The sequence below is a fragment of the Notamacropus eugenii genome, chromosome 6 (assembly GCF_028372415.1).
Source record: "Notamacropus eugenii isolate mMacEug1 chromosome 6, mMacEug1.pri_v2, whole genome shotgun sequence".
NCBI classification, from domain to species: Eukaryota; Metazoa; Chordata; class Mammalia; order Diprotodontia; family Macropodidae; genus Notamacropus; species Notamacropus eugenii.
The window spans coordinates 60,200,857-60,777,572 of record NC_092877.1 but is presented as its reverse complement, the minus strand read 5'-3'; the positions used below and the strand labels follow the sequence as shown (position 1 = coordinate 60,777,572).

At 38.2% G+C, this 576,716-nt stretch overlaps 4 protein-coding genes across 9 annotated transcripts in view; 2 read left to right on the top strand and 2 right to left on the bottom strand.

Annotated features, from left to right (window-relative positions):
* The window catches only part of STK32B (serine/threonine kinase 32B), a 367,871-nt gene extending 320,047 nt beyond the window's left edge, over positions 1 to 47,824 (top strand). The window contains exons 7-12 of the mRNA XM_072620203.1: positions 4,930 to 5,033; positions 16,566 to 16,682; positions 21,797 to 21,922; positions 30,075 to 30,206; positions 32,033 to 32,097; positions 45,243 to 47,824. Of these exons, the coding sequence (XP_072476304.1) occupies positions 4,930 to 5,033; positions 16,566 to 16,682; positions 21,797 to 21,922; positions 30,075 to 30,206; positions 32,033 to 32,097; positions 45,243 to 45,381 (683 nt within the window). The 3' untranslated portion in view covers positions 45,382 to 47,824. The remainder of the gene's footprint in view (positions 1 to 4,929; positions 5,034 to 16,565; positions 16,683 to 21,796; positions 21,923 to 30,074; positions 30,207 to 32,032; positions 32,098 to 45,242) is intronic.
* Positions 47,825 to 133,182: 85,358 nt separating this feature from the next.
* Positions 133,183 to 321,614, bottom strand: EVC2 (EvC ciliary complex subunit 2). 4 transcript variants are annotated; one of them, XM_072620198.1, is made up of 22 exons: positions 321,101 to 321,614; positions 306,677 to 306,731; positions 297,552 to 297,718; positions 294,011 to 294,076; positions 290,412 to 290,598; positions 283,338 to 283,447; positions 280,524 to 280,577; positions 268,991 to 269,125; positions 263,477 to 263,625; positions 239,251 to 239,575; positions 234,325 to 234,564; positions 228,526 to 228,701; positions 221,638 to 221,797; positions 215,725 to 216,176; positions 196,083 to 196,287; positions 189,786 to 189,908; positions 161,515 to 161,742; positions 148,293 to 148,507; positions 147,644 to 147,731; positions 140,075 to 140,271; positions 137,969 to 138,070; positions 133,183 to 133,906 (listed from the first exon to the last, which is right to left on the bottom strand). In XM_072620198.1, exons 1-22 carry the CDS (start codon positions 321,455 to 321,457, stop codon positions 133,579 to 133,581), a joined length of 4,119 nt encoding a protein of 1,372 aa, XP_072476299.1. In that variant the 5' UTR covers positions 321,458 to 321,614; the 3' UTR covers positions 133,183 to 133,578. The 4 variants fall into 4 exon arrangements, with proteins under 4 accessions (XP_072476299.1, XP_072476301.1, XP_072476300.1 ...); XM_072620200.1 differs by lacking the exon at positions 234,325 to 234,564; XM_072620199.1 differs by lacking the exon at positions 268,991 to 269,125.
* A 2,385-nt stretch (positions 321,615 to 323,999) lies between these two features.
* EVC (EvC ciliary complex subunit 1) lies at positions 324,000 to 475,296 on the top strand. 2 transcript variants are annotated; one of them, XM_072620196.1, is made up of 21 exons: positions 324,000 to 324,545; positions 337,757 to 337,879; positions 345,854 to 345,937; positions 348,842 to 349,074; positions 353,695 to 353,779; positions 356,297 to 356,395; positions 370,376 to 370,513; positions 386,158 to 386,316; positions 392,053 to 392,269; positions 403,711 to 403,859; positions 408,378 to 408,476; positions 432,307 to 432,519; positions 443,273 to 443,382; positions 444,881 to 445,091; positions 453,140 to 453,346; positions 455,663 to 455,807; positions 457,905 to 458,016; positions 468,575 to 468,701; positions 469,060 to 469,153; positions 469,963 to 470,071; positions 474,944 to 475,296. In XM_072620196.1, the coding sequence occupies exons 1-21, from the start codon at positions 324,363 to 324,365 to the stop codon at positions 475,023 to 475,025; spliced, it is 2,979 nt and encodes a 992-aa protein (XP_072476297.1). In that variant the 5' UTR covers positions 324,000 to 324,362; the 3' UTR covers positions 475,026 to 475,296. The 2 variants fall into 2 exon arrangements, with proteins under 2 accessions (XP_072476297.1, XP_072476298.1); XM_072620197.1 differs by lacking the exon at positions 370,376 to 370,513 and having other exon boundaries at positions 324,014 to 324,545.
* An 11,326-nt stretch (positions 475,297 to 486,622) lies between these two features.
* CRMP1 (collapsin response mediator protein 1) lies at positions 486,623 to 567,576 on the bottom strand. 2 transcript variants are annotated; one of them, XM_072620195.1, is made up of 14 exons: positions 567,196 to 567,576; positions 537,082 to 537,170; positions 526,673 to 526,857; positions 512,890 to 513,054; positions 506,418 to 506,479; positions 505,005 to 505,085; positions 502,924 to 502,992; positions 501,776 to 501,896; positions 499,460 to 499,616; positions 497,134 to 497,275; positions 494,090 to 494,260; positions 492,281 to 492,460; positions 489,265 to 489,430; positions 486,623 to 487,873 (listed from the first exon to the last, which is right to left on the bottom strand). In XM_072620195.1, exons 1-14 carry the CDS (start codon positions 567,574 to 567,576, stop codon positions 487,782 to 487,784), a joined length of 2,061 nt encoding a protein of 686 aa, XP_072476296.1. In that variant the 3' UTR covers positions 486,623 to 487,781. The 2 variants fall into 2 exon arrangements, with proteins under 2 accessions (XP_072476296.1, XP_072476295.1); XM_072620194.1 differs by lacking the exon at positions 567,196 to 567,576 and adding an exon at positions 563,799 to 564,163.
* Between the last annotated feature and the right edge of the window lie 9,140 nt (positions 567,577 to 576,716).

Sequence of the window (576,716 nt, the reverse complement as noted above, 5' to 3'; positions counted from 1 at the left end):
AATGATCATCATTAGTGGGCTTGCTGTTTATTTTTTTTTGAACAGTAAAGAAATATTCTCAATTTGGCAGTGTTTAGCGCAATACATATAGTCCAACCAAGTTCATGTTGACATTTCCAAGGCGGGGGTGGGGGGATGGAAGGGAATTTGCTTTCTTTAATTTTACACTCCACATCAATGCATTTCTGAATAACTGATTACATGCCACCCCTTGGGCTTAATTCTTGCTTTCTATTTAAAACCTGTGCTGGCAGAATTACTCAACTACTCATGGCAATGTTTGGGACGACTTGAGAATTGATATTGGCATACCACTGGGCAGATGATGGCAGAGCTATGAGGGTTTCCACTGAGTTTGTACATAAGCAGCCAAGTTGGAGAGAACAGAAGTCCAAATCAACTTCCACCTGCCTTTTTAAAATTATTATTAAATGGAGCTTTTGGTGAAATCTGTGAAGGTAGTACAATGTAGGCTCCTCCAAGGCAGGGGCCAATTCATTTGTGTTTGTATATCCCCTAGAACTTAGCACAAAGTCAGTGCTTAATAAAGAGCTATTGAACAGTCTTATTATATGAAGAACAATTGTACTGGCCTCCAGGAGATACAGAACCTCAGGTGTGGAGAGAGGTCTAGGTCAGAGGAAGAAGGGTTCTGGTACTATGCCAATTACTGTGATCCAGCTTTCTCTCCAGATCCTAGTAGATTAACTAGTGGCCTGGTTTCCATTGCCTTCCTCTAGCCTGGAGACCCTCCATGAAATGGTTGTGAATTAAAGTTGGTCTGAGAGAATTCTGTTACTTAAATATCCATTGAGTGTCCCACATTTCTCAAAATGTGGGTGACTCAGAAAGTAGAGCACATGATCTCTGTTCAGATGCACAAGACATCTTGCAGAATGGAAGACCTAGGTCCAATTTTATTATGAACATTTACTAGTGGTAAAATGTTGGGCAAGTCATTTCATCTCTCTAGAGTTTCTTCAGCTGTAAAGTTGGAACAATAATTCTTGTACTGTATACACCCATAGAGTTGCTAACGGTGGGTGCTTTGTAAACTTTTAAAGGGAAATTGAAGTGTGAGTTCTCATTTTTATTCTCTGAACTTTGGTAGTATAGGAAGAAATATAGTTTAATTTCCCCTGGATCCACTATGATATAGACTTATAGGGAGGCAAAGATGGAAGGGACTTTAGAACATAGAAAGTTAGAGCTAAAAGAGGAACTTTAGAACAGATTTGAAGTGCCTTTGGAACACAGAATGTCATAACAGGAAGGAATTTTAGTAGAGAGAATTTAATAGCTTGAAGGTGCCTTAGAAGAGAGAATATTAGAACTTGAAGAGATATAAGAGAACAAATAACTGAATCTCTTAATTTTACAGAGGAGGAAATTGAGACAGAGTTCTGTGTACAATATCACATGACTTGTAATGGTCAGACCTAGAACTATAACTGTTCTCCTGACTCCCGAAGCAATGCAACCAGTTTGCAGCATATAACACTTTCTCCCAAAAGAAAACTGAAGCTAATTAAAATTCCTCAAATATTTCATTATGGATTTCTATGACATAGCATTGATTATAACCTTTTGTTTAAGAAGGAGGCAATGGAAATAGTGTTGGGTTTGGTGACCTGGTTTCAGACCCCAGCTCTGTCTCGTACTACCAGTGTGACTGTGGGCAAGTTACTTCCCATCACAAGGCCTGTTTCCCAATCTGGCAAATGATAGGATTGGACTAAATGACCTCCAAGTCCCCTTAGAGTTCTAAATCTATGATTCCATGGAGTTAATTTCACTTTTTCTTACTCACGCCTCATCAGTATCCTCAGTTGTTTCTGGGGTAAACAACTCTCAAAGTTTCCCTTTAAAGATGACTTAGAATCCCAGAAAATTCTTCATTTTTCACAGTTTCACTGATTTGTTTGGAATCCACCACAATCTTCCTCCTCATTTTCAGCTTCCTTCTATATGTTGTTCTCCCCTCCCCTCATTAAATTACAAACTCCTTGAAGGTAGAAACTGTCTTTCTTATTCCTATTTACATCCCCAGTGCTTAACACAGTGCCTGACACATAGTAGGCACTTAATAAACATTTATTGTATTACATTACTATTAATTTTTCTTGAACACCGTGAACAAGATGCTAATATTAGTATTACCTTAGTCATGGGCAGAGATCCAAATGAACTAATAACAAAATATGATTAAAGGGTCTTAGAATCCTCAGATCTATTTTATCAAGCCCCAACCTCACTCCTAAATAACAGTCTTATCTTAAAATGTCTATTGGACATTTCAACCTGGATGACCCATAGACACATTAAACTCAATGTATTTATTACTAACTCATTATCTTTCCTCCCAATACATCTCCTCTTCTGAACTTCCCCATTACTATCAAGGGCACTGCCATCTTCCCAGTCACCCAGACACCCAACTAGAGTCATCTTCATCTCCTCATTAGTTCTCATCTACTATATCCATTCAATTTTCAAGTCCTATTATTCCTAGCTTTGTAACATCTTTTTATATGCACTCTTCTTTTATTCTCTTCTGATGCCACCACCCCTCTAATATAGGCTCTCTTCACCTCACTCACAGCCTATTTATTATGATTGCCTTTTGTTTTCTTCCCTGCTTCAAAGTTTCTACCCACTCCAATCCATCCTCCATTCAGCTGTCAAAGTGATCTTCCTAAAACACAGGTCTGGCCATATTCCCCCTCCATCCACACTCAATAAAGTCTAGTAACTCTCTGTCACTTCCAGGATCAAGTATAAAAACCTTCTGTTTAGCATTCAAAGACATTCATGCGTTGCAGCCTCCTACATTCCAGTGGTCTTACAAATTACTTCTTCAAGCAAACACTACTGTGGGAGGACAGGTCAAAGGAGAGAATGGAATAAATGGAGGGCAGGACAGGACAGAGGGAAACGTAGTTAGTCTTTCACAACATAACTGTTATTGAAGTGTTTTGCATGACTACACATGTATGACCTATATTGAACTGCTTGCTTTCTCAATGAGGGTGGGTGGGGAAGGAGGAAGGGAGAGAATATGGAACTCAAAACTTTAATAATGAATGTTAAAAATTGTTTTAGCATGCAGCTGGGAAATAAGAGGTATAGACAATGGGGTATAGAAATCCATTTTGCCCTACAGGAAAATACAGGGGAAGGAAATTGAAGAGGGGGGGTAATAGAAGGGAGAACAGAGGAAGAGATAGATGGAGTGCATACTGTCCTGGGGTGGGGGCGTGGAGAGAAAATTTTGAATTCAAGTTCTTGTGGTAGTGAATATTGAGAACTGAAAAATAAATTATAAATATTTTAAAATTACTTCTTTCCATGCACTCTGCAATCTAGCAATCTAGTGATGTTGCTCCCATAAGACACTCCATCTCCCATCTTCAGGCATATTCACCTATTATTCCCTCATACCTAGAATTCTCTGCTTTCTCATCTCCACTTCCTGACTTCCTTTGAGTCCCAGCTAAAATTTCATCATCTACAAGAAGCCTGTCCTGACTCCTCTCAATTCCAGTGCCTTTCTTCTTTTGATTATCTCCAGTTGTCCTGTATATATCTTATTTGTCTATCACTGTTATTTTTTTGCATGTTGTCTCCCCCATTAGTGTCCTCCTTGAAAACAGATAATTTTTTAAAAAATTCTTTCTACCCCTTAAGCATTTAACACATTAATAATTGCTTGTTGGGTGACTCATTCAGAATCTTACGCTCCTCTAGTCTTGTTCTATATAGGCAGCAGCTGGTCATCAAGCCTTTGTGTGAAGACTTCAAGTAAGGGGCACCCACTACCCCTGAAAGTGTCCCCTTTATTCCATAATGCTTGTTTATCACATTCTATGTGTAAAGTGTTGATATTGAAGGTACAAAGAAAGAATAATAACAATGTCATCTTTTCTCATAAAACCCATTAGAATCACCAGTTTTCAGGAAGGATGACTTAGACACCATCTAGCACTCTCACGGAAACTGAATTTAGACATTTCTAATCACAACATTCTATGGCTGTACAATTATGATTTTGGCTTCTATGACAAAAACAGGATGGAATCACGTCTGCAAATTAGTCAGAGGTGATATGTATTTCATGAAATATTCCTGGAAATTGAAGCCTAAAATGTAGCTAATTAGCTTAAGAGGAATAACTTGGTATAAAAGTGATAGCATTAGTCTGAGGAGACTGGTTCTATTCTTGGATAAGCCACTAACTATCTGTATGTGACTTTAGATTTGTAATTTGACTTCTCAGGGCTTTAGATGAACCAATCTGTTAAATGAGTGGGCTGAATTTGATCATTTCTAAGATCCCTAGCAATTTCCCCTCCCATCTCCCCCTCTTCCCTTGCCTTCTCCTCCCTTCTATCCCTCCTCCCCCATCCAAACTCAGAGAGGTTTTGTCATTATGCCCACCGAAGGCAGTAGCAGCAGGATTTAGTTGCAGATTGGATAGGTCATGATGAAGAGGAAAGAATCAAAGATGAAAGCAGTAGAAATATTTGTATCAAGGACCCCATTCTTTTAGGTGGAACACAACTCTGAACTTAGCATTCAAACAAAATTGCAAATTGGGATTTGATTTAAAAATTACATTTTGCTTCATACAACAGGCAGGGATTGGACTTATGATTTCTCTGGTAAGGGGAGCTCATGTGTGAGGAAACTCTTCCTGCAACTTGTAGACAATGAGTTTCCAGGGCACTAAGAGGTGAAGGGACCTGCTTAGGATTACAAAACCAGTTTGTGTCAGAGGAGGGCCTGAGTCCCAGCTCTTCTTGTATGAGAAACCATCACTTTGTCCATGATGCCACCCACCCCACACAAACTAGAGAGAAATACATCTGCCAGGACTATGTAAAATGACTGTGATGGTTTATATCTCCTTTGCTCTTTTCTCTTCGGTAGCTCCAGAAGTATTCCAGGTGTTTATGGATGGAGGTCCAGGGTACTCCTACCCTGTAGATTGGTGGTCCCTGGGAGTTACAGCTTATGAATTATTACGTGGTTGGGTAAGGAATATTTGCTATTTCCTAGTGAATGTGAGGTGTGAGTTTAGAAGCAGTTGAAGGTAACCTGTAAAATAAAAGTGTAATCCCAGTAATAAGCACAAGACCTTGTACAGTCAGTGCTTAATAAATGTTTCTTTCTTCTGTACATGTTGTGTAGCTAAATCAGAGAAGAGTCCTGAGTTCAAGTGCTGGCTCTGCCTCTTACAGAGAAAGGCAGCAAGGTATAGAGGATAGAACATAGCACTTGGAGCCAAGATGATCAAAGTTTAAATCTCACCTCAAACCCTTACTAGTTATTTGAGCCTGAATCTCAGCCTCTCTTACCCTAAGTTTCCTCATCTATGAAATTGGGATCATGATAGCATTTTTAAAGCTGAAAGAAGATTACATGTATAAAGCACTTTGCAAACGTAAAAATATTATACAAATGTGATCTATTATCAGAATTACTGCATGGCTATAGTCTCTTTCTGGGACTCAGTTTTCTTCTCTGTAAAATAATAATGATAATAATTGACATAATTACTTTATCATTACATTATGTCCTTTTTTTTTGCAACAGCCCTGTCAGCAAAATAAGCAATAAAAGTATTATTATTTCCTAGAGAGCAGGAAACTGAGATTCAGAGTATTAAATGGCATTAAAACTCACTGATCTTTGTAAAATAGCAGTAAATTACCTATAAGGTCTCTTTCTGATGCTGCAATACTAAATGTTAGTTCTTTTATATGTTTCTTTAAAATGTACTTCTTGTGTGTATGTATGTCTTTCCTAGTATTTAAAACTAAAAAAAATTGTAAGCTTCCGAAATTCATCAATTAGGACAATAATTTCCATCAAAGCTGTTAAGTGCTGCAGACGTTTTGTGACTTTCTTTGTTCCACTGATCTGTGCCCTAAGAAGGTAATGTGAGGTGATGTTAGGATGTTCCATAGCATATAGTCACCACCAGAGCTGATGTTGCTGAGCTAATCAGTTACTGAGAAAAGTTTATCACAGAACTTTTCAAGGCATGACTGAAGTTCCTAGGCAATAAAAAAACAAAACAAAAAAAACAGCTGCATTTTCAGTCATCGCTTTTGGGTCATAACCATCCCCTAATTCTCATTCAAAAAGACAAGTATTTGCTCAAATAAAGTGATGGCCCAATCTCTCTGACTTTGGATATCTCTGGTTTCATTTTGAGTTCTGCCAAGAGTCTTTTTTTCAGGGAGTCCAACAGCATTTTGGATTGGCTTTCCCGATGGGGATCTTCAGTTTCTGCAGCCTGGAAAATCTCAGCTTGTTCAGAGTTCATTTCTTTATCCCATTTTGGTCCAGATCTGTAATTTCTTTGGTGTAGAGCACTCATTCGTTCAACAACCATCTATCCAGCACCTACTTAGTATGCACCAGACCCTATGCTAGGTATCAGGGATACAAAGATAAATAGACAATAACCCCTGTTCTCTGGGAGCTCTCATTGTCTCAGGGGAAGACATATAAGCTGAGAAGAAAATACAAAATCTATGACAAGTAAGTATAAAATAATTTGGAGCAGGAGGGCAATGGGGGGGAAAGGGGGAAATAAGGAAATACTTATACTTAGTAAGAAAATTCATGAATACTCATGTAATCAGTCAAATAGAAAGAACCATTTTCTAGAATTATTAATAAGTAAACATTTATTAAACACCTACTATGTGCCAGACGCTGCACTAAGCTTTAGAGATATAAAGAAAGGCAAAAGACATTACCGGTCCTGAAGGAAGGTCCATTCCAATCAGAGAAGTAATACACAAAAGAAAGCTGAGTAGGCGGGAAGTAGGACAGGTACCCTGCCCATGGGCGTGACTAGAAGTCCAGAGATGTGGGGGTGGGGCCAGGAATGATAGATGGAGGAGATGAAATGTGAACTGAGCTTTGAAGGGACCCCAGAAGGCAAAAATGAAAAGGAAGTATTCCAGATATGAGAGACAGCCCATTCAAAGGCATCATGGCAGCAGGCAAAATTTCATGTATGGGGAAGAAGCATTAGATCAATTTGTCTGGAACAACGAATACATGCTGGGAAGTCATCCTAGAAAGCAAAAGTAACTTTGGGTTGGTCCCCCTGCTCTTAGCTCTTGATGTACTCCTCTTCCTTGCCCCACTCCTCCCCCAAAGTCAGAGCTTTCTAAAAATGAAATGGAGAAGACGTAGGAAGCAGTGAATTCCTGATCACTGCAGGTCTTAAAAAGAGGCTAAATTACCATTTGTCAGAGATGTTGTAGGTTAGGATATTGCCTGGCACATATTAGGCACATAACAAACATTTATTGATTGATTATTGATTGAGGGCTAATGTTTCAGATATGAGGTTGGGTTCATGACCTGTGAGATCTTGCTAAGCTCTAAGACTCTATGATTTTTGAGCTGAAGCTCTGAGGAAGAGAGGATTGTGGAAAAAAATTCATATTTCCACAGTACTTTTCAGGTTTGAAGAGTACTTTTCTCCAATTACCTTTTGAGATAGTATATCAAGGGTATCATGGAAACTCCCTCTGTATTCAGGTAACCATGCTGATTTTAACCCATCTATAACTAAATCAAGATGTCTTAGGGAGTGGCCTGAGTTTTAGAAAGGACAAATACCAGAATTATGGCCACATGGCTATTTCAGGGACTATATCTGAACCAGTGTCTTTAAGACTCAAAGCCATAACATTTTGTTCACTGTACCACATTGACTCCTGAGGTAAGCAGTTATGGGGTCTAATTATCCCCATTTTATAAATTAGAAAACTGACTCTCAAAGAAGTTAGGACTTCTCTACTATCAGTCCTATAGACAGGCTGTTTCCTATATGTGTTTCCTAATATCAGCTCCAAACCTGATGCCTTCCAACAGGTTGTTTCCCATGCATGAACTTCTCTCTTCTCTAATGCTTGTCTCTCTTGGTCTCTCTGGATCCTTTAAGGCTCAGCTCAAATTCTGTTAAGTAGCTTAAGTGGAATTTGAACCCAAAGACCCTGACTCCAAGAATCATGTTCTACCCACTGTCCAACACTGTTTCTTTGAAGTTATTTGCTCTCTGAAAAGACCCTGAAAACCTTCATTTGTTCTAGTTTAGAACTGTTTCTTTTAGAATAGTGGCTAACACATAATAAAACTGATTTGAATGTTGTTCCATCTCCCATTCTGACAGAGGCTTGAGAGAAGGGAAATGGCCCTTGGAAAGTAGCAGTAGACTGGTAAAAAGAAAAGCAATGTATTCCAGGGATCACATACTAAATCCTTGAGCCATCACCCAGGCAGGTTGTACTTGCCTCTCTGTCTTGGCTTCAGGAAATGTTCTGAAACCTCACTCCTTGGTGGAAAAAGCTCCATTTTCATAACCCAGGTTGGAAAGGAGGCTGCTTTGCTCTGTCCTATAAGAACTCCTGTCTGTGGCCCTTGGGCTCTTGTGCCAGATCAAACAGTATGTTCAGATTAGCCAAGCAAGCATTTTGCTCATTTTTGTCATGCCAGATGTGCTTCCAAAACATTCCTCCTTTCTTAGCCAGAAGGAGTAGTAGCAACCCTGTTGCAAATTCAGATAAATTTTGAAATAGAAAAACTAAGTGAAAGAGATAATGAAATGGGGTCAGCTGGAAGAGTGTGGACTAGCTGGGCCCACAGGTGGTGGATAAGATGCTTTTATTTTTGCTCGCAACAAAGAAAACCTCTTGGAGCTTTATCGAGTCTTCTTCATGTGGCTTAAAGGCAACCAACCAACTGTAACACAAAGATCCTGCCTTGATGCCTTATACTGAAAACAAACTGAAGGGGTTATTGATACTTGGGAGACTATATTCTGTGTGAAGAAATTAAGGGGAATATAGCATACTGTGTCAATTTAATACAAGCAAAATTTTATGAAACATTTATCGTAGATCAACATGTGTTCTGGGAAAGATGACAAATAAATATATAATAGTTTTGCTCCCTCCTCCCCTTCTACTCCATTTATTTATTAAATACCTTCTATATACAAAATACTTTAAGTACCATGGGAAATACAAAGGGAGTTATGATGTGGATCTGGCCTCACGGATTTATACTCTAAAAGCTTATTGCTTTTTCTACTATCCTAGCAGCAATAAGCAGAGTAGGAGAAAAGAGCAACCTGGGTGGAGGGGAGGTTTCTTTCAGTTCCACAGAGGCAGCCTAATAGAGGGCTGGACCTGTAGTCAGGAAAACCTTAGTTTAAATCTAGCCTCAGACACTTACTTGAAAGGCAAATCTCTTAACCTCTCTGTGTCTCTGTTTTGTCATCTGTAAAACAGGGATAATAATTGCATTTACGTCATAGAGTTTTTATGAGAATCAAATGAGCTAGCATACATAAAGCATTTTGCAAAATGTAAAGTGCTATATAAGTGCTACCTACTATTTATCATCATCATTTGCAATGCATCATCAACTGCAAATAAAAAAATCATAAGCCAAAAGGTCAGATTAAGTCAAGACCCGGGTTTCTTTTCATGGTTGAAATCCCAGGTGCTGACACAAGTGGGAAACAGTGATTGCTGGAACAGAGTGGCTAATGTTGGATCAGAACAGACTATGTCAAAGGAATTGATCACTTGTCTGACACAGTCCATCTCCCCAAAGCTTCATTTCTTTTTGGCAGCTGTTTGCACATATATCCTTACTCTACGCTGAAATGTTGGCAGGATCCCAGGTTGGGTCCAAGATACATGTCCCTGATTCAGTTGGGCAACCGAGGAATGGGTTGGGATTCTAAGAGTCTGAGGGGAAGCTATGCCACATTTGTAAATAATTTTGATATAAAACTGAGCATTGTGTGTTCACAGGAGAGGTTAGAAAGGTGAAATTAGTGTTCAGATGAGAGACAATTCCCTTTTAACTCAGGAAATGGGAACGAGAGAAAGGTGGGAGGTTGAGGGCAAAGGAAAGGATTTTGTAGATAGAATCTTAGAAGTGGTACGTTTTCTACTATATCACATTACACCATTCATAAGGCCAGTTTGTTCTGCTTTGCACGCAGGATATTCTTGAAAATATTGGTTGTTTTGAACATGAGTCAATGAAAGACATCTAAAATGAACAAATAATAATCTAAGATACAGAACCCAATTCTCCATTCTGTGGTTCATAGTAATATGGAACATGTCTATACTGAACATTAAGAGAACAGCATTTCTTGAAAACAATATTCTAAAACTCAAACTTTCATTCCTTCAAGATTATTAGCCCTGTACCAATGAGGGTGATTTCATAGCATTTTGCTATGTAAGAGAAATCTAGCAGTTCCTATGCAAAACCTGATTGTGAAGCCTAAAGCTGGTGTTAAAGCTTCTAAATGAGAGGCAATAATACAAGAAGTTGTGTTTTAAATCATGTTCCTTTCTTCCCCAGTGGTCCTCCATGCTTTAAAAACAGATCTATAAACATATAAAATATTCTCACATTAATTACTGGTTATAAAGAGGGAGAAAAAAGATTTAAAAAGAAACCCTAAGTATTTCCAACAAGCAACTCATAGCCTCATCACATTTGATTAAAAGCTTGGATATGTAGCATCTTATTCCTGACCTTTTCTCCAATGGTGACCATTTATATCTTGGAGATGAGTAACTGCGATAGAAGAACGGGAGGGAATAGGGCAAAGCAGAGACAGCACCTTTCTCCAGTATATACCTCTATGGGCTGCCAGATTAGGCTCTCTAAAAGCTGGCTTTGATTATTCACTTTCCTACTCAAAATAGTTTTTTTAATTGGTCCCTATTTTTTAATAGGTAAAGATAAAACTCCTTTCCTGGAATTAAATCAATCTAACTCAACAAAAAGTTAAGTGCCTACTACCTATCAAGTTTTCTGGTCACAAAGATGAAAAAATGATACACCCTGCCCTCCAGGAAAGTAGAATCTAACAAAGATCAAACATGTATACAAGTCAAGTAATAGGGAAGAACCTGAGAAAATAGGAGGAGTTGAGAAAAAGTATAATGAGCTCAGGGGAAAGCTGATCATTCATTTTTGGGTGTAGAGATTGATGTAAAATATAGTTGGAAATGTAAGTAAAAACTAGCTTTTGTAGGACTTTAAATACCAGACTGAAACATTTTTCATAGCATAGCAATAGGGGGCTAGTACAGATGATTTTATTAAGGTAATGAGGCAATTAGGCATGAACATTAGAAAGATTATATTTCCAGTCATGTAAAGGATAGATTTGAGAAGAAAAGAAGTTTAGAAATCAGGAAAACTGTTAAGAGCAGGCAGGAGCTCAGATCCATTGTTGAAGGTCTCTGCATAAACCCCCTGAGGGAACTGAGCCCCATGCTGCGGCCCTGCCCCCACCCAAGCGGCTGAACTTAATCTCACACTGAATAGCAGCCCTGCCCCCACCCAAAGCCCTGAGGCTGGGGAGTAGCATTTGAATCTCAGACCCCAAGCACTAGCTGGGCAGATCTGGAGGCATGGTGGGTGTGGAGAGGACACTCAGAAGTCAAGTAACCTACTGGGAAAATGCCCAGAAAAGGGAAAAAAAATAAGACCACAGAAGGTTACTTTCCTGATGAACAGATATCTCCTCCCTTCCTTTCTGATGAGGAAGAACAATGCTTACCATTAGGGAAAGACATACAAATCAAGGCTTCTGTATCCCAAACAGGAAAAATAAATATTCAATAGGCTCAGGCCATGGAAGAGCTCAAAAAGGATTTTGAAAATCAAGTTAGAGAGGTAGAGGAAAAACTGGGAAGAGAAATGAGAGAGATGCAAGATAAGTATGAAAAGCAGGTCAACAGCTTGCTAAAGGAGACCCAAAAAAATGCTGAAGAAAATAACACCTTGAAAAATAGGCTAACTCAATTGGCAAAAGAGGTTCAAAAAGCCAATGAGGAGAATGCTTTCAAAAGCAGAGTTAGCCAAATGGAAAAGGAGGTTCAAAAGCTCACTGAAGAAAATAGTTCTTTCAAAATTAGAATGGAACAGATGGAGGTTAATGACTTTATGAGAAACCAAGAAATCACAAAACAAAACCAAAAGAATGGAAAAATGGAAGATAATGTGAAATATCTCATTGCAAAAACAACTGACCTGGAAAATAGATCCAGGAGAGACAATTTAAAAATTATGGGACTACCTGAAAGCCATGGTCAAAAAAAGAGCCTAGACATCATCTTTCATGAAATTATCAAGGAAAACTGCCCTGATATTCTAGAACCAGAGGGCAAAATAAGTATTCAAGAAATTCACTGATCACCACCTGAAAGAGATCCAAAAAGAGAAACTCCTAGGAACATTGTGGCCAAATTCCAGAGTTCCCTGGTCAAGCAGAAAATATTGCAAGCAGCTAGAAAGAAACAATTCAAGTATTGTGGAAATACAATCAGGATAACACAAGATCTAGCAGCGTCTACATTAAGGAATACAAGAGTGTGGAGTAGGATATTCCAGAAGTCAAAGGAACTAGGACTAAAACCAAGAATCAGCTATCCAGCAAAACTGAGTATAATACTTCAGGGGTAAAAAATGGTCTTTCAATGAAATAGAGGACTTTAAAGCATTCTTGATGAAAACACCAGAGCTGAAAAGAAAATTTGACTTTCAAACACAAGAATGAAGAGAAGCATGAAAAGGTAAACAGCAAAGACAAGTCATAAGGGACTCACTAAAGTTGAACTGTTTACATTCCATGGAAAGACAATATTTGTAACTCTTGAAACTTTTCAGTATCTGGGTAGTGGGTGGGATTACACACACACACACACACACACACACACAGAGCACAGAGTGAATTGAATAGGATGGGATCATATCTTAAAAAAATGAAATTAAGCAGTGAGAGAGAAATATATTGGGAGGAGAAAGGGAGAAATGGAATGGGGCAAATTATCTCTCATAAAAGAAGCAAGCATAAGACTTTTTAGTGGAGGGAAAAAGAGGGGAGGTGAGAGGTGAAAAGCATGAAGTTTACTCTCTTCACATTCCACTAAAGGAAGGAATAAAATGCACACTCATTTTGGTATGAAAACCTGTCTTACAATACAGGAAAGTGGGGGATAAGGGGATAAGCAGGGTGGGGGGGATGAGGGAAGGGAGGGCAATGGGAAGAAGGAGCAATTTGAAGTCAACACTCTTGGGGAGGGACAGGATCAAAAGAGAGAATAGAAGCAATGGGGGGCGGGATAGGATGGAGGGAAATATAGTTGGTCTTATACAACACGACTATTATGGAAGTTATTTGCAAAACTACACAGATACGGCCTATATTGAATTGCCTGCCTTCCAAAGGGAATGGGTGGGGAGGGTGGGATGAAGAGAAGTTGGAACTCAGAGTTTTAGAAACAGCTTTGAGTACTGTTCTTGCTACTGGGAAATAGGAAGTACGGGTAAAGGGGTATAGAATGTTATCTGGCCCTACAGGACAAGGGAGAGGTTGGGGACAAGGGAAGGGAGGGATGATAGAAGAGAGGGCAGATTGGTGATAGGGGCAATTAGAATGCTTGGTGTTTTGGGGTGGGGGGAGGGGACAAATGGAGAGAAAATTTGGAACCCAAAATTTTGTGAAAATGGATGTTAAAAGTTAAATAAATTAATTAATTAAAAAAAAAAGAAATGCTGAGAGCTAAGGGATGGATTGTCTTACTCATGAAACTAAGAGGAGGCCATGTCATTTGCTCAGAGTACATGATGAGCAGGAAAATGTAAGATGACTGGATACGTAGGAGGGGGCTGAATTTGAACACCAGAGGATTTTGGTCCTAGAAGCGATAGGAAATCATTGGAGTTTATTAAGTGGGGTTATGATATGGTAGAACCTATATTTTAGAAAATCATTTTGGAATCTGAATGCAAGATGGATTAGAGTGGCCAATTTTTACCATTATCTCCACAATAAAATGCCTTCCAGAAAATTTAAAAAAAAAAAAAGATCATACAATATGAAGGCAAGGAGAGTACATGCCAAGCATAGGGGACAAGCAGTGTAAAGGCAAGGGAAATGGGAGATGGAAACTGGAGTGTTGTATGTGAGGAACCAAGAAGAAGCTAATTTGGGTGTTGCTTCACAAAGTGTGAGAAGGGAAATCATTTCCAATGAGGCTGGAAAGACATTTTGACACAGAGTTCTAGAGGGACCATCACTGCAATGAAAGAATATCCAAATTAATGTGATCATACATTCTTTTGAGCATTTTGGGTATTTATGGATCACAAAGTGCTTCACCGAAGGTACCTCATTTGATACAATAACCTTCTGAGGAAAATGCTATTATTATCTCTTTTACAGACCTTTTAAAGCTTATAGAGGTTGTGACTTGTTCGTGATCACATCTTTGATCATGAGGTTTTAGTGTCTGGTTTTCCAGATTTTCTGTTTAGTGTCCTATCCATCACCATGTCATGTTCAGTCTAATGATTCTATAGACTTTTATGGAACAGGGTACTGAGTTAAATACTTAGAGGGAGATGCAACTAAGCCATCGTCCTTATTCTCAAAAGATTTACAAATTACTTGGGGACAGGGATAGTGAGAGGCAGGGTAGGACATGGATAAAGGAGATATTGAAGAAGGGGAATGAGCCAAGCATGACTCAGAAATTTTGAGCTTGAATGACTAAGAGACTGATGATGACAATGTAATAGGAATAGGAATGTTCAGGGAATGAATAGATTTTGTCAGGGAAAGGATAAGTTCAGTTTGGGACATCTCATTGTTTTGCATTATTTGTCTATGCCATTATTTGACTTGTCTTGTATATAAAATTTATTTTTACTCCCCACTGAACAGTAAACTCTTTGGGGAAATCCCTCTGTACTCCCCACAGCACTTACCCTAAGGTCTTGCAAATAGTAAAGAAAAAAAGTTAAAGATGGAATGGACTTTAAAATATAAAATGTTGGAGCTGGGAGAACTTTAGAACATGGGGTTTCTGACCTAAGAGAAAGATTTGAAATCACTTATTTTGAACCTTGATTTTACAGATGAGACCCAGGAAAGTGGAGGGAACTGCTAAAGTTGGTCACATGCCTATAGACTGGGAGAGACAAAACTTTAATACAGGTCTTCTGACTTCTACTCTAGTCTTTTCCTCATTTTCCCCAGCTGCATCCTTAGACACTCAATGATTCTGAAGAAAATTTGGTTTTGCAGTGGTCTGTATTTGCTCTGCCTGTGTAGATGGTCTTTTTTGAAGGAGGGTGATGTAGGGCTATAAGTTGGTGATTTCATTGATATATGGAAGGACCTGTGAGGAAATTGCCATTATCTATCAATGTGGACTGACATATGATCTTAGAGAGGTTCTTGGGGGTCTCCTTATGCCCTTTTCAGAATCACATACAGTATTCTCAGAGAGGAGATGGTCTTTGAGAAGTACTATAACAAAAAGTTAATTATTCTGAACTTAAATGAAGTTTTTAGCTTTAAATCTTTAAAAAAGTTTTCCCAAAAGCTGAATTCTGACCAAGGGCTTCCTAAATAGCAGGGGATCTCTATTACCCGCATTATTGAATATAAATTTGTTTGGCATTTAAATTTGTTTCTAGCGTTCCTATTGTTCCAGACTTTTCACATATTACTCTCATCCAAGAACTCTAAGGTCTACTTATACTGGATAGAACTTACCGTCTCTCACACATGATATTACATATAACATTCATTGTCTTCTCCCCAAACTCACATCTCTTCCTTTTATTTTTCCATGGATCATCATCCTTCAATTCACCTTGATTATCTCTGACTCTCCCTCTTTTCCCCCATATTCACTCAGTGGCTAAGTCTTGTTGATTCCATCTTTACAATATAGTTCTCATTAGTCCAGGCCCTCATTATCTCTTATCGTTTGTACTAGTTATACCCCATTCCTAGAATGCCCTCTCTCTTCTTAGTTTTTAAAAAATCTGTTGCTTCCTTCAAGACTCAGTTCAAACCCCACTTTCTGTAGGAACCCTTTCCCAGTTCTATCAGCTCTTAGTGCCATCTTCTCTAAAATTACTTTCCATTGACCCTGTATGAAAATTTCTTGTATGCCTATTTATGCATATGTTGTCTCTCCCATAAGAATGTAAGCTTCTTGAAGGCAGGAACTGTAATATTTTCTTTGGATTCTTAAAGCTAGAGCCTGACACATAAGTGCTTAGTAAATATTGACTGAATGATTGTTGATTAGGTCCTGAAAAAGCAGAAACAGTTGATTACTGGCCCCAAATTTGAAGATTTTCCTGCCAGAAAAATGTGCCAGAGCTTTTACTCCACTGGCAGAGTCCTCTAGAACCTACATACCATGAGGAGGCATCAAAGAAGGGATTAAGTGAGGGAATAATACCTCACACACTTATTTAGCACTTTAAATTCTTCAACGCACTTCCCTCAATGCTCCATTACAGTCCTTGACAGGGCAAACACCCTCATTTTATAAATGAGGAGTCAGAGGCCCAGAGAAGTAAAATTATTTTCCTAGGGTCACAAGGCTCAGCTGACGGATGGATGGATTCAGTAGGAAGGCCAAGTTTTCAGAGGTGTTTGTTTGGTTTTTTTGTGTTGTTGTTGTTTACAGAGACCTTATGAAATCCATTCAGCCACGCCAATCGATGAGATCCTCAACATGTTCAGAATAGAACGGATTCACTACTCCTCCACATGGTGTAAAGGAATGGTGGCATTATTGAAAAAGGTAAGGGAGGGGAGGCTCACAGGGGCCCAGGGCCAGGCTCAGCCTTTGGAAGCCCAAAGTTCCAGGATCCCTCCGTGGGCCAGATAAACTGAGAGTCCTTAGTTATCTTTATGTCCCATTTCACAGACTTACCTTCCACCACGTGGAAGGTAACCAATTTTCAATGAATAGAATTTAAATTATTAACTAAATTAAGTTTATTTAATTTTCTTTATTAAAAATTAAAATTCATGTATTTATAATATTAATTTTATTTACTTAATACTTAAAATTAATCATTAAGTCAAATTATTAAGTATAAATTATTTACTAAGTACTATTATGTTAAAGGACTTCTATGTATTAAGTCTGTAAGAATGAATGAAAAATAGACTGTCTCTGTATATATACATATATAGATAAATGCTTTTATTATACAGGGAGATGAGTGGATGGGGTATTAGTTATGACTAAATAAGTGCTTATATATGCATATATATGCCCACATGCACATATACATATATGTTTTTGTATGTGTGTGTGTGTGTGTGTGTGTGTGTGTGTGTGGAGTTCACCGTCAAATCGGGGAGACAATATGCAAACAATTATGTACAAAGTATCTACATGTAGGATGAATGGGGCATAATCACCAGAGGGAAGGTACTAGCATTGAGGGGGGGTCAGGAAAGGCTTCTCATAGAAGATGGCATTTTAGACGGAATTTGAAGCCAGGAAAAGTTGAGTAGTGACTGGCAATAAAGGATTAGAACTTTATTATATAATTAAAAGGAATAGCAACTTATACACAATAGATTTGCATTTTCATGTACAATCGACATTTTTTTCTATTATACTAACTTATGGAAATGCTTGCTCTATTTCATAAATTTAGAATAAAATAGAAATAAAAAAGATCTCTTACTAGAGAAGCAATCCTTTTGTAAATTTCAAAGCCATGGGGAAGACAAAACCCTTTTTAAAAATTTTACCTAGTGAAGAAAAGGAAATGCTGTGGAAATTTCTACAAACAAACAAAAAATCTTGACCGTTTAGTTTTTTTTTATTTTTGAGCTCTTTCGTGTACAGGACCCTACTTCACCACCAAAGTGAGTCACGCTAGCCTATTTTTCTATAGAATTTTATAATTACAAAGCTCTTTCCCCAGTAATATATGAAGTGGATAATTCTAAATATTATTATACACATTTTTTCAGATTATATAATATATACTTATATAGCTGCTAATGTGTGTAGTACACACTATGCTGAGAACTTGGGGAGATGCAAAGTTTAGATAAGACATGGTGCTTGTCTTGATGGAACTTACAGGTGATTAGGAAAATGTAAGAAAGGTCTCTTATTTTCCCTACATGCCTTCTGAGGGAAAAATCATAAAAGGCTAGGAGGCGAAAAAAGTTTCAGCATGAAAGTGACATCTAAACTAAACTTGAAAGAATGAGTAAGAATCTGGTGGAGACCTGGGAAAGACTTTAATTTAGAAAGGTCAAGGTCACCCACTGGATCCTGGGTCATTGCCAATCATCTTGACTTTTTTTTCTTTTTACTGGTCTTTGATGACTCTGGAGGAGAGGGTGAGGCTGGTGATTTTGTGTAGCTCTGCCTCACTTAAATCCAATTCATGTCCAAGTCAAGACATCACCTTTGTAATATCACTGGTCCTCTGAGAACAAAGGATGAACAAAATAAGATTTTAGCAGACCAAGAGTAAGAGGGTACTTGTAACAAACATGGGTAACAGCACACGCCTTGAAACAGAGGTGGAAAAATACAGAGGCAAAAAAGAGATCAGCCTATGTGAAGGGGGAGTAACAGAAAATAAGACTGGAGAAAGGCAGGGTATTATTGAATTATAGAAGGCTTTGAATTCCAGGCAAAGGAAGATGAACTTTATTTGGTAGGTAATAGGGAAAAATGGAAGGGTTTTTGTTTGTCTGTTTTTTTTTTTTTTGTTTATCAAAGAAAATTTAGAGAGTACATGTGACTTACTCATGTCACAGCACTCTTAGTGACAGTTGGGACTTGATCCTCAATCTTTTGAATCCAAGTCCAGGGCTCTCCCTTCCATATCACACCTGCTTTTTGTGAAAAGTTAATGTTTTAGATATCTTTTTTAAAAAGGCATTGTACTAGATGATCTGTCTCTAAGCAGCCTTTTAGCTGTCTATTTTTTTAAAATTATTTTTATAAACTCTAAGATCGTGGAACGTAGGGCTAAAAGAGTATACCCCTTGAATTTTGCAAATGAGGGTACTGAGATTTGAAAAGTTTGAATGACTTGCCCAATGTCACCCAGATAGTAAATGGCAGAACTAGGATGTAAACACTGTTATTTTATTTTTTTTGACTCAATTTTGGTTTGCTCATAAAATTATATGGCTTGATATATCAAATATCAAAATTTGGCTAATTTAGATGAAAATTATGAATTTTTTCCAAAATATGTTTTAAGTTAGTTACAAATTAAGATACAAGCTGCTGCCCTCGAATGAATCTTTTATATTTTTTCAAATTTTTAAGAAGTAGACAAATATTGAATAGAAGAAACCCCACATATGATAACATGGAGAAGATTATTATGTTGTCTGCACTGTGTCTTCTATCTCTCCAATCAGGCACCAAAGTGATCCTTTTGAAGGAGAGCGGAAAAAAAAGCTATGAAAGGAATTATGTTCTGCTCTTTGAATCTCTCTGACTGTCGCAGATGGCTGCTTCTCCATTACATTTTCCCATATTCTCAAGCAAAGCTGAAATCTCAGAACACTTTGTCTCATGGAGTGTGATGAGCCACACAGCATATCAGAAACCACCTGAACATCTTCTTGGCTTCTAGTTCCTTGTGGTTCTAGAGTCCCTTTTAACTGCTCCCTCGTCCTCATCTCTTATTTCCAAGTCCTATATAATTGACCTTGGCAGTATCTCTCTCATCTGTTGCCGCTTCATTGCTAATCCAACTGAACTAGGGATGAGAACAAAATGGTAATTTCATTAGTCTAGGGAAATCCAAGATGAGAATACTCCCTTTGCCAACATGAGCTGAAATCCTTTTGAAATTTAGAGCTGGCCAGAGCATTTAGAGGTTACTTGCCCAGGGTCCTAAAGCCACTATGCCTCAGAGTTGGGATTTGAACTCAGGTTCTGTTGGTTCAGAGATCATCTCTCTATTGACTGTGCCACGCTGCTTCACTATTTTCATTGATGCTACCTTAACTTTAGAGTCAGGAATGAAATATTACATCCTATATATATATATACATCCTAGTTCTGACCCTTATGTGCTATATGTCCATGTAAAAAACACTTAATCACAATAACGTAGATTGAATTGGCTCAGAAATCATCTCTCTGCTTACTATGCAACATTATCTCATGAATACTGTATCAATAAGCTGGGGACAGAAAGGCCTGATCCTGCCACTTCTTGGAGCATGAGTAAGTCACTTAACCATACGATCTTAGAATCAAAGGTATAGACTTAGAAGGGATCTCAGAGGCCATCAAGTCCAGCCCCCTTTTTTTAAAGGCGAGGAAACTGAAGCACAGTGAGATTAAGTGACTTGTCCAGGGTTACACAGACAGTAAATATCTGAGGCAGAATTCAAACCCAGGTCATTCTGACTTCAAATCCAATGCCCTACCCACCATGTGATAAATACTACCTTTCTGAATGTTAACTAGGTGATACTGTGGGTACAGTGGAGGAAGCAGGAAGATCTGAGTTCAGATCTTCCTTCATACACGTAAAGGTATGTTCATTTAGGCAAATCATTAACCTCTGGTCCACCTGGTTTCCTAAAAGTGGGGATAATAATAGTACTTGCCTCCCAGGGTTCTAAGGATCAAATGAGATGATATTTGTAAACCATTTTGCAAATGTTACAGTACTATGTAAATGCTGTTACTATTTATTCATCTATAAAAGGGAACAATAATAGCTGTAATAATTACTTTGATGTAGTGACTCTAAGATGGAATGCATAGTAGTTTGAAATGTTTGAAATATTATTTTTATGGGAAAAAGGATGGGGTCTGGGCCTGCAACTTCATTATTACAGTGAACTCCTAATGAGCAAATTCCCTCCATCAACGCAACTTGGCATCTCTTTTTGTAAATAAACAGTTGCTTTGGGACATCGACAGATTAAGCAACTTGGCCAACATCATATAGTAAGTGTGTGTTGTCAGAGGCAAAATTTAAACCTGGGTCTTCCCAACTCAAAAACTATCTGCTTATCCAAACTGTTTCTGAAAGTACTATGTAAAGTCATTTGGTCTTAATGATAGTGATGAAGATAGAGGAGGAAGAGGAGGAGGAAGTAGACTATTTACCTTGGAGATCTCATCAGATCCCTTGATTTCAATTATTATGCGTATGCTAATGATTTCCTGATCTATTTGTCCAGCCCCAACCTCTCCTAGCCTCCAGACTCACATCTCCAAATGCATATTAGACACCTTAAATTGGACATCCCATAGCCTTTTTGTTCCTCATGCAATCTGTCCCATCTCTCAAATCTGAGAATTTTCATTGGCTATTTACCTCATGTATGAAAAAGTCTAACTCCTCATCTCTACTTCCTGACTTCCTTCAAGTACTAACTAAAATTCCATCTTCTATAGGAAACCTTTCCTGGTCTGCTTTAATTCTAATGCCTTTCCTCCCTTAATTATCTCCAATTTGCCTTGTTGTTTTTATTTCGTTTTTTTATATAACTGTTTGCATGCCATCTCCCTGATGAAACTGTGTGCAGACTCCTTGAGAACAGGGATCATATTATTTTTTCTGTGTATTCCCAGCACATAGTATGGTGACTGGCACATAGTAGGTACTTATTGATTGACTGATTGACTTGCTTTATAACTTTCTGGATTTCTCTCCTCTGCATTTCAGTTTTTTAATTTGCTAATTGGGCTGATCTTATTTCCTGTTGAGTTAAGATAAATTTCTCAGAGCATGTGGGCTACCTCAAACAGAAGGACCTAGATTAATACAGAGCAATATTATAAGGATATATTGATTACTTAGCCCCTAAAATTTCAGGATTCTTGTCAGGCTTTGAACTTGTTAGATACATGAAGTGCAGAAAATATTTTCTTTTTCTGTTTTGAAATCACAGCTTCTCACAAAAGACCCTGAAAGCCGTCTTTCCAGCCTTGTAGATATTCAAAGCTCTCCATATTTATCTGACATGAACTGGGATGCTGTGCTGGAGAAGGCAATGACACCAGGTTTTGTTCCAAATGTGAGTTGATGTTCCATTGGATCCCTCATTCCAAATATCCTTTCCATTGATCCCACATATGATTCAGAACACTGGGTGGTTAGTTGTGCCTTCAATTTTCTAGACTTTTGGAATCGTAATATCACAACCTTACTAGCCCCTCAGAGGTCATCTCATTCAACCAGTACCTGGAAAAGTAGAATTGCCCCTATAGACTCCTAGAAAGTCATCATCCAGCTACTGCTTGAAGACTTCCAGTGACAGGGAACTCATTACATCTAAGCCAGCCAATTCTACTGTGAAACAGCTCCAATTAGTAGAAAATTCTTTCTTAGATGAATATGAAATGTGCTTCTATGAAATTTCCAGTCACTGTCCTACTACTGCCCTCCAGGGCTTATAAGGCTTATGTCTCTTGCCCTTGATAGACTTTCAAAGATTTAAAGATTGTGATTGAATTCAACAGACATTTATCAAACACCTGAAATGTTCACAGCAAGAGAAAAAGTAAAATCATGAATAGAAAACTGGCTTTGGAGTCAGGAGGATTGGGGTTCAAATTCTGCCTTTGATACAGACTGACTGTGTGAGGGGAGTTATATAACCTGTCAGCACCCCCAAGTAACTCTTAATACTTTAAATTGAAGAAAAGTAACTGATTTGCCTTCATAGAGGGCATTTCTTTAGTAAGTCTTCCAGGAAAGGAGAAGACAGGAGAAAAAAAGATGGCACAGGAGAATAAAAGAAAAAGGGGGAAAGGGCAAAGAAAATGGGAGAAAGAGGAAAAGGGGAAAAAGTAAAAAGGGGGAAGGTTGAAAAAAGGAAAGCAGAAAAAGGGGAAGGGGAAAGAGAAGACAGGGAAATGGAGCCAGGGAAAGCAATGAAAAGGGGGAAAGGGAAAGGGAAAGGAAGGAATAGGGAAAGAGAGAGGAGGAAAAGGGAAAAGGCAAAAGCATGGAAAATAAGGTAAGAAAATGAAAAAAAAAATTAAGTGGAAGGTATTCTGCAAATACAGATGTAAAGACACAGGATAGTCTTTCTCTAAGCTAAGCATTGCTACTTCATTGTAGCAAACCTTATATGGCATTGTTTCAAATACCCTCACCATCCATTTACTTTCTTCTGGTAATGGTTCGGCTTGTCAATGACTTTCCTATTATCTGTCATCTAAGACTGAATACAATAGTCCAGATATGATCTGTCCAAGGTAGGGGACAGCAGGATTATAATACCTCCACTAATTTTTCATGTAATGGTTCTACTGATATAGGCTAACCTTTCATGTACTTTGGGGTTGTCCTATCACTCTTGATCAGCCCTGCTTCACTCAAAACAAAAGTCAGGTGCAAGTCATGTCATTATTTCTCTGATGGCATGGTCTTATTCAGCAACGAAGGACGAACACCCATCACTCTTGATGCATATTGAGAATACAGCCGACTTACAAAGATAAAATTCATTTGCTCAACATTTGTCTGCCATTTCAAATCCATTTGAACCTGGTTGGCTAGAGTGCTTCACTTCTGTAACTGAGGCACTTGGTTTCTCTTTGGCTGCTTTCTGTCTCCTGTGATCACAAATGAAGGTTTCTCAATGAAAGGTATCTCTTTTGAAGCCTTTGAGAAACCTGATCTGCAAATGAGAATTTGGTGAGTAAGGGTTATATTTATTATCCTTTGTATCACACTCTGTTAGAGCTGGGAAGGATTTAGATCATTGGTATGTATCAAAGCCTTTTGGAACCTTAGAACAAAGCACACTATGGTACACTGGCAAGAGTGCTGAATTTGGATTCAGCCGAACCATTGAGTTTGCATCCCAGCTCTGCTACGTAGCTATGGAAAATTATTGGGCAAATAATTTAACCTTTCTGACCCTTAGTTCTCTACCTGTAAAATGAGAAGGTTGGATTTAGTTGGCTTCTTACATTCTTTCTAACTCCAATCTGTGATCCTAAGAAGACAGTGCATTGGAATTAGAAAGGATATTAGAGGAACAACAACAAAAAAGTGAGACCTAAAATGAACCTTAGAATATAAAATGTTAGAACTTAAAGGCACCTTAGAACATAAAAGTGGAAGCATCTTTGGATGTCATCTACTAACAGATCCTTCACTTTACAGATGAATGAACTGACCTTTAGAGATGTGGCAGTGACTTATCTAGGATCAGCCAGGAAGTGATTAGCAGAATTGAGTTGTTAGGTTACCTCACAATTCCTAGGTCACTTCGTATTTTCCTGGTGTTATTCTTTTCTCTGAAGCTCTTGTTTTCAAAACAGTCATTCCACGAGAATCTAGTTTTTTGTTTGTTTTGTTTCCTGTGGTGAAAACTGCTTTGGCAATTGATAATTTCTCTGCAAGTGTCTGGAGTCAATGCTGGAAGGGACCTTAGATATGTATTTTATCCCCTTATTTAACAGAGAAAGAAACTGAAGCCTAGAGATGTCAAATGCTTTGTTCTAAATCAGAGATAATATTAGTAGGATCATTTGAGCATATAGGATTGTAAATTTAGAGCTGGAAAGGTACTTAAAGGTCTGATAATATCCTACCCCTATTATTATAGATCAAGAAATTTGTTATTGTTTCTGTATAGTTGTTTTTCAGTTTTGTCTGACTCTTTGTGACCCCATTTAGGGTCTTTTAGACAAAGATAATGGAGAGGTTTGCCATTTCTTTCCCGTGCTCATTTTGCAGATGAGGAAATTGAGACAAACAGGGTTAAGTGACTTGCCCAGGGTCATATAGATAGTCAGTGTCTGAGGTCAGATTTGAACTCAGCAAAGGGAATCTTTCTGATTGCAGACCCAGTACTCTCTCCATTGCACCACCTAGCTGCCCCTTAAGAAATATAGAAGTTAAAATTTCTAGTCCAAATAAAGCTAGGATTTAAATCATGTCTTTTAATTCCAAATGATTTGTATTATATATTGCATGACCAAGGGATATCAAAGGGCCAAAGAAGGAAATAGCAATAATATGGTTGGAGGGAAAGTTCATGAGCCAAAGCATAGACTTGGGAGAATTCAAGTCCTTCTGGGTGGGGGGAGGGGGATAGGGGTGGGGAGATGAATCATGAAGTGTCAAGTGTCAGAAAAAATTTAAATCTCACCTCTGACAGCTGTCACTTTCATGGAGACACTTAATCTTTAATAGCTTCAATATTTCTCACCTGTAAAATCAGAGTAAGATATCTATTATTAGGTTGTTATTAATTATTATTTACTCATTAATCAATTAATGTTATTAAATAATTGTTCAATGATTAATATGATTATTATAAATTATTTATTATATATAGATACCATAATTTATCTAAGTATTAATTATTAATGCCCATTATTAGGGGTTATTGTGAGGATCAAATAAGAGAAAGGGTTTTACAAACCTTCTGATGCTATATAAACATTAGATTTGTTGTTGTTCTTCTTGTTCTTGTTACTATCCCTATTGTTTATATGAATTAGAGGAAGATAAAGCTGGAAAGGTTGGTTGAAGCACATTTAAAGGCATATAAATGACCACTGACTTGTGCAATGGATAGAGTACTAGATATGGAATCAAGAAGACCTGAATTCAGTGTCTTGCCTAAGACACTGGCTATGTGACACTGGGCAAACCATTTAACCTCTCCTGGCCTCACTTTCCTCACCTGTAAAATGGGGATAATAATAGCCTCTAAATTACAGAGCTGTTGTGAGAATATGATGAGGTAACATATGCAAAACACCTAGCATCCTTTAAAATGCCATATAAATGATGTACCAATGATTATTACAGGTCCTTGTATCTCTTCCTTTTTTCACAGTTTCCAATTTTTCTCTGGTAGAATTTTCCTTTTTTTTTTTTTTTTTTTGTAAAAAGTATTTTATTTTTTCCAATTACATGTAAAGATGCTTTTCAATATTCACTTTTTTTACATTTTGAGTTCCAAATTCTGTCTCCCTCCCTCCTGTCCACCCCCATCTCCCCAAGATGGCATGCAATTTGATATAGGTTATATATGTATGATCATGTAAACATATTTCCACATTAATCATGTTGGGAAAGAAGAAACAGAACAAAAGGGAAAAACCAAAACATTTTTTTAAAAAGTAAAAATAGTGTGCTTTGATCTGCATTCAGACTCCATAGTTCTTTGGATGTGGTTAGCATTTTCCATCTCCAGTCTTTCAGAATTGTCTTGGATCATTGCATTGCTGAGAAGAGCTAAATCAATCATAGTTGATCATCACACAATGTTTCTATGTACAATGTTCTTCTGGTTCTGCTTAGCTCACTCAGAATCAATTCGTGTAAGTCTTTCCAGGTTTTTCTGAAATCCACCTGCTTATCATTTCTCATAGTATGATAGGAAAAGGAAGGGAAGGGAAGAGTTTTGTATATGGTATGTGTAGTCCACCTTCCTTTGTATTTTTTCCATTAATTCCCTTAATATTCTTGACCCTTTGTTCTTCCAAATGAATTTGGTTATTATTTTTTCTAGCTCTATAAAATAATTTTTGGCAATTTGGTTGGTAGGGCACCAAATAAGTAAATTAATTTAGGTAGAATTGTCATTTTTATTATATTAGTTCGGCTTACCCATGAACAATTGATATTTTTACCAATTGTCTAGATCTTGTTTTGCATTTAAAGTGTTTTGTAATTGTATTTGTCTTGGGTTTGTCTTAGCAAGTAGACTCATTGTCCATGGTACCTTTTAGCAAGATGTAGTTTCCTTCCTTGTCTCTTTGAATTAGATCTATTTTTGCTTTAGCTTTGTCTGAGACAGAATTGCTACCCCTGTTTTTTTTTTTTTACTTTAGCTGAAACATAATATATTCTGCTCTAGCCATTTACCTTTTCTTTCTCTGTTGCTCTCTGCTTCAAATGTGTTTCTTGTAAACACCATGTCATAGGATTGTGGCTTTTAATTCACTCTACTATTTGCTTCTGTTTTATGGGAGAGTTCATCCCATTTACATTGACAGTTGTGATTACTAATTGTGCATTTCCCTCCATCCTATTTCCCTCTTTTTTATATTTTTCTCTCTCCTTTCATCATCTCCTTTAACCAGTCTTTCATTTCTGACCTCTTTTCTATCAGCCCTCTTTTCTATTAGCCCCTCACTTTCTTTACAATTTCCCTTCCTACTTCTGCCCTTCATTTTATCAGCCTTCTCCTCCCTTTTCTTTCCCCTTTTGCCTCCAACTTCTCTACAGAGTAAGACAGATTTCTCTACCTAACTGAGTGTGTGTGTTATTCCCTCTTTGAGCCAAATCTGATGACAGCAAGGCTCAAACAATGCTCACCCCCTCCCTTCTTTCCCTCTACTGCAATAGGTCTTTCATACCTCTTCATATGATATAATTTATCCCATTCTGCCTCCTCATTTCCTCTTTTCCCAGTGCAATCCTTTTTTCACCCCTTAAATTTTTTTATGATCACATCAAAGTAAACTTACACCCATACCTTCTGTCTAAATATACTCCTTCTAAGCAAATAGATATACAGTTCTTAAGAGTTACACGTATCATCTACCCATATAGGGATACAAAGAGTTTAACCTTACTAAATACCATGTTGTCATTTTTTTCTTTCCTGTTTACCTTTTCATGTTTCTCTTGAGTCTTGTATTTGAAGATCAAATTTTCTGATCAGTTCTGATCTTTTCATCAGGAAAATTTGAAAATCCCCTATTTTATTGAATGTCCATCTTCTCCCCTGAAATATTATGCTCAATTTTTCTGGGTAGTTGATTCTTGGTTGTAATCCAAGCTCTTTTGCCTTCTGAAATATCATATTCCAAGCCCTCCAGCCCTTTAACAGAGAAGCTGCTGTAAGTCCTATCTAATCCTAACTGTGGTTCTTGAATTTTTCCTTCTGGATGCTTTTAATATTTTCTCCTTGACCTGATAATTCTGAAATTTGGCCACAATATCCCTTGGAGTTTCCATTTTGGGATCTCTTTGAAGAAATGATCAGTGGGTTCTTTCAATGACTAGTTTACCCTCTGGTTCTAGGATAATTTCTTGAAAGATGCAGTCCAGGTTCTTTTTTTGATAATGGTTTTCAAGTAGTTCAATAATTCTTAAATTATCTCTCCTGGATCTGTTTTCCAGGTCACTAGTTTTTCCAATGAGGTATTTTATATTTTCTTCTATTTTTTCACTTAAATATATTTTTTTTGGTTGAGTCTTGATGTCTCATAGTGTCATTAGCTTCCATTTGGCCAATTCTAATTTTTAAGGAATTATTTTGTTTATTTAACTTTGGTTCCTCCTTTTCCATTTGGTCAATTCTATTTTTTAAGACATATTCTTTAGCCATTTTTTAAAATTTCCTTTTCCAAGCTGTTGACTTTTTTCATAATTCTCTTACATAACTTCCATTTCTTTTCCCAATTTTTCTTCTACCTCTTTTACTTGATATTTAAAATCCTTTTTGAGCTCTTCAAAGAGAACTTTTTGGGCTTGAGACCAATTTGTCTTCCCCTTTGAGGCTTGCATGTAGGCATTTTGACATGGTTGTCCTTTTCTGAGTTTATGTTCCTTGTCACCATAATAGTTTTCTGTGGTCAGGCTCCTTTTTGATTTTTTGCTCATTTTAAAAAATTGAGCTCAGCTCCTGCATTACAGGGAGCACTGTTCTAAACTTCTTGTACTGGGGGTCAGAGCCTGGTTGGTTGCTTTCTGCACCAGGGCCTCTGGGGCTTGTAGCTCACCCACTGTGCCAGTGTGGCCTAGCCTAGTTGTGCCTTGTGTTCTAGGCCTTGAAGTTTGCCTGCTGCACTGGGGTTGGGGGCTTCACAGCTGGCTTGCTGTGCCACTGATGTGTTGAGTCAGAAACTCGGGGCCTGGGTTCCTGATCTGTGCTGTGGCAGAAAGTCTCCTACCATCCGTGTTAGGCTGCACTTCCCTTTTACTCAAGTGAGATAGACCTTTCCTGAAGTCTTTTAAGTTATCTTGAGCTAGAAAATTGTTTCACTCCATCTTTTTGTGGATTCTGTTGCTCCAGAATTCTTTTAGAGGCTTAATTTAACATTGTTTCAGAGGGAAACTGGGGAGAGCTCAGGCAATTTCCTGGCTTCTCTCTGCCACCTTTGGGCTTTTCCATTTTTAGACTCAGCTGGGTATTTGAGAAGGAGGAGATTCTCCAACACCTTGTCCACAGGAGACTTTGGCTCAATTCAAGACATCCTTTCACTTTCTTTTCTTTTCTTTTTTTTTGTATTTTCAGTTCTTTACTTTTTCATCTCAGTTTTTCAGATAAAGAAGCCAAAGCAGATGGAGGTTAAGCGACTTGCCCAGGTTTACATACCTCATAAGCATCTGAGATCAGATTTGAACTCAGATATTCCTGACTCCGGGTCCAAGGGCTCTAACCATTATGTCACCTAGCTGTTTAGGGATTATATTTGTTCTGTTTGTCTCTGAGGAAAAATCCATGAGCAGTTTTCCCCCAATTTAAAGAAAAATGTCCTAATAGCTTATATTGTCCAGAAGTGGAATGGATTGCCTCAGGAGATAGTGAGGTTTCTTCACTAGAGGTCTTCATTGGAAGATCCAAAGGTCATTTGCTGGTAATGTCTTAGAAATAATTCCTATTCATTTCTGAATTGCCTAGACGTCTCTTCCATGTCTAAGATTTTGGGATTCTGTGCTTCCAAGGGCAGACCTCTTTCCATGCCATAAGCTGTCTGTATCTTGACAGATAAGGCTTGACTGTATCTCTATTGATTGATGCAGCTTAGTTTGGGCCTATTTCCCAACTCATTTCACTCCCTTCTGGCACTGAAGTCATGGGGAGTTCTGTTCTCAGTAAGGCTTTACTGAGTTGCCAAAGAATAAATTCAATTGTTCTAAGTGTCTTGAAGTGGCAATGGTCCATTGCTCTCACTCTTCTGTGTGCTTTGCCAATGGATGTTAATAGAGTACAGGTGTCCCAGAGTTGTTGAATTCTCCTTCCTCAGGCTTTTATGGCTAAAGCTGGATGAGGGCTAAAATCCAAGTGGCTATTATTCTCTAGTTATCTCTTCCCGGTGGCAATATTGGAGGCTCCATTTGGCTGTTTATCGGAATACCATGGAAAGTGCTAAAATCCCTCACATAGAGCATTATTACTCACTGAAGCTTAAGATTGAAGTTTCATAAGAAAATTTTGTGTTTGTTTTCTGCTTTGGTAACAGAAGGGGAGGCTGAATTGTGATCCAACTTTTGAACTAGAAGAAATGATTCTAGAATCTAAACCCCTTCATAAAAAGAAGAAGAGGCTCGCCAAAAACAAATCCAAAGATGGAGGGAAAGAAAGCTGTGCCCTGGTAGGTGCTGGGTTCTGGTGGATGGAGGGTAGGGTTCCCATTATCCCTTCTTCAAGTGAAAGTCCAATACTAAGGGAGACGTTACTGAGAACAAAGTTGAATGTTTTGGTCAATTTAAGGGGACTTGTCTAGAGCAGTCATACTCTAGCCATTTGCAAGAATTTCTATTAAAGGAGTCCCAGAATTGTTATGGGACAAAGAAAAATATAACAAAAAGAGGCTACATTGTCTCCCTCTTTCTTCAATTGTTACTGGCTGACTGATTAGCATCAGACCAGTCACAGACTATTTTAATTGATCATTATGCTTTACTTATTGGTCTGATATTGACTGACAGCTCAGCTAAGTATTGTTTTAATTGTACTTTACTGATGAGTCTGATGTTGATTGATAGCTCAGCTAGCCAGTAACAGAAAATAAAGAAATATTGGAAAATACCAAATGCATCCTCCCCCTCCTCCTCTTCTCCAGTGACTCAGCCTTGCAGTTGAAGGAGAAAGGTCCCATTGCTGTTCTTGAAATGCTGGAGCAACAACAGATGGATGCTGATGAATAGTCAGATGGCTGCTCAATATCTTTCCCCTTGATTTGGGTAGTGGGAAGAAGTATGATTTCATCTGGAGGAAAAAAGAAGGGAAGGGAATAAACATTTATATCCTACTTAACTAAGTGCTAGGCACTGTGCTAAGTACTTTACAAATAATATCCCATTTGATCTTCATAACTACCCTGTGAGGTGGGTCCTGTCATTATCTCCATTTTACAGTTGAGGAAACTGAGTCACATAGAAGTTATACAACTTTCCCAGGCTCACACAGTATGTGTCCAAGACCAGATTTGAACTCAGGTCTTCCAGACTCTAGGACCAGTATTCTATCTACTGTGCCACCTCGTTGCCTGGGACCCACCTGAGGCCTAGGACTCAATGTGGTTAAATTCCTGAACGTACTGTCACTTTATTTTTAAAGTTACCTCAAATTAAACATTAAAGGTAATATTTAGAGCCACCAATAAAAACTACCAACTGTCTTATTGTTGTCATTGGGGGAAGGGCAGAAGGTACTTCACGGAAGTATAGTAAGTCAAATACTTCTCATGAACAAATTATTTTTAAAGATTCTTATATCCTTAAATGAGGAAAGCAAATAACATCCTTCCCATTTATATCAGGAATGACCAGCCTACAACCCAAGAAGTACAAGTCACTCACCAAAGCTATCACATTAAGCTTGGGGAAAATTCAAAGAATCATTATATTGATGGCTGTAATTAAAAGTAATATTACAACCTTTGAAAGACAATATATTGCAATGTTGAAACACATGAGAGCTCTCACAACTGACATCAAAAGACCAAAAATATTTTTAAAAAAGTTTTCACAACAAAAACATACAAATCAATTTTGCCATTCCAACAAATGTGTTGTCTTCCTTTGTCAGGAGCACTGATGAATCCTGAGTGTTACTCTTTGTCACACAAGTCTACCTTGCTTCACAGATTTTCATGTCATTAATGCAGAGTGTTTTGGTCCAGTGAAAATTCTAAGTGTCAAGAGATCAAATTCCCCAGCAGTAGAGTTTTCCTATTCTTTATAGTTATTCGAAATAGGCTTCTGGAAAGAAAGAGGTCAAAGGTCCTTGGGACCAATTTGGAGAGCAATTGCACTTGACAGTCCCAAACTCTGTCCCATTTCTTTAGTTCATTCCCCTGAAATCATCTCTTATTTGAGGCAATGATGAATTCTCTGTTCACCATGGGTTCCTTTTTTTTGTCCCCATGATTGTTTTCTTTCATTTATAATCAACCTCTTCCTGAAACTTTGAAAGAATGGACACCTGCAGCAGTGTTTAGAAACAGTGAGGAAAGAGTTTATCATCTTCAACAGAGAAAAGTAAGTACCTCCTGGAGATGCTTGTTCTCCATCACATTTTGAGAATCTGTTAACAATTATCAAAGTTATTCCCATTGAGGAGGGGGAGGATTGGTGGTATAGTTTGGAAGGAAGGAGAAGGGAAAATTTGTGTTCATAATTCAAATATTCTGTGCTGGTGATGTTAGAAAAGGGCTGAGAAAAAAAATAGCAACCTGACAGAGAGAGTAAGGGCGAAGAGGCAAGCCAGTCATTGATTTCCTCTTAGGTCCATTGTACATTTGGCAGCTCCATTCTGCGGTTCTTAGAAATTGTCCTAAGGTCTGAGCTCTGCCACTAAGTCATTATGTGACTTTAATCAAGTTGCTTCAATTTAATTCAACAAGCATTTTTTAAGTAGTACAAGGCATTGGCTATGCATAGAAAATGGCCTTTGAGAAGATTACATGATCTGCCACAGTTTCCTCCTCTATAAAATAAGGTTGTTTACCTTCATTATGTCTTAGATCCCTTCCAACTCCAGGATTTTATGAATTTTCTAAGTAAAAAGAGATAGTTTGGTGAAGTCCATGATAAACTATTTTGTAACCTTGGGTAACTCTTTTCACCTCCCTAGAATTTGGTTTCATCCTCTGTAAAATGGGGAAGAGTGGTTGTACTAGATAATGTTTAAGGTCTCTCCATCTCTAATTCTCTAATTCTGAATTTATTGTACAGGGGAAAAGAAAGAGATGGGTACCCACTGATTTGAGTTGGAATATTTAAAAACCAGGCAGAGCTTCCACCCTTATCCTCTCCCCCAAATGTCACACAGTTACAAAATAGAACAAAGCCAGCAGAGGTTGTGACACACGAGTTTTACCAAGTTCTCTAATAGGAATGGTTTCTGGGGACATAGCCCAACTAACCCCTCCATCCATCTCTCTCAAAGTATGAACCAAAGTGATTCCTTAAAGAATTGAAGAGAGTTTAAGAATATTAATCATGTGGCTGATTAAGTTGATCTTTGAGTTGAGGCTTACTGAAAATGAACAAGAAATCCCTGCTATATTCAGGATTTCTGTTGTCTGAAAGAAGAACAAGTGATTACGCAACCCAGGGACCAAGTGTGTAGGAGCTTTCTAGGTGGGATCTTCCAAAATGGGGAACTGGCATCAAAGACTGGCATGTCAACATGTTTGCAAGGAGACTGCTAAGAGTTTTGAGGTTGCTGCTAATTTTGATGTTATGAGGCCACATCTACAATTTGATTTCTTCCTGAGTTTTGGTTCAATGGGCTGGATAAGAGATAGTAGCCATTTCCCTCCTCACCACTCACTGTCCATAGGCAAAATTTTAATTAAGGATATCTGCCATTGGGAATGTAGGATTTAAGACTGGAAGAGACAATAGAGATCCTCTATTCAATTCCCTTTATTTTGTAGATGATAAATTAAAGCCCAAATGTGTACAATGTTTAAGGTTATATTGTTAGGAAATTCCAGAGCTGATCCTATACCCCAATTCTAGTGTTATTTCTACTACATCACACTGAATGAGATAGAAATAAACCAGATCTTGTCTGTCTCCAGCAAGACCTAAAACCAGGAGTTCTTAATCCTTTTTGTGTATCATGGACCCCGATGGCAGCATGGTAAAACCTATGGACCTCTTCTTAGAAAAAAATATTTTAAAATACACAGTATTACAAAGGAGATCAATTATATTAAAATAAAGTAATGAAAATATTAAAAGATTTTTAAAAGTTCATAAACTCCACATTAAGAATCCTTGACCTCCATATGGTCTTTTCTATGTCAATGATGTGAGAATAGAGGAGGGTGGGGGAGTAAGAAGGTGGAGGAGATCAGAGGAGGGAAATATAGCACACTCAGAAGAGGCCACTACCATGATATAAGGGTCAATTGACTTCATTTTCAATTGGGACCATATTAGTCCAATTACTTAAGGAAGACAAAAAAATCAGAGAAGACCTACTGATCTGTTATTTGGAGCAACTCAGTCACCTATAAGTTACAGAGAATATGTAAGGCTAACACAAGACAGGAGCCCAGGACCGCTGGTATGCAGAGCTGAACCACAGAAAGCCAGGAGTCAAATCTATGGGAGTGTCTCACATGTCATGTCAAGTCAACGAATATTTATTAAGTTCCTACTACCTACTAGGCATGACACTAAGGGCTAAAAATACAAAAAAGGGGGAAATCAGTCCTTGGCAACATTTTATATGGTCTCCTGGTTGCCTGCCCTTTGAAAACAAAATTAGGAAAGTCCTGGTGTCGTATCTCCAATTTCTCTATAAGTGTGTTTGAGACTGGGTTATGTGGGAGTTTTATCTACACTCAAGGGAAGGACCATAGTGAGAAGACATGGCCAAGGAGGGCACCTGTGCCAACCCTGAGAATATGCTGACTAGATTTTTCTTTTTGAAGGAAATGATTAGAATTCCATGAAGGAGATAAAGAGATAGAAGGCATCTTCCTGCCTCAAGAATCAGCTGGAACATAGTTGAAGGGAAAGTAACCTTTATTTAATTAAAGAAAGTTTTAATTAGGCATTTTTATATCCTATGCAAGCACTACAACCCGCACTGTGAGTGAGAAGTAGGATTGGTTTGGAGATGGGGAGGTAGGAGAAATTCTCTTGGTAACTTCCTATCTGAGTTAATTATTCTTGCTCCATAAAAGCTGATCTTTGCTTTTTCTGCGCTGTTAGTCTAGTCTATTCCAAATGCTATCAGTGCCTTTTAAATTTGGCATCCTATAAATCTCATGACCTTTGGCAAGACCTCATCACCTTGCCCTAGTTATGGCTCTGTAACAGAGGACATATTAACAGCAAGGGGTTCTGAAACTTTGGCTATTAAGAGACCAGGCACTTGGATAGTAATTACTATTACTATTGTTAATAATACGTCAATAGTAAGAAAGTAATTATTAATTTTATAGCAGCTTGTTGTTGTTGTGTTTATCCTTCATTTTGGAAGAAGATTATGACATCAGAAAATTGATGACATGACTTACATTTGACTTTGTTTGGTGTGAGGGAGAGCTACGCAAGGTCACCAGCCTCACTTTCTCCTCCTAAGCCATCTGGATTCAGTGACCAGATATTCATCAGGATGACTGGAGATGGCCCAGGATGCAATGGGAGACCTTGGCCTTTTAGGCTAAGGTCTTTTCAGGTACTCACTGAAAGTGAGGTAATGCACATTCAGTGAATAGGCCTCTTTAAAAAGTAGTCAGGGGATGGTCCCTTTAATAGAAAAGAAAAAATAAACAGATAAAATCACTCTGGGAGGGGCAGGAACCTCAGGGTTGATGTTTGGAAGAGAAACTGTTACTGTTGATTCACTTTAAGCCAGGAGGAAAGAGTGAGGCTGGTGACTTTGCACAGCCTTGCCTCACTTAAATCCAACTTACTTAAATTGCAACTCATGACACCTCCTTCCTAAAGTCATGGTCCTCTTGAAGAGCAAAGGATAAACAATAACCTGTGAGTATTAGGAGTTGCCCTACTGGGGACCCAATGGGCCACTTCCAATTGGGCAATGCAGCTCCCTCCTTCCTTCTTTCCTTCCCTCCTCCCCCCCTTCCTTCTTCTTCCTCCTTCCTCTTCTTCTGTCTATATAGGGAATCATACCCTTACCTGCCGGTCCTCTGCCCAAAGGAATACAAATTTTGGTTGTTGAAAACTGGCAAGATATCTTAGGATTTATGGGCTAGATTTTTTTCTTTTTTCTTTTGTGAACCATACTTTAAAATCAAATCACTTCTGATTCACATTGATTGCCCCAAAATAGGTCCCAGTCCAAGGCTCACTTCCTCATTGTTTGGGTTCTGATGGCTCAGAATGAGCGTAAATAGCAATTGTTTCTGTTTTGGCCAGAAATTCTGAGGGTCTTCTCTCGATTGATTTTTTTAACTAGGTAAAAGAGGCCATTCTTTGCCTCATTTTTACCTAGCCATAATCACTAAATGGCTATTTTATCCAGTGCATCTTGGGCCTTCTCCAGTCATCCTGATGAATATCTGGTCACTGGATCCAGATGGTCCAGGAGGGGAAGTGAGGCTGGTAACCTGCACAGCCCTCCCTCACTCAAAACAAAGTCAAGTGCAAGTCATGTCATCATTTCTCTGATGTCATGGTCTTCTTAGAAAATGAAGGACAAACACAGAAGAAAGTTGAAGGAGATAGAGCTGCAACAGTAAGGCAGAGTCAAATTTTGGAAGGTCTGGAATGCCTAGACAGAGAGTTTGAGTTTTACTGAGTGAACAATAGAGAAATTTGGCTGAAACCAGGAAACTGAGGGTGACGGTGGTGGTGGGGTGGGGGAAAAGGACCTGATCTTCAAGGATTTTACCACATATTAAAATACATACAGTATGAAGCCAAAATTTATAGTAGGCACATAATACATAACTGTTTGGTGATGTCAGGAAATCGTGAGCTCCCTTACACTGGAGGTCTTTGGGCAGAGGTTGGATGACCGCTTGCTAGGAATGTTTGAGATGGAATTTAGCCATAAGACAGATCAGAACCTCTGAAGTCTCTTCCAATTCTGAGACTCTGGCATAGAATGTCCCAAAGAAGTTTGGGACAAAGAACATAGGATTAGAAATCCAAGGGACTGTTGAGGGTGCCCAGTTCAATATTATTATTATTTGTAAGGTACTTTCCATATGTTATTTCACTAGATCCTCCCAACAACTTTATGTGGTAGGGGCTACTGTTATCGCCATTTTACAGATGAGGAAAGAGATGAAGGCTGAGAGATTACATGACTTGCCCAATGCCACCCAGCTATGAAGTGTTTGAGGCATGAGTCAAGCTCAGATTCTCCTGACCCTGAGCCCAGAGCTTTAACTACTGGGCCAATGAAACGGAGGCCCAGAGAGATTAGTATTTGCCCATAGCCACAGGATACCAGTAAGATTGGGACTATAACCCTTATCTCCTGAAATTTACTTGATCTTGGGATGAGATGGGATAAAGCAGTGACAGAAGGAAGCTTTGATAGTTAAATCCAAGGTCATTTGAGGAAACAGAGTTCAATGACCAAGTGTCCAATGATAACAAATCTCCAGCTATCCAGATACGACAGACAGGCTCAGAGCAAGAAAAGTTATTAATAATGATGACAATAATTCTTCTATAACTAATTGCAAGATTCTAAGTACTTTTCTTGAAAATAACCACATGAGGTTCGTTTTATGCACAGGAAAACTGAGTGTCAGGAAGCTTAAATGACTGCTACAAACTCATGTATTTACTAAGCAGTGGAGACTGGACAGGAGCCCAGTTTTTATCTAACTAACCCAGTACAATTTCAACCACTCATTGTCTCTAGATAAAAAATAAGATGAAGAATAAGGCTTAATATCTAAGAAGGAATGAAATGTATACACACAGCAGCATTTCTCTTGAAATATACCTCGTCAGTTATGGGCAGCTAGGTGGAGCAGTGTATAAAGTGCTGCATCTGAAGTCAGAAAGACTCATCTCTCTGAGTTTAAATCCAGCCTCAGACACTCACTAGCTGTGTGACCCTGGACAAGTCACTTAACCCTGTTTGTCTCAGTTTCTTCATCTGTAAAATGAGCCAGAGAAGGAAATGGAAAACCAGTATCTTTACCAAGAAAGCCCCCAGATGAGGTCACAGAGAGACAGACATGACTGAAACGCCTTCACAAGGAACAACTTGCCAGGTATGGTGAATCACACCTGTAATGCCTGAAATCAGAAAGCAGGGGTTTACTGCAGTCATCTCTAATCAGCTTCAGGGAATTGGTTATTAAATTTTCAGTGTGAACATTTGTACCTCAAAAATCAGCAACACTATAAATCATGGCTTGATTGTTTTGTTGATTATCTAGACAAGAGAATATTAATAAATTCAGATTAAAATTAAAAATGTGTGTGCATATGTTGTTTATTTCTGGGAGAATCTAGTCACTGAACAATTACCAGTGTACCCTTATATTGCTCTATAAATATCACTTAACCTCAGCAGATATTTAGAAGAAGGCTCAGGGAATCAAGTTCTCACCAGATTGGAAGTCTGGTGACTTTGGGCTAATAATAAGTATAATGACTGACATCTGTAGAAAACTTTCAGGTTTTCAAAGAGATTTTACATCCTTTACCTCATTTGAACCACAGCACTGCTGTCAGGGAGGCTGAGGCTGGAGGATCTCTTGACCTCAGACCTTCTGAACTACAGCAGGCTATGATGATCCACGCCCTCACTAATATAGTGGGCACCAATATAGTGAGCCCCTAGGATTAATCCAAATTCAGAATGAAGCAGGTCAAAGTTCCCATGCCAATCAGCGGTAGGATCAGGGCTCTGAATAACCCCCAAGCTTCCAACATAGGCAAAATGAGGATATACAGGCTTTAAAAAATGTCTCCTGAGAGAGAAAGAAATAAGAACCTGATGTTACGCACTTCTTCCAGCTTCTCACTGATATACTGGTTCATTGAGTATGTGTTTTGTTTTAGCTGAGTGCCTGGCAAATTAAAATAAGTACCTCCTGACTGAAATCCATTAGCAGGTACAAATCCTAACAATGAACAGATGCATGGCCCAAGCTTATCACTCACCACTGGCAGGTAACTGGGCCCAATGTATTTGCCTGAACCATGGACTCTCTCTTTTCAGATTTGTTCCTTTCATTGAAAAGAAACACATAAAAAGCTTTCTAGGCTTATTTCATTCTGATAAATATCCATGTTACCCACTACTGGCAGATAGTACTCAAGGGTGATAAGTCAGAGTTTTTCTTTTGCAGAGTATTTCTTAAACTGTTTGAAAAAGGCATTTTTCAGGGACCAATTAATTGACGGTGAGTTGATGTCAAAAAAAACCAGCCCTGAACTAGGAATAGCAATAGGAAGGTTTTTGTTCTGGCTTCAATGCTCTTTTGTTGTAAAGTGCAAGTGACCAATCCAGCAAACATTTATTAGACCCTGTATACAAAGCTAGCATCAAAGATTAAACAGATAACAAGCAGTGTAGTCTCTTTCTTAAGGGGAGTAACTTACAATATAGCAGGGAGAAAGGGATGAAATACATACATAATTAAATATGTTCCAAAATAGAATGTGACAAGAGCAAAAGGGGAGATCTAGGTCATGTGATATTAGACTTATGAGGTGGGATGCCTGGGCTCTCCTCCCATGCCAGGAACACTCTCCCTCCTCGCTTCCTACTCTGGCTTTCTTCATGTCTCAGTTGAAGTCCAATCTTCTACAAGAAGTCATTCTCAGACCTCCTTAAGCTTAATCTCACTGTGAAATTATCCTGTGTTTATCCTATTTGTATATAACTGTTTGCATGTCTACTGAGCACCTAATAGGTCAATATTCTGTGTTGAAGATTTCTGCATCTTTGCCCTGTCCTGTTCCAGGGTATACTGTGCTGCCCTGAATCCTACCTTCTTTTGAAGCCAATCTGATAAAAAGCTAAGGAGATAATGATAGAATGTGTTGTCTGTCTCAGAGGAGAGTGGCTTTCATCAAGGCTGTCACCTAATGAAAGAAATAATCGCAGACTTTCTAGCCCCCAAACCATCTTACGGTAGGAAGTTAGTTTAATCATAGAAACCTTTTGGTGCCCTTTCAACTATGCCACAGAGAGAGCAGCCCCTTCTGCTGATAGCAAAGAGCCTGTTGTAAGTTGTGACAGTATGATAATGTGGAGCAAGAGAAGCCTTTGACCAAGACTGCTGGACCAATAAATTTTGGTTAAAAAAAAGATTGGATAAAATCAAATGCTTACATATTCCAAGTTTTCTATGGAACACCAGCAGGTATTGGCAATAACTTTAAATTTGAAAGTAGCATACTTTCTGGGTATGCTTTCACTCTCAGGTTTGTAGATTGAATCACCAAGAAGGGAGCTACTTTGGATTGTAAGGGTAAGTGTGGGTCTGTACTCCTTACAGTGTAGCTCATGAGTGCCCACCAGCATGCTTCTTACTAATAATCATCTAAAATAGAAATAATTAGTTATTAGCAAAGGCTAATTACAAAGAGGACAGAAAAAAAAGAAAGTAGGTATAAATAGCCTTGTCCATAAATCTGTGGCTGATTCACACACAAATATACAGTGTCCATGGGAATAATGAGCTTAGACTTACTGAAGTGAGGTACACATGAAATGACTCACAACTCTAGGTACTTCAGGTCTAAGGGCCCTTTCTCTCTTTATAGAGTATCTCACACTTAGCTCTTATCATCTGATCCTCTAAATAGTCAGCTATCTCCTCTGCGAGCAGGGTTCACATTCTGTAAAACTGCTTCCTCTCTCAAATGACTGTCATATTGTATCTGTGTCTGTCTGGAACGTATGCCTCTGCTTCCTAATGGGTGCAGTGTCTCCTAGAGGTCTAGTGGCTACCATTTCAAAGATACATGACTGATGTGGGGAGTGGAAGGAGAAAGAAATTTCCTTCTTCCCCCTTCAGTATTCTTCTCCATGGGCAGCTCTTGACTTTCAATCTCCCCCATTCTGGAACTCTGAATAGCAGTACCTTCTACCTTGATGGGAGATACCAGGACAATGGAAAGGAAGATGAGAGAAATCCCCTACCCCATAGCTACTCTAAGCTTTGACTGCCCTGTGCTCTGTAAGACTCAACTGTTTAAAGTCCTGTGGATGTGGAGTGCTAGAACTGGAAGAAACTTTAGAAGAGAACATACAATGTCAAAACCAGAAGGGTCCTTTAGAGATTTTCTGGCATAACTCTCTCATTTTTCAAATGATTCAAACTAGTTAACAGGAAAGTTAAACTACTTTCCTGTGATCCCTTGGGGTGTTACTAGGTTTAATTAAACAATAAATGAATGAATTTACATTTTCCCACTGGAGTCTCAGGTCTTAAAATTTCTTGGACTATCTCAGCGTAAAGTTCATTTTCCTGAATCCTAATGTTACTGATACGCAAATGTTATACATCCTATCCACAGTCAATAGGTTATGTGTTTTGATTTTTTTTCTTCAGGAATGGAGATGAAATTTGCATTGAACTATCTACATGCTCTTTTCATCCACTTAGTGATGAATATCATGGTGATGTTATCATCACTATTTTCACAATTTAAATTTTATAAGTACTGCTTTCAAGAGAGATTTCATTTTAAAAGAACTAGTTTTTGCGAGAGTGTATAGTGCCACCAGGTGGTGGTGGCGCTGTTCACAACCACATGTCTGAATACAGTGTCTGGAAACATTATCTGACACCTAGGTACAATCTGACACCTCTTCTGACTAATCCTTAGTGGCTCTGCTCTTGAGCTTGGTGCAGTCCACTTCCTAGAGATGATACTTGCTCTTCATTTCATTTGCAGGGCTGTGGGCTGATTTAGCTTCTAAATACCGCAAAGCCTTTGCTCCCCATGTTGTAGCCTACCTATCAGTAGTTTCCTTTACAGCTCTGGGTTGTTTGAAGTCTTAATCTCTTCTTTATTAAGTTGTCCGAGGAAGAACTAGGGGAATGTGAAAAAGAAAACCTCTTCTTTCCAATATTAAGCCTCCTTCTCCATTTAGTCACAGAATCATAGATTTTAAAGGAGGAAGAAAATTTTGGCCAGAGGAACATGGGAACTCTTCATGGAAGAGAAAGTTTTTGGGCTGGGTCTTAAATGGTAGGCGAGAATTAGTCATAGAGAGGTAGCATGACAGACAGAGAGAAGCGAAGGGATGGAGGCAGGAAACTCTGGAATTTCTTGAGGGATTTCCTTCTAAACTTTTCCTTCTTTCTAACTTTCCTATTACTATCAAGTATATCAACCATCCCCCTGGCCACTTGGACTCCAAGCCTGGGTATCATCTTCAGCTCCCTACTTTCACATTCAGTATGCTAATAGCCAATGTCCTGATAGTCAACTAGTGGTCAAGTCCTATTGTTTCTACCTTTAGAGCATCTCTTGTATATATCCCCTTCTCTCATTTGACACTGACACCATCCTGGTGCAGTTTCATATCTGGATTACAGCAGTAGCTTCTTGGATGAACGTCCTGTCTCAAGTCTTTCCACATGCCAGTCCATCCTCCACTTAGATGCCAGATTGATCTTTCTAAAATGCAGACCTGACCATAGTCAATTAACCCTAGTGGCTCCCTATTATCCCCAGGATCAAATATAAAATCTTTTTTTTGCTTTCAAAGCCAATCTTAACTTGTAACCTTCCTACTTTTCTAATTTTCTTAAATCTTACTCCCCTTCACATAGTCTGTGATCCAGTGGTATTGGTCTCCTTGCAGTTCCATGAAAGATACTCCATCCTTTAGCTGTGAACACTTTCACTGGCTGTCCCCTGTGAATGGAATGTTCTCTCTCTTCATTTTCTCCTCCTATCTCTCCTCACTTCTTTCATGTTTCAGCTCAAGTCTCACCTTCTGCAAGAAATCTTTTTCAGTTCTCCTTAAACTTAATGCTTCCCTTCTGAGACTACTTCCCCACCCCAATTTATCCTGTATATGTCTTATTTGTACATAGTTTGCATGTTTCCATGTTTTCTCCCCCATTAGACTGTGAGCTTGGCATCAAACACAATGTGAGCTTCAGAACAGAAAGTTTAAAAGTGAACAGATTTCAAATGCCTCCAACATTTTGAATATCAAACATTTAAATGCCCTATTAACATTAAGGTCCTATTAACAAACATTAATGTCCTATAAGCTCTTGAGCAATAAAGATTCTTTCTTTTATTGTATATGTATTCTCAGCTCCTTGCACAGTGCCAGGCATATAGAAAATTATTGTTTTTTCAATTATGTCACATGCTTTGCGAATCCATTTGGGGTTCTCTTGGCAAAGCTACTAGAGGGGTTTGCCATTTCCTTCTCCAGGCTCAGCACTCTATCCACTGTACTACCTAGCTGCCCTTCCTAGGTATAAATCCCATTATCTTATAGTAGCCTAGGTCTAAAGGCCAGATACAGTGCTCTGTCTCTGCCTCTGTCTCTATCTCTGTCTCTCTTTCCCTTCTTCCCCTTCCTCCCTCCTTCTCTCTCTCTCTCTCTCTCTCTCTCTCTCTCTCTCTCTCTCTCTCTCTCTCTCTCTTTCTCTCTTTCTCAGCATTCTGGTCACACAGTTTAGAAATAATTTGAAAATATAGCCTAGTAAATTAAATTCCATAGCTATGTCTGAGATAACTACCAATGGGCATTCATGGGATTGAATTGAAGGTTCTAGGAGATACCAAATACTTTCTCATTTCCCTTTACATTATAGATAACTATGGTGTCAGCCTGATTAGCAAGTGCTCAGAGCCAACAGAAATGGCTTTATAGCTTTGTTTTGGTTCATGAATTTTTTCATTTGAATGAGAAGCTTTCTCATTCCTTATGAACCAAGAACCCATATCCACTAAACTGAAAGCTGCAATTTGGGATTGCCTCCTTGATTTTAGAACGAATAAGGTATAATGGAAGGAACGCTGGATTTAAGGTCAGAGGACTGGATCCTCTGAATACCATTCTGCAGTTTTCTGTGTGACTCAAGACAAATCATTTCTTCTGCTCCGGGTCTTAGTTTCCTTTTAGATAAAATGGGAAGATTGATTGGATTATCTTTAGGGTCCTATATGCACTAAATCCATACTTTTATGTTCATGCATGCATCATCTCAGACAAGTCACTTATTCTGATGTTTTTCTGCCTTTCCTGATCTTATAAACAGAACATGATGACTTGAATATGTCAGCATTTGCTTATCAATTTTAGAAATTCCCTTTCCTCTGAATGCTGTTAACAAAAGAATCCCAGGCCCATGAAAGGAAATAGAATGCAATTACCAATTAAAAGTATTTGTTGTCTGAGAAAAAGACTTAATAGGGGAGAGAAGATCCTACAAGGTAGCAGGAAGAGAGAGTTCTCAGAGGGGTTTCTGCTCTCAAAGGGGAGTGGAAAAGGGGTGAGATATTACAGTTTCTAGAGGCTTTTGGGAAAGGAACAGGGGTTCGGGGCAAGGACATCTGCAGATACAATAAGCCAGGTAACAGAATGTTTTGAAAGTCCTGAGCAAGGTCTTAAGTTTGTAGCTTTTGCTTGAGATAACCCTTTAGTTAAGTAAGACTGGTTCTATGGTTCCTGGAAGTTACAGACATCTCTAAACTTAGCTACAGTTCACTCACAAAGGGTCACTGGTATGTCAAGCAGTTTTGTGCTTCAGAAGCCTTCTAATTGACTGATTGTTGTGTAACTCCATCATCCCACTCCCTTCTGAAGAAAGAAGGGAAATTTTAACATATAGTACAGTCACTATAGAGCCAAACTTGGGATCATACAGCACTAGTACCTAAGAGGATCCTTGGGTTTGGGATCAAACTGGGAGACAGTTTGGTAATTTGGAAGACTATTTAGTGATCCAGTCCCTTTATTTCACAAATCAGGCAACTAAGGGCCCAGAAGGGGAACAGACTTATCTTAAAAGTACTACAAGCAGTCACTGGCAGACTCAAGATGGGACCCCAGTTTCTGCCTTCTAGATGCATGTAAATAGTCATATATACCTATGTTATACTTTCAAAAGACAAGGAATAAGAGGTTGTGCCAAGACCAGTGGGGAACTGATTAAATACTCTTTCCCTACCTCCAGCAGACTGCAGTCATATCTGCCATTCAAAAAAACAGTTCCCAGGCATGCAGTTTGCTTCTCAGTGGCATAACTTTCCACAATAACTGAGAAACGTGTAGAGTTGCATCAAACTTCATAGATGAGAGAAGTATTAGATGTCCTCGCCCAGATCATCTGAGACTCAGAAAGTTGAAGAGACTTGTCCCAGGTCATAGTTAATTGATGTCTTACCCAACTGCTTCACCTGAGGCTGGAAAGAATTGTCTTTTGTTATAAAATGGAGGACAAATTTTAGAAAGATCTTTACACTTAGAATTAGAAGACTTGGGTCTGAATCCCATTTCTATCACTTGATACCTATGAGACTCTGGAAAAAAAATCACCCTTTTCCCTGGTCCTCAGTTTATATATTTGTAAAATAATGAAGTTAGACTAACTTCTAAAGTTTTCTTCGGTCCTGTGGATTATAATTACATTGCATGAATTATTCCATCCCTTCAGTCCTACTCCTCAACCTGAGCACCCTCTTATTCTTGGAAGCTAATTCCATGTTCTGTTCTGTACTGTGATTGGTTCCAGGTTGAGAAGGCAGCAGGACACAAGTGGGCAGCTCCCCATTGGTGAGAACCGCGTGGCATCCCCAGTTCATGGGAAGTTCCAGGACGGGAGAAACAACAACATCCTGAGTCAGGCCTGCACACGTGGCTGCAGCTGCTAGGCGCCCATGACCTGGCATGAATCATGTCTGAGTCTCAGTTCCCTTCCGTGCATGTGATGGTATCTCTGTGTCCCCTTCCTCCCAAACCAATCCAAAAGAAAGCACTGAACTAGGACTCAGGAGACATCCAATTTAGTCCCACATCCATCACTGACTCTCTGTGTGAGACCTTCAGCGAGGTCTTTCCCTTTACTTCCCTTTGTCTGACTTTGGGCAAGTCAACCGACCTCTCTCTTGGCCTCACTTTCTTCCACTGTAAAATGAAGAGGTCAGACTATATGGTTTTTAAGTGTCCATTCCAACTCCAAATCCTATGATAACTTTTCCAGGCCTTCATTACCTCATCTGTCAAATGGGAAAAATAATCCCAGCTCTGGTACCTCACAGAGCTGCTGTGAAGGTCAGATGTTGTGGCAGATGGGAAAACCCTTCTAAAAAGTACAAATCACTATACAAAGCCAGTATCTAGAGGCAAAAAGAATACTGGCCCAAGGAACAGGAGGAGAATGGGGTTATGGTCCCAGCTGTTCTACAAAATATGTGACCTTGGTCAAGGTCACTCTCACTCTCTGGGCCTTAATTTCCATGTTTGTGAGGGGGGTTAGATTAGATTAGATTAAATTACGTAAGATTCCTTCAGGCGCTAACATTTTAGGTTCTGCATTCAAAGGTCTCTTCTAGCTTTAAAATTCTAGATTCTGTTCTAAGGTTTCTTCTTGTGCCAACATACTAGGTTCTAAGGTCCCTTCAAGCTCTGATATTCTATGTTCAAAGACCCCTTCTGGCTCAAATGTCTTATGTTCTAAGTCCCCTTCCAGCTTTACTTTCTAGACTGTAAGTTCTCTTCATTTCTAACCTTCTTTTAAAACCCAATTACAGATAGCCCATCCAAAGTTCACAATTCAATTCATTCCCAGGAATTCCAACCCTGCCTATACCATGCTTTGGGAAAACAAAGCCTCATCAGCACCAACAAAATCAGTACTTCCTGGGAGAGAATCATCTTCAGAATCTGGGAACCAAACCTGAAATTTTGTAGTTTACATTCTCTGAGGCCACACTGTAAGATTTCAGACTCTTCACAATGGCCCCTTCCCATCTTGGCTCCCTGAGATTCATGTGCCAATCTACTTTAAAGGAAATTGTGCTCTTTCAATGTACGTCGAAGCCACCTACAGCACCTGGAAGCTGGGGCTCCATGTGATCGCAAAATGTGAATAGAACATGTACTGACTCTTGTATCAATGTGTCTGTACCTGATGTCTCTGTGACTGCAGTGTTCTCTGTAGCCAACATCTAATACTGGCAATCAACTACCTGAAGCTAGCCATGCAACTTGAATGTAAACCTGGCTTATTTGTTCTCCTTCCACCCAATGCCTTCCTGTATGATGAATAAAAAGGAATTTATTCTGATTGTTTTGGGATGGTGAGGGAACTTGATCCTAGCTCCACATGAAGAAATACCTGACCAAGCCAAACACAATGGTCACACAGATTTAAAATATGTCTTCTATGAGATAGATACAACAAAATCCTGCCCTCAAGAAATGTCCAGCATGATACAGTGTGGGGGCTGGCAGAGGAGGTCAAGGAAGGGCAGAAAAGGGAAAAACAACACATATAGATTTATATGAAAAAAGAGAATAATAGGTCCAAAGGTCTGAAATCCAATCAAAGCTTTCCAGGAAAATTTGAGGAAGGGCACATTACTTTTAGCTATAGGGAATAAGAGAAGACTTCATAGAGATGGGCCTGATTATTGTAATTTAAGAAACTTATTCATGTAGAAGGTTTCACCTGTTGGAAAACCAAGGATTCTTTGGTAGGTTCAGGGAAACAATTGGCATTTGGGAGAAACATTTCTCTCTCTTCCCCTGAGTATCCCCACAGTTGGGAAAGGAGATAGGAGTCGTGATATGTTTTCCACTTTCAAGCTTGCTCCCCGTACATCTGGATAAGTGCATGACTGTGACTGTGAATTGTGTTTTTACTTTGTATAACTTTTCATCTGGAAGCCAAATTCCATTTTCACCTTTTTACCATGTAAGTTTGGTTCTTGAGACATGACAATAGCCTATCTTCTTTTTTTAAGAAAATATTTTTACTGTATTGTATTGTTTTGTAACTTTTTTTTATAAGAACAATATTTTTTTTCTTTGAAGTTGGGTCTATTTTTAGATTGTGTTGCTTACTTATTCAAGACTCCTTTTGCATTATTTCACAGTAATCTGCAATCTTACTCTGTCAGCTGAGCGAGTTATTCAGAGTAATCAAGTCAGTGTCTACACTGGCCCTGGCAGGGCTGCAAATGTTCATTTTGTCGGTTTCATTCATCAAATCGAGGGCAGGGAACAGACTAACCCCAGAGTCAGGAAAGGACATTGTTTTTCTGAGATCTGCTTGGATCCATATCCATCATTCAGAATAAACTCTTTCTTGCTCATCACTTCCTACAACTTTGGGTGTTTTTTGTTTGTTTGTTTTGTTTTGTTTTCTTGGGAGTGTTGGGTGGGCAACATCACTCCATCTTTGAAGACACTAAAGTGAAATTCACATGCAATGGGGAGTAGGCTATGTTTCACCATGAAAGCAAGTTTTGCATGTGGTGTGGTGGAAAACACAGTGGACAAGGGGACAGAAAACTGACATGACTTTCAGCTTCAGATCTATTATTCCTTATCTCAGGACCTCAGGTGCCTCATCTAAAAATGAGAATATTGGAGATTATGATCTCCAACCTCCCTTCCAACTTTGACCTTTGTGTATTCTATATTCTAATGTCTCTTCTAGCTCTCAGGCTTTATATTCTTTGTTCTAAGGTTCCTCGCAATTCTAAACATTCTATGTTAAAAATCCTTTCCTCATTTAGCAACCAATGTTTCCCCCAGTGTTACTAAGTTTCGGCATGGGAATAGACCTGTGCAAGATTTTAAAGTAGATAGACTATATTCTTCATGCTCTCTTCTCATTCATTCTCCCAATGCTTGGTGTGCTACCTCCCCTGCCTGGCCAGTCACCGAAATCCTTCAGACTTTCCTCTGGTTTCTCAACACTCCTCACTCATCTCCTAACTCCTTTCTGTACTGCCTTCGCTTGCAGTGTGCCATGCATCAACAGTACCCTGGACTTGGACAGATAATTTTTTGAATCCCTAGTTCTTATATTTATCCCTGTTAAATTCCTTCTTCCTTCTCTTCTACCTACATCAAAATTCCTATTCCCTCAATGTGGTTGATTTCCTGTAAGAAAATAATCTGAACTAATATATGCTAAAGAGTGAATAATTAAGACTAAGAACACTAAGAGATAGCAATTATCTCTTAGAAGGACAATTATCTCAATAGGCTAAAATGGTAACTGAAGAGAATAGTCAACATTCGTTTATTGATTGCTTACTATGTGCTGGACATTGCACTAAACACTGAGGATACAAGGAAAGGGACAAAAATGTCCCTCCATTCAAGGAGAGCACATTGTAATAGGGGAGACATGTCAATAACAAGGTACGTACAAGATACAGAAAGTAGATGAAGATAAATCTGAAAAGAGAAGGAATTAGCAGCTGAGGGACTGAGAAGAGCCTCTAGCAGATAGTGGTGTTTCAGCTGAATCTTGAAAAAAATTAGTGAAATGAGAAGGCAGAGTTTTCTAGTCATTGGAGAAAGTAATAGGGGACTTCAGAAGCAAGGAGTGCCTAGAAAGAAAAATAATTAATCTTCTTTCCATTTATTGGGTTGCTAGGTGGTACTAGAACCAGGAAGACCTGAGTTCAAATCCAACCTCAGACACCTACTAGCTGTGTGACTCTGGGCAAGTCTGTTAAGCCCTATTTGACTCAAATGTGGATAATAACAGCAACTATCTCTTAGGAGTGTGATAAGGATAAAATGAAATAATTACTCTAAAGCCTTATTATTCTTTTGGACCTGTTGAGAATCATTGGATGTAACTGAATGTACCTTAAGAATATAACTAAAGTTTCCTCATTTGTAATAATGAAGATAATGATAGTAGCCACCCCATAAAGTTATTGTGAGGATCAAATGATAAAGTATATGCCAAGTTCTTAAAGTGATACATAAATGCTACCAATTATTATTTGATCATCTAGCAGATGGAGTGGATAAAACATTGGGGCCTGGAATCAGGTAGACCTGAGTTCAAACCTGCCTTAGACACTTACTAGTTGTGTGTCATTGGCCAAATAATTTAGGTTCTATCTGCCTCTGTTTCCTCAACTACAAAATGGGGATGATCAAATAAGATAGTATCTGTAAAGCAATTAGCAATGTGACTGGCACATAGTAGGCATTATAACAAATGTCTGATCCTTTTCTCCTTCCTTATAAAATAAAACTTTGTGTAAGGTAAAATGTGAAAGTGAGTCTGGAAAAGGGTCCTGGAATAGAAGTCATAAAAGTTATTCTAGAGAGAAATAGAACCAAGATGGTGGAGTACAGGCAGCAACCCAACTGAATTCTCCCAAAATTCCCCTCCAAACAACTTTAACATAATTCCTCAAGACAAATTTTGACATAGCAGTGTCCAAAAAGATCAGAATGAGACATATTTTCAGCCTAAGACAACTTAGGAGGTCAGCAGGAGAGATCTGTAACACCATGATGGGGGTCAGCCAGGAGAGCACATGATGGCAGTATCAGCTTTGGTGACCTAGAGGTGGCTACAGTGATAGCAGGAAAAGCTTTGGGAGCTTGTAAGCACAGATATAGTAAGGTGCATGGACAACTGGTCAGAAAGAGTTTACAGATAACCTTATTACAGCTGACACTGGGTACAACTGGCACTGTTAAATCTATTGCCCAGACACAGTTCTGAGTTGTAGTTCCAGGGTGCAAGTGAATATGTGTATATGGTTGCAAGGGAACAGGGGCTCTGGTAGCAGTTCCAAAGCAGAAAGGAGCTGTAATGCTTGTGGCTGCAGGAGAGCAGGGGACCTAGTCACAATTCCAGGGTCAAGAGAAATGTTAATGTTTGCAATTGCAGGGGAGTAAGGTCCTACTTGGCTAAAGACCAGAGCACAGAAAAGGGGAGTAGTAACTACACCTCTCCCAGGATTGCATCACTTTAGAAACACTAAAATCTTGGATACTGCCCCCTCCCTCATTACTAGCATTGAAAAGAGCAGCATGAAAAAACCTGAAGCTTGGGACAGTAGCCAGGATGAGCAGAGCCCAACTTTAACATAAAGGTCAAAGTCAGGAAATAGGCTGAAAAAATGAGCAATCAATAACGACAAACCAACTATGGTGTCAGGAAAGACTAAAGCATAAACTCAGAAGAAGGCAATAATGCAAAAATAGCTACGACCAAAGCCTCAAAGAAAAATGTAAACATATGTAAGCTCAACCAGAATTCCTGGAGGAGTTAAAGAAAGGAATACTAGAGGAAAAAAATGGGAAAAGAAATGAGAATGCAAGAAAATTATGAAAAGAAAATTGACAGCTTGGTAAAAGACACAGCAAAAAATAAATAGATAAAATAATACATTAAAAATAGAATTGGCTTAGTGGTTAAAAGAAAAAAGGAGACACAAAAATTCACTGAAGGAAAGACCTCCTTGAAGAACAGAAGAGGCCAGATGGGAAAAGAGTACAAAAAAATTCCGAAGAAAATAAATCCTTAAAAATTAAAATTGGCAGCTAATTGGACACTAACAACTTCATGAGACATCAAGAAACTATAAAACAAAGTCAAAAGAATGAAAAAAATAGAAGAAAGTGGAAAATATCTGATCAGAAAAACAACTGATATGGAAAAATAGATTGAGAAAATATCATTTTAAGAATTATTGGATTATCTAAAAGGGATTTTTAAAAATAGAGCCTAGATATAGTATTTCAATACACACACACATATATATATGTATGTATTTACATATGTATGTATGTATATAGGAAAAGTATAGTCTTAATCCACAGGGTAAAATAGAAATTGAAAACATCTACCAATATCTTCCTAAAAAAAGATCCCACAATGAAAACTATTATATTGTAGTTGGAATATTATAGTCAAATTCTGGAACTCCCAACTCAAGGATAAAATATTACAAGCAGTGGTAAAAACAATTCAAATATCACGGAGTTATAGTCAGGATCACTTAAGATTTAGCAGCTTCCACATTAAAGGACTTTGGAATAGGATATTCTGGAAGTTAAAGGAGCTAAGATTACAACCAATAGTAACTCACTCAGGAAAATTAAATATAATCCTTTAGGGGGGGAATGATATTTAATGGAATAGAGAACCGTTAAGTATTCCAATGAAAATACCAGAGATGAATAAAAATTGGACATTCAAACACAAGACTCAAGAGAAGAATGAAAAGGTAAATGTAAAAGAGTATCCATAAGGGACTCGATAGTGAAACTTGTTACATTACTACATGAGAAGATGACACAAGAAATCCTAAGAAATTTCTCATTGTTACAGCAGTTAGAAGAAGTCTACATAGACACAGGACATGAGTGTGAGTCAATTATATTGGAGTGATCTCTAAAATATTAAATAAAGGAATAAGAAAAAGAATTGCACTGGGAGAAGGAAGAAGGTAGAGGTAGAATGGGAAATTTTTTCTCACATAAAGGAGGAATACAAGGAAGAACTTTTATAGAAGGGAAAATGGGAGGGAAGATTGTAGGCAATGCTTGAATTTCTCTCTCATTGGAAGTGGTCCAAAGAGGGAAGACTATGTCTACATATCTAAATACATATTATATATATATATATATATGTATATATAGATATATACATGTATGTGTATATATACATGTATCTATATTTATAAGTCTATCTATCATCTATCTATCCATATACACACACATTCAATTGGATATAGAAATCTACCTTACCCAATAGAGAACTAGGAAGGAAGGGGAAAAGAGATATGGGAGAGGTGATGATAAAAGGGAAGGCAGAATAAGAGAAGTAGTGGTTAGAAGCAAAACAAATTTTTGAGGATAGACAAAATGAAAAGAGTAAAAGAGGAATAAATAGAAGAAAATAGGATGGATGGAAATACACAGAAATCATAACTATGAATGAGAATGGGATGAGCTCATCCACAAAATTAAAGAGGATAACAGAGTGGATTGGAAATCGGAATCCAAAATCCAGAGACACGCTTGAAAAAGAAAGATACACAGAGCTAAGATAAAGGGCTGAAGCAAAAAAATGCGCTTCAGCTGAAGTAAAAAAAAAAAAAAAAAAAAAAAAAAAAAGCAGAGTAGCAATCACAATCTCAGACAAAGCAAAAGCAGAAATTGACTTAATTAAAAAAGATAAAGTAGGAAACTACATTTTGCTGAAATGTACCACAGGAAATGAAGTAATATATTTTTTAATTACAAGTTTCTCTGATAAAAGTTTTATTTCTCAAATAAGTCAGATTTATACAATAAAAGCCATTCCCCAATTGATAGATGGTCAAAGGATATTAAAAGGAAGTTTTCAGAAGAAATCAAAGCTGTCTATAGTCATATCTATTTATCTATGAAAAAATCTAAATCACTATTGTTTAGAGAAATACAAATTAAAACAACTCTGAAGTACTACCTCACACCTGTCAAAAATGGCAAAAACTTGAGAGATTGATGGAAACTATGCACTAATAAGCTGTTGGTGAAGTTGTGAACTTGTCCACCCATTCTGGAGAACAATTTGCACTGCGTCCAAAGGGCTATAAAACTGGATATAGTCTTTGATTCAGTAATAGTACTAGTAGGACTGAATCCCAAAGAAATCAATGAAAAAAGAAAAAGGTCCTATATGTGAAAAAATACTTACAGAAGCTCTTTTTGTGGTGGCAAAGAATTGGAAATCGAGAGGATGCTAATCAATTGGAAAATGGCTGAACAAGCTGTGTTATATGATAATGATGTAGTGTTATTGTGCTACAAGAAATGATGAGTGAGAATTTTTTTCAGAAAAAAACAACATATCAAGATCTATATGAACTGAGGCAAAGTGCAGTAAGAATAAGTGGGAGATCATTGTAAACACTAACAGCAAGGTTGTAATGATGATCAGCTGTGAAAAACTTAGCTAGTGATCAATATAATGATCCAAGACAATTACAAACTATTCATAGTGAAAAATGCTATGAACTCTGTGCAAATTAAAATATAATTTTCTTGCCTTATTTTGGAAATATGGAAATATGTTTTGCATGATTTCACATGCATAATTGATATCATTTTGCTTACCTGCTCATTGGGTGGGGAAGGGACTGTAAGGAGAGAGGATTTGGAACTCAAAATTTAAAAAGAAAAGAATGTTAGAATAAATAAACAATAAAATTTTTAAAAACAAAAAAATACATAATTAGAAATGGGGAAGGTTGGCAATATGTATTAAGATAAATTCTGACCTATTTAAAATTAATTTATTAATTAAAGTTAAATGACATATTAAAAAAACCCTAACCTAAGCTTTACCACTTACAGAATAATCTTGAATTATAGCATTTACAGCCAGAATTTTAGAGATCACTTAACTTCAGACCCTCATTTTAGTGATAGGGTGCCAAACCAAACAAATTGTTATACCATTCCATATCCTCTGGTTCTTTCCATTACGCCATGTGAAAACTTTAATTAAATAGCACAATCAGGGTTTTACACCAAGGTGGGAAGTTTAGAAGGTCCCAAGAGCACCATCCCAAGCCAGATAGATTTTTGTTGCAGAGTCACATCTTAGTCTTCATGATCTCCTTTGGGATTTTCTTTGCAAAGGTACTGGAATGGTTTGCCTTTTGCATCTGTAGCTCATTTTACAGATAAGGAAACTGAGGCATAATCAGTTAAGTGACTTATCCAGTATCACACAGCTAGTATCTGAAGCCAAATTTGAACCCAGGAAGATGAATCTTCCTGATTTCAAGTCCAGTGCTCTATCCACTGTGCCACTTACCAGTCCATTAAATAGAGTAATTATTAAGTGTGTACTATATTTCACATACAGTACTAAGCTGTAGAGATACTAATACAAACAAAGAAGATGGCCTCTATCCTCAAGAAGCTTACATTCTGATTGGAGAACACAATACATAAAGGGGAGCTAGAATGAAGGAAGCATGCAAGCAAGTAGCTGCCAGAAAGTGGCATGGAGGCATGGTTGCAGGAAATGGGAAGCCAAAGTTCACTTATCAGAGCCTGCCTTACCAGGAGCAGAGCCCAAGGTTTTGGTGGGAGAGAGATGAGGGTGATTGCCAGAGTGCCAGCAGCTCAGTGTGGAAATGTCCAGAAGTTTTCCAAAGAATTCTTCCTTCTTACCTCCAACCACACTGTATGCTACCAAAGGCTGTGATGTGCTCTTACGCCCATTTTCATCCAACTCCTCTTGGTCCCCCTTTCCTCTCCTTGGCTGCATCCCCATAACAACAATAGCATCCCTTCCCTCCCCACCTAGAGCTGGGGAGAAATTTCATCTTATCCTTAGCTCAACTTCCTTCTTCCTGCCACCCACTAGTGATAGCTTAGTACCATGTTACTTCTCTTGGGCAAATCATTAGCTTCTTGGAAATTCTTTTTGCATCTGTAAAAATTTAATATGTTAAATATAAAATATTGTTCATATTAAATTTATAAACAGTCTAAAAATAGCATCATTCTTGGCCTTTTCTGTTTCCTTTCCCCAAATCCCATAATTGTTAACATAGGCTACAGAGGATTGAGGGTCATTTTGCATTTTTGAAGTATTTTTCATGAGTTGCTAGAAAGCTTCAGTCCCTAGTAGCCTAACTTCTGATGATGAGGCTTCTCTGAATATATCTAGGCTGGTTTTGGATAGTACATACAGTTTATCACTAAGCTTCTGAGCAAGGCCTTTTCACATCGCTAGGCAATGCTAGAGCTTGGGGTCTCCTGGCATACCTTTGAGAGCCTAGAGCTACTTTTATGCCAAGATGAAAAAGAAAATGAGAAGAAACTTATTCATAAGACCTAGCAAAGAGATTCTTTTTTCAAGTAGTCATGGAATGGAATGGGTATTACACTGGATATCAATAGACCTGGGTTCAAAACTCCTTTCCATGCCACTGACAAACTGGTGAACATAAGCAAGACACTTCACCTCTGGACCTCAGTTTCCTGACCAATATAATAACGACAGTAATACCTGCCTCATAGGGCAGTTGTGAAGAAAAATGATAAATTATCTGTGTAAAACCATTGTCCATAGAAGCATGAAACATGCTTCATAGGTTAAAATATTATTTTAGAAATCGACATATATATCTTATATTTTTACATAGGAATATATATAATATGTGTAAACACACATATACATACACCTATACACACACACACACACACACACACATATATACTTTAAATCCATATCCCTCATCTCCAAACAACTTTTACCAAAGCACTCTTAAGTTCCTTATTTCTCCCAAGGGCAGTTGCCCAGGTTCACAATCTAAGAGTGATTTTCAACTCTTCATTCTCATCTCCCAATCCAGCATCCAATCAGTTGCTAAGCCTTTCTATTCTACCTTGATAACATCTTACAAATCTATCTTCTTTTATTGCTTTAACCAGGTATTACACCTTGTCACACTGTCATTACTCCTTACCTGGAGAGCAGCAGTAGATTCTTAACTGGGCAACCTCCCTCAGATCTCTCTCTTTTCCAGTCTATCCTCCATACAACTCTAAAATAGTTATTTGAAGCTCAGCTCTAATCATGCTGTTTCCCTTTCTCAAGGTGCGTTATTGGGTACCTGGTGCCTCTAGGATGAAAGATAAACTCCTCTGCTTTGAATTAAGAGTCTTTCACTATCTGACCCAGTTGGATTATGTCCAGTTTTCCCCCATTCACTGTACTTTCTCACTCCACTTTCCTATTTGATATTTCCCAAACACAAGATTATATCTCTTATCTGTACCTTTGCACAAGCTGTCCCCAGAGCCCAAGTGCTCGTCCTCCTCATTTCACCTCCAGAGCCCCTGGCTCCTTTCAAGGTTTAGTTCAAATGTCTCTTCCTACATGAAACCTTTCCTGATTCTTCCAGTTTTTAGTGCTCTCCCAGAGATGACTTTGGGCAGCTGGTTGGCTCAGTGGATAAAGCCTGGAGTCAGGAAGACTCATACCCCTGAGTTGAAAACTGGCCTCAGACTCTTACTAGCTGTGTGACCCTGGGAAAATAACTTCTCTTTGCTTCAGTTTCCTCATCTGCAAAATGGACTGGAGAAGGAAATGGTAAACTGCTTCAGTATTTTTGCCCAAAAAACTCCAAAACAAAGCAAATAGGATCATGAAGAGTTGAACATGACTGAACAACAAGAAATGACTGCATTAATTTTGCATGTACTCTATATTTATCTGTGTGTATATCGTTTCCCAGCCATAGTCTATTAGCTTCTTCGGGACAAGTACTATCATTTCTCTCCTTTTATCTTAATCCTCTGTACCTAGCAGCAGTGCCTGACACATCAGTGCTTAATAAATGCTTACTAAAATGAATTAAATTGAACCTCCATTTCTATCCAAAAATTATCACAGGAGCATTTTTCATACTCCTCACTCTCCACTAATCTTTTCTGAATTGAGTCACAAATGAGTCTATACTAATTCTCAATAATTTTGTTTAATAAATGAAAAATCACTGTTAGTCATCTCCATTTCAAGTAGATAATAGAAAAATCCTACGGGAGAGAGAAAGAGCTCTAAATGAGAGGAATTTGAAGTTCTATTTCCTGATCTGTAAAATGAGTTGGCAGGATTAGATATTCTCTAAACTTCCCTCCCAGCTCTAATATTCTGTTGCAGAGCCTTTCCAGTTTCAGCAGTGTATTTGCAAAATACTGAAGCTGGAAAGGATCTCAGATGTCATCTAGCCCTACCTACACTGAAAGCCAAGAACGCGTGTACTGCCTGAAGATCTGCAGTAACGGAAACAGAGCAGATGAGAAGGGAGGAGTCACAGCCTATCAGGATACCCCATTCTATGGTTGGACAGTTCCAATGATTAGGAAGTTGTTGTTTTTTTTCCTAGCATCAAGATGAAAGCATCTTATCTTCAGCTTCTACCCTTTGCTCCTTGTTTTTTACTCTTGGGCAAATGGAACAAAAAAGCATCAAGGAATAGAAAGGATACTGTTTCTGGAGTTTGAATTGGAATCCCTGCTCTGACAACGTGGGCGATCTTGGGAAAAAATCAGCACTTCCCTGGTCCTAGTTTTCTCATCTATAATATGAAGGGTTTAGACTACATTTATTAAAATGAATATGAATGAGCCTCTGTTTCTATAAAATAATTACCATAGGAGCATTTTTCAGGCTCTTCACTCTCAACTTAAGTTGTCTCCACATTTCCAAATCTATATGACCCATTTTTAAACTTAGAATGTGTATTCTATGAATTCATGAGATTGGTATTCAGAACAAAGGAGGATTTCATGTTCTTGTACATAGTCCTGGAGAGACCTAGGTTTAAATCCCAACTCCTATGCAAAAAAAAAAAAAAAAAAAGAGTTTCATGACCTTGCATAGCCCTCCCTCACTCAAAACAAAGTCAAGTGCAAGTCATGTCATCGTTTCTCAGATGTCATGGTCTTCTTTGAAAACAAAGGACAACCACAAACAAGAGAGATTATACTTTTGCCTATTTTAGAAGATAGAGCTCAGACCAATGGGTAAGAGTTATAGGAAGGTAGATTTAAGTGTTGTGTGCCAAATATCCAACTAGAAGATGAACAAGGAATAATTCAGCCACTCTATGAGAGTGGCAAGAGTTCTGGACCTAAAGTATGGAGACTTGATTTTGAATCCAGGGATTTACTGGAACCAGCTCATTCTTTCATGAGAACTGATGGTGAAATTCCCAATGTGATCATTTATATCCTGGAAATTGACAAATGCTACAAGGATTGATACATGTCACATACACATACTCATGTGTATATATATATATATATATATGTATGTATGTTTATACACACATATATACATCTATTTACATACATACATCTATCTATATATATACATACATACACATATCTATCTAAATATGCACACATACATTGACTTTTCTATCTATACATATATACATATATCTATCAATATGGTTTATCTAGACTTAAGAAAATTATGGTGAAAATGTTGATAACTCAGGTTAAATGTAAAAGTGTGTGGTGAGTATGTATTGCCCCTGCCCCACCAGAGCTGGTTGTTAAATATTTCCTGGCACATCCTTGATTTGCAGTTCTACTTAGATGTCCTATATTTTATAAGTCCACCTCTCTCTCTCTGAGTTTCAATTTGCTCATCGGTTAAATGGAGGAGCTTGAATTAGATCTCTGCATTTTGAATCTTTTGATCCTAAGTTCAGTATAAGAAGAGCTTCTCAACAACTTCAGTTCTCCAAAACGGAACAGGTTGCATTCAAAAGTATTTATGTTTATCATCACTGAAATTTCTTCAAGTAGATGTTGGGCAACCAGTTGCCAGGAAGGGGCACCATTGTGTAGTGGTGTAGATTTGTGATTGAGTCCTGGCTCTGTCATTAATTAGCTGTGGAAATTTGTTTGACTCACTATATTTCTCTGAGACTCAGTTTTCCCATCTGTAAAATGAGAATAACGCTCATCTTCTCCACTCTGAGATAATAATAATTCCTGCTCTCAAAAAGGCATCTTTAAAACCTTAAAATAATAAAGAAATATGAGCTTTTTCAAGATTTTGAAGGATGCATGATCTTATCATTGTGGCCACTCCCTTCACTAGTTCAAGTTATAATCTATCCATGTATCACCATTATCACTATTATTATGTGGATTCCACTTACAACATAATAATAGTATTAATGGTTCAATTTCTGATTACTCTTTCTTTACCTGTCTTTGTCAAAAAGTTTAAAAGCATGTAATATTCAGGGCTGACCATGGATCTATCTTTCATTCTGATATCATGATTCACTACTCAGAAAAAGTTCAAAATGTACCCAAACCTTTTGAACTTCTCGGAACCTGGGAATTATCTCTGCCTTAAAATCACTCAGCAGCAACTTAAAAGTAGTCTTTGATCTAGGAAGAATTCTAGAAATTTGGACTGGGAAGACCCTTAAACAAACAACTTGAACAGAGAAGTCCAAATGACCAAAAAGGATGAGTCACCCTTGAAATAGAGATCATCCCCTGGGCTGCCCATAATGAAAGAAAGAGAAGGTCTTATGCGTGTGGTGATTCTGTGATTGGGGTGCTTATTATACAGAAAAAAGCTAACTCCAGAAAGAAGACACTTTTGAGGGAGTGAAGTAAGGCAATGAAAGCATCAGTCAAGTGTTTATGTGACTATTATTTGACAGGCACTATGCTGGACACTGGGGATACAGATATAAAGAATACAACTCCCTATTTACAAGGAGGGGAGGCTAGGAGGTATGGTGAATAGAGCACTGGTCCTGAATTCAGGAAGACTCATCTTCCTGAGTTCAAATCTAGCCTCAGGCGCTCACTAGCTGTTTAGTCCTTCCCCTGGTAAGTCACTTCCCCCTGTTTGCCTCAGTGTCCTCACCTGTAAAATGAACTGAAAGAGGAAATGGCAAAGCACTCCAGTGTGTTTGCCAAGAGAACCCCAAATGAGGTCACAAAGAATTGGACATGACTGAAACGACTGAATGGTAACAACAATTCACAAGGAATTTATACTCTAGGGTGAGAGTGTGAGGGAGGCAACAAGGACATATTTAAGAATGAATAGGGTATAGTTATATTATAACTATAACGAAAATAAATACCAAGTTATTAAATACATTGATTGATGGAAAACCCATTATTCCCCGAGATAGCCCATTCCTCATTGGGACAATCTTAATGATTAGAGCTTTCTTTTTCTGTCATCAAGCCCACTTTGGCCTTTCTGTAACTTCTACCTGTTGCTTGTAAATTAGCTTGGAGAAGCCTGTCCAGCAGAACAAGCCTAAGGGGGTGTTCAGATATAAGAACCCTAAGACGACATTCTGGTGGATAAACAACAAGCTACATAAAAATATCACATAACATCCAGAAATAAAATTAGGCAGCATTCTGTAGTGAAAAGAGCATCAGACTTAAAGAAAGTGGTAGTATTTTTATTTCATGTATGAGAAAACTGAGTCTCAAATAGATTAAAATGATCAAGACATAACTAACAAAGTCAAAGATTGCACTATGAGAGAATACCTCAAAGATTAAGACAGGATGGAGTGGCTTTACTGCAAGGGTCCCATCATTTCTCCCTCAGTAATCAACTTCTCCCTCCTTGGGAGAAGTCAAACCAGATCCAGAATAGAACGTCCTCTTGTTGATTCCTCCACATTTTTAGAAGTGAAATTATCCTTACCTTAAGTCTCTCTGCTCTTGGGGAAGAGGAGGAAAGGGCAGAAGAGAAAGGGGGAGAGAAAGAGAAGGACAAATGGGATTTATCCAAATAATGTCTGGATAATCGAAGTTGCCCAACACTAATATATCATGCAAAGCTTGTGATCTTTTCCCCAAACTCCTAATCTATTTATTTTTTTCTGTCCATGTGGTTTATAGTAAAATTTAATGACAAAGTCACCTCTATTTCTGTTCATTTAAGCTCTACTCAAACACCTTTTGTCATGTTTTCTGCCTCTGGTTCCTGGATTTCTTTACATGAGTATACTTTCTTAACAAGCAATGCTACCTTCCTTCCCCTTTACCTGTCCCATTTATTTCAAATGAGGCAGATGCATGCAGAGTCTTGGTTCACTTACTGGGTTCATCCCACTAAGTGACAGTGATGTCCATGAAACCAAATTTTTCTTCATGCATTAGTATCTCTGTGTCCTTGTTGTTGTTATCGCTGTTACCCAAACTTTGCATATTTGTGTATAGACACTTGAGGTCATTGATTTTGTTTTTCAGTTTTGTGTCTTGTGAATTTCTGGGCATCTTGGTCGCATTATTTTCTCTTTGAGGCTACTTCCTATGATATCTAAGGAGAGGGTTATTCACTAGTCATTTTCTCTTTCTTTTTTTCTGATTATTTCTTTTTTAATGTTTATTTATTTTTAGTTTTCAACATTCATTTCCACAAAATTTTGAGTTCCAAATTTTCTCCCCATCTTTCACCTCCCCCCACTCCTAAATGCTTTGCTTTCTGATTACCTCTTCCCTCAATGTGCCCTCCCTTCCATCACATCCCTCCCTTCCCTTATCCCCATCTTCTCTCTTTTCTAGTAGGGCAAGATAGATTTCTATACCCCATTGTCTGTCTTTCTTACTTCCCAGTTGTATGCAAAAACAATTTTCAACATTCATTCCTAAAACTTTGAGCTCCAGCTTCTCTCCCTTTCTACCTCCCCATCCACCCCCACTGAGAAGGCAAGCAATTCAATACAGGCTATATATGTGTCGTTTTGCAAAAGACTTCCATAATAGTCATGTTGTGTAAGACTAACTATATTTCCCTCCATCCTGGCCTGCCCCCATTTATTCTATTCTCTCTTTTGACCTTGTCCTTCCCCAAAAGGGTTTAATTCTAATTACTCTGTCCTCCCATTTGCCCTCCCTTCTATCATCTCCCCCACCCCACTTGTCCCCTTCTCCCCTACTTTCCTGTAGTGTAGGATAGATTTTCATACCAAATTAGTGAGCATATTATTCCCTCCTTAAGCCATATGTGAAGAGAGTAAGTTTCACTTTCCCCTCTCACCTCCTCCCTTTTCTCCTCCATTGAAAAAGCTTTCTCTTACCTCTTTTATGAGAGATAATTTGCCCCATTCCATTCTCCCTTTCTCCTCCCAATATATTCCTCTCTCACCCCTTAATTTTATTTTTTTAGAAATCATCCCTTCTTATTCAACTCACCCTGTGCTCATTGTCTATATACACACACACACACACACACAAACACACACATATGTGTGTGTGTATAATCCCTCCCACTACCCAAATACTGAGAAAAGTCTCAAGAGTTATAAATATTATCTTTCCATGTAGGAATGCAAACAGTTCAACTTTAGAAAGTCCTTTATGATTTCTCTTTCCTGTTTATTTTTTCATGCTTCTCTTGATTCTTGTGTTTGAATGCCAAATTTTTTATTCAATTCTGGTCTTTTCATCAAGAATACTTTAAAGTTCTCTATATCATTGAATAACCATTTTTTCCCCTGAAGTATTATACTCAGTTTTGCTGGGTAGGTTATTCTTGGTTTTAATCCTAGTTCCTTTGACTTCTGGAGCATCATATTCCAAGCCCTTTGATCCCTTAATGTAGAAGTTGACAGATTCTGTGTTATCCTGATTGTATTTCCACAATACTCAAATTGTTTCTTTCTAGCTGCTTGCAATATTTTCTCCCTGACCTGGGAATTCTGGAATTTGGCTACAATGTTCCTAGGAGTTTCTCTTTTTGGATCTCTTTCAGGAGGTGATCAGCAGATTCTTTCAATATTTATTTTGCCCTCTGTTCTAGAATATCAGGGCAGTTTTCCTTGAAAATTTCATAAAAGATGACGTCCAGGTTCTTTTCTTGATCATGGCTTTCAGGTAGTCCTATGATGCTTAAATTGTCTTTCTTGGATCTATTTTCCAGGTCAGTTGTTTTTTCCAATGAGATATTTCACATTATCTTCCATTTTTTCATTCTTTTGCTTTTGTTTTGTAATTTCTTGGTTTCTCATAAAGTCATTAGCTTCCATCTGTTCCATTCTAATTTTTAAAGAACTATTTTCTTCAGTGAGGTTTTGAACCTCCTTTTCCATTTGGCTAATTCTGCTTTTTAAAGCACTCTTCTCCTCATTGTCTTTTTGGACCTCTTTTGCCAATTGAGAGGTATTTATTTTGGAGGCCTCTGATGGTAAATATTGTTCTTCCTCATCTGAAAGGATGGGAGAGAATACCTGTTCACCAAGAAAGTAACCTTCTATAGTCTTATTTTTTCCCTTTTTGGAGCATTTTCCTAGCCAGTTACTTGACTTTTGAGTCCCTTGTCAAGAGGAAGGTATACTCCGGGAACCTATAAGTTCTCAGTTCCTCCAAGGTGACACAATCAAGGGAGAGGAGTTTACTCCTCTCCTGGCCTGCACACTGGTCTGGGAGCAACCAAAACTTTTCTGCCTAGAATCTGCAAGTAGTAGAATTCCCTTTCCACAACTGCCTCCAACTCTGCCCCGGGATCATCCTCAGGGCTGAGATTCAGATCAGCTGCTCAATTCCTCCAGGGCCTTTAGGCAGAGGGCTCCACAAATGGATGCTGCTGCTGCTGCCTTCACCACTGCTGCCTGGTTCTGGGGCTAGGGGACCACCGTGTTCCCTTCTCACTCTTTGAAAAAAACCCTCTCACTGACCTTTGAAATTGTTTTTGGCATTTGTGGGTTGAGGGATCTGAGAACTGCCACTGCTTCTGGGTATTCTTCCCCCAAGGCTGATTCTGGTCCCGTTCCTCCTGGTGCCACACGGCCAAGACTAGGCTGAACTCTACTCTGCGTCTGGTGCAATAGACCTTTCCCGTTGGCCTTCCATGTTACCTTGGGCTGGAAATCTCTTTCACTCTGTTGTTCTGTGACTTCTGCTGCTCTAGAATTCATTGAGAGTCATTTTTTACAGATATTTTATGGGTTGTGGGGGAAGAGCTAGAAGTTTTGCATCTTTCTACTCCACCATCTTGACTCCACCCCCTTTCTCTTTCTTTTTTATTTGGAAGGCCTCTTGATCATATTTGCAAGACACTTGGTAGATAAATTCTTACCTGGCATTGTAAGCTGCGATCTAGAAACACAAATCCTGTTCTCACACACCACCTCCTTAGCCAGCTGTTCATTCTCAATTGAGTTTTTCTTATTCCTCCAATGGACAAACCAGAAGACAGTATAAGCTGTTCCCTTGGGCTCTTTGGATTTTGTTTTGTTTTTGTCCAAGACTTCATAATTGTTGGCAATACCTTTCAAGTTCCTTCCGGTAGTGTCATTTGTGCCTATATAAATTGCCCAAATTGGTTAGTTGGCATTGATTTTGATAAGCTGTGGGATGTGCTCTGTTCTGGTTAATGTTCAAATCCCAGGAAGATAACAGACCTCTCTGTCATTGTTTCCAGTAAGGAAATAACTGCCTCAGTACTCTTATATTTTAGGATCCTTTTCCTTTCTCTTCTCCTCCATGTAATATTCTTCTTCCTTGCTCAATCTTCCTTACAGGGGCCAAGCCTCTCTTTCTTTATCTCAGATCCCCCCTTTACCTTAATGGAGCCTTAAATATTTCCTTTAGGAGTCTGTCATTGTTCCTAATGATTGAGGTGTGGAGAGTCACTAACTAGAACCATACAACCTGGAGACAAAGCAAGATATGGCAAAAGTCAACACAATTCACTGATCCCTATGATGGTACTGTGGAGAGGAAAAGGGGGTCTCTGCTCACTCTACTGCTGCCCTCAGTGGGATAGCAAGCTGAGAAAAACAGAGCTACCTTCTTAGACAGGAAGAACCAAGAAACTTCTACTTTCAGTGGGACAGGAAGGAGGAAAAAACCCACAAGCAACTGATGAAAACACACACAGAATCATACAAATAAAAAGATCATAGATTATCAAATGTGAGAAATGGAAGTAACTTTTGAACACAAGATATTATTCATGAACGGGATCTTAGAATCAAGTAATGTTAAAAAGTGAAAGGGTTAGAACACAGGATTTTAGAACTGAAACTAACTTCAAAATGTTTAACTGATAGGAATCTTATAAATACAATGTTGGAATTGGCTAGCATTGGAAGCACTTAGAATACAAAATGTCAGAGCTGAATAAAAACCTTAAGGAACTAGTCACATAGGTTATAGGATTATAGGGTAATGAATTTAGACCTGGAAGACATCACAGAAGTGATATGAGATTTGGTCTTCTCTCTCATTGAGCAGATTAGGAAACTTGGTCTCAGAGAGAGGAAGTGACTTGGGACTTGTCTGCTTGTAGGTTATGCAGGTATTATCAAGGCAGGTGTAGAACTCAACACAGATTCTTTCATGGACAAATCCAGTGGTCTTTCCATTGTATAACACTGCCTCTCTATTAGATCACACTGCCTTGCTTTTTATCTTGTTATGTTTCCTTTCTGTGCTTTTTGCTCTTTTCACCATGGTAAATCTGGTTATTCAAAGCCTATGCTGTGTTTCCTGGGGCCTGACGTTTATTGTTGATTCCATTTCCTCTGCTGACAGCACACTATAAGCCCTAGAACAACAACAACCATATTTAATTATGAACTGTCACTGAGAACAAGATGCTTTTTCTTCCTGTGGAATGAGGGACAAACATGATTAATGGAATTTCATTTAAGTTGGTGGGAATTTTTTAAAAAGTTTAATTCTCTTATTTTTTAGGTATGGGACAGTTATTTATTTCCTACAAATAAAAAACAATGAACAGAATACTCACATGTGTATTTGGTGGGGGTGGGGATGGAGGAGACCTTAAAATAGGATTCAGTAACTTGACTTTTAACTCTGTTATAGTCTTATGAGAGGTTGGAACTTAAAGTTAATTACAAGACAAAGTAGCTTGTTGGAGTCATAATTAGACATTTTGCATTTTACCTTGACTCTCCAAAGTTCCATTTATATGTAGGCTGAAAATGGTCACACTTGAGTCAAATCCTCTTGTTAGTAGCCATCATCTCTAGTTCCACTTATTGGACCCAGTAAGTGGACCATTCTTTTTTTTTTAATTTATTTTCTCATTTATCAAAAACTTGTCTTTTTTCCTCCTACCTCATTTACCCCCAACTGAGAAAGAAAAACAAAACCCTCTTACAAACCCATGGGGACAAACAAAAAGTATTATATGTTTTGATTTGTACTCTGAGTCCATCTCTCTATGAGGACAATGTGTGGCATGTTTCAATGTCCCCTAGAACTATGGCTAGTCATAGTGCTGATGAGAGTTCCTAAGTCTTTCAAAATTATTTGTCTTTCCTAGGCTGTTGCCTTTGTACAAACTATTCTCCTGGTTCTTTCAAGGTCATCAAGGGGGGAGGAGAGAGCATTTACTGATCACTCCACCATCCTGGATCCTGGAAGCTCAAGTAGGTGACTTACAGACATTTAATCTGTGGGCTGAAAGTCTCAGGAGCTGCTGCGGCTGGTATCTGGTGCTCAGTAGCTATCACTCCCTTGGCTCTGCTGGTCTCCTGCCCTAGGCTGCCACTCTGCCTTTCCACCATGCTACTGCTATCTGCGCCTGCCTCGGGGTTTTCCCATTTGGCCACGGCACTGCGGGGCACTGTGTTGTGTGCTATGGACTCACCCTTAAGGAACAGATCCTTCCCACTGACCTTCCAGTCTGTCCTGGCCTGTGAATCTGCCACAGTCTGTCTCCTATTGGATTCTGCACCTCCCAAATTTGGTCAGATTCTCTTTTTAGAGGTATCTGAAGGAGTTTGTCTAAGAGCTTAGGTGAGTCGTTGCTCTCACTCTAGAGCCATCTTGGCTTTGTCCCAGCCAGAGGGGAGCCTGGCTTAACAATTACCCAGAATCTCATCTGGCACATGAACCTTCTTCCGAAGAGTAAGCCCCAGAGCAAAACCTAATCTCAGAGTATATATACACAACCCTCATGACTCAGGTCATCATTAGAAATTGACAAAATAAGCTTTATAGGCTCAAGATTTAGAACCCCTGATCTACACCAACCCAGACTACAATCCTTTCAGGTCTCTTTCCAACACAGAGTAAGCCTTCTGAATTCCTATGGTCAAAAGTCTTTTCAATTAGCCTTATGAACCTAGATTTACTTAGATGAATGACTCAGTACCTTGGTTGGTATTCTGATAAATGACAGTTTCTTTCTAGGTCAAGGTTTGAAACCTTTCCATCTTGGTAGGACATGGGAGACTTTGCCTTTCATTGATATGACCTTCAAGAGATCATGCTTACCAAAAAAAAATAATAATAATAACAAAAATTAAAAAACCTGAGGCTTATGAATGGGCAGGGAAGATTTAACTCTAATTAACATTACAAATCTCCATATCATCATAATAGTTTTTTCATGTTGACATTTTTTTTGGTTCAATCTTCCAATTCATTTCCTGATATCAGACTTTATATTAAGAAGGAATGCCTGGGCTAGTGGTGTAGCTGTTTTCCTTGTAGTAGTGGATGTTATGTTGTTTAGGATCTCAGGCTAGGGAGAAGCCTGTGAAAGCTTCCAGTGCTCTCAAAGTGAACTGATCCAGGGCAAAGTCTGATTTATGTCATTTTTTTCTGAGCTTTGCAAGCTCCCAAGATATATTTGGCTCTGAGCAACACATCTGTGGGTTTGCCTCATTTGGAGTTTCAGTAGACTGCTGCAGGAGTTGCCCCTATTAGCCAACTGGAAAACTCTGCATTGTTAAGAGTGAAGATCTGCAGTCTCCCCTTTAGTCTAGGCCACTTGCTCCAGTTGTTCCACTGAAGCTTTCAGGCTAGGCCCAAAGGCAGAACTGAGACTTTGTTCAGCTCCTGGCATCTGAGTCACATAAGTGCTACTTGGTACAAAGCATGAGGTTCACACTTATTCCTTAATCTGGAACACCACGCCGAGGCACAAGTCCTCTACTTATCCTCTAATTATTCCCTAGATCTGTTCCATGGAAGTGGGTCATGAGCAACACAGCCACCAGTTTACCCCTATTCCTGTAACTGACACAAGTTTTAGGTCCCTCTCTCCTGAATCTGGGACCTCTTCCTGTACTGGTGCACAGTCCTCCCTACATGAGTATAATCCATGGTAGTTATAGACTACTTCCTGTCCCCTATATTCAGAGACCTCTCCATCTCCCTATCCCAACCTAAGCTAGAAAAATGATGTGGTGCCATCCTTTCTTTGATTTCCCAATTCAGGACTTAGTCTGGTACATCTTCTATATCTGTGTGGAAGAGTTATGGTGGAAACTCATGGAACCTCTTTCTGCTACTCTGATATTTTTTTCTCTGACTGGATATGGACGCAGGTATGTGGTAGAAGGGAGTAAATGTTGACTCTAAGATTACAAATCTGTTCAATTAAGAGGATAGTGAAGGATTTTGGAGAAAGCACTTAGGGTAGGAGGAATACAATGAGTTGTATTTTGAAAATGTTGAGTTCTAAGTGCCTTACAAATACGCAGTCATGTGAGATTAGATTTCAGAACAGAGTTCAAGGATGGTTAAATGATTTGAGAAAAATAATTGATAACTGGACACATAGGAACCGGTAAGAGCAACAAAGGAGAAAATTAAAGGGGAAAAAGAAAAGGGGAGAGATCCTTGGGGAATGACTTTGTCTATTAAGTTGGAAATATATGATGACCCAACAATGGAGACTCAGAAGGCATGGTAAGAGGAGAACCAAAAGAAGGTCTTAGAAAATTTCCAGGGAAAAAGAGTGGAAAAGAGTTTCAAAGACTGGAGAGGGAGCAAATAAGATGAAATTTGAGAAAAGGTCATAGATTTTTGCAGTTTGGAGATCATTAATAATGTTGGAGATAACAGTTTCAGTGGAGGGGTAGGATCACAAATCAGACCACAAGGAACTGAAAAGTGAGCTATTGGAATCAATCAACAATCACTCATTAAATACCTTTATTGTGCCAAACACTGTGCTAGATTTCTCCTATGTAAATAAGACAATTGAGGCATTTCCTATTCTTAACTAATTTACATCCCCCTGAAACACAGTTCTTTGTTAGAGAGAAAAGGGAAGGAGACCAGAAGCCAAGGTTTTGGGCCCAACTCTGTCACTATCTAGCTATTTCTTGCGGGCATTTTTTTTTACATCTTTAGGTATCAGCTTCCTCATCTCCAAAGCAATAACATAAACAATAATAATTTCTTTCATTTAGATACTGCTTTATAGCCACCATTAACTCCTCTGAGGTCTCACTGAGGCATAGAGGTAAGCATGGGCTCTTGAAGATCATATCAATGAAGGGCAAAGTCTCCCATGTCCTACCAAGATGGAAAGGTTTCAAACCTTGACCTAAAAAGAAATTATTATTTATCAGAATACCAGCCAAGGTACTGAGTCATTCTTCTGAGTAAACCTAGGGTCACAAAGCTAATTGAAAATATTTTTGACCATATTCAGAAGGCTAACTCTGTGTTGGAAGGACATGTAAAAAGATTGTAATCTGGGTTGGTGTACAGCAGGAGTTCTAAATCTTGAGCCTATAAAGCTTATTTTTTGATAGGACAATTGATTTCTTTGTAAGACTATGTATTTCATTTAATGTTTTTAAAATGCTGCTCTGAGTTGTCATTAGCCTGCCAAAAGGGTCCATAACAACAAAAAGGTAAATGACCCTTTGGCAGAGAGTAGGCATACCAATCCATGTGTCTTTTGCAGATGCAACTGAAGTTCATGGTTTACAAAGTAACTTTCTTAAAAATAAGCAAATATATTTAAATAATGCTTTAAGATTTGCAAACTGCTTTCTTCATGAAAATCATATAAAGCAAGTCATATAATTCTCAACTGTCTTCATTTTACAGATGAAGAAACTGAGGCAGAGGCATAAAATGACTTACACTTGGTCAATGGGAACTGACTTGAAAGGATTTTAACTCACTTGATCAGAACCTCTCTTTTCACTCTCCCACGTAACCTCTTTAATATGGCTGGGCTAGATTGTCTTCAAGCACCCAAAGGTTTTACTCTATGATTTTAATTATTTTACTCTTCTCTGTCCTTCACAGAGACATGCTTGATATATTGTTATGATGTTCAACTTGTGTCTGTACAAATTTGTTTTCTGCAGAAGCACATCTCACTTGCTAAACATGAACAAATTTGACATTTCATTATCTCAGATACTGCTAATAGTTATATTCCATTCTGCCCTGGTTTTAATAACTATCCTATATTTGGGAGACTACAGAGGAGACTTATGGCTAGGTGCTTTTAACATTCATTGGATTATCACCCATATTAGATTTTTCTCACTGCAGAGGCAAATATATAATTCACATGGGACCCTCTAAGTGATTGATGGGAGCTATGATCCAGACACGAAGACACTTGACTCACCTCTAAGACATCTGGGGTTTGTTTCTATTTACGAGAAATGTGCATGATTACTCAGCATAATGTCACCAGCCAATCAAATCATCTTTGCCTATTTCTTGAGCCATCTGATAACTCTTATACTGGATAGGATCTGTAGACAGGCCTTTATTTTTGGTCAGTGGTCTTCTAAAATAACATGTACATCTCGCTTTCTTTAAAATAAAAGTAGATTTATGGAACTGTGAATTAGTTCTAGCTAGCAATTCATTCTACATAGCAATTTGAATTTTTTGAAAGGATTGAATTATATATATACATATATACATGTATATGTATATATATAATTCTCTGTCTCAGAATTCCCACTTTTAGGCATATAACCCCAAGGAGATCAAAGGTTGAAAGGAAAGTCCTCCAACATATTTATAGCAGTACTTCTGATAGTAGCAAAGAATTGTAAATACAGTAGATACCTATCAATTGAGAAATGGACAAAAAAATAATTGCACATGATTGTAATAGAATATCATCATGAACTGTATGTATGAGTTACTTTTCCTTTTTTATACTTTCTGAAGTTACAGGGTGTCCCAAAAATCTTAGTATAGTTTTAGGCTTTAATCACTCAAGATTTAATGACTTAAAACTACATTACAACTTTTGGGATGCACTGACCAAAAAGCAAAATCTGTTTTGAAGTGTGTATGCTATTAATGTACTATTGGGCATTAAGGAGAAATCAGGGAAGCGTGTGGAGATTTTATAAACTGATACAAAGTGAAATAAGCAGAACCAGGAAAACAAACAGAATCACTACCACAAAATAGATGAAAAGAACAAGAAAAACAGTGAAATGAAAATTATGTAATTATAATGCCTGCACTTGACCTAAGATAAGGGGTGAAAAAATCTACCTTTCCTCCACCCATAGCTCTTTGCAGAGGTGAAGAAGGGCAGAAGGAGGAGATATAGAACTGTATATACTGTCAGACTCAGATTGACATATTGGTTAGTTCTGATGACTGGTTTTTCTCTTTTTATTTTGGGTTACAAGGAATGGCTTGGTGGATAGAGCAGCTGGGGTGAGAGAACTCTGAAAATGAAGGTGATTTAAAAACAAAATATGTCAATGAAATTTAAATCCAAAAATAAAACAAGTAGAATTCATATAGATCTGATTTTCTCCATACATTGTTTTAAAGTTACTAAGTGCTTTGCATTTATGATGGTAACTATTATCCTGGTATAAGACGAGAAAGAAAATGGCAGGTTTTACAGATAAATTTATATAGCAGACCACATATAGCAAGATATGTAATGGAAGCCAAGAGTACACAAAGTATACAGGAGAAGGGAGTGGAAAATTGTTTCAAAGCCTGGAGAAGGATCAGATAGGATGAGACCTAAGAAAAGGTCATGGATTTAGCAATTCAGAGATCACCGATAACCTTGGAGACAGCCATTTCAACTGAGCCATAGAGTCAATGAATCATTGGAATCATCAGCAAACATTTATCTTCACAATTGACTTCAGGAAGCATTCTAGATCCTCTGTGTTCATTATTTGCTAATTATTAAAATATACACTACCCAGCATTTTACTCCATAAAGCAAACCGCCTCTTTGAAGGTTCTTCTTCAATAAGGCTAGTCTCATATAACTGACAAATGCATAAAAATTTCTTGCTCTATATCACCAGAGGGATGCTTTTGTTCAGTGATGTAGTGTCAATATCAAATGACATAAAGCCGGGAGGTATGTGGTCAACAAGCTTCCGCAGTGCCTGGTAATCAACAAGTATGCCTACTATGTGCCAGGAGTTAGGAAGGCAAATGCAAAAAATGACACTATCCCTCCTAGAAGGGAGCTTGCATCTTGGGAGGTGGGGGTGCGGGGAAGAAGTACACATATGCATATAATATATAAAGTGAATAAATACAAATATATACAACTCATTCAAATACAGTCATTTGGTGAGGGAGGGCACTAGCTGATCAGGGAAGGCTTCATGCAGAAGGCAGTGCTTGAACACAATGAATGAGCAGCAAATTGTTAGATTATAGATAGAAACAATTAGATTATAGTTAGAAACAATCTTAAAGGATACATTGCACAGAGTTCAAATGGAACAGAGATTCCTTGTTTATGGTGGTGAAGTCCTCCTGATAGATTTTCTTGTTGACAGAGGACATTGAATTGGTTGCATCAGGGGCTCAAAACATCATTGAGAGGGGCAGGTGCGCATTGGATAGACAATAGCCTTGGAGTCAGGAGGACCTGAGTTCATGTCTGGCCTCGGACACCTGACACTTAACTAATTGTGTGAACCTGGGCAAGTCATTTAACCTCCATTGCTCTGAAAACAGAACAAACAAAAAAAGAAAACATTACTGGATGTTCTTAATGAGATCCAGGATAATTCAAAAGAGATCAGCCTATAAAAAGGAAGATTTGGAGATGAGAAATGGAGACAGAAACACTCACTGTGTTGAAAAATAGAAGATATATAGAATAAATAGAAAAAGAAGAAGAAAAATAAAATCTTATCTAAGATTTAGTTCCTACTTCTGTAAAATGGGAGAACTGGACAAAAGTATCCCTAATAAGATTTGATATTCTAGTTTTTTTAGGTTCTTTCCATATTTAACATATGTTAGAAATTCTCTTCCAACTAAAGTATGTGCATGTGTCTTTATTTTAATATTTCTTTTGCAAAGCTCCATTCTAGGCCCTAAGGATACAGAGAAATAGCAAAATACTGTTCTCATATTTAAGGAGCCTATAAGGGAATAAGACATACAGAGTCATTATTCATTCATTTATTTCATAAATATTTATTAATATTTATCTATCCCTCACTATACCTCCTTTTGTACAGGGGGGAAAGTGGTAGATTTAAAGTAAAAAAGACCACAGTTTAAATCCTAGCTCTCTGTTTATTCCCTACCTCTGTGACCTTGGATAGGAACACTGTCTTCTTTGTGTCTCAGTCTCTTCATTTTTAAAATGAAGTCATTAGACTAAATCTATAATTTCAAACTCAAATAGAAACTTTGGACCACGACTCATATATCAGGATGTCTCTAGGCCATGTATCAACTTAGTTTGGAAAGGTAAAGTTATCAGTGTTTTATTGTATTTTTCTTTGTTTTGTTAAATATTTCCTGGAGAAATTTTGACAATAAGCTTGTTTACTTTGGCAGTATGCTTTCCAGGGATGTACACAGAGATGATGAGGTTGACATACATATTGTCAGAGCTAGCTCAGTGCTTGGGAGGCCCCAAAGGAAAGCATGAGAGAGAAGAGGTATTAAACTGACTGCCATACTGAAGGTCTGCAAAGCCATGGTGTTGATCTCACTGTGTATGCCTCTGAAACTTGGGTAGTATAGCAATTGCATGCTAAAAAATTGAACCACTTCTATTTTAATTGCTTTAGAAAGATTTTAAAAATCATCAGGCAAAATGTGGTACCAGAAGCGGAGGTCCTCTCTCAAGCTGAACTGCCAAACCTTTAAACTCTACCGTAGGATGCAGCTCTGATAGGCTAACCACAGGATTCACATGACAAACATGTATTTGCCCAAAAGACTACTTTAAGGGAGAACTTACACAAGTTCCTCTCTGTTTCTGCCTCACCTCTCCAAAGAAAGGTAAATTTTGATGGTTGAAAGCAGCTGAGTTAACTTGGGATTCACTGGCTAGATTTCTTGCTCAAAGACCAAACCTTAAACCTATTTTACTCTGGAGCTTACAGATTGGAGAACAGTAGGGTCCTTACCCAAGCAGCACTTAATGGTTCACAGTTAATAGTAACAATTTCTCTTTTGGTCAGCAACTCTGAGGGTTTTCTCCTCCCAGTTTGATTTTTTTAAATAAAGGGGCAATCCCTTGACTAACTTTTTAAAGAGGCCTATTCCCTGAATGCATACTACCTCACTTGAAGTGAGAACCTGGAAAGATCTCAGCCTAAAAGAGCTATGGTCTTCCATTGCATCCTGGGCCATCTACAGTCATCCTAATGAATATCTGGCCACTGGAACCAGATGACTCTGGAGGAGAAACTGAGATTGGTGACTTTGCACAGCCCTCACTCACTCAAATCAAGTCATGTTATCATCTCCCTGACATCATAGTCCTCTTCAGGAACAAAGGACAAACACAACACAAGGGAGGAGCTCTTATGGAGGTCAGAAGAAGTAATCCAAGTACACTCTCAAGGTCTCTCTGAAGAACTTTGGTATCAACTGTAAGATACAGGAGACACTGGCACAGGGCAATCCAGCATAGTATGCCCACATCAAAGACGGCTCTGTGCTCTATGAGCAAAGCAGAATAAAATAGCTCAAAGAAAACACAGGATGTGCAAATTTAGACTTACCTCTACTCCAAATGTTCATATGGACTATTTGCACCTTCTGAGCTTTTACTGGTCTAATCAGCTACAACTGGACACACTGTACCTTTACTCCAACATAGTGATATCATTTTTGTCCTTTTCAAGCATAAAGGACAAGCAACAATAAATATTTCCCAATTACATTTTAATCTAGTACCTGCTGTACTCCAGACTGTAGCTGCCAACATAACTGAGAAAAATGATTATTTTCTTATTATATCAATAACCAATTTTATACATAGGACCCAAAAATCCTTTTTTTTGACAATTAATAACCAATTATTAGTAGGTTAGTTATTTGTAGGGTTTTTTCCCTTTTGTTACTTCTTCATTGAAGGCCCAGTTCTTGTGAAGGATGAGATTGATAATGAGACATTCTCCTGAGCCTTCGGCAGGACCCCACCCAACTGGGACAGCTTATTTCTGATTAAAGGGTAAAGACAATCTAATCTAGGTGAATTTGGGGTGCATTATTCAACAGTTTAAGTGGTCTGAGTGGAGATGTATCTCTTTATCCAGATAGGTGAAGGTAGCTAAGTCTCATTAAGCCTACACAAGAGAACATGAAGACTTTTTGCCCCCTTCCTCATTAAAATGTCCATCTCTCATTAATTATTAACCAGTTAGAGTTGATTTTCACCCTCAGGAACATGCTCTTTCCCAAAGGTATTCAAACATATGGGATGTTTAGTTAGTGAGAAAACCACTGACCTAAATTTATTGATCATTTGCTAGCATAGTTAATAAATTGATTATTAATTAACCAGAAACTCTTTCATTCATCTCACCACCCATGAGCAATACGTTTGATACCTCTGGACTAGATGACCACCAAAGTCCCTTCCATCTCTAAAGCTATGATCCTGTGATGTCTAAGTAACCCTCAGAACAAGATGTCCCACTCCACCTGCCATTTTGGCAAAAAGACCCAATGCAATTAACACGAAAGGCAGACATGCCCGAGATTTTCATTATTGTAACTGGGATTTTAAAGTAGATGTTTACATCTGGTTTCAGTGGCCAGATATTCATCAGGATGACTAGAGGATTACATTAAAGGATGATTTAAAAGATGAAATCTCCTACTGCCAAAGTTTAGACAAGTCACTGTAAACAAGGAGCTTACAATCAAATAGGAGATATGTACTTGAATAACTAAAGAGATAATAGCTAGGTACAGCTTGATACAGATACAGGATAACTAAATACTAGATAACAGAAAACTGGAAAAGAATATATAAGTACCAAGAAAAATTTTAAAAAGGTACCATGGGCTAAACAAATCTAATATTTTTCCCACCAAGCTACTTTTTTTTTTTAACTCAAGGAAGAATTAATAGTGCTTAGCAATAGAGTGAAATGGGAGACAGTGAGAAAAGAGTCTAAGATGACTCTGAGACTTCAGAATAGGAAGATTGGGAGATGGATGAGGCCACTGACAAAAGTCGGGAAGTCTAGTAGCGAAAGCAGAGGGAAAGATAATGAATTCAATTTTGTACTTCACTAATCTTTTCATAAATGTTTAGTGAATTGTTGTGGAATTAATTGGTAAATCTTACGTCTTCAGTCTTCTTGATCTTTCTGTAACTTTTGACTCCGTTGACCAATCTCCCTCCATCCCTGTGGACTTTCATTTCCCTAGGCTTCAGTGACCCATCTCCCCTTACCTATCTGACATTTCTCCACAATCTTCTCCCTCTAATCATGGATATCCCCTTCCCCCGCATTTTGTGATGAGCTCTCTTCTCTGTCAGCGATGTCAACAGCTTTCATTAGTTCAATGATTATATCTCTGATACCTACATGTCTGTCTCTAAATCTTTCTGTTTAGCATAAGTACAGCATCACCAAAGGTACAGTTGGATATCTCTGCCTGCTTGTCTCATAGACATCTAGGATTCAACATTTTCAAAACGAAATTCATTATTTCCCTCCCTCAACCACTTCCTTCTACAAGTTTCTTTTTTTCCTGTGAAGGCAATGTTGTTTGTTTGTCCTTTGTTTTCAAAGAAGACCAATGACACTATGAAACTATGTCGTAATGTGCCAGTGAGTTAGATTTAAGGGAGAGTTGCTAAATCTTCAGCCTCCCTCTCTTTTCCAGAGTCATTAAAATCCAGTGGCAAGACAAAAGACAGGACTGGCAATGGTCCAGGATGCAGTGGATGACCTTGGCATCTTTAATGTCTTACCAATCTCTAAGCACTCTAGTGTGATTTGCTTCAACTGCCTTCACGGATGTTGGAGCAAGAAGTCTTCACATGCATAGAACAGACATCCCCCTAACTCACCAACAGGTTTAAAGCCCATTAGCTACCATCAGCCTCATTTAGCCTGTCTTCCAAGAGGGTTTTTCTGGGATGTACGCACTGAACATTGAGCCACAGTTCAAGGTTGGGCGACAGGTGGACACCAAAGATGGTTGAGCAGCCCTAAAAATAAAGCTTGCCAAGCCTTCACACTGGCGTTGCTGGTCCTCTCTGAACACCCCACACACCACAATGACAGCAGTACCATCCTTTCAATCATACAGTTTGGCATCCTCAGAGTCATCTTCAAATCTTTTCTCTGCGGGGGTAAAGTGCTGGGCTTGAAGGTATGAAGTTAAACCATCACTATTTAGTGGTTGTGTCATCCAGGGAAAGTCAATATTTCTCTGAGTCTCAGTTTCTTCATCTGTGAAATAGAAATACTCATATTTCAGGGGATTACCATGAGAGTCAAATGAAATGATGCATGTAAAATTCTTCATAAATATTAAAGTGCATGTGAACTATTGTTATTCATTTATTTGCTAATTGTACCTTCACAACTCTCTCATTTTCTTCTTTGTTACATACATATAGCTAACACATTCCCCAATCACTGACTTGACATTACAGGCAAAGTGGACTATTTGCTCTTCCCTGAACTTGGCATTCCATTTCCCACCTCTATTCCTTTGGCCATGCTATCCTGTATTCCTTGAATGCACTCCTTCCTTCCCTCCTCCACCTTCAAGTCTGAGTTCCAGTGCCACCTCTTACAAAAAAACCTTTCTAGATCCTCCTAATGAAGAATGTTCTTTCATTCCTCAGATTACCTTGTATTTACTGTATAAATGTTTGAAACAGTAATATCCTCAATAGAATGTAAGCAGGGACTGATTTTCATTTTTATCTTTAAATCTCAGACTAGCACAATGACCCTGGACAAATCACTTGAATTCTGTCCCTTCCTTATCTGTAAAACTGGGGGTAAAAATAGTTACTACTTCTCAAGGTTGTTGTGAGGAAATTTGTAAGATACTTTGCGAACACTGAATCCTTTATGAATTTCAACCAGTATATACCAGTAGTGTCTGATTTAGATAGAAACAGGGCCACTAAACGGAACATAAAGATCTCCACTAGGAGGAAATTAACTTAGAAAACCACAGACTAACATTGTCTATATTTTATTGTGTTTTTATTGATTTTGTTAAATATTTCCCAATTACATTTTAATCTGATTCCCAGCTGGAATATATCCCAGGGGGATATAGCAGGAGGCCAACAGGTCTTGTGTTAGACACCTCTGGGGCATAGTACTCTCCAAAGAAGTTTGTCAGTGAGGGTAATGAGGGAGAAAAGATCTTACTATTCGGGTTTGAAATTGGGCAAGATCTCAGAATGTCACATGTGCCCTAAATCAATAGCACTCTTTAGTGAGGAACAAACCAACTAATCTAACCTCCCCCAATTACTTTTAAAGTATTTTTATATGTACTTTCTATATAATTATATGTTTTTATATTTCCCCTCAAAGAGAATGTAAGTTCCTTGAGAGCAGAAACTGTTTCATTTTGTTTTTGAATCCTCAAAGCTAGCACAGTGCCCAGCACAAAGTAGGTGCCTACTAAATGCATCTTGATTAAATAATGATTTAAATGGATTCATTTAACAAGCAGGGGTTAAGTAAAGTGAATCCTGGGATACCTTCCACCTGGGTTTTCTATTTTAACAGTTTTGCTGGTAGAAAGACCATTGAAGGCACATGTTCTTGGTTTCCAAAGATTGGAGGTATTGTTATTATTTTATCGGTCAGTAATTGGATCAGGAATGGCCACCCTCTGCGAAGGGTAGAGGAAGGGAATCCTTTTAGATATGAAGGATAAAAATGGATCAACAGACTAGAATGGGACTTTTAAAAGTCTAAGGTCCCTCTCCTGGAATCTTCCACTTTCAATCACTATATTATTTTAGTGTCAAACTGGGGGAAAGAAAGATGAAAAGCCTGGAAAATGACCTTTTGTCTGAGACTTTATAAAACGGGAAACACAATGTGGGGTAATGGATACAGCATTAGACTTAGAAACAGAAAGATTTGTGTTTGAATCTTGCCTCAGATATACAATAGTTGTGTGATTCTGGGAACGTCACTTAATTTCTCTGAGTCTGTTTCTTCACCTTTAAATTGTGAGGCTTGGACCATGTGGCCTAAGGTCTAACACACCTCTAAATCACTGATATTATGATCTTTTTTTTTTTTTTTTTGAGCAGAGATATAAAATTAAGGTGTAAGCACTGGGATTGTTCTTAGTAAATTTTGGAAAGAACCTCAAATCCAGGGATGAGGTTAAATCATTCTCAATGAGGATTCAAAGACTCTCAGCTGCTAAATCAGTTTGGCTTCATTAGCACCTATTCTCTATAGGAAACCATCTCAAGTCTTCCATTTCAGTCAGCAAGAGGATGAAGGCAGAGAGATTCTACAGTCTGCCCAACCATTTGGGAGGTCAAGGGTTCTCAACCAGCCTATACCTGGGCAGTATACAGTGAGGATTATCTCTTGCTGTGCTGAGACATCTCAGTTGGTAAATCTGAGTTTCTTCTTCATTCAAGAGCCTGAAACGTGATGGAAGTAACTGATTAGTCTTTGAGGGCAATTTTTAAAGTATGAGATATTATCATTTTATGCATGTCTACTCAACTATAGGGTCATGGTAACTAATAACATACTAATGCTCACATGGTATGATGGAGAGAGAATAGGACTCAGGGTTCTGGGTTCAAATTCTGTCTCTTCTGCTAACTACCTACGTAACTTTTGGAAGATACTTTTGTTTCTGCCTCAGTGTCTTTTGAAAAATGAGTGGTTTAGACTAGAATTAGGAGTTCTTAACTAGGGATCTTAACCTGTGAACTAAAAAAAAAAAAAGGATAACTTAATATAAGTGGTTTTCTTTGTAATTATATGTGCTTTATTTTATTAGTTTGAAGACATGATTCTGAGAAGGGGTGTATAACAAAAAAAAAAGTTTAAGAAACCCTGGACTAGACAATCTCTAAGGTTCCGTCTAGCTCTAATACTATAAAATCATGACTGATGCTTGTTACTGGTATGCCTTTGGGAGATATGCTAGCCCTGCATGAGCTCAGTTTTTTCATCTGTTAAGATAAGAATAGCAATTATACCTGTACTGTCTACCTTACAGGGACATATTCACAGTAAATATTATGCAAACCTTAAAATGCTACATAACTATAGTCTGCTATTATATATATATATACATGCACACACATGTACAATACACATATATAGAAAAAAATAAGAGTTCCTCACAGACTGCCTACTTGCTGATGTTTGGTTCTCCATAAATGAAGTTAGCCCCTCAATAAAAGCCCTTAGGCACACTTAGAGGAGGAAAAAGTCAGGATATACAGTGCATTTGAAAGCATTCTGGACTTTGATTCAGAAAACCCGGGTTTAAATTGTAGCTTTAATCTTTCCACACATCCCTGAACAGGTCACTGAACTCTCAGATTTTTTTTCATTTACTGGACCAGTGAATTTTAAGGTCATTTCCAGTCTTGATGTGTTTTTTTAATTAATTGAATTTTTAAAAATATCACCTCCATTTTCCAACATATTCCTCTTCCTCCCTCAAAATAAACAGTCCCTTATAACAACAATAAAAATTAAAGCGATAAAAATGATCAATTCAGCAAAATCAATGAATACATCAAATACGTCCAATATTAAATGCAATTTCACACCCAATGATTTGTTTACATTTGGTATTTATACATTGTGTATGTGTGTTTACACAAATGTGTATATATACATACATACATACATACATATATATGTGTATATATATATATATATATGCGTGTGTATGTATGTATGTTGCTTTTTTTTCCCAAAAAGTATAAACTCTTTGAAGGGAAAGACTATTTCACTTATGTCTTTATATCTCACTATGTGTATACTTCTTAAACATATATGCCCCTTGATAAATGTTAAATGAATTGGCAGAGCCAGGACTAGACTCCCGGTCTCCACACCCACTTTCTCTCTCCTTCAGTACTTCCTTGATTCTCTCAAATCTCTTGCAGTCCCACTGTCCAAGTAATTCACATCTGCCCTTCATTAGTAAAACAGCCTTATTACTTCTGCTCCATCACCCATTTTCTAGGCCTTGCAACAGCCTCTGGACCTGCTCCTTTGGCTGTGTCCTACATCCATTCTGGGTTTAGCCTCTTTCTACTAAGTGCCTTTATTTGGGGGGCATCTTTTCCCTCCTCAGAGCCACAGACAACAAATGATATAAAGTGAGATTTTTTTAAAGCTTTTGTCACTGAATATTTGAAAACAGATTTTTCCAAAGGTTTCCATTTGGATCTCAGAAGGAATGAGCCATGTTGTTACTGTTGTTTCCTTTAATCTGACTCTTTGCTTCCAATTTGCCAAAGAGAGGAGCAAAAGAAAACATGCAACGGCCTCTTTCTCTTTATCTCTCCTACCTTCTAAATCTATTGTTAGAAAAGTTTCAGCCATTCAGTCCATCAAGGATTTCGTAAATATCTGCCTCAGCCAGCACATGATTGCCATTTGGGGATGGAGTTTGCCAAGTTTCTGCCCTCATGAAACTCACAGTCCAACATGGGGATAAGACACAAGCAGACAAGGATGCCATAAAAGTCTTGGCTGGGGATTTTTTCTCATCATTGCTGACTCCCTCTTCAGACCACTATTTTAGGAAGGACGTTTCACGTTTCAGCTCACTGACTCCTAAACTCCGGAATCTTCCTTCTCCTCACCTGCCATATTGTCAGTCCCTACATGGGACATGAGAATCCCCCAGCCCATTTCTAGTAAGTTCACCATTTTGTGTTTACCCCGTATAAATAATAAAGTTCTTTGAGGATCAGGAATATTGCTTATTCATTTTTCCAACTCCAGGGTTTGGCACAGAATAAACACTTAATAACTACTTTGTTTACCTACTTATACAATATTACAGGACAAGTACATTAGAGAGGAACAACAAAATGTCATGAGAAGAAATGCCTGAGGGAGATGGAGGAGGCAACATCTGTGTAGGACTTCAGAAAATTATGGATGGGCAAAGACATCTGGGAGTTCATTAGCAAAGGGAATTCCCAGATGAGGAAGCTGCAGCTACCATCCTCAGCAATCTACAGTCTTAGAAAGCTGCTCGGAGCACTGAGAGGTTAAGGGACGTTCCTAGAGTGACCCAGTTGGTAGGTGTCACAGATGGGTCTGGAGGCTATGTCTTCCTGGCTTCCCATGATGCTTCTGCTAAGAACTCCAAAGAAGAAAAGGAGTTCAGCAGGGAAGGGGGTGGGATGTCCTAGGCAGAGAAAACTACATAAGCAGAGGCACAAAGGTGGGGAGAGAGAAATACAGAGTGGTTGGACTGCTGAGTGTGTGAAAGGGAATAACTGAAAAGGCAAGATGGTAGCAGAGGGCAGAGTGATTTGAATGCCAGGTAAAGGGAATTTAAAATTTATTTAGTAGATAATACTGAGATAGTGTGGTGCAGTGGAAAGAACTAGATTTAAATTTCAGCTCTGGAGCTGTGTGTGGTATTGGGCAAATCAGGGTCCCATCAGGAAGATTCATCTCTCAGTGCAAATCTAGCGTCAGACACTTATGTGTGGCCCTGGGCAAGTCACTTAACCCTGTTTGCCTCAGTTTCTTTATCTGTAAAGTGACCTGGAGAAGGAAATGGAAAAACTACTTCAGTATCTTTGTCATGAAGACCCCAAATGGGGTTACAAAGAGTTGGAAAGTACTGAACAGCAATAACCATTATGTATCTTAAAGAGAAAGGGAGGAAGGACCTGACAGGCTCAGCACATTGAAGAGGTGGGACTTAATGATGTATAAAATCATCATTTAAGGCTCTGATCCTAAACAGAAGATAGATCTATCTGTCTATCTCTCTGTCTGTCTGTCTGTCTCTATCTACCTACCTGTCTATCTAATCTGTCTGCATCTATCTATTTATCTACCTTATCTATCTACATATAAATACATAAGCCATTTAAAACTGGTTTTTTTTTTTTACTTCAGCCAAACTGTAACCTCTTCTAAGGATATTGATACTTTAATCCTCTTTTACTACACCTATCAAAAATGAAATGTTTGCAAAATGCTTTCTTTTGAATCAGAAATTTCAGGAACAGAAGATAGATGTTTTAGGGCAAAAGGTGATTTTTTCCCCTGGGAAAATTGGCTACAGGAGATGATTCTTTTTAACATGTGAACATCTTATTTAACATAACAGCTGTTCACAGAACCTAAATCAGCTTTCTATTTGTTAATTACCTGGTTGATACTAAAATGGAGGACAATTTTCCACCATTGGGTAGTTACCAAGAAAAATTGTAGAATCACTTATATTCTCATTTCAGTCCTTTCCACTTCTTAAAATATCACAATGATCTCCTGATTAGACTCTTAATTAAGTTAGAGAGAAAGGCAAGGGCTTTGTCAACATAATGAACATTTTATCTATGATGCAGTAGAAATGTGCAGAAGATCCATCCTGGACATCTTGTCATCTGCATTTTCTCTCTCTCTCTCTCTCTCTCTCTCTCTCTCTCTCTCTCTCTCTCTCTCTCTCTCTCTCTTTCTCTCTCTTTCTCTCTCTCTGTGTCTTTCTCTCTCTCTGTCTCTTTCTCTCTCTCTCTCTCTCTCTCTGAAAAGTCACCCTTTTGACAGATACCATTTATTCCCCTCCATCTTCCTTGCCACTCCCCACCCCAAGTTAATCTATTTCAATTTAAATACATTTAACAACAAGCATCTGGGCAGACCAAGACATATCATAACCATCCATTCAGGATATCTTGCTACCTCCTGAGCCATCAAACATGTGAATGGCTGCCCATTTCCCGCCATACATATATACTCATTCTATATCTTTTGTTTTAGGAAGAATTAATAGTATCATTACTTCTGGAAAAAGATCTCTTTTCAATCGAAACATATGGTCCCACTTGATTGCTAATTTGCTCCTGTCTTCTCTGCCAATAACAGTGATAGTCAGACTGTGGAGCATGGAATAAACAACTATGAGAGAGGGAAGAGAGCCAATGATATGTGATTCACGGCTTCTGGTAGAGTGTAGACAAGATGACCTCTGAGTTGAGGTCATAAGCTCCCCTCCAGAGCTGGAAGAGGTCCTGCCTTGGGGAGGAGGGGCAGGGAAGGAGATTCTATCATTCTTCAGTTAGAGACCAGGGTGATGGTCTGATAGACTAGACTCAGAGGAAAGTTTGATGGTGATGCTACTGGTTGGGGGATGGGCATTAGAATAAACCAATTAGAACTGAAATCTCCATGGAAGTTACCAAAAGCTCCAAGGTTATAGGTGGGTTACACTTCAAAAGTTCTTAACCTCCATTCTGACTGCCCCAAATTGCAGGGATCTCTCTCCTCTCTGAATACCTGTGGCCTTTACTTTCTAGACTCCTCATTTGACAGTCCTTGCCTGTCATGGTGTGCCTGTTGCATGCATCTGGGGTATTCTGTTTGACTCTAGACACCAGAGAAGGTATTGATAGTCTGCAAAGGATCTAGAGGAAGCAACCAGAAGGATGCAGAGACTTCTAGTTCCTGTCATACGAGGGTTGATCATTTTGTTGTCGTTGATGTTGTTTAGTCATGTCTGACTTCATGACCCCATTTGGGGTTTCCTTGGCAGAAAGACTGGAGTGCTTTACCATTTTGTTTTTCTCCAGCCCACTTTACAGATGAGGAAACTGAGGCAAATAGAGTTAAGTGACTTGCATAGGGTCACACAGCTAGGAAGTTTCTGACACCACATTTGAACTCAGGTGATTCCAGGCCAGGCATTCTATCCACTGTGCCACCTAGCTGCCCTGGGATTAATTGTAGCAACTGAGAATGTTTAGCTTAAGAAGGACATAATGATTGTTCTCAAATATTTCAGATACTACCATGGGATTCAACTTGTTCTGCTTGTCCCCAGAGTCCAGAACTACATGCACCAGATAGCAGCTTTGAAGAGCCAAACTTTGCTTTAATTAATGTAAGAATTGCCTCCCCTCCCCAAAAAGAAAAACTTCACAAAATGGAGCTATCTCCAACATGAACAAGCTGCCCCTGGAGTTAGAGAGCCTCTTCTCACTTGAAGTTTCTAGCAAAAGTTAGAAGCCCACTTGTCAGGTACGTGTTAGTAGGGATACTGAGTCAAGTAGAATGAGAAACTGATCCCAACCCTGAGGAGGGAGGTAACCCTAGAACCCTGAGGAGAGGAACCCTGGGAGAGAAAGGGTTAGAATACTTATGACACTATTCCTCTTTGGACAGCCATATGTCCCCTGGGCAGTCCTTGCACATTTCTGTGTTGCTCCATGCCTTGTATTCAGTAAATTATTGGAAGAAACTCAGGGATTTGAAAAGTAGCATTTCCAAAGAAACAAGGTTATTGAATTCCATATCTAGTCTACAAAAGTCTGTTGAATCCACAGTTCATTTGAGAAGTTGTACCTTATGATTGAAAAATACTTGTAAACAGCAGTACTGTTATAACACTAGTGTTGTTCAACTCACAAATGCATATTAAGAAACACCTATGTACAAAAAGGCAAGAGATGCCTTTTTCTGTCCATGCCTTTGTGGGGATGGGGGTGAAGGGGAAATAGGAGGGATAGAAAGATGAATAAGACCAGAGCAAAACTGTGAAACCATTTTTAATTCTGAGAGAAATGATTATTAATAACCAATTAAAATTGGGGTGTGGGGGGAAATTCAGGGTTTTTTCCTTTCCTATTTCGTCATTCACAAACCAGCCCCTATAGGTTATCCAGGCAGCTTCTGAAGGAGACCCCCAACTGGGAAAGCTTAATCTAATCTGGGTGAATTCCTGCTTAGTGGTTCAACTACAGAAGTGATTCGGGTGAAGATAAATCTCTTTGATCAAGTGGTATAATTAGAGTTATGGTCCTTCCCCCCACCTAATCCCATCCCTCATTTAAATAAGCCCTCCTCAATTATAATATTCTCTCATTAATCATTAACCAATCACAGTTGATTTCCACCTATCCTGCCTCAAAGATTCAATTTTGACGTTCTAAGAACGTCACTGACCTTATCTCACTGATCATTTGCTAGCCATAATTAATAAATTTATTATTAATTACCCAAAAATTATGTGTCTCAAACTTTCATTTGTCACAATTCTCATGACTGTTGGTGCTTGAGAAAAGGGCAGGTTGAATCAGACGACTCGATCAACCTCAAGCATTTATTAAATACCTACTATGTGCCAGCACTGTTAAGATGAGGAAGTAGGGGGAAATTCTGAAGGGAATAACAGAGCTAAATTTTTTCATGTCTAATTTCACTTTGAAGAGCTGGGTTCTTTGTAGTCATGACCTATCTCAATCTATTATCCTACCTGAATCTATTATTCTAACTGAAGCCAAGAGAAAGTGATGACCTATCTCAATCTATTATCCTACCTGAATCTATTATTCTAACTGAAGCCAAGAGAAAGTGAGTGATTTATCCAAGGTCACACACAATGATTTAGTGACAAAATCTAGTCCGTTACCCTCCTTATCCAGTAATCTTCCTTTCATAGCCTTCTTTCTGGTTAGGAAATGGAAAACCAGGAGCACATGGTCTTCTCTTTTTAATTATGACTCCTTTTCAACTCTCCTACTGTTGCTAGATTTCATTGTATTTTTCCTTTTCTTTTCTTTCAGTGACCTTGCCTGAGGCTCCCCCTCTTCCACTAGACCCTTTCAGGTGCTAATGAGCTACTTGTCTTTGCAAAACAAGCTGGCTCTGGCTAGGACACAAGTGATTTCCACATTTAACCTAGGCTCTCACAGCTGCTGCCTGATTAGTGTCTAATCTGCACTAATAAACAACTAAATCAAATCTGAATGAGGTCAATAAACACAAGATAGAAGTTCTTTTCCTTTAGTTAAAGAAGACCAGAGTTTCCAAATGGCTACCAATAAAAAGATGGCTTCTTATCCTTCTTGAAGGAATGAGCATTTTTTAGAAAAGCCCAATCTGTCTACGGTTGCTATCAATAAGTGCCCTGCAGTTGGCAAGATATTATCCAACATGATGGAGGTTAAAATTTGTTTTTACAAGACTTTAAATACATTAATTGAGTTAGATTCCATTCAAAAAACACATACAAAGCACTTTTGTTCTTAGCACTGTGCTAGACCCAATGGAAAAGAAAACCAAGCATGAAAAAGCTTCTGACTTTGTATGAAAAAATGTTCTAAATCAGTATTGATTAGAGAGATGCAAATCAAAACAACCCTGAGATACCACATCACACCTATAAGATTGGCTAACATGACAAAACAGGAAGATGATAAATGTTGGAGAAGATGTGGGAGAGTAGGAACGCTAATTCATTGTTGGTGGAGCTTGAGTTGATCCAACCATTCTTGAGAACAATTTGGAACTACGCCCAAAGGGCTACAAAAAATGTGCATACCCTTTGACCCAGCAATGTCACTTCTAGAAATGTACCCCCAAGAGATCATAAAAATGGGAAAGGGTCCCACGTGTACAAAAATATTTATAGCAGCTCTTTGTGGTGGCCAAAAACTGGAAATCAAGGGGATGCCCATCAGTTGGGGAATGGCTGAATAAATTGTGGTATATGAATGTAATGGAATACTATTGTGCTATAAGAAATGATGAACAGGAAGACTTCAAAGAAGCCTGGAAAGACTTATATGAACTGATGTTGAGTGAAAGGAGCAGAACCAGGAGAACTCTGTGTACAGCAACAACCACAGTGTGTGAGGAATTTTTCTGGTAGATTTAGTACTTCATTGCAATCCAAGGGCTTAAAAAATTCCCAATGGTCTCAAGGCAAAATGCCTTCCACATCCAGAGAAAGAACTATGGAATTTGATTGCAGAATGAAGCAGATCATTTTCTTTTTATTATGTTTTGGTTTGTTTTATGATTTCTCCCATTCATTTTAATTCTTCTATGCAACATGACTAAGGTGAAAATGTATTTAATAGGAATGTATGTGTAGAACCTATATAAAACTGTATGCTGTCTCAGGGAGGGAGTGGGGAGTTAGGGGGGAAGGAGGAGGAGGGAAGGGGAAAAAATCTAAGATATATGGAAGTGATTGTAGAACACTGTAAACAAACAAACTAATAAAAAAAATTTTAAAAAGCCTCTGACTTTACAGTGTACTTGCATGTGGTGGGGGAAGTATACAAATACAGGTAATTTGAAGAGACAATAATAAATAAAGGTGTAGGGAGAGGGGTAGAATATGACAAGTTTGTTTAAAGGGCTGAAGAAAATGAAAAAGGCAGAGGTAAAGAAGATGCATTCCAACAAGGGTAGGAGACAGACTTCAAAGGCTCTGAAGTAGGAGATAAAAAAGTAGGGTAGGGTATTAGGAAATAACTATTGCCTAGGAACTAAAATGAATGAAGGCAGCTAGGTGGTTCAGTGGCTAGAGCACTGGACTTGGGAGTTCATATTTATTCTCAGACACTCGACCCTGGACTAGTGACTTAACAGTTGTCTGCCTCAGTTTCCTTAACTATAAAAGGGGGGTAATAATAGTACCTACCTCACAAGGTTGTTGTGAGAATCAAACGAGCTATTTATCAAATGCACTTACTACAGTAATTGGCACATAAAAGGCACTTAATAAATGCTTAGTCCCTTTCCTCCTTTCCCTAAATTCAAATTTGACTTCACACACTAACTGTGTAACCCTGGGCAAGTCACTTATTTGCTATCTGCCTCAGTTTCCCCATCTGTAAAATGGGAGTAATAATATCTACCTTACAGTGAGATAACAGGTAAAGTCCATTGTAAACCTTGAAGTGCTATATAAATGTTAGCTATTACTATTACAATCCATACCTACTACACAATTAAAATCCTGGTAGCTGTTGTCTATAGATCTCCAGGTCACTTCCCTTCCTTCTTCAATACTGGACTCTCAGTCTTTACCTCTCAATTTTCATCATCTTATTAGGGAATTTCAGCATACATATTGATTCAAATGCTCTAACCACTTAGTTCCTTAACCTACTCACCTCCCACAGCATATTCCTCCACCCTACCTCAATCACACACACTCTGTGGGAAGGGCCATGCCCTTCCTCTTGCCATAACCCACAAATGAATTCTTAAATCCCCTTATCTGACCATAATCTATTGACTTTTCACCTCTCCCTCTGCCTTCCCTTACCAAACCCAGCTCTTCATCTATAACATGACCTTTAATCCCTTGGACTCTCAGTTCCCTCCCAGGTCATCACCATTACACTAGCCATGGTCTCCTCTTTGTTCCATTTTGATCCCTTGGTAAACTATTAACTCACACTGTCCTCTTGAGTCCCTATCCCCTTATCATTTCACTGACTGTGCCCTGCCAAGCCTTAGTCTTGGATCATTCCCACAGTCTACCATTTTAGTTCTCATACATATGCTGCTGAATGAAGGTGGAGAAAATCACAAAATGTTCCAACCAGGAATATGACAAATTTATGTTACACAACTCAGTCCTTTGAAGTGAGCTCACCTGAGGCTTCTCTGCTTCTGGGCAATCGTTCTACACCTCTCTTATCAACTCACTTTCCCACTTTCCGCAGTACCTCTTTCAAACCTTTTCATCCTTCCTCAAACCTCCCATGGCTCCCTCTCCTTACACCTTCCCAGCTAAGAACCTTGCTCCATATTTCACAGAAAAAAATTGCGTACATTCACTTGTGAATCCCTTCTTTTCCTCAGCACATATCCCTCAGGTGCCTTTTGCCACTCTCTCTCCTTCATTCCTGTCTCACATGAAGAGGTGGCTTTACTCTTTATCAAGGCAATCCCTTCTACCTGCAGAAGTGATCCCAATCTGTCCCATTTCCTCTGGCATGTTGCCCCCTTTGTCATTTCCTTTTAATCACTTACCCTCAATCTCTCCATGTCTACTCATTCCATCACTCCTGCCCACAAACATGCTCATATCTCCCTCATTCTCAAAAAAAAAATCATTTGATTCCTCTATCATCATCTCTTTGGCCTTTACGAGTAGACTCCTTGAGAAGGCCATCTATAATGGGTGCCTCAATTTTCTCTTTTCTTGCTCTCTCCTAGCTTCCAATTTCATCATTCTACTGAACCTGACCTCTCCAAAGCTACTAAAGATCTCTTCATTGCTAACTCCAATAGCCTTTTCTCAATCTCTATTCTTCTTGACGTCTCTGCAACCTTCTTCTTGATATTCTCTTCTCTTATGTTTTGAGGATACTTTAAAAGTAAGAACATACCAAAATCAACTGGTCCATGAAACCATTAACTCTGCACTGAAGTAATTGATGCGGGAAAAAAATTCCCAGTCCAGGCTAAAGAGCTAAGTTTAGTACTGAAATACTAACAGGACTTTTGCTGATTAGGGAGGCAATTTAGCAAAGCAAAAAAGAATACTACTGCCATGGAAGAAATCCTGCATTCTAGATGTTAATCATCAGTTCTCATTGCTAAGAACAGAATTTGGCAGAGGAAGGCTTTCCCCTCTCCCAAAAGAAAAGGGATATAACTGATTTCTTTCCAGACTATACTTATCTCCTTCCACTGGGCCAGCTCAGAATGTATCCTCCCCTTTCATCACCACCTTCTATCTCAGCCTCCTCCTTTGTGGAGTTTGGAGATTAGTCCTAGGCTCCCACATTCTGATTAAACATACACTATTCTAAAGATGATTTCCCTATCACTAGATTTTAAAGAAAAGCCCAAATCTGGTTTAAACTTGCCTTTAAGGAAGTTTATCAAAATCATTCATAAAATCATAACCATGTGTTCCTTCAAAGCTCTGAATTCAAGACAATTTCTGATCGTGAGGACAAGATCTCTGGCCTATTTAAATTCTTTTAAATTCAATCTAGCCATTCACTCCCCGCCCCCTTATCATTCAGATTCTCTATATTTAAATAAAGACATTAAATATCAATTAAATTTGACTTTATCTGGAAAAGTGAGACATTAGGGAGAGAAACTTAATCATCTGTTTATTTCTTGGAAGGTAAGGGTTAGTTTACCAATGATCAGGCTTGCCCCTCTCTCTGATCACCACAGTCCTGCCTGTACCATTGAATGAAGACTGGTTGGATGAATACAATCTGTCTCTGTTGTCCGTCTCTGCTATCCATACTTCAGTGTTTCTGTCTCAGTGTGTCACTATATCTGTCTATCTTGAAATTCAAAAGCATACTCCAATTCCATGAGAGCTCAGGCATCTAGAGCTGCATCCAGTACCAACAGCATGCTATTCTGAAACCTTTTCCTATTTCAGGAGCCTCAGAAGCCATCTTAAACCCAGGTATCTGCATAGCAAAAATTAACTGATCTAGCATAAGTAAGAGAGCAATAAATGAATAAGTTCCATTTAACTATGAATGTTAAATACAGAGCAAGGATAAAGGCTGATAGTTCTGTTGAGTTAAGCATCAAGACATTCCCTTATCTTCTTTTTTTTTTTCCTAAGGAGATGATGTGGCTAGGCATTGTATTCCCAATGCTGAGTAGTTTTCTATGTCCAGCAGGGCTACCAAATATCATATCATCACTACAAAACTTTCTATTATGCACTTTTTAAAAAGAAATTTTTTATGCTCTTGCTGTCTAAATGGCAGGTGCCAAATGATCCAAAAGCATTCTCTAACTACTAGTGGCTTATAATCCAACCTATTCATCTGTTCTGAGGATAGGTAGGTAGCTCAGTGGATAGAACATGGACCTGAAGTCCAGAAGACCTGAGCTCAAATCTGGCCTAGACAGTTACTAGTCTTGTGACCTTGGGCAAGTCATTTAACCCCATTTGCCTTATTTTCTTCCCCTACAAAATAAACTGAAGAAGGAAATGGCAAAGTACTCCAGTACCTTTGCCAAGAAAGTACCAAATGGGGTAACAAAGAGTCAGATCGAAATGATCAAACAGCAAATTTGTTTGTTCTACAGGTCAGAGACTTCCCCTTTCAAACCTTATCCTCATTAAAGTCTACATATACATCTGTCTCAAAATCCTAGATGCTTACTCATTTGAACTTGCTTTGTCCCTTGTAACACGTATAAGTCTGGCCATCAACCTATATTCTTCTGGCTTCACTACCTGCTACTGTTACAACGAACAAGGCACTATCTTCTTGAGTCTCAGTGTTCATAATCATACAACCAAGGGGCTGGGCTAGATATTCTTTGAGTCTTTTCCGGCTCTGAATTCTTTTAAAAAACACTTTTTTTTTGGCGTTAGCATAGAATGTTTATTTTCTTATAGATAACAGATTGCAGAAAAATCAATAAGGAAATAGAGAAAATAGCTTGAGTTTCTGTTTCATGAAGGAAAATATCTTAGAATGTTACATAGCTCATTCAAATTGAAAAGATTTCTTTGGTTGAAGTTGCAGGAGCTTCAAGCAATGCATAATTGTAGAATATCTAGCTTTGTAAAATTTTATCAACATCTTTTGCTTTTACATCTCCTTCATTTCTAAATATATCTGTATCTTTCCCCTACCTAGCCTACCTAATAACTCAACCTTTGTAACAAACAAAAAAAAAGAGGAGGAAAAAGTTGAGCAGAACTAATCAATGCATTCATGAAGCCAGAAAGTATATACTGTGTTCCACATCCATAGGCTCTGAAAGGAAGGGAGGGAGATACATTTTTTTCAGCTCATCTTTGGGGAAGCATATTAAAAAACATTTTTTAACAAAATGAAAAATATTAAGAAATATTTTCTTCTAAAGTCTTTTCTAGACACATTAAAAAAAGATCTTATAAGGGTCAGCGTTAGGTTGGGAAAGACAAGAATCTTCAGGAATCAAGTCTCATTTATATTATTGCCATCATGAAATCTAGAGTGATTTGGTTTGGATGGAATTGCCATCTAAGGGCAATCTCTATTTTGCTCAACCTCGTAAAGGAATTGATTATATGGATCACCTTTCTCCATTGAGAAAGGGTCAAGATAATAGAAAGGAAGAGATCCCTTTGTTTATTTCAAGAGAGGATGGGGATGGGGATTTTGTTACTCAGCTATTCTAGAATATTAATTTTCAGACTATGTTTTACATGTTACTATCTTTTCCTTTCTCAAGGTTCCTATAAATGTTATATCTAAAATTATGTCGGGTAAGAGAATCATATCAGAGGGCATGAGGACTAAGTCAGTTTGGAAATTTTCCCCTCCAACCTAGAAATGCTTTGTTTCTGGCAAACATGAGCCTTAAAACACAGAGTACAGTATTAGTATTAATGTTTTTACTTGACAATTATTAGCCTTCAGTTTCTTTATTTTTTTCTTTCTATTTGCATTGTTGTAATGTTTATACTCATTATTTTCCTTTTGATATTTTGCAAATAGGGGTCATTGGATTTTTCTATTTCTCTTCCTAGTACCTAGTACAGTCCCTGGTATATGGTGTGTGTTCGTCCTTCATTGCCGAAGAAGACCATGCCATCAGAGAAATAATGACATGACTTGCACTTGACTTTGTTTTGAGTGAGGAAAGGGTGTGCCGGTCACCAGCCTCACTTCTCCTCCAGAGCCATCTGAATCCAGTGACCAGATAGTCATCAGAATGACTGGAGATGACCCAGGGTGAGGCAATTGGGGTTAAGTGACTTGCCCAAGGTCACACAGCTAGAGTGTCAAGTGTCTGAGGTGAGATTTAAACTCAAGACCTCCTGACTCCTGCACTGGTGCTCTATCCACTGCACCACCTAGCTGCCCCCTGGCATATAGTAGATATTTAAGGAGTGTAGGTTGATCAGTTCCTAGTTTTACTGACTTCATTGTCCATTAACACATGCGATTCTTCCCCCAAAACTGAATTCACTTCTCTCAGCTTCAATTTGCCCATCTGTAAAACAAGAGCCATGAAATGAACTCTATAGCCTCTAACAATGCTTGCAGCTCTAAATCCATGGTCTTATGCATCATATTTTGTTTGCCTAACAGATAAGCACCTTCTTTCTCAGCAATTATGTACTGCTCCAAAAAGTTCAGCTCCAATTTTCTAAGGTCCTTTGTTCTAGGCCTAGCTTTAGTATCCTTTGTTCCTGCTTCAGTCTGCCCTATGTGTTGCATTTAAGAGAAAGATTTCATTTTCCTGACCAATTCCTCGAGCTGTGCTGGTGCTAGAACCCATCTACTCTGATCAGCAAGCTGGTATTCTTTCCCTTCCAGCCCCATATTTCCAAGGTAAACATAGCAAGTACTTTGACCAAATCACCTAGATAGTAGTTGGAAGAGGTAGAGTTTGAATCTTGGCATCTACTCCTCCATCCCCACCCCACCCCATCCATCAGCAGTAACAAATTCTTGTACAATAAATAGTAAACAAATTCATGTACAATAATTTGTATATGATTGATTCTTTCCTGAGAGTAAGTTTTGCTAAAAGGGTAAGAGGGTAACCAATTCATTAGTATTTGGGGGAGGAGGAATTGTAGATGCAATTCACTAAAGAAATGAATGAATTTTTGCCAAGTTTTTGATAATCAGTTGTCTTATCTTGGTTTCTTTTTTCCTTACTTGCAGAAGGGGTTGAACTAATTGATACTAAGATCCTCCCTTCACTTCCATTGCCAACATTTTATATTCTGAGATCCTTCTAACTTTGACATCCTGTATTTTAAGGTCTCCTCCTGTTCCATTGTTCTATAATTTAGTTTTCCCAAGGGCTTATTCTGACTAGGAATCCAAGTCTCTTTTTCCCCCAATCCCCAAAGTAAACTGGTTAAAAATGACTTTACATTGTAATCATCAGGTACAAAAAAGTCTATAAAAATCTGCTATGACCTCTGAGAGAAATTCCTGAGAGTCATATTGGGAATGACATGGCTTATGGGGTTGACATGCAGACCAGAGAGATGTACTGGGGTATAGATTGCCTTTCCAGGCCCTTTTGCAGAAAATGGGCAAATGCTCCAAAGTAAAGGAGATTGGCCAAACAAGGATACAGGACTCTACAGAAACTAAAGGAGTTCAAGTCCCCAGTATGACTGCAACCACTTTGGGCATGGTGTAATTATTTGTTAAGAGCTATTCAGGTGGCAGAAAACCAACAGTGAGTTAAGGATTTTTATTTCCATGAACTTTGTTCCTTGAAAAACAAATTGATTTTTCAAGAAATAGACTTGAATCTATCCCTGTGCTCTGTATTAGGGAGAGAAAAATGGTCACAGCTCCTGCCCTGCCAAGTTTTCCTACTAGAGAGAGGTTCAAATGTGTTTCTTTGTAAGCATCACACTGGGCATAATTAACTTGTTTCTTGATGACTCAGGCATCAATCAGGCAATTTTTCTGCCCTGTAATAGAGTGTTGTGCTCAAAGACCAATTGGATTCATAGCCTTATTCCTGGAGCAGACCTTAAAGGTCAAAAAGTTCAACCTCCTAATTTTACACATGAAGAAATGGAGGGCCACAAAAATTTAATGACCTTCCCCAAGGTAATACAAGAAGTAACAGAACCAGGATTTCAACCATATCCTCTGACTCCAAATCCAGTGCTTTTCTCATTATCTTGTTCTGTCATCTATACAGTTGTTTATCATGCTATCTTCTTCTTATTTTGCATTCAGTATTTTCAATAGCCTCTAGGATGAAAATTTCCTATAAAAACACAAGATATGTAGGCTTTGTGTCAACTGTTCTCAAAAATACCTTTTCCTTTGATATTTGTAGTTGTGCTTAAGTGAAAGATGAGGATGATGATGATGATGACGATGATGATGATGACGATGATGATGACAGATATAGGGATGCATTGCCCGATATAGGCTTGTCTTTCTCAAATTAAATCTCATACATAAGTACGTGTGATTTTTTTATTCCTTACTTTGGCCATCATATCTTTCTGTGAATAGAGAGATACGTCAGTTTTATGGAGAGAGTGGGTTAAATATCAGAAAGCACTAGTTTGAGCCTGAATCTCCCATTCTCTAGCTCCTCTGAGTTCACTTTCTTGAACACAGAAAAGTGGAAAATAATGGAACTCCTGAACTCACCAGGTGATTGATAAAATGCAATGACCTATAAACATTTCACAATTCAAAACTTCTATGTTTCATAATAGATAGCTTATTAAGCACTTTAAAGATGAAATATATCTCATTTGATCCTCACAAATAACTGTGAGTTGATGATTTTATTACCTCCATTTTATAGAGGAAGAAACTGGGGCCGTGAAAGCTCAAATGGCTTGCCTTGAGTCACCCAGCCAGTTAACGTCTGAGGTGGTATTTATAACTTCATCAATTCAACTACTTCTTCCACGGACATAGAATGTGCAGCTTCTGAGAATTTCTTTGACCAAAAAATTCCTTTATCCCATAGCCAATGTACTGATGAGATATCTCTAGAAACTTATCCATGATGGTGCTCTGGTAATGACATCGGATAATGCCAAAAACCTTTCTAGCACTTTGACCTCTTTGGTATAGCTTGTGCTGCAGGAACATAGACTTTGAGAATCCAGAGTTATCTCCATGCCATGAAGGTAGGACATTAGTGTGGGAAAAATTTATACACACGTGTATATGTACATATGTACACATGGCTATACACACCATTATGGGAATTATTAATATTATACCATGTACATAGCAAGTACTTTAAGTAGAAATTGAATGATACATAACAACAACAATATCTTCATCTTATCCTAATTCTCCCTAGACCTCCCCACTACCTGCGGACATTCCAAAAGTAGCTATTTTTGTAAATACCTTGCCCTTTTATCTTTCTTCTGTTTCAGAAATTTCAACAAGTAATATTTCCTGGCCTAAACATTTCTCCCAACAGGCCTTAGGGTCCTCAAGTGTGAAAGTGTTTTTCAAAAATATACTCCATAAACTTTGCATTGTGTGGAATCAGTCTTCCAACTGTTTGATTGAAGTCCTGGGTACACATGCAACCTTAGGAGGTACAGAATCATGGAGTTACAGAAAGTCAGAGTTAGAAGGGACCTTAACTAATCCTCTATTTTTATCCTTTATATAATGGGCCTGGAATCAGGAAGACCCCTCTTCATGAGTTCAAATCTGGCCTCCAACACTTACTAGCTGTATGACCCTAGGCAAGTAAATTAACCTTGTTTGCTTCAGTTTCCTCATCTGTAAAATGAACTGGAAAAGTGAATAGCAAACCACTCCAGTGTCTTTGTGAAGAAAACTCCAAATGGAATCACCAAAAGTTGAACATTAATGAAATGACTCAACAATACTAGAAACAATGACACCTCCTGGCTGAGGAAAACTTCAATGAACAAGCTTTTATTAAGCATCTATTGTGTGCTAGATACTATGATTCCCTGGCTTCTTTCAAGTTAATTTCAAATCTTGCTTTTTCTCAGCATGTCTTTACCAGTCCTTCAGTCCCACTCCAACCTCCAGCCTCTATTGCCTTTCCTTCCGAGATTACCTCTCATCTATTTTATACATGTATTGTAAGATACATTTTCATACCAAATTGAATGTGCATGTTATTTCTTCCTTGAGCCAAATGTTATGAGAGTAAGCTTAACTTTTTCCGTCTCATCTCCCCACTTTTCCCCTCCATTGGAAAAGCTTTTTCTAGCCTCTTCTGTGAGAGATAATTTGCCCTATTCAATTTCTCCCTTTTTACTCCCAATATATTCCTCTCTCACTCCTTGATTTCATTTTTTTAGATATGATCCCTTCCTATTCAACTCATTCTGTGCTCTCTGTCTCTCTGTCTCTCTGTCTCTCTCTGTCTCTCTCTCCCTATATATATATATATGTATATATATATACATATAAATATATATGTATATGTATATATATATACATATACATATATATGCATATACATATATATGCATGTGTGTGTGTATGTGTGTATAATCCTTCCAACTACCCAGATACTGAAAAAAGTTTCAAGAGTTACAAATATTGTCTTTCCATGTAGGAATGTAAACAGTTCAACTTTAGTAAGTCCCTTGTGATTTCTCTTTCCTGTTTACTGTTTCATGCTTCTCTTGATTCTTATGTTTGAAAGTCAAATTTTCTATTCAGCTCTGGTCTTTTCATCAAGAATGCTTGAAAGTCCTCTATTTCATTAAATGACCCTTTTTTTCTCCAGAAGTATTATATTCAGTTTTGCTAGGTAAGTGATTCTTGGTTTTAAACCTAGTTCTTTTGACTTCTTCAATATCATATTCCAAGCCTTTTGATCCCTTAATGTAGAAGCTGCTAGATCTTGTGTTATTCTGATTGCATTTCCACAACACTCTAGTTGTTTCTTTCTGGCTACTTGCAATATTTTCTCCTTGACCTGGGAACTCTGGAATTTGGCTACAATATTCCTAGGGGTTTTTCTTTTCAAATCTCTTTCAGGAGTTGATCTTTGGATTCTTTCAATGTTTATTTAACTCTCTGGTTCTAGAATATCAGGGCAGTTTTCCTTAATAATTTCATGAAAGATGATGTCTAGGTTCTTTTTTTGATCATGGCTTTCAGGTAGTCCCATAACTTTTAAATTTTCTCTCCTGGATTTATTTTCCAGGTCAACATTTTTCCAATGTGATATTTCACATTATCTTCCATTTTTTCATTCTTTTGGTTTTGTTTTGTGATTTCTTGGTTTCTCATAAAGTCATTAGCTTCCATCTGTTCCATTCTAATTTATAAAGAACTATTTTCTTTAGTGAGCTTTTGAACCTCCTTTTCCATTTGGCTAATTCTGCTTTTTTTAAAGCATTCTTCTCCTCATTGGCTTTTTGAACCTCTTTTGCCAATTGAGTTAGCCTATTTTTAAAGGTGTTATTTTCTTCAGCATTTTTTTGAGTCTCCTTTAGCAAGGTGTTGACCCGCTTTTCATGCTTTTCTTGCATCTCTCTCATTTCTCTTCCCAATTTTTCCTCCAACTCTCTTACTTGATTTTCAAAATCCTTTTTGAGCTCTTCCATGACCTGGGGCCATTGTATATTTATTTTAGAGGTTTTGGATGCAGAAGCCTTGACTTTTATGTCTTCCCTTGATGGTAAACATTGTTTGTCCTCATCCCAAAGGATGAGAAAGAATACCTGTTTACCAAGAAAGTAACCTTCTATAGTCTTATTTTTTCCCTTTTTGGGGCATTTTCCCAACCAGTTACTTGACTTTTGGGTCCTTTGTCAAGAGTATGGCATACTCTGGGGACCTGTAAGTTCTCAGTTTCTCCAAGGTGGCACACTCAGGGAAGAGGAGTTTACTCCCTGACTAGGCTCCCAGCTGAGGTGCAGATCAGCTGCTCAATTCCCCCAGGGGCTTTAAGCTGAGGCTCCAAAAATGCTTGACACTCCAGCCACTGCTGCCTGATACTGCTACCTCCACCACTACCTGTGGCTGGGGGCAGGGGAGGACCTTGCTCCTTTGTCACAGAGGTGAAAAGGCCCTCTCACTGACCTTTGAAGCTTCCTCTGGCATTTGTGGGTTGAGGGGTCTGCTAACTGCTGCTGCTGCTGCTGCTGCTGGGCATCCTGCCCCCGAGGCCTGCTCCATTCCTGCTCCTCCCAGCATGAAGTCAAGGCTGGGCTGTGCTCTGCTCCCCATCTGGTGTGACAGACCTTTCCTGTAAGCCTTCCAGATCACCCTGGACTGAAAATTCCCTCCATTCCATCCATCTGTGGCTTCTCCTGCTCTAGAATTTGTTGAAAGTCTTTCTTTATGGGCTATGAGGGAAGAGCTAGGGTATGTGTGTCTTTCTACTCCACCATCTTGGCTCCGACCCTGGTCTACAGATTTTTAAAGAGGTATTCATTCACCTCTGTCAACTCACATCTGTATGGGGTGATCTTTCTACTTGAAAAGAAAGGACTTTGGAATATTGATTTGTCTCTTGCTCTTAATATCTCAACAAGAAATTCAGGGATGAGCCTAGAGACCTCTTTGTATAGGATCTCAAATTTTGTGAATTGGTAAATGATTTGGAGGAAAGTTCCTTTCCTAAACTGCTTTGTGGTCCACTAGTTTATCTTCTAATGACTAACTTTCCCTTAATAATCTTTCCATGTTTAACTAGGCTGGTCCTCATGGGACAGACAATCAATTCATTATTTGGCAAATACTTCAAGTTTTTTCTTATTGATATTACCATGAGAGTTTCTTTTTTATGGGAGAAACCTTCAGGAATGCCTTTTGTGAGAGGAAAAGTACCAGAAGAAAATTTACAATATATCAGGTAGATCATTTATGAAGGATTTCTGGGTAAATATCTATAAGAAGCACATTGAATTTGATATTGAGAAGGGTGTATATCCTGTATCAGCAAAAAGAACAACTAAGTGGAGAAAAACACAAGTCCATCAAACTAAGTAATAATGAATCCTTTGTAATCACTTATGACCCAACAATGGTTATTTTTTTCTAATTTAGACTGTTATTTCTCAAGTAAATTACCAAATTTGTTTTCCTTCACTTTTTGTCAACTGTGATGAAACTGTATTTGTGTACACACACACACACACATATATGTATATATATATATATATATATATATATATATACACATACATATACACACACATATATGTTTTCCTTTTCACGAAAAGTTTCAAGTTTAGAAAATATTAATCCATTGATGACAGAAAAGATACAGGTAAAGCCTGGGAAGCACAAATAGGTCTGTCAGGAAGGGGCATGATTCAGGATGAAGGCATGAATAATGATTGTCTCCATAATGACATTTTAAAAGGTCAGCTCTACCCCATATTTGGAACAAATCTTTGTCCTGACTAGAGAAGTCATAAGGAATGGTGCACCCACATCTTCAGAACCAACTGTTATTCTACTGGTGACCTCTGTAATGAAATGAGTTCCTCTAGGGTTAAAAAAAGATCCTGTCTTGACTCCAATTTAACTCTTGAAATGCACTTTGGGTCTACTTTGGGTGGAAACACCTCACAGCTTTACCTTGTCTTGCCAATAAATCCTTATGTATTTCAAGATTTATTTTTCTAAGTTACTTGCTAGAAATTAGGAAAAATCCAAAAATGGGGAATGTTGATTTATCTCATTTTCCTGTAGTACTTTGTTTTTCAAAAAGGCTTTTCTCATATGATGCTGATTACGCATACAATACAAATGTTATTCTATTTTTAGATATTAGGGATTGATTTAGCGGAGTCAAATGTTTTGTTCATGGTTACACAACTAATAAGTGTTAGAGATGAAATTCGAAAGTAGGCCTCCTGCTTTCAAAGCCAGAGTAGTTGAGTATTGGTCTTGGAGTCAGGAAGACCTGTGTTCAAATCCAGTCTCAGATAGCACTTTGGTCATGAGCAAATTATTTCCCTTCTCTGAGGCTCAGTTTTCTCATTTGTAAACTGAGGTTAATACTAGTTCCTATCTCCCAGGGATGTTGTGAGGACTGGTTAATAACAAGTGTGAAGTGCTTTACAAACCTTAATAAATATGAGTCATTGTCCAACACCATTGCTGTAACTAGAAATGACTGAGTTTTGGGGTTGAGTAATTTTATGCTACAATTCCCTTAATTTAGCTATAGAGTGATGAGTTTTCGGTCATTAACTTCCATAGCCTTGTCTATTTTCCTAGTAACCATTGCTAGCCTGACTCCTCTGTGGCAACAGTCTCCAATAACCACTAAGATTTTATTTGATAAGAGAGACAACAGTAAACCTTTAGTCCCCATACATCTATATTTACTTGGAAAGACTTTAGCTTTAAAAGGTCATGGTGTCTCACTGCATCTGGGGCCATCTCCATTTGTCCTGATCTATATCTGGCCACTGGACCCAGACATCTCTGGAGGAGAAAGTGGGACTCTTAACTTTGCACTCCTCTCCCTCACTTAAATCCAATTCATTTGCATATCATGGCATTACCTCCATGATGTCATAGTCTTCTTTGAGAAAAAAAAAAAATAACAAATATATACTTGTACAAAGTCTGGGTAACAATAAAGATAAACTAGAGATCTTGATATATGAAGGAAAATTTAGCATCATAGGTATCCCCAAGTCTTGTGGCAATGTGACTCGTCAATGGCATATGGCCAGAGATGCATATGTATTACCTAAAAGGAATAGACTGAGTAAATATGGTAACATGATCTCCATTTATTTCAAGAAGCAGAGGGATAAGTATGGGGGAAGAGTATTTGAGTGAGGTTCAGTGGTAAGATAAAATAGAAGCTAGATTATTTATGAAAAATCCCTCATTATAAATAAATAATTATTGTTAATAATCATTATAAATAGAGGGTGGAATGATATGATCTCTAACATCCTTTCAAGTTCCAAGTCCTATGATCCTGTGTAGATCGTTTGTTTGTATTGCCCTTGATATCTACTCTAAAGAAATGAAGCAAGTTACCTTAGTAGTTCTTATAAGTATTTCCCTAGATATACAGAAGGCTCCTTTCTAGAAGATATGTTGGTTTTAATTCATTGTGGTGTTTTGTTTTTTTTACTCCAGTATACGATATGGAGGAATGAATCAGGGGACTGGTGAGGCACACAACCCCAACAGGAAGTAAAAATATCTCAATCACCTGCTGGGAAGGCCACAAGCCTAGATATAATTCATGCATAAAGAGGTCTGACTTAGCACAGCTATTTCCCTGATCCCTGGGGACCCCAGGAAGTTGGCATTGCTATGTCCCCTGTTACGGGGATTGAACAAAGTGACAACTACTTTCTGCCCCAGAGGACCCCATTAGCCAGTCCTGAATAGACAAGAACCTTTTTGGAAATGAGTTCATTTGCAAGGACAAAAGTTGCTAAATGGTCACTAACAGCGATTTAATTAAAAGAAAGCTTAACTGGGAAAGAACTAGAATTTCTCATTGAAAACACATTCTTGTACCTCAAGAGCCAAGTATTTCTAACCTCAGTGCTTTGTCCCTATGGGAAAAATTCCTTCCTGTAACTAGAAATTAAAAACTTAAGTTCTCTTTATCTCATAGACCAATCCCTTCAAGTTAATGTAACCATAGTGCTTTAGAGGAAAACCCCATGACCTGCTACCAAATGCTTTGGTTGCATTTTTTTCAAATGTTTGAGGATAACTTCCTGAACTTTAAATTTCACTATCTAATCTTCTAAAAAGAGGAGGCTGTACTCGCTACCTCAGCTTCCTCACCATCTACTCACTCTTCAAAATTGCTTTGCAAAATACCTTCCTACCACTCTACTAAAACCTCCCACTCAGAGCCCACTGAAGACTTTCTCGTTGGTGAATCCAATGTCCCTTTCTTAACTTTCATTTTCCTAGATCTTCTACAGGATTTCACAATGATGACCTACTCCCCCACCTGTACACATAGCTTTCTTAATACTTTTATTCATTGGCTTCCATTTTACAGCCCTCTTCTGGCTCTTCTAATTCTTTAATCTGCTCCTTTTTTTGGTCCCCTTCAGGGTAAGGACTCTTCTTTCTTCTCTCACTTCCTAAATGAGGTTTCTCTGTCTTATTCCTTCTTCCTCTTGGTGATATCACCCATGATCATGGCTTCACTATTAAGTGTCTCTTAAATTTATGTCTCTAGCTTTGCCCTCTTTTCTCAATTTCAGTCCCGTATTCTGACTTCTCATGTCTTCACTGACACCACAAACATAATCTCTCCAAAATGGAACTCTACATCTTTGCTTAAATTCTGTCCATCTTCCCCAGTTTCACTCAGTCACCCTTGAAATGTCAAAATCTGGAAATGCAGGGGACATCTTTGATTTTTACATCTCCTTCATCTCATATGTTCAATCATTTACTAAATGCTATTGATACCGTCTTCGGATAATAGAGAAATTGTGTTCTCTTCATTCCAATCACACTGAAGTCATCTTAATTTAGTCCCCTATTATCTCTTACTTGGGCTGTTTTAATAATGTCTTTATTGACTTCGCCCTCTCTCATTCATCCTTCATGTGCTACTAGGTCACTCCTAAATTTAAAACAAATTTTTATTTTAAAAAAGATTCTGCCCCACTCCACCCCCACACATAACCCTCTGCTTACTATGCCAAGCATTTTAGTTCCAACTTACATTGCCAGGCTTGTTTTAGATGTCTCTCTTTTAAGCAGCCAAAATTACAGTCACAGCACACTCCTGGTATTCCATCATCTTATCCAGATATTTCTGCCCTTGGGGCTTTGCATATGCTTTCTCCCATCCCTATAATGGTCTTTTACCATCATATCTATTTTTAATCTTTCCCTTCTCTCAAGGCTGGGCTCAGGCATGAGCTACTTCATGGAACTTCCCTGATCCTCCCCACTGTTACTTTTCATACCTCTCAGTACTTCTTCTCCACTTACTTTGCAACGTATCATAATTATTTGTATACTTGTTTCATTTTCCTTATTAGACTATAAGTATTTTGAGGGTAGGTACTATGCCTTGTTTCGTGTTTCGTATTGGTATCCCCAACAACGAACAATTAAATTCAACAAGTATTATTAAGATTCAGAACTACATTTTTCATTAGGCATACAAAGACAAAATTGAAATAGTTCCTACTGTCATGGAATTTACATTCTACAGGGCACATGGACACAAATAAGCACATACAAATCATAGATGAAGTAGCTTTGTTTAGGTTGAACTAAGCCTAAAAGAAGACTAGTGACACAAGGGAGTAGTTCTCTCATCCCTCCTCCAAGAAAACACACTTTCACAACCTAATTTGGTCTTAAACTTCATAAGGAAAGTATGAAGGAGGTCAGGATCTGGTCAAACAGGTATTGTGTTTGGTTCTAGACATTGAATTTTAGGAAAGGTGTGCACAGATTGGAGAGTGTCCAGGGATGGAGAGAGGATTGATGATAATATTACATAAACATCGGCAGAAGACAAAGGTAAGGTGTAGCTAGGAGAGGAAAATGCTTGGGACAAAGTGAGAGCTGCCTTCAAGTGTTTGAATGAAAAAGAACGATGTTCTGTTTAGCCCCAGAGGGCAGAGCTAGTAACAATAATTGGAAATGTCAGAGAGACAGATTTTCTGGCTTGATGAAGAAAAACAAAATCCTAATAATTAGATCTGTCCAGAAGCGGAATGGATTGTCTTATGAGGCAGTGAGTACCATAACAACCATCACCAAGGGTTTTTAAGTAGAAACTTCATAAAAAACATGGCAGAGACTTTTCAAAAGGGAAACTTTCTGTATGAGTTGAACCAGACAGCTTTTGAGGCCTCCTCCTATTCAACTATTCTGTGTATCCTTGCCTGAGAGCTGGGGTAACAGCTATTTAGTTTAAGTTATGCTACTGTATTCAGTGGATAGAGTGCTAGGTCTGGAGTCAAGAAAACTCATCTTCATGAGTTCAAATCTGACCTCAGATTCTTCTGAGGTTTGTAACTCTGGGCAAGTCACTTAACCCTGTTTTCCTCAGTTTCTTCATCTATAAAATAAATTGGAGAAGGAAATGGCAGACCACTCTGGCATCTTTGCTAAAAAAGCCCCAAATGGAATCATAAAGTCAGACATAACTAAAAAATGACTAAATCACAACACACTATTGATTCTCTGTATAACCTTTGTTAAGAAACTGTTTCCCTTAGGCTTCAGTTTTCTTATGTAAAATTCGCAGATTGGAACAGATGATTCTAAGAGTCCTTTCTACTTCTACCATCCAAAATAATAAGGTTTTTTTGGCTATGGAATTCTGTTTTCAAAATTCTCTTTCTGACTTTTACTTTGTATTTTCAAGGGCCCTTCCATCATGGATATTCATGGTTCTATGATCCAAAAGCTTTTTTATACAATCAAAGGAATGGACCGATTGTTAAAAATAAGTACATCATCTTCCAAGGGGATGCTTTCCAACTGACCAGCAGTCACTTATGTGGATGGCATCCAACATGCGATGAAAACATCAGATTCATTCTTTTACACTCCATGGGTGTGCATTAGGCTGGACACTTGGTTTCTAGAGTAGGCAGTAAAACTTTGCTGTGGACAAAACTATTCACCTTTCAGACAATAAGGTGCTTCCTCACTATGACTATTGGCTTTTATTTTCCCTTTCTAATTTTGACTCATAACTCATACTGTGAGACCTGTTCCCTCAAAAGGGAAGAAAACTGAAGTGGCCCAAGACCCCATCACAATTGATCACATCTAACATCGAAACTGTGCCCACTCACTGTGCATTGACTTTATCTGGGGTTAACTGCAAATCCTTTCAAATTGGAATTTAAACAAAAAAATAAATGTCACATGACTCAGAAACCATTGAGCTGTTTGCTTAAACAAGCCAAGGATGACTAACTGTTTGGGGCATTATTTATGCAGAAACCTAAAAGAAGTATCTCCATTTTCTTTTCAGGGGCTGAACAGCTCTCCTTGCAGAGATGAATTTTAGTTTGGTTTGTTTGTTTTCTTTCCACACTTGCATTCAAGAGGCTTCCCATTGAATCCTAGAAGCCTAAATTTGGAAGGGGACCTAGAGACTTTCTAGTTAAATTTCCCATACACTGCAGATTCCTGATCCCACCTCTTCCTGAAGCAGATCTGATGGGTGACTCAAATCACAGATTGGGAGGGATTTCAGTTTACCTACAATAGCCCATGTCTGAATAAGACTACTGTATGTAATACACAGAGCTGCTCAATTCAGCCTTTGCTTGGAGAACTTCAGTGAAGAAAACCCTATTACTTCCCAAGGCAAATTGTTCTACTTTTGGACAGATGGTCACCCAGTCTTTGCTTGAGTCCTCCATGTGATAGAAAAACCATTCCCTCACAAAATAGTTTCTTTGATTGATGGGCATGTTCATCATTTTTATTGAGGCAAAATCTAACTCTATGTATTATCCCCAATTCTCCATTTATAAACTGAGTAGAATATAGTGAACTTATATTCCTCATGACAGTAAAACATGAGATGTCATTGAAATCAGCTCTTATTCCCAAATTATGCATCTGCTGGAGATGCCATTCCTATACAAAATATTATTTTTTAAATGTCATAAGAACCAGAAGCCAGACAGCTGGGGGGGAAATCAAGCAAGTGGGTTGTTTCTATTATATCCAATCCACTGGACATTTCTTGTGCAGAAGCAACTTGGTGCCCAGGAGATCAGGTGAAATGGCCCCTAGTTCGGACTCTGTCGTTAATTTTTCCTATAGTTGTCAATGACCATATGTGATTTAGAGCTGGAAGGGAGGGATCTTAGAGATCATTAGGTCCAATCGTCCCATTTTATAGATGAGGAAACCGAGACTCAGAGAAGTGAAATCACATTTTTAAAGTCACATACCTTACTTTACCTTCTTATAATCTTAAACTCTCTTCAGTGTTGTGCTCATGTGTCATCTCCTGTGGTAAATCTTTCCTCAGTTAACTAGATATTAATGTTCTATCCTCCCTCTCAAATTAGCATTTATATGCTTATCTTTTTACATACTATAAACCTCCAGTAAAATGAAAACTAGAGGGTGGGACTGGTTTTCATGTTCACTTTTTATCCTGAGAGGCTAACTTTTGCCCTCAAAAATCTTGCATTCTACTAAGGAGGGGGACAACATGTACAGAAATAAGTAAATAGGAACCAGTTACAGAATAAATGTATCCTAGTTTCTAAGGGATGAGGAAGGACATCTTGTAAAAGTGACTCCTTTGCTGAGCATTACATGGTGCTGAGGATTTCAGGAAATAGAAATGGGGAGGGACAGGTAACTGAGAAGGAATACAAAAAATCAGCAGAATCTTGTAAAGATGCCTTCTGGAGCACTGATGGCTAGAGTAGATTGAGGCTGGCCAAAAGTTCTTAGGACCACAAAAGGAGCCCTTAAAATTATATAGGAGGATGAGAAGGATCAAAGAATGAATAAGGCTATGTCTTGGGGAAAATGGGGGCAATTATTATATACAGCAGAAAGAAGTTAAAGCTATTACACCCTGACTTTGCTCCTTGGAAAGACCAAAAATAATAGCAGAGAATGGAAGCACAGGATAGATGAGGCACTGGTAAGAATCTATGGCATTGCTCTCCCTGAATTAAAATGGTCCATGTTTCTTAAAGTTACTAAGTCTAGTACATCAACAGTTACTCAATGTGACCTGCAACTTTTAATCAAAATTCAAAAACCTAAGTTGCATACAACATAGTCCAATCTTTCAGAATGGATAAGGTTATTCAAAAATTGTTTTCTTTCAAATTAAAATTCTTGAAAGGAACAAATGCTTCCATCTAAACACAGTCATGGTAGTCATGACTCATGGATATGAGTAGGACCAGAGATGGAAAGGGGACTTAGAGATCATCTTTTCAACCCCTCCACTTTACACGTAAAGAAACTGAGGCCAAGAGAAGATGCTTTCCTTGCCCACGGTAGTCAGTTATAAAGTCAAGATCTGAACCCAGGTCTTTTGACTCCAAATCCAATTCCATTCCCATATTATGCCCTTGGTAGGTGTTAAACTTCTCATCCAGGTGTCTGAGGGAAAACAACAAGAGAGTTAACAGCAGGAGGCAGGCTTGCTGACTAATGGATGGTTTATCATTCATTGCCTTGACATTTGGAGTAAGGCTCAGAAGTAAATAATTCCCAGCTAAACTTCATAGGAAGACATACATGGAGCAATCATTAAAACTCATTTTAGTGATGCTAAAGTGAAGGGGCTATGATAAGGTACATATTAATGGCTGTAGTTGCACTAACTTAGTTTGTCAGGGAGCACAGTTCCTCTGAATAAGCAATCAATGCTGCTGCTTAAAAAGAGGCTCAATGTGGAAACTATTCCAAATGTTGGGAGGATCTTCAGGGGTGCAATTTCCCAGTATTCTCAACTGGAAGATTTAGAATCAGCTTGAAGACAGCTGAGCAGAGGTTGGGTACTTAAATATCTCATTTCTTTGTCTTCTAGATATTCCTTACCACTACCACATTGGTGTTCAGTTCATAGGGTCATAAATTTAGGGCTGGAAGAGGACTTTAGAAGGCATTAAATTCAGTACTTCTACCCTGTTTTGCATATGCATGCACAAAGTACTTAAATCACCTTTAGCTCATAGTTTTAGAACTGGAATGAAGTGTAGAGATCATTTATTCTCTCATTTTATAAATGAGGAAACTGAGGCACAGGGGAGATAAATGACTTGCCCAGGGTTACACAACTAGTATCTAAGGTAGAATCTGAACCCAGGACCTATTCACTCCAAGTCCAACACTCTATCTACCCTGTGGCCTCTCATTTCAACAAAGATTATTTCAATTCAAAAAACATTACGTACATAGATGAGAACGTTCCAAGGCAGTGTATATAAAGGGCAAAGGAGAGATATTGATAAGGTGAATGAATACAAGCCAAGAGATAGCACTTTCACAGGTCTTCATAGAGACAAGAGAAATCTTCTCCCTCTTGAGTTGAATGAACTCAAAAGACAAGAGAAGTCTTCACAGAGAAGAATGTGACACTGAGCTCAGATTAAAAGAAAGAGAAAGATGTCAAGAGTCTGAAATGACATGGAATTGCACTCTATGACTTTGGGATGGGAATAAGATTAGCCTGCATAAATTCAGAGAGAGCATGGCATAACATAGCTAATTGTACGATTTGGCTAGAATCGACAGAGTTTATGGAAGTGAGAAATGTGAAATAATACTGGAAGGTGGAGTTGGAGCCAGACTAGAAAATCCTTACATTTCCAGTCTTCCCAAAACAATATTCATCACATCATTTCCTTGCCCAAGAATCAACAATGGCTCCCTGTTACTTAAGAGATCAGTTCTAAAGGTTGCACTCTGGCATTCAGACTGTTTGCCCACATACACACACCCAGACCTCCCCCTGAATCCCAACATGAAGCCAATCATCTAACAAGGTTAGTCTATTTGCTGTTTTCTTTAGCTCCTTTTTCTAGTGGCAGGGACAAAAAGACACTCATTCCTTTTTCCTCTGCTCCAAATGTCCCTTTCTTCAAGTATGCTTTCCTCTATCTTCTTTGAAATTTTTTTCTCAATTCCATGTAAACAAAAGTTTTTAACATCATTTTCTTTTTTCAATTTTGAGCTCCATTTATTCTTTTTCTCGTTATGTTCTGTAATGTACTCTATCTTTTGTTTGGTAATAAATTCTTCCCTTATTGATAAATCTGATACATGAAATATTCCATGATCTCCTAATTTGCTTATACTATCACCCTTTATGTCTAAATTGCATATCCATTTTGATTTTATTTTGGTATATGGTGTAAGTTGTTGGTCTATACCTAATTTTTACCAGACTGCTTTTGAGTTTTCCAAGCAATTCTGTCAAATAGTAAGTTCTTGTCCCAAAATATTGGATATTTGGGTTTATCAAACACGAAATTACTATGGTTATTTGCTACTGTACATTGTCTACTTACTTTACTCCACTGATCCACCACTCTATTTCTTAGCCAGTACCAGATTGTTTTGATGATCAGTGCTTTATAATATGGTTTGAGATCTGGTACAACTAGGCCACCTTCCTTCACAGTTTTTTTTTCCATTAATTCCCTTGATATTCTTGACCTTTTGCTCTTCCAGATGGATTTTGTTATCATTTTTTCTAGTTCTACATATTTTTGGTAGTTTCATTGGTATGGCCCAAATAAATAAATTAATTTAGGTAGAATTGTCATCTTTATTATATTGGTTTGGCCTACCTATGAGCAATTAATATTTCTCCAGTTCTTTAGATCTGACCTTATTTGTATGAAAAGTATTTTGTAATTGGATTTATATAGTTTCTGGGTTTGTCTTAGCAGGTAGACTCCCTAGCATTTTATATTGTTTCCAGTTATTTTAAATGGAATTTCTCTTTTTATTTCTTCCTGCTGGATTTTGTTGGTAATACACAGAAATACTGATGATTTATTTTATATTGTACAACTTTACTGAAGTTGTCATTTATTTCCAGTAGCTTTTTCAGTTGATTGTCTATTTTCTCGAAGTATACCATCAGGTGGTTGTTGTCTTCATTCTTGAGGGTACCATGACATCAAGATGATGATATGATTTGCAGTTGACTTAGATTTAAATGAAGGAGGGCTGTGCAAGGTCACCAACCTCACTTTCTTCTCCTGAGCCATCTGGGTCCAGTGACCTGATATTCCTCAGGATGACTGGAGATGGTCTAGGATGCAATGTGAGACCCTGGCCCTTTCAGGCTTATCACATTCTAACTTTGACTGAGATACACCCATTCAATGAAAAGGCTTCCTTAAGTAGTTACTCAAGTGATGGCCCCTTTAATAAAAAAAAAAAATCAAACTGGGAGGGGACAATAGTGAATAATACTGGTGATAATGGGCATCCTTGCTCTATTTATTCCTATGCTCCCTTGTGTTTTTAATGGGAATGGGTGCTATATTTTGTCAAAAACTTTTTCTGCATTTATTGAGATAACCATATGATTTCTGTTAGTCTTGTTATTGATATGGTCAATTATGATGGTATTTTCCCTGATATTGAACTAGCCATACATCCCTGTATAAATTCCACCTGTGTGATCTTTGTGCTACATTTCTGTATAATTTCCTTGACAGTATTTTATTTTTGCATCAATATTTATTAGTTCTATTTTCCCCCTCTGTTTTTGTTCTTTCTGGTATAGGTATCAGCACCACATAGGTGTCATAAAAGGAATTTGGTAGTACTCTTCCTTTGACTATTTTCCCAAATAGTTTATACAGCATTGGAATGAATTGCTGTTTAAATGTTTGGTATAATTTATTGGCGAATCCTTCTAGTTCTGGGGATATTTTTTAGGGATGTCATTAATGCATTGTTTAACTTATTTTTCTAAGATAGGGCTATTTAAATATTCTATTTCCTTTTCTCTTAATGTATGCAATTTCTATTTTTTGTAAATAATCATGTATTTTACTTAGCTTGTTACATTTATTGACATACAATTGGTCAAAATAACTCCCAATAATTGCTTTAATTTCATTTTCATCATTAGTGAATTTAGCCCTTTCATTTTTTGATACTGGTAGGTTTTCTTCTTTCCTTTTTTAAATCAAGTTAACCAATAGTTTATCTTATTGGTGTTTTTTTCTCATAAAGCAAGATCCAAGTTTTATTTCTTAGTCCAGTGATTGTCTTACTTTCAATTTTATTAATCTCTCCTTTGAGTTTCAGGATTTTCAATTTGCTGTTTAATTGCAATTTTTAATTTTTTTCTTTTTCTAGTTTTTTCTTTTTTTGATGTAAGCATTTAGAGACAGAAATTTTCTTGTAAATACTTCTTTGGGTGCCTCCCATAAATTTTGGTGTATTATCTTATTGTTATCATTTCTTTTAAAGAAATTATTTATTTCTCCTATAACTTGTTTATTGACCCATTCATTCATTAGGTTAGATTATTTAGTTTCCAATTAATTTTTATGTTCTTACAGTCCTTTGTTGATCATAATTTTTACTGCATTATGGTCTGAAAAGGATGCATTTATTACTTCTCTTTTTCTGCATTTGTCTGTAGCTTTATATGACCTGATACATGGTTAATTTTTAGGTAGGTGCTATGTACAACGGAGAAAATGGTATATACCTTTCTATTCTCATTCAATTTTCAAGAGGTCTATCATATCTAACACTATCAAAATTCTATTCATTTCCTTAACTTCTTTCTCATTAATTTCATGGTTAGATTTATGTAGTTCTTAGAAGGGAAAGTTGAGGTACCCTAGTAGTATAGTTTTACTTTCCATTTCCTCCTGTAACTCATTTAACTTCTTTTAAGAATTTAGATGCCAAGCCATTTGGTGCACATCATTTCATTGTCTATGGTATCTTTTTTTCCCCAAATGTAGTCTCCCTGCTTATCTCTTTTAATTAGATCTATTTTTGCTTTGCTTCATCTGACTTCATGATTACTACCTCTGCCTTTTTTCTTATCTCAGCTGAAGTATAATAGATTCCCTTCTAGCCTCTTATATTTACTCTATGTGTACCTCTCTGTTTCAAGTATATTTCTTGTAAATAACGTATTGTTGGATTCTACTATCTGTTTCCATTTTATGGGTGAGTTCATCTCATTCACATTCACATTTATGATTATTAACTGTATGTCTCTCCATCCTATTATTTCTTCCCTCTCTGTCTCTCTGTCTCTTTCTCTCTCCTGTCCCTCCTCAAAAGTCTGTTTTTCTTCTGTCCACTTCCCCTCTTCATTTGCTTTCCTTTTGATCAGCCCCACCTCTCTTATCTTCTTCCCCTTCTACTTCCCAGTAGGGTAATATAGATTTCTATACACAACTAAATTTGTATGTTATTCCCTTTTGACCCCATTCTGATGAGAGTAAGTAAGGCTCAAACATTAATCTGCCACCCCACCACCACCTTCTACCTCTACTGCAAAAACTCTTCCTTTCATACCTCTTTCATATGAGATAATTTCCCTCATTCTTTTCTACTCTCCCTTCTTCCAGTGTAGCCATCTTTCTCACCCCTTCACTTTAACTTTACTTCTCATGGAACATAACCCGGATGAGAGGTCTGAGTTTTCTCAAACAGGATTAGCTTTTACAGAGACTAAGCTTAAGGCAACTGAAGTATTAATCAAATACTGTGGATTATGCTTCAAATATCTCATCTTTTCAATGTTTTGAGACTAAATCTATTTCCATAGAGAACAAAGCTGAAGTAATAGGAATGTTCTCATATAGTCTCACTTGCAGCAAATATCTTATACTGTGACTGCTCTGTGACTAGATGTATTTCAACAGAGAACACAGCAGTAGTAACCACAATGTTCTCAGAGAGTGTCCAACCGCTCTGTGTGTTCTGAGATGATCTGTGTTTCCACAGAGAGCAAGACTGTAGAAACTAGAATGTTTTCAGAGTGTGTGTCTCTAACTACAAATATCTGGTCCTCTGAGAATTATATATATATTTTTTAATTTCCTCTTTCTTCTTGGAGGTGAGAGGTCCACAAGTATTACATATTGCACATATTTTCTGATGCATCAGATCTATTGGGTTGACTTTTCTCCCTCCCACACTCTCATTTATGCATATGCAGGATCCTCCTGAGATTAGGCAATAGGAGAGGGGCATAGGAAGAAATGGGTTCAGTGAGATGGGAGGAGGGAAGGGAAGGGAGTAAGAGGCAGGTAGAAATCAAGCTCCCCAATCTCCTCTCCTGACTTCAGAAATGGGGAATTCACTCTCCTCCTTCATCTTCTCTGGGGAAGGGAGGACTGATCCATTTATTTATTTTTTTTAATTATGCTATCATGGTCAATTCACATTTGTGCCTTCTGTTGATATATACTCCTTCTAACTGCCCTAATGATGATAAATTTCTTAGGAGTTACATTATCTTCCCATATAGGAATGTAAACATTTTATCCTTATTGATTCCTCTATGATTTCTCTTCTGTTTTTGCCTCTTTATGCTTCTCTTGAGTCTTGTATTTGAAAGTCAAATTTTTTATTCACCTCTGCTTTTTCAGCAGGAATGCTTGAAATTCCGCTATTTCATTGGATGTCAATTTATTCTCCCAAAAGATTGTACTCAGTTTTGCTGGGTAGGTGATTCTTGGTTGTAATCCTAGCTCCTCTGCCTTCTGGAACACATTCTAAGCACTCTGATGCTTTACCATAGAAGCTGAGTTTGACTGTGATTTCATGATATTTGAATTGTTTCTTTATGACTACTCTTGTAATATTTTCTCCTTGACCAGAGGGCTCTAAAATTTAGCTGTAATAGTTCTGAGAGTTTTAATTTTGGATCTCTTTCAGGACGTGATCAGTGAATTTATTCAATTTTTTTTTTTACCAACTAATTCTAGGGTATCAAGCAGATATATAGGTAGTCTCCTTATTAAGTTCTAGATGTCATCTAGGCTCTTGTTTATTATAGCTTTCAGGTAGTCCAATAACTCTTAAATGACAACTCCTCAGTCTATTTTCCATGTCAGTTGTTTTTCCAAAGAAATATTTGACATTTTGTTCTATTTTTTCATTCTTTTGATTTTGTTTGATTGACTCTTGTTATCTCATGGACTCATTAGATTTCACTTAGCCCAATTCAAATCTTTAAGGAATTATTTTCTTCAGTGAGTTTTTGTACTTCCTTCTCCATTTGGCCAATGGTATTTCTCAAAGAGTTTCCTTCTTCAGTGAATTTTTGTATCTCTTTTCCCATTTATCCAATTCTGTTTTTTAAGGAGTCCTTGTCTTCAGTGGATTTTTGTGCCTTTTTTTAAACCATTTGGTTTTTCAATTTTTAAGGTGTTATATTCTTTGGTTTTGTGTGTGTGTGTGTGTGTGTGTGTGTGTGTGTGTGTCTCCTTTACCAACCTGATGACTCTTTCAAAGTTTTTGGTTTTTGCATCACTCATTTCTTTTTGAATTTTTCTCCACCTCTCTTATTTGATTTTAAAACTCCTTTTTGAGCTCTTCCAGAAATTCTTGGTAAGTCTGTGACTAATTCAGTTGTTTTGTTTTTGTTTTTGTTTTTTTTGCTGAGGCTTTGCATGTAGCTGCTCTGATTTCATTGTCTTCTTCTGATTTTGTATGTTAATATTCCCTGTCTTCCCAAAGTGACTTTGCCAAAGCCACATAGTCTCTAGGTTTTGTATCTAAGACTTGAATCCAGGTGTCTTCTCTCCTAGGATACCGTGCTTTCCAGTCTTACAAATATACCATGCTACCTCATCCCTTAAGTCTGGGAAGATCTAAGATGCCTCACCATACTATGTGAACTACAAACTAAATTCATTAGCATACCCAAAGCATTGTTTCATTTAACATGTGGAAATTCATGGGAAAGAAATTCACAAACTGGATTTCCTCAGTAGAAAATTTACAGCCTCTTTAAGTCTCCTCACCAGTTGGTTTCAGAGAAAACTATGAAGACTTACAGGAACTCATGAAGTATGAAGAAGGCAGAACCAAGAGAACAATTTATAAAATAAAAACAACATTGTAAAGAAAAGTAACTTTGAAAGATTTAAGAATTCTGGAAAGAAATGGCAAACTATGATTCTGGGGGACTTGTGATAAAAAATGCTAGTGCCCTTTTTACAAAAAAGTGATAGACTTAGCAAGCAGATTGAGACATATATATATATATATATATATATATATATATATATATATATATATATATATATATATATCATATATACGTATATATATACATACATGTATATGAATATGTATATGTTATTTGGACATAGATAATTAGGGAAAATTACTTTGCCTGATAGCATTTTCTTGTCAAGGGTTATGTTTTTCATTCTTTTTTCACTGGGAAAGGAGCAAAGTGGGAAGGAGAGAAGATACATTTTCATTAATTGAAAAAAATAAAGGCTGCCCCCCTCCCCCAGTTAGACTCTTTGAGAACTAATTAGTGTGTTCGTAGCATTAACTTTATTCTCTTCCTGGTAGAAGGGCATTGGGAAAAGGAGTTGTGACAGGGCCAAAATACAAAGAGAATGTTACTTTTTAATATTTTTCTCTTTTTGATTTAAAGGGAATTCTGCCACCCCACGTACAGTTTGTTCTGTCTGAAGGAAGACTGATGTTCTGAATGTTCAATTACTATTTGTCCTGTTTTGTTAAATTATAGTCATGTTAAGGTGTTCAAAAGATTTTTAAAATGGTTTAATTCTTTTAAAAAATAAGTTTTCAGCAAAAGAGTTACAGTTGGAGAAATGTTAAATGAATGAATGAGGGAACAAATAAACAAATGTAGTTGACCAGGGATGGAGTAGAAGTTCTGAAAGGGTAAACAGTTGTGTTTACATTTCTCATAATACTTAGAATAGTAAGGAATCTGGTCTTCCCCAGATTATACTGATATCTCTCTTATGCTGCAGCCTACCCCTTGGTTCACACTGTTTCTAAAATGCCATTCTCTACCTCCTTTCCTTATTATTTTCTACCCCATCTAAATCCCATCTGCATTGCCTTAACTTCCCCTTTCTTCTTTATTTTGTGACTTTGTAATATACAAGGTGTCCCAGAAGTCTTAGTGCATTTGTAAGTTTTAGTAGTTGAGCTAAACTTTAATAGCTTAAAAATGCACAGTTTTGGGGACACTCTGAACTTTTCATGATAGGCACATTGTAGTTTTCTGTGCTCATGTCTTATCCTATAAGAATAGGTAAGTTCCATAGGGACAGGGAACTTCTCATCTAAAAATTTGACAAATGCTAGGGGAGATAAAGGAATAACTACCTGCCTCACTAGATAAAGCATTAGGCTTGGAGTCAGAAAGACCTGAATTCAAATTTGGCCTCAAATTTGTAACCCTGAGCAGGTCATTTAACTTTTGTTTGCCTTAATCCAATGGAGAAAGAAATTCCAAATCACTCCAATAGCTTGCCAAGAAAATCCCATACAATGTCAGGAAGAGTTAAGACATGATCGAACAACAAAAAAAGGGTATATATAAAGGATTCAATGCACAGCAGATAATTAATGAAGGTTTGATGAATGCTTTTCAAAAGTTTAGCTGCTGATATTTTTGTTTTATTCATAAGAAATCAGTTATTAGTCCACTAATGTCTTCTGAATTCTCAGAAGAGGAATCTTCATCAAGATATTATGTCATAAGTTGATCTGGGAGAGAGGGTGGTGGATTGCTATCTTGGGGATCACCTACTTGTGATGTGTTAGAAAAAATAACTCTAAGAAAAGTATTTGTTGGCATCAAAAACTTGAGTTCACTTTCTGGCTCTGGCATGTTCACTGGATGTTTGATTCTGTTCCCTTAATCTCTATGTATCTCAATTTTCTTATCTATAAAAGGGGAATAATTTAGCTACCTCCATCACAGGGTTGTTGTGAAGCATTTTATAAATCTTAAAGTGTCACATAAAGAACAGTTATTAAGATAATTGCCTAAGTATGGATCCCGTCTCCAATATATAAAACAAATGATAACTCATACCCTGCTTCAATATTTCTAGTGAGATGTTATTCACTATCTCATGAAACAATACGTTACTTTGAAAATCAATGTATATCAAACCTAAATCTACATCTCTATATCTTCATTTATTCTAATTCTGACTTCTGGGGGACTTAAAGAGAACATTACATGAAAGTCCTTTAAATATTTGAAAACAGTCTTCATACCCTACCTTAAGGTCTTTTATTTGCTATTGTTGTTTTGGTTTTTGTCCAGACTAAGGGTCCATAGTCTTTTCAAATGTGTGTATGTGTGTATGTGTGTGTCTGTGTGTGTGTCTGTGGGTGTGTGTATGTGTGTTCATCTTTCATTGTTGAAGAAGACCATGCCCTCAGAGAAATAATGACATGACTTGCACTGGACTTTGATATGATGATATGATACCTAAAATATTAGGGTCAAAAAAGAGTAATGCAGTGGGAGAAGAAAGAAGGGAAAAGGGGAATGGGGAAAATTATCTCACATGAAAAGGGCATGACAGAGTTTTTATAGTGGACGGGAGGATGGGAAAAGTGATGAGGATCACTTGAACCTTACTCTCATTGGAATTCTTTCAAGAAGGCATAACATAAATAGTCAATTAAGTATAGAAATCTATCTTACTCTACAGGAAAGTAGGAGGAGAATGGCGAGAAGAGAAGGGGAGGCTGATAAAAAAAGAAGGTAGATTGGGGAAATCAGTAGCTAGAAACAAAACATTTTTGAGGATGAATGAAAAGAGAGAGAGTAAGATAAATGAGGGGAAATAGAATGGAAGGAAATACACAGTAAGTAATCATAACTGTGAAAAATTACAGTAAGTTTCTCTGATAAAGACCTCATTTTAAAATATATAGAGAACTGAGTCAAATTTAGAAAAATAAGAGCCATTCCCCAAATGCTAAGTGATTAAAGGACACAAACAGGCAGTTTTCAGATAAAGTAATCAAAGCTATTTATTTTTGCATTTCAGTCATTTTTCAGTACTGTTTATCTCTTTGTGATCCCATTTGGGTTTTTACTGGCAAAGATACTGGCGTTATTTGCTATTTACTTCTTCAGCTCATTTTACAAATGAGAAAACTGAGGCAAACAGGATTGAGTGACTTACATAGGGTCACATAGCTAGTAAGTGTCCACACTAGATTTGAACTTAGATCATCCTGACTCTAGGTCCTGTCCTCTATCTCCTGTGCCACCCAGCTATACTCCCCACCCCACCCACCAAAAAACTATCTATAGTCATGTGAAAAAAAATGCTCAAAATCAATATTGACTAGAGAAAGGCAAATTAAAATAACTCTGAGGTTTCATCTCACACCTACGAGATTGCCTATTATGATGGAAAAAGAAAATGGCAAATATTGGATGTGGTGTGGGAAAATTGAGACAATAATACACTGTCACTGGAGTTGTGAACTGATTCAACCATTCTGGAGAACAACTTGGAACTATGCCCAAAGTTCCATAAAACCATACAAACCCTTTGACTCAACAATACCACTACTAGGTCTATATCCCAAAGAGATATGAAAACAAGAAAGGAAAAGTACCTATATGTAGAAATATAAGTACAGGAACTCTTTTTGTGATGGCAAGCAATTTGAAATTGACATGATACTCATCAATTGAGGATTGGCTAAATAAGTTGTGGTATGCGATTATGATGTAATAATATTGTACTATAAGAAATGATGAACAGAATGCCCTCAGAAAAACCTTGAAAGACTTCTATGAACTAATGCAAAGTGAAATGAGCAGAACCAAGGGAAGAGTGTATATAGAAATAGTAATATTATATGATGATCAGCTATGAATGACTTAGCTGTTATCTGCAATACAATGATTCAAGACAGCTCTAAGGGACTTAAGATGAAAAATGCTTTCCATCTCTGAAGAACAGATGGAATCTGAATGCAGATCAAAGTATACCTTTTATTCTGAAACTTTATTTTTCTGGGGTTTTTCTTTTATTTTTTTATCTGTTTCTTCTTTCACAACATGACTAATAGGGAAGTATGTTTTGCATGACTGTACATGCATAACCTATATCAAATTGCTGCCTTTTCAATGTGAGGGAAGGGATGCAAAGGAGGAAGACAATTTGGAACTCAAAATTAAAAAAATAATTTTTTTATATGTAATTTTAAAAAAATAAAATATTTTTTAAAATAGACCTAAATAATTGAGATTTTTTAACACCGGTCAGCACCAAAGCAATAGAATATTACAGACTAGGATTTTTAAAATTTTTTTACTTTTACTATGCATTTATTCTAATTAGTTGTTATGAATGCTATCAACAAAACTTATCAAACACAACTTACAACTATTTCAATACGAGTAAAAGAGTGTCAACATACAAAATATATAACTTCATATTTTGCGTAGTTCTTTAATGTTTACTCTCCCATTTAAATTAACAATCGCAAGTATTTATGATCTATTTGCCAGATATTGCACTAGCTGCTGGGAATATAAAGACCAAAAGAAATATTTTTTGCCCTGAAGGAGCTCATATTCTATCTCTCATATTTTGTAGTAATTTCATTTTTAAATTTTTTCCACATCTAGTTAAATATATATATGCATATGTATGTATATTATTTTTTCCCTTAAAATAGTTATAGTCAGTGTGTGATCTCTTTGGGAGATATTTTCTTTCCTTCACATTATGTAATATAGATCTTTCTAAATATATTTATTTTCCTCATACTGATTCAACTTATTTACATTCTAGTCTTCTGGCACATTGATATGCCATAGTCGATCTGTCATTCCCAATTGTGAAACATCTCAGTTGCTCCTGATTATCTCAGTAATGTAGTTCATGTGTGCTATACACCTCAAATTTTGACGAAGCTTTGATCTATTTGCACTCAGTTATTTTGTAAGAGCTATACAAAAATCATATGAGATGTCAAAATAAATGGGAATCTGGCTTTGATTTTTTTATAATGTAAAATATTTTAAAAAGATTGATTCTTTATAGAGAAAACATAATTCTTTCAAGCAGGCCAGATCAAGAACATACTTGAAAAGCAATGAGTAAAAACCTTTTTGATAGTGAAGGCAGTAGCCAAATGTGATTCAGCTGTTTACAAATTCTATTCATGAATAATTAGGATTTTCTGCATTAATAGCAACAACCATATCCACATGCAAAGAAGACTAGCAAGAAGAAAAAAAGTGTGTTTTCAAAGTTAAGAAATGATTTTACAACTCTGTCTTTGCCAAAAAAAAAAAAAAGCACATCAGTAGGAAATGCAGTTTAAACAAATACAATTTCCAGGGGGGTGAAATCTGATTTTAGAAGCTTTGCATAAAGTATGTAGATATACACACAAAGTGAAATTGCTTTCCTAGAAATCTATAAGACAAAATAAAATCTAGATAGGGTTTGATTTGCTGACCTAGATGAGATAAACACAGAATCAGAAATGCTTCTACATTGTGATCTCAAGCTCTCCCCAGTTCTTCATATGCTTATATTTATTTCACATACAAATAAGAAAATTAATTTTAGAAAGATACAAACCTTTCTTCTAGCTTAGTGCCCAGGTGCTTAACACATTTCTGTTGTATTATTTACATGGGTGTGTTAGAGTTGCCTAATGAATAGAGCACTGGATTTAGAGTTAATGTATATGAATCTGAGTCTTATTTCTGGCACCTACAACCAAGTTGACCTTGGGCAAGTCACTTTCTCTCCATGGCACTGATTGCCATATCTATATAATAGGGGGATATGGACTAGATGTCTTCTAAAAGTTCAGTCAAGCTCTGAATCTGTAGGGTATTGCAATGACAAATAATGTTATAGTAAAATTTTTTCTTTATGATTCGACTCTTTTAGCATCTGTTCACAATATATTTTATTGAATGAACTTTTGAATTTATGCATGATTTGTCTTTGATAGTTTGAAGAAATTATAATGTCATCAGTGTTTATACTTTCTTCATTGGTGAAGATTTAGACCCATCCCTGCTTGTCCATGTCATCTTGTAAATTCTACATAGAAGTTCTTCTCAATGTGCTGGGGATCTTTCTCTATATATCTTTCTAAATTTTCTAATCCAATCCAATAAACATTTGCTAAATACCAACTATGTGCCAGGTACTGTACTAAGTGATGGGATACATCAAATAAAAAGTCTTTGCCCTCAAGAGCTTACGATCTAAGGGGAGGACAGTACACACAAGGAATCAGGAAAGGGGAGACCAGAGGGTGCTTGGATGCCATCTTGTTCCTTGGAATTGAAAGCAAGCAGGGCAGTAGATACAGAGCAGAAGAATGAGCCCAAAAGTTCAGTGTCTGTAAAGGAAGGCATTGGGACAAATCTCTTTAATTAGAGGAGAGAGGAGACTGAAGAAGGTGGTATCAGTCAAAGGTCAGTTTACAGCGTGGTGATGACATTAGACTTGAGACTAACCTGGGAGGGGCATCCTTGTTCTGTAGAGCTGTAACATAGCAGGGCAGCAGATGCTGAGTGAAGTGGACACCCATGGGACAGACAGCTTTCCACCCATTATTTATCCTTTGTTCTCCCGAAGGGAGTGCCTGTTTGGTTTACCAGTTACATATCTCTCTGATACCATCCTTAATAACATTTCTTCCACACAGTTCTTTATTAATGTGTCACCAGCTGCTAAAGTGCACCCTGTGCTTCACTATTGTTCTTTGTGTGACTATTAAATTTTAGTTCTACAGAGACCTCAGTATATCATGACTTATATATAGTCATACAAAATATAAAAAAGCCACCAACCCATGTACCTACTTTCCTATCTCTACAAAAATTATATGAGCATGATCTGAACATGCATCCAAGAGATGTTTCATAGGCAGATTTTGTGAATGATCCTCTATAGGCTGTAATATCTTCGCAGAGACTAAAAGGTGCAGAGAAAACCAGATCTCTGTGATTATTCTGTAACTTAGTGACAATTAGTAATTCTGTAACCTCTGTGTTTTCTGTAAAGAGAATTTATTTCAGAATAGTAAAACACTACTGGACATGCCAATAAAGTGTCTCCCACACATAGGAGAAACATGTTTCCCATTTGTTATTATTTTAGAGGGGCTTTTGTCAGATAAGGATTGGATTTGATGACTTTTGGGGTCCCTTTCTACTCTGATGATTTGGTGATGCTGAGATCGTCTGTTCCTGAGTACATTTTGATGACACAGCTTGGCACACTCCGTAAAAAGTGTTGTGGCTTGGCTAGGAGCCAGCAACTATATCTTCTCCAGCCCTCGCACCCCAGGCTGTTCCTCACACTGTCAATTCTAAAGCTGACTAAGCAGCAGAGGAAATTTTAAAGTTGCACTTGATGACAATCCTAGTGATCTAATATGGTCTTCAGCATCCTTTGTGTTACAGTCAGTTGAGTAGTTTTCAACAGTGTGAGCATCTTTGTTTAGCTAACTAGCAGTTTCATATGGAAAAAGGAGATACTGGGAATCTTAGCTCTTTAGGAGTTCATCCTGCATCCCAGCAAACCCCATAACAAAAGAAAACAAAACAACAAAGCAGCCCAGTAGGTGCTTCAAGGCAGGGTAACCCTTACATGCTGTCTCTTAATCTTACTCTGTTTCTGCCTCTGTATATTTCTTTTTTTTCTATAGATTCTCTGTTGGTCTGTGTGTCTGTTTCTATTCATATATATATATATATACATATTCTATCTGTGCCTCTGACTTATGTCTCCGTTTTCTGTTCCTCTTACTGTGTCTCTGTCCATTTCTCCCCAATCCTGCCATATCTCTGTTTTCTCATTCCCTTGTACCTCTCTCTCTCTCTCTCTCTCTTTCTCCCCTACCCCTTTGCAACTCTTCTTCTATATGTATATCTATCTCTCTGCCACATTTCATGCTCTCTCAGGACACAAGGACCATAATGTACTACAGCTCTTCTTATTAGAAGAGTCTTTAGGAATAACAACAGATAATTCAATGAAGCACTATCAAATCCTTAGGAGGAACTGGAGAAGGGAGGAGCATCTCTTCTCATCTGCAGTGATAAAATGATGATGCTATTTCTTTTCAACTTTTTTTTCATTTTGGAAGGGTCAATATACTAAAATTTAAAGCCTGGATAAAAGGGGGCAGGGTTGTCTCAGGGACAGTAACCCTTTCCTTGGTTCTCCTTTGTAATACGAACTTTCGACCTTGCTATCAACGAAGGTCTGAATGCTTTGTAAGTCACAGTATGAGACAGAGAGGTGGGTGCCCCCAGGTTTCAAAGAATTGGAAGATACTTCACCTTCCAAGCAGACATGGGGCAATCTGAGCCAACACACATTGTATTCTCATGGCAGCACCATTTGGCCTTAGATGTGAAGAACCTGAATTAAAATCCCAATTCTGCCACTTAACTGGGTGACCTTAATTTCTCCATCTGTAAAATTAAGGGGTAGGCTAGATCATCTCCCTCATCTCTTTCCTGTTGGAAAAAAATCACATTCCCTTTCTCTCTTACAATGGTCAGGGATTATGGGTGTAATACAACCACACATATTGTCAGAAACTATGTATTGTTTGGTTTTGCTGAACCACTTTTTTCTTTTTTTTCTAATTTTGCATGGGATATTTGATTGTTTTTTTTAAAAAAAAGAAATATAAGGAAGTGTTTTTTTATACCTCTTAGTTACATGGTCTAGATTCCCCTTACTTTTTTGTGAGTTGAAGCAGAGGAGAACAGCCCCTGTAGAGCATCCATTTATTTTGGTTTTCTGAGGATCTCATTATGGTGGTATGGACCCAAACTGACCAGAGTTTAAAATCTGCTTAAGATACGCATTGATTGTGTGACTCTAGGCAAGTCACTTGACCTCTGTGCCTCAGATTCCTCATCTGTCAAATGGTAATAATAATACTTTTATTACTTAAATCATAGATTTCTTATTAGAAGACTTCAGTGAAATGATATGCTTAAAAGGATTTGCAAAGTTCAAAACATTATACAAATATCTGTTACTTCTGATTGTTATTAGCTTAATTTATAGCAATGCTTCAGCATTTCATAGATCTATGTCTTTTCACTATTGTGTACTAACATAGCTGGGGTGTAGGGTGCATTTAGGGAGGAACAGTGCCTTTAGTGTGATGGCTGCCAAGCCCTTTTCAGGGCTCTTTTCACCTTTGGTGTTCACCTGTTCCACTTAACTCTCACCTGTGACTCCAAGAAACTGCAGCATGCGCAGCAGTCATGCCCTAGTAAACCAGTTCAGCAGACAGGTCAAACCAGGTTGAGGGTAAGGGGTCTCAAACTCACTGGTGAGGTAGGGGGGTGTCGACCAAAGCATGTGAAGACTTCTCTGGTGGCATGGGTGGATGAGAACAATTTGTTCCAACATCCATGAAGGCAGATGAAGCACATGATGTGGAGCACTTAAAGCTTGGTTAGATACTAAAGATACCAAGATTATCCACTGCATCCTGAGCCATCGCCAGCCTACCACTGGACTATGATGACTCTGGAGGAGAGAGTGAGGATGATGCTTTGTGCAACTCTGCCTCACTTAAATCCAATTTATACATGAATCAAAAGCCATCACCCATACCATTTTACTATTATGCCTCAAAGACCTGTGGCAACAGGCAAGTGATAAAGCAGCAGGTGCAGATACACTGGGAGCTGCAGTCACAACCCTGCACACAGGAGGCCCAGACCATACGGTCATTTCTGAAAGCAGCAGCGGGACTCAGCAGTTCCCTGGGTGTCTGAGCAGCCTTTTAAGGGTCACACAGCTCACTTCCTGGTATGAGAAAAGGGATTAGAAAAGGTGCCCTAAACATTGTCTGCTTACCCAGCGCTGGCCTGATTACCACAACCAGGGAATCCCACTATGTGGTCGAAACACAAAAAATGTACAAAATGTACAAAAACATCTCCAAAGATGATTCCACTCACTATTGGCACATGGAACGTGTGCACACTAATAGACAACACAAAATCCAGTAGACCTGAAAGAACTGCTCTTGTTGCAAGAGAACTCAAAACATATCACATCCAAATAGCAGCCCAGAGTGAAACAAGATTGGCAAATGAAGGCCAGTTTACTGAAGTTGGAGCTGGATACACATTTTTCTGGAGTGGGTACAGTGAAGGGGAGAGCCATGAAGCTGGCATGGATTTTGCAATCAAAACTAATCTAGTCAGCAAGCTGGTATGCCTGCCAAAAGGAATGGAATGACAGGCTCATGACAATGTGATTGCCACTTGCAGGAAAACCCCATGCCACCATCATCAGTGCTTATAGTCCCACCATGACGAGCCCGGATGAGGTCAAAGAAAAATGTTATGAAGACCTAGAGATCCTTATCATCAATGTGCCAAAAGAAGACAAGCTTATAATTCTGGGTGACTTTAATGCTAGAGTAGGCTGAGACTACCAGACTTGGCAGGAAATCCTAGGAGAAATGGACTTGGAAACAGCAACAGCAATGGTCATTTACTGCTGAAGACTTGTGCATCATATGACCTTCTTATCACCAACTCTGTTTTCCATTTGCTTAAATGCAATAAAACTTCATGAACACATTCTCACAGCAAGCATTGGCCTCTAATAGACAATATTGTAAGGAGAAGAGACAGACAAGATGTGAGAGTGACAAAGGCAATGTGTGGTGTGGAGTGCTGGACTGATCATAGACTTATCCTTTCCAACCTAATTATTCTCAGTCATCAAAAGTGCTGCTCCCAAGGCAAAATGTCTACCAGAAAAATTAATGTCTACAAATTAGAACTTTTCTCTGAGTGTGAAGGTGTTACTAACTTGGAGAGAAAGTTGACAACGATGGAGCAGAAAAGGAATGGGCAGCTTTCAGAGATTTGGTGTACAGTACTGCATTTGCTCATCTCGGTCAGAACACTCACAAACACCAAGACTGGTTTGATGAAAATGATGGAGAAATTCAGAAGCTGCTAAACAAAAAACAAGAACTTGCTAAACAAAAAACAAAAACTCCACAGGACATACCATCAGGATAGTCCATCCACCTCTAATTTCATCAAAAGCAAAGTGCAAGCAAAGCTTAGAGAGATACAGGATTCCTGGCTCAGTGAGGAGGCAGATGAAATTCAGCTTTATACTGATAGAAACAATCCAAAGCGCTTTCATGATTCCCTGAAAGTTATTTATGGACCAAAAACTTATGGTACATCACAACTACTCAGTGCTGATGGAGCCACATTGATTAGTGATAAGGACATGATCCTAGGGAGATGGACTGAACACTTCCATAGTGTTCTCAACAGACCATCATCAATCAATGCTGATGCGACTGACTGCCTCAGGTTGAAGTCAATTTCTCCTTAGCTGAACTTCCAAGTGAAGAAGAGGTTTTGAAGGTCATTAGACTCCTTTCATGTGTCAAAGCATCTGGTGCTGATTCTATTCCAGGTGCAATTTACAAGGTAGGGGGTTATCCCCCAGGAGTTCAAGGATGCCTCCATTGTCCATCTCTATAAAGGTAAAGGGAACAGATTGTCCTGCCACAATCACAGGGGGATCTTGCTGGCAAAATTCTTGCTAGAGTCCTTCTTAATAGACTGATCCTTCACCTGGAAGATGGTCATATACCTAAGAGCCAATGTGATTTGAGAAAGGGTCAAAGAATGGTTGATATTGTGTTTGCTGCCCAACAACTCCTGGAGAAATGCCAGGAGCAGAATCGCGGTCTGTACACAATGTTTGTAGATCTGACTAAGGCCTTTGACACTGTTAGTCATGAGGGTTTATGGAAAATTATGTCAAAATTTGGTTGACTAGAGAAGTTCATCAGTATTGTACATCAACTTCATGATGGCATGTTTGCCCGGGTTCTGGATAGTGGACAATGTTCTCATGCCTTCCCAGTCACCAATGAAGTGAAACAGGGATGTGTGCTTTATCCCATACTTTCTAGTACGACATTTTCAGCCATATTGTCAAATGCTTTCAATGAGGATGAACATGGCATCAAGGTCAACTACCATACTGATGGTAAGTTCTTCAATCTGAAAAGACTACAAGCCAAGACCAAAGTAGAGGGACTGTTGGTGCATGATTTTCTGTTTGCACATGATTGTGCACTCAATGCAGCCTCTGAAGCTCAGATGCAACAAAGTATGGATCAATTCTCTGCAGTCCGTGCTAATTTTGACCTAATAATTAACAACAAGAAAACACAGGTGCTCCATCAGCCACCACTAAACCACCCATACATGGAACCAGTGGTTACAACAAATGGAGAAGTTCTGAATGCTGTGAATAAGTTCACTTATCTTGGTAGTGTACTTTCCAGGGATGTACACATTGACAATGAGGTTGATGCATGCATTGCAAGAGCTAGCTCAGTGTTTGGGAGGCTCCAAAGAAAAGTTTGGGAGAGAAGATGTATTAGACTGACTATCAAACTGAAGGTCTACAGAGCCATTGTGCTGACCTCCTTGTTATATGCCTGTGAAATATGGACAGTCTACCAGTACCATGCCAGGAAACTGAATTGCTTCCATTTGAACTGTCTTAGGAAGAATCTGACGACCTGGCAGGATAAGGTACCAGACACCTAAGTCCTTGCTCGAGCTGAATTGTCAAGCATTCAAACTATGCTTCAGAGAGTGCAGCTCTGATGAGCTGGCCATGCTGTTCGAATGCAAAATGTATGCTTGCCAAAAAGACTATTTTATGGAGAACTCATAAGGCAGGTGATAACTTGGTGGTCAGAAGAAGTGATAATAGGACACTCTCAAGGTCTCTTTCAAGAACTTTGGATTTGACTATGCAACATGGGAGACACTGGCACAGGACCCCTCAGCATGGCATATCCACATCAGAAAGGATGCTCTATGAGGAAAGCAGAATTGAGACAGCACAAAATAAATGTAGGGTGCGCAAATTTGGAGTAACCACCCCAATTATTCACATGGACTATCTGTGCCCAACCTGTGGTATAGCATTCCAAGCTTGTATTGGTCTGATCAACAACAGCTGAACACTCTGAAACTTCACTTTATCATGGTGATGTCATTTTGGTCATCTTCAAAAACTAAGGACAACAATCAACCAACACAGCTACCTACTAACACCTCTGTATTTTAATATACTATTGAATGAATTTGTGAGTAAAAACTATCATTTGGTGTCCAATTCACCAAGCTTTTGTGCACTTAACCAGCATAGTCATTGGGTAATAGACACAGTATCCCTAAACATTTTTTCCGAAATATTTTTGGATAGTGTTCTGCTGCCATCAACTTCAAGAACCCAGATTTGCCCCTATGCCACAATAAAATAATTTAATCTTAATAAAGTATCTCTCAGAGGCTGAATAGTATAGTGGATGGGGGCCTAGACTTGGAGTTGATGCATGGGTTCAAGTCTTGTCCTTCTCACATGCTGGTTGTGTGGCTCTTGATGAGTCACTTAGCCCTCAGAGTTCTGGGCAGCTGGTTAGCATCTGCAGAGGGGACTCTCTCACTAGGAATTCCCTACATCAATAAAATCACAAGTGTAGGGGGAAAACCCTAATAAAAATAAAATATTGTTTATCTTTTTTACTGTACTATGTTATGGAAATGTTTTCCATAAATTTAAAAATAAAATAGCTCACATTTAAGTTTATAAAATGTCAATTTTTTATCTCAAATCCTGTCCATCTTCCAGTGTCTCTGTTTCTGTCCAACGTATCACCATCCTTCTGGCTATCTGGGTTCTCAGTCTTATTTTATCATTCACTCTTCCCTGTTCCTTACCCACATATCCACTGAGCTACCAAATCTTGTCTATTCTACCTCTCCAACTTCTTTCACATCTGACCACTTCTCTTCATTCACATGGTGTAGATAAGGAATTCATCATTTTCACCTAGACTCTTACTATATATGAACTCTTACTGGTCTCTTAGCCCAACTGCTAACTCCTTTATCAGAAAAGAACCTCTGAAGTACTCTTTCAATTTAGCTACAAATTACTCATATCTTTTTATCTTAATTATAATAAGAATGTTGGTATTGATATGTTTTGTTTCTTCCAGTCATATATTAACTTACAGATCTCTAGAAAAACAATCTCATATTTAGAGTATCAAGAGTTAATGATCATAAATATATTAAAGATAATAGCATTCTCTGTCTCCTTTTCTGCCACTCAATACAGGAAGGACGGAAGATCAATTTATGATTTTTTTTGTTTTATGGGTTGCTATGGCCAAATAATTTGTTGCTTATGGGTGACCTAGTGAGGATGAATTCCTCAGCATTTACAGGGGCTGGACCCCAGACATCAGTTTCAGTCTATATGCTACTAGAACTTGAAGTCTTTATGACATGGCTAAACTGGCCAGAGCTTTGACTCTAGGAACACATGGAGGCAGCTAGACTGCACAGTGCATAGAGTTCCAGATCTACAGATAGGTTAAGCTGAATTCAAATCCAGCCTCAGGTACTTACTAGCTGTGTGAAACTGGGCAAGTCATTTAGCCTCTATGCCTTCCTCAGTTTCCTCAACCATAAAATGGTGGTAATAATAAATAACATTTGCCCCTGAGGATAAGGGGGTCAACATCAAATAAAATACTGTTTTTCTTTGTTTCTTCCTTTCTTCTTTTTTTCACTTTCTTCCTTTCCTTCCTTCTTCCATTCCAATGAAATCATGATGCCATGATATCACTTTGGAAAATTCTCATGGAATTGTAACTCTGAACACATGAAAAGGAACAGTCATATTTTAAGAACTGGAGAACTCAATGACCATTAGATCCAACCTCTGGCTGAAGTATATATCTCATCCATACCATCCTTGGCAAGAGATCATCCAATTTCTGCCTGGATGCCTCTAATTAGAGCAAACTCAACACTTGTCTTGATGGATCATTCCACTGACAGATGGCTTTAATTGTCAGCAAGTTTGTACTCTTGTAACGCATAAATCTACTCTGTACAGTGTCTCATGTGATAGCAGGATAGTGGGATGGAACAAGTCCTAGATTTTTATTCATCCCACCTTGATTTCATTTCCAGATTTGTCACTTCCTGAAAGAGCTGGGGCAAGTCACTTCAAATTTCTTAGTCTTATGTCCTCATCTGTCAAATGATGGCCATTGAGCTCTCTTTCAACACTAAATTTGTTGTTTTAATTCTCTCTAATCCTCTTTAATTTTTTTAAATCTTTAATCCTTCCATAAGACAACTCTCCAAATATGGGAAAATAATTATTTCCCCCCAACATCTTCATTTTTCTTGGTAAGCATCCATTTCTCCTCCAGTGGATTCATATGACGTAATCTCAAACCCCCATTGAAATCTTCTATTCATCCCACTTAGGTTTTTGATATGATTAGTCCTATCCAGTATACAATGGTCTGCATAATGATAAGTCCTATTCCTCTGCTGTTGTAAGATTCATAGAGTGCTTTTTTATTTTCAGAATACCCTCATGGAGTAGATAGTGCAAGTTTTAACATCCTCTTGCTCCCAGGAAACAGAGGCGCTTTTGCTGAAGTGACTTCCCCATAACCATGAGTGAATTAAGTAACTAGGTGAGATCTGAAACCAGATCTTCCTAACTCCATCTTAGATCTTTTCTTCACTGCCCCAAGTGTTGCCTCTTCATAGGTTGTGTGGGCTCGTCTGTGAAACTAATTCACCACTTATTGTTTCTATCGGAAAGAGGATTCCAAAACTATCGTACAAAAACAAACTTTTGGAATCCAACCTGTTCATAAATTGGTGAATTGCCTGTTTTGCAAATGGCTCAACAGTGATGGGAATGAAGACCATTCATCCTTATTAGTTTTTTTAAAACCAACAGAGAGAAATTCAAATACCCTCATTTATCCAAGTAGAAACTGCAATATATATGCAAAGTTAGAACTCAAAGCTGAATATCTACATTATCGTAACAATATATCTTGAATATGTGAAGGCTGTATACCATACAAGAAATGGCCTTTCATTCAATCATGACTCCAAGTGAAAAAGAGCTAGCCTTGTTGCTGAGGCTTCCAAGGGGTAAGCCATGCAACTGAGGCACCATAATTCCATTAAGGATAATGAATAGCTTGCAAGAGGAGACTAAATGTACTCAGTCTGCAATAGTAAAGCAGATCCGACCCTAGAAAGAGAGACTAGCTAGAAGCAATTCTGCTGAGTGATTTCTCCTCTGTCTCTCTTTGTACTATTTTCTGTAAAGCAGGGAGTTTTGCCTGCTGCAACTCCAAAGCTTCCAGTGTTGCGGTCTCATCATTATCTCTGTTGCTGCTGCGAATCTAGGTCTGTCTGGCCTCCAGGTGCTTCCAAATTCACTAAGATTCTCCCAGCCCAACTGCAAACATCTTCTTTTCTCTCTCTTTAATCACTCCCTTAGATATCAGATTTTTCAAAACTACTTTATTAGCATTTAAGGAGATGAAAGATAAAAATGAACCAAATATATAGAGCACAGAATTATAGAGTAGCAAAGCCTGGGAATTTTCACTTGACACCCCAAATATAGCCATAAAGCCTGGCAAAATTCTGGGAATAACTGGCACCCTCACCTTTAGACCAAAGCGCCATCATCTAGCCAGCCAACAAACTGTTTTAGGAACATGTTCTTTTCCTTTAATTTTTCTAAAATGGAATGTTCTAACCCAGATGATCTTGTAGGTCAATTAAATAAATAAATGTTCTCCCACCCTTGGGATGAGATCCAGTAGTTTTGGAGGAGGGACCCAGCCTTAGGAAGAGAAAAAAAAGAGAAAAAATAGGAAGAAGAAATAGAGTACTTCTTTACGTTTCTAGGTTTTATGAAACAAGGACAGATGACTGTAAGAGTTTTACAGATTAATAACAACTTGCTCTGGCCTGAGGTTGGTCCTTAGAATGACAATGAGGAATCACATTTCATCCTCTTTTCTCCTCCAGGCTAAATATTACAAGTTCCTATAATCCAGGAGTTCTTAACTTTTTGCCTCAAAAATCTTTGGCAATCTGGTGAAGCCAATGAACCTCTTCTCAAAATAATGTTTAAAGATGTCTAAATACAGTTATAAAAAAAATTAGTTCTTATACCCCAGGCTAAGAAACTTCCTTTCCTACGTTATTCACTAAGTATGGTTTCTAGTCCTCTCAGCATCCTATACAACTCATTATTTATGGTGGTTAAATGTGTTCAACCAGAAAAATATTCGTGGACTCCTCCCATATTCGTAATACCCTAATTCTTGCACAGTGAACAGATAGTCATAAGAAAAAGAATCTGTGCTCAAAGTATGGGCAGAAGCATTTCTCCATAGCTTGTTTCAAAATGAAATTTATTTGAAAATGGTCCACATTTATACAAAAATAAAATATTGCAATAAACACAGGAACATGACTCACTTTAGCAAACAGTCCAATAGATCTGTTCTCTTAACATGCAAGAGAGGTGACCTGGCTAAATGTCAAGGAAAATTGATGAGGCTCTCAAGTCTATTTGTTGAGGCTCAGTCGTGCACACTGCCACTGTCCTTGCCCTAAAGGTGCCTCACCAGAAAGCAAATGTTCCCTGGAAAATCCACTCTCAGCCTCATTCCAACTAGGCAAAGATTAAAACGGAAATTTGGTCAATGGCTCTGTGTGTGTCTGTTTCATATTTGCAACTTATAGTAAGGTTATACAAAAAAACAAATGTATTTAAACTTTTATTGGTATCTAGAGGTCAAAGTTCTGATTTTCAGCAGAAGGATAGAATTTCCTGTCTTCTTTACTCCCAGGTGTGGAGATACTCAAGGAGGCCTTCTTGGAGTTCAGAAAGTTCTGCTTCTTTCTCTTTGATGATGCACAAAGAGAGATGGCAGGTTCTTCTAGATTTCTGAATATGAAGACTTTCTCTCCTGTGCTTAATAGGTCACTCATTTCTGCACCTCTAATGTGGACTTCAGAGGTCTGACCGACATAGTCTGCTGAAAGTTTTGGCAAACTTCCTTTTCGGAACAATGCTACTCTCTCCATGAGGGGAAGATGTGTCTTCTTTAATATGCTAAATGAATAAGAGATATAGGGTTAGAATCTTTAGAAAAAAGACATGAGGAATGAAATAAACATTATTTACATATTTCCGTGTGTGCGTGTGTGTGTGTGTGTGTGTGTGTGTGTGTGTGTGTGGTGAGGGCGATTGGACAGGGCAAGGGTCTTGGACTTGTGATTCCATCCATGTAGGGAATTCCTGCTACAGAAATTTCCTCCACTGATTCAGATTAGGAACTCAGTTATAACTTATATTCATAGAGACCTACCTGGGCCTCTGAGAAGTTAAGTGTTTATATGATTAGTATATGTCAAATGTAGGACCTGAACTTGGGTCCTTTCTCAATCTACCACGCCACAGTGCCCCATTGTATATAGGATAAGTTAAACAGAAGAAGCAGCTCAAAAGCTATCTTTTATAGGAAGCCTTTCCTAGTGTCCCCATTTCTCCCCCTCCCAAGTACCTTCCCTCTTGGATTGCCTTCTGTCTACTCTGTATATGTCCTATATATGATATACAGAAGTAGCTAAATGCCCCAGTGGATAGAGTGCTGGACTGGACTCAGGATGACTTGTTCAATTCAAGCCTCATGCACTTACTAGTTTTGTGATCCTGGGAAAAACTTAACCTCTGTCTGCCTCAGTTTCCTCAACCGTATAGCAGGGATAATAATAACACCTATTTCCCAGGGTTGGTGTGAAGGTCAATTGAAATAACATTTGTAAAATACTGTTCAAACTTTAAAGAGCTATATAATACTAGTTATATTGCCATCATCATCATCATCATCGCCATCACCATCATTCCTGGGAAACATATCTACCCTTGGTCCACGTATTTAAGGCTTTAGAACTCAAAAATGTCATAGAGAACTACCGCAGAATTATAAAAAACAGGGTTATTATATTGAGAGTTATAACTGGAAGAGGACTCAGAGACCCTCTAGCCCAATCCCCTCATTTTTCTAGGTCATAGAAATATGTATGTGTCTATAAATATATATGAAATTATATATACATATGTGCAATTATTATATATAATATAACATATTATAATATATTATGGGATAGTATAAATACTATGTATATAGTTTATAATGTTATGTTATGTATACTACATTTTATATAATATACTATTATATATAATATAATGAAGTATAATTTATATAATATATATAATACAGCATATATTACAGTATCTCTGGCATAATCTAATATATAGTACATATGTAATATATTACTACATGGAATATGTAATAATTTTTATGTGTATACATATACATATACACACATGCATGTGTTATACGTGTCTATACACACACGTGTGTATGTATGGAATAATTCCTATATGTGAGGTAACTAAGCGTAGTAGAAAAATCATCAGTGTATTCATTAGCAAGCTCTTTTTTTCAGAAGAAACTTTAAAAGATGAAATAATCTGTCCAGAGTCATGATTGGAAGCCATTTCCTCTGACTCTACATTCGGTGCTCTCTGTACACCGCCATACTTCCTTTTCTGTGCTACCTACATGACAGGGATGTTGTGTGGAAAACACTTTGTAAACTTTAAAATGCTATTGAAATCGAAGTTGCTATTGTTATTAACTTCAAGACTATACTTATCGTTTCAAGTCAGTCTGCGGCTTCTGTTATGTTCAGGCTAGGTACTAAGGATGGAAAGATAAACTAAGGAAGCTCCTTTCTTCAAGGAGTTTGGAACCTAATGGAGAAATTAAACGTGTTCTTGTGGATTTATGTAGCAGTGTATGATAAGTAAAAGGAAATGCCCAGACAAAATTTTATGACAGATTTTTAGGTGAGACAACTCATTTTGAGCTGAGAAGGTGGTGGGCATCAGGGATGGCTTCATGGAGGAGGTAGGTCCCTATGATGGTTCAAGAGAAGAAATGTAGAGGGCAACCCTAGAGAAGGCCAGGGACAGAATAGGGTGGAGAGATGTAGCTAAGGGATGGACAGTAACACAGAACAAGAGACCCAAGGGCCTCTGATAAGGGCTGGGGAGCAGGAGGTAGGCCCAGGGTGACACAGTGGATATCTGTCAGCCATGGAGCCATGGATTGCTTTAAGCAATAAAAAACAATAATGTCAACTGATGAGGGACTTAGAATAATATAACAATATGAAATAAAGTGAGGATCTTGTTCCCTTTACTTGGGAAGGAAAAACGTTTGTCAAATCTGGCTTTTATTGCTTATTCTTTTAGGGTACAAACAACATCTGTTCTTGGGATAATGACAGAATAAATTGGGAACAAAGATTAATGTTTAATCAACTGTACTTGCTCACAAGCTGTGTTTAAATGGCTCTGAAACAACTGGTTGAGAAGGGAAAAATTCAGTCATTCACTAAGTCATTCCCTTTGCATGGTGTTAACAGACCGGTTTGGGACTTTTTTTTTAATCAGACTGGAAGATTTCTGGTCACAAACTAAACTTCATAAGCCAGAGGGAAAATAAAGACCTTTGTGTGAATGCTGGTGTTTGAGCTGAGCCTTGAGTGAAGCTAGGGATTCTAAGAAGCAGAGAGAGATGAGAGAGGAATCTATTCCAGGCAGGGGAGTCTAGCCCATGTTAGTAAGACCACAGAGAGGAGAAGTTAAGTGTCAGAGATGAAGAACAGTAAGAAGGCTGGTATGGCTGAACAGGGTAAACAAAGAGGAATAATGTGAAATAAGATTGGAAAGGCAGGTTGGGGTCAGGTTAAGAAGGGTTTCAAATGCCAAACAGAGGAGCCCCTTATTTGATCCTGGAAGAAATAGGGAGCCGCTGGAATTTAATGAGTAAAGAAATGGCATGGTCAGAGCTGGGCTTTAGATGAATCACTTTGATGTTTAAGTGGAGGATGGATTGGAGAAGGGAGCACTGAGGCAGGAGGCCAGAGGAGGAAGCCAATGCCAAAATGCCAGCAAGAGGTGAGGAGAGCGTTTCTCATGGTTCCTCTCATTAGTTCCAATTCTTCTTTATATCACTAATGTTTAATATGAATGTGTAAGTAGAGCCTATATCAGATTGCACACCATCTTGGGGAAGGAGGAGAAAATTTAAAACTCAAAATCTTATGGAAGTGATGTTGAAAACTAAAAATAAATAAATTAATTATAAAAAAGGTGAGGAAAGCTTGTACAAAGGTGGTGGCTATATGAAGAGAGAGACGGGAATAGAAGCTAGAAGTGTAGAAGATGTAGAAATGACAAGAGTTGGCTGATTTGGATGAGTTCAATAAATCTAAGTAAGATAACAGAATAGTTCCAATATGCATCTGTGGAGGTAGTTTCCTCACTAATTGTTTCTTATACTGATGAAGTCACAGGGCTAGATATCTTATAATAATCACCAATTTGCATCCTTAACATCACCCATTCATTAATCTGCATTGTTTGAACATAGAGACCATTCCAAATCCATCTAATGTATACAGCTTCAACATTTCTTCATCTTGTACACAAGAATGGCATGAGAGACTTCATCAGATTCTTTGTGGAAATTCAGATATGCTATGCCTAACCATTCCCTGCCTCTACCATTCTAGAATAATGAAATATCCGAAAATTATGTGAACCTAAGCCTTTTTTATATGCACCTATTAAAGCACTCTATTAGCAAAATAATCATTAAAATAGTTGACATAGGTAAGGGCACATTATTAGAGGCAAGAAATAGTTACTGGACTCTTGTATCCACTTAAAGTTCACCAATGCTCTAAATTAGAGGTTTTAGCTTGGTGTCCATGGACCCCCTTAGGCATCTGTAGATAGATTTCAATGAGTCTATGAAATTGGATGGCGAAAATGGCATCTTCATTTTCACTGTTTTCTAACTGAAATGAAACTTTTCTTTAAATTGTAAATTTAACAAAAATATATTCTGAAAAGGAGATCCATAGACTTCATCAGTCTGCCAAAGGACACCATGACACAAAAGTTTAAGGACCTCTATTCTAAATAAAGATTTTCCACCCAAGCCCAGCATCCACAACTTTCTGAAGTGAGAACAGGTGACAGGCAGCAGCATAGATTAGTTTCCCCCTTTTGGAAATTCTGAAAGCTTGTCATTACCTTTCTTTCTTTTGCTGAGCTGAAAATGTCTTTTCTAATCCTGTGCTGATCAGATTTTGTCTTAGTTTGATCTCCAAAGCTTCCCACAGCTCCTGGTGCTTCCTAAAAGCAATAAAGGGAAATCTTAACATTTTTCTGGTCTGAGTATTTTAAGTTGAAAAATAATCAATCATTAGTTTGAAGAGAAAACATAATAGCTAGATCTGCCACTGATCTCCCCCAAATACAAAGGCACATGCAGAGATGACTGGTTGTCCTCCTTACCTCTTAAAATTTCTTCTGAAAACATGTGGCTAGTGGATAAAGAACTGAACGGGTCATTGGACTAAGTGTTAGAATGGACCTTACAGATCACCTGGACCAGGGGTGGGGAAACATGTGCCCCTGTAGGTCCTCAAGTGCTGCACCTTGAGTCCAAACTTGTAAAGTCAAAGGACCATACTTGAGGATCTAGGGGGTCACATGTGGCCTCGAGGCCCCAGGTTCCCCACCCCTGCCAGTCTCCTTATTTTACATATAAGGAAACTAAGGACTCCAAAGGTCAAATGAAGTCAGGTCACACAGGGAATAAACCGTAAAACCCATATTCTGACTCAGGTCTTTTGACTAAAAATCTGTGTCCACTGTGCTTTACTTGCCTTTCTGGTATAATAAGAACCAAACTACAGGGTTCTAGTATCCCTTCTGGGATTGAGATTTTACCATCCTGGTCAAAAAAAGTTAATAAAAGAGGCAAAGATTAAGGTGAGCCTTAAAGAGACAGAAGGATCAACTATAATTACAAAAGTTAATGTCTTTTAAAACTTAAAGCAACACTGATCGCTAAGTTCACTAAATTATTATACTTCAATACCTGGGTGGATCTAAGAGAGCCATGGGTACCTCTTCCACCGTAGTGGATAATAACCCATGCAAGCCTTTTTTACCTTATGGGACTCTAGTTCATGTTGGCCATTAATCCTACACTATGCTATACTATATGTACCAAAGGATGCTTTCACTATGTTAGTTATTATATAAGGAACAAGGAAAATGGAATAGTCCCCTGCCCTAAGAGGAGTTCATAATCTCCTGGTAATACATACGCCATTCACTAGAGACTGCATCTAAATCAATACAGTCAGGGAATCCAGTACAACATTTGGGCTGTTACTTCTCAAACCAACCTCATTCTCATGGCAGACTTTTTCTCTAGCCACACGTCTGTATGTTGTCTTTTATATTATTTCTGGCCGACGAGTCACTAGTGGCAATGTTCTGCAGTCTATTTACACCCAATAAGTCAATTTAGTTCAACTGTTAACAAAATTTAAAAATTGAAGATGACCTCTTTATGTCTACCATGCCCTAAATGGAATTAGAAAGGCATATATGCCAAATCAAATGACAGAGTGGAAAGATCACAGAACATGGAGCCAGAAAACTGGGAGGTGATGGAGTTCAGTAGAATGAGTAACCTCAGATCTGAGTTCAAATCATGGCTCTGCTCTTTACTACCAGAAAGTCAATTAATTTCTATTGGCCTTGATATCCTCATCTGTAAAATGAGAGGAGATGAGACTTACTGGTCAGCGGTTTTTTTCAGTTGTGTCTGATTCTTTGTGACCTCACGTTGAGTTTTCTTAGCAAAGACAGTGGAGCAGTTTTCCATTTCCTTCTCCAGCTCATTTTACAGGTGAGAAAACTGAGGCAAACAAGGTTAAGTGACTTGCCCAGGATAACACAGCTAGGAAGTACCTGAGGTCACATTTGAACTCAGGAAGAGTCATTTTTCTGACCCCAGGCTCAGCACTCTATCCACTACACCACCTTGCTGCTCCTAAGACTTTAGTCCTGGCTCTGCTGCTTATGTAAATTTGACTAGATTACTTAAATTCTGAGTTTGTTTTATTTTTTTGAAAAAATGATGAGGGTTTGGGGGAGGAGATTAGATGATTTCTAATGTCCCATGCAGCTTTGAATCTTATTAATTTTTAAAAGAGACCTAAAGATGCATGCCTATAAACACATCTCATAGTGAAATATACACATATTTCCCTAAAGCAATTGACTTCACTCACCTTCCCTGAACCATACATCCTCCCCCAAGCCTGACAAAGAGCTCACCTCTTTATACTGCTGTCTGCAGGCACTTCGTTGTTGTCACTTTCAATGAGGTTGTCTGCATACTTATCGCTGACTGCATCCAGAACAGAGAGGAGCTCTGTCTGTGAACTTGAAGGCAGCATCAGATTCAGTAGCCTGTGCAACATCCCCACTGGCACCATTGTCAGTTTGGATAAATAAGATGCCAATCGCAGCTCCTGGTGGAGTTAATGGAGAGAGTTCAAACGCTCGCAGTTCACAACCTTCGCGATGAGCAGTTTTTAATTTTTTGGGGCCTTATAAGTTTTTTCCCAGAGTGATGAAAGTTTTAGCAGTTCAGCCCTGCCAATACTTTCCTAGATCCTCAGATCTCTGCCTCTGTCTCTCTGTCTCTCTCTGTCTCTCTGTCTGTCTCTCTGTCTCTGTCTCTGTGTCTCTCTCTTTCTCTCTCTCTCTCTCTCTCTCTCTCTCTCTCTCTCTCTCTCTCTCTCTCTCTCTCTCTCTCACACACACACACACACACACACACACACACACGTGTGCGCACACACACACACACATAAGGCTTAGTCAGCAAAATGTGTCCCTTTGACAATTTCCATCATTGCCAATCACTCCTAGTTCTTCCCTCTGCCCAGTACTGCCTAGAGTAAAGGAACCAAGCTTTGGTTTATAACAAACAACATTCAGTTAAAAGAATCAAAACTTGCAGAATTTACAAGATATAAAAGAATATTTTTCTTATATGAAAATAGCTCACTTGAATATGGTTTGGATATTGCTTCTGCTAATTTAAATCACAACTCCCCCTATTTCCAACTGTACTTTAGTATAGAAGAGGTATCAGATATGGGCCACATGCAATCCACAATACTCCCAAATGAGGCTCAAACCAGATTAAAATGAATTTGGGAAAATTATTTAACAAAATAAACAAAAATAGAATAAAATATAGATAATCTAGGTCAATGGTTGAACCACCAGGATTCTTGTATATGGCTTAGTGACCTCCATTTCCATTTGACACGATACTTTATAAACAATTTTCATGAATTGTTGTGACCAAAACCAGCATTTACCAGTCCTCTGATCCCAAGCTTATCCACATATAACTATGATAGTTTCTTGACAAAAGATACCCATTCCATTGCTAGGTCTATACTCAAAAAGTCTTAATGTGCTATTGTTTAGAGTAGATTCCTGTGACTTTCAAGAACACAGAATCACTTCTAAGTCATGATAAGGCAGCAGACCATGGAGTTATCAGATTGGAACTCCCCCCACAACAAAATCCATATGTATAAGTATAATTCATGGGTCATGCTCCTTAGTAGGTTTCTATAATGGGTCAGCAAGGTAGAAGTAAGGAGGGAAGGCATTCCTGGAATGGGGGACAACCTGTTCAAGGACATGAAAATGCGAGGAGGAATGCCAAATTTAGGGGCTAGCTAATAGGCCAATTTGGATGAATGTAGAATGTATACAAAATAATAATATGGTACATAGTACCATAGTCCCAGTGCTATACTTGGAGCTATTTAGGATGCAGTAGAAATTTAAGTCAGGAAGTTCCAATGTCTCATACACTTAAAGTTAGAAGGAATGTCAAGGGATATTTACTCCCAGACACACCTCTCTATAACATCCTTAACACATGAAATCATTTCAGCCTCTGCTCTATCACCTGCAGTGAGAGAGAAGTGAGTCTCCTTAGAGCATTTTTCTTAGGTTGAGCTGAAATTTGTATCCTTCTTTATAATTTCCAGAAGGGATCTGAGCAATCCTAAATGTACCGAGAAGCAAGACATCGAGTTTACAGTCTTGATCTGCTGCTTACTTGAGCTTTGACCTTGAGCAAGTCACTTTCCCTCAATCAGCATCAATTTTTTAAAAAAATCCATAATAGGAGGATAATCATACTTCTATAAATGTACATCACAGAGTTATCAAGAAGATCAATTGAGATAATGTGGGAATTATGTTAAGATCACAAATTTCTTCCGTAGTACCATGCTAAATACTCTATATAAGACAAGAAAAATGAAATGATCCCTATCCTAAAAAGAGTTTATAATTTTCTGGTAATTTCTAACATATTCACAGATAAAGAAATACAAAGTAATTTCAAGACAGAAAGACTTAGTAACTGGGTAACTCGGAAAAAGTCTTCATGTAGGAGGAAGCACAGCATTATAGTCTTGAATGAAGTTAGGCATTCTCTAGGAGGTGGAGGTGAGGAGGGAAGGGATTCCAGGAATAGAGGAGAGCCTGTTCAAAGACAGAAAAGTGGTAGAAAGGATCTCAAATTTAGGTACAAGCTAATAGGCCAATTGAGATGAATGTAGAATGTGCACAAAATAGTAATATGAAATAAATTTGGAAATGTAAACGGGAGTCAGATTGTAGATGGCTTAAATATCAGGCTAAGGAGACTGAATTTTATCCTAGAGAAAATAGAGAGCTATTGATGATTTGGGGAATAGGTGAGCCAGTCAGCCAACTAATATTTATGAAGGGCCTACTATGTGCTGGTCATAATGCTAAGAGCTATAAGGAAAGGCAGAAGATGATCCCTGTTCTCCAAGAGCTTACAGTTTAATTTGAGTCATATGGTCAGACCTGTATCATGGGAATATGAGGATATTAATATGGCAGATGCAGGTGATGGGTTAGAGAGGAGACCTGAAGCACAGAAACTAAACTATGATAGTTATCTAGACTAAGGGAAATAAGGATGTGAAAATGGATGACAGTCTATGTGAACGGAGAAAAGGAAACGGATGAGAGATGTGGCTGAGTTAAAACCGATAAGACTTGGCAACCTAAATGAATAGAGGAGTATGTGTGAATGAAAAGGAAAGGGAAGTGGAGACGATTTGAGGTTGTGAACCTGGGTGATTAAAAGAATGATGGAGCTCTGGGAAAAGGTAGAGAGTCCCTTTACAGAAATGTTGAATTGGAGATACTTCCAAGGACAACTAGGAGGCAATATCAAGCATGAAGGACAAGGGAGTGATAAAGGCTGAATATATTGATTTGAGACTCATTTGCATAGAGATAGTAATTGAATTGATGGGAGATAATGAGAGTACTAACAATATTGAGAATGAGAGAAAAAATTAAAAGGGTCAAAGAAGAAGTCAAAGGGGATACTCATGCTTATTGAGCAGAAAAAAATAGATGATAGAAGGGTAGGAGCTATATTTATAATGATTATTATTTCCAATGTCTGTGTGCCTTTGTTGTTATTCAGTTGTTTCAGTCATGTCTGACTCTTTTCACCCCATTTGGGGTTTTCTTGGCAAAGGTACTGGAGTAATTTGTCACTTCCCTCTACAGCTCATTTTACAGTGACAAAATTGGGGCAAACAGGGTTAAATGACTTGCCCAAAGTCACACAGCTAGTAAGTGTCTGAGGTCATAGTTGAACTCAGGAAGTTGAGACTTTAGGTCTGGTGTTCTATCCACTGTACCACCTAGGTGCTCTATATGTGCCTAGTAAGAACTTAATAAATGTTCATCGAATGGAGTTGATCAAAATCCAACAAAGGAAATTGAGAATGAACATTAGACAGGTAGCATAAGAAGTAGGAGGAAAGCTAAAATCCATTCTTAGATCCACAAGGAGGAGGTGGTTAACTAAGTTGAAGATAAGAATTATGCATATGTAAGCTATCCTTGTCACTACCATTTTGAAACATCAGTTATGATTACATGGTTATTGTGAATGTAAAATACTGAGTTGCACTTGTACTTATATGAATGCAAATATTAAATAGAAGTTGGTTTTCTAAGTAAATTTCTAATACAATTTTGAAAAAGTGCAATGTATGGCATATAATTTAAGGTATCATCCCAATATCATTTATCCTAGTTTCCTCTACCACTATTTGTGCACTTTTTTTCCCTTCCTAGGTCTTAATTTTCTCATCCATACAAGAAAGGTGTTAAATATCAGAGGGACTGTGGGAAAACAAGCATACGAATGCCTTGTTGGTGCAGCTGAACTGGTTCAGTCATTCTGGAAAGCAATTTTGAACTCTGCCCAAAAGATTATTTTACTATGCATATTCTTTGACCCAGCAATACTAACACTAGGTCTATACTGCAAAGAGATCAAAGAAAGTGACAAAGGGACCACATGTATGAATATATGTACAGAAACTCTTTTATTAATAGCTAAGAACTTGAAACTAAGATGGAGCCCATCGAGTCAGGAGTGGATGAACAAATTATGGCATAGAGATATAATGGAAAACTACTCTGCTATAAGAAATGACAAAAGGAGCAGTGAAGCCTGGGAAGACTTGTATGATCAGATGCAGATGGAAGGAAGCAGAAGAAGGAGAATTATTTATACGACAACATTGTTAAAACAAACCACTTGAAAGGACCTAAGAACTCTGATCAAACCAAGGACCAACTATGATTCCAGGGGACCACTGATGAAGTATGCTACCCATCTTCTGTCTGAGAAGGGATAGACTTAGGATGAATAATGGAAGTTTTTGGGGAGAATGTTTATTCCAACAGTTTTGTTTTTCTTTTCTTTTTTCCCTAGTGTCGGGAAGTGGTGGGAGGGAAAGTAAATCAATTTTTTTGTTAATTAAAATTAAAGTGGCAGTGCTAGATGCGATATTCTCAAAGTTAAATTTTAATTTTAATAGTATGGGATACTCTCTCCATATTTCATAAAGTATCAATGATCCAAAAAAGTTCTGATTAATTGAGTTTCCTCAAATTGACTTTTCTTAGAATTTATATGCCATTTCTCCCATTCCAAGTACACAAGCAGCACCGCTTATTCTTTGCATCATAAAGTACCTGAGCAATATCAGATTCCATATGCCAAGAGAAGAATAAAAAAAGAAAATACAGTGGGATCAAGGAAAAACATTATTCAAAGGGTTATTTATTTTATAGAAATGAAATAGGAGAACTGGGTTCTATTTCCATTTGTGCCACTAAATCCTTGTGGATTTTTCAGTCAGCATTTATTTTCTTGAGCTTCATGTTTATCATCCCCAAATGAAAGGGTTTACTAGGTTTTGGGGTCCTTTTCTGCTCTCAGGACAAAGATTCTATGAATCCGGGCTCAGACACTGATGAGTCAGGACAAGTAGTAGCTTCATGGTTAGAGGGCTGGGTCTGGAGTCAGGAAGACCCGAGTTCAAACTCGACCGTGGACACTTGCTAGTAGTGTTACTCCAAGCAAGCCATTTCACCTCTTTCTACCTCTGTGTTCTCATCAATAAAATGGGAATCACAAAAGCAGCACTCTCTCAGGGTCGTTAGGAGGAGAAAATGTGGCATTATTTGTCAAGTGCTCAGCATGGCACCTAGCACAGAGTCAGCTCAATAAAGGATGGCTTTGTTCCCTTGCTCCCCAATTACTAATGTATTAATAATCATCTACATGATAAAAGGTACACAAAGATATAAATTTTAAAAGGATGAGATGAGCATGAATTAATATTCTATTCTAAAGAGAGTCAATGGACTTTAATGAATAGGGAAGTGTCATATTCTGACACTGAGGCTTTAGGAGAATCACTTTGGCAGCTGCTTGAAGAATAAATTGGAGAGAGGATGAAACAAGGCAGCAGGACCAATTAGGAGGCTATTCCAATAGTCCATGTGAGGGGTAATGAAGACCTGGACTAGAATGGTGGCTATGTGAGAAAAGAAGGGACAGATGGGAGAGAAATGGAGGTAGAGATGATTAGATTTGGGAAGTGACTGGATATGGGAGGGGAGAGAGGGAGGGAGGCAGGGAGAGAGACAGACAGACAGACAGAGAGACAGAGAGAGACAGAGAGACAGAGAGACAGAGAGAGAGAGAGAGAGAGAGAGAGAGAGAGAGAGAGAGAGAGAGGAGAGTCAAAGATGAAGCCAACATCATGAACCTGTGTGGCTGTGTTAGTGCCCTTGGCAGTAATAGGAGGGTGTGCAAGTGGGGAGGGTTTGCAGGGAAAGATGACAACTGAGATGTATCTCAATCCATCTGTACCTGTTCATGTTATGAGATTCAGTTTGGCCCAACCAAAATAGAAAAGCAGGAGAGGAAGTAGGTCTCTTACCAGTCATTGCCCAACGTACAGAGCCAAGACTCAAAAGGGCATCAGCTACAAAAAGAGGTAATGGGATGGGAGGAGGAGCAGAGGTGGTCATGCTAAAGGGGCATGGAATTTTACCAATGTCAACTGTGTGGCTGTTGCTGTGGGTGCTTGGCGACAAGGTGACAAGAGGTGGGAGGTGGTTGATAGCTTGCACTGGAAAGGGAGGGGTGGAGTGGAGAGGAGAAATACTAGCCAGTAAGAGTAGATGTCATTGTACTGGAGACAAACCTCATGACTGGCTATCACTGAGAGGGTAAGGTGTTCGTACATCTTCCCATGCTCTGACTGGTTGATTGCACACCCCTAGGGGGTCAAGCCTCAATGATGCCTTGGCATCAGACAGTCATAGCCCCACTTTTGAGACCACTGTGCTAAGGTCTCCTTTGCTTTAACAGTCTACATTCTTAGGTCCATTACAGTCCAGCATTCTACATCCTGAGGTGCTTCATAGCTCTAATATTCTATACTTTACATCATAAAAACCATCCCAGTTCTAACATTCTGTTTTAAAATCTCTGGGATGAATGTCAGATTATACTTTTTTTCCTCCCAGTACAGAACGGGTGAACTTTGGGTGTGGAATGTTACATACTCAGTCTTGGTTGCTACACTGGATAGTTTTGTTCCACATCATGGATCCCCATGCACACATACATACATAGAGAATATAAGACTGAAAGTTATTGAGAGATAAGTAAAATGTAAAAAAAAAAGGCACCAATAAACTATTTTAAAAATAAGGGTAAAGGTAAAGGAACTTTAATAAAAGTAAAACATTAAAATTTTGTCATTTAGTATTTTACTTTGTCAGTCTGAATCAATTTCAATGCCAGTGAAATCACAGGTCAGGGCCACCCTTTAATAAATGAATCATTTAACATGATGTAAGTCTACCAGAATGAACAGAGAGAACTAGTCCTTTCAAATTGGAATAGAATTCAGGCTTAAAAATGTGTTCACTTCAGCAACTGTAAGAAAGCATTTGTTTCCAGAAGAAAATTGACCTGATCTCCTAAAGTCCCTAATCTTTCAAAGCACAAATCAAAGGTCATTTCCCATGAGAACTTTTCTAATGTCTGAAGTTATAGTATTCTCTTTGTTCTTGAAATTACTTAACTTTACTTCATTTGTACTTTTCCATGCCCATGTTATAACCCTGCAGTAGAATACTGGCCTCTCCTTGAGAACGAGGACTGTCTTTTGTCTTTGCATCCTGAGCACCTGGGACAGCAACTGGCACAACGTAGTTGCTTAGTAAATAAATATTTGATGAGATGAAAGTTACATGCCAGGAACCAAGTAGGAGCCTTTCTTGGTCTTGGATTCTAGAGTGTGAATTCTGGGGACATTAATTTTCACGCTTATTTTTTCAATTTTTTTTTCAATTTTATCCCACCTCTTTTTTATATACCATTATCCACATGAGGATCCTCTGTGAACTTTCCATTCTAATGGAGAAACGTGTATTTACCTGGTTATAAAGGGTCAAAAATGTGTCCATCTCAATGTTCTCTAGCAAGTCTTCAAGCACAACGCTATTCTGCTGCTCTTCCCTTAAACTGAAGTGAAAACAACCTTATGTTAAATACAGAGCTTATCTCAAGGTCAAGCGGAAAGTTAAAGCTCTAATTGACATCATCTTTTCGATACATGTCCATGGGAAGACAAAAGGAAAAGGTACTTCATTAAGTAATCTTGAAAATGGGGTACCATTTTGTTTATGTTTTTGTATCCCCAAGTACCTCGAATATAGTAGGTGTTTAATAAATGTTTGTTTAATTGAATTGGCTAAATTCATAGTACCCTTTTTCATCATTGACCCAGATTGGTAAGGAATGAAAATATCCAGCTTTTCTGTCAGGTCTGCAGTTTATTAACAAACCTTAAAAACTTTCTGTAGAATTTCAATGACTTATATTTAAAAAGGTCCTTATAGGTAAACTAGCACACCTTCTTATTCAAAACAAGACATTTTTCTAGATCACTGCCATCCAGTATCCACTTGCACACGTCCCAGAATGGGAACATCACTACCCCAAAAGACAAATCATTATTTTAGGGCATCTCTAATGATGAGAGACCTTCTAGTGTCTCTCAAACACACCTTGCCATAGTCTTACCTTTGATTGTGGAGCTCTAGTACTTTCTGAGACTTTGTCAGGGCCTGCCACAGCACAGCAGAAATCTGCCTTTCTGAATTCATTTCTCCAGTTTGACTCAAAAGGTCAAGTCCTTCAGAAATCCACTGCTGTCTGTCCATGATGGCCTGCTGCTGTAGTGCAGTCTCTCTGTGTACCAACTCATACTCCAGCTTCCTATCGAGCTCTTCAATCTCCTACAGCAAGTCACATGGAAGAGAAAAGTGATGAATCAGCCTGGGGATGTGATTTTCTGTTGTAAGTGAGTATAATGCTTGCAGCATTTGGTTATTAGACAGGAGGGGCAGATGAACAATCTACCCCAAGCACAAACAGATCCTTATTTACTTGTTGGCATGAGTAACTGGTCTGTTATTTGGATAGAGATGAGAATATCTATGGGTTTGTTATGTCTAGACTTCTATGGCTTTGCATTCTCATTATAGCTAATGACAACAGGGCCTAAGACTCTTGCTAGATGCATAGAAAGGGCAGCTAGGTGGCATCATAATGAAAGAAGCACTTGGCCTGGAGTCAGGAAGCCTCATCTTCCTGAGTTCAAATCTGGCCTCAGACACTTACCAGCTGTGTGACCTTAGGCAAGTCACTTAACTGTTAGTCTTAGTTTCCTCATCTGTAAAATGAGCAGAAGGAAAAGGCAAAGTATTCTTGTATTTCTGTCAAGAAAATCCTTAATGGGGTCATGAAGAGTTGGACATGACTGAACAATGACAATGATCCATAGAGGTATAAGAAATCTTAGAGATTGCTAAGTTATTTTACAGATAGGGAAACTGAGGCCTAGACAGTGGCAGTAACTTGCTCAAGGTCACACAGTCAGTGGCAGAAAGAGGATTAAAATCTGGGGTTCTAATAATCTTTCAGAGAGGCATAAACTGATGGAAATGTTACTTAGATTTGAGTCCCATTTTATCCACTTACTAGCTATGGAACCTTTGTAAGACCTTTCTTGAAATTCAATTTGGCTCCAACTTATATTTAAAGCTTTCTCACATTCCCTTTAATACTATTTATTTTAATCAAATTGGACTTCTCATCAGCACCCCTTTTTTGTCTTACCCCTTCCCATCCCTGCCGTTGCTTACCATACCTAACCTTACAAATGCCAACTTCCAATTACCGAATTATTCCCCTCAGGGCTTATTTCCAATGCCACATGATCTAGAAAGCCAAGAGGCTTTTTTATTATTTGATACATATTTATTTTTTCGTGTGTACACAGCATGCCCCCAACAGAATATAAGTCCCTTAAAGGTAGCACCATTTTTCTTTTTTTTTTAAATTTTACCTCTATCATGGTACAAGGAACATAACAGGTGCTTAATAATTACTTGTTGAATTATGAGTTAGTTGCAAAGCATTTTTCAAGTACTTACTATGTGCCAGGCACTGTGCAGAGTACTAGGGATACAAAGAAAGCCATGATCCATTTGCCACACTCCAGGAGTGCACAGTCTAATTGAACTAATCTTTCTACATCCTGAAATTAGCCATGCCACTCTGGATCTCGTTTGTGTTTGTCACAGTCTGCCTTATGTGATAAATATTGGTGTATGCGTCTAATCACTCTGTCCTATTGTAAGCTCCTTGAGGATGGCACTTAATTAATGCTTATAGAATTGAAATTCTCTGAGCTCCAGTTTCTTCAGATACAAATGGGAGTCATGAGACCTACGCTACCTATCTCACTGTGCACAGTTGTTATGAGGATCAAATGAAACACTGACTAGAAAGCATTTAAAGATAAAGCACTATGGAAGGACTCATCAACCTTCTCACTATCAAGAGTGATATCAAGGGATGATACCTATAAATTTCATGAGTCATTATTCAAATGGGACTTTTCAATGACTCATGTTTACTGTTTAATCATTTTTCAGTCATGTCGGACTCTCTGTGACTCTATTTAGGGTTTTTTTGGCAAAGATACTGGAATGCTCTGCCACTTCCTTCTCCAGCTCATTTTACAGATGAGGAAATGGAGGCAAACAGGGGTAAGTGACTTGCCCAGGGTTCACACATCTAGTAAGTGTCTAAGGCCAGATTTGATCTCAGGGAGATGAGTCCTCCCGACTCCAGGCCCTATATGCTTTTCACCGTACCACCTAGCTGCCCTGAATTATAACTCATTACTCAATAACTCCTAACTAAGGCCAAATTTTTGATTGTACTAAAATAGTACAAGAAGCTTTCCTATTACAAGTTTCATGCTACATGGGGGAGAAAAAAAAGAAAAGATATGGTATCTTATCTGCAGTAACGTGTTCTCAGTTTAGTTGAGACTGCTGAGGTCAGATTTACTATACAGAATTGTTTAAGTGTTTTTTGGGTTTTTGTTTTTTTTTTTAAATTTGTATTATAATTAAGTTCCTTTTCTTGGGCAATCTCTTGTGAGGGACCAGATGGTTGTAAAGAGAACCCTTCACTTCCATTTATAATACAAGCCAACCTGAAAGAACTCTAAAATGTTCAGGATTTCAAATGCGATGCATAGTCACTTGCCAGATGTCATATCCTCTCCCTAACCTCTTGGAGATATAAATAAGGTTGTTGTGTTGCTCTCAGTGCCTTACATGATTCCCCACCACCAATATCCATTCTTGAAATGTGCCCTCATGAAATGTCAAGCCCTTCTCAAGTGGAATGTTCAGGGAATCAGTGATGTAAGGAGATGGGGAGGACATTGGTGTTGGAATCGGAACGAGGATAAAGTTCCACATCTACTGTTTCTTAGTTTGTCTCTGTTCAAGCAGCTTGATCCCTCTGAGACTCAGTTTCCCCATTAGTAAATAATAATATTGGTGTTTACCACCTAACAGAGATGACGGGAAAAATGGTTTGAATATTTTAAATTTATACAGACAGGTGAGAAGCAACAAAGTGCAGTGAATAGAGTGTGGAACTTGAGTCAGGAAGACCTGAGTGCAGACCCCATCCCAGACACTTGTTAGAGGCAGGACTCTGAGCAGGTCATTTGAATGATCTGAATCTCAGCAGATTAATCTGTTAATGAAGGGGGTTGGACTTGGTGGCCTCTGAGGTCCCTTCCAGCTATGCTTTTATAATTCTATGACCGGAGCCTCAAAGTCCTCATCTGTAAAATGAGCATGATTATATTACCTACCTCACAGGGCTACTGTAGAAAATAATTGAGGCCAAGTAGAAAGACAGCTAGGTTTGAATCCCAACCCTGCTACCTATTACTCATGTAATAAACTGCTCATGTAGCAAGTAATTCCTTTGGACCTTGATTTCCTCATCTGAAAAATATGGCACTGGGATTAAATGAACCACAAAATTCCTTCTAGCTCTAAATCCTATGAATCCTGAGAATCCCTGAGCCCCTGACCTTACAGGATGGTGATGAGTAAAAGTGTTTTACAGACCCCAGAGCTAGCCTGTGAGCCTCAATCTCCAATGAGCTTAATGGGCAAAACTCTCCCAAGGACAGATCCTTGAATAGCACCTGGGTAGATCGTTCCAAATTAAGGTTTTGTCAGCATATGCTATTGTGAAATGTCAGCACCACCATCTGTGTTGGTCAGAGGCCATTTTTTAAATTTAAATATTGGCCAAAAACCATTTTTATGGTGTATGCAAGGGAAGAAGAGTGCTACCTGTCCCTGTTATCCATACAGGTGGATCCACAGAAAGGCCCTAAAGTGAAAGGGATGGTTTGTTACTTCCTTGTTACTTCTTTATGAGAGGCAGCAGGATGAACCCTAACAGTAAAACTATATTCCCAGTCAGAGGTCCCGGGAGATGAAATCTGATCTCTGATGCTTGCTAGCTCCGTGATCTTGGATGAGTCACTCTCTGGGCTTCATATTTCCTCATCTGTCAAATAGAGGGTTGGACTAGATAATTTCTAACGTCCCCTCCAATTTTAAAGCCTGTGATCCAATGTAGATAGCAAAATAATGACGACAATGATTCATAAAGTTCTCTCTGATTCCTAAAGCGCGATACATGCCTTATCTGAGGTATCAAACTTGCCCTCCAAAAACAACTTGAATGCTGCCCCAAAAAGATTAAAAAATAATTAAGAAATGTTTAACAAAATAAACAAAAATACAATGCAACATGGAAAATGTTAATTTGTAGTTTTACCAGTCAATAGGCAGCAATTGGGATCCATTTCCATTTGAGCATGACACCATAGCCTTAGAGCATTTTCAACCATATCAGTAATCCTATGAGGTAGGCAATGAAAGCTTTACTACCCCTCTTCTATGGATGAGGAAACTGAGAGTCAAAAAGCTTTAAGATATTTTTCTGAGGTCACATAGTTAATGACAGAAACCATGTCTCCTGGTGTTAAGACATTTTCCCCCTACTTTTCAGTGAATAAGGATAAAGAAAAAAATTTTGGTGGAAAGAAACAGAATGAAAAATACTTTTCTGTGGGAAAAAAATTAAATAAAATTATTTTCCTACAGAAAAATGAAGAGAAAAAAAATGTACTGCAGGACCTTTGTCTACCATAGCTCGTTTAGTGAATGAAAGAAAAAGACACATTGTTTACGAGAATATGAAAGTAATGCATGTAGAATCCGGCAGCTACTTCCCTTTCCATCCTGAATTCCTATCACTCTGCTTCACTGACTTTGTGCTCTAGTGCCAAATGGCTCTCCCAATCTTGTCTTGGTCTCATACACTGCCAAACATTTGTGTAGACTCTTCCACATGTGTGCTTGGACCATATGCTGCCCTCTTCTCTGCTTTTGGGAATCCTCTTCCTTTGAAGTCTGGCTCATGTACCACATCCCCCATAAAGTCTTCTGTGATGTACCCAGCTAAAATTTCCTGTGCCTCCTGAAATTTCTCTAAAGCATTGTCTGGGGGGCAGCTAGGTGGCATCGTGGAGAGAGTGCTGGACTTGGAGTCAGGAAGACCAGAGTTCAAATCCAGCCTCAGACACTTACTAGCTGTGTGACCCTGGGCAAGTCACTTAACCTCTCTTTGTCCCATTTTCTTCATCTGTAAAATGGGGATGATAATAGCACCTGTTTCTGAGTCACAAGTTAGTGTGAGGATCAAATAAGATAATGTTTGTAAAGCATTTAGCACAGTGCCTAACCTATATTAGGTGCTAGGTGAATGTTAATTATTGTTGTTATTGTTATAAAAAAAAAGTATTTCTTCTATGCTGCAATCACATTACTTATCTAATTACTAAGAAATGACTTCAAAAATCTATTTCATATATTGCTTCTTGTGTTTATGGTTCCTCTATTACATAGTAAGCTCCTTATTTCCAGAGACTCCAGTGAGAACATGGCCCCAGGTGGCACAGGATGAATAGTCACGATTGGTGGCAAGCAGAATCACTGGAAGGAGCATCCATATTGATGAGATCACATTTGAACATTTGAGAATGATCAACAGATGCAGTGGAGCACTGAATTTGAACTCTTAAGACCTGGCTCCAAATTCTGGCTCAGCTCTTTTCTATCTGTGTGATCTTAGACAAATCAGTTGACCCTTTCTTGACTGAACCAATGAAAGATCAGTCATTTTCAGCTCTGTATCCTCGGTACCTAGGGAAGTACTTATACTTTTATCAAGAACCTGTGGTTATATTGGTGTGGGAACTTTTCCCAAGGAAGATGGAAACCCATCTATCACTCTGTGTCTTTGGGAGTTTCCTTAAGACTATTATCTCTGTGAAGGAATATTCAAGCACAAGAGGTCTTTCCTCATGCCCTAGACTGCTTAAAATTCTTTAATTTCCTCATACTTTCAACATATACAATATACTAAAGAGCAAGATACGTATTAAAGTGAACACACTTTTATTGTTAAAATTAAAACTCAGGGTGACTTTTCCAATGACCACACAGATGGGCTAAGTATAAGAGACAGGACTTGAACTCAGGTCTTCTTGAATCCAAGTCCAACACTCTATCCACTTTGGCATGCTTCCTTGCTTCATTACACATAGTAAGCGCTTAATGAAGTTTTGGTTTTTGCATTGGAAAAAACAAACAAACATGCCACACAGTCAAGCAGAACACTAACTACGTGTTCAAGGAATTTAAATCTTGTATGCAGCCAATACAGATCCTTAAGAGAAGAAAAAAGCAACATTTTCAAGATCTGAATAATGATAATATCTCTACAACTGAAATTCACTTTGTGATTTCCATCTGGACACAGTCATCCAAATTCTTCTGACAAATCATTTTGCCTAAGCAAAATTATCTTGGTGCCTCCCCAAATGTTAAGTGTTTGATACTCCTTTTCTTATAATAATAAAATATTATTATACTTAATAAAAGGTAAGATACACTTTTTTTTCCGAAAGCATTAATTCTGAACTGGCATAAATTTTAGGAAGGGTCAAAAATAATCTAAGGGACAAGTTATTCTAGTAGATCCCAACCTGTGGGTCACAAACACCTTGAAGAGTGAAGGGATGCAGAGTTACTGTAAGTGGGAGTTCATGAGCCCATATAACACCAAATATTATCATTATGTGTTCTTTCAATCATTGTACACTATAGGAACAATTGCCAGCATGTTTGAGGTGTTGGTTTGTGAAATATTGGGATCATAAAAATGAGTCCTCGCATTCAAAAAGGTTGAGAACAACTTCTCTCTCATTAGTTCTGCCCTCTCGTTTTAAATATAAGGAATCTGAAACACAGAAAGGGTCAAGTGATTTGTCTGAGGTCACAAAGATGGCCAAGAACAGAGCCAGGATTTGGACCCAAGTCTTAAGGCTCCAAACTCAGTGCTTGTTCGATCTTTTTATCATTTTCAAATACTCAAATGAGTCCGTGATCCCATCAATATGGATGTTCCCTCCAGCGATTCTGCTCACAACCAATCCATGAATGTTCATCCTAGGCAATTTGAGTCTGTCTTCTTCCATGAGTTAGCCACAGGAGGTCCAACCAACATTCTAGAGGCCTGCCTTGACTTTTCTAGAAAATTCAGGATGCCAATGGAACACCCAGCTACCTAATGGTTATCCCTTGTTACTGCCACATAACTAGAGCATCTTTTTAAATATCCTTTACTCCAGGTCTTCCTCATGGTTTCTTATTTGTTATGGGTCAAAACCTGGTCCTATCTACCATGTGCTTCTCTGTTGTCCTCTGAGTAACATTCAATTTTAGTGTTCTGGAATTTGTAGTCTTCTATGATTCACTTTCACTGGTTGAAAATTAGTTATAAAAGTAACAACAGAATAATAAGGTAATTTATATAGTGGCTTACAGGTTACTTATTGCTTCTGACATTTTGTCCCTTGAGCATTATGATAAAATAGTTCCATGAGGTTTCCATGACAAACATTCATATCCCCATTTTCAAGATGAGAAAACTGGCCAATAGAGAGGGAAGTAACTTGACTAAAGTTGCATAGCTTGGCTGTGATATGGTTGGAATTCAGATCTAAGGCTCCAGACTTCAAATTAACTATTCTTCTCACTATACCAGAGTTAGTTTCCTAAAGAAATAGTACAAGTCAGCAAGAATCAAGTAAGCACCAGCTATGTACCAGGCTCTGTCCAAAGCCTATGAGTAGAATGGTCCCATAGCATTAGGAGCTGGAAGAGAACTCGAGACCCCCATTTACTTTATAGATGAGAAATCCGAGGCTAAGGGAGGTGAAGGGATTTTTCCCAAGGTCATGCAGCTGGTAAATCAAACCCATCTTTTCTCACACCAAGTTCAATGTCCTTTCTAAAAGTCAGATTCAATTCTGATGTTGGGTCCAAAAAAATGACCTCCCTTGGAGCTGCAACCTGATTGTAAAATTAAATACAATCCAGTACTTGAGGTTTGTTTTAATAGTAAATTACTGTTTGATGAGTATCAGCTGCATCTAATTCAGGGCTTATTAAGTGTCATCTGCTATTCATATACTGTAAATATGACATTTAAAATATTTCTTAAATAAGGTTTAAAATGAATTTGAAAATGCATGTGTTATGCTAACAAATGACTTCCAAAAAATCTGCAGATTAGCTGCAAGTCCAAGTCTGGTTATTAAGCACTTCTTAAAGCATTTAATGTATTACAAATAGATTGTAAGCTCCTTGAAGGCAGGGATTCTCTCTTTCTATTCATATCTGTATCCTCAATCCCTTAGTCTGTGTTTAATAAAAGTTCATTAAATATTTGTGAACTATTGCCTACTGACATAGAACTTCAGTGTTCTATAAAGAGTAGAACTAGGAATTGGAAGACCTAGATTGAAGTCCTTTTCATGGACCAAAGCAGTAATCCTTTATCTTTGCTTCATGATTTGCTGAACACTTTAATAATTCTCTTAAACAATTTTAACTTTTACAAAGCACTTTTTCCTCATAAAACCCTATATGATCGTTAATGCAAATCTTTGTGTCCAGAGTGCCTAGCACAGTTCATGGTACATAATTATATGTTTTTAAGGTGAGATCTTTTAGGCCACTCCTTAAAGATAAAGCACCACTGGTAATATGCATCACCCACCACTCTTCATTTCCTTCTGTGCTTCCTACTCTATTCATTCTATCAGTGATAGCTTAATATAATTGATTTCTATTATAATCCTTCATCTTTTATTTTGTGCACTTAAAAATATTATTCTGAGAAGGGATCCACAGGTTTCACCAGACTGCTACAAGAGGCCATGGCACTTGAGTTCAAATCCAGCTCCAGACAATAGTTATGTGATGCTGGGCAAGTCACTTAACCTTGATTGCCTACACACATCCATCCATTCATTCATATATGTATGTGTATGCATATATACATACATATATACACATACTCATGTAGGTATATGTACACATGTACCTACATACATACACACCAGAAGCATATTGAAAATATAGGGTAGGGAGGGGGAGATTTCCTGACAAGGAGCAGTTTTTGATCATTGGAAGCTCTATGCATTTCTTCCCAAGTCATCCCACCTACCCACCCTCTTTTTCCTATTTAATTTTAGTTCTTCTTTATTTACACCTGCATTGCCTAACTAAAAGGTACTGACCTATTAGTCATTACATCCCTTCTCATACTCTGGGATTCAGTCAACCATTCCTCTTCCCTCTTCCTCATGACACTCCATAATCCCATCTTTGTGCCTTTGCATTGACTCTTGGTCTTATGCCCAGGATCTACTTCTTTCTCTCTACATGACACAGTCTCTCCCATTAAAAAAGCTTAAGTACAGTCTTCTGCAAAAAGTCTTTCCTCATCTACTCAACTAAAACTACTCAAGTGTCCTCCCTCCCATAGTACCTTGTATTTACCTACTTTGTGTATATGTATATGGATATATGTACCTATACATATCATTATGTTTTCATTTACTAATTTATATTATTTCACATTAATAAAACCTTTGTTTTATGTATACTTATTGATACACACATACATATATGCACATATATTTTTTAATTTTCATACTTGTGTCCCCAGAGCCTAACACAATTCCTGGCATATAATGGATGCTTAAAAAATACTTGTTGATGAGGAAGTCGATCCATCTGCATATCACAGTCTGGGCAACAGACATTTTTCCATCCATTAGTTCTCTCCAGTATGATTTGTTAGGCTAAACTTTTTTAGTGGTCAAGACTTTACTTGAGGAAACCCTCAACTATTTTGGGGATTGGTAAATAAATTGGGATCTCATGTGTCAATGAAGGGGTTTGACCAGAAAGCCTCCGAAGTTCCTTCCAGTTCTAAATCTATGAGGCTTAGGTCTATGATATGCAAACTGTGATTTACCATCTATAAACAGAGGGCTTTTCTATCCATACTGAATCCCTTTGGAAACATGTAGGGCATCCCACAGGGTCGGGGCAAACACGTAGCAAACATCTCACTGTATGCCCTTCATGGATAACAATAGTCAGAGGATTGTGCAAAACAGTTCTGTAGCAGTGTCTATCACATAATCTTATATCAACTTAGCATGGGGCGATATCTTGTGGGAGAAGAGCATTTAAGGCTATAGCCTCTGTACCTAGATAAATATTTTAAAAAATCACAAAGCACTATGCTCAGTGGCATATTTATATATTTATTATAATATATAATACATGTATATTTATTATCCACACGTTTTACTCAATTGTACTACTTTTCAGAGGAGGTCTGTTAAAGAAAAAACAATTTTCAAAAGTCTAATTATGCCCTTCTCATACTTTTGTCAAGACTATCCCTCGTTATATAAGTGAATCATTCCAATAGGGGTATCACAAATTTAAGAAAGTAGTCATGTTGATAAAAAATTACTAATATCTTCAATCACCTTTTTTGAGCATATTAGGAATAGTATCTTTGATTTTTTTGCAATCATTCATCATCTTCTCCTTTTTTGAAAATATTATAACTCAATTCCCCAAAGCTTTCCAAATTGTGGGATCTACAGCACATTTTGGTTCTTTGGCTACTTAGTCTGGTTAATTTACTTTTCCTAATTTCCACTTCTTCAAGGCCATTTCCACTTTCTCATATGGTAGATAGGTGACTGAGGCAGTGAGATCAAATGCATTGATTTCATTTTCAGCTGTTAAGAATGTCAGTCAACAAGCATTTATTAACTACTCTATGTCAGGTACTACGTTCAGTGCTAGGGATAACAAGAGAAATCAAACAGTGCTTGGTCTTGAGGTTCTTATATTCTACTAATGGAGTCAACGGGTGTGTGTGTGTTGTGTGTATGTGTGTGTGTGTGTGTGTGTGTGTGTGTGTGTTTAAGAAATAATAGGTTAATTATGTGAGAAGAGGGCAGCAATAATAGGAAGAGAGGTCAGAAAAGGCTTCCAGTAGAAGATGCTGCTTGAGCTAAGGTTAGAGGGAAATCAAGGATTCTAAGAGGGAGTTGTGGGAAGAGAATTCACTCCAGTCATGAGCAACAATCTGTGCAAAGGGATGGACACAGTAACAGAGAGGAGTGTGGGAGGAAGAACAAGAAAGCAGTTTGGCTGGACTGGAGAAAGGCTAGATGCAAGTGGTGTATAATAAGCCCCAGAAAGTGGATTTGACTCCCATTGCTTAGAAGAGCTTTAAATACCAAACAAAAGGGTTTTTAGAATTATCATGGCCAGATGTGTACTTTAGGAAAAATCACACTGGTGTCTCTATGGGGAGGGATTTCTAAAGGGGAAAATCTCTCTTTCAGCTCTTAGTATGAGAATGCTAAGATTTGTTCCTTTTTTTTGTTTATTTCTTGTTCTTTTTTCAGTTTCATCTCTAAAGTCTTGTAGTATGATTGAGTTTATTTGGGTTATATGCCAAACTCGTTTTCTTCTCTACTGTCTTTGTTTGGTGAAGTAATATCGATTATAATCTTCCAACAATTTCTTCTGCAATGATGTGCAAATGAGTTTATATTTTAAAAGGATGGCACCCTTGACTGCCATGTTTCTCAGCTTGGCTAAAACAGCAAACCTTTGTGTGGTAATCCAGTTTCTGGGCTCTTTTCACCACCTCATTATGCCAGCTGCTTTAGATATAGTCAGTTTAACTTCTCTAGGAAATGGTGATATCCTATTTCAATGCATTTTTATTTATTAATTTGACTCTTTTTCAGCATCAATAGCTTTTTTGATTAGATCACTTTAGAGATGCTACAATGTCTTTAAATGAAGTTAGTCTCCCCTTTATCATTTTCTTTCAGGTTTTATGGTGAATTTGACATTTGTTCTACAAGTCAACAATCTGACCACATAAAGTCAGCTGACTCAAAAAGGACTTCTGCAATGGCAATCAATTACTTTCTTTCTGTTAAGATAGCATCAATTTCACTTTTTTTGTGAGGCTGTTAAATGTTTGCCATTTTGGGCTGGTACCTTCCAACTTGCTTCTGAAACAAAATATTCTTCATGTAAAGGCAACAGACTTCTGAATGTGCCATGTTAACTTCAGTCCTTTCTTTCTTCTGACTCATATTTTACAACTTTTTTTCTATTATCAGCTATGCCTACCTTCATGTCAAAATCATTAAGTATAAATGTGTATCTTAATTTGCTGTGGAGGATTTTTCTGAGTTTTTCTTAGTGCAACACCAAGTGCTGTTGCCACAGAGGATAGAGTTGTCCAGTTTTACCTTTTCTAGTAATTATTTTGTAAAATTTTTAAAAGGTCATTGTTATTACTTATTATTACTGTTATTGAGTTAATATAGCAACTATCTGTGGACAAGTTGCTGTCTTGTTCTTTTATATTTTATATTTTGTTGACTCTTGTAAGAGATTTCTACATTTTATAATTGAATAAAAACGTTGGGATGTAAATTAGTAGAGACTCACTGAAACCATCCTTGGGATGACTTCAGTAGCAAACAGTATCAGATCCTGTTTGTACACAGTTTTCATTGCATACAGTGTGAAAATTATTATGAATATTCAAGGTGGTAGCATCAATTATAGTAACTACTGATGAATCAATGTTGTTATTGTTCAGGTGTTTCAGTCATGTCCAACTCTTCATGACCCCATTAGCAAAGAAAATGGAATAGTTTGCCATTTCCTTCTCTATCTAATTTAAAGATGAGGAAAATGAGGCAATAGGGTTAAGTGACTTGCCTAGGGTCACACAGCTAGTAAGTGTCTGAGTTCAGATTTGAACTCAGATCTTTCCAACTCCAGATCAGATGCTCTATCTACTGTGCCACTTAGCTCCAATAAATGTTATGCCCAGATGATTAAGGGCAGTACTTTTATCTGTAATAATTCTCTGTTTCCAGTATAGTCTATTTTTATTAGAATTTTCAAAGATATTTTAGGTTCCCTATTTGTAATACAATGATTTATTATCAGTTTATGAAAGATGACAAGCTTGTGACATGAAATTGTAGATCATATCTTTCTAGACATTTAATAGTTACTATTTAAAAAACAACACTAATTCTCACAAAGTCCAACTCATTATCAATTTGGAGAGGGGATAATGGAGAAAGTAATGGCAAAGTAGAAAGATTCTCTTTCTCCTCTGTCCTCCCTATTCCCTGAGATACAAAAATATTAAAGAATATTACATAAACTTGCCAGGATATTCCTTGAGACCACAATGGAACTTGTGAATATCTGAAACCTTGCTGAATTGTGGTTAGGCAGTGACAGAGATTGGTTTAGTGCCCTGCTCAGAGTGATATAATCACTCCAAAGAACCACTGAAAACCTGAACAGTCAGAAGTATGTAGACAGTGACTGCCCTTCCCAGTTTCCCTACTTACAGGGCTGTGTGATTCCAGGATCTGAGTACAGGCCGACTTGGTCATGGTTTCTGATGTGCTCAGTTCTTCCAACAGCAAACCCTGGACAGCGCTAAGAGTAGTGTAAACTTCTCGCGTTTTCCATTTCTTTGTCACCTTGTGGAGCTGCACAGAGGTTACATATTCCCCAAGTTTGTCCTCCTGAGCCTTCAGCTGGTAGACTCTTTCTAGTAGCAACTCCCTGTTTACCTGAGGAAGTCCGAAAGAAAACAAGAATCAAGAAAACAGATGAGGCTAAGTTTTATCAAGTTTACAAAGTTCCAGGCATTGATTCAAAAGAATTTTGGACACAAGACTTAAAAAAATCAAGTTTCATGTGGAAATATATGATGTGTCTCCTAAGAGAGCAGGATGATAGCATATGATAAATAAACCTCCAGGCTCTGGAGCCTGGATTTATAAGATTATATTTAACTCTTCGAATTAAAGCTGCTAAGTTTCAGAGTTTATATTTTGCTCTTTTTATGGACACTATCTCTTAGATCTCTTCTGATAAATTATGATAGCTGGAACATGATCCTTATGTCTCAGGCTTATTAGAGAAAAAGCTTTAACAACTTCACTGGCTAAACTCACAGGGTGGAAAGTTACATAGCACACTTGCCTTATGCCACATTCTGGATTTGAGTCAGAATCAGAAAGATCATAGATTTTGAGCTTGAAGGGGACTTAGTAGTATTCTAATCCAAATTTCTTAATTTTATTTATTTAAGTTTTCAACATTCATTTCCACAAAATTTTGAGTTTCAAATTTTCTCCCCATCTCTCCCCTTCCCCCAAAATGCTGAGCATTCTAATTACACCTATCACCAATCTGCCCTCCCTTCCAACATCCCTCCCTTCCCTTATCCCCATCTTCTCTTTTGTCCTGGAGGGCAAGATAAATTTCTATACCCCATTACCTGTATTTCTTATTTCCTAATTGTATGCAAGAACAATACTCAACAGTTGTTCCTAAAATTTTGAGTTTCAACTTCTCTTCCTTCCTCCCTCCCCTCCCATCCCCATTGGGAAGGCAAAAAATTCAATATAGGCCATATATGTGTAGATTTGCAAATGACTTCCATTACAGTCATGTTGTGTAAGACTAACTATATTTCCCTCCATCCTATCCTGCCCCACATTTCTTCTATCCTCTCTTTTGACCTTGTCCCTCCCCAAGAGTGTGGATTTCTAATTGCTCCCTCCTCCCACTGCCCTCCCTTCCATCCTCCCCCCCACCCTGCTTATCCTCTTCTCCTCCACTTTACTGTATTGTAAGATAGGTTTTCATACTTAAACAAGTGTGCATTTTATTCCTTCCTTGAGCTGAATATGAGAGTAAGCTTCATGTTTTCTCTCTCACCTCCCCCCTTTTTCCTCTGAAAAGACTGAAAAGTCTTTTACTTGCCTCTTTTATGAGAGATAATTTACCCCATTCCATTTCTCCCTTTCTTCTCCTAATATGTTCCTCACCCCTTAATTTATTCCTTTAGATATGATCCCATCCTACACCCTGTGCTCTGTGTGTGTGTGTGTGTATATGTGTATGTGTAATCCCACCAACTACCCAGATACTGAAAAAAGTTTCAAGAGTTACAAATATTGTCTTTGCATGTAGAAATGTAAACAGTTCAACTTTAGTAAGTCCCTTATGATTTCTCTTTCCTGTTTACCTTTTCATGCTTCTCTTGATTCTTGTGTTTGAAAGTCAAATTTTCTTTTCAGCTCTGGTCTTTTCATCAAGAATGCTTGAAAGTCCTCAATTTCATTGAAAGACCATTTTTCCCCTGAAGTAATATACTCAGTTTTGCTGGATAGGTGATTCTTGGTTTTAGTCCTAGTTTCTTTGACTTCTGGAATATCATATTCCAGGCCTTTTGATCCCTTAATATAGAAGCTGCTAGATCTTGTGTTATCCTGCTTGTATTTCCACAATACTCAAATTGTTTCTTTCTAGCTGCTTGCAATATTTTCTCCTTGACCTGGGAACTCTGGAATTTGGCTACAATGTTCTTAGGAGCTTCTCTTTTTGGATCTCTTTCAGGAGGTGATCAGAGGATTCTTTCAATATTGATTTTGCCCCCTGGTTCTAGAATATCAGGGCAGTTTTCCTTGATAATTTCATGAAAGATGATGTCTAGGCTCTTTTTTTGATCATGGCTTTCAGGTAGTCCCATAATTTTTAAAGTGTTTCTCCTGGATCTATTTTCCAGGTCAGTTGTTTTTCCAATGAGATATTTCACATTATCTCCCATTTTTTCATTCATTTGGTTTTGTTTTGTGATTTCTTGGTTTCTCATAAATTCATTAGCCTCCATCTGTTCCATTCTAATTTTTAAAGAACTATTATCTTCAGTGAGCTTTTGAATCTCCTTTTCCATTTGGCTAATTCTGCTTTTTAAAGCATTCTTCTTCTCATTGGCTTTTTGAACCTCTTTTGTCAATTGAGTTAGCCTATTTTTAAAGGTGTTATTTTCTTCAGCATTTTTTTAGGTCTCCTTTAGCAAGTTGTTGACCTGCTTTTCATAATTTTCTTGCATCTCTCTCATTTCTCTTCCCAATTTTTCCTCCACCTCTCTTATTTGATTTTCAAAATTCTTTTTGAGCTCTTCCATGGTGTAAGATCACTGAATATTTATTTTTCCTGTTTGGGATACAGAAGCCTTGACTTTTACATCTTTCCCTGATGGTAAGCATTGTTCTTCCTTATCTGAAAGGATGGAAGAAGATATCTGTTCACCAAGAAAGCATTTTCTATAATCTTATTTTTTTCCCTTTTTTGGGCATTTTCCTAACCAGTTACTTGACTTTTGGGTCCTTTGTCAAGAGTAGGGTATACTCTGGGGACCTGTAAGATCTCAGTTCCTCCAAGGTGGCACAATCAAGGCTGTACACTGGTCTGGGAGCAAGAAGAAATTTTTGTGCCCAGAATCTGAGTAGTAGAGTTTCCTCTTCACAACCATCTCACCTTCAGTTCTGCCAAGCCAGCACTGGGGGCTGAGATTCAGATAAGCTGCAGGGGCAGTGCTGCCATTCAGTGTGAGATAAAGATCAGCTGCTCAAATCCCCCAAGAGTATTAGGTGGGGGCAGGACCTATACACAGGGCTGAGGTAAGAATCAGCTGCTCAGTGCCCTCAGGGGTTTTACGATCCAATAATGGATGCAGGCTGCTGTAGGGGCTACTGTAGAAGTTGCTGCTGCCCTCTGATGCAGCCTTTGCACTGCCTGAGGCCGGAGCTATGGGAAGGCCCTTCTCCATTCTCAGACAGGTGAAAAAACACTGTCACTGACCTTTGACACCTGTGGGTTGAGGGATCTGTGAACCGCTGCTATTGTGGCTGGGGATTCCACCCCAGAGGCCTGCTAGCATCCTCCTCCCCAAAGCCATGCAGTGAGGCCAAGGCTGGGCTAGGCTCTCCTCCGCATCTGCTATGACAGACGTTTCTCATTGGCCTTTCAGGTCACCTTGGGCTGGAAATTTCCTCCACTCTGTTGTTCTGTGGCTTCTGCTGCTCTAGAATTTGTTGAGAGTCTTTCTTTACAGGTATTTTATGGGTTGGGAAGGAAGAGCTAGTATATGTACATCGTTCTACTCCACCCCCTGTAGTCCAAATTTCTTGCAGCTAAGGAAACTGAGGCCCCTAGAAAAGTCAACAGAGGTAGTTTGTGACAGAGCTAAGAGTCAGACCCAGGTTCTAGATGTCCATAACATTATCTTATTTCTGTTTTAATTGCAACCCTGTTTCTTAATAGCTATGTGACCCTGGGAAAAACACTGAATATATCTAAGACTGAGTTCCCTCCTCTCTGTAAGATGATGAAAATGCTGCTTGCTATCCTTACTTCAGAGCATTATGAGGAAAATGTTTTGTACTCTAAAGAATTGTTAGCTCCTGATGCCTATTGTGAACAGGAACCCAGATCATTTCTCTGAAAGCTCCACTATGGAAATAACACACAGGCATACCTAATTTTATTGCATTAACTTTACTATACTTCACAGATATTTTTTTTCTTAACAAATTGAAGGTTTGTGGCAACCCAGTGTTGAGCAAGTCTATTCGCGCAATTTTTCCAACAGCCTGTGCTCATGTAGTATTTCTGTGTCACATTTTGGTAATTTGCACAACATTCCAAAATTTATTATTATTATTTCTGTTATGATGGTCTATGATCAGTGATCTTTGATGTTACTATTTGCAACTCCACAAATCACTTTCATATAAGATGATGAACTTAATAGAAAAATATTGTATATATTCTGACTGTTCCACTGACAGATCATTCCCCTTTCTCTTCCTCTCCTTTGGCCTCCCTGTTCCCTGAAATACAAAAATATTAAAGAATACTACATAAACTTGATTGATAAAGCAGTGGCAGGGTTTGAAATGATTGACTTCAATTTTGAAAGAACTTTGACTGAGGGTAAAATGCCACCAAGCAGCATTGCATCTACAGAGCATTCTTTTGTGAAAGGAAGAGGCAATCAATTCAACAAACTTAATTGTTGTCTTATTTTAAGAATTGCCCAGCCACCTCGATCTTCAGCATTCACCACCCTGATTGATCAACAGCTATCAACATCAAGGCAAGAGCCTCCACCAGCAAAAAAAAAAGTAGGACTCACTGAAGACTCAGATGTTGGTTAGCATTTTTAGCAATAAAGTATTTTTTAAATTATGATACACTGTTGGGTGTTTTTTAAACACAAAATACTATTTCATACTTAAATAACTACAGACTAGCATAGACATAACTTTTATATGCTTAATTGCTATATTTGCTTTATTGCATTGATTTGGGGCAGAACTTGCAATCTCTTTGAGGTTGGCCTGCAGTGTGGCAGAAAGAGTGTTAAATCTGGAATCAGCAGGGTTGAATTTGACTCTCATCTCTCTCTCACTTCCTGGCACCATATTCCTGGGCAACTAATTCATTTGGCTTATTGGAGCTGCAGTCTCTGAATCTGCAATATGAGAATATTACTTGTACTCCTTACTTTATAGAATTATTGTGAAGAACGTACTTTGCATATCTTAAAGTGCAATATAAATATGAGTTACTGTTATTATTATGCCATCAGCATGAATGTTCCAACAGGTCCTGGCAAGCTAGAAGGGATTCTCATGGAGGCCCAAAGACAGATTGTGGTGTTTGCCTTCTGACAAAGGAACGGTTTAGATAAATACATAGATGCTTACTGCTGGGGGGGGGGGGCAGGAGCAGGGTTGGCAATCAGGTAAATGAGCACCAGTTTCAAAGCAACCATGAAAACATCCACTAAAGCATGCAGGGGAAACCTATGCTGATGAAATCACAGATTCTGGAAGCATTAAAATGTGTTATTACTACTGATAATAACAAGGATGATGGTGCTTCTTGTCATTTTCCGTAAGATGAGGTTCCCAGCCTTTTCCTCATGAGAAGCTACTTTTGACCTGCTCTAAGTCTTATGGTCATCAACAAGTATGAGAGTTGCTTGCAGAGAGTACAATTTGGAGGCTGAAACAGTTAACTGTCTGCCCAAAAATTCTTCTCTCTACACTTTGAGAAAGATATAGTAGAGGCAGCTAGCTTGAAGAACAGCACTTGAGACCTTGAGATCATAAGACTGGGGCTTTAATTGGTTTGAAGATTGAATAGGATTCTTCAAGTGACGGTGTTGCACATAGTAGGGGCAGTGCATACGTCACTAGGTTTATAATCAGGAAGACTCGAATTCAAATATGGTCTTGGACATTATCCCTGTGACCCTTGCCAAGTCACTTAGCTTCTGTTTGCCTCAGTTTCCTTATATGTAAAATGGAGATAACAGCACCTACTTTGCAGGATTGTTGTGAGGATCAAACTAGATAATAATTACAAAGTATTCAGTAGAATACCTGGCAGATAGTAAGCATTTTATAAACATGAGTCAAAGGAATTATTACTAATAGTATTATTATTGTTTTCAAAAGATTTCTTGAAACAAATGATTGTACATTTGCTGACATATCTGCCTGAATCATGACCTAAAAGGAACCAGGTGAATCATTTAATTTATTAGTCTGTTCTGTTCTGAGGTTGGATTGTACTCAGACTAGCTCAGATACCAGGCTGCTCTGTTCTTAAATGATTCCAGACATTAAATCCTAAAAACTCCTTTGGAAAGGAAAGCATTATATATACCTTTCCCTTAGAATGTTCTTCTTTGTGTCTAGTTCAGACTTTTCCTGCTGCTACTGAAATCTATAGCTTCTTACAGTGGGACATGTTCCAACCCTCTCCTCTCAGCTTTTTATTTTCTGATATGCATAAAGAGACAGCACAGGAAGACCTGTGTTCAAATCTCACCTCTGACACTTACTGTCAATTCACTTTTCCTAGTGTCTGGAAACTGTCTAAAACTATATGATTCGGAGAGGGTAAGAGGGGCTATCTCCCTAGGAGCCCCCTGTACCTATGCTATCACAGGTCCAAATCTAAAAACAAACAAATCTAAATTACCTTCATTTATTCTTTTCTCCCAGGGCTTAGTTTCCAAATCTTCAATCATTTCTGTTGCTTTCTTCAGCACCTCCTCTAGGTTTTCAGAATAATCCCTTAGTTATTCACCTTAGCAGTATGGTAATACCTCCACAAGTGCAGATTGCCACCCCTCTCACATCACCTCATCTTGTGTGATTCTCTGAAATGTCTCTTGGCAAATCCTCCTGAGGACCCACCTAAATTTCAGAGGGTTTTGCCCCTTACTCATAAGACAGCCATAAGAGAAATACCCTGTAAAGGTCCCTCACTTGAAGAAAACCAAGACTTAAAACATGAAAAAGATGATTATTCACGTAAGGATAGGAAAGATGTTGCATTAGGTTTACAAAATTATGCTCTGCATGATTCCTTTAAAAATCAGCTTATCTAGTTGCTTTTGTTTAGTTGTTTCTAAGTTGTGACTCCTTTCGGCTTTTCTTGGCAAAGGCACTGGAGTGTTTTGCCATTTTCTTCCCCAGGTCATTTTGCAGATGAGGGAATGGAGGCAAACAATTAAGTGACTTGCCCAGGGTCATTAAGTGTCTGAGGCCACAATTGAACTCAGGAAGATGAGTCTTCATGATTCCAAGCCCAACACTCTATCTACTGTACCACCAAGCTGCCGAGGTGCCATAGTAGAGAACCATAAAGGTCATATTGCACAGTGTCCCACTGGGAATTCATAACTATGTAATTTGGTTTGATTATTATAAATTGATTATGTTATTGTGAATGATATTTCACAGATGTGTCTGTAAGGTGTTAGGCTTAAAAAACCATTTGTTTTTCTTTTTTGGAGAGTCAGTTGTTAAATATATTCCTCTTTTTGATGTCCACATTTTACAGAAAAGGAAATGGAATCTTGCCTAAAAAGTACATTGCAGCCAGCATGACACAAAATCAAAATGCAAAACCAGGTTTTCTGGATCTGTGTCCTTGTACTTTTACCACAAAATTTAGAACTAGAAAGAACCTGAAAATTATATAATCTGACCCTATAGTTTTACGGATTAGAAAACAAGCTCTAAGAGGAGAACAAAATAATTTTCTAAGATCAATCAGCAAACAAATAGTAATAGTTTTATTGATATCTTTGTTTTTATATTATCTAAAATTTCTCTGGTGTCCCTACTCCTCCTCATTCCCACCCTTATTCCAGGCAGTCCTATCTTACAAGAAAGCCTTAAAAAAACAGACAACCATAAAGATGTGGAAAAGCTAAAAAAATTCAGCAAAACCAATCAATGCATTAAAAAATCTGACATCATATGCAATGTTTTGCCCCCTTTACATACCCCTCTCACCCCCATCTCTCTAAATGAGTGGGAGAAACTGCCTTCCTGTATCTCTTTTTAGGGCCAAACTTCAGAATCTACTGAGATGCTTCACTAAACTTCAGGAATTCAAAGACAAAAATGAAACCACCTTCCCTCAAGGAACTTAGATTCCACGATATGTACACATAGGAGTTTATACAGAATACCTAAAAAGTAGATGCAAGGTGCTTGGTGAGGGGGTTCTCAGAACCAGGAAGAAAGTAGCATGAGAATGTGACTTTGGCTCTAATGCCAAAAATGTTCAGCTCTACCACTATCCTGTCAAACCTAATTGTGATGTGTAATCAGTGAATTTTAATGTAGAACACTGAGCTAACATGTTGTGATGTGTAATTAGTGAATTTTAATGTAGAACACTGAACTAATATGTAGAATTTTGCACATGTTGTCAAGGAGGATAAAATTTCCACTTTTGGCAAATATGGCAAGTCATACCATTGGGAAGAGTTGGCGAGGAGAGGAACCCAGGTACCATTGGGAAGAGTTGGCGAGGAGAGGAACCCAGGTACCATTGGGAAGAGTTGGCGAGGAGAGGAACCCAGGTACCATTGGGAAGAGTTGGCGAGGAGAGGAACCCAGGTACCATTGGGAAGAGTTGGCGAGGAGAGGAACCCAGGTACCATTGGGAAGAGTTGGTGAGGAGAGGAACCCAGGTACCATTGGGAAGAGTTGGCGAGGAGAGGAACCCAGGTACCATTGGGAAGAGTTGGCGAGGAGAGGAACCCAGGTACCATTGGGAAGAGTTGGCGAGGAGAGGAACCCAGGTACCATTGGGAAGAGTTGGCGAGGAGAGGAACCCAGGGACTGTTTGTCTTTTGTCTCTGGCTACTGGGCTTAGTAAAGAATAATATTTATATTATTTGTATTTCTATTATATATATTTATATATAGGTATATATTTATATATAGGTGTCTACAGGGAATTTAGATTTGAATTATAAATCACCCTCTCTGGTCTTTATTCCTCTCTCTTATAATGGAACAGTTGGGAAAGCCCTGCCAGTCCCATGGAGTTGGTAAGTTTGAGGGGGAAGACGAAACCCATTTACTCCCTACTGGAGGGCTGCTTCCTTGATGAGCCAAGTACTTTATTCCCAAGGGGCAGCTAGGTGGTGCAGTGGATGGAGCACCAGTGCAGAAGTCAGGAGGACCTGAGTTCAAATCTCACCTCAGACACTTGACACTCACTAGCTGTGTGACTTTGGGAAAGTCACTTAACCCAATTGCCTCATCCTAGCCCATCTCCAGTCATCCTGATGAATATCTGGTCACTGGATTCAGATGGCTCTGGAGGAGAAGTGAGGCTGGTGACCTGCACAGCCCTCCCTCACTCAAAACAGTCAAGTGCAGGTCGTGTCATCATTTCTCCAATGGTATGGCCTTCTTCGGCAATGAAGGACAAACACACACACACACACATACACTTTATTCCCAACCAATTCTATCTCCTCTCATCTCTACCTCCAAATAATGACATAACCAAGGCTAGCAGGTTGAATTAGTTTTATGAATCAGGGAGAATAAAGTAAAATAGAATGGGGGGAGTGAGCAGAACACTCATTGGGAAGACAAGCTGATCAGTATAGGTGTGTTCATCCTTCGTTGCCAAAGAAGACCATGCCATCGGAGAAATAATGACATGACTTGCACTTGACTTTGTTTTGAGTGAGGGAGGGCTGTGCAGGTCACCAGCCTCACTTCTCCTCCAGAGCCATCTGAATCCAGTGACCAGATATTCATCAGGATCACTGGAGATGACCCAGGATGAGGCAATTGGGGTTAAGTGACTTGCCTCAGGTCACACAGCTAGTGAGTGTCAAGTGTCTGGGGTGAGATTTAGACTCAGGTCCTTCTGACTCCTGCACCACCTAGCTGCCCCAATAAATATAGTAGTGGAAATATGGCAGGCAGTGATTTTCTGACTATAGGGAGCAAGACAAAATTTCCTGCTTAGAGAAAGGAGAGGGGGCAAGTAGCCAAAGCTCCCAGAAAGAGATGGCATGCCCATCTCCCCCCAACCAGATTCAGTCAGTGGCCACACTTCCCAATAGATACTCTACACACGGGCATCCAAGAGAGTTTTGCTTCAATCTCTTCAACCCCAACTATCTAGCACAACACTTTTTATCCTGTGTATACTTAATAAGTACTCAGTTGGATTTTTAAATTCCTTTCAAAGATGCCACATTTAAGGGGGAAGAGCAGGGGATCAGTTTCCTCATCTGTAAAACGAGCTGGAGAAGGAAATGGCAAATTACTACATTATCTTTGCCAAGACAGCCTCAACTGGGGTCAGGAAAAGTCAGAAATGACTGGAAAAAACCAAAGGACTGAACTGAATGCACACATACATGTAAACCAATACAAACACACATACACATGCATGCACATGGCCTAACAGATCCCTTAAGATCTTTGTTCATTTTTTTCTATATGCAGTACAATGGGCCCAGTAAGGAGAAGGCATAAAAATTTCCCAAATTCATATTCTCCCTCCCCCCTCTCCCACCTCAAGCATAATTCACTGGCTTTCATTACCTGGAATGTTTATCTACAGTCAGGTTTTTCCAGCCCTGTCTAAAGAGTCCCAAAAGACCTGAGGTACATTTGCATTTCTCTGTGTTGTTATTGACAAGGTTCATTATATATTCAAACTATGTGAATGAATACCAATTGATTTGCAGAATGATGTACTGTTAAATCTTCTCATTTCAGAGGATTTTCAGGCAAGTTCTCTCTAGTTTGCATTGCATTATGTCCCCTACAGGCATCCCTTTGCTTTCACAGTGGTGACCTTTGAGTATAGGACAAAGAATTGTGCAGCACGTAGTAGTTTTTGGTTTTTATCTCTAAGAAGAAAAGAATGCATCCAACCTGTAATATGGAAAGATGGGCAAAATGCTACTAAAATAGGAGTCTAGTGGTACACAATACAGCCTAGAAATTCTGCTTTTTCTAAAAGACACCCACAGCCCACCCTTCCTAGGCAGACTCCCCACCCCTACCACACACACCCGCTTTCTCCTTCCATCAATGAGCCCCAGGCTATGACTCATAATCATCACCTACAGATTTCTCCTTACCCTCTCCTCCCCTTCAGTTTGAATTATCGCATAATGGATGGAGTGCTAGATTTGACTCAGAAGACCTGGATAGTGAAAGTATTCCTTCTGTTTTGTCTAAGAAAAACAATGTTCCTCCCTTTTCCTCTTGATGAAGATTGGATCTAACAGCACTCTTCCATTTATTAGGTCATAGAGAAGATGTAGAGTTCTTTATTCAATAAAATTTAATCATTTATTAAGCAGTAGCTAACTATAGGTAAGACACTGCACTAGACACTGTAGATGCAAAGATTAAAAAAAGACTGTCCATATGGAGCATGAGAGATAGAGGGGACAGATAAGTGAACACAAAATATACACAAATTATTTCAGGGTGATCAAAGTAGAGGTGATAGTGTCTGGGAGATACTTTGCTACGAATGAAATCTGAGGTCTGGTGGAATGGAGAGGGTTTCATTAAGGGCCTAATGATGAATTATTGTACCTTTTTCCTGAAGACTAGCTTAAACGTTGGGTCCTACTTATTACCAGAAGGGTGGCCACCAGGGGATGAATGTTTTTAAACATATTTCAAGAAACAAAGGTTCAAGATCTATTTCATTGGAAGGAATTCTATTACAAGAGAAATCATGCCTCCCATAAAACTCTGTTAAGGCAGGTACCATTGGCAGTTATTGTGGGTGGTAGCATGTCATCCCTTCTACCAGGAAGGCTGAAGCTGCTGGATCTCTCAAGCTCAGGAGGTCTGAATTGCAGTAGGCTAAGCCAAACAGTGATCATAATAATTTTACATTGAAATGATGAGACCTAGAAATCAGGGGTGGGAGTGTGGAGCTTGGTACTTCCAGGTTGCCAAAGGAGGGATTATCTGGTGGGTGGAAATGGATAATAATGATGATGATGATGATGATAACGACAATACCACTGTGTACAGCATCAACTATGTAGCAGGTACTATGCTAAAAGCATGCTACAAATATCCTCATAACAGCCCTGGGAGACAGGTGCCATTATGATCCCCATTTTACAACTGAAGACACAAAGGCACACAGAGGTTAATTAACTTGCTGAACATCATGCAGGTAGTAAAAGTATGAGGTCACATTTGAACTCAGGCCTTTCTGACTCCAGGACCAATACAATCCATGGTATCTAATTCTTTTGTGATCAGAGTGGGATTGGGATGTATGTCTTTCACTTCCAGCCTGTGTAGGATAAGGAGACCCCATCTCCCCTTCTTGCTTTCTTCCTTCTCCCCACCCCACTCCACCACAAAAAACAAAATGCTTCTATTCAAACCTTCCTGGAAACATGCAGTATTCTAGTAAACCAAAGAGGAAATTGTAGAGGTCTTCCTAAGATCGAACACAGATTGAAAGGAACTTCCAAAGTCATTGAGCTTAACTCCCTCATTTTATGAGCTCTTGTTCTTGAAGTCTGTCAGCTCAATACTGTCTGGGATGGATACTAGATCCAGCTGTAGTTTTCTAGTCAACAGTTCAGCTTGGTAAGGATGTTAGCTGCCTCAGCCCTTCTGGAATTGGTTTCGCTGGTCCCTAACTGAGTGTGAGTCACAGATCTTTGGCAGTCTAGCAGCTCAGGAGAAAGGCATAACTGGGAACCAGGATAGTGCATAAAATCCTTCCCCTACTTTGAACTAAGGACCGCTCCCTATACATCCAACCAAACACATACATATACCTCTAACCAAGTGAATCTTTCTCCAGTTATTCTAGTCTGAAAAGAAATTCTGTTCACTCATTTCCCTTGGTTTAATCTCTCAGATCACAGCATGCGGATGTGTCCTTGTTTCAGTCTAGACAAGAAGGCTGTTGAGAGAGTGTCCCAGCCTAGATTATTTCAGAACCCAGGGAGAAATCTCACCTACTATTATGTCTGTAACACTTAGTGGGGGTGTCAAAAATTAAATCACCAGGTTGAAAGGAAAAGAAATGTGTGAATGCACTGAAAAAGCCTGGTCAGGTTGGTAGCAGTTTCAATGTGTTAGGGTATAGCTTGGGATTTTATAGCATTTTAGAACTGCTTAGAGTACACAGTCAACCAGTGGTATTCCATAGCCAAATGGAAATACAGAAGTATACAAAGTGTGGAATCACCAGAGTTGCTAAAGGTCAGATTTGTCCAAATGGGAAATGCATTTTTCAGTGATTAGTCTCATCAGAATATACTCTGTTGGAGGATGACGTAAGTCTCCTTCAACATATAAGTGAAATCATTCTGTTTTACCCAGTAAGAAGTGGAATAAAATATGGCCTCAGGATATGTACACAACTTCATGACTCTATCTCTTTGAGGTTCCTTTCTCTGAGGAGAAGATGTTTTACGCAGACTGGCAATACCTATGTTTATCTACCTCCTCCTCAAGGGTCATTACCTCTCTGACCTTCAAGATGCCTTCCCCCATTGCTACTATCAACCCCCAAAACCCAAACAAGTTTGTGAAGTGTAAAGATACAGACATAAAATTTAACAAACATTTCATTAAACTTAAGAAATAATTATTGATTGCCTCCTAAAATGATAGCAAATTTTCATAGTATTTTATTATTTGTAAGTGGTTACCCATATATGACTTTCTGCTTCCTGTCTTTGTGTCTTTGTATGCATGGTACCCATCCCTAAATGGACTCTACATTCATCTTTGTCTCTTAAAACTGAGCTTTGCTCAACTCAAGTCTGACCTCCTAGAGGAGGGGTGGGGAACCTATGACCTTGAGGCCACATGTGGCCTTCTAGGTCTTCAAGTGAAGCCCTTTGACTGAATCCAAACTTCACAGAACAAATCACTTTAATAAAAGAATTCATTCTGTCAAACTTGGACTCAGTCAAGGATGTAGAAGCCACATGTGGCCTCAAGGCCACAGGTTCTCCAACCCTGCCCTAGTTAAATCATTTCATTTCCCTGAGCCTCAGTTTCCACCATTATAATAGAAGGAATTTGGACTAGATGACCTCTAAAGTGCCTTCTTGTGCTAAGTCTGTAATTCTATGATGTGGGTGAGGCTACTGCAGTCACTATCAATCACTTTCAGAACCAGTGTAGGACAGAGGAAGTATCTCCAGAGATACCTTGTGAGTTCAGACCACCAAATCATTCATTCAGTTCTCTTTTCTCTGGAATCCATATACAAAAGGATATGTTATGAACAATAGAGCTCTCCGTTACTAGGGGGTATTCCAACAAAACCTAGAAGACTGAATGCTTATCAGGGAAAATGTTGGTAGAATTTCTTTGATGGATCAAAGGTTGGACTTTTGTTGAGTCATTTTTCAGTTGTGTTTGTCTCTTCATGACCTCATGGGTTTTTTTGGCAAAAACACTGGAGTGGTTTGCCATCTCTTTCTCCAGCTCATTTTATAGATGAAAAAACTGAGGCAAACAAAGTTAAGGGACTTACCCAGGGTCATATGGCTAGTATGTATTTGAATCCAGATTTATACTCAAGAAAATGGATCTTCCTGGTTCTAGGCTCAGTCCTCTAGTCACTGCACCACCTAGCTGCCCCAAGAGTTGGACTAGGTTACCTTTAAGCTTTTTTCCCCATTCTACATTTCTATGATTCTAAAACATTCTTTGTTTCTATAACTCTAAGAAACAGGGAAGATATGAGACACTGTTTTTCTTCTTTTTAATACTCTCCAGTCATGGCAGAGATCAGCTCTCTAGTTTTATGTAGTGGCTGATTAACTCAGTTAATTTGAATGCCATTTTAATAATACAACTGTGGGTTCAATTAGCCTATCAGTTACTTCGCTGTCTTACGGCCAAAAACTACATCCCCCTGCAATCGTAAGGAATAATCTTGCAGATGTGCTTCCTAAGTCTTTTATTTTTTTTCATCTAAAATATTATGAATTTTATGAATGTCAACAAACATGAACACTTTCTCATAATAATAACAAAAAAGGAGAACTGCATAGGAAACTGTGAATTCACACTATTTATGGCTTGGGTTTTTTTAAGGGAATATTTCAAAAATTAACATAGCAGTTCCAATACTTTTCTGTTTATGTGTCCCTTTCTGAATTTCCTTGTGGCTTAAGCATTTTTAAATGATTTTTTCATTCTATTTTCTTTTTCTTGGTATCATTGTTACTATCCTCCCATCCTCCATCACTCTTGCCCTCCCCTGAAAGGAGTCATCTTTTTAAATAATTTAGTCAAACAAAGTAAACATACCGCTTGCCCATGTTTGAAAGCATATATCTCTTTCTGCACATCTAATCCATTCTCTCTATTAAAAAGGGGGAAGCATGGATTCTTCATCAGCCCTCTGGAGTCAGAATTGATCGCTGCATTGTGTAGCTTTCTTAAACTGTTTACAATTGTTTCTCTTAAAATGTTGTTTTCAATATGTTGTTCTCCTGGTTCTGCTTACTTCCTCAGCGTTACTGACTAGGTTCCTTTAGTCATTTCTTACAGCACAATAATATTGTGTTATTACATTCACATGCAATTATTTCTTCAGGTATCCCTTAACTAATGAGCACACCTTGAGTCTTCCAGTTCTTTGCTACAGTTGTTTGTACTTCATTTTCAAAGAGGACCCATGACATCGTGGGGTGATATCTTGACTTGCACAGGGATTGGATTTAAGTGAGGCAGAGTTGCATGAGTCCTTTTCCTCTCTGCTCAGTCTCTTTAGGAATACACATGGTAGTGACATTACTAGATCAAAGGATATGTGCAGCTTAGTAGCTTTTTGGTTATAGTTTCAAACTGAATTCCAGATTGGTTAGACCAACTCAAAGCTCCATCATCAATGCACTGATTTTCTTCTTACAAGAATTTTTCAACTTTATGTAATGAAAATGGTCTATTTAAAAAATCTAGCCAAAATCTTTTTCTTTCCCCAATACACAGTTGTGAGAAGTATTTCCTTCCCTGCTCTTCTAATTCATTTGTTATGTGATATTTTGTATCTAGGCCATGTACCCATTTGAAGCTTATTGCAGTTTATGGTATGAGATGTTGATTTAATTTCTGTCAGACTCCTTTCCTGTTTTTCCCCCCAATAATGAGCTGTTATCCCGGTAGTTAGACTCTGTGATAAGTAGCCCTAATCCCATGGCTTTTAAGAGAGAGATGAATGTAGACTTGAAATCATCTACATAGAAATCACAATTGTGTCAATGGGAAGTGATGAGATCTTCAAAAAGTGTAAGGAAAGGGGAAAAAAGATCCCACATATAGTCCTTGGGGGCAGCCACCTAAAAGCATAATGATCCAGCAAAACTGCTGGTCAAAGAACCAACAAGTGGACCAGGAGAGTGTACTGTCAGAGAAGCCAAGACAAGGGCAAGTATTTTGGAAAGGGGCAGAGGCGAGAAGGGGTTCCTCAGTGCTAAAAGCTACAAAAAGCGCAAAGACTGTGAACTAGAAAAAATAGGTTCTATTAGCCTTCTGTTTTCTTTACCCACCTGAAAACCCAGGACATGATTCTTATATGCAAAATGTAATAATCCCTAACGTGCCAGGAACAATAATCTCTACATAATTGCTATGCCAGGGAAATGGATGCTAGAAAATTAAAAATTTCTTGCTTTGCAAGAGTTGAACTTTTGGATGAAGGGATTTTTAATGAGCCCCACACATATGACAGATTATGACATCCAGAAGTAGGGAATGAATAATGGATGGCTGAATGGCTGAATGAGCAATTTCTGTCAAGACCAATTGAGAAAACATTAAACTGCCACCGGAAATAATGGAGAGGTGGGAAAATATATTCGATTCAATTTAATAATCCAATAAGCATTTATTAAGTACCTACCACATACATGGCATGATAATAAGTGCCAAGGATATAAAAATATATACCTGCCCATTCCCTGCCTTCAAAGATTGTACATTATTATGACAGGGAATACAACATATACACTGAGAAGTATAATAGTAGGTGGAGCATAAGGCCAAAGGAGAGATCCAGAAAGAGTGCTCTGGATCCAGAAAGTCTTTTTTTTAATGTCCTGTGAGCTGGGCCTTAAAAGAAGAGAAAGAAAAATTTCATCAGTCAAGAAGAAGAGAGAATGTACTCTCAAAATGAAGTGGACCTGAAATGAATGAATAAGGGCAGAAAATGCCAAGAGCATAAAGCATATAAAGGGTAATAGGGCGAAATAAGGTAATATAGGGAAAGTGCTTCACAAACCTTAAAACATTATATAAATGCTAGCTAGCTAGTATTATTATTACTAGTAGTAGTAGTAGTAGTAGTAGTAGTAGTAGTAGTAGTAGTAGTAGTAGTAGTAGTAGTAGTAGCAGCAATAGGAGGAGGAGGAATAGTGTAGTGGTGGTAGTCATAATTGTAGTAACTAAGCCTAGAAAGATAGTTGAAGCCACATTGTAAATGAGCAGTGATTGGCAAAAAGAGGAATTTCTATTTTTCCCCGCCAAAATGTGGAACATTTTCATATTTGTGTTAAGCTGTAGAAAAATAAGCTTCAAAAACTCTATTGGCTATTCACATAAATTTCACTTTTCCTACCCGTCTCCCCACCCCCCTTCCAAAAAATAACCACACACACACTGGAAAGAAATTAATAAACTATAGTTCTCTTGTAGCACAGGTCACAGCAACTGGTCCTTTATGACCTCTCTTAAGGGTGAAGCTGCACAAAAATGACCAACTATATGCCCTTGAGCAACCCAAAGATAGGAGTGAGCCCCAAGTATCTTCGAGATTCCCTCATCTGTTCCTTGTCTGAGGATAAATGAAGGTCCTAGATGTGAAGCTAATTGCCCATGGCTACTAAGTCTTAGCACTGGGAATTACACCTAGATATCATAACTCTTAAGTCTTATGTCCATTCTACTCTATATATCTGGTGGCCATTATCCTGGCATGCCCACGAACACATCAGTTCCTTAGTCTAGAGTTTGATCTCTCTCTCTCTCTCTCTCCATCATTTTCCCTTTGCCGTTGACAGATTGGAATCTGACTTTGGCTGTTGGTTTACTCTTCTCTCTACTCAACTGATATCCAATATGATTTCCATTTCACCAGTGTACAGATTTGACTGGACTTAAAACTATACTGCCTGACGAATATTCTAACTCTCAGGATTTAAGTACCTTCCTGGCCACAGCCAGAAAAGGAAGCTACAACCAACCACATAATGGAATTATTTCTGATGGACCCCAAACTCAACATCCATTGCATAAAGACAAGGGATCACATGGGAAGAAATGAAGATAATAGAATACTAATTCCAATTCTATGGGCAACAGCTTATATGAGCTAAGGCAGAGGTTCTTAAACCTTTTTGTGTCATATTTTTAGGGGTCCTTAACCTTTTTGTGTCACATCATTAGGTTGTAAGTTCCTTCAGGAAAGGGATCATCTGTCTCTTTTTGTATCCCCAGTGCTTTTCTGTGGTTACTGTTCAGTCATTCCCATTGTGTCCAACTCTTCATGACCCCATTTGCATGGTGGACAGCCAGCCAGCCTTGGAATAATAAAAAAAAAAACTTGGGTTCAAGTTCTGTCTTTAGCACCTACTAGCTGTGTGACCTTGGGTGCTTTTATTAATAAAGTTTTAAATTCATAAACATAGGAAAGGGTAAAATATCAAAATTCTGATACTTTAGTGCAGCTATGTGGTGCAGTAGATAGAGTGCTGAGCCTAAAGTCAGGAAGATTATTTTTCATGAGTTCAAATCTGCCCTCAAACACTTAATGGCTAGGTAACCCTGGGTGAGTCCCTTAACCCTATTTGCCTCAGTTTCCACACCTGTAAAATGAGTTGGAGAAGGAAATGCAATGTTACTCCAGTAACACTACCAAGAAAAACCCCACAATGGAGTCATAAAGAGTTGGACATGACTGGGAAATGAGTGAATAACAACAAAAGAAAATAACAAAACAGGCTACAATTCTCTCCCAAGACCTCCCCTTCCAGATTGCCTTGGCCTTATCCAGGTGGGGAATTTTTTCCCCAAAGGTTAGGTTGCTCCCATAGGAGGAAAATGACTAAAGAGACAAAGAAAGCAAAAAAAAGAAACGTTGGGAAAAAGAGAGACCTAAGGGTGGTTGCCCAGTACTGTCATCTGTGAAGTCATTTTGGGCACAAAGTAACTGAAATCACTATGAACTAAGAGCTTCCTATCCTCCTCTGGGCACTGGCCATCCAGACTTCTTGCTGTATCTTAATCTTCAGTTCTTGAATGACTGATGGACAAGTCACTCTCAACCAGGGAAAATAAGAACAATAATTAAAAATAACAATAATAATAATTAATATTTATGTAGTGCTTTGAGGCTTGGAAAGGGCTTCACAAATATAATCTCATTGGATCCTCACCACGACCCTGTCATTTTACAGATGAGAAAGGGGCAGCCAGGTGGTGTAGTGGATACAGCACCAGCGCAGGAGTCAGGAGGACTTGAGTTCAAATGTCACCTCAGACACTTGAGACTCACTAGCTGTGCCTTGGGCAAGTCATTTAACCCCAATTGCCTCAGTCTGGGTCATCTCCAGTCATCCTGATGAACATCTGGTCACTGGATTCAGATGGCTCTGGAGGAGAAGTGAGGCTGGTGACCTGCACAGCCCTCCCTCACTCAAAACAAAGTCAAGTGCAAGTCATGTCATCACTTCTCTGATGGCAAGGTTTTCGTTGGCAACGAAGGATGAACACACACAGATGAGAAAACTGAGACAGATGGAGTTAAGTGACTTTCTCAGGGTTACAAAACCCAGAGTCTGACGCTAAATCTGAACTCAGGTCTTCCTGATTCCAAGTTCAGCACTCTGTCTGCTGCATCACCAAATTGCCTTGGTGTATGTGCCTTCTGCTGTCCTCTCCCCTTCAGCACCCCTTTTACATGATTTCTTCCCTATTAGAATGTAAGCTTCCTTTTAAAGGCAGAGATTATATCTCTTTTTGCTTGAATCTGTATATTCAGTGCCTGGGACAATTCCTGGTCCATAGTAAGCACTCAATCAATGCATGTTCCCTTGTACTGTCAACCCCAGATTCAGAGCAGGTCCACTGGGACCATGGCAGCTTCACAAAAATTAAAAACCTTCACAATCATGAAGCGAACAACTCACCCCCATCCCACCTTTTGTTAGTAGCAAATATCCGACTCTCCAATTTCTAATTTAAAAACATTATAACATGCAAATCTTGGTCCTTCAACAACAAAAAAAAGCCTTTATGTAGAACTGTAAGATTTGTGAAGCACTTTACAAATATGATTGTGGGGTCCCAACTATCGTGCCTAGGTAAAACTGATCTCCTATTGTCAGGCTATCCATTTTTTGATCCCTGAGTGCCTTCAAGCAACATTTGTACAAGGTATGCAAGCCTCATCCTAAAGCGTCTTTCAGCAGTCTTTCCCAAACACGCAATACAATCCCAACCACAACCCTACACCTGGTCCTCAGACCTATTCTTTGTTCCTCTTGCCACCTAATTGGTGGATTTGCTGCTGAACTCATATATTCTTTTCACAATTATTACCTCATACAAACCCCCACACCCAGTATTCGGTGCTCTTCTTCAAGGTGGCACCTTGTATTCTATCTCTGCAATGCTGAGGGCCCTCGGGCTCACATAACCCTCCAAATCTGTAACTCTAATAAATGCATTGCTTATTCCAATTCCAGCAGCATCAATTTTACTTCTTCTGTAGCCCATCCTGCTACTTGCCACCTGTCAATTACCTCATCTGATCCTCACAATAACCCTAGGAGGGAGATACTATTATTATCCCCATTTTACAGTTGGGGAAACTGAGGCAGAAAGAGGCCAAATGTTTTGCCTACAGTCATATGGCTAGTAAGTGTCCGAGGAAGGATTCAAATACCAGGTCTTTCTGACTCCAAGTTCAGTTCTCTATGACTGAGTTACCTTTGTTGTCTTAACAGTTGCTAGAAATCAGAACTCGTTCTTTTTTTACATAAGCTAGATTCCAGTCAAACTGTACTGTTAGCTCTCCTCCAAATGTGATATTCCCTCCCCCACTCTGTCTCTTTTAACAAGCCAAGTGTCATGTTGGGTAAATGATCTTTCTTCAAGTCCACCTCTGTGAACCTTTCCATCCTGTTAAAGCTCAACTCAGAAGTCATTTCCTCCTGAAACCTTCTCTGATCCTCCTTGCTGTGTTCTCTACCACCTCCAATGATCCCATGCTTACTTCTCTATGTATATGGTATCCCTTCTGTGGAATAGAAACTCCCTGAGAGTAGGAAGTATTTCACTTTTGTCCTTGTGTTCCCCCAGCACCAGACATACGTAGTAGTTGCTTAGGAATATTTGTTGATGATATGTAACAGCCCAGCTTTTGCTAAGGTCCTGGAAGTGAACTTGGGGTCTTAAAATGAACTCTATTGGGGCCCAAAGCCTGGCCGTGTCCTAATTATCTGGAAATCATTCAAGCATGGGCCTTTTGATACATAGCATGTCTGTTTCTTCAAGGACTTTCCTAAGTTAATTATCAGAAAGTTAGACACTAGATCATGAATTATTTTGCCATAGAAAATCAAGAAACCTTCTAGCTACTAAAGAAAGCATGTGGAGATACTAATTTGCATCAGTGGGAGAAATGTCCACACCAATAAATCTTCTGAATTATTAAAGAAATACAATAACAAACTAATTACTAAAATAAACGCCATAATCTTGCATTTGTACACAATGTCTCATGTAAGTATCAACATCCAATGATGTGGATAGATCTGATCTTATTATACCCATTTTTCATATGATGGAAATGAGGTATAGCGGGGTTGTGGCCCATCCAAAATGGCACAAGTCAGTAGTGCATTTAAAGCTAGATCTTCCTAACTCCTACCCCTAAACTAGTATTATTTCTATTACTGCACAGCATAGGTTAAGCCTCTCTAATCCTTTTTCACCACTGACCAAGCACTCTGCTTTCTTACAATATACATCTGATGCCTTCAGTGGCTCACCATTGTATGCTCCCAAATAAAATATATCCCCCTGATTCTGGCATTTGAGGTCATACACCATCTAGCTTCCACCCATCTTCCTGTCTACTCTCCTTTCAGTAGCAGTCACATTAGATTATTTTTTCCCTCCTATTCTTATCCTTTTCTCTCACATCCTCCAGCTTTTGCTTATTCAATTAAAAACAATGATTTGTAATATAGTTCTATACTCAAGGTATCTGTACTGCTTCTTTGCCAAGAATGGACTTCCACTGATTCCTGACATGTACATCTATTGAAGTATCTTCCTTCTTTCAAGGCACACACAAGATGTGCATACTTATTCCACATTTCTGTTTGAATCCATTAGGTGAAAGCCAGTTCACTCTTCTCAAACTTCTCTTCACACTCTTTTGTATTCCTCTCTCTTTCTTGTGTCAAAGATATTTTAGTTTGTGTCTTTTTTTCATTTGAATTATAAGTTCCTTAAGGGCAGGGATTGTTTCATTTCTCATCTCTCTATCTCAATTGGCAAACTCAGGGCCTTGAACGTAGTAGGTGCTTTATGAGTATTCTTTGAATCAAATTCCATCACACACCCTGCCACCCTGGCTCGTACTCAAGCACCATCCTCCCAATTACACTTCAGCGTAGATGACAGCAAGTTTTTTCTTTGCTTGCATTAAATATCATGGTCCTCCAAAGTCTCCGCTAGGTACTAAGACTTGGATTTTTTGGCACACAGTATAGAGTTTGGGGATTTAATTTTATATAATCGTATTAAAAATGAAACATTTAAATGAACACTGCATAGACACTAAAAGATCCAATCAATCAATTTTAGAAGAACATGAAAGTTATTAAATTAGGAAGTTCTACTCCACTGGCATTTATCAATGTGAAAGGATACTCTTTCAAGATAGCCTGTCATTAAAGGTCACTGCCAAGTAAGGCTTTCATTGCAATGCACTTTATACTTGACTGCTTTCATGACTTCTACATTATGCACAGAGGAGAGGAAGCACACACAGGTGATCACATTAGTTTCTCTTCATTTAAAAAAATGGTTCTTTTTTGGCTGTTGCCCTTTGTGTATTATGTGTGTGTGTGTGTGTGTGTGTATACATATATATATATGTCATTTCTTGAAATGCTATTTTACTTTCTATATGCCATTCCTCAACACACCCTTTAAACTTAAATTCTTCCTTCTAACAAAGAAAATCTGATAAATAAAATCACCCCATGCAACGACCCTGTCTGACAATATATACAGCATTCTGCCCCTAACTGTGCTGAGAGGACAGAGGAATTCTGGAGGCTGAACCTAGAATCAGCACGAGCTGAGTTTAAATTTAGCCCCAGGGGTCACACTAACTAGTTGTGGGGTCACACTAACTAGTTGTGTAACCCCAAACAAGTCATTTAACCTCTGTCTGCCTCAGATTCCTCATCTGCAAAATGGTGACAGTAATACAACGGTATTATCTTATAAATATTATTACATATAACAGAATACAATATATAATAATATTATTTGATAGCAATCCCTAGGGTGATTGTGAGGATAAAACAAGATAATATTTCTAAGGTGTTTTGTAAACCTTAGAGGATTATATAAATGCAAACTATCATCATCATTATCATCCTCATTCTCAACATCATTATTGTCTTTTATCTGAGATTAATATTAATTTTAATTATATCATGTATAGTGCCATGGTTCTTCTGTATATTTTTCTTTTTGGTCCTATTTATTTCACTCTGCATCAGTTCACACATATCATCAGAAACCTTGAATTCAACTATAGTCTCTTTGCAGATGACTCCCAAAACTAGCCATGCAGTTTTCATCTCTCTCATCATTTTTCAGGTGAGTATAACCAAGTGCCTTCTGGACATTTCCACCTAGATGTCTCACAAGCATTTAAAAATGACCATGTCCAAAACAGAAATTATCTTTCCCCAAAACTCCCTCCATTGTTTGATTTCCCTATTTCCATTAAAGAGATCACCATTCTTCTAATCACACAGGTTTGCTGTGTAAAAGCATCCTCAACTCTTTTCTTCTCATTCATCACTACTCCAATGAGTCACCATCATTTGTCAATTCCACTTCTTTAATACCCCTCATATGCTTCCCCTTCTGACTACTGGTACCGCATCTACTCTATTCCAGATACTCATCACTTCTCATCTAATCTACTTCAATAACCTCCTCATTCATCTTTCTGTGTCCAATTTATCTCCTTTCTAATTTATCCTCCACAGACCTGTCAAAGTGATACTCCTACAGTACGGATCTGACCATGTCTGTCACTGTTCTGTTAGATAAGCTTTAGTAGCCCCTAAATGCCTTTAGAATAAAACCAAAGCCCTTATGTTGGTTTAGGCTAACTCTCTGGACTCATAATAGATCACTTGACTTCATACTTTATGTGCTCCAGCCAACTGCCCATTTGATCTTTCCTATACATAAGATTCCATCTCCTGCCTCCATACTTCTGGAAAAGCTATATGTCATGCATAGAATGCTTTCCCTCTACCTCTTGGTTTCTTTAATTTCCTTCAAAGCTCTTAGTCCCTGCTGTTTTAGTATTCCTTGCCATCCTTTTCCACTTCCATTACTGTATACTTTGTTTTATATGTAGCTTATATTTACTCCTTTATGAACATGTATTTTTTCAGCAGGAACTTTTTTTTTTCAAAGATGTCTTTAGCAGCCTGCACAGTGTCTAGTACACAGCAGACACTTCATAAATGTTTATAATTGGTTAATTTCTTAGAATTCTTCATATCATCATGTATTATTGCATAACAGTAGTCCATTCCATTTATGTAACAAAGTTTCTTCTGCCATTCTCTAATTGATATGATCACTTTGTCCCCAGGTCTTTGCAACCATAAGAAGAGACAATTTTTTAAAATAGTACTGTATCTCTGATTAATTTTGTTAAGGTTATACTGATAAATTTAAAGTTCTTTTCATGTAGGGAAAATACACACATAGAAGGAGAACTTGGTAATAGAAAGCACAGCAGATTTGGAGTCAGAAGATCTTGGTTTAATTCCAGGCTCAAACACTACTAGCTATGTGATCTTGGGCAAGTAACTTCTCTCTCGATTTCAATTTTTTCATCTGAAAAGTAAGTGGATGGGCCAGAGGTATAGAATTGGATCAAAATGAAATAAGATAAAATGCCACAGAACACAGAAAATGTTAATTTGTGGTTTTCTAAATCAATATGTCACTTATTTGATCCCACTGGACTAGACTGTCTTTAAGATCCCTTCCAACTTGACATCCTTTCTCATCCAGAAATTGATTTGCCATTAAACATGCCTCTTTCACCAAGCTCAAACATGTTATGATTTTGAGTGGGATTAAGTTCCAAAAAGATTAAATTATTTTTCAATTGGGTTTGACTCTTTGTGATCCCATTTGGGGTTTTCCTGGCAAAGATACTGGATAGGTTTGCCATTTCCTTCTCCAGCTCATTTTACATATGAAAAAAACTGAGACAAACAGGGTTAAGTGATTTTCTCAAGGTCATACAACTAATAAGTATATGAGTCCAGATTTGAACTCAGAAAGAAATCCTCCTAACTCTAGGCCTAGTAAGATTTCTAGATCTCAAAGTATGATTTCAAAGTCAGATTTTGGACTAATATTCAATATATTCTTGTCAGGTAATTACCTTCCTCACTATTCTTAAGTTTTCTCACCTGCATAAAGGAAAATAGTTCACCATCTATTTTCATTATCTAAGAGTCCAGCGCTAAAAATGGTGGGGAGTTATGATGAGAAGCCAAACAGCAATAATGGTATGCATATGGAATTATCAGTCTTTTCTGTCTTATAATGCATTCCCTAATAGGACTTCATCACTTAAAACTGAGCACAAAGATCAAAGAGGTGGGGAGACATCCACTAACAAAATTGTCTTTAATTTACTCTGTGATTATAAAATGCAATAATAAAAGCCAGACAACATCCTGATTAGATCAAGGAAAATTCCTTCATGTCTTGTTAGAAATGTTCCCCTTCAGATAATAATAAAGAGATCTTGAGAAAAACAAAGCAGCCAATCAAATCAAACCAGTTACAGAAGGGAATGCCCACAAGTGTGGACATGGATGAGCATCAGTTTACAATTTAATTTACATGGACTTGAACAATCCCACAATTTGAGACACATGCTTGGGGTGTTTTGCAGTTTATCACAACTTGGCTCAGGCAGAGGAGATTATATATCATATTCTGGAAATGTTCCATGACTAATTGACTCTACCCCAACCACAAGATAAATCCTGAAGATACAAAATCTAAGAGTGGAAAAGGAATTTCATTTTTTGAGAGACTGTAGAGACAATGGGAACTTGATCTTGTATTATGCTCTAGAGATCATATTACTTGGTCTGTGAGATAATTCTTTCTTGGTTTCCATTTTATTTTTTTATTTTAAAATTTTAGGTGGAGGGCATGCAGCACAGCCCAGGAAGTATGCAGTGCAGCCCAGGAAATGTGGAGAACAGCCCAATATGGCAGGGACAGGACCCTGAACAGACTTCAGGGAGCCACCAGCAGCACCAGTTACCAGATTGCTCAACTCACAAACAGGTTCAAAGGTCAGTGGGGGGGCTTCTTCCCCCAGGAGAGTGGCAGCCCTGGGAGACCTCCACCTAAAGCCCCTGGGGGAATTGAGCAGCTGATATGAATCTCAGACCTGAGTTGGGCCCTGACAAAGAACTGAAAAGTCAAGTTACCAGCTGGGAAAATGCTCCCAAAAGGGAAAAAGAATAAGACAATAGGTTACTTTCTTGGTGAGCAGGTATTTTCTTCCATCCTTTTGGATAAGGAGGAACAATTCAGGTCTTAAGAGGAAGACTTAAAAGTCAAGGCTTCCTACACATATATAGCCTATATTGAATTGCTTGCCTTCTCAGTGGGGATGGGTGGGAAGGAGGAAGGGAGAGAAGTTGGATTTCAAAGTATTAGGAATGAATGTTGAGAAATGTTTTTTGCATACACCTGGGAAATAAGAAACACAGGTAATGGGGTATAGAAATCTATCTTGCCCTATAAGAAAAGAGAGAAGATGGGGATAAGGAAGGGTAGGGTGTGATAGAAGGGAGGGTATATGGAGGGAAGGGGTAATCAGAATGCAAGATGTTATGAGGTGGGGGAGGCAAGAGATGGGGAGAAAATTTGGAACTCAAAATTTTGTGGAAATGAATGTTGAAAACTAAAAATTCATAAATAAACATTTAAATTTTAAAAAATAAAATTTTAATAAGCATTTATTAAGTTTCTGTTAGATGCCAGGCACTGTGCTAAGTATTTTTCAAATATTATCTCATTTTATCCTCCCAACAATCCCCTCAAAGTTGGTACTATTATTCTTCCCATTTTATAGATAAAGAAATTGAGAAAGGTTAGATGACTTGCCCAGGATCACATAGCTAAATAAATGTCTAAGGCCAGATTGGAATTCAGGTGTTTCTGACCTCAAGTCTAGTGGTCTGTCTACTAGCTGTCCCTTTTGGTAGAAAAGCTGGAAGGGTAGAAAAGGAGCTAGATGAAGGATGGCCTTGGATGTCACTACATCATTTGGAGGCAATTCACAGGATCAGTGATCAAAAGATGGCATTGAATAAAGGCAATGTTTCTTAACTCAAACTGTCCAGTTGCCATGTCACTTTCTAGATGCTCCCTTATGTGCTTTGTGCATTACAGACTCAGTGTTCCAGCTTGTGGCAGAGATCAGGAGCCAGGAAGAAGGCCAAAAAAAGTGTATGCAAAAAGAGTAGGAGTCAAGCAGAAGGGAGACAGGAGGAATTATGTTTGTTTCATTTATCATCTCTAAGGAGCAAGATTTTTGGTGTAAAAGTTTCATGCACCTTTATATTCCTTTCTCTCTATACCAGTAGTAAAATATCATAAAATACCATGTAGTCCTACCCAGGGGGATAGCAGTTAAAGGACAGGATTTGAAATCAATATGACATTGACATATTTTCACTTCTTTTGGCTTCAGTTTCCTCATCTGTCTAATAGGAAATATGCTTATCATTCTGTAAACATAAATAGTTAATATTATAATCATCAACCATGAGGAAAATGAACCTCAGAGGAGGAGAAATGACTTTCCCAGAGTCATGAAGCCAATTAATTTTATATGTGAGACCAGGACCTAAGTTTCATGTTTTCAGGTCCAACGATTTTTTCCACTTTAACATAACCTACTTCTCATTTTGAAAATGTATATAGTGAGAAATGTGAAATCAATGTAAAACATGAGCACAAAATGAAAGAAGCAAAGGAGAGAAAACAGATGCTATGATTTTTTGAGCTATTTAATATTGGTCATCTTTTATATGAGAAGAAGAATATGGCTGGAGGAAATTTTTACTTACCTTCTCAAGGAGGTCTTCACTGGCCTTTTCTGCAAAGATGTGAATTTTGTCTTCCACACATTTCTTCAAAATGTCTACCTTCCTTTTGTTCTTGGCACGCTGCTTTTTGACTTTTGATTGTTGCTACAAAAGACCATTCAGAAATAATATTGAACAATAAAGAACTATGGGCAGAAAGTCCACCAATATCATATCTTTGGAAGCCCTGTATCACCCAGTGAAAAGATGCTGGACTTGGACCTCAGATGATAGACATCTATTCAAGGCCCAAACCCAGAGTCAAAGCCTTTCCAAGTTGTTAGGAATTGCTTAAATTTTCATTTTATTGGCATAGACTTTGATAGTCCACAAGGCATGGGAAAAGGTAGCTCAATGGGTAGACTACTAGACTTGAAGCTAGCAAGATCTGAATTCAAAGCCTGTCTCAGTTACCTACTAGTTATGTGAACTCAAGCGTGTCTATACTTTCTCTCAACTTCAGTATCTTCATCAGAAACATGGATAATAACAGCCACCACTTCTCAGGGGTATTGTGAGGATATTGAGATGATATTTGTGAAGTGCTATGAAAACCTTAAAGTGATATATAAATGCTAGGTATTTAAATAAAAATAATGATGTTACTATTATTATTACTGCTACTCCTATTACTACCACTGATACTACCATCACCACCACCACCACCACTATCACTACTACTTCTTCTTCTCCTCCTCCTCCTTCTTCTCCTCTTCCTTCTCCTCCTCCTTCTCCTTCTTCTTCTCCTCTTCCTTCTCCTTCTTCTTCTTCTTCTCCTCCTCCTTCTTTTCTTCTTCTTCTTCTTCTTCTTCTTCTTCTTCTCCTCTTCCTCCTCCTCTTCCTTTTTATTCTTCTTCTGCTGCTGCTGATACTACTACCAGTACTACTACTACTGGCTAAAACTTACATAATTCCCATCATCCATTCACTCCAACCCTACTCTCAATTTGCCACATGAAGCTATGATGACTGGATCCAGCTCACATTTATACTGCAGCCATCACTGCTGAAAGAAACCTTTTTCATTCTGCTCTTTTTAATCTCATTATCACCTTCCCTGACATATCTCAGCAATTATTCTATACCTTCTCCTCCCTAGGACCCCATTTTATACCTTACTACTTCATTCCCATAAAATGACTTTGCCTCCTACTTTACTGAGAAGATTGAGGTTTTGTGACATGAAATATTTCAACTTCTCTCTTACACTCTCCTAAACTCTCTTGTGCCCTTATTCATCATATCTTCCTTTCTTTGGGTTTCAGAAGAAGTGGCCAAGGGTAGTATTTCTATCTATGCCTTTCATCCTATTTGTTCTTATCTCTTACAGGTAATTGATCCAGCAATAATCACCTCTCTCAGAATCAGGATCACAGAATCTCAAAGATGAATGAGATCTCAGAAATCATATAGACTAACCTATCTGAACAAGAATCTCACAATCTTCTCATAAAGTGACCCATTAACGTCCACTTGGTAATCTCTAGTGACAGGGAAATCACTAACTTATAAAACACTCCATCCTTTTTATATATTTTCAGTATCTCCTTCTTTAATCTCTTATTCCTCTAAAGCTCTGGCTCCTTGGGCCATTGCCTTGGTTCATCACATGGCCAATTAACCTTCTACACTAACCATACCATCACCAAAAACAAACATAAAACTTCACAGCTCTCCTTTCTTCCTCTCCTCCCCTTTACAGCTGAATTTATAGAAAGAGTAGATTGCAATTCTCATCTCCAATCTATATCATCATTAAGCTACCTACTTAACCCCTGGCAATATGGTTTCTAACCCCACTCTTCTTCCAAAACAGTTTTTTCAAGGTAAAAACCTATTAATTGTCAAATTCATTGATAGTTTCTGATTCTTCATTATTTTTGATCTTTCTAAAGTATTTCACAATGTTGATCAACCCCTTGTTCTTGATACTCTCTTCTACTTAGTTTTCCATGATGGTGCTCTATCCCACTTCTCTTAAGTGCTTGACTCCACCGTTTCAATCTCTTTCACTGTTTCATTTTTTCTCTCCCACCTCTGAAGTGTTCTAGCAATAGAATTTGGGAATGTTCTTATAAGACCCCATTTTTATGCTATCTTGGTCATCTCATATGCTCATCTGGCTTTAATGATCACTTCTATGCAGATGAATACCAAAACTATATATGTTGTGATAATTTCCCTCAGAGTGCCAACCTGGATTTTTGGTAGAGATCTCAAACTCAATATATCCAAAATTTATCTCCTCATTTTATTCCTGTCTCCTTAGGCTTGCCCCTCCTCTTAATTTATTTGCTTCAGACACTAGTTACAGTCAGCAAGGCAGGATCAAAATATGGAAGTACTATTGGACTTTTACATGTACTTGACTGGCCATCAGTGCTCAAGTATTATTGATTCTATTGCCAAAATATCTCTACCATCTGTTCCCATCTTTCCACTTACAGGCTATTACTCTGGGTTGAGGCTTTCATCACCTTTCACCTATTGTAATAACCTCCTAATTGGTCCTTGAATCTTTTTCCTCTTCTTTAAATTATGCACCACTCTGATTATAATGCTCCTCTACTTAATAAGTGGGGGACTTTATGGCTCCTCATTGCCCAAAGAGTAATTCTTTATCCTGGCATTCTGGCTCCAATGTTTCCATACTGATCTCACAATATTTTTCCATTATATACTCTATGTTGTAGTCAAAATGGAATTCAAAGTGTCATCTCTAATCATAGTCCAGCTATCATGCCCTAGTTTTTGCTCATGACATCTTCCAAACTGGAAATGGACTTTTCTCTCTTCCCCCTTCTTCCTATTGAAGAAGGCTCCACTGAAATTCCCCCGCACTCTTGCAAACTTTTACGATCCCTCAGCAAAGAATCTCCTCATATTTTGAGCACTTTAGCTGGACCTTACAAGTGTACTTCTCACTTTCCCTACTCACATAACAGCTATTTGTATACATTTCTTATTGATCCTATTTAACTGTAAGCTTCAGAGCACCTCTCTGTTATTTTACCTTTGAGACCCCAGTATCAAACAGAGTGCTTTCTACAAAGCAGGTACCTTGGGTCATCATTTTAGAAATAGAAGAAAGTTTAGAGATGATCTAATTCAACCACCCCATTTTACAGAGAAAACTAAACCTCAATGAAATTAAAATAAATGACTCAAGGTCATATAGGTACTAAGTAATGGCCAGAATTCAAATCCAGACCTAACTGGAGATCCAGTGCTCTCTCAGTTCTATTACAGTTCCTCCCTCTATGAATTAAATAAAACCCTTTGGAGCCAAAATCCATTTAATGCTTTTTTCCATCTAATTGCAAAATACTATTTGTAGAAAGAATGCAAAGGATTATGCATTTAAAAAAAAAGATCTGACTGGACTAAACTTTTTTTTAAATATGAAAATTAATAGGACAATTGTAAAGTCTTATTGGATTCTACAGGTTGGCTTCACAAATATAAGATGGAAGAGGTATGGTTAGTAGACACTACAGGAAAAAAATCATGGCATCTTTGATTTGGAACTGGAAGGGATTTTAAAAACCATCCAGTCCAATCCTCTCATTTTATAGATGGAGAAATTGAAGTTCAAATACATTAAGCAACTTGCCCAAGGTCACATAGATAATAAGTTTCAGGGGACAGAATTTGAACACAGAGGTTGCCCCAACTCCACATTCAGCTACCTATCCACAATGAAACAATATCTTCAGTTGGAACACCATGATCTCACATGAATCAAAAACAGTTGATTTAAAGAATAAAATAGTAAACTGAGAGGGCTTTAATGGCATGTGAATTCAGGGTATGATGTGGCAGTTGGGCTGCACTGAGGAACAGAGCATCCTGGAATAAGAACATCACAGTTCTCCTGTGATAATCTACTTGCCTTGGTCAGGGACCAGGCATATTTGATTTTAAGCACTACATGTAAGGGATGACATTGAAAAGCTGAAGAGGATCCAGACGAGGGTAGCTGAGATGAAGGGCCCTAAATTCATGCCATATGAAGGCACTGGGGATGATGAACTTAAAGAAGTTAGAGCAGTTCATATGTATGAATTGGTCAGTATGACTGGCCCAGTCTTTCTGAGATGTCAGAGAATTATTTTAATGGAGCTTAGTGTCAACCTTGGCCTCTTTGCTTAGAAAAGTCAACTCATTTCTCACCTTCATGTAATATTCTCTAATTAGAAGATATATTAGAAGATGAGATATTCCTAGGTTCTACATTTCTTTTTCGAAAGTAATTCCCAGTGCCCATAAATCAGCTACAAGGTATAATTCTGAATTTAAAATGACCCTCACTTTACAAGTTCTTGAGGCAGTCTGTGAATCGTAAATGAGCTGCGGTAATATAATGTAAGACATCCACCTGGACAGCCAAATCACAACTTACTTTTGTACTTTTGTCCTGAGAACAAAGGAAGAAGAACACATTTCCAGGGAAAAGACAGCATCCGTTCTATCATAAGACTCAGTAAATGGTTTTTCGTTGGAAACGAGCACTTTAAGACCACTTAAAATTTTGGATTTTGACAACTTCTGATATGATGAAGTCACTCAAAAGGTGACCAAACAGAAGGGAACTAAATACAGACATTTCTATTGCCTTCAAATGACTTTTCACAATTCCTCTGGACAGAAGGCCACCTCAGTACATCTAGTTAAGGGGCTATTAACCTGGAAATCTGAGAGGTTTTTTTTTTTTAATCAGTTGATAAAATATAGAGAGATAATATAGACTTAAGTACAATTTTTCTCCCTTTCCTCCCTCCCTGCCTCCCTAAATATGTTAGAATAGTTTCTTGGGAGTAGGAACTCTTCCACTTTTATTGTTGTTTCCCCAGTTCCCAGGACAATGTATGGTTCATAAAAGGCACTTAAAATGCTTTTTAATCAATTAAACTGAATTAAAAAAAACTGTCCCTCTGCAACTACTTCACCACAGGTATGTAGTTAAGATTTAGGGGCAAGAAGATTGAATTCCTAACTGTCTCTAAAAGCCCAGTTCTATAACTCAGTACTAAAGTGTTCTTCATATAATAGATATTTTACAATTTTACAATTTTATTTTACAATTGACTTGAATGAAACTCATCCAGTTCCATGCTTATCTCATACTACTTTTTCATCACATTCTCTAAGCTCAGCCAAAGTGGAGCTTGTCATCTCTAATTATAGTCTGGTTATCATGTCCTAGCTTTTGCTTATAGCACCTCTCTAACCAGGAATGGACTTTTCCCTGTTCCCCCTTCTGCCTACTGAAGGCGGCCCCACTCAATTTCCCCCTTCCCCATGCAAACTTTGATGATCTCTCAACAGAATATCTCTCCTTAGGTACTTTAATTGGGCCTTAATCCTTTCCTAGTCTTTCCACAAATAGTATTTTGCAATTAAATTTTTAAAAAAACATCCTTATTAATTGAGGCTCAGGGAAATTAATAATGCTAGAGTACTTATGTAGAGGTTTAAGATTTACAAAGCAATATATCTTTACACACGTATATGTACAGTGAGCATATACATACATGAATGTGCATATGCATGTATGTATATATATAATGTGCTTATGTGTATATGCATATATGTGTATATACATATACATGCATATACACACATACAAATATAGATATATAGATATCTATAGATATAGATATATAGATATAGATGAACCTAAGTTTCCTGACTCCCAATTCTTTGCTTCACCACTAATTATGTTCTACCATAGAAACTATTGTCATCTTTTCAGGTCCAACCTTTGACAAGTCATTGAAAAAGAATTCAATTTGTAGGATTTGTTTTTTAATATGAAAGTATCTAAATGTTGTCCTGTTATATTTGTTAATATAATTTCAGAGACTTTGTATGCTGCTTTCACCTCCCTAAAAGTCAGTCTGCTCTTGTATTCTTGTGTTCTGAGCATTTAATCTTAAATGAGAGATTATAAGAACATCTCACATTCTAGTCAGTGGTAGTCCTATATTACAATGTTGTACTTAACCGTTTAATCAGAAGAGTTAGTTTCTATTCTGAATTCTGCCATTAAGTTGGGCAAATATGTTTTGTCATCAACTCTAAATTTTCTCCCCTATAAAGTAAAGGAGTTGGACTAAGGATTCCCTTATGTCCATTCCAACTGCCAATAAGATATGCTCAAAGGCATTTCTCAGTACCAACATCCTACAATCCATATGCTAATGTCCTTTCCAGCTCCAATCTTCTGTTTTTTGAAGCCTCTGCAACTTTACAGATCAACCTTTAGGAGCATCCTACCTGAATATCTGGAGCTGTGAAGGCTTGGTCTATTTTCAGGAACTCAGCTTCTCTCCAATCAGACTGGAAATTCTGCAGCAATACTTGGGCCCGAATCCTAGGCAAGGCTAAGCTGTTGTCCATCTGAGCAAAGCAGCTGTGAAACTCCTGCCTCATTTTAAGTAATTCTTCTTCAGATAAGGAAAGAGACAAGCACAGAAGCTTCCTGTTGACATAAAAAAAAAAACATTTTAAAATCCTCCTTACTCTTCATGTATTCAGAATGTGAGAGGCCACCTCTTCTATGCAGCCTTCCTAGGTTGCCCCAGGAGGCAATGACACGTGATGCTATTTCTTCCAGGCTCTTCTAGCAAACTGCTCTATCTATCATTCCTACTATCTCTCCTATCTTTAGTCTCTCCCTGGTCACTGGCTACTTCCCTTCTGCTTGTAAATACATCTTATCCTCCAAAAACTCTCAACTGATCCATACAACTTTCATCCAATATTTCTTCTGCCTTTTGTCAATAAACCTGAGAAGATCATCTGTGATAGGATCATCCATTTCCTCTCCTCTCACTCTCTTCTGTACTCCTTAGGGTCTGGCTTTACATTGCATCATTCAACAAAACTGCTCTCTTCAAAGTCATCAATGAACTCTTGATTGCTAAATACAATGACCTTTTCTCTGTCCTCATCCTTCTTAGTCTTGCTGCAGTCTTTGACACTGTGAATCATCCTTTGTTTCTTGAAACTCTCTCCACTCTAGGTTTTTGGGACACTACTCTTTCCTGGTTTTCCTCCTACCTACCTGACTCCTCCTTCTTAGTCCTTTGCTGTATCTTCACCCAGGTCATGTCCATGTGTGTATATATGTGTATACATGCCTAGGTAGGTATATATGTGGATATACAATATGTTCCACACATATGTACACATACACACATGTACACATACACACATGTACATATACATGCATATTTATATACATGTGTATATGTGTGTTGACTAGATGACTTCTAACTCTGAAACTGTGTGGTATGATTCATTTTACACTACATCTTTCTTCTGTCTCTGTCTTTTTCTCTCTTCTCTTTCTCTCTGTTCTCTTTCCATACACACACACACATATAGTGTGTGTATGTATACATGTATGTATGTACATGATGTTTACTTACATGTTTACTTAAATCTTTTCCTCTTTCTTTGATCAATTTGAGTATAAACTTAGAAATGGCATTGAGGGGTCGAAGGGTATACACAGTTTAGTAACTTTGTGGACATAGTCCCAAACTGCTTTCCAGAATGGGTGGACCAATTCATAGATCCCCTAATCCACTTATTTTAAAGATGAGGCAACTGAGGTCAAGAGATGAGAAATGAATGCTCAAGGACACACAGCTAGAATATAAAAAGGCAGAATTTGCACTTTTCTGACTTCCAATTCAGTGTTCTTTCCACCAGTAAGCTCTGTATGAAGGCTGTTCAGATGGTTCCCAACTGAACTTTGTATGAGGAAGAATTCACTCCACAAGTGGAATTCCTTTTCCTGATGACATTGATCTCATTTGCAGAGATATGTTACTGATGCTATGACAAAAAAATAAAAAATAAAAATGCCCCATAGAGCTACCTAAATAGGTAGTAGACTGTTTCAAGTGGTGGTGGCTCCCATTTCCTTGAAGGACATCAGAAGAAGCTGGACAACAATTGGTCCAGCACATGAGCTTAGAGTGAGGCTTCCTTTTGGGCTTGTGTTAAATGGCAGGGGTTGAGGATGAGCAATATGCTTCCATCCAATCTTAAAACTCTGTGATTGATCTTTCCATTGCACCATCATGATGTCCTTGCTATGGATCAAAGCCTCACGGAACTGGTAACTTGTGCAGATTATAATTTTCACCCCAACCCCAAAATACAGTGTTTTAGTCTGTAATGAATCTGTTATTTTCTCATCAATTTGCTTCCCCAAAGGGAAGGTTCAAAATATACATCAAGTATTATGTTGTACAAGAATCTGATGCCTAAAACATTAGATTCTACAAGGTCTTCACCAAAGCTTTGGGTGATTTTTACATTTTAATGACTTGGGTGGTAGGTATGACAGAAATAATCTGCAAGTTGTATTTAAAAGCAAATGAATTCATACTGAGACAACTATACAACTTAGAGCATTCCTATTTCAGATCCAATGACAAATAAAAAATGACCACTCTGAGAAAGGAAGGTAAATTGTATCCTGTGGCTTTTAAAACTGAAGTTCTTCTCAGAAAAGAGAAGAAAATTCACCACTTTTTATCAAAAAGATAATTGTTTTTAGCATGCCAAAAAGCAACACTTTTAAAGTCTTAAAAGTAAAATTTTAGCATTTTAAACCTACAGAAGTATTCTACAAAGTCCTGGAATTTTATACTCCCAGCTGTTTTATTTCCAGTAAATTCTTTTTATTTCAGAAATTACTTGTTATTAAGAATGAAAGATCTGCTCAATCAATTTGGAAATAGAATTTATTTTCTTTTTGTTAATAAGTTTTTATTGATATCTTCTTTTTCTTCCATTATCATGCTTGTCCCATGTCCTTCCCCTTCCCCAAGCTTTTTCGTAAAGACATTTCATACAACAAATAGTCTTTTTTTGAAAGGAAAAAAAAAACTGGCGCAACTGATCAATATATTGAAAAAGTCTGAAAACACGTAATACCTTTGAACCTCTCTCATCCATTAAGGAGTGAATTGTGGAAGTCCTTTAATACCTTTCATTCCGATCATGACTGATCTTTATGATTTTGTTACATTTACTTTTGATTTTTGATGCATAGTTACTTTTCCCCATATGCACTCTTGCAATTATTATGCATTTTCTTTCCTTAGCCCAACTTACTTCATTCTGCATCAGTTCATATACATCTTTCTATGTTTCTCTGTTTTCATCACACACATCATTTCTTAAAGCAAAGCAATATTTCATAATATCCATGTACCACAATTTATTTAACCATTCCCCATTTTCAATTCTTAGCTATGCTACAGATATTTTGGAGTATGTAGGGAGTTTTGTCATATTGATGACTTCCTTTGGGTATAAGCCTAGTAATGCATTCTCTAGTAATGGATTCAAAGGGCATGGGCATTTTAATCAGTATATTTGATAATTCCAAATTTCCAAAATGGCTGTATGATTTCACACCTCCACCAACAATGTATTGTGTGAATATCTTTCCAGAACCCTTCTAACACTGAAGGTTGCTTTTTCTGTCTTTTTTTCTTTTTTGTGAATTTTCAGGCTAGGAAGTGAAATCTCAGGGTTGTTTTAATTTTCATTTCTCTCATTACCTATGATTTGGAGCATCCTCTCATGGGGTTTTGAATACTTTTCAATTCTTCCTTACAGATCTGTTCATTCATATACTTTGACCACTTCTCTATTTGAAGTAGCCAGGCGGCACAGTGGACAGAACACATAGTGAATACAGTAACAAGCCTAGAGTCAAGAAGACTCATTTTCATGAGTTCAAATACATCTTCAGACACTTATTAGTTGTGTGACTCTGGGAAAATCACTTAAGCCTATTTGCCTCAGTTTTATCTCTCAGAAGAGCTGGAGAAGAAAATGGTAAACCAGTCCAATATCTCTGTCAAGAAACTCTAAACGGGGTCATGAAGAGTTAGACTCAACTGGATCACAACAATAACATTGATCTATAGGGGAATGGCTATTACTTATACACACTGAGGATACACAGACATACACACATGTGTGTGCATGCCCATGTAATACATATATGTATGCAACACAATACTTACACATGCATATGTATACATACATATAAACATGTTTTTGTCAATATGCACATGTGTATTTGTGTGTATGCATAAATTATTTATATATCTTGTATCCCAATTCTTTATCAGAGAAATTTGTTACAAAAATTTTTTCCCCATTCAATCACTTCCTTTCCCCCACCTTGTTGTATGTAGATGGGACTGGTATCTCTTTGTTTTTTTTTAATATTTAATAGTATTTTTGTCCAGTTACATGTACAGATAGTTTTCAACACTTATTTTTGTAAAATTTTGAGTTCCAAATTTTCTCCCTCCCTCCTCTTCAGGTTACACATCTAGAATCAAATCACTTCCCTTCTTATACTAGATGCATTAATGTGGTATGCGCTGAAGGTTTCCACTTTCATTCAACCAAAGTTATGCATTTTATCTTTTATAATTACATGTATTTCTTGTTTGGTTAAGAATACATCTCCAACCCATAGCCGGGAGAGGTAAGTGCACCTATTTCCACTAAGATTTATATTTCTAATAGAATGTGAGTTCCTTGAGAATAAAAAACTTCTATTGTTCATTTATTTATTTTTGGTCTTTGTGTTGTGGTGTCTGGCACATTTGTTGTTGTTGCTCAGTGATTTCAGTAATGTCTGATTCATCATGATCCCATTTAGGGTTTTCTTTTTTTTTCCCTCCAAATTTATTCATTTACAATTTTCTTTTTTTTATTTTTTAGTTTTCAACATTCATTTCCATAGGATTTTGAGTTCCAAATTTTCTCCTCATCTCTCCCCTTCCCCCACCCCAAGACTCTGTGCATTCTGATTACCCCTTTCCCTCCCTGCTATCATACCACTCCCTTCTCTTATACCCACCTCCTCTATTTTCTTGTCGGGCAAGATAGATTTCTATACCCAATTATCTGTATTTCTTATTTTCCAGTTGCATGTAAAAACAATTTTTAACATTCATTTTTAAAACTTTGAGATCCAACTTCTCTCCCTTCCTCCCTCCCTCCCCATCCCCACTGAGAAGGCAATTGAATATACGTTGCACAAGTGTAATTATACAAAAGACTTTCATAAAAGTCATGTTGTGAAAGACTAACTATATTTCCCTCCATCCTATCCTGCCCCCTATTTATTCTATTATCTCTTTTGACTTTGTCCCTCCCCAAAAGTGTTTATTTCTAATTACCCCCTCCTCCCATTTGCCCTCTCTTCCATCATCTCCACCCAAACCCCACTTATCCCCTTCTCCCTTACTTTCCTGAAGTGTAAGACAGATTTTCATACCAAATTGAGTGTGCATATTATTTCCTCCTTAAGCCAAATGTGATGAAAGTAAGCTTTGCTTTTCCCCTCACCTCCTCCCTTTTCTCCTCCAGTGAAAAAGCTTTTTCTTGCCTCTTTTATGAGAGATAATTTGCCCCATTCCATTTTTTCCCATTCTCCTCCCAATATATTCCTCTCTTACCCCTTAATTATTTTTTTAGATATCTTCTCTTCCTATTCAACTCATCTCTGTCTATATGTACATAATCCCTCCAACTACCCAAATACTGAGAAAAGTCTCAAGAGTTGCAAATATTATCTTTTCATGTAGGAATGTAAACAGTTCAACTCCAGTAAGTCCCTTATGATTTCTCTTTCCTGTTAACCTTTTCATGCTTCTCTTGATTCTTGTGTTTGAAAGTCAAATTTTCTACTCAGCTCTTGTCTTTTCATCAAGAATGCTTGAAAGTCTTGTATTTCACTGAATGGCCATTCTTTTCCCCTGAAGTACTATAATCAGTTTTGCTGGGTAGGTGATTCTTGGTTTTAATCTTAGCTCCTTTGATTTCTGGAATATCTTATTACAAGCCCTCCAATCCCGTAATGTAGAAGCTGCCAGATTCCATGTTATCCTGATTTTATTTCCACAATACTCAAATTGTTTCTTTCTGGCTAATTGCAATATTTTCTACTTGACCTGGGAACTCTGGAATTTGGCTACAATATCTAGGAGTTTTCCTTTTCACATCTCTTTCAGGAGGTGATTGGTGGATTCTTTCAATATTTATTTTACCCTCTGGTTCAAGAATATCTGGGCAGTTTTCCTGAATAATTTCATGAAAGATGATGTCTAGGCTCTTTTTTTGATCATGACTTTCAGGTAGTCCCATAATTTTAAAATTGTCTCTCCTGGATCTATTTTCCAGGTCAGTTGATTTTCCAATGAAATATTTCACATTGTCTGCTATTTTTTCATTTCTTTGATTTTGTTTTATAATTTCTTGATTTTTTTCATAAAGTCATTAGCTTCTTCTGTTCCATTCTAATCTTTAAGGAATTATTTTCTTCAGTGAGCTTTTGGATCTCCTTTCCCCCCTGGCCAGTTATGCTTCTTAGGGCATTCTTGTCCTCATTGGCTTTTTGGATCTCTTTTACCATTTGGGTCAGTCTATTTTTTAAAGTGTTATTTTCTTCAGCATTTTTTTTGAGGGTCTCCTTTAGCAAGCAGTTGACTCATTTTTCATGATTTTCTTGTATCACTCTCATTTTTCTTCCTAATTTTTGCTCTGCTTCTCCTACTTGATTTTCAAAATCCTTTTTGAGCTCTTCCATGGCCTGAGACCAATTCATATTTTTCTTGAAGGCTTTGGATAAAGAAGTTTTGACTTGGTTTTCTTCAGTTTGCATGCTTCCTTGTCACCAAGGAAAGATTCTATAGCCTGATTCTTTTTCTGGTTTTTGCTATTTTCCTAGCCATTTACTTGACTTTTGAGCTCTTTGTCAAGGTAGTTCTCTGCTTCCAGTGGGGGGTGGGTGTGGGTGTACTGTCAGTCATTTGATCCCCCCACAATCTGTGGGCCTAGAGCTCCAGAAGCAGTGGCTGCAGCTGCCCCTGCTGCTGCTGTGGCTACTGCTATGGGTTCCTCCACCCCCTCCCCCCTCAATCCCCTTGAAGCTGGGGCCAGACCAATTCACTCTCCCACATTGGTCCCACAGGCTTTTTCCATTGACCTTCCAATTTGCCCTCAGTGTTTTGGGGTCATGAAGTCTGGAAACTGCCATAGATACAAGAGATTCAGTCCCCCAAGGCCTGCTCAGTTCCCCTCTGTGAACTCAAGGCCCACACTGGACTGAGCTCTGCTCCCTTCTGTCACCTTCTAGGCTGCCTTGGGCTGGAAATCTGCTATACTGTCATTTTGTGGGTTCTGTAGCTCCAAAATTTGTTTAGAGCCATTTTTTACAGGTATTTGACTAGGCTGAGAGGGAGAGCTCTAGAAACTGCATGCTGTTGCTCCACCATCTTGGCTCTGCCCCTCCATTTAGGGTTTTCTTAGGAAAGACATGGGAGTAACTTGCCTTTTCCTCCTCCAGTTCATTTTACAAATAGAGACAACTGAGGTAAACAGGGTTAAAGGACTTACTTGACCAGGGTCACATAGCTAGTAAGTCACTTAGCTGTATTTGTACTCAGAAAGAAGAATCTTCCTGACTGTAGGCTCAACACTCTATGCACTGCATCCCCTAGCTACCAAATAATTAACACATTAAGTCAAACATTGTGGTATATGAATATAATGGAATATTACCATAAGAAACAATGGATATAGTGAATATCGAGAAGACTTACAGAAGCTGTTGCAAAGTAAAATAAGAAAATCTCTAAAATAGTACACACAACGACTAAAACAACACAACATAAAATAACAGCAACAATAAAACATGAAACTGACCACTATGTAATTGTCATCATCAAGCTTAACTCTGAGGGTTGAGGAGAAAATAAACCCTTCTTCATTGTGGAAGTAGGGACCTATGGGTGCATATCCTATAAGACTTGGCTAATGTGTTGGTTAGTTTTGCTAAATTACTTTTTTCTCTTTCTTTCCTATTCCTTGTTAAAAAGAACAAGGAGGGGGCACACATATACATCATGAAATAAAAGTTATATAAACAAAATATTATTATAAAACATTGTTAAAATTAAATTCATACTCGTTAACTGCACTGCATGAGAAAGAAAAAAGGAGTTTCCATCTATGTCAACAGGAGAAGCACTCACACTGAAAAGAGAGGCTAGAGATCTCTCAAAGGATCTGTAATTTGTCTCTAGCTGGATGAAATTTTTTTCCCTGAATTCATGGCCACATACTAATTCTGGCAGCTCCAGTAGAGCAAAGATTATTTGCTTCTTATCTTCAAAGTCTTTCTGGAGGCTGAAACAAGTTCTCATATAACAGATGGCATATGTACTAAGTAACATGATATGATTTAGAACTGCTAGGACCTTAGAGATTATACAGTCCACCCCACTCTTTTTTGTTGAATTTGTTGAAATATAAGAGTCTTCTTCCCTTTGGGGTAGGCAGGAGAGTGGGCAGGGATTCATATTTGTAACATTTTTGTCAGTTCCCACCAACATGGATTTATTTTTCCCCTATGTTGCTTACAATTTGAAGGATTTAGAAATATGATTTCAAAGCTACTCAAACCACTGCTATAGTATACCTCAAAAATAAAAGGCAAAAGCCATTTAAAATCTTAAACAGACAAAGTACACAGACAGGCTTGAAGATTTGTTCTATTAGTGGTCCCATGACCCTTTAGGAAAAAAGAAAAATCACCTATTTCAGGCCATAGAACTGGTTTTTCTTTTCAGTTGAATGACCAAATCAGAGGTTGCATTAGTAACAGGCATTGCTAAAAGTCAGGCCACAAAGAATCAAAAGGAACAAAAGAAAATAGGCATTTACTAGTGATAAGAAGGCAAACTTAATTCATGCTAGGCTAAAGGTCCAAGGGGGAATCATTATTTTTAAGGAGCTTTGGAATGAATGTTGATTGAATTGAATAATTATTCCCTTCAAAAAAAAAACTGCTGAAAAAAACTCAAAGCACTTAAAGATCTTATTATTAGGGATTTAGATGAAGAAAAAAGTTCTTATTTTCCTTGTTAAAAAAAAAAACAAAAACAGAAACCAACAAAGATTGGAAAAGAATTACCAGAAGATCAAAGAAGATAGAAGTGGAATGAAAGGGCCTGTGAGGTCATCTAATCAAAATGAAGAGATTATTCTTGGCAGACATATGTGGCTCTCTTGTTTACAGTCACTGTTCTTCCCTGCTGGTGAAGATGATGTTTAGGGAGAAGTTAGATCATTCAGACCAGGCTACTGTTAGAGACTCCAGCAAATAAAGTAAAGGCATGATTGAAAGGGAAATTGACACAATCTACAAAATGTTCGTCAAAAATAGCAAAATGAGAAGATATCACTATTATGTGGATAGATTAAAAGAACTATAGATGATAAAATAAATTTTCTCCCTTTTACATGCAATCTAAAATACCAAACACAAGAGACAAACAGAGGAAAGGCACTTACATCCAATTCCCCAAAACTGCTTTAAATGGAATTATTTCTAATAAAAGTAACCTTATCAGTAATAAAAATTGTAGAATTTAACTGTGAAGGTAAAGTTAATCTGCCTTAATTACATCAGTTAGCATCATCTTTGACTCCTTGAGGCAGTGTTGTATAGTTGAAAGAGTACTAAACTTGCAATTGGAAGATGCAGGTTCAAAGCCTGGCTCCACCATTTATTAACTGTGTGAACTCAGAGAAGACACTTAACCTTTCTGAGACTCAGTTCTCTCATTCGTCAAATGTGAGGGTTGGATGTTTCAACGTTAAATCTAACCTTATGATCTTTCCTCATCTCCATTATGAATTACCTTTCTCTCTTCCCTTGCCCCTACTGTGCATTCGATTTTTATTCTTTTATCTCCTGCATATACTTTGACTCTTTCTTCTCTGGTATCTCCCACCCCCATGTATGTTATTATCATCTTTCTCAATTCTCCTACAACGTGAAATTTGAGAAATCATTGTATCAGAAATGCTATTAGAAAAACAACTTTAAAAATGTGGATGCTGTTAGATTATAAATTAAATTTTAAAAAATGCGATAAAATAGATATTTGAAAACTGGTGTTTACTATTTGTTTGAAAAGAGAATAAATAATAATAATGCTTTCTACAATAAAGAGTGAGTTTCTATTTGAAAATTTTTCACTATCACTTATAAAAATTATGAAAATGGATAGGGTAGTTTAAAGATGTAACTTTTTACATTAATGTAAGTCAACTATCCGATATTTGCTGTATGTCTGAAATCTCATAATGTGGTTAGTTTTAATTTTATAAATAAATGAAATATAACTTAGAGAAACATGAAGAAATTAATAACATTCAATTCCTAAGCTATGGTTAGTGAAATTTTGGTATTTGAGATATAAACTTTTAGGACTATAATTTAGTATTTTTAGATTTATTTTTGATTATAGGGATGGTTGTCTGAATTATCATGACACAATTGTAGAAAATAGTACGTACTGCATTCTGAGAACTGCTAAAAGGGGATGTTTGTCTGTGGGAAGAGTTGAAGGGACAGCACTGGTATGGACTAAAGTTGGAATCTATTGACTCTGTTTCCCCATTGTGTTATTTTCTTTCTGAACAGGAAATTTCCCCAACTGGTTAATCCTGAGCCTGGCTTTTGATACCCTGTGTCTGCATGAGTGACTGCTATGTATGACTTTTGTCTGGAATCAAATAGAGCTAAGGGAGCTTTTCCTTTCTTATGGAATATGTCAGGTCAGCTTGTGACCTTAAGGGAATAATTCTTGACATTTTCATAAGTATGTCCCTTCTTTTCCTTTCATAGCTAATTTCTATAACCAGGGCAGGTAAACAGTGAAGTTTTCTAAATACAATACAAAAACAATTAATAGATTGATATTTGAACATCTATGAGTTAATATAATAGGATGCAAGTATGAAAAATCTTATAATTTTAAACTGTGTTTGTGTTCAAGTTATAATCTAGGGATGATATCTTCCTCAAGGGGGAACTAGACAAATTAATAAAACAAAGATGTAATGTAAAAGTTTTCTAGTTAATTAGAATAGTAAGTTTTGAGAAAACAACAGGATTAGACTGTTTTCTCTAAGAACTAAATATATGTATATGATTGGCTTCCAAATGTATCTAGTATAGGAATTCAGGCTGTGAGTATGTTTCAGTAGTAAGTTTTCAAAATTGGATTAAGGATTTTACATACTGACAACTGCAAAGAAAAAAAAAGTGAAAATTATTTCCCCAATTTTAAAGTATCTGTCTGGTAATTTTAAGACAGAAGAGTTCATTTTATATAGGTAGACACGTGTGATTTTTTTTTTTAAAGATTCTTATATAAGGTACAGGGTTTAGGTAAAGAAAGAAACAGCAAATAATGATGAAAACTGAAATTCACTAAAACTTCAGGTGAATTGTGGGTTCCTAATTTGATATTCTTCTTAAATCTTTGTTGTTCATAGGATTAGCTCTATAAGACTCAAGGTGACTTTCTCACATGAACTAGTTATTGGAAAGGCAAATTGAGAAAGTTGTGCTAAATTGTATTGTCTTGTTACTGGCAGATTTTTAGCAGAATTATCTAGGAATCTCTACAAATGATTTCAAACCAGAGAAGCAGAGTTCCCTTTCATAACTGCCCTGAGAATGAGGCCCATTCCAGAATGTTCAAGAGAATATATTTTTAGGGACCAGATTACAGACATCTGGGAATCATTGGGAATGGGTTACTGGGATACAAGGAGCCTTGATTTAATGCTATTTAATATTGCTGATTATCATTTTATCTCTTTGGCTTTTTGTTTCATGGTGTCTGCTGAGTTTTCTTGGTTACCTTGGTGACATGTAAAACTCCCCTCTCAAAATTAGTTCATTGTGAGCTTTCTAAGTTGAGTGATCTAAAATCAGACTTACATAATTTGGATTATGAATATAAGAAAAACTTCGTAGATTTGCCTTATGAAGAAATGATCCATGGGGGGGAGTAGAGTGGCCCCTCTCTCATGAATCAAAAGGGGAAATTGAGGGAATTGAGTGAACCACACTGACTCCATCTTGTAACTCAATTCTGGATCTGGCTCAGCTCCTTTTCTGTTCAATTATGGATCCAGTCCAATTTCTGTCTTGTGAAAAAAAAACTTTATTCAATTATGGAAATTGGAAAAAACCCACAAACTTTATTGCTTTATTTGAACATAACCCTGCATGGCTCGAAAGTTGGACCACCTCTACCTACTGTTTGGAGACCCTTAACTAAGGACCTAGGCTATTCTGATCAGACACTCAGTCAGATCCAGAGATTCATTTAAGGAGTTTTCTCACAATTACACATCACAAGAAACTCTCTTCTTATTTGAAAACTGGCCCCATACTTGTAAATCAGTTATTGTTTCCATGTTTCTTTGATTTAATACAGACAGGGGGACTGGGACACCTCTTTTTCTGATTTCAAGGAATTGTACCCATTGGCTCTCCCCCTTCGAACTTGGAAAATCACTAATCTTTCTTCCAACTAGAACCTCAATTACCTAATTTTATATCCTGGTTAATTGGTTGCTTTTAATTAATTGGTTTTATTTGGTTCAGTGCTTTTAATGCATAAAAATCTGTCTCCCCCAGTATTCAGGGTCCGGCAATAAAGTTGAGGAGTCCTGGTCTCGACTTGCTATGTAATTGGCATACATTGTTTAATAAATTGACATGCTCAAGGCCTGAACGTTTGTTTCCTTAGTCATTTCACCTTTGATCCACCATACCCCATATTCTTCATCCATCAAATGATTAGAGGATTCCTGAGGCCCTTTCCAACTCTCACCCCACTCCAATATGGCTTATGTGAACACTATATAAGGACCAGCCATGCAAATTCAAAGAACCTCTTCCTCAGGAGGTTACCCATAAGCAATGGTTTTTTTGTTTTTTTTTTGTCGCAGCAAGTCATGATAACCAACTGTTAAATGAGGCCCTGAAGTGTCTTATTTTCCATCAGTGAAGTTATCTTGGAGTACTAAACTAAATCCAATTATTTAACTTTTTGTGTGACTCTCATCTCCCCAAATAGATGGAAAAGGCATTGAAGGAAAAATCATATATTCTATTTCTTTTTATCCCTAATAAAATCAAAACAGTAAAAAATTAATGGATTTCTCTATTATAAAAAATACACTAAAATAAAACTAACACTTCTATTCAAATATACAAAGTAGTTTCTAGGATCATTGATTTAGAGTCAGAAGAGGCCCTAAAAGCTATTCTCCTAGAAGAGACCTGGTCCAATATGCTCATTTTACAGATGAGGAAACTGAGGCTTAGAAAGTGACTTGCACAAGGTCATACAGGTAATATGTGGTAGAAGTTGTTCCATCCATATATGTAAGAGTCCAGAAAACATTAAACCCAAAAGAAAAATAGCAGGATAGGGACTTGCCCTGAGACTGCTTCTATCTTAATTACATCAAAACAGATGAGAACAATGAGATGATGATCATGATAAAAGTAATGATATTATTAATAACTGACATTTATGTAAATCTTCAAGGTTTGAAAATATACAAGCACATGCAATGCACATAATATTTTCTTCATTTTAAAGGTTAGGAATCTGAGAATAAAAGGGATTAAGTGACTTTACTTGAGTTACACAATAACTAGGTATTGTATGGTGGGATTCTAATGCAGGACTCTCAATGGATCATTTGATCTACTATGCAAATCTGCTCATGTCAGTAGTCTTAGTACTAGTTCTTCACATTTCAGACTGTCTTGGGCAGTTTTATGGTCATTCATTGAATGTATGCTAATCTGACAACGACACTGTAAATTTCTAATTCAAACTATTTGTAAATAGAGACTTTGGAGGTCATTTAGTTTATGTTGTAGTGGATACACTCCTGGAATTTTGAATCAAAAAGGCTGGGTTTGACTTTTGGCTTGGCCACTAGCTATCTTTGACTTTGAGCAAATGATAACCTGGTGAACTGGTGGTGAACTGGAACTGTCTCTTCTGTCTCTGAAATCCAAAAATGTTTTAATCCATCCAAATGTAGGAAAAACTTTTTAAAGTAATCACAATAAATCGCACTCATTAGTATATCTGAATATTTCAATAACCCTAAGAGGAAATTACAAGTATGACTAGCCCCATTTTACAAATGAGCAAACAGTCTCAGAGAAGTTATCACTTGTCAAGAGCTACACAGCTAGTAGGTATTAGAGGCGGGATTCAAATCCAGGTCTTCCTGACTCCAAATCCAGTGCTCCACTTCCTATGTCATGATGTCTCTCATATATCTGGATCACAAAGTTAGAAGGGATTGGGGGGAGGGTCACCTAATACAACTTATACCTAAATAGGAATTCCCTCTACAAACTCACCAAGTGTTTAAATCCCCAAGTCAACCCCCTTGAGGAATAGTTTGAAGACCTCTGTTAATTATAAAGTCACTCCCTCACAAAGCAGCAGGACTATAATTTTATTTTTTTCTTAAATTAAGCCCATTTCTGCCTCTCTCTAACTTCCTCCTCATTGTTCTTATTCCTCCCCTCAAGGGCTGAGTCTAACATCCTTGACAGATGGCCATCTATCCTCTGCTTGAGGATAGGGAATGCGTTAATGTGCAGGGCTGCCTGTCCTATTTATGGAAAGCTATAACTGAGCCAAAATATGCCTCCCTGATACTGCCCCTCATTGCTCCCAGTTCTACAATCCAGAGTCATTTTAAAAAGGGCCTAATTCCTCTTTTGCATGCTTAATGTTCTTTGAATGCCCAAGGAAAGATGTGAAGTTCCCTAACTATTCTCTTCTCCAGGCTAAATACTTCCTGTTTTTTCAACGGTTAGTTTTCTTATCTTGGCACTCCTCCTCAGGTCCCCCTTTAACTCAGTATATGTGACAAATGTCATATAAAATGTCCTATCTAGACTATAACTTGAAATATCCAAGTATGGCAGAACTATCATTTCCTTGACCTAGACCTTGGATAGATTTCTTTCTCAGAGACCAAACCTTAAACCCAATTCACTATGGATCTTATTGCTTGGACAACAATGCCCTGCCCAAGCACCACTTAATGGTTACTTTTTGGGGGCCTGCCTGGCTTAGAGTGAATGTCAATAGTAACTGTTTCTCTTTTGTACATCAACCCTGAGGGTTTTCCCCTCCCAGTAAGATTCTTTTTTTTTTTTTATTAAAGGGGCAATCCCATGACTCACTTCTTAAAGAGGCCTATTCACTGAATGGGTGTTGCCTCGCTCAAAGTGAAGCTTGAAAAGACTTAGCTCAAAAAGGCCAAGATCTCCCACTGCACCCTGGGCCATCTCTAGTTGTCCTGAACTATACCTGCCAACTGGACCCCAACGGATGTGGAAGAGAAAGTGAGGCACAGCCCTCCCTCACTCAAATCAAATTTGATTGCAAGTCATGTCATCATCAACCTGATGTCATGATCCTCTTCAAGAATGAGGAACATACAACTCCTGTACTAATACTGGTCACAATTCTGTTTAGGAACTCTCACTTTGTGATCAATTAACACTCCAAGTTCTTTTCCTCTTGTGAATGGGTGCCAGATCTAGGAATGCTAGTGAATGGGGATAGATTTAGTGAAGACTTCTCAGTGGTATGGAGACTCCTCCCTAGAGTAGAAGAGACCTTAGGCCCAGGTTTCAATTCCTCCAGAGTGAGGTGATTTCCATATAAGGTTATATAGTGCATTAGGAGCAATGATTGGCTATGGCACACTAAATCCTCAATACCTAATTTGCATATGTGCATACAGTCTGCAGTCCTCACTTGGGTCCACCTGGTTTGCATAATTCTCAATGCCCAATTTGCAGGAGTCATCAATGCTTCATTTGCATATGTTTTCAATGTCTAATTTGCATAAGATGATGTGTATTTTCGCTGACTTTGTAAGAGTCCTGGAAGCGGGAAATTTGAACCTGGTTCCAAAAGGGATGGGTTAGATTTTGCACCTGGAATGTAAGACCATGCTTCTCAGCCAATGAGAATAATGGTCAGCTGTGGGAGGGGGATTTCCGAGTCAGGGTCTATATAAATTGCCATTCTGCTTCTGTAAGGCGCCTCCCAACTCCAGCTTTACTGGTGAAGAGACTGCCTGCTTCTCACAAGAACGGAATAAAGGAGATTTTCTGTTTTTACTTTGAGACACCTCTGAGCAGTCAATTTGAGTAAGGGGAAGGTCATGCTATCCCACACACTAGGCAGTGCATTGGGTAGGGTACTGGACATGGAGTCAGGAAGATCTAAATTCAAATCTGACCTCAGACATTTACTAGCTGTATCACCCTGGGCAAGTCACTTAACTTCCGTTTGCCTCAGGTCATGAGGATCAAGCAAGCTAATGTTAATAAAGTGTTTAGCAGAGTGCCTGTGTAAAATAGGCACTTAATAAATGTTTTCTTTTCTTTCTTCACCTGTAAGAGGGAAATACTAACAACTATCCCTTAGCCTTGTTTTGTGGATAAGTAAATTAAATGAGAATACTATAAAGTGTTTTGTAAACCTTAAGTATTATTTAAATGCTAGCAGGTACTACTATTAGTACTGCTACTACCACCACTACCACCAGTATCACTACTACCACTACCTTTACTACTACTGCCCTACTACCATTACTACTATCACCACCACTACCACTGCTACAATGATAACAACACCAATGCTATTCCCACTATTACCACCACTATCATCACTCCTTCTCCTCCTGCTCCTCCTCCTCCTCCTCCTCCTATTGCTACCACCACCACCACCACCACCACCACCACTACTACTACTACTACTACTACTACCACCACCACCACCAAAATTTCACCCCTATCTTATCTGGGATTTGTATTTCTATATTTTTCTGAACCAAAATGTTGAACATTTGCATTTAGCCCCATTCAATCTAATCTTATTGGTTTTCTGTCCATATTCCAGCCCACTGAGACCATTCTAGCTTATTAAGGGCATGTCCAGCCTAACATCTTGGCTATAAATTCCATTTTCATTGTCAAGCTTATACTGGATAAACACATCATCAAGTATTTAGTATAAATACTAAGCAAGACAGTACCAAGGCCATTCATTATATTAATTATTAGAGTATAGACTTCATAAGTCAGAGACCATGTTTTCTTCATTTCTCAATATCTCCCCCCAACTCTGTTATTTTCTCCCCTATATCCTCTCCACTCCCACCCCCACAGGCCCCACCACCTCCAGGCCTGGAACGGGATTTTACAAAGAATATGTACTTCATGCATGTTTTTAAAATTAAATACTTTCCTTTTCCATTTTGCATGTTTAGCAAACAGTATGAAAATAGTTGTGTGTACATGTGTGTATGTGTATATACATATATGTGTGTACATACAAATTTACATATATGAGTGTGTCTGTACACACACACATGCACACACATGCACACATAAAAACAACAAGCAAAACAAAACATTTCTTCAAGGACTCTTCACCACCCTTTACAAGGTAACCAGGTATTGTCGGGAATAGAATGCTGGACCTGGAGTCAGGAATATTTACCTGTAGCTGTGTGACCCTGGGCAAGTCATTTAACCCTGTTTGCCTCAGTTTCCTCAACTGTAAAATGGGGATCATAACACCACTTACTTCACAGAGTCATTGCAAGGATCAAATGAGATAATATTTGTAAAGTGCTTAGCACAGTGCCTGGCGCGTAGTAGGCAGTTAATAAATTGTTATTCCCTTCCTCCTTCCTCCAACAGAATATAACCTTCCCAAGAGCACAGACTAGCAAAGTTTCTTTTTTCTTCATTATTCTCACTAGTTTAGTTTTTAACTAGATATTAACTAATTTTTAGTTAGATATTCTCACTTTTTAGCCTAATGTCTGGTGGACAGGAGGTGCTTGATAAATGCTTATTGAATGAATGAATATTGTTACTATTATTATAATATCATGAGAATAACTTCCCATGTGACTTAGGAAGTCAGCTTTATTACTTGATGATCACACTATGGATTTAAAAGTAGTATTTGTTTTTTCCATCGTTTGTGTTTGTTTCTTTTAGTCATATATTCAGTGTCAATTTCTCCTTCTCCCCTACTTTAGAGTGTACAAGGTATATGTAATAGATTTTATACACTATGGAAGGAAGAAAGGGAGGAAGTCAGATTGAAAAGAAGGAAAAAAAGCACTTATTAAATACCTATTATGTGTCAGGCACTGTGCTAAGCATTATTTCATTTGATTCACACAGTGATCCTGAGAAAGTAGATATTATTATGATCTTCATTTTACAGTTGAGGAAACTGAGGCAAATAGAAGTTAAGTGAACTACCCAAAGTTTCATAGTTAGTAGCTCTCTCGGGTCATATTTGAACTCAGTCTTCCTGACTCCAGTAACAGAACTCTATCCACTGAACCACTAGATGTCTCAAAGTTGCAGATGATGAGGAATAATTTAAAAGACTTGATCACCATCAGAAAGAAAGTCTCTGGAAGAAAGATGAAAATATTGCTTAACTCCTAAACTCATGCTTAAAGAACCAGATTTAAGCCCTCGACAATAATAATACTACACATAGATATACACACAGATACATATGTATGTACATGTATACACACACATATGTGTATGTATAGCACTTCAAGGTTTTCAAAGCACATTGTTATCAGTTTATAATATATTATCTCAGTTTATCCTTACAACAATCCTGGGAGTAAGGTCCTATTTTTATCTCCATTGCAAAAATGAGAAACTGAAATGGACTGAAGCCCAAGTGACTTGCCCTGGGGCACGCAGCTAATGATTGTCTCAGGCCAGACTTGAGTTAGGGTTTTCTGTCCCCGGGTCCATTGCCCTACCTACTTTACCTCCTAGCTGCTTCCATGTATTACTATCATATGTTTCCTGCCTCATTTCATACATTTCACTCCATGCTTTCCACATTCCTGCCAAATTGGGCTGCTCTGCTGTATTTTCTTAACCTTCCTATCCCTTTGCTCAAGGAGTTCCCTGGGCCTGCTGTGTCTTCCTTCCCCATCCTCCCCTATTGAAATTCGTGCCCAGCCTTTATTTGCTGACTTCTTTTTTCATAATAAAACAAACATTCATTAAGCACCTGCATTGCTGAAGCACTATGCCAGGCCAGGGAAACACAACAAATGAAACTTATGTAATCTTGACTATCAGGGAGTTCTTCCATGTCCTTCTATGAAGCATGCATATGAGTAGGATGAAGGTAGAAAAAGAACTAGGGGCAGCTAAGTGGTGCAGTGAATAGAACCCCAGCCCTAGAGTCAGGAAAACTGGAGTTCAAATCTGACCTCAGACACTTGACACTTACTAGCTGTGTGACCTTGGGCAAGTCACTTAACCCTGATTACCCCATCTCTCCCCTTCAAAAAAAAAAAAAGAAAGAGAAAGAAAAAGAACTATTATCTGTGTTGCTTATGGTACAGTCTGGAAAGATGGCCCCATGTGGCTAAAGTCTATATGCCCATCACTAAGGGGAATCAGCTATGGTAGCAGATCTGGGGATGCAATTCCAATGTGATTCTAAAACACCTGCACTTCAAATTTCATTATCAATTCTGGCTTAAATAGAGTTTTCAAGTTTGCAACCTAACCTAGAAAGTCCAACTCAAACATCATTTGTTCTATAAAGTCTACTCTGATCCCCTTAAAGTTGTAATGACCTTTCTTTCAGCTCTCACATACAATTTTGTTTTAGACCTCTTGTACACTTAACAAATCATATTGTATATGATATGTAGATGTGTTCAAGTTTTATCTTCCTCCTAGACGGCAGGCTCTCTAAAAGTAGAGGCTTTGTCTTACCTAAATCCACTCCCCTCCCCTCCCCCATCATCGCCATGCCCACATCACACCATAGGTACTTAATATATGTTTGCCATTGTACATGCTGATGTCGAACAACGACACTTTTTAGATATTGCTACTAAGAAAATCAGCCATCCAGATACTCACATAAATACCAGCTTTTCCCAATGCCTTAATTCCTTCTGTTCTGCCACATTTCTCTCCAATTCATCATTCAGGTTTTGCTTCATGTTCTGGAGATATTCTTGGTGCTTTCCCCTTTCTTCCCCTTCAAGCTGCTCTATGTGAGTCACCATGTCTTTGCTGTGTTCTTCTATGATCTGCTGCAAGAAGAGCCAGGGCACATTGAGTTTGAGCAGTTCTTGGGTCATCACCCCATTCTGGATGCGTCTCAGCTCATCAGTTGCTTTCCTAGTAAGCCCTTGTTTTAGGGTCTTCAGTTCTTCCAGGGCATCATGGTCAAGCCTTTCAACCAACTCTTCCAATGCAGCATTGTGGTCAGATAGCATGGTCTGCCAGTGGATCAAGTAATGGTTAACTTCTCCAGAGGTTCTAATAGCATCCCTCATAGAAAGCTGTTCCTTCCGCAGTTCTTTTTGCTGGTGTTTGAAAGGATAAATAATAATAACAATGTTAAAATCTGTTCAATTTTTATTACTTATCATGGAATTTTCCATCTTCCTGTTTTTTCCTCTCATATCTCAGCACTTCCCCTATAATTCTGTTCTACTACCAGGGGTGGGGAACCTGCAGCCTCGAGGCCACATGTGCCCTCTAGATCCTCAAGTGTAGCCCTTTGACTGAATCCAAACTTCACAGAACAAATCCCTTTAATCAAAGAATTTGTTCTGTAAAACTAGGACTCAGTCAAAAATTTGCACCCAAGGACCTGAGAAGGTCACATGGGGCCTCAAGACTGAAGGTTCCCCACCCCTCTAAGCTATAATATTCTGAAGGACAAGGATAATTTATGTATTTCCTATAGCATGGAGCTTTTGAGGTTAAATGTCAAGGAGGCCAATCATGAACTCTTGATGGTATATTTCTTATAGATGCTCTCAAGAGACAGGAGTATGGGATAAAGGGATTATGGGTCACACCTAGCATGCCAATGTTTGCTGCCTCATGTAAATTTCCTTGGTGAAATTCTGGATTATGATGACATTATCAATCACATTGATGAAGGGTCCACTATGTCCCAAACACTATCTTAGATACTGATACTCACAAACTACCCTTGCTCTCAAGATTCATTAACAGGAAAAAACCGACTAACATTTATTCTTGCATGTGTGCATAGTATTGTGTCCATCTTAGAAGGGATGTAGTTTTTTTTTTAACAGAATCATAGAATTTTAGAATTAGAAAAGACTTTAGCTACCATCTAGTCTAACTTGTATAGGAAGAAAGAAAAATTCCATGTATTTTGGCTAACCTGATTGGTCAGGCAACATTTATTTAACAGATTATAGGATAAACCATGCTACTTTTGGACAGTTCTGAATTATAGAAAGTTTTCTTCATATCAAGCCAAAAAGTCAACTTAGATCCAATGTTTCTAGTTTGAGGTCAAATAGGATTATCTTCCCTGTAAGTTATCCCTTTGGATTCTTGAAGACAGGTATCATGCCCCACTTAGTTCTTTTGTACTCCCAACTAAGCAACCTCATTTCCTCCAAATGATCTTCGTGTTACATGACCTCTAGACCCTTCATCATCCAGGTCATCCTCTTATAAAAACACTTCAATTCATCAGAATCTTTCCTAAAACAGTGTAATAAATCTGATGTTGACTGACCATTATGGTAGAGAAACAAGAGTTACTATACTGATGTCAATGACAATATGACTTCTCCTCCTCATCATCCTCATCTTCTTCCTCCTCCTCCTGCTCATATTTATAGAGGGCTTTACTTGCAAAGTATTTTCACAAAAATAACACTACTTACTAGAGTGAAATATCATTTCCTTTTTTCAAATAAGATAGTAAATAGTTTGTTGTGGGTCATACAGCTAAGAGACACCAGGGCTAAGAATCAAACCCAAGATCTCTGATGTTGAGTTCATTGCTACCTTCCTTTTCTCCTCTCAATTCTAATGTTAATCTTAGCACAATCCTGCTATGTTCTTAGGAGAAACTTAATAATGTTGGCTGGACTGAGTTTCTGGAATAAAGGAGGAAGCTAGGGATAGATGAGATCAATCCGGGAAGGCTGCATGGAGGAAATACCTTTCAGTTAAAAAAAAGAGAGATTTGGGTTTCATTAATGTGGTCTGTTATCTCACATGAGAAGAACAGCCTATCTATGATGCAGAGAAAGAAAGAGGACAATTTATAAATAAGATCATGAATAAGAAGCTTTGTTCCTCTTGTTGCAGCTTAAAATGAGCCAAGCAAGGACAGGAGGACATAGCAACTGTATCAGACATGATTGTAGGAGGACCTCAAAACTCATTATCAAGTATTACAATTTGATACACACGGTATCCAGGAACTACTGTCACCTTCGGAAAAAGACAAGGTCACAAGCAAAGCAATGTTGAAGAGTGTGATTTCTTGTTAAAACCTGTAAAATGTTAAGTGTATGTGAAGTGGCTTAGAGACAGAGACGAGTAAGGGATACTTATAAGAGTGCACAAGAGGGGTCGTCATGATTTAGATTAGAACTGAAAGATACTGTGCTATATAAATTTTATTATTATTATGTAAAGAAAGTACTAATAAAGTAACAGAAAGAAGTCTAAGACAAATTCCCCAAGGGGGAGACTCACTTTATATCTATTTTCAGTATTAATTATTGGCTTTGATGGGAGCATGATGTCATCAGTGTGGGCACTTCCTCTATTGGTGCAGACTGCAGTCCTTCTATGACTTCTTATCCTGTATGATTCTTGTCCACATCATTTCATAAATCCTCCATAGTACCTCTGCTCAATATGACAGAGACTTTCCTCTATGATTTAGTAATATTTTTCATGCCCTGTCAATAATTAGACCTTCCATTTACCACTTCTTATTTTTAGACAAAAGTCTAGTAATTGACTAATTATATATAATTATATAAACATATATTTATAATATATATTATGTTTTATGTATAATTAAATGTATATTTATGATATATTATGTTTTCATATAAACATATACACACGTATACATATATATGTGTACATATATACATAATTTTAGTATGAGGAGTTGAGAGTTTCACTATCACCTTATCTGGTCACATCTAAAATATGGTGTAAAGTTCTGGGTGTCACACTTTAGGAACCACCTTCATAAGCCAGAGTCTGTCCAGAGGAGGGTAAGCAGGTTTAGTGAGATGAATAGAAAATGTAGAATGGGAGAATCTATTGGACAAACCAGAGATATATAGCCTACAGAAAAAAAAAGACTTAGAAGCAGACAGGAACATGATTTCTGTCTTCTTCAAAATCACTATCTTTAAAATGAGGATAATAATTCTTTTCCTACCTTACTCAGAAAGGTGTTATAAAGAGTATGCTTTGTAAACTCTAAAAGGCTATACAAATGCAATCTGAAATTATTGAAACATTTGAGGAATTATATCTCTACTTGGTGTCAGGAGGGGAAACTTGGGCTAATGGATGGAAATCACAAGAAAGTTGACTTTGATTCAATGTAATTGTGGGGGGTGTTGGGTGGGAGATATGGAAGGGGATGGGGAGAACCTTACTCACAACTGGAAACATCCAGTACTGGAATGGACTGTTTTGAATGATTGTAAATTCCCCATCTCTGAAAGTGTTCAAGAAAAGGCTGGACAACTACTTACCACAAATGTTGTAGAGGAATCTACAACAGATGGGTACAAATTGGACTAGCTGACTTCTGAGGTCCATGATAACTCTGATATTTTATTATACCCTAAGAAAGAAAAAAAATCCTACCAAGGATGAAGAAAGAATGATAATTGTTTAGTATTCATGATGGTTCTTCTAGGTCGAAACAAGGCCCCTCATGGTACTGTAATGAAAGCCCCTGAAAGGAATTTTACCCTTTCTCTCAAAGCTGTCTGGGTATGATTGATGTAACCAAAAAGCTTTTGCCTTTCATGAAAAGACTTAATAATTTTCACTTGTATAGACAGTTAGTTTGATCTGTCAATTTACACAGCAGGGCCGGTTCATTTCATGGAAATCTGCATGAAAGAATCTAAATTGCTTAATTGGGCATTTTTGCATAAAGTAAAGTAATTACTTGAATACATTACTCCCTTTTCTATGCTCCAGATTTGTGGAACCATAGAACGGCATCATTGCTCGAATTTCAGATGACCCAAGGAAGCTCACTTTGTATGGGACAAGTTGCCTGAAATTCTCAGTGAAAACTTTCTTTAGGATCACATTAATGAAAACAGCCTCCCTTCTATTCAGCATCCCACGCCTCAATCATTCTAATGATGCATTTAACTTTTAAAATACTAGGCATCTGGGCTAGTGTCTTATCCCCCTCTTAGACTAAGAGCTACAAGGAGACAAGGGTTAAGTTTTTGCTAAATTGTAGGAACTAATACAGGATTCTGCATCCCGTGAGTACTTAATAAGTGTTTGCTGAATTTAATTGTATTAACTACATTTTATTCATCCTTTATACAGGTGTGTCCCAAAAGTCTTAATGCAGTTCTAAACTAATAAAGCTTAAAATGGCACTAAGATTTTTGGAATACCCTGTATCTATCTCAATGCTCTGCACACAACAGATAATGGATAATAATATATTAACTGAATTTAATTAGATGACTTTTTTTTGGTCCACACCTATAATTTCATCTGATAAGGAAACTCCTGGTGTGGAAATTTCCTTCTCAGATGCAGATCAGAAATTCATCTCCAATTTACAGTCTTAGACCTTGGCCTGGGATAGTGAGGGATTAAGTGGGTTTTGTAGGGTCATAAAGGCAGTATTAGCCAGAGGGGGTATTTGGACCTTGGTCTTCCAGACTCTCAGGCTGGCTTTCCACATCTTCCAACATTCCACATACTACATGAGATAAATTTTATGAAAAGCTTGTATTTCCCTCAGAACTTAAGAAAAGTGCTTAATAAACACTTGTGAATACTAACCCATATACCAAAAGAACTTTAATAATGTGTCATAATTTGTACTGAACAAGACAATGTTCACCATCTCTGGGGCATGAAATTCAACTTGACCCTTCCGGAATTTGTGTTATTAACCTACGTTGTTAAATAGTAAAAATTTAGGGCAGCTAAGTGGCACGGTGGATAGAATGCTGGCCCTGGAGTCAGGAGGATCCCAGTTCAAATCCATCCTCAGACTAGGAGTGAGACCCTGGGCAAGCCACTTAACCTTGTTTGCCTCATTTCCTCATCTATAAAAATGATCTGGAGAAGGAAATGGTAAAATATACCAGTTTCTTTGCAACCAAACACAAAATGAGATCACAAAGAGCTGGATATGGCTGAAACGACTCCACAATAATAAGAATGTATTAAATGCTTACTATGTTCCAGACATTATGCTAAATGCTGAAGATAAAAAGAAAGACAAAAAACAAAGAACAATCCTTGCTCAACAAGCAAACAACTGTATACAAATAACATTTCTATCTTATTTGTACATAGTTTGGTTTATAACCAGCAAATATATTATATATACATGCATGATATATGTGTGTGTATATAGGTATATATGTGTGTTTATATATATGTGTATATATGTGTGTGTGTGTGTGTGTGTGTGTGTGTGTGTATACATAAATACAGAGACAGAGATAATCAATGAAGGGTAGGTATAAACAGTAAGGAGGACCAGGGAAAGTTTCTTAGAGAAGGTAAAACTTAAGCTAGAATTTGAAAGAAGCCAAGAATCCCAGGAGGTAGAGATTAAGAAGTTAAAAATCCCATGCATGGGGGACAGTCAATGAAAATTCCTGGATTTGAAATGCCCTACTATCATCTTTGTTTAAGCCTTGGGATATGAGTTTGACAGTTTTCTTTAATGCTATTATTTGTACTACTGGTCATATATCAAAAAGAGTTACCCAATATCCCATCCATTCTTTATATCACCTTTTGCATCATTTCACGTCTTCTCTTAATTGTTAGCTTTTGGTGCAGTTTTTTCTTTTCTTGCTTCAAATCATTTTCCAATTTGTGTTGAACAGAAAGAACTTCTGCCTCAGCTCGAGCCAACAGTGCTTCCATCTGGTCTTCATCCAAATACCCAGCTCTATATTAAAATACATACAATTAAAACCATAGTTTCCAAATTAATATTTAAGACTGAAAACTTCAGTGCTACATTATATTTTATGGAATTCAAAAAGCTACAAATCATTGCAGACAGCAACTGCAGTCATGAAATTAAATTAAGAGATGTTTGCTCCTTGGAAGAAAAGCAGTGGCAAATATGGATAGCATACTAAAAGGCAGAGACATCACCTTGTTGACAAAGGTCTGTATAGCCAGAGCTATGGTTTTTCCAGTAGCAGTGCATGGCTTTGAGATTTAGACTATAAGGAAAGCTGAGCACCACAGAACTGATGCTTTCAAACTGTGGTGCTGGAGAAGATTTTGGAGAATCCCTTGAACAGCAAGAAGGTCAAATCAATTAATACTTAACAAAATTAATTCAGGCTATTCACTGAAAGCTCAAATAATGAAGCTGAAGTTTAAATACTTTGGCCACATAATAAGAAAAGACCCTGATGTTTAGCAAAGATTGAAGGCAAAAGGAGGAGAGGGCAGGGGATGAGATGGATAGATATTACCAAGAAAACAATGAACATGAACTTAGACTTCAAGAGAAAGTGCAAGACAGGAGGGCCTAATGTGCTATGGTCCACCGGCTCACGAAGAACTAAACACTGCTGAGCGACTGAATAACAAGAAGAAGGAGATTTCTAAGGGGAGGCCATTTAAGAACAAATGGTAAATGACTTTTACTAGGCCTTCTCAAATAGAGTCCTGAAATGTAGGGGTTGCACTGGGTTCTCAAAAATCTATATCAGTTGAGCTCAAGATCTCATAGGTCCCACTGAGCAAGAACAACTTCTGGTACAGGCTGAGGGAAATTCTGTGTGTCTATAATTTAAGGACCACAATTCAAAGAGAGTCACCACCAGAAGGTTGCCCCCAAGGAGTCAAATTTCATTTTATTGTTTTGGTTACAACAATTAACTCATAACATGATTCACTGTGTCATGGAGGCTCTGGGTTCACTGTTTATAGGGAAGATACCATGTAAACGAACTGTGTGTTCTTGAAGAACTGGATATGAATCCTTGGAGTAGGTTCAACTGAGGAGATACCTCAAGAACTCAAAGGTATTATCAATCATTTTAACAGTCCTCATGAAAGGTGAGAAAAAGGCACTATATTATCGATCAGCATCACTGTCTTCATGAGGTGAGAAAGAGGTATTAGATTTCCTAATTACTATTTTCCACATCTAGCAACATTTTTTTAATCACAGAAATTATTAAGAGAATGTTGATAGAACCATAGACTATTACCAGAGCTGATGGGTAATTTTACATCACCTTACCCAGTGACATTATCTTAAATTAAAGCCCAGAATGGTGAACTAACTTTTTTTTCTCCTAAGATCATATTAGTGACAGTATGGGGTAGAATTCCCAGCTTCTAGACCAAAGGACTTGTGGCGTCTACTTTCAAAATCACAGCCTAGTATGACTTTAGATTTCCATATGTTCGTAGTAGCAAAAATAACAGTAATGATGATGAAAAAAGGCACTTATAAAGTTCTTTGAGATTTGCAAAGTGATTATATCTATTACATATCTCCTTTTCCCCCTTACAACAATGCTGTGAAGTAGGTATTATGAGTAATAATATCCCCATTTCACAGATGAAGAAACAGGTTGAGATAGGATCACACAACCAGGAATGGATAGGGTCACTGAGGAGGATTTTAAACAAATCTCCTTAAATCTAAGCCCAGTATTCTATCAATTACACCACAACCCACTTATTCTTCATCCAGGAACCAGCGTAAAATTTTCTACATTCTATTAATAACAACAACAAACAACTTTGATTTACATAGCCTTTTCAGTTTGGGAAATTCCTCACAACCATCCTGTGAGCTTAAGTAGTAACAGTTTATGTAAGACCAATTTACAAATAAAGAAACCGAAGCTCATAATTTAAATGGCTTGCCCAAAGTCACAGAGCCAGCATGTTAGCAGACAGAGATAGGACTAAGAAATTCCTTCTAGGAATTGTAAGCCCAGTACTTTCTATGATCTTAACCTGCTATTATTCAAAGCTGACCCTGCTGCTTAATAGATTCAGATTCCCTAAAGCCATCTTATTTCTAAGAATGCTCCATGATGGTATGACTGGGTCATAAGAACCTAATAGATCTTAGGGTTCAAAGGGACTTCATGACTTTATTACATTCAACCCCCTGTGACCAGGCAGGCATGATATTAGCCCTGATATCACAGAGCCTTTAGGTGATTTCTTCAATCATACAGCTAGAAGGTACTGAAAGGGCTCTTGTCCACCCCCAGGATATCTTTCCTTCTTGAGATGATGATTATGTGAGCCATTGTGGTTACTAAGATCATGGAGGGGCATCAAGGATTAGGATTAATCACATTTATTCCTTTTGATATACCCAATCTTGTCTCCAGAAGGTCTGAGTTTAAATGTCAACTCTGCTAACTTACTGCATGGCCCTGGGTAAGCCTTTTAATCTCTATGGGCCTAAATTTCCTCATCTATAAATTGTTAAAGTTTGATTAGATGGCCTTTTAACTTTCTTCCAGCTCTAAATCTATGATTCTATAAGATGAAAAGTCACCAGAAATTTGTCATTAGAACACTGACTGAATATGGAAGTACATTTCAATAGAGTTTAGGTAAATTCATGCATGATAATATAAATCATTTTTAGCTTCGATTTTTAGGAAGTCCTCACTACATTCAAACCCTCCCCCCATTATCTTCCATTTATTGCTCTAAGATCTGTTCTCCATAACTACTAAAATCAATGTGAATAGTCTCCTTACAATGCATTTTAATTTACTGATGTTCATTTCAAAATATGAAATGAAAATCTGAAATATGAATGAATAATGAAATATGAAAACTTAACAAAATAATCCAGGTCTAATCTGCACAATGCAGGGCATAGCAGGACAGTCCTCAGCTCTGGATGACGTTTTTACTAATGAAGATTAGGAGTACTCAAGACATTTTTTAAAATTAATTTTTAATATTTGTATCTAGCTATTGACTCATATTGAACTTTTAAGTCAATTAAAGTCATCAGTAGTTATTTTTTTTGACAAATCATGTTTTGCCCATTCTATATTTCTACAATTTGCTGATTGATCTAAATGCAGCATTTGTATTTATTCCTATTAAATGTTACCTTATAGGTTTGGGATCAATGTTCCAATCTATCATAACAATTTGGAATTTTATTGTTATCTATCATATTAGCTCTTCTTTTTAGTTTTGGATCATTTACAAAATGAATAAGCATGTCTTCATCAAAGACACTGGTAACATCATTAAACAGGACAGATCCAAGGAGAGAGTCATGTGACACACTACTGGAAACCTTCCCCAAGGATGACATTTATCTATTAATCAAGAAGAATCTATCTGACTGTATTATCTAGGCAATAAATCAAATTGAGGCACAGAAAAGCTTGCTCGGGGTCATGAAGATAGTGTCAAAGGTGGGACTTGAATCCAGTTTCTCTGACTTGGTGAAAAGATAACGTGTGGCTGCACTGCACATAGTGTCCACAGGCAGCTGATAGCTTTGCTGTACTCTGTCTTGATCAGAAATGCTGTATTCATTTTTTTGCTCCTTATTTTAGGATGAAAGACCTTAATTTCATGCTCCATGAGGACCAAGTGAAGAAAATGAGGATGCTTAGTCTGGAGAAGAGAAGACTTGGGGGAGATATATAATGCTTATTTTCATGGATTATCACATACAAGTGGAAAGAGACTTGATCAGCTTTGTCTCAGAGCAACAGGCCAATGAATTAGATGCTGAAAGTTGCTCATGCTCCCAAATGTGCCCGTTCATTTTGGGATAGTGATGAACTGAACTGAAGTGGAATTCAGAGTCGGATTAAACCTACTGACTCTCTCTCAGAATGAAATTTTAAATGCATAAAACATACATAGGTTTACAAAGAAAACTAATTCTATTGAAATACAGCTCTCAAAATAGCAACAAAAGTTTAAGAAAAGACTCATGAACTGCAGTTTAAAAACTTTAAGCTAGCCTAACTCCCTCATTTTACAGATTAAAAAACTGAAACTCAGCAAGAGAAGTAATTTGCCTTGATTCTAAATTTAGTGCTATTTACACTATGCCATGTGATTGCCTTTCCTGACATTTTCTTGACCTAGTGGGCCAGTAATTGTATCAATAAATATAGTTAGCTCATTAGTACATTCCCATCAAAGAACTAGTCTCACTACTACCTACTCAAAAAATTACTTGGGGATGAAAGACTCTTAAATATGGAAGGGTCTTCAAGAATTATTTAGCCCAAATATAATCATAAGCATTAATTTCCTCTAAGAACTATTGACAAACAGGAGTCCCAACTTTGTTTGAGTGCCTCCACTCAAAGCAACCCATTCCAATAGCTCAATCAACCTTCTTGTAAATTCTTCCTGATTATCTTTTTTCCCCATTGGAGTCCTTATTCAAAGAAGTATGACAAAATCATGATCCAGGGGGAAAAAAAGACTGGACTAGGAGTCAGAAGGCTTGGGCTACTTCTATTATTTCTCTGGGAGTCATTGATAAAATGACAAGATTAGACTAGATGATATCTAAGGGTCTTCCAGCCCCAAATTCTCCAATGTTTTTTTTAGTTCAAGTCAACTGAAATGTTCCTTAATATGGAATAAAGTAATTGGAAAATTTCAATTAATTCTAAGTGAAAAATTGATTGATATTTGGAAGAAAACTGAACTAGAAAGAAAGCTGATTCTTTTGGGGAATGGATAAACAAACTGTGGTGCATGAACATAATGGAATATTACAAGTCTATATGTAGCAGTAAATGTAAGAAACATAGAGAATCATGAGAAAATTGATATGAACTAAAACCAAGTGAAATAAAAAGAGCCAGGGGAAAAAAGAACAACAAAAATTCAAATATGAGTCAATCAAAATTATAATGGCCAGGCTTGAGCACAAAGAACCATCCTGGCAATTTAACAAATTTAAAGAGTTTACTAGAGCACTGAAAGGTTAAGAGATTTGTCCAGTCATACAGCCAGTCTGGGTCAGTGCTGGGACTAGAAACCAGATCTTCCTGGCTTAAAGATCAATTTTTTTAGCCAAACTTTTTTTTTCAATATAATAATAGAATAACCATTTCTATGGCACTTTAAAATTTACAAAGCCTTGTCTTGATGACAGTCCTGTGAGGTAGGTAATGAAAGTATGAGCATCATCAGTGATCAGAAGAAGTAACTGAGCCTCCCAGATGTGATGTGCATGTCTAATATATCTCAGAGTCAGGGTTTTCTAACCCTAAGAACAGTCAGTCAATGTTCATCCCCTTATAGCATGCTGCCTCTCCAGGAAAGCAAATGAATATTAATTCACAGGAGGACACAATGGAAACACAACAACATTGTTAAGTCTAAAAAAAAAAGTTTAAAAATAAACCACATCTGCTCATAACATGGATGACACAAACAGCTCTTTGACTGCTGTTATGAAGTGACAAAGGGTGACATGAATGAATAACCAAAGATACCCAATGAAGCAAACAGAAAACCCCAAATTTCCCTTTGTCTTTATCCCTCCCAGCTGCTAAAGTGGGGAGAGAAGAAAGCCTATCTCAAGAGGATGCCAAAACAGCAGAAAGATAATGTTTGAACAAGTTCTTGCAAATGGAAAAATTACACCTTCAGGGACAAGAAGGATGGGAATTCAATGGATTTGATGCCTAAAATAATGAACTGAAGTAGAGAATGTTAGATAGACTAAACCTTAGAACACAGAACAGAAAAAGTCAGAGTTGGCTAGAACCTTGGAATGTAGAATACTTGATCTGGAAGGGGCCTTATAGAATAAAATATAGACTGTTGTAGTCAAAGATCTTAATTCTAAACCTAATTTCATAGGTTAGGAAACTGAGGCACAAGGAAGGAAGTAATTTTCCTAGACCATGTTGCTATTTAGTGATAGATACAGGGCTTGAATTCAGGTATCCTTACGGTCACTAGGGTTCCCCACCGCCAACTATGCTCCGCTTCCTATATAGAATTAATTAATATTTGCTGAAAAGGATCATAGTAGTCGTCAGACAACATCACGCATGCAAGCATTACTTACTCATGTATCTACTTTCTAGCTCTGGCTCCACCACTAACGTTCTACATGACCTCAGGCTAGGCATTTTCTTTTTTCTAGGCCTCAATTTCCTCCAGAGATTGAATTGCTATTTCTCAGGCAGGATGCTATAATGAATGGACCACTGGGCTTAGAATCAGGAAGACCTGGATTTAAATCCTGCCTCTAAGAGTACTAACTATGTGACCTTGAGCAATCACTTAGCACAGTGTGTGTACGTAGTAGGCACTTAAAAATAGTTATTAACTGACCATAGTTATTTATCCTCTCTGAATCTCAGTTTCTTTGTCTCTAAGACAATGGAGATGTATGAGATCACCTCTGCGGAGCCCTTTAGCTCTAAATTTATGATCTTATAATACATGCCTGATTAAATGATTGATATTCATCGAATACTTTCGTATAGAACCTGTAGCATGACTTAACAGATAATGCCTTTGGCAATTAATAGCCCTATATTTGCTTCATGAACCTCTTAGAGTTCTCTATTTAAGGATCTCTGACAGAAGGATGAATCGCCAAAAGAGCATCTTCTTTCCTACAAAACGACTTTTTATTATATGGAAGTTTCAACATTTAATTACCTCTCATTTTTGTGGATAAGGCTTGTTATCTGAGCTATTGCTGTGTTCAGAAGACTTTGGTCCCGGGTTTCTAATGACTGCAGGCTTTGTATCAAGTGTTTTCTGTAGCCAAATCGCTTACTCAGGTGGTATTTCTTATTAGCTTGTAAAAAATCCATTAGCTCTTCAATATTCTCCTATATGAAAAGAAGAGGAAGACACATGTAATTTACTTTTAGTCTATTTCTTTTCACTTGTATTAGCAGATTATAATACGTATCAAATAGCATTTTTAAGGTGAATATTATGTGCCAGGCATTGTGCTAAGCTTTCTGGATACAGGAAAAAAAGTAAAAATAGCCATTACCCTCAAGAAAATGAGTACTCTAATGGGGAAGTCAACATGAAAAAGGATAGATATGTACTAAGATACATACAGAGTATGTGGAAGGTAGCCTTGGAAAAGGCACAAGTAGCTGGAGACTAGGGAGGTCCCCTGGACAATGTAGCAACTGAGCTAAGTCTTGAGGAAAATCAGGGATCCTGGAACACAGAGGAGCAGGGAAAGCATTCCAGATGTAGGGAATGGCCAGCATAAGACAGAGCATCATGCACAAGGACTAGCAAGAAGGTCAGTGTGGAATTAGTTGATCTAAGTGCTCAGGACTATGTCAAGAAGTGAGGATACAAAGAAAGGTTCAACCCTGTCCAAAATAAGGGAGTCAACTCATAAATAACAAGATGGATAGCAAATCCTACAGAACAGGTGGAAGGCAATCTTGGAGGGCAAGTACTGGGGTGGAATGGAGACCTGGAAAGACCTCCTGCAAAAAGTGGGATCTGAACAAACCAGGAAAGGCAGAGAGCAAGGGCATAGCAGGTACAGGGGACAGTCAGTACAAAGACACAGAGGTAGATGGGCCATGGAATTCCATGTGCAAGCTACAGTAAATAAGTCAGTGTAGCAGGACCAAAAAGTGGAGGGGGGGGAGGGAGAGGAGGAAGTAATATGTAAGAAGACCACAAAGGGACTTTACATTTGATCCTAGAGGCAATGGGGAGCCAACGAGTTTATTGAGTAGGAGAGCAACATGGTCCAGCTTGTGCTTCAGGAAAGTCATTTTGGAATAGAAGATGAACTGGAGTAGAAAGAGGCCTGTTAGACCAATTAGAAGACTCCTGCAGTGGCTGAGGCTAGATATGATGAGGTTTAGCACTATATCAATTACTGTCATGTGAGTGGAAAGAAGGGGATATATATGACCGATGGTGTGAAAACAGAGATAGGAACACTGGAAAGACAGGAAGAGGCCAAATTCTGAAGAGCCTTAAATGTTCAAAGAGTTTATATTTCACTCTAGAGCTAAGAGAGAATCATTTATTGGAACAGGGGTTGGGGGAATGACATGATCAAACAAACAATCTAGAAAAATCATATTTATATTGAATTTCATCAAATATTTATTTTTTGATTTCCAAATATTATTTTGAGTGCACATTTATTGACAGCTTTCACTTTGACAAAACATTTCCCTAATGACAATCCTAGAAGGTATTTGTCTTAGCGAAAATAATGACAGCTGTCATTTCCACAGCACTTTACGGCTTACAGAGTACATAACTTATTTTCTCTCCTTTGATCCTTATGACACACATGGGCAGGGGTACTATTCCCCTGAGTTGACAAATGAAGAAACCAAACATTCAGAGGTTACATTGCCAGTAAATGACAGATCTGAAACTCCTGACTGCTAAGTCTTCATCAATCATGCTTCAGTAAATTGTCCATGTAAGAAAAGATGGGGAAAAAATCTATATAGCTTGTATCTAAGCTATACAGAGAATGGGTCAAGAAACAGCAAAAACAACATAGAACTGAGGATCTCCATGTCAGAAGGTGGATGAGGAGAATGTCTGGGTGACTTGTAGGGTTATAAGTAGGAACTTTGGTACCTGTGGCAAATCCACTTGTATACATGTTTGTATTTGCATTGTGGTAGAATTATTGGCAGAACTAAGGAGAGAACTCAAGGCCTTATGTGGAAGGGGGTAAGGGACCTCAGGAGGTTTCTTGTGATCAGAGACCCCAGCTAGAGCTACTATGGGAAAGACCAGGGCAGAGATGAACTGGGGAAAGTCCACCTATAGTGGAGTAAAACCTTGTGATTCAGTCAGTTGATTGACAATATTGATTAACACTGATTAACACTGATTGATTAACATTGACAATATGATTAACACTGAGGGTAGCAATGGGGGAAGTTGGGCCATAAGATATGAGTGGTATGGCAATGGAACCCTAGAAGTGGTAGCCCAGGATAAGGTGAGGGAAAAGATGCAATGATATGGTATGGGATGGACAGAAGTCCAAGAGTCTAGAGTTGACTGGACAGAGAATTATCCCTGGGAAGAACTGCAACCCATCCTCCAGATGTCAACACCAAAGATGTCACCCTAGTTTGGCCCTGCAGATTTTGATACATTAGTGTTTCATTCATGTGCATATAAAATACAAATTTGTTTCCCTGCTGAAAAACAGTAAAAAAAGGCTTTTTGTTCACTGGCTTCTTTTAAAATGAAGAATAATGAATTATTTCATCAGATGGAAGTATTTTCTTAAGAGGATAACTAAGAAGAGAGCTCTGAGAAAGTAGAGAATTTTAATCAGTACTGGCCCATTCGAGAGTGGGAAAAAGAGACTGAAGAAAGACTAATTTCTTCTAAAAGTTTCAGATTATATAAAAGCATGAGGATATTTTGATAGAGGTCAGAACTGGATCCTCTGGCACTTCTTTTTCTCTGTTTTGGACATGTTGAAATACTTTAGAGGCCTGTGGGGATATGGAGAGGTCCAGCTAATAGTTGGAGATGCAGCACTGGAACTCAGGAGAGAGAAGAAGGTAAATTATATGAATGTAGATGTTATTTTCACAGAAATAGAAGCTGAATACATGGAAGGTGATGAGGTTACCATAACAGAAACTGTAAAGAGAGAAGAAAAGGACCAGGAGAGAGTTCTAGAGTAGCCTGTGGATAGCAAGATGTTGAGAAGGATCAGTAAGACAAGTAGGAGGAAAACCATGACAAAGAAGGTGGAGATCATGGGGCGATGGTGTTATCAATTATGTCAAATGTTGCAGAGGGGTCAAGGAGGATAAGGACTGATGAAAGACCATTCAATTTAGCAGTAAAGAGATCACAAAGGATTTTAGAGACTTTTCAACTGAGTAAGAGGGAGGGAAGTTATATTGTAAGGGATTAAGAAGTAAGTTGGAAATCAGAAAGTGATGGTAACAAATAGAGGCAGTTTTTTCTTTCCAGGAGTTTGGCTAAGAAAAGGAGGAGGCAAGAGTTCTAATTCAGTTGTGGGGTTGAGAAATAGAATTGTACTGCTCAGAATGAAAAAGGAAATCATTCTGTTGCACCATAGTCTGATCATATCACATTTGGAGCACTGTCTTGAGTTTTGGTTATGATGTTTCAGGAAAAGCCTTGCAAACTAGAGGACATCCAGAAGTGTCTAATCAAGGAACCAAAATGACAGCATATTACAGGAACTAAGAATATTTACCTTGGAAAAGAAAAGACTTAGGTATAAGATGACAGCTTTCTGTAAACACTTGGAGGGTTGTCTTATGGAAGAATCATAAGACATGTTCTGTTTGTCCCTAGGGTATAAAACTTGGACCAATGGCTAAAAGTTATAAGGAGGCATTTTAGCTTAATATAAAGGGGGGAATTTCAAGCAATCAGAGGAATAGCCTGTCTCAGGAAGTAGAGTTTTCCATTACTGAAAATCTTCAAGTCGATGCAGAATGACTATCATGGTGTGCAAATTACTTGGGACTACCAATATGTTTGATATTGTTTCTTTTTGTGATAGCAATAGCCATGTGTAGGTCCTTGTACTGAAGGCCAACTCAGATCCTTCAGCTTTGACCAGAAGTTAAATTGAGCTTTCACTAACTGTAGTGAATTTTCAGTCAACTGAGTGCAAGATTTCATGTCATATATACCTCTCTGGTTGTATTGTGTTTTTTAATTCTGTGGTTTTTGAGAACATGTTTCATTGTAAGAAAACATACACAAGTTGTAGACATTAAAGAGCATACTTCAATAGCCATTATTGACGTTGCAGTGATTGTGGATTTGGGGAAATCAAGCAGTTCAAAGATCATCCAAGTCCAAAATTAAACCAATTCTTGGTAGAAAAGACTGAAAAAACCATTGCCCCAAAGCAGTCTAATTAATACTCAGAAAATAAGCAAAGACCTTCAGAGGCATCTAGTAGCTGGGGACGGAGGCAATGCATTATTAATGAATCCTTTACAATGCACCTTAACTATCTTGAAGTTGGAGAAAGATTGAAAACAGAGAAAAAAGCTGTTAACCACTGCTATGAAGAAAGATGCTTGTTACAGGCAAGAAAATACTAAGACTGCACTGCTGAAGATTTTTAAAAAGGTAATTTTTACTAATGGAGCACACTTTTCCAGTTAAGATTATACCAAAACCATTGTTTGAGAAGTTATGTGAACCTATAGGATTTGACTATTTTGATCATATTGTAAAATATCTACCGCAAAGGATATTTTGGGGGAATTTTTTAACTTCTCCAATATCTGGAAGTCTGATATTCTTTGAGGAAATGACAAACTGATAAATATAGTGACATTCTGAGAATACCAAGGAAAAAATTAATGAAGAGATGGAATACTGAAACATTACTTTTCACCATATATCACGAAAGGTTAAGAAGTTTGTCCAGGAGATGGAAATAAACATTGTACAATGGGCTAGAACCCAATCTTATTTAAACACCATTGAAAGTCTATGAGTTTAATTAAGGTTAGACTTGAAAAAATTAATTGTATGTCAAAGGCATAATTAATATTCAGCATGAGAAGAGTGTAGTTTCATGATGAAAAATTAAAGAAAATGGGTCAAATACTTGTAAATTCAGTGCTAAAAATATAAAACAAGTCACTGTAGAAAAAGTAGGATATGGTTTATGTTAAAAGTTTTTAAAAGATATAGTAAATTGTAAGGTTTGTTAGATGTTAATAAATGTAATTATTTTGTTTTGTTCCTAAGAGTTCAAACACTATGGTACTTGTACATGTGCTATGGAGGGAATTTCCATTCTGGCATTGATTAGATTAGTAGACCACTGAGGTGCTTTCCTCTTTTGATATTCATAAGTCTATAATATAGAAAAGGAAGAGAGGAGAAGGGAAAAGGGAAAACTTGTGGGGAGGAGAAGGGAAAAAAGATTAATGAAGAACAAAAGGAAATCCAAATACAGTGGTACGAGCCTATAATTCCTGCTTTGGGGGAAGTTGAAGCAAATAGATTGACTGAGCTTGGGCATTCAGAACTGCACTGGGTCAAGCTTATAGTCTATCTATATCAATCCAGCAAAAATATGGTGAACCTTTTGAAAATAAGGGCCCCAGGCTGCCTAAGGAAGGATGAACCAACCCAGTTAAAAATGGAGAAGGTTAAAGCTTCTGTGCTGATCACTGAGAGAGAGGAAGAAAGAAAGAAAAAGAAAGAGAGAAAAAGAAAAAGGAGGGGAGAGAGAAAGAATAAGAGGAGAAGAGCAAAAAGGGGAAAAATAGAGGAAGGGGAAAGAAAAGGGGAACCATTGAAGGGAGAAAGAAGTTAAGAGCTTAGGGACAAGGATAGAGGGCAGTTCTATAGTAATCAACAACAACAAAAGTGATAAATATAAGGAAGGTCTCCTTGAACAATGAAATTTAAAGAAACATTTTTGAAAACTGTTCTACCATCAGGATGAATAACTTTTCATGACATTACCTGTATTTTAGAATAATCTTGAAGGAGCATTTTAGCAGCCTCTAACTTTAGGTCTCCCTTTAGGACGGCACTTTTTATCTGTGTAAAAAAGATGTTGTGTAACTCATTTCTTTGGAAAATTGCCAGTTCTCTACACGCTTTTGCAAAATCTTCCTCACGTTTGAGCAAAAGAGACTTCCTCAAATGGTCCTGCTCTTGTCGATGTAGATTATGCAGCAAGTTTCTATACTCTAAAGCAGACTGTTGAAAGAAGAAAAGAAATGTCTATTTCATGTCTGACATATCTAAAATACATCTTTTCACCAATGGACAATAAGAAAACTGCTAATTACTAGGAAATACTGTCAAAACATGTCTTTATGTGTTTTCACCATAAGAGAGCCTTTTGAAAAATATAAGCAGAGTGATATAGTGGCAAGAGTCCTAAATATATTGTTTCAGGAGGGATGTGAATATGTGTTTTCATGCTTCCTATGAACAAATCACCTCATATCTCTGGATATCTGTAAAATAATAGGACTGGTCTAGGTCAATGGTAAAAATCCCTATAAACTCTAAATCTTGAAGTCTCTCACAATTCTTGTTTCTCTTCTAAATCATTCAGAATATCCTGTTGTGGTTCTATGCTGTCTTAGGAATCCACAGCGACCTCTGCCTCCTCCTGTGTTAATTAATTTTCTTTTGTCTTACAGTATTCATAGATGCCTTGCTTAGCTCATCTGAAGGTCCTTTCCCTTCTGTTGCTGATATCTTCCTTGTTCATTATGCTCAAAGACTTTAACTGAGTCTTCTTCCTCCTGAGATGTTTGGCAATTTCAATCTTTTCCCCCTTACAATACTTTTATATTGCTCATTTCTTGACTCCTTCCCCTTCAATAGCTGTTTCCCTAGCGGGTGGACCTCAAAACAGCTCCTTCTAAGCTTTGCAATTAGCATATCACTGGTCTCAGTCTCTAGGGGATACAGAACTGGCCCCCAAATGGATGCATGACTCCTTCACCCAGATTTAAGAGTAGTGACATACAAACATATGCTAGCATCTTCTTGTTCTATTTCCCTCTTTTCCTCAGTTCTCTTGCTGAACTTATCTTCAGCATAGCCTGCTGCTGTTCCTGCCAAAGCTAGCTTATGGCTTTTGGTTTTCTGTCACTGGGAGGGACTGGTGTTGCTGGTAGTACACAGAACTGAATTCTTTTTCAAGCTTGTGAGTTGATTTGTGCAACCCTATCAGGCCATGGAGGCTGGTGGAGGAGGAACTGCAAGTGGCTGTATTAGGGATTGGGAATTAGACTTCTCTGCTCTTAGTTCATCAGATTTTTAGCTCATTAGAATTCTAGGAGTCCCAGATGATGGAGACAGGTAAAACTAATTTATCTCTTATGTATAATTCCTATTTTGGAAAAGTTTGAGTCGTGATAATTAGAGAAAATGTTTAATCCTCCATCTTTTCCAATATGTCACACACATATAGTCACACACATATATACATAAATGTGTGTATGTATGTATAGTATATATAATATATTATACATATACATATGTACACATACATATAAATATACACACATACATACATATATATGTTCACAGTGGAGATTCACAGTTTCATATATAGTTCCTTTGGTCCTCTTTTCCTATTTTTCTTTGTATGGGGGTGGTATTTACATTTGTTGACTGTTGTCAAGTTCAGTAATGTATTTTTTTAAATGCCTGGAAACCTTGGAGAGAACAGTTGAGAAGAGTGGTGTTTTTGGAAGTCATATTGCAAAAAGGTTGAACATGGTAAAGAGTAGGAGCTGTGAATGCAAAGACTTTTGGAGTTTAACAGTCAAACAGAAGAAAGCTATATGGGGATAACATTAAGAGAGAGCAAGGTCAAAGGAAGGTTGTTTTTTGTTGTTCTGTTTTAAGGACACAGCAGAGCTGAGCATTTTTGTATGCAGAGTAAGGCACACTTTGTCTTCATGGGAATTAGGAGTTCACTGTCTAATAGTAGAGTTGAGAGATATTCACAGACCTGAAATTCAAAGATCATCCTGGAAAAAGGATGTGGGAAAGCTTTGAGAGACAGAAAGAGAGACAGAGACAGAGAAAGAGAGACTGACAGAGATGACATTTGAGCTACATCTTGCATGTCGGGTAAGAATTCACTAAGCACCTGGGGTTGACATGTCAGTTTGGATGCAGTTTAGAAGAGCGCAAGGAGTCCCATTTAGCCAGAGTTTTAAAAGCGAGAAGGGGAACAGAGGGAGAGAGTTAGAAAATGGGATGAGCCTGGGGTCAAATTGTTGAATGACTAAATACAAACTTTCCTAAATTCTATTTCATAATACATGGTCTCTATCACCCCTGCCTTCTTTTCATTCTACACAAAACAGGTATGCAGCATCAACAGCACATTCGACAGATAGACCACCTATAAGCAATGAGAAAACAACTCAGGATTCAATGATGATGGACACGAGTTATCCCATCAAAGTCATCTCCTTAGCTGATGTAATCAAATGTGACAAGCATGAGGCATTCATTTTTAGGTTATTAGGAATTAAATATGGGGGAAAATATGAAGCTATTAAGCTCACCAATGAGGTAATATTGCAAGTTTAATTGGTTCCAAAATAACCTTTCATATGCTTGTGTGGAACAATATTTATGCCAGAGACTAAGTAACCAAACAGTATCTAAACCAGGGGTGGGGAACCTGCAGCCTCGAGGCTACATGTGGCCCTCCAGGTCCTTAAGTGCAACCCTTCAACAGAATCCAAACTTCACAGAACAAATCCCCTTAATAAAAGGATTGGTTCTATAAAACTTGGACTCAGTCAAAAGGCCGTACCCAAGGACCTAGAAGGCCACATGTGGCTTTGAGGTCACAGGTTCCGCACTTCTGGCTAAGCTTTACCACTTACCACTGTGATTTTGGGCAAGCTCTTTACCCACCCTCAGCTTATGCATCTGTAAAATGGGGAAAATACTTTTATTATCTACTTCACAAAATTGTGATGAGGAAAGCAAGTAAACTCTAAATCACTATAGGAATACAAGCTATTAATTTTATGTTAGCTATGATTATCATTATCCTTGTTGTAGTTGCACGTTAGTGAAGTATTCTGTAGTATAATGGAAAAAGCCCTGGATCTGAAGTCAAAATGTCTGCTTCTGTTTACTTTCATCCTTCGTAAAATGAAGGCGTTGAACTAGCTGAGGTCTCTTCTTGCTTTAAATCCTAGAATCCTATGATCTTCACCCACAATCCCCCCCAAACTCTTTTCTTTTGATTGTTTAATCATTTCAACTGTGTCTGACTCTTCATGATCCCATTTGGGGTTTCTTGGCAAAGATACTGGAGTGGTTTGCCATTTCCTTCTCTAGCTCATTTCACAGATGTGGAAATTGAGGAAAACAAGGTTAAGTGACTTGCCCAGGGTTACACAGCTAATAAATGTCTAAGGCCAGCTTTGGAAAATGAGTTTCCTGACTCCTTGCCTGGTGCCCTATCCACTGCGCCACCCAGCTACTCTTGTCTTGCCTTAGATAATTACTCACCGTGTGGTGCTGAGCAGGCAACTTAACCTCTCTCATCCTCAGTTTCCTCATCTGTAAAATGAGGTAGTTGTACTCAGCTTCACTCAGGGTCCCTTTGAGCTGTAAATCTGTGATGGTATGTCTTATTCTTTCCATTTTAACTTAAAGCCATACCTCCTCCATGAAACTGATCTCTCTACTTCCATTTTTTCCATCACTCTTATGTGGAACATTAAAACTTTTAGTGTGCATCACTTAATTGAACTCTTATGTGTTAATATTTTCTCTTCAACTAGATGGTAACCTCCTTGAGGGAAATGACCATACCTAATACTTCTTTGGAATCTCTCCCATGTCTGGGCACAAAATATGTATTCCATAAGTGCTCTGCAAATGAAACAATTTCTGAGAATATGGAGGTATGGTAATGGCCGCTCTCATGTCCATGGTGTCTTAAAGTTTCTAAAGCACATTCCTTGCTATGACTTTATGAAGTCTAGGTGCGGATATTATTAATCTCCTTCGTATGCAGAAGAAAACCAAGGCTCACAGAAGTAAGGCAATTTGCCCATAATTAATATAGCCATGATTTAATTCTAGGTCTCCAGAAGTCCTGTGTTCTTTCATGCCCTATTCTATGGCCCTCTCCTAGTCAACCACCATACTGCCCTGAAGAAACTTTCTCCCAGGGACCTTGTTCTCCTGACAGGTGACTACCTCTTCTACAACCCCATCCCAGGGCTTTACTCCCTATTATCTGATCATCTTCTTGCCATCTTTGTCATTTCCTCCCCACATCCTCCAATTCTGAAACTATGAAAAAGGATCAAAGGAGTTCTGCCATTTTCCCAGACATCTCTGTATATTTCTGGAACAAAATGCTTTTCGTTGTTTACCACTCCCCTTTGTGATTTGTCTCCTCCATTAGGATCTAAACTCCAGAAGGGCAAAGGCTATTCGTGCTTTTCTTTTTGTATTTTCAGTGCTTATTAAGTAATTTTTTTCCATTCATTCATTCTATCACAAGAGAATTTTCATAATTTTCATAGTCAGGATATTAAAGTCTCCAACAAAAATTACAGTTCATCTCAGGCAATCATAGAACAGTACTGGCAAAGAGTAAAAAAAATACTCTTTATTTTTTGAAAGTTTGTCAGATACAGGTAGTAACATCTATATGGCAAGATTACACTGCTGAAAATAATTTTGGCCAAAAAACCCCCGACTTTTTCTTGTATAGTCAGAGACAGAGAGAGGCAGAAAGACAGAGAGACAGGGAGAGAGGAGAGAGAGAGAGAGAAAAAGAAAGAGACAGATGGGAAGAGACAGAGAGACAGAGGGGGAGAGAGGGAGGGAGAGGGAGCATTTCCTGTGAAGTCTTCACTTTCCAGGCTGACTTACTCTCTCACTGACACGCTTCAGCAGCTCCTCAGCTTCCTCCATGGCCACCATCTCCCTCTGACACTGAGCCTCTGTCTTCTTCCTCATCTCCAGGTTGCACTCCGCAGTCAGAGCAACCATCTTCCGATCATACTCTTCTTGTACTTCAGTCTCCATTATGAGAAACTGCTTTTTGAAAACTGAACTGATCCTTTTCTCCATGTGGGGTGAGAGGTTGCCACTGAGAATCATGTTTTTCAATAACACGCCAATTATGTCTTTACTAATCTGCATCCGACAGGCCTGCAAATCTGCATCTGCTCGAGTCAGGGTCGCTATCTCCATGCTGGGGAATGGAAAGAGAAGGGTTTAGACTCTGGATTATATGTGATTTCCATTAGAGATTGAAGATAGCTTTAAGCCTTGCCATTTGCATTAGTAGGCAGCAAGAATTAGCTTAGAATCCAACCTTAGGTCAACGACCATTTACTAAGTCCTTACAAGGTGCAAGGAACTTGGCTAAGTGCAAGGGGAAATATAAAGAAATGTAAGATATGCTCTCTGCCCTTAAGATGGTTACTATGCATCTAGAAGGATAAAAATATACTTTCAAACAATACAAAATTTAAATGACAGTTCAAGAGAACCTTTGAAGAGGTGTGCTATGGTAGTCATAATACCAGCTAGCACTTATATATCACTTGAAAGTTTGTAAAGATATATATCATATATATATATACATACATATACATACACACATATATGTTTTCTCAGTTGATCTTCATTGCTCAATCACCCGTCCAGTGAGGTAGAGGCGATTTTTATCCACATTTCACAGATAAGTAAAATTCATTGATTCTTGAGTCAGAGAACACAGGCTCATATACCACCTTACTTACTATATGCGTTATTTTGGTCAAATAAATTCCTGGAGCCTCAATTTATTTATCTTTAAAATTAGGACATTTATACTAAATGATTTCTGAGGTCCCTTCCAGAATAAGAGCTATGATCATATAATTCCAGGAGATGCGAAGGCAATTCAGTTCACTTCAGTTCTTGACAAATGAGAGGCATAACCAACAATCACAGACTATCAGAGGTGGATCACTTGCTCCAACCCTCTCATTTGGTATGTAAAGAAAACTGAGGCCCAGGGAAGAAAAGATCTTTGCCTAACATCGTGCAGTGAGTTACTATCCAATCATATTGGTGGGTAGATCTATGGGGTTTGATAGACCTTATACTTTTAAGATTCAAATATTAAATTTGGTCAAAGGAGAAATCTCGCCCAGGCATTCTCCCCTAGACCTACAGGATTAGCTAGGTCCTACTTCCAGGAGTTCACTTGGCTGACTGATTTACCTTGTCCTAACAGAATTATTCTACTAGAATATCACCAATTCTGTTAACATATTGGCAAGATATAATTTTCAAAAGGATCTCTTGCATGCTAATTACTAGAGCCTTCGTGAAGGCTATTACAATACTCCACTGTGGATGGACTGAGAAAACCAGCAGTTACTGGTACGTTGGGTATCTGCCTTGCAACCAATCAATCCAAAGGGCAACGTGTCTCCAGCAACATGAATTTGAGAGTGAAATAGGAATCACAATTGAAGAGTTTCTGAAAAAAACCACTGGCCTGACAGTCTTACACCACAGCATGAATAGTTTCTTTATATTGATAGCTTCCCTTCGATATATGATTGAGAGTATATGTGCATTATACACACACAATATCACTCATGACATAAACATCTAGTACTATCTATGTTATATGTTTTGGGATAGCTAGGTGGTAGAGCAGATAGAGTACCAGGTCTGGAGTCTGGAACACTTGAGTTCAAATCTGGTTTCAGACACTTACTAGCTGTGTGATCCTGGGCAAGTCACTTAATCCTATTTGCCTCAATTTTCTCATCTGTAAAATGAGCTGAAGAAGGAAGTGGCAAACCACTCCAGCACCTTTGTCAAGAAACCCCCAAATAGGGTCACAAAGAGTCAGATACAGCTGAAACAAAATGAAACAATCAGTGTATTATATACACCAATCTCTAAGACTGTCAGCAAAAGACCAGATGCTGAACTACATGATGGAGGGAATTTTCCATATTGATGAAATCACAGACTTGAGCCAAATAAACATGTATGACTATGCATGTAGGTATGTGTGTATATATGTACCCATATGCATATAGGGGTATGTGTGTATATATGTACCCATATGCATATAGGGGTATGTGTGTATATATGTACCTGCATATGTACACACATGTTCTCCACTTACTAATATAGGTTAGCAGTACAGTAAACATAATATACTATTCATGCATACAAATGCCTAAATCTTTACATGCGGTATACCTGTGTCTATATGTATTTATATATATATGTGTGTGTGTGTGTATACACATATATATGTATATATATATCTATATACATAAAATTCTATGCATCATATGTACAAAAGTGATTTGTAAACCTTAACACCCCATGGAATTTGGAGCTGCTGTTATTGGTATTTCAAATTTTTCCTAGCTGCTTCATTAGTCGAGTATTTATTGAGTACATATTTTTCTATATCTACATGCAGTAGTCAGGAGAGGCATCAGTTTTCCCAAGAACATACTCTTGGACTCTCACCCTGCACTGAAATTGCCCCAAACACCTGGTAGCTAAATGTAGGGTTCTGACCATGGGACTTTAAACAGTAGCACCTAGGGCTGTTAGGATTTGAGCAGACTGGCTGCTATGCTCTCATAGACAAGGGTGCACGTACTGCTGTGTTATGGTACTGTGGAGCATTCTCCTGGGAAGGAACCAGCTTGAGTTAAGGTCAACTGACCTGAAACTCAGGTGTGGATTCTTAGGGCTAAATAAGGGCTGCCTCATGGATTAGGCTTGTGGCCTCCTTACACTGCAATTCAGTAACTCCACGGAACCTGCTAGTAGGCTGCATTTACCTGAGGCAGGAATGTATTAATGAGCAAACCATGATAGGAAAAGGAGAAGGGATGTAGGGGCCCCTTGTATCTCTCTTGGTGAAATTATTGTCTGCTGGAATTCTCAAGCTCCAAACAGGATTTACCAGAAAAAGGAATTTACCAGTACTACCAGAAAAAGGAATCTTTCCTCCTAGGACATTTGGTATGGATAGTTTCTTTTTTTCAGTTCTGCTATGGATAACCCTACTATCACAGATCTTACTCTCTAACTATATACATATATATGTATATATACATATATATATATTGTTCACTGCAGTTTCACAGTGGGTCTGTGTCCTCCTCCCAATTAGATTTTTAGCCCCTCACGGGTATAGATTATATCCCAGGTTATTTTTGTTTTTTTTCCAAAATGCTGATGAAGCACTAAGTATTTAAGTAGAGATAAAATTTACTTTCAGAAAGGAACAGCTATTAGCCCAAACACTCCAAAAGAAAGGAAGGAGTTCCAAGAAGCCAACAAAAGTGTTGGACTGAATGTTAATGGTTTCAAATGCCATTGTTAATCTGCCTAATTTACTAATGAAGGGAAGTATAGAAAAACCAGTATGTGTGTGTGTGTGCAGGCACATACATGTGCACGTGTGTTACTGCTGGAAGGGACCATAGGGGGTAATCTAGTTTGATTCCTTCATCCTAGAAATGAGAAAGTGCAGCCAAGAGATGTGAAGTTCCTTATTCAGTCACATAGATAGTATGTAAGAAAGCCAGACCCTTATCCCTGGTTGCCAGATTTCAGGTTAAGGGTCTCTGTTTTATCATGCTTCCTCCTTAACATGGGAATGAATTCAAATTTTTAAAATATGGGAATGTGCTCAATTGGTAGCAATGTAGCACATTTAATGAAATAGAAAACATTTCCCTCAAAATATTATAACAAAAGAATATTTTTCACAAAAAAAAAAACTATGACTGTGGAAATAGATTACTTCATATTTTTACAAAATAAGCCTGCTTTGTAAAGTTCTCCATTTCAGATCAAGTACTCTTTGTACTCTACTTTGTACTATAGTTACCTGAGAGCATATTTTGGACAACTACAAGTTTACTGGGAGTCAACAGTGTGACCCAGTCTACAAAAAATGTTGAAAGGAACCTAGGGATAGGAGACAGAATTTATACATTAATATGAGCATAGCATCTATAGCAAATTAGAAACTTGGAAAGACAGTATGGTATAGCGGTTAGACTCCCCTAGATTTGGAGTGAGGAGGACCTCAGTTTGAATCCTTCCTCAGACACTTGGTAGTACGCCTCTGGGCAAGTCTAGTAAGTGGCCTGTGCCTCAGTTTCCCCATTTGTGAAGTGGGAAGGTTGAAACCAATCAATGATTTCCAAGGTCCCTTCCCATTCCAATGCCAAGAAAATATGATTCTGTGACTAGTCTCACTATATTCTATCTGCATCTAAGTACATATGGAGAGTAGTATGTACCTCTGCACGACACATTTAAGGAAGGATATTAACATCAGAAGGCATGCCCACAGAAGGACAATCAGGATAATAAGGGGCTTTGACACTAGGCCATAATACAGCTGATTGAGGACATAGGATAAGGAAGAGAACATGGCAGCTATATTCTGGGGAGGCAATGCTGTGTAAGGGGTAGGGCAATGTACTTGGAATAAGGAGGACCTTTGTGAAAATCTGACAACACACATTAAATGTGTGACCCTGGGCACTTCTCTGTTCCTTGGTTTCCTCATTGTAAAATGAGGAAGCTGGAGTTGATGGTTTCTAAGATGCCTTTTAGCTCTCAATCTATGATCTTATGACCCTCTAAGTATTTACTGGGCTATGGTATGGAAAGAAAATTAAATAAAAGCAGTGGGTTAAAGTGAGAGGGAGGGAGGTTTCAGTCAAATGTAAGTAGCAAAACAATAACAAAATATCTCCTACAGTTAGGATTGCTCTAAAAGTAGAACAGGCTACCTCAAGAAGTATTGGGTTCTCCATCACTGGAGTTTTTCAAACAAAGTCTGGTTAATTTAGCTCTCCACCTTGTAATCCCTGACCTGGATAAACTAAGCTACTCACTATCAGCTGATTACGTTCCAGAAACAACTTTTGTTTCTGCCCTTTTTCATTGCTTAGAATTTCCAATTTCTGCCTCTTGACAAACTTAAAATTCTAGCAGAATCCCATTTTCTTTTTTCTCTTAGCTCATCACCCTTTGGACTACTGCATTTATCACAGTGTAAACTGTGTGGGTTCTTTTTGTTTTTTTTCATTTTGGACTTCTTTTTCTGCCTTTATCTTATTTTAATTTTCACCAGTGCATCTGGCTCTTTTCTATTAAATTACAATATCCTTGAGGACAGGAACTTTGTATTATCTTTCTGTCTCTCCCAACACAGTGCATTACCAACAGCTAGGCATAACCAGCGGGACCTTAATAAACATTTATTGACCAGATGAACAGTCCCTCCAGTTGAATTATACCTCCTTTTATGAATGAACTGTGAAATCTCTCTCTCTCCCTCCCTCCCTTTCTCTTTCTCTCTCCCTCTCTTCCTTCCCTCCCATTAAAAAAACACCCTTGCTGAAAACACCCTAAATATGATGAATATTTTGATTAGCTACTGACTATAAAAAGAGGAATTAATGTCTTCATCATCACCTCTGGCTACTGAAAACTCATCAAGTTTTCACATTGAAGTTCAGCAAGTGTCTGGAGAGAAAATAGGATAAGATTGTCTACAAAGTAGAATGAATGTTTTCTTGAATGGGGAAGAACATTGGTTTATCAATGAAGAAGTTAATTAATTCCAAAGGAAAACTCAAATAGCTATTACATTGTTACAATATAAATATATCTGCTTCCAATTTGGCTGCTGTAAGTGTAGCAGACCCATAAATATGAAATCAATATTAGTGAAATTGATTTGTGTGCTCCTTCCCTCCAAACCAATTTGCATGGAAAGATAATATGGTTCAGTTTCTACACATCCTACAATCATTTTCACAAGCTATGGATTTTAAGTGATTGACAACAAAGTCTTAGGTAAAATAATTCCTTTTTTTTTTGCATCTCCAATGATGCAAAGGACAGAATTAAGTCAAAATGAAAAAGTGTCCATCCAAGTGGAAGAAATTTCATTGATGGCAAACTGTAACGTTAATAATAAAGGCACAAACCCAAATCTTTTCAAGTAGTTTTTATGTTTTTAAATACATTTTGGAATGCTAAAGTAAGGGAGATACGATGAACTGAGGTAAATGTCCATTTTTCATAGGCACTATTTACTTGATAGGTGGAGTACATAGGATCTGGCTAGCCTTGGAGTCAAAGGAGATATATTCAAGTTCTGCCTTTAATAGTAGGATCATAGATTTAGAGCTGTGGCAGGTAGGTGGCACCATAGTGCACAGAACACTGAACCTGGAGTCAGGAAGACTCGTCTCCATGAGTTCAAATCTGGCCTCTGACACTTACTAGTTGTGTGACCTTGAACAAGTCACTTAACCCTGTTTGCCTCAGTTCCTTCATCTGTAAAATGGACTGGAGAAGGATACGGCAAACCACTCCACTCTTTGCCAAGAAGCCCCAAATGGGGTCACATAGAGTCAGATATGACGGAAATGAATTACAAGATTTAGATCTAGAAAAGGCCTTAAAAGTCATCATATCTAACTTACTCATTTTCCAAATAAAGAAACTAAGGTAAAGAGAGGTTAAGTGACTTTCCAAGGGTCACACAGTAGTTGATTTAGGATTCTCATTCAGTTCTTCTCATTCTACATTCATTTTTCCATCTATTACACTATAAAGTTGTGAAATAAAACATGAAATTGCAGCTCCTTTGCAAAAATAAAACAAAATCCAAACAATTTGGGTGTGAAATAAATATTTGTAAGGTTTTCTTAGTAGCTCTTTCTTTGGAATATTCAAAATATTTAAGAGGTGAAGAGTACATCTAATGCATGAATTATACTTACTTCTGGAGTTGCTGTCCAATTCAAAGAAACCCATTTTCTAAAGGAAGGGGAATCAATAAGATAATCAATGACTAAGGTAATTTTTCCCCACATACACAATTATCCAAAAAATATCCATTACTTTAGATGCTCATTGTTGTTTCTCAATATTTCGGGAGGTGATGAGGGAAGAGGAAAAGCCTTTGTTAACTGCATACTGCGTGCCAAACATTTTACAAATATTGTCTTATTAGATTCTCACAACAACTCTGTAAGGGAGGAGCTATTATTATCCTCCATATTACAGTTGAAGAAACTAAGGGAGGCAGATATTAAGTGACTTGTCTGGAGCAACACAACTAGTAAGTGAAACCAGGTTGTCCAGGATCTAGGCATGGTGCTCTACCCACCTTGACACCTAGCTGTCTCATAGTACTTGCAATTCACAATTTGGCTACATTAAAAAAAATTTCCTAAGTAAAATAGTTTAAAGATAGGCCAAATTTACCTGTTACACATTTGTCATAATTGACTTTTTTCCCTTAAAAAGCTTCATTTTTCAAAATTCAAATTGATCACTAGTCTTTATAAGTGTGTAAAATACACACTTATGAAGAAAGGTGTGCTATGTTCAATAGAGTTCTGTGTTTGCATTTGGTGTTTACTGTTCCAACTCTCACTTGGTTACTTAAATTAGCTCAGTTTCCTTCTTTTTAAAAACTAATAGATATGTAAGGTCCCTTCTATTTATTTTCTCTTTTTTTTCTTTTTTTGGCAAGACAACTGGAATGAAGAGACTTGCTCAGAGTCACATAGCTAGTAAGTGAAAAGTGTCTGAGGCCCATCTATGACTTAATCCTTTATTCACTTTAGAATGAACATCTATGCCTATACTTTCTATGCCTAGTTTTCATATCACAGAATTAAAAACTTCAAATTCATAGATTTAAATTCATATCATTGTGAGGAACCTCAGAGGTGAGCTAATCCAACCCATACCAGAACAGCAAAGCCCTTTACAATGTCCTAACAAGAATCGTGGTGACTTCATGAAAAATTCCACTAAAGGGAACTCACTGTCTGTCTTTACTTTTGGATAAATCTAATTCTTAAGAAATTTTTCCTACATTAATCTAAAGCCACTTCAGTCATGTTTGATTCCTCATGACCCTGCTTTGGATTTTCTTGGCAGAGCTACTAGAGTGGTTCACTATTTCCCCTTCTCCAGCTCATTTTACAGATGAGGAAACTGAAGCAAACAGAGGTTGAAGTAACTTGCCCAGGGTCATACAGTCAGCATTTGAATTCAGGTCTTCCTGATTCCAGGCCCAGTGCTCCATCTACGGGCACGACCTAGCTGACCCAATCCAAATCTACCTCTTTATAACTTCTGAGTTGAAGACTCAGTGACCAAGCAAAACAAGTCTCCTCTGATAAGAGGATCTCCTCCGATAAGAGAGCCCTTCAAATACTTAAGACAGCTTATCTCATTACTCATATGCTCCTGACCTTCTCTTTGTCTGGCTTCCCCAGGTCTATCTGTCATCCTGGCTGACCTAAGGATCCTTTCCAGTTTATCACTACCTTTTCTAAAATTTGGATCTCCAAACTGAACACTTTCATTTTGATCTAATTGAGTCAGAGGTCAGTTGGACCTTTCACCTGTCCAGACTGAGATGCTCTCTTAACGTAGGCAAAAACCAAACCAACTTTTGGGGATGCCATATCATACAGTTTGTTCATTGAGCAAAACCCTATAGATCTTTTTTTTCAGATGAACTGCTCTTTAGCCATACCTCCCCTATTCTGTATTTGTGCTCTTTGTTTTTGTTTTTTTTTTTAACCCAAGGGTAAGATTTTTTTTTTATATGTGTCCCTATTAAATTCACAGATTCAGCACAAGCTCTTGTGATCTTTTTGCAGGACTCTGGTTCTGTCATTCATTGTGTTAGTTACCTCTCCAAGTATCATGCCATCTGAAAATCTGATAAACTTTTATCCCAGCCAATGACATGATTTTTTTAAAAAATCTGTGATTTTGTCAGCATGGATAACTCCCTGTATGGGAGCTCGGCTCTCCAATACAAATTTCAACCTATGAATGACTTAGTAGGTAAATCTTAGGAAATAGTTTTGAGACTCTGAGGGGTTAACTAATTTGCTTATAGTCACAAATCTAGAGTCAGAGGTAGTATCTGAACCCAGACTTTACTAACTTCAAGTCCAGTACTTTGTATACTATATCGTACTACCTCCCAAATAACTGATTAAAATATTAAATGATACAGGACCAAGAACAATCCCCTTGGACAATCTACAGGGACCAGCTTCTAATTAAAATCAGGAAATAAATCTAGTTTTGAAATCTTTGAAAGTTTGTGATATATCTCAGAGGGAAAAAAATGTTGCTCTGGAGTGGATAACTAGTATCACTGGAGAGAATTGTGTATTTCATGGAATCAAAGTTGGAAAGAAAGTTAAAGGTCACCTAATCATACCTCTTACCTTTTTAACCAGTGAAAGAATCCATCCAATAACATACTTGACAAGATGGAGATCCAATTTCTGAATTCCTTTATTGACAAAGAACTCTACTTTTAGTCAGCTATTCCATTTTTGGACACTCTCACCTACTAGAAAATTATTCCACTGCCCATTATTTTATCCTAAAATTTTAAAAGCTTGCAGATGTTACCATGGAAACACTTCTAGCAACCTCTGAACAACTGTGAAGAATGGAAAAGATCCTAAAGTATTAGAATTAGGTAGATGTATCAATTTTCCAAAAGGATCTTTAAAAAGTTAGATCTTAGAAAGTAGGGACTAGATTGATGCCCAGATCTGCCAATTTCTAAGCTCCCTGACCCTAGGGAAGCCACACTATAACTCCTAGACTTAGTTTCTTCATCTCTAAAATGAGGGTAAAAATACTTTCATTGCCTACCTCACACCGTTGTTATGAAGAAAGCATTTTATAAACTTTAAAGCACCACAGAAACATCATCTATTATTAGTCTTATTTAGCAATACTGTCATTTTACTTGGTTGATCATTTATCTTCTGAGATTCATGCAGAGGCAGAAGTAAAATGTTGCCTTTACCACATGTTTAACCTTCACCACACTCATGTATATTTAATGCTACCTGCCAGCAAAAATTCTGATTTCACGCTCCAGTCACTCTCTACTGAATCATCTTAACAGTGTCCCACCTGCACCTCTCCTGTTCAGAGCCAACGATCAAAATTCCAATCAGTGAACACCAATCACCTCATCAGCAATTCCTTTGTTATCCCTACGCTGAGTTGAAATTGCAAAATTTAAGTCTGTTTTATTCCTACCAACTTTAATTTATGCAAAGTTCCAAGTTTTCCCCTTGAATTTCATATCTAGTATTAGTCACAATATTGATTTCTGTCTCTATCTAGAGGCACTTCTCTTAGGGGATGGGGCAGAAAGATGTGTGGTCCATACATACTCAGTTCTTATGAATTCATTGTTTTTTCCATTGTCCCATGTAAATGAACAACTTTATTTCTTAACATATTCAATAACTGGACTTAGAAAAAAAGTCTAACCTCTTAGTATACACAAAGAAAAAACCAGGCATTCTCACAAAACAGGCTAATTTCACATACTCCAAAATCAGCTTTTCATCTCAACTGTACTTAAAATCTGTGCCTTGAATAAAGTAGCAGCCAACAGAAACCTGCAAAGAATCACATCCATAAGGAACTGTGCTCTTTCTGTGTCTGAATGATACTTTGCATAGCAGGGATGCCTAGAGGAGGACATAGATTGGGTGGAGTCGGATACTGGGACAAGCCTGGGTGCAGGAAGTAAGGAGAAGTGCAAGTCATTGGATTTATAAGTGTAGTTTTGCTGTCTATGGTACTGACGCAAAATTTCTACGTAACTGGACAAATTAATCCCTCTCTCTAGACCTAGAATATTTTTTTCTCCCTTTCTTTCTGCTCCCCAGACATGTGATGTCATCAACATAGGAAGCTATTAGTGAGCAAACTCCCTCTATCAATGCAGATCAGCAATTGTTCTGAACTCTATAGCCTTAGCGAGTTGCCTGGCAGGCTGAGAGATTACGACATTCTCACAACCACACAGCAAGTATGGGTAAGAGGCAGGATTTGAACCTGGATTTTCCTAACTCTGGAGCCATGCGGTCTATCAGAGTTCAGTTTTGTTTTGTTTTAATATGGAAAATGAGGAACTATTTCTAGATTCTAGAATCTCTAAGGTCACTTAAAGCTCTAATATCCTATGTTCTGTATAAGATTCCATCTAGTTCTAACACTGTGATTCTCTGATATCCATTCTACTGCTTTCAACTGCTCATCCTGGGAATTACACCTCGACAAATATTTATGAAACAGATAAGAGATCTCTCTGACCGGTGCCTTGCACCTAACTGGGTCCCAATAAACACTGACTGAAGAAATGATGGGAACAAGTCTTACGTTTAAGTACTTTAAGAACACATAGGTAAAAATTCCACACACCGCACAGCTAGACAAATCATCATCAACCTGAGTAAAATGTAAATAAATAAGACAGATTTCAAAGCCATTATTTGCCTTCAAATCTGCTGTAAATCTGAGAATGTTAAGGAATGTAAAATAAATGAGCAGAACATATTTCAAAATGGAAATAGTTGTTTCTGAAAAGACATTTAACTCACAATTCATTGCCTATCTAGAGAGGACAAAAGGTATAAGGAAGGCCTTGGGTCCAAGAGCTCATGCCATGAAGGAGAGTTGAAGGAAAAAGGTATATTTAGCCTGGAGAAGAGAAAGCTGAGGAGAAATGAAGGGTTAGTTAGAAGGTTGGAACTCTAAGTATTTCAAAGGTTATTAAGTGCAAAAAGGATTAGAGATGTTCTGTTTGCCGCAAGAAGGCATAATCAAGAGCAATATATGGGAGTTTTTGTTATTCAGTTGTTTCAGTCATGCTTCATGATCCCATTTGGGGATTTTTTGGGAAAGATACTGGAGTGGTCTGCCATTTTCTTCTCCAGCTCATTTTACAGATGAGGAAACTGAAGCAAACAGGGTTAAAGGACTTACCTAGGATCACACGGCTAATAAATGTTTGGTACTCTATCCACCATGTCATCTACTTGCCCAAGGTAAGGGGTTACAGTGAAGCAAATTCAAGAACGAAGTAAAAATCTTCCTAGTAATTATAGCTGCTCCAAAATAGATCAAGTTGCATAGAGAGGTAGTGAGTTTCTCATCCTTGGAGGCATCCAATTGAAGGGTGAAAAATCCACTTGTCAGCTATATTATAGTGGAGATTCTTTTGGGGTATAAGTTGGACTAAAGGGACACTGAATTACTCATCTACTCTAAAATTCTATGATTCTGCAGTAACTGCTAACTTTTTCATTGAGTTCCACACATACTAACAACTGTTACAAAAATAAATTAAAAATGTCTAAGGGGAACCAATCATTTAGAAATGGTTCTTTTTTTTTATAAGAACACAAGAAACAGATATTCAATCCATTGGAACATCTTGAGAGAATAGATTTTATTCAGATGATATTCTATATTAGGAATTTTAAGGAAACAGGAAATTGACATCAGTGTTTGTGTTTGAGGAGAAATCTTCCCTCTGAAATTTTTTTTCAGAAAGTCCATCTTTAATAAGGTTCGAATTAGTTCCATAAAGTCCTGCATTTGGACTAAAAAAATCAACTGTGAAGGTCCAGAATTGAGTCAGTATGACTGTTCACATGAAAAAGGACCTCAGAGACTTAGTGATAGAGGGTTCAACATAATCCAAAAGGGATATGGCCATTCAAGATGCCACTGCCATCTTAGGACAACCTGAATTCAAATTCTGTCTTAGACACTTAACTAATAGTGTGACCCTGGTCAACTCACTTAATTCTCCTGTTCCTCAGTTTTCTCATCTACAAAGTGGGAGAAGGAGAAAGGATTTGATCACCTCTAATAACTCTTCTAGACACAAAACTCTGATCCTCTGCAGTACTTCCAAATGAAAGTGAAGAAGTAAGAGAGAGTGCTAGAGACCAGGACATAGGAGGATCAGTTGAAGGAACTGCAAATGTTAGCCTTATAAAAAGAATTCTTAAGGGAAACACAATCACTTTTAAAAAGTATTTTATGAACTACCATGTAGGATAGGGGTTAAACTTTTTTTTTTTATTTTTGCTTGAGTCTGAAATGAAGAAATAGTAGCAGTGGGCAGCAATTAGAGGCAGTCATGTTTAGACTTTACAAATGAAAACAAAAAACCAATCTTGATACTTTCTTTAGAAAATGGAATGATTTGCTTTAGAAGGCATTCAGTTCTTACTAGAGAGCTTTGGAGTTCAAGCCTTCCTTAAAACCCTTCTACATCAATGGAAAACCTGCCAGATTCAGAGGCTGGATGGGGACTTTTTGGGGATACTATAGAGGAGGATTCTTGGTCAAATATAGACTGGACCAGATGACCTCTGAGTTCCCTCCCAACTGAGATTCTATGAGTGAATAAGGAATTCTTTCTTTCTTTTTATTTTAGTTTTCAACATTCACTTTCATTAAGATTTTGAATTCCAAAATTTTCCCCATACATCCCCTCTCCCTGCCCTAAGACAGCATGTGACTTGATATAGGTTATATGTCTACAATTATATGAAACATATTTCTGTATTCTTGTAAAGAAGAATCAGAACCAAAGGGGAAAAAAACAAGAAAGAGAAAATAGTATGCTTCTATCTGCATTCAGAATCTGTAGTTCTTTCTCTTGATTTGGATAGCATTTTCCATGGTGACTTTTTTGAATTGTCTTAGATTATTAGGAATGATTTCTTGTCCAAAAGTGGAATGAGAGTCCTCTAGGAGCTAGTGATTTTCCCGTTCAAGGAGTTCTTCAGCTGGCGGCTATATGATCAGTTGTCTTTTGGGTATACGTAGAATGAATTCCCATTTCAAGTAATGGTAGGACTAGGTGACATCAAAGATGTCTTCCAATTTTGAAACCGTAATATACTAATAAGGTAGCTTAGCTAGCAGAAGGCATCTAAGGAAGAGAAATTCCAACGAAAAAGTAACTCTTGCTGGGTCCTCTAATAGACTTGAATCTGTTAAATTCCTTCTCTTTCTGCTCCAATACCTCGATGGTTTAAGGTATTTTAGATCACATAAAAGTACTATTTCATGGAGTAGGTCATAATAACATAAAGTTAATTTACCTATTACTAAATCATAAGTTCAAGAAAGGAAACTAACTGGGAGGCAGCAAGGCAAAAAAGAATATTTTGGACTTAGTTAAGAAGATTCAGGTTCAAATCTAGGCTCTGATGCTACATCAAGCAAACGATTTAAGATTCTCTGAGCTTCAGTCCTCTCATATGTAAAATGTGGAGAATATATTGCAAATATCAAGTGAGAGTAGTCATGTAAAGAATATTAAAATTCAAAGTGCTATGGAAATGATTTATCAAGTCATAAAATTTTGAGGTTCTAGACTTAACTGTCTCACATGGTTCTCAACCTTTTCGAATCTTTGTTGCCAAAGCAGGTATATACAAATTCTCAAAGCTATGTTTCTTTGGAGTAGAGATGGAAACTCCTTCCACAAATGAAAATCACAGCTTTGGTATGAACTTAGTGCATGAATCCTAGGGAATTGCCTGAAACATATACTGTTCAGTCATTCATTCCAACAACGTTTCCATCTCCAGTGACTTAATGGAACATGAGACAGTGAGAACTCAACTATGAGTTGGCCAACTTAAGTATTAGTTCTGACTATTGCTATTAGTGTAGCCATATGATGTTAGATGTATTATGTCCCTTCTCTGGGTCTCAGCTTTCTTATCTATGAAACAAGAGAGTTTAACAAAATGTTCTATAACACTCCAGTTCTAACACAATTTCCATGGTATCTGACATTCTCTGGGATCTGACTCTTACTAAGTGTGTAAGCATGGGCAAGATAGTCTACTACTCTGAGCCTTGTTTTCCTATTGATGCTTGTACTGCTTACTTCATGGACTGTTATGAGAAAACACTTTGCATGTGAAGTATTCCAGAAATGGAAGTAATTATTATTCTTTGTCCTGTGTACCTGGATTTTGATATTTTCAGAGCTAGGCAAAAAGGGAAAGCTGAGGAAACAAAAAATTAGACTATGAAACAGAAGTTCAGAGAAGAATGTGTCCCAAATTCCACAGGTAGTTAGTGGCAGAACTATAAGGAGAACCAAGGTATCCTGATGACAGTAATGGTGTTCTTTTTTTTGTCTCACATTTAATAGCTCTGCTTACACAGACTGCTTGGGACCAACCATCTGTCTAAGCATCAGCTGAATTACAGAACAGGATACTCTTAAAATAGCAAGATTGGCATAAGCAATAGGCAGACATCCTAGCTGCATGGCACATATACATCACACCATCAGGAGGTCAACCCTGAAAAAGCAAGGGAGACAATTCATAAGCTAAGAATGAGACAGATTGTGGTGGCTAGAGAGGGACAAACAACTCAGTAATTTCTCTATGTATAATAAAATCAGCTATCAAAGTATCTCAGGAGTAATGTGACTCCAAAGACTTCTGGGAATATTAACATCCATCCAATGTCCAAGGTTTATTGGACATTTTTATTTAGCTGTGGTCACAAACAAGGGCTTTATTGGGTGGTAAAAGAATCTGAAACAAAATCAATGCATCCACACCAAGGAATAAAGGCTGTAAAAGCTGGTGACAAAGAAGAGAGGCCACTGTTTTGTTTTCAGAGTCATCTGAAGGATAAAGGGAATGTCCCAGAAAGAGTTCCCATACTGAGACTAGAAGAGCTGGGTTCATACACTTAATACTCAGTTTAAGTCAAGGAAATTCACTTCACTTTTCCAGGACTCAGCTTCCTTACTTGTAATGCATCAAGAACAAAATAATCACTATTTCCCAGTTTCAGTGAGCAAAGTGCTGTGTTAATTATAACATGCTACAAAAATGTGAGTTAATATTATTATCAGTATTATATTATATATACGTTATATATTATATATAAATATATATTATATATATCATTATTATAGACTACAATTTTGATGATGTCAAGAATTTTAGAAGAAAAACCGTGTGTTTCAAGGTTGGAGGGGACCTTAGAGATTATATAAAGCCCATTATTTTACAGATTAGGAACCTCAAGGCCAGAGATTTCCAGTGACTTGCCCCAGGTCACCTAGTTGGTTAGTGGCAAATCTGGACCTGAAACCCACACTTTCCAAATTTCTCTCCAAAACTCATTCTACTACACCACTGAATCTGTATCTTCAATGATTCTCTCATCCAACAAGGTAAGACTTAGAAAACACATTGTCCAAACTGGCATGAGGCAGTTTTGGATCAGAGAAACAAATTAGAAACTTCCATTGAGTGATATCGCCGCTGATATATGGCATCTTCTTCCATGAGCTCCTCACTAGATAGGAAGAATTAATGGACACTCCACCTCCAAGTCCCAGCTGAATACATTTTCTCCTTTTGCAAGTCTTCCTAGCACACTTTGACTCTCTCCTTTGTCTCCACAACACTCTGATGTACTTCATATCTAAATGATTTGTAAATATGTTGTATTCTCTGCCACCCTTGTCAAGCAGACCATAACTTCTTTAAGGGTATGGGATCTTCTGCATTTCTAGCCCTATCATAATGACTTACACATGGTAAGTGCTTAAAAAATGCTTGCTAAACTTAAATGAACTAGCTCTGTGAACTTATACAAGTCACTTAACTCCTCTGAACCTCAGTTTCCTCTTCTGTAAAATAAGGTGGTTGAGTTTGATAGTCTCTAAGATCCCTTCCACCTCTCAAAGTATGATTTTATGATATTCTTGTAGAACAGGCTGGCCTTTCTCTTCCTCTTGGGGAAACCTACTTGATGAAGCAGGATAAGTTCAGATGAGCACATATGGAAAGAAACTAGGTATTGATAAGGCTGAGCCTGCTCAAGCCAATCCCATGCTTCTATGAGCCAGTCTTTGCATGAATCCATTCCCATGGCCAGTGCTGGTGATAAAGGTGGGCTGCTTTATTTTTATTTGTTTTATCTAAGCATTAGTTATTCAATACTCCTAGCTGCCTCATGCATGAGGTAAGCTACTAGGTAAACAGAGCCAATCAGTGACAGTCCTCCATTGCCACAAAACTCCTCTTGCTAGCACCATTTTAGACTCTCCTTTAGCCTACAGAATATCTAAGAGACCATAAAGGCAAAAAACGAAACTAAAACGAGACAAAACAAAACAAAACAAAAAAACCCACCAGCAGGAACTCCATAGAAATAACCATAAATTGGGTGCGATAATTCTTGGTCTACCCATACAACACCCCTTCTCTCTAGAACTTACAATCTTTTAATTCCTAGCAAGGAAACCTTGGTCAGACTATAACAATGAGCTTAGAAATACAGAATTACGTGCTCTTGAATATGGTTGCTGTGGCCAAAGGAGACTTAGCGTTTCCTTTGGTTTATGTAATTTGCTTCCTTCAGTTTTCTGCTCACATTCTAGCTCTATGACTGTGTGCAGGACACAATCTCCCTGGGGTATGTCAGCCTGTCTTAAAAAGGAGCAAGGACATTTTCTTCTTCCATTTCAGTGCTCTCTGCAATGGACCATACTGCCACCCAAGTCTCTTGACTCCTGGTCTAATTTTGTTTCCACAATACCCTCTAAAAACTTGTTAGAAGTGGGTAGGCTGGGGGAAGGGCAGCTTCTAGAGAAGGAAATGGCAAAACGCTGCCATTTCTTTGCCAAGAAAACTTCAAATGGGGTCATGAAGAGTCAGACCCGACTGAAACAACTCACCAACAAAAGAGTAGGGGACTAAACATATCATCTGTCAAAATCAGCGAGCATTTATTAAGTTTCTCTTAGAGACTAGGAATAAAAAGACAAAAGTCAGAGTACTCATTCTTACAGAGATTTCATTCAAACAGAAGAGACATGTAGGTCATCAACAAAACAGGTTACTAAGCCTTCTATTTCATCATGAAACTCATAAGCAAGAGACGCTATCCAGGAGAGGATTTTACAACTAAGGTGAATTATTCTTTATTAGAAAGTTTGCTCTGAGTAGTTGAAAGCTGATTCTAATTTTTCAGTCACATATTAAGTCATTTATATTCTGAATGGTATTTTATCTCTTGCTGCCAGTAAGCATTACAAGAAATGAAAAACTGGAAAATCAGAGTTAATTAAGAGTTTAAGACTACAAAGAAATTCTCACATCTCCAATACTCAGAGGCCTAAGATCATGATGTTAAGATTTCCAATCAAATGATGGAACTATACTTCTGGATGACAGGCAATTTTTTACAAATAAGACTGAAAAAGTTGGTAGAATCTCTTTGGAGATAGCTTTTTAATGTGTGAGGATAATTTTAAAAAACAATATTTTTATTATATTCATATACTCAAACCTGCCTGTTCTAGTTCCTGTTGATTCTTTCCAGTAACGTAGAAATAGAGACAAATTTATACTTGTCTTTCCAACAGAATAAAACCAGGAAAAGAGCTACTTTTGGCTTTTTTGGTCTTGGAGTAGAAAAGTTAAAGGAACTGAAACCAAAATACTTGAGTTTGAATTCCTAGCTTTGCCTTGCTACATAAAATTAAGCAAATTACTTTTCTTACTGCATCTGTTCCCTCATCTGTGAAATGGAAGCACAAATACTTGTATTAGTCGCTACACAAAATTGTTGCAAGGATCCAATTGTCTTCACACATGAAGAATTTTATGACTCTAGAGTAGTATATAAGTGAATTACTATCATGGTCATTTCATGGCTGAGTTAGGCAGCACAGTAAAGGATTTGAACTCAGGAAGACTTGGGTTCAAACCCTGCTTCAAATACTTACTAGCTATGTGATCCTAGATGAGTCACTTGGTGTCTCCATACTTCAGTGTTCTCCTCTGTAAAATGGAAATGATAGTAGCACCTACCTCATAGGGTCATCGTGAGGATTAAGTGAATTAACATATGTTAAACTTAAAGTGATACATAAACCTTAAAGTGATACATAAATACGAGCTACTACTACTATTATTATTATCATTTCTCCTTTCTGAAATTATCTCCCTTTCTGTAATATTGGTCCAAATATAGGCAATGTTTTACCTAAAAATATAAATGTTTCAGAAAGAGGGGGGCAGAGCCAAGGTGGCAGAGTGGAAAGAGGGACCTGTAGAAGCTCCCCTACATAGCCCACAAAATACCTGTAAAAAATGACTCTAAACAAATTCTAGAGCAGCAGAAACCACAAAATGACAGTGAAAGAGATTTGCAGCCCAAGAGAGACTGGAAGGCTGACAGGAAAGGTCTATTGCACTGACTGCGGAGCAGAGTGCAGCCCAGCATGGGCTGCGGCACAGGGAGAGACATGCCCCAGAACAGGCTTCAGGGAGCCATCTGCAGCAGCTGCAGTCCCCAGACTGCCCAACCCACAAATGCCACAGACAGCTTCAAAGGTCAGTAGGAGGGCTCCTTCACAAAGGGAATGCAGTCTGGGCCGCTGGCAGTAGCCACTGCAGCAGCAGCATACATTTTTGGAGCTCTCTGTTTAAAGCCCCTGGGGGAACTGGGTTGCTGATCTGAATCTCAGGCCTGAGCCAGGCCTAGGGTGAGGAGGAGTGGAGCACTGGCCTCATGGAGCTATAGACAGTTGTAGAGAGGGAATTCTACTTCCAGATTCTGGGCAGAAAAGTTTTTGGTTGCTCTCAGACCAGTGAGCAGACCAGGAGAAGAGTAAACTCCTCTTCCTTGATTGTGCCACCTTAGAGGAACTGAGAACTTACAGGTCCCCAGAGTATACCCTCCTCTTGACAAAGGACTCAAAAGTCAAGTAACTGACTGGGAAAATGCCCAAAAAGGGGGAAAAAAAATAAGACCATACAAGGTGACTTTCTTGGTGAACAAGCATTTTCTTCCATCCTTTTGGATGAGGAAGAACAATGCATACCACCAGAGGAAATCAAGGCTTCTGCATCCAAAACCTCCAAAATAAATATGCAATGGTCTCAGGTCATGGAAGAGCTCAAAAATGATTTTGAAAATCAAGTAAGAGAGGCGGAGGAAAACCTGGGAAGGGAAATGAGAACGATGCAAGAAAACCATGACAAGCAAGTCAACAGCTTGCTAAAGGAGACTCAAAAAATGCTGAAGAAATTAACACCTTAAAAAATAGACGAATTCAAATGGCAAAAGAGGCCCAAAAAGCCAATGAGGAGAAGAATGCCTTAAAGAGCAGAATTAGCCAAATGGAAAAGGAGGTTGAAAAGCTCACTAAAGGAAATAATTCTTTAAAAATTAGAATGGAACAGATTGAAGGTAATGACTTTATGAGAAACCAAGAAATTACAAAACAAAACCAAAAGAATGAAAAAATAGAAGATAATGTGAAATATCTCATTGGAAAAACAAGTGACCTGGAAAATAGATCCAGGAGAGACAATTTAAAAATTATGGGACTACCTGGAAGCCATGATCAAAAACAGAGCCTAGACATCATCATCTTTCATGAAATTATCAAGGAAAACTGCTCTGATATTCTAGAACCAGAGGGTAAAATAAATATTGAAAGAATCCACTGATTACCTCCTGAAAGAGCCTAGACATCATCTTTCATGAAATTATCAAGGAAAACTGCCAAAATAACATTTTTAAATGCATAAAATTAAATACACAAGATAACAAAGGAAAACCATTATTGAAATACAGTAATCAAAATATTTTTTAAAAATATTTTTAAAATTTCATATTGATGGACCCCTTGGGTTTCATGGGCTCCAGGTTAATACAGAGGAATATTATAATAGAGGAATAATATAGAAGAAGTCCATTCTAGAGGGGTACATAATTTTCAATGGTTTGTAACTGATTTATAAGATACTTCAAAAAGAGAAGGGAGAATTACAAAAGAATAGACTAATAAAAAGTTATCAATAACTACTAAGCTATTATCCAAGAACCTACCAGAAATGAAAAAGGGAATAGGAATTTCATTGGTATGAGGGTTTCCATACGAAGAAAATGCTTATGCTGATATAGAGACATAATATATTCAAGAATTCACTGACTAGTGATGTCACACAAAACACAGATATACACACAAACACACACACACACAAAAGAAAAGATGCCTATTTGGCAAAAGTATTCACCACTGTCATGGAGGCTATGTCAAAAACATACAAAAGATTTCCTAATAACATAGAGGTTCTCGAGTTGTTCTGGTTTGAATATGACGCTGTACTGAGTGCCTCACCCAAGCCCTAGAACACCATCAGAGTACTTCTTTGAGATCTCTGCACAAGTGTAAGAGAGAAGAGTCTAGCAATCCCTACCCACCCTCCTCCACCAAAAATTAAGTAGATAAAGAATGCATAATGCTGAGACAATGATATAAAGTTGGTTAGGAACCAGTTGTATTTTGATGTACATTTAGACAGTTTTATAGCTCTTTCAGTGATCCAAAACTGCCAAGTGTTGTCAAAGCATTTGCCTTTAGCATCAGTACTATCCTAGTTGTGTGTGTATGTGTGTGTGTATGTACATATCCATAGATATGTGTATGTGTGTATAGGTATATATGTGTATGCATGTATAGGTATATATGTATACATGTGTATATTACATGTGTGTGGTTATATATGTACATATGTGTATATTATATGTGTGTATATGTGTATTGTGTATATATTATCTAAATGAAAACCAATGGTGATTGTCATTCATCTGTGTTATCCTATCAACAACTAACAGAACACAAGAAGCAACATCTAAGACTTCATCAAGAATGCAAATATCTAAAAAGGAGATGAGCTGATTATGAAGCAATATAAATAAATGATAAATAAATATTAATATAATAAATATATTAAATAATTAATATAATAAATTATTTTAAGCTATTTTAAAAGTACAAAATATTAAATGGGCTGGAAGAACACCACCAGTGCACTGGATGAATCTTCTAACAATAGTTAACATTTATATCATCCTTTAGTTTGCAAAGTTTTTTAAGTATTTTATACAGATTACTTCATTTGATCCTTATAACAATCTAGTAAAGTAAGTACCTTTAGTATCACTATTACATGGATGGGAAAAGTGAGGCTCATAAGAGTAAATAACTTTTCCAAAGTTATACAGATAGTAAGTGTCTCAGGCAGGATTAAATTTTAATTTTCCCTAACTCCAAATCTGGCACTCTATCCACTACCCCATCTAGAAGAGGTGTATATATAAAAAATGTTAGATAAGAAATAATGAGAAGACTTGCTCCCAATGAGAACGCACAAATAATCTGTGATTGACACTGATAAAGAACCCACACTATTGACATCAGAGATGGTTAAAAATATCAAACCCAATATTTCTATAGCATTGTAGGGGTTTTTAAAGTACTTTCCTCAACCATTCTGTGAAGAAAGCAGTGCAAGTATTGTCATTCCTTCTTTGCAGACAGGGAAACTACAGGTAGAAGCAAGGCATGAACCAAAGTCTTCTGACTCTTTTAAGGTATGGGTTGTTCTACTTGGCTAAGAAGTACCTTCCAACTTGCAAATGCTCTGATTCTGAGGCTACAGGGCCAAAAGGCAACCAAGTTGATATTTCTTGTTGGTATCCCTCCCATCAACAACAATCACAAACCTTTTATGATTTAGTACATGCTTTTTTGAGAGTTGGTGACATGTGAAAAATTCATCATCTAATTTCAATAGGCTGGCTCTTAGCTCATGAATACTTACTTTAATTCATTACTCTTGTCCATGTTAAGAAAAGGTCAGAGAGAGAGAGAAGACCCCCCAGACCCCTATCAGATTTAGAGGTGAAAGGACCTCTGAAACTATCTAATCTAACTTCCTTATTTTACAAATGAGGAAACTGAGACCTAAAGAAATAGACATTTTCCCGATATCACATAGTTATTGAATGTCAGTCATTCCAATAGCTGAGAGCTGAGATTCAGCAATGGAGTAGTTTTAAAGGCAGGAATTGGGAGCCAATTACCCTGCTCACATGTTTACAGGGCATATCTTGCAAAGGTGACCATGAAATCCCATATGCCAAATCTTTTCCCTACTTTCAAGAAAAGATGGCCTTCAGTAACTTAATACTTCTGACATTATGAGAAAGTAATTTGACATCATAAGTAGCTGGTTAACCTTCAACAGTGTCCTGTCCTCAACCACCATCTCCTTCAGCGATGCTTTTATTTGGGGCCCTGATACTGAATCAGCATTTTTTCACTCTGCATTCAGATTTAAATATTAAGCTAACATGAAGGCACATGGATGGATGTCTCCAGAATGACTAATGGGGGGAAAAAAGAAAGCCAAATTACTCCAACACAGCAATGAATTAACATTATCTCATTCCCATGTCTTTGTCTGTTCAGAGTAATAGACACCTTTTACAGGAATCCTAACAGTACTTCTATTGTAATGATTATTTAGTCACAACAAATTCTGTAAAACAGTGGTTACCTCAGGGAAATAAGGATTTCCTTTCTTAGGAAAGTCAAGTTCCTTTCACATCTAGTTTGAATTTTGATTTCTATTTACAAATCACCAGACAACCTTTCCATTTGAAAGCTTCAGCTAAATTACCATTTTCTCAACAAAGTTCTTCTCTTTTCACCAGTTATTATTTCTTCCAGTTACAGCATAAGAACCAATTACGTTTCTGTAGCTCTTTACCATCTTAATGTGCTCTCACAGCCATTATCTTATTTGGTCCTCACAAGACCTTTTTAAAATATGAAGGGTAGGAACTGTTTCCATTTTACTGATAAGGAAACTGAGGCTCCAAAAGGCTCCATGGCTTGATTAAGGTCACATAGTTAGAAGGTGCTGATATTGAGATATGAATGCAGGCTTTCTGACCAGGTTAGTGCCCCTTCTAACCATGCAATGTTGTCTCTTCAAAATTGTATGATACCTCTTGGAAAGTAAGTTGCCCAGGGTCATAGTGATAATAAGTGACACAACTAAGAGTAAAACCTAGTTTCCTGATTCCAGATTAATGTTGAATTGTTCAGGTTCAGGATAAGAAGAATGAAGAGTGAGAAGATGCAGGAAAGTAGATTTTGGTTTGATGTTGCAAAGTTCTACAACTTAGAATAATCCACAAATGTCACAGAGAAAGAGGATGAATTTGTTCTGATTACATTCCTCAGCTGGTCCACTGGGGGTTTGTACAAAGAGTATATGTTCTCACATTAACAAAGGCAGAGAGAAGGAGAAAACTTGGAGGAGGACAAAGCTAGAATATGAATTCTTACTCTTCTAAGTCTTGAACCATGTTCCCAGGCTCTTCAGATGAGAGTATGTCAATGATTTGATCATCAATGGTGAATTCTTCAGTCATCCCATCCACTGAAGTGAACTGTGAGTACTCCAGTTTGCTTTCCTGATGGAGGCCCTGCTGGACCTGCAGAGGAATTTTAGAAAACTTGAGTTATATTGCTATCTAGGAAATGGCAAGATTAGAATAAAGATAAAATAGACAGATCCCAGAAATAACAGATGGAATTATCATTAAACTTCCTTGATTTATAACCAGTCATGGAGTCATAGAATGGTAGAGCCTGGAAGAGGCATCAAAACTTAGCATAAAGAATAATAGCATTAGAAGGGGCCTTAGGCTATAAAGTGTTACAATTGGAAGGGACCACAGAACACCAGCATTAGAGCTGGCTAGATAAAAATGCTAGAGCTAGGGAAAAAGCCTTGGAGAATGTCAGATGTCAGCTCCTCACTTCATAAATTGGCAAACTGAACCCCAGAGGGTTGTCTTATACAAACATAAGGTAAGCAGTATAACCAGGGCAAGTACCTAGGTTTCACAGGATCTTAGCATTTCAACAGACACAGAAGACATGTAGTACAATCCTTAATCAAAAGGTATTTCTACTGAAACACTTGCAGCCAGTGGTCATCCTGCCTCCGCTTGAATATATTCAATTATGGGGAGTTTACTAATTCCCGAGGCAGACTCTTAGACACAGGAACAGTTGTAATAGACAGAAAGATATTTCCTGTATTAAGTCCACATATATATCCACAGCTTCTACCCACTATTTCTAGCCCCTTTCTCCGTGAGCCAGCAAACCCATTCTAGCATATTCCTATATAATAACCCCTCTAATACTTGGAAAAAGCAATCATGTTCCTCCTTAGATCTTAGATCTCCTTAGCTACAATAAAAATATAAACAGTTTATTGAATTGCTCCCTACCCTGCCGTGTGTCAGTATTTCCAGTCTTCTCATGACTCTGTTCACCCTTTTACAGTTACACTCTGGGCTGTCAATGCCCTTCCTAAAATTTGTTACCTACAACTGAATAAAATGCTCATGAGTGTGGCCTTCCCAGGATGGGACAAAGGACTGGACTATAATCACCATTATTCCGGATGTTGTGTCAAAGTCTAAGTTTGCATTAGCATTTTTGGTAGTTGTATCACACTTTTGACTCATGAATCTGGCATTACAAAAATCTTTAGATCTTTTCCACAGGAATCGTTACCTTAATCCAACTAGAGAAGGAAATGGCAAACTACTCCAGTATCTTTGCCAAGAAAACCCCATGGCCAGTACTGGTATGGTCCACAGGAGTCAAACATGAATCAATGACTGAAAAACCACAAAATCACTACTATCTTATAGTTGTGTGGTTGATTTTTTTAAATGACATATAACTTTAAATTGATTCATATTAAATTTCATTTTATTGGATAGAGACTACTGTTCTAACACATCAAGGTATTTTTGAAACCTGTTATCCAACATGTAAAGTTATGCTGCTAGCTTTGTATATTGTGTACAAATATAATAATATGCCTCTATACTTTCATCCAAGTTTAAACACTAGGACCTTTCAGTTTTGGTGCCTAAAGCTGCACTAGCAAGATAGCTGCGAACATTTTTTTCATCTTATTTTGTGCTACATGGAGGGTAAAACTCTCACTTCAATGGAACACCAGCCATGTTTTTCTACATAGTCTTCAGAGTAAGTTAAGCAAAGGCAGGGGAGGCCAATCAAAACATGTATTTTCCCTATATTTTCTAAATTATTACTATGAAAAGAAAGCAAAATATCAAGCTAGAGGAAGATGATTTGACTCTAAGATTAAAAGTTACCATGAATTTTCAAGGCAAAATGTTCAAAGATCTTCAAAATTGGAATCAAATTAACACATTGCTGATTACCTTGCCAAGGCTGTGATCTCCTTCTAAGACATGGAATTAACTCCTGTCGTGGATTTTGCCTGATTTCTTGCCAACTCTAATACATTAATGAGGTCCATGAATATTAAAAGCAATAAGCTAAAGGACAAAAATGAAAGCACGTGGAAGCACATAGTCAATGATAACTTATGTATAGGAGATGAGGTAAAAATTCTCTTTAAGGATATTCCTAACTGGAAAGGGAAGAGGATTGTTCATATACCATTCAATGTCTCTTCAGTTCTATAGCAGTTAAAAAAAAAGCTTGGGGAAATTATGAATAGATGCAGTTTCAATATAGTGGAAAGGGAATAGGGAACTGAAAAGACTTGGAGTCAAGTTTCAGCTTTGTTATTAAGGAGCAATGTGACCTTGGTCAAGTCATTTCTTAAAGTTTCAGCTTCTTCAATTATAAAATAAAGGCTTTGGACTTCATCAGCAGTCTTTAATCTTTAATCTGGGGGCCATGGACACCAAGGGGTCTGTTAGTAGATTTCAGTGGGGGCCACAAACTTGAATGAGAAAAAAATATGACTTGATTTTCACCAACTGAAGTTAACATTTCCTTCAACTATTTTAAAAATTATTCTGAGAAGGGATCCATCCATGACATTAAACTTCCAAAAGGGTCCATGACCCCCCAGAAAGATTAAGAACTCCTGGGTAATATGATGTCCAAGTTAACTCTGACTCCTGAAATATCATGAAATCCAGGATTTATTTCAATGACTGATTTGGGATTTGGTTCAATATATTTGCTTCTTGATCCCCCATCACAGGACATTCACCATAGCAGCTGGATGGTGTAATGGCAGAGTGCTGGTCATGAGTTTGACTCCTTCCTGAGATGTCCACCAACTGTGTGATTGCGGGGATGGCAACAGTGCCTACTTCACATGGGTTGAGGATAAATTTTGTCAAACATTTTGCATGTCTTAAAATGCCACAGGTTTGTTATCAGAATTATTATCATTATTGTGATTCAGACCATTCTAAGCAAGGGTCTTCTATGAGTCACACTGCTTTCTAACAAAGAAAATTATTCTCCCTGTTGATCAATTACAACACACACACACACACACACACACACACACACAAACATAAACTTCTAGAGAGGAAAGTGGTTACCTTCAAAAATTCAAGGTATTATGCTACATAGATAAGCTGTCCCTCACAAGGATCATGAGCATTTAGTTGTCTAATTAATACAGTCCAGATCTCACTCCGTATGCTATCTGTTAGATAAGAAAACTGAGGGTCAAAAACAAAAAATTAAGTGACTTGCCTATGGAGGCAGATAAATAGAGCCATGGAAGAGTTAGGAAGACTTTAGTTAAATATGGTCTCAGACACTTCCTACCTTTGTGACCCTGGCAAGTCAACCCTCTGCCTCAATTTCCTCAGTTGTAAAGTGGACATAATAATAGCACCTACTTCCCAGGGTTATTGAGGGGATAAATGAGCTAAGATTTGTAAATTACTTAGCACAGTGTCTGGCATTTAGTAGATATGTTTAAAAGGAATTTTGGATTTCAGAATTTTATGTGTTTCATTTCTTTTTCTTCCCTCTTTCCCTTCCTTTCTTCTTTCCTTTCCCCCTCCTTCTTCCTTCCTTCATTCCTTTCTTCTATCTTTTTATCCTTCCCTTCCTTCCTTCCTTCCTTCCTTCCTTCCTTCCTTCCTTCCTTCCTTCCTTCCTTCCTTCCTTCCTTCCTTCCTTCCTTCCATCTCCCTTTCTTCCTATGATCACACATCTAGTAATTAATTAGAAGGGTTGAACTGAAAGATTTCTAATGTCCCTCAGGGCTAACACTTCAAGTTCATGTTCTAAGGTTCCTTCCAGCTTAGGCATTCTGTGATTCAATCACATCTTCAATTCATGTGCTTCTTTCTCCAAGCAAGGAGTGAAATTTGTCTTAACCTTGACTCAGGAACAAAATATGCTACTTAAGCTTCCTGAATGGAAATTGACTCTTTGTCTCTTTCATCTGATCATGGAACTCTTCTCTCTGGTTCTTTTTCACTACATTTTTTTTCATTTCTCTTCTATCATTCAAATACACCAAATTCTGAAATCTAAAATTCCTCTTTTAAAATCTTTCAGAATAACTAGAGGAGTTAATAGCTCTTACCTTCATTCTCATTTACTGACCATTTACTATGTACAAGATCCTATGTCAGAGACCAAAGAGATTACTGAGATGCATAAATTGTGATTTTTGTCCATATGAGGCTTATAACTATGTGGTTTGGTTAAGGTAAGGACATGGTCAATCTTAATATAAAGTATTATTTGTGTGGCAGGAATGAATTATAATGTCACCTGCCTTATCTCACAAGAGAAAGCCCTTGGTTTAGAGGGAGGGGACTTGGTTTCAAGTCCTCAATCTCTTCTTACTAAATATAGAATCTTAGACAAATCTCTTCTGTTCTCGAGGCCTCAAGTTTCCTCTGCTTATAAAACAAAGAGGCTAGATTATCTGATCTCTAAGTCTCCTTCGAGGTCTAAATTTATGATCCTAAAAATGTTATAAACTAAGTGTTTATACAAATATAGCATGACATTATTCTTTACCTCTCAACGTATTCTTTATATCTTTTATACATTCAACCATAAAAGTTTTTCTTTAGATTATCTATACCTGGATAGGAACAATGTCTTTTTTTGTATAATATATTGTTCAATGACACTGAAAAATGGAAGCTTAGTAAGGGATTTCTGAGATTGCTCATGCATTATTCATCTCATACAATGATCGTTACTTCAATAGTATCAGTAATAACGAACTGACTGTGTTTTAGGAAGACTGGTTTTAGCTGCATGTAAAGGAATAACTTCCAAATGGCAGCAACCTGTCAGTAATGGAATACGCTGCTTCATGGAATAATACCTCTGAAGATATTAAAATATGATCACTTATTAAACACCTATTGTGTGCAGAGGATAGAGAAAGGTACTTTGAGAGACATAAAGTATACTTAAGTCACAGTCCCTGCCCCATGGACCTTATAGAGAAAGACAGATATATGGTGCAAGCACATTAGCCACAATACACAACATTCCGAGAAAAGTTCAGTACAGAAATACAAAAGAACATGATATGTGAGGTCTGAGGATAAAAGTCATTACTCTGTGGGGAGAAGGAAGGATCAGGCAAAGCTTTATAGTGACAATCAAAATGGAATTTAAAAGATGAGGAAGAATTAAACAGGAAGAGATGGCAAGAAATAAGATAAATAACGTTCCAGACCTATGGACAGCATGAACAAAGACCCAGAGACGGGAGCGTGTATAGGACATTTGGGATGCCAGAGCCAAGAATGTGTGAAGGATGACTTACCTTCTGAGAGCCAGCCCTGTCAAGAGATCGAACGCTTGTATTGTGGGTTGTACTAAATGACCTCTCTAAGGTCCCTTCTACTTCTGTGATTCTAACAGTCTGTGATCTTGGTTATGATTATTTGTTACCCAGCTACAGGTTCAACCTACCTCACAAAGCACAGCAGCATATTTTATAGCTAAACACCAATAATATCAGCATAGGAGGAAACCCATGTGATTACTCACCCGATTTTTATTACAGATGTTCCATTTGAAACATAGGAACTGAGACATAACTAAAAATATGACACAGGTAAGTACTAGAGAGACTAGAAATGCAATGAAAAATCCTGCTGCATGGGCACCATGGTTTGGTGAAATCTATGAGAAAATGAAAAAAAAAAACACATTTAGAGATTATCTCTAAAATAAACTACAGTTTATCCAAAAAAAGAAAAAAAGATCCATGGGTTTTAGCAGACTGTAAGCTAAGGATGAGGCAATATATGTGATATCCTGAAAAGTAATGTGATCATAGAACTATAGGAAGACTTGTAGTTTCCATGAACAAGGAGATGGTCTGTTTGTTCTCTATCCTGGTCAATCAGAAATGTCGGGAATATTGTGAAGAGGAAGCTTTGGGTTAGCGGGTACAGTATCAGACATGGCATCAGAAATGGCTTTGAACCTCACCCTAGACAGTATTTCCATGACCCTGGTCAGGTAAATCAACCTCTACTGGGTCTGTTACCTCAACTCTAAGATAAGGTGATTTGACTCAGTGACTCAACTAAGTATTCTTCTAGCTCAGCTCTGAATGTGTATTCCATAATCCTATATGTTAGTCCTGTTCAAATATTGTAGAGTTGCTATGCAGAAGACTGAAACTTTGTCATTTGGTCCCAGAGGATAGAACGCTCAGCAATAGTCAGAAGTTGCAAAGAAGGGAATGCAAGTTTGAGGTAAGGGAGAAAAAAAACATAAAGAAAACGATACAACAACTGGAGAGTAGACTACACTGATACCTCAGGATACAGTGGATTTCTCCTCATTGGAAACTTCCTTTTTTTAAAAATTATTTTTTAATTTAATTTTTATTTTTTATCAATCACCTGTGGACAAAAAGTTTTAACTTTTTAAAAACTTTTGAGTTCCACATTCTCTCACTTCCTTCCTCCCCACTTCCCTCCTTGAGAATGCAAGCAATTTTATATAGATTATGTATGTACAATCATGCAAACATTTCCATATTAGCCATTTTGCAATAGAAAACACAGACCAAAACAAAATAACATGAATAATATAGAAACTAAAAAACATAGCATGCCTCAATCTGCATTTGATCTCCATCAGTTTTTCCTTTGGAGGTGGACAGCATTTTTCATCACGAGTCCTTCAGAATTGTCTGGGATCATTGCTTTGTGAAGAATGGCTAAGGTACTCACAGTTGATCACCATACAATATTGTTGTTACTGTATATAAATGTTTTTCTGGTCCTGCTCATGCCAATGTGGATCAGTTCATGTAAGTCCAGGTTCTTCTGAAAGCATCCTGCTCATAATTTCTTACAGCACAATAGTATTCCATTACAGTCACATACCACAGCTTATTCAGCCATTCCCCAATTAATGAGCATCCCCTCAATTTTGTGTGCCACCACAAAAAGCGCTGTCACAAATATTTACAAATATTTTTGACCATATAGATCATTTTCCCTTTTCTTTGACCTCTTTGGGGTACAGATCTAGCAGTGGTATTGCTGAGTCAAAGGTACATACACAGTTTTATACTCCTTTGGGGATAATTCCAAATTGTTCTCCACAATGGTTGGATCAGTTCACAGGTAGTTCACAACTCCATCAACAATGCCTTGGGGTTCCTACTTTTTCATATCCCCTCCAACATCTGTCATTTTCCTTTTGTGTCATGTTAGTCAATCTGATAGGTGAGGTGGTATCTTAGAGTTATTTTAATCTGTTTCTCAAATTAATAGTGATTTTGAACATTTTTTCATATGAGTATAGATACCTTTGATTTCCTCTAAAAACTGCCTCTTCATAACTTTTGATCATTTATCAGTTGAGGAATGACTTGTATTATAAATTTGACTCAGTTCTCTATAAACTTTAGAAATGAGACCTTTATCAGAGAAACTTGCTATAAAATGTTTTCCCCAGTTTTCTGCTTTCCTTCTATTCTTGTCCACATTGGTTTTGCTTGTACAAAAAACCTTTCAATTTGATGTATTAGAATTATCCATTTTACATACTGGAATGCTCTCTATCTTTGTTTGGTCATAAAAAATTCTTCCCTTATCTATAAAGCTGACAGGGTAGGATATTCTATGCTTCCCTACTTTGCTTATGGTATTTCCATTGGAAACTTTTCAAGAATAGTTTGGGTAACCATCCCAGGTTTGTTATAAAGAGGATTCACTTCAGTATATGTTAGAAGAGATAGACCCCAAGCTCTCCTTCATTTCTGAAATTTTCTAATTCTGTGATTCACCCAAAATCTAAATGAATAAATTCTTCTCTCTCTCTCTCTCTCTCTCTCTCTCTCTCTCTCTCTCTCTCTCTCTCTCTCTCTCTCTCTCACACACACACACTCACACACACACACACACACACACACACACATTTGAGACCACTTTGTATTTGAGAGGCACTAAGCACCCCTAAATCCATGGGAGCCTGGCCTATCGCCAATTCACCTTAAAGACATATGGAAAGGGGAAAGAAATTGTCAAAATCCATGGGAATAATGAGCTTACTGAGGGGTGTGGGTGTGGGGAGGTGTCATGTAGAAAAGGCAAGGAAGGAAACAGAATCAAGTAGAATCATGAGATTTTAACAGTCCACATGCAAGGAAAATTGAGTCTCATGATAATCTAGATTTAAATGAATTCTCCAGGACTACAAGTAAAAACAGAAATGTGCCTATATTCATTGCTAAGATCTATGGATAATAAACCTTTCTGAAGGTTAGTCACATATATACACACACATACACACAAACACATGTAAACACATGGCCTGTCCATCTTTTTTCATGTATTTATTTGATGACATCCTTTATACTGCTTTTTCTGAATAAATAATTACGTATAATATGATTATAATCTCCTCATACCGACTCTGCACCTCTCCATTGCTTTTTGGTGATACTCAATCTCAGTTCTTGGCAAACTATAGTATTCTATTTGTTTCAGAAAGAAACTTGGGGTCATGAAAATAACTTTGCAATCTTGCAAAGGCAGTCCAGTCAAATATGTTCCTGTTCAAGTATTTCCTATACTTTTGTCTATTCATATTGTCTATTAAGATCAACACCCCCCACCCTTACAAACTCTTGTAAGAGATTATGGGTCTCATTTAGGAGGTTCTGTAACATTCTTAAGCTTAAGGAACCAGCATAATGTCACCTGCAGAAAGGAATATCAAAAGTCTCTCATCATCTCTAAGGATTCTCTCTTTTACTTGGGCTCTGTACTGGATCTTTTTGGTGACCATAGAAAAAACACTTGTGACAAGCACATATCTCATGTGTAGTGTGTGTGTGTGTGTGTGTGTGTGTGTGTGTGTGTGTGTGTGTGTGAATCTTTCCTCAAATTTATAGAGAGCCATCCTCAAAGCCAGGAAGACTTGGGATTAAGTCCAGCTTCTGACAAGTTGGCTTTGTTACACTGGAAAAGTCACTTAACAGCTCAGTGTTCTAGGCTAGAGGCATCTGATAACCCCACTAAAATGTAATTTGAAAATGTTTAATGAGATAAATAAAAATACAATAAAACACAGATAAGGTTAATGTGTGGTTTTCTAAGTCAATATGTGGGCTGCAGGGATGCCTTTCTATTTGCCTTTGCCATACTGCTCTAGTCAGCTCTCAAAGTCTCTAAGTCACAGAGAAAGTGTCAGCCAGAACTAGTCAAAAGAATTTTCTTCACTTGGAAATTCTCAGTACTAAAGAAATCATAGATCACCTTCCTGATCCTATTTCTTTATGTTAATGATTAAATGATCACTGAACAGAGTTCTCTCTGTTTTTAGATCGTTTTCAAAGAATACTGAATAATTTTCATACATACATGAGAGCTATCTGAATTGAAGAAAGCAACAAGATATTTTAAATTCTTTTCTTGCTGCTGTTCAGTCAGGTCTAACTGTTCATGACCCCATTTGGGGTTTGCTTGGCAAAGAGAGGTTTGCCATTTCTTTCTCCAGCTCATCTTACAGATGAGTAAACTGAGGCAAACAAGGTTAAGTGGTTTGCCCAGGGTCACACAGCTAGTAAATGTCTAGGCTGGATTCGAACTCTAAAAGTCTTCTTGATTCCAGGCCCAACACTCTATCCACTGTGCCACTGAACTGACTCTCCTGAATCAAGCATTTATAGTAAAATAATAAACACAGAGAGATCTACTCCTTTAGTCAATTAAGTAATTTTAAAGATATGATCTGTGGATTGTCTCTTGCAAAATTTTACCTGCTCCCTTTTAATACCCTCTTTAAAGATACTGTGTGTATATATACGTATATGGAATTCTTAACATTTTTAGAAATGAGAAATTGTTTTAAACTTACATACAGACATACAAATGTATGTGTACACACATATATAGGCATACATGTATGTATATGTGTGTATCTTCCCCATTTAAAACCTTCTTTTGACTGAGATTTTCTTTCAATTTGATAAACCATATGATGACTCAGGGATCATGTACTTCTGATGTGCCCTAAATGTACTTTTGATAACTATTCATAGCAAACCCTTTTTTTTCCCAAATCAGTCAACCCTTAAAAAATTATCTTGGAAGAAGTAGATAAACATAACTAATGAGATGGTAGAGTTGAAACGGTGGCCTTACATTATTCAGTCCATCAAGATCTGTCCTCAATTCTACTAATTTCCACCTTCAGAATAAAAGCATTTTTCCATATTCAAACGTTTCACAGAAAAAAAAAAAAACCACTTTCCATTCAAAATGTGTCTCCTCTATTTCCTCTCCTTTCCCACTTGTTTGGTGAGTGCTCTGTCAGAGTGACCTTTAGACTTCAAATGACACAGCCATAGCAACACAGCTTTGGGGGAGAAATGAACTATTTCCATCTTCCTGATCACAGCCTGGACGTCAGCAGTCACTGCCACAGAATTGAAATTCCTGGGTCAAAACAGCACAGGCCAATAACACAAAACAGGACTGAGATAAAGTTGGAGAGAGAGGTTAATCTTGCAAAGGAAACACAAAATTTTAGCAGGAAACCCAAATTTTTAGGACTAGAAAGGCAATGCTGTCTGTTGCTTTGGGGGAAAGGAGGGGAGGAAATTATATGTTCTCCTGATACTCTATTTTTTTTTTTTAACTATAGCCTCTCCCAGAAACCAAACTCACCCCATGCAAATGAGAGGAAATTCAAAATGTCAGTAGACTAGATCATGTCTGAAGGGTCCTCTCTTGCCTAATGAAGAAAGCACGAACACCTCTCCTGGCATTCAGGTTCTTCCAAAATCCAGCACCCACTCAACTTCCACTTTAAAAAAAAAATGTTTATTTAGTGGTTATCTACGTACAGTTGAATCATTTTAGAGAACTGTCTAGAGAACGGAGAGATTTTGCAAAATGACCAGGGCCAGACAATTAGTATTGGGAACATGGTTTGAAGCTTCAACTTTCTGTGAAAGTGCCTCTCTGCCATGTTGCCTTTTTCTTTGCAGATTTGATTCTTAATAATATTTGGAGGGACAGGAGAGGAAACTCTGAATTTTTTGCATGACCAGTTTCCCCAGAATGGAATAACAATGGGATTGATAAAATGGAATCTCAGAGAATTCTAATTTGAAGGGACCATAGCAACCAGCCTCTTAGGTGGTGAATTACAGTATCCATCCTACTCTTGAATACTTTCATACTTTTCCATTTGGGTCAACATATTCTATTGTGGAACATTTTTTTAAAATCCTTTTTTATTGGTATAAACTTAGGAAACTTGAAAAAAGAACAGAAAAAGAGGACCTCATGAGGAATCTCTACTGTGTAGAGCTTGGTTGTTGTGGTTTTTAAAAATATATCTATATTTATATATCTATATCTATATATATTTCAAATGTAACATGGTAGTTCTAACAACTCCCTACTCTATCCTTTTCTAAATTTTCTCTAGTCCTTAGGATTTTTTAAATGATTCATTGAAACTATTTCCCCCATTTTTTTAGTACCATTATCACTACTTCCCTTCCCCTAAAAAATAAAAGGCCTCCCCTACAGAAAAATATAGTCACAGAAAACAAACAGATTTGTGTACCACGGGACATTTCTAATTGTTAAAAACTATTTCTTGTGGTGAGAATAACTCTGTTGTCCAAGTAAAAGCATTCAATTTGATGCTACGATTGATACCTTTGACCCTCTGAGAAATTAGTGATCTCTTTTGTCACTTTTGTATCCCCAGAGCTTAGCACAGTGCCAGGCACATAGTAGGTGCTTGATATTTATTGAATGGGTGCTTCTTCCAATGGCACCATCTCAAACCATCCATGCCTTCTCATCATATGCAACTTTTCTATGTCTTTCATAAATCCTCCACAGACAGTTCTATCCAACATGCCAGGGATTTTAATGTAGATCTGTGAACTGTTAAAAAAGCACAGATACCAGTAGAACACTGGGTGGTTACCTTAAAGTCCTACATCATCATTCCACCTCCATTTCTGGTTACACATCTCTCTAATGATCCTGTAGGCCAGTGGTTCAGATTTCAGTTTTGTTATCTTTGATTAGTCACATCCCTTCTCTGGGGCTTTGTTTTCTCATCTATAGCATTGTTGTTGGGTTGTTTTTTTTTTACTGGAGTGGCTAGTTATTTCCTTCTCCAGATCATTTTACAGAAGAAGAAACTGAGGTAAACAGGGTTAAGTGACTTGCTCAGGGCCACAGAGCTATTAAGTATCTGAGACCACATTGAACTCAAGTCTTCATGACTACAGGCCTGGCACTCTAGCATATTTAACAAGAAAACCACAAACGAAGTCATGAAGACGCAGACATGACTGAAACAACTGAACAACCATGATTTTTTTTTTAACCTCCAATTTCACAGGTACTAAAAATCTATCCAGCTTAAGAACTCCTGGACTTAATGACCTACAAGCTTCAACCAATTCTAGATCTTATGAACCACAAAAGCTTTTCTGAGGGAAAATTCAACACTTTGAAGAGTAGAGGCAGTCTACAAATGTAATAAATTATTATTAAAGAAAAACGAAGCAACTGCTACTCCAAATGTCTGCTACTCAGGGCCTTATCAGCACACCATGCAGCAGCTACAACCTGCCTTCAGGTTCAGTAACTCCTATTAAAACACGTCAATAGGGAAGGGATAAGTCTCATATAGACAAATACGCCTATTTCCGATGTGTGTCCCCCGCATTAACCTCTAAGACTTTTTTTAATCAGATTCAGAGCTGAAATGTAAGGTCTCCAATATGACAACATATGCCAGGATTAAAATGTGATTCTGATATATTGCTTTTTCCTCTGTTTCTGCTATTAGGAGCTGAATCTGTGTCACTGGTACTCAGAGAATCTTTCTATTGTTCTATTCTGACACTTTCCATGGTCCAAATATTGTATTTTGAAAATAGCCCACTGGAAAATTAAAACATCCAAAGTGTGTGTAGCGTGCTAGATGGAACTTCAGTTGTGCACTAGATCTTACAAAATCAATAAGCTAGAGAAATATATGTAGAATATCTTTGCCGTTGCATTAATAAACTCATTTGCATAGGGTGGGAGCAGGCATCTAAGTCTTAAAGGAAAGATGTGCCAAACCAACAACTTGAATTTCTATTCCTCAAAATGGAAGAGAAATATCCCTGTGGACTTTAGGGTAATGGGATGTGTTTCTTCTCAAACAGGGTAGAATAAGACAGCAGCCAACTGCTAAGATAGCTCACCACTTTCTAAATATTTATCAATATTACCTAGGGTCCTTGCTGGTGGGGTTCATTCTGTTTTTATCTTTATGTCTCTCAGCACCTGCCATGGTCCCTGACATATGGGTGCTTAATAAATTCTCATTGAATTGAACTCCTAAGAGTTCACATTTCTAGAGCCTCTTACAGTTAAGAAAAGCATTCCTGTCATAATGCCTCTGTGAGGTGAATAGCCCAGATCATGGTATCAACTTATGATAATTGAGAAGACTGAGATTGACAGAGGTCAAGGGGTTTTCCCTCTTAGAAGGCAGAGCTAAGTTTATCTTGTTTTTTGCATATCTAAGTATAGTCCCTGGTGCATAGTAGGCACTTAAGAGATGCCTACTGAACTGAAATGAAATTTAGTTTTCTGATTTTAAGTCTTTTTCTCTTTGCATTACACATCACTGCTTCTCCATGGAAAGCTATCCTTATTAATGCACACATGTTAGGATATTCTTTATATGAAATGTTCTCCATAATATTTATTACCTCCTACTAGGATCAGATAAGATATAATGCTGACATACAACATAAGCAGCTTTTACAAAGCTTTTTGATTTTGCAAATTTAGAGAACCAGCTTTCTCTGTAACTATTGGTCTCAAAAGTGCAGAACCCAAAAAAATTCAGCTCACTACCAAAATTTAATTCAATTACACTTGTGAGATTCCATTATAAAATGCTACAACTCAAAATCACCTGCTGGTAAGCACAGCGGGAGCTGTGTTTGGCAAGGACTATATTAAACATCAGCTCTTCTGTCATAAAATCAAAGAAAAGAGTGTTTATCAGAGCTGAGGAGCACCTCTATTTAGAAAATAAACTTGATATTTTGCAGTAAGTCAGTGAACCATTTGTTCCCACATCTCTTAAGCCATCAGTAACTTTTACCGCCTGTCTTTGGGAGATATACATCACATAGCAATACCTCAATCTATCACATATTTTCCTGTGGCAGATTATTTTGAAAAGTTCTATCACAATATCTCCTAAGATATGTAGTGGAACAAAAAAAAATATATCTTTCTAACAATCACAGAATCACAGAAAGCTGGAGCCAGAAGGAAGCTCAGAAATTTATTAGTTCATTTTCCTTTTTCATTTTGTGGATCAGGAAACTGGGGCCCAGAGACAGAAAATAACTTGTCCAAGATCAGGTTAATGGAGTAGGCAAGATGAGATCCAAGGTCTCCTGGCTCATCATCCAGAGATCTCTCTATTGCAAATAAAAGAAAATGCCAAGAAAACTAGCTCTTTGTAGGCTTAGATCATTCATAGATATATAAAATCAAATGTAAAAAGGGGGTGGGGTAGAATCAATGGTCTCTAATGTGTCTTCTAATTTTAAATCCTATTATTTTATGAATCTATCCATTCAAGTCAACAAGCTAAGGTCTCCAAGACTCCAGGGACATGAAAGCAAAGTGAAAATCATCTCTACATTTAGGAAAGACCTATTCATTACAGCATTGTTGGATGAGCTGTGAATTATGCCAACCATCCTGAAAAGCAATTTATAATCATGCAAACAAATAGGTAAAATGTTTATATACTTTGATCCAGAGATTGCACTATTAGGCATATATCCCAAGGAAGTCATTGATAAAAAGAAAGCCTCCATACACTCTAAAATATTATAGTGGCATTCTTTGTGGTTACAAAGAATTCAAAAAACAAAGTAGATGACTATTGTTTGAGGAATGGTTAAACAAATTCTGGCACAGGAATATAATGAAATATTGTCATGTTGTAAAAAGCAATACATATGATGAATACTGAGAAGCATAGGAAGACTTACATGAACCAATGCAGTTCATATAAGAAGACTTGTATGAATGAATGAAATAAATAGAGCCAAGGAAACAATACATATAAAGACTTGTTCATTCATGCCTGACTCTTTTTGATCCCATTTTGGGTTTTCTTGGGAAAGATACTACATTGGTTCACCATTTCCTTCTTTAGTTCATTTTACAGATGAGAAAATTGAAGCAAAAAGAGATAAATGACTTGCCCAGGGTCACAAGGCTAGTAAGTGTCTCATATCAGATTTGAACTTAGAAAGATGAGTCTTCCTGACTCCAGGGTTGGCATTCTATTCACTGTGCCACTTAGCTGCCCCACATAATGTAAATGTGAATGTAAAAATCAACCTCAAAATAATTAAAAATGAACACTGCAAGATTATAAAAATAAAAATGGCCCCCCAAAAGAAGTATGACAAAACACTCCTCCTTCCCATACTCTTTTGAAGAGCTACAGGGGTCTGCTGTGAAACACTGAATATATTATCACATTTCTTTGATGTACTGACTGGTTTTTTTTTATTTTTTTTGGTTAACTCTTTTTTTCTTTAAAAAAAAGAACACCTACAGGACAAAGAATGATTCTCTGGGGAGAGGCACAGGTAGGGGAACAAGAAGAAATCCAGGCAATATAAAAACAAGATATCGATAAACATTTATTTAAAAAAGAAAAACAGTAGCTGTTTTGAAGATTAAATGAGATGTGTAATGAGGGCGACTGAAGCTAGTAGTGACTTAAGTGGAGGGAAAGGGTCAGATGTAAGAGATGTTTTAGAGTCTGGATTGACAAGACCTAGTAATCACTTGTATATAAGAGATGGGGACAAGGGATGGGACAAGAACGATTTTGATGCCATATTTCAGAGTGACTGGAAAGATGGTGGTACCCACAACAGGAGCAGGCATGTCTGGAGAAGGAACAGATTTGGGGGTAACATACTGAGGTTTCTGTTCATCATAACGAATGTGAAATGCATGTAGGCCACTGAAGGTCACAAGTATTTGATGATACAGGACTAGAGCTCAGGAGAGAAATTGTGCTTGGCAGTAACCAGCATTCAGATAAATGAACCCATGGTAGCCAATGAGCTCTTGAAAAGGGAAGGTTTGGGGAGCAGAGGACAGCGTCAAGGATAGAAAGACATTCATATGGGAACCTACTCACTATTTCTAATACTGTTTCCATAAAGAAATAAAATTAAGGAACCCGTGATTCCTTTCCCTGCCAAGTGATCTCATCCTCACCAAATTTCTCAAAGTACTTCACCTGGACCTCTACTTTGAATTTATCTCATTCTCTCCTAGATATTTTCCTCTTTTTGTGCCCATTTCAATCTCAGAGAGCAGAGCCCATGTCATATCAGTCTTTGTAATCCCTATGTTTGGCCAAGTGCCTCACATGTAGTATGCCCTTAACATACCAAATTTAGAATTTCACAAGATCTTAGGGATCATCTAATCCAATGTCTTCATTTTATATGTTGATAAAAGTGAGGCCCAGAGAAGTCTGTTTACCCAAGATGGTAGAAGGCAAACTTAAGGACAAGAAATTATTTTCCTTTTGTCTTCTATAGCCCCATTGCTTAGTACATTGCACTGCACAGATCAGGGTTTTAATATATGTTTTCAGGATTGGATTAGTCACAGTAAAGTCACAGAGCAAAGCTAGGATTTGAACCCCAAGCTTATGAATCCAACTTCAGCTGGTTGAAATAAAATGAATTATTACTCCATATGACTGACTTACAAAGTTATGGAATGTGTCCTGGGAGTTGAAGATTGGAGCCCCATGTCATGCCAAGCACTAGCACATTTTTAGAAACCCAACTGTGCTCTTTCTACATTTAAAGGCCTTCTGTTTGACACTGTTAATTCCTGTCATATTTGGTATCCCTTACTGTAACTCAAACACTGTGTGGGGGAACAGCTCTAGTCGGATTTGCAGAAGATCCCTGAGAAATGTTTGGTACAACAAATTACTGTCTTGGTTTTACCTTAGTCTTTTCTTGTCTTCTTACAGTCAAAAGTGTCTTCAACTGTGTTTTATTCTAGAAAAAATGAAATAAAAATGGGAAAAAAATTATGAATATTTTGGTACATGAGATCTTGGACACATAACTATACAACATTAGATCAGGAAGGGAACTTAAACCATAAAACATAAGATGTCAGAGGTAGTAAGTACCTAAGGGAAACAGTGTAGAGAGATTATTGTTTTTAGAATCATATTGCCTGGGTTCAAATTTGGGCTTTGACACTTACCTATGTGATCTTAAGCCAGCTCTCTCACCTAATTTTCTCACTGGTAAAATGATGGGGTTGGACCAGATTATATGATAATTCATTTAGAGGTACAAGGGAACTTAGAGTCCATTTAGTCTAATCTTCTCATTTAACAGATGAGAAACTGAGGCAAAGAGAGGTTAAATAACTTGCCCAGGATCATACAGGTTGTAAGCACCTAAGTAAATTTTGAAAAAATGTTTGTACATGTTTCATAGTGATTACATTAGTCATAGTGATTACATTATTTTTCCAAATAACCATACAAAATGCAAGTTATAACCTAACAACGGTCAAGTTTACTGACAGGTCTTAACAAGCAAGCGTTGGCAGGTGAATGTGTTGCGTACTGTTGCGAAGTCCAGTATGTTTCAGCAGGAATATGTGCCTGTAATGACTTGTTTACAATGCAATACTTTATAGTTATATGATGTGATATTGCATTGTCAAAATTTCAATGCAGGGGAAAACCCCACAAAATTACCATAAATTTTTAAATTTAAGATTAAAATTTAATATTTTATATTTTTTGAAATGATGCAAATAAAAAAAGTTAAAGGGTTAAAGAAAGTAGATTTTCCAGTGGGGAGGGAGACTGAGTAATTTTTTTTTTGAAGAGGAGGCAGTAGATCAAATAAGTTTGGGAACCTGTGCTCCAGATCAATGACCTTATGAACAAAGAATATAAAATTCAAAGCTTACTATAGAAGGAAACTCAAAACTTAAAATGTCAGAACTGGAAGGTCCCTTGAAATCAAGAAATTCAGTCATGGCAGGGACTTTAGTCATCATCCATTCCAACTTCTTCATCTAGGAGGCACAGTGGATATATAGTGCTGGACTTGGAGCTGGGAAGACTTGCGCTCAAAATTGGCCTCAAACACTTACTAGCTGTGTGTCCCTATGCAAGTCACCTAACTTCTTTTTACCTCAGTTTGTCAGCTATAAAATGGGGATGGCAATAGAACCTACCTCCCAACCATTTTTGCAATCCATTAAGTTACTGGTAAGGTAGAGCCCTGGCAAACAGTAGGTGTTAGTAAAAATGCTAGCCATTATTATCATCATTACATAGAAAAGGAATCCAAGTTCCCTTCAGTGCATCTATTACACAAAATGAGGCAACAAATGAATGGGAAAAGGTCAGCATTCAACATGCATGTGGATAGGATTAATTATTACTTTTATCAACTATATTTTTTGTCTGCTCACTAAACTCCATTCTGAGTTTTTAAAAAATTCTAACTCAAGGCAAAATGCCAGAAATTTCCAGATGACAGCATCTTTCCTCCTAGGTACAAAAGCCCACATGGCATGCAAGAGCATCCCTACATTCATAATTAATAGGTACAACAACTACAACTAATGATGGCCTGCCATTAAATCTGGGGATTTTTTAGCTTTAAGCAAAACCCTTGGATTTGGGATTTGATGCCTTGGGGGACGAATGCTCAAAAGCAGATTAGTTTTGCTTCTTTGTTTCCAATATTTGATTCCGCAATTACATAAAGCCAAAGAAAATAAAAAAGACAAGAGAAATTCTGGGCAGCCTTTTAGAGGAAATGATGATCTGCTTGGGGCCAGAGGACCTGATTTAAAGGTTAACTTGTATTACCTTTGTGAGCTCAGACAAGTTCTTGCAGCTCTTCTCTAGAATGAGGGGAGAGGGTGAGAATTTAATAATATTTTTGGTTCCTTTCAGCTCTAAGTCAAAGCTTCCTATAAATGGGGACTCATTTTGAAAGGAGTAGAAACTGCCTAATTCAAGAGGACATCCAAGCTTATTTATTGGCAGAAGGTTATCTTGTGCCCATTCCTATATTACCTAAGAAGCAGTGAATGCCAGAGCTTGAAGGGACCTTCCAGAGAGGGATCCATCCAGTCTTTGTTTTATGGATAAGGATTCAAAGCCCAGAGAGCTGGTTGGGAGTCAGAACCTCAGCCACATCTATTTCTGACACTTTGTGACAGAAATGCCACTAATAGGCATTGATAGAAATTGATCATTGTCTCAAAGCATCCTGTAATGGATGGAGCCTGGATCAAATTCAGAGACATGGGTTCTAGTCCCCACTCCAATTGGACAAGATAGCATACAGAATGGGAGAGTTTTGGACACACAACAAGAAAAATAAAAAACAAATTCAACCATTTATCAGCTTTTATGGATGCCTATAAATCATATAACCTTGTTGACTCACCCATAAAATCAGGATGGTATTGCCTACACTAGCTATCTTACAAGGTAGGCTGTTCTATGGAAAATCAAGTGAGAAAATATTCAAAGAATGTGCTGAAGAACATGAACAGTGACACAAAATTCAAGAACCATTGTTTTCACTGTTGAAGCCTCTTAGATATCTTCTACAGGCACTTTAAAACCATCCAATTCTATTCAATCCAACTGAATAAGCATCTATTAATGCCTCCTATTTGTAAGGCACAAAATGCCACTGGTCCTCTTCCAAAACAAAAGATGAACAACACCATCATAAGAAAAAAGGAAAAATTTCAGAAGCAAATACCAGGGATAGACTCTGAAAGGTGAGCTGGGCAGGGAGATTCAGAATCTTGCTGTCTCCGGCTTCTCTGGCTTTCAGCAGGGCACGATAGCTTACGGTGTAAAATTCACCAGCTGTTGAAACAAAGAGCCCAAAGAAAGACCATGAGAATCACTGCACACAAAATGAGCTGTCCATTTCCCACCAGTCCCCATTATCCCAGGGATTGAAGTTCAGAATAATGCTACTATCTTATCCAGTCTTAGCAGCCAAAAAAAAAAGTCTTTTAAATCTGATTGACAGCCTACTCCTGGGTCCCAAGGCAGGAAAACATCAAGTCATGTTTTGCTCTCCATCAGCAGCGACAATGCTTGTGGCGCCTAGAGCAATCTGTGCGAAGCTGAATAAATGATGGAAATTAAAACTATGAAAAGGGCTTTGGAGGGACCTCAGCTTCTGGAGAAGTGGTCCAGTTAGTGGAATGAGCTTAGGACTCGGAGGTAGAAGAGTAGTATGGGAGTCCTGCAGGTGCCCTTTATGAGCTGAGACCTTATATACATCACTACAGCTCTACAAGACTTCTTTTCCTCATCAATCAATGAATGGGTTGAACTAGAAAATCTTTAAGGCCCTTTCCATTTCTGTTTTACCCTTCTATCATTATGTGGTTCAGAGGCTAGATGATCACGTATCAGAGATACCAGAGAAGCAATTCCTCAAGGAGACAGGATGCTTCATCAGATAACCTCCAAGGTTATCAACTATAAGGTTCATTGTATTCATCATTTGATCTTAGGAGAGCAGAATCCTGGTCACACTCATTGGTTTATTACCTTGAACAAATAACTTAAGCCCTGAGAGACTCAGTTTTCTCACCTGTAAAATGAAGATAATAATACTTGAAATTCCTCATAACCATCCCATGTGCATTATATAAATAAAAAAATCACAGTAATTTGGAAGAAAATTTGGATTAATTTATAGAATTATGTAAATTTATAGGCAATATACCAACAATAGAAGAGTATTGGACCAGTAATCACCAAACTTGTTTTTTATTCCCAGCTCTAATGTCCTCTGTGTGAAAAGGGGTAAGTCACAACCTTTGCGAGTTGCCTCTTCCCTACAAAGGGCATGATGTAATAACCTTGTTCTATCCCTCTTCTTCTGTCACATAACATGAACTCAATCACAGAGGATTATGGTGAGAAAAAATCTGGAAGCTGGGAAGAATGATATGAATAATACCTCAAATTTGCATAGGGCTCTAAGATTTACAAACTGATTTTCCCCAACAATAATGCCATGAGAAAGGCAACATAAGTATAATTTCCTCTATTTTCCAGATGAAGAAATGGTAACTCAGAGAATATACCCAAGATCACAAATAATTCACAGCTAGAATTTTATTCCAGGCCTCTTGAAATATTCAAGAACCCTAGATTTTGAATTAGAGGACATGTGTTTGGATACTAACTCTACTATTTATCACCTGTTTGATCTGGAGAAGGTCACTTATCTTGTTCAGTCTTCAGTTTCCTCATCTGTCTATATATTCAGAAGGCTAGAGAGGCATTAATGTTACAGTGTATGACAGGGGTAGGGAACCTGTGGCCTTGAGGCCACATGTGGTCCACTAGGTCCTCAAATACTCAGATCCAACATTGTTCTGTGAAGTATGGATTCAGTCAAAAGGTCATACTTGAGAACTCAGAAGGCCACATGTAGCCACGAGTCCACAGGTTCCCCACCCCTGGTATAAGGGGTCATTAAATTGGTTTTAAAAGAATATTTTGATAACCATACTTCAATATAAACTTCTTTAGCTTGAAATACTATGTACTTTTAGGCAATTACAATTATTCTGAACAGGGGTCCATAGACTTCAATAAACTGCCAAAAGAGGTCCATGATACCAAAAAGTTATAAACTCCAAGTATAATGGGTACAGAAGTGGATTTGGAGTCAGAGGAAATGAGCTTAAATTTCAGCTCTGCCATTTGGGCAAGTCACTTAACCTCTTCTGAGCCTCAGTTTCCTCATCAATAAAATGAGGAGGTTAATCTAGATGATCTCTAAAGTCCCTTCTAAATCTATGATCTCATCATGATGTCTATTGTGTGTGTGTTCGTCCTTCATTGCCAGAGAAGACCATGCCATCAGAGAAATAATGACATGACTTGCACTTGACTTTGTTTTGAGTGAGGGAGGGCTGTGCAGGTCACCAGCCTCACTTCTCCTCCAGAGCCATCTGAATCCAGTGACCAGATATTCATCAGGATGACTGGAGATGACCCAGGCTGAGGCAACTGGGGTTAAGTGATTTGCCCAAGGTCACACAGCTAGTGAGTGTCAAGTGTCTGAGGTGAGATTTGAACTGAGATCCTCCTGACTCCTGCACTGGTATTCTATCCACTGCACCACCTAGCTGCCTCAATGATGTTTATTAATTTAAATCTAAATCCCATTATCCACGACTTCAGGTCCAGAGAGCCATTATTAAAGTATTAATACATGAATACTACAATAGACCCTTAACTTTGGCCTCTTGTTAAGTCCTTTTACACTTTTCCTCATTCTGAATGAGAAAGGGCATCCAGTAACCTAGCAAGTTTTCAGTAGTCACTGCCAAACCACAGAATGGTTTCAATTTGCCAAACCACCTAAATTGTGTTAGTGGATTTGCCTTATCATATGAGTTTATTTTTTTTTTAAAGAACTTCCATGTTATGCTTTGGGCTAAGTTCCAACTCTTCTTTGCCAAAGATGCCAATCTTTAATCTGAAAAACAACAAAGCCTCCTTTAGCCCCAGACTCTAGTCTATTTATGATCCAGAATGCAGTTTATGATCTGCATGACTTCGGATAAACCACTTAATCACTCTGAGGCTCACTTTCCTCAGCTGTAAAATGTTGATGATAAATCTGTTCTCTAATTCACAGAGTAGTTACGAAAAATCAAAAAACATACATAAAAACATACATTTTTATTATTGTATGGAGAAAGTTCCCTCTACCAACGTTGACCAATGTTCAGCACAATGCCCGGCATATTGGCTGTTGTTCAGTTATTTCAGTCCTGAGTCTTTGTGACTCCATTTGGGGTTTCCTCGGCAAGGATACTGGAGTGGTTTGCCATTCCTTTCTCCAGCTCATTTTACAGATGAGAAAACTGAGGCAAACAAGATTAAGTGACTTGCCCAGGATCACATAACTAGTAAGTGTCTGAAGCCAGATTTGAACTCAGGAAGATGAGTCTTCCTGTTTTCAGGCCTGGCACTATTCAATGCACCACCTAGATGGCACGTAGTAGGTGATTAGTAAATGTTTGTTGACTGATTGACTGACTAGAATTAGTTTGGAAATCAAGGGTCTTAAAAGTGTCCTGGGGAACTGAGAGACTGAGACTTTCCCAGGCTCACCCAACCAGTAGGAATCAGAAGCAGAATTTGAACTCAGGTCTTCCTAGTCTAAGTTGGGTTCTTTATCAATTTCACTATGTTGCTTCTCAATTAAACCATATTCAGAGTATCTTGTTCAGTACTAGATATTGTACTTTGGGAAAGACAGTGGATGATAGTATTAGAGATCTGGAATTTTAAAGTATCATTACAGGTTGTGGAATCTAACATCCTTATCTAAATAAATGAGCAAATCCAAAGAGGTTAAGTGAATTTTCCAAGATCACATAGGTAGTAAGTGATAGAGTCAGGTCTTGTTGCACAAATGACCAACCTAATCCAACAATGCTGATGACATAATTGGGAGGGGTGATGGCAAATATAGAGTTCTTTAAAGTTTGCAAAGGGTTTTGCAATCTAATATATAAAACCAATCTATTATCTCATATTTAATTTACTTATTTTCTAATATATAAAAGATAGGATAGTGAACATCTGCAAGATCACCGGATCACAAATTGGATTGTTGGTTTATCCAGATGGGGATTTTTAGTTTATCTGAAAGATTGTCTTAGGGGAAAGGAACTATCCAAAGACTTGCTCTTCTTGGCCCCAGAGGGCTGGATTAGGCAAGGGAGAAAAGGCACAGAGAGGCAGTTTTAGTCTTAGTTTATCAAGTATTGTTATCAAGGACATAACTTTCTGACAATTTTAGCTCTGCCAAAGATGATGGAATGTCTGGAGAAGCAGTAGATCTCCCCTTCTTGGAGGTCTTCTGGCAAAGACCCAAGTATCATTGAGAATTTTGAAGGAGGGATTCTGGTTCAGGTATTGACTTGGACTAGATAGCCTCTGAGGAGATCCTGTGATAAAGGTATTTTGATAAACTGGATTTCTTAGCTATTTCAGAGTTAACCTGATAGCCTTCTGTAGGAAGTGAGTATCAGTTGAGATGCTCCAACTCTGATAATTCCTCAGGGTCATCATTGTGAACTTTGAATAAAAGCTGGATAACCATTTGCCAGGGATAACGCTATAGAAGGAATTTATGCTTCAGGCATAAGCTACATTAGATGAGTTTAGAATTCCTTTCATTCCTGGGAAGGAATTATTTTTTTATCACTCAGTACTAACAATTTATATATTGTCCATATATACAGGGAAAGAGAGGCTAGGAATGGCAAATTAAACGTGGTTACTTTTAAATTTTTTCTTTTAGTTAAATCCCTAATGTATTTCATTTCCAACCTACTTTTCTGGCTTTGATTCATAAAACTAATGCTTACATACTTCAAATTTGAGCCAAAATAGCCCACTCACTGTTTTCCAGATATATTTTTAAAGAAATTTTTGGCTTCTGTTTTTGAATTTTATTTAATTTTGAACTTAACACCAAATAAGATGAGCATTTTCATGGCTATGGTAGAACTGAAGCAAAGTTGTAAATGAAATTATGAATCTCCATTATGTACAGTTTACTTTTCTTCTTATGTGTATAATTAAATGTGTTACTTCCAAAGCTGTGCTAGTTATCTGTGATTCCTTCCAGTCTTTTTATGTGCATTTGTTAAAAATTCTTCAATGACCCCCTTCTTCTCCTCCTCCTCTCTCTCTCTCTCTCTCTCTCTCTCTCTCTCTCTCTCTCTCTCTCTCTCTCTCTCTCTTTCTCATTCTCTTTCCCTCCCTCCCTCTCTTACTCCATCCCTTCCTCTCTCTCTCCCTCCCTTACTCTCTCTCTCTCTCTCTCTCTCTCTGTGTCTCTTCCCCCCCCCCCAAGTTTTCTTTCTGGTTCTCCTTTCCTTCCCATTTCTTCCTCAAGGGGGAAAAATCTTGAAAGAAATATGCACAGTCAAACAAACCACATTCCTACTTTGGCAGTGCCTCATTTCACACATTTGGTCTAACACCCCTTTATCAGGAGGTATGGTATGCTGGATCATCAGTTTTTCAGAATCATATTTGGTCATTGTATTGATCAGAGTTCTTAAGTCCTTCTAATCTCTTAAACCCCTGCTTCCCACCACACCTTTACTTACGCTGTTCCTATGTCTAAAATGACCTTTCTCCCTATCTTCTTTGCTCATTTATTCCATGTGTGCACAAACAACTATCAAGATTTAACTCAAAATGACAGCTCTTGCATAAAGCATATGTGATGCTTCAGCCCAGAAGGAATCTCTCTATCATTTGATTTCCACAGGGTTCTCTCTTTATTTCTCTGTTTCATTCCTACTTAATTATCTATGAATATGTCTTATCTCCTCTATCAGACTGAAAGTTTCTTGAGGTCAGGGAATTTATTTTTTTTCCAGTGCACACTATCCATATAATCAGTATGGTATCATAAGAATATACTACTATATAAGGTATCATAAGAATATACTACTATATAATAACTAAAGGACAGTTAAGTGATGCAGTGGATAGAGTGCCAAGCCTGGAGTCAGGAAGACTCACCTCCCTGAGTTCAAATCTGGCCTCGGACACTGACTGGCTGTGTGACCCTGGACAAGTCACTTAACCCTTTTTGCTTCAATTTCCTCATCTGTAAAATTGGCTGGAGAAGGATATGGCAAACCAGGCCAGTATCAGTGCCAAGAAAACCCCAAATGGAATCACAAAGAGTAGGACATGACTAAGGATAGTTAGATGGTATAATGTATACAGTGTTGACACTAGAAACAGAAACACTCATCTTCCTGAGTTCATCTGGTCAGACACTTACTAGCTATGTGACCTTGTGCAAGTCACTTAATGCTGTTTGCTTTGGTTTCCTCATTTGTAAAATTAGTGGGTAAAGGAAATGGCAAACCAGTCCAATATCACTGCCAAGAAAACCCAAAATGGCATCATAAGGAGTAGGGCATGACTGAATCAGCTCAACAAAATAACAGCTACACACACACACACACACACACACTCTCCCTCTCTCTCTTTAGAAAGTGTGTATATATGTAATAGTCATATATCACACATAATACATTTTATTATTATATTATATATGTAAACATACATACAGGCACACTAGTCTTAGAGAGTATGTATATAATATAACATAATATGTAACAATATATTATATAAGACTATTACATATGTGTATATATATATGTATACACACATATACACTCTATAGTCTTAGAGAGTTGTCTCAGGGCATTGAGAGGCTAAGTGACTTACTCATGATCACAGAGCCAGTATGAGCTCTAGCTTGAGGGGCTTGAACCCAGGTGTATCATATTCCAGTACTGGCTCTCTGTACTGCACTTCAACATTATTATTATAAAGTCACAAGACTAAATGAGTGAATAAATAGATATTCTAATTAGTTTCCACTGTCTTATAAAATTATAGGGAGATGAGCTCTTCAAAGGTGGAAGGCACTCTACACAGTGCACTTGCGGAATCATGGATTATAGAATCAGAGACACAGAGCTAGAAAGGACTTCAGAGGCCATCTAGTTCAACTCCCTCAGTCAATAGCAAAAAATTAATAAATAAAACAAAAAGAAGCACTACAAAGTAAATGAGTCCCCCAAGTTAAACTGGAAGGAAGCCAGAAGCAGCATTCGAACCCAGGTTCTCTAACTCCAGAGCTAATTGGTACCTTCTCTTCTGTACTACACTATCTCCCTCTTTAATTAAGAGAGTTTAGTCAATTAGGGATTTACTGTATCAATTAAGTACACATGAGATTTACCTTGGAGAAATTTCTTTCTGAATACCTGAAACCCTTCTGAAGTCTTATTTCCAGAGGATTCCAGAACAGTGAGGCCTGTAATATTGTCCAGCAAGACGAGATCAGAGAGGTTGACTGCAGATGGTGTGTTGGTATTGTTAATGAGAAGTCTCACAGAGGCAGTCTCAGCCGCACTCTGCTGGGATACCTATGGCAAAGAGGAGGAAAAATCAGTGCAGTGTTTCCCACCAAGAGGCACGCTTGGTGAAATGTGCTAAGATTCACTTGTGGAAGCAAAATCTTCAGGAAGGAGGGTGCTGTGGTGTTTTCAGCATTCTGATGATTTGTCAGGCTCTGTTTGATTTTAAACTCCCAAGGAGATTCAGAACTCATGCATGTTGAGCTGTTGCTTGGAGACACTCGGATCGAAAACCTCTATTTTGAAATGTAGTACAACAGTTTTTGCAGAGAAATGTTAGCTGTGAGTGCAGTTAGGAATCCATGAACCTGAGCTACAGCCTGGTAGAAAAGCTGCAAAGTGTAATATCGTAACAGAGTTGGGCAGAATGAAAATCAGCACTGGTACAAGGAGCACACTATGAAGATGTGGTTGTTTTCATAAATTATGAAAGAAGTTTTGTTATCGTTTCATTTGTCATTTGAAAACCTCCACAAACACACATTTTATAGCCTGTCCTCTCCGTTATAGTCAAATAAGAAGAGTGACATCTCAACATAATGGAAAGAGCTCTGGACATAGTTAGACAAGTTGTTATCATTCAGTTGTGTCCAACTCTTTGGGACCCCATTTGGGATTTTCTTGGCAAAGATATTGAGTGGTTTGCCTCCAAATCCCTTCCAAGAGAAAATTTCACTAATAAAACTTTGCAAATACCTTTTCAAAGAAAACATGTATTTGGGGAGAAATAGCAATGATTCCCTCACCTGTTTAGAAATCAATAAAAATGAGTGTTTTCCAGGAAGATGACTGATTAAAAACTTCATGGTTGTTTTCCAGCCAAGTGACAAGAAAATGTCCATATGGCTAACTTGTCTGTTGCTAACAAAGCATCTGTTCATCTATATTTAAAATATTTTTAAAAGACAGGCAAGAAAAAACATAAAGTAAAATATTAATTAGATTTCAAAATGGAAACTATCTTTCCTTTAAAGTATCTAACTGCAACTAATTTACACTTATTACTACCCTCAGATTCTATTTTGATAATTCTGGAATTTTGAGGGAAGTTTTAATTTGCCCTAAAACAAAAAGATCTCATAATACCAATCATAATTAAAAAGAAAGATGGAAAGCATCTGGGTGAATATTAATAGAAGGGAAAAAAGAGGCAGCTTTATAATGGAAATATATTATGGACTGCCTACCTCAGAGGAGGATAGAGATGAGTAAAGCTTAAAAAATAGTTGCATTTTTTTGTTTTCTTTTAGAGTTTATTGCAATCAAGGGATTAGGAGCACCATTTACAGAGTAAATACAGCTTTTTTTCCTCAACTGTATATGTTGTCTTCTTCTATACAACATGACCTCCCAAAGGGCAGGGTCCATTGCTTGTATTTGCATCTCTGGTGCTTAGCCCAGTGCCTGGCACGTAGTAAAGACTTTTGTTGTTGTCGATAATGTTGTTATTTATTATTTCCTATATATGAAGTCATATTTGGTCATATTTTAGTAAGTATATTTCATCATAATGTTTTATAGAATTTTCAATTTGGAAAGCACCTTAGAGATCATCCTATCTAACCTCTGAACCAGCTAAGGAATCCCTTCTATAATAAATCTGACAAACTCATCCAATCACTGCTGCAAATTTTGAAAGCTTTTGATATAACTAAGACTTGGTGGGATGTGAGTTAGAACTGGAATATAGCAGTATAAGGGAATAATTTTTAAGACTAAACTTTGGATGAAAAAGAAAAAGAAATTACACATAGCTAATGTGAAGTAAAACACAAGACTAATGAGAAGAAGGTAAGAAAGTACCCAGGTACCTTCAGTAAGTACCAGTCACTAGGCTGAGACAAAATATATGGTAAAAGCATTGAGAATAATCATTTCATGAAAACCGGAGAAATGCCATAAGACTAGAAAAAAGGAAATGTCTTCATTTTTAAGGTGAAATAAGACTTTCCAAACTGTAACCTGATTAGTTTCCCTCTGATCCCTGGGGAAATTCTAGAATGAATAATTAAAGGAACCTTAAAGAAATGCCTTAAAGAAACTACCAATGATCATTAAGAGTCATAATGGCTTCCTCAAGGACAAATTATGCCAAACTAGCTTCATTTTCTTTCTTTCTTTTGATAGGATTACAAGACAGGTAGACTGGAAGCCATGGGGGGTAGGGTGGGGTAGTATACCTGCATTTCAGTAAATAATTTGACAGTCATTCAAGACAGACAAGATGAAGAATGTGGACAGAATGATACATAGTATCTAAAGTATCACTGAAACCTTGGTCTTCCCTGACCCAAGTTCAGAATGCTTTCCATTCTACTCCATTGTCTCCTCTGCCAAACTCAAGGGTTGGTACACTCCTTTGAAGCTTAGAAAGGCAATGGTCTGAAGTATGTCGACCAAGTGATGTAACTTTCCAACTACAACAACTTGTGAATGTTGTCTAGAGACTCAGAGAGAAGCTAAATTTTTGATTGTCAAAGGAATGCCCTATACCAATGAAATTGTGACTATAAATGAATATCAAATCATTTACTGCTCCTGTCCTTGCAAAGCCCTCACTCACTCAAATCAAAGTTAAGTATAAGTCATGTCATCACTTCCCTGACATCATTGTCCTGTGAAAATGAAGGATAAACACAACCTGTGAGTAGACCAAGTTGCCTGAATGGGGACCAGCCAGTTCAGTAACTATTTGTCCTCTTCTTCTCCCTCTCATCCTCTCAAAAGGAAGGTAAATTTTTGAGCTTACTGGCTAAATTTCCTTCCTCCCTCCCTCCCTCCTTCCTTCCTTCCTTCCTTCCTTCCTTCCTTCCTTCCTTCCTTCCTTCCTTCCCTCCTTCTTTCCTTCCTTCCTTCCTTCCTTCCTTCCTTCCTTCCTTCCTTCCTTCCTTCCTTTCTTCTTTTCTGGCTGTATTTTAGGCCCCCCTGGCTTACAGTAAATCTCAATGGTGACTGTTTCTCTTGGAACTGCAGCCCTGAGGGTCTTCCCCTCCCAGCTTTATTTCTTTTTCTTTTTTTCTAATTAAAGGGTCCATCCCTCCACTCACATCTTAAAGAGATTCATTGAAAAAGGGCATTACCTCACTCTAAATGAGTGCCTGAAAAAAGCCTTAGCTTAAAAGGATCAGGGTCTCCCATTGTATCCTGGGCTATCTCTACTTATCCTGAAGAATATCTCATCACTGGATCCACATGGCTCTGGAGGAGAAAGTGACCTTGCACAGCCCTCCCTCATTCAAATAAAACATCAACTGCAAGTCATGTCATCACTTCCCTGAGGTCATGGTCCTCCTCGAAAATGAAGGACAAACACAACATGTAGGTAACTAATACAATCCCTCTTTAATATACAAAATCAACATCATTTATTGGAATAAAATGTAATTTTCTTCTCAAATGCAGTCCACATATGAAAACTTACCATTGCACATTTCTGGAAAACTATTCCATACTCAGAAGACACAGAAATACTGGAAACATCTTCATGCTGAAAATAAAAAGGACTCAGTGAAAAAAATCCATTGCAACCTAAAAACTGATGAAAATGAAAAACAGCGAAATGAAGACAAATGCAGTCTGAAAACAGAATGCATGCTTTTTTCTGATGGCTTTGCCTTTTGGCCGGCTGATTTCTGAACAAGTTCTGAATTTAGACTACGAAAGGAACTCAAAGATCATCTTATCGAAACATTTAATTTTATGAATGAGGAAACTAAGGCCCAGAGAGATGAAATAACGTAGTCGATGTCATTCACACAGTAAGTAGCCAAGACACGATTTGAACCTAAGGATGCTGAGAATATTGTGTACTAGATAGTAAGCAAGCCTCAAGGTCAGCAAGAGCTGGACGCAAGTCCTGCCACTGACACATTTTATAACTTTGGGCAAGTCATTTAACCTCTTGTTTACAGACAACTCTGTAAAGCATTAAGTTACAGAGAAATGCCAAACATGCATTGCTAAAGGGGGTTTCTTCATCTAGGACTTCTTCATGTTGATGAACACAGTTCCAATGCTTATCCGTATAATAACACTAAATCTAACACTTTTCTCCACTACACCAGGATACTCTTAATATTTCCCTTCAATTTTAGATGCCTAAAATGTGGAAAATAATACCCAGTCTCTCCAACTTATAACATTATTCTGCTGACATAATTGGACAATATTTATGGAGGCATTTTGTAAATTCTAAGATAAGAAAAGATAAAATTAAAGGCAGAATGCAGACATAGTATAAAAACTTTGGGGAAGCATTTTGTCACCCTTACAGCCCGACCTAAATAGGAGCTATCATAATTATCATCACAATCTCTATAAGAAATATATTTGCATAGTTATGAGGCATATGTAACATGTAAGTCTTGAAAAATGTGATCTATAAGAAATAGTTCAATGGTTCTTTGTTTCTGTTTTTGTGTGACTACAGAAATTAATTGTTTATAAGAGGTAAACAAGATAGAGGGAAAGGCAGAGCTAGCTACTTTACACTTTCCATACAGTTAACCATGGGTAACTCACTTCCACTCTATAAAAATCAGTTTGCCCACCTCTAAAATAGAACTAGCAATATTTTTCACTACCAGCTTCTCAAGATTATTGTGATAAACATGTTTTATACATATTAACATGGTAGACTTATGACTGTCTCTGTGTGTTCGTCCTTTGTTGTTGTCATCAATGCTGTTGCTATTTCATTATAGTTATGCGGGTTGTCTGACCTCCCAGCAATTGAGATGCCCTACCCCCAAATCCCAGCTCAGACTTCCTTTGGTCCCAAATAATCTTTTATCATTTTTCCCTAATTTCAGTCTTTTCATACAGGCAAGAAAATACATACATAATGACTTAGAAAATGCTCACAGGGCTTTGCACCTCACCGCCAAGATGTATTCCCTGCTCTTTTCAGCTTGGTACAGTGGGAAAAAATATTGGATTTGGGGTTAAAAAAAGAACCTGGCTTCAAGTTCTGTTTACACACATACTACCTGTGTTACCCTGGGCAACTCATTTAATGGCCCTGATCTCAGTTTCTTTCTCTGTACAGTAAAGGCATAAGTGGGGGCAATATGAATTGGGTCATCACTGAGAAAATTATGGTATATGAATATTCCATATTATTATGCTGTAAGAAATTATGAAAGAGACAGATAAGAAGAAACATGGGAAGCTTTGTAGGAACAGATGCAAAATGAAATAAGCAGAACCAAGAGAGCAATATATATAATAATTACAACTGCTTAAAGAAAAGTCACTTTAAAAGACATTAAGAACTTTGATTGATGTAATGGCCAATTATGTCTCCAGAGGATTAACATGAAACACTTCACACCTTGGGAAAGAATGGTAAGAGACTACAGGTGCAGAAGAAGATACACTTTCTACGTACATGGTCAATTTGAATATTTGCCTTACATGGCTCTGCTAACCTGTTAAAATGAAGTTGGTTTTGCTTGTTTTTTTCTTTTTTTTTTATATGGAGGTCAAGGATTGAGAAGCAGAAGAGGACTAATGATAATGATGGAAGGAGCATTAATGCAGCATTTTAATGCGCAGAAGAGAACAGAAAGGAGATCAGAGGGAAATACAGACAAGCAGGAGAGTTTTGGGATAATAACGTGTCAAAGTTAGTGTATCCTTTAAAAGAAACAAAAACATACTGTATGTAATGAAATTTGCAGCTTCATATACAATGTTGTTCAGTTATTTCAGACCCTTAGGGATCTCATTTGGGGTTTTCTTGGCAGAGGTGCTTGAAGTGGTTTGCCATTTCCTTCTCCATTTTACAGATGAGGAAACTGAGGCAAACTGAGATAACTGATTTGCCCAGCATCACACAGCTAGTAAGTGTCTGAGGGCAGATTTGAAAGCACGTCCTCCTAACTCCAGATCCGACATTCTATCTGTTGTGCTGTCTATCTGCTCTCTTTATATATAACGCTTTTTTTTCCCTCTTCCATAAATAGGAGAAATTTTGTGTTTGGTTGTATTTGATAAGTTCAGAATAACACAAAATAACAAGTGAAATGAAAAATAGAAAAATCTTTTTCAATGGGAAAGGGGGTAAATTGGGTATATTCCACCTTTAACTCTATGAGTCTGAGTCTTACGACATCATGGACATCAGTTTTCTCAGCTCCTGCCTCCAAAATTAACTACACAAGGCAATGTTTCTTGCCTAACTGTCCCTTCTTATAAGTCATCATTTTACTCAAACTCTTCTCAATATTAAGGGAAGATACCCTATTAAGGGAAGATACCCATTGTACCCTATTAAGCAACAATCAATTCCTAGACATATAGCTTGTCTGAATTGGCAGGGACATTAAAAATCATTAAGTTTAACCCCCTGATTTTTGTTGTTGTTCAGCTATTTTCAGTCATGTATAACTCTGTGATCCTTTTGGGGTCTTCTTGGCAAAAATACCAGAGTGGTTTGCCATTTCTTTCTCCAATTCATTTTACAGAAGAGGAAACTGAAACAAACAGGGTTAAGTGACTTGCCCAGGGTCACGCAGCTAGTAAAGTGTCTGAGGCCAGATTTGAACTCAGGCCCAGTGCTTGATCCACAACGCTATCCAGCTACCGTCATTTTACAGAAGAAACTTAGCCTCGGAGAGCAGAAGTGAGTTGCCTGAAGTCACACATTTATTAAAGGCAGAATTAGGACTAGCCTTGAGATCTGCTATCTTCCTCTACACTTCTTCAAAAGTCTCAGGGATAGGAAGCCCATGAGACATCTCATGCTAGTATTGGAATGTCCTAATTGTCAGGCAGTATGTTCTTTACTGACCTCAATCTGTCTTCCTGTAATGCCACCCAACCCTCTGATGCATAAATATACATCAAGTGTTACTAGAGGTCTGCCATAGATTGATTATTTAATAGTACATTTTTGTACTAGATAAAAGTATCAGTGGAGTAATAACATCTATTTTTAATATGTCAAATGATTCACTGACCAGGTGGTGCATGATAGAAGAATCTCTTTTGAATAAAGTCTTCTTGGTCCATGAGCTTATTAAAGAAAATACTGAATGACTCCAAGGTTCATCGGAAGCTGCTGAAGTCAAGAGCAGGTCAAAATCTTCTGTTCTTATGTCATTTTCCATTCCAAGTGGCACTTCAGCTAAAATTTCAACCACACACAAGTCACAGCATGAATTAAAAGGAAGTCATGGTAGACTCTGCAGTCAAGCTCTGCATAAGCCAGAATTGCTGCTAATAACAATGATTCATTTTTCCTGGAGTGCTTCAAGTTTTTACAAACTGTGTTTTTCCAATAATAACCCTTAAAGGTAAAGAATTTAAGTATTTTTTTACTCCATTTTTCTGCAGATGTCATTGAGAACTCAGGCGATAGATACGCTCATTCTTATGGGTTGTAGATGACAAAGCCATTCTAAATAAGTCAATAAGATAATGATCGATCTTAGATTAAAGCCAGATTGATTAGACCCTCCCCCCCCCCCTTCACTAGGAGAAGGAAAGGAAAGGTGCAGACAGAAACTGATTACCTGTCCTTGTGTATAGCATTATCTGACCTATTCATGACTGGTGTACCCAGAGATATGTGGGTTTGACTTACCCTACATTGGTTCATTCAGTTCCCTATGTCACAGCCACTAATTTAGGTGACATCTATAAATGTTCAGTGGCCTCAGATTATTAAGTTGTGTGAACTGCGGCTATACAAGCAGCTTAATTTCCTCAAAAAGGGTAAAAGCAGGGATCAGAAAAAGCAACAGAGTACAGTATGCACATCTTCTCTCCTGCTTGTTTAAATTGGTCTGTGTATCACGCTCCATCATGGTGGGAAGGAAATATACCTCAAGGGTCCAGTTAAAAGTCAGCTTGGCAGAATTCTGGGTTACACGGTCAACAAAGTAGAGCTCTAGACATTTTATCCAATCCTCAGTAACTCTCAAAATCTTCCCAAAAGCAGATTTATGTGTCAGAGGTGAAGCAATTACACCTGTCTCCACAGACTAAAATATCAAGAAGCCAAGGTTTCTTATGAACTAACGGTAGAGAATGCTATGCTTACTCATCAGTACCCTCTCTATCTGCAACTACAATGTGAAGTGAAGAGAGTGAGAGACGAGGTTGTTAACACAGAATGGCTTCAACTTTCCCAGTAAGGAAAAAGATGAGATCTTTGGCTAAGAGAAAGAGGAGAGGGAGAAGTGTGAGAGCTCCAAGGAAGGAAGAGAAAGCTTGCAATAGTTGTAGATGGAGTGGAAAAAACACCAGCACTGAAATAAGATGCCTTGGGTTGAACTTCAAGCACCACCCTTTAGCAGCTGCATGAACCTGGCATACTTTGAACTACAGATGTAAATAAGCCTTTATTTCATCATTAATGGTATAGCATAATAATTATTGACACTGCATTGGAACGATGGGCTACATGGAAAGTATTAAACACTTAGAATACCACAATGGTGGTACGCACTAAATGACTGAGAACTGTATCCTTTTACAGATAAATCAACTAGTCTGAACCCTTTATTTTGCATATGAAGAGACAGACATTCACATCTAGTCAGAAGGGGAGCAAAAAGCAGGCTTTCTAATTTCCCAACCCCTCGTTCTCTGCTCTTTGTATTTCTATGCTATCTTTTGTAATGTAGACTGTCTCTTAAACTAAATGTAATCTCAGATATAGCTAATGAGAAAACAAAATCAACTAAATATTTCTATTCTCTATAAATCTGTAATATTATATGTATATTTATAATGCATTAGAGGAATTTGTTATTAAGGTCTTTCAGGAGTGACTTTACATGGCCAGGACACTTACTGGGACACAAAGGACAAGAATGAGAAAAGGGCTGAGAGAGAATCTGAAACTGCTTTTTGGTGATACTAATTCACCAGAGTTGAAACAGGATTCAGCATTAATGACCTAACCCTTAGTAGATGGAGGAGGGGTTGAGAAAGATGTACAGTTAGTGAAAGAATAACCCAGATAAGTCAATCCAAGTTCCTGGGGCTACATCTATACAGGAGGATGTTAGAGGTAACAACTGTCCACTTCTTACCTTACAGGATTGTTGTAAAATAAGCTACCATTAATCTTCTTCCATGATAGTGTGACAAATGACACTCTCAGAAGGTCTGGGTGGCAGATATCACAGAGGCAGTTTATCATATGAAGAGATATAATGTCATGGTTTCAGAGAATCAGTGAAGAAACACATTTTCCTCTGCTCATTAGAGAGGTGGGGGGCGATGGAAAGGAATGATACATAAACTGCCAGATACAGTCACTTAATCACTTTTGCTTAACTGTTTGCACAAAGCAAGTTTCAGTGGGGTGGGTCCAAGAAATGACAGTGGTGTACAGCACAAAAGGTGCTGTATAACACTAATAAAATAAAATAAAAAGGTGTTAGCTAAGTTACATAGCAAAGATGGTAGAAAGAAGGCAAACTATTTGATTTACAGACTGGGTCAAATGGTACCATAAACAAACAGGAAACCAAAATTCAGTGAGATGATTCCATGGTTTTCAATTGTTTGGACAAAAATGCGGAACATTACTGAATTATTTTTTATCTTGAGGAGAGAACAATGTTGTCATTGTGTTCAGCACAGGATCCAAGCAGGACCAGCTAGAAAAGCTAACATTGAGTTGAAGGGTATGAAGGTACTAGGGAGCTGAGTGGTCTCAGTTGACAGATGGTCTTCAACATTTATCACTTATAATGAAAACAGTGGTACCACTGAGAATATGCTGCCGTCTGGGGCTTTTCTGCAGAGCAAACCTTCCATTTGGAGCATAGTTAACAGTATAAATAAATGAGAAGGGAAAATAGCAGTTCAGTTAGGGAAAAAAACCCTAGAAAAACACCGGTCAATTGATAAGACAGCTCAGAGTAAGAGAGTGAGCTAGCATTCCCAACACTGGTTCTAAGGTCCTCTCCTGCCTTTCTTCATTGTCCCTTGTGTATCTTCTATGCTTGCTTTGTAATGCCAGTGTATCTAGAATGGCCTCCCTCGTCTTCACCTCTCAGAATCCCTACCCATCCTTTAAACTCCAACTTAAACTACCTCATCCAGGAAATCTTTCCTGATTCTTAGACTCAGGATAATCTTCCCTCGGAAAAAGCACACACCTCTTAGTTTGCATTCCTTTAATGCCATTACCATGAAATATTAAGTATTATACTTAGTTCTGCTGCTAAATTATCTCACTTTGGTAGCTAGTTGGTTCAATGGATAGGGTGCCAGGCCTGGAATTAGCTTCTGAGTTCAAATCCAACATCAGGCACATACTAGTTATGTGACCCTGGGCAAGTCACTTAACACTGTTTGCCTCAGTTCCTTATCTGTAAATGGAGCTAGAGAAAAACAATGGCAAGCCACTCTGGTATCTTTGGCAAGAAAATAACAAAATAGGGTCATGAAGAATTGGACATGACTGAAAAATGACTGAACATTGTCTCCCTTTGCAGTCTTTGAGGACAGCACTCTTATGTCAACATTATATCTTCCCTAGGAGCTAGGGGTAGAGTTTTTTTGTTTTGTTTCGGGTTTTTTTAATGTTTTTAGGTCCAGTCTTTTCTGCCTGGACAATCACTTAACCATATTATGATGATCCAAAGGAGGACAGGGACTAAGTTTCATTCTTCTCATGTTGGGGTTAATGCCACCCTGCTTCATATCTTTTCTCACTCCAATCCATGATCCATTCAGTGAGCAAGTTAAAGCACAAATTTGACTATACCACCTCCCCCATTCAAAAAATTCCAGTAGTTCCCTATCATATCCAGGATCAAACAGAAAATCTGCTGTTTGGCTTTCAGAGGCGTCCACAACTTGACCCCTTCATATTATTCCAGGCTTCTTATTCCTTCTTCCCCTCCATGTTCCATGTTCCATGTTAACACTGGCCTCCTTATTCTTACTCATAAGCTCTTCCTCCACCTCCTGAGTCCTGTTCCAAGAATCATCTCAGTCTTTAAGCTTAGGGAAGCTTGAGGATTCCCTTAAAGGCTTCCATAAAGTTTCAGTTGAGCAAGATGCCTTTTTCCAGTCCATCATCTCAGTGCTTCCTTCTGAGACTATTCCCATTTTTGTCTATTACTTGTTTGCTTTACATGTTTTCTTCCTGCTCGAGACTATAAATTCCCTGAGAGCAAGGGGCTGTTTCTTGACTTTCTTTTTATGCCTGACACTTAGCACTTTGCCTGGCATATTGGCACTTGTTGTTGAGTCATTTTTCATTCTTGTCCCACTCTTCGTGACCCTATTTGGTGTTTTCTTGGCAAAGACACTGAAGTGATTTGTCGTTTCCTTTACCAGCTCATTTTACAGATGAGGAAACTAAGGCAAACAGGGTTAAGTGACTTGCCCAGGGTCACAGAGCCAGTAAGTGTTTGAAGTCATATTTGAACTCAGGAAGATGAGTGTTCCTGACTCCAGGACCAGAATTCTATCCACTGCACCACCTAACTGCCCTTTGGCACATAGTATATACTCTTAATAAATGCTAGCTGACTGACTGATTGTAACAGCAAGGATCACGGCATACACAGGAGAGACTGCTGTACAGGTTCTTGGATCCGCTTTTCTAAAAGAAAAGCAACTTTTGAGGGGGTCAACAATCTACTTTAATCAAGCACATATATCATTCACCTAGTTCAGGAGGAAACTTCAGAGAAAATACAAACAGAAACTACAAGCAGAAATTACAAACAGAAAGACCAACACACTGGGCTTCCAACAGTCTGACTATAGACAATATATACATTGTTGCCAGAAAGAGAAGCACAAACATCTGGGTTTTCAAAGCCAGGGGGCTTCTTGGCAGCTACCCAGAATCTCATGTGGAACATCAATCTTCTTCCAAAAAACAAGCCCCAAAGTAAAAACTTCCTTCAGAACATATATATACTTTTCAGAGCTGGAGGGCATGAGTCTTGTGACTGAATGCCTCATTAGAAATTAACAAAAGGTACTGGAGGCCTATCAATGGGCAGGAAAGATCTTTAACTCTTCCCCCACCCCCCATTAACCTTACATTGTAGTGTTTGTCCTTTGTTGTCAAAGAGGACCATGACATCAAGAATGATTACATGACTTGCAGTTGACTGATTTGAGCGAGGGAAGGTTGTGCAAGGTCACCAACCTCACTTTCTTCTCCTGAGCCATCTGGGTCCAATGGCCTGCTATTCATCAGCATGACTGGAAATGGCCCAGGAAACCTTACATTAACATTACACATTTTAACTTAATTCCCCACAAGGTTTTTATCTGGTAGATGTCAATTATTTGTTAATCTGAAATGGACAGAGTGTCCAAAGGACACCTTTAAAATGAGCATATTTCACTGTTTTTTTTTTTTCAATTACATTAGATACTGGATATAAAAGACACAGCAAGGTAATATAACTCAATTTTGTTTGTCTTGTTTTTTAAAGAATTTTAAATATAGGTGAAAGTACTGGGTGCTAAGGAAAAGTCAATATCTTTTTACTTGAATATAGAATCATAGCACCATGAAACCAAGGATCTGAAAGGGAACTTTCTTCCTTTCAGAAGGAGTAGTTCATGATGAAAAGGGCAGCAAAAGTATTTTTGTGTGAAGCAAGAGACTGTCAAAGAATGTAAGATATGGCCACTATTATGGAGGAGCATTTTCATGTCTAATGGAAGTAGAAAAAGAACTTCTTTTCTAATATAAACTGCTAAAATAAGTGTATTTTAAGAAATCAAAAATTTCAGATGGGATTTGGACAGTGTGAGAGAAAAAAATTCTTTGTAATGTAGATGTGAGGACCTGGCTCTCTTTGTTAACAACATGGAGTGAGGTTTCACTTGTGTGGGAACAGGTTAATGTTACTGAGCAAAGAAAGGCCTTTTATTAAAAACTAGGGAAATATGACTATAAAGAAACACAGTTTTAGGGACATCAGAGAGATTGAATGCCTTGTTTGAGACTTCAGAGCTAAGATGAGATGGCTATTTTTCCTGATTTGTAAATACAAGTTTTTTTGCTTTTTGTTTTTTTTTGCTAAAGAGGATAAAACTGAGAAAATGAAAATTTATATAATCATTTAGAAGGGGCAATTAGAAGCAGTCAGCTGACAGAAGGCTTCTCCTGAGTGATTCCTAATTGCTCAAAGAGAACTGATTCCATAGCCAAAAGTTCCAGTGATAGATACTGCTCTTCGGCATGATCTAGACTTTAAGAAAGGTCAGGCTTTCCCTAAGGGTTTGCTGCTCTCTGCTACCTTCTCTGGCTTGGGAAAGAAAAGTGGAAGATGGGAGGAGAGGGGTGAGTTGCAATTGCTTTGGTGTCCTGATGAGTTGGTTTAAAGAATAAACCTGAGTTGTGTTGCTATAAACTCCATTCTGTTGGACAGAGAAGCATCCAGGTGAGTGAATAACTGATCAGGTTGATCTGTATTACTCAGACATAGACAGTTTGATGAGCTTTGCAGTTCTCTGGCTTAAAGAAGGCACATTAAGTTCATACCCTCTGTAAATTCCCTTTTTAGGTGTGACAGTGAGATGAGGATTTCCTCAGCTAAAGAGTGATGGGCATGAACACGAAGTAGTGAACAGCTAACCAGTCCTTTTTGGTGTCGATATGCTTAAATGGACCAGTAACATTTAAATCCAAAATCTAGTGTTGGGAGTATCCCTAAGCACGAGTTTTCCCCCTAAGGTGTTTCCATACCAGGTCCTTATAAATCTGGCATTGTGTCTAGCTCTTTAGTCAACCTACTTGCACTGGTCACCTTACCTAAATGGATGGCACTCATGCCTTACTTCTTTGTCACAGAATATCTCTTCTTACTTTAAACTGCAACGCAAACCAGCCCTCTTGTATGAAACCTTTCCTGCCCTGCCCTGCTGAGAGTGCACTCCCTTCCAAATGATCTTGTATCTGACTGCTTTTTATATATGTTTATGTATTTTCTTTCTATTTCTACACAATATGTGCAAATATAAATACACCTATGATATATATATTCATGTGATCCATGTACATTGCTATATATATGCACATATACATATAAAACATACACATAGATGTATACATATATTTGTATTTCTTTATATTAGATCAGATATTACATATAGCAAGTCATATATAATATAAATATAATAAATTAATATAACACAAATAAATCAATGTAAGTATAATAAAAATGTAATGTAAAGAAACAAAATTATATAAAAGTATATAAGATAATAATCACATACACGTTGCTTCCCCATTAGAAGGTGAGCATCCAGTAAACAGTGATTATTTCATTCTTTGTATCTGTATCCCCAGTATGTGGCATATTCCCTTTCACATGTAGATGCTTAATGAATATTTTGATTGATTAACTGATTAATAGTTCCAGAGACCTTGCCTGATAACTAGGTCTGGACTTGCCTTTTTTTTTTTGGAGGCAACTGGAATTAAATGACTCACCCAGGGTCATACCGCTAATAAGTGCCTAAGGTCATATTTGAATTCAGGTCCTCCTGACACCAGGGCTAACGTTCTATATACTGTGCTACCTTGCTGGCCCATGGACTTGCCTTTTATAGAAGTTATAGCAACATTCCTTTGAAAAGTCCACTTAGGATTTCAGGTATTTTTATTTCCAGTTTCATCATGTATTTATTTATTTTTTAATTTTATTCTGAACTTAGTAAAACAAGCATTTCCATAACAGTAGAACAGGAAAAAAAAAAAAATGATGACAGTGCATGAAGAAGTTAAAACACATATTTCACCTCCTGATGCCCAGCCTGTCATCTGGGAAGGTCTAACTCTACTACTGTATGACAACCTCTTAGGGTCTCTGTTCCCTCCTACAATGAAGACCTGGCATAGATTTGCTCTTTGCCAGCTCTCTTCCTAAGGTATTCATTTTCCACCCCACTCTGACTTATACCCTATGTTCCAAAGAAAATCCATGTATACGCATTACTCCAGAAGTTCTTAAGTCACATTTACTATTGAGAAGTAAAATAGCTTAAAAATATTTTTAAAGATACTAGCTGTTAAATAAAGGAGAAAAAAAGAGGAAAAAAGAAATAACAAAACAGGTAGTTGAGAAAGTACATACTACATACAGATATGCTTGTTTTGTAGTTTCAAATGTATCTCATTATTTCACTGACACCTTCTGGGCATAATCAAGGTGCTTACAAAATTGAAAACACTTGCTTTAGGTATTTTATGTAATCAGAGGTGAATAAATGAAAGAAATACGACAAAATTTGAATATCATGAGGAAACTGGTTGAAGATCCAGACTACCATGTGGAAGACAGATGAAATTTATTCTCCTTAACACCAGAGGGCAGAGCAAGGAGCTGAAGTTGCAGAGAAGATTTTGTCTTGCAATATGAGAGTTTTCTATCAACTAGGGTTGTCCAAAAGGCTAATAAGCTGCCTAAAAGTGACTGGTAAAAGCTAGAAAGACCATTTGTCAGGATACTGCTTCAGGTGTAGGTACCTTTGAGGTTACATATGAGAAGAGAAATGAAGAATAGATTAATTTATCACATTTCATTATAATTTCAACAACTCTTCCATTATGGTCCATACCATTAGGCTCACAAGTGAGCTCCTCCAATTTCTACAGTCATCTAGGTAATTAGACTTCTGTCTAATTGGTAAACAGACTTCAGTCATTTGGGGAAACCCATTGGGACAGTGGCAGAGACATCTTTCTTACACGTAATCTTTTGATGGGGAAGTTGAAATTCCAGGGTGATAGTGTTATGTGTCTCATTTTTCTTACTGAAATACCTTTTCTAGGTAATCCTTCCACTAAAATCTTACTCATTCTTTTAGATGTTATTCAATGCCTTCACCTCCATGAAATTTTCCCTTATGTCCCTTCTAAGAAATAATCTGCCTACTGCATACTGTGGTACAATGAATAAAGACTCAGTCTCAGGCCTCTAACTCCAAATCTAATGCTCCTTCAACTATCCCAAGAATTAAATAGAGCCTACTAATAAATGTGACTGAGAGGGGGAGATCTCAAGAAGAAAAGATGGTTAGCAAAGTCATTCTCTTTTAAGGATTAAAACAACCGAAAGTGTTAGTTAAGATCAAAAGTTACCTGTTATGTTGTAATGGTAGCTCTTTACATGGAGTAACTGCTTATAGAAGAAGTCCTAAAGTTTACAAAAGATACAAAATAATTAATTAGAACATATATTTTACTGGCAAGAAGTAACTGTAAGATGCGTTCTTAGGTAAGCCAAATTTCATTTTCTTTTTATGTTGTTGTTCAATTGTATCAACTCTCGGTGACCCCATTTGGAGTTTTTTTTGGCAAAGATACTGGAGTAGTTTGTCATTTCCTTCTCCAGACCATTTTACAGATGAAGAAACTGAGGTAAACTGGGTTAAGTGACTTGCCCAGGGTCACCCAGATAGTAAGGGTCTGAAGTTCGACTTGAACTCATAAAGACAAATCTTCCTGACTCCAGAACAAGTACTCTATCTACTGAGCCACCTAGCTGCCCATATTTCATATAGCTTCACTATAATGTACAACTTAAATTATATATACATACTTTAAGTGTGTGTGTGTTCATCCTTCATTGACGAAGAAGACCACGCCATCAGAGAAATGATGACATGACTTGCACTTGACTTTGCTTTGAGTGAGGGAGGGCTGTGCAGGTCACCAGCCTCACTTCTCCTCCAGAGCCATCTGAGCCCAATGACCAGATATTCATCAGGATGACTGGAGATGACCCAGGATGAGGCAATTGGGGTTCAGTGACTTGCCCAAGGTCACATAGCTAGTGAATGTCAAATGTCTGAGGTGAGATTTGAACTCAGGTCCTCTTGACTCCTACACTGGTGCTCTATCCACCGCACCACCTAGCTGTCCCACATACTTTAAGTAAATATATACAAAATAGACACACTGTTGCTATCTATTCCATAAGTATATATGGTATATATGTGTATATATATACACTATATTTTATAAATATGCTATAAATATATGTATACTATATATAGTATATTGTAATATATACTATATAATATATACTCTATATATACTATAATAAATATATGTATTAGTATATATACTACACCTTATAAATATACTATATACATATAGAGATGATTACCCAGGGGTGGAGAAACTGCAGCCTTGAAGCCACATGTAGCCTTCTACATTCTTAAGTGAGGCCTTTTGGCTGAATCCAAATTTTACAGAATCAGTTTGTCCGACCTCAGACACTTACTAGCTCTGTAACCCTAGGTAAGTCACTTAACCCTGTTTGCCTCAGTTTCCTCATCTGTAAAATGAGCTAGAGAAGGAAATGGCAAACCACTCCAGTATCTTGGCCAAGAAAACCCTAATGGGGTCATGAAGAATCAGATATGACTGAAAAACAACAATTATTTGGAAGTTTTTCCTCTCATGGAACCAAAAATCCACTTCTAAAATTTCCACTCATTGCTCCAAACTACTTCTGTTCTCGGAGGTCAAGGAGAATAAAATGAATCCTTCTTGCACATGTAATCTCTTCAAATATGTGAAAACAACTAAAATGTGATTCTCCCTGCCATTTCTTCGGAATAGACATCTCCAATCCTTTCCCTCGATTGCCGTGAGCCTCAGACCCTCACATTTTTAATCTCCTTACTCTGGATGAATGATTTTGAGGGCCTTCTCTGTTCTGGAGGCCCTCCTCTTGAAACACTCCAGTTTCTTCAATGTGGAGTTCGCAATGGAACACAGTATAACTAATGCAGCCTTACCAGAGCAGAGTACGGATGAATAATTACCACCATAGTCCTGTTCATATAAAACCTCTGTTCTAGTTCCAGCTCTGATGCTAGTCATTTACTGTACATGTGTACATGTACTCACAAATGTACTTTGTATTTATGTACTCCATGTAGGTATTTACGTATGAATGAATAAAAATGTGTTTGCTAAGTTCTATGGGCCAAACATTGTGCTAAGTCTTGGGGATATAAATCAAAAAGCCAGGTGGTTCCTGTTCTCAAGATATTCATATTCTAAGTACAGGATATAATGCTTATAGGAGGGTTCTGCTGCAAGGCTGATGGAAAGGACCCAGGTGTCCCTAGGACACATCAGTCTAGTGCACGGCAAGGTCTATAGAGCTATCAGGGCAGATGGTAAGGCCAAGAGGTATGAAGCGTATCCTGGCAGAGTAAATAGAATTTATTTGGTAATTTAAGGTTTTCAAAGTGTTTTCTGCTTAACAATCCCTTGTGGTATATTCTGTAAGTAATAGTATTCCCATTTTATGGATAAAGAAACTGAGACTTAAGGAGAGCATCATGATCAGTTATACGTCTAAGAAATGTCTGAGCTAGTACTGAAACAAGATTCTTCAGAGGGAATCAGTACGTTTCATACTAAGCCACAATAAAGGCAGAGCGAAGACAGATAAAGTACCAGAATGCAGCAGATACAAGTGCAGCTAGCATTTGTAAAGTATTTCAAGATGTTTTGTAAATGTTTTGTAAATATTCTATTTCAATGTTTTATAAATGTTTTGAAATGTTTTGTAAATGTTTTGTCTTGTAAATGTTTTTAATGTTTTGTAAATATTCTATCCTTAAAACAACCCTTGGAGATAGGTGCTATTATCCCCATTTTATAGATGAGGAAACTGAGGCAGAGAGAAGTTTAGTAATTTGATGAGGGTCACAAAGCTATAAAGTGTCTGAGGCTGAATTTGGATTCAAATCTTCCAGACTTGAAGGTTGGTGCTCCATCCACTGTGACAACTAATTCTCACATTGCTCCTTTAAATCTTTCCATTATCCTTGGATAGTTAAAGTTCTTCTCACCTAATCTTAAATCACTTGATCTGAAATCAAATAGCCCTGAGTCATGTCTGCACAGGTTTTCTTGCCTATAAGAGAGTTCATAACACTTTGTGGGAAAGAGGAAAGCTTTCCAGGCAATGTAACAACTACAGGATGGAAGAGCAAAAATAGACATGACCTTTCACTAGTACTGTGAGTCATGTAGACTGTGTAGATTGTGGATCCACAGGGGCAGAATCTTGTGGCAATCCTTTAAGTCAAGGTTGACTGTATAGGCCTCTAGGGAAGGAGGGGGTGGGGTACAGTAAAGAAAAGTTATTTAACTTTCTAAGGATCTTTAGCCACTCAATGTAGTACTACAATCAGTAAAATTATATGGGTCCCTATGGAAAAGAGGGTGAGGGAAAAAGTTTTCTTCGCAGTCTTTCTGGTTTTTCTTCTTTATTTTTAAATGCTAAATAAAATTGTTTCTGTATTTCAAGCCTGGTTACCTCAAGGGCTTTGGGTCCTCTAGGGGGCAGTAAAAAGAGTCATGTGCTGAACTACAGGGATTTCCCTGGCTAGGTGCAAATTCATGATCAAGAAAGACTTTTTTGAGAGAGGCCCCACCCAAAGTTGTGCCGGATCCTTACATACTAGAAGGGATCCTCTGATCCCAAGACTGCATATTCAGGTCTAGCTTCCTACCTCCAGGACTACAGTAACATAAATTAATCCTTCAAGAATGGAAAAAAAAGTAATCGTGTATTATCTTTTTTAAATAACTAGACTCTTAATGCTTGCTACAAATAGCATGCGACGGGGGGAAGAATATTAATAATGTAATAATGATACTGACAGTGATTAATAATATAATATTGATCATTAATACTCTAATAACTCACAATTCTGTGGCACCTTAGGCTTAGCAAGCTCAGCCTCCCCATCTAACAATCTACTGAATTAGGTAATAAAAGAATTAACCCCATTTTACATAGAGGGAAACCAAATCTCATAGAATTTAAGCAACTTGCTTGTGCTCACCCAGGTTACAAATGAGGGAGTTGAGACTTGTATTCAGATGTTCTGGCCAGAACATATTTGTTACAACAAACTGCCTAAGACCTTGGCTCAGATCAGACAAATTAGTCTCGAATACATCCGAGATGTTTACAGAATAATAATAACAGAACCGTTAAATGATTAACTCTTTAAGCACTTAGCTTACAAAGCACCATCTCACACTGCTAGGAGTTGGGTATGACTAGCACAACCCTTCTTTCTATACCATGATTCTTCTTCTGAAAGCTAGCTTGCTCATGATGGCTGGAAGGATGGCATTATCTACAAATGGCTTTGTGATCTATCCCATCCATTCATTAGTTTCATTTAGAAAAGGAAATTCACATACATAAATACATAATGTTTTCACATGCAAAATTACGGAAGAATCATAGAAAGACTCATCAATCTTTGCAGGGAAAAAACAAACTATTAACTTAAAAAAAATTAGAAATACCTTTCAAAGACAAATGGTTTATACCTTTGATCTGGCTAGTGATGCTTCCTTCAAATGGGCATCAGTACCACCACCACTACCATCATTATAATAGCTGACATTTATTGTTTTGAGGTATTCCAGGCATTTGTATCTCTTCAACAGATTGGTAGAGGGGAGGAAATCGTCAAACTAGTTTTAGTTCAAGTGCTGTTCAGGCTATTTGACTTTGGTCAAATTATTTCACCTATCCATTTGACTCAGTTTCCTCATCTAAAAATCTAATTTGACTAGATTTTTTTTAAAGCTCCCTTCTTGCTCCTGAATACTGTGTTCCAAGGTCCCCAACCACGTAGCTTTCAAAGTCAATGAATAGTTGAAAAACAGCCAACATAATAAAGTAGGGGAAAATAATATAAATGGGTAAGGGGTTGGTGGGGGAGTTGTCTTTGTCCTCTTGACAAAGACTGAGTGGACATGTTTATGTTGTGTGAAAAGAGATGTTTCCCTTAAAGTCCCAGAGAAAAACTCATCACCCTGTAAATTAATCAAATTGTTTGGTGGGCTTATAAAATAGATATAAGATGGTTCCAGGTCTTTTTTCTGGAATTTCTAAAAGCATTTGTCTCTAAAGAATATGAGAAGGCCCTTTGACATTCATAAAGAAAGCAAAAGACAATTTGCCGATCAAAGGCAATATATCACAGAGAAACTGGGTTTGGAAATACCTGGGTTTGAAGAGACTGGATGTATGGCATAGGAGTCATTAATATCTCAGAGTCTCCGTTACTTCATTTATAAGATGAGAATAATAACGCATGTGCTACTTAAATCTTTTGGGTCATTGTGAGGAAAGCATTTTGCAAATCCTAAAGTAGAATGCCTGGCACATAGAAGCTTCTTAAAAAAATATTTGTTGACTGCTGCTATGTAAATGTGAGTTATTATTACTATTCTGGGCACTTCTTTCCTCTAGCCAGCCCCTAAAACCATGATTATTCAGCAAATTATTATTCAATTGTATTTAAGCAGTAACCTCCTTTCTCCTAGGACATCAACTAGGAAATCTTCAGTTCAATGGATCTGGTACAGCTCAGTCATTGCCATGGAAACCAGTTGATGTCTAGCATGAGATTTTATATTCACTGTGGGGGCAAAGAAACAGAAGCTAGGGTGAGGAAGAGAAGAAGCTTTTATATTATACAAAAGGGAAAAAAAGGAGAACTCTGAATGATGCATACACACTGATTACAACTACATACAGTGTCATTAAAAGGAGTGGAGAAATTTAAAATTTACTATTTTTTGTTGGCAGTACTGTCTGTATTCATATGTTTAGGAAATAAGTAAGAGAGAGGAAAAGACAGAAAGAGACAGAGACAGAAAGAGACAGAGACAGAGGCATAGAGACAGAGAGATACAGACAGAGGATTGAGAAAGAGAAAGAGAGACAAAGAGAGAGAAAGAGAGAAGCACTGAGAAACAGAGACAGAAAGACAGAGACAGAGGGAAGGAGACAGAGAGATGATAGAGAGACAGAGAGAGAAAGAGGCAGAGAGAGAGACAGACAGAGACTGAGAGAGAAACAGAGAGAGAGACAGAGAGGCAGTGAGAAACAGAGACAGACAGAGATAGAGGGAGAGAGAGATAGAGGCAGAGAGAGAGAGAGGGAGAGAGAAATGGAGAGAGAGAGACAGAGACAGAGAGAGATAGAGATAGACAGAGGGATAGGGAGACAGAGAGAGACAGAAAGAGAGACAGAGACAGTGAGACTGGGATTTTGTCAGTAGTAGTTTTTATATTCATATGTTTAGGAAACGGGGACAGGAAGACAGAGAAAGAGAGAGAGAGACAGAGGGAAAAAGACAGAGGGACAGAGACGAGAGAGAGAAAGGGACAGAGAGACAGAGAGAGACACAGATAGACACAGACAGAGAGACGCAGAGAGAGACAGACAGAGAGACACAGAGACAGAGAGAGAGATTGGGATTTTATCAGCAGTAGTTTTTGTATTCATATGTTTGGGAAATAGAAAGACAGGAAGACAGACAGAAAAAGAGACAGACTTCGAGACAGTCAGGGCACTTAAGAGCACAACAGACAAAAATCACGACTCAAGGCATGCTTCCTACTTGTGTGAGCTTGAGCAGGTCCCTTAAGGTCCTTGGGCCTCACTCAGTTTCTCGATTTGTAACAGGAGAGGGTTATTCTAAATGGCCTCTGAGGTTGCTTCTAGCTCCACTCCTCTGACTTAGGAGTCCCTGAAGTATAATACTTCCTATTTTCATAACTCATTGAAAAGAACCTCTCTTGTCGTTGCAAGGCTGAACTCCTTTTGTTTTACTTAGTTATGCCTCTAAAATCTGTTTGGAGACAAACCAACAGTAAAACAGAAAGTACTTTAATGTTCTAATGATCAATTCTGTTCTATGTTCTCAGGTTGTTTTTTTTTCATCTCAGCTATTCTAGGTTCTAGGTTCCCATACAGTGCAGATATTCTCAGTGCTGTGTCCAAAGCTCCCTCCATCTCAGACTTTCTCATCTCTAACATTGTGTTATTTTTTAAAATGCCTTTCTCCACTCCCAAATTTTACTACTGTTATTGTCAAGAATAAGCAGATGCTACAATAAGTTTGGAGTTCACAACATTCCTGGTGAGAATATGGGAGCATCACAGGTTCCAAAAGAGAATTTGGGGGATTTGAGGAGGAGAGGACTGAACAAAGTTACTGTTGGGCTCAAAAGGGCAAGCATGCTGAGCTAGATGTCTAGCTAAAAGAACATAAAAGCACTAATAGCTACATCAAAAAGTATATTACATTAGTCTTCAAATGGCTAAATGTCATTTTCAGTTTTCTAGCTAAAAATGGCCTCTTTATGCTTTAGGTGACAACAGTCCCATAATAGCAAACAATGGAATGATAACTGCTGTATCTGTATTGCTTTTCCCATCAGCTGGTGAGTAGATGGTGTTACTATCCCTATTTCATAGATGAATAAACTGAGACTCAGGGATATGAAGTAAGCAGCTCTAGGTCATATAAACAGTGCATAGTGGAGTCAGGGTTTAATCACATCTTCTGATACAGCCTGTAATTCTTTGAACTCTGCTGCCTGCCATAAGGGAAACCTCTATTCTGTCATTATCCTTGACTTCTACAGCTTATGACACGAACCATTCCCTTCTGACTGTGTAACCCCTCCTCCGAGTTTTTGCAACCTTATCCTGTCTTGGTTCTCATCCTGCCTCAATGATACTTCTCAGCCTCTTTTCTTGGTCATCATCCATCTTATATCACCTAATCCTAATCCTGGGTGTCCCAGGTAAGGCTCTGTCCTACATTCTCTTCTCTTCCCTTTTTAAACCTTTGGCTTTCAGGTGTCAAGAGAACCATTACTGCTCCTGAATCTATGTATCCAGTCCTTACCTCTCTCTCCTGAGCTCCATCACTTGACTGCTAGACATCACCCAAATATGACAAAGGCATCTCAAAGTTAGTATGCTGAAACCTGAGCTTGTGGTCTGTAACCCACCACACACACACACACACACACACACACACACACACACCTCTCTTCTAACTTGCATCTTTCTATCAAGAGCACCGCCAGGCTTCCAGACATTCATTGTCACCCTCACTATAGTGGACACTTAATAAATGCTTATTAATGAATAAATGAATGAATGAATCACCATTCACTCTCTTCATCCCCAGTATCCAAACATTTGTTAAACCTTATGGGTTCCATCTCTATGAAATCCCTTGGATCATCTCCCTAGACCTCCACCCACTTACACAGCCACCACTCACCTTGCTCTGACCATCTTTATTTCTTGCCAGGACTATTGCAACAGCTGCTTACTTGTTCTCTCTTTTACTATTTTCCCCTCTGCAATCCATCCTCCACATAGCTGTCATACTAAGATGACCATGTCACTATGTTTGACAATGTCACTCCCATGCTCAAGAAACTCTGGTTGCTCCCTACTGCTCCTAGGATAAAACACAAGTCTTTTGTTCTCAGGTAGCTAGGCGGTTTGATGGCTATATGACTAGATCACTGGGCTGGTAGTCAGGAAGACCAGAGTTCAAATCTGGCCTCAGATATTTTTATCAAGGTGACCCTGGACAAGTCACTTAATTTCTGTTTACCTCAGTTTCCTCATCTATAAAATTATAGATGATACAATAATAATGGTAATCCTAATAGCACTACTCCCAGGGTTGTTGGGAGGATCAAATGAGATAGTAATAGTAAAGCACTTGGCCCAGCGCCTGGCATACAGTAAGTGCTATATAAGTGTTAGTGATTATCAGTGTTGAGCACTTTTTCATTCTGTCTCCAACCAATCTTCGAGATTGATTTTATTTTGTCCCCCTTCATGCCCTGTATGTTTCAGCCAGACTAGTCTACTTTCTGTACCCTAAATGTGACATCCTGTGTCTGGTCCTTTGTCCAGGCTGTCTCCCATGGCTGGAATCACCTCTGCCTCTGAATCCTGTGGATCCTTTCTCAATGTTTCTTAAACCCTGGGTAGGGATCCCTTATGGGGTCACAAAAAAATTGGCAACAGCAAAAGGTTTCTGACCATGCAAAGACCAAAAATTAATTCAAAATCAAATGCATAATGATCCGAGGTGTTTCTGGTAACTTCACTGTGGCCTGGGTTCTGAACACAAAGCATGCACATGTTGCAGGGAGCATGCCCTCCGACCATGCAACCCCATGGCTGCCAAACATGAAAGGGGGTATGAGCAGAAAAAGTTTAAGAAGCTCTGATTTAGATCAACGGTCACCAAGGCTTTTTCCTCAGTAATTAGTGCTCTACAAATTAATTTGTAATTACTTTGTATATATGTGTGTGTATATTTATATTGGTACCTGCTGTTGAATGAAAGTAAAATGTCTTTGATGGGAGAAGCAGCATTTTGTGGTTGTTTTTGCCTTTGTATCCTCATTGGCTAGAACAGCGCTTAGCTCATAGTAGGTGCTTACTAACTGTTTGTTGAATTAAATTGGTACCAGTTAAATAGGAACCAATTAAATTGGTGTCTATAGGCTCATATCTATGCGAAGATCCCTCCATGCCTTGGCCTACTCTATACCCCTCAGCTGGAACACTCTCACCTTTCCCCCAAGTCCCCCAAGTAGGAATACCTCAGACCCAACTTTTAGATTTCTAAAGCTAGAAAGGCCCTTTGAAGCCAACCATCTCACCTCTAGCCTAATGAAAGAACATACTCAAAATCATCCCTGACTGGGGGATCAGTTAGCATCTACTTAAACAATTCCAATAAGAGAAAGCTTACTGCTTCATCAGGAATCTTGTTATTCCACTTTTAGAGACAGGCAGTTAGGTGTCACAGTAGGTCTAGTGTGGGACTGGGTATCAGGAAGACTTGAATTCAAATCTTGCCTCAGCTACTTACTGTGAAAGATCTGGAGCAAGTTATTTAATTTGTCTGCCTCAGTGTCCTCATCTGTACAATGGGCAAAATACCAGCATGTATATCCCAGGGTTATTTTAAGGATCAAATGGGAAAATATTTATAATAAATTTTAAAACACGATGTGAATGCTAGCTCCTGCTGCTACAACTGGCCAATGGTCACTATCACCATGCTCTTTTTCATCTTGAGTTGAAATCTACACCAATTGTTCTAACTTCCATCCTCAGGTTGCAAGGGAAAAGGTGATTTCTTGGAGTAGCTCACAATGGCGGTCATCATATCTACCTATGTCTTCTACTTGTGTTACAGAGCCCACCTCAGATAACTTACTAGCTACAGGTCTCTGGGTAATTAATTCATTGAACCTTTCTTAACCTCAGTTCTTCATCTGACAAATGAGGGAGCTGGAGTAGAGATGACCTCCACAATTCATTTCAGCTCGAATCTATGAACCTATGATCTCCTATTGTGAATTGCCCTGTGACGCTGGTCCATATTTCTCTCTACTGGGTCCTTATGGTCAGTACCACACAATCCAATATTCTCTGTCTTTCATTTCATGTGTATCTGTCACGAGTCTTAAATGAACATAAATGTCTAAGCCAGAAGGAATTTTATTACACACTTCTTTGGGCCTTGGATTTCTAATCTGTAAAATAAAGAATTTGGGTTGATTTACCTAGTCCATTCTTTCATTCTAAGAACACAGGATATCAGAGCCAATAGGTCCTTAGAATGCTGGAATGTAGAATATTGGAGTTGGAAGGAAATGTAAATGTACAATGTCAGAAATAAAAATAATCATAGATATAAGGTAATCTAGGTGGCACAGACCAGCTCGGTGGCACAGTGGATAGAGTACAAGGCCTGCAGTTAGGACGACCTGGGTTCAAATCTGGTGTTGGACATTTACAAGCTGAGTGAGTGTGGGCAAGTAACTTAAGCCTGCTTACCTCCATTTTCTCATCTGTAAAATGAGCTGGAGCATGAAATGGCACAAACCCCTCCAAAATCTCTGCCAGGAAAACCGCAGATGGAGTCATGAAGAGTCAGACATGTCTAATCAACTAAACAACGATTCACTACTTGTGCAGATAATGAGGCTGAGAAAAACTAAGACAAGTGACATCAAGTCTCAGTATACTGATGACAGAAGCAGGACTAAGCATCAGCTGTCCTCACTCCTTGAAAGTTAATTTTTCCACTGGCATGAGACACTATGCTGCAGTGTGGTTCAGTTGTGTTCAACTCTTTATGACCCCATTTGGGGTTTTCTTGGCAAAGATACTGAAGTGATTTGCCATCTCCTTCTCCAGCTCATTTTCCAGATGGAGAAATGGAGGCAAACAGGGTTAAGTGACTTGCCCAAGGTCACACAGCTAGTAAGTTTCTGAGGTTAGATTTGAACTTAGATCTTCCTGATTCCTGGCCCAGCGCTCTATCCACTAGGCCACCTAGCTGCTCCCTATGCTGCAGTAATTCAAATTTATATGGTTCTTTAAGATTTGCAAAGCACTGTGCATCCATTAAAAATAGCAGTCACTAGGTGGCACAATGGATGGAGTGCTAGACTTGGAGTCAAGAAGACCTGAGTTCAAATCTAGCCTCAGACATATATTAGTTATATGACTTGAGTAAACCAACCTTTATCTACCTCGGTTTCTTTATCTGCAAAATGAAAATTTTTTAGAGTTTTGTGAGGATGAAGTTAGGTAATATTTAAAAACCTCAAATACTACTTAAATGCTAGTTATCATCATCATCATCCCCAGATAAGAAAACAGAGACTTAGAGAGGTTAAACGACTTGCTAAGGGTTGTACAGCTAGTAAGTGTCTGAAGCAGGATTGGAATCCAGGTCTTCCAGATTCCTAGTATGTCATTCTATTTCTTATTCCATGCCTGATGACGACAGTCAGGAAACCTGGAGTTTTGTCCTCATTCCTACAAATCGTTTAATCTCTTTGAAGCTCAATTTATCATCCGTAAAGGGGGTGGAAATACTCTACTGTGTACCTCACAAGGTGTTGTGGAAAAAAAGTTCTGTAAAACTTGTCAGAGACAAGTCTGGAATCCAGGTCTTTTGAATTCTGAGGCCGGCCACCCCCTGCAGCCTCTCATTGACATTGATACAGTGCATTTAGTAAATGCTTATTAAATTGTTTACATGTTATAGATATGTAAGTTACTATAATTGATAATATTCCCACTCCATTACACACTCATTAGCTTCTTGATATTAGAAAATGTGTTTCTGGCTTTCCTTTTTCACAGTAGAGCATATGATTGGCACTCAATCAATATTCATGTTTGGCTGCTGTGATGTCAGCTTACTCCTGAGTAATTGAAGATCAACTCAGAATAATCCAGACCTGGCCAAAGATCTGGGCCCCACATCCCACAGAGTCACTCACGAACTCAGTTATTCAATAACTCCACCCACCAATAATGAACCTTAGGCAATGTTATATGGTGAGTATGTATATTTCATGATCCAACCATAAAATCTCAGTGCTGGCAGGGACCTCATGGGCCATCTTGCCCAGCCACTGCATAAACTGGGATCCCCTCTAGAACGATGACAAGTGGTCACTCACCCTCCATTAGAACATCTACACTGTTCTTACTGCTCAGTTATTCGGTGATGTTGGACTCTTCGTGACCCCATGGACCATAGCATGCCTGGCCCTCCTACCCTCCACGATTTCTTGAAATCTGCTTATCTTCATGTTCATTGTTTTCATGGCATCTTATCTAGCCATCTTATCCTCTACTGGCCCCTTTTCCTTTTGTCTTCAATCTTTCTCAGTATCAGGGTCTTTCTTTTCTACTGAGTCCCAATTTCTCATTATGTGATCAAAGCATTTAAGCTTCAAATTCAATATCTGACTTTCCAATGAATAACTTAAATTAATTTTTCATGTGTTGACTTATTTCATCACTTTGCTGTCCAAGGGACTCTCAAAAGTCTTCTTTAGCATCACAATTCAAAGTATCATCTCAAATATATTGATAGGAAATTCCCTCCTTCCATTAAGAGATTATTTCTCAAAACAGCTATAATTGTAAATACTATAAAATATGCATCTTATATTTTATATAAGCTCTGGAACTGATTCTAAGAATTGGTTTCAAATTCTGACAGCACTATCTCCCACCTGACACCATAAACAAATTGCTTCACTTCTATTAACCTCAGTTTCTTTACACTACTTTAGTCACAGGGGTATTGTGAGAATGGAATGAAGTATGGTGTGAAAAAAACACTGCAAACAATTAAATAAGCACTTCCTAAAAGTCCTGTATAAACATCATTGAAGCACTGCCTGGTGTGGATGGCCTCAGGCTTAGACTTCCCTTTGACAAAAACTGGCTGGCACTTCACCTTTCAATCTCCGTCACCTCTCTAGGAGTATAAATTGAAGAGAGCAGGTGCTGACTCATACTGGTACTGGAAGCTTATCATTGTGAGCTCTTTACATCAGAGGTGTTAAACTCGCCACTAACCAGCTGCAAGTGGTCTATACAACTCCTGAGTACATCCAAAGCAGATTAAAAGTAATTGGAAAATGCTGAACAAAATAAGTAAAAACATAATACAACATAATATCAGTTTGTGATTTGCTAAGTCAATATGTGATCCACAGTGAACTGTTTCCATCTGAGTTTTACATCACTGATTTACACTGATGAAATCACAAGTCAGGGAAGACAGACGGAAGGAAGGAAGGAAGGAAGGAAGGAAGGAAGGAAGGAAGGAAGGAAGGAAGGAAGGAAGGAAGGAAGGAAGGAAGGAAGGAAGAAAGAAGGAGAGAAAAGGAGTGAAGAAAGAAAAGGAGGGAAAGGAAAGGAGGAAGAGATAGGAAGGAAGGAGGACAGAAAGGGGGCTGTAGGATAGTCAGGAAGTCATGGGCTCAAGTCCTCCCTTTGAACACACTAACTGTGCGACTCCAGGGAAAGTCACTTAACCACTCAGTGTCCCACACAACTTTCTAAGACTCTAAATGTAAAAAGGTGCCAATCTGCATGCCTAGTGGAGATTTCTTCACCAGGAATTCCCTGTCCTAATGAAATCATATTCCTAGACCAACAAAAAATAAAAGACATCAACTAAATTAGATAGATAGAGAGACAGATAGGTAGATATAGACGTGCACATATAAACCATTTAATCTGTTATTAGGATCACAGTTTTTAGAGATGGGAAACAAAAAATCCTAAATAGCAACTAGCTCAATCCCCTCATTTTATATATGAGGAAGCAAGCTCAGAGAAGCAAAATAATTTATCTTCTAATCACAAAATTTTAAAAATAATAATTCACATTTACACATATCTCTTTACAGTTTCCAAAGGGTTCTTCGTAACATCCTGGCCAGGAAGACAGTGAGAGAATTATTACTCAGCTTTTGAAGTGATTTGTTCAGAGTTATGCAAATGCCAAGGTTTGGGATCTGAACACTCCCCCCTCCCCTCACTCAGCCCAGTGCTCCTCCATCTACAACCATCTGTACTGACAATTAGCTGTGGAAGAGGTCTTTGAAGATCTCTTCTGGTCCTTTCGTTTCCATAGCTTAGAATTTGTTAATGATACACTTGCTATAGACAGCATGCACGATAAGCATCAGCCTCAGCAACAGCGTCTGATCAGTTACAAGCTTGCCCCAGGTTATTCTTACAGATTACACAAAATCAGGGCGTGAAATGAAAAAAAGTTGGTCTTAAAGAAACTGAGGCAGAAGTCTCAATCTTTGCTTGCACTAGGGTAATGGAAGCTTTACCTGATCTTGCAAAGGAGCTCCTTCCAAGAGACCCTGGAAAAGAGCTGGGGGTTCTTCCAGGGGATGACCTGGGCGTGCATGGGGCGAAGCCTTTGATGGGAGGAAAGGAAGGCTACAGGATCCAAGGACCGACGGACCGCTGCTGGGCTCCCAGCCATCACTTCTATAGAACAAACTTGAGTTTTCCAAAGGGGCTCCAATCCCGATCTGGGGCACAGCACATTCCCGGAAGTGGCGGGGAGTCAGCGAGGCCCGCGCAGGCAGCTGTAAGACTAAAGAAACAGCCAGAAAGTTTGTAGCCCAGGTCCCACTCCAAGTAGGAGGACAGAGCCCCGAGGGCCTGGTTGGCCTCTTCATGTCCCAGCCCGGGAGTGGTGTGGCCCCTGGGAAGAGGCATGGGCAGGATATCTCTCCATGGAGCAGACTGGGGAAAGAATTCCGAAGTTTCCAGGGAACAGATGAGTGGGAGAGTTTGTTGCTCTGGACTAAAGCCCTCCCTTGCTACTGAGCATGCTCAGTCCCTTTGTAGGGAGGGTAAACTTTCAATGAACAAGTTGCTACTGTTACGTCTCAAAGAGAAAGGAAAGGGAGGAAGCCGGGACCCAGACAGAAGGAAAAATGTCAAGTGCTTCCACTTAGCTGGAAAGGACCACAGAACACAGTTCAGTCTGGAAGGGAGCTCGGAGATGCGGTAGTCCAGGTTCTGTTTCGTAGAAGAGACAGATCCTAAGGCACATAGCTGGTAAATCAGAGAGCTAGAAATGGAACTCAGATCCTCAGAGACCAAATCCAGCCTTCTTTCCACTCTACTGCAGTGAATTGGCAGGAGCCTGGGAGTTCCAGCTTGGCACCCTGGAAAGAGCCTAGAGGGAGAAAATGAGTCAAATTCCAGCACATTATGTTACTTTAGGCAAATCACTTTGTTATAAAATTGGGCCTCAGCTTTTCATGTTTAAAATGAGAGAGTTGAACTAATAATTTCTGAAGGTCTTTCCAGTGCTTAAGTACCCATGATCTTATTTTATAAATAAGAAAATTGAGGCCCAAGTTGGAGAATTGATGTAATCAAGGTGACAAAATGATTAAGTGATAGTGACCTCTTTCTAGTACACTACTTTGCGTGCGCACACACACACACACACACACACACACACACAGTGCATTTTTAAACTTAGCTTAAAACTGAACTGTACTAAGATTTTGGATCCGTCCCATATACGCATATATATATGTACATATACACACGTAGTAGTACTTATTACTATGTATCCTATATTTCCTAGGACAATCTCAACTCCATTAAAAAGACAGCATACTTGAATGAGGCTTTGTAAAATGTTTCCAGGGTTGGTTTTTTCTGCTGTTGTTGGCTTGTATGATTTGATTTCTTGGCTCAGAAAAAAAGTGGTCACTATATTACCATATAATTTATGATATATAAAACATGACATGTTATACAAGAGGCAGTATGTAGTAGCACAAAGATCTCTAGAATAGAGAATCACGAAACCAGGATATGAGTCCTACTATGTACAGTGGAAAAGGCACTGACTTTGGAGTCTGAAGACTTGTATTTGAATCCTGGGTCTGACATTTACTACTACCTGTGCGACCTTGAGTAAGTCACATAACTTCTCTGGGTTTTGTTATTCTCTATATCTGTAAAATGACTAGATTGGACAAGATGATTTCTAACGTCTCTTCCAGATTTAAGTCTATAATCATATTGTACTTCAGAGGTAGCATGGTCTAATGAACAGACAGCTGTCCTCTGAGACCCTCTTCTCCACTGCAGTTATTGATCTCCCTGACTTCCTTTAAGTCCCAACTAAAATCTCACCCATGGGCAGAGAGCTGGTAAAGTGGATAGACTGCCTGGTCTGGAGTCGGGAAGGTTCATCTTCCAGAGTTCAAATCTGGATTCAGACACTTTCTAGTTGTGTGATCTTGGGCAAGTCATTTTAACCCTGTTTGCCTCAGTTTCCTTATCTGTAAAATAAGCTGGAGAAGGAAATGGCAAACCACTTCAGTGTCTTTGCCAAGAAAACTCGAAATGGTACCAGGACTGAAACAACTGAAGAACAAAATTCCACCTTCTACATGAAACCTTCCCAACCCCTCTTAATTCCAGTGCCTTCCCTCTGTTAATTATTTTCTATTTGTTATGTATATACCTTGCTTTTTATACATTTGTGTGTGTGTGTTGTTTTTCCCATTATATTATAAGTTTCTCGAGGGGAGGGACTATATTTTGTCTCTTTTTGTATGAATTTAAAAGGAACAGAGAGATAAGAAGAAATTCAGAGGGAGATGTTACCCTGATCTTCTGCTTGCAAATCCCACCAAGTTTCCACTCTGTCCCACTCTCTCCAGTTCTGGCATTATCTAGATGAGGGATGGGAACCTGTGGCCTCGAGGGCATAGGTGTCCCTGTAGGTCCTCAAGAGAGTCTGGCTGCCTTTCACAGTTTACCTCTGCTCATCTTTTTTCTACCTTTTCTGTCAGCCCCAGATTCTCAGGTTCACACCGTCCTGAGCCTTGTGGTCATAGGATTTAGAGCCAGAAGAAATTTTAGGGATTCTCCAATCCATTGTTTTGCAAAAGGGGAAACTGAGTCCCAGAGAGACAAAGTAATATTTCAGAGGCCACACCAGTAGTAAGTTTCAGAAACTTTCTAAACCCAAGGCCCCTTAATTCTAAACCAAGTGTGTTTTTACACATGATTTGAATCTTAGATCCAGGTTCCTTTTAGCTCTGAGCCCTTCAAACTACTTCTAAGTGCTTACAGAAAATACTTTTGGGAATTGGAACTGGGCATGCTCAGTAGGGCAGGATTTTGGTTACAGAAGAGTCTGCTGTGTAGCCTGCATTGGCTCCTCCCTCTCCCAACCCAGAGGGAGGGAGAGAAGGGGTGGAGGGAGAGAGGGGTGGAGGGTGAGTCAGACAGGAAAGTATGCTGGGGTCTATGTGATCAGAGGCACCAATCTCCTCAGGCCTGGAGAGCGCCCTAAGACAGCCGTCCAGTCTCCTGTTTTAGGCAAAGCTTCCCAGGGCTTTGAGAGTTCCAGGGAGTGAAGGCCGGAGGGATGGGGACCAGACAGAGGCAGCCAAGGCTGGCCTGGGCTACTGCCTTTGTGCGAGGCTCAGTCAGGCGGGATCCTCTCTAAAAAGTTGCAAACAAGTCCTCTTGTGCTGGAGGGGGAGGATCTGGAGAGAGGGAGAAGGAAGGAGGCAGTGATTGATTCTCCCTGGAAGTTCACTTATGGCCCAGGCTGACCTGCTCCCAGGCACTTGTGTCCAGGACATCCAGCTGCAGTCCTGGACAGAGTCCCTGCAGGTAGTCCCTGCTCTCCTGGCTCCAGCAGTGACTCTGGGGGTGGCCTTGGGCGTCAGCTGTGCGGTTCTGCTTTGTGTCTACGTGATCAAGCCTCTGCTCCAGAAAAAGGTAGGTTTTCCCCTCTAAGACTACTTGTAATGTTCTTCCCAAACCTTGCCCCCTCGCCATTCGAACTTGTGATATCCATACAGGGGCCACTCTCCCAGGGAGGAGACTTCCCCACTACCAGTGCAGATCTGCGCCTTAGAGCTAGCTTCCCCAGAGAGTTACTTGGGGCATATAACTTAACTGGCTTGCTGAGAGGCACAATCAACTAGCTTGTTTCAGAGGGAGCGTTTGAACTGGTCTTCAGAATCCTCATTCCCACCCTCTATGTAGCTACGATATTGTCTCGATTTTGGTAATGATGTCACAATTCCCTTCCCTGGCCCTGGTGTGAAGAGGGAGTGAAAAAATGTGCTCTCGTTATATGTCCTAGAGCACAAAGAAAATTAGATTTGGAAGGCATCTTACATATGGTCTCGTTCAAACCCTTAATTTCATTCGTGAGATACTTGAAGCTTAGCAAGGGAAAGAAGTAATGGTTTGTAGTGGAAAGAACACTTGATCTAGAACTGAAGCATCTGAGTTCCAGTCTAGATTCCTCTGCCTGTAACTTGTGTGACATTAGACAAATCCCTAAGGGATCATCCATTTAGACCTTTAAGATACCTTAGAGGTCATATTTTTTTTACCTTCTGTGTTCTATAGGTTAGGGAACTGAGGCCCAATCAGCACTCTATCTACTATACCCTACTGTCCTCTTCTCTAGACTTCACTTTCCTCCTCTACAAAATAAAGGATATGGATCAGATAGATGATTTCCTAAGTTCTCTGCCAGCTCTAATAATAACTGGCTATTATATGTGTAGTTCTTTAAGTTTGCAGAGTCTCTTACATACTTCATCTCATTTGATCCTCCTAAGGAATCTGTGAAGTAAATACCATAGATAGAGTTTTTCCCATTTTACAGATAAGACAATTGAGAGCTAGAATTAAGTTTCTTACCCATAAACATATCACAGGCATGTGACCCAGGTAGGTTTCACACTTAGTTCTCTGCTAACCCTGAGCTTCTTTGAGCCCATCAAAATGGCTAACTTTTTTTTTTTTGAGACAACTGGGCTTAAGTGACATGCCCAGGGTCACACAGCTAAAATGTCTGAGGTTGGATTTGAATTCAGGTCCTGCTGACTCTATGCTGCCCATAGCCAACTCGTTAGCATCATGATCAAGGAGTAGAAAACAAGTTCCCTGATTCTTAGCCTCTTGTTCTTTCCAATTCATTATGTTGGTATTCCATACCCTCTGTGTTGTACTAGTAAGCATTTAACAACTGGATCACTGAGCTGGACACACTTTTAGGTTTAATCTTGTTGCTCCTTTGTTTCAATTGTGCTGATTTTTGGTAAAGATTCTAGAGTCGTCTGCCATTTCCTTCTCTTGTTCATTTTACAGATGAGGAAACTGAGGTAGACGGGGTTAAGTGACTTGCCAAGGGTCACACAGGCAGCAAGTGTCTGAGACCAGATTTGAACTCATAAAGAGAAGTCTTCCTGACTCCAGGCACAGCACTCTCTCCATTACATCACCTAGCTACCCCAAGTTTAATCTTCATTAGTACATTTTCTCCATCACCATCTTAAGTCAAAACAGTAAACGAAAGAAATCAAGCCCTGATTTGTAGCTAACCTATTTCCAAGTAGTAACTACTCACACAGAAGTTTGTCAGCATGAGCCAGTCCAGGTTGGCTCTTGCATTAAATGTTATTTAGAGTTTTAGAAAAATACATATCTGGGGATAACAACTCAAAAACCTTCCCTTGGCCTTACTGCCTCCTTAAGACCTTGTTCCATCTCTTTCTATCCTTTTCCCGTGCAATATTTGCAGCCTCTACTTCTTCACCACTCACTCACTCCTCAGTCCTTTGTATCTGGGCTCACATTTAAACCACTCTACCAAAATTGATTTCTCCCAGTTTACTAAAGACATCTTGACCACTCTCTTAATTGTGGATGGTCTTTTCTCTGTCATCATGCTTCTTGACTTCTCTGTAACTTTTAAAATTATTGGTCATGCCCTATTCCTTCATGTTCCTTCCTTCCTTCCTTCCTTGGTTTTTATGTAATTGATCTTTCAGTGTCCTCCTCCTACTTCTCTGATCACCAAGTTTCAGACTCATCCACTAGGTCATCCTCTATGTCCCATCTTCTAACTATGGGATCCACTAAGGTTCTGTCCACTGCTTGTGCCTCTAAATTTTTTCTTAGCAGTTTCATTAGCTCCCAATGACTATACAGTTGCCTCCCAACCTTTAAATCCATCCCTAATCTCTCTCCTAAGCTCTATTTCCACATCACCAACTGCTTCTTCCATATCTGTACTGAGATATAGGCATTTCAAACTCAACATGTCCAAAGTGGAATCCGTTATGTTTTTCCCTAACGATATTTCTCCTTGAATCTTCCCTGTTTCTGTTAAGAGCACCTCCATCCTTCTAGTTATAAATGTTTGCAATCCCAGGCCAATTCTTAAATCTTCAAACCCCTCCTTCACCCCAACCCCCACGCAAACTGAGGTTATCAGTTGACTTGAATGGATTCTTAAATGGATTCTCCTACTGTATCTTTTTGCATGTCCCCTTCTCTCTGCCCCTACAGCCAACACTGTAGTCCAGGCCCTTCTTACCTGTTACCTAGACTTTTGAGATAACCTCTTACCTGGGGGTAAGGAATGTAGACTTTGACCTCTGAAAAAGTTTTTTCTTAAGGACCACCCCCTTCAACCAAAATCACTCTGGCTCTCTTTGATTGGCCAACAATAGGTCCTAAGGCCAAGACCTATTTTGTCCTTATTTGAGTTGAGCATGATTGGCTCAGAGTGAGTGTAAATAGCAATTGTTTCTGTTTTGGCCAGAAACCCTGAAGGTCTTCCCCTCCCAGATTGATTTTATTTTTTTTTTGGACTATGTAAAGAGGCCATTCTCTGCCTCATTTCTTACCTAGCCTTGATCTCTGAATGGGCATTGCCAAGGTCTCTCCCTGCATCCTGGTGGGCATCCAGTCATCCTAATCTATATCTTACCACAGGACTAGATGGCCCCAGAGGAGAAAGTGAGACTGGTGACTTTGCACAGCTCTCCCTCACTTAACTCCAATTCACTTGTGCATCATGGCATCACCTCCCTAACGTCATGGTCTCTTTGAGAATGAGGAACAAACAACCACACCAACAATAAATATTGTATTTACTTTACCTCACTTTCCTCATGGTATGTTCCAGTCAACCTTACTTATCTCCTCTTCTCTCACCTCTGTGCTTTTCCTTAAGTTGTCCCCTACACTAGCATGCCCTCCCTCCTCACCTCCAGCTCTCAGAATGCTCAGCTAACTTGAAAGCTCATCTCAGGTGCTGCCTCCTATGGGAGATTGTCCTGCTGTTCCTAGCTGTTGGCACTCTGTCTTTCCTCAGACCTGATCCTGTGTTCTCTTCTGTGTGAATGTTGTGTCTCTCCAGGTCCAATACAAGTTTCCTGAGAGCAAGTACTCTTTTAAGTTGTTTCTTTGTTCCCTTAGCACTATGTACCCAGTATGTGCTTATTAAATGTTCGTTAAGGTGGAACAGGATAGGGTCCCAAGTCTGGAGTCAGGAAGATTCACCTTTGTGTGTTCAAATCTAGCCTCCGACACTAGCTAACTGTGTGATCCTGGGCAAGCCATGGAAGCCTGTTTGCCTCAATTTTCTCATCTATAAAATGAGTTGGAGAAGGAAATGGCAAACCACTCTAGAAACTTTACCAAATGGGATCATGAAGGATTGGACGTGACTGAACCACAATATAACTTCTAATCATTTTATATTATAATTTTAATATTTTACATGCACATTGTCATTTTTAACATTTTTAAAAATTTTTGAGTTCCAAATTCTCTCCTTCCCTTACTTTCCTCCCCCTCTCTTTGAGAAGGCAAGCAATTTTATATAGGTTACGCATGTGCAGTCATGAGAAACATATTTCTATGAATGACAAAACTTTCAGGAAACATCTAAAAGCCATAAATAGTTCACACTAATAACAAAGCAGTAATTTTCCCCCTAATATATTATATAGAGGATTAATATTGAAAATAAAGACACGATACTTGACCTGGTAACTTTTGTTTAACTTAAAGTAGGCAAAGAATAAACAAGAAGTAAAATTTTATAATGATTATTTATCTACTTACGTTATCTACTTATTTTACATCTGCTTATTTCTTTTTGCCACAATCCTGTAAGCTAGCAGGAATATTATTATTTCTATTTTACAGAAGAAAAAGCTGAGGATCAGAGATGAACACTGACTTGCCCAGCATTGAACAAATATGTCTTCTCTGACTCCAGATCCACTGTTCTTACCGTTATACATCCCAAGTTATTTCAAAGGGAAAAGAGGGAAGCTCTCTTGGAAGGCAGATGGGAAGCTTGAGAGTAGTTTTTTCCATATATTTGGAATAGTGTGACATGGAAGAGTGTTTAGATTGACTCCCTTGTCTTTGAGCAAGCTCCTCCTCCCAAATGGAATGGTCTTCTCCACTCTCTAGCCCTTGTCTCCCTCTCTGATGAGATCCCTCACTGAACTCACTGTTGTTGTTTTTGAGGAAAATTTTCTCCAGTTCACCTAGTTAATAAGGAGCCACCCCTCCCTCCTCTACCCTCCAATGCCATCCTGTCTGGAGCTTTTACTCTAATTATATTATAATACTTAGCATTGGTGTTATTCTCCCCAACCTTTATGAGACTGCTAATTCCTTTTAAGGCTGGGATTGTGTCTTCCTTTGCTTTTGTTTCTCCTATTGCTTGGCAGGCAGAGTGGTTTACATATAAATGGCACTTAATAAGTGCTTTTAAATTTTAATTAAATCAAGAAAGTAAGGTCTAGAGTAGAGAATTTTTGACATTAATAGATAGATGTATTTCAACATAACCCCCCAATCAATCAAAGTTGGACTTTAAAGTCAATGTTGCAATGTTTTTTACTTCAGTGTATGTATTTATTAAGAAGCAGAAGAAGCTTATTTAGTGCTTTAAGCTTCACCAAGCACTTTTCTTATAAGAAAGCATCTAGGTAACTGGTACAAGTATTTTCCTCTTCATTTCGCAAGTAATTTCAGGAGTTAAGTTACTCATCAAAGCTCGAAAAACTTGTAAATGTCAGAAATAGTATTCGAAATTGCTTCTCAACTGAAATATAATCTATATATACATATATTTCATTGACCATTTCCCAATTATACACAAAAGAAAAATTCATTTAAAATCTTTCTCCCTCCTGCCCTTCCCCCACCTCTTGAGAAGGTGAAGAATATGATACTGATTATACATGTGAAGTCATCCAAAACATCTCCCATATTAGCCATGTTGCAGCAGAAAACATAGAAAAAATTTAAGTTAAAAAAAGAGTATGCTTCAATCTGTACTCAAGAGTTCATCAGTTTTTCATCATGGGTCCTTTGGAACTGCCTTTGATCACCGTCTTGGTCAGAGTAACTAAGTCTTTCACAATTGATTATTGCCAGAGTACTGTTGTTACTGTGTACAATATTTTCCTAGTTCTGCTCAGTTTACTTTGCATGAGTTCATGTAAGCTGTCACAGATTTTTTTTCTGAAACCATCTTGCTTGTCATTTCTTATAGAACAATAATATTCCATTACATTCATATACCACAACTTGTTCAGCCATTCCCCAATTGATAGGCATCCCCTCAGTTTCCAGTTCTTTGCCACCACAAAAAGAGCTGCTGTAAATATTTTTGCATAAATAGATCCTTTTCCCTTTTCTTTGATGTTTTTGGGATATAGACCTAGTAGTGCTATTACTACATCAAAGGGTATGTAGAGTTTTATACCAATCTTGGGCATAGTTCTAAATTGTTCTCCAGAATGGTTGTATTAGTTTATAGTCACCAACAGTGTATTAGTGTCCCATTTTTCCACATTCCCTCCAGCATTTCTCATAATTTTTTTGTGTTATGTTAGCCAGTCTGATAGATATGAGGTGGAATCTCAGAGTTGTTTTAATTTGCATTTTTCTAATCAATAGTGATTTAGAGAATTTTTTTATGTGATTATTGAAAACTTTGATTTCTTCTTCTGAAAACTGCCTGTTTACATCCTTTGACTGTTTTTCTTTTCTTTTTTTTAAATTAATTTATTTATTTAACTTTTAACATTCATTTTCACAAAATTTTGGGTTACAAATTTTCTCCCCTTTTATCCCCTCCCCCCCCCACACCAAGCATTCTAATTGCCCCTATGGCCAATCTGCTCTCTCTTCTATCATCCCTCTCTGCCCCTGTCTCCATCTTCTCTTTTGTCCTGTAGGGCCAGATAGCTTTCTATACCCCTTTATCTGTATTTCTTATTTCCTAGTGGCAAGAACATTACTCGACTTTTGATCCTAACACTTTGAGTTCCAACTTCTTTACCTTCCTCCCTCCCCACCCCTTCCCTTTGGAGGGCAAGCAATTCAATATAGGCCAAATCTGTGTAGTTTTGCAAATGACTTCCATAATAGTTGTGTTGTATAGGACTAACTATATTTCCCTCCATCCTATCCTGTCCCCCATTACTTTTATTCTCTTTTAATTCTATCCCTCCCCATGAATGTTGACCTCGAATTGCACTCTCCTCCCCATGCCCTCCCTTCTATCATCCCCCCCACCCTGCTTGTCCCCTTATTCCCCATTTTCCTGTATTGTAAGATAGGTTTTCCTACCAAAATGAGTGTGCATTTTATTCTTTCCTTTAGTGGAATGTGATGAGAGTAGACTTCATGTTTTTCTCTCACCTCCCCTCTTTATCCCTCCACTAATGAGTCTTTTGCTTGCCTCTTTTATGAGAGATAATTTGCCCCATTCAATTTCTCCCTTTCTCCTCCCAATATATTTCTCTCTCACTGCTTGATTTCATTTTTTTTAAGATATGAGCCCATCCTCTTCAATTCACCCTGTGCTCTCTGTTTCTATGTGTGTGTGTGCATGTGTGTGTGTGTAATCCCACCCAGTACCCATATACTGAAAAGTTTCAAGAGTTACAAATATTGTCTTTCCATGTAGGAACGTAAACAGTTCAACATTAGTAAGTCCCTTATGACTTCTCTTTGCTGTTCACCTTTTCATGGTTCTCTTCATTCTTGTGTTTGAAAGTCAAATTTTCTTTTCAGCTCTGGTCTTTTCATCAAGAATGCTTGAAAGTCCTCTATTTCATTGAAAGACCAATTTTTCCCTTGAAGTATTATACTCAGTTTTGCTGGGTATGTGATTCTTGGTTTTAGTCCTAGTTCCTTTGACTTCTGGAATATCCTATTCCATGCCCTTCGATCCCTTAATGTAGAAGCTGCTAGATCTTGTGTTACCCTGATTGTATTTCCACAATACTTGAATTGTTTCTTTCTAGCTGCTTGCAATATTTTCTCCTTGACCTGGGAACTCTGAAATTTGGCCACAATGTTCCTAGGAGTTTCTCTTTTTGGATCTCTTTCAGGCGGTGTTCTGTGGATTCCTTGAATATTTATTTTGCCCTCTAGTTCTAGAATCTCAGGGCAGTTTTCCTTGATATTTCATGAAAGATGATGTCTAGGCTCTTTTTTTGATCATGGCTTTCAGGTAGTCCCATAATTTTTAAATTGTCTCTCCTGGATCTATTTTCCAGGTCTGTTGTTTTTCCAATGAGATATTTCACATTATCTTCCATTTTTCCATTCTTTTGGTTTTGTTTTGTGATTTCTTGGTTTCTCATAAAGTCATTAGCTTCCATCTGTTCCATTCTAAATTTGAAAGAACTATTTTCTTCAGTGAGCTTTTGAACCTCCTTTTCCATTTGGCTAATTCTGCTTTTGAAAGCATTCTTCTCCTCATTGGCTTTTTGAACCTCTTTTGCCAATTGAGTTAGCCTATTTTTCAAGGTGTTATTTTCTTCAGCATTTTTTTGGGTCTCCTTTAGCAGGGTGCTGACCTGCTGTTCGTGCTTTGACTGCATATCTCTCGTTTCTCTTCCCAGCTTTTCCTCCACCTCTCTAACTTGATTTTCAAAATTCTTTTTGAGCTCTTCCATGGCCTGAGCCCATTGAGTGGGCTGGGATATAGAAGCCTTGACTTCTGTGTCTTTGCCTGATGGTAAGCATTGTTCTTCCTCATCAGAAAGGAAGGGAGGAAATGCCTGTTCCCCAAGAAAGTAACCTTCTATAGTCTTATTTCTTTTCCCTTTTCTGGGCATTTTCCCAGCCAGTGACTTGACCTCTGAATATTCTCCTCACACCCACCACACCTCCTGATCCTCCCAGCCAGTGTTTGGGGTCTGAGATTCAAATGCTGCTTTCCAGCCTCAGGGCTTTTGTCGAGGCAGGGCTGCTATTCAGTGTGAGATGTTCAGGTGCTCAGGTCAGGGCAGGGCCACCTCCCAGGCTCAGTTCCCTCAGGGGGTTTATGCAGAGACCTTCAACAATGGATCCAGGCTCCTGCCTGCTTTGGGAGCCCCTGTCTGCTCCCACCTCTGCTTCTGCCTCCCGAGGGGGCCTGAGTTATGGGGGCACCCCACTCTCCTCCAAAGAGACCCTCTCATCGACCCCCATCACCTGTGGGTGGAGGGACCTGTGCGGCCGCTGGAGATCCCGTCCCTGAAGCCCGCTCGGATCTTCTCTCTCGGTGCTGTGGCCGCGGCAGGGCTGCACTTGGCTCCCAGTCCGTGGTGCCCGGTCGGTGGTGCAAAGGACCTTTTTCGAGAGGTTTACAGGTCCCTCTGGAACAGAAATCTCCTTTGCTCCAATGTTCTGTGGCCTCTGGTCCTGCAGAATTCGCAGTGAGTTGCTATTTACAGATGTTCTATGGATTGTGGGATTCCGAGCTATGTGTATGTGCGTCTTTCTACTCCGCCATCTTGGTTCCACCCCCTTTGACTGTTTTTCAATTGGGGAATTGCTCTTATTTTTTATAAATTTGACTCAGTTCTTTAGATATTTGTGAAATGAGACCTTTATTAGAGAAAATTGCTTTATCCCCCCAAGCCCCTTATTTTCTGTTTTCCTTTTAATTTTGGCTGCCTTAATTTTGTTTGTATAAAACCATTTTTATTTTATGTAATCAAAATTATCCATTTTATTTCCTGTGCTCCTAACTCTAATTCCTCTCTAACTCCTCTCTAAACTTTTCACATACGTAGATTTGAAAGGTACATTTTCCCCCATACTTTACTAATGTACTTATGATGTCACTTTTTATGTCCAAATCATTTATCCATTTTGATCTTATCTTACCATATGGTGTTAAATATTGGTCTATGCATAGTTTCTTCCAAACTCTTTTTGTTGTTCAATCAGTCATTCAGTTGTATCTGACTCTTAGTGACCCCAAGGATGATGGCATGCCAGCCCATTCTATCCTCTCTTGAAGATATCTCCAGAAATTTGTCCAAATTCATGTTCATTGTTTTCATGACACTATCCATCTTATCCTCTGTCACTCCCCCTTTTTTTGACTTCAATATTTCCCAATACCAGAGTCTTTTCCAATAAACCTTGTCTTCTAATTATGTGACCAAAGTATTTAAACTTCAGCTTCAATATTTGACCTTCAACAAATGACGTGCATTAATTTCTTTAGCCACTGATTGATTTGATCATTTTGTTGGTACTGTTAGTCCACCTTCCTTCACATTTTTTTCATGGATTTCCTTCATATTCTTGACCTTTTGTTCTACTAGATGAATCTTTTACTCTTTTCTTCTAGCTCTCTATTTTTTTTTTTGTCAGTTTGATTGTTATAGCTCTGAATAACTAAATTAACTCAGATAGAATTGTTGTTTTATTTTGTTGGCTCATCCTACTCATGAGCAATTATGATTTCCTCAGTTATTTAGATCTGCTTTTTTTTCATGTAAAGGATTTTTTTCTTTGTATATTAAATTAATTTATTTTAACTTTTAACATTCATTTTCACAAAATTTTGGGTTACAAATTTTCTCCCCTTTTATCCCCTCCCCCCCAAACACCAAGCATTCTAATTGCCCCTATGACCAATCTGCTCTCTCTTCTATCCTCCCTCTCTGCCCTTGTCTCCATCTTCTCTTTTGTCCTGTAGGGCCAGATAGCTTTCTATACCCCTTTACCTATATTTCTTGTTTCCTAGTGGCAAGAACATTACTCCACAGTTGATCCTAACACTTTGAGTTCCACCTTCTTTACCTTCCTCCCTCCCCACCCCTTCCCTTTGGAAGGCAAGCAATTCAATATAGGCCAAATATGTGTAGTTTTGCAAATGACTTCCATAATAGTTGTGTTGTATAAGACTAACTATATTTCCCTCCATCCTATCCTGTCCCCCATTACTTCTATTCTCTTTTGATCCATGTAAAGGATTTTTTATAATTGTGTTAACATAATCCCTGGGTATATCTTAGTAGATAGATTCTCAAGTATTTTATATTGTCTACAGTAATTTTTAAGCAGAATTTTTTTTTTTAAATCTCTTCCTGCTGGGTTTTGTTAGAAGTATATAGAAATGCTTACAATTTATATGAGTTTATTTTATATCCTTCAATTTGCTAAAGTTGTTAATTTCAACTAATTTTATGATTGATTGTCTCAAGTTCTCTCAGTGTACCATTGTTGTCATCTACAAAGAGTAATAATTTTGTTCCCTCATGGAGTATTTTCATTCCCCTAATCTCTTTTTCTTATTTTATTGTTGTAGCTAGCATTTCTAATATAGTATTAAATAATAGCAGTGATAATAGATATCTTTGCTTCACCCCCTGATCTTCAAGATTATCCCCATCACAGATGTGTGCTCTTAATTTTAGATAGATAATACCTGTCAATATAAGAAAGGCTCCATTGATTCCTGTGCTTTCTAGAGTTTTTAAAAGGAATGGGTGCTGTGTTTTGTCAAAAGCCTTTTCTGCATTTATTGATATAATCATATGATTTTTGTTGTTTTTGTAATTAGTATGGTTACTTATACTTAAACTTTTCCTAATATTGAACCAACCATGCGTTTCTAATATAAATTCCACCGGGTAATAGTGTATAATTTTTGTGATTTATTGCTGTATTCTCCTTGCTGGTACTTTAACTGAAAATTTTGCCTCGATATTCATTAAGGAAATTGGTCTTTAGTTTTCTTTATCTATTTTTCTTTTCCCTAGTTTACATATCAAAGCCATATTTGTTTCACAAAAAGAATTTGGTCAGACTCTTTACCAATTTTTCAAATAATTTATATAATATTAGGATTAATTATTCCTTAAAGGTTTGGTAGAATTCACTTTTAAATATGACTACTTGAAGTATTTTTCTTTGACCTGGGAGCTTTGAAATTTGGTTAGAATATTCTTGAGCCTTTTCACTTTGGGATTTTTTTCAGGAGATGATTGTTAGATTCCCTCTCGTTTCTATTTTATCCTTTAGTTCTAGGATATTGTTTTCATTTATCATTTCTTTAAATATTATCTCTATAGATTCCTTCTTTGATCATGGTTTTCAGCAATCCAATGATTTTTAAATTCTCTCTGTTTCATCTGTTTTCTAGGCCAGTTTTTTTTTTTTTTTTTTGCAATGAGATATTTCACATTTCTTGCATTTTTTACATTCTTTTGGCTTTGTTTTTATTATGTCTTGATGTCTCATGGAGCCATTAGCTTTCATTTGCCTAATTCCAATTTTTAAGGAATTATTTTCTTATTGAGCCTTTGTACCTTTTTTCCATTTGGCCAATTCTGCTTTTTAAAGAGTCATTTTCATCAGTGAAGTTTTGTGCCTCTTTTTCTCATTTAGTCAATTCTATTTTCTGAGGTGTTGTTTTCTTCAGTATTTTTTGTGTCTCTTACCCAACTATTAATTGTCTTTCCATAATTTTCTTCACTTGCTCTTGTTTCTTTACCTAATTTTTCCTCTACCATTCTTATTTGATTTTTAAAATAATTTTTAGTACTTAGAGGAATTCTTATTGAGCTAATCTTCAAGTCACACTTTTTTCTTTGTAGCATCACTTATGTTCTTATAGCTATTTTGACTTCATCGTCTTCAGAGTTTCTGTCTTGATCTTTTTTGTCACCATAGTAGTTTTATGGACAGATTCTTTTTGTTCTCATCATTTGCTCATTATTCTCACCTCTTAACTTTGAATTTAGGGTAAAGTTGGGCTCTGTTCACAGCAGAGGAGGAAGACTTAGAAGATGTTACTATCCCAAGCTTCAGGCATTTTCACACTGTTGTTTTCAGAGCTAATTCTTGGCATTCAGCCTGCACTTGATACTGTTCCTCAGGACCCCTACCCCCTCTTCACCAAAAGTGTTCTTCTCTGCCCTTGAATGATGATACAGAAGTGGATATAGGCAATGGAGTTGCCAAACAACATCTACGTCCAGTGCTAGCACAGAGGTCCCCTGTAATCTTTTCACAAATTGTTAGGTTCCCTCTCCAGACTTTGGCTGGATAAGTCCTGAAACTGATACTGCTTCTGATACCACCACTCAGTCCCACCCTTGGCGCTTCATCCATGAGGGCTTCTCCCTCATGTCACAGATCTCTCTTTCTGACCTCCTAAGTTATCTTGAACTACAATAATGCCTCACTTTGATCATTTACTGGTTTTGCCATCTCAGAATTTGATTTGAGGTGTTATTTTAAAGTTGTTGGAGGGGAATGTTGGGAGACCTCAACTGAATGCTTCCTCTATGCTGTCATCTTGCCTACTGTCCCCAGGACTATCTCTATGTCTTTTTCTGATATTTCTTTCTTTTTTAATTTAGTATCACTTGATGTTTACATCATCTTCATGCCCCAAAGTATTTCTTTGCCTTCCCTTCCAGAGAAGCATCTTTTGTAGCAAAGAATGGAAGAGAAACAGAGGAAAATAAATAGCAACTATTTTGTATAACAAGCCATTTCATAGTCTTAATCTGGCAGTATATATAATGTTTCATACCCATGGTCCCCTACCTAGGCAAAGAAAGGAGAGAAAGATTTTTCTCATCTCTTCTTTAGGGTTAAACTTCTTCATTTTACTTAGAGAGCTTTCAACTCATATTTCTGTCAGATATGAAGAGAACAATGTGTCTTGAAAAATAATGTATTATTCTTTAACTCCCCACCTCACAACAGAAAAGAAATGCTTCTAATCTTTGATCTGAGTGGTGTAATCTAACACATGTGGTGTAAACTTAAGGACTGAGCAGATTTAAATCACTAGAAAGATTTTTTCTTCCTTTCAATGAACTGTATTTTTCTACTTGGGTTTTTAGAAAGATGATTCCCAAAGTCTCCTCAAAAACCTGGATGCTGATGTACATCTTTATGAAAATGACTCATCACCAAAGGAGAAGAGAAAGGGAGACCAAACACCCATGGAAGAAGGAATTCTTGGTGTAAGTCTTTATATAATATATCACCAATGTATAGCCTTACAGCTTATAGATTATTAAAGAAAAATCTGCTGCTGAAAATTTAAAAGGAAACGAATTAGACTTTTTTTCCCTGACAGGGCATTTCTGGAACATATTTTAACTCTCAAGTGACTAGAATAGTCTTTAAGTAATGGTTTCTTAAATGTACCAATTTTCTTATAGAATTGATTTTATACTTATACCCTAGCATAGTAGGAGTGGGAAAAAACTAGAGCATTAGTCAATGAAGCCTTGAATAATCACAATGATACAAGTTCTGACTGGTACATAATGACCACCTTCAAATTAAATTTTTAGCACCTACTGTAAATCTGCTGAGGCAGATGCTATACATAATATAAATTAGGCTGACACCTGAGACTTTTTTCCATACAATCTTATCTTTCTCCAGCAAAATTCTAGGAGAGATTATTAAACGGATGGTTTATAAATACTCATAAAGTGAAGTGGTGATCATTAGGAGCCATCATAGGTTCAAGAACAAGTCATGCCTAATTAAGCTCATTTTTTTTTCAGCAAATCAGCAGAACGCCTTAAGCAATGCATGCATAGATTTCATGGGAAACTGCTTTTTCTCCTCATAATATGTGATCTGGATGACAACTTAGAGAGTAGTGATCATTGACTTGATATCATTTTAGAGAAAGTCTCCAGTAGAATAATACGGAGAATAGTCCTTAGGTAAACTTGTATTATGTGACTGTAGGAAAGTCACTTAATCACTGGAACTCAGAGGCAATGAAGGGTCACAGTGGCTGTTGCTGGACCTGGAGTCAGGAAGACCCAAGTTCAAATCCGGCCTCAGACACTTACTAGCTCTGTGTCCCTGAGCAAGTCACTAAATCTCTGTCTTTCTCAATTACCTCATATGTAAGACAGGTATAATAATAACACTTGTATATAAGACAGGGATAATACTACCTTCCAGGGTTATTCTGAGGATCAGATAAGATATTTGTAAAGTACTTTAGCACAGTGCCTGACACAGTGGGTACTATATGAATGCTACTATTACTACTGCTATTACTGGGGCGAATCTAATATGGTGAAATTTAGTAGGGATAAATGTAAAATCTCTCACTTAGGTTTAAAAAGTAATAATTGTTGAATATAAGATAAGGTCAATCCAATAGGGAGCAAGCCATGAGGTAACAAAGAGTCAGGTTCTAGTCCTACCTATGAAATCTGCTGGTTGCATGAGCTTGAATGTTGGGTGCTTATAAATGCTCATTAACTGACTTAACCCTAAAGTGCATCAGGACATTTTTAAGAGTTTAAGTTTCAGAGAAGTTGTAGATAGCATTGGTCTGGTTAAATATATATAATATATGAAGTCTTTCATTTAGGTAAAAAATAAAATAATTGAATGAGTGGCAAATAGGAAAGATGTGACTTAAAAGCAGCTCATATTAAAAGTAGAGTCAACAGTGTTTAGATAGAGGCTCATAAGGGTTCAGGATGGCATGTGGAAGGAATGTTTTACTTAGACAAACCTGAGTTCAATCCTATTTCAGACACTGGATATATGATTGTGGGCAAGTCACTTAAAACTCTCTGGTACTCAGGGGCAGCCTGATAGTACACTGGATTGACCATTGGACTTGGTATCAGCAAGACCTGAGTTCAGATTCAATCTTTGACACTTAATAACTGTAAGACTCTGAGCAAGTCACTTAACTCCTGTCTGCCTCTGTTTCCTCTGCTATAAATGGAGAATAATAATAGCACCTACCTTCCAGAGTTGTGAGGATCAAAGGAGATGATATTTCTAAAGTAAATAGTACAGTGACTGGCACATAGTAGGCTCTTAAAAATGTTTTCTTCCTCAGTTTTCTCATGTATACAATGAGGGATTTTTACTCAGTGGCCCTATAAGGGGCCTGCCTGCTCTAAATCTATGATTCTTTAGGACCTCAGCTCAGATCCTTCTAATGACACCTATTAACTATATGACCTTGAAGAAATTATTTAACCATGCTGAGCTTCGGGTTCCTTTTCTAAAAAATAGGGTAATAAAACCTATACAATACTTACTTCACAGGACTACTATGAGGCTTTAATAAGATGATATATATAAGGTGATTTGTAAACCTTAAAACACTATCAGCAAACCTTAGCCTGGAAGGTTTGTAAGGCACCTTCCAAACCTGAGGTTATTCCTAACTCCTAGTAAGTTCATAAATGAATTACTGACCTCAACTTGAACCACAGCAAGGTTGAGCAAGTTACCTCCCTCTTCTGTAATAACTTAATCTGTAAGCTGTTTATTTTCTCCTAAGAACAGCTCCTCAGTGTAGAGCTAATCATTGCAGAACATAAAGTGAAAGGTCTCTGCAGGTTCCAAGGGACTGATTTACATAAATGCGTGTGATTTCCCCTTTCTGAATTGATAACTAAAATGTGGCCCTAAAAGTTGGGGGCAGGATGAGATTCACTGGAATTCCATTAGTACCCTCTAGAATGCATCAATCAACATATCTTAGTACTGATGTCCCTTTGAACTAAGGCTGTTTTTATGATTCATTTGGAAATTTCAGTAGGTCCTTATGTCGCTGGTGACCTTCTCTGCTACAGCTTACAAGCCCTGAGAGGTAGCATAGCCATGAACTTGGAGTCAAGGAGGCCTCAGTTTGAATTCCTGCCAAGATGATTATTAGTTGTATGATCCTGGGTGATTCTCTCAGTTTCCTCATCTGTAAAATGAGGAGGTTGAACCAAATGACCTCTAAGTCTTCTACCCCCAGATCTTTGATCCTCTGATAACTTTTTGCTTTCCTAACAGAAAAATTTTAGCCATATCTAAGGAACACTGTGATATAATCTCAGTTTTCTTCAACTAATTAGTTTCTTATTTATTTATTTTTTAATGACCTTATTCTGGAAGAGGAGGGCATATTCTTTTTGTGGAAATCCCATACTCACAATGCACACAGACTTTATCATCTGATTTGCAAAATTGCTTTTTACAAAAAGGGACGTTTGCATTCTAGCCAGTTTTCTTAGTAATTTTATTGCTTGTGTTACAAAGGCTTTTAGGAGCTGATGACCACTAAAATGTAGTCTGAGGTAGTATGGTTTATTGAAAAGGACACTAGACGTAGAGACAGAAGACCTGGGCTCAAGGTCCGGTTTGTGCTACCGTGTGACCCTTAGGCACGTCACCTCTCCTTCTAGGCCTCATTTTCCATCTGAAAAATGGGGTTAATAATCCCTGTCTTATTCATATATACATATACACATACAAATATATGTGTAATATGCAAATATATTTATGCACATGAGCAGGTAGATGGTGCAGTGGATAGAGTGCCAGGCCTGGAGTCAGGAAGACTCATGTTCCTGAGTCTAAGTCTGGCCTCAAACACATACGGGCAAGTCACTTAACTCTGTTTGCGTCATTTCTCTCATGTGTAAAATAAGCAGAAGAAGGAAATGGGAAACCCCAAATGGGGTCACCAAGAGTCGGATATGACTGAAAATGACTGAGCAGCAAGTATATATATACATACATATATCTAAAAATATCTCTATGGACATATATGTGTATGCTGTGTGTCTGTGTGATATGTGACTGTCTATCAATATGTATTTGGACACAGCCAAAGAAGGAATTTATTTTATTCGAATATACGTGTTTGTAATGGATTTTCTTTTTCTTACTTTCTCAATGTGTGCTTTGGGAGGGGGGAATAGGAGAGAAAATGCAAGTGTGAGAATAAAATAACACTGAATTTCTAAAAATAATTCCTGTTCTACCGAACTGATGATCAAATGAGGTGATGTAATATAGCCATGAATCAATGTATAAACATACATCAAGTGATCATAATAATCAATATAAATAAAATGTTTACTTTTATTAAGCAAATATATGTACATGTATGTATATAATATATACACATATATGTGTGTATATATACATATACTTATATAAATTACCTATTTTGTCTGAAATCTTCTCTAGATACAAGGTACACAAAGGCAAAAATGAGTCTCTTTGTGTTAATAAGTTTATAGATTTCAAGGAAAAGGACAAAGAAAAAATCATCTTATGCTAAATTTATTTATACAGGATGTTCTTAACCTTTTTTTTATTGTTGTTCATGAGCCCCTCTACAGGTCTGGTGAAGCCTATGGATCCCATCTCAGAAAAAAAATGCATAAGCTAAAATATATAGAATTACATAGGAAAGCAGTTCTATTGAAACATTATCAAAATATATATATTTTTTAAAAAAATAAGTTCACAGATCCCAAGGTAAGAAGTCCTGATACAGACAGCAAGGTGAAGTTACTTCCTCATACAAGAAGATGTGTACATCTCCCAGAATCACACGATCACATAATCTGAGAGTCTGAAGGGACCTCAGTGGCCTTGTAGTCCAACACAGACATCTGTTTCTGCTTCACTGCCAACTTCTGGGTTCTCATCTTTGAAACAAAGCCATACAATATACATGACTATTCCCTGAAGAAGGTAGGCCATCCAGATGTAGCCAAAACCATCAGCTGGCTCACAGATCTTTGAGGTCATATAGTTTTACATTACATTAGACAAAAGAGAACCAGAACCAGTCAGAAATGCTCTCACCTTGAATAGTTCAAATGAGGTAAAAAAACAGGGTTTGGGAGAAATCCTTTGGGGCAGACCCAAACTGATGTATGTCATTCCTTTATGCTACCCGTCTCCATTTGCATATGCCCCGTTCTGCTATAGCTGAAGAGGCTGATCCATCAAGCCTGTGTTGCCTTGTTTTCAATGAATTTCTATATTTCAGCTTCCATCTGGGCCACAAAAGTAATTCTATTCGTAGTTTTCAGTTGGAATAGCTCTCTAAAACTCCTTTGTAGCAAGTTTCAGTTGTTTTGTTTTGTCTGTTTTTTTTAATTTCCCTTCCAGTTAAGTAAAAGAACTAGTAAGACTCTTTGGACTTGAGCCCATAACAATAACTACAGGAACAGTAACAATAATAGTAATAAATTTAAGTGGAACCATAGCTAAAAGAAAATAATGTTTAGGCTAGGTGCCATGCCAATCTAGAGACATGTCTCTATGGATATTCTTTAGTAATAGGTATAGGGAACTTTTGAGTGGTTGATGTTTTCTTATGATGATATTTGATAGCTAGAGCTAGAGTGATTTAAATTTTGAGTGACCAGGTGGCCTGGCATAGAAGAAGATGTTGTTTCGGCTAGATTCTGATTTCTGTGAAACATACAAAACAAGGCAAGCACGGAAAATGTCATTGTTACTGAGAGCACCTGCCAATGCTCCCCCAAATGCATACTGCCTATTTTAATATATTATTGTCTCAAGGTAGCATTTTGAAATGCCGTAGAAATGAGCAAATGGTAGTCAACAAACCCAGATGGTGTGTTATTATTGACTCTACCGATGGTCTAACTTCACCTCATTAGCAGACAGATCATAATATCCACAACAGTCAGAGCATGAGGGCATGTAGGACCTCCAAGCTGGCAAGAATCATGGAGCGTATCTAATCCAACCTTTTCCTGAATATTCCCTTCTCTTACTACCCCTCTGTTGGCCCTTGAGATCTCTATCAAAGATGAGATTCTCCATAGTCTTCATAGTCCAAACCCCTGTATGAACAGAAATCCCCTTTACAACATCCTCAGTAGCTAGGTCAAATTTGAAGACCTTGGTGATAGGGATCCCACTACTTCCAAAGAAAGTCTGGGTAGCAGATTGGCTCTGGATACCTCACCAACTTTAGGAGCTGGATTAATTTATATTGAAGCAGACAAAGGGAGTTGAATACTCCAACATAGAATGAGTCAAATTCAGGTACTTTAACATATCAGTTATAATTAATTCAGATACGCACAAGGGTTGGTAGAATTTCTTTGCAGTCTGTACCTATACTCATAGGCATTTGTTAGTCTATCTTGCTGCCTCTGTCCATATGTTTCACTATCTTGGTGAAAGAACCTGATGTAAATGGGTCTCCATCAGGTGATGATAATTAATGCAGGTGTGATCAAAATTTTCCAAACCCTGAAATAGCAGTAAATCTCATCTTATTGTTCACAGTCTGAACCTTAAACATCATTTAGTCCAAGCCTCGCATTTTGTAGAAGAGGAGCCTGGGGCCCAAGTGAGGTTCAGTGACTGCTGCAAATGGAGACCAATAACTACTCTGTTATCCTTCTCTTTCCCTCAAAATTTGTGTCAAAAAACAATGGAAATAATTCAGAAGAATTCTCTATAATTTAACATGGCTTTAAACTACTGTTAGAACATAATTTTGGAGTTTAAAGCTATTTTAATAGATACCTACATAGTTAAAAATGGCAGAATTTTCCAATTTAGAATAAGAAGTCCCTCCCTGCCCACCCCAAATCATCTCCACTCTCTTCTCCTATTTTGCAGATGAGGCCAGTAAGACCCAGGGTTGTGCAAGGTAGTAACTGACAGAGCTGAGCTTTTTAAAACTCTCCTCATAAACCCCACTCTCTTTCAAATGCTCATGTTGCCTATTATTCCTCACTGGTTTTTAAGAAAATTTCTCACATTGAGTTAGACAGAAGAGGATCAAAAGTTAGATTCTGACTCTAAGTTGTTTGTCTGCAACAGTGTCTCTGTACAAGCTTGATTTAGGAAGGCAGCAGGATACAATTTTGACAAAAATAACTGGACTGTGGCATCTTGGGTTCTTCCATTTGCCTCTCTAAATCTCAGTTTCCTTGTCAGTAAAAAAAAAAGAGTTGGACTAGAAATCAGGGGAATGGAACCTATGGCCTCGAGGCTACATGTGGCCCTCTGGGTCCTCAAGTGTGACCCTTTGACTGATCCAGACTTCACAGAATAACTCTCCTTAATATAAGGATTTGTTCTGTAAAACTTGAACCCAGTGAAAAGGCCTCACCCGAGGACCTATAAGGCCACATGTGGCCTTGAGGCCACAGGTTCCCCACCCCTGAGTAAAATAAGGATAATGATGTTCCCATTGGATGTCTCCATGGGGTTGTTGGAAAGAAAGCACTTTTTAAAATGAAAATGTTACATAAAGGGAATTTTTATGATCCTCAGTCTCAGTAGTAATATTTTTGAGATCTCAAAACAGATCTCTTTTAGTTCTAACATTCCCTTTCCTATACTCTCACATCTCTTTCACCTCTAACAAATTTTTCTGTGTTCTATTCAAGCTCTGTTATATGATATTCTCATAGAATATTTAGAATTTCAGATTCAGAAATCACAAAATGAGAGCGTGTTCTATACAAGGTTCCCCAAAGTCTTATTGCAGTTTAGCTTATAAATTTTTCCTCTCTCCCTTCCTCCCTTCTTTTCCTTTCCTTCCTTCCTTCCTCCTCCTCCCTCCATTCCTTCTTTCCTTCCTTCCTTTGCTTCCTTCCTCCCTTTCTTTCTTCTCTCCTTCCTCCTTCCCTTCTTCCTTTCCTTCTTCCTTCCCTCTCTTCCTCTTTTCCTCCTTCTTTCCTCCTTCCTACTGTCCTCTTTTACTTTCTTCCTCTCTCTCTCTCTCCCTCTCTCCCTTCCTTCCGTCCTTCCTAACTTAAGACTGCACTGATACTTTAAAGACATCCTTTATAAATATCATTGTGGCTTTCTTTCTTTTTTTTTCATTTATTTGGCATTCTCTGCACATTATTCTCCTTTTCACAAAAGCATGAGATTAGAATGGTAGTTTTGTGTGTCTTTTTACCAAGGTTTTCTCTGTCACAACAGAACTCTAAAAATGAGACAGAAGATGTGTTCCCATTTTTTGATAAATTACCTAAAAAGCACTTCGTGGGCCAATTGTAAATGCTGTTTAGACAGCCCCTTACTCTGTTCAGTTCCTCAAATACGTAGGTCAGAATAAGGTCTGGCATTTTGCAAATACATGTCAGCATGTGCATTCTCTCACTAAAAGCTTCAAACACTGTTTTGTTCCCTTTTTTGTGGTTCAGGAATATGAGTCACCCCTCAACAGTAACATTGCAGCATTTGCATTGAAGGCAAAAGTGGTCTATCCCATCAATCAAAAATTTAGGGTAAGTATTCAGAACATTTTTCTATAAAACACATTAATTTGTAAATAAGTATTGATTAAATGCTTACCATTTACCAGGCACTTTAAGCACTTGTTAGACAAAAACTTAAGTGAGGCAGTACCTAACCTTGAGGATAGATGTAATATATCAATACCAATGTATTAGAGTAAGAAAACGGGCATATACAAAAAAAGCAAAATTAGAAACAAAGTGATTTTTATAGAAAAGACATTAATATTTGGGAGGCAGACATAAGGATAGGCTTCATGTAGGAGATCGTGCTTGAGCTGAGACTTTCAACACAATAAATAGACATTCTAAGAAATGGGAATGAAGAGGAATTCTATTCTGGGAATGTTGCACAGTCAGTACAATGGCACAAAAAGTCATGGAGTGCCATGTAGCAGGAATAGTAAGACAGATAAATTGCCTGAACCATAATGTGTGTAAGTGATAGTATTGTGTAATTAGATTAGACAGGTCAATTGGACTTAGGTTGTAAAGGGCTTTAAAAATGTCCAGTTTATGTTTGAACTTATGAGCAATAGTGGGCCACTGAAAATAAGGGAGCAGGACAGAGATATGGTCTGATCACTGCCCAGGGAAATCACTTTGGAAGCTGTGTTGAGAATGGAGGGGGTGGGGAGAGACTTGAGACAAAGAGACCACTTAGGAAATTATTATAATAGTCCAGGCTAGAGGGTAATAAAGACTCAAAGTGGAATAATGGATGAGTGAATAGAGAGGTACCAACAGATGCCAAAGATGCTGTATTAATCAGTCAGTTAACAAGCATTTATGAAGCACTTTTTATGTGCCAGGCACTTTGCTGAGTGCTCAGAATATAAGCACAAGCAAAATAAAAAGACAGTTCCTGCCCTCAAAGACTTTACATTCTATTGGAGGAAGACAATACATTAAAAAAAAATCTGTTGAAATTTGAGATGGGGAGGTTCTTATGTAGGACATGGTAACAAGTCTGATGCTAGAAGCAGAGCTGGGAGAAGAATGATGAATGGTTGATCCAAGTCTTCCCCAAAATGGAGCAATTTGCCAATGGGAGAAAAAGATCATAGAGATAAAAGATGTTCTGAGATGAGAAGGCCATGCATGAGGATGGAAGTTGCAGAATGAGAAGCCATTTGAAACATGGTGGCAAAGTTCAGATAATCAGGACTCAGAAAAATTAATGTTCTCACCACCTATTTTTGTACCAACTTTGGCCCAAGAAGAGGAATGACATGAACATGATTTTAATAAAAGGTAGATAGTGATGAGTACATAAGAGAGGTATAGAAAAGAAACACAGTGTTCTACCAGACCTTGGGCAGAAAGAAGGTAGAATAGGCCAAGAGAGGCCTGGTTCAGGACATCGTTCAAAGAAGAAGAATCTGAACAAAAAATAACTAGACAACAAATAGAGGCACTAGATAACTGAGATCCATGAATTCAATACAGATAGTAGAGGGCAAGCAGACCAAGACCTTCATGTTGGTCTAGCTTATGTTGACAACTCCTACCAAGACAAATGCTGTTTACCCTAGGCACTGGTTTTCTATCCTTCCTGAATGGGCAAGGGCTAGCAGTTCCAGTAGGCAGAGAAAGACAGAGCTCCTAGGATACTGGCTTCTCTTGATTCAATCTAAAATCGAAAAGGTTCAACCATCTCAGACTTCTAACAGGTGACAGCTCATGGAATATCCCAATCAGATTATAACAGAGTTTATACTATGTTTGCCAATAGAAACATAGAAAGCATAAAAGAAAAGTTATAGAAAGTCTAATTTATTTGTCTTGAATTCAACAAGCTTAGTTTTTGTATTCTCCTAACATGTGTAGGATGCTATATGGGGCTCCAAGAAGTCATGCAGTTTAGGGAAGATTCACTACCTATCTTCACATAAGCCAAATGCTAGTAGTGAGTTAAAAATACCAAACACTAATATCCATAGTTGATAATATCAGAGGGCAAGTTCAATAGAAGGGCACAAAAATAAACTCCTGTATGAGGCAGAGGGAGATGACCATTAGCTAGAGGAGGGATCAGAGGAAGATTCCTGAGGAAAGTAGTATTTGTTCTGGGCTTTAAAAGATGCATAACGACTCTTCAATTGAAGAAGCAGATGAAAAACAGGGCAGGCTTTTCTAGTCATGGCATATGAAACTGCCTGAGGAAAGACACAGAAACCAAGTACAGAATCTATTCAGAGGACAACAGTTTTTCAGTCTGGCTGAAGCACAACATGTAACAAGGGGTGGTACAAAATAAATCTGAAAGGTAGGGTAGATTGGTTGGTTGATTCATTGGTTGGCTGTTCTCCTTCATTCTTGAAAAGGACCAAAATGACAGTCAAGTTTCAATATGTCCAACTGGGGCCGATCAGACTAATATGAGCTTGGAATGGTCGACTATAGGTCAAGGACAAATAGTCCATGTGAACACTTGGGGTGGATTCTCTAAATTTGCACATCCTATGTTTCCTTTGATCTGTTTCAATTCTGCTTTGCTCATGGGGCATAGCACCTTCTCTGATGTGGGCATACCATACTGTGTTGTCCTGTGCCAGTAGGGTAGAAATGGTGGCCACAAAGGCTTTAAATGCCAGACAAAGATGTCTGTCTATATTTTACAGTTTCTCTTGTATTACCCAATAGCCAATTTTTAAAAATATTGGAATTTTGTCCTCATGATGTAAAAACAACTAATCAATTTGGTCAGCTCAAGGAGAAAATTTTAGTCCAATTGTGTAATCACATTTGCTAGTTGCTTCAATCCCATCAGTAGGACTGTACAAATGCAGCTTGAAAGTCGCAGATTGAGAAAGCAGTTAATAACAAACTTCCTTTCTTGTGCTACATTGATTAATGGAGAGGGATTTTTATTCTCCCTTTTTGTGATCACAGCCTCTTGCAGATGGATCATCCAATCCATCTTTGCATGAAAATTCGAAACAGGCAATTTTGCCTAATCAAATGATGGAAGTTTCTCCCTCAAGTAGTCTTGGATCCCTCAGCCAGGGCGACAAAGAAGACTGCAGTTGTTCTACCAGCATGCATTCTGCCATCAGTGATGACCGATTCCATGATAGAACCTTTCTTAAGGTGAATTCTTTCCCAGAGGTGTTGACCTGTGAGAGGTGAGGACCGTTTTAATATTCTAGTGGAAGGAATACTTGAGGGTATAGGTCTTCTACCCTGCTTGGTAGGGTCTCATAAGAACACTGACTTTTACCCATGAAGTCGGGCAGCTAAGTGGTCCAACGAATAGAGTGCTGGGTCTGGAGTCAGAAAGACTCATCTTCCTGAGTTCAAATATGGCCTCAGACACTTACTGTGTGACCCTGGAAACGTCACTTAGCCTTGTTTGCCTCAGTTTCCATCTGTAAAATGAACTAGAGAAGAAACTGTTAAACCACTCCTGTATCTTTGCCAAGAAAATCCCAAATAGGGTCATGAAGAGCTGGACTTGACTGAAACGACTGAACAACAAAAAACCATGAAGCAGTCATACTGTTGTTACTACTATTAACATATATGATATTTCACATACATATTTCATAGCACCTTAATTTTGCAAAGTATTTTATATATAAATAGATAGATATCTATATATATATATATAGATATCTCATTTTCTCCTCTTAATAACCCTTGATAATGAGTGATATCATTATTCCCATTCTAAAGATGAGGAAACTCAAGCAAGCAGAAGTCAGGTGACTTGCCCTGGGTCGTACAGCTAGGATATGAGATATGTGAAGCCGGATTTGGACTCAGGTCTTCCTATGTAACGCTTTATTCACTGCACCACCTAGCTGCCTCAGGTTTATGTGAGTCTCTTCATACAGTATTTACTTGTGATAAATAATTTTTTGATTATGATGATGATGGTGGTGCTTATAATGAACCCTTACATGTTTGTAGAGGTTTAGGAATGGAATGACTGCACAATACCTGCCTTCCAATAGCAGTTTGAAGTAGGTGGTACAAGAAACATTATCCCTATTTTGCAAATGTGAAAATCAGAGCATAGAGAAAGGAAACAGCCTGCTTGGATCACAGTGCTAGGAATGGCAGAGCCAAAATCAGAATTCAGATGTCCTGATTCCAGACCAGGTGCTCTGGTTCTTTTCTAACAACAATAACAAAAAAGCAATCAGTATAGGATAGGAAATTTTAACTTGAAACTAGGAATAACTTTATAAGAATTAGAGCTATTTAAAAAAAGGCAAGAGGATCTCTCAAGGTACTTATTTCTTTATTATTATAGTTCTTCAGGAACATACCAGCTCATCTCTTGTTTGGGATATTGAAGACGAGATTTCCCCTTCAAAGAGAAGCTGATTTTGTTTCCAACTCTAGGACTATGCAAAGTGACATGCCTAATAAATCTGATGATTAGACGCATAACAGATTGTAGCATATTTTCACTTAAAATGATCAAGTGCAACGTAGTTGAGTCAGCAGATCTGACACCTTTTTCTTTCTTTCCTTTTTGTTTTTCTTTTTTTTTTGTCAGGGGCACTCTCCTACCCCACCTATCCTCTAACTTAAAAACAAAAACCTTATAATAAATATATATAGTCCAACAAAATAATTTCCACATTGGCCATGTCCAAAACTGTGTAATTTATTTTTTAATACTTCCCCTCATGATTTGGGTAACATTCTTAAGCATTTTTCTTCAGGAATTGTGATTGACCTTTGTATTAACCAGGATTTTTACATCTTTTAGAGTTCTTATCCCTTGTTTTCTTATGGTTATTGTTTAAATCGTTATTCTGATTCCGTTCATTTCTGTTTGTATCAGTTTACACATGCCTTCCTGGATTTATCTGAAACCACCCCTTTCATAGTTCCCTATAATGCAACAATATCCCATTATATTCATAATTTGTTTAGCCATTTTCCAGTTGCTGGATATCCCCTTAAACACAAAGATGTTATAAATATCTTTTTATATGTATTTCCTTTTCCACTTTAAGATAATAGAGAACTTGAGAGGTATCTCTGCACAGTTTAGTAACTTAAGGATGACTTGGCCAATTCACAGTTCCATCATCAGTTTCCCCACAGCCCCTTCAGTTTTCATCATTTACCCCCCTTTTTGTCAGCTTTTCCAATCTGATGGGTATGAGGTAGAACCTCAGAATTCTTTAATTTGTACTTCTCAAACTTAGTAATTTGGGTCAATCTTTTATAAAGTTGTCAAAACCTTAGATTTCTTCCTTTGAAAAGTATGTATTTATTACCTTTGATAATTTTATTGAGAAATGCCTCTTCTAATCATTTCCTTATATATTTTGGCATGACTTGCACTTGACTTTGTTTTGAGTGAGGGAGGGCTGTGCAGGTCACCAGCCTCACTTGTCCTCCAGACCATCTGAATCCAGTGACCAGATATTTATCAGGATGACTGGAGATGACCCAGGACGAGGCAACTGGGGTTAAGGGACTTGCCCAAGGTCACACAGCTAGTGAGTGTCAAGTGTCTGAGGTGAGACTTGAACTCACAGAGCGCCAGTGCGGGAGTCAGGAGGACCTGAGTTCAAATCTCTGATGGCATGGTCTTCTTCAGCAATGAGGGATGAACACACTCTGTATTTTGGAATATATAAGGTCTTTATCAGAGAAACATTGCAGTGAGCCTTAGAGGGGTATTTTCTCAGCTTTCCTCTGCCCTAGCTCAGTCATTTTAATAGCACACCATTCAGTTTCATTTGTTTGATTGTTCTGTGCATTTATATTGTTGTAATCATTGTGTATATTACGGCACTGTTTGTTTATTTTTATACGTTCATTTCTATTATGCTCAACCTAGCATGTTCCTAATTTGAGTTCTCTTGTTATTATATGTTTGCCTCAGTACTCCCTCATTCTCTGCTGTATAATCTCTAAGTTCATTTCTTCAACAAGCTTCTCCACCATGGAATGTCTTATCACTCCAGCGACAACAGTTCCTAGCTTGGCTTCCTAGATAATTTTCAGCCTGACTTAGAAGTACTGATCTTGGCAGTAGATAGCTTTCCTCCCATCCCTTAGAGATTTTGTCCTTAGCCTACTCCTTACTTAATGTCTCATGCTTCTCATTCCTTATTACTTTGTCACATGAATGAGAAGCTAAAGCTTGTGAATCCTGTCCATACATTCCCTCTAATTGGATTTTTCCCCTTTTTTTCTCTCTCAAGCCTTCTTTCTCCTCCTGTCTTTTGCTTCAAAGTTTGACCACAGATATAATTTTTGACTTTTTCTCTTCTAGGGCTGATACATTTTAGGCATTGTTAATATAACATCAATTTTATTCTTCCATTCGCAGACTGCACACTCTTGGATGTCATTTCATAATGATCAAGCTTTTTACATTTTAATGGGTAGTCATTATCTCTTGGTTTTTCTCTCCTTTCTAAGTGCAGATCTGAATATAAGTTGTGGGGTTAGCAAGAGAACTCTGGCCTCATCTTAACCGTTATCTCAAAAGGTTACACAAAATGGAAAAAATAAATTGGTCAGGAAGATAAATTGAGAGGCTAATATGTGAAATATCATATATAATATATGCTGAACTTGGGGTTAGGAATTCTGTGTTTGAATTCTCCTGTGCTTTCTGACCTTGAACATACAAGTTCATCCCTAAAAGTCTTGAATTCATCTGTATATGGGCATAATAGTACTTACAGCACCTATGCACTTTAGAGAGATAAGATATTGCATGGGAAAGTGCTTTGCAACTGTAAAGAGCTTCATCGTTATTATTTGTTACTGGGTTGTTGTTTTTGCTAATATTGTAGTTTTAGTCTACTTTTCTTGATAGAACAGTTTCTCTGACCCTTACCTACCTTATCATTCTTTTGGAAGCAGCACTATATAGGGAGTAGTGTGCTATGCCTCTGAATCAGGAGGTCTAGGTTCAACTTCTGTCTCTGACACTTACTATGTGGCACTGGGCAAGACATTCATCTTTCTAAGCCTGTTTTCTCAGCTGTAAAATGGACCAGATCAGAGTTTCTTAATCATTTTTGTTTCGTGGTACCCTTTGCCGATCTGGTGAAACCTATGGACCTCGCAGAAAAGCTTTTTGACATGAATCAATAAAACATTTATAATGACAATGGAAAGCAATTATATTGAAGCACAGTTTTATATATTCACATGCCTGTTTACATATACATAGCAGATGTATGTACATATGCACATGTATTCATACATCCATGTATACACACATATAACATAATACATGTATATGTATATTGTGCAGATATGTGTATATATAATTTATATGTGTGTGCATACATATACATGCATACATACATATTTGTTACACGCATATACACATTGCACACTTTTTTTTACCTTCACAAACCACCAGGTTAAGAACCGCTTAACTGGATACATCTCAGTTCCATGACTTATGATCTCTGCAATTGTGGTGATAATCCTGGTCATAACTACCTCACAGGGTTGTGGAAAGTAAAATGTTCTCTCAGCCTTGACACATTATAAAAATGAAAGCTATTTTTCTGTCGCTCATCCTTGGTCAAAGTTGGGTTTTAATTTTTCTTTTTTCAGTTGAGTTTTTACATATGCTAATATCCTAGGAAGACAGTAGAAAAATGAAAAGGCATTGGGTATGATTTCTTATATAAATGACCTAGCATTAAAGTTGACAACAAAAATTGGTGAGTGTTGTATTAATGAAGTTTCACTGGAGTCATTTATTTTAGTCACTATAATCAAGTTTTCTCTTTTTTTTATTTCAGTTTTGATATTAGCTTGTGTCTGCATAGCCTTCACCTGAAAAGTCTGCTACTTTTAGACAAGGAATTGAGGCAGGAAAAACACATGGTAAGTGGAAGATAATTGTTTTTCTTTATTTTTTGATTGGAGTATGAATGTGGTTTTATTAGAAAATATAAGAACTTTACCTATTTGAGAAGCAGAAAAGGTTCCCCTTTACCAGGAGGCCATATGACCACTTTTCAGATATTATATACAAAGGAGATTCTTGCTCAGGTATAGTCTCAGTGACCTGAAAACTGCGTGTTAGTTCTGTAAATCTGTAAATATACTACTTTGTCCAAATAGCCTACTTTGTTTATGGGAAGGATGTGCGCCTTCCTTCATTAACATCTTCCCTTGTCCATTCATCATTTAGATGTTGGTTGACTCTGTGTTCTCCATGGTTAAGGCAGACAGTAGAGAACTGGCTCTGGTGGGTCCTACAAATCTGGAAAGACTTTTAGCGTCGGGCCTGGGGTCTATATAAGGAATAGCCAAGTAAAATAGCTTTATCACAAGAGGATTGTTCCTCAGGGAAACCATTTATTCTGACCTAGAAATCCCTTAGAATACTGAATGCAAAGGTGTACCGAGAGTAATTAGGATCTGCGTAGGTGGAGGGTGTGACAAAGTAAAGAAGTTATAATATATTAAAATATTGAATTGTGTGATATAATATTAAACATTCTGTCTAGAAAGAAAAAAGTATATACTTTACTCTAAATTCTTTAAATATTTTAATTTATCTGATTTAATTTTTATTTTATTTAAAATGAAATAATTTTAATTTATTTAAGATTTTTAATTCATTGTCTATTGTACACACATATCTTTTATTCTAAAAATGATTTAGTGCAAAGTCTTTAGATTTACTTATGGCTCTTCAAAACTTTAACTATGACTTCTGATTGTGGAGTCAAGAGAATAAAAAGCAGCAGAGTATCCTGAAGAAAGCCATATGATGCCCTTTGAAATGTCTAAAATAGCATTATAACACATAAAGATTTGGAGGAAAACAGGCATTATAAATAAATTTTTTTCTTAAATGTTTTATTGATTTTTTCAGCATCACTATAAGCTCTCAATGTCCTCCCTGTCCCCAACAATAGAGTCTTCTCTTTAAAAACACACAAAAAAATAAAACAAAATCACTGACCATGCCTGACAGCATATGTCTAATTCCACACCCATGATCCACCATCTCTCTGCATATTTGTCATTTTTCCTTTTTTGTCATGTTAGCCAATCTGATAGATGTGAGATGGTTTTTCAGAAGCATTTTAATTTGCCTTTTTCTAATCAGTAATGATTTAGAACACTTTTTCTTGTGACTATAGATAGATTTGATTTCTTCTTCTGAAAACTGCCTGTTCATATCTTTTGACTATCAATTGGGGAATGACTTATTCTTAAAAATTTGCCTCCGTTCTCTATACATTTGAGAAATGAGAACTTTATCAAAGAAACTTGCTGAAAGTTTTCCCACTTTCCTACTTTTCTTCTAATCTTGGCTGAATTGACTTTGTTTATGCAAAACCATTTTAATTTGCTATAATCAAAATTGTCCATTTTACATCCTGTAATGCTCTCTCTTATTTAGTCATAAATTCATCCCTTATTAACATATCTGACAGATAAATTTTTCCATGCTCTACTAATTTTTGCCCTTTTGCCTAAAAATTGCTCTTTATGCCTAAATCATGTACCCATTTTGATCTTTTCTTGGTAGATGGTATGACATGTTGGTCTGTACCTAGTTTTTGCCATAATGTTTTCTAGTTTTTCCAGCAAAACCAAGTCTGGTTTTTGTCAACTAGTGATTTCTTTTCATCCCCAAATCTTAGATCTTTGGGTTTGTCAAACATTAAATTACTATGGTCATTTACTACAGTCTATTGTGTACCAAATCTATTCCATTGACCCACTGCTCTATTTGTTAGCCAGTGCCAGATTCTTTTGATGGTTACTACTTTATAATACACTTTGAGATTTGATATGGCTAGGCTACCTTCGTTTAATTTTTGTTTCAGTGATTCCTTTGATTTTCTTGACTTTTTGTTCTTCCAAATGAATTTTGTAATTATTTTACTAGCTCTATAAAATACTTCTTTTGGTAGTTTGACTTTTTAACCCCTCTCTATGACATAGGGTAACTTCCAGGACCAATGCTCTAACATCCTATAATATTTCCTATAATGCCAATTTTTTTTAATACTAAGTCATTCCCCAGTTGATAAATGGTCAAAAGATTTGAAAAGGCATTTTCAGAAGCAGAAATGAAAGCTATCTAAAAATCACATGAAAAAATGTTCTGAATTATTAATGATTAGAGAAAGGCAAATTAAAATGCTTTTGAAGCACCATCTCATACCTCTCAGGTTGGCTAATACGACAAAAAATGAAAATGACAAATGTGCAGAGAGATGGTAGATCATGAGTGTGGAATTAAACATATGTTGTCAAGCATGATCAGTGATTTTGTTTATTTTGTCTTATTTGTGTTTTTTATAGGAAAGTCCAGTTACTTTACTACAAAGATAGGTAAAAACTAGTCTTGAATTACTGTTTTTCTTCTTTTGATAGATGTTTATCCAGATCCTCAAAATGTCCCTAACTGATATTCTTCCAAAGAAGAAAGCTGGTGATGACTTATATCAGAAAATCATTTCACAACAAGAAGTGGTAAGAGTTACAACTTACTAGTCAAAGAAACATTTTAATAGGGCTCACATTGATCTCATTTTAACCAACTAACCATACAGTTGGTGACAACTAAATATGCTCTCTTATATCTGGAGTTTTAAAAACAAATATAGATTATAAATATTTTTTAAAAATATGTACTTATAACCTTTGCACAGAAAAAACCTCTTGATATCTCCTGTAAAATATTAAAAAGATCATCTACAATAGGCAATCAACAGTAATTCTAGAATCTGAGGAACTAGATTCAAGTCCTGTCTTTTATAGGACTTTTAATCCTTTAAATTCTCTAGGACTCAGTTTCCCCATCTTCAAAATGGGGTGATAAGACTGCCTGATTTCTCAAGTTCCTTCCAGCTCTAAACCTGTGATATTTGTAATCCTATTAATTCTATAAATACTATAGCCTAGTCCTCATCTTTTATCATTTCCAGGATTTAAGAATTGTTTGTTGTAGTTTTACCTGACATTTTTCTTTTTAAATTTTATGTCCAGACCTGTGATTCTTCCAAGTAGGTAGGTGATACAGTGGATAGAGCACTAGGCTTGCAGTCATGAAGACCTGATTTCAAATAAAGCCTTAGACACTTACCAGCTATGACCCTGGCCATCATGCTTAACTTCAGTTTTTCTCAGTTTCCTCATCTAAGTGGAGATAATAGTAGCATCTGCCTCCGGGTTGTTATGACAATCAGATGAAATATCTGTCAGGAGCTGTGTAAACCTTGAAGTGCTATGTAAATGTTACTATGATTATTATCCAACTATTATTTCTTAGTATAGGAAGCTTCCAGTATTGAAACTTTCTACCCACATAGATTAGCAGTTCCTTTGTAACACAGATGTTTTTTAAAAATTATCTGCTGGAATTTAGGGGTTAAGTGACTTGTCCATGGTCCCCCAGCAAGTAATTGTCAGATGCAGCACTAGTATCCAAACATTCCTTATTCCTATGTCAGCCTTCTTTCCACCACACCATCCTGCCCAACAAACTTAAACATACAAACCTTTCTACATGATTTTCTTTGTGAAATGTCATTTTAAGACAAGTAACAAATTCAGAAAATTTGCACATTTTCCATCATTGCTGGTGATGAGCTACCTATTAAGTGGCACTTTTAAACCCATGAAAAATGATCAGAAGAGGTATCACAGAGCAGCAGAAGGAATGGTGCCTCTAAAGACTGAAGACAGAAGATGTGGGCTCAAGCCCTCCTGTTAACGTTCATTAGCTCTCTGTTCTTGAAAAATGCACCTCATCTTTCTGACTGAGACATTCTTCACTCCTAAGGTATAAATAGGGTCCTCAAAGCCTCCCCACAAGACTGTGGTGAAGAAAATGCTTTGTAAATTGTATCAATGTGAGCTGCCGTTAACATGTGAGAAGACAAATGCAAGATTCTCACAAGATGACAAGATGTGGAGGGGTTGAAATGAGCATCTGTGGAGGAGTACCCTCACTAATGAAAGCATTGATCCAGCAAAAGGAAGCATGCAGATGAGAAACAAAATTAGTGGTGTATTCATACTTATAATGAATTCTTTCTTCATTTCTTACTCACTTTTGATAAATGCCAAACGTCATATTTGTATTCATTTTCTCTTTTATCCCTGATTTTTATTTTTAATTATAACTCTGAGGAAAAGTTGCCCTACATATATATATACATATGTATATATTTGTGTGTGTTTGTTTGTGTGTATGTGTATGTGTGGTATGTAAAAAAATAGATATTGTTATCCCTTAAAAATATGAACTACAAAAAGGCAGTCATCAACTTTAAAAAATATTTAGAAACATGAAATTATAACAATAAAGATACACAAGAGGATCATATCACATTAACTAGTTCTGCGTAGGAATGCTTTCTCCTCCTCCCTCCTTTTTTTTTTCTTCCCCAGAGCCTAAGGTAGGGCTGTACATAGTAGGCACTTGATAAATAGAAAGCTATCTGGTGAATTGTAAATAGCCTGGAGCATATTACCAACGATAATTCCTACAGAAGAAATGACATTAAATGCATCAACAGTGATGTGCATGACCAGGAAAGGGGGTGGGTAAGTCATACCATGAGTGCAAGGATGGATGGATGGATAGCCTGAGTGTGTGCCTGGTTTCCATGAAATGATAATTCAGAGGAAAAAGAAAAGAGTTATAAAATGAAATAGGTGAGAACTACATAGTATGAAGGTATAACCTCAACTAGGAGAGGGAATAAGCATTTATTTAGTGCCTACTACATTCTAAGGACTATGCTAAGTGCTTTTTAAAAACATTATTGCATCTGATCTTCACAAAGACCCTGTGAGGTAGGTGCTATTATCATCTCCGTTTTACAATTGAGGAAACTGAGGTAAACAAATGTTAAGTGACTTACCTAGTGTCACAAAGCTAGGAAGTATCTGAGGGTGGATTTAAACTCCTGTATTCCTGATTCCAGGCTTAGTCCTTTATCCACTGTGCCAACTAGCTACCTCAACTAGGGAGGGGAATAGCCCATGGATCAGGACTTTGATGGGGCTGTACACCGACGTAAATAGATGCTGTCCCCCTCAAGTACCATCACTTTTACTCTGTTATAAAGGCTCCTTTTTCATCATATAAATTCACTTTATTCAATTTAGTTATATGCTAAGCACTTCAGAGTTGCAAAGCATTAGGAGACATAGTCCCTGCCCTACTAAGGCTTCCAGTCTAACAGTTGGACACAGCGTCACATAGATAAACATAATGCAAAAGGGAGTGTGCTAATAAGAGATGTGCAAAGTGCTATAAGAAGTTTAAATTTCTAATTAAAACACTGCTATGGACACACTTCCAATGGACATAGACCTTGGCTTTTATCTTTAATAACAGCAGTGAAAATGATTTTAATAATCTATGATTGCTATTTTACGTAAATTATCTCAGAGGATCCTCACAACAACTCTATGAAGTAGGAATTGTAAGTAAGTACTTTTATCCCTATTTTCCAGATCAAGAAACTGAATCTTATCAAGATTTAGTGCTTTATGCAAGGCCACACAAGTAAATCCCACTAGATCTGGAAAGTAGGTCATATGCTTTTTTCATGGTGCCAAGATATCTTAAAGTATTAAAATAAAATGAAAAATATAGCATTAGAACTAAGAGAGAGTGTCCAATTGTTTTTTGGAAATTCTATGTTGAGGTAGCGAGGTGACGCAATAGGTAGAGCATTGGGCCAGGAGTTGGGAAGTCTCATCTCCGCAAGTTCAAATCTGGCCTCAGACACTTGCTGTGTGGTCCTGGGCAAGTCATTTAATCCTGTTTGCTCAGTTTCCTCATCTTCAAATGAGATGGAGAAGGAAATAGCTAACCACTTTAGTATCTTTGCAAATAAAACCCCAAAGGATGTTTCAAAGAGTCAGACATGACTTAAAAACAACTGAATGTCTGATATATTGGATAAGAGAAATGTTGATTGTTAAAAAAAATTGTATGTTTATTGGGGGAGCCAAGATGGCAGAATAGAAGCAGGGACCTACTATAGCTCTCCCCCCAAACCTCTCAAAAAACCTGTAAAAAATAATTCTAAACAAATTCTAGAGCATCAAAAGCCACAACATGATAGACTGAAGCAAATTGTCAGCCCAAGGGTCTATCTCACCCAGCTGGGAGCAGAGAGCAGTTTGGCATGGGCCATGCTGATGCAGATGGGGTGGAAGCAGGCCTTGGGACTGAATTACTGATAGCTGCTGTAGATTCCAGACTTCTCAACCCACAAAAGCTAAAGACAGCTTCAAAGGTCAGTGGGAAGGGTCTCTCACCTGGCTGAGAAGGAAGCATCAGGGCCTCAGGGCAACTGTAGCCACTGCTGAAGCAGAGGCTGCTTCTGGACTTCTACTTAACAAAGATCAAAAGTCAAGAAATTGGCTGGGAAAAAGAGCAAAGGGGAGTGGGGGAAGAAAAAGACTATAGATTCTTACTTTCTCAGTGAAAAGGTATTTTCTTTTTTGTTTGATTTTTTTCCTTTTTTAAAAAAAAAATTTTATTTTATATTTGTAACACAGTTTATAACAGATAAAGCAATTCCAACTTTTGGTCAGGTGATATTTCTTTTTAAAGCATTTACAATATGGACCACAAAAGAATTTTTTTTTTAAACATTAACCTACTGAGACACAAATAATATTTATGTTGCTAACTTCACAAACCCTGGACCTAATTGTCTCCACAGTATTACTAAGAATTAAAGGACCCTAAATTATTGTTGTTGGTCTAAAATCCTATGCCTAATAACTTAATTTTAGACTTAAACTCGGATGTTCCCCTACCAATAATCTATAATTGAATAGATCTGGTATTAAGCTTACAAACCTTTTGACTATAGGAAATTGCCATCATGAGTAGGAACATTGCAGGGAAACAATATCTCCCCAACTTCATGTCAGTTCCAGGCAAGATTAAATTATCCACTTGCATTCAGTCAGGCTTGCAGTCTGCCAGGTGTCAGTGGGGAAATTGAGTCAGGAGAATCCTACCTCAGCCCATGATGAACAGCTGCTCTCCCACCCTTCCCATGAGATCACCTTATGCAGTGCATACCAGCATCTCACCAGCTTACTGGCATCATGGATTGGAGACTCAGATTGCCTTTCTTGCTACCCATACCTGGACTTAGACTCAGAAAAACAGTCACTTAATAGTCCCATAGCACCTAAAAATGGCAAGTTCCAATAACCAAGTTTCAAATATGATTATAATTTCACTTTGGCTAAGAAACATCTTTTGAGGCAAGTCTTAAGTGGCTTACATGTCTTTCTATACATGTTCTAGTTCCTGATTAGATAGCAATCATAAAATCAAATTTACCATTAAAACCTTAACTTCTCCATCAATGCCAAATTTTGCCTGAGGTTACCTTCCTCTAGGGAATTTAGACTGAAATTCTTTTCCCCAGACTAAAGATGTCAGTAATTTGTTCTCAGTAATTAATTCAGTCAGTTGTTTTAATACTAATTGCTTTTACCTCACTTTGTAACATGTCCAATTTTTCTCCCCTCCCCCCACTTCGTGATACCTTGTATTATGATTATTCCTTCCATCAATGTATCCTCCCCTCCATCACACCCCACCCTTCCCTTATCCTGATCTTCTCTCTTTTCTTGTAGGGCAAGATAAATTTCTATACCCCTCTCCATGTAGTTCTTATTTCCTGATTATATGCAATAAAAATTCTCATCATTCCTTTCTAATACTTTGAATTCCAACTTTTCTCCCTCCCCCCCTCCCACCCCAGCCCCACTGAGAAGGGAAGCAATTCAATACATACTAAATATGTGTCCCTTTGCAAAAGACTTCCATAATAATCATGTTGTGTAATACTAATTATATTGCCCTCTATCCTACTCTATCCCCCCTTATTATTTTCCTCCCTACAATTGACCTTGTCCCCTCTCAAAAGTGTTTATTTCTAGTGACTCTCTTCTCCCATTTGCCCTCCCTTCTAACATTTCCCTCATCCCACTTGTCACCTCCTCTCCTACTCTCCTGTGGTGTGATTTAAATCTTCATATCAAATTTAGTGAGCATGCTATTCCCTCCTTCAGCCACATGTTGAGAGAATAGCTTTATTTTTCCCCTCTCCTCTTCTCCTTTATCCCCTCCATTGAATAAAATTTTTCTTATCTCTTTTACGAGTTATAACCTGCCCCATTTCATTACTCCCTTTCTCTTCCCAGAATTTTCCTCCTTCACCCCTTAATTTTTATTTTATTTTATTTGTATTTTTGTGTGTAGATATCATCTCTTCTGATATAACACACCCTGTATTCTCTATCTATGTGTATGTGTGTGTGTGTATGTACAATCTCTCCATCTATCAAAATACTGAGAAAAGATTCAAGAGTTAAAAATATTTTGTTTCCATGTAGTAATGTAAACAGTTCAGCTTTAGAGAGTCTTTTATGATTTTTGTTTCCTGTTTATCTTTTCATGCTTCTCTTGATTCTTGTCTTGGGAAGTCAAATTTTTAAATACAGATCTGGTCTTTTCCTCAACATAAATGACAGAAAGTCATCTATATCATTGAATGACCATTTTTTCCCCCTGAAGTATTATACTTAGATTTGCTGGGTGGGTGATTCTTGGTTTCAATCCCAGTTTCTTTGACCTCTGAAATATCCCATTCCAAGTCCTTCGATCCCTTAATGTTGAAGCTCCCAGATTCTGTGTTATCCTGATTGTATTTCCACGGTACTCAAATTGTTTCTTTCTAGCTGCTTGCAGTATTTTCTCCTTGATCTGGGAACTCTGAAATTTGGCCACAATATTCCTAGGAGTTTCTCTGTTCAGGTCTCTTTCAGGTGATCGGTGAATTCTTTCAATATTTATTTTGCCCTCTGATTCTAGAACATCAGGGGAGTTTTCCTTGATAATTCTGTGGAAGATAACGTCTAGGCTCTTTTTTTGATCATGGCTTTCAGGTAGTCCCATAATTTTTAAATTATTTCTCCTGGATCTATTTTCCAGGTCAATTGTTTTTCCAATGAGATGTTTCACATTATCTTCTATTTTTTCAAATTTTTGGTTTTGTTTACTAACTGCTTGGTTTAACTCAAAGTCATTCATTTCCCTGAACTCGATTCTCTCTTTCAATGAATTATTTTGTTCAGTGAGCTTTTGAACCTTCTCCTCCATTTGGCTAATTCTTCTTTTTGAAACCTCCTTCTCCTCATTGGCTTTTTGAACCTCTTTTTCCAATTGAGTAGCCTCCTTTTAAAGCTGTTGTTTTCCTCAGCATTTTTTTTTTTGGTTCTCCTTTAGTAAGCTGCTAACTTATTTTTTAAGGTCTTCTATTGCCTGAGTCCAATTTAAGTTCCCTTTCAAGGCAGAGGCTTTGACTTCCTCTGACAGTATGCCTTGTTCTTCCTCATCTGAAAGGATGGGAGGAGACACCTGTTCCCAAGAAAGTAACCTTCTATGGTCTTATTTTTTTTTCCCTTTTTTGGACATTTTCCCAGTCAGTTACTTGACTTCCGAGTTTCCTCTCCACAACAACCTGGAGTCCAGTTCCACCAAGCCAGCACTGGGGGCTGAGATTCAGTGAGCTGCTCTGTACCCTCAGGGGTTTTAGGCAGGGGCAGGGCTGCTATTCAGTGTGAGATTTAGATCAGCTGCTCAGGTTGGGGCAGTGTCACCACCCAGAGTTCAGTTCCCTCAGGGGATTTACGATGAAACCTACAACAATGGATGTGGATGTGGGCTACTACCTGCTTTGGGAGCCCTCTCCACTGCTGCCTCTACTACTGCCACCTGAGGGGGCCTGAGTTATGGGGAAACCCTGCTCCCCTCTTGGCCAGCTGAAAAGACCCTCTCACTGACCTTTGGAGCATGTGGGTTGAGGGATCTGTGCTGCCACTGGAGATTCTGTCCCTAAAGACTGCTGGGATCTGCTCCTCTCTGTGCCACGTGGCCAAGGCAGGGCTAGGCTCTGCTCCAGGTCCTGTGCATGATGGACCTTTCCCGTCAGTCTTTCAGGTCTCTTTGGAACAGAAATATCCTCCACTCCATTGTTCTGTGGCTTCTGCTGCTCTAGAATTTGTTGAGAGTTCTTCTTTACAGGTATTTTATGGGCTGTGGGGTAAGAGTTAAGCATCTGTGTATCTTTCTATTCTGCCATCTTGGCTCCCCCCCCCCACTTGAAAAGGTATTTTCTTATCTCATTTGTGATGAGGAAGATCAAAAAGTACAGTCAGAAGAAGACAAGAAAGTGAAAACTCCTGCATACAAAGCCTCTAAGAAAACTGTTTTTTATGTTATTGTTAAGTTTTTTATGAAAAATTGAAAAGAGAAATGAGAGTGATGCAAGAAAATCATGAAAAATGAGTCAGGAGCTTGCTAAAGGAAAACTTAAAAAAAAAAGCTGAAGAAAATAACACCTTAAAATGAGACTAACCCAAATGGCAAAAACAGTCTGAAAACTCACTAAAGAAAATAATTTTTTAAAAAGTAGAATGGAGCAAATGGAAAATAATGACATTATGAGAAACCAATATTTATAAAACAAAACCAAAAGAATGAAAAAAAAAGAAGATAATGTGAAGTATCTCATTGGAAAAACAACTGACTTGAAAAATGGATCCAGGAGAGATAACTTAAAAATTAATATACTAGAAGATGGCGGAGTAGAAAGACACACATACACATAGCTCCGAACCCACAACACATAGAACGGCTACAAAGAAGTAACTCACAGCGAATTCTGCACCCAGAGGCCATGGAACATTGGAGCGAGGGAGATTTCTGTTCTGGAGAGACCTGCAAACCTCTTGCGGGGGGTCCTTCGCGCTGCGGACTGGGCGCCGGGACTGGGAGCTGAGTGCAGCCCTGCCGTGGCCGCGGCACCAAGAGGAAAAGATCCGAGAGGGCTTCAGGGACGGGATCTCCAGCGGCCACGCGGGTCCCTCCACCCACAGAGGGACCTGCAAACCTCTCGCAAAAGGTCCGTCGCACTGCGGAGCCCAGCCCAGACCTGCTGCGGCCACGGCACCAAGAGAAACAGACTCGACCAGGCTTCAGGGACGGGATCACCAGCGGCTGCACAAGTACCTCCACCCACAGGTGACGGGGGTCGGTGAGAGAGTCTCTTTGGCGGGTCGAGAGGGGAGTGGGGTGCCCCCATAATTCAGGCCCCCCCAGGAGGTAGAAGCTGAGAGGCGGCTGCAGACAGGGGCTCCCCAAGCGGGCGGGAGCCTGAATCCATTGTGGAAGGTCTGTGCATAAACCCCCTGAGGGAACTGAGCCTGAGAGGCAGCCCTGCCCCGACCTGAGCATAATCTCATACTGAATAGCAACCCTGCCCCCGCCAAAAGCCCTAAGGCTGGAAGCAGCATTTGAATCTCAGACCCCAAGCACTGGCTGGGAGGATCAGGAGGTGAGGTGAGTGTGAGGAGAATATTCAGAGGTCAAGTCACTGGCTGGGAAAATGCCCAGAAAAGGGAAAAGAAATAAGATCATAGAAGGTTACTTTCTTGGAGAACAGACATTTTCTCCCTTCCTTTCTGATGAGGAAGTGCCAAGCCTAGAGGCCTGTATTGGGCTACCCAAGTCTTTCTTACCTGTCCAGGTCTTCGGCTGGCCACGCCGGATGCACGTATGAGAGAAAGGACGTTCCAGAGTCAAACAGGGGTTGAGCTTTATTACAGGGTTTCGGTTACAAGTGCAGGGGGTCTTCTTTCTTAGGACGAAGAGGGGGAGATTTCCTAAGAAGGCTAAGCTTAAGGGATTGGAAGTAGAAGTACAAGCGGGGAGAGAGGGGGAGGGGAGAGAGGAAAGAAAAGAAGCTGAGCCCTACTTTTCTCTTTGGCTCCACACGTGCTAAGAGAGCTTTTAGGCTTCCTCAATCCTACTTAATCTTCAGCCACACAGTTTGCATCTCAATACCGTGCTGTTAGGTAACTAGGTGTGCTCCAATCCGGGATGACCTCGAGGGCAGGGAGACTCCACCCATCAGGTATCTCCAGGGGAGAGGCGGAAATACCCGAGCTAGCTGAGCTAGCTCGGTCTGACCTTCTCGAACCCCCGCTGTTCATGGAGGGCCTCGTAAGACTCTAAGATTTAGAAGTCCCACTTTTACCTGCCCGAGACTGTCCACACGGAATTGAGCTTCCAGTCCCAACAAGGAAGAACAATGCTTACCATCAGGCAAAGACACAGAAATCAAGGCTTCTGTGTCCCAGCCCACCCAATGGGCTCAGGCCATGGAAAAGCTCAAAAAGAATTTTGAAAATCAAGTTAGAGAGGTGGAGAAAAAACTGGGAAGAGAAATGAGAGAGTTGAAAGAAAAGCATGAAAAGCAGATCAGCTCACTGCTAAAGGAGACCCAAAAAAATGTTGAAGAAATTAACACCTTGAAAACTAGCCTAACTCAATTGGCAAAAGAGGTTCAAAAAGCCAATGAGGAGAAGAATGCTTTCAAAAGCAGAATTAGCCAAATGGAAAAGGAAATTCAAAAGCTCACTGAAGAAAATAGTTCTTTCAAAATTAAAATGGCACAGATGGAGGCTAATGACTTTATGAGAAAGCAAGATATCACAGAACAAAGAGAGAAGAATGGAAAAATGGAAGATAATGTGAAATATCTCATTGGAAAAACAACAGACCTGGAAAATAGATCCAGGAGAGACAATTTAAAAATTATGGGACTACCTGAAAGCCATGATCAAAAGAAGAGCCTAGACATCATCTTTCATGAAATTATCAAGGAAAACTGCCCTGAGATTCTAGAACCAGAGGGCAAAATAAATATTCAAGGAATCCACAGAACACCACATGAAAGAGATCCAAAAAGAGAAACTCCTAGGAACATTGTGGCCAAATTCCAGAGTTTCCAGGTCAAGGAGAAAATATTTCAAGCAGCTAGAAGGAAACAATTCAAGTATTGTGAAAATACAATCAGGATAACACAAGATCTAGCAGCCTCTACATTAAGGGATCAAAGGGCTTGGAATAGGATATTCCAGAAGTCAAAGGAACTAGGACTAAAACCAAGAATCACCTACCCAGCAAAACTGAGTATAATACTTCAGGGGATAAATTGGTCTTTCAATGAAATAGAGGATTTTCAAATTTTCTTGATGAAAAGACTAGAGCTGAAAAGAAAATTTGACTTTCAAACACAAGAATGAAGAGAAGCATGAAAAGGTGAACAGCAAAGAGAAGTCATAAGGGACTTACTAAAGCTGAACTGTTTACATTCCTACATGGAAAGACAATATTTGGAACTCTTGAAACATTTCAGTATCTGGGTACTGGGCGGGACTACACACACACATGCACACACGCACACATACATAGAGACAGAGTGCACAGAGTGAATTGAAGAGGATGGGATCATATCTTAAAAAAAAATGAAATCAAGCAGTGAGAGAGAAATATATTGGGAGGAGAAAGGGAGAAATTGAATGGGGCAAATTATCTCTCATAAAAGAGGCAAGCAAAAGACTCATTAGTGGAGGGATAAAGAGGGGAGGTGAGAGAAAAACATGAAGTCTACTCTCATCACATTCCACTAAAGGAAAGAATAAAATGCACACTCATTTTGGTAGGAAAACCTATCTCACAATACAGGAAAGTGGGGGATAAGGGGACAAGCAGACTGGGGGGAATGATAGAAGGGAGGGCATGGGGAGGAGAATGCAATTCGAGGTCAACACTCATGGGGAGGGATAGAATTAAAAGAGAATAGAAGTAATGGGGGACAGGATAGGATGGAGGGAAATATAGTTAGTCCTATACAACACAACTATTATGGAAGTCATTTGCAAAACTACACAGATTTGGCCTATATTGAATTGCTTGCTTTCCAAAGGGAAGGGGTGGAGAGGGAGGGAGGTAAAGAAGGTGGAACTCAAAGTGTTAGGATCAACTGTCGAGTAATGTTCTTACCACTAGGAAATAAGAAATACAGATAAAGGGGTATAGAAAGCTATCTGGCCCTACAGGACAAAAGAGAAGACGGAGACAAGGGCAGAGAGGGATGATAGAAGAGAGAGCAGATTGGTCATAGGGGCAATTAGAATGCTTGGTGTTTGGGGGAGGAGGGGATAAAAGGGGAGAAAATTTGTAACCCAAAATTTTGTGAAAATGAATGTTAAAAGTTAAATAAATAAATTTAATTTAAAAAGAAAAAAAAAGAAAAAAAAGAAATAAAAATTAATATACTACCTGAAAACCACAATCAAAAAAAGAACCTGGACATTATATTTCAAAAAATTATCAAGGAGAACTGCTCTGATATTCTAGAACCTGAGGGTAAAATTGAAATGAAAAGAATCCACTGATCCTAAAAGAGATCCCTAAAGGAAAACTCCTAGGAATATTGTAACCAAATTCCAGAGTTCACAGATCAAAGTGAAAATATTATTAATAGAAAGAAACAATTCAAGTATTTTGGAAATACAATCAGGATAGTACAAGACTTAGCAGCTTCTATACTAAGGGATCAGAAGGCTTGGACTATGATATTCCAGAGGTCAAAGGAGATAGGATTAAAACATCACCTACCCAGCAGAATGGAATATAATACTTCTGGAGAAAAAGTGGTCATTCAATAAAATAGAGGACTTTCAGACATTCTTGTTGAAAAGACTAGAGCTGAATAGAAAATTGACTTTCAAATACAAGAATCAAGAGATGTATGAAAGGTAAACAGGAAAGAGAAACCATAAGGGACTTATTAGAGTTGAACTATTTACATTCTTGTATTGAAAGATGATATTTGTAATTCATGAGACCTTTCTCAGTATTAGGATAGTTGGAGGGAATATATATATATATATTTACATATGTATGTATGTGTGTATGTGTGTGTGTATGTATGTATGTGTGTGTATGTGTGTATATATATGTATATATATGTATGTGTATATATATATGTATAGGGTTAAGGTTAGGGTTAGGGTTAGGGTATATATATATACATGCACATATGTAGAAACAGAGAGAGCAGAGAGAGAGAACACGGTGAACTGCATATAAAGGGATAATATCTAAAAAAGAAAATTAAGCATTGGGAGGAATGAACTAGGAGAAATAAAAAGGGAGAGGTAAAATGTAGTAAAACATCTCACATAAAAGAGGTAAGAGAAAGCTTTTACAATGGAGGGGAAGAAGAGGGAGGTGAGAGGGAATAAGTGATCCTTCCTTTTATCAGATTTGACTTCAGGAGGGAATAACATACACACTCAATTGGGTATGGAAGTTTATCTTACCCTACAGGAAACGGGGGAAAGAGATACGAGAGGGGGGAATAGTAGAAAGGACAGCAGATTGGGGGAGGGTGTAAATGTAAGCAAACACTTTGGTAGAGGGACAGATCAAAGGAGAGAACTGAATAAATGGAGGGCAAGACAGGATAGAGGAAAATACAGTTAGTCTTTGCCATCACTGTTATGGAGGTGTTTTGCAAGACCACATATGTATAACCTGAATCAAATTGCTTGCCTTCTCAATGAGGGTGGGTGGGGAAGGAAGGGAGAAAATGTGGAACTGAAAGATTTAAAAATGAATGTTAAACTTGTTTTTACATGCAACTAGGAAACAAGATATATAGGCAGTGGGATATAGAAATCTATCTTACCCTACAGGAAAATAGAAGGGAAGGGGATGGGGAGGGGAGGTGGTGATAGAAGGGAGGGTAGATTGGAAGAAAGGGCAATCAGAATACATGCTGTCCTGGGGATACAAGAGAGATGGGGAGAAAATTTGACGTTCAAAATTCTGTGGAAGTGAAAACTGAAAATAAATTTACATAGAAATAACTAAAAAATATACATCTCTACAGAGGATACATGGCAGATTTGGGAATTAGAAAGCCTGAGCTTAAGTCACAACTGGTAAAATGTAAAGAACTTAGAACTCAGAGTCTAGAGAACTTGGGTTCAAGTCCCATTTCTCCATTAGATTGTGAGTTTCTTTGTGAGCAGGGACTGTTCTTTGTCTCATTGTGTATCCCCAGTACTTAACATGGTGCCTGGCACCTACTAGGCATTTAAGAAATGTGTATTTATTGATTACTGCATCTGACTATGAGTAAGTTAGTTATCCTGTCTTGACCTGTAAAAAAAAGTGAATTAGACTATATAATGTCCCTTCCATCTCTTAAAACTCATTATCCTTTGACCTTTACTAAGTCTGTGGCCTTGACTAAATAACTCTGAGCCTCAAATGCCTTCTTATATGTAACATGAGGATGCCAGGGCTTGCATCTCTTTCAGAAGATTTTTATGAGGTAAATATTTTGTAAGCCATAAAATGCCATAGGAGAATGAGTTATGATTATAAATATAAAAACCCATGGGGCATTTTAATCAAGGATGAACAAATAGCTTTTTGTGTTGTAGCTAAGACTATGGAGGAATATTTATCTCTCTGGTATTTAATGTGTTACTGTGTTGCTGTTTTTTAATTTGTGGTGTTTTTATTTTTATTCTCAGGACTTGGAAGAATTAGAAAGACAAATTCAGGCCAAATTATCGAATACAGAGATGGTGGGTGCTGGTAGCTCTGAGTATTCCACATTGGAGGATATTGAAAGGAAAGAGAGAGAATATTCAGAACACATAATAGATAACGTATGTACAGAATTTCATTTCCTTTGCAATGCTTACAATTAAAATAAAAAGCATTTTTCCCCTACTGGGCAATTAAATTGGTTAAATAAAAAGGACTCAACTTGAAAGCTTGTTAGACACTTTCCTTCCCTTTAGGGGCTTGTTTATATGGTTTCTAAAGATAAGTGATAGAAAAAGTATAATTTAAGTTCAAAGATTCACAGAAAGAAAATTTGTTTGTGTCCTATCCTTTGTGAGAATCTCAGATGACACTTTTGTAATTCAAGCTGGAATTTGATGGAACTTTCTCTGACAATCATACCTCTCCCTTGGGGTCAAGAAAATTCCATCTGGGAATTCTATGTCCTGTTGGAAAATTGCCTTGGAAGAGGGATTGCGGAGGGGCATAAGACAGTGCTCTGGGGCAGGTTATATAGTGGAAAGAGGACGAGATTAAGAATTAAACGGCTTGAGTTCAAATCCAGACTTTGTTACTTTTCTGTAATCCATGCATGACCTGGCCTGTAGCCTCTGAGTGTGGGCCACTCATTCTTACTGGGCTGGCTTTATCCCATTTTGCCCTGAAATGGGCAGGTCCCAGAGAAAGGTTTTCTCCCGCATGGAGAAAGGAATAAAGATTTATATAATGCCTACTATGATCCAGGTTGTCTGCAAAGTGCTGTTTTACAATTATGATCTCATTTGAGGTTCACAACAATCCTGTGAGGCAGGTGATATTACTATCTCCCTTTTTACCTCTGGGGAAACTGAGGCAAACAGAGGTTAAGTGACCTACCAAGAATCACACAGCTAGTCTGAGTGCATATTTGAACTCAGGTCTTTCTGCCTCTAATTTCAGCACTCTGTTCACTGTGCCACCTAGCTGTGAGACAGAGAGAGAGAAAAACAGAGACAGGAAGGAAAAAAAGGAGGAGAAGGAAGAAACTTGGGAAGTTAAGTTAGAGTATGATCACTACCTTCAAATTGGAAGAGACTATAGACATTGACCCAGACTTGAGTCCCAGCTATATGACCTTGGGCAAGATACTTTACCAATCTTTACCTCAGTTTCCTCATTGGCAATATTCAGAGATATGAATGTAAAATTTCCAAGGTCTGTTCCAACTTGAAAATTCACTGTTGCAAAAATGTCTGTATGGGGCTCTCACACTACTGCTTTGTATGCATGATTTGAAGCAAAGTTGGCAATTACCACCCCATGACTGATATAATGGATGTAATTGGGCTCTTTGTTCTGTGAAAATCTTTACAAAGCTAAAAAAATTGTCCTCAACCCTGACACAGTTTGCCATCTATTAGACAGAATTAATAACTGGTATTGAGGGTTCAGTTTCTCTTAAATATACTCTTTCACTCCCTTTAGTTGCTCACCTCTAGGGATTGTAAATAGTGATAATCATAGTATAAATGCAGCATTTCAAACAATGATGACATAATTGTAATTTTCCTAATATATGTAACCTTGTGCCTTCGTAGATTACAATATTCAGTTCTTCCATTTATGTTTTTAAATAGTCTTTGAATAGAATATGGAGTTTGGGATCTGTTGGTGATTAGTTTTTCATTTAGTAACTGCTAAGTTGGGACTTTTGTGATTTAAAAAGTTGAGGATACTTGCTTCTATTGAAGAGTAAGAGGAGACAGGTTCCACTTACCTTTCCTTTGCTCTCAGAACCTAGAACATATATGTGCTAGAATGTGATTAACTCCATTTGACTGAATGAATCAGCAGTGTGAAATGGCAAATAAAAAAATGCTACTGTGATCTACAGAAGTCTACTGCTTAGGGCAAAAGAAGTATGACAGGACTGCTATTCTCTGCCCCAGGCAGCCCACAGTTGGAGTATTATACTCAATTTACATTCAGTAAATACATTGACAACCTGAAATATGCCTATGGGATAAACAGAAAGGCAAAGAGATTGATGCCATGGCAACCAAGCATTGGTTAAAGGAACTGAAAATGTTCAGACAGAAGTCTTAGGGGGTCGGGAGAAGAGGACCTGGTCACTGCCTTTAGATAACTAAATGGTAAAAGGGGATTTAGATCTGCTTAGATCTAGAACTAATAATGGGAGGGCAGAAGAGGAAAGTTTTGGTTCAATGAAAGACCTGGCCATCAATAGGAGTGATCCAGTAGTGTAATTGGTGCCTTGAGAAGTAGTAACTTCACCACCAGAATTGGACCACTGAACACAAGCTCTATTCAATGCAATAAATTCTAGAGTAGTCAGAGAATTTGACCTGTTCCTCAGAGTTTACTAAAACTGGTTTTTACTTGTGCTGATATTATTACTTCTAGTTCTATGATATTCCTGTGATTTTGCCCTCATGGTTGACTTATTGTATTCAGTTGTGTCCAATTCTGTGTGACCTCAGCTGGGGTTTTCTCGGCAAAGATACTGGAGTACTTTGCCATTTTCTTCTCCAGATCATATCATAGATGAGGAAACTGAGGCAAACAGGGTTAAATGACTTCCTTAAGGTGTCACAACTAGTAAGTTTCTGAAGCCAGATTTGAACTCAGGAAGATGAGTCTTCTTGACTGCAGGCCTGCCACTCTATTCATTGTGCCACCTAGCTGCCACTGTGGTTTCCTGGAACAGTGCTTCAGAATTATCCTACAAAATCAATCTTTCATAGATAATGAATAAACTCATTGCCAATTAAAAGGAACACTTGCCTGACAGAATATTTTGTACTTGAACCCCTCAGCTCTGTCTTTAGGAACAAAAATAAGAAAGAAAGCAAAAGAGATCTTTTCTGATCTGTCATGATGCCTTCTAATTTGATCAAGGCATGAGATAGAGTTGTACTCCTAATTTTAATTTTTTATACCCTTCGGCATTCCTTCTTTATGATTTAGTTACAATATGTCAATTGCTACATATTTTATTAAATATGAACATTTATCTGGAATAAATAATAGAACACATTTCTGTAGCCCTTTGAGGTTTCCAAAATGCAGTTCTGAAAGCAACCTTGTGAGGTAGGTGGTATCACCATTTTATAGAAAAAGGAGTTGAGGCTGAGAGAGGTTAAGGGGTTTGCCTGGTCACATGGCTAGTAAGAGCTGGAGCTGAGATATAAGCCAAAATATCCAGTCTCCAAATCTGCTCTTCTTTTCCACCTCACTGCACTTCCCCTCTAGAGACCACACTGAAGGGTTTCATCACACAACAGTTGTTGCTACCAAATTAACCTATGCTTGGCCAGCATCTTAGAGAGGATTATTTTTGGCATCTTCTCAGCAGTCTTATTAGCTACTCAGTCATTTGGTAATATCAACCCAATCTAGTGACGCATACAACATTTTAAGTCACACTAATTCCTAGCTATGTTCTCAAAAAGGATAAATAAATCATTTCAAGTTTTATTCCAGAAGATTATCCTGGTGAATTTTGATTGATCTTCACTCAAAAATACTTATCAAATACCTATTATATTCTCTAAGAAGGGCTTCTTAACCTGGTATGTGTGAAATTATTTTTCTTAATTTTATTGTATTTTTAATTTTTTTATTAATTTTATTTATTTTCAGCATTCTACAATCACTACCATATAGCTTAGATTTCCCCCCTCCCTACCCTTCCCTTCCCGCTCCCTCCCTGAGACAGCATACAATTTTATATAGGTTCTACACATATATTCCTATTAAATACATTTTCACTGTAGTCATGGTGCATAGAAGAATTAAAATGAATGGGAGAAGTCATATAACAAACCAAAACATAAAACAAAAAAAAAATGATCTAATATATTCTGCAATTGAATTCCATAATTCTTTCTCTGGATGTGGAAGGCATTTTACATTAAAAGACCATTGGGAATGTTTTTAAGTCCTTGCATTGCAATGAAGTTCCAAGTCTACCAGAAAAAAAACTCTCACACATTGTAATTGTTGCTGTGCACAAAGTTCCTCTGGTTCTGCTCCTTTTGGTCAGCATCAGTTCATATAAGTCTTTCCAGGCCTCTCTGAAGTATTGCGGTTCATCATTTCTTATAGCACAATAGTATTCCATTACATTCATATACCATAATTTATTTAGCTCTTCCCCAGTTGATGAGCATCCCCTTGATTTCCAATTTTTGGCCACCACAAAGAGTGCTGCTATAAATATTTTTCTACATGTGGTAACCTTTCCCATTTTTATGATCTCTTGGGGATACAGTCCTAGAAGTATTATTGCTGGGTCAAAGGGTATGCATATTTTTGTAGCCCTTTGGACATAGTTCTAAATTGCTCTCCAGAATAACTGGATCAGTTCACAGCTCCATCAACAATGAATTAGTGTTCCAACTCTCCCACATCCTCTCCAACATTTATCATCTTCCTATTCTCTCATGTTTGCCAATCTGATAGGTGTGGTGTGATACCTCAGAGTTGTTTTGATTTCCATCTCTCTAATCAATAGTGATTTAGAGCACTTTTTCATATTACTATAGACAGCTTTACTATAGATACTATAGATCTGCTCATATCCTTTGACCATTTATCAATTGGGAAATGACTTGCATTTTTGTACATTTGACTCAGTTCTCTATATATTTAGAATGAGGCCTTTATCACAGACACTAACTGCAAAACTTCTTTCCCAGTTTTCTGCATCCCTCCGAATCTTGGTTGCATTGGGTTCAGTTATGCAAAAACTTTTCAGTTTAATGTAATCAAAATTATCCTTTTTGCACTTCATAATGCTTTCTGTCTCTTTTTTAGTCAAAAATTCTTTCCTTCTCCATAAATCTGATAAATACTCTATTCCTTGCTCCACCAATTTGTCCATACTATCAATCTTAATAGCTAGATGGTGTACCCATTTAGACTTTATTCTTGTGTATGGTGTCAGGCATTGGTCTATGCCTACTTTCCTCCACACTGTTATCCAGTTTTCCCAGCAATTTTTGTTGAACAGTGAGTTCTTATCCCAGAAGCTGGGGTCCTTGGGTTTATCAAACAGTAGATTGCTAAATTTGTTGCCTTCTGTGCCTTCAGTACCTAGCCTATTGCACTTGTCTACCATTCTGTTCCTTAGCCAGTATGAATTGGTTTTGATAATTGCTGTTTTATAACACAATTTGAAATCTGGTAGTACTAGGTCACCTTCCCTAGCATTTCTTTTCATTAGTCCCCTTGAATATTCTGGACCTTTTGTTCTTCCAAATGAATTTTGACATTATTTTTTCTAGTTCTAGAAAATAATTATCTGATAGTTTGAGTGGTATGACACTAAATAAGTAAATTAATTTAGGTGGAATTGTCATTTTTATCATATTGGCTCAGCCTACCCATGAGCAACTGATGTTTTTCCACTTACTTAAATCTGACTTTATTTGTGCAAAAAATGTCTTGTAATTGTGTAATTGGGTTTGTTTTGGCAGGTAAACTCCCAAATATTTTATAGTATCTACCCTAGATTTAAATGGAATTTCTCTTTCTATCTCTTGCTGTTGGGCTTTGTTATTAATATATAGGAATGCAGAAGATTTGTGTGGGTTTATTTTGTAACCTGCAACTTTGCCAAAGTTGTTTATTATTTCAAGTAATTTTTTACTTGAATCTCTGGGATTCTCTAAGTATATCATCATATCATCTGCAAAGAGTGATAACTTAGTTTCTTCTTTGCCTATTCTAATTCCTTCAATTCCTTCATCTTCTCTAATTGCTATGGCTAACATTTCTAGTACCATATTGAATAATAGTGGTGATAATGGACATCCTTGTTTCACCTCTGATCTTATTGTAAATGCATCTAGCTTATCTCTATTGCATATAATGCTTGCTGAAGGTTTTAGGTAGATAGTGCTTATTATTTTATGTAAAGTTCCCTTTATTCCTATGCTCTCCAGTGTTTTTTAATAGGAATGGGTATTGTATTTTGTCAAAAGCTTTTTCGGCATCTATTTAGATAATCATATGGTTTCTGTTAGTTTTGTTGTTGATATGATTGATAATACTAATAGTTTTCCTAATATTGAACCAGTCCTGCATTCCTGGCATGAATCGTACCTGATCATAATGTATTATTCTCATGATAAGTTGTTGTATTCTTTTTGCTAAAATCTCATTTAAAATTTTTGCATCTATATTCCTTAAAGAAATTGGTCTGTAATTTTCTTTTTCTGTTTTGACTTTCTGGTTTAGGTATCAAAGCCATATTTGTATCATAAAAAGAATTTGGGAGGACTCCTTCTTCCCCAATTTTCCCAAATAGTCTATATAGTGTTGAAATTAACTATTCTTTAAATGTTTGATAGAATTCACTTGTAAATCCATCTGGCCCTGGAGAGTAATTCCTAGGGAGTTCATTGATGGCTTGTTCAATTTCATTTTCCTGAAATGGAGTTGTTTAAGTATTCAATTTCCTCTTCTGTTAATCTGGGCAATTTGTATTTTTTTAAAATACTCATCCATCTCACTTGGATTGTCGAATTTATGGGCATGAAGTTGGGCAAAATAATATCTAATTGTTGTTTAATTTTTTCCTCATTGGAGGTGAGTTCACTCCTTTCATTTTTGATATTGGTAATTTGCTTTTCTTCTTTCTTTTTATTAATCAAATTAACCAAAATTTTTATCAATTTTATTAGTTTTTTTCATAAAACCTACTATTAGTTTTATTTATTAGTTCAATAGTTTTCTTAATTTCAATTTTATTAATCTCTCCTTTGGTTTCCAGTATTTCTAATTTGGTATTTACTTGGGGATTATCAATTTGTTCTTTTTCTAGTTTTTTCAGCCGCATGACCAAGTCATTGATCTCCTTGTTTCTCTATTTTATTCATGTAGGTATTCAAAGATATAAAACTTCCCCTAAGAACTGCTTTTGCAATATCGCATAAGATTTGGTAGGTTGTCTATTATTGTCATTCTCTTGAATGAAATTGTTGATTGTTTCTGTGGTTTGTTGTTTAACCCACTCCTTCTTTAATATTAGATTATTTAGTTTCTAATTAATTTTTGCTTTATCTTTCCATGACCTTTTATTACATATAATTTTTATTGCATTACTATCTGAGAAGGATGCACTGACTATCTCTGCCTTTCTGCAATGGACTGTGAGGTTTTTATGCCCTAGAACATGGTCAATTTTTGAACATGTGCCATGTACCGCTGAGAAAAGGTAAATTCCTTTCTATCCCCCTTCAATTTTTTCCAGAGATTTATCATATCTACCTTATCCAGAGTTTTATTCATCTCCTTAATTTTTTCTTGTTTATTTTAAGGTTAGATTTATCAAGTTCAGAGAGGGGGAGGTTGAAGTCCCCCACTAGTATAGTTTTGCTGTCTGTTTCTTCCTGTAACTGTCCAACCTCTTTTCTAAGAATCTGGATGCTGTACCACTTGGAGCATACATGTCTAGTAATGATATTGCTTCATTGTCTATGGTGACTTTTAGCAGGATATAGTTTCCTTTCTTATCTCTTCTGATTATGTCTATTTCTGCTATTGCTTTGTCTGAAATTAGGATTGTTACTCCTGCTTTTCTTACATCAGCTGAAGCACAATATATTCTCCTCTAACCTTTTGCCTTTACCCTGTGTGTATCCCCGTGTTTCAAATGTGTTTCTTGTAAACAACATATTGTTGGATTATGGCTTTTAATCCATTCTGCTATCCATTTCCGTTTTATGGGAGAGTTTATTCCATTCACATTCACAGTTATGATTACAATCTGTGTCTTTCCCTCCATCCTCTTTCCCCCCATCAGTGCTTTTAGCTCTCCCATCTCCCTTCCCCTCTTCAATAGTTTTCACTTTTCACCACCACCTCCTGCAGCCTTCCCTTCCTTCTTTTAGCCCCTCTCCCTTTTACTCCCCTTTACCCTTACTACTTCTTTCCTCCCTTTTAGCTTCTTCTCCCCTTTCTTCCCCCTTCCCCTCCTACTGCCTATAGAGCTAGTAATATTTATATACTTAAGTTGATTTTTCCCTCCTTGAACCAAATCAGATGAGAGTACCTCTCAAACAATGCTCATCTCCCTCCCCTCTTTCCCTCTACTATAATATAATTTTGTACTTCTTCCTGTGATGTAATTTACCATTTTCTGCTTCCTCCTTTTGACCTCTCCTATTACAGTTCTTCACATGCTTGAATCACATTTTTTTCATCATATCATTTACTTTATACGCATTCCCTCTATGTATGTATATTCCTTTGATATTTCATAAGAGATGTACAATTCTCAAGATTATCATCTTCCCTTATAGGGAAGTAAACAGTTTGCACAAATTGAGTAATAAATTTTTCTTTTCCCCTGTTTATTTTTTGTATTTATTTTTAGATTACAACATTCATTTGCACAAAATTTTGAGTTCCAAATTTTCTCCCCATCTCTCCCCTCCCCCACCCCATAACACCTGTCATTCTGATTACCCTTTCCCTCAATGTGCTCTCCCTTCTATCACATCCCACCCTTCCCTTATCCCCATCTTCTCTCTTTTATTGTAGGGCAAGATAAATTTCTATACCCCATTACCTGTATTTCTTATCTCCCAGTTATATGGAATAACAATTCTCACCATTTGTCTCTAATACTTTGAATCCCAACTTCTCTCCCTTCCTCCCTCCTCACTCATCCCCACTGAGAAGGCAAGCAATTCAATACAGGCTATATATATGTGTCATTTTGCAAAATACTTCTATAATAGTCATGTTGTGTGAGACTGACTATATTTCCCTCCATCCTACCCTGTCCCCCCTTTATTCTGTTCTCTCATTTGACCTTGTCCCTTCCCAGAAATGTTTACCTCCAGTTACTCCCTTACCCCATTTGCCCTTCTTTCTATCATCTCCCTCATCCCACTTGCCACCTTCTCCCCTACTTTCCTGTATTGTAAAATAGATTTTCATACCAAATTTAGTAAACGTGTTATTCCCTCCTTAAGCCATATGTGAAGAGAGTAAGCTTCACTGTTCCCCTCTCACCTCCTCTCTTTTCTTCTCCATTGAGAAAGATTTTTCTTATCTCTGATAATTTGCCCTATTCCATTTCTCCCTTTCTTCTCCCAATATATTCCTCTCTCACCCGTTAATTTTATCTTTTCATAGATATCATCCCTTCTGATTCAACTCAACCTGTGCTCACTGTCTGTATGTGTGTGTGTGTGTGTGTGTGTGTGTGTGTGTGTGTGTGTGTGTGTGTGTGTGTATAATCCCTCCACAACCTAAATACTGATTCTTCTTTTTAAAGTCTTCTTCTCCTCATTGGCTTTTTGGACCTCTTTTTCCAGTTGAGTTAGCCTATTTTTAAAGATGTTATTTTCCTCAGCATTTTTTTTAGTTCTCCTTTAGCAAGCTGCTAACTCACTTTTCAAGCTCTTCTATGGCCTGAGTGCATTTCATATTCATTTTGGAGGTATTGGAGGCAGAAGTCTTGACTTCCTCTGACAGTATGCATTATTCTTCCTCACCCAAAAGGATGGAAGGATATACCTGTTCAACAAGAAAGTAACCTTCTATAGTCTTATTTTTTTCCCTTTTTTGGGCATTTTCCCATCCAGTTACTTGACTTCTGAATGCTTTGTCAAAAGGGAAGTCCTAGTGCTCCTCCTCCCCCCAGGATTATGCTCAGGGCTGAGATTCAGATCAGCTGGTCAATTCCCTCAGGGGCTTTAAGCTGAGCTGCTCCCACAATGGAAGCTGCTGCCCAACCTGACCACTGCCAGCCAGGGCTGCCACCCAGCTGTTGCTGTTGCTGTTGCTGCTGCTGCTGCTGCCACTGCCTGGGGACCCTGTTGGAGGGGCCCTGCTCCCCTGTCACCCAGGTGGGAAAGCCCTCTTACTCACCTTTGAAGCTTTCTTTGACACTTGTGGTCTGAGGGATCTGAGACCCTCCCTGCAGGGGATTCTGTCCCAAAGGCTTGTTCCAGTCCTGTTCCTTGCAGCGCTGCATGGCCAGGGCTGGGCTCCACTCTGCTGAGCATCCCGTGTGATAGACCTTTCCTGTTGACCCTCCAGGTTACCTTTGGCTAGAGATCTCTTTCACTCTGTCATTCTATGGCTTCTGCTGCTCTAGAATTTGTTGAGAGTCATTTTTTACAAATATTTTATGGGCTGTGGGGAAAGAGCTATAGTATGTATGTCTTTTTTACTCTGCCATCTTGGTTCCACCCCCCAACCCCACATTTGCCTTTTTATGCCTTTCTTGAGACCTATGTTTGAAGACCAAATTTTCTATTGAATTCTGGACTTTTTGTCAGGAAGGTCTGGAAATCCCTTATTTTGTTGAATATCCATCTCCTTGCCTGAAATGTTATGCTGAACTTTGCTGGGTAATTGATCCTTGGTTGTAGTCCCAGCTCCTTTGCCTTTCAGAATATCACGTTCCAACTCCTTCGATCTTTTAATATAGAAGCTGCAAGGTCCTATGTGATCCTGACTGTAGCTCATCAATATTTGAATGGTTCCTTTCTGGATGCCTGTAGTATTTTCTCCTTCACTTGATAGTTCTGGAATTTGGCAACAATATTTCTTGGTGTTTTTAGTTTGGGATCCCTTTCAGTAGGTGAATGGTATATTCTTTTGGTGACTATTTTGCCCTCTGGATCTAGCACTTCTGGGCAGTTTTGCTTAATGATTTCTTGGAAGATATTTTGAAGACTATTTTTTTCATCGTGGCTTTCTGGTAGGCCAATAATTCTTAAATTTTCTCTCCTGAATCTATCTCCCAGGTCAGTTGTTTTTCCAATTACATATTTTATATTTTCTTCTATCTTTTCATTCTTTAGATTTTGTTTGACTGATTCTTGCTGTCTCATAGAGTCGTTAGTTTCTAATTGCCCAATTCTATTTTTTATCAAATTGTTTTCTTCAATTAACTTTTGCATCTGCTTTTCTATCTGTCCAACTGTTCCTTTTAAGGAATTATTTTTCTCCATTTAGTTTTTGTACTTCTTTTTTCATTTGTCCAATTTTCCCAGTTAGGTTTTGTGCTTCCTTTTCCATTTGTTCAATTTTCCTTTTTAAAGAACTGTTCTCTTCATATAACTCTTTTTTCATACTTTTAAAATAATTGGCCAGTTTTTTCTATTTCCTTCTTCAGCTCTTCCAGGAGAGTTCTTTGTGCATGTGAGGAGTTCATAGTCCCTTGTGAAGTTTCAGATGGAAGTACAATCTCAATACTTATCTCTTTGGTATTCATGTTTTGGTCCTTGCTCCATAGAAAGATTCTATGGTTTTTTCCTTCCTCCTTTCCTTCTTGCTCATGATGGTGAGACTTTGTGTGTTGTGGCCTCTGGTTCTTTCAGCTAGAAGTGGGAGAACCTGGTGTTGAGCTTGCTGGTGTGAGAAGGCTAAGGGCAGGAGCCTTTTTTTCTTTTTGTTTTGTGTTTCTCTGGATTAGCCCTGTGGCTAGCTTGTTAAGTGTGGGAGAGAGGTCATCTGGTCAAGGGAGATCTCCTCAGTTGAGCTAGAGAAAAAGCAAGCTTAGCACTTGGCAATCCCAGTTGGTCTATTGTCTTCCTGTTTCCCCTGGAGTGCTGAGGCAGGCATGCCTGAGTAGTGTGAGGCTTCACCCCCTTGGAGCTCAGACTGTCTGAGACAGCTCCATTCCTCCCCCACAGTAAAAGGAATATTCTTTAATGATTTTCCTAGCCTCAGGTGCTACAAGACTGTTTGCTCCTTCTATTGATCCCACTGATCCAGGATTTTTCTGGGGAAATATTTTATGATTCTTTTGAGGTTAATGGGGGGGGTGGCATGTGCAGAGAGCATTTACTAATCACTCCACCATTTTGGCTCCCAGAAGTTCAAGTAGGTAACTTACAGACATCTAATCTGAGGGCTGAAAGTCTCAGGAGTGGCTGCGGCTGATACCTGGGGCTCAGTGACTGTCACTCACTTGACTCCACTGATCTCCTGCCCTGGGCTGCCACTCTGCCATTCTGCAATGCTGTTGCTGCCTCAGGCCACTCTGAGTCTTTCCTGCTTGGCCAAGCTGAGAATGGACGCACAATGCTGTATTCCATGGGTTCTTCCACCCCCATGGAACAGATCCTTCCTGCAGACCTTCCAGTCTCTCCTGGTCTGAATTTGCCACAGTCTGTCTCCTATTGGATTCTGTACTTCCAAAATCTGGTCAAATTCTCTTTTTAGAGTCATCTGAAGGAGTTTGTCTGAGAGCTTAGGTGAGTAATTGCTCTCACCCTGCCATCTTGGCTCTGACCCCTTGTGAAATTATTTTAAAAATATTTTAATATCTATTTCAATATCTAGGTGAAGCAATTCCTATGGTTAAGGAATGCAGGCATCTCCACCAAATTTCAACTAACTACCACTAACTAGACAGGCAAGCCTGCCTCCTCAAAGCATCAGGGCACCCTAAGAAGGAAATTGGAGACAGCGTGTATCAGAAAGTTCAAACCACCACCACCTTCACCGGTATTTCCCTTCAGACCCTGACAAAGACAGCCCAGGAGCCTGAACTCAAGAGACTGGAATAACAATGCTTCTGTGAGAGTGCATGGAGACATCATCCTGGGAAGCAACATCTGTAGTGATTAAGTCTGAAAACTGTCCCATTGTGCTACATCTATAGCTTTGGAAGACTCAGAAAAGAAAGTTCTTGCCACCATATAGCCCTTAGCACTATCAAATGGTTCAATATCATAAACTGATATGTTTGTATCAATGAAAGTGACTTAAAGAAGCATTAGTATCTGCTTTGCTGCTGCCTCCAAGTCTCATAGCACCTTTCCATCTGATCTTTTCATATATGTCATCATCCCATTGAAACATGAGTTCCTGGAGAGTAGGAACTATCATACTATTAGTATTCTTAGCACTTGCACTTAAATGTATGTGCTTTAAAAAAATTTTTTCATTAATTTCTTCACTCTTTGTAATTGTTCTCCCTTATATTTCTACATTTTTGTACAGTTAAAAATAATTGTTCTGAGAAGGAATCCATAGGCTCAGTCAGACTTCTGAAAGGCTCCATGGCACAAAAATGGTTATGAACTACTGACCTAGTGATATTTCAATGTTATAGGTATATGTGACTTGGTTGTTCTCCACCAGTGCTGATAATAGACCCATCTCTTAAAATTCCAGCATCTAGTGGCCAGTCTTTTGAGGAGGAATCTTGTGGTGGAAGGTGCTAGCAATGCAAAGATAAAGCCTTCAAGCCCCTAATATCATGAAGTTTTGGTATATTGAAAGCCATGTACACAAATAGACATTCTATAAGACTGAGGGAGGTGTGAAGAGCCATGTCAGTTCTTAAGAGGGCCAGGTTAATTCTGGCTGCAGGGGGGAAAGGAAGTAGGAATAAGAACTGGTTTCAAGAAAGAGAAGACATCTGAACTGATCTGTGAAGGATAGACAGTAATAGGAAAAGGTGAAATGTGCTATTGGGGGAAGAGAACAGGGATGTGAGTCTAGAACCTTTTGGTCAAATCTAAGACTTACCAGTTAACTATTAATTTACACCAGTCCTGTCCTACTCTAAACTTGAGTTTTCTTATCTGAAAATCTCTAAGGACCTTCTCATGTACAAGGTTATGATGTTATATAGTGAAACTGATGGAGTAAGAGGAAGGCATTCTATGTGGAAGAAAGAATATAAAAAGCAAAGAAGTGGCAAGATTAGATGTTTAATTCAATTCAATGGGCATAAAAGTGACATGTTGCTATATTTAATTCATTCTAAGAACATTTATTAAGTACCCAATATGTTCAAGCAAGACATATCTTTCCAGTCTCCTTACACATTGCTCCCCTCCATGCACTCTATGGTCCAGCCACATCCACCTGCTTTTTCATCCTCAAACAACCATAATCTGTCTACTGCTTCTGTCTTTTCACTGGCTGTTCCCAGTGCTTGGACTATTCTTCCTCTTCCCTTCTATTTCTATTAGAATCCCTGACATTCTTCAAGAATATAATACTTCAAGCACTACCTTTTATGTTAGGTCATTTTCCCCTAGCTGTGACTCTACCTCCTTGATTGCTAAGACCTTCCCCTTGAAGGTTACTACCCTATATATACTGTACTGTATATATCTCATGTTTACTGATTTATAGACATGTTGCCTCCACTGTTAGAATGCCAAGTTCTTTGAGGGCAGAAGCTGGTTTTTGCTTTTTCTTTGTATCTCTAGTACTCAACACAGTGCTTGGCACATAGTAACCAATAAATGATAACTGATTGATTGATTGAGGGTACTATGTCAGGACCTAGAGATAAGAAAACAAAATGGGAGAAAATTTGGGAAATTAGGGCAACTAGGAGTCAGTTGTGGAAACTGAATGAACCATACTGACTCCATCTTGTGACTCAGTTCTGAAGAGAGTTTAGCTTCTATTCAATCATGGGTCTAGTCTAACTGCTCTCTTGTTTCCTTATTCAATTTTGGGAATTAGGGTGAGAGGGAACCTTATTGCATTGTTTGAACTTATCCCTGTGTGTCTGGGAAACTGAGACCACAATGTTGTTTAGAGACCCTTAACCAAAGATCTAGGTTGTGCTGACCAGAAATCCAGTCAGAACCAAAGATTATGCAAGATACAATTGTGGAAAAATTGTACCTCTCAAAACACTCATATTTCTTACCTGAAAATTAGCCCTGTGTTGATCAATCACTTTTTGTTTCCATTTTCCTTTGACTGATTACAGATACTTGAGAGGGGTGGGATATCTCCTTTGCCGAATTCAGGGAGTTGCACTAGCTCACTCTCTCCTTCCCTACCTGGAAATTCCCTAATCTTTCCTCTAATTAGAAATCAGGTTACCTAATGTTGTATTGTTACCTTTTAATTAATTGTTTTTAATGTATAAAAATCTCTCTTCCTGTATTTGGGGTCCAGGCCTAAGCTGAGGAGGTCTGACCCTGGTTTGCTGGGCAATTGCCATGAATTGCTTAATAAATCAATAAGCTCAAAGATCAAACTTTTGTTTCTTCAATTATTTTATCTATCACCTACCACATAATGAAGACATATAACATTTACACTGATAAGTAAATATAAGATAATTGGAAGATGAAGAGAGCTCTGTTTATAGTGAAAGGCTGAATAGTACATCAGAAGCCCAATTGCCAAACCTCATTTTACAGATGGAGAAAGTGAGGTTCACACCAGTTATATATCTTGCCTAAGATTAAACAGACAGGAAGTGACAGGGGTGAGATTTCAACAAATGAAAGATACTTTGACTTCAATCCGGTGTAATTTCTCCCAGCTTCAAAGCCACAGGGATAAGCTGGGAACATTAAGTATAAAATACTTTGTTAACTTTAATGTGGAAGTTTGTAAAATTGTGCCTTTGAACTTTGAGCCATTAGCTGATGTCTTTACTTGTTCCTTTCAGGTCAGAGCTTCTAATAACAGTGCCCCCTTTCTTGAAGGTCCTAATTAATTGGAATATTTAAGCTGTATTCACCATAATCCTTCCCATCCTTATCACAAGTGCCTCATCTTCTAAAAAGATGCCTTAAAACTGAATGATAGAGTAGTAGAAAGCTGGGGGTGTGGGGTGTGGAACGCTGTATAAAATGCTAAGATGTAATCAACATAGAATTGTATACCAACATGCAGATACTTTCAAATTTGTATTGTAGAATATGTAATGTTTGATAAATATTCAAAGACATCATGCACACACAGTCATCACTCTTATCTTTGATGTGTCATTTTCATTTCACAGATGGAAGCCTTCTGGAAACAGATGGAAAAAACCGAGCACTTTCTCCTAGACCAATTGAAATGTTTAAGTGCCAAAGCAGGGCAGATCATGCAGAATCTAACTGAAAGAATGATTACAGCAGAAGAGTTATTAAGTGACTCTCAGGACTTGCAGACCCTGGTAAGTATGAAGAGAGCAGGAAGAGGAAGAGCACTTCAAGCACCCAGAAACACCTTCTTATCCAGCTGACCATGTCCTGTTCAATAAGGAAGATGCCCATGTGTTATCTAGTAGAAAGAGTACCAGAATGGCCAAGTGACCTGTGATATGTGAGTGTAATGGGATTTTGTTAGTGTAGTAAGAAATGGTAAATAGGAATAATTCAGGAAAATTGAGGAGTTTTGTATGAAGTGATGAAGAAAGAAACTGGCAGAACCAAGAGTGCTTTATACAATTTAGGAGCACTGTACCAATATAAATGAAAAGAATTCCAAAAGGAAGCCAAACTTTTAGTGATTGCAAAAATGACTATTGGTTCCAGAATATAAGAAAGATGTAAGCAGAGAGACAGAGATCTAATCACACAGAATATTGCATAAATTGATAGATACGGTTTCTTTTATTGATTGTTTTTGCTCAACTGTGAAAGATTTTAAAACGGATTCCTCACACATAGAGTCTTTTCATGCAGTGGGCATACATGGCCTTGGAAGATAGAGATGTGGGCAGGTGCCATCCACAGTGGGAGAAACCCATGATGGGACTGGACAACATATCCATAGGAATTTGTAGGGATGGGTTTCCTTTGGGAAATTGCAAAGATCCTTTCATGACCCCAACATTCCCCCAGAAACAAAAACCCATCTTTTTATAGCAAAATTCTACTGGTTATTCTGTATGGCAATGACATATGGAATATATAATGTGAAAAATATGTTTAGTATGAATGTATTTGTAGAGCCTATACTGGATTACACACCATCTTGGGAAGGGGTAAAGGAGAAGGGAAAGGAAAGGGAGAAAATTTAAAACTCAAAAGTTTGTGGAACTGAATATTGAAAACTAAAAATAAATTTTTAAAAGTTATAAAAAGAAATATGGAATATATGACTCTGAAAAATTAAAAGTGAATATTACTCAGAAGGCAGTAGAAAGATTCACCATAGGTGTGGGCAAGCTGCAATCTACTGCCAATGAAGAATAACAAAGAAGAGTAAAAGATAGCATCAGAGAAATGTAGAATGATAGGGAGAAAAGACGGGCTGCTTATGTGGCTATATTGATAAATGTTGAAGAGTTTGAGTGTTTCCATGATATCTACGAGATAAAAGGAAGAAGTGAGGAAGACTTCCCTTGGGTGAATTTATGGAAGGATATGGATATGAGTCAAGGACAGCTAGGTGGCAAAGTAGATAGTAGAGTGAATGCCAAACCTGAAATAAAGAAGACTCATCTTCTTGAACTCAAATGTAGCTGTGGGACCCTGAGTAAGTTACTTAACAATGTTTGCCTCACCTTCCTCATCTGTAAAATGAGCTGGAGAAGGGAAGGGCAAATCAGTCCAATATCTCTGTCAAGAAAACCCCAATAGGGTCACAGAGTCAGATGCAACTGAAAAACAACTGAGTGACATGGACATGAGTAATATAAGGTGGGCAAGTATGAATAAATTGCAGTCTGTATTATTGGACAGTTTTCACGACGGTGTGATCATAGATCATTTTCAGTATTTAGAGATGCCAGAGAGTAGGAAAGGCACCAATAATGTTTGGCAGTAAATTAAGAGACTGACTATCTTTTGAGGTATTGACTGGGTAAGGAGAGAGTGCATAAATTGGTTTGAGCAGAGTGGTCAGAATCAGGAAAAATGCTGAAGTATTGAGGGATATAGGCAACTGAGCATGTGAGAATCAAGAAACAGTCATGGAACCCCAGGGCTTGGGTCTTAGGGCTTATCCTTTGTTTTTGTCACTAGTGTGCTATTTAAGAGTGTATGATTCTTGCCTTGTATTGCATCAGGGTCTCTACACAGCAGGACTGGGAAGCGAAAGATGAAGAATCTGAAAAATCTGGTCACTCTGACCCCACTTGAATTGACCATCTGTGTTTGCTCTCTATTTTCCATCCCAAGAAAAGGTTGATGGGGGCCATTGGGCAAAGTAACATAGTTGAAGAATCATAAGAATAATTGAAAGTTCCATAATGCCTTATGGTTTACAGGTCACTTAGTGAAATGATTTCCTTTTGTTCCTATAGTAGTCAAGAAAGAGAAGTATTTTTTTATTGGATTGGAGCCATGTGATTTCATCTTTCCTAAATGTTCTTTCCAGTGATGTCAATCACTCTCCATGACTGTCCCTTGTGCTCAGCTCTCATCCATGTCTTCCTATAAGTTTGCTACAGGGGGTCCATGTAACGTGCTGAAGTCCTTCCTTGCTTTCTGTTGCTGTTTCCAGGATTTCCACAAAGCACTTGGATCATCTACCATTTTTATACATTTTACCTTTCCTGTGGCCAACTCATTTTTTTTTCCTATTGCATAGTTCACTGATGACATCTTTTACTCCTGAACTTCTTCAAAGTCTCTCATTTCTTATATTTATGGGCAGCTAGGTGACATGGATAGAGTGCTGGACTTGGAGTTAGGAAGATCATGGCCTCAGACATGTACTAGCTGTATGACCCTGGGAAAGTCACTTAATCCCTGTTTGCTTTAGTTTCCTCATCAGTAAAACGGGGATAATAAAGGTTGTTGTGAAGATCAGTGAGATAATAACTGTAAAGTGCTTAGCACAGTGCCTAGCACATAGTAAATGTCATATAAATGTTAGCAATTAGTATACATTATGGCGTGCTCACAGTCACAAAGCACACTTGCCTGTCATTGCACAGACAGATTGGAAAGAACGATAGATTCGGGGTAAGAAGACATGAGTTCAATTCACAGTTCTGCCACTTACTTCCTGAGTGAGCTTGAATAAGTGAAGTACCCTCTCTGACCCTCAGTTTCCTTTTCTATAACATGAGAGAATTGGACTTGACCTTTAATATCCCTTTTAGCTCTAAATATAACAGTCCTGATGGATGAACTGTCACTTGAATCAGTTCTTTTTACTATAAATTTATTCTGAATGTTCTTCCCATTATATCACAATGGGAAGAGGCAGACAGCTTTTTCATTTTATGGAGGAGGAAACGGGGACCAAGAAAGATGAAAGGATTTCTCCAAAATCACATGGCAAACAAGTTTCATCGTATCTGCAGAGGAGGCAGAAAATCATTCATTTTCTCCACACATAAGCCACAAGAGGGTAGGATTACAGTGTGAGCAAGCAGCAGCTCATTTTATCAAAGACTAGAAATCCTTAAACAGGAACTGTTTTCTCTTTGTTCGTGACCACCATGTAAGTGAGCACCCCTGATCAGAGCAACTGATCTCAGATATTGGTTTTTAAGGCTGCATATGCGCTTTGTGACATTACAGGTAAAAGTGTAACATGCAGGCCATGTACCTACTTGAGTCAAAGAAAAATATTCTTACAGAGTTAAGTAAAATTTTAGATAATGTAATATATTTCATAGACATTTTCCCACATTTCTCTGAGCAAATTATTAGTTAAAAAAACATAGACAGATGCTGAATTTCTGGCCTACAATAAATTCTTAGATTACATTCTTTTGCTCTGTCTAATGGGGCATTTTCTTCTGCCTACTAGGCAGCCTGAAAGAAACACCCTTGGATGGAGTGACCTCTAAGTTAGTGAGGGAATGCTGCTATGCATAGTAGGGAGGTAAGAAAGGGAAGAAAAGAAGAAAATAAAAGGAAAGTTACATGATTATAGATTTAAAAAGAATGGCAAGTTATATATAATAGATTTTCAGTTTCACGTACAATCATCTTTTTTATTCTACTCTGTTATAGAAATGTTTGTTTCATTTCCTAAGTTCAGAATAACTTTTTTTTTTAAAAGGTGATTTCCTAGAAAAGATAGAATGAGTGACTCAGGAGAATAGCGGATTTCATCAGCCTGATGCCCTCTTAGGAGAGAACACAATGAATTTGTCATTTGAACAGCTTTCTTTCACATTCTTCTAAGTGTTTAAAGGGATTAAGAATTTACTTATAAAATATTAAAATTCTCCAAGTTTTACCTTTGCCTTGCTTTTATTTTTAATTACCCTCTTTTTTTAACATTACAGTCACCTCAAGATGACTCACAAAAACAATTCCCCCTGTAGCAAATAAGTACAAAAAAAGCAAACAAACGAATGCATTAGCAATGCCTGACAGTGCATGCCTGTGTTGACCTAATCATCAGCTCTCTGCCAAGAGGTGAGAGGCATCGTTCATCATGAGTTCTCTGAAGTTATGCAGTCATAGATGTAGAGCTGGTGGGGTCCTTAGAGGTCATCCAATCCAACTTTTTCATTTTAGAAACTGGAAACTGAGGTCTAAGGAGACAATGTACTTTATCCAAGATCACACAAGTAATTAATAACAGGTCAGGACTTGAACCAGTTTTCCATGGTTCCAAATCCAGTGCTCTTTCCACTATACTCTACTATCTCTATAATTAGTCACTCCCTTGATCAGAGTCTTGAAATCACACAATGTGTTTCTTTATAATATTGAAATGCTTGCACCAATTGTTCTGATTCTTCTTATTTTGCTTTTTCTCATTTCATTCAAGTCTTCCCAAGGTTTTTTTTTTTATTAATTCTTCATGTCTGTCATTTTGATACAATAATATTAAATTATATCTGTATACTCCTATTCATTCAACTACTCTCCTATTTACATTTTCTTTTCTTCCAGTTCTTTGCTGCCTCCAAAAAGACTACTGTAAATACTTTGTACATGTGGACTTCCCATCACCTTCTGAGGCTCATTTCACTTCCCTTCTCTCAAAATGAATGCTAGAGAATGCAGACTACTTCTTGTACCTTGAATGTGCTCTGTTCTCTCCGAACTCTGTGCCTTGGTTCATTCTATTCCATTAGCCTAGAATATCCTCCATTTGTTTCCTGTTTTATTTGCTGCTGAATTCATGCCCCCTTCTTTGTGGCCTTCTCAAGAAACACCTCCTCCATGAAGCATATACCGATAATCCACGGGACAGCAGGAGACAGTTGGAGTGCAGATTAAGCTGTAGTCTTGGAGTTAGAAGACCTGGCTTTGTACCTTAGCTCAGCCAATTACTATCTTTGTGATCTAGGGCAGGCAAGTTTACATACTTGGTTTTTAGTTCCTTCCCTCCAAGATCTAGAACCCTATAATATTCCCTCATATACTTCACATAATACTTTTCTTATACCACACTATTATACTTGCCAGGTAGTATCGTATGTTGTGGTTTCCTTTGTGCGTTTTACATTACTCACAAGACTAAAGACTTCTTGGGGTAAGAACTTTGTATAGCATGGTGCTCTGCACACAGCAGGCACTTAATACATGTTTATCGTGGTGGTTGATTTAAGCATTTCAGACATAAACAGACTAGATGTTAATAAAGATTAAAATAATCATCATCCTAACAGCTTACATATCCTACGTGCTTTAAAGTTCACAAGACACTTTAATATATCATGTCATTCTATCCTTATAATAATTCTGTTCTTATTATAGAAGCTATTATTTCTATTCTACAGATAAATAAATTAAGACTGAGAAAAGTTACATTACTTGCCTAAGGTCACATAGCTAGCAAAATTTTGAATTGGGATTTAAACTTGGATCTTCTGAACTCCCACCAGCCACTATTTTGCCAAGTTACACCTCAAAGTTGTCTCATAAACATTTTTGTTCAATTTCATGGTGTATATACATACATATAATGTATATATGTATATACACCTATATGTCTATATGTATGTGTGTGTATATTTTCTAGGACATATATTTTCTTTTATTTCTAGGACATTCAAGAGAGAATAGTGGGTTGGGAATATATGGCCAAAATGATCAACTCCTTAAAATTACAAATTCAGGAAGAGACCAAGTGTCGGTTGACTGTGATTTCCCAAGCCCTGGAGTCGTTAACCATTGCAGGCAAACTCTCAGTAAGACAGAAGGAAGAGCTGCTAACACAACTACACAAAGCTTGCTGGGAAGAAGTAGAGCATTATAATAATGGTAAGTGGCTCAGATTTGTCTGGTCTCTGAAACAGTGATGATTTTGTTGTGATAAAATATGATGAATACAACTTGAATGTTAGTCATATTTTCAAACTGAGAGGGAAAACTAGTTATTTCTATTTTGGGGTGATACATCCACTAATTGATATGAGTGCAAAAGCAAACATGGTAATCCCAAAATGGATGAAATGAAACCTCTTCTTAAAACAAGTTTTTTTTACATCATTTTACTACATTATTCAATGACTATGCATTGTCTGTTACATGGACTCTAACATCTTTTCTCTTTCATCTTAAGTCTGTTTAAAATTGTATAATCACATCTGTTGTTTGAATTGTTCAGTTAGATATTCACTGTTGACCACTTTCTTAAGGATCACAGAATCACAAAATTGGATTGGACCTCAGAGGCCATTTGTCCAACCAAGAGGAATCCTTTTTATAGCATTTATGACATGTGGCCATCCAACCCTTACCTGAGGATATTCAGTGAAGGGAAGCCAACACTCTACACTGCATTTTTAATGAAGGCTCAATGGATAAACTCATGAAGAACAAAATTGATTAATAGTTTAAGCCTATTCCTTCAGCTCTTCAACTTCTGGGGCATTTACAACCAACTTTTCTGTCGACAAACTGTTTCTTCCATGTCCCCAGAAAGAGGCTAGGACATTTTTCTCAAATAACTACATTTCAAGCATAATTTGGATGAATTAATTTCAAAACTATATAATAGAGAAATTTCTTTACACAATATTATAATACAGACTATTTTGCTGGAACCATAAGCTCTGATTCCAGTCCAGTGGTTTCTAAGCCTGACTTTGCAGTCCTCCAAGTTAGGTCTTATTACATCTGGTCTGAGATGTCACAACAAAATTAATTTTAATTCATTTCAATTTTGAATACAAGCACCTCATACAATAGTTTTCTTTTTTTATCAAATTAATTATTTTTTGCCATTCAGTTAGAACTTCCAAACATGTATTCATGTTTATAGCTCTTTTTTTGTATGAGGTATAGCATTTCTCAAAATACATGTTATTTTTCAAAGGCTAGCTCCAAATCAGTCAAGGAACAACTGTCCTAACCCACGTACCTTCCCATGTAACACCACTCCTCTTTTATCATTGTCTTTATATTGGCCCCAATCTTCACTTCATACCATTAAATTACTACCATGTCCTTGACTAGATAGTAAAGTGATAATGTACTTCTATGCTTATGCAACAGTCATCACTTATATGGGTCACAGCACAATGTATAGCATTGGTTTTTTTTTAAATTTTCCTATATAAAGTGATAGCATTTTTCTTATGCCTCATTGTAGCATGAAACTGACTCAGCATTCTCAAAGGCTTTGCCAGTAGAACATCATCCATAGCAGGTCCTACTAAGTAGTAAGACTTTGATAATGGATCCAAATGGGGTAAGAGAGAGAGAGAGAGAGAGATAATATGGACAGTAGCAGTTCCTTAAGGTTATCTAGTAAACATGAGTAGGGTTGAAAGCTGAGTCAATGGATGATTGACCCACATCAAAGAAATATCAGATCCTTCTACTTTTCAAATATTAATCCAAATAGTCTATTCCTAAATATTACAGCAGATTACATTTGTAATAGCATTTGAATGTTTCCATAAGCCTTTATTTGCAATGTCCTATGAGGCAGGAAGATCAGTTATTCATGTCCTCAAATTATAACTAAAGAAACTAGGGTGATTTTAAGCAACCTCATTGAAATAAATCCTATTTTGGTGGGGCAGGGGGGAAAGGGGAGGATGTATAGATAGGGTGTGGAATGGGACATGACATGTGATTTCATTGATGTAAGGAACTTCCAGTGAGTCAGGTCCCTCTACCCATACAGGTATATACCTACTCTGCAACTTATAGTCTTAGAGAATTGCCTAGGGCATTGGGAGGTTAAATGAATTCCCCAGTATTATATAGGCAGTTTAGATCAGAACTTGAACTTAAATCTTTCTGACTTGCCCCATGTTTCTCTCCACTAAACCAAGCATACTGGGAAATTATTATGCAAAATATACTATAATACATGTGTTTATATTGTATCTATATATTATATCTATGTATATACATACATATCTATATACACATATATATTTACTATGAAAGCTAGCTCTTTTTTCCCTTTAAATAGTAATTTTCCAATTACAGTTAAAGATAATTTTAACATTCATTTTTAAAATAAAATTTTGAGTTCCAAATTTTCTCCCTTCCCCCGCTCCTCCCTAAGATGGTAAGCAATTTGATACAGGTCATATATATGCCATCATATAAAACATATTTCCATATTCATCACGTTGTATAAAAAGAAACAGAACAAAAGAAAAAAATGAAAAACATAAAGTGAAAACAATGTGCTTCAATCTGCATTCAGATTTTATCAGTTCTTTCTCTGGACATGGAGAGCATTTTCTATACTGAGTCTTTTGGAATTGTCCTGCATCATTGTATTGCTGAGAAGAGCTAAGTCAGTCATAGCTGATCATCACACAATCTTGATGTTGCTGTGTACAATATTCCCCTGTCTCTACTCAATTCACTTTGCATCAGTTCACATGAGTCTCTCCAGGTTTTTCTGAAATCTGACTGCTCATCATTTCTTATAGCACAATAGTATTCCATTACATTCCTATATCATATTGTTCAGTCATTTCCCAAGTGATGGGCATTCCCTTCAATTTCCATTTCTTTGCCACCACACAAAGAGATGCTATAAATATTTTTGTACATAAAGGTCTTCCCCCTGCCCCCTTCTAAAATCTTTTTTGGATATAGACCTAGTAGTGGTATTGCTTGGTCAAAGGGTATGCACAGTTTCATTGTCCTTTAGGCATAGTTCCAAATTGGATAGTTGGCCCTTTGTAAACATATCTCTCCATTCAAACAAAAGTATTTTGTTCCTGGGTATCATCATCTCTTTCATGATCGTCGCTTTTTTTTGCTCTCTTACTGAGATCCTGATTACAGGCCACTCTCAGGCTTTATACAGGGTCAATTTAAGGTAAAAGCACAACCTGTACAGTAGGGTTTGCACAAGCAAATGAAGCTGATAAAAGGAATATGTCAACTTGCTGCTGCTGTCTTTGTGCAGCACTCCCTGTTTGTGAATTGCTTGCTATTTAATCTTGTTTATTCCCAGCAAGAAGCAAATTGTTTATCATTTTAATGAATCCTGCCTCAGCTGAAATACGGTGTGTCAAGTGGAGCAGCTGCAAGGCAGAGGCATCGCTTTCCTTCTCCCCTCTCTTTTTATTTCCTTTTTCTTTCCTACACTCTCTTTTACTTCTCTCTCTTTTCTCATTCTTTCTCTTCTCTTGCTCCCTATAAATGCACACAAAAGTGAACCATGGAGTTTACCGTCTGTGGTGGATTAGAATATCATCCCTAGAATCTTTGGGCAGAAAGAGCACTGGTCTAAGAAGTGGAAGACCTCGATTATGACCCAGCCTCTTCTTGATTACTTGTTCTGTCATACGTCACATCATCCGTTGCAAGAGAATGATAATAACAGTGGCACTCACTGCAAGGGTTAGTGTCATGAAGATAAAACCAGATCATGACAATCTTGTCTGAATAGTAAAACGAAAATTAAGCTTATTGAATATGAATGATGATTGCTGTTATTAATAGTAATAGATCAGTGAATGTAGAGCTGGATTTAGATCATCTTCTCCAACCTCTTCCTTTCCCAGAAGAAGTAACTGAGGCCCAGAAAGGGAAAGTGATTTGCCCAAGGCCATATAAACAGTAAGGAGCAGAACCAGGATTGGACCATGAGTTCTTTTACTTCAAATCTGCCTTCTCTTACCATTGCACTACTGCCCCTAGTAATGATTTACATATCTCCAGCACTTTGTGGCTTATAAAACACTTTGTTCCCAATAATTTCATGTGGTTGTGTGATATACTGGAATGATTTCTAGGCAAAAGGCCTAAGTTTGAATCCCAGCTGTGCTGCTTGTGGCATGACCAGTTGGTCACTTTATTTCTCCTGGGCCTCAGTTTTTTTCTCTGTGCAGTGAATTAACTGAACTGGATTAGCCCAAAGGTTCTTTCCAACACAAACACCAATGAAGCTAGTAAGTGTGTAGTACAAATATTATTTGTCCATATACAGATGAGAAAACAGAGGCTCAGAAAGCACTAATGATTTCCCTAAATCCTAATAGCTAATTAGCATCAGAGTTGGGACTCAGATTTGGGTTTTCTGCCTCCTAAGTCTGGTACTCCTTCTGCTACGTCATACTGCCTTTCTTTTTATGAGTTTCACAAGCTATTTCCAGACTAGCGATATTTGTTGCTTATGACTGGGAGACCTATTAGAGAAGGGTATTGTTGCTATCAAGTGTGATGTGACCTTAACTTGGTAATTGCCTTAGTAAAAATGTCTTAATTGCCCCATAAATCATACAGCCAATGTATAACTAGCTATTTATCAAGAATGCCAAAAGGGCACAGTTATTCATAAGAATGAACTTTAGTGGAAGTTGATGGTTTATGCATCTGGTTTGATTCATTCATTTTAATTAAGAGGCACTGCTCCTTGGTTCCTGTTCTAGGGTGTGTATCCACCTCCAGAATTACAGAAGGTCAGAGGTAGAAGGGATTTCAGGGCCCAGTTTCTACCTGTTCAATCTCTAGAATATCTTCAGTATAGAGTCAACCAGCCTCCACTCGTAGGCTCTCAGTGAGGGGAAAACCTCTTCATCCATTCTACCATTAGATAGCTCTAATTGTTTAGAATTTTTTCTTATATCTGATAAAAACATGCTTCTTTGCAACTCCCACTTTCACCTGTGGCTCCTCCATCTGGCTTCTGGGGCTACAAGAGAACACATCAGATTCCTCTTTTAGCATAAAATCCTGTCCATTTAGGCACAAAGGAGAAAGAATTAGAGAAGTGCTGCTTCTCTTTTTCTTGGTTCCCAAATTCACATTGTTTCTGTCTTAGGGACCCTTTCCTGACCACTCTGACTCACTATTTTCCTTACCTCCACTTACCTTTACCTAGGTATCACCTAGCCCAGGGTACTATTCTCACAATCCCCATGACCTCTTCCGTTTTCTGTTTCCTCTTTCATTTACCTCATTTCCACCTGTTGAAATGGTTTTTGACTTCTTCGAGAGCAAGCCCATGTTCTGTCTCCCCCTTGGAGCCTTTGCTTCGTCTATTCATCTCACCCTTCCCAGCTGGAAAGCATCATCATCATATAGTCAATGATGAGAGCTGAAAGAGACCTTTAGAAATTATCTATTCCAATCCCTTTATTAATCAAACTAATATTAGCGTTTACGTAGGACTTTAAGGTTTGCAAAATGCTTTGTAAATGCAGTCTCATTTAATCTTCATAATAAGCCTGGGAAGTAGATCTATTATTTCCCGTGTCCTCTGCATGCCTTGGTTTTCTGAACTGTAAATGGAGATAATAATGGCGCCTACTTATTAAATAATAAGTAAATAAACCTATCAAGGTTTATTATGAAGATCAAGTGAGATATTTGTAAAGTACTTGATACAGTGTAGGTGTTTAATAAATGCTTGTTCTCCTCTTTCCTTCCTTTATGGATAAGGAAACTGAGGCACACAAAGGTGAAGTGGCTTGTCCAGAGTCATAAAGCAACTAAGAGTCTGAGGTACAACTTGAACTCAGGCCTTCCTGACCCTAGGTCCAGCACTCTACTCAGTCCACCACCTAGCTGCCTCTAATAAAGCAATTCAGGCCCAGAAATATGAAGTGACTTGTATAACGTTACACAGGCAGTGGTCTCCTGACTTCCAATGCACTGCTTTTTGCTTTTTTCCTCATCAGAACTCTGAGAACACTTTATTTGTAGGTTTCCTGTGCACTAATCATAATCTAATTTGTATTATAATTATCTGCTCATATATCTTATTCCTCTTCTAGACTGTGACCCCTGCATTCATTGATTCAAACAAAGGGCTCATTTTGGTTCATGTTGATGTCGTCCACAAGGCATACTAACATAGGGACTTTCATCGTCACTGCTTTCATCTTGCCACATATCTCTCAATCTGTCTCTCTGTCTATCTGTCATTTATTTATTTGTTCATTCATTTGTTCTTCCATTCATTTATTCACATTCATTTATTTACATTTCTCTCATCTATTTATTTCTTTAATCATGCATTCATTCATTCACATATCCATTTAATTGATGTATTTTACACAGTTGTTAATAAGCAATTGTTGAATTAATGCGTAGAGCGTATCATATGCTGTTCTTTAATCATTTCCTGTGTGTTGAACTTATTTATATAAATTTACGTCCATAGAAAACCTTGTTATTTCCTTCCCTTTAAAAGCACCCTGGAGCAATGGGAGGACCATTGAAAGTGGAGTTGGGAGACCCTGATTCTGATCCCAGCTCTTACACGGCCTCTGTGGCCATGAGTGAATCAATTCATTATGAGGAAAGCCATTTTTTTCTCATTTATAAAATGGAGGGGAAGCCAAGATGGCAAAGTAGAAAGACACATATATTCTAGTGCTTCTTCCACAGCCCACAAAATACCTGTAAAAAATGACTTTCAACAAATACTAGAGCAGCAGAAGCCACAAAACAACAGAGTGAAAGAGGTTTCCAGACAACCCAGAAGGTTGATAGGAAAGGTCTATCTCATGGGACACTGAGAAGAACAGAGTCCAGCCCTGGCCACACAGCACCTGAACAGACCTCTGGGGCACAGTTCCCAGGAGGGAGGGCCCCACAGGTGACAGAGAAAACTCCAAAGGTCAGTGTGGGAGGGCTTTCCCAGCTGGGCAAGAGGGGAATGGGGCTCCTCCAGCAATAGCCCCAGGAGATGACAGCAACAGCAGCAGCAGCAGACTGCAGGCAGCTACAGTGGCCAGGAAATAACCTGGGTCCATAGTCCAGGCAGCTCAGCTTAAAGCCTCTGGTGGTAAGGAGCAGCTGATTTAGACCTCAGCCCTCAGTCATGGCCCTGTCCCCACCCAAAGTCCTGGGGAATCGAGCAGCTGAGTCAAATCTCAGCCCTGACTATGACACTAGGGAGAGGAGGGGCAATAGGACCATCATCTTGACAAAGGATTCAGAAGTCAAGTAACTGGCTAGGAAAATGCCCAAAAAAGGGGGAAAAAATAGACCATAGGTTACTTTCTTGGTGAACAGGTGTCTCCTCCCATCCTTTCAGATGAGGAAGAATAAGGCATACTGTCAAGGGAAGTCAAGGCCCCTGCCTCCAGGGGCCCCAAAGAGAACTTAAACTGGGCTCAGGAAATAGAAGAACTTGAAAAGTGAGTTAGCAGCTTGCTAAAGGAGAACCAAAAAAAAAAAATGCTGAGGAAAATAGCACCTTTAAAAAGAAGTTAACTCAATTGGAAAAAGAGATCCAAAAAGCCAATGAAGAGAAGGAGGCTTTAAAAAGCAGAATTTGCCAAATGGAGAAGAAAGTTCAAAAGCTCACTGAACAAAAGAGTTCTTTGAAAGAGAGAATTCAGTTCAGAGAAATGACTGACTATGAGATAAACCAAGCAGTTAAAAAGCAAAATCAAAAGTTTGAAAAAAAAGATGTGAAACATCTCATTGAAAAAACAACTGACCTGGAAAATAGATCCAGGAGAGACAACTTAAAAATTATGGGACTACCTGAAAGCCAGGATCAATAACAGAGCTTAGACATTATCTTCCATGAAATTATCAAGGAAAGCTGTCCTGATATTCTAGAACCAGAAGGCAAAATAAGTATTGAAAGAATCCATGGATCACCTCCTGAAAGAGATGTGAAAAGAGAAACTCCTAGGAATATTGTGATCAAATTTCAGAGTTCCCAGGTCAAGGAGAAAATACTGCAAGCAGCTAGAAAGAAACAATTTGAGTGATGTGGAAAAACAATCAGGATAACACAGGATCTGTCAACTTCTACATTAAGGGATTGAAAGGCTTAGAATAGGATGTTCCAGAAGTCAAAGGAACTGGGATTAAAACCAAGAATCACCTACCCAACAAAACTGAGTATAATACTTCAAGGGAATAAATGTCATTGAATGATATAGAGGACTTTCAAACATTCATGATGAAAAGATCAGAACTGAAGAGAAAATTTGACTTTCAAACACAAGAATCAAGAGAAGCATGAAAAGGTAAACAGGAAAAAGAAATCGTAAAAGACTTTCTAAAGCTGAACTGTTTACATTCCTACATGGAAAGAAAATATTTGTAACTCTTGAGACTTTTCTCAGTATTTGGGTAAGTGGAGGGATTGTACATATACACACAGAGAGAGAGATTTATAGACAGAGGGTACAAGTTGTGTTGAATCGGAAGAGATGATATCCACAAAAAAATAAAATAAAATAAAAATTAAGGGATGAGGGAGGAGAAAGGGAGAAATGGAATGAGGCAGGCTATAACTCATAGAAGAGATAGGAAAAATCTTGGTTAATAGAGGAGAAAGGGAGGAAGGGGAGAGGGGAAAAGTGAAGCTATTCTCTCCACATATGGCTTAAGGAGGGAATAACATGCTTACTAAATTTGGTATGAAAATCTATCTTACACTGCAGGAAAGTAGGGGAGGAGGTGACAAGTGGGGTGAGGGGAATGATAGGAGAGAGGGCAAATGGGAGAAGGGAGTAACTAGAAATAAACACTTTTGTGAAGGGACAAAGTCAAGAGGGAATAAAAAAGCAAGGGGATATAGAGTAGGAGAGAGGGCAATATAGTTAGTATTACACAACATGATTATTATGGATGTCTTTTGCAAAATGACACATATGTAGTCTGTATTGAATTGCTTGCCTTTTCAGGAGGGAGGGAGAGAAATTGGAATTCAAACTATTAGAAATGAATGTTGAGAATTGTTATCGCATATAACTGGGAAATAAGAAATACAGGTAATGGGATAAAGAAATTTATCTTGCCCTACAAGAAAAGAAAGAAGATGGGGATAAGGGAAGGGTAGGGTGTGACAGAAGGGAGGGAAGGGGTAATAAGGCAAGGTGTTATGGGGTGGGGGAGGGGAGAGATGGGGAGAAAAATTGGAACTCAAAATTTTGTGAAAATGAATGTTGAAATCTAAAAATAAATAAAACTATTTTAAAAATAAAATGGAGGTAATACTAGCTGGATTATTCACTTCACTGAGTGAAGAAAAAGTCTTCTTTTGAAGAAAGTGCTTTCTGAATCTGAAGATGTGATAGAAGTGTGAGCTCATTTTTCTTTCACGTTTCTCATAGTATCTAAAGCAGGGGCTCTTAACATTGCTGTGCATGGTACAGGTTCCTTTGTCAGTCTGGTGAAATCTAGGGACCCATTCTTAGAAGAATGATTTTATATGCATTAAATAAGTGCATAGAATTACAAAGGAAGCTAGTCATAATGAAATGCAATTATTACAAAAAATTCTAAGTCACATTCCCTAGGATAAGAATCTCTAGTCTAAGGACATAGCTTTCGGTATGCTTAATACATATATACATACATATAAGCATATTTGTACATATATCAAACATATAGATTATATATAAATATATTTGACATATTAAAATATATATTTAAATAAGAGAGAACACTTATTGACTGCAGGATTGATAAATATTGGTTAGGCAGGTGATTCACCCCTAATAGCAATAGCAAGCAGTTATTGAGTGCCTAGTAGGGTTAAGGCACTGGGCCAGGCACAGAGAATTCAAAAAGTTTTATCTATCTATCTATCTATCTATCTATCTATCTATCTATCTATCTATCTATCTATCTAGTCATCTATCCACCTATCTATATCTGTATCTATATATCTTTATGCATATATATATATACACGCATATGTACAGATGTGTGCGTGTGTGTGTGTGTGTGTGTGTGTGTGTGTGTGTGTGTGTAAAAACAGAGACTCTGCCTTTATAATCAAGTTGAGAAAACAGGATGTGTTTAGGAAATGCTTAATAAAGAGGTAAAAAAAGTGGAGGGAGGCAGAGCTCAACAATAAAAGGAGCAAGTATTGGTGCCATCTGATTAGACCCCATTTTGGGGGTCTCAGTTTTGGACAACACACTTTGACAGTAACATTGACAAATGAGGGTGCATCCAGAGGAACCCAACCAGGATATTCTGAAATGTGGAAATCATCTGCTAGGAATATAGACTTGGGGAACACCAAAGGGTTAGCCTAGAGAATAGAAGATCTAAATCTTAAATCTAAATGAGAGCAGGAAATAATTGCTGTCTGCATTCGTTGCACAGTCTATGATTTTAGAAAAGAAGATCAGGCTCATTCTACTTGCCCAAGAAGACAGAGATAACAACAGTGAATAGGAGTTGTACGGAGGCACATTTAGACAAGATGTAAGATAAAACATCACTCCTAGAGCTAGACTGTCCTGCCTCAGAAAGTGACAAATTCCCTGTCACTAAAGGTTCTTTTAAGAGGAGGATGGATGGCCAGTTGTCATGGTTGTTATTGAAGACATTCCTGTTTAGGTACAGGTTGGACTGGATAAATAGTTTTGATCTCAAATAGAAATGGGGCTACCAATCTATACACTAGGTTCCCTGTGGGCCTGACTTAGTTTTAAAATGTAATTTAATCTGTTTTATTGTGTTGTTATTTATTTTGATAAATATCCCCCAATAATATTTTTATCTGGTTTGGGCATGTTTCTGCCCATATGCAGCCTATAGGCTATGGGTTTAACACCGTTGGACTAGATGACCTCTCACTCTCCCCTCCCAACTTTGAGATTTGATGATTCTTTCCTTTTTTTTTCTCCCCCTCTAAATCCCTGAAATTGAAATATGTATTCTATAAAATAATCTAACACTGGAGCTGAGAGATATTGTATCTCACCCAGGGTTACCAGAGTGACAGGGGAGCAAAAACAGATGATGAAAATAAATAATTCACTGATTGCATCAAAAATAATTATAATCTTACTACAGAATCCATTAAAAGAAAAACAGAATTAGCCTGGAAAAGTTGTCACATATTATTCCCACTGAAAAGCAATTTCTTATAACACAGAGATGAAAAAATAAGTTTGGAAATAGAATATGATGTTGCATAAATAGCATGACACCTTATAAAGAATACTGGGTAGGAAATATGATTCAGCTTCCCTTCCTGGAAATACCTCCAACAGACTGTATTACCTTGGACAAATGACATCACCTCTCTGGGTCTGTCATCTCATTTAGAAAATAATAGAATACATTGCCACTGCAAAAACCTATGATTCCTAAAAATTTAGAAGACAAAACTAAAAAAAAAAAAATCAGTAATTCAGTTAAAATTTCTTAGCACCTCTGAATTTAACAGAATTAATTAACCATTGAAAGATTGTTCTTATTGTCATCATCCATATTATTGTTTCCTTTCCCTTTTTGAGGTTTGGTATTTCTTTCCAAACTGGTAACATAAAACAATTATGTTTCAGAATTTGTTCAGCGAGGTAAGAACCTAATCAAGACTTCTTTGGCTCGCCGGGAGGCGATGATCGAAAAGATGACAATGGCTCACAAAGAAGAGAGAGTATACCTCCTTGGAAAAACACAAAAGATAACTGATCCTGATGAGGTACTTAAGGTACTGTCCTCCTAGTAACTTCTTGAAAAATTTTATTCATTGTCAATCAAGCCACAGGATATAGCCTCACAGACCTGGATCAGTTGGGGCCATGGGCAATCAAGAATGACAACCCACTGACAGGTTCACCAAGATGTCTCTGGACTTCTTTCATTATTTGTTGACAGCTGAACACTTAACGGACTGATGAGTATGCTGTGTTGTTTAGAGTTTTCATGGAATGGAAAGTATGCACCCCAACAAACTAAATTTACCTAGGGTCCGAAATGCATAAAATAAATCTCAAAGCTTTTAGGATGCCATACAGACACTCATGTTTTTTCTATTAAAATATCATTTTATATTACATATTATATAATATTATCATATATAAATTAATATATTACATAATATATAGACATTGATGTAAAATAGATATAAACATAGATCTGTATGAAAGAGTTATTTAAAATTAAAGAACTTGAAAGTCAGAAGACCTGGGTTTAAGAATCACTTTCCAGGTTGGAACATTAGGTGAGTTTTTTTTCCTCACTAAAATGAGGGATTTGAACTAAATAATTGACAAGGTTCCCTCCAGCCTTACCATTCTATGTTCTGAGATCTGTCCTGTATGACCGTCTATACAGTCTCTTCCAGTACTAAAATTCTTTGTTCTAAGACCCCTTTCAGCTCTGACATACTATTATTCTATGATCCACCTTGTGTCCATTAGACCAGTCAGTCAGTAAATATTTATTAAGATCCTGCTGTGTGCCAAGCACTGTTTACTGCTAGTTTTACAAAGAAAGGCAAAAGAAAACCTTTGCTCCCACCGATGTTATCATAGCTGAATGGGGAAGACAATGCGCAAACAACTACATACAAGAAGCTATTTACAGGATAGATTGGAAATAATTAAGAGACTGAAGGAACTAGAATTAAGGGGAATCAGGAAAAGTTAACTGTAGAAGGTAGGATTTCAGTTGGCACTTGAAAGAATACAGTGAATCCAGGAGGCAAAGATGAGGAAGAAGAGCATTTTAGGTATGGAGGATAGACAATGACCTAGAGTAACTCAGCCATCTACCAAAAAAGGAGCTTAAAGTTAGATAATTCTAGTTTAATCAATACTAGAGTCACTGATCTGTGTCTGAGACCCCCAAGATCACTCAAATATATGCTTCATCCTATAAAGTGTCCGATATAGTTACACCTAGGGTTGAGATTCAACTTAATCACATGGAAGGGGACTGGTTCTACTGTTTCACTGAGGTTAGGAAATTCCATCTATCAATGATGACTGGCAATTTCTTTTCAATTTACAGACTTGGAGATTAACCTAAGTGGTCTCTAACTTTGCTCAACAGTGTTCTTAATACCTCCTGAATGTGGGGCTCAGAAGGTAGTTAAAATCTAGGCTTTTAGTTAATAGACTGATTCCAGCCGTCTTGATAAGATGGCATAATTGATATAAAGCACACCGGATTTCAAACAAGGGACCTAGCTGCAAATCCTAGATCTGCTCTTTCCCATATGTCTAACCTTGGGAAAGTCCTTTCTCTATATGAACCTCAGTTTCTTTATCTGCTAAATGGCAGAAAGGGCACTGTGGTTTAGATCAGAGGTATCAAGTACAAGACTCACTTCCCAAACTGGAATGAAATATTATCGAGAAATATTTAACAAAATAAGAAATGTAAAAATGCATGAGTGAGTCAATATTCAGCCCACAGGGATTGTTATATATGGCTTAGTGGTCCTGGTTTCTATTTTAGTTTGACATTATTGGATCAGATGACCTCTGAAGTCCTTTCTATTCTAAAATCTTATAATCCTATGATCCTGTGAAGTGACATTGGTTATTTCACCCATCACTGTCTCCAAGTACTCTTGCCCTCTCTCAGGCTCCTCTTCTCACATGAGGGATCCAGAATGGGGAAGAGCCTTTGAAGGAAGTAGGAATGTTTACTTCAGAGAAGAGAGGAGATAGGGGAATATAAGAGCTATCTTCAAGCATGTGAAGGGTTGATTAGATTTATTCTATGTCACCTCAGAAGTCTAAAGCAGTAACAGTGGTTAGAAGGTATAGAGAGAAGAATTTAGGAAAAACATCCTAGCAATTAGAGATGTCCAAAAGTAGAACTGACTCTTCTTGAGATGGTGAGCTCCCCCTCACTCAGGGTCTTCAAGCAGAGATTATCTGATCTTTTATTGGGTATATTGTAAAGGAGATTTTTTTCCCTAGGGGTATAACTTGGACTACAGCTACTGAGGAACTTTCTGACCAAAATTCTATGATACTATGACAAACCCTCATTCCTCCTCCCTGACTTCTCCATTCCTTCTCCATTAAAGATGTTGATACTCTTCAAAATTCAAAGTGCTTTCCTTACTATTTGATCAATATCAGTGTGGAATTCAGCCTCTCTCTCCTAATAACCAGGTACTGCTTATAGCAAGACAGAGCATGGCATGCTGAGAGTGCTGTTACTTCAATAATTGCTAGCGTGCCACCGACCTCCTGAGTTATTTTTAAATCCTTCCTTCACTTTCAAGAACAGAAAAAATGCAAGAGAATCATGACTAGTCCCAAGAACACTCACTTAAAGTATTTGTTTGTTCCCTGACCACCCTTCCCTACACATACACCCCAAATACTCTAACAACTTAAGTTTTAAAACATGACTTGATTGTAGTTAAAACAAACTCTGTATATTCAATGCAGATTGACTCTCAGGTCCCTCTCCTCCTTTTGCAGTTCTCCTATTGGTGTTACAGTGGCAGATTTATAATTTCATTTGGTGAGTTAGCTGATACAATGACTATACCTCAGCATTAAAGCTCCCTTTGATATCACAAGGTCTCAAGTAAAGCTGGCTTTTAAAGGGCAAGAATTCAGATTAGCAACTGTTAATAGACCCTGTGAAAGGCAAGTGGGATATATCATCATGTTTTATTTATCTGTGGTGATGGTTTGGTGGTCTTCAAAGCAGAGAATGTCAAACATGGCAAGGACCTTTAAAATAGAATGTCAATTGGAAGAACTAAAAAGCTCTTCTAACAAAGAGAAGAGTATTAATGCTAGAAGGATACTGCCTAAACTGACCTGGAGGGGACCTTCTAATATACAAGATGAACTATTAGAGCACCAGGAATCCGTTAACATATACTGTAGAAAAGTAGAATTAAAAAGGGCCTTGTAACATACAACCCAGGATATTGGATCTTAAAGAAGAACCCCTGGAATATCAGAGCTGCAGGCGACCTTTGTTTATCTAGTTCAGTGCTCTAATTTTACAGATGAAATGACAAACCAGAGGTCATACAGGTAGTAAACAGCACACCTAGAGCTTAAACCCAGGAGTTCAGTATCTACATTCAGTGCTCTATCCAATGTACTGTTGGGGCCATCTCTAGTTGTCTTGATCTATATCTTGCCCCTGGACCCAGATGGCTCTGGAGGAGGAAGTGAGGTTGGTGACTTTGCACAACCCTGCCTCATTTAAATCTAACACTCATAAGTCATGATATCACCTTCCTGATGCCATGGTCCTCTTTGAGAACAAAGGACAAACGATGTTAAACAATAATGTTGTCCTACAGAAGGTAATGCAATTATCCTTATAAAGTAATGTCTAGACTTTGCAGTATTATCTGGAACCCATAGTAAGGCAAATGGGGGCTTAGAAAAGGTTTTTGGTTTTTTTTTTTGGTTTTTTTTTTATTGATTAGAGTTCTCCACAAATACAATGGTTTAACTTAGGAGATAAGTCTTCAAGCAAAGGCTGAATGGCCACTTGTTTTTTGTGCTGCAAAAAGAATTTTTATTCAGATATGGGTTGGACTACATGGCCCCTGAGTTTCATTCCCACTTTGCAGTTCTGTGAATATTTGCAGTCAAATCAGCATGAGAAGTAGAGTCAAATTTCACATCTTCAAACGAATCAGCAGTAGTGAACTGGAGACAGGAAATAATAATTATCCATCTCATTTTTATGATGTTTTAAGCTCACAAAACCACTTTTGTTATGACATACCTGTGCAGAACATAGCTCAAGCAGCATTCTTTCAATTTTGCAGATAAGGACATCGAGTCAAATGACTTGATCACAGTCATACATGGTTAGTCAACATTGGAACTAGAATTTGAACCATCTTCTAATGTCACACTTTCACTGTATTACCTGATACTAAAAAGTTTTCTATCTAGAACATTCAGTCATCATCAAAGGCATATTCATAGCTAAGCAGACCTTGCAAGGGTGAATCCCTTTAGATGGACTTATAACGACTTACTGTTCCCTTCCCTTTATGGTTCTGAAAAGGGTTCTTGAGAAGTTGATCCCTGCAATCCAACTGAAACCTAACAGTTCTCAGAGTCAAATATCAGTGTGGACATTTTAGAGAAGTATTGTGTAAATGATTTTCAGTCTTGGAAGGAGAAACGTATAAGAATAAAAAACAAACAATGCCATATTTCTGAAATTGAAAACAGTTTCAAGTGTCTTCACCAGGAATCTATTTTCATATTAATTTCAGGCATATCATAAAGTCCTAGAAAAGCAGAGATTAACTCGTTATGATCTGGAAGAGGAGGATGACTTTAAAACTACTGAAGCAGTCACTGATCTGTGCCAGGTAAATTTGTGACATAAGAGAAAATTCTTTGAATTCATATTCATATGACACCAATTTTCTTCCCCTCCCCCCCCAAAAAATCTTCTCTTAAAAGGCAGTGTGGTAAAGTGGGAAGTGCTTAGCACTTGGATTCAGGAAACCAAGATTCAAGTCTCAGCTTTGATATATTTTAGCTGTGTGACCACATGGGCAAGTCACATAACCCCTCTGAATCTCAGTATCCTGATATGCATAAATTAATAATGCTTCTGTTCCATACCACCTAGGGTTGGAATGAGGAGAATGATTTTTAATGTAAAGTTTTGTTTTGTTTTGTTTTGCTTTTAACAAAGGAAATACCAAAAGAACTGAGCAATCAGTAAGTACAGCCAGATAACAGAAAAAGTGAATGGGTATGGATGTGTAACATGTAATAGAAGTGGGAGTTTTTGATGGTGCTAATGATGATTACATAGAGGGCATCCAGAAATGTAAAATGTCTCAGTGTTTCTTATACTTTGTTTCATGTTATTAGTCTCTAAATCTCAATTCTACTCATGAAAAGAAGAAACTTTCCCTTGAAATGCCCACAGAGGTCAATAATGAATCATGCAGGTTTCCATGGCTCCAGGCCAGACTGAAGATCTCTTGAGTATCTTATGTTCTATATCTGGCTCCAACCAGTCTTGTTATAACATGCCTTCTTAAACTTATTTCATGTTACTTCCCCTTACATGTTCCTGGGGTGTGCTGTTATATTTTCAACCACCAACACTCCAGGAAAAAAATACACATGATACACATTTAATTTTAATCTGCATTATTAACTTTACTAAGTCTGGAAATCATCGTACTAATAAATCAAGCCCTGATCTGTAGCATTTGCTGATTTTCCCAGGTGTAAATCCTCATGTTGAAAATTTCTAAGCCAGTTTTAGCCAGCTACGGTACACCCTTGCTATGTTCCAGCCATACTGACCTATTTGTTGTTTCCTCTATGTAGCCTTTGTGAAGGTTATTCCCACGCCTAGAATATTCTTTTTCCTTAAAAAAATTATCTTGGAATACTGAGCTCCTATCAAAACTCAGCTCCAAGGTCACAGAGATAGTAAGTGTCTGAAACTGAATTTAAACTTAGATCCTCCTGATTCCAATACTGGTGTGCTATCTACTGTACCCCTTAGCTTCCTTTTATTGCTTCCCATGATCTATGATTCATCACAGGGTAAGTATGCCCTCCTCTGCTACATTTCACATTTTCTCTATACACCATCTTTATGAAGGGCTGTGGTCAAAAAAAGAAATCCTTATCCCCTGACCAACTCTCTAGTGATGAGTTTTACAAAGCAGATGAGGTTGGTCCTTTAGAAATAAGCATTTAGTTCTTGGTCAGGTATTTACTTGCAATCTTTCCAGCTCTGCCAGCTTGGTAGAAACTTCCAGAGCTTGTACATCATGGATGTAGCCATTAAGAACCCAGAGTCCCCTCCACGGCACAAGGAGTTATGAAAGTAGTAACGGTGATCAACATTCATGTGTATGAAACTGTGAATCATCAGTGAGGTAAATAAGGGGGTGGTTATTTTACCAAATTTACAAAGGAGGAAACTGAGGCAGTACCATTAAGAGAAATGGACAAGGTGATTTACCTAGGGACTGAGATATTCAGAACTCTGTTCTTAGACTTCTTATTCCAAGTACTCTGTTCTTCCCAATGCACCACCTTGACTCTCTGAAAATTTGTTTTAATATAAAATACATATTTTAACATAAAAAGAGGAATGCAGAAAGTACCACATGTGAGTGAGTGATGGATTATGTGCATCTATATATAGGAAGAAGGTATTTGGAAATACACTTTATAAGAGCAAGGTGTTGATGTGAAAAGAAGAAACAAGGCGTACTTGCATGTTAGTACATCTGCGTAGGTGTCTTGTGGGAAGTGTATACAAAAGCATGAGTCAACTTGTCTACTCAAATTAGACTTGACATGTTTTCATGGGCCCATTTTGTCATTTCATTGGAAGCCCTTAGGGACCTCAAAATGGGTTTCTTTTGCATGCCCACATTGTGGAAATCACCTCCTTTTCTTATCTCTTTTGAAAGGGGATGTTGACTACCCATCTTTTATCTATTTTGAGTCATAAAAGATATAATAGAGCCAGAAGGGAATGAATGAAAACCATTTATGAAGCACTTGCTATTTGTAGACACTGTACTAAGGTCTAAGGGTACAGATGGAAAAGAGTCAGTCTCTGGTCTCAAGGTGCCCACATTCTAATAGGTGAGATAACACACATAAAAGGAGTCAGCTTCAGGGCAGACTAAAAACCCCAGTGGTGCTTGGGCCCTATGTATTAGCAAAGTGATTGGTAATGCATCTTCTTTAATTTCATCTCTATTGATAAAATGATTATGATTCCTGACATTTGATAGTGTTGAGGACATGGGTTGTACTTTCTTTTCCGGGTCTTCAATAGTTATGACTGTTAAGGAGGTAGGGGATGCAACATCTGTACAGTCAGTGGTTAGATTGGGTCTCCAAAGACATAGATCCTCAGTAGGATGGAATCAGAGACTGGCCTGAGGAGCACAATTATGCCCATATCTTGTAAGCAAGGTTCTGGCCTGCCTCGACAAGGTTTGGGATATGAACCATGAGGCAACCCTGAGTTCTCCAGGGTTACTCCATGATAGGACTTTCTCTGGCAGGTCCTTATCTATGTATCTTTTCTATGAAACGAATTTGGTGGGAGGAGCCAAGATGGCGGAGTATAAAGACACACATATGCTAGCTCCGAACCCACAGCCCATAAAATATCTGTAAAGAAGAACTCCCAACAAATTCTGGAACAGCAGAAGCCACAGAACAATGGAGCAGATGAGATTTCCGTTCCAGAGAGACCTGAAAACCTCATGCAAAAAGTCCATTGCACACCAGACCTGGAGCAGAGCCCAGCCCTGCCTTGGCTGCACGGCACCGAGTGGCCGCGCAGGTCCCTCCACCCACAGATGACAAGGGTCAGTGAGAGGGTCTCTTAGGCTGGTGGAGAGGGGAGTGGGGTGTCCCCATAACTCAGGCCCCCTTTGGAGGCAGCAGCGGGGGCAGCGGTGGACAGGGGCTCCCCAAGCAGGCAGGAGCCTAGATCCATTGTTGAAGGTCTCTGCATAAACCCCCTGAGGGAACTGAGCCCTGTGTGGTGGCCCTGCCCCCACCTGAACACCTGAACTTAATCTCACACTGAATAGCAGCCCAACTCCACCCAAAACCCTGAGGCTAGGAAGCAGCATTTGAATCTCAGACCCCAAGCACTGGCTGGGAGGATCTGGAGGTGAGGTAGAGGTGGAAAGACTACTCAGAAGTCAAGTCACTGACTGGGAAAATGCCCAGAAAAGGGAAAAAAAAATAAGACTATAGAAGGTTACTTTCTTGGTGAACAGATAATTCCACCCTTCCTTTCTGATGAGGAAGAACAATGCTTACCATCAGGGAAAGACACAGAAGTCAAGGCTTCTGTATCCCAGCCCACCCAATGGGCTCAGGGCATGGAAGAGCTCAAAAAGAATTTTGAAAATCAAGTTAGAGAGGTGGAGGAAAAACTGGGAAGAGAAATGAGAGAGATGAAAGAAAAGCATGAAAAGCAGGTCAATACCTTGCTAAAGGAGACCCAAAAAAATGCTGAAGAAAATAACACCTTGAAAACTAGCCTAACTCAATTGGCAAAAGAGGTTCAAAAAGCCAATGAGGAGAAGAATGCTTTCAAAAGCAGAATTAGCCAAATGGAAAAGGAGGTTCAAAAGCTCACTGAAGAAAATAGTTCTTGGCATTTTCCCAGCCAGTGACTTGACTTCTGAGTGTCCTCTCCACCCCCACCTCGCCTCCAGATCCTCCCAGCCAGCGCTTGGGGTCTGAGATTCAAATGCTGCTTCCCAGCCTCAGGGCTTTGGGAGGGGGCAGGGCTGCTATTCAGTGTGAGATTAAGTTCAGGTGCTCAGGTGGGGGCAGGGCCGCCTCTCGGGCTCAGTTCCCTCAGGGGGTTTATGCAGAGACCTTCAACAATGGATCTGGGCTCCTGCCTGCTTGGGGAGCCCTGGTCTGCTCCTGCCTCCACTGCTGCCTCCCGAGGGGGCCTGAGTTATGGGGGCACCCCATACCCCTCTTGACCTGCCAAACAGACCCTCTCACCAACCCCCGTCACCTGTGGGTGGAGGGACCCGCGCGGCCGCTGGAGATTCTGTCCCTGAAGCCTGCTCAGATCCTCTCCTTTCCACGCCACGCCGCCAAGGCAGGGTTGGGCTCTGTTCTGGGCCCGGGGCGCAAGGGACCTTTTGCGAGAGGTTTTCAGGTTCTCTGGAGCAGAAATCTCCTTCACTCCGTTGTTCTGTGGCTTCTGTTGCTCCAGAATTCACCAGTGGTTCTTTTTTTACAGATATTTTGTGGGCAGTGGGTTCAGAGGTAGCGTATGTGCATCTTTCTACTCCGCCATCTTAGATCCGCCCCCCAAGAAAATAGTTCTTTCAAAATTAGAATGGAACAGATGGAGGCTAATGACTTTATGAGAAACCAAGAAATCACAAAACAAAACCAAAAGAATGAAAAAATGGAATATAGTGTGAAATATCTCATTGGAAAAACAACTGACCTGGAAAATAGATCCAGGAGAGACAATTTAAAAATTATGGGACTACCTGAAAGCCATGATCAAAAAAAGAGCCTAGACATCATCTTTCATAAAATTATCAAGGAAAACTGCCCTGAGATTCTAGAACCAGAGGGCAAAATAAATATTCAAGGAATCCACAGAACACCACCTGAAAAAGAACCAAAAAGAGAAACTCCTAGGAACATTGTGGCCAAATTCCAGAGTTCCCAGGTCAAGGAGAAAATATTTCAATCAGCTAGAAAGAAACAATTCAAGTATTGTGGAAATACAATCAGGATAACACAAGATCTAGCAGCTTTTACATTAAGGGATCAAAGGGCATGGAATAGGATATTCCAGAAGTCAAAGGAACTAGGACTAAAACCAAGAATCACCTACCCAGCAAAACTGAGTATAATACTTCAGGGGGAAAAAAATGATCTTTCAATGAAATAGAGGACTTTCAAGCATTCTTGATGAAAAGAGCAGAGCTGAAAAGAAAATTTGACTTTCAAACACAAGAATGAAGAGAACCATGAAAAGGTAAACAGCAAAGAGAAGTCATAAGGGACTTACTAAAGTTGAACTGTTTACATTCCTACATGGAAAGACAATATTTGTAACTCTTGAAACTTTTCAGTATATGGGTACTGGGTGGGATTACACACACACACACACACACACACACACACACAGAGCACAGAGCACAGAGTGAATTGAATAGGATGGGATCATATCTTAAAAAAAAAAATGAAATCAAGCAGTGAGAGAGAAATATATTGGGAGGAGAAAGGGAGAAATGAAATGGGGCAAATTATCTCTCATAAAAGAGGCAAGCAAAAGACTTTTTAATGGAGGGAAAAAGAAGAGAGGTGAGAGAAAAGCATGAAGTTTACTCTCATCACATTCCACTAAAGGAAGGAATAAAATGCACACTCATTTTTGTATGAAAACCTATCTTACAATACAGGAAAGTGGGGGATAAGGGGATAAGCAGGGTGGGGGGGGAGGATGGAAGGGAGGGCAATGGGAGGAGGGAGCAATTTGAAGTCAACACTCTTAGGGAGGGACAGGATCAAAAGAGAATAGAAGCAATGGGGGGCAGGATAGGATGGAGGGAAATATAGTTAGTCTTACACAACACGACTATTATGGAAATCATTTGCAAAACTACACAGATATGGCCTGTATTGAATTGCTTGCCTTCCAAAGGGAATGGGTGGGGAGAGAGGGATGAAGAGAAGTTAGAACTCAGAGTTTTAGGAACAACTGTCGAGTACTGTTCTTGCTACTAGGAAATAAGAAATACAGGTAAAGGGGTATAGAAAGTTATCTGGCCCTGCAGGACAAAGGAGAAGATGGGGACAAGGGAAGGGAGGGATGGTAGAAGAGAGGGCAGATTGGTGATAGGGGCAATTAGAATGCTCGGTGTTTTGGGGTGGGGGAATGGACAAATGGGGAGAAAATTTGGAACCCAAAATTTTGTGAAAATGAATGTTAAACGTGGAAGGAAGGAAGGAAGGAAGGAAGGAAGGAAGGAAGGAAGGAAGGAAGGAAGGAAGGAAGGAAGGAAGGAAGGAAGGAATTTGGTGACAGCCCTGATAATGGACTCTGTGTACATAGACCAACCTTAGCTAATGCGCAAAGGTTTGTTACCAGAGACTGGGCCACCAAGTGATGAAATTTTTGACCTGAGTGACTCACGAGCTATCTACTGAGGCACGTGGAGTGTGGAAGAGGAGATGCTGCTTTCTGTCAGGAGAGGGAATATCTATCTATTCCCCTCCCTTTTTTATGGACAATGAAACTGAGGGCCAGGGAGAGGAAGTGACTTTCCCCAAGTCATAGTGAGCTGGGACTAGATACCAGGTCATGTGCCTCCTGGTCCTGTGCCATTTTTGCTACCAGAGATGCTACCATCTAGAAAGCAGAAAAGCCAATGACATGGTTGTGCCCATTTCTCCCATTGTGTCAGTAAAAATACTCCCACCACCAAATCGCAGTTAGACACTGCATCATTACAAAATACTCATGTTTCATTTTATCTTCACATTCAAACTTATGAGGCAATTAAGAGATATTTTTTAGTAGGAAATGAGGCTCAGGCACCCTCCAAAAATCCAACAAGTTATCAAGAGCTAAGACAGACACAGGATCTTCTGATACCTGGATCAGAGTTCTTTCCATGACACCAATCTGCCTCATCTATAGTACGGACCGTAGGAAAAAACAAGGCGGTGCTCTACAAAATTCCATCTTGTACAAATGTATCCCTTTTCCCATTCTCCCAGTCACTGGAGCTGGAATTTTAAAAATGAAGCTGCATCATAGGATAACGGCAATTCCTATTTGTCTAGTATAGTGTATTGGTTTACAGAGTGTAACCCTATTAGACAGGGAGTCCTCATATTATGGTCTCTATCTTAGAGGTGAAGAAATGGAATGAAAAAACCAAATGAGCTGTCTAAGGCCGCATAAGGAAGTTTAAGAGTGAAGACTTAAATCCTCGTCTCCCCACTGTAAATAATGTACTCTTATCACTGTATCACATCCTCTCAGAATTCTTCAGCCTATAACAGAAGATACCTACGTGTACAGTGGATAGAATACTGAACCTTCAGACCTGAGTTCAAATCTTGCCTCAGAAACTTAATTGCTGTTGTGGCTCTGGGCAAGTCACCAAACTCTGTCTATTAAAAGAGAATTCATAATATAGTACCTTCCTCCCAAGGTTGTAGGTGAGATGAAATGAGATAATATTTGGTAAACAGTTTATCAACCTTAAAATGCTATATACATTTTTTCTATTGTTATGAAAAGGACGATTTTCGAAATGGTGCCTTCATTTTACAGTAGGTTGATCATAGAAAACTACCACAGCCATTTGTGAGCTATATTCTCCATGTGTGAAGAGTCATTTTGACTGCAATTCAGTTATGATTTTTGATGGCTACTATTATGGTAGGAAGAATGTTATAGATACAAGTTTGAAGTCACTCTTTGCGAACAACGACTCTGAGACAACAACTTTTGCTTCCAAACTTTGAAGTATGTGGGATATTATCCGTAAGGGCTCTCCATTCTCAGGAGTAGGTTATAATTCACCCAGGCATGTTCATCCTATACCATCCTTGCTCATGTTCTTGCATAAATCCTCCAAGGAGGATCTCAATTCAACATGTTCAAGATTACCTCTTGAGTTCGAATCTATCAATATCAATATCTTAGACCAGAGATGGAACACCTGCAGCCTCAAGACCACATGTGGCCCTCTAGATTCTCAAGTACATTTCTTTGACTTAATCCAAACTTGAAGTTTGACAAAAAGTCAAAGGACCGTACTTGAGGATCTAGAGGACCACATGTGACCTCAAGGCTGCACTTCCCCACCCCTGTCTTAGACAGATACTGAAAGTGAAAATTGAGCTGAGACTGGAGTCAGATAGAAAGAGGTTACCTGGCTTGCAGTTGGAAACTTGGATAAAAATTATACCAAGAAAATATAAGCTGATGTAAACATAGCATGACTAATTTCTGTGTTGAAGATGTGATTTAGTGACCAGAGTTTGATTAAAAAATGGGCATTGCATTAGACCCCTGCCTGGCTCTCAGTAGAACAGTTTAAATGTAGCACACTAAACATTCTTCATCATCAGAGGCACAATCACCAGCGAAAGATTGCTTTGTCCACAGCAGTTCACGAAGGCCATTTACTAAGGCCAGTACAGAGGCTTCTATCTGCCTCAGTGAAAGAAGCAACCAAGTCAGCAAAATCATACAACCTTTTGAGAACCAAGATATTAAACATTAATGAATTGCTTCAATACCTCTTCACTTCCCGCCCCCCCCCCCCCCAAAAAAAAAACAGGGAAAGGTCATTAGCTCAATCGATTGGGCTTTTTTGTCCTTCATTATTGAAGAGGACCATGACATCAGGAGCGTGATGCCTGCAAGTGAATTGAATTTAAGTGAGGCAGGGCTGTGCAAAATTACTAACCTCACTTTTTCCTCCAGAGCCATCTGGATCCAGTGGCAAGATATAGATCAAGACACCTGGAGGTGGCCCCTAGCAGGACAGATAAATCCTTCATGAAGGAGTGATTACAGTATCTGGACAAGTATTGCATTTGAGGTCCCATAATGTCCTGAAGAGTGTAGTGGGATTTTAGTTAAAGGACATCATTTCTGTTCCTGGTTCTGCCCCTAACCACATGAGTGATTATAGACAAAGCTCTTCATCACTTTCTGGACACCAGTGTTCTTATTTGAAAATGATGGGGTTAGACCATTCTAAGTCAAGGTTCTTGCAGGGCTAAGGTGTAGAAGGTTTGCACTGTGGCCTGATAGAGGGACTACACATCCTGAGGAAAACATACATCCAACAGAGTAGTTTAAACATGAGTTTTAACCCAAACGAGACAAATCATTTGGATGTTTTTTGAGGCTCGCTGACTATACTTGGACACCACCTTCTGAATTGTGTCCCTGGTCCCTATATTACAGGTGGTATGTGTCCATACTTCTTCCAAGACCATCCCCCCACCACCATGGCCCTCAGTATGATTCTATATAGCATATGAAGAAAATATGGCATTGATGTTTACCAATGGAAGATATGATTACATTTAGGACTGGGCTACAACATATAGGTCAAATTACCCTGGAAAAACTCAGTGCTTCTAACAAAAGTTATTTTCTTAATGACATCTCCCTAAAAGCTTACTGCAAATGGTATGATCAGGACCGAGACATCTGAAATATGCAGATTGGCTTCAAGTATGTTAAGTTTATGTTGTCAGAAATTATGGTGGTACCAGCTATCAGTTTAATTCGAAGTCTCCAACATTATTGAACACCTACTATGTTCCAGGCATTGTACTAGGCAATGGAGGAGGTACAAATAAGAATGATGTGATTGCTTAAGGTCACAAACTTTAATACTTGTATCACCAGAATCTAGCATAGTATCTGACACATAATTCATATCTAGTAGATACTTATCAATTGACAGATTCCTTCTCTTTTGGACTTTTCACTTTAGTAAAGGGGATAAAACTTGTACATGAATAACTCTAGTGGGCAGTAGAGGGTGATAAGGACAGGGCAGAGGTCAAAAAAGTGAGCTGTAGAGGTCAAGGGATTACCTACTCTTAAGATTTCCGGTCTTGGGCCAGTGCTCGTTCCATCAAGAAAGATCCTAGAGATTTACTCAAGAAGGCAGTCCTGTGACATTTCTAAGATTTGTTTGAAACATTCCAAATACAGTAGGCACATGGGCCTGCATTTACAGGTCAGTACTGAGAAATCCTCATAATACTCAGCTAGTTTTCCACAAGTTTAGCAGAATGGAAATGGAGCAGAGAAACATCATGGATATTGAAAAGGTCATCCCATGCTTAAATAGCTTGTCAAGGGAAGTGTTGAGATTTCCTTAAAGGTCAACAGAAGCTCCCCAGAACTCAGAGAAAAGTGTTATTCAGTTTCAGGACATAAGATGCCAGGGTTGATCTGTGCTCACCTACTGGTAGGATAGGGTGTTCTAATGTTAAGTTTCAAGAACATCTGACTTGGGCATTTCACAGTAGATCAGTAATAGCATCAAGGGTTGCCTTGATATGGTTTACAACTGGAAAGGTATATTTGGCACGCTAAGATGGCAAACAATCAGTCTTCTAGGTAGAAATCATTAGAGACATTTTCAGAGTAATGCAGTAACCCAGGTCTTCTTTTCCCAAACTTATTCCCATATTTCTATTAAGGTTACCACCATCTTCCTAATGATTCCAGTTGCCTCAAAAGCTCTGAATCATGTTTATTTTTCCTCCTTTGCCCTTCTATATTAAATATATCACCAAAGCCCAACTGTTTTACCTTTGAAATATTTCTAACCGTTCAATGAGGCTCAATTTGTGTTGTAGCTAGAGGAGGTGTTAGAGATCATCTAGTCCATTTCAGAGTCAATGAAACTGAGTCCCAAAGAGTGTACATGATTTGTCCAAGGGCAGGAAAATAATAAGTAGAAAAGCCAGGATTCAAACTTTATTCCTCTGGCTTCAAACTACATAGTAGCTCCTTCCTAAGCCATCAATTTCAAAATATATTGTCCAGTTTCTGTTATTGTTGTCAAGGGAGGCTTAAAATTTCAGTCAGGAGGGACTCCTACTTCCCCTTGTTCCCTGTATTTGGTCAGTTCCATTGATTCAACATTTGTAATATGTTCTAACAAACTTGTTTATTTCAAGATTAAACTAGATCTCTCTCCCCCTTATTTTGTAGCAACTCAGTCCATAACTCCATCCAACCAGTCTAGGTTCCAGAACTATACATTTTAACATGAAATTTATTCATTTTTAAGGCTTGTTTTAATCAATAAAATCAATTTTATCTTCTCCACTGTATACTCACTCTACCCACTTGAAAAAAGAAAGAAAAACAAGAAATATTCATAATCATATGAATCATCAATATGCATGTCATTGTTTCCCTAGAACCCTCTTCATCAAAAGAAAAGTAGTCAAAACACTCCGTCATGAGTCTTTAGGAATCATGGGTAATCATTGCTTTGACTAGAGCACTTAAGTCTTTCAAAGTCGTTTGTCTTTACAATGTTGAAGTTATTGTATTAATTGTCCTTATCACTTTCTTGCCCACTTCACTCCATCAGTCTTCTGGTGCTTTAGTGAAACCATCCTCTTCATCATCTTTTACATTGAAATCATGTTCCATCATATTCATATACCGTAATTTGTTCAGCCATTCATAATTGATGCCCATCTTCTCAATTTCCAGGTCTTTGCCACCACAAAAAGAGCCATTACAAATATTTTTGTACAGATATATCTTTTTTTCCTCTATCTTTGATCTCTTTGTGATATAGACCTAGTACTAATATCACTGGGTCAAAAGGCATGCACATTTTAATAGTTTATGAAGCATAGTTCCAAATTGCCATCCAGAGTAGTTGGACCAGCCCACAACTCTACTAATAGTGCATTCTTGGCTTCTTCTATTATCACAACAACCCTAGGTGGGAAAAAGGGTCAACTGTATCTCCATTTGACAGATGAGGAAACTGAGATTCAAAAAAGTGACATCCACCATATTCACATAGCTATGTTGGAACCAGTATGTGAACACAGACTAGAGATAGGAGAATAAGGAATCAAATAGAAATTTAATTTCAAAGTGAGGGAAATGACTTGCATGCAAGGAGGCAGATTAGACACATGTGCTGGGGCACTGACCCTAGTGGGAGGACCCAAGGCAACGTGGGGAGATATCAGTCCTGATATCAGTGTTTGCAGAGTCAGCTCTAGCCCTCACAATGAGAGGCAACAGCAACAGTGTTACAAGTTTGATTCATAGCAGGTCTTCATGACTAGAACTTCTCTGAGCTCAGAGAACGCCTGGTACTGGTCAAAGCAATACAGTAATTATGTGATTTTGTCAGAGGCTGAGATCATCCAGAGAGTGAATGTAAAGGATTGTTGTTTTGCCAAGCTCAGGGGCGGTTATCTGAAATAGAGTGAAAAGGGAAAATCTATAGTAACTAATTTAAAACTTCAGAAGGCTTATGATTTTATCTATGTGGCTGTTCTCTCAACTGACACAAATCAAATCTTCCTTCCTCATATCCCACCCTTAGTACAACTGTCCAACACAATTCATACCTTAGTAGAGTTTTCTGAGTCATTCTCATCAAAAAATTGATCATCTAGCAGCCAACCCTATGGTAATGAGCCTCACTGAATTGAAATTGTCTGGGTCTCAGATGATAGACGTACAGTCCATCATCTGGCTTATGACCTTTTCAGCTAGGGCAAGGAGCCTCTCCTTCACTGATGTAGCTTTCAATAGAGTCACTTTCACACCATAGTGGAGAGCTTGAGGGATATGGAAAATGTTCATGAATTTCCCTTTAAAAGGAAATTCACTTTGGAGATAGGCAAGTCAATTTTTACATTTCTTTTAATGGAGAATGAGAAAATGAGGGAATATTTAATGAGATGTCAACTTTTCTATTTGTGTTATCCAGCTAAAGACATCAAATGACAGGTTATTTTGCTCAGCTAAAGAAATAATATATTGTGATTTAACAGCAGTAGTGATTTTTAATGCTTTACTTTCCATTGTCATAGTCTTTAGGGAAAAAAGAAACCCTGTCTTCTTTTCAGTTCTTTGGTTGACTTCGAAAGGGGAAGAATGTATGATTTCCTGATTTTGTTACATGCTAATGATCACTTTGTATCTTTGTCTTCTCTTGGTCTGTGAGGACTACTGGTAGTTAGGATAATAATCACTCCTGTTTCTCTAGGAATTTAATCTTTATGAAGCACTTTGCTCACCACAACCATGTATTATTGTCCCCGTTTTCTAGATGAGGAAATCAAGGTTTATCAAGAGATTCACGTAGTACCACATTGCAAGTTATCAGAACCAGAATGTCTTTTCAGACAAAATTCAGTGCTCTTTCCATTGTATCCTACTTACATTTGAAAACATTTTAACACCCAATCTTTTCAACTGGTGAAATGCTTTCCTTCCTTCATTATCATTATCAGATACCACCAGCTCCATAAAATATTTCCTGATGTCTTCAAACTTGTTCATCTGATCATTCTTGGTTGGGATCTCTCCTATGCACTTCTTCTTTGGGGCATTACAGTTCTTGTGACAGTGCCTTCTCTCCCCTGCTAGACTATAATTTCCTTGAAGTCTATCAAGTGTTACTAAATATTTGCCAAATCACTTTGAGGCAACTAAGTGGCATAGTGGTTAGAGTACCATGCCTGGAGTCAGGAAGACCTGAATTCAAATCTAGACTCAGACACTTACTAGCTGTGTGACTCTGGGAAAGTCATTTAACCTTTTTTGCCTCAGTTTCCTCATCAATAAAATGCACTAGAGAAGAAATGGCAAACCACTCCATTATCTTTGTCAAGAAAACGCCAAAGGGGTCACAAAGAGATGGGCATGACTAAAACAATGACTAAATAGCAACAAAAATTCACTTTAATTTGTTCCTCACAACATCTCTTTGAGGGAGACAAAACAGACATAATCTCTGTTGAAAGGATGAATGAATTGAGGCATAAAGTGGAATGATTTACCTAATGTCACACAGCTAACTTACAGAAGGGAAGGTAATAAGCATTTGCTAAATGTCTACTGTGTGCCAGGCACTGTGCTAAGTGTTATATATATGATACCTCATTTTATACAATCTCAGACCAACCCTGTGAGGTAGGTGCTATTGTTATCTCAATTTTGCAATTGAGGAAACTGAGGCAGATAGAAGTTAAGTGACTTACCCAGGATCACACAGCTAATAAAAATCTGAGACTCTATTTGAATTCAGGTCCTGCTCAATCAAGGTCCCCCTCTATATCCATTGCACCACCTAGTTGCCTCTCAAACTGGGATTAGAAAACTAGGTTGTTCCTAATCGAATGCCCATTTTCTCGTTTAATAGATTTGTCTGCCAATCATTTAATTCTTTTGTTTTCTGTGACTATTTCATGATCAAAACTGCTTTAGATACTAACTTATAGCATGAAAGAGTTAACAAGCTCCCCCAGAGTACAAAGCTTGAAGTAAGAAGTCTGAGGTTTAATGTGTCCACTCTGACATTTTATTAGCAGTGTAACCTTGGGCAAATTATATACCTTTCTCATTCTCAATTTCCTCCCCTGTAAAATGAGGGGATTGGGTTAGTTCACCTCTAAAGTTACCTTCTAACATGATGTAAAAATGATTAATTGACCCCTTTGTCTATAGAAGAATCAAGAATGATGTTCATAGAAAAAGAATTCATTTTTCTCTGATGAAAGGCAGAAGAAACAAATGAGCAACCTAACATCTTCAGATTACTAACAAAAAAGTATAATTTTACTTAAAGAAATGAATACTCCATTTCCCAGTTCCTTCCATGGGCTGTACAACCTTCTTATCTGTCATTATTCTCCTGAGTCAATCCTGAGGTGCCCAAGGCAGCCTCATTGACCAGCTCACTGCACCTTGAAAACACTTCTGTTTACCTGTGTTTATGCAGCACTCCCTGCCTTGAATGTTTTCTCTCCTTTTCTCTTTCTGCTGAACTTTATTTTTATCAAGTGGCATCCCTAGTGCTGTCTTCTCTCTGAAGCTGTCCTTGAGTTCATGGCCTTCACTGTTTTTTTCCCTTCTCCAGATTTCTACCGCACTTACGGTCTGACCTGCTCATGTGGCACATCCAGGCTGCTATAGTTATCTGTGAATGACTCTGTGTGCCTTACCTCTCTTATGACATATTGATGATGCGGAATAGTGTATATGATATTGGACTAGGAGTCAGAATGATCTAGGTTTGAATCTAAACTCTGACACGGACTTTCTATGTGACTGGACGTGTTACTTATCACTTGGTTTCCTCATATGTTTACTGTGAAGACTCACTGAGATTAGTATTGTAAACATTTGATAAATATTAAAGTAATTAATTTTGCAAAGCAGAGAGAGAACCAGATGTGGAGCCAGGAATACTGAAGTGTGAATGCTACCTCAGATACTTATTAATCATGTGATTCTGGGCAAGTCACTGAAACACTCCCAATGAGTCTTCCCATCAGTATAATATTTGAGGTAATTATCTACCTTACGGATCAAACCAGATGTTATATGTAGACCTTATCTTAAATCATAAAGTGCTAAAGAAATGAAAACTATCATTATTATTATTAATTAGAATGGGAATTGAATTTTTCATTTCATTGGTATAGGGAACTCCCAAGTGGAGAAACTGCCTCCACCAATGCAGGCTGGCCACCTTAGGGAGTTTCTTTCACTGAGAGGGAAAGGGACTTGCCTGGAGTCACACAGCTGGTATCTGTCAGAGGCAGGGTTTGAAACAATGTCATCCCGGCTTCAAGGTCATCTCTATCAACTACACCGAGACTGTGAATGTTATGACTATATATCTGTTGTTTTTATGAAAATGGGAATGCCATGAGTACATGGACCATGTCTCCTTCATTTTTTAAAACCCCAAACCACCAAGCTTAGGGACCAGCCCATAGACTCCTCAGCAAATAATTTTGGATTGCTTAACGAATTCCTTTTGTGGCTCTCATAGGATTTTGAACTGTAGCAGAACTTAATCATCAGCTAGTGGGCACAGTGGATAGAGGGATGGACCTGGACTTTTGAAGACCTGAGTTTTAATCCTGACTCAGACACTTACAAACTCTATGACCATGGGCAAATCACTTGAGCTTACTCTGCCTCAGTTTTCTCATCTGTAAAATGAAGATAATAGTAGTCTCTACCTCCCAAGACTATTATAAGGATAAAATATTTATAAAATTCTTTGCAAATCTTAAAGTGCTGTATAATAATATATCATATCATAAGATACAATGTAATACAATACAATATAATATGACAGTATAACAGTATAATATAGGATAGGATAGGATGATAGAAAAGAATAGATTGTGTAATGTAATGGCTGTGTTAGCTTTTATTATTTATTACTATTATTATTATTGCAATGTCTGATCCCATCCTTTTACAGATGAGGCCCAGAGAATAGATATAATTGGACCACATGGCTAGTAATTAGCAGATACAGAATTTCAGACCCAATGCTCTGACTCTCAGTCCAGCACTCGTTATATAACATCATACTGTTTCTCTTTCAGACTTTTATCTCCCTGCATTTAATAGAATATCCAAGCTGGACCCATCAGTTTCTTCTCTGGAATAGGAAAGGAAAAGTGATTGAGGTTTCAAGAAATTACTGTCCTGGTTCTCAGGCCTAAGGCACTGGCATTTGAATGAATAAGCCAAACTGTAGTAAGCACTTCCCATGGACACTGAGATAGGCCAGACCAATTCTGACCAACATATCTCTACCACTAGCATTTGCTGAAAGAGTTTTCTCATGCAGTCATTCTGAGTAGCCTAATAAACAGGTCGGTTCTGTTTAGGGAGCCACATTTTTCCTACCACTTTCTGAGGAAGTTTAGAAATGTTCTGTAGCTAGTTGGATTTGCTGAATAATGAAATTATTAAATTAATGAAATAAAATTTTAAAAATGTAAATAAGTAAAATTAAATAAATTGATGCAATGAAATTAATTAATTAAAATCATAGACTCTGGGAACTGGATATGGCTTTGGAGATTATCTAGCCAAATCCCTCCTAGATGTTTGAGACAGTTCTCCATACATATCCCTGACAGAGCACAGGCTGTCTGTATGCCAGGAGACGTGAAATATTCTCTATCTGTTACTTTCTGGGGAAAAGGATGGCAGTGCAGTTTAGTGGAGAGTTTACTAGATTTTGATTTTAAGTCTTAATACCTAATTCTCTTACCAGTTGTATGACATTGGGCAAGTCACTCCTCCTCTCTAGGAATAAGTTATCAGGCCCTTTCCCCCTCTATCCTTCCTAATAGTCTCTTGTCAGGTTAAATATCTGCAGCTCCTTAAACTAATTCTCATAGGGTCTGGTCTCCAGTCTCCCTCATCATCCCTAGTTACCACTCTATGGATGTTCCTTCAAGCTGTCAATGTCCTCCTAAAATGTGGTGACCAGAACTGTGCTCAACAGTTCAGAAGTGATCTCTCTAAGCAGAGGACACTGGGACTATCACCTCTTTCGTTTTAGACACTGTGCTTCTATTAATAGATGCTTTGAGTCGTGTGGCAAAAGTCTATTCTCAGTCTTCATCTTCCCAGAGCTACCCTGGCCATTTCAAAGATGCTGAGGCAGTCAAGTAGGAAATAAAACAAATTAATTTTAGCTCTATTCAAGACAGAAAATCAATATTTACCCAGTGGAAAAAAATGTCAGAATTAAAAGTGGAAAGAAATGCATTTTCTTGCTTATCAAAGGATAGTAAAAAGAATGAACCATTGAACAGTTTCACATTGGAAGTCAAAGTCCTTCACCATTTTTTATTAGAAATAATAGCACCCAATCTATTTTATAGACTTAAAAATGAACTGTCATCTTAATTTGCTGCTTTCATTTTTGTTGCTTTATAAAAGCCTATGAGAGAAGGCAACTCTTCAATTACATTTGTTCAAGTACCCCAAAGTAATTTTGTAAAAAAACAGTCTCAAAGAAGAGAGGGATCAATACCAAACCAATTCCCGACAGAAAATCAGCATTTCCAAGGGTTGGATGAAACATTGCCAAAACACTAATTCTTGGGCAGCCTTGCTATCTGGTCTCACTTGTCAGGCAGGGGGAGTCCTGCATGTTAAACCAAAACCCAGAATTCCCTTGCTTTGGAAAATCTTACAAACAACTGTGGCTACCAGAGACACTCAACTTCCCCCCTCTGTTTCGTCTCCTTTCCTCTTTGACAGGAATGTTGTAGAAAGCTTTACAGTTTAGGAACATTTCAGCCTGGATGACCCAGAATCAATGAATCTTAGAACTGGTAAGGACCTCTAAGACTATCAAGTCCAAACCATATTTGAATAAGAATCTAGCCCTTGCTGGAAGACCTCTAGTGAAGAAGAACCCACTGTCCCCCAAAACTTCTCATTCTACTTTGAGATAGTTCAGATCTTTGGGAAATTTTTCCTTCTGTTGAGGCTAATATTGATTCTTAACTTCTATTCGTTGCTCCTAGGTCTGACCCCTGGGGCCAGGCAAAACAAGTCAAATTCAAGCCTTCAAATACTTAAATATAACTTTCATATCCTACCTAAATCTGCTCTTTTCCAACCTAGTCATCCCCAGTTCCCTCAACTAATCCTTACATGGCATTATCTTGAGGCATTCATAATCCTTGCTCAGTCTATCCTGGACGTGCTCCGTGTTACCAATTCCTAAAATGTGAGTCCTAGAATGGAACACAATACTCCAGAAGTAATTTGATCTAGGCATAATAGTGGGATTTACTTCTCTAATCTCAAACATTATGCCTTTTTTGAGGCAATCTAATATCTCATACACTTTTTTGTTATCATATTGCATTATTAACTAATATTGTATCAGCTTGGAGTTCATCAAAACCTCCATATCTCTTTTTAACATAAGTTGGTGCCTTTCCCCCTTCCTTTATCTTATACTTGTACAGTTGTTTTCTTGGTTGTTGATTTTTTAAAAAAAATTTTATTTCACCCACATCCCCCAGTTATTCCTCTTCCTTGAGAGTCACACACACACACACACACACACACACACACACACACACACACACACACACACACACACACTACTTTCTGCCTTTCTGCACTTATGGCGATATTGTAGAAAAAGAAGAAGGAATGTTAAGACTCACTAGGTGATACTGAAATGAGTTCAAGCATTTTAAAAAATCCTCTCATTCAGTGACTGTATGCATAGTAAAATACTTGTAGATGAAGAGCTAGACCCAGAGTTGAACGAGAAGAGAATATGCAGGATTGCCTTCAAGAAACTGTAAAGCTCCTTTTGTGATCCTAAGCATACCATGAAAGCGAAAGTTCATGTTAATAATATCAACATTGTAATAGTGTTGCTCACTGGTAATTAAATATGAAATAGAAGAGTCTCTTCAAAGAAATTCAAATGAGAATCAAATAGAAGGACATGGAAAGATTCATGGTAAGTGTGGGTAGACTGTAATACATAACTGAGGAGGAACTCTAACAAACAGCAGTGAAAGACATCATCAGGGAATCATGTAACAGTAAAATGATGATGATGGTAGTGATGATGGTAATGGTAATAAAGATGGACTGCTCATGCAGCAAGGGCAGATGCCCAGAGCACTTCATTAGTGCCTTCCCACTGTCAAGAAGAAGCAAAGAAGGTCTCCAGCACATTGGATGGATCCCTGTAGTCAATTTATGGGAGGAATTGGATAGATTATAGTCTGCATCCTTGGAGAGAACTTCCAAATCGATGAGATCAGAAATTCATCTGAGTATATAGTAGCTTGACAGTATCAGGACTATTAAGTTATGAATCATGCCTAACTGAAGGGCCAAATGGTAGAACAATATAGCCTGGGCTTTTAGGGAGAGGGAATGGATCCTTTATATTTTCTAACAATTTTTTAAAACTTCTTCCTATTCCAAAAAGTTTTAAAAAACACCAAATGCAATACACCCTGATCTTTCATAGAACAGCAGAATCTCAGTTAGCAATCAGGAATTATCAAAGGAATGTGAAGAAACTTGAGGACAATTGTACTTGAGCTATTAAGTTGGAAAGTTCCCAAAGGTCAGAGAAATTGGCAGCTGTCCAACAGCCTTTGAAATGTATTGTAACATTTAAAAGAACTGTGTTGAGTGGTATTATGACCACCCCTATCTAGAAAAATGGCACCATACTGCCATGTTTAGTTGTAGGAGTTTATAACCCTGGTTCTACAGGCTGATTTCAGGGGTTGCATGAACTTGAATGGAAAAAAAATCAATCATTATTTCAATGTAATTGGGTTTTGTTTTGTTTTTTTTTTTAAGTAATTTTATGTATTCTATTTTATGTGACTAAAACAATATTCTTATTAGTCCATGGGCAATTACCTCGTCTCCACAGGGCAAGTGAACCCAGGAAAGTCTCATAACCTGTTTGTTTGTTTTGCCTCTGTTTTCTCATCTGCAAAATGGGGATAATAATAGCTCCTACCTCCCAGAGTTGCTGTGCCAATCAAATGAGATAATTGTAAAGGATTTAGCATAGTGCTTGATACATTGCAAGTGCTATGTTAACGTTAGCTTTATTATTATTGTTGTTGTTAAAGACTACTTCTTAGGATGTGGTTTTCTGGGTGGCTATGCCAAAATCAGTTAGTCAAATAATTAGTCATCACCTGTTGGCCAGCCTTCTGGTAAGGAATTTTTTCAAGACTTTAACTAACTTGGTCTTCATCGAATCAGTCAATGAGACAGTATTTGAAGCCTTTACAACTTGATAAAACTTGCCAGACATTTTGCTTTGCTTATCTGGCCTTTGAGGACTCATGATTAACCCTTGGCCAAGGTGACACATGAAGGACAGGTCTAGTGGAGAAGTCACAATATAATGTGGTAAAAACCTGATCCGAAGCTTCCAGAATATGGCACAGGATAATGAATTATGCAAGGCATTTGTGCCTATAGGGGACAGGAGATGGGGAGATGTGAAGAACAGATGAGCTGGGGAAAGGAGCAAAGGTGACCATCTATCCTGCTGTTCAAACCCAGGTCTTCTGACTCCAAATCCAGTGCTCTTTCTACTTCCCAATACTGCTGCCATTTGCATAATTAATGATGATGATGGTGATTGGGGCTGACATGCATTATTTCATTTGATCTTCCCAACAGCCCCATGAGAGGTAATACATGTCTAATTATCCTCATCATACAGATGAAGTCTAGATTTTATCTCAGAATCTTTTTTAAAAAATGCAGTTTGTGCTGAAGTGTTTTGAAAAATTTTTATAATTGTCTGTCATCCCGCACATAGACTAATTTAAGAATACTTATCAAACAGAGAATATATTCTGTCTTAACAGAAGGAATTTTGAAAGAAACTAAAAAACAATAATATCTCTGGAAACAACATTTCACTCTTTTGTGAGTATTTTAACGAACAGTAAATCTATGAAGAGAAGTTTTGTTTTCTTTTAAAAGAAAAATATGTAATTGCATTCCTCCATTAAAGGATCTGTCCCCAGCTGTGGTGAGGTAGTCTTCTAGTCTGCCTGCCTGATTTCCCTTCCTTCATGCCCCACTTTTTTGGCAGGTGCCACATTGGGTCTCCCTATCTTGCTCAGGCTGGTAGTGTAGAAGCTTTTCATGGGGTCAATCCACCAATTGTCAGCATGGGATTTTTGAACAGTCTCATTTTCCACCTGGCCTGGCTTGCTTCTCCTAAGGCATTGTTCCCAGGCACTCACTACATTGGTACTCAGTCGCAGGGATTACAGGTATGGGTTCCTACACTCCAGGCATTTATTAAACACCTTCTGGGTACAGATCACTAAGCTAGGCATTGGGAGAGATACAAAGTTCAGATAAGATAAGAGAATCACCCTCATGGAATTCCTGCTGTCATAGGAAGACATGTCATAAATAAGTAATTTTAATGCACAATATTACAAGATAAGTTCATTAGAGACATGTGAGGTCTTAACTAGGGAGTTGGAAATCTTTCAAAAGTAAATTGGAATAGTTCTGACCCCTTGGAGAGAACAATGGATTATAGATTTCCAATTCTTCCTCAGATAAGGAAAAGGCAAAATATTGACTTTTGGGAACCAAAGCAGATCAAAGGAGAAAAACTATCAGAAGCAGAAAATGTGTAAAGGAAATGAGGGGGGAGAGGGTATGTGATCTGCATCGTACATTTCAAATGTTGTTATCCCCTTAGCTGATCCCTCTTTATAAGGGTGGAATGTGTGTGGGGGTGGGGTGGGTGGGTGTGTACGTGTAAAATGCACTAATTCACCAGGAAATACTAATGAATTCTAATAGCTTAGTATAGAGTTTAGTATAAATGTAAATAGATTCTGATCATTTAGTACGAATGGGTTCTAATAACTCAGTCACAAAGGAGTCAGTGAAATGTTAGTACATTGCCTTTCCCAGAGAGCTTTTGGTCATTAAGGAGGACCTTTAGTTCACCAATGAAAAAAACTCTTGGTTAAGATGAATCTTTGGAGGAGTCCAAATCAAGATAGGCAATCATCTTTGTCTCCTTTGTCTTACTTCTAATTACACCATCTCACCAAGCCCTTGATTCTAGCTATTGTGTACTGTACAAGACCTCAGATCACTTTAGCATTACTTTGTCAGTAAAAAGAGTGGTGGTAGATTCTCTCAAAATATCAGATGGAAAGAATTAAAACGAGTCTCACTACGAGGAGTTGAAATTAGAGCTGAAATTTGATTCATTTCAGTAAACAGTGCCTACTAGGAACAAGGCTCTGGAGATACAAAGATAAAAACAGAGCAGTGACAATCTTCAAGGGGTTTACATTCCACTGGATAAGCAGAAGATGGAGGAAGATGTGTGCAAGCATATTTAAAGCAAATGTATTTGAGTTGTTTTTCAGTTGTGTTCAGCACTTCATGATCCCATTTGGGGTTTTCTTGGCAGAGATACTGGAGTGGTTTGCAATTTCCTTCTCCAGTTTATTTTACAAATGAGGAAACTGAGGCAAACAGGTTAAGTGACTTGCCTAGCATCACACAACTAATGCATCTGAGGCCAGATTTGAACTTGGGTTGTCTTGACTCCAGGCCCACCACACAACCTAGCTGCCATAAAGGAAACAGAAAGGTGTAAAGAAGGCACATTAGAGCAGGAGTTCTTAACATGGTCTATATAGATTTCAGGGTGGTCTGTGATTTGGGATGGGGAAAAAAAAAACATCTGTAGTTTGTTCAACTTTTGGTTTGCTTTTAATCCTATGTATTTTATTTTGTACAATTAGTAGCTACTAGGTGGGATACTGGATGGAGCACTGGACTTGAAATCAGAACGACCTAAATTTACATCCAGCGTTAGATACACGCTAATTGCAAGACCCTGTGCAAATAATCTGTGTGCTTTACTTTCCTCCTCTGTAAAATGGGGATGATAATAATAGCACCTGTCTCTCAGGGTTGTAGTGGAGATAAAATGAGATGATATTTGTAAAGTGCTTTTCAAGCCGTAAGCACTATTAAATGTTAACTGTTGTAAATGTAGGCTATTAAAAAAAATATTCTGAGAAGGGTTACAAAGGTTTCACCAGACTGTCAAAGGGATGCAAGACACACACAAGCACAAAGCTTGTGAACCCCTACCTTGGAGATCATCTCACTTTCATTTTTTCAGGGAGGGAAGAAGGAGAAAGAGGAAGGAGGTCGAGCTTGTGATTTCATTGCTATAAGGAAGTTCCAATGAGGAAACACCCTTTATTAGTATCTCCACAGGCTCTGAAACTTATAGTCTTAGCTGCCTCAAATGCTGTAAAGTTAAATGACTCACCCAGGGTCACCTAGCTCATTTGTGTTAAAAGTAGAACTTGAACCCTAGCTAGAGAGAGGGGTCAAGAACTTGGGAGTCCTCATTTTGCAGATAAGAAATCAAGAAATCAGAAAGAGAGAAAATAGCATGCCTACAATTATACAGGTACTAAGTGTCAGAGCCTTGATGCCAAGTCCAAGATGAACTCCCTTTCCATTATCCCACACGGCCCCCAATTACTGTTGCTGAAAGATTGATTCCGCTCATTTTCATTTTGATTTTTTAGGAGTTATATAGCAGTAGCATCCAAACTTTTGAAAAACTCCTAGAAGAAACATTTCTTCATACTCTCTTGGAAGTGACTGGCCTTTCTTTGGGAGAGTGTGAGCACTTGAAGCAAGATGTTCAACAGAGTGGAGCCCTTGACTTGGAGAAATTAGACCGATTCCGAGAAAAGCAATGGACACTTTTTCAAGGGCTACTTGACCAAGAGAAAGAGGTATTATACTTGATTAAAACAGCCAGATCAACACCATTCTGAAAACTTTACATTGCAAGATTGTAAAAATAGAAAACAATATTTGAATATATATGTTATATTATAATATGTAATGCAATATAATACAATATTATATATAGAACATGATATATAATATAATACAATATAATAGAAATATTTTATAGATTTATTTTTTGCATATTTTATTTACATATATTTATATATTTACATAAGACACAATAAAATTCATATACATATACATGCACTTACATGTGTGCATGCACATGTATTTATATACCTATACACAAATCCAAATGTGTAGGTATGTATACATATATGCACATACTATATATGTATATATATACATGTACATGCATTCACATTATATTGTATAGATCATATATATTATATAAAGGTGTAATGAGAGAGACTGCTAGGTCTCAGTTAGTGTTCACAATGAATCCCATGAAATGATCATGTTATCTGAAAGTTGAACTATGTATTTCCATTAAGCTGAAACCAATCAACATATTTAACATAATTATAATTTCAAATTTGAATTAACTTGCAAATTTAAATAAATGACACCATTTCACAGGATTCGTTATTTACACTAATTGGGACCTAGCTATAGATAGACAGACGGAGAGATAGAGAGAGAGATAGATAAATGAGCTTTGTTCAGAGGCTTCACTTGCTTACTAGGCACACCTGCGTGGTGTTTTTTTTTAATTTGTTAATTTATTTATTTTTAGTTTTCTGCATTCACTTCCGTAAGATATTGAGTTTTAAATTTTCTTCTCTTTCCTCCATCCTGCCTCCCCAAGATGGCATGCAATCTCATATGGGCTCTATACATACATTCCTATTAAAAGTATTTTCACATTAATCATGTTGCATGGAAGAATTATAATAAATGGAAGAAACCATGAGAAAGAAAACAAAACAAAACAAAAAGAAAATAGTTGACTTGCCTCTGCGTTCCAACTCCATAGTTCTTTCTCTGGATGTGGATGGCATTTTCCATAATGAGTCTTTTAGAATTCTTTTAGATTCTTGATTTGCTGAGAAGTACTAAGCCTATCAAAATCAGTTATCACACACTGTGGCTGTTACTCTCTACAATGTCCTATTGGTTCTTCTCATTTCGCTTAGCATCAATTCATGTAAGTCTTTCCAGGATTTTATAGTCTGCCTGTTCATTATTTCTTATAGCACAAAAATATTCCATTACATTTGTATACCACAACTTATTCAGTCATTCCCCAATTGATGGGCCTCCCCTCAATTTCCAGTTCTTGGCCACCACAAAAAGAACTGTTATAAACATTTTGGTACATGTGGGTCCTTTTCCCATTTTTTGATCTCTTTGGCATACAGGCTTAGAAGTGGTATTGCTAGGTCAAAGGGTATGCACATTTTTTATACCCCTTTGGGCGTAGTTCCAAACACCTTCTCCAACATTTATCATTTTCCTGTTTTGTTATGTTAGCTAATCTAATAGTTGTGATGTAATACCTCAGAGTTGTTTTGATTTGCATCTCTCTAATCAATAGTGATTTAGAGGATTTTTTCATAGCATTGTAGAGACCTTTAATTTCTTCCTCTGAAAACTTCCTGTTTATATTCTTTGACCATTTATCAATTGGGAAATGACATATTCTTGTAAATTTGACTCAGTTCTCTATATATTTTAGAAATGAGACTTTTATCATAGACACTAGTTATCATTCTTTGCAGAGGATATGAATGATACACTTAAAGAATCCCAGGGAATCAAGTAAAAAACAATTGAAATAAACAACTTTAGCAAAGTTGCAAGATACAAAATAAACCCACAAAGTCATCTGCATTTCTTTGTATTACTAACAAAGCTCAACAACAAGAGATAGAAAGAGAACTCCCATTTAAAGTTACTGTAGACACTATAAAATATTTGGGAGCCTACCTGCTAAAACAAACCCAGGGACTATATGAGTACAGTTATAACACACTTTCCACAAAACAAAGTCAGATCTAAATAATTGGAAAAACATCAGTTGCTCATGGGTAGGCCAAGCTAATATAATAAAAATGACAATTCTACCAGAGTTAATTTTCTTATTCAGTGACATACCAATCAAACTACCAAAAAACTATTTTCTAGAGCTAGAAAAAAATAATATCATAATTCATCTGGAAGAACAAAATGTCCAGAATATCAAGGGAATTAAAAAAAACAAATGCCAGGGAAGGTGGCCTAGCCATACCAGATCTTAAATTGTATGATAAAGCAGCAATCATCAAAACCACTTGGTACTGGCTAAGTAATACAGGGGTAGATCAGTGGAATAGGCTGGGTGCATATAACAGAGTAGTCAATGACTATAACAATTTACTGTTTGATAAACCCCAAGACACTAGTTTCTGGGATAAGAACTCATTGTATGACTAAAATACATGGAAAACTGGAAAATGGAGTGGCAGAAACTGGGTATAGATCAATGCCTGATACCATACACTAGAATAAAGTTCAAGTGGGTAGGTAATCTAGGTATAAAAGCTGATAGATACTATAAACAAATTAGGGGAGCAAGGAATAGTTTACTTGGCAGATTTATGGAGAATGGAGGAATTTATGACCAAACAAGAGATAGAAACCATTATGAAATGCAAAATGGATAATGTTGATGACATTAAATTGAAAAGGTTTTGCACAAACAAAGCCAATGCAACCATTGTGAAGCAGAAAACTGGGAAAGAATTTTTATAACTAATATCTGTGATAAAGGCCTTGTTTCTACAATACATAGAGAACTGAGTCAAATTTAAAGAATACAAGTCATTCCCCAATTGATTAATGGTCAAAGGATATGAACAGGTAGTTTTCAGAGGAAGAAATTAAAGATATCTATAATCATAAAAAAATGCTCTAAATCACTATTAATTAGAGAGATGCAAATCAAAACAACTCTGAGGTACCACATCACAACTATCAGATTAGCTAACATGACAAAACAGGGAAATGATAAATGTTGGAGAAGATGTGGGAGAGCTGGAACACTAATTCATTGTTGGTGGAGCTGTGATCTGATCCAACCACTCTGGAGAGCAATTTGGAACTATGCCCAAAGCGGTATAAAAATGTGCACACCCTTTGACCTAGCAATACTGCTTCTTGGGTTGTATCCTAAAGAGATCATAAAAATGGGAAAAGGACCCACATGTACAATAATACTTATAGCAGTTCTTTTTGTGGTGAACAAGAACTGGAAATTGAGGGAATGCCCATCAATTGGGGAATGATGGAGCAAGTTGTGGTATACAAATGTAATGGAATACTATTGTGTTATAAGAAATGATGAACAGGCAGACTTCAGAAATACCTGGATAGACTTATATGAACTGATGCTGAGTGAAGTGAGCAGAACCAGGAGAACATTATACACAGTAACAGCCATAGTGTCTGAGGACTGTTTCTAATAGACTTAGCCCTTCACAGCAATGCAAGGACCTAAAACATTTCCAGTGGTCTCATGATGCAAAATGCCATCCACATCCAGAGAAAGAACTATAGAGCTGGAAATCAGAATGAATCTGACTGTTTTCTCTTTTGTTATGTTTGGTTTTGTTTTGTTTTACCCATGCTTTCTCCTATTCATTTTAATTCTTCTAGGCAACATAACTAATGTGGAAATATGTTTAATAAGAATGTACATGTAGAGCCCAAATAAAATTGCATGCTGTTTTGGCGAGAGAGTGTGGAGGGAGGGGGATAAAATTTAAAACTTATGTAAGCAATTGTTGAAAATTGAAAACAAATAAATAAATAAATTTGGGGGAAATAAAGAAAGTTGACATCTACTAGTTTTTTTTAGATGATCTAAGGTTTCACACTAGTATAAAAGCAAATTCAGAACAACTGTCTTTAGAAAAATATCTGTAATCCAGCAGTAACCTGACAATCATGGAAATAACTTATTTTACAGAAGGATCAGACCTAAGTTCTGTTTTTCTCTTCCATTTCCTCTTCTCTTATCTTCTCTTGGTCTTTTCTTGTCTTCTCTTCTCTTTATTTGTGGATTTTTCTTGGCTCATCCAGAACTTTTTCAGGAGCAGCTTCATGAGCAGACAAGTTTAAGGGCCTCATCAACTGATTAAATAAATATGATCAAGATAGCATTTCCTCAGGTTGTATAAGTCATAACTAATTTACTGATTGATTCTTTAATTGCTCTAAATTGCCTCAAGATATTTAGAGACTGTCATTCTCTCTCATGTTCCACATTGCCTCATTAATGAAGACATGAGGAATAAACTTTACATGAAGGTAAACAGAGGGTTGATGTCCTCTCAAATACACTGGCTTCCCAATATGTCAACCTCCTTAAGGTCTATGATCTAAATGATAGATGTCAAAAACCTGCACAGCTCAGGAGTACAGCCCAAGACAGATTAAAATGATATTGGGAAATATTTAACAAAATAAATAAAAATACAGTAAAACATGTTAATATGTGTTTTGCTTCCTTAAAATGTGACCCACAACAATCCCTGTATATGATCTTGTGACTCCTGTTGCTATTAGTTTCACACTACTGATCTACATCATCTGTCCATTTCAGTCCCACAAAAAGAAAATCATATCACTCACAAGTGTTCTCCCCACATAATCTATGTAACTATGAAATTCCTCTGACCATGGATTGTTATCTCTCTATTGCTTCCTATGCCACATCTCTCCTAACATGTTTTTGTCATGACTATCACATCTATCACTCTACCCTTCTCTCCTTTCCCATCCCATCAAGCCTTACACATGCTCACTTTTCTGTCTTAGAAATCTAGATCCTGCAGTTGACCAGATCAACTGCCCTCTCCCCTTGAATTCCTTGTTCACTTTCTTCTGTTGCCCCAATCTCTTTCCAAACTCCAATCTTGGATTATTCCTATCACACACTATTTCCATTCCTGCACATGGACTGCTGAAGTCATGCAATCATGCAAAGAGGGTCCACCACAAATTTGTGATATGTAATCTTAAACTGGACCTTTGATGTTTTTCAATCCCTTTACTCTTCACTGATTCACTCCCTTTTTACTCAACACAGTATCTGCACTAAGCCATCTCTTTTTTCTGCCAGCGACACTTGCCACCCCTCCCACTCTGGGTCTCACTAGAGGATTTGATCTCTTTTACTGAAGAATAAAATATAAGGCCATCCATTAAATGTTCTTCCTTTTCCTCAATTCTACGCTTCACTTCATGATCACCCTCCCCCACTCTATTTTTCTTACATTTAATTTCAGAACAAGTGGCTCTTCTAATTACCAGTGCTAACTCACTGAATGGGTGTTGCCTCAATCAGAGTGAGAATTCAGAAAGACCTTAGCTTAAAAAAGCCAAGGTCTCCCACTGCATCCTGGACCACCTCCAGTTGTCCTGTTCTATATCTGACCACTGACCCCATATGACCCCAAAGGAGAAAGAGAGACTGCTGACTGCAAAGTCATGGCATTATCTTTCTGATGTCATGGTCCTCTTCTAGGAACAAAGAATAAACCATACATAAGCCAACCATTTTATTTACACTTTTCATTTCATTCTCTCTCCTCTCTTCTTGGAGCTTGTCCCATCAATTAATCCCTCATCTCTGCTTTATTTTTAATTTCTCTTATGCATTAACTCCTTCCCCACTGTTTATAAATATATCTAGATATTCCATATCCATGATAAAAAAGCCTTCACTTGATCCTCCCATAATCTCAAGTTGTTAGATCAACTAGTATCTCCACTTCTTTTCAAACTCCTAGAAAAAATATGTCTTATGTATTACCCCTACTTTCTCATCTCCCACTCATTTATCAGCCTCTTACAATATGGCTTCTATTCTCACCATTCAACTTAAATTGCTCTCTCTGACATTACTAAGATCATTTAATTGCCAAACCTGGTGGCCCTTTCTGAACCCTCATTCTTTCTGACCTCTCTGCAGCATTTGACAGTGCTGACCATCCCCACCTCCTAGAAATTCTCTGCTCCTTGTGACTCTGTTGTTTCCTGATTCTCCTCTGACTTGGTTCAACTCCTTCTCACTCTTCTTTCCTGAATCACCATTCATGTGCCACATGTGTGTATGGGTCTATCTCAGTGTTCTGAGGAGGAGGAGGCCCTCTTTTCTTCTTTATTTCCCTTGAAGTGATCTCATTAGTTCCCATTGATTCAGCTATCATCTATTTGAAAATGACTCCCAGATTTATATATCTAACTCCAAGCCTCTTACAAAAGCTTCTGATTGGGAATATCCAGCTGGGCGTCATGTAAGTATCACAAATTCAGCATATCCAAAAATAGAATTCTCACCTTTCTGCCAAAAAAATTTCTTTCAAAATTTCCTATTTGTTGTCATGGCACCATCATCCTTCTAGGCACCTAGGTTTACAACTTGAGAATCTTCATCCACTCTTTCCTCTCTCACACCCTTCAAATCCAATCCAGTTGCCAAGTCTTCTTTCTACCCCCACAATATCTTTCACATCATATCCTTAACTGTCCTCCCACTAGTTTTGCTCCTCCTCATATTTTATTTAGGCTATTGAAATTGCCTGCTGACTGGTCTTTCCTCTCTCTCTTATACAATCTCCATACAGCCAACAAATTGAAATTCCTAAAAAAAAAATCAGAACTGCCAATGTCAGTCCTTCACTCAAAAAATTTCAGTGGTTTTCTCTTATGTTGAGAATAATAAAGTATGAACTCCTCTGTTTGACTCCTAAAGCCCTTCATAATCTGTCTCTAGCCTGCCATTCCAGGCTTATTGAGCATTCTTCTTCTTTATACCCTCTAATGTTCCAGACAAATGGTCGACTTGAGATTCTTAATACAAGACATTCCATATATCATTTCTCTGCCTTTACATAAGCTATGCTTTCCTCCCTACTTCTGATTCTTAGAATCCCTTGGAACTTCCTTCAAAGCTTAGCTTGTCCTATCTCCTGAAAATTCAGGGAGGCTAATCCTGAGTCTTCCAGTTGTGATTGACATCCCCATAGAAATTATTTTGTATTTGATTTGATTTGTAGATAAAATTCTCCCATGCACCACCCCCCCATAGAAAGTAAGCTCCTTGAGGGCAGGGGATATTTTGGTTTTGTCCTTTTATCCCTAGTACCTAGTACTACACCTGGCAAACAATAGACATTTAATAAGTGCTTATTGAATAAAGAACAAAAAACTCGAGGAAAATGAAATTTAAAGAAAACTAGAAATACTCTAAATTGATTCCTTCCCCTTCCCATTTTTCTGGAGCAAAAATTATTGATATCTTTATGTTTTGATTACTTTGGAGACATGATGGGGAATATGGAACTTGAATGAATTGGGAAATGGAGCTGGATTTTTGTTTGGTCAATCTGGAAATCTATTGCCATCCCAAACCTTCATGTGGTTTATTTCTATCTTTCTTATGTGATAGGGCTTTTTTCTTGCTCTGAGAGCTTTTGAAGGGAGGTAATACAAGTAGGTCTATACAAGTAGGCAGCCAAATAGAGGACAGAAAGAAGAAAAGAAAAAGCCACAAAACGTAGTACAAGGAGCTCTAGCTCAGGAGACCCCTGACACTCAGCCATGTGGTCATGCATAAGCCATTGACTCTGAAGAGGGAAGAATAATGGTTGCACTCTTTAACCTCTCAGTCATGTTGGAATAAAACACTCTTTAAAATGATGTGAAGCATCATATAAATATGAGAAGGGGAAATGTTTCCAGTTTTCCTTAAATCTCACCCTTGGACCTCCAGGACCACACCAACAGAGCACAAACTCTGGAGTCATTGGATTTAGAGCCAGGTGGTATCTGGGATATCATCCAGTCTAACTCACTTATGAGAAGACTGAGGCCTCGAGAAATTAAATGACTTTTCCCAGGTGGCACAGGCAATAAGGAGCAAAGCCAGGAGTCTAACATAGGTCTTCTGACTCTACATCTGTCACTCTTTCTACTGTACCAAGTCCCCACCTTCCATACTACCAAGCAATCTTTAAATATGGGTTATGAATGTAAAGTTAGAAGATATCTTGGCCAACCATCTCATTTTAAAGACAAAGATACTGAAGCAAAGAAAGGTTGAATAACTTGCCAAGGTCACACAACTAGCTAGTAAAGGTCTGAGGTGGAATTTGAACCTAGGTCTTCTGGACACATAATACTATGTCCTATCCCCTATACCAGGCTGCTTTGAGGTCTGTATATTTGTCCTCTAAGGGCTTATTTATCTAAGCTCAGAGAAAATCATCACCATAGGGTTGACTACCAAGGGATGAATTTTTAGACCATGACATATAAATTATGAAGGGAGGCAGTAGGGTTAGGGTTAGGGTTCATAGGTCTAAGGCTCAGGGCTCTGATTTGTCATCTGGCTCCTTGGACTCTGTCTTGATCTTCCTTTCAGGAACTCAGATATTCACAAATTAACCTCCTGCATAATTACAAGGGATGGAAAACATATGGGCACAAATTAGCCACAAGTCCTTGGTACACTTGCACATTTTGAGCTGTTTCTATTTTGTCCAGAGCCTGGAAGCAGATACTAGAAAAAAGAGGATGTGTCTGTCCTATAGATAGGGCCAATCTGGGCAGCTACATTCCTCAAGAGTGTAGAAACAAGGCCATTTTCTTGGCTTCCTAAGCATTTGGCCTAGCTATTTCAAACTGTTAACCACGATGAGTCAGAGACCTTTAACAAACTGCCTTTGCTATTTCCAATATATTATTGCAACTCATGACTTCAAGGACGATAGAGTTCACATTATTGGTCCTGTATTTTGATCGCTGTTCTCGGAGGATCTATGTTAGCTAAGATTCAGTGTACAGCTCATACTCCTACAAGCTGTTTGTCACATTGAAATTAAGAGAAAGAAGCTTAATTGAGGTGGTTATCTGTAATAGATTTGGGAAGAGTCAATCAATTGAAGTGATTCACTCAAAAATTTATTACGTTTCTGTGTAGTGCTAGCAGTGGTGGTATGTGTGCATGTATGCGTGTATGCATTTACATGTGTGTGTGTGAGTTTAAAATACCAAGTGAAAACCTTGTGGTATAGTGGAAAGTTCAATAAACTTAAACTCAAAAAGCCTAAGATTCATTTCTTTCTTATGGCAATTAGTCAGTGGATAGAATACTGATTTTTAAAGGCTTGAAGTCAGGAAGACTCATCTTCCTTCATTCAAATCTGGCTTCATAGCCTCAGACATTTACTAACTATATAACCCTGGGCTAGTCATTTAACCCTATTTGCCTCAGTTTCCTCATCTGTAAAATGAGCTGAATAAGGAATGGCAAATCATTCCATTATCTTTCCCAAGAAAACCCCAAATCGGGTCATGGAGAGTCAGACACAACTGAAAAGGCTGAGCAAACCTTGAGCAAGCCACTTCTAATGCTCTGGGACTCAGTTGTATCATCTGTAATTTGTATAATCTGTAAAACCCATGAAGAACTGTTTGATCTCCTATGTTCCCTTCCGTAAGTGAAGTATCTATCCTAAGGTCCTTTTTGTATTGAACATATGATCAAGAATCAATCAACAAATATTTCTTAAGTGCCTTCTGTTTGCTAGGAGTGCGACACATTGAAGATACAAATAGAAAGAATTCAATAATCCTTACTCTCAAGGAACTTACAACCTTACAAGAATGATATCCCCTAAGTATTACCTCATCAATTTTATAATTTTTGAAACTCAGGAAAGCTTTGATGTCAGTCTATTTCCAGACCATACCTATTGCATGACCCAAACAAAGACACCTTGCCATCAGACTCCTCATCCAGTGAGTCTATAGCTAATGAAATGTCATCAATTCTATTTATATTGTATGATATGGTTTACAAAGTACTTTCTTCACAATAGCCCTGTGCAATAGAGCATGTGTCTCTTAAGATTCCCATTTTTATAGATGAGGAAACTGAGGGTTAAGGAGTTTAAATCATTTGCTTATGATCACATAGCTAGAAAACAGCAAGGTCAAGATTTATACCCTGTTTTCCTTACCTAAAATCAAGGAGGTCTTTCCGATATCCCACCATGCCTATTTTTCCCACTATTTTTGATTTTTAAAAATGACTTCCATGGTACACCTCTGATATTCTCTCTGTCCTCCAGTTAAAAAAGGCTTGCTGGATATATGACTCATAGATAGTGAGATGTTACTCTAATGATTATTTTGAAGATAATTTGGGATATAATCATAACCATCATTACACATTTAGTAGACATTTAATAAATGTTTGTGGATTTGTTAATTAGCCGTAATAATATTTCCCTAGTATTTAAAGATTCACAAAGTGATTTCTTCACAGAATCACGGCACTTTCTATGCAATCTATCATGTGAGTCATACAACAACCATTTGAGCCATACAACAACAGCACAAGTACTACAGATATTACTGTCTTTTTACAAATGAGGAAACTGAGACTCATGGAAGTAATTTGTCCATTGTCACACAGCCAAGAATTGGTATTCAGGCCCAGTGCTTCTAGGGTCCAAACTCAGCATCTTATCCATTTTGCCATATGACTTCTAATGTAAGGACTGTAGTCCAAATATTTTTATCCTTTTTTATATATAGCTGAGGAAACTGGATCTAGTAGAGGACAGAACTAAGTTTCAAACCTAGGTCTTGACTTTAAGGCCAATGCTCTTTCTACTCACTGCACAACACTGTCTTTTGAACTCTTGAGGAAAATTCACCAATTTTGTTTCCTTTGTTTAGCTGTGGCTTGAAGAGTATGCCTTGTCTGCCATCATGAAGAAACACTTTTTTGAGAAACATGAGAGTATTATCTGTGGAGTGCTATGCCATCTGGGTGGTCTCAGTGAAGAGTGAGTATAAGTCAAAAGACTTGGACACTGAAAGTCTGAGTGGGGTTTGGGGGTGATACAGTGGTACTATTTGGACAGTAAAGATTCCTGGAGCTCTCCCTTTCACCATTCCAGGGCAAAACTGAGTCATGTTTAGAAGGTAATCATGTAGGGGCATCGCCTGAGCTGTATGTGGCACAGAGAACTTGAAGACAATCTGCAGGTCCTGGGAGTTTTGTGGTTATGGTGCATCTTGAGAAAAAAGAGTAAATATGGATGAATATAGAGTCTGGGATCCTACAGCATTGTAGCCTTTCCCTTAGATCTCTTGCCCTCCCTGGTCAGTGTAGTATGTGGCATGGCATGGACACACAAGACTGGAGTCTCAGTACCAGCATCTCCTCTAAACTGTGAACACCAATTCAGAATGAACAAGTAGGAGAGTCATAAGAATTGATTCTGTTTAGTACTTGGATGAACAGCTAGGTGGGATAGTAGGTAGAGTGGATCTGGAGTCAGGAAAACTCTTCCTGAGTTCAAATCTGGCATCAGACACTTACTAGCTGTTTGACCCTTGGTAACTCACTTGATCCTGTTTGCCTCATCTATAAAATAATCTAGAGAAGGAAATGGCAAATCACGCTAGTATCTCTGCTAAGAAAATCCTATATAGGGTGATGAAGAGTTGTACACAACTCAAACTACTAATCAGCAAAGGTATACAGAAGCTCATCTGAGTCATGGACACCACTTTGATTTCTGCTTTCCATTTCTTAAAGAGCATACTCAAAATATCCTGTGCATACTGATGGGGAGAGAAAGTAATGCATGAGAACCATAGTTGTCCACTTTGGGAGTCTTAAGAACATGTCCCAAAGCCTCAAGAGATGAACTTAACAGAAAAGCTAAGAAACATACCTTCTCCAAAGCCCTAAAACAGAATTAATGGGCAATTATTAAACAGCCTCTGTATATAGAGAACTGTGACCCCAGAGTCACTGGGGAAGATACAAAAATGGATGAGGTATACTCCCAACTTTCACTTCATTTATTATCAAATGAAAAAGGCAAGATACAGATATAAAGAGTAGAAATATAGAACATGGAAGGAATTCACAGATGAGGAATCTGAAGTCCAGAGAAAGGGAATGACTTGATCAAGATGGCATGTTTTAACTAGCCATCTCCAGCATCTTTGCCCAGAAAACCCCACATGGGATCACAGAAAGTCAGACATGACTGAGACTACTTAAAAACAAAACATGATTATACCTCTCCTCGTGCTATAATTTCATGTGTGTATTATTAAGCAGTCATGTTTTTAGAAATATAGGTTTACTGACTTTTAGAATTGACTGTTGTGTGTTTCCGATGGCTCTCTCAAAAGTGTATTACTTCATTTGAAACTCACACAGGCTATTGTGATTGTACATGATCACGCTTTTGTGTATCTGTGTGTGTCTGTATTTCAAGATGCTGAATGTAGAAATGGTTATTAAAACCTCAATGCCTTTCACAGGTCAAGAAGATACATATTACAGAAACACAAGCTCATGCTGAGCTCAATCCTCAGAAGACTCTCCCTCCGGAATATTGCTGCAGCCACCATGACTCAGATGAGAATGTCCAGGAAGAAGAGTCTCCTTCAGGAGCTAAAAGAACAGTGCATCCTAGAAAAGAGCTCCTCTCAATGTCAAGATGAGCACCAGTGGCAACTGCTTAAAGCGATGGTAATCATCACTTTCCTTTTATTTCTTCATAGCGATACCTTAGAATTAGCCAATGCACCCATGCTATGTTAGAGTTGGAAGGGACCTTACAACATAGAACATAGATTGTTCATGCTAGAAGAGATCTTAGAATAAATAGGATGTTAACACTGGAAGGATCCTCAGAGATCATGGTCTAATGACCTTATCCTATAAGGCTGTGGTTATCAATATTTTTTAGGTCTCAAGACTCCTTTATTAAAAATTATTGAGGCCACCTGAAGAGCTTTTGTTTATGTGGTCTATACCTATTGATGTATACAATATCTTAAAATTTATATTGTATATTATATATATTTATACAATATTGATATACATATACAGTATATTGAAAATCTTCAGAACACTAAAAAATTAATATTATCATGATAGGAGTTTTGATATTATAGATGCTCTAAAAGGATCTTTGGGATCTCCCCAGGATCCCCAGACCACACTTTGAGGACCAAATGCTTCACATTTCTAGAGAGATTTATGGTTGTGAAGGACTTTGCAGTTTCGTATTTGAAACTCATAACAATCCTATGAGTAAGATAGGTTAAACATTGTTATTCCTATTTTGCAGATGAAAAAACTGAAACTTGAGGAGTTTAAGTGACCTGACTAGTATCACATAGTTATTAATCAATCAATAAGTATTTATTAAGTATCTACTATATGAAAGACACTCTGCTAAGTGATACAGATACAAAGATGTGTGTGTGTGTGTGTGTGTGTGTGTGTGTGTGTGTGTATGTATTATCTACCTCACTGAGTTAATCTCTCTAAACAGTCAACTTGTATTTGGATCCAATACATACCTGGCTTAAGATGCAGGGTAATTCAATATCATTGTTAGCTGGGAATTCCTAAGGGAATGTTGGACCACGTCTAGATGCAGTTTGTCTGCAGTTCTAATCAAGATGAGCTTTCTCCTTCTTGATCTATGACTTCAAGTGTTGTATAAAAAGTATGGCACAGATTTTATAGCTTTCTTAAAATGTTGTTGTTCGGTCATTTTCAGTCATGCCTGACTCTCCATGATCCCATTTGGGGTTATCTTGGCAAAGATATTGGAATGGTTTGCCATTTCATTCTGTAGCTGATTTGAGAGATAAGGAAACTCAGGCAAAGTAGCTTAAGTGACTTGCCCAGGGTGGCAAGGTTAGTAAATGTCTGAGGCCAAATCTGAACTCTGGAAGAGGAGTCATGACTCATCAGCCCAGCACTCTATCTACTGTACCCCCTAACTGCCCTCTTTAAAATGTGCATGTTTGTATTCCAACATCTTTAATTACAGTTAAGGTGATAATGACAGATTCTCTGGTGAGAGAGCCTTCAATTCAATTCAAAACCAGTGTTCCCGTGATCAAATCATACCTCACTATTTCCTTATTGTTGACCTTGAATAAGTCACTTAACTTGAGTGAGTCTCAATTTCCTCGTCTGTACACTAAGTTGCCTTGTACTTCTAAATCCTGTGGTGCTATGTTCTGCTTATCACTGTAAATTTTGAAGCTAGGAATGAAGCAGAAATGAACTGATCATATCCCCAACACCTTTGATAATGTTTTATACACATTAAGTGCTTAATAAATGCTACTGGCATTTAATTGTTACATTTTCCTTTGAGGCAGACATCAGATCATGACCATAGGGCATGGAGGAGGTGAAGCATTCATTTGGAATCATGGTTGGGTGGGTTCCATGGAGAACGGTTAGGTCTGAATTCTGTGGAGAAAGATAAAGGCAGTTGGAGCTACATAAGACCCTCGACAAAGCCAGTTTCTCCACCTGGCACTATTCCCAAGAGGTCCGAGTGCAGTGACAAGGGGGGAAATGGAAAAGGAAAATCACATCTGAGGAGTTAGTGAAGAGCAACGTCAACGTCTGAATTAAAGTAAAAGTGTGTGGGATGCTGAGAAGCAATAATAAAATCAGAAGGAATGGACATAAAGGTAAATGGGTTAGTAACCAACTGGCATTCTTTGTTATGAAAGATATCTGGCTCTGGGAGGAAGAAGAGAGAAGGTTACAGGATAAAATCTAGGAGACATAAAAGTAAAAGGTGTTCAATAAAATTTATTTTAAAAATAATAGCTGACATCGACACAGTCATTTTGGATTTACAAAGTACAAACACTCTCTTGTTGGACCCTCATAACAATTCTGGGAGGCAGGTACTGTAGGTATTATTATCCTTATTTTTAAAATGAGGAAACTGAGGCATGGAGACGTTTTGATTTGTTTAGAATCAAACAGGTACTAAGCGTCTGGGGATGGATTTGAATCTAGCTCTAGCATTCTGTACGCCATGCCAAGATCCTTGAACAGGATCCAGACACCAGCAGTTTTGAAAGAGCCTGAGGGATTCTGACCACTATGAGGTTCTCTGTGTCTTTGTGCATAGCACAGACTTCAGTGACAGAATCACTGAATCTCAGAACGGTACATAACTGGAAGACAGTCATGGCCAATCACCTCACTTCGCAGATGTGGAAATTCAGAACCAGAGAACTGAAATGAATGGTCCAAAGTCATAAAGTCAGGAGAAGACACAAATACTGCATTGGCATAATGGATAGAGAACTTACCTTAGATTCAGGAAGGCCCAAATTTAAAACCTACCTTTGACCTGTTTTTAGCCATGCAGTCATGAGAAAATCACATTAGCCGATTTGTGAAGCATCTAGTTGATGAAGAGGAGACGACTATTAGACTTATTATTGAATTGTTGGACAGAAAGACCTGAGTTCAAATTCTGTCTCAGACACTTAATAGCTGTACGATCCAGAGCAAGTTACTTAACCTCTCTGTAACTCAGTTTTCTCACCTATGAAATGGGGATAGTAATAATAATACCTGCCTCACAGGATTCTTGTAAGGATTAAATCAGATAACATGTATAATGCTTCATAAACCTTAAGGTATTATATAAACATTAATAGTTATTATTGCTATTGTTATTAACCTAATCTGAGCCTCAGTTTATTCATTAGTAAAGTGGAAATTATAATATCTATACTATCTACCTACCCAGCTAGGTAAAACAGTAGATAATACACAAGAGTTGGAACAAGACGAGTTCAAACACTAGCTTTTTTACCTTAGGCAAGTCACTTAACTTCTGTATGCTTCAGTTTCCTCAACTGTAAAATGGGGAAAATAATACCTACCTCCTAGGTTTGTTGTGAAGATCAAATGAGATGTGTATGTAAAGGACTTGGCAAATTTTAAAGGACCAAAAAAATACGATGATGATGATGATGCATTTTGCTAATGTACGCCAATTCTGATAATTCTGCAAGAGAAGAATTTAGTGTAATAATCACTTTCTCAATCAAAAAGTATTCCGTAATCACCTTCACCAATTTCCTGCTATTTCTCAGTCGCTGTTCTAGGCCCTGGGGATGCCTATGAAACAAAGACAAAAGTGGAATAATTGCTTCCCTCAAACTGCTTTCATTTTATTAAGGTAGAATACGTGGACTGATATATTGACATTGTGCATTTATGTATCCCCAGAACCTAGCTGTATATGGCATTATATAGGGCATATTGTAGGAGCATAATAAATACTTCATTGATTGATAGAGAAGATTGGCCCCTTATGACAATATTCTTAAACTCTGTGTGTGTGTGTGCGCATGTGTATGTGTGTGTTGGACCCTTTCAGCAATCTAGGGAAGCCTAGGGACCCCTTTGCTACCTAGGTTCATAACTGAAGGAAAGCTAAATTATAATTAGAAGTTAGTGAAAATCAAAATGTATTTTTTTCTCATCTGAGTTCATGAATTCCTTGAAATCTACACAGAGATCCCTTAGGGATTCATGGGCCTCAGCTTAAGAACTCTTATTTTAAGGGATGACTTTCATTCTTCATTTAGCTATGTTTAATGAAGGCCAGGAAATTTGTCACATAGCCACTGAGGAAGAAACAAAGTCTGATTACAAAGGAAATGATAGGGCTTAGGATGTTGGTTTTTGCTTGTTTGTTTTGGTTTTTCTTTAGTTAAAAAAATAGAAACCAGATTTTCCTTGTCATGTATCCTGTGTTACCCCATCCTCTGAACAGGCTGAGAAGAGACAGTAGAAGGCTAGAGTAGTGGTCCAAATACGATTTTTCCTTTTGAGACTGTTTCCAAAGTACTCTGTTGAATGGCAGCCCAGGACAATTTCAGTGGCTGTGCTATTTAGTGGCAAGAGAAAAATGATGTGCCTTTTGATTAGGCTAAGGTGTCAGTTTTATTTTAGAAAAAGTCTGGCAAACCCCGTTTTGGCTCTGCAGGGCTGACATGTGTCTTTTACAATGGCCAAAAACTGATGAATGAAATTTCCGTAGGTGTCAAGTTAGAAAACATCTGCCTGAATTATAAATGAAGAAGAGTTAAAAACAGTCAGTGTTTGGGTGAATTCCATTGGGCTGCAGGCTGCCTGTGATCCTTTGCTCAATTGGCTTCCTTTTCCATACTTTCTTTTCTATAGGAAATAACATACTGAAGACTACATTGTATCCTATTGTGTGACATTTTTTTCTCTTCTGTAACTATGAGGGACAGGTTTATTCATCTAATTGAAAGTGTTGCACGGTGGAAAGATAGCTTTAATTTTGTGTTTGTCCTCATATCTTCACCCTACCCCTTAACGCCTGTGATCAGAGCCATCGGTAGTATATTATGGACCCAAATTACCAACCCTACCTGAAGCAGACTCTTTTACTCCAGGAATTCTTTTCATTGTTGAGCCTTTATCTCTTGATGCCCTAAAATGAGTAGTGAATGTTATATACCTAAGATGAACCTTGTTAATTCGAAGTTTTAGTAATCATGGTGGATCTCACGGACAGAAACACAGCATCCATCTTAGCTTTGCCATGTGATTGCCTGCTCTGAGGTGGGAGACAGGTCATTTTCATGATTGGCAGCTGGTGGTAGAGTTTTCATAAATTTGCTCCTGCTATGAGCACTTGTAGAAATGGGGGCTATATTTCTATAAACCACTATAATTAAAGAATTAATAAAAGATGTAGCATAGAATATAGAGCATGGATGGTGTATAGAATATAGAGTTCTGAATTTAGAAACAGAAAAACTTGAATTCCAATCTGTTCTTGGATACTTATTAGTTGTAACTCACTTTCTTCATGTATCAAATGAGGGGATTGAACTCCATAGCCTCTAGGTTCTTCTAGCTCTAAATCTAGATCTTATTAAAGTTTTTAGAACAGAGAATATTAGATCTCTAAGGGATCTTAGAACATAGACAAAGAGTAGTAGAGCTGGAAAGACTTTTAGAATATAAAATGTTAGCATGAGCACAGACCTTAGAATACAGCTTAAAATGATAGAATTGGAAAGCCCCTTAAAATCACACAGATTTTTAGAGTTAGAAGAGATCTTCAAACATGGAATATTGGAACTAGAAGAGACTTTATGGAGTAATAGATCATCTGACCTAACCTCCTATTGCTTGGAGACTAAAAAACAAACAAACCAAAATTATCTTCAGAAAACTTGGCCAAATAACTTTGATAAAATCTATATGTATGTACATTATATAAACACACGTAAATATATGTATATGAAAACTGAGAATTAGAAACAGAAAGACACTTGGTCTCAGTGACAAATGATTGAATTACATTATGATAAACAGTCCTTTGGGGTCACTCAGTGGAGAGTTTCCTTTTTCAATAGTTTGGAAAAAATTCAATTTAAATTGTATTTCTCTAGTATTTAGGGTGCCCAAAGCTGTGTCAATTCCTTTAGAGAAGAAAAAAAATATATATATATTTACATATATGTGTGTATATGTATGTATATGTGTATATATGTATATGTGTGCATATATATAAATATATATGTATGTATATATGACAGATCTGACCCTGGGCTTGCAATCTAGTAGGGTGACAAGGCTTATACAGTTGAAATGATGAATAAAACATTAGAGCCAAGTTTTGAAATCCAAAGCAATATATAATCAGAATTCAAGGATACTATAGTAAAATAAGCATCCAATGGAAGCATGGAGAACTAGTGTGGCATGACACTTTGCTTTTGGGGGGCCTTTCTCACTAATAAAAAGAATATATTAGACTAGGTGGTCTCTAAGCGTTCTTTCAACCCTAACCTTCTACATTCTGTGTTCTAAGGTCCCTTTTGGTTCTCAAATCCTATGTTCTAAAATCCTTTCCATCTCTAACATTTGATATTCTTTATGTTCTATGATCTAAGACCCCTAGTAGCTCAGAGAATATTAGATTATTTACGCCATTGACAGTCTATAAGTCCTAAATTATATGAAATGGAAGCTGGGTGCTCTCTGTGGACAGTCAGGAAGAGGAGAAATCCTTTTGTCCAGAGCTTTTTTACAGAGATCATGGGACTTGAAGTGGGCCTCAAAAGGTGTAGATATCTCTTAACATCTCAGGCACACTCCCATACTCCCAGCTACCCAGAAGGCTAAGGAGGGCTATCTCTTGAACTCAGGAGCTTTGAGCTGCATTAGGCTTCTGCCTACTGGATGTCTATACTAAGTTTGGCATTAATGTGGTGAGCCCCTTGGGGAACAGAAAGCTGTCAGGTTGCCTGAAGAGTGGCATACTGGTCCAGGTTGAAAACAGAGCAGGTCAAAGTTCCTATGACAATCAATAGAGGGACCAGATCCATGAGTATCCCAAGTCTGGGGATACTAGCACTTCTGGTCTGGATGAAATGGGGATATCCAGTCTTATTTTTTTCTTTCTGGCATAAATAGTATCTTTTCCAGTTACATATAAAGATCATTTTCAACATTAATTTTTTTAAAGATTTTTCTCCCTCTTTCCTTCCCCTTCCCCTTCCCAAAACAGCAAACAATATTATTTAAGTTATACAAATGCAATCATGTTAAACATATTTCCACATTAGTCATGTTGTGAAAGAAGAAAGAGAAAAAAGGAAAAAAACACAAGAAAACGAAGAGAGTGAAAATAATATGCTTTGGTGTGCATTCAGACTCCATCAGTTCTTTTTCTGGATATAGATAACATTTCCATCATAAGTCTTTTGGAATTGTCCTGTATCATTATATTGCTGAGAAGAGCTAAGCCAATCATTGTTGATCATCACACAATGTTGCTGTCACTGTGTACAATGTTTTTCTGGTTCTGCTCACTTCATTCAGCTTCAGTTCTTTCCAGGTCTTTCTGAAACTCGTCTGCATCATTTCTTATAGCACAAAATAGTATTCCATTGTGTTCGTATACCACAATTTGTTCAGCCACTCCCCAGTTGATGGGGTTGATTAATAGAAGGGATGGCAGACTGGGTTAAGGGGTAATCGGTTGCAGATTGTGGGGGAACAGGTCAAGGGAGAGAATGGAATAAATGGAGGACAGCACAAGATAGAGGGAAATGTGGTTAGTCTTTCACAACATGACTATTACGGAAGAGTTTTGCATGGCTATACATGTATGACATATCAAGTTGTTTATTTTATCAATGAGAGCAGGTGGGGAGGGAGGAAAAGAATGTGGAACTCAAAGCTTTAAAAAATGAATGTTAAAAATTGTTTTTGCATACAACTGGGAAATAAGATGTATAGGTGATGCGGTATAGAAATCTACCTTGCCCTATAGGAAAATAGAGAGGATTGGGATGGGAGAAGGGGGAAGTGATAGAAGGGAGGGCAGATTGGGGGAAGGGATGATTTGGGTACTCACTGTCCTGGGATGGGGGAGGGGAGAAACGGGGAGAAAATTGGGAATTCAAAATCTTGTGGAAGTGAATGTTGAAAATTGAAAATAAATAAATTATATGATTATTAAAAAATGGTTTTCTTTATAAAAGGCAAAATTAAAAAAAAAAAGACTGTCTCACCACTAGACTTGTATTCCCAAAAGATCATGAAGTAAGGGAAAAGGACCCACATGTACAAAAACATTTTAATAAGCCTTTTCATGATGGCAAAATATTTACTTGAGGAGATGCCCATCAAGTCCAACCGAGGGAAAGTTAACATCCCTTTCCTTTTCATTAACTCTGTAGGAGTCTCGCATCCTGGAAGAAGAAAGGAAAGTAAAGGACGAAACTCAACAGACACGTTTAGAATTTCATCAGCAGTTCATTGTGGAAGTACAAGAATGTGTACAGTTTCTGCACCAACACATGCAGCAAGTGATTGGAGAGGCCTTGCTTGAGCATGCTCGGTGTGATATGGCCAAGAGCCAAGCCAAAGACAGAGATGATTTTAAGGTAAGAAGCACTCTGGAACTCCTTAATAAATTTGTTGTAAAAATTGGGGAGAAAGAAATAGAAGAGCTAGATGGAAAATGGTGATTTATGAAAGTTACAGAATATATCAGTAAGAAACAGTAACTTTGAAGAATCTGAAAAACATGAGAAGGTTTATATTAAGTGATGCATAATGAAATAAACAGAACCAAGAACCAATATAATTGGTTTACATATGTGTATATATATAATTATATTATGTACATTATATATAATATAATATTATATAAAATATAATTAAGACTACAATGATATAAATGAAAAATAAGTTTGAATTCTGGGTAACTGAAAATCAGTGAAGGTACCAGAGAGCAGATAATGAAACACGTCTTTCCCTCACAATAGAAAGGTATCGGATTACTAGGACAAATTGACATGTACATTGTCAGATGTAATCACTCAAATATTTGTGCTGAATTTTTTTATCACCAAAAAGGTCAGTTGGGAGAGAGGGTGTTGAAATGACTTGATGTAAAGATAAAAGATACCAATAAAATGTTTGTAAAATAAAAAAGACATGGGGAGATTTTCATGATCACATAATTCAAAAGTGGTACCTAAATAATGACTTAAGGAGGAAATCATATTGATCCTTGACTAGAAAATAATAATACACATTTTCATAATACTTTCTAGTTTGAAAAACACTTTATGTGCATTGTCTTATTTAGTCCTCACAATAACCCTTTGAAATATGCAGTATTATTATACCCATTTGATAGATGAGGAAAGTGAGACTCAGAGAGCCAGCATGCTATAATGGAAAGAACTTTGGACTTGGAGTTAAAAGATCTAGTTTCATTTTCCAGCTCATCCTGTCATAAGGATGTGTGACACAGGACAAATCTCTTTCCCTTCCTAAGATATAATTTCATCATCTGTCAATTGGAAATGATGTTACATGTAGTATTTTTCCTCTCATATTGAGAAATATGTTTTCTCATCTTTACATCTCTATGTAAATGTGAGCTTAGATGATGTGCCTAGGATAACATAGCTAATCAGTCATAGATCTCAGTCTCATTCCCAAGTCTTGGGATTTTAAATGCTAGTATCTGTCCACTCTGCCTTGCAGCCTTCTCAAGAAATGTTTAAGCTTTCAAAATGTTCCCTCATGGCTTTGAAAGCAAGAGGAAGATGACTGGTACTTTTTCTCCCTGTAAATATGCTTGCTCATTCTTTGGTACTCATCTACTTGCCCTGTAACCAACATATACATGGCCAACTGTGGCAGCAGGGAGTTACAGAGAGGGGAGATCTTCTTAAGTTCTCACTGATGAAATGTCACAAAGTTGGAAAGGGCCTTCCCCTTCAGACCTTACATAAATAACCCTGTATCATGACCTCTGACAAATATTATCATGTAATATTGTGTATTATACTTAGTCTGTTGGTGTTAATATTGGGAAGCAGATAGGTTAGATTGTGGGACCTGAAGTCAAGAAGATCTAAGTTCTAATGCTGCCTCCAATACTTACTAGCTGTGTGGCTCTAAGGAAGTCACTTAACTGCTCTCTATTTCCGTTTCCTCATCTCCCAGGGTCTTTGTGAGGATAAAAGAAGGTATTTGTAAAGAATTTTGCAAACCTTAAAGTATCAAAGATATTAGCGATTATTATTATTGATGCCTGCTACTAACACGTCAAGTTCGTATTGACATGGACCATGTTTTCTCAAAATGTTTTCCACCATTCTTCCACTGCTTAGAATAGTGCTCTGCAAACAGGTGTTCACAGCCTGAGAGTCATCTATGACTCTTTATTCTTAATTTTGTTTTTAAATTCTAAACTGAAACATCTCCCCTCACTGTCATGAACATTTTTATAAACACAGTAGAAAAGTAGAATTATTTGTGAAAATGCAAATTTCTATCATCTACAGCAATTTTTTTTAAAAAAGCATTTAATGAATTCAGGATGTTTTTAGAAACTATTCAACTTGTCTATATTTCTTTCTTAACTTCTATCTGTTCTTTCCTGGGCATTATTTTAAGTGTTTCAATGATTTTTTTTCTTTCTTTTCCTTCTATAAAAAAAATCATCCCATCATCCTTGACTCTTTTCTCTTCCTAACCTACTTCCCCACATCCAGTGAGCTGCCAACTTTTATCTATTCCACCCCCTTCCTGCAATATCATCCTGTCTGTAACCTTCTCTATGTTCACATCGCCACCAACCTAATTCAGGCATAAGGAGCACCATGAGCACCATGAAGGTGCAAAGACTACATCACGATGCTCTTTTAAAACTGTACCTTTCCTTTTTCTTTTTGGCACAGGGGACATTGATAGAAGCAGCTGTAGAAAGCGTGTATGTGACCAGCAACAATGTTAACAGGCTCGTCCACAGTTACTACCAACAAATTGGGAAAATCATGCAAGGTCATGAAGAGAGAAAACTCCAACAGCTCAAGGCATTGCAAAGTACCCTGCCTCCATGATCTGATTCTTCTTTTTGAGAATTGACACTGTTGTTGATTTCATCTTGGGGAATAAAGGATTTTTAATTGGACTTGACCTCTATTTAGAAATACATTGAGTAATAGCAAATTATCTACGTATTAATGATTTCCCAAATTAAATGAGCTAGTGATGAAGGAAAGGGGGGAACAGACATTCATAAAGTAACTACTATGTCCTAGGCGCAATGCTAAGCACTTTTTGTAAATATTATCTCATCTGATCCTCAGAACAACCCTGCAAAGTAGGTGCTATTATCATCCTCATTTTACAGTTGAGGAAAATCAGGCAGAAAGATGAAAAGCCTCATCCGTAGTCACATAGGTGGTGTCTAAGGCTCGATTTGAACTCAAATATTTCTAACTCCAAGTCCAGAATTCTCTCTACTGTACAACCAACTGCCTCTAGCTAATTAATTGGGTCAAGCTAGATGGCATGTTGGAGAGAGTGACCTAGAGTCAGAAAACTGAGTTCATATCCAGCCTTTGAACAATTAATGGTCTATGTGATGCTGAAGAAGTTACTTATTCACCTCAGTTTCCTCATCTTTATAATGGGGATAATAATAACATCTACCTCCCAAAGTTGTGAGGATCAAATGAAATAATAAGTGTATAGCACTTAGCATAGTGCATGGCACATAGTAAGCAGTATATAAATGTTATTTATTTGTTGTTACTATTATTATTGTTAATTTTAAAAAGAGAGGTAGCATTTGTAAATATCTTATATCCTCAAGAGATGTGAATAACAATAATTTAAAATTATTGTTCATTCAGATAATTAGAAATGCTGGCCTGAAAGTCAAGACACATGAATTTTCATCCCTGTTTCTTGATGATATTAGACATGGTACTTCCTTCCCCTCTTCAGATCTCTACTTCATTTGTAAAATGAGAGGCTTAGATGAAACGATCTCCAATCTCCAAGACTCCTTGTATATCTAAGATTGTTTATTTTTTGTTCTAATGTCTCTTTTAACTCTGCCTTTTCCTAGAAGTTCAAAGGGCATCTAGTCTAGCTGGTACCCAAATAGGAATTCCCTCCACAATATCTCCAGCAAGTTGTCATCCAGTTTTTAACTGAAAACCTCTAATGATGGGGAAATCACCACTCCTTTAGGTAGACCATCCCACTTCTGGATAGTGCTAGTTGTTAGGAAGTTATTACTTACATTAAGTCAAAATCTGTAACTTTCACCAAATGGACCTAATTATGTCTTCTTCTATAATCTGAAACCTCTTCTACGTCTCATTTTATGTTCTATGTATTTATGGCCCCATCCAGTTCTGACAATCAGTATTAAAGAAATTTCAGGTATGGACTGGGCCTCAACTTTGAACCTAGCAACAGTTTATAATCTTTTGTCTGGAGAGAAACAGTCCATATCCACAGGCTTTTATCTCTACAAAGAATCATAGGTTCTTCAAGTAAAAAATGCATAAAGAACTTGTGATTTCATCTGTGTAGGGAGATTCAGATGAAGAAACTCCCTCCACAAAAATAGATCAACAGCTGCCAATCTAAGAATGTTGCCTGTGGCAGTGAGAATTTAAATGACTCGTCTAGGATCATACAGCCAATATGTCAGAGCACCCACTGGAACTTGACAAGACCATTATTCCACACTGCTTGTCAGAGAAATGTAATAAGTGATTATTATAATGTAAGTAGTTGGATCATAAACTTAGAGCTGAAAAAGATCTTTAAAGGTAAACTAGTATAACTGTCTCATTTTACAAATGAGTAAACCAAAATTACTATCATAATTAAGTGACTTAACCAAGCTCACACATCTCCTAAAACCCATGTCTACAGATTTCCAGTCTAGGGTCCTTTTGCATACAGCAAACTTGTTCTTTCTAAACTAGAATTAGTGAAACCCTAAGAAGATCTCAAGTAAAATTTATTTCTGAAAGATGTTTTCCTAGCCAAATTAATAAGATCTCAAGAGAAACGTGCAACTACTTTTCTATGAAAAAGTATATATTTCATTTGTGACAATGCTTGGAAGAGAGCAATTTTAAACTGATGGTTTAATGGAAGTTCTGTCCTTTTCAGCTGAGAGGATGAACAATTACAAGCTCCAGAAGAAAGCAGAAGTGAGTGACCAGTCACTGAGTAGAAATGCACCAAACCCCACCTCCAATGTACCCAGCACTGTCCATCAAAGGTGAGTGTCTGCAGTTTCTCACCATTAGCAGTTCTCTTAGCAGTCTTGACGGTTTTCTTAATAAATGCTTACAACTGGTCCCAATGTGCTAAGTGCCACTCATAGCACAGGACTGGTTATGGTCCCCATCTGCCAACAAAAGCAACCAAAAATAGCAACATTACATACAGATATAGGAACATACAGCAAATTCCTGTCATCTAAGTCTCTTGTCATTGATTGAATAAAACAGTTTTCTCTTAAGCACCCCCTCCACCTTTCCAGTCTTGTTTCACTGTACTCTGTTTCACTCACTCTATATTCCAGTCAAAATGGACTATTATCTGTTTGTCCAACTGCACCATCCATCGCTCCCAGCTCTGTGCTTCTGCATAGAGTGCCTCCCATATGCAGCTATCCTCACCTTTCTAATTGCTCATCTTCCTTCAAGATTTACCTCAGGTGCCACATCTTTGTAAAGCTAGGACTAACATGGAGTGAATTAAACATTTTCACAAACACTGATATCCTCCTTCATAGGGTTTCCTTCAGTGCTTCCCCTCTCCCCAAGGCAACCACTGACTACCCTTTATGCATCCCCTTTCTGTACCATCTCCTTTTATCCTTCTTGCTGGAAATTAAGAACCTGATCCTAATCCCATCTCTACCACTTACTAGATGTGAGACCTTGGGGTAAGTCATTTGCCCTTTCTTATCTTTCCATTTTTTGTTCCTTTTTTCCCATCTGAAACCAATGGTGTCTAAGATCCTTCCTAGTTGTGGATTTCCATATTTTCTGAATTAAAATTATTTTGAGGCTTAATATTGTGTATCCTATGTCCTAAAGTTCTTCCCAGCATGACAATTTCATGTTTGACCTGCTTTGATTTTCTACGTAAACTTAAAAACGCTATATAAATTTTAATTATTAGCTGTATAATACTGTTATAAAATATATCTTACCCTCTGAAGTCCTTGTCAGTTTTGAAATTCGACATTCTGTGTCTAACAGTTAATTCTATGTTCTAAGATCCTATCCAGCTTTGACGTCCCAGGATTCTATGGTTAACATAGAATGGAAGGTACAATATCTTAAATAGATGATGGCATGATGAATTTATCCACAGGAGCCACAGGGTGAGACACCCTCCAGTAACCATTGCAGGAAGCAGAAATGGGTGGTTGGTGACTCACTATTGAGGAGTATTGAGTAGCTATTTATAGACCTGGTCATAATAATCATGCAAGTCTGCTATCTTCCTGGACCATTTGTCATTGGTGATGGAGGAACTCTGAGGACTTGGCAAAGTGATGATTGTTACGGTGTAAATAAAACAGACACTGAAGCAAAGTCAAGTGCTGTGTGATTACAATGACCAGGCTTCTCTGGAAAAAGAGATGGGTAGTGCATCTTCTTTCATTAAAGAAATAGATGACTGAGGTTGTGGAATGTCAGACCTACATACTGTGGCCACAAGTTCTGTTTAATCTTCTTATTTTTTAAGCTTTAATTTTTATTTATTTTATATTTTAAAATTATTTTATTTGTTTTCAGTGTTCTACAATCACTCCCATACATCTTAGATTTTTCCTCTCCCTCTCCCCTGTCCCCCCTCCTCCCTACTCCCTCCCTGAGACGGCGTGCAGTCTTATGTTACATATCCATATCCCCAGGTTCCAGATTGAATAATTAAGCAAAATATCCCAAGCAAAGACTGTCTCACAATAGATATGATATTTTGTCCTAATTTTCACCAACTTCTCTAGCATGGGGGAAGAGAATGTATTTCATTATCTCTTACCTGGAACTTTCACTAGTTTCTCTATTACTTAGAGTTTCACCTTCCTTTTAGTGATCTTTTAAAAAATTTACACTGTGGCCTTGGTTCTGTTTATCTTATTTGGGATTAGTGCATACTAATCTTCCAGAGTTCTCTAAATTCTTCATGTTTTTCATTTTTACTGCAAAATAATATTTCAATTATTTCCCCAGATCAGTGGGGGACACACTTTGTTTCCAGTTTTGACTATCACACAACATGCTGCTATCAATATTTTGGTATATACTAGATCTTTAATTCTGTCTTTTACTACTTTGGCATGAAAGCCTAGTTATGGGAATACTTGGAAAAAGAGAATGAACAGCTTAGACATTTTTGGTTTATATTTCCGAAGAATGACTTGGGCCAGTTTGTAACTATCAATATTGCATCACGGTTCCCATCTTCCTAAAAATTCTTTTCAAAATTTACTTTCCCTTTTTTTTATCTTTTCCCTCTTGGATAGAGAGAAGTGAAGGCTCAGAATTGTTTTAATTCGTATCTCAATAAACAAGCGTTTACTGAAAGTCACCACGTTAAACACTAAGGCTACTTTTCTCTGTTACTGATTTGGTACATGTTTTCATGTGACCAAGTATGGTCTGAAAATCTTTTGAAAAATAAATGATCAGTTCTTCAACCAGTTTCTGTTTCACAATGATTCTTGATGTTATCTATTGGCGCTACTTCACAGTGATATTTGATATAAATTTCATTTGCATTCTAGCATCTCTTCTATTTCCATTGATTTAATTTTTGCAAACACTTTTTAATTTTATATAGGTAGTTGGGTGGCACAGTGGATAGAGTACTAAAGAATTGAGTTCAAATCTGGCCTCAGACACTTAATCATCAGTTAATCTCTGCCTCAGTTTTCTCATCTGTAAAATGAAATTCTCTTGCTGTGAAGATAGAGTGAGATAATATTTATAAAGCAGTGAATAGAATAGAATGTGCTATATAAATCCTAGCTATCATCATCATTATTGGTAGTGGTGTTATTATTTATGTAGTCAAATTTTTATTTTATATTTTATCAACTCCTCTATTCCTTGTTTGGTTAATAATTTTCCCTCAAACCACGGCTGTGAAAGGTACTTAATCTCATTCTCCTCTAAGATTTTTATGGAGTGACTTTTAATGCCATTTTTTATAATCAGGTCAGCTATCAATTTTGAGATTATTATGGTATGTGGTAGAAGATGTTTCTCTAAACCTAATTTCTTTTTCCTAATAATATTTCTAATTATTTTTAAAAACAATTTTAACATTCTTTATTTTTAAGTTTGAGTTCTAAATTCTCTCCCTTCTTCTCTCTCCTCTCCCTCCCTGAGACTATAAGCAATTTGATATATGTTACATACGTGCTATTGTGCAAAACATATTCCCATGTTGGTCATATTGTGAAAGAAAACACAGACAAAAAATAAAGCATAAAAATGCAAAGTAAAAACAGTATGCCCCAATCTGCATTCAGACTCCGTCCGTTCTTTCTCTGGAGATGAGTAATATTTTTCATAAGTCCTTTGGCATTGTCTTGGATCATTATATTGCTGAGAATAGCTATAGTATTCATAATTCACATGCAGTATTGCTATTACTGTGTGCAGTATCCTCCTGGTTCTGCTCACTTCACTGTGCCTCAGTTTGTGTAAGTTTTGAAAGGTTTTTCTGAAATCATTTTCGTCATTTCTTATAGCACAGTAATATTCTGTTACAATCATATACCACTGATTCAGCCATTCCCAAATTGGTGCACATCCCCACAATTTCCAATTCTTTGCTATCACAAAAAAAGCTGCTATAAATATTTTTGTATAAATAGGTCCTTTTCCTTTTCTTTATCTCTTTGGCATACAGAACTAGTACTGGTATTGCTGGATCAAAGGATATGCAAATCTTTATAGTCCTTTGGGCATAGTTCCAAATTACTCACTAGAATTGTTGAATCAAGTTCATAGCTCCACCTCTAAGCCGAATTTCTATCAAACTGATTTCCAGTTTGGGCAAAAGTTTATTTTTTTAGTAAAAAAGTGAAGTCTTTGAATAATTTATGTTCTCAGATTTACCAAACATTGAGCTGTTTTCAATTGCTTCTATTTTTTGCATCTAGGCTTTTCCACTGATTTACTTTTCTATTTTTGATCAGTATCAATCAGTATGTTCATCTGAGTCCACCAATTTACTTGATGAAATTTCAGTACGAAAACTGCAGGTAATAGAAGCAGTGAAGTGGAAGGACCTCCCTTTAACACTTTGAATGACCCATTTATACTTTGTAAAGTGCACTATTGAGTATAAAAAATGAAGAATACTGATCTTCTGATTGGCAAAGACAGTGGATCTTCCCAATTGCCCTTTTCTCCATGAAGTCACTAACTTGAGTGATGAGAAGAAATGAATAGTTTTGGGGTTTAAAAGCCAAAGAACCAACTCTGTCAGGCTGTAACATCAGAGTCAGTCAAGAGGCAAACCATCCCATGAAGAAAGAATGAAGTTCAACAGGAAACTCACTCTTCATTTTTTCCTCAGCACTTCTTAGAGAGCAGAGGTAAAAGGGGAGAAGGGAGATTTTCTTTCCCCTTTTCCTGTCCTCATCTGTAACATCTTGGAACAGACACATATGATAGCATCGAAGGAGAATGGAATCCAACAGCAAAGTCAAGTTGAGTAGAGTCAGCCAGAGAAGTCAGAAGTCTGGTGCCTACAGCTGAGGTCCTATTCAGGATATGTCTAGTCCCAGAGCTGCTGCTCCTAGTTCCAATTATTATTATTATTATGTTTGGTTCCAATTATTTTTAAAAGGGTGTAAGAGTACCCAAGGCAGAATTTTGGTTGAGTCCAAAGCTGGAGGTGATAGAGGCTACACCTTCACATTTGCCAGGCCTAGGGTAGAGGTTTCTGTTGTCTCCAAAAGTGTATAATGGTACTTAGCCCAGAATTTCAGCTAATCCATGGAGGACAGAACCCACAACAAAGTATCAAAGCCATGTGTCCTTCCTATGAGCAGGTCCATGAATACTAGTGAGGAGATACCATGCAACCACATGGAATAGGACAAAGACATCAGTAGATATCAGGTGACCCATGAAACTGGAGACACAAGTGCCTTGGCCATATGTGTTCCCCTTCACTTGTGAATTCTGGGTTTTCTCTCTTCCTGCTGTTTCTGATTGTATTTTTAAGAGAGTATAACTCAAGTTTATGGGAGAAATGTTTTGTCGCATAACTGTCATTATACCTTTTCAACAAAAGGAATAACTGGCATTAAGTCTTTTTAGTAAATACCTTTGTTCTGAGCTAAGTGTGGCTTTTGGCTAGCTATCAAAGACAAACATCAGTGGGATGCATGGGCTTTAGTATGGAATTAGAGAAGTGATAGTCTCACTGTTGTCTGACCTGGTCAGACCACAATCTGAGTATTGTGTTTAGATGCAGGTGTTCCATTTTAGGAAAGACAGAGAAGCGGAAAAGCATCAGAGTTAGAAGTGTGGGGTGATGAAAAGTCTTAATACTGTGCTATATGGAAGTTGTCTGAAAGAACTGGGGATCTTATGCCCTGGAAAGGGGAAGACTTCAGACAGGTTGACTTCTTTCAAGCAGTTGAAAGACATCCAGAAGAAAGATTAAGCATTCCGCTTGACTCCTATAACTATGAGTGGAAAATTTCCGTGAGTGGAAATTTCAGTGAAGCCAACTTAATTTCAAGTCTTCCTTAACAATCTTGTTGCTGTTGATTTCATTTGTGTCTGACTCTTCGTGACCCCATTTAGGCTTTTCTTGGCAAGGTACTGGTACTTCTCCAACTCATTTTATAGGTGAGGGAACTAAGGAAAACAGGGTTAAGTGACTTTCCCAGGGTCACACAGCTAATGAGTGTCTGAGGCCAGATCTGAACTTAGGAAGAAGAATTTTCCTGATTCCAGGTCCAGCACTCCATCCACTGTGCCCTCTAGCTGTCCATCTTAACAGTCTTGTGTGTGTTTGTCCTTTGTTCTCTAAGAGGACTATGACATCAAGATGATGACATGACTTGCAATTGACCTTGTTCAGTAATTATTAACAGTTAGTCTTACAAAAAATTGGAATGTGACTTACCTTGGGGAAATATGCATCCTACCTCATTAGAGGTCTATGGGCATCAGAAATTCAATGACTACTTGTTGGAAATATTGGAGATGAAAATCTTGGTTGGAGAAGGTTAGACCAGATCACTACCACCAGCCACTGCTGAGACAGGCAAGCTCTCCTAAGTGCAGCAGAAAGGCAACCTAAGGGAGAAACAGGAAGTAACATATAACAAGAGGGTCAAACCATCTCAGTCACAACCTTCCCTCAGACTCCAATAAAAATAGCCCACCCAAGATCCCCAAGAATAATAGCACCCCCCAGGAGAATTAAGGTGCTTCCAACCGATCCCTTGCTGCCATAATACAGGGAAGCATCTCTTGCAGGGCAGCTAACTGGCATAATAGATAGGACACTGGGCTTGGAATCAGAAGACTCATTTTCAGGAGTTCAAATACAGCCTCAGACACTTATTATCTGTATGACCCTGGGCAAGTCACTTAATCCTGTTTGTTGCCTCAGTTTCCTCATCCCTAAAATGAACTGGAGAAGAAAATGGCAAACCACTCTGGTATTCTTGCCAAGAAAACCCCAAATGGGATCACAGAGAATTGGACATGAGTGAAATGATTGAACAACAAAAATTCCCTGTAGGAAAGTGCCCTTCCATCCCTACCACCAATGGCACCAGCTACCAACCAAATTCTACTGATGGGCAGGTAAGCCAAAGAACAATGCCGCTCCACTCATACCCCCCACATAAACACACATCAGAACACCAGCCCTGCTTCCTCCTAGGCTTCCCAGTCATTGCTCAGGAAAGCAACTGTTGTGGAAATTTAACTGTGCCTTCAGGTACTTTTCAGCCCTTGCCTCCTTAGCAACCATAGCATCTGAAGACCCTTATCCCCCAAAAAAGTTATTTTCACCAAGTCATCAAATTATTTAACACCAGAAAGGTAGTAGTTTTATTAGTGAAATGACCTCAGAGAAGAAGCATTGCACCTACCTTGCTATTTCTTTCTCCCTAAGGGCAACAGGACCTTTTTCTCTCACTTGCTGTTGAGACTTTTCACATGTAGTGTCTTGCCCTGTTAGAGAGTTAGCTACTTCAATACAGACACCTCCATAACCCCAATACTTTGCACATAGTAAGAGCTCAATGCTTTTTCAATCATTCTTTCACGGCATCTATAATCCCTTCCTACAGAGATTGCTTGAATTCTGTAGTGCTACTGACCTACTTTTACTAAAATATTCCCCTTTAAGTTGTGTTTTGATTTTTCCCCAGCATTCAGGAAGCATTTATGCTTATCTAGGTCCACAGTCTTGACTGCTATCCCTTGGGACCATTGATGCAAACTTTTTAGTTTTCTGGTTGTGGTCTAGAAAGCACATAATGACCACGGTAACAGCAAAAACTACTTGCATTTGGAATTCCCTGAGTGCCCAGACTGACTTTTGTAGGTTTGTCCAGTCATTTTTAAGTCGTGTCTGACTCTTCATTACCCCATTTAGGGTTTTCTTGGCAGAGATACTGGAATGGTTTGCCATTTGCTTTGCCAGCTCATTTTACAGATGAAGAAACTGAGGCAAACAAGGTTAAGTGTCTGAGGCTGGATTTGAGGTCAGGAACATGAATCATACTGACTCCAGGCCAAATAGTCTATCCAATGTGCAACTTTTAACTCTCGAGAGGAGAGAGTGAGGCTAGTGACTTTGCACAGCCCTGCCTCACTTAAATCCAATTCCCTTGCAAGTCAAGACATCATCTTTCTGATGTCATTGGTCTCCTGTGAAAACAAAGGACAAGAAACAATCTGTGAGTATTAGTAGCTGCCCCACTGGGGACCCAGCTGGCCAGTTTCAGTTAGGCAACAGTCTTTCTTTCTTTCCCTCCTTCCTTCCTTCCTTCCTTCCTTTCTTCCTTCCTTCCTTCCTTCCTTCCTTCCCTCCCTCCTTCCTTCCTTCCTTCCCTCCCTCTCTCCTTCCTTCCTTCCCTCCTTCCTGCCTTCCCTCTTTCCCTCCTTCCTTTCTTCTTTCTTCCCTTCCTTCTTCTCCCTCCCTCCTCTCTCTCCTCTCCCTCTGTCCATATAGGGAATCATACCCCTACCTGTGGGTGCTCTTCACAAAGCAATATAAATTTCGATCACTGAAATCTCACAAGATATCTTGGAATTTGTGGGTTAGATTTCTTTTTCTTTCTCTTCCCTACTTATTTATTCTATCATTTAAAACAAGCCTGGAACAATTATCTCTTTTGCCCCACATAGTTTCATTTATGATTTCTTAAAATAAGCACCGGAATTAAAATTTCGTTTAAAAGCACTGGAAAACCAGTCTTTGATAAAACTCATTGGGATTCAAATGGAGCTACTTCCAGGTCTTAAACCCAAAACACTCTGGCTCTCACTGATTGACCAACAATAGGTCCCAGCCCAAGGCTCACTTCATCATTGTTTGGGTTTTGATGCTTAGAGTGAGTGTAAAGAAAAGTTGATTCTATTTTGGCCAGAAACCATAAAGTCTTCCCCTCCTCGATTGTTTTATTTGACTAGGTAAAAGAGATCATTTTTTGCCTCATTTCCTAGGTAGCCTTAATCACTGAATGAGATTTGCCTCAGACAAACTAGACCAAGGTCTCTCACTACACATCCAGGGCCATCTCCAGTCATCCTGATTCTTATCTTGCCACTGGGCCCAGATGACTCTGGAGGTGAGAGTGAGGCTGATGACTTTGCACAGCCCTGCCTCAAAAATCCATTTCACATGCAAATCAAGACATCGCCTTCCTAATGTCATTGGTCATCTTAGAGAATGAAGGATAAGCAATAAACAAACAACAAATCCTTGCATATAAAATTAACTTAATAGTTATCTGACTTCTCAGATTGTGTGTTCATCCTTCATTGCCAAAGAAGACCATGACATCAGAGAACTGATGACATGACTTGCACTTGACTTTGTTTTGAGTGAGGGAGGGCTGTGCAGGTCACCAGCCTCACTTGTCCCCAAGAGCCATCTGAATCCAGTGACCAAATATTCATCTGGATGACTGGAGATGACCCAGGATGAGGCAGTTCAGGTTAAGTGACTTGCCCAAGGTCATACAGCTAGTGAGTGTCAAGTGTCTGAGGTGGGATTTGAACTCAGGTCCTCCTGAGTCCTGCATTGGTACTCTATCCACTGCACCCCCTATTGTAAATTTGGAAAGAAGGAAGGGAAGAGAAGAGAAGGGGAGGGGAGAGGAGGGAAGGGGAGGGAAGGGAAGGGAGGGGAAAGCAAGGGAAGGGAAGGGAAGGGAGAAATGGAGGGAGAGAGGAAGGAAAGAAAGAAGGAAGGGAGAGTAGAAGAAACATATTTTTCCAGGCATATTTTTATCTTTAAGAAGATTAGAAGGAGAGGTCTTGTTTGATGCAAAGAAATGAATATCTAATAGTTTATTTTTAAGCAATGTAGCACCCTATTGAGGAAGATTTGGGAGGGGACATTAGAGAAGCCCTTAGTCAACTTGTATCACATAGATATCAGTTTCTTTTATATGTGTGTCTGTATGTGTATAAAACACGTGAAAATATATAACCAGATCCACCTCCCTTTATAAAAGAAAAAATCTGTCCAAATAAATATTTGATAAAAAGTTGTCATGAAATTTATTTTATAAATACATTATAAGAGTATTTGAAACATTGTACTTGTGAACTGACAGAATGATAAGATAAGGTAATAATAATAGTATAGACATTTTGAGCGCATTTTATACTCAGTATTTTATTTCATTCTCAGAACAACCCTGTGAGTCAGGTCATTTATGAAATGAAATTATTCCATTTCTTCTTTTCTCAGAATAGGGAAGTGATTTACCCAAGGATAAACAGACAGTAAGCAATAGAGCCAAAATTCAAATTCAAGTCTCTTAAATGCAAGTCTAAGTTTCTTTCAGCTGATCCTCAATTGGCTCTTCAGTTCTGACAGACCACCAACTAAAATGGCAGCCCTGGCATTCACCACTAGAACTTCTTCATTTCTGAATGAAGCATCTGCCTATTCCTAGGATTCCTAAGGCAGTGCCAGAACTTCCTCAGCAATTTCCTAGGTAACGAGAATGCCTCATTAGCCTATTGCCTAATAAGAGAGGGTGTAGGGACTTGCTCTACTGGGCTGCAGAGGACAAAATTACCACAAATGGGGGGAAATTGCATGCCTCTGTAAGGAAAATTCTTTTAGACCTATATAAAATTAGATTACACTGAATCAGGACACAGTAAGTTTCTTAACCCTGGAGGTCTTTAAGCAGAGACTGAATTAATTTTTTTGGCGTTTTCCAGAGAGAATTCTCATTCAAGTATACTTTGGACAATATGACCTTTGAGGTCCCTTCCCATGCCCATGCTGGGATCCTATAATTCTTGGTCTCATCCACAGACTGACCTTGGCTTCAACCGTGCAATTAATTCATCCTGAGATCTTGAAATCTGACTTTACCCTGCCTGCATCATGGGTTCTGGGAACAAGCCTTTCAAACAATATTTATCCTACCTCTGCAACTTACAAAGATAATGTACACTTAGTCCCTGATTCTCAGAAATCAGCCAACCTCGGCAAAGTACTTAGTGTAGTGGAGACAGAGCTATCTTCTGATAAATCTCTTCCTAAGTATGGTGTTGATGGCTCTTGTTTCCTCTTGCAAGGATGTTGTCACAGCAAAAGAAGTTCTTGGTGCAGTTTGATGTGCATCAACAGATTCGCTTGGCCTCCCTGAAACAGACTGCAGAAGCTATGGATCACCTGGGAGCCCAGCTAGAGACTCAGATGAAGGTAACATTGACTGAAATGCCTCTTTGGAAAATTCATGATTAGTTCAATTTAATAAACAGTAACTAAGCATGAGTTACATCCAAGTAAAACAGGCTTTGTGAACAAAATGAAAAGCTTGCATTTATAAAATTCTTTTTCTCCCAACAAACATTTGGGAGACCTTTACATTGGATCATTGGGAGCAAAGGGCTTTCTTTCTATACTTTTAAGTCACGGTGAAATGTGAGGTGAAGTTCATACCACTCTTTACTGACTCTAAATGGTCAGCATCAAAGAACAGATAGGGTTGGGATACACAGAGATGAAGGGACCACCATCAAATGTCCTCATTGCTTGCTTTCTTCTCTTGCCTATTCAGGAAGCTGAGCAGGTCTTTATCACTGAACTGGCAGCATTGTCTCGGGTGTCGCTCACTGAAAACAAACCAGCTGCAAACAAGAGAGGGCAGCCTGGTGAGTGAAATGAGAGTGAAAACTCAGAAGATCTGAGTGTGAATCGCAGCTTTGCAAATCACTAGTTGTGTGGTGCTGGGCAAGTCACTTAAGCTTTCTCTGGACCTCAATCTACTCATCTGTTAAAAAGAGAAAATATAATCTTACCCAATTACCTTTCAGGACTGTTGTAAGGACTGAAAGCAGTAATTATTATAAAACTTGTTACAAATACTGTAATTATCATCATCATTATCATTACCATCCATAAAAGTCCTTCTTTGAAGTTTCATCATTGCAGAAAGGTATCTTGAAGTTATGGAAGACTATTAGACAGCTAGGGAAGCTAGGTGGTACAGTGGACAAAGCACTGGGCTCTTAGATTCTTAGACCAAAAGACAGAATGTCGAAGCTACAAGAGACGTGAGGGCATAGAATATTCAAGTTGGAAGGGCTCTTCAATTAGATTAGATTTCAATTAGACTGTTACACAAAGCCAGAAGATACTTTAGAATATGGAACATAAAATTTCAGAGTTTTAAGACCTTTTAAGCTATGGAGTGTTAGTGCTGGAAGGATCCTTAGAGACCTTGTAGTCTAACCTCATCATTTTATAGAAGAAAATGAAGAACAGAAAAGGGAAGTGACTTGCCCACTAGTGCAGCTAGGTGGCTCTGTGAATGGAGCACCAGCCCTGTCAGGAAGACCTGAGCTCAAATGTGGCCTCACATACTTACTAGCTATATGATCCTGAGTAAGTCATTTAACCCTGACTGCCTCACAAAAAAAAAAAAAAAAAGTTTGAAGCTGAGATATTTTGTTTTCTGCAGAGAAATGTCTGAGGAACAAAAAGAAGAAACCCCTGCCTCGAGAAAATGATGATCCTAGTCTAAATGAAGATGATCTTACCTTCAAGGGCCAGACTTCAGAGTCTTTCAGGTATAATTATGGTCTACAATTTCCATTCATAACTCTACAAATCCACCCTGGTTCTACCATACAGTGCAGTGGTGTGCTGGCAAATGCTTAACAATTGGCTCTCTGAAAAAAAGAAAATGAGTACACAACTCACTTTAAGTTTAATCTGCATTATATTAACACTTTCTCCATTCCTTTATTAAGTCTAGATAATCAAGAAGATAAATCAAGCCATGGTTTGATGCTTCCATTGACCTTTTGTTTATTCCTCATGTTTCTTCATTTCTCTACAGCTTTGATGCTGCTGATTACCCTCTCCTGGATAGTCTCTCCTTTCTAGGTTTTCAGGAAATGACTCTCTCCTGTTTCTCCTCCTTCTTGTCTGGCCATTCCTCTTCAGTAGCTTTTCCTGGATCTTCATCTGTGCCATGCCACTAACTCTGGGTGTCCCTCAAAATTCTGTGCTGTGATTTCTTCTCTTTCCATTCTATGGCATCTCACATGGTGATCTCATCTGATCCTACAAATTTGATTTCTGTGTCTATACAAGTAGTTCTGGATCTATATAGCCAGTATATAGATAGTCCCATACAGTTGAAACTGACTAGTGAGTCAATTATATGGGAAAAATAAAATAAAATAATCTACCTTGTCCAATACAGTGATTCCCATTTAGTCTTTAATAAACCTGTTGAGAGTTCAAGATGATGGCCCAAGTGGTTTGTGCTAAAATTATTTAATGACAATTTAAGCAATAAAGAATTATAGCTGGCATTATGAATAATGTATTAAGTCATTCTAGGAGTTTATAACACATTTTTGTTGTGGTGGTTGAACGTGTTCACAGAACAAAAAATGTGGGAACCATAATCCTAGAGAATGCACCCCAAGTGTAATATTAGAGTCTAAAATAGTACACTGGGCCTCTAGTTCATTTTGTATGTCATTAAATAACACAATAAAGGTAAATTGAAGGAATAAACATTGACAATGAGGAAATAAGACTATCACTTTTTGTAGATGATAGGATGGTATACTTAGAGAACCCTAGAGAATCAATTAAAAAACTAGTTGAAACAACTAACAACTTCAGCAAATTTGCAGAATATAAAATAAACCTATGTAAATCATCAGAATTTCTTCATATTACCAACAAAATCCGACAGGAAGAGAAAGACAAATTCGTTTAAAATAACTGAATACAATACAACAAAATATTTGTGAATTTATGTGCCAAGATACACACAGTATTTACATACACACAATTATAAAATGTTCTTTACACAAATAAAGATCATGGGAATGCTCAGGCAATATAATAAAAATGACAATATTGCTTAAATTAATTTACTTATTCAATGCCATACCAAACTGCCAAAAATTATTTTATTGAGATAAAAATAATAATAATAATAATAATGACAAAGTTCATCTGGAGGAACAAAAGATAAAGAGTACCAAAGGAATCCATGGAAAAAAGCTTTTTGTGGAGCAAAAAATTGGTATATTAGGATATTCCCCCCAAATGGGGGATGGATGGCCATGTTATGGTATATAAATATGGTAGAATACTATTGTTTTGCAAGAAATAATGAATGAATAGTCTCAGAGAAACCTGGGAAGATCTGCATGAACTGATGCAAAATGAATTGAGCAGAACCAAGAGAACAGTTTGCACATCAACACCAAAATTGTAAAGATAATCAACTATAAAAGGTTTAACATTTGATCAATACAGTGATCCAGCCCAGCTCCAAAGGATTCATGATGAAACATGCATATCCATTTCCATGTAGAGAGTGATGAACTTAGAATGTACATTGAAGGATAATTTTTCTTTCTTTTGGAACATGACTAATATGGAAATGTTTTACATGACTTTCATATATTTAATGGGTATTCTTATTCTTACCTTCTCAATGGATGGAGAGAGGGGTGAAGGAGGTAGAAAATTTGGAATTGAAAATAAAAATAAAATTGAATTAAAAATTAAATACCACAATAGAGTATTATTTGCATGAGTCTCTGATGCCCTTGAAGAAGGAGACTAATTCCTCTATATTTGGCTTTGATCAGGTCTTTGTTAAATACTTGAATTGTAAAGTAAATATAAGACACTGCACAGGAATATGACAGAGGATAAAATTTGTTGAAAAAGAAATCCAATAAAATATTAATGTGCTGTGATTGGATTGGTTGACAAAGGAAAAAAAGGAGAAAAGGAAAGAAGATGATGATATTTGCTCTACATTTATGATGGACTATTGAAAGGCATCATGACCAATTGTTTTCCAGAACTGAGTTGGGTGTATGGCAGCAAATCTTGTTTAGCCACTATAGCAGGGAAGTTGCAAAATCACCATCCCTTGAGAGCTTTTAAAATGGAATTATTCAACCATCTGTTTTTGATCATTAAAACCTGTCTGTGACAGGGAGCTAGACCAGATGACAGCTTCAAGATCCTTTCTAGCTCTCTGATTCTAAATTAATCACGAAATACTAGAAATAGAAAAAAAAAACCAAAGAACTTGGAGGTCATCTAGTCTAAACTCGTAACCAGCATTGGAATCCCCAATCCACCATCTCTGATAGAAAACTAACTAACCAGCTTTTGCTTGAACACATTAAGTGACAAGAAGTTCATTAGCTAATAGGATACTACATTCCACTATGGACAACTTTAACTGTTAGACAATTCTTCTTCATCATGAGAAAAAACCCCACTTCTCTACAAGTTCCATCCATTGCTCCCAGTTCTACCTTCTGAAGTCAGACAGAACAAATCTAAACCCTTTCCACACAAAAGCCCTTTAGATACTTTAAGACTGTTTAAAGTATGCCCCTAAGTCTGCTTTTCTTAGGACTCAACATCCACAAATGAGCATCCTAACTCATGCATGTGGGTGACTTTTGGGAAAATCCTAGTATATATCTCCTTGGAAGAACTGGTAATGAAGGGGTTAATAAATAAATTCCAGTAACCTTTTATAACTTTTGTAATAACAATAATAACAACTCACATTTCAATAGCTCTTTATGGTTTAAAAAGCACTTATGCAAGGTAGTACAAAGCATCTTTACCCCCATTTAATAAATGAGGTAACTGAGGCTCTGAGACAGTAAGTGACTTTCAAGGTCGTACAGAGATTAAGTAAAAACTAGGATTCAATTCCAGGTCTACAAATTCTCAAATTTTAGGTTCTTTCCAGCACTGTATACAGTTGGCCAATTGTGCTCACATTATATGTAGAGTTTGTCCACTACTAGAACCTTATCTGAGATACGTGACTGCATGTGTGATAAAAATCACAGAATATTTTGCTCAATTTGGCAGAGTCAAGTATATTGGGCCTCCATTATACCATTAGATGGAACTAATTGGTCTAAGGAATTGAATCAGCCATGCCTGCTCCAACTCTGCCCTCTGCTGCTCTGATATATTATGCATGAAAAATGTACATAGCTCCTTTGGAAATAATGTGGTGGGTGATGGTGTATTAATTCACAGAATCATAAATTTAGAACTAAAAGAGACATTGGAGATCATGTGGTTTAACCCTCTCATTTTGTGGATAGAAAACTAAGGTCTGAAGAGGTTAATCATTTCTTAAGGATCAGAGCTAGGATTGGAGGCCAGGTCATGTGATCCCCATCCTGGCTTTCCCCACATTATGTTGTGTCCCTGGAAGAATCGGGATCTCTTTCTCCTGGCTTTCCCCACTCCACGTTGTCTCCCTAGAAGAATTAGAATCTCTTTCTCCTGACTTTCGAAACTTGTCTGTTCTCACATACTGTCTCAGGAGCACACACAGGAAGCTATGGAGGTAGTGAAAAGAGTGCCGGAACTGGAATCAAGACATATGGGCAGGCATTCCAGTTCATTTCTATGAGCCTCAGTTTTCTTCCTCCATGAAATACATCTAAGATTCACAGGACCTATTTGATGGGTCTATTGTAAGAAAAAAAAAAATGCCATGGCACCTTGAAGTGCTAGAAGGTGTTGACTTCTTATCACAGCTACTGTGTACTTGGTACCATGTGGGTGACAGAAATGATTGCTTCTCTCCTATATTAATAGCCAATTATTGAATTAGCACTAAGGTTTTTCGCCTTTCCTTCCTCATTTAGAAATCATTTAGAAATTTTAGTTTAGGTGAACTGATGGATTCTGTCCCATTTTGTTTTACCCAGACAGGTCTAGGAAAAAGCAGATTCACCCTTTATCTAGATTAGCCTAGATGATCAAGAATGAGTGATCAATCATATCCCTCAGAACCTCATTAGAATAAGCCTCCCTCTCATTAATAGTATTCATTATTCTTATTAATTGTTAACTAATCAGAGTTGATCACCACCCTCAGAGATGACCACTCTTCCAAGGGCATATAAGTGTTGAATGGGTCCCATGAGGGGTCTTTAACATTCAAGAGTGCCACTGACCCCTTTTATTAATTATTGCTAGCATGATAAATAAAATGATTAATTACCCAGAAAGTATGTCTCTCAAACTTTTTATATGTCATATGGCTTGACCGTTCTCAAGATAGAGCAGCCATCAGATCACTGAATCATAGATTTCGAGCTGGAAGGGACCTTGTTAGTCATCTAGTCTGGATCCTTCATTTACATATGAGGAAACTGAGATAGAGTGAGGTTGAGAAGCTTGCCTAGGCTTACACAAGTAGTGAGTGAAATGGCAAGGCCAGGATTTATACTCAGGCCCTCTCACTTTAAATCTGATATCCTTTCCATTGCACCACCCTGTGTATATTTATAGAATAGGTTACTTCATTCATTTAGAGTAGATTTTGTCCTTACACGCTGAGAAAAAAAAAATGGAGTAATCCTTTGCCCCAAGTTCTCATTGTTTCATTTCTTCTGTTTTATAAACAGTAAATTGCAGAATCAAAGTGAAAGTGACGTTGGTGTACTAGAGAAATCTAAGAAGATCAGGAAAAAAAGAAGTAACTTATAGCTCCTTGCAGAGACATCAAGGTGTCAGTGTCAAGGCTACTGCCTAGAAATCAACAGACCTGGCTGAGTGACCTTCACCGTGTCCTCGTGTGTTAACCATGGAAAATACTTGGCAACTCTCTCTCACATGGTTATTATGAGGATCAAGTTTGATAATATGTATGACAAAAGGTTTGTAAAACTTTAAAGTATTATGTTAAGGGAAATCGGAACCAAAGAGCATAAAAATGTCCAGAAAAAAAATAAAGTCTTTTTCTCTTTATGTAAATTAAGCATGGCCTTTGCAAATCCGTTAGTTCAGTGCGCCATCTTGGGCCAGCCGGTTGTACTTCTTGGGCATCGTCATCCTTGTGCTGGACTGTATGGTCGCTCCCAGATCTGATGTTCTATGGAAACTTCTTTCCCACTTTGACATTGGATGTTTTGTGTTCTGCTCCCCTTTCCAAATCAAAAATAGTCTCATTCTGTGAAACTGATGATTTAGAAAAGAAAATAAATTTGGCAAATTGATGCAGCTATGAACATTTTCTCAAATGGCAGAACTACTGTTGGACAGACTTATAGTAAGCTTATTTTTTACTCCTATTTCTTTGGGAAAGGGCTTTCAAAAACCTAGCCAACAGTGCCCTCTAGTGTTAGAAAAAATATTTGTTTTCCCAATTTTCTGTGAGATTCTAAGTATTTTCTCCTATTGACATCTCTATCAATCAATAAATATTTATTAAATCCCTACCTGATGCCAGACACTGTGCTAAATGCTGGGAATACAGAAAGAGGAAAAAGACAGTTCTTGCCATCAAGGAGCTTGCGACATTAGGGTCATTTAGAAATAACTTTCTGAACTCTGAGCTTTTCAAGTCATAGTTACTGAATTTCAAAGATCCTTGATACCCAGAGACTGTTTTTCCTAACCCAATCTATCTATAGCTAGATTGGTTGAGAAGCAGTATGGCTTAGTAGATAGAAGGTCACCTTTGGAATCAGTAAGACATATTCAAGACCCACGTCTGACATAAACCTTCTGGGTGACCATGGGTAAGGCACATACCCCCTCAGTTTCCCTGTCTCCCTAAGGTTGTCAGTTACAGGAGAAGTTGCTGATCTTTATCCAAGGAGGAAGTTTCCACAGTAGGAATTTCCAATACCAGTGAAATCACAGATACAGACCAAAAGGGAAAAATTCCCATTAATATAGTACTTTCTCATTTGCTTGACGTTTAATGCACCCTGTATCATTAGATGTTCCTAAGGATGTACTGGGCAGCTAAGTGGCATGGGAAATAGTGTCAGGCCTTAGAGTCAGGAAGACTCATCTTCGTGAATTGAAATCTGGCTTGAAACACTTACTAGCTGTGTGTTGGGCAAGTCACTTAACTCTTTTTGCCTTATTTTCCTCATCTGTAAAATGAGCTGGGGAAGAAAATGACAAACTGCTCCTCTATCTCTGCCAAGAAAACCCCAAATAAAGTCACAACGTGTTGGACAGGACTGAAATGAGAACTAGAATGAAAGGAATGTGCTAAGACCTGGAAGCAGGTGCTGTAGCTCAAGGTACTATGCAAGTCCTAGAAGGGTCTCTTCCTAACTCACTAGATAATTTATATTATCAGTGTGTGTGTGTGTGTGTGTGTGTGTGTGTGTGTGTGTGTGCGTGCATTCCTATGCTGTGGCCAGCTAGACTTTTCTAGACTTATCTGAATGTGACTTGGGTTCAGTATCTCTACCATTCAAAGGATTTCTCATACTTAGTCGAAAGCCTGTGGCTGATTGATTGGACGTCTTATCCCTAATTTTAAGTGGGGCTGGGCTAACTTGATAGCATAAATATCAACCAACCCCATCCTTAAAAAGCATTGGATGATGGGATTTGGCCGCAAGTTCTCCTTCCTTCTATTACCACTTGCCTTTCTTTGCAACTATTCCTTATGTAAAGATGACTCCATTTCCGCAACTAGGAGGCAGCAATGGCATCCTAGAAGGAGAACTGCATTTTGAGTTAGAGGAGAGAATTTGGTTTCAAGTTCTAACTCTGCCATTTACTATGCAAGTCAATCAAAGTACCTGGGGGGGAAGGAAAGGACTTTACTCTGGCTCCAGCCTCACCTGGAAGAGTACATTGTGAGCTTCAAAGGGTCCAAAGGATGTTGGAACTCTCATCTTTCCATCAGTGTTCTAACCACATGCCAGGATCAGATGACAGTGACATCTAAATTAGTAACCAGGGACAGATAGATTCACATTCTCAATGCTTAAGGGGAGTTTCTTGAGCACCCCACAAATGGGAGAAACTAATAGCTGTGAGTTACCCCTTTGCTCCATGTGCCCTTTAAACTTGAGCCTATTATCCCTTGGAATCTGTACGTACTTGTAGAAGAATTTGTCAGATATGTTTTGGGGGGCAAGTTTTGTAGCAACTACTCTTACTGTACCACCACAGTACATACCTTTATGTAAAAGCTCTTTAAGTCTTGATGATTAAATTGATTTTTACCTAACATTATGGAGGAACGTATCTCAAGACTATGGCATTAAAGCTACCCCTCTCTCCCTCAAGAATACCACTACAACCCGGGCATCTAGGTGGTGCAGTGGATAGAGCACCAGTACAGGAGTCAGGAGGACCTGAGTTCAAATCTCACCTCAGACACTTGACACTCACTAGCTGTGTGACCTTGGGCAAGTCACTTAACCCCAGTTGCCTCATCCTGGGTCATCTCCAGTCATCCTGATGAATAGCTGGTCACTGGATTCAGATGACTCTAGAGTAGAAGTGAGGCTGGTGACCTGTACAGCCCTCCCTCACTTAAAACAAAGTCAAGTGCAAGTCATGTCATAACTTCTCTGATGGTATGGTCTTCTCTGGCAACGAAGGACAAACATACACACCACTCAACCCAGAGGGAAGAGATTTAGAAAGCCTACTTTTGGTAACCTGATTCATCAGTAGGAGTTAGGATGATAATATTTAGAGCTAATATGTCCTATTCTTGACTTGAATAAGTCTATTTCCCTCTCTGTGCTTCAGTCTTCTTACCTGTAAAATGGGAATAATATTCAGTTGACCTACTTATTAAGACTGTTGGAATTGAACCCAATATTGCTCTATTAAAACAATATGAAGCTTGACAGGAATGTGAAATATTATTATTATGAAGTATTATAGTATCTTGGGTATTTGATTAGGTTGAAGATGATGAATGCCATAAATGTGCCCCCCCAGAACCTCAGCCAATTTAATAATTAGCTACCTACTTCGGAGATTAGCAATTAAATTAGCTAAATTAATTAGTTAATGACTGTTCCAAGATGATCAAGACTCACCTTCTATGTGAAGTATTCCTTGAATGAAGGAATGAAAAAGAAAGGAGGAGAAGGAAAAGATGATGAGATTAAGCAAAAGAGATACAAATGGAAAAATAAAGCAGTCCCCATAATCAGGGAGCTCACATTCTAATATGGGAAAATATTATATATAAGAATATTCAGCTGTAAATTAGATGGAAAGACCCAGAGGTCTTTAAGGTGCAACAGAAAAATAGTTAGTAGTACATTTTCTTTCATGAAATGATCATTGATAATGAAGTATCTTTTGAATTATATATTATGGTGTCAAGGACTTGGATAATTTGGCATTTTGTTTTCTGATTCTTCAGTATTTTACCACTCAGGAGACAGGGGTGACCACCCCTGCAAAGGCAGTAGCAAGTTTCATATCCACAAGTACTTCCCTCCTGGAATGATCAGCCTTCTCACATTCAGCTCTTGGATTCCCAGGTTTCCTTCAAGACTGTTTTCATATTCCACCTGCTCCCTGAGCCCTCTCCTGATCTCAGCCACTAATGCCTCCCCTTTTCATATTGTTTTCCATTTACTTTGTATATGTCTTTTATATGTTGGATTATTTGTCATGTCCCCATTAGAATGATCCGATCTCTTGCCCTCATGCTTTGATGACATAGAAGTTCTGCAGATTTGGTGTGAGGTACCTGGGTGCTACCTAGAGATGAAAGACTGTAATAATTGATCAGGCACCAGTTCTAGGTGGAAGAAGAAGGAACTGTCTCAGCTGGAGTCAGGAAAGCATCCCACACCTCCATGTCTATAATTTGGGCTTGTGATATGTCAGGGTTTGAAACAGGGTCCAGAAAAAAAAAATGTCCTGTGGTTATTTTGAAGTCTCCAGGCTGGGCACTCCTCAGCACACATTTTTGTTAATTGCTCTACCCAGACAGCAACTCTTAATTGTTAAGAAGCATTTCCTCATGTTCCTAATGTATGGGCATCTCTACAGTTTCTTCTTAATCCTACTTCTGCCTTCTGTGTCTAAGCAAAACAAACCTCTCCTAGTTCTAGGTCAGTAGTGTCAAATTCAAATGAAACAGATCCCTGCAGGCAGCACATTGACTCAGAGAAAACATAAATGGCATTATCCATGTTGTATTATAATCTTAATTACTTTGTTACTTATTTCCCAACTACATTTTAATCTGGTTGCTCCAGGAGTTTTGAGTTTGACACCTTCATTCTAGGCTCTCATTGTGAACTGCTCCAAACATTCTGCAGAATAATTTGAAACTATGCCCAAAGGGCTATAAACCGTGGATCTCCTTGGACCCAGCAATACCGCTCCTGGGTCTTTAACCCAAACAGATAAAGGAAAAAGGAAAAGGACCTACAGACACAAAAATATTTATAGCCAATTTTTTTTTGTGGTGGCAAAGAATTAGAAACTGAGGGGCAACCTATCAATTGGGCAATGACTGAACAAGTTGTGGCATATGATTGTGATGCAATACTCTTGTGTTATAAAAAATGATGAGGGAGATGGTTTCAGGAAACCCTAAGGAGATCATTATGACTTAATGCAAAGTCAAGTGAGGAGAATTGTGAGATCATTGTACACAGTAACAGTAATATTGTAACAGTGTTCAACTGTGAAAGACAGCTACTCTGATCAGTACGATGGTCCAAGACAATTAAGAAGAAATCACGATGAAAAACGCTATCTACCTCCAGAGGAAAAAAAAAATTGATGAACTCCACATGCAATTGAAGTATAATTTTTTTCATTTTATTTTTCTTGCTTTTATTTTTGCAACCTGACTAGTATGGAAATAAGTTTTGTATTATTTCATATGTAAAAATGATATCATGGGGGTGAGGGAGAGAAATTGGAACTCGATATTTTCAAAAGAAGGTTTACATAAATATTTTTTTAAAAACAAAAATAAAGTGATGTCCCCCAACTCTCAATCTTTCTTTTCCAGACTAAACATCCTCAGCTCATTCAATCAATGTGACAGAACCTTGAGGTGTTTCATCATCCAGGCATCTTCTTTCTGAGGATGCTATTTACTTGTCATTGTGTTTCCTAAAATACTGCATTCAAAACTTAATATAAAATACTCCACGATGGAATATTGGCCAAGGATTATCACCCCCCTCTTTCTGAACAATAAGCTTCTGTTAATATGAACAAAAGTCACATCACATTTTTATGGCTGCTATGACAAGCTGTTGACTCGTGTTGCGTTTGTAGTCCACTAGACCCTGCCACCCCAATCATCAACAGATAAGTTGCAATTTATCCATGTCCCATCCATCTTAAATTTTCGAAGTCAATCTTTTAATCCAAATGTAAGACTTTATATCCACTAAATTTCATACCTAAGATCCACCCCAACATTCTAGTCTGTCAATATCCTTTTGATTCTTTACTATGTTATTAAATTCCATATCTGACTCTTAGCTATATGACCCTGGATAAGTAATTTAACCTCACTAGATTTTTGTTTCCTCGTTTGTAAAATGAGGAGATTGTACTAGATGGCCTGGTAGATCCCTCTCCTTTCCAAAGCTATGATCCCATGTAACAAAAGTAAATCTTATCATCATTATCCATCTATGTTTTAGTAAAGAGTCCCTGCACTCTCAAAGTGTTTGTACTTGTGTCTGTTGCCTCCTTATATGGCTCTTAGTTCAGCATCTTTATAAACCTTTTATTACATATTCACACATTTCTATTACATATAGCTGAACTGTCTAATCCCCCTACCTCCTACCTCATTCCCCAATGCTTATGTTAAAACAATGCTCATCTTTCATGCACCTAAAATTTCCCAGCTTCCTCCTTCCTCAGAAAAGGGAGAAAGAAGGTTGAGTCAGGGGAGCTAATGATAAAGATGGAGATGTAGCCTGGTATTTATTTCTCCTGTCTAAAACTGCCTTAGAGCATTCCAAGAGATGATGTGGTAGAGCAGAAAGAAGATAGATTCTGGTGCCAGAAGACTGGTGTCGGAATCGTGATTCTTCTGCTTCCTTAATACCTCTGTCCCCTTGGGCAGGTCACCGAACTCCACAACACGAATTCCTCCCTCCCAGCCAGGCCTGTCTCCTACTTGTCATCCACAGAGTAGGAACACAGGAAAATTCTTTGGTCAATATCACCATCATCATTGTCATCTACAATTCATGTAGTGCTTTAAGGTTTGCAAAATTCATAACAAATAATCTCTGATTTTATCCTCATAAAATTCTATCCTCCTCTGGGAGGTGGGTGCTATTATTATCTCTGTTTTACAAACAAGAAAAGTGAGTCTCAGTGACAATAATAATAAATAGTTAGCATTTACGTAGAGTTTACTATGTTCTAGGCATTATGTTAAGTGCTCTATGCATATTGTCTCACTTGATCCTCACAACTGTGAAACGTAGGTGCTGTTATTATCCCAATTGCATAGTTTAGAAAAATAAGGCAAACAGAAATTAATTGACTTGCCCGGGATCCCAGGTAAGACACTATCAATGTCAGGCTGGATTTGAATTCAGGTCTCCCTGACTTCCCCATTATTAAACTGTAAACTCTTTGAGGGAAGGGACTGGTCTTCCTTTTGTATAATTATCAACATTAATTCCTGAACACGAAGAGAAAAAATAATCATGATATGGGCATGATAGAGAGGTTGCTTGGTGCAGTGGATTAAGTATTGTACTTGGCATCAGGGAGATCTGAGTTCGAGTCCTAGTGGTGTGACTGGTTAAGTCAGTATGTGCTCTGAGCTTTAATTTTCTCCTCTTCAAAATATGGGGATTGGAATAGAAATTTTCAAATATAAATGTATTTTTAAAATGTAATGGAATATTATTGTACAGTACAAAATGTTGACTGTGAAGAATTAAAAAACTTGGTAAGATGGGCATAAATGGATTCAGAGTGAAATGAGTAGAACTAGTAAGATGATTTACATAGTGACTACAATAATTAAATAATAATAACTTTGAAAAACTTCAAAATTCTAGCCAAGGGAATGATCAGTCATCACTTCAGAAGACTGAGAATGAACCATGTGTTGTGTTCTGAGGCAGGATGACTTAGGCCTGTTGTCCAGGCTGGGGATTGGAATGAAATAAGAGACTGTTGACCAGATAGCATTTTTTTAAAAAAGCTTGCTTAATAATGACACAGAAAGGATATTCAGCAAATGTAGGCAATGATTCAATTGGGCACAGCTTCTCTACCTCCACAATTGTCACAGTGGCAAGTTGACCTGTTTATGTTTACCTGTACAGAAGTTTCAAGTAAGCCTGAGGAGCTCTACTTTCCTGGGCTTTTATGCTTTAAGTCATTGGTCTCACCTGTTGGATGGTGAGGGTGTTGAAGAGGCAATTACTTAGTTCCTGGCAGGGTGGAGATTGTTTGTAGATAATCGATAAATAAGTGAATATCTGCATGTTTTGGATGTGTGCTCAAAAATTTATTATTATAAGATATAAGATAAGTGATCAAAAGAGTTTGGAGACCACACTTTGGGCCATTGGAAAACTATATCAATTGTTCAAGGCTTAGCCTTGCCTAGATTAGTTAAATCTCCAGAACCATTTTATTTCTTTCTTGAAGGGAGGGGAAAATTAGTTTATGTGGCAGGGACCTACTAGCCTCTTTATTTCTAGTGTTTCTTCTACTGCACTCACCACCTCTTGGAAGAAAGGTGATAGAACGGACAACCTGAGACATTTTCCGACATAACTAATTGTTGATTTGTTTTGGAGAAGGCTTCTCTTTGGATGGGGTGTGAGTTAGTGTCTGGTAATGCAAAAAATGGGCGGGGTAATAAAACATTAAAAATACAGAATAAAAAGTCAGAAGATACAAACATAATGAAATTGTTATTACTTTCTCAAATTTAATGTAGACTTTTAAAAATATGATTATGACACAAGTTCATGGATTTATTATATATATAAGTATATACACATACACACACATATATGTGTGTGTATTATGTGTAGGTGTTCTTTATATATTGGGGCAGCTGGGTAGTGTACCAGTGCAGGAGTCAGGAGGACCTGACTCAAATCTCACCTCAGACTCACTAGCTGTGTGACCTTGGGCAATCCCAATCCCAATCACCTCATCCTGGGTCATCTCCAGTCATCCTGATGAATATCTGGTCACTGGATTCAGATGGCTCTGGAGGAGAAGTGAAGCTGGTGACCTGAACAGCTCTCCCTCACTCAAAACAAAGTCAAGTGTAAGACATGTCATTATTTCTCTGATGGCATGGTCTTCTTCGGCAACAAAGAATGAACACACACAAATTCTTTATATATCTAAATGTTTGTGTTTCTGATCATTGTTAAACTTACAATAAAAATAGGCCATTTGAGTTTCTTTCTTAGTCTAACATTTGATAGTATGAATTCTAAAGGCTCATCTAGTTCTGACATTACATGTTTTATATTCTAAGGACCCTGTAATATTGGATATTCTAAGGTCCCCTCCAATTACATCATTATACGATTCTATAATTCTATCTAGAGTATAGCTGAGAACCAGAATGGCGCTGGGGTGGGGTTGGCACTAGATTTTGAGCAGCTAATTTAATGCAGTAAAGGTTATAATTTTTATGAACAGAAAAGCCCATTTTATTAATTCAATGAAGTATTAAATATAATATTAAATTATAAATATGGCTATTTAAGTTATTTAATTGTTCACTCATTTATTAATAACACATTTATAAAGAGCTACAACACTTGTACACTATTTTCTTTACAACTACCCCGTGAGACTGATACACCCTAGAATGTATTATTAAAGAAATAGTTTGTGATCATCTAGAGAAGGCAAGAGTGATTGATCATTAAAGTGGCTAAAAATGTGTAATATATTTTAGGAAGATTTCCTGTAGAAACAGACACACGTATGTACGCATACTTGATAGTTTGGGACTTAAAGGTGTAAGGCTTCAGTTAATTAGATTGCACTTCATTCCTCAGTGATTCTAGGTAAACAAGGTATCTCTAGAGACAAAAAGTGCGAGTTCAAGTTCAGTTCAGGTTCATGTTTACCTTCTAGCTGTGTGACCACAGCCAAGTCTTACACTCTCGGAGCTCAGGTTCACCCTCTGAAAATGGCCACTCTAATGCTTATACTAACTGGCTCTGAGAAATGTTGTAAGGAAAGCTTTATCAATTATGTAGTACTGTAAACTTCACCTGTAATATTTCAAATGATGGGTATCTACTTTATTTCTAAGTCTTAGCTCTTTGGTCTCAGTTCTTACCTGGCTCTCGGTCACTGAACGGGCACAGCTTCAGACAAACTGAGACCTGCGAAAGGCCTTAATTTAGAAAGTTCAAGGTCACCCATTGCATCCTGCGCCATTCCCAGTCATCTTGACCTTTGTCTTGCCCCAGGACTTCAAAGACTCTGGAGGAGAGAGTGAGGCTGATGACTTTGCACAGACCTGCCTCACAAATCCAGTCCATGCACAAGTCAAAACCTGACCCCTTGATGTTACTGGTCCTCTTTGAGAACAAAGGACAAGCAACAGTATTAGTAACATTATGGTTGAAGATCCATCATATTGAAGAAGGGAATGAGTTCCTTGTGGCACAAATTCAAGGTCTTTATAATTCATTGTCCTTCCACATCAGCCCACTTAGCAGAAGGGATAATTGTTGTTCATCCTTCATTCTTGAAGAGGACCAATGACATCAGGAGATTAATGTATTGACTTGCAAGTGAATTGGATTTAAGTGAGGCAGGGCTGTGCACACTCATCAGTGCCATTCTCCTCTGGGACAGGCTCAGAGGATCATAGTTGTTTGATTCATATAAATTTGAATCTTACCCATCCTTCAAGTCTAACTCAAATGTCACTTCCAGTGATCTGCCTTCCTGTTGAAATCCTTTCCTACCCCACCTAGTAGAAAGATCTGAACTCTTATGACATTTTAAAAACTCCCTTATTTATATATCATATCCTACTTATTGAGAGGGACAATGGTGCCAGGGAAAGAGCACTGAATTTGGAAAAAAGGGTTTGAATGGTAGTTCTCTCATTAACTGTCTTTAACATTCTGTTATGTTAACTGTGTGACTTTGGGTAAGTCAGTTCTCTGGTGTTCTCAGATGTATTTGGTTTGGGAGGGTATTGTTTATTTTGGGGAGACAATCAGGGTTAAGTGACTTGCCCAGGGTCACACAGCTAGTAAGTTTCTGAGGCTGCATTTGGACTCAGATCCACCTGACTCCAGGGCAGGTGCTCTATCCACTGTGCCACCTAGCTGCCCCAGTCTCCTCATAAATAAATCATCAATAAGAATCCTGGTGCTACCTATATCAGAGGATTGTTGTGAGAAATACACTTCACAACAACTTTACATTACATAAATGTGAACTGCCATGATGAGGCATCATAAAATTTTAGTGAAACAAGATACACCTTAGGATGCTCTAATTTTAAGAAGCTGTAGGCTCCAGAGATTACTATGGTACCAAAATCTAATATCTAAGTTGGTCTCCCTAACACAACATTAAGGAAGAAATTAAAATATCATCATATTTGTCTATGTTCATTCCCTCCATTAGATGGTGTGCTCTTTGAAGGCAAGGAAGTATGTTTTATCTAAACTTTGTATTTCCACAGCATCTAAAAAAGAACTCAACATGAAATTGGTTATTATTAGTCATGTTTTGTCTTCATTATAATCAGGAAGAAACTTGGGAATTTCATTTTGCCCCTAACTTCTCTACAGATAATATTTGTAAAAAACAAAACAAAACAAAAAACTGCCACATAGGAGGCACTCTATAAATGCTTATTCCCTTCCCTTTCCATTTATTCTATGCATTCTTTATTGTTTTTGTTCAGTTGTTTCAGTCCTGTCTGACTGTTTGTGACCTCATTTTGGAGTTTTCTTGGCAGAGATGCTGGAGTGATTTGCCATTTCCTTCTCCAGCTCATTTTACAGATGAGGAAACTGAGGCAAACAGGATTAAGGGACTTGCCCAGGGTCATACAGCTAGTAAGTGTTTGAGGCTGGATTTGGATTCATGAAGATGAGTCTTCCTGCTTCCAAGCTCAGTGCTCTATCCAATAGTGCCACCTAGCTCTTCTACGCATTTTATGATCAATGAAGTTTGATGTTGGACAGTTCCATTTCAGTGTTTGGGTCTGCTCCTTCCCTTTGAAAGCAAATACACAGCAAGGCCATAAAGTTATCCTTAGTGATTGCTGAGGGTTTCAAGGTTATGGAACTGTGACCATGAAGCACACAATTATAGGGAAGAAGAAAAATTCCACAGTCTGGTTCACAGATCAGTTAATTTTGTTTATTTCACAAGCTTTGAATTCAGAACTAAGAGCCACAACAAGTCAGTCTGGGACAGCATCAGTAAGTAAAAATGTGTGTGATTTCAAAAGAAAACTTTGTACAAAACTTTAAAAACCAGACTGCCACTTCAGCCGTCTCGTAGGTACCCAAAAACCCATGCAAACCCAGAGTGCTGCTGCCTCATGGGACATATCCCTGAATGGTATGCTGGGGAGCAGCCTTTCCGTGTATAATCCTTGGCTCCACCTGAACTCAAAAGCTGATATGATGAAAACAGACTAGAATGTACATTATGGGGAGTTACAGTTGTGACAGAGACCAGGTTTTCTGATACAAGACATGGATATCCCTTCATAACTGAGAAAAGGGGAGTGGTCTTACTGGGCAATGTCAACAGGAACTATTCTTGGAGTAGCTTTGATGGACAGTATTGACAGGAGCTGCTGTTAAAGCTGCCTTACCGAACAATAGCAACAAGAGTGTTCTTGGAACAACTTTGTTGGACAGTGTCAATATGAGTTGCTCTTGGAGCAACCTGACTGTGTAATATCAATAGGAGTTTCTTTCTGATTTAAACTGGAGCAAAACGTGTGTGTGTGTGTGTGTGTGTGTGTGTGTGTGTGTGTGTGTGTGGTTGGGATGGGGATTCTTCTTCCTTGGAGGAGCACTCCGATGTGTCAAGTGAGGGCATTTAGTCATGGTGTCGTGTCTAGGTCAGTCATTGGCAATGTGTTCTATGGGACTCACTCACAGACTGGCATAAATAATTCAGTAACATGCATTCACTATCCTAGTACAACTACAGGGTGCAGAGGAACCATCATCATTCAGGTACGAGGACAAAGCTAAAACCTGGACTCGCTAAAGGAGCAGCAGGTGCACCATGCTTTGAGGTGACTATGGAATGGAAACACAATGTTGAGGAGGCAAGTAGTTCCAAGCAAATACACCACACTATTATCACTTCTTCCTATACCAAAAAGAAAAGGGGAGGAGGGAACCAATCCGAAAAACACCATTCTTTTTTTCCCATTAGTACCAAGTAAAACTGTGGATTGCAATAACACTGACATAAAAGGGGATGGATGCAATTCCTGCAATCCTTCATTCTAGACCACCCATGGATCTTCAGGGTTCAACCAAGACTGGTGATGTTGGAGCGGCCCCCAGGAGGTGCCACAATGCGATGCCCAGTACGGCGAGGGTTGTTGTCATCTATCTGGGCCCCTGGAAGAGAAAAATTGAGCCGATCAAGTTCTGGCATCCCAAAGACAAAGAAAGAATTAAAGAGGGTTTGGCTTCAGGGCAAGACATTTCCTGAAATGGTAATAGCCTTTGTTCACTTCAGGGAGTTTTTCTTGAGCAAGAAGAAAGACAGAGAAAGCTCTAGTTACAAAATGCAAGAGAAGATCCGAAGTTCAATAGCACAGCATGCTTGAGTCAGTATACTACAGAGGAAAGTAATCTGGAACAAGAATAAGGAGGCCTGAGTTCAAATTTGACCTCCAGTGCTTGCTAGTTCCATGACTAAGGGACAGTTCTTTGACATCTCAGACTCTCAGTTTCTTTACTTATAAAATAAGTAGTGAATATACTCCCTATGTTATAGCACCTTTGTAAGGGAAGCATTTTGTAAGAGGCAGGATAACACGGTACGTATATGGAAAGCTGACCTTAGAGTCAGAAAAACTAGATTTCATTTCCTGTCTCTGGCGCATAGAATTCTATGAGAGAGGATAACTGCAGATTAATCACAATCAATTCACTTTGAATTCTACTCAGACTACTTCTTACTATTTTTGTTTCACTATTTCTTTCAGAAGTTTCAATGAATTGCTTAAAATCTGCATTTTAAAACGAGAACACTAACCCAGGTTTCCAGCGAAACATATCTCAAAGGCCAACAGGCTCTTAAAACCAAACTACCCAAACTACCCAAAGTTGCACCTTTCTTCATGAAAGTTCTCTGATGCTTCATCAAGGCCAGGAGGCATCCCTTGAGTTCCTGACGGTTTATCAGTGGTCTGAAAACTGTGGCAGGTCCAATCACGACTTAAAGGCATCGAGTAACATACTGCAGGGATTTCCTCTGGAGACCAGTCCAACCTAATGTGTAATCTCAGTGGCAGAAGGCTGACCTCCAGGGGAGGAACCTTTATGAACAGAGCAAATCCTGAGGCCTGTCAACTGAGGAGTATGTTAGCGGAGAGCTCACTCACAATAATCACTCAAAGCATGGATTCCTGAACCACAAGCATCGTAGAACTCCCCAAAAGACCTGTGTAATATCTTTGGTAGGGAGAGTTAGGTGGTGCAATAGATAGAACACTGGCCCTGGAGTCAGGAGGACCTGAATTAAAATCCAGCCTCAGACCCTGGGCAACTCACTTAACCCAGATTATTTCTCAAAAAAAAATTTCAAATATCTATCTGTATGTATCTTTGGTGACATGATCTGAATCACTTTCCATTCTTTCCCACTTGTAGATAAAATTTATTCCCTGCTCCATAACCTCCATCTTCCTTTGCTAAATAAGAACAAAGTTACCCTAATGACAGAGTTGGCCAACTTTCTCTATTGGAGGTTCCTAGGGTGGTCCTACTGTTCTAGCGCTTACCTGATAAGCTGAAATTGGACTGATGGAGGTTTCTGATTGGTGGAGGCTGGTGTTTGGAAGGAGAGGATTTGGCAGAGGGAGCAGGAGTTGCATATTTTGGTGTAGCTGGAACATCATAGACTGGCCCATCATACATTCCTCTTGAAACTCCTTGCAATGCACCAACCTAAACCATGTAAGAAAGGTGATTTAGTGTCTAATGAATTTCCATCTCAAACCTGGATTTTTATCTTCCCTTTTCCTCATCCTCCATTTTCAACAAATTGTGGAATCTGTCCGTTAAACCTTCTAAATATTCTTCCCGCCTTCCCCTTCCCCTCCACTGCCATTGACACCACCAAGGCTTAGACCCTTGTCATTTCTCCCCTAGATTATAATAACAGCCTCCTAAATGGTTTTCCTGTCTGTCAGCTTTCTTTCTCTCCTTCACACAGCTATCAATGCAATCACCCTGTTACTGCTCTGACAAATTCCCACTTTCCTGCTCAAAAGTGTTAAATGGTCCCTCATTACCCATCAGAGAACCTGAATTCAAATACCCTGTTTCCTACTTACTACCTGTGTGAGCTTACTCAAGTCAAGTATACACCCTGGGTCACAGTTTCCTCATCTGTAAAAATTGGACTAGATGACCTCTAAGTTCCCTTGAAGCCCTAGTATATAAAGATAGATAAAAACATAGAGATGTAGATATGTGTATATTATATAACATAAGATAATATATAATGCATGATATATGATATAACGTAATATGTAATATAATGAAATGTAGCATAATATATCTAAGATATAAACTCCTTAGTCCACCATTCAATACCCTACATAATTTAGTTATTAGTTTGAGTAATTTTCCAACCTTTTTTCATGTTACTACACTTCATTAGCTCTATGCTCCAGCCCAACTAGAACATTATCAGTTGATGTTGCCCTGCCCTTTAATGCCATCCTCATTTCATATATGCCATCCCCAATGCCAAAAGTACATTCCCTCCTCATCTCTGTGTGTTGAAATGATTTTTTACCTTTGAGGCCCAGCTTAGGTTTCATTTTCTACATGAAATCCTCTTTGATTCCCCCACTTGAAAGTGATTCCTACAGTACTTTGTCTAGATTCTCCCTTTGCTTCTATCATACTTTGCCACATTTCAAACTCACTTATGTATTATTATATATGACATGATGTAATGTAACGTAATGTAACATAACATAATATAACATAACATAACATGATATCATATCATATCATATCATATAACAACATCATATGACATGTGATGCATATGCTCCTTGGGGACAGAGACCCTCATCATTTGCAATAGTTGTTCCTAGAACTCAATAGAGAAATATTCACATAGTAGATGCCCAATAAATATTTTGGGATGAATAAATAAATAATTACACTATTACAAAAAATGTTGGGAGCCAATTGGACAAAATCAGGGGGAAGATGAAGCAAAAATGGCCATGAAGAAAGAGCCAAAGTAACAAGGCCTTGGGTCAAATGAAGATCCAGTGAAGGAACTGAGTGTGAATAAGCCAGAAAAGTTCCTTGGGCAGGACTGAGAGTGAGAGGAATGATTGCTGTCTTCAAATATTTGAGGGACTTATATGTAGAAAAGGAATTCAGATTGTTTCAACTGGCACCACAAAATAGAATGAGGACAAATTAGTCAATCAATAAACATGCATTAAACAGCTACTCTGTATCAAACACTATGTTAAGCATGGGATGAATAGGTAAAGAACCAGATATTGTTGGTTCCGTGTTAAAAATAATACTTCTTAAGAATTAAAGCTAGCCAAAAGTGGAATGGCTGCCAAGAGGTAATGACTCCTTCAGTCTTCAGATGGAGATTGAATGGGCATTGCTTAGGGCTGTTCCAGAGGACATATCTGCTAAGTTTCAAATTGATCTGGGTGATCCCTGAGGTCCCACCCCACTTCTGGAACTCTTTTACTCAATGATGTGAAGCTAATTTAGAGTGTGGAAATGAAGGAGGAGTTGAAATAAGAACAGAAACTCTCCCATGTAAATGAAATCTATAATGTATATATATTAATAGGTACCACACTAACAGAGGCTGTTGTACCAGCTGAAATCCCTCTCTTCCTTCAAGGGTCACCTCAGGTACCACATCCTTTCATTTCTTCCCTGTTCTCCCCCATTCCTCTGCCCCGTCCACCACACACACCCACACAAACACACACACACCCCTACACACACACACACACACACACACACCCATACACACACACACACACCCATACACACACACACACACAAACACACACACCCATACACACACATACACACCCATACACACACACATACACACACACACCTTGGCTGACATGATGTAGCCTAAATCTAGTACAGTGGGAAATATACAGACTCTGCAAATGAAAGACCTGGGTTCATACTCCACTTCTGATGTTTACTATTTGTATAACCTTGGGTTACTCACTTTACTTCCCTAGGCCTCAGTCTTCTCATCTGCATAATAAAGGATTTGGACTAGATGACTGCTAAGATCCTTTCTAGTGCTACAGCCAGGACTCAGTGACTTCCCTGGACTTCAACTTCTTCATCTATAAAATGAAATAACTGGACTTGATGGCATCTGAGGTCCCTTATAGTTCTAGTCCTATGATTTTATGATCTCCTGCTTCAATATTTCCTAAAGCTCCTTCCTTGGATTTCTCCTTTATTTCTATTATATTGTACCCAGTTTACTTCTTATTCATTCATGTCATACACTTTCCAGTAGATTTTAAGTTTGGTAGATGGTAGAAATCATGTCTTTTTTCATCTTCAAATCACCAAGACCTTGTAAGTAGAAGGAATTTGATAAATGTGTAAGGAAAGCTGGAAGGAATTACACATAACACCTCCTCACCAACCCAAATCTCCCCTGAAATATCCACTATTAATCCTTTGGCCTCCACTCCAGTGGAAGAATTCTAGGACCCACTCAATCCATGTTGACCAGATCCCAAGGACTCCTTGTAAACTGACCTTATTCCTTATTTTGACACGCTGGTAGAGGTATTCCGGGAAAGGCTTGCGAGGTATGAAGCGGCCCATACCCTTATTTACGTGTAGATTTCCATCTTCAAATACAATCTTCCCTTGGCTAATGACCACCAGTGGGGATCCATGGCATTCCATTCCTTCAAATATGTTGTACTCAACAGCCTAAACATTAAAAAAAATATGAATAACAGATTTTTAACAGCTCCCAGACAAGATCCAAGCAATTCTTGGCCTGGGTTCAATGGCTTTCATCACTGGTGATAACATTATCCCTTGTCTCTCCCTTACCTGTAAGATTTTCTTCCTTATAACTGCCCCTCTTCACAACCTCCCATTTTTTAAACTGTCATTCAAAAATCCTTCTCTTTCAGGTAGCAGTCCTTGAATAACACTGACTGATAGACTTCTAGACTCAAAAATATTCATGATTCCTTTAATATAAGAGCACTGGCTTCACTAAAATAGAACTCAACCCACCTGTATCTTAGGAAACAAGTCATGAGCTGCTGTGGCCAAAAAAAAATCATCACCGGGTACCCAACCTTCTGGTGAGCCTCTCCATATGTATCTAGTCAGGTCGTTGCTGCATAGCCTCAGTCCATCACTAGACTCATACATGAGGCCTTTCCAGCTTGTTAGAACCTTCCAGAGCTTATGGCATGACCCCCAAGAACCTAGAATCATCTCCGTAACCTACCAGAGAAAGGCTTCCTACTTCTATTATTTTAAGTGTGTTTCAAGTTTCATTTTTTTTACACTAACAGAAAACATCATTGATGCAAAACAATGCAAGGAAGGAAGGAAGCCCACAGGAAAATTAACTGACCACGCCTAGTCCTCTAGTATTTATTTTGTTTTTATTTCTTCCTGTAAATAAACACTAATCTGTTAATGATTTGGCTTGATCAAGAAAAAAGCAAAACTTCCATTAGCCAAATTCTTTTGTATCCCCATATGTAAAAGTTGGCCTCAATGATTCATGGAATAAAGACATGGAAATGGTGTGGGCTCCATTAGCCAAGGGGCCATTCATGCTAATGAAATCCCAGATCTTTTGAATATAAAGTCCTGAGCACCAACAAAGAAAACATGCTCTTTAATACTAAGGATTAACACTAAATTAACACAAAAAATAGAGAAAAGTGAAGATTATTCTTTTACTTATTGAGCTAAGAAAACACAGAGCTCATCCCCTCCCCCCCTTGAAAGGTCAATACATTCAGGACTACTAGTGGGTGAAGGTGTCAAAACACTCAAATTTGGCAAGCAGATTACCACTCCTTTCTAGTTTTCTGTAACTAAGACCCACATTTGTCCAAATCTTCAAAATAAGAGATAATCAAGTTTGTATAATGTAGGAATACATTGCCTCTACCAGTCCAGGAATAGTCAGTATGAAAATCAAAGCAGTTAAAAATTATCCCCATAATAGAGAGGCAGGGTGTCAACAAATCATTGGATTTCAAGTCTAAAGGAAGGGATACTCATCCTGGTTTTGACACCTAGTAGCCAGATAATCTTGGGTCTTAATATCTGTGGGTTTCAGTGCCTTCATTTACTCTTACCTTACTCTACCCTCGCCACAGGTTTACTGTGAGGAAGACTCTTTGTAAACCTAAAATTGCTAATGAATGTCAGCTATTGTTATCAACATGGGGAGAAATTTTGTTCTTTCTTGATTTCACCAATGTACTGGCCATCTGATCTTAACATTTTGCAAATTATTCTAGGAGATTTTAGTTTTCATTATAAAAACATCCAGCTGCTCTGAACCAGAAGGAGCATACGCACCGACTTGTGATTCTTAGCAGTGACAGTCTTCACTTTGTCAGGATCCCAGATCACCACATCAGCATCAGAGCCCACAGCGATTCTTCCCTTTCTTGGATATAGATTAAATATTTTGGCTGCATTGGTGCTGGTGACTGCCACAAACTGGTTCTCATCCATTTTGCCTGTGGCCTAAAGAAAATTTGTCTTTAGTGATTTTTTTTTTTTGTTTGCCAAAAATGGAGATTGATGATACTGGGTAACGCATAGAATGATGATACCTGAATCAAAAGAAATGTCTGAGCTGAAACCACAACCCAGAGGATTTTCAATTCTGGATCTAGAATCAAAAGATGTGCATTTATTTGAGTCTCAGCTCTGCCGCTTTCTAGCTGTGTGCCCTAAGGCAAGGTATTGTCCCTTCTCCGGCCTACAGTTTTCTCCTGGGTAAATGAGGTTAATAATACTTGCACTACTGTCTCTGATAATTACTAGCTATGTGACTTAAGGTAAATGTGTTCCTCTTTCTGAACTTTAGTGCCTTTATCTGAAAGACTGAAAGTTTCTTGAAGTCAGGGATTGTCTTTCACCACTTTTATCCCCAGTAATTAGCACACTACCTGGCACACTGTAGGCACTTATTAAATGTTTATTGATTGACTATAAGATGCAGATAATAATAGCTGTACTTTTTATTACCTAGGATTATTCTGGGGATGAAATGAGGTAAGATACATAAATATATAGGCTCAAAACTCTCTCTCTTCCATCATGCAGCACAAATTGCCTTCATTGGAGCTGCTGTGCTTTTTCTCCAACTATTTAATTAATTATTCAAAAGCAATGTGTTAGCATTGCTGTGATAAGAGAGCAACACCATAACCCTGCTAGAAGGCATCTTTAAAAAGTGTGAGCTAAGTCAGCACTTGAACAATAAGACACCATTATGTGGTGTGGATGTTCAGGTGAATTCAATGTGTGATGGAATTTACTGAGAAGGAGGGCTGTTATGAGTGTCAATAGCTTTTTCTTGGAAGAGTAATTTCTTCTTCTTTTTTGTTTTTGTCTTTTGGTACCCTGAACTCCTTTCAGAGAAAGAATAAGACCCAGGTGAATGTCAGAGGCATGATAAGAGTAGGACTACATGGTATAGGTTTCTGACTACAACTTTCCCTCATGTACAAACAGCAAGCCGTAAGTAGTGGAGAAATTTTTATCTCTGTGGTGTTTCCCAACATCTGGTGTCTTATGAAAGCACTTGGCAGTACCCTTACATGGCCTGGGGCCATAAAGGACAAGTTCCAATCTGTGATGAGATCTTACAGAAACAGTTTCAACTGAATTTATAATATACTGTTTATTGAGACTCTGCCCCATTACCCTAAGAGAATATTTTTGAGATCAGATTGACCCATTCTACAATGGCTTTCAGTTATGTGTTAAAGGTCGCAATGTGCCTCAGGAGCCCTGACTACTGAGAATTCCTTTCAAATGTTTCAGAGAAATGTGGGTCCAGGCTCTAAGTTACAGACAAGTTGTTGATTTACATTGGTAGAAGATTTAACACCCAGGAGGTTTCTGAGAAGGAAATCCTCAGGACCATAGCAGCTTAAAAAAATTTTTTTAATCGGACTTATGATTTCATCCATATAATAGTACACATTCAGTGAAGAACCTCCTCCCCTATCTATGTATCTTTCCTACTGCAAATCAACATTGTCCTGTTGTCTTAGAAAGCTCCTGAATGAAATGATTTGCCAAGGGAAAACCAGCCAATATGTAAAAATTACAATTTGACCTAAGTTTCTCTGACTCCAGGATTAGCTTTCTATCTAGACTGCCTCTGATTTCTCTGGAAAGAACAGCAGTTTAGGAATATGAAAGTAAATTAAAGTATCTGGTATTTCAAAGGTCACAATGGAAAGATCATTCAAACAGAAGCTTATAGATTTGGGCTTTCATCTGACCTCTCATAAATAGTATGTGTATGATGAGAATGGTGCCACCTGTTCTATCTCGTCTACAGAGTTATTCTGAAGATCAAATGAAATGATGAAAAATATTTCAAAAGCTATAAAGTATTAAATGACTGTTATTATATATTAATGTGTAGTGTAGTAGATACAAAGAAGAGTGGTGTAAATGAAGAGAGCTGGAGCCTGAGAAACCTGGGTTCAAGTCCCAAATGACCACATCTCTGCCACATACTGGCTTTCACCCTGGGCAAGTTGGTTAACTTTCCAGTGCCCCTAGGCAACTTTATCCAACTACCAGTAGCAAAGAAGGGTGGTCCTGCATTGGCAGAGGAACTTTCCTTACAAGCTCCCTATACCAATGAAATCACAAGTTCAGTACCCACATCTATTATAATAGGTATCTAGAGGTCTAAAACAAAACACAAAGAATGAACAAAGTCCCCTGTGTTCTATACCAATGTCATATCTTACTATATGGACAGGTTAGTAAAGTGATGCTTACTATTGCTTTGGTTTGATTCTAATAAACCTATTTTACAAGAATGCCATTAATACAGTAAAACCAAACCCCACTACAACATCACAAAGTTCAGTGTAGCATAATCAAGTTCCTGATGTACTGTCATCAAATCAGAGCACAGGGCCAGATCCCAGCATAATACGCCCAAAACCCAGGGAATTCTCACAGCTCACATTGTTCAACCCATCATGTGCAATGTACAACAGAAAGCCAACAATAGACCAAGCTAGCACTGGAACTCCAGAAATATTAACTATTTTGGAGTCAGTCTACTTATTCTTATGCAATTGATAAGGTTGTTTCACCTAATAACATGTTTTTGCAGAGCCAAATAATGGCATTAGGCCGTATTGTTTTTTTTTAAAACCAAAAAGCTCCAGCTCTTTTATACCTATGGCAGATTTCTAAATTATTACAATAGGGGTAAGAATTTCAAGTTATTTCACTCCAGGTGAAATAACTGCATGCTACTGAAACTCTTGAAGAGAAGCAGTCCCAAATAAACACATAGCATCTTAGTACAATGACCTATCCTGCGCTCATTAATAAGAAATTTAGGGACTACTTACAACAGCTTTGTCCCACACAACAGTCATTCTCTCCTCAATCCCATTCACGCCTTCAGGAATAAGGGTAAAATTGTCCTTGCCAACAGCCTTCTGGGCAGTGCTGTATGGACAATGGCCACTTCCTGTCACCTGAAGATCTCCGCTGAGGATTAGAAAAGGGCACAATTTTAAATTTTAGGTCAGAACATGACTGCTTTGCAATATTTGTTCTTTGGACAGGTAACAGATGCTGCCATCCTTGACTGGAGAGAGCACTGACTAGGGAGTGAGGAAGATCTCCATTCACATCCCACTTTAGAGACTTACTGGCTTTGTGATCCTTAGCATGCAAGTTACTTCATCAGTATGGGCTTCAGTTCCTTATCTGAAAAATTCTTACTTCCATATTTAAATTCACTATGCAATAATAACTGAAATGTTGAGGGGAAAAGTTAGAGAATTGAAAATGGAGTGACTAACAATTTGAACGCATTTTTGTGTATGTATGTATGTATGTATGTATTTGTATAAGTGTGTACATATGTGTGGATGTAGAAATATGCATATATACATGTATATGTTTATATGTATGAATATGCATATATTTGTATACATATTCTACACTGAATTTACATGTATTCTATATACATGTTTAACAAGCATATGTACATTTAGTAAATATATTGGCTATATCGTGTCTTCAGTATAGAGGGTCTTTAAGGTTCTAATACTTCTGCACTCAGTATAAAAGAATAAAATAGTTATTTATGTTACTGATAGCTGTCTTCCTTAGAAATTGTTTGCATATCAAAATAATATTTGTTGAGTATAGAACATGGTTCATCCTTGCTAAAGAACAAGGCCAATGAGTTTTCATCTAGGCCAGTGCAGGTTTATAAAGGTACAATGTAAACACTTCAGAGGTCAAATATTGCATGGGTCTTTTAACCAACTACATTTGATTTTCCATTGTCTTTCTTCAGTTGACTTGCTTATGCAAACTGACAAGACTGCCTTTCCAGATTAGCCTGGATTTTTGCTTTATTGCTTTCTGCCTGTGTCTATCTGTTTCTGAGCATGCCCAGGGGGAACTGGCATGGGGATGTGGATAAAGGAAGGAGAGAGATTCAGCTTGCTCAAAGCAACTTGTCAACTGGAGGTAACTAGCTCATAGGATTTATAGGTAGAAGGATATTGTGTAATCCACCTCCCTTCTTTCCACAAGAAGAAAAAGAAGGGAAAGTAACCAGCCCAAGATCACATGGCTTATAAATATCAAAGCTGGAATTCTCTGAGTCAGAGATTTTCTGACTCCAAATCCCTTACTCGAATTCTGTGAGTCAGAGATTCTCTGACTCCAAATCCCTTACTCTTTCTACTCTAAAAGCCTCGTCCTTGGTAACTCTTATCGTAAAGGAGATTCAAAGCATTGCATTAAATGAGATTTGAAGTTTTTATATGGATTCTCTTCATCTGGCCTGCTGTTCTGGTCGCATGAGTAGTTTCAGAATGAATGGATTTTGTGTCCCAGTGTACTTCCACATAGAGACCACCAGGGGGCATTGCACACAATCAGCAACCAATTCCTCTACTGATTAGTTGCTATTGGTGACCTGTGAAGGCTTACTAATTACTATTTTAATCATCACTCTCTTTACCCCTGCCTTGACCACTTAGCAGAAACAGGGACTTAGCATCTATAGTGGCATAGTTCTTCCTAAATACATAACACTAGTCATCAATTCAGAGAATCACTTGATTCTTCCCATTCCTGGGAAATATATTTAACCCACAATAGAGAGAGGTTTAAACAACAATTAACTTGGCTGATGATTGGAGGGTGAGTATCCCCTAACATTCCTCACACCTTTTAACCAGTCTAGCCCTCAGGACTTCACTGGCCTATTCTGTACCCTGATTGCCAGGCAGGCTACAGTATGTATACCCTCTTCTAGACTCTCACAGCTTTCTGCCTCTTGTTCTGGTAGTAGTTTCCTCATATAGGAATTTCCAATGAAATCATAGGTTCATACCCTACGCTACACATAGGCATATGAATACATTTCATTTCAAAATGATCTTATATTAGGAGGAAAAATTCATGAAGATATTCACGGAGAGGAACCCAAAATGAAAGGGAAAGAATAGAAGGAAGGGAAGGAGAAAGAAAGGAAAGGATAGGAGAAAGGAAGGAAAGAAGGAAAGAAGGAATGAAGGAAAGGAAGGAAGAGATGGAAAGAGAAAAAGAGGGTGAAGGCAATATAAAAACATCTTTTATCTTAACCTCCCCACCCATCAAACCCCCCAATCCAGTTTTGCATAGCACTTTCTCCTCAGTAATGCTTACCAGGCTAAGAGAGAGTTCAGGTAATCAGGAGTTGTGGGATCAGGGCTCAGTGGTGGGGATGTCACAAAAGCTGCTGCCTTGGCCCAGTTTTTGCTCCAATAATGGGTCCCATCTGTCCCTAGACTTGCAGCAATTGGTTCTCCAAAAACTAAAGGACCTTGGGTGAGAGAGAATGTGAATGGATTAATATATATATATGAATATAATATTTATGCATATTAGTTTTCTACAACCTCCTAGTCATCTCCTGTGACTTACTACTGCAGAATACATGTGCCACTAACAACCCAAATGACCCCAAAGAGTGAAAAGTAACTGGCCAGTCAATGATTATTATTGAAAGTCCCAGAGACTGTAAACATCCATTTTGGTACCAAAACATAGACAGATTGACATAGTGCAAAGAACCCCGGAGTTGAAGTCAGAAGACCTGGATTCTGGTGGCACAGTGGATAGAGCTTTAAGCCCAGAGTTAGGAAGACCTAAGTTCAAATTCAGCCTCAGATACTTATTAGCTGAAAGACCCTGGGCAAGTCATTTAACCTCTATTTGCCTCAGTTTCCTCATCTGTAAAATAGAAATAATAGTACCTACCTCCCTTGTTATGAGGATCAAATGAGATAATAATTGTATAGCGTTAGCACAGAACCTGGTGTAGTGGATAGGGTCCTGTGCCTGGTGTTAGGAAGACTCATCTCCTTGTGTTCAAATCTGGCTTCAGACACCTCCCAGCTGTGTGACCCTGGGCAAGTTACTTAACCTCTGTTTGCTTCAATCCACCAGGAAAGCAAATGGCAAACCATTCCAGTATCTTTGCCAAGAAAACCCCATGGATGTTATGGTCCACAGGGTCATAAAGAGTCAGATACAACTGAACAACTCACTGTGTAATCTTAGGCAAGCCTCTCAGTCTCAGTTTCCTCATCTGTAAAAGGAATTAGACTATATGATCATCAAAATCTCTTGCAGTCTGAAATCCTACATCATAGGAAAGGTAACGGAAGTCCTCCCTGAGACCCACAAGAGATTCCAGACCAAAGCATACTTTGTAAATACTTTCAAAAATTTATGCGTAGCCAGAGACAGTGGTAAAAAAAAAAAGTAGTAATATTGCTGTATATAGCTTTTTATGTAACTTTATAATCTACAAAATGCAGGCATTATTAGCCCCATTTTACAGATGCAAAAACTGACCCTGATAATCTTTTTCATAGATTTCCATTCCAAAACTTTTCAGTCTTATTTGAAGGGACTTAATGATGGCTACTTGATCAAGTTCCAGGACATGATCAGAAGAGCAAACTTAGTTATCCTGGGGACTGATCATTCATTTATATCTTTGCCTCTTTTCCTACTTTCCAGCTCCCTAGTTATCAGCCATGTCACCTCTCATTTGCACTTTCATTAACAACTATCTATGAGTTGAAAAGTGAATTGACTCTTCTGTATGTGGTCACATATGAAGACACTGTCTACTCCCAAGAACCCCTGCTTGATGTTAGGGATATGAAAGTTTAGGGCCACACTTTCAAACATAAGTCTAACTACACTAGTCTGGGCCACTTCTCATCTGTGACCACCATTTTTAATAACCCAACAAGCTTGGCTCTTCTCCTCCTTATCCATGAATTGTGTTTACCAAACACAAACCACCATGAAGCCTGACAAGCAATCCTCTTTCCCGAGTATAAAGGAAAAGAAGTCTATATTCTTTGGACCAGAGCCTAAAGTTTCAACTCAGAAAGTAACCCATTTTGAGCACGTGCATGCTTGCACATGTGTGCGTGTGCACACCACACACACATACACACAGCTGAAGCAACCACCAGACAAATCTCAAAAAGGAGTTCTTATTCAATATTCAATATCACAAGTCACTTTTCTTCACTAACTACCAATAAAGGTCAAGAAAGCAATTGGAAGTACAGAAAAAGGACATAGCTGGCCTTTGGGGACTCTTGTATTTGCACCCTAAATCTCATGGTTTTCTCTGCCCCAAATAGTCAGCAGTTATCAAATTCCTTAGGAAACAGACAATAAGTTCTAATGAAATATTTCAAAGGGGAAGTATCTTGAAACCACCAACTCCCAAAATAACAAGGGAGATCATTTTATTAGTTGTATATTTTTATCATCTACGTCCTCATTTCCCCTAATAACCAGACACAATTAGCAGTTGATTAAATATGGAAAGATGATTCCCTTGAAAGCTAGGCAATTGTGGCCACCATCCATTGCCTAGTGATAAGTGGCTCCAACTGGTCACACAAACAGCATCTAGGAAGGAAATGGGGGAGGAGGAAGTGAAGTCAGTACCTTTCTTCCTTGCCAGGGTAATTATGTCTGCAGCACTCTTGCTCATCACCTTGGTAATATAGACGGGGCAATTGATTCGACTGGCTATGGTGATGGCTCGGAAAGCAGCTTCTGCTTCCAGCTAAAGAGAAAGAGAAAAGGAAATGATTCTAAAAGAGAGGGAGAGACTGAGAACTAAGGAAGTAAATTGAGGGTCAAAGAAGAGACATGACTTTCCCAGACACACAGGCTTTATAGCAGAGAAAAATTAGAACACAGGTCCTCTGAGCCTTAGTCTGATGTTCTTTCTGACAAGTGACATGAGCTTTCCTCAGCTGCCTGCTATCACCAAGGAGAATGAGGCTTTGCACAAATGGGACACAGGAATTATAAGGTCTCATGGTGAAAAAAGAGAAGGCATCCTATCCCCAAGTTGGTACGGACCTTCTCCCTCAGGTTTCATCTATTACTTTGTTTTATATTTCTTAGCATGTAGCATGTACAAACATACATCACACCTATATGTATATCCATATATCTATCAATTATATCTTAGTTATATGTCTGTGGGTTATCTTACTACTGAAGTGAAGACTCAATAAGGGCAGAGATGATGCCTAAATTTTACATCTCCTTCAGCAGCTGGCACAGTTGTTCTGCACACAGTAGGCACTTGGTAAATGCTTATTATATTTGAATTTTGAGTGCACATTTTAGTTATCTATTTACATCATACCTCAGATGTAGACTCTAAACTCCAAAAAAGCAGCAATCATATCTAAACTTTGTGTGTAGATAAGTGCCTAGAAGAGTACTCCGCACACAGTAGGTACTTCATTAAGGACTGTTATTTCTAAGAGCATAGAGACACTGTGCCAACTGGCAAAGTATCCAATTTAGGGGGAAGGCAGCCTAGGAAGTTATCGGGCAGCATAATGCTTTTGAATACTGGCAGAGGTATGGGGGTGGGAAGGGGATCGGGGATGATGAAAAAGTACATGTAGCTGAAGATTAACTGTGCCAGCTTCCCAGTTTTGCCAAAAGCCTCATGTCACTACATGCCAATAAAGAAAAACAAGGCTAAGAGATTGTCTTTTGTGTGTATGAGTGGAGATAATAAAATTTCAGTTTTCAGCTGTAAATAAACTATATTTTATTAGTTTCGTTACCTCTTCAGGTCTGCTCAAAGCATGCCCTTCAGGACCTGTAATCCCCATTTCTAAGATTCGTTTTTGTTCCTGGAAGACAAGAAAAAAAAATCCCTTTCTAGCTTACGATGGGGCCAAATTGCATAAATTCCAGCCTATTTTCTTTCCATTTTTCTGCTACTTATATTCAGATACCTCCTTCTGCAGCCGCTGTTGTTGCTGCTACTGCTACTATTACTCCTCTAACTACTACTGCTACTATTACTACTGTTACTACTACTACTACTACTACTACTACTACTACTACTACTACTACTACTACTACCACTACTACTGCTGCTGCCACTGCTGCTAGTGCTACTGTTGCTGCTGCTACTATTGATACTATTGCTGCTATTGTTACTATTGTTGCTACTATTGCTACTGTTACTGCTACTATTATTGTCACTGTTACTGTTGCAGTTGATACTGCTGATACTTTGTTGCTATTGTTACTATTATTGCTACTGTTGCTATTGCTGCTACTATTGCTACTACTGTTTCAGCTGCTACTATTGATACCGTTGCTGCTACTATTGCTACTCCTGTTGTTCCTCCTTCTGCTGCTGAAGCTGCTACTGCTGCTGCTACAGCTACTACTACTACTACTACTATTACTATTATCCTTGTTATTTTGTTACTATTATTATTGTGGTTATCATTTCGTTCTCATATTCCATAATGGTGTTCACATGGAGACAAATTTGGGACAAGTCAATTGGAGGAGTTTATGGGGTTTTTGTGTGGGGTTTTTTTTTGTGTACACCACATATATGCATATACACATACGTACATACATACACCTATACATATGCATATGCACATTCATATATTTTTGTCATTTGTCCAAAGGAAACAAGAAACCTCTTGAGAAAGCATGTTTTTAGATGCATGATAAAATGCAAAACTAATTTTGTCAACTGTTCTATTATAAAATAAGAAACCAAGGCCCACAGAAGCTAAGCAATTTGCTGCAAGGAAATACTGGTAACAAGCAGTAGAGCAATGGTTTGAACCCTAACTATTTTGATCCATACAACTGAAAGGGCTGAATGCATACCTGATAATGTTCATAATGAGTATTTTTAAAAGACCCCTATGGAGACAATTGGACCTTAAATATTAACAATTGGTTACAGGATATAAAGAAAGCCTGTGAAGGGTCTTCACATTTAACTAGCATGTACATTAGTATTCAATGCAAAAGGGAGAATGGTGGAAAATATGTTGAAAAACATGACTTGGTATTGTCACAAAAGAGGTCAAAGCCATGAAGATTCCTCAGATCTCTCAGGCCTATATAACATTAATTTTTCTTTTAAAGAAAGTGGGAAGTTTGTTCACACTCACCAAGTGACATCACAAAAACCAAAATTAACTAGAACAGACAAGAAACAAATGATATCACTTCCAAAGTTGCTATCTCTGTATAATTAGGACTTGACTTCTTTCCAAATATCAAAATCAACACCAAATTAGAAGAAAAAAACCTTTAAAGGTATGAAATTTAAACATTTCTCACATGATATTTAAACAAGCTGTTTATATTTTAAAAAGGAGGAAATGGGTAAAAGAATCTCTATGGGCCTCAGGTTTCTAATTTATAATAAAAGAGTTGAAAAAATGATTTTATTGACTAAGAGTGGCATTGTTTCCTTTGAAATGATAAACAATGAAAAGCAATAACCACAATAAAAAAAGCTTTTTAAAAAGCTTAAAACCGCACTATCCATCACTTATCCTGAAACTGGATTCAAAGGTAGGCAATGCCATAATCTTTATTTTACAGACAGGGAAGTAGATTCTCAAGAAAAGGAACATCGCCAAGGTCATACAGGTAATGTATGATAGAGTTACTATTAGAACTCATATCTTATTCCCTGTCTGTATTAATTTGTGAACCTGCTATATGCCTTCTCCTTACTCCCCTTACAAAGGGCATAAACCATCTGGATTTTATCTTTATATTCCAGTACCAGTTTCTGGCACATATTAGGTGCTTTTTGGTTGACTTACTGCCATTTTTTCATTGGGGATGAAGAATTAGGCCATTCCTCACTTACCTGAGCTATCAAATCTCCATTTTCAGCATGGACTAAGATAACTGCACCAAGCCCTTTTAGGAATGTGAATGCTTCGTAGAGCTGGAGAAGGAACAAGAAAGAATGAGTCTAAATCCAAAATAATATAGTCAATATTTTTACAAATGATTTGCACTAAAAAAGTGAATTTTCTCCAAAGCATGTTATTAATAATACTGTTTCTCCATATTAGATTTCTTTGTTCTAAATTGAATATATTTTGAGAAAGTAGAGTTCTAGGCAGATTTACTAAACTGTTTTTAAATAAGTTGACATATGGATTTTGATAAATAGCTAACATTTACATAGTACTCTAGGGTTTATATAAGTTTAATATTTATTTTAATAATTTTAATAATCTTTTCACAATTATATCATTTGATATTCACAAAAAATAGGTGTCATTACTATCCCCATTTTGTAGATGAGGAAGATGAAACTGTGGGAAAATAAGTGATTTGCCTAGTGTGATGCAGGTGGGATTCAAACCCAGGTCTTCCTGATTCCAAGGGCAGTGTTTCAGTGAATAACTGCCAGAAGCAACCAGCTTCTTGGATAAAACACTGGCCAGGAAAGGATAGTAATTATTATGCGCTTGCACTTGGTTGGGTCCACTGGACATCAGCCCTGGCAGTTCAGACACACCCTATAAACCAGGAGAACATCAGAGATGTCCATGTACATTTGTGAACAAAGGGAAGAGTCCAACCTAGCAGCCCTCTGAGTAAGCAGGTGAAGCAGGGCCTGCCAACAGTCTCAGGCTCTGCACTGTAGCCTTCTCATGTTCTCCTATGAGGTTACACCCAAAGGCCCACTCACTATAACCACTGACTCTTTTCAGTTCCTAACACTAGGCATGACATATTGTATGCATTTAATAAATGTTTTTTAATTGATAGAGTCAGTATTCAACTAGTAACTCGTTTATTTCTCAGAAAAATAATGTCTGTCTGAATAAAGCCTACAGGTGGAGAAGGAGGTCACCCTGAATCGTGTGTTAGTACAATCCCAAGAAAACAAAGGCGCTGAGAATTAGTATTGGTCTTTCCCATTTCCTGTCCCCTAATTTAAGGGACAGAGAGGGAAGGCCAGTAACAATTAAACTACAGGCAAATGCCTCATGGTAATAAAACACATTCAGAAGTCCAACATGTGTGATTGTCTAGGGATGTGCTGGTAAATGGTCAACAACCAGTCACCTGAAAATTCATGGCATACTTTAAGTTTATGCTGAATTATAAATAATTTTCTCCACCACTTTATTAAGTTTTATCAATCAGCTAAATAATAAATCAAGCCCTGATCCATGGTGCTGTCTATTTCCAAAGTGTAAATGCTCATACTGAAAATTTCACAATTGACTCTGGGGAAGCTGTATGGATAAAAGATGAGTACCTGGCTGTCAGACATCTGGTAGAGATCTTTATATGCCATGTAGACTTGAAAAGAATTAACACCTGTTCCAAAACAAAAGACAAGAGATTTGCAGCATCCACTGGCGTCCAGGATAGGGATGGGGGATGTACGCGATCTTTTTTGCTTTGATACAAAAACACAATGGGAAATAGAGACATGATTAACTTTAAACTTTGCCATCACTCAGTTTGTATTTGTATGGTGAGATGGCAGAGAAATGGACACTCATTTAAGAAAAGGTTATCAGCAGAAAACATCCCCAAATGGATATGGATAAAGAAAAGAAGTTTTAGGCAATTGATAATATCATATATTTATATGTCTTACAAACCACTTTATAGATACAGACGCAGCAATCTATCTATATATGCACATATACACACACCACCACCACCACCACCACCACCACCACCACCTGCAAGTCTCTGAGGCAGAAAGTGAAAGCTCTATCTCCATTTTACAGATGAGTAAAATAAGGCTTAGAAAATTAAGGTGATTTGGGTAACTAAGTAGTAGGGCAAAGGTTCAAATTCAGATGTTAAGACCAAGTTCAGGAGTGTTCCTTCCTCCATATCATGTTACTTCTTGGTGAGAAGACCAACACAACCTGTCATAACCTTAAGAAATTCATCATTCTTAAACATGAATTCATAACCATTTTTGTGTCCTGAATCTCTGGCAGTCTGGTGAAGGTTGTGGTGCTCTTCTCAAAACCATATTCTTAAATAATTGAAGGAAATGTCAACTTCATTTAGAAGCTGGTGAAAATAAATATTTTTTTCTCTCCAAATTCAGTAGGAGCTAGAAGTAAATTCAGAAATCATTTGGACAAATGAATGAATGACAGGCACAATCAGAGCATGAGTAGAAAGGGAAACTAGGATAGAAGAGGCATTCAATAAATAGCTTTGTGGATGATGCTAGACCTAACTATCTTTTCCTACAATGCATCCCTTGGGACCTCTGTTGGAACCTAATCCCTACCTAACTGAGAAAACTCCTATATTCCTGCAGCTTATTTTTGTGCAGGCAAATGTATAGCATCATACTATTCAGAGCTAAAAGAGCTTAGAAATCATCTATTGTCCAGTCTTCTCAACCGGGGAATTAGAAAACTACAATCTAGAGAGATTGCTTCATGTCTTCTTAAATGTCAAAAAGATAATAAATAACTGAATAAGGATTTGAACCCAGGTTTTCTGATCACAAATGAGATGTTTCTTCTTCTTGATTTTCAAAAATTTTTTTGTTCCTGGAATTCTTTGTTTTTTTGTTTTATTTCTAAATTCAGAAAAAGTGTTTTTAGTGTACATGAAGGCAGCTAAGTGGTGCAGTAGACAGAGTTCTGGGCCTGGAGTCAGTTCCATCTTCTCATCTTCCCAAGTTCAAATCCAGCCTCAGACACTTATTAGCTGTGTGACTCTGGGCCAGTCACTTACCCCTGTTTACCTCAGTTTTCTTATCTGTAAAATCATCTGGAGAAGAAAATGGCCTAGGTTAAGAACCACCAATTGAGTTCAACCCTTTGACTTGACAGATAGGAAACTGAGGCCCAGACCAAGTGGCATGTCCAAAGCCAGAGTGGTAAGCAACAAAACTGGGTTTGAACCCAGGTTCTCTCCTTAGTGCTCTACTCTTTGCCCAGCTTCAGGCCTCCTGTCTTCTTGTATATTTGATGAATATTTAGAGTCCTCCAGGAGACTGTTAATACTGTATCATACCAGAGCATTCACAGCAAACAGTGGACTTTACTTACCTAGAAGGGCACAAAATGAGCAAAATGAATACAGTCACCAAAAGCATTACACAAAGAAGCTTGGCTCACAAAGGGAAATTGAATGGCATTGACTGTGAGCTTACGACCTCCTGTCATCAGTCATGCTTGAGCTATTAGCAATTCATTTGTGCTGAATCGATCTTCCTCACTATAGCATATGCACCCACTGCAGAGGTTTCCTCCACTCTGGGAATAACCTTCCAAGCTTCTAAATATAGGATTGGTCCTTGGCCAGCCTCTCTCAGTTATATAGATTGATTGTCTCATTTCCTGAATGTTGGCCAGCTGTTAGGTCAACCACTCCTAACAGGGAGTTTCATCTAATGTTTTAGAGATGATGCCTGTCCTAAGTTCCCTGGAATGGATGGAGGCAGAAGGCCAAGGTCCAATGAGCTACAAAATGGTAGCACGATACAGCGGAAAGATCACTGGCCTATGAGTCAGGAAACCTGAATTCATGTTTATTCTCCGACATTAGGAATATAATCTTGAGAAAGTCATTTACATCCATTTTCCTGAATTTTTCACTCTGAAAGATGAAGAAGGTGGACTAATTGATCTCTAACCTTCTTTTTCAGTTAAAAAAATGTTATGATTCACCAAGGCAGGAGGAATAACCATAAAGATTTATAGATAGAAAGACACTCCCTCTGGGGACAGGGAAATTAAGGAGAAGTCTTTTAGTTTATATCTATTACAATCTGACCTTAAGGAATTATACTTCATTTGAAACCAATCCAATCTGAAGCACTGGAGTAGTCCCCAAAAGGACAGATATTGAAATATCCTATCAAAGAGAGATAGAAGCCTACTTAAGCTTCCTGTAAGAATTATCAGGCTCCATATCAATTCCTTTTAAACTTAATAACATTACTCCTATTCTCTCTAACTCCAGAAATCTAAATGGAGCTCCCTGCCAGCATTAACTTTTTCAGGTCTAGAAGAGAAGACTAGAATCACAGAATGTCAGAGTTGGAAGAGACTTCAGAAATCAACTAGATGAATCAGTTTCTGAATTCAAATTTCCTCTACCAATCAATCAATAAACATTTATTAAATATCTTCTATGTGCCAGGAACTATGCTTGAAATACCACTATCAAAATCGATTTAATCAGCATTTCCTCCCCTACACACATTGGGACAATGTTTTCCTTACTGTGATTTCTACCCAAAGGCTTCCAGTTTGGGTTCCCAGATTTGTTCTCTTGCACCAAGTAGAACAAGTCTATCTCTTCCCAACCCCATCTCTACTGTCTTCCTCCATGGTAGTTTTTAAAGTCAGTAATTTCTATCCCAAATCTTTTCTAGACTTAAAGTGTCCAATTCCTTCAACTGATCCTTATATAGCATCTCGGTGTCATTGTCATCCTTCCTAAAATGCAATAACCATGATTGAACCCAATGTTTCCAATGTGATCTGACCAGAACAGGGTCCAGGATGATTACTTCCCATTTTTTAAAGGATTCCATATCACATCCTATCAGTCTTTCCTAGTCTTTTTCTCCACATGAACTGTTCTTTCGCTATGCCTCCTTCATTCTATATATGTGAACCTGATTTTATTTTTGAGCCCAAATTTTGTACTTGACATTTATTCCCACCGAATTTCATATTATTGGATTTGACTCATTGTTCTAGCCTTTTGAGATCTTTTTGGATAAAGGAATGCAGAAGCATTTACTAAACATTTATATGTGCCAAGCACTATTCTAAGTTCTAAGTATAGAATCGAGAAGCAAGCCAGTCCTATACTCAAGGAGCTCACACTGTGAGAGAGACCATCCACCCATCCATCCATCCATCCATCCATCTATCTATCTATCTAGGAGGGCTTAGCTTCAGGGATGATAGACAGACCTAGAAATATAAAGGGTACAATAGGTTAGATAGCAGCACCTGGGCATCTGAAGGCACAGTAGCAGTGCAGCTAGCAAGGCTCAGGAGAATCTTAGGATGCAGGTTCAGGGCAGATGGTAAGAACTGCTCATCCTCCATTTTATTGTAAGATGGCATCTCCTTGCTCATCTAAGAGCCATGTCTGTGCCACTGGGCAGGGGTCCTAAAGAGAACTGGTATACCATCACTGAGAATGGGTCTGAGGGCCCAAGTAGAGCAGGACCCTAACCTTAATTCCCTTCAACAGCAGTCAAGATTGAGGGAGGAGGGTGAATTCTGATTCTGTCATTGAATATGCTAGCTAGATCTCTCAACTAAATGCCATTGATAAGTATGACTTCAGGACCTTGTAGTCCACTCAATACCTGACCTGAAATAACCTTAAAGACCATCTAGTTTAAACTAAGACCCACAGAGTGGAAGTGACTTTTCCAAGGTCACTCAGATAGTTAAGCAGAACAACTAGGATTCAAACCCAGATCATCTGCCTCTAATTCAAGCGTTCTTTCTAATAAACCTTAGAACATCGAATGCTGTCATCAGAAAGGACCAGAGTATACAGAAAGTAAGAGTTGCATGGGTCTGTAGAAGATAGGACACAACACCAGACTTAAGAAGTCATCTAGACCAACAGTATCAAACTCATATAGAAATGGATTCCTGCTGGCAACATATTGACTTAGAAGTCTACAGATTAACATAATCTATGGTGATAGATATATAGATACACACACTCACATATATGTGTGTTGTAATATGTTAATAATATACAGGTTTATGTAGATTTATTTATTTTAGGACAGCTAGATGAGACAGTGGATAGAGCATTGGATCTGGAATCGGGAAAACTCAGTTTCCTGAATTCAAATCTGGTCTCAAACACATAACAGCTGTGTGACCCTGGGCAAGTCACTTCATCCTGTTTGTCTCAGTTTTATCATCTGTAAACTGAGTTGGAGCAGGAAATGGAAAACCATTCTAGTATATCTGCCAAGAAAACCCCAAATGGGGTCATGAAAAATTAGACAAGACTGAAACAACTGAGCAGCAATAACTATACTTTTATTTATTTTGTCAAACATTTCCAATTACAGTTTTCAAAGAAGAAAAAAGAGCCTAGAAAAATGAAGTGCCTCTGCCAAGCCTACATCGCAAAGAGAAGCCAGGAATAGACTAGGACACCCAGTGCAGTGCTCTTTTCCACTAAGTCACAGTCTCCTCTCAAAAGAGCATTCCCCAGGGGTCTTTAATAGGTAGATTGTCCAATTAAGTGCCAAGAGGGAATACCACTGTCAGAACATCTGAGGCCTCAGACTGATTCACTGTGTTTCTCTGATAGAAGTTAAAATCCCTGGCCATGCTATATTCATTGGCCATCATCCCCATGGACCCCTAGTCAGCTTCCCCTAAAGAAATATGTACATTCTATTGTGAACAAATAAAACATGTTCCTGTTGCAACTTCATGCCCAAGTGACCCATTTCATTAGCAATGACTCACATCTAACGTACAGTAAATAAGCAGGCTCTTGTTCTGGCTCACAAAAGGCATTTTGTTGGCATTTTTATATGTAACTTATGTGTATATATGAGCAGCTAAGTGGCACAATGGATAGAGCACTGGGCCTGGAGTTAGAAAGACCTGAGTTCAAATCTAGCCTCAGGCATTTATTAGCTGTGTGATTCTGGGTAAGTCACTTAACCCTGTTTGCCTCAGTTTCCTCATTTGTAAAACTAGCTGGAGAAGAAAATGGCAAACCACTCCAGTATCTTTGCCAAGAAAACTTCATAGACAGAACTGGTATGTTTATGGTCCATGGGGGTTACAAAGAGTCAGACACCACTGAACAACTAAACAATAACCCCAACAATATGCATATGTGTGCATGGAGAGCTAGATGCATATATAAGCCCGTTCTAGATCTTAGAGTCCATTATAAATACACAAATATGTGCACACACATATGCACACATATATGCTTATATGTGTGCATATATGCACATATATATGTATACACACATGCACACATATGGACTATAAGACCTACAATGGATCTTTTAAGACATTTCATCTATCTATCCCTGATTTTTTCAATAAGGAAACAGAATTAGAGAGAAAGTGACTCACCCAAGGTCACGCAGGTGGTAAATGGTAGAACCAAGATTGTAGCCCAGACATCCTAACTCATAGGCCATAGGTCTTTCCTATTTTCTTTCCTCTGTACAAACCACAGTACCTGTCATGGGGCTGAGTATATTGTAGGTACTCAAAAAGGACTTGCTAGAACCAGGAGAACATTGTACACAGTAACAGAAACACTATGCCATGACCAACTTTCATAGACTTAGCTCTATTCAGGAATGCAATGATCTAAGGCAACTCAAAAAGACTCATGATGCAAAATGCCCCCCACATTCCGAGAAAGAACAATGCAGATCAAAGCATAGTATTTTCACTTTTTCCTTTTTTTTTCTTTTTTGTGTTTTTCCCCTTTGGTTCTAACTCTTCTTCCACTACATGACCAATATGGAAATATGCTTAATATTATTGCAGATGCATGGCCCATATCAGATTTTAGACCATCTTGGGGAGGAAAGAGAGAAAATTTAGAACTCAAAATCTTATAAAAGTGACTGTTGAAAACTAAAAACAAATAATTTTTTTAAAAAGGACTTGCTAATATAATTGCATTAGGCCCCAAGACATGGAGTAAGCTATGGATGTGTCCTCCAAGCTCACACAGGGAAAACAGACCATCCCTTGCCCATCACTGACCTTTGTCTTGCACCAGCATATCCAGCTCTTCTCGGATCCCATCATACCAGCTGGTGATGTCCACATGGAGAGAGTAATCACAGCACGATTTGGTGTCAGCAGCCTCATGCCACTTTTCAAATGTGGCGAGTAAACTGGCACCAGGCTCAGGGAGGACATGGTCAACTAGAAAAGAATAAGAAGTGCATGGTCAAAGCTAATCCAAGACACAGAGTATTTAGTGTAGGAGGGGAAAGCGGTGACAGCTAGATGGCACACAGAATCAGGAAGACTCATCTTCATGAGATCAAATGGCCTCAAACACTTACTAACTGTGTGACCCTGAGCAAGTCACCTCACTCTGTTTGCCTCAGTTTCTCATCTGTAAAATGAGCTTGGGAAGGAAATGGTGAAAGAAAACCCAAAAATGGGGTCATGAAGAGTTAGACACAACTGAAACAACCCAATAACAACAAGAAGATAAAGGTACCAAAGAGTTTTCTCTCAAAAATAAAATTGTTCCCCTATGAACAAAAATTCTCTTTCTTGCAATTCTATCTCCAGAGCCCAAGTCCTCATTTCTTCCTTCATATGTTACTTCAGCAGCTTCCTGGCTAAGTGTTCTCCTCAACTCTAGTTTTCTACATCCCCAATCCATCTTGCATATGCTGCTATATTATTATTTCAATCATATCACTCCTGTACTCCACTACCTTCCATAGTTCCCTATTGACTAGAAGATAAAGTCCAAACTCCCCATCTGGTCATTCAAGGCGCTACATAATCTGGCCCCACACTTCATACAAAATCTTATCACAGAATATTAGAACCAGAAATGTCTTTATCAATTATCTAGTCTAAAATACACATTTTTTACAGAGGAGAAAACTGAACAATTGCTTACTATCATGGTTATTTTGCAAGATTCCACAAAATATTCTACCTTAGTCAGGGTCATCTTATTCTCTCGTTATTCCCAACGCCATAATCATGACCGTCTTAATGCTTTTATCGACCCTCTTCCAACTTCCTGCCATTCACTTTCTTCCTCAGTTCAACAAATATTTATTGTCTATTATGTGCAAAGCACAAAATAAATCAGTGGAAATATACAGAAAAAAACCAAAATCCCTGCCCACAAGCCACTTACATTTTTACAAGAAATACTTGTTGTCCAATCTGACTCTTCATGACCCCATCTGGGATTTTCTTGGTAAAGATACTTATTTTATAGATGAGGAAAATGAAGCAAACAAGGTAAAGTGACTTGTCCAGGGTCACACAGCTAGTAAGTGTCTGAGGCCAGATTTGAACTTAGGAAGAGAAGTCTTCCTGGCTCTAGGTCCAACACTCTATCCTATATGACACTTAACTGCCCCCTAGGGAATACTTAGTAACCCACTAAGTGGTTCATGTATAAACTACTTATATATCATGTATAAACTACTTATGTATCATATGTGTAATCATATATAAGTATGTATGTATTGAAACATACTTCTATTTTAACTTAATGTAATTTGAGGAAGCTGGAGCACTAACCACCTAGATAGTCAGGAGAGATGTCCCATAGGAGCTGGCACTTGAGATAAATCTTAAAGGAAGTGAAGTTTTCTAAGAGGCACAATAAATAAGGAAGTAGTCATGCATGGGGATCAGCTTGAATAAAGATACACAGGTAAAGGAGAGAAAAAATGTGAAATCCAAGGAACAGTAAAAAATTCAGTTTTGCTGGCACATATTGTGCTCGTAGAGAGTAAAGTGAAATATCTGGACAGAGAGACTGGAACAAGAGTGTAAAATGCTTCCAAAGACAGGCTGAGGAATTCACATTTTATTTTACAGGCACAGTAAGTATCTGAATATTTTTAAGTGGAAAGGGATATGGTCATCCTTATGACTTAGAGAAATTATTATCATAGTCAGCTATAGGATAGATTAGATGAAGGGCTGTCCGGGAAGCAGGACACCAATTAGGAGGCTATCGCAAAAGTCCAAGTTAGAGAAAATATGGCCTGAAATATGGTGGTGATCATATGAGTAGATATAGGAGAACAGATGCAAGAAATAGAGCTAGAATTGATAAGACTTCAGAATTGATTGGATATGGAAGTATGAGGAAGAAAAAATAGTCCGATGACTATCAGACGATGAATTTGGAGGAGGAAAAGGATGAGAGTACCCTTAATAACAATATAGAAATTTAGAGGAGGGATGGATTTCATGGAGAAAGTGTTAAATATGTTTCTTGACTGGTTGGATTTTAGATGTATACAGGCAATCCAGGTAGAGATAATAATGCAGAATGGGAGTTCAGGAAACAAATTAGGGCAGGATATGTAAATCTGGTAGACATCTATATGTGGTTGGTTGGTTGATTGTTGTCCTTCATTCATGAAGAGGACCACAATGACATCACCATGACGAAGTGAAGTTTCAGTGAGTCCCACTGTGGTGATTAGACTGATACGAGCTCGAAATGCTCTACCCCAGATTGGGCACAGGTGGTCCATTTGAATATTTGGGGTGGTTACTCCAAATTTGTGCATCCTATGTTTACTTTGCACTGTCTCAATTCTGCTTTGCTCATAGAGCACAACACTTTTTCTGATGTGGGCACGCCATGCTGAGTGGTCTTGTGCCAGTGTCTTCCATGTTGCACAGTCAAACCCAAAGCTCTTGAGAGAGACCATGAGAGTGTCTTTGTATCACTTCTTCTGACCACCATGTGATCACCTGCCCCATGCAAGTTCTCCATAAAATAGCCTTTTTGGCAAGCATACATTTTGCATTTGAACAACATGGCCAGTCAATTGGAGTTGTGCTCTCTGAAGCATAGTTTGAATGCCTGGCAGTTCACCTTGAGCAAGGACTTCAGTGTCTGGTACCTTATCCTGTCAAGTGATCCTCAGGTTATATGACATCTACATATAGATGATAACTAAACCTTGGGGGCTGATGAGATCAACAATGCAAATGGATCACCACTTTTATTTGTCCAACAAAGTGGGAGGGGGGGAAAGAGTGGTCAGTTAGGCTGGAAGAAGACCAGGAGAGAGTACAGAGTATTGTGAAAACTGAGGGAGGAGATTTCCAGGAAGATAGGGTGATAATAGTGATAAAAATCTACAGAGGAGAAGAAAGCTGAGATTGAGAAAAGGACATCATATTTAACAATTAAAAGATCCTGGGTAGCCTCAGAGAAACAGTGTCAGTTATAAACCAGATTTTAGAAAACTGAGAAGTGAATGGGAGATGAGGATGCAGAAGCAATAGACATAGACTTCCCCTTGGAGTTTAGCTGTAAAGTAGAGCATGGATATATTCTCCAAATCTGTGAACCTGATATTTATTCTCTGACATTCTGGCTTCCTCTTACCTTTCTAGTTTTATTCACTCCTCAGCCTACCACTGGCCAGACTGGTTTGCTCACTGCAGAAACTGGGCATTCCCACCACCAAACCTGTGTCCATTGCATCAGATTAAAGCACCATCCCCTACAATTTCTAATTATTCTTCAAGAACTATATCCTATCTTATCTAAGAAGACATTCCTGGCCTGACCACACCAATCCTCAGTCCTTGGCAACCTTTCTTTCCCTCCTTTGAATTCTTGCAGTACTCATTACCTATTCTGTTCATTTAACTGTCACCATTTCTTAATTTGTGTTATGGTAAGGGGTGGGGTTGGGAATGAATGGAATATCTAGGGGAGGGTAAGGTGGCAAGAAGAAATACCAGTCTGAAAAAATACTTCTTTGGAAAAGGCTCAGATCCCGATCCCTCCATCCACCATGAGATATTGTTCCTTTGACAAGACTGGATAAATGAAAGATAATTACCTAGGCCAACTTTCTGTAGAGAATCAGAAAAACTCTCCTTGGCCTTAGAGATATCTTTCCAATAAAGGAGGAAGGAAAGAAAGGAAGGAAGGAAAGTGACTCCTTAATGTGTTTTTTTTTTTAAGTTAAATTTTATTTTTTGAATTAAGAAAAAAATCTTTTTTCTTTCCCTTCCATCTTTCACTCCACTGGGGAAAAGAAAAAAAAAATCCTTGTAACAAATAGGCATAGTAAAGCAAAACCCATTTCTTCATTGCCTTTGAAAGATTTCACGTGTATGTGCAACTTTAGGGTCATGTTTTTAAAAATTATATTCCCAATTTGTATAAATCATTTTTATGGATGAAGCTATAAATTTCTCATTAGAAATCATGTGCTTCCACTCCCTTTTTGAGAAAATCATGTTTTACACACACACACACACACACACACACTATTCCCCAGGCAGCAGTAATGCCACAATGGAATTATGATTAAGAACAAGACAAATAAACCCATGTTCATCCAATGTTGTTCAATCATGTATGATTTTTTGTGACTTCATTTAGAGTTTTCTTCGCAAAGATACTAGAATAGGTTGTCATTTCCTTCTTAGCTCACTTTTACAGATGAGGCACTGAGGAAAAGAGGGCTAAGTGACTTGCCTAGGGTCACACAGTAAGTGTCTGAGACAGGATTTGAATTCATGAAGATAAGTCTTCTTGATTCCAATTCCAATGCTCTATCCACTGTGCCACCTAGCTGCCCCCTTATTCAGCTGATAGTGGTACACAAAGCTCAGTTTCAATGCCATTCCTTCCATGAAGCATTCCCTGATTCCCCTCCAGTCAGAAATGTTTTCTCTTCTCAAACATACCAAGATGTCTGCTTGCTCTTGTTTTAGAAATTTAGTTTTTTTTCTATTTGTGTTACAGTTATTAATTCATGTTATGTCTTCTTTAATAGACGATAAGCTCCTAGAAGGTGGGAATTATCTTGGTTATATTTATAATCTACCATGCTCAGTTCTTAGTATAGTAAGCTGTAAAATTCAAGCCTTCAATAATATTTAATGGATTCAACTGAATTCTTTTATAATCTTTAGTGCCTTTCAAAGAATAGGCCATCAATAAATATCGATTGACTTAGTAGCCTGCTATGAACATCCCCTTAAAGTTTTATTCCTTTACCTCTGTAATTACAAACATCCCTTGGCTTTCCCACAAGGCTGAAGGCCTCTTGTAGACATAACATGTACTCCTTTCCCCCTCACCTCTTCCCCCTCCCCTGCCACCTCAGAGAATGTATAAGATTGAATGTAATATCACAGGCACTGGTACTCAGTGGTAGGTCATGGTAAAAATGACAGGATGAAAACTCTCATTGAAAAAAAATTCTACATCTGCAGAAAACCAATCAAGCCCCACTCACACTCTCCCACCAAGCTGACTAGAAGAAACCAGCCAGTTTCTACAATTATTGGCCAGGTATATACAGTAGTGAAGGTTTGTTGACAGTAACTATGACCTCACCTTAAGGAGGGATTAAAAATGTTTAATTAATTGAATCAAAACAAGACATTCTGGGGAGTAGAGTTGATCTTTTAAAATCCTTCTGGGGTCTGAATTCTTCTTTTTAAAAGATATTTGCCTTTCATTGTTAGTTCAGGTCAGTTGTTTCAGTCATGTCCAACTTCTTGTGAACTCATTTTGGAGCTTTCTTGGCAAGGATACTGGAGTAATTTGCCATTTCCTTCTTCATATCATTTTGCATATGAGCAAACTGAGGCAAACAGGATTAAGTGACTTGTCCAGGCTCACACACAGCTAGTTAGTATCTGAGGCGCGATTTGACTTCCAGAAGATGAGTCTTCCGACTCCAGAGACAGCACCCTTTCCACTATACCAACTAGCTGCCCATTTCACTGTTAACAGATACTAGTGTAGTAGATTTGGGCTCCAATAATAAGAATTTATATAATTTGGACATGGTGGTGGGGAAGATAAGCATTTATATAGTACCTTAGCTGTGCTAAGTGCTCTTTACTGTCTTCTCTGATCTTCAGCCCAACCCTTCAAGGTAGGTGCTACTATTATCCTCATTGGACAATTAAGAAAATTGAGGTAAATCGAGAGTAAGTAACTTGCCCCGTGTTATCACAACTAGTAAGTGTCTGAGGACTGATTTGAACTCAGGGACTTCCTGACTCCAGATGCTGAGCTCTACCCACCGCACCACTAGCTGCGTGGTAATTCTAGAGTAAGAACAAAATTTCATATAATTGGGAACCATAATTGTTTGATGAGCTGACTTCATTCTACTTCTTAATATTTCATCTCTTAGTTTAATCAGCATGATATACTTGAAAGTGATCAATGGCAATGCCAAGTAGGGTAAGGTCATAAACTATTAGAGCAAAAAGGGACATCAAAATAAAAAATATCTAATGTTGGAGCCAAAAGAGTCCTTAGGACACACAAAGTCAGAGTTGGAAGCAGCCAAGCTACATCAAATCTTCACCTTTCACTTTATAGCTAGATGGTTCAGTGGATAAAGCACTGGGTCTGGAGTCAGGAAGATTCTGAGTTCAAATCTGGTTTCAGAAATTGACTAACTGCATGACCTTGGGCAAGTCACTTAACCCTAGTTGCCTCAGCTTCCTCATCTGTAAAATGAGCTGAAGAAGGAAATAGCAAATCACTCTAGTATCTTTGCCAAGAAAACTGCAAATGGTGTCAAGGAGCGCCTGAAACAACTGAAACTGAACAAAAGCTAAGGCCCAGGGAAAGAAAGTGACTTCTCCCAGTTCTCATAGCAAGTTAGTGGCAAAATTGTCATTTGAACAGTGTTCTATTTAGAGGTAACTGATTTAATTTAAATTAATGTGTTTCTCTACAAATATTCTTTAATTCAGGCATTTCAGTAAGTCTGTTTATTGATTCACTGCCTCCCTTGGACCATTATTCCAAGTCAATGAGCTTTTACTCCATTAACAAGTAAAAGAAAGATTTTACAAAAAATTTTAACGTTACAATACATCTAGTTTCTCTTTGGGTAAGAAGACAGTCAAGGAATTGCCATTTTAATAATAATAAAAATAATTTTAACATCCTGCATTTACATAGTGTTTTAAGACTTGCAAAAGTACTATACAAATATTATTTCTTTTTGATCTCACACTACTGGGAGGTAGATGCTGCCATTATCTCCATCTTACAGGTGAGGAAAATAAGGCAGAGTAGTTAAGTGATTTAGCCAAGGTCACATAGTAACTATCTGGAGGCTAGATTTGAATTCAGGTCTTCCTTACTCCAGGACCAGTGTTCTAGCTACTATACCACCTAGTTGCCATGTTTTTCCTTCCTCCTTCCCTCCCTCCCTTCCTTCCTTCCTTCCTTCCTTCCTTCCTTCCTTCCTTCTTTCTCCCTCCTTCCCTTCTTCTTTGCTTCCCACTTTTTCTTTGTTTTTCCCCCTTTCAACAGCAACATAAAGGTCTCTAGAGACCATTTCTGCCCATATCATTCAAGTCAAAATAAGTCATCGTTCTGAAGAAATAGCACAGGACTCTACAGACAGGCTTTTCATTTTCCTGAAATAATGCAATCAATCAACTAATCAATAAATCCTAGTGCGGTTGAGATTGGCTGCTCTGCAATTCTAAATTACTGACTGAGAAGGAGTTACCCTCTCTGTGTATGCCTGGAGTATAGGAGTAGTGGACAGGGAAGGAGTGATCTCATAGCTGCAGCTACTCATAGATGGTGTTGTTATATCTTTTCTTTCAGATCTAGCGAATCTGAAAGCATTAGATGTCAAGTCAAAAAACCATGGTTAATGTTCACCTTAAGGAAAGAGTAATCCCCATAATCATATTTCAGTTTCCAACTGGCTTTCCATGCCTAGGACTGACTGCTGAAGTAATTGTTTCAGCTTTAAATAAGACTCATAAACCTAGGAAATATGCATTTGTAAAGGCTGATTTCCCCAATGTAAAATAACTGGTGAAATGCAAAAACATATTTGTTATTAGGCCTAATTCTAACAAAATCTTATCTAATAACAATTAGCCTTCAGAACAGAAAGCTCTAAAGAAGCAACCACCATGAAATTGTCTCTTTATTCTTCTCCTTCCCCAAACACAAGTTTTGATGTACTTTATTTAGTATAAAAAATACATTTGGATACAATGAACAATTTTGCTCACTAATACCACGGTGGAATTATTTTATAGTTCTAGAGTCAGAAGATAAAACTAATGTCCAGTGCCGAACAGACACTGTTACACTGGACTTTTACCTGGAAGATATCACATAGAAGGAGAGAGAACATAAAGTCTTTCGATGATCAACATGAGTACAGAAAGCTCCAAATATCCCTTGTGAGAAGCCTGAAATATTTCTTTTTGTTATCAAAAGTTTTTTAGTAGTAAATGAAATCAACCATATTCAAATAAGCCAACAGATTTGGAAGTCAAGGTATCCAGCTAACATTCTGGTTCACATCCCCTGGATGCCTAAAATTCCCAGAAATTAAAATTTCCTTTTTCTATCACGGCTCCCCTGATGTGTATTTACTGCAACAGCCCCATTTGGGGGGCTTTCCATGCCACTGGATCTGCTGTGCTGACTTACACAAAGTGCAGTGTGAAGGGAGCACTGTGTGTACAAACAGTGACTCACATACTGATCAACAGTTTTCCTTAAGATGATTAAATGATAAAGGAGGCAATTACTCCCTTCACTCTCCTCAATCACTTCCGTATTTGGCTGTATGCAAATTGGTCCCAATCCTTTCCTTTGCAGCCTTCTACCAACAGGTGGCAACAGCAACGGTGACATCAATATTCATGAGGTACAAGCAAGGCCTTGTTGCTGTAGCTGGTGGTTTGCTATTAAGAAGATTAGCTGAAAAGGCTTCTCCCTTTGCAAATGGAGGAATTGGGAGAAGCAATACCAAAGAGGCAATAACAACAGGAAGGTCTTTCCTCTGTCTGGGTATTTTCCCTGACTTCACCCCATTCTTGCAATGGAAGGAGCCTTGCGCTGGGACCATAAAGCTTGTGTGTTTTGCTCTGCTGGGAATTCATTCCTTGATCTTGGACAATTCATTTTCTTCCTGTGGGATTAAGTATCTTCTTCTGTCATATGAGAAGTTTGGATTAGATAGAAGGTTATTCACCTCAGAACAGAGTGGTGCATGGACAGATTTCAGAGTGTCCATGAACTTGGATGGGGAAAAAGGCACATTTTAATTTTCATTAGCTTCTAACTGAAATTCAAGTATTTCCTTCAATTACGAATGGAGAAAACAAATGTAATTTTGTCACCAATGAAATCACAGGTATTTTCATATCACGTTAAAGATATCGTTTCTTCTGATCACTACTTCTAACTGACCATGTTTCCTAACTTGCCTCTAGAATGCAAGAGATTTCAGTCTTCAAGTCTACATATTAGATTTCAACATAATTGATTTCTTTTGTAATTCTATGTACTTTATTTAGTGAGAAGGGTTCCATAGATTTCCTCATTCTCCCAAAGGGCTCCATGACACAAAAAAAAGGTCAAAAAATAAAAACGAAACCTGGATTAGATGGTCTCTAAGGTCCCTTTTGGTTTTAATATCCTGTGTCTTGGTTCTATGCTCCTTTCCACCTCTGCTTCCATAACTTTCTAATTATAATGGGATGGATCTTTTTTCTCACAGAATCTTTTCTGATTCAAAGCAAAATAATAACGCACCAAACATGCCACTTTCAAGTCAATATTGGCAGAAAAATCTCAGGTTCATGTCAAGATTTCATTTCTGACACTGGGTCAGTGGAAGGATCCTATATATCTGGGGTTCAAATGGAGAGATTAGGCAGTTGATCTCTCTTTGTGAACTGAGTGTAACTCATACAAGAAAACCTACACTCTGGTCAGCTTTCCTTCCTACAAATTTTGTGAAGATAGATAATTCACTTTTTAAAAGAAGAATATAAACACAGATGATACTCATCTCACAAAATCACAGTGAGGCTCAACCTGAAAAGCATGATGTAAATATAAGCTGTCCTACTTATGACAACTGTTTGTATCATTATTCAAAGGGTGAGCATTGGCAGGGCAGGCTAAACAACCACCAAGTTGGTGCACTTTGAGGGGCACCAAAATGTCCTGATTCCTCACCAAGCCACCCAATATTCCCTGTGTCTTCTCCTTTTGCCTGTGAGGTACCTTCTGAAGACAGGTATTTTAGCTAGAATAGTGTTTGACTTTGTGGGGATACTAGTACATATCCAAGTATGTAACACTAGCGTCACTACATTGGGTTTTTGATTTGATTAGGCAGACTTTAAAAAGTCCCAAGTTCCTAACAATTCTGCCCTTGAAAGTTTAACTAAACTTTCAAGTTTACATGAAACATGAATAGTTTACAGTTGTGTCCCTAATTAGTACAAATTCTCTATGGGCAAATGGGGGTTGGGAAGGCAAGCCCCAAGCTAGGAAAGGTTATTCTCCCCTGAAGAAGATCCTAGATCTGTTCTGTACCCTCCTGTCATTAAACAAAGGAAAACCAGAAAATGCAAAAAACAAGGTATGCTACTGATGCTTATTGCTTAGAAATAGGTAGTTACTCCTATCTAAACTACAGTAGGGAACAAGGATCATCAATTCCTTGCCTTTTTTCCCCTGTGTTCCAGCTACCTGTGCAAGAAATTCCAACACACTTTGACACTTGTCCCTTGAGCTTTCACCTGGATTTGAGGAAAAGGCCATTGCAGCCATAATCTGCTTGTTGCTCCATGCGTGGGGGAAGCCCTTCCGTCTTCCTCTTTCCCGTGCATTTTCTCTCCTCCCTGTCCAAAGTGTGAGGGGAAGGCTGGTGGCAGGGAGAAGATTCTGCCCTCTAGTCTTGATCTTGCAATTAGCTTCCTCTCTTCCCAAACTGGGAAGAAATACAACTCCCAAGGTCTTTGGACCCCCTTAGAAGGTATCCAGAGTCCAAGCCTTGCCAGAAAAACTGTTGCACAAGAAAAGCTTATCCAATTAATCAGTTACTACTCACGGTCAACTAGGTAACAGCAAAGTGAATGATTGTGGAAAGGTCTGAGAGAGCGGAGGGGGAGAGAGGAAAACTGAAGTGAAGCACAGAGGAAACAGACCAATTTTGCTTCAAAATTTTCTCTTGGGCCAGGCCTGACTTTTTACATATATTTGCATGTATATGTAGACAATTTTTTTTAAATGGGAAAGTCATTTAATCTTCTAGATCTATATCCTTTTGTTATTTTTTTAAAAATTCAATTTTAACATTCTATGTGCCATGATCTAAGTTTATTTCCAAATTTAACATTCTAGGTTCAATGTCTTAAGGTCTCTTCTAGCTCTGAGAGTCTAAGCTTTGCAGTCTGTAGGTCTGCACATTCTATGACTCTACAAAGCTTTGATTAAATCATAACCTAAGGCATCTTTCTGCCTAGAAATCTCATTGTAGCATTCGTTTAACATTATACAAATTGCTTATTGTTTCTGATAGCCCTCTGTGACTACTCTGTATTATCTTTAGTTACCTCATGTGAAGAGGGTTTATCCTTGAATTAGATATACCATAAATCTGGATGTTAAGAAAGGTCTGAGGTCTGCTAAGTAGCATTCAAAATACTGTAGGAGTTTGCTGTGAGCAAAATGGGCATGTGCCCCAGAATGACAGAAAGGGAAAATCAGTCTCTGGAGGAGATATAAGGCACAGCGTTGGATTGCCCCCTTTGAAGACTTCTTCATTTGTGTGTTACTAGAGTATCCCAGGATCGATACCCGGCTCACAGTGTGTGCCAGACATTACACCAATGGCCATGTGTTTAAGGTAATCAGCTGATCTCCAATACCTTCTCCCAAAATTGACCATTAACATTTTACCAATCACTTTCTCCCAAAGAATTAGAGCGACTTTTTTTTTTTTTAAATAAGAGTTTGGAAATGAAGAAAAGTGGACAGGAAAGACCACACCACAATGTAAGGCCTGATGGAATAACAAAATGGGGCTGTGTAATATATCAAATTCCCCTAACTGCACCAAGACAAAGGCCTATTTTAGATGCTTTTGATGCCATGGCTTCTAACCTGTCATCATTAGTCAGCGGCACAGTTAATCAAGGTAGAACACTGAACTCAGCCACCTCCACAGCTAGAAAACTGGCAAGCATAACAAAAGAAGAAAGTTAGAATTACAAAGTTATTCAGAGAAAAAAGGACTTCCTTGGAGCAATGGGAGGGTATAAACTCAGGGAAAACTTTCAATGGAATTTTCCCAAAGTAGAAATCCAATCAAATCTCCACATCCCTTCAGAGTGACAAGGTCTGGACAGATGAAAATGGATGCTAATGGATGAAGAAGGAGCTAAACAGTATGGGAAAAGAAAATAAAGAAAAATATAGAGACTGAGAACAAAAGATTGGGTATAAGCCCAACCCTGCCCACAGCATGTAAATTAGCAGTGAGATTCACAAAAAGATGGAAAAATGAATCCTTAAAATCAAAAGGGAATATAACACAATGAATAAATATGTCAGTGATGCATAGCAACCTGAAAACTCTTAATGAAAATAAATAGCAAGACAATAAAATCTATACCCAGATACATTGAAAGAATAATAGTAATTTCTGAATATTGTTCAGAAAAAGATATAATGAAAAATTATAAGAGTAAGGAGGATGGAAACTAAATCAGAATTTAGGGAGCAAACAGAGTACTAAAAGAAGAAATTAAGAGACACCAGAGTTCACAACTATTTAATTGGAGCAACTAGGTGACACAGTGGATAGAACAGTAGGCCTAGAGTCAGGAAAACTCATCTTCCTGAGTTCAAATCTGGCTTCAGATTTGTGTGACCCTGGGCAAATCACTTGACCCCTTTTGTCTCAGTTTTCTCATCTGTATTCTGAGCTGGAGAAGGAAATGGCAAATGCCTCCAGCATCTTTGCCAAGAAAACCCTAAATGAGATCACAAAGAGTTGGACATGACTAAAACAACTGAAAAACAAGAGTCTACAAAGTAAAAAACACAAAGCAGAATCATTCCCAAACAGAACAAGCACTGAGAAACAGAATGACATATTTAGAATGCAAGAACATAGATGTGAAGTAAAATTTTACAGGTGTTACATAAACAGCAATAACACTGTGAAAACACACGTATTCTATATAAACAGACTATCATTTCAAATATAAAATATTCAGAGATGGCTGGAGTCAGAAGTCTCCCAGAAAAAAAGATAAACTATAAATCATGGTGCAGGAAAAATATAGGAAAGTAATACACACATACACACACACATACACACACACACATACACACACACACAAATATTGCATATAGTAGGCAAAGAACCTCTTGATAGAATCCATTGATTCCAAGTAGATTGAAAACCCCAAGTTTAAATCACCAACAAATGTCATAGATAAACTCTTGAATTTCTTTAAAAAGCATATGTATATTTATGTATATACCTATACACAAATATACACACAAGTACATATATGTGTTTATATATACACATATGTATATACAAAAATAAAAGGCTTTCAAATCTCTAAGAAAAGCATTTTGAGTTGCCTAGAATTATTCCTAATTTATGAAAATTCAAAAAAGAGATAGGAATATAATGCTCTGAAAAGTGGCAGAGATTGAATTGCACCCTCAATTAGCATACCCTGTGAAGCTAAATCTAATCATCAAATATGAAAATTGGACTTTCAAGAACAACAAAAAACAAACCTGAGAAGAAATATGAAAGCAGCTCTTTGTTTTATATAGCCTCCCCTCCATGCTGACTAACACAGTGTGTTAGCTGCCCAGTAAATATTTGTGTGTGGTAGTAAGGAGGATAATTGATCAAAAATGATTCTGACTCTTCTACTACATATCCTAATTATATTGCTGAGGGATGGGGAACCTTGAGAGACCCAGCCACCAGAAGAATGATTTATTAGTACTTACTGATCATGGTAGTACCACCTGCCAGTGCTGCTCTGGTGCCTTGGTAGAAGTCATCAACTGAGGTCATTCCCTGATAGGGCTTCTCTAAGTATGTATTGACATCAATTCCTCCAGGAATAACCATCCGTCCATTGGCCTCAATAGTTTTCACTCCACCAGGAACTATTAAATTTTCTCCTATTTGTCTAGAGGGTAAAGAACAAAGATTATCTCAGAATCTTGAAGGCAAAAATCAGTGGATTAACAAAGCTTTTGATGAAATTACTAGGGAATATCTCCATCATCTGGATGAACCTAAAGGAATACCACTGAGTATTGTCTACATTTAAAGCACTTTTCCACAGATTCAGTATCCTCTGTGATATATATCCACAGACTCATAGACCCTTAGAGATAGAGGAAAGTTTTTTTATTATCATTTTCCTCATTTAAGTAGTTTTATTTTTTCCAATATGTGAAGAAAATATGTAATATTCATGTTTTATAAAATTTTGAGTTCCAAGATTTTTCCCTTTTTCATGACTCTCCCTAAGACAGTAAGCAATTTGATGTGGATTATATATGTGCAACTATGCAAAATCTATTTCCATATTAGTTATGTTATGAAAGAAGAGTTTGTAAAAAAATTAGTTTGCAAAAGAAAAAAACACTAAAAAATGCAGAAAGTCTCCATTCAGACTCCACCATCAGTTCTTTCTCTGGAAGTAAATAGTATTTTCCATCAGGTCTTTTGGAATTGTCTTAGATCAGTGTATTGCTGAGAAATGCTAAGCCAATCATAGTTGATCATCACACAATGTTACTGTTACTGTGTACAATGTTCTTCTCGTTCTGTTCACTTCACTTTGAATCGGTGATAAAGAGATTGTTTTTTTATCAGTGAGTCCAACCCCTCCAAATGTTGCAGATGACCACCATGGGTGTGATCCCAGTTCTCTAATTTACTATATTACCTTGAGGAAGTCACTTAATCAATTTGGGTTCCAATTTCTTCATTTGTAAAATAACGAGTTGGACTAGTCATACTCCATAAAACCTTATACTCCACATAATAATGGAGCTGGACAATTCCCTTTCAGCTTTAAAGTTTATGATCCCAGAACTCTGTGGACCAAAAAGGGGAATGTGATATCCTAGTCATTGATGTTCTTATCCTCACTTAACAGAGTAACTAAGACGGAATGTGTTAGGGGGCAGGGGGGCATCTAGAATTGGGAAAATATGGAGTAAGAGAAAAGAGGAAGCTCATTTATTCTCCATTCCAGTCAAACTCAGTTACCTTTCCTTGATTTCCATGCTCTATGTTCCATCTCTGCATTTGTGCAAACCACTCTCATATATTGAATGCATGCCCTTCTCAAATTCTCTTAATATGCTTGACTTCTCTCAAGGTTCACTTCAGAGGCCACTTCCTCTTTTAAGTTTCCCTTGACCCAACATGGGTGACTCTCTTAATTCATTGTATTATACTTGTATTACATTTATTAATATGCATGCTACAGCCCAACTTAATGTATTACCTTGCACATAGTAGATCCTGAACAAATGTTTATTGGACTGGATTCTCTCTCCCCAGTAGAATCTGAGCCCCTTGAAGGCAGGGATTATCCCATTTTTTTCTTAGTATCCCCATTATTTAGATAGTGTAGGCAGTTAATAAATGTTTGTTCAATTCAATTGAATGAGAAAGGATGAGAACAAAAAGAGGAGTAAATGATTTAGCCTTGGCAAGAGGGGCTACCTAGGCAATACAGCAGAGAGAGTTCTGGGCTAGAGTCAGTAAGACCTGACGATCTAGCCCCAGACATCTACTAGATGTGTAACCCTGGGCAAACCACCCAACCTTTGTCTTGTTCAGTTTCTTCAACTATAAAATAAGGATAAAAACATAATATCTTTATGACAGGGTTGGCATGAAGATCAAATGAGATAATATTTGTAATGTGCTTAGGACAATGCCTGAATGATAGGCACTTAATAAATGTTTTCCCATCCTGAGACTGGATTAAAGGAGGAGAAGAGATATGGAGGGGAGATGCAGAATCTCACAGTGATTGGTCTCAGTCAATTGAGTGAGGTAATTTGTTGAGAAAGGAGGACACAGAATGGAATTTGGTGTAGAGGGAAGAAAAGGTTTGCAACAACTATTGGGAGGTGGGGGGATTGGAGGTGGTCATGAGTCCCTTAGAGAAATATACAAGGCTTACCTCAGCAGTGAAAATTCAAAGGTTAGATTACATGAATCTGTAGTACACTTAAAAAGTTTCATTACTTTTCTCCCCCAGCTATTCATCAGCTCAGGAGAAGGAACTGAGAAGGAACATGTTGTGGGTTACTCATGATGGAGAATTAGCAGAACACATATGGTCAAAGGACTAGATTATACTTGTAATTATCCTCAATGCTTCCATCTCCACTACTTCCCCCATGGCTAATCATTGCCAAGTCTTGCCAATTCTACAGTATCACAATATCTCCCACATCTAATCCTTTCTCTCCACTCACATGGTCACCCCTCCCTATCAGTTCATTATCACATCTCACCTAGACTAGAGCGTTTGCCTCCTAATTGATCTCTTTGTTTCAATTCTATCTGCTCTCCAATCTTTCCTACCTACATCTGCCAAAATAATCTTCTTAAATCATGGTTTTGACCTCAGTGTGCATTTGCATACATTCTTTCCTTTTCTTAAAATGTGCTTCATCCTCACCTCTGCTCTTAGAACCCTGGCTTTCTCTCCAGACTTTTCTGAACCTTAAGAATCCTTGTGTGATCCATCCAGGAACTAGTGTTCCCTTTCTCCTCCTCATTATCTTGTACATAACTGTGTAAATTGTATCCTGCAGAAGAACATAAACTCCCCTAAGTCAGGGACTCTTTTAATGGTCTTTTCTTGGCATCCCTGGTACCTAGCACAATACTTTGTACATAGTAGGTGTTTGATCAATGTTTGTTGAACAGCTGCTTTATGTTTTGGTAGTAGAGTGAAGACAAGGGTAAAAGAAAGGTAATAAACTTGATGACCTGAAAGGTCAGGGTTTTTAGGGGTCATTAACATGGATATTGAAGTGACTGAGGATGACAGCAAGAGTTGGGATAGAGTGAGACTGTGAGTGAAGGAAAAAGGAAAGTGAGTGCATAGTAAGTGATAGCAGCAAGGGTCTGGATATCGTGAAATCAAATCTGCAAAGTGAGATGCACAAAAATATAGCCTCCCTATGTCTCTTGCCCAGTGCCAGTTATAGACAGCGCAGCTTGCTGGAAAGGGAAAGAAGTGAGAATCAGGACATGTGGATTTCACATATTCCAAGCTATTATTTGTACTCATTTTTACTCCTTTTGCAATAAGAAATATCACATAATTTTTTTTCTCCCTGAAAAGAGCCATGTGGGAATGGAATACATAAGCTGGCAAGGTAGGGACTAAATTTCTTCAAAGAAACAAATTATAGTCACTTTATTGGTCTAAGCCTCAGTTTTCTCATATGTAAAATGAGAACAAAATCACCTCTGTTTCCATCACAGCATTGCTACAAAGACCAAATGAGCTAATGAATATGAATTATAACCATGAAGTGGTTAGATCAAAATAGGCTACTGTTGGTTCTTGATATTATTCGATGTTATGGGAACACGTCGTCCCAAATGCAAAGAGGGAAGTCAGCAGCATTGATGTAGCGGATAATGTAGGGAGCTCTGGGTCAAAAGAACTGGGTATGAGTGCTGGCCTCAATGCTTGCACAAGTCAGCCTCTCAGAACATTGTTTTCTTTATTCATTAAATGGAGACAATTATATTCCTACCACCTACCTCAGAGGGTTGGTGTAAGGAAACTGCTTTGTAAAACCATTTAGTTTACCTATAAGAGGCTATATAAATAGTAAGTAGTAGTAGTAGTAGTAGTAGTAGTAGTAGTAGTAGTAGTAGTAGTAGTAGTAGTAGTAGTAGTGGTGGTGGTGGTAGTAGTAATAGTGGTAGTGAGAGGAGGAGGAGGAGGAGAAGGAGAAAGAGAAGAAGGAGGAGAAGTAATGATGTTATTATTATTGCTGATCTCTCAGTACTTGAGTGGCTATTAATTTTTTTTAATCAACCAGTCATCATTGGGTTGAGATGGTTTGGGGGTTGAAGAAAGCACATACTTAAGTTCTAACATTAAAAAATCTTATTTTAAATGAGACAGAATTGATAATACTTAAACAAATGTATGTGGAAATAGTACTAGATATAAAGTCAGGGAACCTAGGTATGAATCCTGGCTCTGCTATTTTATTACCTATATGATCCTGGGCAAATCATTCCCCTCTCTGGGACTCAGTTTTACCATTTTGTAAAATGAGGGATTGGATGAGATGATCCCTAAGGTGCTTTCCAGTCCTAGGCTCTATGATTCCAGTTGTCAAAGCCAGGATGCACATTATCTAGAGTGCTGGGCATGGAGTCAGGAAAATCTGAGATCAAATTTGGTCTCACGTAGTTAACAGACATATGACCCTGGGCAAGTCACTTTAACCTCTGTTTGCCTCAATTTCCTTAACTGTAAAACAGGGATAATAAAAGCTCTTTTCTCCCAGGGTTGTTTTGAGAATCAAAGGAGATATATTTATAAAATGCTTTGCAAACTTTAGAAGCTAGATGGGAGTTAAGAAGACCTGAGTTTGAATTTTGCCTCATATATTTACTGAATATGTGACCCTGGCAAAGTCACTTAACCTTTATTTGCCTCAGTCTACTCAACTGTAAAATGGGAATGATAATAGCACCTACTTGTTAGGGTTGTTGTAAGGATCACATGAGATAATATTTATAAAGTACATAGTACAAAGCCTGGCACAGAGTAGGCACTAAATGAATCCTTCCTTCCTTTCCTCCTTCCTTCCTTTTATCTTCCCTTCCTTCCTTCATTCCCTCCTTCCTTCCTTCCTTCTTACAGGCACACACAACAAGGGCTATAGGAGATTAAAGGGGAGATGGAGCTTTTGTCAGTTAGGAGTAATCAGGTAGGGATTTATAAAAGAAGGGGGACTTGAGGGGAGCCTCTTAGGATAGAAGGAATTTAGATAAGAAGAGAGATGAGAAAGGGATTCAGACCTAGGAAATCAGCATCAACAAAGGCAGAGAGAAGAGAACACGCATATATCATGCAGAAGATAGTGAGGAGACAAGCTTGCCTAGAAGAGAATATATGCCTGTTGGGGGAGGAGTAGGGGAGAACACCTATAATATAGCTCATCATTACTAACACGTGTCATCCTGCCTCTGAGTCATTTTAATCCAATCAAAATAAGCAAATCTGGTAACCAAGCAATGACCTTCTGAGCTAAGGGACCAGATGGAGAGGCTGGTCATGAATTATGGATTTTCTTCAGAATTGCTCTGGGCATTTGGGAGGTGGCCGAGAGAAATGAGTTGGTACATCTGGGGCTGGATCGCACTGGTGTCAATGTACAAGGGGATCGCTGCCACCAATGCCCAGACCAAGCAGAGAATTTCTGACAATTTGGGGGAGTGAGTTAGGATCATTGAAAAAAATACCCTACCCTTCCCAAGAGGTCTTGTTGAATTCAGAAAACTCACATTTATTCCTTCTCTTCTTTAGTGACTCTACTCAAAATTAGAATGAGTAAGAATTCACAACCAAACAAGAGATAGAGAGCAGTATGAAATGGAAAATAAATAAGTTTGATCATATTAAATTAAAAAGCTTTTGCAAGGACAAAACCAATTCAGGAAAGATTAGAAGGAAAGCAGAAAGACAGAAACAATTTTTTACAGCAAGTATCTCTGATAGAGACCTCATTTTTCAAATATATAGAGAACTGAGTCAAATTTATAAGAATGCAAGCCACTCCCCAATTGACAAATTGTCAAAGGATGTAAACAAGTGTTTTTCAGGTGAAGAAATCAAAGCTGTCTATAGGCATATGAAGAAGTACTCTAAATCATTTTGATTACAGAAATGTAAATTAAAACAACTCTGAGGTACCACCTCACACATATCATATTGGCTAATATGATAAAGTAAAATGATAAATAATGGAGAGGATGTGGGAAAATTGCTGAAGTTGTGAACTGATCCAGCTGCTCTGGAGACCAATTTGGAACTATGCCTAAAGGACAATTGAACTATGCATACCCTTCAATCCAACAACACCAATACCAAAGAGATCATAAAAAAGGGAAAAAGAGCTACATGTGGAAAAATATTTATAGCAGCTCTTTTTGTGGTAGCAAAACATTGGAAATTGAGAAGATGTCCATTAATTGGGGAATGCCTGAATAAGCTTTGGTATATGAATGTAAGGGAATACTATTGTTCAATAAGAAATGATGAAAAGGCAGACTTCAGAAAAACCTGGAAAGATGTGTATGAATTGATGCAAAGTGAAATGAGTAGAATCAGGAAAACATTGTACACAGTATTAGCAACATTGTGTGATGATCAACTATGAATGACTCACTTCTTCTCAGAAACACAATGATCCAAGAGAAGTACAAAGGACTGACAAAGAAAAATGCTATCCATGTCCAAACAAAGAACTGATGAATTCTGAATGCAGATCAAAGTATATACATATATATTTTTTTTACTTGCTTTATTCTTTTTTGTGTTTTTTTTATCTGTTTCTTCTTTCACAACTGTGACTAGGAAATAGGTTTTACACGATAAATACATTACATTATATATTTACATATAAATATATATTTGATATATATCATATAACACATTGTCTACCATTTTAGAAAGTAGGGAGAAGATGGAGGGTGGGAAAAAAATTTGGAACTCAGAATCTTGTAAAAACTGAATGCTGAAAATTGTCTATGTATAATTGGGAAAATATTATTAAAATTAAAATAAATGAAAGAGACCGAATAAAGGAGAATGTTCGTTGAACTTCAGATTGTATCTGTCTTCTCATATACTGCTTGACTTTTAGGTATTTGTATAGATATATTAGCTACTGTCCTAGAAGAAAGAGGCCCTGCCTCATCCTCCTTTGTATTTCTCAGAAGCAGCACAGTCATATATATATATATGATGCTTAACAAATAGATGTTTCTATTCATTTAATCTACTGAATGACTAAATCCATTAATTAATTAACCAATTACACTGAGCTGTTCCCACTATCCCAAACAGTTTACACCATTATAGTTGATCACATTTACATAACATTTTAAAATTTTTTAGAAGTGCTCCTACATGCATTATTTTGTTTGATTCTCCAAACAACATTCTCCAAAATAGGATGATACCTATGGGGTCAATGAACAGGTGGTTGTCCCTGGGGGAACGGATGTTAATTGAATGAAATGAGTTTTAACTTTTCTCTGTTGACAACTGTTCATTTGTTTTCAGTCATGTCCAACTCTTGATGATCACATTTGAGGTTTTCTTGGTAGGGATACTGGAGTGATTTGCCACCTCCTTTAGCTCATTTACAGATGAGGAAACTGAAACAAACAGGGTTAAGTGACCCACCCAGGATCACACAGCTAGTAAGTGTCTGAGGCTAGATTTGAACTACAGAAGATGAGTTTTTCTGACTTCAGGGCTGGCAGTCCATTCACTGTGCCAACTAGCTGCAATGCAAAGGATTAAAGTGACCAACTCTGTCTCCAAAAGATGAAGTATGGATTAGCAAGTGGGGAGAAAAGGTGGGAAGATTTTTAGGGAAGCTATTGTAGTAGCTCAGCTGAGTCATCAGACTTCCTCTACTCAGGTGGTAACTGGGGGAACAGAGTCGGGATATTTGCAATATTATAGCAAGTCATGGCTTGATCCAGATTAGTGGCTTAGCTAGACATACAGGGAATTCTGAAAGGAAGTAAGTAGGTCCAAAATTCCAGAGGAATACATACGTATCTGTGAATGAATGAGGCCTCCTGAGGATAGGCCCTCTTGCCAAAACACTGCTACTTCTGTCTGCCAGGACTACCCTCAGATGGGAATCATGTTAGCACCTCAACTGACCCACAAGATGGCGTCATACCTGAATGTGCCTTAAGGCTTTGGGCTTTCATTTCCCTGATTCCTTTCCTGCTTCTTTTTCCTCTTCTCCCTCCCACTTCCTTTGGCACTGAATAAATATGAAGAAGATATTTTAGTTCCAGAGTCTAGCTAAGCTATTTTGTTAAGTACAGGGAAGGAGGGAGGGGAAAGTGAAGAAGAGGGAAGAAAGGGAGGGGGTAAAGGAGAGCCAAGAAAGATAAAGGGGATAAGCATTCATTGCGGCTACTATGTGCCAGGCACTGTGCTAAGCCCTTTAAAAATACTAATTTAATTGTCAAATATTATCTAATTTGTTTGGGAAAATGGAGTTTAGTTAGAAAAAGGCCAAAGTATCCCAAAGTCTCAACATTTCATTTAAATCACTGATACATTGATACAGGGTTGGCTGGTCACTCACTATAAGGAGATAATTCTAGTATGTTAGTATGGTACCTGGCATATAGTAAGCATTTAATACCTGAATGATGAGTTGATTCATATTGGTCCAGGGTTTGCCTAAAGGAATCCAACTTCCTATTGCCCAAGCAATGCCCATGGTCACAAGGCTGCCCATACCCAGCAGTCCAGGTATACAAAACAGAATGGAATATAAATTCCCTCTACCCTGAGATCAAAGCTCACCAACTCCATCCTCTAGTTCTGCCCTTACTGGTTTTCTGCTCCTAGAGCTGATAGAGATTGTGTCTGTCTGGAGCTAGGATTCACCTAACCCTTCCTTAGCTAACTAGTCACCTTGGAATTGACTTATCTGTCTGGCCTAGGCAGGTTCTGCCAAATTCCTCCAGCCTTGTAAAGTGCTTAACACAATGTGCTTATTTCATATTTGTTATCCTGTTTGTTCAGGCTTCCATAGGTACCACATACATTTTGCTTGATTATACTTCTTTTTAAACCTGTTTTTAATTTATGGAATTAAACAAGCATTTCCATAACAAAGTACAAAAAAATACTTCTAATAGATTGTACCTCTAATCTTAGGGGAGCTAGATGGCCCTCTAGTGGATAGAGTGCTGGGCTTGGAGTCAAGAAAATTCATCTTCCTGAATTCAAATCTGGTCTCAGTCACTTACTAGCTATGTGACCCTGGACTTAACCCTGCTTGCCTCAGTTTCCTCATCTGTAAATGAGCTAAAGAAGGAGATGGCAAACCACTCCAGTATCTTTTCCAAGAAAACCACAAATGGAGTCATGAAGGGTCATACAGGACTGAAAATGATTAAGCAACTTCTAACTTCCCTTACCAGCTTTATCCCATTGCCTGCTCTTATTCTATATTTCCCAGACATTCTATTTTACATTATATTTACTTGTGAACATGTCTTTTACCCTCTACTAGATTACAAACTTCTATAGAGGAACAAAAATGTCAAATCCATCTTCATATACATCTCAGCATCCAGCACCATGTCCAACATGTAGCAGGCACTCAATGTTCACTAATTTGGCCCCCTTTGATGCAACCTGTTCTTTCTCTTGAGTTTGCATGGAATCCCCAGATCTAGGAAATGCTCTTTTATGCTGATATCTCTGCCTTGGACCTCGAACAGAGCCCAGGGTAATTCTTGGTCCCTTCTCAGTCAAATATAGACAAGCAAATTCCACCCACAAACACCAACTGTAGTTCCTATAGTTCTTACAGTAACTAAGAGAGGTCCATCCATGCTGTTAAAAACACTAGCAAACCTTCAATTTTTCCTGTTATGCATATGAAAGAACCAACTGAACATCACATTACCAGTCACTACTCAGTAGTTCTAAATTATCCCAGTGGTCTTGGATGTCAATGAAAGGATCAAAAAATCAAAAACACAAAGATTAGAGAGAAATAGCCAATCACAACTTTTACTCTGGTCAAATTGTCCAGGGTGGAATCTGACTTTTTCTATACCCTATAAATCTGATAGGCAATCTCATAAGTAATAATAACTACCACATTCCACCCCCAAGAACATATTTTTTTTTGAATCACTCTGTGTTTCTAATGTCAACAGAAAATCTGTACAAGCATCTATCTGAATACTAGACCAAGTAAAAATATAGTTGTACATATATACTTATCTCACACGAATATATATATATACTTATATCCATACATGAATATATACATATATAAGCATATGTACATGTTCCCATGTACACAAATATGCATATATACACACATATATGCATGTGTATATATAAATATATGAGTGTGGGTAACCTATATGTGTGTATACTATTTAAGTAGAGTTCAGGAATATATATATGTATACACATATATAACATGAATTACTTATATGCACAATATGTAGCATAGTATACACGTAGTATACACATAGTGTATACATGTATCTATTAATTCAGTATACTGAATTAAATCATAAAAGTATTCAAAGTATTCTGTTTTGGCCAACCAACTTTATAAGTCCATCTTCCAAGTAGAGGTCTGCATAGAAGGACTGGTCATCATTGATAATTCTTCCTCCTTTAATGAGTAGCCGGTCACTCTGAAAAAAGAAATAAAGGAGATAATGTCACTGGGGAAAGAAGCTAATAAATGTTTATTTGATTCACCTTAATCTGAAAAGTCAGAAAGATTGCAACTCTTGAGTTCAATGATGGAGCACCATCTAGTGACCACTACATTTAAAAAACAAAGAAACTGGGATATGCATCTCCCCACCATCATGCAAATAAGGCTTCCTCATTCATTGTCTTCGATCATACTAGACTTTCCCTTCTCTGAACTGTTGTACTCAAAAAGTCAGAATCACGTAAGACTACATTTCATAGAACAAAAAATGCTACAAGTGAAAGGGGTCTTAGAACATAGAATATCAAAAGTCAGAGCTGGAAGAGCCCTTAGAATGTAGAACAGAGAATGCCAGTTCTGAAAAGGATTTTATTACATAGATCACAGAATGTTAGTGCTAGAAGGGTCCTTTAATATAATCTACTATAACCCCCAAACCTCCATCCTGCTTCATGCAGAAAAGCACATAGAATATATAGGGACCTTCAAATACTCCAGAGAGTAAAATGCATATAATTGGATATGAAATGAGGCTAGAAAGGTAGGTTGGTGCAAGATTATGGAGAACCTTGAATGCTAGGTCAAGGAAATCACAATGGATTACAACAGTGGGGAACTGTGTGGTTTTGAGCACAGGAGGAGTAAAAGCATCGGATTTATCTATAAAGAAAGCTATAACTAAATGGTCAGAGTGATAATGGCCCTTTTAATTTCCAATTCTGCTGTCTGTTTTCAGGATTTACAGCAGCTCAGAAGTCATTGAGCAGAAGCAGTTTGGAGACAGGAGATTTTCCATGTGGGAAGACCAGTTAATCAATAAACATTTGTTAAGCTCCTGCTATGTGCCAGGCATTGTGCAATGCAATGGGCATAAAAACAGAGGCAAAAGACAGTCCCTACTCCCAAGGAGCTCTGATGGGAGAAACAATATGCACAAGCTATGTACAAGCAAGCTATGTACAGGATATGTAGGAAATAATCAACAGAAGGAAGGCACTAGAATTAACATGGACCGGGAAAGGTTTCTTGTAGAAGGTGGAATTTTAGCTGTGACTTAAAGGAAGCCAGGAAGTACAAGTGAGGAAGGAGAGAATTCTAGGCACAGGGGACAGGTGGCTTCACAATTGAGTGACAGATAAACCTTAGTGTGTCTCCTTATTCTTCAAAAGCAGAACATCAGGGTCACTGGCATGGGGAGCCGGTGGTTCCTGTTTAAACTCTAATATTAATTCACTTGGTGACCTTGGTCATTTTACTCTTCAGATCCTCAGTTTTCTCACCTATGAAATGGTCATGTAAAAAATATATTTACTGCTTAACAGGCAGGGTTACCTTGAAGGAAATATTTTTAAGTCTTAAAATACTGCATACATGTAATGATAAATATGACAGATTATGTGTATTGAGAGTAAATGATGGGTAGCCTGAGTGCTGCCTTGCTACTCAGAAAATGATAAAAGAACCAGAAGAAGGCCTCCAGTGTGTTAGATGGGTCCTCCAGGAAGAATTTAAGAAAGGAAAAGGACACATTTTCACACAGCTTGAGAGGGCCTGGATGGGTTATTACTGGCATGAGGGTGTGGTATTATTTACACTAAGGTGTATCCACATTAATGCAGAATAGATCCATTTTTATATGTGACCACCATGATGACTGATTGACACCAATGATCTCAGGGACCCTCAGACTCTACAACATTCCTAGCATAGTTGAGGAACAACAATTCTTCTTTCCTAAAACCATCTGAGTTCATGCTCTTTGACCCAGAGCACCCACTGCTAGGAATGTAGTAGTAGTAGTAGTAGTAGTAGCAGTAGCAGTACTAGTCATAGTAGTAGTAGCAGTAGTAGTAGCAGTAGTAGTAGTAGTAGTAGCAGCAGCAGTAGTAGTAGTAGTAGTTACTTAGCACTTTAAGATTTGCCAAGCATTTTACAAATCTTATCTTATTTCATCTTAATAACAACCTTGGGAAATATATGGTATTATTATCCTCATTTTATAGGATGGTGGTGCAGTGGATAGAGTACCAAGCATGGAGTCAACAAAACTTACCTTGCTGGGTTCAAATCTGGCCTCAGACATTTAGTAGCTGTATGACCCTGGAAAAGGTACTTAATCCCTTAATCAGTTTCCTCATCTGTAAAATGAGCTGGAGAAGGAAATGGAAAACTAGTACAGTATCTTTGTCAAGAAAACCCTAAATGGGGTCATCAAGAGATGGACACAACTGAAAAACAACTCAACAACAATTTTACATATGAGGAAACTGAGACAAAGAGAGGTTGAATGACTTGTCCAGAGTCCCATTGCTAGGAGCTATCCCAGGGAGGATTTCAAGTCTTTTTCATTCCAGATGCAGCACTCTATCCACTGTACCAGCTAGCTCCCTATGGAAATCAATCGTCAAATGCCCAAGAAATCAATGACAAAAAAAGGCCATATATATAACAAAACTATCCACTGTACCAGCTAGCTCTCTATGGAAATCAATAACCAAATGCCCAAGAAATCAACGATAAAAAAGGCCACATACATAACAAAACATTTTAGCAGTACTTTTTTTGGCACTAGAATTGGAAATGAAGTAGATACCTGTTGCTGGGTGAATTGTCTAACAAGTTTTGGTACATGAATGTATACCTTGCTGTCAAACAGATATTAGGATATTCAATCATTACTAATGTATAAATAATCAAATGACGCATTTTATGTTACTCTATTTGATCCTCCTAACAACCCTGTAAGGTTGTTAAGGACCTGTAAGAACAGATGTTATTAATCCCATTTTATGGAAGAAGAAGCAGAAGATCAGGGCAGTGCAGTGCTCTTTCTAAGGTCATAGAAAATTATTCTCAAACAATGAACTTAAAAACAGGTCCCTGGACCTGTAGTTCTTTTAGTGTCTTCAAAGCCAAGGGAATATCAAATTATAGATGGTTCAGACAAGGAGTCATCTTGTCCAACAAACTCATTTTACAGATGAGAAAACTGAGGCCCTGAGAGAGGAAATTACTTGCCAAAGCCATCCTTTAACCTCCCTGGGTCTCAATTTTCTCATGTGTAAAACCAGGAGGTCCACTCCAGCACCAAACCTCTTATCCCATGATTCTATGTTGTCAAAACAAGGCAGTTTACAAACAAGAAAATAGATTTCTGATTTGGAGAGATACAAGAAAAGCAGAAAAAAGGAGGGTGGATCCCCCTGTCCTTCAGCCAGTCACCAAGATTATTGCCTTTCCAACTGCTGACTAAAAATCCTGCAATTAAATCTGGCAAGGAAAGATTCTGAAAAGGGCTGCAAAGAGAAAAGCATATTGTAGGCTGCTGACTAAAATTCCCCCTGAATCACATCTTTTCCTTGCTCTTGGGAAAGCTTCTAACAGCCCATTAGTTCATGTGTGGCCCCCAGGTGAGACATGGAATTCGAATGACCCTTTTGGGACTTGCTTCTTGGCTTTTGGATGGTTTATCCTGAGCATGCCTGACTGGTAAATCCCTACTCTTGCTGCACAGCTAAAATTCTGATTTGTTCTTCCCTTGGAGAAAAGATAGCTGATGGCTTTGAGAGGCAGGATGGTGCCATGGTTAGAGTGCTGCAGCTGGCATCAGGAAGAAGTGGATTCATTTGGACAATTCATGGAATCATTTGGAACCTCAGTTTTGTCATTTGAAGATGAGGGGTTGGGGTTCATGACCTTCAATATTCATTTCAACTCTAAAGCTACTATCCTAATTGTCCCAGAGTTAGCTCCTGATGGAGGACAGAGAAATAGTTTTTCTCTTCAAAATTATTTCTCTTTCTGGCTTGATTGACTTGACCTTCTCTTTCCCTTTCCCTAAGGTGAGCATATGGGTGTTTGTCAAGTGGCTAGTCCCAGGAATGGAGTAAATTATAAAGCACTATAGAAAACTGAGCCATCACCATCTTTCTCCTCATCCTCCTCCCCTACAGCAGTGGCAAGTGCCAACTTCACTCTGCCAAGTGAGCACAGCCTTATTGGCCTGGTATGTGCCAGTGGACCTTTCCAATAGGGTGCCTGGTCTTTATTATTTGCTGATGTCATTTTTTTTTTCCACAGCCAAATGCCATGTTCCCTCAGACAAGAGGAAACAAGGAAGTTCTCCTCGTCTCAACATTGCAATTACCCACCATGTCCCCATCCCAGCAAGAAAGAAAACCAGTTTCTTGCAGGGTACTTTTGTTCTTTTAATAAACATTTGTTTTAATGCTGAATTCAGTTAAAAACACATTATTGAAGGCTGCAAGAAGACTCCTGTAGTGACACTGTCTGCTACCAAGGAAGGAAAGTGAATCTTCTTTACACTCTGTATTCTGGGCTCTGTTACTTCAGCATTTCCAATATTTATGATTTTCCCCTTGTGTGTCCTCTCACCACATACAAAAAGCACCCTCCTACATGCTTTGGCAGATGTTTCTATGAATTGGGGTGAAAGAAAGAGTAACAAGAAAGAGAAATAAAGTAAGAGAAAAAAGAGAAAGTCAGAAAATGACAGAGGAAAAAGGGAATCCAAAAGAAAAGAGAGAAAAGGAAGAGAAAGAGAGGAGAAAGAATGAAATAATGAATGAATGAAAGAAAAAGAAAGGAAGGATAAAAGGAAGGAAAGACAGGAAGAAGGATGGGTAGGAGGAAGGAAGGAAGGAAGGGAGGGAGAAAGTTATAATCACTTGATATGACTGAACTTGATAATGAGGCTTACAAACAAATTTAGGCTAGCTTTCAGACCTGTGGAAGAATGGAAAGAACCCTGATTCTGGAGTCAGAAGTGAGTTGAAATCTTTCCTTTGACACTTACTATCTACACAACCTTGGTTAAGTCACAAATTTCTTCATTTGTAAGATGGATAAGTTGTACTAGGTTGTCTCTGAGGTCCCCTTCACTTCTATCTAGATCTAGGATCCTCTGTCCCTGGCCTCCATCAAACTTGGGCACAAAGCCTTTATAGATTAGGGCCACCATTCTAGAACTAAGAGGAAGCCTAGAGAGAGTATTTAGTCCAACACATTCATTTTACAGATGAGGAAATTGAGGTCCAGATGTAGGAGGTAAAATAGGTTAGCCAGGGGCACACAGCAGGGTAGTGGGGGTCAGAGGCAGAATATTAAGCCAGGTCTTTCTAACTTCAGGTGTAATAGCTACTATACACTGACCAAATCTTGAGCTCTGCTGCCAATCAATAAGTATTTATAAAGCACCTACCTTTTTCCAAGTACTGAGCTAGGTGATAGGTATAAAAACACAAAAATGACCCTGTCTTTGCTCCCAAGGATCTTACATGCTACTTGAATAGGTGAGGTGGAACAATAACACAGTGCTGTAGAAATCATGCTAGAGTTGGATCCAAAGGATTTGGATTCAAATTCTGACTTGCACGTGTTATGTGTGTGACCTTGGGTAAGTCACTTAACATCTTAGAGCTCCAGTTCCTCATTGGAAGGATCCTCATTCATGGATAAGTAAATACAGAATGTAAAAGAAAAAATTCAGTCAGAGGGGTCATTGTCTAACAATTAGAAGGTTCAACAAAGGTCTCTTAAAGGAGACAACCCTTCGGCAAAACTTTGAATGGCATTAAGGACTCTGAGGTCAGAAAGGGCAGCATTTTGGTTCTGGGAAACAACTTAGCCTAGGACTATTGTTAGACACAGTAATGTATCAGAAGGCAACAGTCAAATCACATACTCTCTACTAAAAAAGGATGCTGCAAAGATTCATTTCAATTAAGCAAATATTTTTTAAATGTCTAGGTAAGCATAATGGCAGCTTAATTGAGGACAGAGGTCCACTGGGTAAGGGAAGACAAGGCAAAGTCACCCTTCCCTTATTCATGGGTCACTTTTCTGGCAGCCTTATCCATCTGGAACACAGCCAAAAACCAGGAGGAATCAAAGAAGGTCAGTGATCATGCAAAATAGCTGTCACAAACACTTATGCATTATCCTCTCTGTGTGTGCTTCCTGGCAAAATCTAGAGCAGATTCTTGTCTATTTGCTTAAGGCATCAGTAACTGCATCCACCACCTCTCCTCCCCCACCCCAAGTCAAGTCAATAATAAATCAATAAAAATTTATCAGGCACATACAACGTCCCAAGCTCTGTGCTAAGCACCAGTCCTTGATATATACCCCATGAAGGCCAAAGACAGAGTCAAAAGTTCAATGTCTACCCAAATATTCAGAGCAGCATATCTGTGGCCATAAATAACCCAAAACATGAGTGTCTCTTGATGAATGACTGAACAAACTACAGTTTGTGAATGAAATAGAATGTCACTGTAGAATAACAAACAATAACAACAGCTGGCATTTTTATGGAGCTAAATTTAAGGTTTGCAAAGCACTTGATGTATCTTATCTCACTTGATGCTCATAACAATCCTATGGGGTAAGTCCTGTTATCTCATTACAGATGAGGAATCTGAAGTTGAAAGGTTGACTAACTTGCTTAGGGTCACAGAGAAGGTAAGGATCTGAGGCAAGTCCTCCTGATTTCAAGTTCAGCGCTCTATCCCCCAAACTACCTGAGAAACATAGAAGACTTGTATGAACGAATGCAGAGTAAAGTAAGCAGGACCAAAAAAAAAAAAAAAAAAAAGAAAAGAAACACAATGACTTCTACAATGTAAATGAAATTGTCATTAAGAGAAAACCAAATCCTTAACAGCTGAAAATCCAATAATAGAAAATCCAATACAGAACAAATAAGGAAATAAAACTTCCTCTTTTCAACAGAAAGGTGAGGGACTACTAAGGCAGAATTATATACATTGTCAATTCAAGTTACTATATCATGTGTTTTCACTTAACTGTATTTTTTGGTCACAAGGGAAGATTCACTTTGGAATATGGGAGGAGGGAGGTGGAGTAGGTACACAAATTACAATGATGTACAAATAAAAGGAATCAATAAAGTCTATTTGGAAAATAAGGGTGGAGAGGGAAATCAGTCTTCATATAATCTTCACCCTGTGCATGTTTGTGGCATAAACAATGAATGATCATTTACCAATTATAGATCTTTTGCTGAAAGGTGCTGTCAAGGTAGACCAGGGGACAATACCATTGGATCACAGATTTCAATTCGTAAGAAACCATAGGGTTTGTATGGTCTAATCCCTTCATTTGCTAAATAAGGAAATGGAGACCCAGAGGGGTTGGCTGACTTGTCCAAGGTGACACAAGGGAAAAGTCACAGAGCTGGGATTCCAAACTCACTTCTCATTCTTTTCCATTTGAAGGACTATTAGTGCTTGGAGCAAAGAGACAAGAGTGAACTCTTGATTTACTGAGTTTCTGGATGCATTAGCCAAGGGAAGTTACCACCAGAGAGTTCCTATAAAATCGATCTCTTCCCCCTGGCAGTGTGAACATTGCTCTAAGAAGGCTATTTATCATGGTGGCTTCCAAGTTTAAGTTTTATGTTTCCTTATGGTCTCTGAGCTCAAGAGATAAGAATGAAATTGCATTTATTCTTTGTAAGGTGTTGCCTGCTCCATTCCATGAACTTGCTCTCCAGTATCCTCTCACTGATGTCCCTCTTGGATGCATCTTGGATGCATTTGTGAAGAAATGAGCCCTATCAATAAAAGCTTCCTTACTTTCCCTGCACCCACCACCCTTATGCCTACTGGCAGGAATACCCTTACTCTTCTCTGCAATCCTGCCTATTCTTCAAGATCCAGCTCATTCCATGCCTCCCATGAAGATTTCCTTGAACTCTTCAACACCACAGTGATGGTCTCCCCTGAATTTTTTGACCACTCTCCTCATTGTCTGTAACACATAGTTCCACCTTCATTTTATGCTATTGTACTTTTTGGTGTCTTTTTCCTACTTGAGAGTCTTTTGCCTTCAAGTGTGACAAGTAATGGGTTTTTTTCTTCTTTCTTTTGTCAAAACACCTGGGACAAAGCATACCAAATATCTAGCATGTATTCAGTAAAAATGTAGATTGGTATATCCCCATCCACATGCCATCCAGGAAGTCACCATTTTTGAATCTCATCTTTGATACTTCTGCTTGGTGACCTTGGGCTCAGCACTTCCCTTTTCAAAATCTGTTTCCTCATCACTAAAATGAGAGGATTAGATTAGGGAGTCTCTGAAGTCTCTTTGAGCTCTAAATCCTATGTTTCTATGATCCCGTTAGGAAGCAAATGTAATCTTTTATCATCCAAAATATATGCTACAACAGCTTTTTTTTTAATCGTAGGAGAGAGGAAGCTCTCACTTCTCACTCATTAACAGCCTGTTTATACTTATTTTAGACACAATTCTAATCAGCTTGGATAGCTGATAGTCCAGCCCCTCCCAGATTAGATGCATCAAATTGAACCAGAGCAAGGGTAAAAGGTACCAGGACAGCCACCCTGACAATAGCATGAAGAGATATGTCCTACACCTGTAGCTTGGAAAACTAGGCTCCCATCACAACTCGGGCACTTGTTATAGCTGTCTGATCATGGCCACTTAAACTCATTGACATTCAGTTTCCTCATCTGTAAAATCAGGACAGGATCACAGATTTAGAGTTGAAAGGGACCTTGGCATTTTTCTCTTATAATCTGCATGGAATTTCAGCCCTCCTGTGATAATAACAATGTGTCAACTAGCAAAATATGATAGGTGGCATGCAAGTAATGCCTTTCATGCTGAATGTGCAAATTCCAGGTGTGGAGCTGTCATGGGTCTGAAGTCATGTTTGTGAGCTGAGATGGCTTATATAATGAGGATGCTGGGCTTAGTGTTTGTGAATATAAGGGAAAGCATGCTAGACACATATCCAACTCAGAAATCTGAGGAAACCTATCCTCATCCAAACATGAAGTCTTTTTCAAAAAGTGCTCAAAGGAGACCTCTCAGTGGAAATGTAAACGATATTTACTGAAGAATACTGGGTGGGGGGAGAGAAACAATTCCTACTCCCCAATCAAGACACATTTTTTAAGTGCAGAGCACTAGTCTAGACACTGGAGATAGACAGGGATAAATAAAACACAAGACCAAGAGCCAAAAGAGATTTTATGAATCATCTAGTCCACATGTCCTCATTTGTTTTAGACAAGGGAACTGAGAACCAAGAAGGATTAAAATGATTACCATACACCCGGTAAGTAGAAGGACTCTAAATGTAAATCCTGACCCTTTGACAACAAATCCAATGTGCTATTTCCACCTCACTAACCTCAAAGAGCTTACAGTTCAGGAGGAATAAATACTTCCCATTTCTGTATCACAAAGTATTTGATGAGACTTATTTGATTTGATCCTTGAAACAACTTTACAAAGTTTGCACAAAAAGAATCATTATCCCTCCCCATTTTACAGGGGAGGAAATTGAGGCTGATAGGTAAAGGGACACATAGATAGTAAAGCTACAGCGCTTGGACAAAAATTTACATCACATCTTCTAATTCTGATTCTACTGCTTTTTTCACTACATCATGCTTGACATGTACACAAATGAGAACCCAAATCAGAATATGACATCAGAGAAGGGTCAGCAAAGTCTGCATTCAGAGGAGGTAGTATTATTGTCTTTCAGTCTGGACAGAGTAGAGTTGGGGTTGCAAAGGGGATTAAGAAAACTAGGAAAAATATGAATAAGACTCTTAAGATTGGGGAGTTTTGAATCCCATAAGGTACTAGTGACCCAAGATTCACAGCAACCATGGTTCAAGAAACCTTCATGGCAATTTGTATATGGACTTTGCATCAGAGGACTTTAGTTCAAATTCCAAATCTACCACTTACTCCCCAAGTGAAACAAATATTTACTAAGTGTCTACCATATTCCAGGCATCGTTCTATTGCTTTACAAATATTACCTCATTCATCTGATGCTTACAAAGCTATTGGGAGGTAGGCGCTATTATTGTCCCAATTTTACAATTGAGGAAAGTGAGGTAGACCAGTTAAATGATTTGCCCAGGATCATACTGTGATCCTATCCATAAGTGTCTGAGGTCAGATTTGAAATCAATACTGAGCCCAGTTTCAGTTCTCTATCTACCTACCCCTAGCTGTCTCTGGAGGGCTAGAATCACATTTCATACTATTTTTTACTTCTCCTAGTTCTTCCTGTCTTATCACCGGCTGAACTCTTACTGCAAGATCTAGCACAGGGGCAGAGCCAAGATAGAAGAGTAGAAATACTCACATGCTCTAGCTCTTCCTCCACAGCCCATAAAATACCTGTAAAAAATGACTCTCAACAAATTTTAGAGCAGCAGAAGCCACAGAATAACAGAGTGAAAGAGAATTTCAGCCAAAGGTCACCTGGAAGGCTGACAGGAAAGGTCTATCACATCAAGCATGGAGTGGAGCACAGCCTAGTCTTGGCCACCTGCCACTGGGTGAACAGGACCAGAACAGGCCTCCAGGGTGGAATCCCCAGCAGCAGTGGAGGTTCCCAGACCCCTCAACCCACAAGTTCCAAATAAAGCTTCAAAAGTCAGTGAGGGATTTTCCATCTGGGAAAGAAGGGAGCAGCATCCATCCCTAGCTCTGGCCCCAAGGAGCAGCAGCAGCAGTGGCAGCAGCAGCTGCAGCATCCATTTGAGGAGCCCTCCACCTAAAGCCCCTGTAATCAAGCAGCTGATCTGAATCTAAGCCCTAAGAATGGTCCTGGGGTGAAGAGGTACCCTGGGCTGACATGGCAGAGCTGGAGGTGGTTGTGGAGAAGGAATTTTCCTACTCACACACCCTGGGCAGAAAAGTTTTTGGATGCTCCCAGAACACTATGCAGGCCAGGAGAGGAGTGAACCCCTCTCCCTTGACTGTGCCATCTTGGAGGAACTGAGAAATTTCAGGTCCCCAGAGTACACCCTCCTCTTGACAAAGGACTCGAAAGTCGAGTAATTGATCGGGAAAATGCCCAAAAAAGGGGAAAAAATAAGGCTATAGAAAGTTACTTTCTTGGTGAACAGATATTATGTTTCCATCCTTTTGGATAAGGAAGAACAATGCACACTGTTAAGAGAAAGTCAAGGCTTCTTCATCCAGTACCTCCAAAATAAATATGACCTGGGCTCAGGTCATGAAAGAGCTTGAAAAGCAAGTCAATAGCTTGCTAAAGAAGACCCAATAAAATGCTGAAGAAAATAACAGCTTTAAAAACAGACTAACTCAACTGGCAAAAGAGGTCCAAAAAGCCAATGAGGAGAAGAATGCTTTAAAAAGCAGAATTAGGCAAATGGAAAAGGAGGTTCAAAAGCTCACTGAAGAAAATAGTTCCTTAAAAATGAGAATGAAACACATGGAAGCTAATGACTTTATGAGAAACCAAGAAATTACAAAACAACACCAAAAGAATGAAAATATAAAAGATAATATGAAATATCTCATTGGAAAAACAACTGACCTGGAAAAAAGATCCAGGAGAGACAATTTAAAAACTATGGGATTACCTGAAAGCCATGATCAAAAAAAGAGCCTAGACATCTTCTTTCATGAAATTATCAAGGAAAACTGCCCTGATATTCGCAAAGCAGAGGGTAAAATAAATCTTGAAAGAATCCACTGATCACCTCCTGAAAGAGATTCTAAAAGAAAAACTCCTAGGATTATTGTAGCCAAATTCCAGAGTTCTCAGGTCAAGGAGAAAATATTGCAAGCAGCCAGAAGGAAACACTTCAAGTATTGTGGAAATACAATCAGGATAACACGGGATCTGGTGGCTCCTATATTAAGGGATCAAAGGGCTTGGAATATGATATTCCAAAGCCAAAGGAACTGGGATTAAAACCAAGAATCACCTACCCACCAAAACTGAGTATGATACTTCAAGGGAAAAAAATGGTCATTCAATGATATAGAGGATTTTCAAGCATTCTTCATGAAAAGACCAGAACTGAATAGAAAATTTGACTTTCAAACACAAGAATGAAGAGAAGCATGAAAAGGTAAACAGGAAATAGAAATCATAAAGTACTTTCTAAAGTTGAACTGTTTACATTCCTATACAGAAAGATACTATTTGTAACTCTTGAAACTTTTCTCAGTATTTGGGTAGCTGGAGGGATTGTACACACACACACACACACACACACACACACACATACACAAAGAGCACAGGTTGAGTTGAATAAGAAGGGATGATATCTAAAAAAATAAAATTAAGGGGTGAGAGAGGAATATATTGGGAGAAGAAAGGGAGAAATGGAATGGGGCAAATTATCACTCATAAAAGAGGTAAGAAAAATCTTTTTCAATAGAGGAGAAAAGGGAAGAGGTGAGAGGGAAAAAGTGAAGCTTACTCTCTTCACATTTGGTTTAAGGAGGGAATAACATGCTCACTCAATTTGGTATGAAAATCTATCTTACAATTCAGGAAAGCAGGGGAGAAATGGACAAGTGGGGTGAGGGGGATGATAGAAGGGAAAGCAAATGGGAGAAGGGAGTAATTAGAAGTAAACATAGAATAAATGGGGGACAGGATAGGATGGAGGGAAATATAGTTAGTCTTACACAACATGACTCTTACGGAAGTCTTTTGCAAAACTACACTTTTATAGCCTATATTGAATTGCTTACCATCTCAGTGAGGATGGGTGGGGAGGGTGGAAGGGAGAGAAGTTGGAATTCAAAGTATTAACGAATGTTGAGAATTGTTTTTGCATACAACTGGGAACTAAGAAATGCAGGTAATGTGGTATAGAAATCTATCTTGCCCTATAAGAAAAGAGAGAAGATGGGGATAAGGGAAGGGTAGGATGTGATAGAAGGGAGGGCACATTGAGGGAAAGAGTAATCAGAATGCAAGGTGTTAAGGGATGGAGGGAAGGGAGGGATGGGAAGAAAATTTGGAACTCAAAATTTTGTGGAAATGAATGTTGAAAACTAAAAATAAATAAATAAATATTAAAAATAAGACCTAGCATAGCAGAGGTTATTTATGAATATTTTTAATTCATTCCATTAGCAAAAGCATACTCTCATGTTCTTCTATAATATGCTGCCTAATGCTCCATCTACATCTTGTTACTCCTCTACTCAGAAACTTTCAGAGACTCCTTACTTCCTACCAAAGAAAAAATGAACTTCTGATTGTGGCATCAAAGTCTTCTTCAATATGGCTTGAGCTTACTTTTCCAGCCTTAACATACACTTCTGCCCTTTACTTGTTCTGAATTCCAGCCAAATCCAACTACTCCCTTCTCTTGTCCTTGTCCTGAGCAGGGAAGCTAGGTGTTGCAGTGGATAGAGCACAAGTGCAGAAGTCAGGAGGATCTGAGTTCAAATCTCACCTCAGACACTTGACATTCACTAGCTATGTGACCTTGAGCAAGTCCCTTAACCCCAATTGCCTCATCCTGGGTCATCTCCAGTCATCCTGATGAATATTGGTCACTAGATTCAGATGGCTCTGGAGGAGAAGTGAGGCTGGTGACCTGCACAGCCCTCCCTCACTCAAAACAAAGTCAAGCGCAAGTCATGTCATCATTTCTCTGATGTCATGGTTTTCTTTGGCAATGAAGGACGAACACACCTTGTCCTGTCCTCCACCATTTCCAAACCTTCATTCACACTATCTACTGTGCCTGGAATTGTCACCCTATATCTCACCCATCTCTCTTTCTTGAGGTCCTTTCTTTCTTTCTTTCATGGCCTAGCTCAAGGGTTCTCTCTTTTCAGAAACCTTCCATCTGAAAGTGAACTGCCTCTCCTTAAATTTCTCATACATTATCATCCCTCAGCCTATTGGTGTCCCACTATCTGGAGTCACAATTATCTATGTCCATGTCTTTCCAACCAAAGCTCCCAATGGGTTGTAAATTCCCTATGATTAGAGTCAATATCTTATTCATGCTTTTATGTACAACCCTGAGCAAGATCCTTGCACAGCCTAGTGGGGTCTTAATGTTTTCTGAAAAAATTCAATAAGATGTGACCTTTTCTATAAAACCTCCCTTGAATTAATCAGTCAGAAATTCTCTCACCTTACAGAGAGGTTTCATAGAATACTTGTTCCTACTTCAGTATAAACTTATCCCATCATCCTTTATATTATAGTGCTCTGTGCACCTGTATCCTCTCTTCATACTAGACTGTCCAGCCCTTATTGGTAAGGATTGTGCTTTATTCTTCTCTGTACCTTTCAGGACCTTTTCTCAGGGCCCTGCCCAGAACAGGCTTTTACTAAATTTCTATGTAAAGTCAGATCTCTGATAGATTTCACTGAACACAGTCTGATGACTAGTCAAATTCATGCGTTATTTTTAAAATTTATTTATTTGTTTTCAATTTTCAACAATAAGTTCCATAAGTTTTTAATTTTCTCCCCCCCTCTTCCTCCCTGAGACAGCATGCAATCTCATATGGATTCTACGCAAACATTTTTATTAAACACATTGTCACATTTAGTCATGTTGCACAGAAGAATTAAAATGAATGGGAGAAACCATGTGAAAAACTAAACCACAACAAAACATAATACAAGAAAAAAATCTGCTTCATTCTGCATTCTGATTCCATAGTTCTTTTTCTGGATGTGGATGGCATTTTGCATCAAGAATCCTTTGGGAATGTTTTAGATCCTTGCATTGCTGTGAAGGGCTAAGCCTATTCAGAAACAGTTCTCACACACCATGGATGTTACTGTGTACAGTGTTTTCCTGGTTCTGCTCACTTCACTCAACATCAGCTCATATAAGTCTGTCCAGGTACTTAGGAAGTCCACCTGTTCATCATTTCTCATAGCATAATAGTATTCCATTACATTCATATATCACAACTCGTTCAGCCATTCCCCAGTTGATGGGTATCCCCTTGATTTCCAATTCTCTGTCACCACAAAAAGAGCTGCTATAAATATTTTTTGTACATGTGGGACCTTTTCCTCACGGGGTAAATTTATGTGACAAACTGGTAAAGTTCATTTGTGCTCAATAATGCTGATTTCTGAAAATAACTGATTGATCTTTTGCTTCGACACAGAGGATGTATTTATCAATGCCTTTACTTGCACTGTCTAGGAAGGTGACCCAAAAAAACAGTCACTAATGAGTGTTATTCAATGATCATATTTTGTCAGCAGAATCATTCTCTGTGCTGCAAGAGGTCCAGCCTCCAGTGATAATTAGAAATGAGGCCATCTCTATAGGAAAAAAAATCTGTTCTTGCTATGAAAGCCAAAAGCCAGAACAATCTAAATCTAGGTCTAACAGAAAAAATCCTAAGCCTCAATGAGAACAGGGCTTGACCTCAGTTTCCTTCTTTGTAAAATGAAGAGTTTGGAATACATGTTCCTTGAGGACCCTACTTCATCTATGAGACTATGACTCCAAAAAAAATTTTTTAACAATGACTTTGGATGGACAGTAACAGACTCTGACCATCATTATATATTCCCTCCACCAAACCTCCACCCTTATAGAAACTGTGCTAAGTGGCTCACTGGATAGGGTACTAGCTAGGCCTGAAGTCAGAAAGACCTGAGTTCAAATCCAATCTCAGATACTTCCTAGCCTTTAGACCCTGAGTGAGTCACTTATTCTCTGTTTGCCTTGGAGATGAAAATGACAAAACACTCCAGTATCTTTGCCAAGAAAACCCCATGGACAGTGTGATCCACGGAGTCACAAAGAGTCAGTCATGACTGAACAACAACAACATTGACCCTGCAGCAAATCCTACTCTAAAGAATTCTATTATAACTAAGGACTGAAGTCTCTTGCCACAGAAAGAAAAATTAACCCATTATGTCAAGTCGCTTCTCTTTGGGCCTCATTTTCCTCATCTATTAAAAAAAAAAAAGGTGGTGGGGAGGGTTGGAAAAAGGACCTCTTGGGCCCCTTCCATTTAAGACAGTCTATGTTCTATGTTCTAAAATTCACTTTCATGTTTAACATTTGGAATTCTGTATCCCATGATGCTTCTAACAGTCTTTATTTTACAATTTAATATTTTATTCACTTTTAACATTCTATATATAGTCTATGTCCTAAGGCTCTTTCCAGCTTTAACATTCAGCATCCAATATAAGGTCTTCCTAGGTGTAATATTCCATTTTCTATTTCCATGCTACCTGATGCAAAAAAATATACAATATGTAACATACTCTTGAGGAATTTATAAATTAAGATGAGGAGTTAGAATTTAAAAATGATGTAAAACAATTATACAGCAATGGTAGCGCAGAGTGAAGTTGTAGATTGTTTGGCACAGACTGAAATGCTCTAGGAGTTCTGAGATAGGAAGAGATTAGTGTGAGCTAGAGTGTTCAGGAAAGTCTAACAAGGAAGGACAAGGGACAGGTTGGATAGAGAGAAATGACATATAGGAAGAAGTAGTAAGATGTAACAAAAGATATTAATTTGGGACAAATGAATCAATTAACAAGCATTTATTAAGCATGGACTATATGCCAGACTTCATGCTAGGTTCCAGGATTACAAAAAGCAAAATCATGAGACTGTGCCTGCTCTCAAGAAGCTTGAATTCTAAGAAATTCACTTATTCTGTGTAGCTCTAAATGTTAAGAACGGAGTTACAGGTAGGTAGATTTTACTTAACATAAGAAATTATTTTCTAATAAGTTAGGGTTACCTGACAGCGGAACAAGATGACTCATGGGAAAGTGATTGCTCATTCCTGGAACCATGCAAACAAAGGTTGGATGACCACCTTTCGTGGAAACTATGGAAGAAATTTCTTCCTTCGATGGGTGTTGGAGTATGTGACTTCTAAGGACCTATTCAAGTCTATGACTATAAAAATCCTGATATTCATCAGTCTTCTCAATGAATTCTGATTCTTTGTACAGTCAAGGAACTCAAAGTACAGGTATACAGCTTGTCCAAGCACACAGTGAGATATAGTAGCAGTTCTAGAACCTGAATCCAGAACTCCTAAAGTCCTAGTCCAGGACACATTCAATTGCACTATTTGGCCTAGGCAAGCTATTATCACTTGTTATGCTAAGCTCTGAGGCTCAGAATTGTACTGTATTTGCTTTTTTTTTTTTTTTTACAAATTAGAAATGAAATATGGAATAGGACTGGTACAAGGGAGCGAAGCTGAGACAGAGGGTGAGAGTGGGATGAGTGTATATGTGACAGGTAGGGTAAAACAGTAGAAAGAGCACTGGTTCTGGAGTCAGAGGACCTGTATTCAAATCTTACCTCTGACTACCAATTTGACCTTGGGGAAGTCATGTGACCTCTCTGGGCCTCACTTTATTTATCTATATCTGTGATCCTCTGATTCTCAAACTTTAAAGCCATCCTGCCTACACTTGCCATCCTCTTACAAGAATGAGAAGTAGGCCTCTTAGTGTGTTATTTCATTTAAATCATTATGCCAACATGTATAAGTTTATACAGGGCACAAGCCTGATAGTATTGGAATACAATCAAGTTTTCTCTCTTTTTGTTGGAGCAGAGGCCAAATGGCCACCTGTAGTGGAGTCTACAGAAAGGATTTTCACGTTGGTTAGGGGGTTGGACTAGAAATCCTATAAGGGATCAATCGATTTTAAGAGCTGTTGTCTCTAATAAGGCACAGTACGTTAACACTCAAATCACTCAAACTATGGGTTATTAGCTTCCATTTTGGACAGGGCAATAATCTTTAACCACAAATACCAATTCCCCCTTCAATTCTGAAACCATTCCTATTCAAAATACTATTGTAAGCAGTACCAATCTTCCAAAAACTCCTCCAGTTGACATTTTGTAAATCACAACTTATTTGGAATTCAATAGAGGGTGATATCTCTGAAAAGAAACCCTGTGGCAAATCATTCTAGAAAGTTAATATTGCTTCTGCAGTATTAGTAAGAAGCCAATTATTAGTGAAACTTACCTGAAGTCTACAGTGGCAGTTTTCAATGAAATTTATTAGTTATTTGGCTGAATTGATTAAATTGATTGGTTGAAAGGCTTGGGGGGAAGGGAGCCAAGATGGTTGAGTGGAGACAGAGATCAACTTGAAGTCTTCCAACATTTCCCTCCCAACAACATCAAAATAAGTCCTCAACTAGAATTATGGAGAAGCACAGCAACAACAGATCAGGGTAAAACATTTTCCCACTGTTAGACCATCAAGAAGTTGGCAGGAGAGGTCTGTGACACTGGGCTGGGAATCAGCTAAGGGCATACACGATGGCATCACAAGCAGTGGGCCTGGGAGGCAGGAACAGTAGCTGCAGCAGCTTTAGGAGCTCTCAGCTCAGAGATGGTAAAGGGGGTAAAACAACTACTAAGAAAGAGATTACAAGAGACTATTTGCTGGCACTGAATAAAGGATCTGGTGCCATTTGGCAACTGTACTGTCTATATGTAGTTCTGGGCTGCAGTTCCATGATGGAGAGGAGTATTTGTGATCAGTCACAAGGGAGCAGGGACTCTGGTCACAGTTCTAGGGTCAAGAGGAGTGCTAGTACTTACAGCTGCAGGAACCATGAACCTTTTTTGAGTAAAGACTAGAACTAAACCAGGAGAGCAGTGATCATACCTCCCCCAGGTTCACATCTGGAAAGTATCAAAAATTTGCAGATACCCAGAACTAGCTCTGAAAACAGCAGCACAAAAAAGCCTGAAGTTTGGGTTGTTCCTCTCCATTTAAAAAGCAGGGAAAACCAAGACACAAACTCAGAAGAAATCAATATGAAAATAGCTACAATGAAAGTCTCAAAGAAAAAATGCCAATTGGACACAAGCCCAATAAGAATTCCCGGAAGAGTTTTAAAAAAGAGATAAAAGTAGCAGAGGAAAAAATGGAATGAGGCAAGAAATGAGATTGATGCAAGAAAAATTATGAAAAGAAAATTAACAGCTTGGTAAAACATGCACAAAAATACTGAAGATAATAACACCTTAAAAAACAGAATTGGTTTAATGATGAAAGAGGCATAAAAATTCACTGAAGAAAAGAACCGAAAAAAACAGAACCGGCCAAATATAAAAGGAGGTACAAAAATTCAATGAAGAAAAGAAATTCTTACAAAGCTGAATTGACCAAATGGGAAAAGAGGTACAAAAGCTAACTGAAGAAAATAATTCCTCAAAAGTTAGAATTAAGTACCTGCAAACTAAGAACTCCATGAGACATTAGTAAACAATTAAACAAAGTCAAAAGAATGAGAAAAAAGAAAATGTGGAATATCTAACTGGAAAAACAATTGACCTGGGAAATATATTTAGAAGAGAGAATTTAAGAATTATTGGACTACCTGAAAGCCATCTATACATCAAATTTCAGTGAATTATTAAGGAAAACTCTCCTGACATCTTAGGTCCAGAGGGCAAAATAGAAATTGAAAGAATTCTCCAATTACCTCTTGAAAGAGATCCCAAACTAAAAACTTCCAAGAGTATCAGAACTAAATTCCAGAGTTCCCAAGTCAATGAGAAAATATTGCAAGCAGTCAGAAAGAAACAATTCAAATATCATGGAACCACAGTCAGGAACATAAAGGATTTAAGGGTTTTCTCCTCAATGGAACAGAGGGCTTGAATATGATATTCTGGAAGACAACCTATCCAGCAAAATTAAGTGTGACAATTCAGGTGGGTGAGATGGATATTTAATGAAATAGGGGACATTCAAGCATTCTTGATGAGAATACCAGAACTGAATAGAAAATTTGACATTCAAACACAAGATGTAAGAGAAGTATCAAAAGATAAACATGAAAGAAAAACATCATAAGGATTCAACAAGGTTAAACTGTTTATATTCCTATATGGGATAATAGTATGACTTCTAAGAATTTTTTTTATTGTTAGGGCAGTTAGAAGGAATGTATACAGAGGACATGGGTATGAATCATTATGTTGGGATGACCTCAAAAAAAATAAAAGGGTGAGAGAGATGAATGCACTGGGAAAATGGTGAAGTGGAAGGAAAAATGGAGAATATTGTATCACAAAAAAGGTGCACATGAAAGAGCTTTTACAATGGAGGGAGAAATGGGGTGCACGGATGTGTATGGTTGGCAACATTTGAACTTTACTGTCATCAGAATTAAAGAGGGAAGATTGCATATGTATGTGTACATACATGTATGCATATATATGTAACATGCAGATATAGATAGATAGATAGATAGATAGATAGATAGATAGATAGACAGATGATAGATAGATAGATAGATAGATAGATAGATAGATAGATAGATAGATAGATAGATAGATATAGTTGGGGGTAGACATCTAGTTTATCAAATAGTGAGGTAGGAGGGAAAAGGGGGAATAAGAGAAAAAGGTGGGGGTAATAAAAGGGAAGGCAGACTAAAAAAGCAAGTGGTCAGAAACAAAACATTCTTGAGAGGGGACAGAGTAAAAATAGAGAAATAAGGATAAATATAAGAAAATAGAAGGGAGAGCAATACATAGGTATTAATCATAACTGTGAATATAGTGGGATGAACTCACTCATAAAACGGAAGCAGATAGCAGACTGGACTAAACAAAGAATCCAAAACTATGTTGTCTACAATTACATACTCAAAACAGAAAGACACACACACAGAATTAAAATAAGGGGCTGGAGCAGAATTGATTATGTTTTAGCTGAAGAAAAAAGGCAGAAGTAGCAACTGTGATCTCACACAAAGCAAAATCAAAAATAGACCTAATTAAGAAATAATCAGGGAAACTACATTTTGCTAAAAGGTACCAGAGACAATGAAGTAATATCAAATATTTTTACAGCAAATTTCTCTGATAAAGGTCTCATTTCTCAAATATGTTGGGAACTATTTAAAATTTATAAAAAAGTAAGAGTCATTTCACAAATGATAAGTTATCTAGGGATATGAACAGGCAGTTCTCAGAAGAAGAAATCAATAGTCACATAAAAAAATGTTCTAAATCACCAATGATTGGTTGGTGGGAGCCTATTCTAGCCATGTGTGGTTGAGGGTCTGATACTCTATGATCATTACAGGTATTCAAAAAAGCTGAGGAGCATAATCACATGTCCTCTGAAGACTCAACTTGCTTGTTTAAGTGGTAGTTGGAAGAGTGAAACTATAGGTGCTGCATAAGGAAATAGAAATGATAGTAAAGAAGATAAATTGGAGTAGGACTGGGTCAAAAAAAAATTGACCTGATCAAAAACAGAGAAGAAATTCCTGCTGAAAATAATATGACAGGGAACTCAAAGATCAGTTTCAAAGTAGTTCAGAAAGATGATCCAGTAGAATAGAAATGAACATTTTTAATAAATGACAACAAAGATGACTACCAGTCATTATTACCTTGTATTTATTTTGATCACACTTATAGGTGTGTGTGGGTACGTATGCATGTGTGTGTGTATACTAATATATATACTAATGTTCATGGACATTGTGCTTATAGTATCAAATGTCACAATACTACTGGACATTTGAAAAAAGATGTAGCCACTCAAAAGAAACTGGCCTAACAATCTACAAAGGAAAATTAATATATCAATATAGATACCTTGGACAGGCATGGAAAATAGCTAATAATCTGGTTTCAGAATTTATTGTGGTCCTCCCCGTATCATAAAGGTGGGGACTATTTGTATGGAATATGATATGCTATATATAGTCATTGTTACTTGTGGGTTGTAAATTGACGGCTTAAATAAATTTCTTTGTTGAGAGCAAGGGTTCAATGGAGATGAGAGAAAGGAGGCAGGAGATGACTAAGGGCAAATGGTCATGACATAAAAATAAAAAGAAATATTGTTTTTTAAAGGACTGAATGGAATGACCGTGGGGTGGATTACATTTGGGAAATATTGTAGCATCTTCAATGACCCCTCCTTAGCACATACCAAAAATTCTTGTTGAAGATCAATATTTTATTAGTGATCTTATATAGAAGAGAAGTGCAATATCATGAAATCAAAATTATGGATGACCCAAAAGACAATAAAGAAACACATGGTAACCACAGGACCATACAAGGGATGATCTTACTGAAAGTATTCAAAAAAAAAAGGAGGTAACATCAAGAATGTGAATGATTGACAAAGTAGGTAGGCTGGTCAGGTAAAGAGCAATAGCTAGCAGATGGAGAACTCAGATACTGCACTGATACACACACAGTGTTAAAAATTGTACAGCACATTGGTTAGAATGTCTTTGGAAGATCTGTGGAAGGCCATGGACAAAAATTCAAGAATTGTACACCTTAGGAAGGCATGACTGAGATGTGATTTGGACTGGTAGAGTTTGTTGGGTTTTGTTGTTCAATTGTTTCAGTTATGTCTGACTCTACGAACCTTTTTTCTGGGGGCAGAGGTTCCTTGGCAAAAATAATGGAGTGGTTTGCCATTTCCTAAACCAGCTCATTTTATATATGAAGAAACTGAGGCAAACTGGGTTAAGTGACTTGCCGAAGGTCACACAGCTAGTAAGTGTCTCAGGTCACATTTGAACTCAGATCTTCCCGACTCCTGGCCCAGTGTTCTATCCATTTGCAGTATCCAACTGACCCCTCTGGAAGTTAGTAAACACAGTAAGTGAGAATCTAAATCCATGCAAGTATTTTTTTCCTTATTCCCCTCTCCTTCAATCCTTCTTTTTAAAAATCATTTCCTCTTGAAAGTTCTACTGAACTTCCCTTCATGCTTTCTATAGAGGTTATAAGGTTTTTAAAAATATCTTACATCTCACTATTTAATTACATGATCCCCACTCCCAAAATATCAACACTAGATTATAAATTCCTTTCAGGCAAATCCTTATATCACCAACTAGCAGATACTTTCCACCAAAGTAGTTCCTTAAGAAATTAATTCATCACACACACACACACAGGCACACACAGGCACACATACACGTACACGCACACGCACACACACATACACTTCAGAGGTATGAAGTTTTTGAATTGTTAATATTTTTGTTTATGAATTTTGTTAGCATTTGAATTGGGTGTTTTTGTTAATATTTTGAGTTGGTAGTATTTGCTGTAGCACTGGATTAGAAATAATGTTAGAATTGGAAATTGGGAATGTTGAATTGGAAATAATTGGAAATAAGAACAGGGCTTCTTAACCTTTTTTTTGTATTATAGATCTGACATATATGGTCCCAAATATAAAATATTTATATATATATATACATATATATATGTATGTCATAGTGAGAGATTCTTAGAGCTCATAAAGCATTTGCTTTACAACAGCCCTATAAGTAGTTCACATATTTTTGTCCCTTTGATTGATGGGGAAACATATTTTCTCCTAGAGGTGAAATGACTTGCCCAAATCCATACTCTAGTCAATGCTGGGGCTAGGACACAAACCTAGGTCTCTTGGCTCTAGACCATGTGTTCTTTTCACTATGTTCTACTAAATTAGAAGTTCTTAACCTGAGTTCCATGAACTTGAGTTTCATTTTTTGATGTTTTTGGGCTTGGAGTCAGAAAGACCCATCTTCCTGAGTTCAAAGCTGTCCACAGACACTAGCTGTGTGACCCTAGGCAAGACACTTAACCCTGTTTACCTCAGTTTCCTCATTTGTCAAAGGAGCTGTAGAAGGAAATGATGAACCACTCTAGGACCTTTGCCAAGAAAAACCCAAATGGGGTCACCAAGAGTCAGACATGACTGAAAATGACTGAACATTGAATGTTACCATTTACTTAACCAGATGGTTGTGTTTCATTGCTACTTCTACCCACCCTTTCCATCCTTCCCCCCCCCCCAAAAAAAATACTTTTAAATATGAAGATGTCATCTTGGATTACAAGAGTGGTCTTAGACTCCATTCTGAAATCATGGGAAAAGCCCTAAACCTATAGGCACAAGCTCTGGGTTCCTGATCTGTCGCATGATTTTTGCCAAACCTTGGACAAACCACTTCCCTTGGTTCTGGATCTCATTTTCCTCATCTGTGAGGGAGCTGAATTAGATGCTCTTTAAATTCCTTTCAGCTTTCTTATGCTATTTCTATTATTCTATGTTCTGTGACTAGACTTCCCTTAGAACTCTAAAATTCTACATTTATATTATTATCAATTCCAAGCCAGCTCTGGCATCGTGTTTTCTGTTTGAAAGTCACTTTTCTATCTAACATTCTATATTCTAAAGTCCCTTTCAGCTCTGACAGTTTATAAGCTATTTTCTAAGGTCCCTTTCAGCTGTGAGATTTTATGTACTAGGAGTTCCATCTCAGAATACTATGACACTACCAGCTTCTAGAATGTGAAGTCTCTCTAAAGGCACCCATCTTTGTGAAAAGCCCTTGGCAATTCAATTACTTCAAAGATACTGGTGAATGCCTTTGAATCTCAGCACAATCCAGGAAGTCCCGACTCCTCCTCTCCTCTCCCCCTTCCCCAATTTGTCCTTTGGTGGTTACAGAGGAAAGAAAGCTTTTGCAAGACTACAAAAGCAAATGACTACAACTATTCCTCTCACAGGCAGAGCCACACCCAGACTTTTCTCTAGGCACAACAGCATTAGACTTCAAAGACACAGTCCATAACATCAAAGTCCTCTCATGTAAAAGTAATTAAGAAAAAAAGCTTGTTGTATTAGAATGCTTTATAAATATTTTAAATCATCTTTGAGTTCTTAAAGCTGAAGTACTCGTTTGTTTCTTTGTTTTTCCCTTCTAAGACAAGGCCAGTAACTTTATTCGTAGGGACAAAATTAAAGCCATAAGAAATATGAATAATCATCCAATTTTCATTCCCACAAGTCTCTTTCCACTCCCTTATTTACCTACATGCCCAGTTTAGGGAGAATGCTCTCTGTGGTCAACACCCATTAAATGAATACTTAACCACAGTAGTAACCAGGCAAGGCACAATGAAAATAAAATGTGTGTGTGTGTGTATGTGCGTGTGTATACATACATACATATGTGCATGTAGCCAGTTGTGTTTCTTCCCTCTGAGGTTTTAACCCACATATACACTGTCAGAGAGGAAATGGATATATTAAGGGGATATTTGGGGATTTACAAGACTCCTCTTGAGGAAGCTCACTGTATTATCTCCCCCCTCCCCTCCCAGCCTTCTTTTTAAAGAAAGAACCCCTGTTTCTGTTACAGTGCACACACTAGTATAAAGCACAACAGAATCAGAAGAATTTTACAGAAGAGGTTTGTCCCAAACTGAAGGCTCTGTTTAGACTCCACAAATGAATGGTCTGATCTTCAAGCCACAAATCAGTCTTGCTTCTCTTCAGTCTCTCAAACCTGACTTCTTTCTTTGGGACCCCTTTCCTGAATATCGACATCCCTGAGAATCTTGATGCGGCCTGGCATGGTGCTGCTTTAGCTGAAGAAGTCGCCCCAACTTGACCTTTTTTACACTATTTCCCACCTTCGAAGGCTGAACCGGCCTGCAGTAGTTTAGGACTAGCGCTAGAAAACCACTACTGAATTCATGACTTGGTGGACTTTTCCAGAGGACCAGTTACCTCAAGTAGGGGGCCCCTATAAAAGTATTAAGCATTCTTTCTTTCAGCACCACGCTATATTTCAACCTGAACTCAAGAAAGCAACTTCCCACCCCAGGGAGGGTTTGTCCAGCTCCAGGACCCCTCCCACAGTGCAAGTCAGGTTCTGCACCCCAGGTTCTTTGGTCAAATCCAGATTTTTCTTTGTTTCCGCCCACGCTTAGATGGAAACGCCCTGGTGCCCCCTCCCATTTTCTCCCCTCCCCCCCTTGAGAGTCAGGCTCTCTTTAACCCTTTGACTCCCGATCTGGCCGACTCAGCAGTCCCTCTCTCATCTATTAATAGCCCAGGAAGAGTGGGAGGCGGTGCCTCTGTCATGGCGCTCCCTAGTTTACCCCATTTCTACTCCACAACCCCTGCCCCACCCCCCAGGAGGTGAAGGAAATGGAAACCGGTGGGTGTCGGGAGAATTCACTCGCTAGGTATTATGCCCACAGGCTGCCTCCCTGGGGGAGCCAGAGGGGTGTGGGGGGAGGTGTCTGGAGACTGCAAGCAACAGAGGTCCCCTCCCTCTTTTGTTCGGTTTAGCATCAATTGCGAACCACCTTCCCACCCAGTTCATTCTCTCCCTTTCCATAGCATCTCCCTCCCTTCCCATCAGAGGCTTTGTGGACCACCTCAGAGCCTGAGGAGCTACCCAGGGACCCTGGAGTATCCACGAGTGGCGCTACTGTTTGAGCCAAAGAGGGGAGACAGGGAGAGCAGATAGTAGAAAAGAAGAAAAGGGGGGACATTGCTACGCTCGGGAGCCGCCCACCCCACCCCCACGCCCTCCAGGCCCTCTGGAAGCAGAGACACCCCCTCCCTCAACAGACACACCTGGTCCCATAGTCTCCCCCCTACAGACAGACAGACAGACAGACACACACACACACACACACACACACACACACACACATGCACGCACACGCACACACTCACACCAGCAGGCGCCGAGGGGAAGGGTCTGTGGAGGGTCCATGCCGCGGCTCCACCTGCAAAGGCCAACACTTGTCCTCGCCCTCAATTTTACAGCCGCCCTCGTCCGAGCCAGATTTTCAGTCCCCAAGCTTCCTCCCCACGTCTCCAAGAAAGAAGCTCCAGCGCCCGGGTGGCGGTATTCTATGTATCCCCCACCCCCTCCCACCTAACAAAGGCCAGAGAGCTCTGGGAGGAGTCCTCATTCTGCACCCTGGGCTGGTCTTACCGTTATATGAGGGATGCTCTTCTTGCCCTGATAAGACATGGTCACTCTCCCTCTGTGTGGGGGCTCTCTGTCTCTGTCTCTCCCCCTCTGCCTCCGGGTCTCAGATGCTCACACAACACCCCCGCGTGAGGGCCCAGGCAGGCTTATCGCCCAGCAATCAAACGTTTACAATTATTTTAATAAAGGTAAAGTTTTCTTTTCCAAAAGCGGAACGGCAGCGTTGGCAAAAACCTGCTACCTTTTTTTTTCCGGCTGCAATAAAACAGGGCCGGGTCTCCCAAAGGGAGTTGGCTAGAGAGGGCTCCTTCTAGAGGCGGCGCCAGCGCCCTCTCGGCTGCAGGAACCTAGCAGGATTCGCCCAGCTCAGCTCAACCCAGGAAGCGCTTCCTTTCCAATCTTCCTTCTCCCCCCCACCCCCCAACACACGCTTCCTTCTCTTCACTCCTCAATCTCGCCGCCCCCCAACACACCCACTGATCTCCTTCTGCTACCCACCCGGAGGTCCAGGCTCACTGAAGCAGGAGACTTCTTCAGGGCGATAAATACTTCCAAAAGGGATGACATTTTCGCCATTTGTTTTGGATTTGTGTTTGTTTTTTTGTTTTTTCCTTGTTGTTGCTATATGTGTTTTTAAAAATTTGGAAACCCGAGTAGACATTATCCTCACTACTGCAGGTGCTTCAGCACCCTGAGGTGGGAACTTGGGGGGCGGCGCACCCTGGCAGGAAACATCTGGGTTGGAAACACCCAGTGGGATGCCCAAAATAAGGCTGCTCCTAGGGACGTCAGAGAGCGGAGGTGCTTTGGCCCTGGTTCCCAACATCCATTTGTTTGACTCTGGTGAGGGAACTCTGTAGGGGAAAGTTAATTGGCAAATTCGAAACAAGTGGGGAGGAGGTGGATAAACCTGGTTGTCCTCGGACTATTCAATTTCCTTCTTGCCTCATTTCGAAAAGGAGGATACCGATAGAACACTCAAGGTCCCTAAAGTTAGATGATTCTGAGATACAGGATTAAAAATCAGTTCTTGAGTTTAAAAGGCAAATATTACTGAAATGGGTATCTTCGATTTGAGCTGTCAATTCAGCTTCCTCTTCCATTTCAAAACTAATTTACGTTATTGGTCTCTGGAGGTGGAACCCAGTGAAAAGTCAGAGGGGAAACCTGACACACCCGAGCTCCCCTCCATCCAGTCAATGGAGAAGGATGGTGAACATGATTTGTCCACTGAATAGGCCTGAACCAAGCTCAAATTGTCCATTGTTTAACACATTTCAAGGATGAAAGAAAAGTCATTTTGTTCTCCTGAGCTCCTAAATTGAATTTTGTCCAGCAGATTTATTTAAGCATTTTCTACCACAAAGTTTTCAAGAATCATGTCAGTAGGGAAATGTCTCCAAGAAAACAGGAAAGTCTGGAAGCAGTTGAAAAGGAGGAGGGAGTGAGAAGGGTCCCCTATTCCCAGTTGACCAATAAAGTGCTGGTGTCTGTGCATCAGAAATAGGAGCTGAGCTAAGGAGAAGGGAGAAAACATAAGAGCAGGGGAGTGGGGAGGAAGAGAAGAAAGGGGCAGAAGAACAATTTAAAAAGACAGAATGGTGGGAAAGAAAAATCCTCAAATCAGGAAACTTTGGTTGGAATTCTGACTCAGTCACTGACTGTAATCATTGGCTAATCCCTTTATCTCTCTGAGCATCCATTTTCTCATATGTGAAATGGGAATAATAATATTTGTACTACCTGCCCCACAAGGTTGCTCTGAGGAAAGTCCATTGCAATCTTAGAGTGATACAGAAATGAAAGTTAATATTATTAGGAAGTTGGAGCACTTTTAACCTGTGTTCTGAAACAGATCTGTTTATTGGGTGTGTGTTTTTTTTCTTTTCCCTCTTTCTCTCTGTAAACTATTGAACTTTTGGCAACAAATTGCTTTCTGGAATGGTCCCCCAAAGCCAACTCTTCCCTAGCAAACTGGTAAGCAGGCAGGGTGTGGAGCATGGGCCTAACCTTGAGGCTGAGAGACAGCTCTGGTGGGGAGGAGAGGGGAGCTCAGCTGGATTGTTCCTCTGCTGTATTAACTCTTCCTAAAACCTCACAGTTCCCTGGGAGCCACCCTTTGTCCAGCTCCAGTGACGCCAAGGGAAAGGGGGTGGAGGCTTATACCGCAGCAAAACACAGGGTCTAGTGGCTCTGACGGCCCTTAGCTCATGAATGAAAGCGAGCTTATCACCCAGGAACCTACCCGGAGATCACCCCCTCTTAGAGCTCAGGCTGCTTAAACCTCTTTCTAAGCTCCCACACAATCATTTGGATTGGAGAATCAAGGATCAGGGGTTTGGGGGAGGGGGGATGCCACTGGCTTTGCCCAATGGCTATACCTCTCCTCCTTAATAGCTGAAATTTAGATAACCCGTTATATCCATTATTTCACCTGTTTCATTGGACTGATGATAACCCTGTAAGATAAGTAGTTTATTTACTCATGAGCAAAGTGAGGTCGGTGGAGGTTAAGAGACTTGCCCAAGGTCATACACTTAGCAGTTGGTAGAGCAGGGATTCTAAACAAAATCAACTGACTCCAGTCAGTTCTTGCCAATAAAGCATTCCCTCTCCCTCACAACGTTGAAACCAACAGAATTACATGTCCTGCCAGTATCAGCATGGGTCCCTCACTACCCAGCGACTCAGAGGGCAAATTGAGCCTTCGGTCCAGGTCAGGTAACCCAAGCAATCCCCAGACCCCTCAACCCACCCCAGCAGTCGCTTTGTTACGCTGGAAAGCTTCAACCAAGCGGCAATTGGAGTTTGAGAGGCTCAAGTGAAGTCTTGCGCCCCCTTTCGTGGTTCGGACCTAATGTCAAGCCAGCTCAACAAGAGGTTGGGACTACAACCATGCGGTCTTCACTAAAAGGATGTGCGGGGATTGAAGGGGGCGGGGAGGAGAATCTAGGTTGTCGCAGGTCGGTCTCGGAGTTCTTTCCATTCCCTAGGCTAGCCTAGGACTAGCCTTGGGAAAACCGGAGGCACTCAGTGTCTGGGGTCCTTCCTCGCGAGTCCCGAAACCACGAAGCTGAGGCACCTCAACTCCGATGCTGTCTGCCAGCAAAGGTTTGGCTAGATCGCCAAGTCACAACTTTGAAATCTCCTTGTTTCCCCAAGCCCCTTCCATCTCCCTATTTCCTCTCCCCTTCCCTCCCCGCCCCCAAAGCCTGCAGTGCCGTGCTAAGGAATAGACCCCTATGGGGGAAGAGGGTCTGCATCTAGGTTTCTCTTCTCCGCAGCCTCACTTCTCTCCCTCTGTAGACCATATGCTGTTCTCCCCTCACCCCCTCCCAACACACACACACACACACACACACACACACACACACACACACACACACACTTCCTTTTTTACCTTCCCATTGTCCGGGCCCTGGAGCATTTCCTTTCCCATCGGGTATCGGATTTCCACGCCAGGTGTCTTGTCATCCCTGTCTCCCGGAGAGCTTATTACAGAGCCGGACACTTCACTCACGTCACTGGCAGTCTCGCTGAAATTGTCCCCAGTCTCCCCCAAGAACATCATGTCGGGCCTGCTGCTGCTCCTGGGAGTCCGGGAGCCCTTTCTGCCCACGCTGTAGGCATCGAAGTCGATGGTTTTGTTCTCGTAGGCGCCCTCCACCGAGGCGAACATACCCCCATATTTCTGGCGCGGGGTCTGTGCTGTGGTGCCCGGCCGGGCTAGATACACAGGCAGGTCGTCCTCCTTATTCCAGTTCCTCTTCCTCTCAGCCATCCTCTAGCGTTCTCCTCTAGTGCCCCCTCCGTGTCTCTTGTCCTCTCCCCCCCTCCCCGCCCCCCAGCCAAGCTCCTCCGGCACCTTCACTCCCGGGCTGAGCCGTCGCCAATGACCCTAAACATGAATGAATGGAATGATGGATGGGTGGATGGATGGATGGATGGAGCAATGTTAGGGAGGGGGGAGTGGAAGAGGGGGGTGAGGAAGGGAAAAGGGGTGAAAACCAAGTAGATCCTAAAAAGAGGGAAGAGAAACCCGCATCCCCTGTTCTGGTTGGAGCACGTGAAATAAAGTACAAAGGGAAGGCGATAGAGATGGTGGCCGCAGGGAAAGGTGATGTGAAGTAATAGTAGAGACTGCGGTGGTGACGGCGGCTGCGGCGGCGGCAGCACCAGCAGCAGGACCGCAGTGCACTAGCTGCTGCTCCCCAGCTATAAAGACTGATCCCGATTGGAGAGAAAGGGTGGGGGAAGCCCTCTTCTGCACCTACTCACACGCACACAGGCGCGCGCGCGCACACATACACATATACACACGCAAAGGCTACTCTTCACTCCAGGAAGCTGCCGCCCCTCACGCCACCCTATTTGCCTGGGCTTCTCCTGCTGTGGCGTCTGCACCTGCTGCTACTCCAGCTTCCCCACCGCCGCTGGCGTCTGGGAGCTTTGGGAGAACCAGAGGAAGGGGTTACCAAGCTTAAATCCGGAGCCCCCTTTTCTGAGAGCGCTGGAGAGCAGCTAGGGAGCCCTGCTCCAGAGTACTCAAAGCTAGGCTGCCTGCGTTGGTTCGGTATGGGGATCGGGACTCACTCCTCAAATCAGTTGTGCCAGTTGGCACACGCAGCCACTGACGTTCACTCAACCCCACGAGGCAGTCACATAAGGTAGTCACTCGTGGAACATTTACTCCCCAAACCCTTTTTTGAGACTCCAAAGAGGGGGAAAAACGTTCCCGACCCCAAAGATGATCAATCTGATCATGCAGAAGAAGAGCAAAAACTGGTTTCTTCCTTCTCTTTACGTCTGAGGCACAGACGTGGGGGTAGACTGGGGGACTAAGACTCTGGAACAGAACCCTAGCCCCGGGAAGAGAAATGTGACAGCTGCCAGGAGACTCCACCAGTACCCTGAGCTTCCTGACACGGAAGTAATCACTGCCAGCTCGGATGCCGCCGCCTAAACCATACACCCTCCCACTTTGGCTCAATCTGGTAGATTTAGTCACACGGTGCCTATGACAGGACTGTCTCCGCGAAAGGACTGACAGGATTAGCCTAACCACAAGAAAAGCATGCTCCCCATGCCAATTTCAGGAGATTCCTTCCCCAGACTATTCTAGACCTTGCTCAGACTGTGGAGTAAGGCATGCTCTGGGAGCTGTCCCTTCAGCACTCTCAGAGACCTCGTCCCTCTGCTTCACCAGAGAATCCTGCTTCAGGACTTCCACTGCAAGCACAAACATGCTTCCTACTGGGAATCAGCAACACCATGGATTTTATTTCTGTAGCTTTAAGGTTTCCACAGATACTCTCAACTGCGATTCAGGAGACAGGGGAAAGTGGAGAACTGAGCTATTTTCTCGATAATTTGATCATTCAACTTCTTTCATCACTCTAGTCTATAACTAAATACAACTGAATCAAACAAATTTAAAAACTTAACACCCAGTTTTGGAATCACATAGTGTGACAGCTGGAAGTGACATCAGAAATAATGTTATAAATAATGTAATAAAAGTAAACCAACCCCCTCATTTTAAACATGAGAAATTAATTCCTAGAGAGTAAAAATAAATTGGCCAAAGTGATTGCCTGGGGAGGGGGAAAGGGATGGTCTCCATCCATTTTTATACTATACTACACAATTTTATTACCTTTTTTTCCCATATTCATTTATTTATTCGATAAATGTTCATTAAGTGTTATATGCAAAATGCACTGTAATAGATACTGATACTCATATGCATAGATATGTTCAAACATATGTTCAAACATAATAGAATATGGGGAGAGTGTTGCACCAGAGAAATACCCTCAATGGAAAAGGGTGCCGCGACTTGATGATCTCTACATTATCCCATTTTTCTTATCTATATTTAATAGTCTTTCTAACTCTATCTTGATGTAGAAGAAAACACCTTGGCACTCTAGGTGCGGATTCAGAAGACCTGAATTCAATTGCCAGCTCTGATATGTTTTAGGTATGTGACTATGGTTAAATTACTTAACTGTCTGAGGTTCCATTTCCTTCTCTATAATACAGAGTTAGCAACACCTGAATTACCTATTTTCACAAAATCTTGAGCAAAGTGCTTTATAAACCTTCTAATGCAATAAAAGGTAGACAATAATTATACTATAAGTTCAAAAAATGCTAATAGTCTCTTTCTAACAAATATTTTATCTTCATGAAGATAAAATAAAATCTCTCCCTCCAATCTCTCCTCCAACTGAGGAAACAAGAAAAAAAAATTTACAAACATATATTGTCAAGGAAAATAAATTCCTGCATTACCTGCCTAACCTCTTGAAATGGCCTTTGCTTGGGCCAGATGCACACTGGACCCAAGGCAAGTATGTGATCTGGAGAGATTGAATCAATGAGGCAAATTACACATACACGCACACACACACACATACATACCTACATATATGAGTATGTACACATATAGATATGGATTCTTTATACTAAATATAAACAACCATAACAAACCAAGACATAAAATAAATATTTGTTAAGGATACATAGGTGTAGCTTTCAAAGCTTCCACATGCGGGGAGGTGCCCAGATCAACAACAACATAACAACCCTTGGGAACAACTAGTTTACCCAAACTGAAAATCTAGCCTTCCTTCTTAAAAGTATTTTCTATAAGATTCCCCCTCCCCCCCAAAATAGGCCTCATCTTTAGCCTAATGTAAGTCTCCATGACTAAAGCCTAAGATGAGAGTGATTTAAATAATCATATTAATATGCCTAATTAGCCCAAGGTGGGGCAAAATGAAGATACCTAAGACCTTTTAATTGGCCTCCCTGCCTTTAGTGTCTCTCCTCTACTTCTCAAAGTAAATTTAATGTAAAAATATAAACATGTTGCTCCCCAGGTCAAAAACCTTCAGAGGTCCCTGATTATAAATAAGATAGAATGATAATTCTTTAGACTGGAATTTAAGACTTGTCACAATTTTGGCTACAGTCTACTTTTCTACCCTAGAAACTCTACTATCTTTTGTGTATTTTTTTTTTGTTCTAGACAACTGAACACATTACATAATACATACAACTGTTATTTTATCTTCTGACATGTTTCATCTCCATGCATTGCTACAAACATGGGCTTTCTGCTTCAGGGGAATTGGGGATAGTTCTGGAAGTCCATTGGCAGTAGATATGAATCCATTGATTCTGAAACAAAGATAATAAAGAAAAAGCAACAACCAATGTAAAAAACCAGGAGCCACAAGAAAATATTTTTTCTTCATTGCCTTCCCAATCTCTTTCCTTCACCTCCCTGAAATACATCCTCTGTTTCTATACCTATTGAAACCTTTCTCTTCCTTGAAGCTGCAACTCAGGTACCACATTCTTTGTATAATCTTCCTGATTCTTCTAATATTTGTCCTTCCTCACACTTTTTCTAGAGTATTTTGTTTGCATCCCCTTTTGTCCTAGTTGCCTTCTACCTTAATTCTTTATATGTCATACTTCATTTCCAATAGATTGCAAATTCTTTTGAGCTTGAGAATAGAATTTTTAACTTTTTTGTCCTAAATACTTAGCCTAATGATTTGTGCATAGTGTGCACTTACTAAATGTTTGTTTAATTGAATTACAAATGAAGCACTTGAAGCTAGAGGACTTGTTCGAGGTCACCGAGCTGTTAGGAACAGAGCCAGAAGTAGGACACATTTTCTAAATCTTTCCCCAGTGTTTTTTCCACACCAGACTATCTCTCTGTTGACTTACTGTACTCAGGGCAAATGCCACAGCAGTAGATCATTGCTGCTTGGTTATTATTGTTTAGTTGCTTTCAGTCATGCCCAACTCTTTGTGACCCTATTTTTTCTTAACAAAGATACTACAGTTGTTTGCTATTCCTTCTCCAGATAATTTTACAGATCAGGAAACTGAGGTAAATAGGATTAAATGACTTATCTAGGGTCACACAGCTAGTACTTGGGGCCAAATATGAACTCAAGTCTTCCTGAGTCCAGGCCTGGCACTCTATTCATTTCATCACCCAGCTGTCCCCACCTTTTCTGCTAGACTGCAAATTAGAAAATGTTTACTTTCTATTCTTGCTCATGTCATAATATTGTAGGAGAAATCTGGACTAGGAACTAGGAAACTAGGATTTAACTTTAAGTCTGGCTCTGCTACTAACTAGCTGTTACCATAAACAAATCATTTCTGCTGCCCAAGTCTCAGATTCCTCACCTGCCAAGTGAGAGAGATATCACAGATTATCTCTTAGAATCTTTTTAGTCTCACATCTATATTTCAAACTCCAGGCTTTAATAGTCTATGAGCCTATGTCTTTGAGGGTGATTCAACTCCAAAGAAATAATAACCATTTGTAGCACTGAGAGACCGTTGGTCTGAAAATAATTTACACATCTGTGGGTATAAAGTAGCAATGGACACCAACAATATCTAAACATTCAAAAGAAAGGCTTTTAATTTTTAAAAAGGCATACATTTTAATGTACAAAATTATACAAATTATACATTTAACTAACATAGAAAAATACATCTTGTTAACAAGATAAAATATCAGCATATTTTACACTGGTTTCAGTGAACATTACAAATTTCTGATATTCCATGAAGAGAATATAATGACTGACTGACAGCATGGTCTGAAGTCTGAGCAATTCCATCCAAAACCATTTATAATATATATACATATTTAATTACATGAAAAATATCTGCTAGGGACCTAATGTGTTGCTTCAAAACTATTTTCAGACCCCTTCAGAGGAGTCATAGCACAGAAGTACTGCCCATGCCAATGGACTGTAACAAATCTGTGTGCAACTGTGTTTATACTTCAAACATTATCTGCAAGAATTTGGACTACTAAAGTGCCCTTGCATATGTATGCATATTCTTTAGTAGTCACAATATATGTTTATACACATATATTTATATGTGTACATGTACATGTGTATATCTCCAAAGACTCTGTATGTATATTTGAGAGGACAAGGAGAAACAGAAGTCATTGTGATATCCTACAATGTGGGCTAAGATGATGGGGGGCGGGGGGAAACAACATGTCAGTCCCAGTGTTGGGGCTTATATCATTTCCTGACCCATTGAGACTCCCAATGGCCCCTGGTAGAAGGCATACCAAGAGGTATGAGGATTGTTGCTATTTTAACTTATACAAACTATGAAGTCTCCTCCTTCCCCCAACTTCTTCTAAAAGGCTAAGACATTGAAAACAAAAATTAAAACCTGAAACCTGACAGTGCCACATTTCAGTTCAGCAGTAACCTCAATTCATAGAGCCAATAGCAGACACTTCATTTTGGCCTCTCTAAATGTTCACAAGAGAAGGATACATATAGAAAGGCTGAGTGTTGTGTTCACCCACATAATAGTAAAAGACCAAAAATATTGTCTCCATCATGTTGGGTAGATTCTTTATAGGAGAATGATAGTAGGAAATGGAAAAGAAATGTGCAAGATCAAACAGTATGGATAGGATGCTCCCTCCCTTTGAGGGAGGAAGTACCTACAGCTATGTAATCAAAGATTCAAAGGAGATTTTCCTACTCACTGAAATTGATTTGTTAGCTAGTTCTGGATACTCAAAATGCCTAATTCCACTCAATTTTAGTTTTCCCCCAAATAATTATTAATATTTATAACACTGTCTGCTATACACAAGCAAAATGGATCAGTGGAACAGTCACCAAAAAGTTTTGGAGTCATTGGGTTGGAACCCCAGGCTTATCATGAGTGGAGTATCATTTTGCAATTTGCTGAGCCTCTGTTAAAGAGAGTTCAATTTTTTTTTTTCACTACCAATATTATGGAGACAGGTTGAAAGCACTTTTAACCCTTAAAGTGCTATGTAAGTGAAAATTATCATGACTATGTCACAAGCTACTTTTTTCATCTTTTCCCATTTGCATATTTGCAAACATCTTTTTGCTACACTTCAGGGAAAAAATGAAACAATTTTAGTGCAGACTTGACATTGAGGTGTTAGAAATACCTACCTCCTTACTCCTCATCCCCATGACATTCCCATGTTAAGCACAGATAACCTGAGGTCACTGCTTAAGATCGAGTATAAGGTGCTTCTCTAGAATCATGATGGTAAATGGAACCAATCTTTGAGCAATATGTGCTATGCTCTTGACAAGTTCATGACAAAATGAACACTAGAGATTCTGATTTAAACTTGGAAATTTTACCTTTGTTTCATAATGACATAGTAGAAGCTTTTTCTAAAATAATAATTTTAAAATAACAGAGTATTTTCCCTCTCCTACTAAAACTATGGACTCTTGGAGAAAATAATTTTAAGTCCAAGGCACAACTTGTATTTCTAGGTAAATTCTTTTTACACTAGAAAAATACGCCATCAGAACCCAAGGGCATGTTCTCCCTTCTTAAGGTTCCAAATGCCTGACATCAACCAAAAAAAACCCCCAAACTCCCCAAAAAACCCATTGCATTTATCACATCAACAAGAGATCAGTATAATGCAAATTTGCTTCAGTTTGTTGACAACACTTAGACATATAGATTGTGCTTGTTATATTCATTTCTAGAATATTTCAGGGTAAAACCAACCCTGCCTAAGAAATTCATTTAGGGAACACATTTTATGCATGTATAATATTGTTATTTAAATCACATTATTGGAATTTTAAGGTTACTGTGCAATGGTTCGGTCATTAAATTCAAATGTCTGCTTTTCCTTTAACCTTAGAAAGGCTAAAGAGAATATAATTATTACAGAGTCCAAGACTCTTAGAGTTACACAGAAGTTCAGATGGCATTTGCCCTGACTCTTACCAAAAGTGATTCTAACACCATGTCCAGATTCTGCTTAAAGGCCTTCCAATGATCCTAGATTTAGAACTGGAGGACAAGTGCTTCATTTTACAGATTAGGAAACTGAGGCACACAGAGGTTGTGTGACTTTCCCAGGTTCACGTAACTATTGTCTGAGGCAAGATGTAAGCTTATCTTCTCAATTCCAAATCTAGTCATCTATGTATTATGCTACCATGGTCAACTCACCACTAACTTAGCTCAGAAATGTAATTCCTACTAAGAATGTGTTGCTTTAAAAAAAAAATGGAAATGTTTCTATTCAGCTTCATACTTTGCACAGTAATATATGTTTTTAATATTAAGAATTGGAAAGAGTTTTGAGATCATCTAAGTCAACCTCTGCATTTTATAGAGGAAAAACCTGAGACCCAAACACTTTAAATGACTTGTTCTCCTCAAGTTTCATTATCTCAATGACAGAAAACACTTCTTGCTCAGTAAGAACCCACTAAATGAATATAGCTATAGCTTCTGCATTGAAGAAATCTACAGTATCCTCTTAGAATTTAATTCATCAAGGGATAAACAGGCAGCCCAATGACATACAGGCTTGATAGTTGGCCTCAGAGATAGTAAGCCCAAGGCTCAAGTTCTGACAAGTCACTTAACTTTTCAGTGCATCTAGCAAATCCCTAAGGTTCCAAATTAGGGAAGTGTTGTTGATCTGCATTAGTGGAAAGAATTTTCACAGGATGAGTTCCTGACACCAATGAAATCACACCAAAAAAAAAATGGACCTCAAAGTCAGGGAAGGAGAAATAGACAACAGTTCTTGATGTAAAATGTGTTTTTAAAAAATGCTCTTTCCTTAGTGGCTAATGGATTTTTTTAGAAAAGCAGTAACTCCCCAAGAATGTGTCACTAGTGACTTATATTGGACTTATGCATCCCATAAAAATAAATTTCCTGCGGAGACAGTCCTGTGTCTCTTGGTCACACACAGAGATAGCTTAGGGAATCACAGGATGATTTTCTTAGCAAATCAAATAGATTTTGTCATTTCAAAGAATTTGGCGTCTTAGTTTCATTAATGATTAGACAGAATGATATGTCAAAAAATTAATATTGTCATTTTCACCAGTGCAGATATCTCCTTTTTAATGCAGGAGTGAGAGAAGAAGAGAAAAGGGGAGGTAAGGTTGTCTTTGATAACCCAATATTAGTAGTACAGGATTCAAAGGATCTTCTAAGCCAATGCACTTATTTCATAGAGAAAGAAACATGAATCTCTGGAGGTAAAGATACTTGTACAAGGTCACACATGTAATGAGTAATACAAAGGAGAATGAACAGGATGGTGAGGGAGTTCAAAGCCATGCAAAAAAAAGGATATTTAGAAGAAACTTGGAAAATTAAGCCAAGAAAAGAGATAATTTAGGAATTCTAATTTATATGTCTAAATACCTTAAGAGTTATTATATGGGAGAGAGGTCAGGATTGTTATACTTGACCCCAGAGTAAAGAACTAAGACCAATAAGTAGAAGTGACAGAAAGGAAGTTTTGGTTTCAATACAAGGAAAATCTTCCTAAATACAAGCTATGTCCAACAATGGGCTAAGCTAGCTCTAGAGATAGTAAACAAATAGTGTGGCATAGCGGAGTGAGCCCAGAATCTGAAGGAGAGAGACTTCTGTTCAAATTTCAGTTATCATACTTATTGGCTGCATGACCACGGGCAAATCCATTAACCTCTCTTGGCCTCAGCTGCCTCATCTATAAAATGTGGCTAATAATTCTTTCACTACCCACCTCAAAGTATTGCTGTGGGGAAAGGTGCTTTGTAAAACTTCATGTGCTGCTGTTACTCTAATAATAGAGAATTTTCTAACAATGAAATTGTCAAACAATAGAACAGGCTGCCTTCTGATATGGAAAGTACCACATTTCTAGGAGTCTTCAAATAAAGAGACTAAATGGGGAATGATGATATTGGGGGTGGGGGATTTACTCACACATGGGTGGGATTAGGTGGCCTCTGAGGTCCCTTTCAGCTCAGAAATTTTGTTACATATGGCAATGTCACTAGTCTGACAGAGGCAGGACCCAACAATCCAGTTTCA

Excerpts from the sequence above, each read along its gene's own strand:
- EVC2 (XM_072620198.1), bottom strand. The coding sequence starts at position 321,457 with ATGAAGAGGCCAACCAGGCCCTCGGGGCTCTGTCCTCCTACTTGGAGT. Across the intron at positions 306,732-321,100 it reads GAGCTCCTTTGCAAGATCAG|GACTTCTTCTATAAGCAGTT; the intron begins GTAAAGCTTCCA and ends TGTAAACTTTAG. Across the intron at positions 196,288-215,724 it reads TGGGAAAAGCTGGTATTTAT|GAAGCTTCTGTGCTTGTCTC; the intron begins GTGAGTATCTGG and ends TTATGTCAACAG.
- EVC (XM_072620196.1), top strand. The coding sequence starts at position 324,363 with ATGGCCCAGGCTGACCTGCTCCCAGGCACTTGTGTCCAGGACATCCAG. Across the intron at positions 443,383-444,880 it reads CTGGGTGGTCTCAGTGAAGA|GTCAAGAAGATACATATTAC; the intron begins GTGAGTATAAGT and ends TGCCTTTCACAG. Across the intron at positions 453,347-455,662 it reads AAGACAGAGATGATTTTAAG|GGGACATTGATAGAAGCAGC; the intron begins GTAAGAAGCACT and ends TTTTTGGCACAG.
- CRMP1 (XM_072620195.1), bottom strand. The coding sequence starts at position 567,576 with ATGGCTGAGAGGAAGAGGAACTGGAATAAGGAGGACGACCTGCCTGTG. Across the intron at positions 494,261-497,133 it reads TTGTGTGGGACAAAGCTGTT|GCCACAGGCAAAATGGATGA; the intron begins GTAAGTAGTCCC and ends AATTTTCTTTAG. Across the intron at positions 487,874-489,264 it reads GTCCAATTTCAGCTTATCAG|GGGCCCAGATAGATGACAAC; the intron begins GTAAGCGCTAGA and ends TTTCTCTTCCAG.